The sequence below is a fragment of the Callospermophilus lateralis genome, chromosome 13 (assembly GCF_048772815.1).
Source record: "Callospermophilus lateralis isolate mCalLat2 chromosome 13, mCalLat2.hap1, whole genome shotgun sequence".
In the NCBI taxonomy this organism is placed as follows: domain Eukaryota; kingdom Metazoa; phylum Chordata; class Mammalia; order Rodentia; family Sciuridae; genus Callospermophilus; species Callospermophilus lateralis.
In genome coordinates this window covers 94,558,587-95,129,315 of record NC_135317.1, presented here as the reverse complement: position 1 = coordinate 95,129,315, position 570,729 = coordinate 94,558,587, and the positions used below count along the sequence as shown (strand labels likewise).

At 40.7% G+C, this 570,729-nt stretch overlaps 5 protein-coding genes and 2 pseudogenes across 6 annotated transcripts; 2 read left to right on the top strand and 5 right to left on the bottom strand.

Annotated features, from left to right (window-relative positions):
• Positions 1-24,939: 24,939 nt before the first annotated feature.
• Arpc5 (actin related protein 2/3 complex subunit 5) lies at positions 24,940-33,972 on the bottom strand. Of its 2 annotated transcripts, XR_013088427.1 has the most exons (5): positions 33,661-33,972; positions 31,238-31,310; positions 28,725-28,901; positions 26,233-26,374; positions 24,940-25,680 (listed from the first exon to the last, which is right to left on the bottom strand). XR_013088427.1 is itself a non-coding variant. In XM_076831541.1 (4 exons), the coding sequence occupies exons 1-4, from the start codon at positions 33,801-33,803 to the stop codon at positions 26,312-26,314; spliced, it is 456 nt and encodes a 151-aa protein (XP_076687656.1). In that variant the 5' UTR covers positions 33,804-33,972; the 3' UTR covers positions 25,882-26,311. The 2 variants fall into 2 exon arrangements, 1 of the variants encoding a protein (XP_076687656.1); XM_076831541.1 differs by lacking the exon at positions 24,940-25,680 and having other exon boundaries at positions 25,882-26,374.
• A 10,413-nt stretch (positions 33,973-44,385) lies between these two features.
• Positions 44,386-45,378, bottom strand: Apobec4 (apolipoprotein B mRNA editing enzyme catalytic polypeptide like 4). Its single transcript, XM_076832418.2, has one exon. It carries the CDS (start codon positions 45,376-45,378, stop codon positions 44,386-44,388), a length of 993 nt encoding a protein of 330 aa, XP_076688533.2.
• An 18,126-nt stretch (positions 45,379-63,504) lies between these two features.
• Positions 63,505-64,122, bottom strand: LOC143412137 (cell division control protein 42 homolog pseudogene; annotated as a pseudogene).
• A 15,501-nt stretch (positions 64,123-79,623) lies between these two features.
• On the bottom strand, positions 79,624-80,112 carry LOC143379426 (protein tyrosine phosphatase type IVA 1 pseudogene; annotated as a pseudogene).
• A 78,282-nt stretch (positions 80,113-158,394) lies between these two features.
• On the top strand, positions 158,395-270,313 carry Rgl1 (ral guanine nucleotide dissociation stimulator like 1). The gene is made up of 18 exons (XM_076873043.2): positions 158,395-158,566; positions 159,528-159,638; positions 197,924-198,132; positions 212,678-212,755; positions 227,146-227,330; positions 230,548-230,672; positions 232,146-232,361; positions 236,040-236,143; positions 239,151-239,235; positions 244,630-244,719; positions 246,938-247,024; positions 248,686-248,718; positions 251,184-251,305; positions 253,284-253,373; positions 255,740-255,926; positions 259,654-259,908; positions 265,426-265,540; positions 267,916-270,313. Exons 1-18 carry the CDS (start codon positions 158,540-158,542, stop codon positions 268,101-268,103), a joined length of 2,307 nt encoding a protein of 768 aa, XP_076729158.2. The 5' UTR covers positions 158,395-158,539; the 3' UTR covers positions 268,104-270,313.
• A 6,681-nt stretch (positions 270,314-276,994) lies between these two features.
• On the bottom strand, positions 276,995-373,347 carry Colgalt2 (collagen beta(1-O)galactosyltransferase 2). The gene is made up of 12 exons (XM_076831343.2): positions 373,085-373,347; positions 316,646-316,756; positions 314,134-314,251; positions 312,250-312,384; positions 308,509-308,713; positions 302,689-302,808; positions 294,214-294,290; positions 289,811-289,917; positions 283,971-284,103; positions 282,786-282,913; positions 280,757-280,963; positions 276,995-279,233 (listed from the first exon to the last, which is right to left on the bottom strand). Exons 1-12 carry the CDS (start codon positions 373,345-373,347, stop codon positions 278,957-278,959), a joined length of 1,881 nt encoding a protein of 626 aa, XP_076687458.2. The 3' UTR covers positions 276,995-278,956.
• Positions 373,348-382,352: 9,005 nt separating this feature from the next.
• On the top strand, positions 382,353-397,671 carry Tsen15 (tRNA splicing endonuclease subunit 15). The gene is made up of 5 exons (XM_076831749.1): positions 382,353-382,502; positions 385,236-385,317; positions 385,770-385,905; positions 395,816-395,957; positions 396,542-397,671. Exons 1-5 carry the CDS (start codon positions 382,377-382,379, stop codon positions 396,560-396,562), a joined length of 507 nt encoding a protein of 168 aa, XP_076687864.1. The 5' UTR covers positions 382,353-382,376; the 3' UTR covers positions 396,563-397,671.
• The last annotated feature ends 173,058 nt before the right edge of the window (positions 397,672-570,729 follow it).

Sequence of the window (570,729 nt, the reverse complement as noted above, 5' to 3'; positions counted from 1 at the left end):
ACGGCCGGCTCCAGTCCTCAGAGCTCAACGTGAGGCAGATCATCATGGAGGGAGAGTGTGGCCGAGGGGACCAGCTCATATGGTGATCAGGACACAGAAAGGTCTCCCCTGGTCAGGCACAAAATGTATACCCCAAGTCCATATCCCAGTGCCCGCCTCCTCCATCCACACTCCACCTGCCTCCCGTTACCACTTGGTTAATCCCTCCGGGGACTCATTCCCTGATGATGTTGAGGCTGGAACCCAGTCATCTCTCCCCTGAGCCTTCTTGCATTGTCTCACATGTGAGCTTTTGGGGGACACCACATCGAAACCATAACAGACTGATTTCCTGCAAATGCCAAAATTAGAAGCCAGATAGGAGGGTGAATCACGACTTTTCCTGTCTTTCTGTGAAACAGGAAGAGACAGGGCCCTGTATCCATGACTAATGAGTTTCCTAGTCTCGGAAGAAGCTGATTTCAGATTCCTTTCCTTGATGCCCTGGAAAAGTGAAAGTCACTAAAACATTTCTGAAGAATAACGGGGGGTTGTGGGTCTATTCAGGAGACTGATGAAAATCCCCTCTTCCTGCTGGTAAAAATGCGTGCTCCTGAGGTCAGAGCTTAGATGTCACCTCTTGTTTGGTGGAAGAAACTGGCAGAGCCCACGGCTTGTCAGGCTTTGTAGGGTTGAAGGGGTGAGAATTGAAAAGACCCACGTCTGCACAGCCCCTTCCCTGTGTTTGGAAGACCTTCCCACCTCACTTCTTGGCCTGGCAAACCCCTACTCATCCTTCGAGGCCCGTCCTTCAAGTGACATTTATATGTCACCTTCTCTGTGAAATCTCGCTCCACCCGCCAGGTAGTGGAGAGAATTTCCCCTTTTGTGTCCCCTCTTCCCCAAAATTCATTGTGGCCCTGAGATGACGCCTGCCCACACACCCCTGCCCCATGCTCTCGCCTTCTTCTAAGTTCCCTGCGCCTCCCACGTGGCTCTCACTCACCCTCCAGGCTGGGGTTTTGGCTGCACATGTGAATCTCAGTCCCTGCAGCAGGCGGCACAGCTTGGGAGGAAGCTCTGGGACTCACCCACCTTGGTGTCCCCTGAGGCACTAGCAATGCCATGGAGGCTCAGCTTGTCCACTTGTCACTGCCCAAGCCATGTCACCATCATCAGCTCTGGGCTAATGTCATGGTCTCCTGATGTCCCCCGTGCCTCCATCCATTCTTTACACAGCAGCTGGATTGAGTTTTTAAAAAACACAACTCTGACACCTCATGGCCCTGTTTTCAAACCGTCGGTGCCTTTGAGTGGCTCCTGGGGTACAACCCAGGCTCCTCCTCAAGGAGCAGGAAGCCCCTCCTGCTGCCCCACACTCAGTCCAGCCACACGGGCCTCCTTCCATGTTCTCAGTGACCAGGCCTGTCCCCTCTGCCCCTCTGCACGAGATAGAGTTCTGGTCAATGGGATGTTAGGAGAGGCCTGAGGAAGATTTTTCCTCACCGGTTAGAAGAAAGGCAACATGGAGAGACACAGTACTTGTTTCTCCACTAGACAGCCTCATGAAGATGTGCCTAGAGCAGTGGCAGCTGTCTTGTGACCATGAGGAAAGCCAACTATGAACAAACCACTGTCCTGAGGAGAAGACAATGGAAAAGCAAAAAGGACCCTGACCCTTAATCATGTCAGTGAGCATATAAGTTCACAGATCGTGGGCCTGACCACCTCAGGACTTGCTGTTTAGTTAGGTAATGAATTTGTTATTTAAGCCACACAAATGGGGTTTTATATCAGAGTTTAAGACATTCTGACACACAAGTGTGTAGGTACTTACACACCAGTCGGGAGTCCCCAGGAGGTGGGTGGGCAGGCCTCGCTTGCTATGTATGCACCTGGCCTAGATGTCACCTGCAGGATACAGAAGCTTCAAGGCCACCGACACCCTCAGCTTCTGCCCAGGAAGACACCCAAAGCCAGCTCTGTCTAATCTACCCTTGTATTTGTTTTCCATCCCCACAAAACAAATGACTCAAACCGAACGCCTTAAAATGTCACACGTTTACTTTGTCACAGGTCTCCTGGGCCGGGAGTCTGGGTGCAGCACAGCCATCTGTCTGCCCAGGGTGTCAAAGTGCCAGCCAGAATGCGATACCATCCAGAGACTAGGCTAAGGACACATTGACTCCCAAGCTCTCTCCTGCTGCTGTCAGGGTTCATTTCATTATTGCTGTCGGCTCTCTGGAAGCTTCTTCAAGGCCAGCAGTGGAGGCAGGGAGAAGCTGCTTCGCTGGGTCTCTCACTTCTAGACCTTTGTAAAGAGCTTACCTGATGAGGTGAGGCCCGCCCGGGATATTCTCTCTTTTGAGATCAGGTGCATTCAGGGTAGTATGGCCATAGTCAGAGTCTCCCTTTTGAATAACTTAAAGTCAGGGGCATTAATTATTGGGCGCAAAATACTTTCACCTTTGCCATATTTTAAAAGCAAGTCACAAGTCCTTCCCTCTCAAGGGGAGGGGATTACATAAAGGCAGGGATCTTTGGGGGTCACCTTAGAATTCTGCCTGTCACAACCACACAGTTCCAGACTTCTCTGATTCACAGACTAGGTTAGTTTTCCTACCATGTGCTCTCAGAGAAATCTCTCTACCATTCTTAGAGTTTGCTCAACCACGTGTGAGTGCAATCATTTACCTGACTGACCCCAACTGGACTGTGGGGTCACAGTCTATTTTCAAGTTCTATCCATTTTCCTGTGAATGACATAAATTCATCCCTTTTTATGAAGTACGGGGTTCATTCCTGTCCGATCTTTCCACTGTGTCTTTTGTGACTATCATGTGCCTATCGTGTGTTCTTAAAATACATGTTAAATATTGATGCTGTGGAAGGTGCTCTTTTCAGTTTAAATTTTTTCCCATATTTTTCTTGGTGCATCATAATCGTACATAGTGGTGGATTCATCGTTACATATTCATACATATGCACAATATTACAAAAAATTTGGTCAGTATCATTCCCCAGTATTCCCTCATTCCTTCCCTTCCTCCTTCCCCTGGTCCTTTTAACTCTATTCCACCGAGCTCTCTTAAATTTCCAAGGCAACCCCCCCACCATACCTTTTTTTCTCTGTAGCTTCCACATATGAGAGAAAACATCTGACCCTTGACTTTCTGAGTTTGGCTTATTTCGCTTAACATAGTATTTTCAAGTTCTATTCATTTTCCTGTGAAATGACATAAGTTCATCCCTCTTTATGGCAGAATTAAGCTCCATTGTCTATCTATACCGTGTTTTCTTTATCCATTCATCCACCAATGAACACTCAGGTTGGTTCCATAGTTTGGCTACTGTGAATTGTGCTGCTATAAACATGGGGATGCATGTAACACTGCGGTATAATGATTTTAATTCCTTAGGATAAGTACTGAGGAGTGGTATAGCCGTGTCATATGACAGTTCCATGCCTAGTCTTTTGAGGAGCCTCCATACTGCTTTCCATAGTGGTTGTACCAATTTACAATCCCAGCAACAGTGTAAAAGTATTCCTTTTTCTCCTCATCGTCTCCAGTGTTTATTATTATTTGTATTCTTGATGACTGCCATTCTGACTGTGGAAGATGAAATCTCAGTGTAGTTTCCATTTTCGTTTCCCTAATTGCTCCTGATGTTGAACATTTTCATACATTTGTTGGCCATCTGTAATTTGTGGAAGGTGCTTTTAACTTATCTGGCTACGTGTACTTGGTCTATCATTTTAAATCAAAATGAGGGCATAGCAAAGCCTATGTTTTCAAGAACTCCCCTATTAAGCACCTAGAGACCAAGGTCATCTTTACTTGGTTCTCCTGATGCATGCCATATCTAGGGGGAAGCACTAAGGAAAAGTTTTAGTGAATAATCGAAACTTTGCACATTGACTGTGGCAAGTAAAACACTGGACCCTCAACATAAAATTTTCCTTTCGCTTTCCCCCCATACATCTGAATCCTGTTCATCCTTCAAAGCTCAGTTTAAGCTGGGCATGGTGGTGCACTCCTGTCATCTCAGCTACTGAGGAGGCTGAGGCAGGAGGATTGCAAGTTCGAGTCCAGCCTTAGCAATTTAGTGAGACCCCCATCTCAAAATAAAAAAAATGAAAAGGTCTGGGAATGTAGCTCAGTGGTGGAGGGTTCAATCACAAGTACCTCCAAAAAATAAAAATGAAACAAAAAAGCTCAATTTAGACTTACCTCCTACCTGAAGCCCTTCCTGACCTAAGAGAGCCCCAGTAATTTTCCTTCCTCTGAGTTCTTTTGTCATCTTTTACAATCAAACCCAAAGCACAAGGGCTCTGATTTTTCCCTGTGACATCTGTGGTAAGCTGTTGTCTACCACGTCTGTCTGGCTAGCTATGCTTTTTCTGAAGACAGGAAGTGTGCTTTTTTTTTTTACATTTTCCACAGAATCTATTGCCCAATGTCTCCTCTCAAAGTCTTAATAAATACGTGCTGATCTAAAAAAAGTTGAAAAGAATAGGGCTGGTCTGGCTTGAGTTGAGTCCTGGACATTTGGGTGACTTTCTCTTGGTGAACACAATTGGCCTTGGGGGTTCTTTCTTCTTTTGAGAATACCGTGCGCTAAGTGCTATCCCGTCCGAGCTGGGGAGCTCTCTCAGACTTGCTTAAAACTCCTTGGGTCTTTTTTTCCAGGAAGGCACAGGTCTCCAAATAGTTCCTGTGCATGTTTGTTTGCCATGTCTCCCTCAGGTGAGCGCTCAGAGCCAGGGGGCGTCTAAGGAGAAGGAAGCGTGAAGCCACACAGTTACCTGATGTCACAGGAGGGGACACTATTTCAATTATGTCGTGTGTGTGTGTGTGTGTGTGTGTGTGTGTGTTGGGGATGGGGAAGCTTCGTGTGCAGCAGAGTTGGACATGTAGCAGAATAGATTCTCGTTCACGTTCCCTGAAATGTCCCTAAAAACCAAAACAGTGTCAGGACACACGCTCATCATTTGCTGCATGAATGATGAACGCCAGGGAGGAGTAGTCGCCCATTCGGAAGGGCTCCCACTCCTTCTTTAGGAATGGCCTCACTGGGCCGCAGCAGGAGAAAGGCAGGGCCACCCGGCCATCATGATTCCTGGCTGGGACCATGGTGGGCACCTGCAAACTACATGTCCAACAGGTTCCTCTCCTGTGAGTCAGGATTTAGGGCTGACGGGTATAATATACTCAGGAGGTTTCTACTGTGTTCTGCCCTGAAGCCCGGGAAAGCAGAAGTGGCCAGTCTACAAAAAGAGATTGAAGCAGGTGGCCAGGAAGAGGAGGGACAAGAGACAGAGACCTTACAGTTCCTGAGTCCAGCCTTTCCTGAGACCCATCTGAATTCCTGCCCCAAGCCTAGGCCCTTACAAGAAATTTCAATGTACAATCAAGTTAGCTCCGATGGAGACTGATGTATGCCTTTCCCCTGCTCCCCGCACACAGAGAGGAAAAAGAAAGTAGATGTCAGCTCCCAGCCAAAGCGTCCAAATCCATCGATTTGCTGAAGAGTTGAGAGATTCTCAGGAGCAAACATAACCACATGTTAGGAATCTCAAAGATGAAGGAAATGGGGAGGCAATGGGGTTCCCCAGGGAACTCTCTAAGGAGCCAAGCATGCACAAATAATGGAAGACGTGGCTTCTAACCAAGGAAAAACCCAAGTGCTTGGCAGAGATCAAAGGCAGAATATAAGGGGAAAAGAAAAGAAAAAACAAGTAGGATGACCCAAGGTCTTTCTTAGAGTCAGAAGAGAAAGGGAGGGACTGGCTTGGTGCAGATGGTGTCAGGTGACAGATGTCAGAGAGAAAAGCAGAACTCCTCAGCTCTTATTTTCTTTCTTTCTGGAGATGCAGAGGGTGGATGGTGAGAAAGCTGCTAGGTGCTTTAAAGACATTGCAGACTCACTAAGTCCCAGGAACCAAGAGCGCTTGCGAGTGTGGTCTCCAAAACCCCTCCATGCTGTGCACCGGGAGACTGGGATAGAAGCTGGGAAGCTGTCATGGGTGGAGCGTGGTTCCACTCTTCCAAACCCGTGAATTCTAGAAGTATCAAAGATTTATGAGCCGACCCCTGGAAGGAATTCTAAAATGTAGATTATTAAATAAACATATTAGAAACAAAAAAGAAAGCTGGCATCTTTAGGAACTGGCAAGTTTGATAAAAACAAGTCAGATGAAAACAAACTTTTTTTTTTTTTTCCTTTTTTAGAGGACTTTCCATATAGGTAGATCAGGAAAGTACCTTATGCAAATGTCAGTGAGACATCTGGACAAGGCATTCCTTAGGACAATTTAACAAATTTAGTTGGCTAAATATTTTACAATTTGGTTGTCTAAATATTATGCCTGCAGAGTCTTCTTCATATTAATGTCACTTCTGCTTTTAGACTTTTTATAAGCCACCTGTGTCCGATTTTACAAATAACCCAAAGCTTGGAGTGAGAACACTGACGTGTACAACAGGATCATTTCAAAAACTGCCTGACTCAACAAACTCCAAGATCAAGTTTGGTGAGGATTAAAGTAAAGACCTCCTGCTAAGGGACAGGGGCCACTTGACTGACTGACTGGTGGAACAGCGCTTTGGCAGAAGATCTGCCCATTTAAGTGGACCGCGAGCCCACGGGGAGTCAACCGAGCCCTGTGGTCGCCCTGAGTGGGTAATGCAACCTTTGGTTATGTAAACACAGCCACCTCTTGTGTCAGCCGGCTCCTGACTCAACCACCCGCGAGGCCTGGCGATCGCTGTGCTGGCCAGTGCAGGAGGCTGGTACCAACTCCCCAGCTTGTGACGTCCAGAGAACGGCAGCTGCTCTCGGGGCTCCACGGTCCTTTCCCTGGAACGCTTGGTTCCGACTGGAAGGCGCTGTCTGTGATGCTCCTGTTTCAAACCCTGTCCTTCTCAGCTCACAGTTGAATGCCAAAGCAGCCAGGGCTGGAGCATTCTCCTCCCTCCTCCTCCTCCTCCTCCTCCTCTTCCTCCTCCTCCTCCTCCTTCTCCTCCTCCTCCTCTTCCTCTTCTTCTTCTTTTTACCTTAGGTTTTTTAAAAAATATTTTTATTAGTTACTGATGGACCTTAATTTATTTATTTGTTTTATATGTGGTGCTGAGAATCGAACCCAGGGCCTCACACATGCTAGGCAAGCTCTCTACCACTGAGCCCCACCCAGCCCCAGCCCCCTACCTTAGGTTTTATTGCAATTTTACATTTTATGGCAATTGGCAATTTTAAATTAAATATTCCTATGTTAATAGCAAATCTAAGATGGGTAAATGAATAGACACATGGTAAACAAGCATAGGGAAATAGAGATGGGTAAAATATTGGTGGTAGATACACAAAATCCCTGTAAAGAGTTTTCAACTTTTCTCCCTTTAAAAATTCATACAAGAAAATGTTAGAGAAAATGATAGTAAATCTAAACAACATGATTTACGTTGTAATTCGGACTGAGGAGAGGGGAAAGAAGAGTTCAGCACAGGGCAAAGTTAAACTACAGTGTGGTTGCAAAAGAGGCCTCAGCTGATCCTAAGGGTGTTCAGAAGCCAGAAAGACTCTTTCAAACACCAACTGAGTCAAGGGTCCAAAGCCTTTGTACCGGCTGGAGCACTCTTTAGAGTCAGGCCCCCTTCTCTGGGGTTAGGTTCCATTTTGGGCTTCGGACACCAGCACCTTGGACTTCATCACCAGGTAATTGAATTGAGTTGATATTTCCACATACGATTTTCATAAGTTTTAGCCTTATTTGCAAACCTCCAGTGTTGCTAGGTTTTTTTTTGTTTTGTTTTGTTTTTAAACTTGGAGATTGAACCCCAGAGTGCTCTACCACTGAGCTACATCCCTAGCCCTTAGATTTTTTATTTTTTAAAATTTTGAGACAGATGATTGGCAGTTTTGCTGAGGCTGGCCTCAAACTTGCAATCCTCCTGCCTCAGGTCTCAGGTTCCTGGTACGATGGGACCTGGCTACTAATTTTCTTTTCTTTCATTGGTTTGCCCTTTACAGCCTCATTATAAAAAAAAATTATTAATTGCAAAATTGTCAACTTGGTTGCTAACTATAGATTTTTCCAATAGGCATTAAAAGAAGCATACCCTCTGACCCAGTTATTCTACTTCTATGAATTTATTTATTTGTGAACATATCTTATGAATATGTCCACAAATGTTATAAAGTAATGTATAGATAGGAACATTTGTTGATTGCAACATTATTGTGATACAAAAGAAGTGACCTGTCTTCTGTACAATGGAAAACTACACAGCCCATGAACGAAGAATGAGGAAGGGTCCTACTCACTGATAAGGAACAACGGCTAAAAGAAAAGAGCAAGGTGGAGGATTGTGTTTCAAATGGTACATGTAGAGAGGAGGACGGGCCGGAGATCTATATTTGTATGTGTTTAGAATCTTTTCTGAGAATCTTCTCTGAGAATGCCAATGAGCCAATAAAAGTTGTTTCTAGTGGGCAGAGTTAGGGTTAAACAGTGATAGCACTGTTAATTCTTGAGCCACAAGGAATATCACGTGTCAAAAGCTAAACGGAATTAAAAGAATACAATAATCATTATAATAGATATATTTGCCCACGTACTCCCTAAAATCATTTCACAAGCCACGGATGGTATATATTCCTACTGCAGAAGCACTGCTTTGGTGGATTCAACTAAAGATATGTAGAATATCAACTTCCCTGACAGAGGCTCCGACAAGCTGGGTTTCCCTGCAGGGTTTGAGGGTCTCCTGAGTCCTGGGTTTGAATCTTGACTTCCTGCAGCTGGCTGTGGGGCTGATGGTCCCTTGCTGCCTCACTTTTATTCCGTGGTGTGTTGAGAAAGAGTAATATTAGCCAGGTGCCTGAGCAGAGCACCTACTTCATCAGGTCGGTCTCTTGCAATCCAGTTATTCCAAGGGAGTTTGGGAAAGAGAGAAGTCTGAATCCTTCCCCTTTCAACACCCTTGCTCTGAAGCACGTTCGTAAGGCAGACACAGCACATGCTAGGGTGGGTGACCTGAGCAATCACACTTAGAAGGGCCCCACGCTTGATTTATTTCTCTGCTGTCACCATCTTGAAATTCTTAATAATTCTGAATCACAGGCCCACGTTTTCATTGTGCGTGAGGCCCTGAAAATCTGCCACTCGTCCTGTGTGTGACAGTCAGATCCACATGGTCTCCTCCCACCCACAGCCACTTCCACAGACTGTTTCCTGTTGTTCCTGAAAGCTGCTAAGCCGAGCGCTGCCCACGGGCCCAGTTGAGGTGGTCCTTTCTACTGTGGTCTGGGCTCCATCTGCTAACTCATCTGTCCTGGTCCTACGTCTCTCAGGACTTCCCCAGAGGACACTGCCAACATCAGGGGAGACACTCTGGGGTCCCGGTTCCAAGGTCCCCAAGACTTCTAGGGAGCCCTTACTGATCAGACTCTGGGTCTTGAGGTGCCTCAGTGGCTTATAGGACACCACTGTGCTCCATGGAACACTTAGCCTCCTGTGCCCCTCTTGTCCTGTATTTTGACCAAGAAGGCATTGATTTTGGGCTCACAAATCCTGGATTCAAACCCTGGCTCTGTCCTGTACTACCGAGGTAAACATTCACAAGTCCCTTCAAATCTCAAGAGCCTCAGTTTAACCATCTGCAAAATGGTTATAAAAGCAATAACCAACTTGCAAGACTGAAGTGCATTCATGACAGGAAGATGAACAATCCGTCTTTGTTTGCTTCATGGGGTGCTGACCCTCCCTCTGACATTCCACCCTCCTACTCCAGCCAGGCTGAGTTGAGCCAAGGGCTCACAGTGTGCTGGCACCGCCTCCCGGGCCAGCTTGTGGACACTCAATTCCACCTCTGTCCACACTCAGGCAGTTTTCTCTCCAGGGCTGGGACCATTTCCTCCTTAGAATTCCTGGCACACAAAGGCTTTGCAGAATACTTTATTGCACTGTGGTTCAATTAAAGCCATAAAATTCATGACACTCTACCTAGGGTCATTAAATGCTGGGGAAGTTCCCCTTTTACACAAAACACTGTATGGCTTTAGCATCGATTGCAATTTTTCACTCAACACAGTTCCTCATTCTTCTGTCTCTCCCTCTCTGGATCGCCTGCTTACGAGCAGCAGGTGAGACATCCGTGCCTTACAGCCACAGCTCTTGTCTCTGTCTTGCTCTCCCCTCTGTCCCTCCCTGTCCACTGGGTCAAAGTCCAGGAAGGAAGATCAGGCACTGAAGGGGTTGAAAGCCGGGAGCTGTGGTTTCCAGCAGGGTCAGGAGGCATATTAAGAAGAAGCTTTTGCAATATTTCCGGCAAAAAAAAAAAATAATAATAATAATGCTTAGGCAGCTGTAAGAAGAGAGGATTAAAGCCCAGGGAGAGCCGGAGCTGCACAGGGAGAAGGAGAGGAGGAGTCAGAGAGAGAGAGAGGAGGCCCTTGGGGTTCCCAGCTTGAGCTGGGGGGCTGGTGACCCTCCTGGTGGCCTCAGTGAATGGAAGATCATCTCATCCCCACACTTTTATACCAACAACTCTTCAAATCACGCTTCTGGCCATATTGTGTCCCCAGAGCGTCAATCTGAGATTGGGTGACATGGCCCTTTGGGGAGATCCTAACAAGGTGGGTGGAGCTCTGGGAAAGAGGAGCCAGTGGGGACTGTGAGGAAGTGTCACCCAGGGCAGGAGAGCAGCTCTTCAGGGAGCGAGGAGGAGGGGAGACCTGGAGGCCGGGGCAAGGTCACTGGCAGAGCTGGGGCAGTGGATGGAGGAGGCAGAAGTCGGGCCGCGAGGACTATGGAGCTAAGGAGCTACAGCTATGTAAAAGGTGCTGCTTTCCCGTGTACTTTAAAAGGCAGAAGGTGAACCCCACATTTAGTAGGTTTGGTGCTCCTGCAGGTGGAACAGGCACAGGGGAAAGACTGGGTCCGCAGCCCTCTGCCCTTGGCCTCCGTGTCTTCCTCATGCTGGGCCCTGTGCGGGTTCAAGAGTCTTTCTAAAACTCTGGCCACTGTGTGGCAACACCATTCCACTGATGAAACTTGTTTTTCTTCTCCCTTTTCTGTTATCTTTAGCTGCCTTCCTCCTGAGCAGAGCTGAACTAGGCTGAACCCCAAAATTCACTTTCACAGCGTTCGCCAAATAAGCCACCAAATGCCTGGGGTCCCAGAGAAGTGTCCTTGTCCAGTGGCTAGGGCCTCGGGGAGTCCTTCAGAGGCCAGCTGCAAGGCCAAGGCCAAGGGAAATGATACAGACCGTGTCCACACGTGCTTCCTGCCTCCTGAGCCCAAGATTTGCATGTCTGATGGGCCTCACAGGCAATTGCCAACGTGGAAGAGAAGTGAAGCCCGCCACCAACCTGCAGGGCTCTCCCCAAGTAGGAAGGCGGGAGGTGACCCGTCTTCCCGTAAAGAAAGTTCAGGAACAGGGGGGGCTGAAGCCAGCTGAGCAGGAGTAGAGTTCTGAGAATCCCTTCCATGGCCCCTCCTTCCAGCAGTGCTCCCTGTTTGCCACCTTGGCCCCAAAGGTGAGCCTCCGTCCATATTTGCCAGCTTTACCCTGAGGACAATTATGTATCTAATTGCTGCTGCTGCCAGAGGCTTAGAATCCCTGGGGGCAGGAGGGGCAAGCAACCGACTCACAATAACAGCTCAAACAGGGGTGTCAGGTGTGAACTGTACCCACGCCTTAAAACTCAAAGCCAAAAAAACAAAAACACAAGCACAAAAACAGGGACATTTCTTTTAAGAAGGGCACTATCCTACTTAGGGACCTAGAGAGGTGTCCTAAAACTCTGGCCTGATAGACCCAGCAACTCCTTTCGCTGACCCAAGGACAGAAGCCTCACTTCCCGAGATCAGCAGGGGCGCCACATCCCAGCAGCTGAGGACGAGGAGGCCAGAGGCTGGAGACGACGTCAGGGGCTCTGTCATCCAGGGTCTGCCAAGAACATCGTGCCTTGAAGGAACCATGTGCTTGAGTTCACAGTCTTGTAACTTTTTATAAGTTTAAATAAACTGGAAACGTGTCCTTACCTCATGACCCCAAATGAGATTCTGTAAAGGTAAATAAATAGAAAAATAAATATAAGAATAGCCAGACTTTAAAAAAAAAAAAAACGCCCAAGACATTTGGAATTTAGCGTATCTGGCACAGTACTGAATTGTTTCCCCCCCAGCTCCAGCCCTCTGGTCTCCCAAGGAGCTGACCCACAGGCCTGGCCTTCATATTAGCTAAAGGAATGAGGCCTGGGACTGCATCCTTCTCTGAGCCACCTCCCTGGGCCCAGGTGCCTTCTTCAACCCCACAGGGCCCCCCGAGGGTTCCCAGAATTCTCAGACGTGGGCTGCGGTACTTTGACAGACAGGGAAGCAGGAAAGTCAATTATCCTGTTGGCTGTGGGCTGAGGCTTGGGTACGCCTAACTGTCCTGAAGTTATCTGTGGAACCTCAGATAAAGCTCTGTTAGTGCCATTCACCAAAGCCACCCAGAGACAAGCTTTTAACTTCTCCACAGGTGCACCCTTACTCCCCCCGGGGCCTTCACTTTAAACTTTCAGGAAAAACCTGTGCCACTGGTTGGTGTTCCCACTGAGTTGTTTTCAGGCCTCAAGCTGAGACTCCTCAAGTGCCACTCACATTGGAGTGTGCTCCTGGGATGACAGACACCTGGATACCAGCTGGAGACCAGAAACGTAGCAGGTACTGCAGACCCGAGGAAGAGTACTGCAGGATCCATGAAGAGGAAAATGCCGTTTTGCAGATCTTAAAAAAAATTTAAAAAAAAAATGTTTTCCCTCAAGGTAAGAGTTCTGAGAAAATTAAAAAAAAAAAAAAAAAGTATTTAGTAGGGCTGTGTGTGGTGGTGCACCCCTGTAATCCCAGTGACTTGAGAGGCTGAGGTAAGAGGATTGCAAGTTCAAGCCAGCCTCAGCAATTTAAGGAGGCCCTGCCTGAAAATAAATAAAATAGAAAACTACCTGAGGTATATTTCAGTGGTGGACACCTCTGGGTTCAATCCCCAGTTACACCCCTCACCAAATGTCTTCAGTTAACCATGAAGTACCTTTAGATATCAGATGCTTTCTACTCATTTCCAGGCAAATGATTTCCAAATGGCCTCTTTTGTTGTATTTTTTTTTTTTTTTAATGTCAAATGTTCATGCTCTAAATTCAGCCATTCAAGGTCTAGCAGTTCACTTTTATTTTGTTTAGGCAAAATGTTACAGCATTGTATCTCTGAATCAACTGTCTCTCAAACTGCACAGTAATCATTTTCCTATCACTTGTGTCCTTGCTATTGTTCTAAGTGAGAACAGGAAAAGGAGACCTGAAATCCAAAGCTGATGTCAAGCTTAGTTAAGTCCTCAAATACTTATTGTCTCAGTTTGCATACTCCAGTGATCTCTTGCACACAGGCTAGGACAGGGCCAGGGGCTGAAAAAAACTTACACATGATTTGAAATGATAGATGGGGTCAGGTAAAACCATCAGGTAACAATATCAGGGCATTTGGGAATAGACTCTAGGTCATGAGACCTCAACCCCACTTTTAGAAGATGTAACTACCTTGTGCTTCATTTTTTTTAGGATTTTGCACAAATAGATACAAAGTGATCCTGCCTTCAGGGCAAGTGTTCCAACAGATTGGCTGTTCTGATGGGCCATCTCTTCCTCCAACCAAGGGAATTCCTTTTTGGTGCTCTTTAGTGCCCAGGTTTTCAATCAGATTTTTCTATGCCTTCTCTAAGGTCGGTGAAGCTATAACACCTGTTTAAGCCTCAGACCGCTCAGGAGGGACCAGTTTGCAAGCTCTTGAGCAGCACTCAGTTGGTTAGCATGGCTGCTGTTGCTTTAGAAGTAATTTCCCAACTGCTGAGTCACCCAGGTTGGGTTTCTGCCCTTGAGTGATTACTCCATGCTTTGTTCAGCCAACAACCACTCTGAGCCTACTGGCTCCTCAAGAATCTGAGGAGTGGGGGAGATCTATAACCTTGGCCTAATGCATCCCCCAGCTCAGCTGTTAGAACGGAACCACCTCCCACCAGGCAAGACACCATGCTGAACAAGAGGAGCATTTCTACCTGGGGGGAGGCGAGGAGCCCCCCCCCCCCCCCCCCCCCCCCCCCCCCCCCCCCCCCCCCCCGGCGTTGATGGCCATCAAGGCTCGGGGAAGTTCTTGTTCACAGCCTGACTTTTTGCTCCAGCCATGGCCATCAGGCAGGACTTGTTAAATGATAAAGGAACCCTCTGGCCCTTCCCCTCTTCCTGGGTGTCTCCTGAGTCACATTTAGGGATGATAAAGTACTGAGGGCTGTGGAATGAGCTGCATTGTCATGTGGTTTGCTTTTCCTAATTTGGTCTGGCAGGCCTGGGCACAGGGGCCTGGGAATCCTATCTTTTTGGCAAGGGTGGCAGGGAAATCAAATGTCCTTTATTTTCCCACTTAGTCTCTGAGCTGACACCCCGGATGAAAATCTCTAGAGCGCTGCACTGAACCATAGTGGTTGTTTTCACTGTACCAGGAAGGACACATATGTCACGTCTAGGCTTGGGAAATGTGCTGTCGAGATCAAGCTGATGTAGAATGAAGGCAAAGACATTGCAGTTCAGAGGATTGTCCTTTGCTGGCACATATGCATTTTCCCACTGACACAGCAATGCCACAGACATTCAATAGTCTTTATGCTTCAAAACTCTCTATTTTTGGTGAACTGTTTCTTCTGGAGGCAGGACACAGTCTTATTCAGTTCCAAGCACACGCAGACCTTTCAGGTTTAAATTCACTCAAGGTGCCTTTCTCTAAAGTCCACTTTTCTCAGGAGTTTGTCTTTTTTCATTGGAAGCAGTCTACTGTGGGGACAGGATGACCTCAGTGCCCCTCCTTGGACCCCTCATTTGGAGCATGACTCCTGCTTCTCCTCCAGATGGGCCCTTCCGCTTCTTTACCTTCCCAGGGCTGGGGAAGGTGGGGCAGGGCTGTAGAGAAGACGGTGGGCAGTGGAGGAGACCGGTCTGCCCACCTTGTCCATCCTCCTGTTCACTGTTACGTAAGGACCGTGGCTTTGGGATTCAGAAGCCAACCATTTCCTGTCTCTCTGATTCCACCATGACAATTCTCCTGGGGACAAATGGCCGTCTTCTCCACAGGAATAGGGGGAGAGTTTGCAAACGGAAAGGAGTGGGGCTGGGTCATCCACCCCTGCTTCCCAGCACCAAGGCGCAGTGTGGTAGTGGCGAGGAGCTCTTCTCTCCGCTCTCCCTCCATCGCGGGCACCAGCGTCAATGACGGGCGGGCACACTGAGCTGAGCCCCTCAGGTGACTTAGCCCGGTGGCTTACTCCGTATCTGTGAGCAGAAGGCTCACAGTCTGTCCTTCCCTCAGCATCCCCACGAGAGGTGTGCAGGACTGGAGCAGGCAGGATGCGCTGTGGGGGTCCTGACCCCTGTCCCCTGCCCTCCTCCTCCTTTTTATCTTTCTTTTTCCATTCTTCCTCCCTCCCTCCCTCCCTCCATCCTTTACTCCTTCTCCTCTTTGGAGGTGAAATTTACGTTTGATAAAACACACACGTGTTAAGTGTAGCTTCGTGAGTTCTCACCTGTGTGTACACCCCATCGTCACCATGGAAACTCTTCCTTTCCTACATGTAGATCATTGAGTGTAGTTTTGTAACTGGGACAAACATGGCCAATATTTGCCCAAGACAGAGTCTATCTTCAGGTGCCAGCTGTTTAGAGGGGTTTCTGGATTTTTTGTTGTTGTTTTTGGGTACCAGGGATTGAACTCAGGGGCACTCAACCACTGAGCCACATCCCCAACCCTATTTTGTATTTTTTTTTAGAGACAGGGTCCCACTGAGTTGCTTAGGGCCTCACTTCTGCTGAGGCTGGCTGTGAACTCACAATCCTCCTGCCTCAGCCTTCTGGGCTGCTGGAATTACGGGGTTTCTGTTTTAAAGTCCTCAGCTCCACCCGTCCCTGGTCAGGGGTTCTGGAGAAATTTGTTATGTGACAATAGGTAACATACCCTCTTGGTCATTTTTATTGATTAAGGTTCATTTTCTCATCAAATATTTTCTGCAAACCTGCTATGTATTGGGTAACTAAAAATGGTTACTTTTCTAGTAACACACCAGTAACTCATACTGGATGCTAGGTATGGGGACAAGCTGCAGTGAGCAAAGATAAGTGCCTGTTTTCATGCAGTGGACCATGTAATAGTGACATAGATAATCAGATGATCATATAAATACAAGCAAAGTAAAATAATGCTGAGTGCTATGCAAGAAAGGGTTGAGTTACTCAAGGCTGTGAGGGGGACCTGATTTATGTCAGATGGGGTTGTGAATGGTTTTCCTGAGAAAGTAAACAGAATGAAGGGTTAGTTACATGACTAGGAAGGGGAAGACCAGTGCATTCCTGGCAGAAGAAGCAGCGTGTGCAAAGGCCCAGTGCCAGGAGGAATGTGCCAGGGAAAGTCACTGTGGCTGAGGCTCAGGGGTTAAGGATGGACAGTGAGACTGGGAGATAGAGGACATCTATGTGGAGTTTTGTGGCTAATTATAGGAGTTTGGACTTTATACTAAGAGCAATGGGATGTCTTTGAGGCCTTTAGAGTATGATTTTGATTTTAAAAATCTTTGATTAGGGGCTGGGGATGTGGCTCAAGCGGTAGCGCGCTCGCCTGGCATGCATGCGGCTCGGGTTTGATCCTCAGCACCACATACAAAGATGTTGTGTCCGCCGAGAACTGAAAAATAAAAATATTTTTTTTAAAAAAATCTTTGATTAAAAAAAAAAATCTCCCTCTGTAGAGAGTAAATTGGAGGGCATCAGAAACCAGTGAAGAAATTATTTCAGTAATACAGTGTCTGTTATTAAGCAGCATGTTTACATTTGCAGCCTTCTGCTTAGTATTCTTAAAAAAAAGAGTAAGCTTAATATAGACACAGTTTCTGGCCTCTTGGAGTCTCCCTTCTAAAAGGTCAGCAATGGTAGGGTCAAACAGAGTAACAGGAAGACAAGCAAGATAGAGAATTGAGAACTTGGGGCTGTGGTTGTGGCTCAGGGGTAGAGCACTTGCCTCGCATGTGTGAGGCACCAATCCTCGGCATTACATAGCAATTAATTAATTAATTAAAGGCTAAAAAAAATTGAGAACTAACTCCAGCTAAGACCCAGCTCAATCAATTAGTACATAAAGGACATATTACTAACATTTCTCAAAAATCTAATAAGTGTGCCAGGAGCTTGACACTCCTTATTAATTTGTGCCTCTTAACAACTTCATGTTGTAGATGATATTATATTCATTTTACAGATGAAGAAATGGGCTCAGAAAGGCTAAGTAACTTGACAGAGACCACACAGCTTGTTGAATCTGTTTGTTTTTCAAAGTAATAACTTGTTTTATTATACCACATGTCTTAGGAGACTCTCTCTGGAATTTTTCCTGTAGTGGTAAAAATCTTGTTGAATACCAGATTCTTGATCACCAGGATATATATATCTATATCTCCAGTTAATACATGTCTCCAAGTTAACCTCATTCAGAGGGGCAATAACATCTGTATTTATTTGGTCACTCACCAAAAGATGTCTTAATCAGTAAATACAGGAGTGGCCCCAATTATGTGCAAGTTTTATAAAGTGACCAAAGATAAATAATATATAGATGTTGCCCTTGAAGAACCAATATAGAAATGCAATTTTTTTTTATATATATAATAAGAATCTTCTGTTTTGGGAGCTTTTCTTCCCAATACCCAAACTCCTTAGTTAAAAGTCACTATATTAGTAAAGTATACTCCAGCCTACTTCTTACAGTTGATTGGCCCGGATGTTGGTTCTAGACTCAAGTTGGACCAGTGGGAATTTTTCCCTGGGACTTTGGAAGTGGAGAAGTCAGTTTGGTTTGGGTGCCTGAACTTCAAAGTGGAACACGGAGGGGCTGCTGGTGGGTCTGGTAAAGAAGAGGAGGCTGGGAGATGAAAGAAACAGGAACGGGACAGACCTTGAGAGAAATGTAGATATGGATTTTCAGTATTTCTCATGTAAAAGTTGGGCAGAGTTTTTGTCAATATCACGTACAGCTCTGGGGAGCACCATGTAGACATATGATTCCATATGAAGGTACTGTTTGAAGCACAACTAGGTGGCAGGAATGATGTTCCCTGGACCTGTGCCATGAGGGAGTTTTCATTGGGGATGGAGTTGTAGGTTAAAAGTCAAGGCCAGATACTCAGGTATTAAATATAATTTAGATTAGAAGGATCGGGTGTGCTGTGAGCCTACCCTTCTAAAACCTATAGCAGACATCCCCAATGATCATGGTCCCCCTCCCCGCTGAGCCCCAATGGGGCCTACTCAGCACAGCACTCCTGAGTCACTATCCAGCAGATACGTTGCCTACATACTTTCTGTCCCAACAACAGCTGTAACATGTCATTCTTAAGTGGCTGCATCTTGGTGGCCGATGTTTCCCCTCTGGTTAGAATAAACACTGGTATTACATCCAAGTTAAGGAAATCTTTTGCTTTTCATCTGAGGATCAATAAAATTTGAAACCAGCCTTTAAACTGTACCATACTGTGAATGAATTAATACCAGGATTCTGGCCAATTATGCAATCTCTGGTATAATGTTCTCCTCTCCTCTTGGTATCCCATTTCTGCTTCTAGTCGTCAAACTCTCATATAGACTTTCATATCCAGAGAAATGGTTTTGCTTTCACAGCTTTCCCCTAACATTCAGAGGGAAGTAATCTCTTCAGTTCTGTTATTCCACATGACTTGACTCTATTCTCCATTATATTGTGTTTCCTAGTGAATTTTAGCTGTTGCCTATATATCTCTTTCCTAGAATCTACCTCCTGCAAGATAAAGAGCATATCTTAAATATTGTAAGTAGTCCCTAGCATGTAAATATTTGATTGAATGACAGTGAAAGTACATTTTCACATGTGAAATATTTTGGGTAGCTTTGGCTGTATTTCTTAAGGAAAATGCCCGAAAAATCCTGAGATAGGCAGACAAACTAATCAATTGGATGTCACATGGGACTTAATCCCAGGACAAACTATTTGGATCTCTAAATTTGGAACAGCAATTTTAATTTTGGAGCTGGGAAAACTATTCTCACTACGACTCAAACCCTAGGTCCTATATGAAAAGATAAGTAAAATTAGGTAAAAATAAATGTTTTCCTTCATACTAAAATCATAAAATCAAAAACACAAATTGAGAAAGTATTCAACATTTTTATCACAAATAAAAGGCTTATTTTTCTATGGTTAAAAAAGAGATCTTATAAGTCAATAAGGAAAAGAACAGCAAATGGGCAAAGAAAATACAAAAATAGAGAAAATAAAACACAACTGGTTTTGTAAGTGTATGAAAGGATGTTCAACCTCTTACACTAGGAGAAATGCAAATACATGATACAATGTTTCAAATACTCATCAGGTTAGCAAAGATAAAAAAATATTTGATGATACACAGGGTAGGTAATGGGGTGGAAATAAGTATTCTTCTACATTGCTAGAGAAATTATCATTGATATGACTTCGAAGGAAGGCAATTTAGCAATATCTCTCAGAATATTAATGCACATACTCTTTGATCTGAGAGTTCACTTTTAGGAATTTATCTACAAATAGGATTGAACATAGGTTAAATGACTTGTGTACAATATTATTCACTGTAGCATTATGATAATTGCAAAAGATCAGAAACCACTTAAATCAATAGAGAAATGGATAGGTAAGTGGCTAGGTAATTTTCTTATTTAGTAGAATAACAGATAATTAAAAAAAGAGGTTCTTTATATACTGATAGGGAACTAACAAAATATACATTTAATGAAAAAAGCAAGATACAGAACACTGCATATAATATGGCAGAATTTATGTAACTAAAGGGCGGAAATATGTACGTATTTACTAGTAAGTGTATATATTATATCTGGAAGGTTGCCCAAGAATTTAGTAATATTAGTTGATTGCCAAAAAGGCAACTAGGGTGGAAGGGATAATTGCCACAATACATCTTTTACCTTTTGAGTGTTGAACCATACAAGCAAATTACTTGAAAAGAAGTAAATAAAAATTAAAATGAATAAAAAATATAAGACCATTGGTCAGTGAAGATATGGACTTTTAATTCAGTAATCAAATTGAAGAAAATGTGAGAGTTGCTTCTGGAATCTTGATTCAATTATGAGATAAACCAAAGGAAGCCTAATGTGATTCAATGGTATTGTCCATTTATGTTGTTCATTATCCTAAGGGTTGACGTGATTAGAAAAAGCCAAGAACAATCAAGAAAAGTGATATAATTTTGTGGATGTTATTTAATGATTTTTATCTTTAAGGAGATGGACACATCTCCGATCTCAGAAGGTGAAGCCACAGAATAATAAATGCTGTACCATATAAGTTTCCATGGAGTTACCGTCAGCCAGACATAAATTAGAATTCTGACCCCTTCTGGCAGAGTTCTGATGACTTCTGGCAGAGCTGAACACCAACAGGGCTATCCATGCTACCCAGGGAGGCTCTGATGTCTACCTACTTCTGACAAATTCTCTGCTAAAAATGTCTGCATTGAAGTAAATTCAATGAATTGGTGACTAAACTTGGTTGGGTATGGGGGATTTGAACCCAATGAGGATGATTTTACTTTGCACAGTTCTCAGTTTGTGCTTCTGGTATGTTGTATTTCAGGTAACTGGAGTTCTGCAAATGACTTGGGGATGTATCAGGCGACTTGGCTCAGTTTGCAACCAATAGATATTGCCTGGATATCAGAGGTAAGACATAGTTACTATGACTTCAAGGGGGCTACAGGGTCTAGTAGAAAGATCAGGAGGCTGAGCCCTACAGAGCAAGAACTAAATGCCAGGCCGGAAAAGATGGGCTTCTTAGGAGCCTGGACTGTGGAATTCAGGTTAGCCATGAATCATGCTATAGGGACTAGAGGGAAGTGTTTCAGAGAAATAAGAGATGTAAGTAAAGATAATTTATTATCCTTAGACTTCCAAGGAAATGAAAGGAAAACAGAAATGTCAAAGCAAAAGTTGTGTCCCATGGTTGGATCATTAATGTGGTGAAGCAGCACCACCTAGGGGAAGAGGCTCTGCTGGACCTCTGTGGGCTCCCCTGGTAGCCTCTGTCCTTGACTGGCATGAGACACTGCACTGCAGTCCACAGGAAGCAGTGGTTTTCCTATATTCTATCAAGGATGTTGGGCTGGAGTGGGGTGGGGAGACCCATGGTAGGCACATGGACAGAGGGGCCTTTAGAGTACCCCTTTCTAAAATGTTCAGAGACCCCTGAATGTTTTTTAATTGGGCCTATCTTCCCATCCCCAGTCATTTTGATGCTTTCTAGTATTTTGCCTGTAGGGTTAAGTTATGTGTAAATCTAATACATTTTAGTTACGGCTAATAATCTGTTCAGCATGGCTAATGCCATGAGATCATAGCTCTAGTACTTGCTAAATGGATTTGTAACAATTAATTGAAATAGCAGTTTGTTAAAATATATTGTTTCTGAAGCCATAGGAAACAAGGACCCTATTAAAATGGAGGCTAGAGGTCAAGCGCCCTCTGATACATTTTAAATACCAGTTTATTTAAAAATTGGACCATTTTGGATTTTAGGCTGTTTATTCAACTGCAGGCCAAGGCAACCTATGAAAATAAAACCCTGCATTTACAGTTTAGAAATAAGCAATTTAAACACTTTAAGTCAGCTGGAGAATTGTGGAAGGGCATCACTTAAACTATCCTGCTTGAACAACCACGTTTAATTACTAAAATGGCTCCAAGTGCCTAGGCCTGAGCATAAATTAATTGGAAAAATGAGACTGTGGAAGTAGAGAGGAAAGAGAGCACAGGCAGGCAGCAGATGCATGGACTGAGGAGAGAGAAAAGGAATATAGAGAATAGAATTAGGGAAAGGAAAAGATATGAGGCAACTGAAAACAAGAAGTGGAAAAGCTAGAGATAGACAAGAGCCAGTTCAAACTTGTTGGATCTCATACCAACTCTACCAAAGGCAGCAGGCAATGGAGTGAAACAAGAAGAATGGAAGCATTTGCTCTTTGGTGCTGGTGAATGGTGTTTTGGTCTCATATCCATGCAGGTCTACGATTTGGATCCTGTTTTCCTTGAGTCCAGAGTTATCTCAGAGATCTTCCATTTCCTGGGATTTCCCATGCAAAACTTCTGTCAACTGGTTTGAAATTAGAATGGGAGGGCACTCCAGAAAAGAATAACTCCCAGAGAAAAACTTCCCATTTGAAGTATAAGACCTCCAAAACGGAGCCCCATATAAGTTTATTGAAGTGAGGTGGACCAAATTGATCTTTAGGATTTCAACCAAGCATCTAAATTCCAGTTATGACTAATAATCTTTTGAGTCTGGATAATTACATGAAATCATAGCTCTGATTCTTGCTAAATGGTGTTATAACAAAATTAATCAAAATAAGTTTACTAATAAAATACATTGTCTCTGAAAACAATTCAGGGAATTTATTGAAATGAGGTTAGAGGTTAATATCCATAATAAATGGAATTCCTAGAAAAAAGGGACTGAAAAGTTTGGGTCTGTTAAATCAGTATCATTTTCTTTTGTGACTTAATTCTGCCTAATCATTAGGAAGGCACAATGGCCCAAACCTGCAATCCTAGCAACTTGAAAGGCTAAGGCAGGAGGTTCACAAGCTCAAGGCCAGGCTGGGCAATTTAGTGAGACACGATCTCAAAATAAAATAAAAGGGGGCTGGGGGTGTAGCTCAGTGGTAGAGTGCTTCTGTTTTTTTTTTTTTTTTTTTTTTAAACAAGAAGAATCACCAACGAGCAGGTAAAACTACTCATGGTTAAGGAGCAGGTTATGCTGGTGCTGCTGAGCCTGCTGTGGTAATGCCTCTCCAAATCTTTCTTCTGACTTTTCCATCTGTGAACTTTTGTCTCTAAGAAGGGATCCCGAGTTGATTTACCTCTCAGCAGTACTGAGGGTGGTGTTCCTAGAGAAAACCCAAGTCTTCATCTGTCCTAGAACGATTTTCATTCCCCAAGCAGCAGGCTCGAGAAAGAAGTGTGACAGAACTTTGGAGTCAGGCAGGTTTGAGTTGGAATCTTGGCTCTGGCACCTACAAACCATCTGATCTTCAGGCAGATTTTACACACACACACACACACACACACACACACACACACACACCTATCTAGAATTTTACTCCCTTTTAAAAACATTAAAACCACAAGAATAATGACAATGAAACCCACTTCAACTTTTTATTGTTTATGTCACTTCAACTTTTTTGTCCTTTTGCTCCTGCAAGGCCTAGTTCAGATTGATCTGTCTCTCTGCTCTATGGTCTGCCCTGATCTCACTGTTCTCTCCACACTACATTTACAATCAAATGTTAAACTATAGGACATTAATCACCTTTTCATCACTGTGACCAAAATATCTGACAATAACAATATAAAGGAGGGAAGACTTTGGCTCATGGTTTCAGAAGTTTCATGAAGACCATGACTGGCTCAGCTAAACGGCTCTGGGGCGAAAGCAGAACATCACAGTGGAAAGGTATGGCAGAGGAAAGCTGCTCAGCTTTATGACAGAAGCGGACAGGAGGTAAGGGGAGGTAGGGACAAGATACCCCCGCAGCCCGGGGCTTGGCCCCAGTGACCACCTTCCTCCAACTGGGTCTCATTTCCCAATAATCCATTCAAGTCACCAAGATGTCAAACAGATCAACCCACTGTGAGGCTAAAGTCCGCATGATCCAAAAGTCCACCTCTAGACACTGCTGCATTGGGGACCAAGCCTTTAAGTACATGAGCTTTGGGAGGATGTTCTAGATCCAAACCATAATAGTACCTACATCTTACTTCCCAAATAGGCTGAAAGCAACTTGTGAGAAAGACCAAGACCTTACTCTTCTGCTGTGTCCCTTAAGACTCTGGTGAAAACACTAAATGCTTAAAAGAATTGGTTAATTTGTACCAGTTTTACATTGATTTCACTTGTGTATAGTAAGAGATTTCCTTGAGTTCTCATATTGAAGTAGAAAGAAGTGGTAGGTAAAGAACCTCTTTACCTAAAAAAATCTGAGTAAAAGTACTAATTGGCATTTATGTTTTTTCCCACAACTAATCTAAATTCTTCACAAGTGATGGCATTGTCATGGCTACTACAGCCCAGGCTGGCATGTAGCTAGGATGCATCAGTTGAGTCAGAGGTTTCCAGCTGCTAGCTATTGGTCAGTCCCTATGCTGTATTGCTCACTGTATTTTTACTATCTTCCCTTAGTAAGGCTGATAGGCGGCAGATTTTAAACACATCCATTCTTATGAATATAGAATACTGAATTCCAGAATTTCCCCCAAAACTTCAGTCTCAAAAATGAGTTAAGAACTCTATGAAAAAGTACCTCCCCTGCCTTTTTTCATTTTTAAAAATAGTTATGCTATACCTACTTCTAATACCTATTGCTTGGTTTCTCCTAACTTATAGCCCTCTGAATTGCCTGGTAGCTTTTAAGGCTTTAAAGTAGGAAGTTAGTTAGGTACAGATGAAAACAAACAGAAGTTGCTCTAAGACAAATATATGAAATAGGTTTGAGGTGTGAGAAAGAGTTTAGATGCTGGGAGTAAATGGCTGCAGCTGCTGGGTGCCTAGATCTTTGGGCAGTGATGCTTCCAGTAGTTCTGTGGTATCTAGGGGGCTATGGAATCACTCTAAAGGCTTCAGCAGTGCCCTGACACCATTAACTACTTACTCCTCTTCTCTACTACCTTGTATGTGTATAAAATAATTTTATAAACCCTATAAAATCGGTTCTTGTCAAGAGTACAATACATGGTGGTAGCACCAGGAAACCTTTCCTCTTAATTAACCACACATTCATGAGGATTACAGTAAGAAAAATAAATTATTCAACACTGACATTTTATTTTCTGAAGTTTTATCATTTTTACAAAACAAAACAAAAAGCAGGTATCAAAAACAGCAGAGTTTATAGAATTTCTGCACCAGTTTTCATATAAGTCAGTGATTATGAAACTGGTAGCCAATGTAAATATTAAACACAGGCTAATTTCCCTCTTGGTCATATGCTTTCAGGTGGTTTTTTTTGGAGCTACTCTGAAATAATAGCACCGGCCACTTTTTGAGAACCGATTTGGTTTGTCCAACAAAGTAAACAATTTTTTGCTGTGTGACTTTTTTTTTAAGAAACACTGAGCTGAACACAGAATGTGTTATTTGTTTGGATCTGAACCAAATCTTTTGAGATCCCAATTACCCTGAAGAACACTGAGGACATTTATAGGGCATACTAAATGGTATAATAAAAATTCATATTTGTCATCATAATGTCTAAGGCAGCTACTATTTTTCTAAAGAAACAGTATTTCATTCAGAGACTGCCCAGAGTTTGAACTACATCATAGTTTCCTCATCCTTTCTGATTTGGAGTAGTTTCCCCAAAGGGAGCCACATTATTGACACACCAAAGCTTTAATATCAAGCCAAACAGGCTCTGATATTTTATAGATACACCTGTATAGAACAAGATTCCTTGTTCAGGACCCTGGGTGACCATAAAGAAATCAAGAGGCCATGATAATTGAATGTCGAAAGGAAGTAGCGTTCTTAAAACTCACAGCATAATCTGGAGACAAGGAGAAATAAAATTGGAAATTAGTAATGGTTTTCACCCACCACTTGTTCCAGAAACACATTTTGCTTAAATAAGGGAGTATGGTCCAGTTTTGCAATGTTAATAGCTGCCAGTTTCTTAAAAAAAAAAAAAAAAAAAAAAAAAAAATATATATATATATATATATATATATATATATATATTTTTTTTTTTTTTTTTAAATAAAGATCACTTCCTGACTAGCAATGAGTTAGGAAACTGGCCTCAAATTCTGATCAGATCCCTCATATTAGTCGGGGGTGGGGGGAACAAACCAACAACACAGTAACCAGCTGATAGGGGTTTAAGATTGCACAATTAAATCTGAATGTACATGATACTCTACACAGACTGGTATAAACATCATTGAAATGGTTACGAGAGGATGAAACAATCCTGCTGAAACCAAATTTCCTCCACATTATCCCAATTTTCATGAAAGGAAAACTGGCATGTAATTTTCTTCTTTATAGATATGAAAAAGGAAGCAAGAAGGCAAAGCTGAGAAAAACAGATGCTACCCACAGGGCAGCCGTGGCATTTGGTTGTTTTGGTCTTTGTACCAGCAACTCCCACTCCTGCGGTGGATCCAGTTCCTGCTGGACTACACCGTTTTCCTTGCTGTCAGGACACGAACAATGGACCCTACTCCTCCAGCAGCGAGTGCCTATAACAAACCAAATGTAAATCGTTCACAGAATACCAAAAGGCTATGTCTCATATAAATAATTTTTTTTCCTTCAAGAAGGAATGTGTACAGCCACAGACTGTGAATTCATTAACAAGTATTACTTCAGCACTCATTATACACAAGACACTGTTTTACGCATTAAAGATATAATAATAAATAAAATTTTTAATATCCCTGCTTTCTCGGAGTTTATTTTCTAGTCAACTTAGTTTACATTCTAGTACGTTGTTTCTAAATCATGTTTTGAAAATATGCAAATGTTCTTACCTAAAACAGGTGCTCAAACATAAATTGAGGACATTCTGTATTTCTCATCACAGGAAGAAAATCAAATTGAGATCAACCATCTAACTTCCATTTAGATTAGTGAGTTTGTAGGAAGATATTATTTAATAGCTAAAAACTTAGAAACTTTGTAATTTGAAAATTTGAAGGCCAAGACAGTATTAGGAACCCGAAGCTCTGGTTAGTTAAAAAAATACCTGCTAAATACTTGCTGTATACCACTATGTTTCAAGCGCTGTGCCAGATGCAGGGATAAAAAAATGAATACATCTAGTAGCTTCTGCTTTGCTGGGAAGAAACCGTCTTATAAACAGAACATTTTAATGTAATATATGGAAGGCAAGAGTTATGACAGAGTGCTACAAAAAACAAAAGGCATATGCCAAGCCTGAGAGCAGAGAGGAATGTTTTAGGTAAGTCTTCTGGGAGAAAAACAATGTTAAATGGATAAGGAGGTGACAGACAGCAGAAAAACCACAAGCAAATGTACGGAGATGTGAAAAGGGAAAAGGCTGGCTTTGCTGTAGCTCAAGGGAACAATGACATGGCAGAGGTTAGACTTGGGAACTTGGACTTTATTCTTCTCGTGACTGACAAAGGTACATTTGGGTTTTAAAAAGATTATTCTAGTGGCTGGGTGGAGAACAGATCTGAGGGAGGCAGACTGGCAGCTGGGATGCCAGTTAAGAAGCTATAGCAACAGACTGGAGAGATGCTGTGAACCGGGTGGTGTTAGAGATGCACTTGGGTAGATGGATCTGAGAAGTGTTTAGGAGGTAAGAGTGGCAAAACCCAGTGACTCACGATAAGAAGCAGCGAAGACTTGACATATGCCTCCAGTTTCCTCATTTATAAAGAGGAATGGCAAGTTTTTCCTCCTAGTATTTTTATGAGGACCTAATGAATTAACATGGAAAGTTCTTGGGAGAGTACCTGGAATATACCAAGTTCTCAACAAAATGCATGAAAATGGAAGAAGGGATTTAAAAATTATTGATTTTCCTTGTTCTCCCATTTAAAAAAAATTTTTATAGTCGTAGATGGACAGAAGGCCTTTGTTTATTTTTATGTGGTGCTGAGGATAGAACCCAGTGCCTCATGCATGCTAGGCAAGTGCTCTGCCACTGAGCTACAGCCCCAGCCCTTCCTTATTCTCTTTAAAAAAACAAAACAAAACAAAACAAAAAAAAACCCCACCTTGTGGCAAAATACATAACAAAATTTGCCATTTTAACCATCTTTTTTTAAAAAAATTTTTTAGTTGTACATGGACACAATATCTTTTATGTATTTATTTTAATGTGGTGCTGAGGATTGAACCCAGTTTCTTACTCATATGAGGCAAGCACTGAGCTACAGCCCCAGTCCTTAACCATCTTTAAGTATAAAAATTCAGTGATATTAATTATATTCATAGTGTTGGGCAGCCATCACCATTATCCATTACCAAAACCTATTCATCACTCTAAACAGACACTCTGCTCCCATTAAGCAGTGACTCCATATTCTGCTCTTCCTCCAGTCTCAGGTAAGCTCTAATTACTTTCAGTACCTTTAAATCTGCCTATTTCAGATTATAATATATATTTTTTGTGTGTCTGGCTTATTTCATTTAGTATAATGTTTTACAGGTTGATCCATGCTTTCTAGTAGCAAATTACTGTTTATGGATGAATAATACTCCACTGTAGGTATGTACTACATTTTATCTGTTTATCTTGGGTTGTTTCCTTCTTTTGATCACTATAAAAATAATTCTTGGTTTTTACTCCTTATTTTCTTTTGCAAAGATTTCATTTAATTAAAAGACAAGGTTTAATGAGTCATAATATACATGCTTAGTATACGTGAATAAATGTGTTGTACACCAGAATCTCTTAAAAGACGACCAAGGCTAGTAAGCACATACCTGAACTTCTTATTTTCATGCATTTTATTGGTAATAATGTGTTGTACAGTCAGGCCAATGTAGTTACTAAGGTGAGAGAGGCATTGTTATCCTCTATTATAAGGAAAACAGTTGTACAGATTTATTACTTACCTTTTCATGCCACTGTAGTAACATAGCACTGCTATTGTCAGATGGGCTCTCAAAGCCCTTATAAATATACTTCATTAGGAGATCCACACCATTCTTGTCCAGAGATTGAACAGCCTTTTCGATATCATTAGCTTTAAAAGAGATGAGCACCTTCAAGACAATGCTGCCTGCCCGATCCTGGGGGGTAAATATATAATAAACATTCAGATATATGCCAGGAGCTACAATTTAGAAAGGTCACCCTGAGGTGACATTTGAATAAAGACCTGAAAGATGCAAAAGAGGAAATCTGTGGGATATGAAAATGTTTCAGATGGACAAGGAACAAGTGCTGTAGTGCGGGTTCTGTGTGTTCAAAGGACCCCATAAGGTTAGAGCAGAGTGGTCAGAGAGTAGCAGGACAGAACTCAGGTTTTGGGAAGGCAGATCATGGAAGGCCTCCAGGCCATTGTAAGGACTCTGGATTTTACTCTAATTGGAGGGTTTTAAGAGCATTGCTATAATCTGATTCATATTTTAATCATTTTATTGTCTATGTTGAGAATAAGCTGTGGGTACAGGGAAGCAAGGCAGAAGCAGGGAGCCCAGTTAGTAAGTGGCTTCAATAATACAGGCTGGTTTTGGGTTAGCATGGCACAAAAGGTGGTGAGAAGTGGATAGATTCCTGACATAAGTGGAGGTAGAGCTGATAACAGATTCGTGTGGTAATTTCATAATTAAACAAATTCAAATTTCACTTCTTAGTCTTAAAAAAATGCTATCAAACAAGAAAACTAGTTTGAAGTTCTACTTTGAACTATGCTTTAGAAATTTTTTCTTTAAAATTTTATTTTAAAATATTTAGAAAACTTAAATTTTAAGTTTTATATCTATAGATATGAGATATAGTGATATTCCTTCCTGGTGATCCTTTTTCTTCTGGTAAAAGACTTCTCTAATAGCAAAAAAAAAAAAAAAAAAAAAAAAAAAATTAACCCATTTAGCAAAGCAAAAGGAACACTTAATTGACCCTTTCATAATAATTCAACACAGTGTGCTATCTTTGGCATCCCTTATTGGTCAAGATTTTACAGAATGTTTCTACCACCTATTGCTATCTCTAGTTTAAATGATCTGATTTAGAAAAATATCTGTGTACCCAGAGTTATAACCTCCCACCCACAAGCTGTGATAAAAACCACCCACATGAAAGCAGAAGGTGGTAAAATCAAAATTTCAATGATGTTCCTAATAACTTTTTAAAAAGCAAAGAAAAATTCCCTTGTTGCCCGGATAATAATTATCATGCATTTATTCAAGCTATGTACTACTATTCAATTAAGGAGAGCTTTGAGGTTCTACAACATATAAATAGCCACTGACAGTGCAATGATGTTTTAGGATCCATTTTATTTGTTTGTTTGTAATATGGGCAATATATATATATATTTTTTTGTGTGGTGATGGAGACTGAACCCAGGGCCTTGTGCACGCCAGGCAAGCACTCTACCAACTGAGCCCCAGCCTGGCAATATGCCCTTTTAAAATTTTTTTAATAAATATTTTTTCTTTTATTAATGCATTAGTTATATAACAGTTGGGTTCATTTTGACAAAACCATGTATGTGTGGAATTTGATTTACTTATGCTTCATTTTAAATACTAAATGAGGAAACAGGTCCTGAAGAATTAGTGAATGATTGCAACAGGGAATGGAAGTTGCACAATTTTTCTGAAGGGCAATTTGGCAATATCTTATGTACCAAAAGGCTTAAAAAATGTGCATTCCTTGGTCCAGTGGCTCACTTCTAGGAGTTTGTTAAAAGAAAATAATTAAAATTTACCCCAAGTTATTCCCATCATACATACAGCAAGAAGAAAAATAGTCAATGACAAAAAATCAGTTATATCTAAACTGCAGCACACTGGTGTATAACAGTTAAGAATGCTATAGAAATAAACTTATTGTTAAGGAAAGAAGTTCCTGGACATTGTTATTCAGATGAAAAGCAGGTTATAAATGCTGTTTTTATAAAAACAAAAACACTCAAACTCTATAAGCATATACCAACATCAAAAAGGAATAAATCTACCTCTGGGTAGCAATATTATGATCAACATTTAATCCCTTAATATGTGTGAGTTTTTTATAATAAACATTTAATTTTTTTTATAATTAAAAAGCTTCAAAAAAAGTAGAATCTGTGTATTTTGATAAAAATTTTAGTTACTTGTTAAGCCTTTGACTAAATTCAACCTGACTGCTCCTTTTTTAAACACACAGAAATGATTAAACTATCATTTGAATCCACCATGACTACCATGCAGCATTATTATATCTCATTTCATGTTATAGCATTCTTTTTACACAGGAATGTTTACCTATCAAAGTATACTCTAAACTATTCTACGTCAGAGATAGTGTTTAGTTAAAATATTTGATGATTTTGTGAGACTTCAGATCTTTTTTTTTTTTTTTTTTTTTAAGAATAATAAGGTATCAGTAGAGATCACTGTGTGTGGCTGTGACTCACCTTCACCGCCTGACTCTTGGTGTTGATAGGGGGATTTTTCAGAGCTGCCTGGAGAGCAGCTGTCATGTTTCCTGTGATGGTGGTTAAGGCAGTAAACAGCAAAAGATAGCCCCTGGGAAAGCATTATAACACCTGGAATCCTTAGTTTAAGACCTGACTTTATCCATAAGAAGAAAAATTTTCATTGTCACATGTTCAATATTGAAAACTCAAATGTGTTGGTTTCCAAAGTCACTCAAAGGCAAAATATTGAAATAAGAGAACGTCAGAATTAAAAAAAAAAAAGACTATCAAAGATTGATAATATTTCAATTCCAATGAAACACATATGCAAACATTATGTAGACTGGTTCTTAAGAAACCCTAAAATAGGGCTAGGGCTGTAAGCTTAGTGGTAGAGTGCTTACCTAGTGTGTGTGAGGCATTGGGTTAGATTATTAGCACCTCATAAAAATAAACAAATAAAATAAAGGTATGCTGTCCATACATAACTACCAAAAAAAAAAAAAAACCCAAAACCAAAATATACATAGGAATCATTAGGCCCCCAAATGAACCAAAATATATCTTATGTGATTTTAGCTGTAAAAACATAGAGAATGAAGTTTATACTAAAATTATATTCTATATTAACTGACATGCTGGCATTATTACTCTAGCAAACTGAATGACATAAATAGCAATTTCTCAATACTGAACAAGAGGTATTACAGAAAATGTAATAATTCATATGACCTTTAGGTGGCAGTTTACTTTTTTTTTTTGTCTTATATATTCCTTCATACTTCAGAAAGGTTATTCAAACTGTGTTAGACCATACCTATTAGATTTAGTCTCTCTGAAAGCACCAGTGAGTTAGCAAGCATGAGAATTGGGAGGGCCAATCAGACTGTCAGAATGTACAGTCATTTCCCTAAAAGGAAAAACCACAAGAGAGTTCACTTGTTCCTCCATCTGTAGTACCAGACCAGGGCTGTTGCTCCCTGTAATAACAAGGGTAAGAAGAGACAATGCCTTTGTATTTTAGGATGAATTTATTAAAAAGAAGATCCACTGATAAGGATACCATAAATTACCTAAAATATTAGTTTTCCAAAACATCATTTATTCCTCCCTAATAAGAAATGTTTTAAGAAAGAATAATGCTTACCACTTATCTTAAGAAATAGGTATGAAGAAAGAAAACAAACCTATGATTGTTAATAAGCTGTAATTTTCAAGGCTGCATGGACTTTCTAAAGAAGCACACCTTTTGTAGACTGGCTTGTTTTTAAAGACCCCAACTAGTTAACAGGTAGGTACTTAAATAATGCAAAATAATAACAAATGATTGTGAAAGCTGTAGCAATCAAAGGAAAACCTATACAGTACATTGATAAATGTTTAATGCCATATTTAAGTGCCTTTATGAAAAGATACAGTTGTCATAAATATTTTTGCTCAGATTATTACTTCATTGTAGTTTAACAGGACACTGATAAGGAAAGAATGCACTCAAGGATAATCAGAAATGTATAAAGAGCTAGTGATTGAGATTTTTCTAAAATTACAGCTTTGTTTCTTGCAACATTTACGTTCTCCTAAATATGATCTGATGTAAATGCTAATTTGCGATTATGAATATTCAAATATGAAAACCAAGAAACCAGGAACTGACAGCCATATTTTAACTAAAACGGAAACAATTTCATGATCACAAAAATGATTCTGCTTTATGCAAATGACTCATCTTCTATCTTATTCATTGGGGTTTATTTTAAATATTTCCAGGGATTCTCCACATGCATTCCCCGTCTTTTCTCTATTGTTCTATTCTTAGCAGATAAAAGGCTCCAAGCTTCCTCATTGGGAGTTTTCGTGTTCTGTAGTCACTCCCCACACCTGGTTAACAAATTATGTGCCCCCTATATTTTGCCAGATCCCTTTCTCTTAATGGGGTGGAGGGGAGCCCGTGGGCTAAGTACAGAGGACCTCAATTTGCGAGCCGCTCCATCTCTCCTGGCTAGAAATAAACTACTCCAACGATACAAAACGCAAACCACATAACAAAAAGACTAAAGACGCCCGCCCCCCGACCCCATCTGAAATTTCTGGAGCTAAAGCGATCCCCGTAAAGAGAGTTCTGGGAGGAAACTTGGGCGCGGGCACCGGTCCGCGGCCGGCCCACACCTCCCGGCGCCGCGAGGGCGCGGCCGGCAGGACCGTCCCGAGGCCGCCACGCCCGCGCCACCTGAGGAATCCGGGCCTGGGCCGGCGGACGCGGAGGACCCGGGATCCCGGGAAGCCCCTGCCTTTCAGAAGAGGGAGCCAGGTCCAAGCCGGGCCGCCGGGTGCTCGCGGCGCCCGACCCGGAGGGACTGTCTCCTCGGTCCCCGCCGCCCCGCGGGACAGGGGCCGGGCGGGGTCCGCGAACGCAAGGATATTGCCGCAGGCAGGAGTCCACCTCGCCCTCGTCGGGCCCGGCCTGCCCGTCGCCCCCGTCCTCCTCGTCCACGAACTTGTTCTCGTCGTACTCATCCACGTCCACCTTCCGGAAGCGGGCCGACGACACCGTGTTCTTCGACATCCCGGATCCGGACCCGTGGCCAAGGCCTCCACTCGGTGCTGCCTCTAGCTCAGCAAGCCCAGCCCGGCAGAAACCCACTGCACGGCTCTAGATTCACTTCCCTCTTCCGTTCTGGGGCGTAGCCGCAGCCGCGGCTCGGGCGGTTCTGGGCCTGCGCGCTGGTCCAGCTTCTTCCTCCTCAGGTTCGCGCTCTCCTCCAGCCCCCACGCCGCCCCCGCCCTCCTCGGGGAGCGCGCGCGAGGGAGGGCGCGCGCAGGACACTGCGCAGGCGCGGACTCGCTGCGGGAAAGGGGCGGGGCTGAGCGAAGGAGGCGGGGGCGGCCGGGCGGGCAGAAAGCGAGGCAGCGGGCAGAGGTAAGAGGCGATTGGTTGCCGGGTCAGTCACGTGATCCACAGGAGGTTCCCATAGAAACGCTTTTCTGCGGTCCAGTCTTGGGGGCTTTAGGTTTTCGGCGATGGGCACCGGGGGTGGGTGGCCTTGGCTTTTTCTGCCTCCGCCGTCGCTGGCATTGACCTGTCCTCGGGGTCCTGCATAAGGTCGGGCCCGTCCGGACGTACCTGTGGGGTGGGATGGGCTGGCTGCAGGACCTAGTCCCCTGCAGTTGGCAGGAGTATGGGACAGAGTGATGCACGCCCGGGCGCCCAGCATCATTCTAGTCTTCGGAGTCGTGGCTTCGGACCTCGCGCTGCCTGGGGCTGCGTTCCTGAGCTCCAAGCTCCTTTCGCGGGGTTGAAACTACGTTGCTCGGCCAGCGGGAGGTCCCCAAGGACGGAGTCGAAAGGTCAAATCTTATTTCTCAGAGCTGTGTGACAGCAGAACGACCGGACTTGGAGAATCTGAACTCGGTATCCTATCGTTAGGGAGGGAGGGGAAGGTGTCTGGGCAGGGGTTGGGGCTGGGTGGCAAAACTGGGGTGAACTTGTAGAATTCGAGGCAGAGACGATCATTCATATCTTAAAATAAGTGGTTATTTGGAGCAAGAATGTGAGAAAAGGGTAGGCGAGTTATTCTTTCCAGTGCTGAGGGAAAACAAAATCTGTAAGAATTAATATAAACTAGATTTTTAAGATTGATATTTATGATTTAAGATTTTATGGGCCATATTTTTAGATAATATTCCATATTTCCATTTCTGAGAGCAGAGCTCTTATTAAGGAAGTAAAGGCACTAAGATTAAGAAATGGTAGTTGAGATCTGTGAATCACACTGTAGTATAGGTATTTGCAGAATAATATTAATTTGGACTTTTGCTGGACATTGCCCAGGTGCAGGTCCACCTCCAGCCGAAGGCTGACTGTTTTCTATTTGAGTACCTCATCCTTGATTTCCTATGCTGTATTAAAAAGATGACTGAGCTTGGAAAACCCTGGCTTGGGTCTTCATGACTCTTCCACTCAAAATTTGCCTGATTGAGGCATGTTGGTTAAAATTCTGAATCTCAGGTACCTTATCACTAAAATGGGGCTAATAAAGTGTCTTCACAAAATTGTGCTCAGGACAATCTTGTGAACACTAAAGTGTTTCAAGTCTCTAAAATTCAACACTAATATAAAATGCATGATACCTTTACCATTGGTTTGGGTACTAATTTCATAAATTATATTTATATATCATCTTACATTGCCCTTGAAAGAAATATCAAGATGCTGAATGGCAGAGACTGTCTTATTTTTCTTTTGTATCTTCCTTCCACTTGACATAAAGCCAGGCATGCAGAAGGTACTCAATACATGATTGATGACTGAATAAAATGTGAAAAGCAGTACAGTTTCCGAGTCACACTGAGATTAGTGAATCAGTTAAAAAAGGAAGAGAAATCTCAAAATCAAGCCTTTGTTGGACACATATACGTACACACATACGTCTCTATGTGTGCATGTATGTAAAGAAAGCTGTTCAAGAATAGAATGCATCTTTTTTGGGGGGAGGAAGGTGAAGAGCAATGTAGAATTTTTCCCCACACCCAAATAAATCATTCTTCCAGAATATATAACATTTAAGTGATAGAATTGAATAGAAGTGACATTTCCTTAAATTAATATTCACATTATGAGTAAAAATTCTACTAGGACTGTCTTAGGACAGCAAAGGAATATTTAGAATATTTTCTACCTGTTGGTAATATTTATTTAAAAATGTATATAGCCAAGCGTAAGGTCATTACCATAGTGCAGGGCATTACATAACTTAGAATAATGATTTGTTTTAATGTTTTTATCTTTGCTAACTTTAGTATAAGCTACACGGCTTACTTTTTTAGATGTTGAACTGATTGTACTTTTTGTTCTTTTAAATCAAGATTTTCTTTGAAGAGAAAATTGAACATTAGATGCACTGTTGAGTGCAAATGGGAGCAAGAGTTTAAGCCTTAATACATCCTTTCTCTTACACTTCTATTATTTGTACTGCCTTATTTAGGTGGTATTTTTTGTTGTTGTTACTGTTGTTCTCTTATTTTAGACCTGAGAGAATCCTGGGATAGAAATCAACTTAATGGGATGGTGGAAAGAATTTTAAAAATCAGTTGCTCAAGGGTGTAATTGTCTTGATTGCTCATAATTTTGCTCTATATGTTGAATGTATTAAATGTGACAGTGTGTTTGATATTGCTTCACAATGATCCAAGTGTCTACTACATAGCACATGCTCAACACATTTTTATCCAATGAATTGATGATCTGACAAGTTAATCTTGAAATAATTTTTAAGACAGAGCATTTTTTACAGATACATTAATTATCTCCCTACCCTCATTAACTAATATAAAGCTTTAAGGGAATTTTGTGTGTGAAGAAATCTGTTCTTAGTTATCTTTTAATTAGAAAATACACACTATTCTACTTCTTTGCAAAACCTAAATTTTTAATGTTTAGAATGATGCTTAATTAATCTAAGGTAATTTTATTCTCCTTATTTTAATTTTTCAAATGAGCATCTTTTCCTTCATGTAAAGGATCCGTAAGGTTTTAAGATATATTATTGATTGTGCAAATAACCTGGTTTGATTCAATAATAAAGCAAGACTGAATTTTCCCAAGGTTAATGCTCTCTATGTATTTCTGTGATGATGCAGAGTCAAAGATATTTTTAGTTAGAAGGGATTTTAATAAAACTATACTATGATACGTCTTTTTATCAGTTGTTTTAAACTAAAAACTCTCTTATGTGCTTCATTTCCCCAAACTTGCCACTAAATACTTTTTTTAAAAAAAAGATGGATGCAATATTTTTACTTTATTTTATTTATTTTTTTGTGGTGCTGGGGATCGAACCCAGTGCCTCACATGGGCAAGGCAAGCACTCTACTGCTTAGCTATAACCCCAGCTCCTAAATACTTTTTTTAATAGCTTTTTTTAGTTGTAGATGGACACAATATTCTTATTTCTTTATGTGGTTCTGGGGATTGAACCCAGTACCTCACATGTGCGAGGCAAGGGCTTTACCACTGAGCCACATCCCCACCCCACCATAGCATGGCACTATATTTTTTTTATTATTATTTGAAATGGAAGTGAACTTTGTTAATCAAATATGACAAACTTGTATAATGATATAAATATTTGAATTTCAGTTCTGCTAATGGTAGAGTTTAGTAACATGGTTTTTAGCCCCATAGTTACTACAGTATAAAAAGATTTTTAGTATGTTACCCATATACTATATTATGGTTTAATGCTTCCTCCAATATTCCATCAGCTAGTGCTGTGTTGAAAATATCAGCCTTCTAAACTTCAAGTGTTTTCTTTGTAACTAGTTATAACTTTATGTAATTTTAAGATTACACACTGAGGTAAAGTAGGTAGGGAGAACTATTTAAGACCTTTATGTGATGTGTTTATGAGTACTTCAAAGATCCAAAAAATTATAAATCTGTACTCTTAGGAAAAAAATTTAATGCCAAATGGAAGAATAAACCTTGTTTTTTCTTAAAAACATTGCCATGAATGAGACCTTTATTCCATTTAATGTTTTAACTGCTTATGATATAAAGGGAAACTATGGATTTTACACGAATTTATCCTGTATTCCTTCCCATCACTGGGATATCATAATGCTAACAGTTATTTTAAGATGGTATCTCTTGTCACAGTATACAATCATTGTATTTGAGATAATAATTTTTTTTGTGTAATTCTGGGAATTGAACCTATAGTGCCCTGTCTCAAAGCTATATTCCCATCCCTTTAAATTTTTTTTTAATTATAGAAGGACACAATATCTTTATTTTATTTATTTATTTTATATGGTGCTGCCGATTGAACCCAGTGCCTCATGCATTCGAGTCTAGCGCTGCTCAGCCACTGAGCTACAACCCCAGCCTATCCCAATCCTTTTATTTTTATCTTGAGACAGGGTCTCACTAAGTTGCCAAGGCTAGCCTTGATTTTGTGATCCTTCTGCCTTAGCCACCCAAATTGCTGGGATTACAGGCATGTGCCCCTGTGGGGGACTGAGATAGCAATAATTAATATCTTATTTTCTAATTTTGTGTCATTCATTTTTCTTATCTTATTGCACTAGCTAGAATTTTGAAGAATGTTGAAAAACTGGGTAATAATAGGCTTCTCTGCTTTGTTCCTATTTTAATGGAATTATCTAGTATTTTACAGTTTATGTTATATTTACTATTATTTTACTATCTTTAGGAATGACTGCTGTAATTATCCAATTTGGGGGGAACCTAATGACACAAATCATAATTTTTATTTTTTATTTTGCAAATGTAATGAATTATATTTACATATTTTTGGCACTGAAACATTCCCTTATTTTTAGATTAAACTCCATTTGGTTATGAAATGTTACTATTTTAATAACTTGCTGGATTTAATTCATTTATACCTTTTAAAGTGATTTCAAATGTATATTTTTAAGTAAGATTGGTCCATAGTTTCATTGTGCTGTCTTTGTCCAGTTTTGATATTAGGGTACCTAGCCTTGAAGATGAATTTAGAGGATTTCCAGCTTTTTCCCAATGCTCTGGAATAGTTTGAATGATAAAAAAATAACCATGCTATTTGTTCTTTGAAAGTTGTAGAATATGCCTGCAAAATTATCTGGGTTTGCTGATATTATTAGAAATAGACCGTTGATTGTTGATCATCTTCCTCTTATATGGTTATTGATTTATTTGGTTTTCTTTCTCTTCTTCATTATTTTAGAGTTTATGTTTTCCTAGAAAATTGTGCATTTCATCTAGATTGCCAATTTGTTGATCAGAAATTGCACAAAATATTAAAATTTTTTCAATATACTCCATGATCATAGATATTTTGCTTTTCTTTTTGCTACTTAAGCAACATATTAAAAGCATTTCTCTTCCAATCTGATTATTACAAATTCTAGCAATGTTTTTTTGCTTCTTATAGAAAATAAAAAGTAAGCTCAGATTCATGATTTTGATAAAATTTGAGAGATACTGCAATCTCTATAATTTCCTACTATCTCTATATCCTCCTACTAATTTCCTATAAAATATTATCATGGTAATATTTTATTTAAAACAAACAACCACTTATTGTTTAATGTGTCAGATACTTGGTAAATAAACCATTTATTTACATTATTTAATCTTGCAGTATCTATAGGGCTTAAGAATTAGTGTTCCCATTAGTGTTTATGGATGAATAAATTATGGCTCAGAGATAGTATATAACTCAGCCAGGAATATTCAGTTAGCTCCTGGCATTCTGGTATGGGAATGAGATCTCTCTGATTCCAAACTTTATGCTTTTAATTACCACTCTCTACTTTCAGCAAGTCTTTCTCTGATTGCCTACTATACTAACCTTTTTTCTAAAATAGTGATATTACTAAGTATCAATGGTTGAAATAAATCCACACAGTAGCTTGAAATGGACTATAAAGTGTCAAACTAAAAAAAAAGCTTATTGTAATGATTTTTAAAAGATATTTGTTTTCAGTTATTTCAATAAACTTTCCCTACTTTATCTCAGTTTTTTGTGAGTAGTCATAGAGCCTATTTTCTAATATTTACTCTAACACAAAAGATGTCACTTTTTTTGGCATGTAGATAAATCATTAATGTCAATTAGTAATTCCATATAATTAAAAAATTATGGTAAAATACATATAACAATTTCCATTTTAAGTGTACAGTTCAGTGGTAGTAAGCACATTTACATTGTTGTACCACCATTACCACATTGGTGTCTAGTTTTTTGTTTTTTGTTTTTTAATCTCACAAAACTGAAACTCTCTATCCATTAAACAGTAACTCCCTATTTTTCCTTCTCCCCAGCTGTTGGCAGCCACATTCTACTCTCTGTCTCTTGAATTTAACTTCTTTAGGTACCTCATATAAGTGGAATCATATGATATTTATCTTTTTATGGCTGATGTATTTAATTTAAGCATGATGTCCTCAAGGTTCATCCATGTTGTGACACATTTCAGAATCTCCTTCCTTTTCTTTATGCATTCACATGTCCAGGACCTTGGTTTACTTCCAGCTTTTGGCTGTTGTGAATAATGCTGCTATAATTATGGGTATACAAATATCTTTTAAGATTCTGCTTTCTTTTGTGTATATACCCAGAAGAGGTATTGCTGGATCATACGGTAATTCTCTGAGAGGTTTTTGTTTGTTTTGTTTTGATTTTGTTTTTGGAACTAGTTCCATTTAGTTTAACTGCATGGAACAATAAAACAGTGTTCCATTGCCTTGGGTCCTCTATTTGATACATCCCTGAGAGACAGGGATATCCAAAGTAAAATAATCCCCAAGATGTGTGATTGGGATGAGGGGCTGGAAAAGAGGAAGTAGGGCTGGGTTGAGGGCCAAAGCTCTGGGATCTAGAATCTACTTAAGTTCTCTACCCTAACTTGCCCATCCTACCTGGCTCCCTTAGTATACCAGATTCCCATAGGTAACATGGTTTGAGCAGAATTACAGAAAAGCCACAGGACACATACTAAAGGGATATTATTTTTTCCTAGATTTCTAGTGAATCTGCATTGTTATTATTGAGGTAGGCATCAAAATGTAATGATGAACAGCATGGATTCTGAAATTAGATCTCCTGGTTTGATTATCAGCTTAGCCTTTACTACTTGGGCAGATATTTAAGTTTTCTATGCTGCAATTTATTCATTTGTAGAATAAGTATTATAATAATACTTGCCTTGTAGAATTATTGGGAGATTAAATGAGTTACTTTAAGTAAGTGCTTATAAACACCTTATATAGCTCTCACTAAATATTTGATAGTAAGAATATTATTTTAAATTAGTATAGGTACCACATACTTAAAATCCTTGGAAATGAAATGAATAGGATTCCATTCTGCAAGTGAAGTTTTTTGGATTGCATGCACCATGAATCAAAACAGATATTTAAAAGCTGTTTAAAGAAATATAATCTGCTCTCAAGTCAGGCCAGCAAGATTAGATTTTAATTTGACAAAACATCAAAATCTGTAGAAAATCAGGCTGGGATTGTAGCATAATAGTAAAGTGTATGCTTAACATATATGAGGACCTTGTTTCAGTCCCTAGCATCCCCCAAGAAAATAGATGCTGTCAGTCACAAAAGGAGTTATAGAGGTCTGTGTTGTCTCTTACAGCCTAGGCTCACCCAAATACTATCCAGGGATAGACATCCTTGTACATATTACACTATTTCTTTCCAAGTGGCAGATGTATCTCCACTACAAATTCAAATCTGATAGCACTAAGTGTTTGAATCATATGATGAACTCTTCTAGTCCCATAGAGCAACCTTATTGTAATATCAGGAAGCTTATCTATGTGGAAAGGCAATATAAGATGGATGACTTTGATATCTGCTTGTATGTCCAGTTGTCTCACAGGAAATCAATACATTTGCATTCTACCTTTATATGTCTATCTTGGGAGCTTTATTAATCCAAGTCTGCCCCTGATTAATAAATCCATCCTCCTTATACTGACAGGGTAGTCAAGAGATTCACCAAGGTAATGCTGCCCTCTTTTCTCTTTTGTTGGTCTCGTGGGATACATCCCTATGTTTTTCACATCTCTGTATTGCTACCTGCTTTAACTCATTGGCTTCTATTCTTTTATTTGGAATTTCCATATGTGTGGTGGCAATGATATTCTTCAGTATCACCATTGCTGGTTTACTGAAGAGGGGTAGAGCATTCTAGCTTCTCTCCCTCCATCCTTGGGCCAGCCCAACATGACCCAGAACCCATTGTGTGGAGAGCAAGGAAGACTGATCACTGCGTGGTAAGGTCTCACTCTGTGGGAAGGTTGCTCTGCTGTGTGCCTTGTTACAGCAGGTGGAGCTGAAAGGAGCCTTAAAGATGAACTAACAGCTATCTCTTGTTTCACAGATGGGTAAAAAGGGATGACTTGCCTTGGACCATTTATCTTTATGCCCTCTGTTAGTCTCTTATCTAACGCTTGACTGTCTTGCCTTGGACTTCTGACCTGTCAGTAACATTCTTTACTCAGCCCAGTCTTGTCTTAGCCAGTGTAAAAATGTAACTGAGAAAGGAATTTTTCCTTCCTGTTGTTGTGGCAACATATCTTTTTTTGTTACATACCATAAAAGTTCATCCTAGATTTTAGACCATGGATCCTTTGTGATGTTGTGGTCTACTTTAACCATTTTAGAGATAGATTTCATGCCAACAAATTTGTGTGTGTGTGTGTGTGTGTGTGTGTGTGTGTGTGGTTTTGCTGGGGGAGGTGTTGAACTTAGGGCTTTGTACATGCCATTGAGCTAGCTATACCCCAAGCCTTTGGATCTGTTTTTTTTTAAATAACTTTATTTTGTTTATTTTTATGTGGTGTTGAGGATCAAACACAGTGCCTCACACATGTGAGGCAAGTGCTGCACCACTGAGCTACAACCTCAACCCCCTTGGATCTATTTTATAACAATCAGAAATGACCAATTTGTCATGTTGGGATCTTTTTTTTTTTATCATAACATTTCAAATAATGGACATATGAGTCCATGAGCTGATAATAAACTTCAGTAGCACCTTTTTAAATAATAATCACTGTATACCCATGGTAAAATTATATTCCAATAATTCTATAAAAATTTGCAGGCTAACAATAGAAATTTGTTTTTAATAATTTTATTCATGTTTATTTTACACAATACTAACTTCTATTCCTAAAACATTTTTTTCTTTTATTTCTTCCTTCCTCTTCCTCCTCCCCTTTTTCATGAAGTATTATGTGCTCTAATATAATAGTGAAATATCTTATTAACTTGGCATTTGTGTGTGTGCATGTGTGTGTATTTTAATATAAAGGCAAGTTCTATAAAGATGAGTATACATTTTCTTATAATTCATCTTTACATATTTCTGAGAGGGAAGAGATAGCAAATGTGAATTAAGCATAAGTAAAGTGGTTTCATTTAAGTGACTCAAAGGGTTAGTCAAAGAGTGCTTCCTAAAGGAGTATGCTTTGAATTAGATTCTAAGAGAAGTTACGGATATACACTGGTAAAGAGGAAGGGGTCAGAAAAGGGAAATCAGCACATACAAATTATGCATTGGTGATCTGAATTAGAAGAAGGGGAAATGGGTGCTAACAAAAAGATGTCCCTTGGAGGGTGGTTAAGCAGGCACTTGGCAGCAGTGAAGAGATCTTGGGGAGTAATGATTGGTGAATTTACTGAGATGTAGTCTCAATCTTGCTATCCACATTCTGCCTGGATATTGTGCTAGATTCTAAAGGAGAATCTAAGGTGGCGGGGAGTGGGGGTGGTGGTGCAGAGCATGAGCTTGTCCTACAGAACTTAAAATCTTACCAGTGAGACAAGGCAACAAGGAGCCCTGGGAGCCAGTGCGAGTGGTTCTGGTGATGTGGCCTGTGAAGGGGGGGCCTTTGGTGATTCTCTTGCATCATCCAGCCCCTGTCTTTTGCTCAGGAGGGAGAGTTCTGAGCTGGAAAAGGTCCACTGAGTAGGTGGCTACGTTTCAATTTTTATAACTGTATGTAATCTATTACAGAAGAGTTTTTTTCCCCCCACACAAAATAATTTTGAATTACTCTGGAAAAAGTGGGCTGCCTAAAATCTTCCATCCACAATTAACAATTGGAATGTTACTTGTTTACTCTTTGAGTTAGCACTTAAGCCAGTAACTTCAGGCTGTTTTATAATTTTACAGTAAATTTTTATGCTGAAACCAATTTAAGAAGCTGTTTAGTCCATGTTTTCTTTTTTATTGGAAAGATGATGTGGGTAGACTAACAATATTCCTAATCTTTACCAAAATATTAGCAAGGTATTAAAGGCTCCATTTTATTATTATCACATTCAAAATAAAGGAGAGAGATCATGTTGTTTTATGGAAATATTTTAGATTATGTTAGAAAAAGTATGGTTTTAAAATAGTTGATATGGTATATAATTCAGTTTTTGCTCTTATTGCATCAGTTTATCCTCATCTTTGATCAGATCTGAGAGAGAGATTTTCAGATTTTTGTTGCCCAGCTAGTAAGTCTCCTGGCACTTGGCTTCATGCATTCATAACATGTAGATTTTATTTTTGTTCTTTCTTCTTCTTCTTTTCCTCTGCCTCTTTGCTCCTTGCAAACCATTCTGATTTCCATTATCTCCCTAGGTCTTTCTGAGGTCTTTGTTTTCCTGGAGTGACATTTGAGGCAATATTTAAGTGCCTTACCACATTCCTGGGTTTGTATGGGTTTTGACCCACATGGAGTGGTGGTAGGTCTCTATAAGGGACCAGCACAAAGACAATAGGATTCCTGAGGTCTGGAGTCACGCTGGACTGTGGTTGTATACTTGTCCCTTGGAAAGACTGTACAGAGAGGACATGGTTTAAGGGGTAGTTCTGATTCTCTTTTTTCTGGGGAAGAGCATCTGTGAAGTAAGGTTTCACTCCTGTTATGGTGTTGATTTCATAAGCATTGTGCCGGTCAGCCAGGGCCCTCCCAGTTAAAATGGGCTGAAAAACAGCTGGTCCTGAGACACCACTGACAAAATTGTCGAGAAGAGAGTGCCAGATCCCACCACTTATTGGGCTCAAAGTGACCTGGGGCCATAAGCTGGCCAGGCTCCGAAGAGCCTCACGGTTCCACGCCGAGGCAGGAAATTCATTCTCAGTATGATAGAGCTGAGAAAAGTAAATACTAAGAGTGACGTCTGGGTGTGTCATCAGGAAATTATACATTTTGCTGATGCAGCAGTGTTCGGCTTCATTACAAGGGGAGTTGTTGGAATACAGGATGATGTGCCTAATGCTGCTGTTGTTGTGCACAGCGGAGTCAAGATAACCTTTTGTCTCAAACAGCATTGATTCTGGGTGGGTGTCATTCCCAGTGCAGTTGCTGGCATGGCCCTTTTGCACCAGGCTACCAGAAGAATTTTTGAGTTCATAAAATATGAGGTGTTTTGTTTGAGGATATGTTGGCCCATAAGGGAATCCAAAAATCTGATGAAATTCTGTGTAGGGGACTCTTGCTTCCTCACCTGTCCGAATATGGTAAGGACAGTTGGTGCAATCTAGAGAGAAGTTTAGCCAGTAATAAGGTTTGACTATTGTTCCACCATGTGCTAGGTATTCCTCATATAGTGGTTCCATTGCTAGTTTATTGTCTTCTAGCTGCAAACCTAAATAGGGAAGAGAAACTATGTATAAAACCATTGCAGGAAAAACTGAAGGTCATGTAATAATTTATTAAGCCCTATGGCTTTCATTGAAGGAAGTAGCAGAATAACTATAGTAGCATCGTTGACTCTAAAAGATAGTGACATATATGAATGGATTAAAAAGGTTAGGGTTTGTTTTTCTTTATTGAGGTTCTAGGAGGGTAGGGAGGAGGCAAAAGAGAAATGCAGAATACAACTTTACCTGTCGCACAGATTCTGACTAAATAGAGCAAATGCGTTTAACAGCCAAGTTCTAGAAACAGATTGCCTTATTCCAAATATGGGCTCAGACACTTACCAGCCTAGTGGTTTTTGGTAAGTTATTTAATATCTGAGAGCCACAGCTTCCTTGTCTTCAAAGTGAAAACAACAATAGTACAAAAGGTTGTTTTAGGATTTGAGTAGTAGAATACATAAAAATGCTTCACTATGTGCCTGACATATAACAATGCTACGAGCTCCAGGTTATCCAGATGATTTTCATTTATGGAAATCCAAAGAAATAAACACGGGTTTTACATTTTGTTCATGATTTCTTCCTTTGTTGCTTCTCTGCATATAATAATGTCTAACATGTGCAGAGGTTTTGAGTGTGCTTGCATTTGAAATGAACTATTTCTTAAAACCATTAGCATAATATGGAGGTATTATTTTTTTTTTAAGAAATGGACCATAGGGTAGATTTTGCTTAATGGTAGTGACTTCTTGAATAATTGCCACCTGTAGGAGATGTGGCTCAGTGGTAGCATACTCACTTAGCCTGGGCAAGGCCCTGGGTTCAATTCCCACCACTGAAAAAAATTGTTACTTATACTGGAGAATGAAACTGACCAAATAATGCTGTGATATTGTGTGCATGTATGAATTTGTAAGAACAAATCCCACCATTTGTGTAATTATCATTCACCAATAAAAAGAAAAACAACAAAAGGAATTGCTGATTGTGATTCTTTGGGTCATGGACACTCATCCACTGGCATTTGAGAGTCTTATTTCTGGTGGGTGGGACTTGGACTTGTTAGAGGAAAATAACTCTAATGGAAAGCAAATATGGGTTGTTTAGAATATTTCAAATCAATAATGTCTGGGATATTAAACCCTAAATGTTAAGATCTGAAAGGAATGATTTTTTTCTTTCTTGTTTCCAAACAGCTACCTAGTGCATAGTTATATTATAATATATTATACTATATTATATTATAATATAGTATATTATATATATTATTCTATATTATAATATAATATAACTATAGTATAATATATTTTTTTTAAATACTGATGTACAAGGAGAAAAAAACCTATCAGTGTGTATTGCAATCACTGATAACAGGTCTATTCCCACCAGATACGTGTATATGCTGAGGAATGAACCCAGGGCCTCACATATGCTAGGGAAGCACTCTACCACCAAGCTACATCCTCAGCACTAAAGTCACTAAAGTCATGTTTTATGCCCTGCTTTTTCAGTTTATATTTTGTCATAGCATTTCCCCATTCTTTGAAATACACCATTCATGGCCAATTAGAATTTTATGATATAATTATAACATTCAGTTTCTTGCCTCTTTTAATTATTATAAATGACTGATGAATATTTTTAGAAATTGTTTATAACTCTGATTCTTAATGTAGATTACTATGAAGTCTTAGTATTAGGTCAAACTTTGTCAAATTATCCTAGGAAAGTATACTAATCTTATCAGATTCTTTCGCATTGATGTTTATCACCCCATTTGCTAGTCTAAGAAGTGATATTGGTGTCTTTCTGATGTTATAATATATACCTTTTTAATGCTTAGTGAGGTTGAACTATTTCATGTGCTTATTGGTCTATATTGTTTATTCTTCTGTGAAACATTCTTGATTGTTTACCTATTTTTTTCAAAGTTTTCTTGTTGATTTGCCAAAGTTCTTTATGCATCACAAATATTATCTCATTTTTTTGCAAATATTTTACCTGGTTTCTATAAACCTTTTAATTATGCTGATATTTAAATTGGACCAAATTTTACTTTTTTATTTTGTCCAATCTTATCTTTCAATTTATTTCTTCCTGTTGTATTTAGAAAACCCTTCCTCATCAAAGCACAATTAAATATTCTTCAGGGCTGTGGCTCAGTGTAGAGTGCTCGCCTAGCACAGGTTCAATCCTTAGCACCACATAAAAATGAAATAAAGATATTGTGTCCACCTTCAACTAAAAAACAAATATTTTTAAAAATTGTCTATATTATTTTCTGTTTATAATTTCATTGTTTACATTTAACTTTGCCCAGATAGCAAAACAAATAAGGCAGAAAACACAAATGAGGTAAACTGACCATTGCAACAAAATATATTTTTCACTTTTCAAAATCTAATTGAACACATTTCAAATATTTATTATGGCTTCCCACATGAAAGCACTTTGATCAATGTGTCTTCTTCAGCCTAGATAAGCTCTGCAATTGCTGTATTTGATGCAGCTTGTATTTGATAGGCTGAGAGCTACAGAGTACCTCTGTTAATCCTGTCCTGGGAAGAGACTTGATCCAGCTGTGGGTGAAATATGGCTTCATTCCTGTCACTGGTATCCTGTGGCTAATATCCCTGCAGTAGCTCTGGTAGCATGTATCTAACAGATTGCAGATTTCTCCCAACTTCTGCCATGTCAGCTTAGTCCACAGGGTTGGGCATTTGTTTCCATTTCCTCCTTAACGCTGTATTTTCCTGACACAACTGAATTCCTGCCCTTGAAGCTTCCTGGCCCTTGTAATAGCTTTTCCTCCAGCAAACTGGATCTAATCCCTGATGTGGGCCCATCTTTTGGAACCTAATACTATTTCCTGAGTGTTGTTTTCTCTCTTGATCTCCTTTCAGCCTTGCTCATCAGATAGCACCTCTCTGGTTATCAAAACTTGATGAAATCAAGCTCTCACTTTTTTGAATATTGTGCCCTCAATGTGGCGAGCCGCTGGGTGGCATACCCAATGTGCAGGTTGCCACTGAGATTACAAATCCAACCCACCCACAGAAAATTTGTAGATTGACTTGGCTAAAATGTTATGGAAACCATGCCAAGAGGCCCTTTTCTGCTTAATTATTGTATTTTAAGCTGGCGTACTTGTGAAATTAACTCTATATATGGCCTCATAATTACCCTTTAGGAAAGCAAAAGTTTTTGTGTCTGAAGATAAAGGCAGCAAAATGGAAATTCCGGATTGCTTTTCTGAACAATCCTTTCCTCACCTCTCACTTTTTTTCTATTTTAGCCATAAGATACATGTTACTATTTTAGTGAGATCGTTCTGAGCAGTGGCTTTGATATATAAGAGGGGGACTCTGATTCTTGTGAGGGCTTTTCAGTGTCAACCAACCATGGTTCCCTGATGATGAAGTCTTTACTTTTTCTAGTGTCCCCCACCCCCCAGCTCTATCTTTAATCACCCTTTTCAGAGTAAGCAGAAAAGAATTCCTGTCCCTTTGAGCTCTTAAAGAATTTTAAGAGCTCCTTATTTCACTAGTCATTGATCACAGACTATCTTTATTGTTAACCTTTGGTGTCTGTCCTTTCATTCTCCCCTAATCAGGAAGGGATGTGCTTTGTTATAGCCCAGGGCCTACCTTAGCGACCCTGACCAGTTCACAAGCCAGGTGCCTTAAAAGGGCTCCTTTCCCCAGGCAGCCTGCATCCCTCCTGCTGAGTCCTTCACCTTCTGCTTTGTCTGTGCTTGGGAAGTGCCTGTCACCCTCTGTAGAGCAGATCAGCTGGCAGTGAGAACTAGAGACCTGTTAGAGCCCATTCTGCTGGAGGATGCTCTCTCACATCCAACTGTGAGTGGCCCTGGACTGGGGCCCTGGACTGGGGCCATGGGAGGACAGCCCTTTCTTAGTTTAACATAAATGAACCACCCGCGAGGACAGTCTGCTCTCCTTTCACCCAGCTAGGATTTAGTGAGTACTGTCAAAGCACAGTTCGCACAAGAGTAATTGAACAAAGTTTGCCCTTCGCAATCTGGGCACAATCTGTTAGCAGCTAAAAACAAATGTTAGCAGTTATAATTACCATCATTTTGTCTCCAGGCTTGGATCACATTCCAGGTGTTATGGGAAATGGTCCATTTTCTTTTCTTCTCCTTTAAGTTCCATGTCGTTTCTAGTAGCTGTGGAGGGCAATCGTGCTGTAAAGATTCCCCTTCTAACTCAGTTCAGGACTCTTTTGCAGTTTGTGTCTAATAGTTCATTTGAACTTTGCTGTCCCAAGTTAAAAAGACCTTGCTGAGGTGTGGCTGCCTCTAAGAACACTGTTGAATTGGTGCCATGGTAACGTTTGCAAAGTAGCTACTGCTAGGATACGGTTCTGACACTTATTACTTTATTTGCATATTAAACCACCTGTTCCAAAGATGAAAATATACATGACTGCATATTCCAGTCTGAATAAAAAGATGATATTTGACTATTTCAGTGAACTTGTTAGGGTTTTTCTCCTTGAATGAATCGAGTCTAAGGTTCCCTGCTCAGCACCTTCCTCCTGGCTTCACTAGGTGGCTGGCATGGGGTATGGACAAGATTTGCAGATTCTGTTTCTTGTGAAGGTGCCAAGGCCTCTTCTTGGGAGGCTTGGCTTGACTTCCGGGGAAGGGTGACACTTTGAACTAAGAGGTACATAGTCCCGGAAGGAGGAGCTCTTCAGTTTGTGCTAAGTTATTATGTGTTAGCGGTTTCTTTCCTGTATGAAATTCCCAGGGAGACTCCTACTATTGGTATGTACATAGTTCTCTTCCTTGTAATACAAGCTTTGCTCCCAGATCAGATGTAGCCCTTCCCCCATGGTCGATGGAGGAGCCACTGGCCCTTCTCCATTGTTTCTCTCTCTTCCCTTCCACCACTCACTATTTTCTAGACGCTAGACATATTGATAGTCATGATTCAATGTGCTCTCTCATTGCTCTTCTGGGGCTACTTGAATGAGTGAGTGGTCGTGGTCATGTATGTCATGTCCATTAGTTAACTACCAGAAGTCCATGAGCATCTGTACTCTAAAAATAACTCCTGAGGGATAATTAGCACCCAGAAGGCACATTCTGCCTTCTTGCAGTGCCTATTACTGCAAATGTCCTCTTTTGCCTAAGTGGCTTCTTCTAGGCTAGATATTTTACTTGACCTCTGTGCTTTCTGAGGGTATCAGGGGAGCTCGTGGGCTCCCCAGGGAGTTTAGTTTTTAGTTCTGTTTTCCCCAGGTATTCTTTGGTGCCTGCTCCATTGCATCTCATGCCTTCCCCTCCTTTGCCATGGATCACGTCCTTGTTCCCATTGTTGCCTCCATTTCGTAGCATTTCCTAATTGAATGAACTTGAAAATATAAAACTGAAAGTTGATCCTCATAGCTTATCTTTAATTTTAACCCTAATAAATGATACGTCATTGTAAAATATTTAAAAAGTCTTACTTATAAAAAGTTGTTCTGATAGTTCCATAACAATGTTTTTGCTATCTAACAGGCTCCAGGGAGGGGAGAAGAAGAAAGCATCCCTGTGCCATCATTCATGTGTACTGTGCACCTTCAGTGGTGGGTTAGAAGCCTAGTGCATGATCCAATAAGCAAGTTAAGCCTAAAGAAAAAGGAAAAATGAGCCTCTATCCATTAGGAACATCAACCAGTACTATTTTAGGATGATTTTAGGGATAGGCAACTCAAGTAGACAACATTTAAAAAAATTAAAAAATTTTAATTGCCACATGATAATTGTACATATTCATGGAGGTCAACTCTGATAATTTCCATACTTGTATACACTGTGTAATGATCAGATAAAGGTAACTGGCCTAATCATCACTTTAAACATTTTTATTCCTTTGGGCTGGGAACATTCAAAATCCTCTCTTCTGAAAAGCTTTAGTAGTGGTTGTCAACTCTTGTTCCCCTCTCCAATTGCACCCTGTGGCTGTTAATGATTCTGTCAGTGTCCTCCATTCTCCACACACTTTGGTAACCATGATTTTACTCTCTACTTCTATGAGATCAACTTTTTAGGCTTCGACATCTGAGAATGTATGATTTTTTTCTTTCTATGCCTGACTTATTTCACTTGAAAATAAGTGATGGGACTGTGCCATCCATTTTGCTATAGATGACAGGATTTTGTTCTTTTTGAAGGCTGAATATTATTATATTATGTAAATATACCACATTTTCTTTTTTCCTTTATCCATAATGGACACCTAAGTTGATCCCATATCTTGGCGATTGTGAATAGCAGATTGTGAATGCTGTTTCTATGACATGCTTATTCCATTTCCTTTGGCTGTATATATACCATAATGAAGTAGCTCAGTCATCTGGGAGTTCTAGTTCTAATTTTTTAAGGAACCTCCATGTTGTTTTCCATAATGTCTGTGCTAATTTACATTCCCATCAGCAGTGCAGGAGAGTCCCTTTTCTCTGCATCCTTGCTGACATTTGTATTTTTTGTCTTTTTGGTAACAGCCATTCTATCTAGGGTGAGACAAATTGAGGTTTGTTGTGGTTTTGATTTGCATTTCCCTGATGATCGGTGATAGTGAACATTTTTGCATGTACTTGTTGGCCATTTGTATATCTTCTTTTGAGAAAAGTTGACTCAGATCATTTAATAATCCATTTTTAATTGGATTATTTTTGCTGTTGAGTTCCTTACATATTCTGAATGTTACTCCCTAGTTGAATGAACAATTTTCAGATGTTTTCTCCTCTTCTGTAGGCTGTCTCTTCACTCTGTTAATTCTTTTCTTTGCTGTGTAAAAGCTTTTTTAGTTTGATGTAATCCCATTTGTCAACTTTTGCTTTTGTTGCTTGTACATTTGGGGTCATATCCAAAAATTATTTTCCCAGATCAATTTCCTGAAGCATTTCTCTGTTTTCTTCTAGTATTTTCACAATTTGGGGTCTTATATGTAAGTCTTTGATCCATTTTGAGTTGATTTTTTGTATAGTGCCAACATTTTTCTTTTTCTTTCTTTCTTTTCTTTCATGCTGGGTATTGAATTGAACCCAGGGCACTTTACCACTGAGCTATATCCCCAGCTCTTTTAATTTTTTAAAATTTTGAGACAGAGTCTTGCTAACTTTTCCAGGCTGGCCTTGGATTTGGAATCTTCCTGTCTCAGCTTCCCACATCACTGGGATTGTTAGTGAGTGCTACTGTGTCTGGCATAGTGCCAACATTTTTCAAAGATAGTTTTCTGATGTATGTGGGAAGTCTCCAAGGAAGATTGACTTTGCAAAGTTCCATATAGGTTGCACAGAATGACTTAAAGTGGAATTTTTTCATGTCACAAGGAAACATGGACTTTGGCCTTGGATCCTCTTCATAATTCTTACTACTAAGAAGATACCTACAGAGAAGGAAGAGCTTGGCAAAAAGCCTCTAGCTTCTGAAACAGACTCCATTCTTCTCTCTTCTTTTGTTAATCAGACATGTTTCATCTTTGTTCAGATGAGGTGTAATGTATATTATCAATGTAAAACTACTATGTGATTATAATGGAGATTTATGAAGGCCAAACTCTCCAAACATTACATTTTAAAAGACCTTTACTCAGTTTTACCACTCCATAAATTATTAATCTACATTCTGGCAACGTAATTGGAAATATATCCAGGATGGCTTGTGTCTTGCTAATTGCTGCATTTGAAGTGATGTTCTCTCTGGGTGACAGGGATTAAAATAATTTATATTTTATTGCTACAATCTTAAAACTTTTATTTGAACTGATCTGCTTTAATTAATTGCATAATTCATTGCTTTGTTGCAGTTTGGGTGATACTTTGGTTGCCCACATTCATTTATCAGTAATAAATTCCCTGAAAACAGGGAGTGAATTTAAAAAGCAAGCATGAAATAGAGAAAGGCAGAGGCCTTGCTAGATTTCACAGAGCTTACTGGGTAATTAGATGGGAAAGACAGAATAGGAAATGCTTCGAGGTTGAGAGACAAAAAAAAAAGCTTCAGGTTGCATCTTCTGCCTACAGGTCATAAACAAAATGGCCACACGGTGGCAGCAGAGTCTTAACAGTGCACAGCTTTCTCTGGGCTCACCCACTCCTGCTAATGCCACAGACTCAGAATTCCTCCTTGTTGATTTCCCCTACGGAAACAGAACAAATGTTAGAATTAAAGGTGACTCCTAAAACTATGCTGGGGAAGCTTAAGATGGTGAAGACACCATCCTTCTTCTGTATGGATGCTTTAAATAAGGCATCAACTCGTGTGGTAGGACCCCAGTAAGTTTAAAGCCATCATATACTAACACTTGTTAGAAGTTCAATAAAAATAATTTTACAGAATAAATAGCAATAAAGACATTGAAAACACAATCCCCTTTTCTGTAATTCATTCAATAAATATAAACATCTATAAAAATTTTTAATTACCTTTCAGTAAATAAAAATCGAACACTATTTTTGCTTTTGTTGCCTGTGATTTTGGTGCCATATTCAAGAAATCGTTGTTAAGACCAGTGCGATAAAGCTTATATCTCCTATTTTTTTCTAGAAGTTTTAGTTTTAAGTCTCAATGTTTTGAAATTTAATACATTTCAAGGTGATTTTTGTGTGTGGTGTAAGATGAGGGTCCAGTTTCATTCTTTTGCTTTGGGTATCTAGTTTTCTCAGGAGTGTTGGTTGAAAAAAGAGACTTTTCTTTCCCCATTGTGTAGTTTTGGCACACTTGTTCGAGGTCATTTGACAATATGTGCCTAAGTTTATTTCTGTGCTCTCTTTTCTGTTTTTTTGTTTGTGTTTTTTAATATTTATTTGATATTAGATAGACACCATATCTTTATTTATTTATTTTTATGTGGTGCTGAGGATCGAACCCAGTGCCTCACACATGCACGGCAGGTGCTCTACCACTGAGCTACAACCCTAGCCCTCTTTTCTGTTTTATCGGTCTATATGTCTATCGCTGTGTAAATGTAAACAGACCAAACATAAGATAGGAAAAAGAGAATTGTAAAAAACTATATGTACTATTTATAGAAAGTATGTACATAGTTAATTAGCATAGAGAATCACTATTACTATCATTGTATCCCAAATTGTAATTAAACAAAAAAGTTATGAAGAAGGTAGTAAATCTCTCTATTTACTATCCAGAATACATACATTTTATAAACACTTTGTATATTTACTTTTTAAGTTTTTATTATGACCAACTAGCTTTCTTCATGTTTATTATTTTATCTAGTCTATGTTGAATTCATTATAGCACTATTTGTAGGATATAATGTATATCTAACCTATTCCATATTCTTTTAATATTATTATAATGAAGAAAGCCAGTCTCAAGAAGTATATAGATGGGAATATAGAAAGATATTTTAAAGCAACTTAAACTCAAGTTATTCATTTTTTTAAATATATATATAGAGAAATTTTTTTAATATTTATTTTTTTAGTTTTGGTGGACACAACATTGTTATTTTATTTGTATGTGGTGCTGAGGCTCGAACCCAGCACCCCGTGCATGCCAGGGGAGCACGCTACCGCTTAAGCCACATCCCCAGCCCAAGTTATTCATTTTTAACATTTTTAAAAATGAAGTATATGACATGGTATTTAAAAAATTCATTTATAATCCTTTATTAGTGATCAGTCTTAACAGTTTACTCTGTTAGGTTATATTAAGTTTAGAGACTCATCTCATGGGAAAAGACACCCACAGAATGGTCTACATAAGCAAGCAGGTGTTTCCATCCTTATATCAAATAAAGTAGACTTCAAGTCAAAGTTAATCAAAAGGGATAAAGATGGACATTTCATACTGCTTAAGGGAACCATACATCAACAAGACATAACAGTTATAAATACATATGCCCCAAACAACAGAATATCTACGTTCGTCAATCAAACTCGTTCACAAGTTCAAGAGTCAAATAGATCACAACACAATAATTCTGGGTGACTTTAACACACCTCTTTCACCACTAGATAGATCTTCGAAACAAAAGCTAAACAAAGAAACTATAGAACTCAATAGTACAATCAATAACTTAGACTTAACCGACATATATAGAGTATATTATACATCAGTGAGTGAATACACTTCTCAGCAGCACATGGATCCTCTAAAATAGACCGTATGTTATGCCACACAGCAAATCTTAGTAAACACAAAAAGGTAGAATACTACCCTGCATTTTATCAGACCATAATGGAATGAAATTAGAAATCAATGATAAAATAAAAAATAAAATTTACTCTTAACACCTGGAGACTAAATAATATGCTATTGAATGAACAATGGGTTGCAAAAGATATCAAGGAGGAGATTAAAACATTCAAAGAGGTTATATTAAGTTTAAATCATGTATCAGTGAAAGGCATGGATTATGGCTCCATGAGTTTCCTAGGCATGTGTCTTTCTTTGAGAGAGAATAAAAATTTCCAACATTCTATCAATTTCATCTGTTATTTGACAATCACTTTTTGCAGATGTCAAAATCAATACCTGCTTCATTGACTGTGGTTGTTAAATTGTGAAACACGACATAACAATCTGTGGAAATTGTTCTTCCAAACTCGTAATATTTGTTTTGTCCTTTCAGTCATCTGCTACTGAAAAACACATTGGTTTTCCTTCTTGTTGAAAATACTAGGATTATTAACATGCTGAAGATTTTGGACAAATAAGGTTGGCTATCCAATACAAATCTTTAAAAATTTGGACCCAAACTGGTTTCTTATCCAGCAGAAACTCTTAAGAGTTTATTTAAAATAGTTCAAACATTCTCCAATGTATCATAGAACTTTTCTCCCATGTTTCATAAACCTCAACATTAAATAATAATTGTTTATGACCAGCTTCTATATTATCACACAAAAGAAAAACCTCAAGTGCAATGCATTAGCCTCTATATAACCCATGGTTTTTACCATCATCCCTAATCACATTTTGTGATTCAGCTGTCTTCACAGGGAGGCTTTCTTGATGAAGGAAGCAGTGTGTTGCTTTACATCTGACTCAAGCTCCCTAATTTGCGTCCTCGAGTAATTACTCTGGACTGTTTCCTCCTGTCATTGCAACTGTGTCATCAGAACCTTCTCCTATAAGAATCTTATATTCGAAATCACATTTTTAAACATCGATCATATACTTGGATATCAGGTTGTACCAAATTTCCATAAAAGTTTCTAAATGCTTTTATTTCTATTCTTACCTTGTTGCATACTGGTAACAATGTATGGGCCTGCAGGGCTCACAGATCCAGGTTGGAGTGATCATGCTTTGATGGACTTTGACCTCCTTAAGTCATTGTGAACTTCTATTCTGGCTAGTGACCTTTCCAGACAGATTCCTGCTAATTCCACTAAATTGTTTTTTTTTTTGGGGGGGGCGGTACTGGGGATTGGACTCAGGGGCACCTGACCACTGAGCCACATCCCCAGCCCTATTTTGTATTTTATTTAGATACTGAGTTGTTTAGCACCTTGCTTTTTGCCGAGGCTGGCTTTGAACTTGGGATCCTCCTGCCTGAGCCTCCTGAGCTGCTGTGATTATAGGCGTGCGCCACTGTGCCCGGCTCCACTAAATTTTATTTAGGTTTATTACTCTGGCTTCTTTATTGTATAAATAATGAAGAATTTTTAAAATTTAACAACTGAATTTTTATTGCATCTATTTATAGTGTACAACATGATGTTTTTATGTGCATATACATAATGAAATGATTACTACAGTCCAGAAAATCAATATATTTTATCTCCTCACATGGTTTTGTGTGTGTGTGTGTGTGTGTGTGTGTGTGTGTTAAGAGTACCTGAAATCTATTCTCTTAGCACATTTCCAGGGCACAATATTATTGATTTATTCATCTTGTATAACCACAACTTTATATACTTTGACCTGCATCTCCCTATACCTCCATCTTTGCTTTTGGTAAATGATGTTCTACTCTGTTTCTATGTGATTAGCTCTTTAATGATTCCACATGTAATGACTTATTTCACTTATCATACTGTCCTCTGGGTTTATCCAGGTTTTTGTAAATGGTAGCATCTCTTAAAGCTGAATATTTCAAATAAACATATGCAATATATATATATATATATATATATATATATATATATATATATATACACACACTATCAACTTCCTATATATATCACATTTCTTTGGTTTGAAAAGAGTCTTTTCATTCATCAGCAGACATTTAAGTGTGTGTATATTGGTTACTTGAGTAAATATTGCTGTAATGAACAAAGGACTGATGATGTATCTATGAAGTGCAGATCTCATTGCCATTGCCCTTGTATATTTACCCAGAAGGAGTATTGCTGGGTCATGTGGTAGCTCTGTTTTTGTTTTCCTGAGGATCCTTTATCTTGTTCTTCATGACTGTACTAATTTACATTCACACCAGTGGTGCCCTAGGGTTCTAATTTGTCTAAGTCCTCATCAGCGCTTGTCATTTATTTATTTAAAATAATGGTCATCCTGCCAGGCGGGAGGTGATACCTCATGTGGTTTTGATTTGCGCTTCCTGACGATTAGTGATGTTGAGCCCTGTTTTGTGTACTTGTTGGCCATTTGTGTGTTCTCTTTAGGAAAATGTCAATTCAGGTCCTGTGCCCATTTTTAGGTGGAGTTAGTTGTTTCTTTGCTATTGAGTTATGTTGTTTCTTATATATTTTGAATATTAATGCCTTATTATATGTATGGTTTGAAAAGAATCTTCATTTTGTTGATTGTTCTTGTTGTCTAGAAGCTTTTAAGCTTGATACAGTCTTCTTCTTCTTCTTCTTATTTTTGTTGTTGTTGATGTTGCTTGAGCTTTGGGTGTGATTTCCAAAAAAAGTCATTACCAAGGCCAAGGTCAAGGAGCTTTTCCCCAGTTTTCTTCTAGGAGTTTTATGGTTTCAGGTCTTATGTTTAGATCTTTAATCCATTTTAAGTTGGTTTTTATGTGTAATGTAAGATAAGGGTCCAGTTTCATTCTTTTGTATCTGGTATCCAGTTTTCCTATACTATATATTGAAGAGACATTTCCCATGATGTATTTCTGGTGTACTTGTTGAAAATTAGATGATCTTGGGCTGGGGATGTGGCTCAAGCGGTAGCGCGCTCGCCTGGCATGGGTGCGGCCCGGGTTCCATCCTCAGCACCACATACAAAGAAAGATGTTGTATCCGCCGATAACTAAAAAAAATAAATATTAAAATTCTCTCTCTCTTTCTGTATCTCTCTTAAAAAAAAAGAAAAAAAAAAGAAAATTAGATGATCATATATGCTTGGGTTTTGTTTCTGGGCTGTCTATTCTGTTCCATTGGTCTGTATGTCCATTTTAATGCCAGCACCATAAAAGTTTCCATGCTGTTTTAATTACTATACCTTTGTATATAATTCGAAGTCAGAAAGTATGATGCCTCTAACTCTGTTCTTCTTTTTCAAGATAGCTTTGTCTATTTGGGGTCTTTTGTTTTCCAAATAAATTTTAGAGTTTATAAAAAATGCCCTTGGGATTTTAACAGGGGATTGTGTTGTATCAGTATATCACTTTAGGTAATACAGACATTAATTCTTTCCCCGTATGAATATGAGACATCTTTTTATTTACTTATGTCTTATTCAATCTCTTTCATCAATGTTTTGTAATATTTGGTGTATCGATCTTTTACCTCACTGTTAAATTTATTCTTAGGTATTTTATTCTTTGTGATAAACAGAAATGTTTTCTTGATTTCCCTTTTGGATACATTGTTATTGGTAGAAAAAGATACAATAACAATTTGTTGATTTTGGGAAGAGTAACTTAATGAATTTGTTTTGTGGATTCATTAGGATTTTCTTCGTATAGAATACTGTTATCTATAAACAGGAATAATCTTGTTTCCTTCCTTCTAATTTAGATGCCTTTTATTTCTTTTTCTTTGTCTTCTGATACTTCCAGTACTGTGTTTAAAGTGGGCGTCTTTGCCTTGTTTTGGCTCTTAGAGGAGAAGCTTTCCATTTCCCTCCATTGATTGTTAGGCTAGTTACAGGCTTTTTATAAATGGCCTTTGTTGTGTTGAAAAAAAGTCTTCTATATCTTTTTTTTTTTTTATCACGAAAAGATGTTGAAGTTTGTCATGATTTTTTAAAGATGATCATGTAGTTTTTTTATTCTGTTAGTATGATGTCTCATCTTGATTGATTTGCGTATGTTGCATCCAAGTAAATCTTACTTGGTGATGATGTGTGATCTTTGTGATTTGTTGAATTTGGTTTGCTATTATCTTATTGAGGATTTTTGCATCTATGTCCATTAGTGATATTGACTTCTTGTTATAGTTTAGATCTTAGTTGTCCCCCAAAAACTCATGTGTTGAAGGCTTGGTCCCCATTGCCAGAGTGGTTTCAGAGCTGGGGCTGCTGGGGATGATTAAATGTTGAGGACCCTGACCTCATGAATGGATTAATTCATTTTTGAATTCATAGCTTAATAGGCTTGGAGGAAAGCTATATTATAAAATCTCTTCTTTATGCACCCCAGCTGTCATGAGGTGAGCAGTTCTGCTCTGTCACTTCTCCCTGCCATGATGTTCTGCCTCACCATAGTTCCATAGAGGTTGGGGCCAACTGACCAATGAACTGAAACCTCTAAAACCGAGCCAAAAGAAATCTTTCTTCCTGTTAAATAGTTCATCTCAGGTATTTTGTCACAGTGACAAAGAGCTGACTAACACACCTGCAGATTTTTTTTAATGAAGTTTTTGATATTGGTATCAGAATGATATGGGAAATGATGAAGAATTTAAATGTAAACATAATTCAGTAAGTATAATTTACTGAATTCCTATTCTGGGCAAAAATCTCTATATGCTTAATATCCCTAAAAGGTGGATATTATAATAATTGACATTTAACAGATGAGGAAATTTAAGCTCAGAGTTGGTTACTCAAGACCACAACAGTGAGTAATTGACAGAACTGGGTAGAGTGGCTCAGAGCACTCTAATCCCAGGGGTAAACTCTTTCCTTTGTACCCTAAGTCCTCTGTCACATCCTACTTTTTGAGCAAAGACAAAATAATTTCCAATGTTATTACTTAATTTTAAAGTAAATGAAAAAAATATTACTTCAAAAGTGAGATAACAATAAAGTTAAGAAAGAAAAGAAAATATAGGAAAATCATGTCATGATGAGGATGCATAGAAAATAGTTGCAAGTGTTTCTGGGAAAGGGAAATAAAGTGTTTAAATTAACTTTACTGAGAAATAGTTTACATATAATAAAGTGGACCTGTATTAAATGTGTAGTTCTATGAGTTTTGACAAATGTATATACTTCTGTGATAATAAAAATACCGAGCATCTCCATCAACCCCAAATATCTGTTGGGCTCCTTTCGTATTGCACCCTCTACAATGGCTCTAGGCAAACAATATCTATTTGACATTACTATGGGTTAGATTTTTTCCCCCCCCGAAGTTTCACATGCAGATGCTCCTCTACTTATGGTGAGGTTTTATCCTAATTAGTTTATTGTGCGTTAAAAATACCATAGGTTGAAAGTGCATTTAATATACCTAACCTATTGCATGTGGCAACTCAGTAGGATGGTACACTGAAAGGTATTGGTTCTTTACCCTGGAGATGGTATGGCTCACTGGAAGCTGCCCAGATTCTCAAGAAAGTATTATTCTGTATATTATTAGCTTGAGAACAGATAAAAATTCAGAATTTTCCAGGTGTGGTGGAACACGCCTGTAATTCCAGCGTCTCGGGAGGCTGAGGCAGGAGGATCCTGAGTTCTCATCCAGCCAGCCCCAGCAAAAAATGAGGCACTAAGCAACTCAGTGAGACCCTGTCGCTAAATAAAATATAAAATAGGGTTGGGGTGTGCCACAGTTTGGGCACAATTCACTAGCCACTTATCAAGCAGAAACGAACTTTATTTTTAGAACACACATACCTCTCCACATGAGCTCTTCAGGAATTCCCTCAGAGCCCAACTGCCACCACTGGCTTCCCACAAACCTCTCAACCCCCCCACTCCTCCTGCTCTTGAGGCAGATTGTCTGGGTCGTGTGGGCAGAGCCAGAAAAAGTCCCCCAATGAGCAGCTCCATGGTCTGAAAGGGGGGGGAAACAGCCCAATGAGCATCACCGCAGAGGAGCCAATCAACTGGCAGCTGGAAGTTTGCTGAGGCTGCTGTGAGCCAATCATCAGCTGGCAGCTGGAAGTTTGCTGGGGCCCCTTCGGCTGTGGCTCTCAACAGGGATGTGACTCAGTGGTCAAGTGGTCAAGTGGTCAAGTGCCACTGAGTTTAATTCTCAGTACCCACCCCAAGAAATTCAGAATTTGAAGTGTAGTTTCTACTGAATGACTGTTGCTTTCACATCATGTAAAGTTAAAAAATCATAAGTTGATCTCTTGTAGGTCCAGACTATCTATAAATGGAATCAAAGTCCTCATAATGTGCTTGAGCTTCACTGATGTGATTGTGCATCCATAATTAATTCTTTTTTTAAAAAAATCAACTTATTTTTAGAGCAGTTTTAGGTTCATGGTAAAATTGAGGGGAAGTTGCCACGTGTTCCCTGAGCCTCCACCTTGTTCACATCCGGCACTGCAGTGGTGTATTTGTTAAAAGCCAGGAGCCCACACTGATTCTTCATTACTGCTCGGAAGTCCATGGTTTACAGCAGAGTTCACTCTTGGTTTTGTTCTTGAACACATGCACAATGGCAGGCACCCTCTATTGCAGTATCATACAGAACAGTTTCACTGCCCTGAAAGTCCTCTGTGCTCTGCTTGTTCGTCCCACCTCCTCCCAACCAGAGGTAACCAAAGTCTTTTTACATCTCTGCAGTTTTGCCTTTTCCAGAATGTCATATAGTTGGAATCATAGAGTGTGTGGCCTTCTCAGGTTGGCTTCCTTCACTTAATATGTATTTGAGGATTCTTTATGTCTCTTCATGGCTTGATAGTTTATTTCTTTTTTGTGCTTAATAATTCATTATCTAGATGTACCACAGTTTATTTATCCATTCACCTACTGAAGTTCATCTTGGTTGCTTCCATGGTTTGGCAGTTATGAATAAAGCTGTGTGCAGGTTTTTTTTTGTTGTTGTTCATGTAAGCTTTCAGTAAATATTAAGGAGCATGATTGCTGGGTCATACAGTAAGACTATGTTTAATTTAATAAGAAATCACCAAACTGCCTTCCAGAGTGTACTATTTTGCATTCCCAGCAGCAATGGCTGTGAGTTCTTGTTCTCCACATCCTCACTGGTATTTGGTAATGTCAGTGTTTTGGATTTTGGCTATTGTAATATGTGTATAGTGGTGTCATGATGTTTTAATTTGCAGTTCCCTAAGAACAAGTGATGTTGATATATCTTCTCATATGCTCATTTGACATCTCAGTTTTGGTAAAATGTCTGTTCAGGTGTTTTCCCCAGATTTAACTGGGTTGCTTTCTTATGGCCAAGATTTGAGAGTTCTTTGTACATTGCAGATATCAGTCTTCTATTAAATGTGCCTTTTGCAAATATTTTATCCTGTCGTTTGGCTTGAATGAGAATTCATTCTCTTGACATTGTCCTTCATAGATCAGAAGTTTTAAATGTTAATGAAGTTCAACTTATCAATTATTTCTTTCATGGATTATGCTTTTGGTGCTGTATCTAAAGTTACCACCATATCCAAGGTCACCTAGATGTTATCCCATGTTGTCTGCTCGGAGTTTTAGAATATTGCATCTTACATGGAGTGCTATAATTCACTTTTAAGTATGCGAACATCCAGTCTCAGCACCCTTGAAAAGATTGGCTTGGCTCCATTTTGTTTTCTTTCTTCTTTTGTCAGAGACTAGTTTTCTATGTTTATTTGGGTCTATTTATGGACTCTGTTCTGTTTTATTGATATGTCTGTTCTCTCACCAATACCTCAATGTCTTGATTACTGTAGCTTTAGAGTGAATTTTCTGTGTGTGAGTGTGAGTAGACAACCATTTAATTCACACATGAGTGAGTAAACTGAGGCCTACAGAGGTGCAGCCCCAGTTAGAATCTGGGCTTCCAACTCCCACTGCAGGGCCTTTCCCGCTGTGCCTTAGGAGAAGTGAAGGGCTAAGTACCTAAAGCAGGCTAAAAAGTAAGATGTGGAGGGAATGACTTCAGGCTGATTGTAAAGAATTTTCACTTGTTTAGTCCATGTGTGGCTCTGCTTTGGCTCTGGAGGCTCCAGAACAGTCAATATTTCTTTGACACCTGCAGTCCTTAGGCCTGCTGGTGTGGGAGCAGAACACTCCAGATGCTTGACAGCCTGCAGGTCACTGGCCAGCTTGGCAGCAGACTATCTGGAGCAATAGTCTTCTGCTTGTTCTTGGTAAGTTTCTCAGTGGCAGAGGGAAAATCAATTTGGGTCCCAAGAATCAAGGAAGGCATCTTGGGACAGTGGTGAGTTGTCTCAGGCACCCACTTTTCTTTCACATTTTCAAATGAGGGTGGAGAGACCACTGAAAAGCAGACTAGAAATAGATCTGTTTGTGGATAACTCAGCCATCATAATCTGTCATCTTGTGCTACAGTATCAGAAAGCCCAAGTGTATGGCTTCCTACCAACCATAACTGTGACTGCCTGGTTGTCAAAAATAGTAAATATTTGGGCCAGGAGACATGTTTTACCAGCAGCATCACCCCCCACAACAATGCACTTAATTGTCGGCATTTCTGAAATCGTTCTGTATTCATTTCAAATATTTTCAATTTAATGTTGACCTCAGCTTTCCACTGAAGGATTGGCAGCATTTTGTAGTAAGTCTTGAAGTTGACCAGTGGCAGTCCTCTGACTGTGTGTTCTCCTTCAATAATGAGTTGGCTACTCTGTTTTCTGCCTTTCCATATAAGTTTTTGAACCAGTTTATCAATATCCATTTTGGGATTTTGATTGGGATTTCATTCAGACTGTAGATCAAGTTGGAAGAACTGACATCTGGCCATATTGAACCTTCCTATTCATGAACATGTGATGTCTTACTCTTCCTTTAGTTCTTCTTTGATATCAGAAGTTTAGGGTGGTTTGCTTTGTTTTGTTTTTGACCCTTGATTAATATAAATGTTCCTATTATGTAGTGTGTTATCTGAAGTTCTTGAGGGGGTGTCTAACTTTGTCTTCTTTTATTTCTACCTATTTTTTCTCAGATGAGTTATGTCTTTGGCTTGTAGTAGGCTGCCCTGGGAGATCCTGTATTCCTGAACCGGGGGCATGTCTCTACAGCAGTTTCTCAGTCTTTGCTGCACTTCAGAAGGACTAATGAGTCTGAAAATCAGGAGGGCAGATTGACTCCAGACCAGTTAACTCAGATCCTCTGCACATGGGAGCAAGGCAACAGTGTTTATAAACCCTATACTCAAATTTGAGAATCACTGCTCTAGAGAAAATTTACTTTTGATTTTTATAGACATTTTGAATGTGTTTCTGGTCCATTCTAATGTTAGTTTCTCAGATATGGGTTCTTAATACGGGTAATATAAACTTGAACCCTATGTTTGGGGAATCTTCTTTTCTCTACCACCAAGTATGTAGGCTGATTGACAAGATTCCTTGTTATCTCTTCATTGAGAGAGTAGGCCTTTAGGTGTAAGAAGGGTAGAGAGGGGCTCTGTTCCATTTTATTTCATTGAACAAATTCAAGACTTTATCATCTATTTCCATATGTCTGTGAAAACCTAAATTCCTTCATGTATATGAAACATATGAAATTCATGATATGATTATACCTCAGTCCTTATTATGGGTATGAAAAATGGCCATAGTTCAGAAGCTCGTGATTGAATATGAGTTAGGCATTACTGAGTTTAATTGTCTACAAGTTAATGAATTTGAACTCATCCATGACTTTCATTATATCATTTAATAATATGCATTGTTTAGAGTATCCCCCACTTTGTAAGGAGAAGCTATATGTATTAGGTTTGTGGTTTTTTAAATAAAAACAAATATACATTGCATCATAATTTAACATTTGTACCCTTCCCTAGGCATTGAACTTTTCTCCTTGCTTGCATACACACACACCCAAATCCTCTAAGCTTACTAGTTAAGAATATCAACAAGGGCTGGGGTTGTGGCTCATTGGTAGAGCACTTACCTAGCATGTATAAGGCACTGAGTTCAATCCTCTGTACCACATAAAAATCAATAAACAAAATAAAGGTATTGTGTCCATCTACAACTAAAAAATTATTTTAAAAAAAGAATATCAACAAATACTCTCTGGTCAGCCTAAATATCAGTGTAAGTATGACATTTCTATATTTATGTTCTTCCCTGGTTTCTATTGTAGAATTTCCTTCCCTGAAAGCTCAGCTAAGCATTTAGAATCTTTGTTATATTTCATCCAACAAATCTAGGTTTTTCTATGTACTCAGAGCACAATGTTGTTGGATAGAAGCTTGCTATGATGCTAATATGTACTTTGTGGTCAGGGCCTGATCTTTGGGGTCATCCCCTATTCCTGATTTCTGCTTGAACCAAGTACATGCTTGCTCTCTGTAGACATGGTGCATTGTGTTTGCAAGTGTCCACTTGGCAGACAGGCTCCTGGAGTGTGTGTGTGTTCCTAGATTGTGCCTGGCCTGGTCTTGGCCTCATCTCAGTCCAGCTGGTCTATGTTACCAAGGTCCCAGCATGCTTTGAATTCCAGCCTACCTGAATTATGTCAGCCTCTATTCTGTTTTCATCTGTTTCCAAGTCTCTGTCCTCACTGACTTGCCAAACTCCAGTCTGGTTTCAGTTTATTTCCTGGACTCATCTTTTCACAAAGGACTCTATTCTGATTTAAGAGTTTGTAGGGCAGTTTATAGTAACGTGGGAATGAGTCCAATTTAGGATTCAGATTTCTAGGATGCCCAGATGGTCTTAGCAAAAAGCTTCTAACTTTCCGCTTCATTTAAAAACACTTATGAAGTATGTAAATCCCAAAGACTTTCTATTATGTGTGGATAACATTAGTACTTAGAAGATTAATTGAGGGTAAATGCTGAGTCACTCATTTTGTCAGGAGGAAGCAGTTTACAGTTGAGGATAACCTTTTGATTTCTTTTTATTTGCTTAATTAGTGAGTAATGATTTGTCTTTCTGTGTCCTAGTCCATGCAGCCCTTTCACTCTGAGACTTCCTAAGGAAACCGAATTTGGTGGAAAACATCCAGAGAACACTTGGAAGTTTTGATGGGTCATTTAGCCAGTTTGAACTCTTCTATCTCTTTTAGAAAGCCTTGATGAGATCCCTAATGAACCAATAATACACGCTTGTGTAAGGCAAGCGTGTTTCTTGTGTATTTCTCAGCGAGCAAACCTGGTTCTGTGCTAGTGGTGTTGGAATCTGGTTATGAACATGGCTTTGAGAATTAAGAAAGATATATGGTGACAAGAATGCACTACCGTGCAGTGAGTCCTTGGGAATGGTGGGTTGCGTGGTTCTTGCTGGTCAGCAGTCCAAGGGACTTTTTAATCTTTGATCTAGCAATTGCATCCTTTCACTCATTTTGTCCTTATTCGGATTTCTCTTCTTGCTTTCTCTCTTTTTTCTTGGCATCATCTTCAAAAGAAGTTAGGAGGCTGTCCCAGAAGTTGCCTTTGAAGGTTGTGGCAGTGTGTATACCTGTCAAAAAGAATCGGCCAAACCCTTTTGAAAGCTATTTTACACATCGAGCCCTGAGCCATCTCAGCTCTTCTGTTCTGATTTGATCATCCAGAAAGATCTGAAAGGAAACCACCAGAGCTAATTATAGAGCCCAGAGTGATTTTCAGATGCCTTTCCCCCTTCATTTACTCATACAGGGCATTCAGGAATTTTGCACTCTGGATAAAAGCAATTTATAATTTGATTGGACTGGGGAAGGTTAGAGTTTTGGGCTTTATTTTGAAAGCAAAACTCTAATTTTCTTAGGAGACTCTTCAGTTCTGTATGGTTTTCTTTCTACCTTCTTTCTCTTTGACCTCTTTCCTTCTTTTCCTTTCCCCCTCCCTTCCTTCCTTCTATTTTGGTAGCTTGAACATAACTAAACCTTTGGAAAATGGTCATTGTTGAAGGGAAAGTATTTCTATTATGAAAATGTAATTTAGAATAATGAAACTTTAGGTTTGGAATGAACCTTAATGTTCCTGTACTTAAATCATTTAACTAATGCTTGAGTCCCTTCAACTGTGTTCCTAGCCCAAGAGGGGACACCCAAGTTGCCTGTATTATGGGAAACTCCTTTGTCCTGAGATTGCCTGTTGCCATTCTCTGCTACTTAGCAACTGTTTATGTTGAGCAAAAATATACTTTCCTATAATGTCTATCCTCTGCATTTTCATTTCTTTGGTTGAATAATATTTTTCAGAGTTCAGGCTGAGATCCAGATTTGTGAGATAATTTTAACTGGATATGACTAACATTAAAAAAGATGAAAAAGAAGAAGAAGAAGAAGGAGAAGGAAAAGAAGAAAAGGAGGAAGAGGAGGAAGAGGGAGAAGAAAAAAGAGGAAGAAACACAATATAATGGGAATAGAATAGAATGTAAAATATCAGTATATTACGAGTAGTACAGTTTCATGAAACTTTTGTCTTGATTTTCCAGCAAAGTTATTAGATTATTTAGTGAACTACCTGGATCTCAGTGGTCAGTTTGGATGCTGCTGAGTGGAGTATGTCTGACTTCTGTGTGGGCATTGACTTAGTTGAACCATTTTCATACCCTATAAAGTTTTTTATAAGTTAAATTTTTCCATTTCCTTCCACTCATCTATTTGTTTCATGGTCTCACATCTTGCCATCGTGAATTCACCCCAGTGTACCTAGTTTATATGAAAAATTGGAACCTGAATCAAAAACAGTGTCTCTAGTTGTGTAAATTGAAACAGAGGCGAGCAAGATTATGCCATTCCTGATGAGCAGAATGCACTTCAGTGTATTTTAGTGCAGCCTGAGGTTATCTAAAATCTGAAGATACTGTGTATAATAGCAGCTAAATGCACAGATGAGGGAGTCTGACTTTGGGGGTCTGTCCATTCAGTTAGTGTAAACCAGAGAGTAAACTGAATAGTAATGGTGGGCAAGTTATTTAGCTTCTCTGTGCCTTAATTCCCTCATCTGTAATATAATAATATTTCATGATAGTTTGGATATTTCTTAATAGTTTTGGATATTTTACTACAAATGACAATATTTCATTCTTCTTTATGACAGAATAGTACTCTATTGTGTATGTGTATGAATCTATGCCATATTTTTTTATCCATTCATCTGTTGGTGGACACCTTGGCTGATGCCATATCTTACATATTGTGAAGAATTCTGCAATAAGCATTAACATGCAGGTATCTCTTGTGTATTTATTGACATCACTTGCTTTAGATATGTACTAAGGAGTGGGTTAGCTGGATCATAGCCATTCTAACTAGGGTGAGAGGGAATGTCATTGTAACTTTGATTTGTATTTCTTGATGCTTACTGACATTGAGCATTTTTAATATATTTATTGGTCATTTGAGAAATATCTATTTGGATCATTTGCCTACTTTAAAATGGAATTACTTTTTGTTGTTAAGTTTATATAAATATATATAAATAATATTCTGGATGTTAAATCTCTGACAGGTGAATAGCTGGATAATATTTTCTTCCATTGGTTTACCTCTGATACATCTTTGTTGATTTTTTGATGAGGGGGGTCCTGCATAATCCATCCTTTGGTGGGAACTGGGTATTGAAATCCTCCACTATTATTGCATTGGAGCTCTCTCCCTTTAGGTCTACTGGTGTTTGTTGTATAAACTGAGTACTCCAACATTAGGTGCATATAGATTTATAAGTGATACATCTTCTTGATGGATTAATCCTTTGATCATTGTATAGTGATTTTTAAAATATCTTTTCTTACTGTGTTTGTCTTACATTCTGTTTTACCATATATAAGCATAGGCACTCCTGCTTGCTTTAGGATTCCATTTTCTTGCAGTATCATTTTTCATCCTCTCACTTTCAGTCTATATGTGTCTTTCCTGGAGAGGTGAGTTTCTTGTAGATAACATATTGTTGGGTTTTGTTTTTTAATCCATTCAATCAGTCTTTATCATTTAATGGAGAATTAAAACCATTTATATTTAGAGTTATTATTGAATGCAATTGTGCCTATCATTTTATTGACTTTATTCATTTGATAGTCTTTGTTCATTTCTTCTTCTTTCATTCATCTTTGTGGTTTGATGGTTTACAATCTTGATAATGTTCAATTCTACTTCTCTTTCTTGTTCCTGATATTTTGGTGGAATTTACACTTTCACATGCTGTCACAATGGTAGTTATCTTTCTTCCACTTCAGGGAATAGGATTCCCTTATTCATTTTTTGTAAGACTGGTCTGATGGTCGTGAATTCCCTTAGTTATTGTTTATCTTGGAAGGTCTCTATTTCTTCTTCAGTTCTGAAGGATAGCCTGGATAGGTATAGTAATCTTAGCTGGCAGTTATTTCTTTCAGGACTTGAAATATATCATTTCCTACCCTCCTGGCCATGGGTCTCTGCTGAGAAATCTGCTATTTGTTTAATGGGGTTGCCCTAAAGTGTGAGTCGGTGTTTTTCTCTTGAAGATTTTAAAATTCCTTCTTTGGTTTATAATTTTGACAATTTCATTATAATATGTTGTAGTGAGGCTCTTTTCTGCCTAATTTACTTAGCATTCCATAGGTATTCTGTACCTGAGATGAGACAAAACACCATAGTGGAACGGTGTGGTGGAGGAAAGTAGCTCAGGATTTAACTATCAGGAAGTAGAGAGAGGGAGAGAGAGAACTTGTTTCACTAGGAACAAAATATATACCTCAAAGGCATACCCCCAATGACCCATACTGTCCAGTCATACCCTACCTGCCTACAGTTGCCACCCAGTTAATCCTTATCATCAAATTAATGTACTGATTAGTTAAAGGCTCTTATAACCAACCATTTCACTTCTAAATTCTCTTGCATTGTCTCACATATGAGCTTTTGGGGAATACCGCATATCTAAACCATAACAATGGGGCATATATTAGGCACTTAGTGAACTAATATGTTTTAAAAACATATTAAATTCTTAAAACATTGAACTCTTAACCAACTCAAATGTCTAGAACTTTTTGCATGTGCTACATTAGTGTGATCTTGTGTCCCTGTTTGCCCAGGGCAGCCCCAGTTTTCATTGATTGTCCTAGCACATTTAAAAGTGCCCCTTTTTATTCTCAAAGGCTCAGATAGAACTTCAGGTTTGATTATTCTAAACCATATTTTTGTGGTAAGAATTAATGTTTTCCTCAGTTGTATTCTATCCTAATTCAATCCACATCTTACTAAAGTATTTTTTTCAATTTTGGATGTACATGGAAAACCTTACTTTTTTTTTTCGTATTAAATTTTAACCTAAATTCTCTGCCCACCATCACATTTGCCCTCCTTGCCAGATGGCAGACCCAAGCTTCAAGTCCTTCAACAAGTCCTTTCTCTAAGGACTGACTTTCTTTTCTTTCTTTCTTTCTTTTCTTTTTTTTTTTAAATAGATTGCTTTGTGTCTTAATTTAAGCAAGCCAGGGTTACCAGAACAGGGCTTACAGAAAGCCCTTTAATGTTCATTTCCTTCTGAATTAATATGTATACATTAAAAAGTAGCATTTAATAATCATTTAACTGGTAATGAGTATGATGATCTTATTACTGAATGTGAATTAATTTCTCCTTCTTGTCCAAAGGCTGTTATCACAGGTGTATGTATGTTTGTATACCTATATATATTTTACATTCATAAGAATATGTAAATATACATATGAACACCTGTGATAATAGACTTATATATCTGTCATATTTTCTAGACTTAGTTTTTTTGTGAAAGAAGGATATTCATCCTTAGTGAATCAGCATGTGGCCCCATGCTTTTTTTAAGTGCCCACATATTTTAATGATCTGTTCTAGAATTTTACTATGGTCTAGTTTTTTGCATAATTGCTTTCTCTGTTGTTTTGAAAATCAGGACTTTCCTTCTTTTCCATAGGTTCCTCCCTTGTTTGCTAAGATTCCTTAACGATAATTGCCATTGGCTCAGTAATCTCATTTGCTGAGTTCTTTTCGTATTCTAGAAGGTAGTTTGGCCTGGTCAGGAGATGTAAGCTTCTTTAAAGAAGCTGTCTTAACATTTTCCCCAGCTTTGGCTTCGGTTACCTGTTATGAATATATTAACGAAGTTCTTCAGTTAAAATTGGAAATTTTACTAGTTGCTATTTATTTAGCTCTTACTATGTGCAGAGCACTCGTGTGACCATTTCACAGAGCTCCTCGGTCAAAGTTATACCACTCTGAGGTGGGGTATTCTCTCTGCTTCAGAGATGAGGAAAGCAGGGTCACAGGCACTGAGGGGTAGTGCTGGGGCTGGAACCCAGTTAAGATGTGATCTGAAGATGACTGGAGAGCAGCTTACCGCCAAATTATAATCTGAAGGTCCTTGATAAAATGGTCTTTGAACTGGAAGATTTTCTTCTGATGTGTTAAAATTAATCTTTCATATACAACAGTTCACAAATGACTCATATCCTTATTTAAAGTATTAATTATTTTACTTCTACAAAGTTGAAACTATTGAAACAAATGTAGATGAAGAGGAACTTGGGAAAAGGAGTAAGAATTTGAATTTATTTTTTAGTAAAACACCCATGATGTGTATTTTTAAAAATTTATTTATTTATTTTTTAGTTATAGGTGGACTCAATATCTTTATCTTATATTTATGTGATGCTGAGGATTGAACCCAGTGCCTCACGCATGCTAGGCGAGTGCTCTACCTCTGAGCCACAACACCAGCGCCCCCACCATTATGTGTATTTATTTGCTTTTTCTCATAAAAGTGAGGTAAAGGCAAATGATTCTCCTAAAAAAAATACATGCAGCTGTGTGCAAGTCCTGGGTAATTAAACATGGTTTGCTTTCGGTATATTCTGTATCTTCTCTCTTCATAGATTCATATTCCTCCCGCCTTGGTACTTGATCAGTGAGTGTAATTTTCATTGGTTTATGTCACCCTTACTTCCAAAAGGATTTGAGGTGATATCAGTTTCTGCTGACTTAGCAGCATTAAGCACATTTCTGAGCCAGGTACCACCCATGGCACACACCTGTAATCCCAGCTGGAAGGCAGAGGCATGAAGATTCCAAGGTGGAGACGATCCTGGGCAACTTAGTGAGACCCTGACTCAAAATAAAATTTAAAAGGGGCTGAGGATGTAGTTCAGTAGTAGAGCACTTGCCTAACACATGTGAGGTCTTGGGTTCAATCCCTAAAACTACAAAAAACAAAACAAAACAAAACTCAAAACATTACATTAGCAATATTATTAACAAAAAGTAGCCTCTCTAAAGACAGAGACCCATATCTCTTTTGCTCATAGCTGCATTTTTAGTTCTGAGCAACATTCATAACATAATTGAATGTATTAATGAATCGATAAGTGACCATCTCCAAGTTTTCTTTAAGGGTTTTCCTATATCACTTGTATTTTGTTTTGTTGATGAGTTGAAAAGTTATTTTTATCTTTTTAAAAAGCATAAGACTCTCTAAAAAAATAGTTGTTATTTTGAAAGGACAAGTTTGCTCTTTAAAACTTTTGCTTTCAGAGAGGCTTTGTTAGCTATGTGAAAGTTTTCTCCAGGTGCCAGCTGATGATCTGTATGACAGAAGTAGAAAAGAGCATTTGCAAGGGTGAAGCAAAGACTCACTGTCACTGTCAGTCCCTATAACAAGCCCGAAATAGTTACAGAAGCTGCTGGGGCTGGGCACTTGCCATATTGTCACTTGCAGCCTCCAGGTGGAAAGACCAGGAGACCGGGAGGACAGAGGGCCTTTCTCTGCACCACCTAAGCACATCACAGGGATGAAAGGCTAAACCCCTGACTGGCTCCTTGTCCGTCCTGCAGACACCCTAGGGATGTGAGAAACATCTTGCTTTGGAGAATCTTGTTTCTTTCTATTTAAGTTATAATTTTCATTTGAAAGTACACCAGTGTTTGATTTAAATATTTTCATGTTTACATTTATTTTTGTTTGCATGTAGTTATATATTTAAAACCTCATTTGAGTATTTAATTTAGAGTAATATCAATTGGATAAAGGTATAATGAGTGCAGCAATCACCCTAAATTGACTTATTCTTTTTTGTTGTTGTTTCTTTAAAATGTTTCAAAATTCTTTACTCAAGAAGTTCAGTTTTGTTGACAACAAAAGATTCTTTAGAGCCTGTGATAATAGATGCTTTTTTCTCCCACTGAATCCATAAAAATGTGACAGCTGCTAGAAGGAATTTTAAAAAGTAGCAGACAAACTAAGGATCACAAAATTACCATATTACTAAGAAACCCAATAACCTGATTCTGATCAGATTGGCAGTGCCACCTAGTGATAACTACCTCCAAGAAGAGCCGAAGGAACCAGAGTGAGACTTGGGAGACTAAGACATTCTACTCTTTGTTCAGTGACTTACATAGAATATAAAAATTATTTCTTACTATTTCAAGACTTTGGGCTTCTGTAACTAGAGGGTGTTCTTCCTTTTTCAAACATGGCAAAGAGTACAGCTTTCTGCAAAGGCCCCTTAGTGTTTAATTTTTAAAACATTCAGTAACATTGAAAACCATAGTTATAATTACAAAAAGATGACATGAACTTTTTTTTGGTAGCCCTAGCTCTCATTTCCAGTAAAACCTGGAATTATTAGTTAAATTGGATAAATTTATAATATAAATAGGGTAAGCAGATATGGATAAGCTAAAGTATGGCAAGAATGTGATCAGGTAATGATCTTGCCTCTTTCATCTTGTTAGTAAAGCAGTAATTTTGTGGTCCTTAGTTTGTCTGCTACTTCTTAAAATCCCTTCTAGCCGTAAACACATTTTTTATGGATTCAGTTGGGAAAAAAGACACTTATCTGGGAAAAAAGTGTCTTCTTCATTAGTTTCATCTATGTAATAGGTAAATATATGGAGTCTTTATGAAGTTTTCAGAATAATTATATTTTAAAACTTAAACATTTGAAAATATTTAATCAATTTATATTTTACTTTTTTTAAAAACCTTATCAGCACACATTAGTTTAGGCTTTAGCAAGAATCATCCACCAGGCTAGTTTTATCCATCCTTTGGTAATTCCAAGTCTCATATTGGAGCTTATTAAAACTGGTTCATGAGTTGCTATACATTTGTCATACCAAATCAATGTTATTTTCAGACATTGTAAATATTTATTCCATTATCTTTTTGTGCAGCTTTTTTTTTCTAATAGCAAAAGCAATGTGTGTTCATAATAAAATTCAGGTGTTAAAGTAATCATTCTCTAGAAACTTGAACCCTGAAAATAATCATTGCTGCCAGTGGTGTTTTATTTTCAGTTGCTGCATTTGTTAATGAATCTTTTCCCTTCTCAATGGTCTAGCAGTAGGGACACCCATCTTCATTTCCCTGTATGACATTTACTTCCGGGAAAGTTACTAGAATCCCATTAACATGGTCAGGACATTTGAGTTTTCATTCTTAGTTTTAATGATTCTTTGTTCCTATGCTCTTCGATTTCCTCAACATTTGATAATAACACTTGTTTGTGCAGTATATGCAGATTTTCTAGCACATTCGGGTATGTATCAGCCCTACCAGAAAAATTGTAGAAAGCTTAGACTTTGCCCTAGTTAGTTAACATGTGGCTAAGCTGTGATTTTAGCCCCTTCTGATTACATATGTCCCCAGGTGAACTCATCCGGCCCCAGGACTTTAAATGCTGTGTTCTGACTTGTGAGTTTAGAATTGTATATGCAACTGTCTGGTCTTGTTTTGTTTTTAACAAATCTTTCTTGTTATCTTAAATATGGCTTAGCAATAAAGAAATCGTCAATGTCCTTTGTGCCCTGTTTCTCCTAAGACTTATCTGTTTTAGCTGAAGGCTACCCATTTGCTCAGGCAAAGCCTTGAGCTTGGCATCAGTCCTTCAGCAAGTGCTATTCTCACCTCTTTTCCTCTGTTCACTTAACTCTTATCTAGGCTAGCATAATTGTTTCCCAATTGGATTTCCTGCTTCTCCTCTATCCCTTGTCCTCATTGCATGCCCTTCAATTATCTTGCTTTATCATTTCATTATATTTAAGAATAAATGATGCTACTTACTTATGGGTTTGTTGTCTGATCTTCTTTCCTTCTGGAATGTAAGCTCTGCAAGGCAGAAACTTTATCTTGGCATTACTGAATCCCCCTGGCAACAGCAGGTTTCATATGGAATGAATGGGTGAATAAATGAACAAATGAATGCATGAAGGGAAGAAATCTGGTGCTCTTTTAGTATTGAGAATTCAGGAAAAATTATTCCTTTACTGGTCTTCTCAGAGATCTCTTGTGTATTATTGAAAGAGTTAAAAAGACTTTATTTAATACTGTATTCTTGAGATCAATAGAGTCTTATAATTAGAAATATGGAGTATCATTTGACTTTTGCTGCATGCACCTTGTACTCCCTGAGATCTTTCTGGGAGGCTTTCTGCAGAAACCTGAAAAGAAAACCAATTATAGTGCTTTCTTGGAGGATCCTGACCCACCAAATGAGTTGGAAATTTTTGCTGGTGCAGAGAGACATTTAGTAAGTGCTTCCATAGTGACATTAAAAAAAAAAAAAAAAAAGAACCAGGAGAAATGAATTTTTTAAAAAATCTTTATTTGCTTTGGACTATGCTTCTTCCAGTAGGATTAATTTTGAATAAAGATAATTTTGATATTGGACTGATTAATAAATTTTTAAAACTGGAAACTTAAAATGAATGTCTAATGATTCTGAAATACTATATTTAAAAAAAGTCAATGACTCTATTTAAAAACAAATAGAAAATAAAATGAGAAAAGGTTACAGAGAGATTGATTGTTCATTCTATTTCTAGTATAATGGAAATTTCTTTCTGTATCAGCAAGATCTGGGTGTTGATTTAGTCATGCCATTAGCTAGCCACATGTCCTTGGGCATATTGTTTCTGGAATCTAGACTTCTTTGTTGAAGGTTTAGGATGATCATGAGATGAATCTTGGGAAGGAATTCTTATAAGTATAATGCACAATACAAATCAAATATATTATCCGAATTATCCTTATCTCACCATTCTAGTATGAGGATCCAGGTCTTCATTCTCTTGCTGTTTTTAACATTGGGATCCCAGAGCTCCAGTGGCTACAAAGAAGCCCAGATCTGAACCAAGGAATTCATAAAACACTGTAAATAGTTTTAAATGACTTGTGTGGGAAACGTGTGCCTCTTGTTTAGTTGACTGTTTATGTGTAGCTGAGATTAACAACAAAAACACTGTATATATAGCACCATCCATGAAGCTTTATGTCTTTATTATAAATTTGTAAGCATCCTCGAAGGTCTCAGAATGAAATCTCCTTTGGATATGTCAGGAGGAGAGAGAATGGGGATTTTTACGTCTTTAAAAGTAATCATGGGCTCAGGTCTCAGAAAAAGTAAGAAGTGCCAAGAATGACACCTCTGAAACCATTAGTTCTTGACAATTTTTTCAACTTCTTTTTTTTTTTAAAGTCAGACTAATGATGCATTTTAATACCATTAGTATTTCTTAAGTAAAATTAGTTTAACAGTGTAAGTAATTTCAGTTCTTAAAATACAAGGTGGAATATGACCCTGAGGCAGGATTATTGCATGCATTTATTTAAAATAGCCCCATTTTCAGATATCAAAAGTCATGCTTTTGAGTATTCTGGAGCTAAGTAAATTTTCAAAAAATTCCAAGCAGATTGTTTTGTTTTAAAAATACTGAAGATGCAATATGTGTATCGTATTTGGATTTGGGAGCAGGATATTGAACTTCATAGTAAAAGTGATTCCATGCTTGTCAAAGCCCAAAGAGAGGTTTATAAAGCCACCAGACAGAGAAACTGAAACTCACTTGGAAAGGTAAATGATATGGGTTTGGAAACATTGCATAAGTAACTTAAAAACCATTTTTATTGATTTATTTTATTCTTTGAAGACAGATTGTTAAAATGAAAATTGTTTTAATCTTCTCCAAAAAGAAAACTCTTCTCTAAAATTAAAAAAAAAATCATCTTTAAAATTAAAAAAATTAATAAAATGAATGTTGAGTCAGTCACATGTATTTTTTTTTCCCTCCAAATTGTAGATTTGGAGTTGACTTTTCAAGTTAAAAATGCTAGATTACTTAGTATTTTTAAGTTCACATTTGCTAGGCAGTGTACCTTAGTACTTTGTTTAAAACAAGTCCCCACTTCAAGTGAATACTCCTGAAGGAGAGGTGAGTGGGCTTTACTGAAGTGGAGGCTCGTCTGGAGCTGAACAGGGACAGTGAGCAGTGGGCAGAAGAGACATGTGATTTCCATGCATTTGTGTTTTTGTTCTTCCCCTCCTGAGATGCATTTCCCACTCTGGGTCATCTAGTAAAGGCATAGTAATTTCTTTTTTTTTCTTTTTCTTTTTTTTTTACAAGCTGGTGAACACTGACAAATTATTTCTCCCATAGAACTATAACCACACATTCCCAGACAGTATAATATATGCTTGAACTAACATTAGTATATATCACCATTTTAATTGCATAATAAAAAATTATCAAGTATCCAAATATTGTTACACAGTTCAAAATGTATATAAAATATTAGATGGCTGCTAAATTCATTAGCAGAATGAATTTCTTTCTTTTTTCTTTTTTTGTAAGAGATTGAGAAGAAAAGGAAAAAAAATCACACTTCAAACAAAAAGTTGGTAAAAATACTATATGTAAATAGCAGAAAGATCAGTAGAGTAGTAGGAAGGGATCGGGGCAGATAAAGTGGGGGAGGGAAAGGAGAATTACTGGGGACTGAATTAGAGCAGATTATATTTCATGCTTTTGTGACTATGTCAAAATGTACACTAAAGGTGTATATAGCTAAAAATGACCAATATAAAAAAGAAAGCATATGTAAATTAAAAAAACTGGTAAACAACTTGTTATAATAATAAAGGAAATTGTAAGAATTAATAATAAAATTAATAATAATAATAAAGAATTATTTTAGGTACAATAACAAAACATCACTACCTTAAAAAGTATTTAAAAAATTAAAGAGCATATTCAACATATTCTGCAAGAGACAAAGGCAACATTTTACTAAAAATAAAATAGCCCCCTCCCATTCTTTTTTCAGGCCTTCCCTACGTTGAACCTGAAAGTGCAAACATTAAATTAACTGGAAGATTTTTTTGATCTGGAGATATAAAGACAAGTGCTACTGTAACAACTTAGGTTTTCCAAATGGAAATTTCTCATCACAGAATTAAAAAAAAAAGACTTAGCAGGGTGCAGTGGTGTATACCTATAATTTCAGTGGCTCTGGAGGCTGAGGCAGGAGGGTTGCAAGTTCAAAGCCAGTCTCAGCAGAAGCGAGGTGCTAAGCAACTTAGTGAGACCCTGTCTCTAAATAAAATACAAAACAGGGCTGGGGATGTGGCTCAGTGTTTGAGTGCCCCTGAGTTCAATCCCTGGTACTCCCACCCCCCAAAATAAAGCTTACATTAAATAATCACCAGAAGATTTGGTAAAATTTTAAAAATTAAAACAAAACCCTCCAAAGCCCAATGTTCAAAAGCAAACCTATATATACTGGCATGCATAAAGTGAGCAAAAAAGCAACCATGTTGGCCCTGCAATATTAGATATGACTGAAGGAATATATCACATAGGGCTTAGAGTGGTTTTAATTCCTGGGATTTTGATTTTGTATGATACTAAAAATGTACAAGCATTGTGCAGGGTATTCTGGCATCTAATCTTTCTAAATTTCTTATATATTAATAAGATTCTGGCATGGAAAAAGAGTTAAAGATATTAATTCAATACTATATGATTTCAGTAAAGGTCAGTTGATAGAAATGATAAGCACATTTTAAACGCTGAACGGCATGAATCTTATAAGAGTACTAAGGGTCCCAAATAGGTTGATCATAATTCTAACACAAGGGGATGAATTTCTGTCAGCTTGTGACTCCATAAAACTGCTTTCCAATACTCCATTGAAACTCCATAAGATGTATTCAGCATGCCAACACGTTGGTAATATGTACTGCAAATTAGGTCTTGTCTCAAGTTCCACTTCCCAGGCAACAGCATAAGGCACCTGAGTTTTATTGAATGCAACAGTTGTTTCTAGAACAGTTGGAGTCTTTGAAGCATAGCCGCATTTTAGGATGATACTCTTCAGATATAATAGTTGCCTGCTGTTGAAAGTTCCATACTTCTTTCATCTTAAGAATTGTGCTGCATCTTCAGATTTCGTGCCACCTTCAATTAATGCCAGAGCAGCAAGTACTGGAACGCTCCAAGGCCAGCAGCACAGTGGACAGCAATACAACTACCAGATCTTCGTGAAACTTAATTTTTGCAAGTCTTAGCCAGTCATTAACAAGCTAGTGGTGCACCTTCATCAAAAGGCCAATTGGGAACCCAGATGCCCTCTTGCTCCACAGGAGTGGTGTTGTGAGTTGCTTCACATACTCTTATTGTAACACCATGCTTCTTAAGTTCCTCTATAAATTTGACTAAGGTGCCTTGGTTGGATGGTGTGTAATAAGGAATCTCATGTAAGTGACTTCCAAAGGAGCAGGGCAGTTCATTGAAAACCATGTTAATTTAGTTAAAAATTGCTCAACAGATTATGGAAGAATTTTAAAAAATTGATACAGAAATGATATAAAGTAGCTGATGATTACTTCAATAGGCTCCACTGGATAGTCTCAGAGCTTGAAGTATGAAGTTGGGAGTGAGGGGAAATGAAATGAACCTTCAAAGAAGAAGCAGAGATTCTTCAATCCAGTAAGCCTGAGGCAATGGAAAGGAAGTGCAGAGGTGTCCCCGTCCAGGTCAGAACTCTCCTGGGTGTTGTGTGGATTTCAGACAGACACTTCTGTATCAGGTTAACCACTCTAAGGGGGCCTTCTTGGTGGAGGAGTGATGAATTGTTACAGTTCACTCGTCTGCAGGGAGGTTGTGCTGTGCCTGGTAGTAAGCGCCACTGTCCTTCAGAAACTGCATAAGCATGTGACCCCAACCACCACAGAACTGCCCTCTCTGTAAAGGTGTTCTCTTCTGTGGTAGCTTCAGTTATCGAAAAGTTCCAGGCTTGGCAGCTTTACCCTCAGCTCTCTGAGCCATTGCCCAAGATTCTCTCAGCTCCCTTTATACTCCAGGGGCCATAGTAATTTTTCACCATCCTTTCCATGCTGGTCTCTGTGTTGACTTTCCTAACATCTCTGGGCAGATGGCTACTCTTTTCTCCTTTGCCTTGTGTGCATCTCTGTTATTGCATGTGGCACACCATAAATAATTTGCTTACATATCTGTCATTTTTGTTTTCCCATTGCTTAGCTTAAAGCTGTGCACATAGTAAGAGCTTAATAAATATGTGCTGAATGATTGAATAAAATGGTGAATGATTGTTCAGATGCTGCTCCTAGAGATGTGGTTCCTGGCCCCATCCTTGTCCTGGGGCAAAGTAGGGTGGAGGGACAGAAGCACTCCCAAGGAGAAGCAGAGGGTTGGTTTGATTATTCAATAAATATTTATTGGGCTTCTGGCACGATGCCAAGTTCTGTGGGGAAAACTGCAGAGGTGTAAGGTACTTGGATCTGTTTTGGGGGGTTTAGCATTTAAAGGCATGATTTACTTGTATGAATCATTAAAAGAGAAATTGAATACTAAATTTTAAGACTTGACTCTGTGTATCTAAGGAGACCAGAAAAGGTGGAAAGCCAAGTGATTCAAAGAATTTGGGGATGGCTTCCTAGGGGAGCCACAAGTTAATTTGGACTCTGCAGTATTGACTGAAGGAAGGGCTGTGGAGGTGGCAGACCTTGGGCTGGGTGGGAGCTGAATGGTTGACTGTGTAGGGATTGGCTGCGGGGCAAGATTTACTCCCGGGACCAGAGACATTTTGTACACCTAGGTCCATTCAGAGATGCTTTGAACCCTGAATTATCCTCAAAGTTGTGTGTGTGTGTGTGTGTGAGTGTGTGTGTGTGTGTGTGTGTGTGTGTGTATGTACACTGGCAGTTGTCCAGGGGGGGTGCTCAACTTTGAAAAATGTAGACAGATTTTAAAAGGATGTTAAATATTATTTTAATCACTGACAACTAGCATACTAATCATTTGTCTTTTCAAAAAATCTTAAATTGGAAAAATAAGAATTCAGAGACAGGGAAAGAAAGAGGGAGAAAGAGAAGGGAGATTGAGGCTGATACTTGAAGGGTCAAAATCACAATAATAGGTATCAATATTTATTAAATTATTTTTCCCTGAAAGTGTATCATGACCATAAGGTATCTCCATCTAAGCAATTGAGGCTATAATTTAGGGGCCAATATTGCCTATTTGAGAGAAATTAAATACTGAACTAAAGTGAATAAATATTTGTTTATTGTTGCACAAATGAAAATATACTGATAGAGAGGTAGAAAATTCTGTTGGCTGCAATTTTTAAAAATTTGTTACTTTATTTTAATCTGCTAAAATAACTTTTCAAAGGATTATTCTATTTAACTTTTGAATTTAGGGATTTATCTCAGTGAAAAATCTGTATTGTAAAAAAGCTGTAAGTTTACACAATAAATTTTACAATGGGATTTTTCTTTATTTTTTTGTTTGGAAATTAATTAATTAATAATAGTTAAAGAAGATAGTAACATTAAGAGAGGGAACAGATGTATAAAACTTAACTATGTCTCAAACATCAGTAAGACATATTTCTTTCTTTCTTTTTTTTTTCTAATTTTTTCTAGTGGACAGTTTATTCTAGGCAGTAAGCCATATTTCTACATAAAATTCTGTTTCATTAGAGGATCTGAGAAATTGATGACCTGGGAAATTTGATTGAGATTTATAAACCCCAAAATACATAAATAATGTTAATTTAATAATGTGATATTTTAATAGCCTTTAATTCAAGTATTAAGAAAATATATTAATTCTCTGATCATATCATTTTGTAAAGTTGGCCCTAATCTTCATCACGTGGGGGCAGGCCCCAAATTCCTTAATAAGACACCTATAGCACAAGAGTTAAAACCAAGAATCAACAAATGGGACGAATTCAAACTAAAAAGCTTTTTCTCAGCAAGAGAAATAATATGTGAGGTGAATAGGGAGTCTACATCCTGGGAATTTTTACCCCTGACACATCAGATAGAGTTCTAATCTCTAGAGTGTACAAAGAACTCAAAAAGTTAAACCACAAAAAACAAATAACCCAATCAACAAATGGGCCAAGGACCTGAACAGACACTTCTCAGAAGAGGATATACAATCAATCAACAAATACATGAAAAAATGCTCACCATCTCTAGCAATCAGAGAAATGTAAATTAAAACTACTCTAAGATACCATCTCACTCCAATAAGAATGGCCGCCATTATGAAGTCAAACAACAACAAGTGCTGGCAAGGATGTGGGGAAAAGGGTACTCTTGTACATTGCTGGTGGGACTGCAAATTGGTGCAGCCAATTTGGAAAGCAGTATGGAGATACCTTGGAAAGCTGGGAATGGAACCACCATTTGACCCAGCTATTCCCCTTCTTGGACTATACCCAAAAGACCTAAAAAGAGCATACTACAGGGACACAGCCACATCAATGTTTATAGCAGCACAATTCACAATAGCTAGACTGTGGAACCAACCTAGATGCCCTTCAATAGATGAATGGATTTTAAAAAATGTGGCATTTATACACAATGGAATATTACTCAGCACTAAAAAATAATAAGATCATGGCATTTGCAGGGAAATGGATGGCATTAGAGCAGATTATGCTAAATGGAGTTAGCCAATCCCTAAAAAACAAATGCCGAATGTCTTCTCTGATATAAGGGGGGGTGTCTCATAATGGGATAGGGAGGAAGAGCATGAGAAGAAGATTACCACTAAAAAGGGAAGAGAGGTGGGAGGGAAAAGGAGGGAGAAGGGGAGTTGCACGGAAGATGGAAGGAGAACCTCATCATTATACAGAATACATGTATGATGTTGTGAGGAGAAAAAGAAAAAAAAAGTGTGTCACATTAGATTGGGTAGAGAGAAGTGATGGGAGGGGAGGGGAGGGGAAGGGGGGATAGGAAGGGCAGCAGAATAGAATAGACATTATGATTGCCGTATGTATATAGGTGACTGTATGACCAATGTGATTCTGCAATCTGTACAATCAGAAAAATGAGAAATTATACCCCAATTGATTCAAATGTATGAATTGCCAAGATCATTGTAAGGTCATGTGTAGTTAATTAAAAAAAAGAAAAGAAAAGATGAGGGGCTGGGGTTGTGGCTCAGTGGTAGAGCTCTCGCCTCAGCACCACATAAAAATAAGTGAAATAAAGGTATTGTGTCCAACTACAACTAAAAAATAAACATTTTAATAAAAGAAAAGATGATTGATACCAGAAGTTGATGATACACTTAAGTAAGAATTACTTTGAAAATAAACTGTTTTTGTTTTTTGTTTGTACTGGGGATTGAACCCAGGGGTATTATACCATTGAACTACATCCCTAGCTCTTTTTGTTTTTTACTTTAAGACAGGGTCTCACTAAGTTGCCTAGGCTCTTGCTAAGTTGCTGATGATGGCCTTGAACTTGTGCTTCTCCAGCCTCAACTTCCCTAGCTGCTGGGATTATAGGCATGTGCCACTATGCCTGGCTGAAAATAAACTCTCAAGGTTTCAGCATAATATCCTGATTTGATTATTACACAATTTATACATGTATTGAGACATCATGTTGTATCTCATAAATGTTCAATTACTATCTGTCAATTAAAAATAAAATAAAACTCAAAAAAGGATTCAACATAAAGGACCACCTCAGTGAATGTTCAAAATGTATTGTTTCTGTGGTGGTCTAATCCCATTTAATGAATCTGGTAATTATGTATATGTATGTATATATCTATTTCAAAATATATACATAGATATATGGGTATGTATAATCATAATATAAAGATATGTAACATTAACTTTTAAACTTTTAAAGTTCTTAATATCTTGTATTTTATGAGGTCATCTAAATGTCAGAAATGTCTATGTAGACATTTCAGATGATTGAATTGCAAGTTGGGGGTGTGTATCTTCAGAACCTGCCACTTACTGAGGGATCACGCTGGAGTGAGAAAGTGAGTTGACTTCATGGGTCTTTCTTGGGAATTGAAGCTGAAGGCTGGAGACTGGCTGAAATGAATTCATTAGTTTGAGAATCCAGAAGTGACTGGAGCAGAATTGAGTGCAATCCATGCCCATGCAATCCCAGAGGAAGCAGTGAGTCAGAACTAGGTCAGCCATATACATTATTAACTGTAAATGTGAGGTTGATTAAAGGGCATTCAAGAGCAAGATGAAGTAGAAGGAGAGAAGGTCCAGGTCTTTGTAAACAGGGTTGAGTTTCTGGGCTGTCAGGTTCCAGGTTGATGTTGGCTGAAATCAAATGTGCAGGGTCAAATAGTTAATCTTTTATAGTTTTGTGCTCATAAACATTAATTTTTATTTGGAATAAATTTTGTTATACTGAGTTAAAGTAACAAGATACTTGTGTCTCAAGCTTTGAACAATAGCATTACTAGTTTGCAAATGTGGAACAACATATTAATAATCTATTTTTAAACACATAAGTGTTTGCAGAGGTGGGGTGATTACAAAAGGATAGCAGTATGAAGTTTCTTATAGCCCTTGGACTGTTCCATACTCCTGCTGGTAGTGTTTACAAAAATCTATGTATGTGTGAAAATTCATAGAATGGTCTGCCAGAAAAGTCCATTCTACCACATGATAAATTTTAAATATACATTATTAAATTTTAATTGACATGTGCTAATGTACATATTTATGGCATGCAGTGTGACATTTCAATACATGTATAAAATGCATAATTATCAGATCAGAGTAATTGGCATAGCCTCAAACGTTTATTATTTTTTGGAGGGTACATTCAAAATCCTCTCGACTGGCTATTTTGAAATACACTATTGTCAACCATAGTAATCCTACTGTCCTATAGGACATTTACATTGTTCCTCCTATTCACCTGCTTCCCTGTTTGCATTAACTACTCTTTCTCCATTCTACCCTCTTGCTCCCTTCTCAGGCACTGATAATGACTGTTCCACTCTCTTCTTCTATGAGATCAACGTTTTAGCTTCCACATATAAATGAGAACATATAGTATTTGTCTTTCTGTGCTTGACTCATTACACTTAACATGGTATCCTTCATTTCCATTCATTTTGGTGCAAATGATAGGATTTAATTCTTTATGGTTTAATAATATTCCATTATATATATATATATTTTTTTTTTTTCTTCATTCATTCATCGGTTGATGGACATCTGCAAGATGTGATTCTGCATCTTGGCTATTGTGGATAGTACTGCAATAAACATGTGAATATAGATGTCTCTTATACAAGTATTATATCTTTGGGTATATATACCTAGTATAGAACTGCTGGATCTTTGGTAATTCTATTTCTAATTTTTTAAAGAACCTCCATATTATTTCCCATAATGGCTGTACTAATTTACATTCCTACCAACAGGGTAGGAGAAGTCCCCTTTCTCTATATTCTTTCTAATATTTTTATTTATTTTTTGTCTTAATAATAGCCATTCTAACTAGGGTGAGATGATTTGCTGTTCATTTGTGGTTTTGATTTGCAATTCCCCGATGATTAGTTCTGTTGAAAATGTTTTTCATATACCTATCGATCATTTGTGTATCTTCTTTTGACAAATGTCTATTTAGGGAATTTATCAATTTTTAAATCAAATTATTATTATTTGCTATTGAGTTCCTAATATATTCTGAATATTACTATCTGGTTAGATGAAAAGTTTGTGAATCTTTTCTCCCATTCTATACATTATTTCTTCATTCTGTTGATTGTTTCCTTTGTTGCAGAAGCATTTTAGATTGATATAATGCCATTTGTCAATTTTTACTTGTGTTGCCTGTGCATTTGGAGTCATATCCAAAACATCTTTGCCCAGACCAATGTCCTGAAGCATTTCCCCTGTTTCCCTCTAGTAGTTTTATAGTTTTGGATCTTCCATTTAATTCTTTGAATTGAGTTTTCTACATGGTGAGAGGTAGGGATTTAGTTTCATTCTTCTGCATATGGATATCCAGTTTTCCCAGCATCATTCATTGAAGAGGTTTTTCCTTTCTTTAATATATGTTCTGTGTGTGTGTGTGTGTGTGTGTGGTGTTTGTGTGTGTGTGTGTGTGTGTGTGATTTCTTCTTCTTTTTTATTTGTTCTTTTTAGTTGTACATGATAGTAGAATGTATTCTGGCATATCATAATACATGGAGTATAACCTAATATATATTCTTGCTGCTTTTGTTGAAAGTCATTTGGTTGTAGACACATGGATTTATTTCTGGGTTCCCTAATCTCTTCCATTGGCTTGTGAGTCTGTTTTTATGTTCATGCCATGCTGTTTTGGTTACTCTAGCTTTGTAGTATGTTGTGAAGTCAAGTATTACAAAGCCTCCAGCTTTGTTCTTTTGGATCAGTATTGCTTTGGCTATTTGAGGTCTTTAGTAGTTCCTTACAAATTTTAGGAGTGTTTTTCTAATTACATGAAAGCTGTCTTCGATATTTTTGAGTTCATAGGTCACTTTGGATAGTATGGACATTTTTGCAATATTAATTCTTTAATTCATGAACATGGATGTTTTTTTCCTGTGTGTGTGTGTGTGTGTGTGTGTGTGTGTTTCCAGTTAAATTTATTTCATTAGTGTTTTATAATTGTTATTTTTAGAGATCTTTCATTTCCTTGGTTAAATTTATCCCTGGGTATTTTATTATAATCTATGTAGCTATATTGCTTTCTTTATTTTTTTTCTCAGAAAATTTGGTATTGGTATATTAAAATGCTCTGAATTTTATATGTTGATTTTGTACTCTGCCACCTTACTGAATTTGTTTATCAGTTCTGACTTTTTTTTTTTTTTTTTGGTGAAGCCTTTGAACTTTTCTTTATAAAATCATGTTGTTTGCAAACAAAGATAATTTGGCGTCCTCCTTTCTTATTTGAATGCCCATAATTTTTGTTTTTAAGACAAAAGAAAAGAAAAGAAAAGCTAACAGGGAAATAAAAAGACCTTTTTAGTGATAAAGCACATAGTAAGCTGAAGTAGCGCTAGAAGGCCACAGGAGGGCAAAGGTCCTAAAGGCATGCTGATTGCCTGTTTCTCAGCTCCTTAGGTGAAGGATGGAGGGCCGACTTTCAAAGGTGTTACCCGGATGCTGAAAATTATTTGGTCCACAGTTTTTTTTTTTTGTTGTTGTTGTTTTAATCTTTCCTTTTAAACAAACCTCCTTTCCTTTCTTCCTCCTTCTTGAGTTTACTTCTCGCTTACTGTTATGATGAAGTAATATCTTAGATGACAAATTTTTGCCACAGGGGCTTCTGGTAGAAGGCACAGGAGAAGTGAGATGAGGGCCATTGTAGCTCTGTAGTCTGAGGGTGGACAGTTGAGTCGGAATAAAACCCCAAATAGAAACCTTGCAGTTCACACGCACACCAGTGATATCCAACCCATCCTGTGGGTTCCCTAGTTGAGACGGTAACTGTTGTTCTGCAGCTGAGTATGTGGTATGAGGAGAATTGAGGCAGTTCCAGAAGTTGGGTGTTGTCCAGAACTGAGGGCTCTTGGAGTAGCCCTTAAATAAACTTTGACCTTTTAGTGTTCTTTGGGTTAAACCTCCCAGCTTCCTCTTGTCCAAGATTAACTTTCTGCCCCTTGGAAAGAATAAATTGAATCCTGGGTCTGAACCAAATTTAAATCTGTCTCCTAGAGATTTTCAAGGACTATTAAGGCGTAACACGACACGGCCCCTTTCCTCAATATTGTCTCTCTAACTTCTCATTTCCTTGGCAACTTTATATCTGATTTTTTGAATGGGTGTTGCTCTGGTCATTTGCCCAGAAAATAGCTCTGGATGAGCAACCATAGGAGAGAGTTTTATATCTCTTGGGAAGGGAAAGGTTAAAACTTTTATTTCCAAGAGCACTGGCTGCATGAATTCTTGGATGCCGTAGTCCCCAGGAGAGTGTGGTGTGCTGGGCTGTAGCTAGTGCACATAATTCCACACAGGCGGGAGTTGGCTGTGCAGAGCCGCCTGTTTACAGCAACTTCCTGAGTCTGCTAATACACCAGATTGAGTGAATAAAAGATTAATTTGAAGTTCTTGACTCACATTCTTTACATTGAACATTGGTAACCACTTTTTCCTTTGATCCTTATTCTAGGTTATTCTGGATTTTAAGCTTCTAGCTATGAGATAATATTAAATAAATTTCTTGATGTTTGCCAACCCTACTCACAGCCTTTGCTTCAGATCATTTCGACATAAAGCATTTGCCTTTTAGCTAGTCTGAAAATATATTGTAGAATGTTGCCAGTAATGGATTTCTTGGAGTTTAATCTTTGGGTATAGGGTTTGTGATTTGAGTTCACCATCTGATTTATGTATTCTGTGGCCATCATAACTCATATTTGCAAATCTGCATACTACTGAGACACTGGGGCTCTTAAGTCTGATTTAATTGCATATTTAAATGTAAGACTAGAATGAAAGCTAAAAAAGCAGATGGATTTGGAAAGGAGATTGCCCTGTTTTGAGGTCATATGTGGAGCTAAGAAATTGCTGGAGCAGCTCTGACAGAGATTTCAGGAAAACTGTCTTGTAGTATTTCCATTTATCACATTTTGCAGTCTGGCTGAAAATGTAGTTAGATCAGCCTTTTGCAGAGCTCTTGGAATTTCTGCAGCTCTTTTTAGAAAGCCTTGAAAATGAAAAGCAAAGGAGTCCACAGAATCTCAAGTATCCATGCCTCAATCATTAAAACTCTTAGATGATCTAACTGGGAAAGAGATGAAGCCCTGTTAAGCGAAGGTGTGCATGACATGGTACATATGTGGAGGCTGCTCTTGCACATATGACATCATGCCAAAGGCACTTGATGGCCGTGGGGAGAAAACATCAGCTCCACAGCACACACACCAAAAAACGTCCTTTGTAGGAGCTCTGCCTATTATAGTTTGAGTTTCCATTATTTTAGATTCTTTTTTATCCCTCACCTGAATCAGCTGTGCCATCTAAGTAAGTGAGAAGATATCTCAGAATTTCCAACTGGTCCACTTAGTCCTGTATTAATATGTCATTTACTATCCCTAATGAGAACAAACTGCATTTGCTCCTAAAGCATTTTTTTTTTTTTTTTTTGGTGGAGGTGGGGAGTGGTTACTGGGGATTGAAATCAGGGACGCTCAATCATGGAGCCACATCCCCAACCCTGTTTTGTATTTTAATTAGAGACAGGGTCTCACTGAGTTGCTTAAAAACGCCTTGCTTTTTCTGAGGCTGGCTTGGAACTCACAATCCTCCTGTCTCAGCTTCTTGATGAATCTTTCCAGAACTATCATTCCTGTTCTTCAAGAAAAAGAAACAAGGTATCAGAGAATTTCTGTGATTTGTTCAAAATATATGACCAGACTACAGGATCACGAGGGCAGAATAATATATTTTATGATGTCATCTGCCAACCCTCAGGTACTTGAAGCTCTCCCTATATGCAATGTGCATAAGGAGATTTAAACCAATAGAAATGACTGGATTGTATCAGTGATTTTTAAATATTTTTGACCAGTGAACTTATGTAATAGCTCAATGTGTTAAGCTACAAGTTCTATTTTATCAGCATGGATTTATTTTGCAGGTTCATGTTTCTAATAACTATGATTTTCATTTTAATCTGTAATACTCACAAGGCTATTACTGGACATACATATTTGAAATTTGGATTTATGGATGTCAGTTGGAACCTCAGTATTCAATGCAATTTTAAGTTTTGTTTGCTTGGCCAATATTGAAAAGTTTTTATTTATAGATAAATTCTTGCAAATAGGTATAATTTTCTTAACACCTAAGCCTACTCAAAATATTCTTCAATCTGATTGACCTGAGCACTTGAACAATGACTAACAGGAAGTTTTAGACTCAGTTAGAATAGCTATATAACTATTCCTGAGGAGGTTCATCATTCTCATTCTCTCTTAAACCTTGTCCAATCACCATCCTCTGGAACAGCACTGACTGGTAAAGGTCCCAGGCCCCCTTATAGCCAATCTGGCTGTAAATTCTAAGTCTTACCTCAGGGGGACCTGTCCAGCAGTATTTGATACTCTCCATCTTTCTCCTCTCCACTAACCTTCCAGGTCTCCACTGTCCTGGATTTCTTTCCACCTCGACGGACACTTCTCACTTCCCTTTCTGCTTTGTTTTCATTTCCTGACTCCTTCAAACCTCTATCAACATTTCCCAACCATGGCTTCTCATCTGAACCACAAAACTCAGAAAGTGATTTGAGGGACTGTTTTCTCATTTTTTCCCCCAGAGAAAATAATATTGTTCTAAATGCATAGGAAGGAAGTTAATTTTTTTATATACAAGGGTGTTTTAGAACATTTATCTAATTTTTTCCCATAACCTAAGTTGAACAGGTACCCAGACTCAGTCCATAGACTTCAGGGATTTGATCCAGTGTCATGGCCCTCAATGTCATCTATATGTTGATAACTCCCAAATTTGTATCTCTAGTGTTCTCCCCTACCTGAACACAAGGTAGTATTCTATCCAACATCCAGTCTTAAATATCTAGCTGACATCTTAAACTTAACATGTTCAAAATCAAAACCTGATCTTTCCCCCCAAAGTTGTTCCAGGCATAGTTGTCAGCTCTCAGGGGCAAAATTTAGTTATCTCTGAACTTGTCTCTTTTGTTCACATTTTACATCCAATCCTTCTGCAAATCCTGTTGTATATATCTTCCAGATACACTCAGAATATTATTAATTATTGCTTTTTTGACTTTACCACCCTGGTCTAAGCCGTATCCCCTCTCTAGAACTTGAAATCTTCAGCAGTTTCCTGCCAGGCCTCCCTGCTTTAGCTGTTGGACCCACAGTTTATTCTGTACGCAGCAGCCACAGCGATCCTTCTGATGTCAGCCCTTCAGTGGCCCCCGCTTCATGGCAAAAGCTCAAGACATTTCAGTGGCTGTTATCCATGGCACCTCTTTCCAGACCCTGTCCAGAGTTTTCGCTGCTCCTCCAACACAGTAAGCTCCTTCCACCTGTGCACTTCCTGCTGTCTGGACAGGTCTTCTCTCCCTGTCCTCAGTCCTCTTCGTTTACTCCCTTGTTTCTCTCAAGTCTTTGCTTAAATGACAATTACCTCAATGAGGCCTTTTTATACAACCTTTTTAAAACTGTAAGATTCTCTATCACTCTCGGTCCTCATTCCATTGCTCATATCCCTCCATTGTGCCTGTCATTTTCTAGTATTTTACATGGCTTTATTATTTTTATTGTCTGGCTCCTCTACTAGTGTGCAGGCTCTATATATAGACAGGGGGTTTGGCCAAGTGTCTGGAACAGTCTTCATAGAGCCTGTTCAATAAGACTGAATGGTGAGTGAGCATTTGAAATTTGGAATGTGATGAATGGAATTTCAGTCATTTAAAATTCTTCTATTGCACACAATACCTCTTAAATATATCTTATAATATTATGAGATTTTCAATGGTGGAGGTAAAAAAACTCAGATACCTTCATAATCATTCCTATTAAATCTTTACTCAAAGATTCAAAACTGTCATTGGCTTTGTATATTAAATTCTGTTGCATGCTGATTTTTAAAAAATATTTATTTTTTGGTTGTAGTTGGACATAGTACCTTTATTTATTTATTTTTATGTGGTGCTGAGGATCGAACCCAGGGCCTCACACATGCTAGGCGGTTACTGTACCACTTGAGCCACAACCCCAGCTCTGCATGCTGACTCTTCATCTGCATGCTATGCATTTCAATGCTATTATTGCTGAATTAATCAAATTGAGCATATTATAGTATCAGCCAGAGTGCAGGTACCCCAGATTCATTGGCTCCTCTCCCCCTCTATTTTATTTGTAGGGGGCTAACCTCTGCAGATTGTGGTTCTCATGTGTGAGCATCCTTCTGTGGACATTGGCTGGGCTAGTAGGAGGCACTAGTGGCTATCAGTGAGGCAGGGAGAAGCCTGGGACTTGCCCAGGCTTCTGCCAGCTGACTGTCAGCAGCAGAGTCTACTTCTATCAAGTGATTCCAGCCTAGAGTTCTGGGGCCAGCTCCCACCAGTTCACAAGGGATAAATTTATTTTTTTCCCTAATTTCACATCTAGTGATACAACACTGATAACTTAAACTAGACCTTGATGGGAACATCTACACTTCAGAAATTACAAATGTTACAAACCAAGCTTTCCCCCAATGGAGAGCCATTTTGCTTAACATTTACCAGAGGGTGGGCCTAGCCCCAGCCTATGTATTCTGGTAATACCATAACACCCCCTTCTCCTTTTAGTTCTCCAGTCTAGAAATGGTGGTGGTATCTGATTGTTAAAAATATCTGGATTATACACTTTTCCTTGCTTAGAACTATGTTCCTGAGTCACCTTCCCATTTAGAAACAGGGAATGATTTCTGTTTTCCTATACCCTGATTGGTATAATAGGTAACCTAGAGCAATCAGGCTATGTTGGAGTGAACTCAACCTTTGGCAAGACAAAACAAAAATCATTTAATCTGAAATTCTTGTATCAGTGCCTTGCCTTGGAACAAAAATACTTTGATATGAGAAGTAAACTCTGGATCTCACTGTCAAAATTAATACAAATTATTTTGAAATGCTACAACTTAAAGACAGTACCCTCATATAGTTAATGCTTTATGTAACATTATCCAACATTGTTCTGGAAGATTATGCCATCTTCTTATCAGCTAGTACTTGTCTCTGAAGTTATAGGGAATGCTTGAACACTTTTTTCAATTGTTTTCTTTATAGATCCTGTCATTGTTCTGGCTAGGTCTGAGTCACTATTTGCAGATTCGATCACATTTTGGTTGAGTTACTTAATAATATGCTCAAAGTCACTTAAATACTTTCTTCTTTTTTGATGCATGTCTTGAATGTTTTTTAAGGCCATAAACCTTATGTTTGCCTATAGGAACAAATTGTATAAAAATGGACCGTAGAAAGAACTATAATATCCATAGTCTCATTAGTTGAATTGTAAAGATTTTAGCCATATTATTTATCACATGTGTTAGGTGTCTATTTTGGATACTGTGAGCTATAATATTTGACATGGTATCAGCATTTTTGAGAGTAAGGCAGCTTGGTCATCTAACAGACTCACTTCAGGGTCAGTAGCTAAGGATTTAATAGTGTTTACCCAGTGTGTTTCCCTCACATGTATTGATAAAACTTTTCCCGAATGATGTTTTTAAAGTTTCACTATTAGTCCAGACTGATTAAGCATCATTGAAATTCTACTTAGCTCCATCTATAGTCCTGCAGTTCTACTTAGCTCCATCTATAGTCCTGCATCAGAATCTATTAAAAATTGCTCCAGGTATGGACTTGGACTTTAATTCTATCTTTCATCTCTATGCCCATGTTACAAAGTCCTCCGAGGAGGGTTCCAGCAAGTCCATCTCTCTATATAGATAACCAACTTATTTAAATTCAGAGTGGAGCAAGTGATGGACTATAATGTGAAAGTTTCCTCTATTTTAATGTTTTCATCTATAGATTCTGGGACAGTCTGATAAATTGTGTTAGGTCTAACCTGGTTTCCCAATTCTGGGAACCCTCCTCTCCCCAGCTGATCATATGTCAAGCTTCCTCAGATTTATTTCCCTTGCTGATGCTGGCTGCCTCTATCCTTCAGCCCTGGTTTGAGAATTTGAATCCTTGCTTCGTTCTAGTATGCAGCCTTTGTATTGTATTATTTGTAACAGGTCTTTCAGCTGTCTTGGTTCTCATTTACCTGCCCACTCAACATCTGCTTCCTTTTTCTTACTCTTCCTTTTCCCAGGACCTATAGATATGCCCCAAATTCCAACTTGAAGTCTGAGATCCACCAGCTATTGACAGACTTCCTTGAAACTTATGTCTGCATTTCTGATCTCCTGGACAGTGAGTGAGTCCTCATCTCGTCTGTCTTGCTGTTTGGACCATTATTTGTTGACTGTGGTACTTTGCTTACCAAACTGAACTTTCCCTTATTGTGTGGGAATGTACCACTTCTCTCAGTGACTGTGGCTAGACTAATTCTAAATTCACAAACCTCTTCCCACTCCTACCTGCAACCTGTTGAGACCTGAACAAAGTAATTACCTACTCATTTAAGTCCCATGATAAACCAAACTGGACCACTAACCACTTCAATTATGGTAAGTGCTTTTATGAGAGAAAGGAGCTGCAAGCCTATGATGGTACCTATGTGGAGTTAGTACCACTGGCTTCAGCCCATGATGGAAGCATTTGGGTTGGATTCAACTTTGTAGTGTTTTTCTGGGAGCATCCATGGAGTACTATCAATATGGGTCTCACATGAAGTCTTCCTATGTCTCAGGAAGATGGAAGGCAGTTTTCAAGAATCTTAAGCAACTCATGGGGAAACAGCCTTAAAGTAATTAGTATTAGAGCTTCCCTGGTACTGACCTTAGAGGTCACCTGGATATTAGTCTGAATCTTGATATGGTTTGAATGTTTTCGTCAAAGATCATGTGTTGAAAAGTTAATCCCCAAGTCAGTGTTCTGAGGTGGAGCCTAAAAAGATGCAATTAGGTCAGTAGCACTCTGTCCTCATGAATAAATTAATGCCCTTATCACAGAGTAAGATAACACACATATCAGGAGAGTGGGTTGTTGAAAAGGGAGTTCAGCCTCCTTGCTCTTGCCTGTACTGTGCTCTCCTGTCCTTCTGCCTTCCACCATGGGATGACATTAGCAAGAAGGCCCCTGCCAGAGGTAGCTCCTCAATACTGGACTTTCTAGCCTCCAGAACAATGACCCAAATAAACTTCTGTTGTTATAAGTGACCCAGTTTGAGGTACACTGTTAGAGCAACATGAAATGAACTAAGATGACATTTGTTTTTGAGGTGCTGACCGGAAGTTCCTGAGAGAATAGGAGATATGCAGTATTTTCCTACCTTATTTCCTCATCCCATTAATGTGTTTGGAGGAAAGGAGAGGCAGAGTAGAAAGGGGCATGATCCATCAGGAAAGGCTTGAAGATCTATCTTAATTGTTTGGGCAACCAAGTTTTTAAAATGGACAGTATTCATTGGGAGTTGAAATAGGGAACAGCTTTCCCCCAAACCCACTACTCTGCTTTCCTGATGTTAGACTCTTACTCTTCCATTTGTCTTTTCTTTTCTAAAGTTTTATTTTTTGTTATTATTTTGCATAGTGCCTTTATTTTGCAGAAAATGCTCTGCAGATTGTCTTCAGCTACTTTGTCAAAAGAATGATATAGAACAGTCATTGATTTATCAACATAAGAGATGTTACATGTACTTCAACACATTTTCGTGGGTAGAACAGCCAGTTTTCTAAGTCAACAAAAAGCTTCTTTTCTCAACTATGATTTTATTCTGTCCTTAACAGTTCAACTCAAAACTATGTTACTTGCCACAAAATGCTTAAAACTACTTGAAAACAAGAGACTTCAGGTTTACCTTTTACTTCACTAAAATAGTACCATTGGAGTTTTCAAATTCTGGTATACCAAAGTCATCTATATACTGTATACAAAGCAAGCAAACAAAAAGTTTCAGGAATCTGGCAAACTTCTTCTTTTTTTTTTTTTAACTGTGAATCATGGTGAATTATGTCAACTATATTGCTTGAATACTTGAATTCACCTGTAGCACATAAATGATTCAGGACAACACTACTACTGCAGATAAGAAAGAGGATAATAGTGATGGGATTGGATAGAAAACAATATATATATATATCTCCTCTTATTTTAAAATGAAGTTAATAGGTTTTATTTCCTTCCCTTGACCCATGAGACCCATGTCTACATAGTGGATCAACTGAATGAACAACAGAAAGGCTGTTGCATCTTTGAAGACAAGGATCTTGGTTCCATGGAAGATGGCTAAACAGTTATCAGGAGAGCTTGGGCGGAGGCATTGTACTGGCTTACCGGAATGTCTATAATCATGGCAACCCCTTCAAACAGAGCTATATGCTGTATACAAAGCCCGTGATGGAAGCATGGGTTGGATTCAACTTTGTAATGTTTTTCTGGGAGCATCCATGGAGTACTATCAACATGGGTCTCACATGAAGTCTTCCTATGTCTCAGGAAGATGGAAGGCAATTTTCAAGAGTCTTAAGCAACTCATGGGGAAACAGCCTTAAAGTAATGCTGGTTTGAGTAGGTATTCCCAGGCTGAACCAATTGTTAAAGAATTAGAGCATGGATAAACATGCAGATGAATTGTCAGAGTCTGTTGGGGAACTGTTGCCATGAGCACAAGGCTGGGTTAAGAGATTGAATGATGGTATCTCAGGGCAGGGTGCCTTTCATAACCTGTGTGGAGGGAATGAGAGGGAGCCTCTAAACTGAGAATGGGTACTGATTTCAGGAGTGAGCCACCCTCCTTGGTACCCATATTTCTGTCTGTCTTGAGGTTCTTCCATCGTATCTTTGAAATTGCTTCTTTCCTTTGCATCAAGAAAAACTTTGCAAATGGACTGTATTTAATTTTAAGAGCTGTGATCTCATTCCATTAAGCTCCCACAGATATACACTGGTTCTCTGGAAACCAGTGGCTGGGAATTGTATATTATGGACTCCTGACTCTCACTATATATGAATTTGAAACTCATGCTTATTAAGGAGTTCAGAATGATCTGGTTCTTGGATGGAGCTTGTTGATGAGCTTGACTTTGTTGAAGGAGGCAGATGTTTTCACCTAGTAACCCCTGAAGCTGGGTGAGGCAGGGCAGATGTTTACACAGCTGGGAGCCTGCAGCTCAAGCTAACCCTCTGGCACACATTTCCCATTTTTGCACTTCTAGCAGTGGTTGTCTGCCACCCAAAAATCCAGCAGGGCAGAATATTTGGCATTGGCATCCAGCACCAGGGACATCTGCTTTCTGTTCTTGGTCATGATCATCTTGAAGCTCAGCCATAGCTCACTCTGCTACAGGCCCACGTGCAGCTCCTGCTGCCATAGGGCAGTAAGAGGACAGTCACCCTTCTTACTTCTCTGTGGCAATGTGTTCACTTGTCATGGCTCAGCAGGTGGTCCAGTTTGTATTGCAGGCACCCTGGGCACAGGTGCCAAGGGAGCTCATCCACTTCTTCCCTCCCTCCCCAGAAGTCCATCTCACTCGCTGAGAGCCACCTTCTCTCTCAGTGGCCATTCAGGCCAAGATCTGTGATGGTTCCTTGGACTCAGTGTAGTCTCAGGAGGAAGGTGAGGATAGAGATGTGGGAGCCAGTGTCAGGAGGTGATTATGCTTGAACTCCCTCAGGCATGACTAGAATAGGGCTCTTGCTCTTTCTTTTTCCCATCTGCTGTCTTCTGGGTCTCTTCCAGCAAGATTGGAGAAGTGGTGGGAGTGGGTGACTAGGAGGAAAGGGCTGAAATGCTTTTGCTCATCTGGGTGCTGCGTATCCTTGATGCTCTCTACATGACATGCTAACACATGTCTTCTCTCTGGGCTGTACTTCTGCCTTCTCTTTACTCTTTCTTTGATTTTATCCTAAGCTCCTGCCCCAAGAGGTTAATTGACCCCACCACCTCTTAGTGAGTCAGCCCTCTTAGACAGGTCTACTCAAATGTCTCAAGTCTGAATTAACTCTTTGCCGATTCTACTCAGATCCTAGGAAACACAGACATCCCATAGTAGTTTTCTGCCCTTACTTTGCACTCTACTCTTGTTTTGGCTTCAGCCAATCTCTTCAGTGGGAAACAGATCCTGGGCTCTAAAACTTTCAGATTCCACAAACCCCTGCATCTATTCCCTAGATACTGTTCAGTCAGCCTCTGTCCACACAGCCTGCATCACTCCCAGCTCCAGTGAGCAGTTTTCTGGGAGCTCTCCAAGTCCTCCACCCTTATTTCACTTAATGGGTATAAAGGGAGTATATTTGTGGGTGACAGAAATATCACAGCCAACTCTTGCTTGTTACCTCAACCCTCTCTTATGGTCACTAAGGTGAATGGGGTGAAGATGAACGTCTAAGGCCTTTAGGTTTACCCTTGGCAAGCATCCCAGGGGAATCTACTACACATCCTGCTTTAATCATCTGGGGAATTCTGCTATGTGTTCAGTTGAACCTTTGGTGCTCAGTGGATTCAACAGCCATGTTGACCTTTGCCCTAGGGTGTCATGGCAGATAACTCTGCAAGTCTCCACCATCTCAATGTGCACAGACGATGGCAGATGTATTCACAATTAACACCTATGATGACAGTTCAGATAGCAAATAGATACTAATTAAAGTCACTTTATCTACCCAAGAACTAAATGGTTAGTCTGTTAGCTAAATGCAAAGTTCTGTGTGGTCCTGAGTAAGTCTCTCAGTATTCTCATCTATAAAACTAACATAGCAGTAGAGGTTTACTTGGCAAGGTTGTTCTGAGGATTAAAGTACCCTAAATTGGGTAATTAAAATGATCATAAAGTATTTTCCAAAATTGAAGAGCCACGGAAATGAAAAAAATACTTACCAAGGGACCCAGTGAGGGGCTATGCTTGAACTGTGGGCCATTCCTTGGGCAGTAGTAATTTCCTGGCAGGAATTGTCCTGGGAGGGACCTTGACAGACATTACACAGAGCTAGTTTAAGAAGGGCTGATTGACGTGTAGTTATTATTTTATCTTTGTAAAGCTGCAGTGTGAGGCCGGAGACAGTGGGAGGAGGCTGTTGAAGTATTCACTTGACAGCCTGCCATTGTCAGCTCTAATGGGAGGGAGACGTCAGTGGTCAGGGGACAGCCTTGGGTGTAAGCAGTTCATTTTTAGTTCAGCTGCAATAACTCCTGCTGGTGATTTAATACTGTTGCTTTGGACTCCCCATGTGTGCTTGAGTGAATAAATGTGTGTGTGCATGTGTGTGTGTGTATGTACACATTCATGCAAACAATTCCTATTCACTCATTTTGTGATTGTCAGTGGGCCACATTTTCTTAGGTTTCTGGGGCTTAGTATTAAGCAAGTATTTTTTTTTCTCCCTAAGGATGATTTGTTTTGTTGCATAAGAAAGCAAACAAAAATAAATGATTAATTATTTTGTTTATGTCTTCATGGCTGCTAATCGTGGCTGGTATTAAGGGCAATTGAAGATGGTTCAATATGGATTTTAATTTTAGTCTCTATAGTAGAATGGAATTGTGAAAGTCAAGTGTTCTAGTCTAAAATAAAGAAATGTTTTGTGACATTCTTATTTAAAAAAGTTTTATAAGAGGTTAGGAAGTCCCTGTTCAACTTTAGTTTTGCCACTGCAAAATTATTAAAGACTTCAGGTTCTAAGACTTATGAAATGGTCAGGAGGTAGTTTTTATCAGTTGGCACTGAATAGTCCACAGCTTAATTGGGACTTGCCTGTTCATCCTTTGCATTTGATGATCGAATAACAGTGGGATGGTGACTTGTAAAAGAAGCTACATTGCCATTTTTCTTTAAAATCCAGGAATTTAAACCCAATTTTGTTTTGCTTTTTTTTTTTTTTTTGTTTCTTCAAATGATCTTTTTGGCTAAAACATATCTTTCAAATTCCAGGATAAGAAGTAAATTAGCCACATGGAATATGATTTCCACATGCCATAGACTGAATTTTTGAAAATTCATATGTTGAAACTTTATCCTGAATGTGATAGCATTTGGAGGTGGGGCCTTGGAGGAGGTGGTTACTCCTGAGGGCAGGGTCCTCAGGAATGGGATACATCCCTTAAAAAATAGGCCCCTCTTCCCTCTACTATGTGAGGACACTTTGAGAAGGAAACTTTTGTGAACTGGAAACTGTGTTCTCACCAGACATCAAGTCTACCTTGATTTTGGACTTCCCAGCTTCCAGAACTGTGAAAAATAAATATCTGTTGTTTTTAAGCCACCTGTTTATGATTTTCTTATACCAGTCTGAGTAGATGATGTCATGATTTTGCACATTTTATTTACTTATATCCCCAGGCCCTAGATCTGAGCATGGCATATGTTCAATAAACATTTATTTAATGAATGATCTGATACAAAAATGGGCATATAACCTACATGGTTTCAGGGTCTTGGCCTCATCCTATCTTTTGGGGTCACTTGTGTGGGTATTATATTTGAGATTCCCTCCAGGTTCCCAAATTCTTATTCCTTAAGCCATAAGGAATTTGGAGTTTGTCTCTACCACAGTGATCTGTGAAATCACTATCCAAAGGTTTTTCTCCCTTTCCAAAAATATTTCTTGAATGAATGAATATTATGGGTGGAGGATTATTCCTCTTTTTGGGCAGACATTTATTTTCTTGTTTCATTTTTTAAAAATTTTGTGCACATGTCCCCTGTGATGTTAACTTAACTCAATGACCAGTTTTTTTTTCATCTGAGGCACATTTCAATCCATGCCTGAGAGCAAGGCATTTCAGTTTTTGGATGACGATATGCTATTTCTGTTCTTTTTTTGGCCAGGTGGTCTATCTCACTCTTTTTAAAACTCAGAACTAATTTAGCATAAGAGATCAGAAAGAGAACCTATCCCATCTACCCCAGCTTTTCCAGCATACACAGAAAACTCAGTGCCACAAAACCACAGGAATAAGAATCTTGCTCCAGGATTAAGGAAAGTTGATGTTTTTGATGAGACATTTAGTGAATAAGTAAAATTTTGAGTCAATAATAATCTTAGCTTCATTATATAATTTAAGCCCTCTGGGCCTTTTACCAAAGCCCTGAAGAGCACAGAACAAAGAAGTCTAAGAACTGGAGTCAAGAATTAAGCCTCTGATTCAAAGTGAATTTTCTCCACAATTATCCCATAGCAAGCCACAGGGAATAAGTGTCTTTTAATTAAAAAAAATAACTATAGAAAAAATGATTAAAATCAGAAAGAAGAGTACAGATGTTACTAGTTTTTATATTTGCGCTGCACCAGCCCCTTGGCCTTCTGATAGAACTTCAAGGGCCATCACCAGTGAGTCTTGGCAAGTACTTAACACCCACTGCTGAAAGGCTGGGAACTGGAATTTGGAGGAGGTGGTACAGATGGAAAGGCTTGGACTGGGTGCCTAGGAAGCTTGGTTTCTGATGCTGATTTTGTGCAGGAAAGAAATTAACATTTATTGAGCCATTATCCTGATATATATATAAATAATCTTGTTTAATACCATCTCTACTAGTGAGTATGGTTATTCTTATTTTAAGAATGAGGAAACTAAGATTTAGGAACAGTTAGGGAACTTGTTTAAGTTAAGGCTATACAGCTAACTGACATTTGAACTGCATTTGAGCCTCAGTTGACCTTATCCAACAGTTATCTCCCAATTTCTCCCTCTGGGCCTCACTGTGAAAAGAAAGTGTTTGGATGATCTCTGAGATTCCCTCCAGGTTCCCAAATTCTGGAGACTTTGTATACAATCCTATTCTTTTTACTGATGTTTAGCTTGGCAAATTTAATGCAATCATCTCTCCCCACTTCTTGTGTTATGAATTGATAGATATATAGATTTTCATATATCTGTCTTCCAGGAGGCTCCCAGAGAGAGCAAAAGTTGTTTCTTTTAGATATAAGGCTTATTGCTCAGAATGCAGTGCTATCACTGGCAGCTTAAATAACTAGGCAACAGATACTATAGCCATTTTATTTTTACATTATAACACCTAGAAGGTAAGAATCTACCATTTTACCAATTAGTCCAAGCAACTTCTAGCTCATAGACCAGATTGTTATCTCCAGATACATATTAATCTGGATTCTCAGGAGAACGATGGAGAGGAGTTGGGGGAAAGAATGCCCATACATACAATGAGAAAGGCAGGGTATGGAGAGAGATTACAAGGGGTTGCTCATGTGGTTATGGTGTCTATAAAGTCTCAGGAACTGCAGTTGGCAAGATAGAGAACCAAGAGAGCTGATAGTATAAGTCCTAGCATGAGGACAATTTGAAGGCATGAAATCAACGTTCCAGCTTGGACATAGGGAGGAAGGGGAGAAGAGAGGGAGAGAGAAACAGGGGAATTCTCAGTTTGACTTTTTGTTCTATTCAGACCTTCAGTGGATTACATGAGGCCCTCCCACATTGGAGAGGGTAGTCTGCTTTACTCATTCTACCAATCCTAGTGTCAATCTTGTCCAGAAATAGTCTTACAGACATGCCCAGAATAATGTTAAACTAACAATCTGGATTTCCCTTAGCCCAATCAAGTGCACATATAAAGTTACCATTACAATACACTAAAACTATTATTTTTTCATACTTTAAGAAAGATTGAAGTGACTCAAGAGATCAGAGCAAAATAAAGGGTCTTTTTATGTTGTTAAAAAAAAACCCTGTGTATTAGATCATACAAACTGTTATAGCAAGTGGACTGTAAATTTTAAACTGACTCAAGCATGATTTAGGTTTATTTCTTGCTCATAATAAAGTGCTGGACAAGTATCAGGTCAGCAGGGTCCCCAGCTGAAAGAGGCTCTCTCCTTTTCAATGTGCAGTTTCTGAGGTCACCCTTAGAAGTTGTCTCTGTGTCATCCAGGTGGCAGGAGAAAAAGAACACAGAGAAGTGCCAGGTGGGAGAATTTTATGAGATAGGCTAGGAATGACCCATGTAATTTCTGTTACGTTCTTTTGCCTAGAACTGTCACATGGCTGTACCTAACTGCTAGGACACTGGGAAGAATAGTCCCTGACCAGGAAGCCCACTTCCCAGCACTGATTATACGAAGGATGGAGGAACACAAATCAGAGCTTTCCTAAGTTTCTGTCATATTCTGGATAAAGAATCAGGCTCGAATTCTGGTACTGGCTTCCTATTAACTGCTGGGGTTATTTTCTCATCTGCAAAATGAGGGAATTAATTGAGACCCAAGACATCTTTTTTTGTTTAATATTTATTTTTTGATTGTAGTTGGACACAATACCTTAATTTAATTTATTTATTTATATGTGGTGCTGAGAATTGAACCCAGGGCCTTGCATGTGCTAGGCGAGCGTTCGCTCTGTCGCTGAGCACAACCCCAGCCCCCAAGACATTTTTTTTGCTCTAGAATTTCATGGCTCTATATTGCTCTTTCAAAGAAAATGTTTCATGTGAATGCAGGTAGTTCTTTTCCTGCATGCAGCAGAAGTCTTGGTTAATGCAGAAACCTTTTCTTGTGCTACACTTCATATTTGCAAAGTCAAGTCTAGGAGTTCTTTGATCCTATAGCATGTAAGTTATTATCCATGGGCATTGATTCATGGCAGGCAGTTCACTGTACTTTAGAAGTCTTCTGACCAGAGTGTATGTGCCCTTGGGGTGCGTGATAATTTTTCAAGGGGAAGGGGTTATAGACAGAGGATTTAAAGATAATCAGTTTTATTTAATTTTTATATTATTCTTTCCTAAAACTGATTAAAGAACATCTAATAGCTAATGAGTTTTATTAGTTATTTTTTTCACCTCCCAGTTCATAATTGATCCTTCCCCACTTTACAAAGAAAGATCTACTGCTTATTTGGCCTGAATCTTATATAATTTATTGGTCCAAGTTTAAATTCTGTAGAGCACTAAATGAGACAATGTTTTAAAAATATTGATGTGACTCATATTGAAGATATTAACTAGGCTTTCTCCATCTACTTCATTAAGAAGTACATTTCTAATAAGAATGTTACTTTCTGTGTTTAGCATTTATTTATAAAAATTGTATTTATGTTTTTTGATCAATTAAGTACTGATAATTGAGAATACAGCTCATAAAATATTATTTAACTTAGAGACCTATAGTCACAATATTTAAAAAGTTACTTTTGATTTATATATGATACTTTCAAATTTAAAACTATTTTGCATTAAGATAAAATTCCATAGCAAAAGTGAAATAAAATTTCAGGAAGCTGAAGGAGTGGCTGTGTACTTGGGTTCTAGTTATGACTGAGAAAGATTGTGCTCTCATCGTTAACATACTACTGAGGAAAACAATAAAAATAAGGGAATTAGCAAATGTATAAAATAGTTTCAGATCATGCTAGCTCGGCTAAGCATCAAGTAGCCTGAAGCATTGGAAGGAGCTCATTGAGTATGAGGAGGGTCATCTGGCAAGGGTATTGAACAAAGCCAATGGAAGGTATAGCTTGTGCCAACTGTGGAACTACTGGCTAGCAATTTGTCAAGACACTACTTTTGTCCCAATCCTTAGTTACAAGTTCAGGAGCACTCCAGTCTTTATGCTTATAAGTCAGTATCTTAATATTTGCATGAAAAGAAAGACAAGTTTGGTGCATAGTCACTAGTCACATAGTCATAGTCACTTAGCTATTTTCTCTCTTTAAATATTTCTTTATGCGTTGGTCTGGATACTGCAAAACTCTCTAATGTATAATAAAGAATCCTATAAACTCTCTAACATGTCTAAAAATTTATTCTAAGCAGCCAGAATTGTAAACCATAAGTTATAGTTTAGCCTAGGTGTAAGCTGCTACTAGTTGTATCATGGTCATGGGGATAGTTCTTTTGAGAGTGTGGGGCATAGAGAATTGGAAAGAGTTTCAGTCTCCAGTAAAAATTAAGAGATATTTAGTGCAACAAAGATTTTTTTTTCTTGATCATTATGAACTTTGAGGTTTGGAGAAGTCTTTGTTTTTCAGAAAGACATCCATGATCATATAGAATCTTACATTAAGTACTCTAGTATAAAAATCATCTTTGTGCTCTAAAGAAGTTTAAACAGCCCAAAGTAGAAGTTGTTTGGCATGGCACAAGGAGGAGTGACCAAGAATAATAAGATATTAGGAAAATTCAGACTGGTGGCCAGAAAAATTTCCCAAGAGCAAAAATTTAGGTAGTTGAATCGTCTCAGATGGAGTGCTGAAAAACCTACATATGTCCTTAAAAGTTATTATATTATTCATTTACTAATGAGTCTTAGATTGCTTGACAGGCTTTCGTTACTTTTTGAGAATAAAGTACTAACCCTCAATTATTACCTGTTCAAAGATATTTATAATTTCTTAAAATGTTAGGCGATTTATATCATTCTTCATTTGATTTGCTTGTTAGCAGTTGTATTTTTGGAATTGTCTTATGCTATATAAAGTTACTATATGAATAATAGGTACTTAAAATGTAGTGCTTTTTTTGTTTTTGTTTTTAAGTAAAAACAATGACATAGGGCTGGGGTTGTGGCTCAGTGGTAGAGTGCTTGCCTAGCATGTGTGAGGCACTGGGTTCGATTCTTAACACCACATAAAAATAAATATGGATTCACCAACAACTAATAATTTGTTTAAAAACAACTGCATATACTTTCATTTCTAGCCATGAGGGAGAGTAGGATCCCCACTTAACATCCCACCGAAACTAACAAACCAAACAATCCTTAGAAATAATAAAATAAAATATATGTTTTCAGGCATCAGACAGCAACTAATGTAAGACTTTCATTCCTGAGAAGTGAAACAAGCGATAAGAACCAAACCAGTGATCATCCTGGTCCTTTTTTACTCTCTAAGTAATTTTTAGACTATGGTGCAGGGAATGGAAACTAAATAGAAAGCTGTGTTGTACTGAGTTGTGAAGGCAGAGGTTAGAATTCAGGTGAGCTGTGGCAGCTAGAATTTGGGAGGCAGAGTGGAAGGAGGGTGTTCTTCTAAGAAAGAGCTTCAGGATGGGTCACCATGAGTCTTGACCAAGTAGAAATCTGCAAAAGTGCAGGGCGAAATTCTTGGTAAAGAAAAGTTATTAGGTATCTGCAAGCTGAACAATTCTCAGAAATCACACAGGGCCAGAAATAATTTGAGTTTTTACCAGCCAGAGAAGAGAGACCTCATTCCACACATGGAACACTCATTAGAAACCTTGTAAGACTCAACTGTTAGTGGTACGGCTAAAATAGCCCTAAGTAAAGGATAATCCAGACATACATAAAAAGCTTTAAAATAAGCATCAAAAGAATCAAAGTAATCCACAAGAGATTTAATTACCTGTCAGAACAATGGCCAGCATTTTTAAAAGGAATTAAACAAGATCTACAACTTACTGCCAAATTCAAAATGTTTGGTATCTGATAAAAAATTACCAGACATGTAAAAGTCAGGAATATGTGACCCATAGACAAAGAAAACTCAGTCATTGGCACAAACTCCAAGATGACAGAGGTAATGGGATTAGTAAAGGCATGAAAATAGGTATTATGTATACACTTAATGTGATCAGTTATTGAAAGGAAAATATGAATGTAATGAGAGAAAGGAAAATATAAAGAGAAACTAAAGAGCACTTTTATCTGAAATGAAAATTCCTTTGATAAAGAGATTAAATACACAATAGACATTTTATAAAAAGATAAATAAACTTGAACAATTAGCAATAGAGCCTATCTAAAATGAAGCTTATGCACAGATATATGCTGAAGTCTGGCTGCAGCAAAATAATGGGAGGGGGGGTGACGGGCAACTTGTGTACATTGATACAACAGGAGTGGGAGCCGTTTATTGTAAGACAACAGAGGTATTTATACATTCCACACAGCTTATCTTAATTAGCATAAACTAGATACAGCAGTCAACCAATAAGAAATCTCCACACTTAATGGCTCGCTGGCTCCACCTCACAAACCACTCCCCCTGGCAAAATGCCAGGCGCCATCCAGACTTGTTTACAGACTCTAACATTTGCCAGGCGCAATCCTGACTTGTTTACAGACTCTAACAGATATATAAAAGGCTAAATAAAATAAAGGTATCTGTGGGACACTAACAAGCTGACTAACATTTGTAAATTTGAGTCTTTAGAGGAGAAGAAAGAAAAAAGAAAACAGAAATGATGTTTGTTTGTAGCAACAAGGAGGAAACTGGAGGTCATTATATTAAGGGAAATAAGCCAGACAAAGAAAGATAAATACCACATGTTCTCATTCATTAATGGAAACCCTAAGTCACCTTGTAGAAGAATAGAATGGAATGATGGTCACTAGAGACTGGGAAGGGCAGTGGGGAGGGAGACAGAAAGAAGTTCATAAGGGACACCAAAACATAGAGTGGAGGTATCACTTTATTACCTCTAGTCCGTCCTTCCTTCCTTCCTTCCTTCCTTCCTTCCTTCCTTCCTTTGTTATTGGAGATAAAATCTGGGGCCTTCTGCATGCTAGACCAATGCTCTGCCACTGAGCTACATCCCTAGCCCTCTACTTCTTCTTTTATAGCACAGTTGGTTAACTATGGATTAAAACAGCCTACGATGTATTTCAAAATGTGTAGAAAAGAGTCTGATGAAATGCCTAACACACATTCTCTCTCTCCCCCCACTTTCTTTCTCTCTCTCACTCACACCCCAAAATATTTCCCTTTTCTCTCTATAAAGTATTTTGTAAGCCCAAGTATGTATTTTTGTAAGACCAAGAATATATAAAGAACTCTTAGATCTGACTAATAGAATGAATTAAAAGGTCAATAAAAGTGAACACATTGAATGTACTCTTCATCAAAGAAGATACACCGATAGACATAATATCCATGAAAAGATGTTCAGTATCATTGTTACGGTTTGGATCTGGAATGTCCCCCAACGATCATGTTTTGGAGGCTTGGTCCCCACTGCAGAAGTGTTTAGAGGTGGGGGGTTCAGGAAGGTGATTGGATCATAAGGGTTCAGGTCTTATCAGTGGATTACTCTGCGATGAATTTACAATTTGATGGCTTTATTGGAGGAGATGGAAACTGCAGGATGTGGCGCCTAGTTGGAGGAAGTAGGACATTGGGGACATGACCTGGAAGGTAATATCTTGTCCTGGTCTCTTCTTCTCTGTTTTTGTTTCCTGGGTGCCATAAATGAGCAGCTTTGCTTTACCATGCCCTTCTACCATGATGTTTCTGCCTCTCCACAGGCCCAAAACAATGGAGTCAGCTGACCATTGACTGAAACCTTTGAAACTATAAGCCCAGACAAATCTTTTCTCCTCTAATTTTAGTTTCTCAGGTATTTTGTCATGGCAAAAAACCAAACAAACAAACAAAAAACTGACTAACACAATCTTCATCATTAGAGGAATGAAAATTAAACCAGTATGATACCCCTACACATTTACTAGAACATTAGAGTGGGTAAATTTAAAAGACTGAAAATACCAACTGTTGATGAAGTTGGGAAGCAACTGAAACTCTCATATACTGCTGATGGAGATATAAGATTGTACCATCACTTTAGAAGGTAATTGTGGCAAATTCTTATAAAGTCAAATATGTACTTATCACATGATCCAACAATTTCACTCTTAGGTATTTATCCAAGAGAAATGAAAGCATAGTTTACATAGAGTTGTACACAAATGTTCCTTTCACTTTATTTAAAGCAAGCAAAACTGGAAACAGCATAAATGTCTATCAACAGGTAAATGAATAAATAAAATATTTAACAATGGAATATTACTCAAACATTTAACAGTGGAATATTAATCCACAATAAAAAGAAACAAACCACTCAATTATGTAACAATATGGATGAATTTCAAAATAAATATTGTAAATGAAAGAAGTCAGAAAAAAGAGTAGATGTTTTGTGGTGCTTAATAACATGAAACTCTAGGGAAGAAAAACATATTTATAGAAAGGAAGACCATGATTGCCTGGGGCTAGTGATAGGGTGAGAGTAACTGGGAAGGGCTTAAGGGAATGACCTTTTGAGGTGATGGAAATGTTCTGCATTTATCTTGATTTTAGTGATGGTAACAGGGGAGTTAACATGAAATATGTAACTTAAAATAGGACTTATGTATGGAAGTTCCTCTGTTTTTGTGTGGCAAAGCCTTGGAGTCAGTGATGAGAAACTCTAAAGATGTTGGCAATTTTTCCATTGTGTAAAACCTGTTATATGTTGAACACTGTCAGGAATTCCTATGACTTCAGCATTTGTATTTAAGTTGTGATGGAGCATAGTGGGTTGAGGAAACAAAGTAAAGAAGGAAGAAGAACAAAATATTTGGGAATCAATTTATTCAAGAATTATTTGTTGAGCACTTTACATGTGAGTAGGTACCCAATATGCAAAGATGAATATAAATGGTCCTTGACCTCTGAGGGCTCATAGTCCACTAGGGTGTAAACCAAAATACAATGTTATAAATGCTGTGATTTAAATTTAAAGAACTGAATGCTTCTCTCAGTACAAAATTTTTTGAGTGTCTTTCAATATGTTTATTTATATTTTATATACATGAAATATTAGCCTAATATTTATATGCATTATAAAACATAAAATAGAAAACAACAGACGAGATAAATATATAAATCAGAGTTCTGTATATATGTATACATAAAAATGTATATATATAAAATATTTTTTTCCTTCTCACAAACCACCAATCCATAGTTTCGGGCACCATGTAGGATGTCTGCAACCCACTTCAGACTCACTGGGGTCTGAGAGAATGCTCAGGCCTCCTGCAGTGTTGTGAAGTGGGGAGGTTGGCGGTAACCTTCACCTTGGCAAAAACCCATTGACCCTTCCTTTCTTTTCCCCAGAACTGTTCTTTGTGTGTCCCTCTGCCCTGAAATAGGTATTATTTGTGAAACTTTCTTAACTTCTGTGCTTCATTGCCCTAGAAGGTCACTGTAATTCAAAAGAAGCAAGGTTTAACTATTTTGGCACAAACTTTGGCTGGACTACAGAGCATCTTCCCCCTCAAAAACTCACTAAAGCCAAGAGATGGGGTATTCTGAGGGAAGTTCCAACCAAACTAGACCCAGAGGAAGGTGCTTACATGGTCTGGTCAGCCCCAGAGGAGTTGATCAAGACCTCTCTTCCCTAAAAGGGGAAAGTGAGTGTGTTAGATGCATCGGGACTCTCAACATTTGAGGTAGATGTCACTGCTAATGTCCTGCCTGACTCTCTTCAAGGACTGCCTTTCTATTTCAATTTCCTTTGAGGCTATGTGAGACCAGCTCTGACAGTCTGTCATACGCAAAAGGCTAGTGTTGCCAGATTTTAATTTGAAGAGTACAGAATATAATTTTGACTAATTGGTCCAGTAGGAACTGGAGTGGAATCTAAACAACTCTGGAGGTCTGTGGCAAGGAAACAGGGATGGGGGAGAGATTTAATCAGCTTTCTCTCAGGCCTCCTGTTGGCAGATTTCTAGGCTGACCTCATCAATGCACTTATTTTTCAGGTAAGCTTTCAAAACTATTTGGGCCTGATTCCACTATTCTTCCCCCTGCCCATGATGTTATACTTACAAAATAATGAGCCTGGAATTCCTTTAAGGACACACAAAGGAGTCAAACATAAGCCCCCACACATTTTTGTCCAGGCCAAAGTGGGGAAAGGCGGCGAGTGTGTGGCAGTTGTGACTGGGCCCCTTAAGCTTCATTACTGTGAGTTGTTTTTCAGTCCACAATGAAGCTATCAATTTAAATCTCTCAAGTGTCCAGAATCAATGTCAACCATGGTTGAAACAATGAACTTGAGAAATGAATTCACTTGAGCTATGAATCATAAGCCTATCACCCTCTAGAGCAGAAGCAAAAGTGAAGAAGTCATCGAATTCCATAATAAGTTCCATATGTTGTTTTAAAGAAAGGCTTAAAAAATGATCAGACTTCAGCTCACCATACTTCTGTAACAGGAATTTACATATGTGAATGCGAAGTGAAAGAACTGACTGTCAAATTTTGCTCTGACTTCTTTTTGACAGTGGAACACTTTTTTATTTAGCTCTGGAAGGGTGGACAGGGGAGAGGTTGATAGGCACCAGAGAACATGGAGGAGCTGGTAGAGGAGAAGATGAAGGGAGGTAGAGGCAGCCGGCTCTCGGCGTCAGTAGATAAGGAACCACAAATTTGAGATAACCCTTTTGGCCTTTCTCCTGCCACCTTATTGAAGAGAGTTGGAGTTTTTTTTTTTTTTCCTAAATACAAAGCCCAAAATTAACATGGCCACAGTTCTGTGGAATTTTTGGAAGGCCATGACAGGAAGATCTGTTTTCAAATTTAGACTCTGCTCTCTGACCCTGGGAAAATCATTTTACTTCTCTAGGCTTCAGCTTCATCTCTGCCTCACAGAGCTCTCAGTGTCATACACTTGTGTATAACCCTCTTTTGGCATCTATCCTGTCACTTTGAAATGTATCTCTTTTCAGTGATATGGATTGTGGACTTCTCAGGGATTTAGAGCAGTTAGCATTGCTTTAGACCAGTTAGGGGAGGGCACTTGCTTATTTATCTCTGTTTTACTGTGCCCCCTACAAACCTGGCACAATGATTAGGCAACAGGTAAAAAGTCTGTGCCTCGGCTTTGTCCCTGTGCACCACATGGTGCTGGTGAGGTGGAGGCAACCATGTGTCATGTTGCCATCTTGTTGAGTCAGATTGGCCCTGTGACTCCCAGCTAGGGAGTTGGGATGCTAAATCTTTTATTTGCACAATTTTGCTATTGTGCTAAGAAGTCAGAAGCCAGAACACAGTCTCATTCAGTGTCTCCTTTTTTTTTATTGGAACTGGCAAGGTCAATCAGTGGCAATGAAAAAAAGTGGGGAAAAGTGGAAAGTTGTTAGGGTTTTAGGAGAGAAAAATTAAAAAAAAAAAAAAAAAAAGAAAAGAAACTGCAACCCATTTGGACTGAAATGGTGACACAGAATGAAATGATCTTCTTTCTCTCAGACACATGCTGGAGTGCATTTCATAGAGACTTAAAAATAAAGCCAACGTACAACCAAGTGCCCAGACCCCACATTCCATCCAGCTCTGATTTGTCGGTATTGAAATGGAGGCATTTAACAAATTTGGCTATCAAATACTGTGTGTGTATGGAAAAAGGGCAGATAAAATGGGCCAATTAGACCTCAGCACATCTGTCAAAACTCTGACCTTTAACCTTAGTGAAAACATAATCTAGGATCAAACACAGACACCCTACAGATGTATACAAGTCATTTAATGCAGCCTTTGAAAAGACTGTGATGGATAGCTGGTGTTATTCTGAAAATCTGATGAGAAATCCAGGCTTGGCCCTGCTAGGAATATTTGTAATTTTTTAAAAAAAGTAGGTTCAAATTCAATAAGTATTTTATATATCCCAGCAAGGTCCTCCCCATAGGCTGAGTGGAAAACACTTCTGACTGTTGCTACGCATAGCAGTTTCCAAAACCTGTTTGAAATTTGAGAACAGAATTTGGTTTTCAGTTACCTTATTTAGCCTTAGAGATTTTTTGGTTTACTCCACAATAATGTGAGGGTTTCATCCTTAATGGACTATAGGTTAAATTTAACAACTGTCCCTCAATATGCATGTGAATGCTGGGTGCATTTGTGTGGTGTACACCCTCACAGAGCTTGATGTCAGAGGGAAGAATGTGGGAGAATAAAACGTTAGAGTGTTTTCACAGGGTTCACTGAAGCACAAATGGGGTTCTCATTATAAACAGGGATTGCATCTTCTCCAGTATTCATGGAACATGACCAATGTAGCATTTACTGATAAAAATGTCACCATGCTGTGGCAAGCTCAAGCTTTAGGGAGGGTGTTTTTAGAGATCTTAAGCCAGGGCTTAGTCTTGTGTTTGCACAGGGTGCACAGGCAGCAGGAGATAAGCCTAGTAGACCTGTGCAAGAGGAGTCAGGAAGCAGTGTTGGTAGTGCTTTTCCCTTCTCGGTTTCACTGTCTCTCAGTGTTCCTATATTCATCTGGTCATTGAATTTTTTTTTTTTTTAATATTTTAGTTTTAGATGGACACAATATCTTTATTTTACATTTATGTGTGCTGAGGATCGAACCCAGTGCCTCATGAATGCTAGGCAAGCGCTCTACCACTGAGCCACAACTGCAGCCTTGGTCATTGAATTTTTGATCTCACATGGGATAGGCTTGCCATGTTATATATGCCAGGTTTGTCACTCAACTCCGCAACTTTCTGCACCCCCCCCCCCCAGAAAAAAAAAAACAAAAACATGAGTTAATCAATTTAAAAGGAGGAAAAGTTTATTTTGTCTCATAGTTGCAGGTAATTCAGTCCATTTTTGATTGGCTGGTTTTTTTTTGGGGGGGGGCGGGGTATCTGTGGTGAGGCAGAACATCATGGTGGGTAGCACCTCATAATAGCCAGGAAGCAAAAAGGAGACAGGAAGGACCAAGGGGCCCAATCCCCTTTAAGAGCATACTCCCAGTGACCTAGCTTATTTCCAGTAGGCCCCATGTCCTAAAGACCCTTCTACCTCCCAGAAGTGCAAGAGGCTGGTGAGCAAGCCTTTTGCACTTGGACCTTGGGGGAGGAGGGCACTTAAGATTCAAACCATAACACCAGGTGCTGATCCAAAAGACTGAAAAGAAAATTAAAATATGAGCTAGTAGTAGCACTCACTCCAACACAGGGTCACAAATCCCCCTACCCTGCTGGATGACTACTGAACCTACTCCCTTGGCCTTGACACCACTTACAGAGATTTATTCTTACTCCAGAATTGAAGATCAGGGAAAGAACAACATATTTAGATGGAAATAAGTCTGCCTCTCTGAATAAAAGCTCCTCGCACCTAGTTAGTCTATGAAACAGGTATCTGGGTGTTTAGTAACACTAACTAGATCATTACTATGTGAAACTAATCAAAGAGCCCTCTGTGTGGGGCAAGGCATTATCTGACCAAATGTAAGGGGAATGATATTTGTCAGAATACAATATATGTGAAAATTATGGTGTCCTTAAGAGACTGTGAGAGGCTACGGATTGGCCTAGAGCCAGCCTGCTCTACTTGCCTCTCCCAGAGTGTTTTCTTGAAAGACATTTCCCTGAATGTAGACTTGCCATTTTCCTATGGCCTAGTAAAGTGACTGTAATTAAATAGATTACACTTCTCTTTAGGGTAAATAGAAGAGTGAGAAAAGACCATTCTTTAACCTGAAATGTGGGAAGGCCAGTCTATTCAGAAGTTAGTTAAAATGATATGATTTTTGTGCATTAACTGGTCCATTCAACTCCCTGAGTCTAGCATTTGTAGATTTTTGCATTCCACCCATGAGAAGCCCACCTCTGAATCCTTTTCAAAAGCCCAGATTCCTGGAACATATAATGGTGCTATTTTATAAGTGGAAGGTTAACACTTGAAGGCTTGCAGTAGATTGGAGTGGTGAGGGAGCCCTGGGGTCAGGCCACTTGAGAGATACCTTGGGGCTTATTCCTTAATCTCTCTTGATCTGAGCTCCTCCTGGGGCTGTTATGTGGGTGGACTGCAGCTTGTGAAATACCAGCCCTGTACCTGGCAAGGCAAATGGTGAATGTACCATGGTGGGGGTCACATGTCACTGTTTCTGTTATTGTTGAGACCTAAAGGATGACACAAGGCTGAATCAGCTTAAGTTCCTTCAACTTGAAGATAAAAATTAGCCTGTTGAACTGGACGATGCTCCCCTGATGTTTTTTACTTTTTGCCCTCATTCAACCAGTTCAAACTGGAGTTTACAGAATTGTGAAACATTTGAGCCTGGAATAGTCATGTGATTTACAGTTTTGTCTCATTTTAAGCTTTCAAGCAAATATAATCACTGAGCTTTTGATCATAATAAAAACTCAGGCCAAAAAACTGGGCCCCGTAGAATTCCCCATATCTCTCCTACAACCCTGAAGGATTCTTCGGATCTCAGCCTCTGTTTTATTTAGGTGTCCTCTCCCTCCCCCACGTCTGTCTTTGCTGAGTTTTCACCAGACTGCTCACTAGGAAGGAGCCCAGCTGTTTTCCTGGGCTTGGCTCTCTGTGCTGAGCAGGAATTGCTGAGCAAAGAGCAGCGTTTCTCCAGGGAGGTTCGCAAGGGTAGCACAGACTCAGTCTGGATTTTTCTTTATTATTAAGACCTTCTGCCAAATACTATCAGGGACAGGGGGAAAGCACACAAAGCCTGAAGCCCAACTGGGCCAGCTTTTAAAAGCATACCAACTTGAATAAATCAGGAATGTCTTATACTTCTTTAATTTTCTGCGTTTATCAAGAGACAGTTGCTCTCAGAGTCAGTTTTAACTCCACAGACACTGGTGTGCAACCTTGCTTGGCATTAAGTGAGACCTTTCAGAATTAACATTCCTTTGACATGGTTGCTCAGTGATTGACATTTATTCCAAAATACATCATGGTGGGAAATGCTTAATCCCTTATTCTAGTGAAGTGTTTTTTAATGAAAAAAAATATTGTTTTAAAAGGGTGATAAAGACTTTTTAAAAAATTGAAGTAGAATAACAAATATATGGGCAGTCTTAAAAAGAGACAGCAGTTTAGCAAGGGAGGTAAGAGTAAGTTTCAGGAAGCAGAGAAAGCATATGAAGAATTAAGTTGCCTTATATATACTAGAAATGCAGTTGAGATTCCAAAGAGGAAGAGAATATGATCTGTTGCTGCCTTACTTTCTGGTAAGTTGATGTATATTGTCACTGCAAACACAAACAACACTTAGTAATGCTATAAAATGACATTCTTCCTTCCCTGGGACAGGCGCTGCCCAGTTAGGAGTCTCTGGTGCCATGGTTTCCTGGGGTCCTTCCCCTCTGATGTCCGTTGGTGTTCCAGTCTCTATTTTTGTTCAGGAATCTTTGATTCCAGACAGGTGGTTCTTTTTCTGTTTTCAGAGATGATGAGACTGCTATATTGTATTCCTTACAACCAGAAAACTGTACCTTAAGACCTTCTAGAGTTCTCCAACTTGTAGATGTCCTAATAACAATCACAATTAGAAACTCTAGCACTGAGCCAGGACTTGGAAGCTAAGGATTGGTGAGCATGTCTAAATACAAGCTTTACAACTCATAATTGTTTATAGCATAAACACTTTGCTTCTATCTGAAGGAATATTTTTAATATTTCATCATAATTGACTACATATCAGAGAGTTTTGGAGTGTCCTTGAATAGTTAAAACTCAGATATTATATTCGTGGATGCCAAGGGGTTATTAAAATACCATACTGCTTGTTTGATTGTTGAATAGTAAATTCATAATATGGGAATAAGTACAGCGTATGTTTTATGTACCAAAAAGCATATCCTTTTACCATTTTATTTGGTAGTTTCAATCCTTCAGGTTCGCTTGAAAAATAATTCAATGCATGTTAATTTTGTTTTTACATTTGGGGGAGGTGAGTGTTGTATTTTTTAACTGTGGGGCATCTCAATGGCTTGGTAGTGTGTCTATTCAGATTAAAGATGAGAAAACTGAGGCCAAGAAAGGTGAAATGGCTTCTCAGGGGTTACATAGAGAATGAGCTCTAGGCTCATGATTTGAACTCAGGTTTTCTGATTAGAATTCAGTACTTTGTGCACTGATTCTGAACCTTTGAATAAAACTAAAATGCGAAGATTGTTCTTGATAGGAAGAGTTAAAGACAGGAGAGGATAAAGATAAACAACCTGTCTTTCTGGACAGGACCTCAGCTCATTAGGAAGAAGAATGAGTAGGAGAGAAGGTAGGAGGAAAGAAATGGCAGAAAGACAAATAGTCATGGGAAGGAATAGGAACAGAGCAGATGCCAGAAATTTTAATGATTGGAAGAAATCTGGGTTGAGTTTGAAAATTAAAAATATCTTTTCAGGTATAAGCAAAGAGTTTATGTGCATACAGGGCCCCAAAACAGAAATACTGTATTATTAATACATACAATGGACTTATCAGGGGCAGAAAGAAGCATGACTTAAAAAATAAAGACAAGACACACCAAGCATTTCCGTAAGGCTCTGAATATTAAACACCTTTTTCTTCCAAAAATATTTAAAGTGGAGAGAGAGTTGAAAAAAGATAATAATTTATGAGGGATGTCTCATGTACTATTTATTATCATAGGAAGGAAAGTCAAACTCAATAAAGTACAGATTGATTGATCAAACAAAGCCCAGCCTGGAATTAATAAAATACAGATTTGAGTGAAGTTGTGCCCTAGCACATTTTAAAGCCATGTTTCAAGAATGTTATCCGTGGGGGGTATGGATAATTTTTATCAAATGGCAAGAACAGACACTAATAATGGCAAATTTTTGTGTTCTTAGATTGCCACTTAACTACTTATGTTTTCAAGATTAGCCTCTGAGAAGCTGCTCATTCATTTTTGGTGCTTAGTGACCATTTAGGGGATGAAATTATCAACGGGGTCCTTGTTATGGCCATGGAAAATGTTATGGTCACCAGTCAATGATTATTTTGAAGGAATGGAAGAAAAGGTTATTAAGACTGTATATTATAGGGAATGTATCATATCATACACCATGAGTATTTAGTAAATATGTTAAAGAGAGTATGCACAAATAAAAAGTACACAAATTTCAAATAAATACCTTTATTTAAGGAAATATGCTTTCTCCTGGTAATATCATATTATTATTTTTTTTTAAAGAGAGAGTGAGAGAGGGAGAGAGAGAGAGAAAGAGAGAATTTTTTAATATTATATTTTTTAGTTTTCAGCGAACACAACATCTTTGTTTGTATGTGGTGCTGAGGATCGAACCCGGGCCGCACTCATGCCAGGAGAGTGCACTACCGCTTGAGCCACATCCCCAGCCCAATATCATATTATAATACTAAATATTTTCACCAATATATAAATTTTGATTAGACTGATCTTTGGATTTAACTTTAAACAATCTTAATAGAAGCCCCTTAGTGTTGGTAGAGATGTTAAGGCTCTGGAACTTGAAAGCAAAGTGACCTTTGTGGCTTTTCTTATCTGCAAATCGTTTCTCTGTGTCAGATGAGCACACCTTTCCTCCATTCTGTCATCTTGTCTTTCCTGTGTTCATTTTACTCCTTTGCTTCATGTAGTAGGGATGGTTTACAATCCCAACAGTTTTTTTTTTTTTTTTTAACCAGGGATTGGAACCAGGGTCGCTTAACCACTGAGCCATATCCCCAGACCTTTTTAATTAAAAAAAAAAATTAACATTTTTAAAATTTTGAGACAGGGTCTCACTAAGTTGCTTAAAATCTTGCTAAACTTGCAGAGGCTGGCTTTGAACTCCAAGTGCTCCTTCCTCAGCCTTCTAAGCTGCTGGGGTGACCAGTGTGGGCCACAGGTGTAGCACCTAACTACAACACTTTCATATATATAAAAAAGAGTTCTCAAGAAATTTTGTTTTGAATTTTTGAGAGAAATTTTGCTTCTAGGTACTATAATCAGTTATTTATGTTTATGTATATTCAGCTTTCTTCCCACTCCCACTTGAGGCTGATTTGATCATCCAGTGGTTTAAAAAAAATTCTTTTTTGGTCATCATGTGTTTTGGATGAAAATCCTTCAAAACTGATTTTCAAAGGATCTTGTAAGACTAATGATATTTTAGAATCATTCTTTAACTAGAGGAGGATTCTGCCTTCTACTTTTACAGTGATTTCATCTTGTCTGATGTACGGTTGTGTGTATTTATATTAGTGGTATTTGCATGGAGGTTGGCTTGTAAGCCTTGAACAGGTGTTTTAGGAAAGAAAGTGGTAATAGTTCAACTCTTATGATGCGTAGCATATCAGAGGTTGAAGAAGATTCACACATGCCTTCTATTTTAATTCTAACAAAACCCAGCTTCACTATATAGGCTTCTAGCTATTTTTAGGAGAATCAGTAGGAGATCTATAATGTAAGAGTTGTTGAAAGAAAGTATGAAATGGAACTTTAGACTTGGAGGGGAAAAGACGGACTGGCTATATAATTTGTGGGACTTAGTGCAAAATGAAAACACAGGGACTCTTGTTAAATAATGAAGAATTTCAGGGCAGGGAAGGGAGAGCTTTCAACCAAGCATGAGGCTCTTGTGAGCATAGGGCCCTGTCTGACCATACCGGTTGCATACCCATGAAACCTGCCCTGGTCAAAAGTTGAGAGGATAATAAAAAGGAAAAATCTATTTTCCCTTGATGTTTCCTTCCTTGTATCCCACCCTTACAAACGTACTTATCAGGTGATCATCTCTCAAGGGGGCACTGTTGTGGCAGTTAGGAGACTCATCTCTAATGCCTGGGGAAGGACACCAAAGGAAGGTTATATCCCACCTAGCATGGGAGGGTGAATGGAGCCAGGAGCCCTCTGAACTGACCTAAGAGAGAGAGTACGAACTTGGGAACTCAACTTTCTAGCAGTGTAGTACAGTTATTTAACTTGTCTGAGTCTCATTTTTCATGGTTGTAAAATGGTGATAGCTACCTTGAAGGGTTATTAGATAGATCAAAGATAATGCAAAAAAAAAATCTAGTGCAGGGACTGGTATGCAGTGGAAACTCAATATATATTGCACGTAGGATCATTTTTTGTGAGGACAAATATTGGGGATGAGTGAGAAAGGTCCCAAGTCTCAGGGGTGGAGGATATCCAAATGCTTGAAGGGCTGGTTGCGTCTGTGGTCCTCCTCAGTTACTGAGTGCTCTGGAATGGACTACAACTTGGAATTACATCTTCTCCCAAGCAGGGCAAGGAGCAATCTGTGGGAAGTCAGTACACAGAAGAGTTCAGACTCCAGCACTGAAAATTTGCCAACTTTCACCCACATTGCGGAGATGAGAGAGCAGCTGTGGGCAGACAGTAGAGTAAGGGCTGTGGGGTCACTGGGCTGTGTTGTACTTACAGATGTTCCATTGTTTGTTCTGAGATTTTGTCATTTGTCTATTTTATCCACTTATATTTCCATGATATATGACTGATACAGTCAGAACCATTTTATGCAGTTTTCCTACTTTGTTTTGATTTATTATTTGTTGTTTACAGTATTATCTCCAATAAAAACAATGGAATTTCCTTCCCTACTAATCTGGCCTGTTTCCATTTTTGCCTGTTTATTTTAATTTCCTTTTGCTTTTGGCCTGAAACCTCTACATGACTCTGCTTTGTTTATTTCCTTGCACGGATGTGTCAGCATCATTTATTAGCGTGTCCACTCGGAAGAACTTTGTTCATTAATCATGGTGGCTCTGTTTCCTGACTTCTAATGGGAGTGTAGTAAGTGCTGTGTCTCTTAAGTACTTCAGGATGGCTTTGGGTACCAGTTTCCTCATCACTGCCCAGATGCGCTGGCCTCCATGACTTGCAGATGGAGCACATGAGGCCCCAGGGCACAGAAGTAACTTCTCCGCAGAAGACTCTTGTTTTAAATCCTTTGCCCTATAGTCCTGTCCCTCTTATTGATTTTACTTTCCAATTATTTTTATTTAGGGGAGTGGGTTATAGGAGCATAAGATCTGCTTTTTGCAAATATACTCAATCCCCTAAGACATTTTCATGAGAACCATTCTGTTGTTGGCTAATAAGCAATTCCATCTTGCAGTATTAGCTGTATGTGTGTGTGTGGGGGGAGTACATGATGCGTGTTATTAGACTAGTCTCCTTACGAAGAATTTAGTCCACTAAGTCAATAAAGTTAAGAGGAAGTGATAACTTGACTTTTATACCTCTTATTTGAATATGATAGGTCTGTTATTTCATTTTGCTGGATTCTCATGACTGAGAAAATCATCACATTTTTGTTTGTTTATTTGTGGTTTTGGAAGTTGAGCCCTGGGCTTCACACTTGCTAGACAAGCATTCTGCCACTGAGCTATAATTGCTAGCCCAATTCATCATATATGTTAGTATTTACTCTGTATATAACACCATCTTTAGTTTGAAGATACTTACAAGACTTAAAGGCAGAAACAGTTGAAAGTTAATAAATATAAGCAAGTGTTATGGGTGACACAATAGAAGCCCACCCAGAGTCTATGAGCATCAAAGGAAAGAGAGACCTTTATTACTTTGGGGTGGGAATTGGAGAGGATGTGTCACAAACAAAAATGGAAGGTTCTGGATGTATTTAGAATGCATAAATACTTTCAAATGGTTGAGGCAGCAGCAGTACATGCACAAGGTAAGAGAAGGGAGGCATGAAGGGCCTTAGATGCCATATGTATGAGTTTCAGATCCTCTTCTCTAGAAAGTTTTAGGTGGGCAGAACATCATTAGCAGATTTGCTTTTTTTTAAAAAAAATTACCATGAGAAGAATCAATTCATGGAGACTCAAATGGAGGCAAGGGACTCCTTATGACAGTAAGATGCTGAGCCAGCCAAGATATAATGAGATTCTGAGCAAACCAGTGGTCCATGGAAAGATGTCAAAAAAATTAACTTTGTAAAATTGATATTGATTTTTAAATCTTGTCTTACAGTAATTGCCAATAAGACCAAGAAAGTAACACAGACCATAAATGTCAAAAAGTCAAAGGGAATCTTCTTCTGTGCTTTCATTGCAGAGTTGGTTTTCATTGTTGTTTTTGGTATGGGGTTGAACCCAGGGCCTTGTGCATGCTAGGCAATTGCTGTACCATAGAACATCCCCAGCCCTTCATTGCAGTTTGGAAACATGATTACTGTGGCACTTCACATACTGTATTTTAGCATGCTACATTGTCAATTCTTGATTACAGATTTTCTGTCCTGGGCTCTAAGCTTCTTAGGTTTAAGAACCAAAATACTGAATTATTTGTGTGTGCCTAGCATGGAGCCTTGTATAGACAAGGAGATGTTTGAAAAGCAAAACTTCTTACACAACAGCCAGTACTTCTTCCACACGTGCCACATGGCATTTTGGAAGTGTGCAAAGATCACTTAGACTTGCTTGCCATCCATTCTTTTCCATTGGCTCCTCATGAGTGGCCAGAGCAAAATGGCAAACAGATATAATAGGCAGAAGACGTTTTTTATTTGCTTTAAAGTTTGTGTCAATTTGCCCATCATCAAGATATGTCCCTGTACCTCTACAAGTCTGCATTAAAATACCAATAATGAAAATTTAGAATATAAGAAGTGTCCATAAGAATTGATGCCTGTTGTAAGACTGTCTTTGGTAGTCTCATTGTCCACAAGATGATTATTTGCTTCCTCTGTTTGCATTATTTAAGGTTTTAACTTGGATCACACTTTATTCTTCCACACAGATCCGTAATGCCTCCTGCCTGCCTCTTTCAAGATGGAGGAGAAACCTGTGATAGAGCCTACTCAAGTGGTATCTAAACTCAAACTTTCCACCAAGGTAGAAGGCACAGGACACTGGCTGGTGGAAGATCATGCTCGAATATGGGAAGTTTTAAAGACAGAGGAGGTAAGCCAACTCTAACTGACGCAATTGGTGCGATGATGGATTTGCTCATATCCAGAATTGTAATTCTTAGCACAGCCAGCACCACGGGCCTGCTGGGGCCTCCTCAGGGGCTGCAGGCACAGCCATGACTGGAGAACAAGAGTCCGGGTGTGTCCCATGGGTATTAATGACTACACAGTGATTCAGGCAAAGGAGGTGACACTTCAAGTAGGCTTTAAAAAGAATGATCTGAGTCTTATATGCTTGTAGTCTGCACTTTGGCCTCAGATATACCATGGCATAGCTGGAGGCCACCCTCTTCCTGTCTTCTCTCAAGGCTGCCGTTCTGTTACCCTTTTTCCTCTCTCGAGCCTATTATACCAAAGTTTCATTTTGTCATATCCAATACTGTATGTGTGTGTGTGTGTGTGTGTGTGTGAGTGAGAGAGAGAGAGAGAGAGAGAGAGAGAGAGAGAGAGAGAGAGAGAGCATTCAAGGTGGGTGAAGATAATCTTCTTATTCTTTCAGTGGCAATTATAAATTATAACTCTCATCTTTTTAGGTGTTTGAGGTAAAATCATAAATACTAGGTATCAAAGAACTTCTTCACTATATACATATTTGAATGAAGAGTTGAAAAAGGAAGACTGGAAAAGAGAATGGGATGTTCACCTACACATGGGAAAGTTCTAACTTCACTGAGCTTAGGATTTGTCTTATGTGCACTAAAGCTGGAATGAAAGTTATTGGTTTTAATACATAGGAAAGAACACTTTAGAGAGAAGTACAAAAACGAGCTTCAAAATAATGACTGTGATGTAGAAATGCAAAAGGCAAAACATAGAATGCTTAGTACCAGAAAGAACAACATCTATTTTCTGAGGGGACCTAGGTGGTATTCATTATCTTGGGTGGTTGTCTAGGATCTGGTCTACATACTGAAAACATAGAAAATTGTTTTCTCATATATCTAATAGCAGAATGTTTTTAACACAATCATCATCATCATCATTATCATCATCATCAATATCATCATCATCATCATCCTAAGATTAGGAGGAAACTTTGGAAAGTTATGCTTTTAAGAACATACTTACACATGATTGTATGTAAATTTTTTTCTTGATTGATACTTATTAGGTGGATTTTTTTAGTTAGATACGTGAAAATTTTGTTTTCCAAGTCATTGTCAAATAGTTTTCCAAAGTTGTGCCAATGTATGTGCATAAAATTTTCCCTTGTTTCACGCTCTTGGTAACTCTCAAAATTGTCAGATTTCTTAATTTTTCTATCTAGTTGGTGTGAGATAAAATCTCATTCTTTGTCAGTTTTTTTTGCATCTCGTCTCCACTTGAGACCACTTTTCTATTTTTCCTTTAATATTTAATTGTCTAAGGGTCTAACAATAATAAAACTCACCTCCTCTTCACCCCATCTTAAGATGTCTTTATTTTGAGTGCACTCTTAGGAATATAGTTCAGATGGGTATGGAGTTATAAGCTATTTTCATTCAGTACATTGGAAGTATTCCACTGTCCTTTGCTTTTCCATTGCTCTGGAGGAGGAGCTAGTTTAATTTTAATTCTTTTGAATATAATATCTTTACCCTTTAATACTTAAACCTTCTTTACATTTTTGCAATTATACAAAACATTAATTCATTCTTCTGTTTTTGGTGTGGATTTCTATTAATTTAATGTTTTGGAATTCATGATGGGTTTCACAAATAATTTCTAGTCTGGAAACATATTTATGATTTTCTTTTCAGATTTACCTCATTCTTTTGTAACTCCAGTAAGGTTTTATTTTTGCTTTTCTCACTCTTTATTCATGTCCCTAACCTCTTTCAGGGTTACTATGTTTTTATTCCTCTTGTGTTGCATTCTGGTTTATTTTATATTTATCTTACAATTCACTAATTCTCCCCTCAACAGTATCTAATCTGCTTCTTAACTCAACCATTAATTTTTAAATTTCATTTCTATTTTTGTACTTCTAAAAGTTCATTTTCTTTTAAATCTTATAAGTTTTTCTTTTAGCCTCTTGCTTGCTTTTTGTTCTTATTTATATTTCCTAAGACATGTTTGTCAAGAACTGTGAAGGGTCTGAGGTTTTACTTCACATGCAAATTAACTTGGTACAATTTTGTGGATGCTGAACGATGACATGAGACTCTTGGCTCAGAGCAAAAGACTTTAGTATTCACAATAAAAGCAGTAGTCAGAGTATCATGTGTGTTTTGGTTTCCTATGTCCTGATACGTATAGGAGTGACATAGGTGAACCTAGATAGATGTCTGCACCAGAGAGGAACATTGAGCTTGAGAATCTTTATAGTAGGCAGTAAGCAGTCTTGCATTTTGATCTACTGGTAGACATTAGCACATCCCTCAAAATTGCCTGTTACATGGTCAGCCTGAAAAATGATCTAGGTAAAAAATAGTTGGGGACTTCAAATTGTGGCATATATAAGAAAACATGCAGGAACATGAGAGGCCCATGGAGGATTGTTTCCTAACAATTGTAAATCTAATGGTTTTATATTCAGAGTCTAGAGATTCCCAGAACTATGGGTCTTATTCTACTATCTGTTTTTCTTGTTGGACCTTTTATATGATTTTTTTTTGTTTATTTGTGATTTTTGACTGTGAGTTCATTTGTATTGTAATAAAAAGAATTCTCTTCATGGAGAATTTGCATTTGTTTCTGAAATCAACTGGAAACCACTTCAAAGTAAATTCTTAGCTTGATTTTTAAAAAAACTGTTCAATATGAATACAGGGTAGAAACCTATGCAAGGACATTCTTGTAGTGGTGAATTCTAAGGGGTGTGGATAACTCCCTCTTGCTATCCCTACTCAGCACCATATTTCAAGATAATCAACTTTCCTTGTATTGTTATAGAGAAATATTACTAGTTCACTCCAATGCTGAGGGAATAGCATTTTGGGGTCTCAGATTTATGTAGTAGGGTTTCCTATAGATTCTTTTCATTGAACCAGTCCTAGGCTTTATATTATTCTTTCTTGTGTGTTTTTAGGTAATAAAGCCTATGTTAACTAGAATAACATAGAGCTGTAACTAAATACTATCCAAAATTTAAGTAGCTTAACCCAATTAAAGTTTATTTCTCAACCACATACTAATCCAGTTTAGGTGTTTCTAGTGAGCGTGCTTGCTTTTCTCTGTGTGGTAATTCAAGGACCCAGATACTTCCTTCTTGGATCTCTAAAACTCTGTGGCCTGGCAATCTTCTATATCAGCTAGCAATTAAAAAGGTTGACCTAAAACAAAAAATCAGAAATACTTTGGAATTAATCTAACCAAGGAGGTGAAAGATCTCTGCTATGAAAACTATAAAACACTGAAGAAAAAAATTGAAGAGGCTCAGAAGATCAAAAGAACTCCCATATTCTTGAATAGGCAGAATTAATACTGTCAAAATGGTCATACTACCAAAAAATAACATACACATTCCATGCAATCCCCATCAAAATACCAATGACATTCTTCACAGAACTAGGAAAAAACAGTCCTAAAATTTATTTGGAAGAATAAGAGACCCAGAATAGCCAAGGCAATTCTGACAAGAAAAATGATTCAGGACACATCACAATACCCATTCTCAAATTATACTGCAGAGTTATAGTGATAAAAACAGTGTGGTATTGGCATTCATAATAGACATGAAGACCAATGGATGAGAACGGAAGCTATAGAAACAAACTCAAATTTTTACAAGCATCTGACATTTGACAAACTGCAAAAAATATACATTGTAGAAAAAGCAACCTTTTAAAAAAATGTTGCTGGAAAACTAGATATTCATATGTAGAAGAATGAATTTAGGTCCCTATCTTTCACCCTGCAAAAAAGTCAAATCAGAGTGGATCAAAGATTTTGGAATTAGACCAGAAACCTTGCAACTGTTAGAAGAAAACACAGCGTTAATACTCCATTTATATAGATTGGGCACCAATTTCCTCAACAGGATATCTAAAGGTCAAGAAATAAAATCAAGAATCAATAATAGGATGCCATCAAATTGAAAAGATTCTACAGAGCAAAGGAAATGATAAGAAAGTAAAGAGAGAGCCTATATAATGGGAGAAAATCTTTGCTATCTATTCCTCCGACAGGGGATTAATATTCAGAATATATAAAGAACTCAAAAAACCTCAATGCCAAAAAAGGAAATAGTCCAATCAATAAAGGGGCAAAAGAACTAAACAGGAACTTCTCAAAAGGAAGAAACACAAATGGCCACGATATATATGAAAAGATGTTCACCATCTCTAGTAATTAGGGAAATGCAAATCAAAGCTACACTATGATTTTTTCTCACTCCAGTCAGAATGGTAGTTGTCAAGAACATCAATAATAATAAATTCTGGTGAGGAGGTGGGAGAAAAGGTATACTCTTATATTGTTGATGGGACTGCAAATTAATGCAGCCAATCTGTAAAAAGTGTGGTGATTCCTTAAAAACTAGGAGTGATTCCACCATATGACCCAGCTATCTTCTTGGTATTTATCCAAAAGATAAATCAGCATATTATAGTGATACAGCCATTTTATAGCAGCAGAATTCACATTAGCCAAACTATGGAATCAACCCAGATGCTAGTCAATAGATGAATGGATTAAAAATGTGGCATATATTCACAATGGAGTTTCACTGAGTCATAAAGAAGAATGAAATAATGGCATTTTCTGGTGAATAGATGGAAATGGAGAAAATTATGCAAAGTGAAATAAGCCAGACTCAGAAAATCAAGGATTGAATGTTTTTTCTCACATGTGGAAACTAGAGCAAAATAAGGGAAAGAAGGCAGTTGGGGAGGATAGGATGTCTTAAAAATCCAGGGAAGATCAGTGGAGTAGAAGAAGGGGAACCAGAGTGAGGGAGGAAGGAAGGGAAAGGGGAAGATAAATGGATGAATCAATAAAATCATGTTAACTTCAGATATAAAGGTACCAAAAGGAATTTCACCTTTATATATGTGTAGAAGAGAGGACGTTTAGTCGAGAGGAGACAGAACAGGGAGGAAGGAGGAAAAGTGGGGAGAGAATGGGGATTGAAGTCAAATTCCTTGCATGTATGATTCTGTCAAAATAAATCCAAGGACCATGTATAATTTTTTATAAATTTACAAAAAGAGGTTGAAGAAGATACACTCAATTCCCAACCCTCTTGGACTAGAAGTGACATGCATTATATCAGCTCCTACTCTGTGACTGAGATCTAGTTCCACTACCCCACAGAAATGTGAGGGTGGGGGAGGTTGGAGAAATGTAATGCTCAGTTGGGCAAGTGCTTACAGTGCTGGCCCAATACATGGAAAGGCAAGGCAAGTACAAATTGAATTTTGGTGTATAGTTAATAAATATTACCAAAAAAGAAAAACAAAAAAGGCTAAAATGTACCTGGTTTGGCCAGTGATCTCTAAATGAAGCTATCTTTTTTGTTTGTGTGTGTGTGTTTCCCAGGGATTGAACCCAGGAGCACTGAACTACTGAGCCACATCATCCCCAGTCCTTTTATTTTTTATTTTGAGATGGAGTCTGCTAGTTTGCTTAGGTTCTTGCTAAATTGCTGAGGCTGGCTTTGAACTTGGGATCATCCTACCCCAACCTCCTAAGGAGTAGCTGGGATTAAAGCATGTGCCACCTTCCCTGTCTAGAAACTAATGCTCTTCTTTGTGGGTTCTACTTTCATTTAGGTTTTGATTTTTAGAATTAATTTCTTTCCAGCTTATCAATGTACTGTAAAAGGTATTTTAGTTCTATTTTATGAAGCATTTTTAGTGGGAGAGTCATTTAGAAATATTCCACCATACTGCTAGAAATGTGAGTTGTCTAAAACTTCAAAATCTAGATTTTAAGAACATGCATCTTTAAAAAATTATTTCAATGGGTTAGAATCATCTTAGGTAGTACTGAATTTGCATTATTTTTTGGTCATATTTAGTTAAGTACTTGTTTACTACTGACTTCTAATCAATTAAAAGTTTTATGTAGGTACAAGTTAGTATCAAGTATATTGGAAGTTAAAGTATTATTTTCATTTTTAATGTAGTGATTAATTGTAACTATTCCAAATATGCTCTCTAAATATAAATATTTAATTTTAAGTTATAAATAATACCTGTATGTAGTAGAAAATATTAAATTGTTAAGGAGGGTCAAATACAAAAACCAAATGTCCCAATAAAATGTCAGCATTTTTTATTTTTAAAAGTGGGCAAGAGTAGAGGGAGGATAGGACATGTTTTGTGGTGATGAAAATGTTGCTTTTTGATCACTTTAGTAGCTTATGTGGGGGCACATATTGTCAAAACTCATTGAGCTATATATACACTTAAAATGGACATGTTTCATTACATATAATGGTACCTCAATAAAGTTGATCTTAAAAAAAGGGCAATGGGTGATACATCAGAATTGTATCACTCAATAACAACAGCACAGTTGTGCATGTTAAATGGTGCTATGGATGGTGGATGTGTTTGCAGGTGTTTTGAGAGCCTGGAGGGTATGGTCCAGCCTGGGTCTGAGTGTGCTCATGTACCTGTGGGTTCAGGGAAGGCGAGCTCCCCAGCAAGCTAGTACCTGAGTTCACTCTTAAGGGAAAAGGAGGAATCAGCCCCGCAAATAGAATTTTAGAAGGGCAATCAGATAAAATATTCATTGAAGAAGGAAATCTGTGTTAAGGGAAGTGTCAGAGAGATTGTCCTAGAGTTTGGAGTATCTTAAGCATTCCTCTTATCTGAAATGTAATGAGAAGAGATGACACCCAGAGGACTAAATAATGAAAAGTCTTGCTTCTCACTTAGATTGAAAACTATCCTGTGAGTAGGGGGTCAATGAAGAGTTTTAGGAAGGGGTAGTGACCAGGTCAGATTTATTTTTCAAAAATAAAACTGTCAGTCCTGTGTGGGATGCCCTACAATGCTGCAAAGCCACTCAAGCTCACACTGGTCTCTCTCTTTGTTCACATTGGGTTGGGCAGAGCTAACCCAGGGATTATTTGGGTTGTTCTTTTTTTCTCTCCAGCCAGACTGTCTTTAAAACCATACTCATTAGTCTTAATACTGCTTCACTTAAAATCCCAAAGCACTGACACACTGTTGGATCCAGATTGAAATAAATGCTTGGTGATTGATTGATGAGTCATTTTCACTATTTAATGATAATGTCTTATTTCTCTAAATCATGGCATAAACCGAAATGTTGTCCTCTCTGATCTCTGAGTGTAAAAGAGATCCACTCATTTGATGCACTATTGGATAGCATTAAGTCATGGTGATTTTTGTGTATTTATTTTTGGTATTGCTGATTGAATTTGCTTTGGGTCATCCACTAAGCATGGGGCTTATCTGTGTTCATTATTTTACATTTGTAAGAATGCCACTCAAATAAGTGATACTCTCTGTGGTCATGGAACAGAGATGTTCTGTGGGAAGTAAATCCAGTGGATGCCTGTACAGAGATTGGATAGATGACCTCTTCCTCTCTCCAGATCAGGAATGGGCCCCACATTGAAACATCACATTCTTGGAGGAGGAAATAGTAATGTGATCATCAAGCATGCTTTGGAGATTAAATCATACTCATCTGAGCCACAAGAAGAGGGAGAACTTAAAAAAGCTAGATGACAGTTTGGACAAGCAGTGGGAGTGCTTTGTATTAAATTCTAAAGAGCCAGCTCTTGCTGAACTTGAAGGCTCTGCTTTGAAGACAGAGCTAGGGTTTTCCTTTAGGATTCTAAATTAATTCCTTTTTCTTTCTGTCAAAATTCTCATATGAGGCAAAGGCATAGAAATTTACTTCCTAGGAAGTTATTAATATATAAAAATGCTTTGAAGCATGGGTCTCTAGGATGAGTAAAGTAGACATATCATTAGTAATGAGAAATAAAATAGATTGAATAATATTCAATTGAAATCTGTAAGGGAGGGAAAATACCATTATGGGTACCTACTTCAGATTAATAACTGTGCTTGGCAATTTCATATTCATCAACACATTTAAGTGTCATAGCCATGGGAATATTTTTCATTTAACTCATAAAAATGTTTTATGTTTATTTTTTATGCATGTTAACCCCTCTGCAAAGGCTGTCCCTGCTGCAAAGGACCAGCTAGCATCACTGCTTTGAGAGCTGTAGAGATATTTAAAAATTATAATTAGTAGTGCCTATTAATTATTCAGAATAATGGGGTTCTGTGTGAAATTTTTGCACATGCTTTCAATATACTCCAACTGTATCCCTTCCCTTTCCTCCTCTCCCTTGCTCCTTTCTCTTCCCTAATGTCTTCTCCCTCTGGATTCCATATATGAGATATTGTCTCTCTGATTCTTATTTATTTTACTTAACATGATAACCTCCAGTTTCATTCATTGTCCTGCAAATGACGTGATTTCATTCTTCTTTATGGCGTCATAATACTCCACCGTGTGTGTGTGTGTGTGTGTGTGTGTGTCTCACATATTTGTCCATTAATTTGCTGATGGGTATCTAGGCTGGTTCCATAACTTGGCTATTGTGAATAGTGCTACAATAAACATGGACATCCAGGTGTCTTAATCATATGCTGACTTTGATTCTTCTAAGTGTAAACCCAAGATTGGTTTAGCTGGATTATATGATAGTTCTGTTTTTAGATTTTTGAAGAATTTACCTACTGGTTTCCATAGTGGCTCTACGAGTTAGTTTACATTTCAATAGAGTAAAAGAGTTCCTTTTTCCCACATCCTCTCCAGATTTTTTTTTTTTTTTTAATAATAGCTCTTCTGACTAGGGTGACATGGACTCTCACTATATTTTTGACTTTCATTTCTCTGATGGCTAAATAATTTGAGCCTTTTTCTTTTATATATTGGCCATGTGTGTTTCTTTTGGAAAATATCTGTTTAGCTCATTTGCTCAGTTACTTGTAAGAATTTTGAAGATTAGAGGTTAAGGTGCATGGCAAAAGATACATAACTGGTACATTGCAGAGTAAGGTTTAAATTCCACTTTGTCGTTCTTCAGTGCTATTGTTTTATTTCCTCATGAGGCCACCACAATTGTTTAAATCAATCTGATTCTACATTTGGTTTCCCTGCTCAGCCCTAACTAGTCTTGGCCCAGGCAATAAACTCAGCTCAATACTTGGTACTAATCTTGCTTGCAGAGTGTGGCTTTATAATGTCCAGTGTGAACAAACACCCTGTTGAGTCCTAACCTTTTTCCTTCCTCGCATTGGTGGCTTAGTTTTTGTGACTATCCAGTATCTTTCTTAGCCAGCCTAGGCTGCAATAACAAAGTACCATGGACAAAGTACCATAATCATCTCTCACAGTTCTGGATGCTGGAAGCCCAGGGTGTGAGCATGGTCAGTTCCAGTGAGGGGTCTCTTCCAGGTGGTAGATACCTGTCTTCTTTGTATGTCCTCACATGGCAGAAAAAGCTAGAGTTCCTCTTTTATAACAGCTGAAATTCCATTCATGAGGACTCCCCCATTGTGACCCAGATATCTTCCAAAGGCCCCACCTCTTAATACCATCACATCAGAGGTCAGGATTTCAATGTACAGATTTAGGGGAACACAAACACTCGGTCCATGTCAGTATCCCAGTATTCCATGGAGACTGCACCCCTGCCTTTAACTCCATCTTACTTAAATGGATTCTCTCTCCCAAAGTCTGCTTAGCTCTTTGTAGCTTTGTCTTGTGCATACTGAACTGCGCTCCCCATTCCCTAAGCTATTGATTTAGGTCCTGGATATTTTCACCCATGTCGTCCTGAACCCCTGTTGCTTCCTTGGGCATTAATCCTGGCCCACATCAGTGTTTTCCTATGCCCTGCTATTTTTTTTTTTAAATAAGATAGTCATGTGCTGTCACAAGGTGGGATGTAAGGAGGCTGAGGAAAAACCAGAGTTTGTCATCCTCACAGTTTCTAGAGACAGGTAGCAGGGCATGCCACACAGAGCCACACAGGACAGAAACAACCGTGGTCAGGAGGCAGGGGACAGGAGTGAGGGAAGGGTTAGGGCATCCCTCATTGGCGAGGCAAGGCAGGGGGATCCACCTAGGATTGGCTAGTTTGAATAATTTCAGTGGTCACTGGGCTATGGTGGTCTCTAGTTTTAACCCAGGATGATCAGGCAGAGAAATATTGTCTCCTGAGGTGTACAGGGCATCTCTGGGCCCTTTTTTATGGTTAGGAGTTAGCACTGAGAGTGCAGTCCTTCACAGCAAGAAAGTTTTGTTGTTGTTGTTGTTGTTTGTTTAAAGATGTTGAAGCATAGTTTTATATATATATATACATACACACACACACACACACACACACACATACACACACAGAAAGAGAGAGAGAGAGAGAGAGAGAGAGAGAGAAATTAAATATCTATAATGTGACCCTGAGACTCAGCTATCACCATGACACACAGCCTGGAGTTGGGGAAACCTCTCTAGTTCTAGAGCATCAACTCTGTCTTTTATTCCCCTTCATGGCCCTTGCTGCCCCAGTTTTGCTGTGGTTAAAACTACTTGGGTTATGTCAGTGAGTTTCATAGTCTAAACTAGAGGGGGATTGTTTAGTCAGCTTCTGTGTCACTGTGACCAAAATACTCAACAAGAACAACTTAGAGGAGGAAAATTTTATTTTGGGCTCATGGTTTCAGAGGTCTCAATCCATGGACAGACAACTCCATTGCTCTGGGCCCAAGGTGAGACATCACATCAGAGCAGAAGGGCCCAGCGGAGGAAAGCTGCTCAGCTCCTGGTGGGGTCAGGAAGCAGAGAGCAAGAAAGAGAGTGAGAGAGGGCTGGGGTTGTGGCTCAGCGGTAGAGCACTCGCCGAGCACATGTGGGGCCCTGGGTTCAATCCTCAGCACCACATAAAAATAAATAAATAAATAAATAAATAGAGGTATTGTGTCCAACTACAACTAAAAAATAAATTTTTTTTTTAAAAGGAAAGATAATGAGAAAGGGGCCACAGAGAAGCTGTACCCTTCCATAGCATGTCACCAGTGACCCATCTCTTCCAGCCATGTCTACCTGCCTACATTTACCACCTAGTCAGTCCATTCACACTAAAATGAACTAATTAAATTACAGTTCTCATAATCCAATGATTCTTACCTCTGAATATTTTTGCATTAACACAAAAGCTTTTGGGGGATACCTTATTCAAACCATAAAAGGGGATTCAGAATATCTGAGTTTCATAAGGCTAAGTTTCATTGCTGGTGTGAGAAGATACTTGATTATCATCTCTTCACAGGAGCCCACTGAAGAGATTATCATCTCTTCACTTGACCCTTCTGGTCAGGTTAATGACCCTCCTGCATCATCCCATGACACTTTGTATCACTATCTGAAGACTCATTACATGTAACAGTACTAGTATGTTTATATATTGCTATTTCCCAAACTAGAATAGGTGCTCCTCAGCACCGGTCCTCTGTCGTGTTCACCTTATGTGTCAGACATTAGTCAGTGTCTGACACATAGTAGGTACCTAATAAATACCTACTGAAAACAGAAAATGTCTAGTATACAAAGAACATGGACTCTGATCTCAACAATTTATTAATCTGTGCTTCATTTTCTTATCTGTGAAGTGGGTATGCCAATAGAGTTTTATGAGAGTTGAGTTATAATATGTAAATTTCTTAGGACAGAGCCTCATCATATAATAAGCAATAGACACAGACTTTTATTATCGAATCACTGGGTGAAGAGTACTGTCTTAGTCCATTTTCTGTTGCTAATAACAAAATATGACAGACTGAGAACAGATTTATTTTGACTCACAGTTCTGATCCAGGGTTGAGGGGCTGCACCTGGTGATGGCTTTTTGATGGCAGAGTCCCCAGGAGGCGCAGGGCAACACATGGTGAAAGACAGGGAGTGTGGGCATGTCCTCTACCTCCTGTATTCTTATAATGCCACTGTTTTCAATCAGAGGGCTCCACCCAATGATCTTATCTAACCCTAGTCACCACCCCAGGACCCCGCCTCTAAACACCACAAATGGGTTCCATGTCCACCCTCTCAGTACCTCACAGTGGTGATCAGGAATCTGGCAGAATCTGTGGGTTACTTCCTGGGTCTAGTCATTTCTTCCCTCCCTCCCTTCCCCCTTCCCATTTTTCCTGTTTTTCCCACCCTCCTTTCTTCATGTACATTTATTGCTTGTTTTATATTCTTTTTTAGTACACCATGAGCTCCTAACAAAAAACTTGGTCTGTTTTACTCAAACTTATATCATTATAGTGTTGAGATATTTGTTGAATGAGTGAACAAATGAACTAACCCACCTGTTTAACCAGGTAAACAACTCTGTAGGCATGGTTACCCCAAGAAGAGCTTCCAAGTGATGGAATTTCTGAGGATTAAGGGTGCTTTCTCTGATGTCATATGAGAACAGACCCAAGGCTCAGAACCACAGGTTTCACTGTGTGTGGCTTGTACTTGTCAATCATAGGAAACATCATAATTTTACTAGATTTCGGAGATCAGCAACATATGTACATAGTGAAAACAGTAACAACAAAAGCAAATAGCTGGTGAAGAGAGTCCTCAGTAAGCCAAGGAGTCCTCCCACTCTTGTTTACCCTTATGGTGGGCCATGCTTACAAACTAACTCATTGTTGCCACAAAACATTCATCTTAAGTAGGATGAATGCAGTGCAAGAACAAATGTGAATTGTTTCAAAGTAAAAATATTGACCAAGAAAACTAAAAAGACAAACACAAGGACTTGAAACATTGTGAAGGAAGAGTTGTGCTCCCTCAAGGTGGGAAGAGGAGCAATGTTAAAGGAATAATTGAGGGTGGTAGAAGAGCCAGAATTTCCAAAGGGTGTCCAGAAATAGTTTTAATTTTCTACCAGAAGTTCAAGCTGCTGCTGATACTGTCATGAAAGGTGATTCCCTAACTCTCAGGACTTACTGGAAGAAGTGTCACCCAGACCCCAAGTACCCCTGAAAGGACAGTTATCCACTTTTGGCAGGGATCTCAGTGTCATGTTTTTTCTGAAGCCAGGCAACACGAGAAAGGAGGTGCAGGGGCTGAATTGTCCCAGGCCTGACTCAGAGCTACACAAGGGTGGGCAGAGAGCAGCAGAAAGAACTTGAATTGAGAAAAGAGCTAAATTATTCAGCCTTACATTCCATACTGTTTATTTTTTGTTTATTGTGAAAACAAAATGTGGGGCACTGTGGAAATCATAAAGGATGGCCTACTTGTAAAGTCTAGTATCTGTTTAAAGTCTTTTCACAGCACAATCGCAAGATCATAGTCATTGTAGGACCAGGAGAAAAATTTCAGAGGCCATCTAGTCTGAATGCAGCTTGTCATTTGTCATTCTTAACCAGTGGGGGTGAGTCAGCCTTTTAATGCTGCTTTTCTCAATTTGCCTTGTTGGTCGTGTTTCTTTTGCATTGGAGAAACTTCCATGGCATTTTGTCACCCCTTAATTTCTCATTCTTCAGCTAAATGAACCACAGTGCTTGTGAATGCGTGTCCTGGTTAACTTAATTTTCTGCACATTTATGAGAAAGAGCAACACACAACCCAGAGCAGATACTTAATCGATGTTTGTTAAATGAATGGATGAATAACATATGTGAAAACACATTCTCTGGCTCACAAAGTTCAAGTTCCTTCCAAACATGAATAGAGTTTGAGGATGTGAACAATAAAGAGCAAAGCACTATGTATTTCAGACTTGAATAGAATTGGTTTGAAGATGGTTTGATATTAACTGGCTATATTAATTTGGGGTTAATTAGTTAATCCTTTGAGTCCCAGTTTTTTTAAACATCTATAAATTGTATATAATAATATCCTTAGAGAAAGTTGAATATGGGATGTATATTAACCATCCAGCACAATGATTGACACATAACAAGGGCTTAATAATATTGAGCCCCATTTTAACTCTGGTTTCAGGATTGACCCCAAAACTAATTGAGTTTTGGGTCTTTGAAAATTGTGTTTAGTAGACTGGAAGTCATATGAAAAACTAACATTTGTCAATTCCAAGTAATGGTAACATGAATATGATTATATTTATGCTTTTCTGTGTCTTTTATACTTCTAGAAATTAAACTAATAAAAAAGTGATAAATAAAATGAAAGTTAATAGAGAAAAACCTCTAAAAGAAATTAATCACTACCTTAATAAATAAAGAATAGTGAATCAGGTTTTTCACTTGAATTCCATTAAGTTACATTTGTTGAGTAACTTCTATGAATGGACTGATACATCCTCTCCCTTGTGGAACTTAAAGTTCAGTGGGAAATGAAGATTTTTAAAATAAAAGCTTCAGGCATGTTAATGGAGCAAGTAAAAGGGAATATATAAGGTTGTAAAAGAGCACATATGGAGCACATTTTACCTGAATTTGGGAGGTTAGGAAAAATTAGAAGTGATCAACAATGTTTAGAAGTAAGTGATGTATGGGCTGCACTGGAGAATGGACAGGGCAGAGGGGAGTAGTCTATGGCACAGAGACAGGAGGGAATGGAGAAGAGAGGGTAGTTCAACACAGGCAGAGACGGGTTCCTTGGAAGGAGGTAAAGGAGGGTGGGGAGTGAGGTCATGAAGGGCCCTGTAAGCTTTATACTTTCTTAATGTCTCCCAAAACATCAAGACCCCTTTGGCCGCGGTCGGTGAGATCTCCCTTTGTCCTGTGTTGCTGGTGCTCAGGAACCTATTGTTGTCTAGTGTCTGATAGAAGGCTGCGTTTTGTGGGGAGCCTGGAATCACATTGCTGCTATTTTTAGTGAACAGAAACTAACTTTCACAACTTCAAGTGAAGGAAATTTGCGTAGAGGTTCTGTTTTCTACACATTTCCAGTCTATGAACTTTTCCAAGGATCTATTCTGAGCCAAAGCGCATCGGGTCGGCCTTCATCAATGGCAGATATAAGTAGAGGCTTGTTTAGTGTGTTTCCTGGATTTTCAAAGAAACAGACTGGAAGACAGCTTTTGGGAACATAACTTGTATATAGACAAGCTTTGTAATAAAAAGTTCACTTTATCATATTTTTCTTAGACTGCTAATGTCCTCTTACATCAGTTGGATCATGTTTGTGCCTTGACCTTGAGGTTAGCCGGAGTTTTTGAAACTATAAGTAACTTTACAATCCAGAAGATTTTTCTTTCAACACAACCAATGGCATTTCTCCATTTTCTGTGGAGTTCGGATGATTTGAGTTTGGTTTGGAGAATCTGGAACACGGTTGCTCTGTAACAGAGACAAAGGATGATTACGTTGTAATGACAGTCATGTGCTCTATCTGATCATGTTTAAACACAGGGCCATTACACATGGCTTCATAATGGAAAATAAACGAGTCAGACAATTCAGTATATACAAACCATCTGGTGACCTGGTCTGTGACTCCTCAAGAGAGGGAGTTGATAGAAAAACTGATGACCATAGATTGTGATTTGCCCAAAGTTGCAGAATAACGTCATTATACTCTAACTCCCAACTGTTGCTCCATATACTTGATTTTTTACAAACCTAAAATTCTCAAAGACATTAGATTTTGTTACCTTTAGTTATATGACAAAATTTTTGGTCATTCTCTTAATTTGGAAGTACATCTCTGGTGTCATTTAACTTATTGCTTATGATAGTCTTCTACTCTCTGTTCTGGTCTGCCCCTTTCTCTGTCCCTACTAATATAAGAATGTTCATATTTCATTTGAAATGGGATATTTAAAAGGGCAGGTCATCTTTATAGTAATTTACATTTTGCTTTGCACATATGTGAAAATCTTTGAGTTACAACTCCGGGTAGGAGTTTTCTTTCCTCTAGTTGTATCCCCCTCGTTCCTTATTTAATGTGCTCAGCAGTTCAGAACGGATCTGCTTATTTTTGGCTCAATTTCCACCCCCTGGTTGTGTGACTTTTGAGATGTATATATGTAATCGTGTTCTCCAAGGAAGATCTAAGGAGACCCGGTTCTGAGGCAGGGTTAACCACCATGAGGCACAGCTGGTGCAAATCAGCATGATGCATCAATAGCTCAGGGTTATTGGCAGAACTTGTGTTTAGAATTATATAGGAAAGAAGAAAAGGGGCTCTGTATTACAGCACAGAGAAGGGAGGAGCTGGGGAGGGAGAAGAGGGGATATCAAAGATCAACAGAAGGGGAAGACATGAACAGAGTAGGGATTTTCCTAGTGATCTCATAAATAAGTAATAAGGGGAAACTATATACTGTGTAAAGTTTTATTAAGTTAAATAAAATATAATGTTTATATATAATTTTTTATGGTTTGAAAGATTGGAGGCACCTTGTTTTACATAATATGTTCCTGTCCCTTATGGAGGTAAACAAAACTGTGGGGTAGCTTAAGAGCCCATGGGGAACTGGGAGGTTCTTGAAAGAAATTAAGAAGAATGGAAAATCTAGGATGAAAAATGGGCATGAATTCCATATTCCATATTATCTGTCCTCAGCCTGATTTGATATATGTCATCATGGTTCAATTACATGTCTCAGGTTTTGGTTCAAGATGTATATGGTTAGCATAAGTCTCTCTTACTAGGGGAACAGACTTTCCCAGATCATTACCAAAATGAGCTCAGGGTTCAGAGGATTAGCTGAATTTCCCAAGGCCTGGATTCATTGCTACTTTTTAGGCAAATGAGCAGTGATAGGTGGAACAATTTCTAAAAGAAATGATTCTATTGTAGTCTTCTGGTAGATTGGTTCACTTGGAAACACTGTTGGGTCCAGGAACTCCCCTAGACTCTTCTCTCAATCCTTCAAGGGACACCTGTGACTGGGAGGAGCAAAGAAGGCAAGTCTCCCTCTTCTCCCAAAGCACAGACCCACATCATAGGGGAGCAGGGGAGCTGCCTGTATTTTTATGATAAGGGATTAAAAATGTTGACTCTTATTTGTAACATTGTAAATTTTTTTTTTCTTGTGAGTAAAGAATTTAGAGCTGCAGATGTGCTCAGATTTCAAGGCATATGAGAGGATCCCCAGCCCTAACTCCAGAACATCATGTGAGTTAGCTCCCAAGGTTAATTCCAGGTTAAGATCAACATGTGAGATAACCCCTAAGGTTAATGCCAGGCCTCTAGATGCACTTCAGATATTGGTACATGTAGTATTTCAGATATTGTTTTTTTTTTTTTTTTTTTGTGGGTTGTGTTGGAAACTTTAAATAAGGAGATAGGCACAAATGTGAAGAAAGATGATTTGTATCTTTTTATGAATGATAGGAAAACATCTGTGTTGGAGTCTGTAATCCAAATGAAAAAAATAAGTTTTTTTATGCATGGTGTGTGTGTGAAGAACATACTCGTGAAGGAAGAACTGGGTTGTATTGAAGAACTGTCCATTTATAAGAGAGAAAATTAGTATCTAATCAGCATGAAAATGCTCAGATCAAACAGACTAAAAGGTAAATTCAGTTTTTATATGAAGTATTTTATATTAAAAGTTAGGTATCATGGAATCTCATAGAGCTCATTTGACCTGTAAAAATGTATAACATTCTTTTATAAAATTTTTTTTACTGATGCTTTATAATTATACATAATAGTGGTATACATTGTGATATATTTGAACCTGCATATAACATAATTTGGTCAGTTTCATTCCCCACTACCTCCCCTTTCCCTCCCAAAGAGAATATTCTTTTTTTTTTTTTTGGACTTCACCTGTGCATGTCTCTGGTGCACTTCAAAGAATACATCAGTTTAAATCAGAAAGTGTCCATGGATGCCTGTCCTAGAAGTTTCACATGCAGGACCTCTTTGTCTGTGGGAGAGAATGGATGTCTGAAATGGGAACCAATCTTAGAAATAAAGGCATTTGAAGCTGGGCATGGTGGTGCATGCCTGTTATCCCAGTAATTTAGGAGGCTGAGGCAAGAGGATCAAAAATTCAAGGCCAACCTGGGTAACTTGGTGAGACCCTTTAATATATGACAGCGGAATGCATTACAATACATATTACACATATAGAGCACAATTTTTCATATCTCTGGTTGTATACAGAGTATATTCATACCAATTCATGTCTTCATACATGTACTTTGGATAATGATGTCCATCACATTCCACCATCATTTCTAATCCCCTGCCCCCTTCCTTCCCCTCCCACCTCTCTGCCCTATCTAGAGTTTATCTATTCTTCCTTTGCTCCTCCTCCCTACCCCACTATGAATCAGCCTCCTTATAGCAGAGAAAACATTCGACATTTGTTTTTGGGGGATTGGCCAACTTCACTTAGCATTATCTTCTCCAACTCCATCCATTTACCTGCAATGGAATATTTGTTACATTTTATTCCCAAAGAGAATTTTCTTAATGTTCTAAATGGAGTACTTTTCTTCAAGGAATTATTTTATTGGGAAAATGGGCCCATAGTGTGACAGCCTTCTTAAACAGAAATGGGTTGTCTCTGAATACGTAACTATCTTCTATCTGGCAACCAGTCTAGTTTTACAGATGTTTGAGATCTGCTTGGTGGTGTTATTCCTCATCCATTTGGAACAAATACCAGGCGGTGTGATTTTAATGTTACTAATATGCTTTGTGTCATTTTCCAAGAGCAGGATAGATTTAAACTAATACATCTATTCTACTTTGGACCAGTTCCTCTTGTCATCAAAGGTATCCATTTTTTAAATAGCTGTTTGGGTTTAGGGATACAGGAAATGACCCCAAACAGATCAAAGCTTATTGGCCCCAGAGTAGGCACATTCACGCCCTTGGTGTCATTAGCCTTGTGCTGTGCTGTAACTAGCTGAATTAGCCTGCCCTGGGGGAAGGTCCACTTCCCTGAAGAAGCTTCAGCATTTAGGAATGATCTAACAAGGTTTATGATTTTGCTGAGCTACCCTGCTTTTACCTCAGTGATGAATGCTTAAATGATGAGTGAGAAGAAGGGAAGATTCTGTGCTAATCCTGGGATTAGTTGTTCTGGGGCCACTGTCAGGTAAAAAAAAAAGTTAGAGTTATGCCTGTTTTATAGGATTTACATCTAGGCCAATGCCAGTGGATTTTTTACTCAGATAAATGTGGGTAACTTTGTTCCATCATGAAAGCCATTAAGGTATATTTTGGCCAATAGGAAGCCTCCATATATACCACAAATAAAAGTTGTATGACACTTTCAACACAGTGGACCCTTTGAGTCTCAGTTTTGCCTTCCCTCTTCATACTATCTGGATCATTAATTGCATATGACACACAACTAACTCTGACCCTGAAATGGATTCTCGAAGCTGTAGTTCAAGACTGTACACAAGAGCAAAGGCTTCTTTTTCTTTCCCAGGCCCAAGGAAACAAAGGAGTCGTGCTGTTCAGTAGAATGGGAGTCACCAGCAGCTCTGGGAGGCTGTTCTCTGCTGCTGGTTTATATTCCCCACACTTCAGGCCATTGCTGAGTGGGTTTGTCAACATTCCCTCCCAGCACCTCTTTCCTGGCCTCCTCACTGCCCGTGGGAAGGGGAGGGGAGAAGAGTGTTCCTTCTGATTCTATCTAGATAATTGGGACATTTTGATTCTTCAAATTTTCGGGCAAGGACTAAGTGATTCTTATCAGTCTCTTTTTCCAAAGTAAAATAAGTGGAAAAAAATTAAGTTCAAGTATAACCCAGATTAGGCAATTATTCTTCTTCTTCTTTCTACTTTCTTACTTCCTCCTCCTTCACATCCTAATACAGTACACCCCCCACCCCACCCTGACAAACTTCTTCCTCTTCGTAGATGGGAAGACTTCCTCTTTAGCTTAGTAGTATTATAGATCTTTTCTGCTGAGAATCTCTTTTTTTCTTCCCTCTTTGGCCACATACCCAATCACTATTGAAGGGACTAACTTAGGAATCCATTAAATAATAATGGAATATTTGTTAGAATTTTTAGTTGCTGGAGAATATAAATAAGAAACGTAAACTGGGTTCTGATCTCTCTCCAAAATGCCACCTACCCTGTTACGCTGTTCCTCTACCCCATCTCAAGTCCCTTGGAGTTAACTGCTGTTCACCATTCTTGAAATTTATTCTGGAAGAAAAAATCATGCCTATGTTTGAATGTACATATGTACCCATCCCACATATATGTGTGTATATTTTAATATGCAAGGGACCAATCTCTACATGCTGTTCTGTATTCGGCCTTCTTCCTATAATGATGTGTTTTAGAAAGTTTCATCTGGGCACATACCAATTCATCTCATTTTTTAAACCATTGCATAGTAATCCATTATGTGGATGTGCCATTTATATTTTAACCAGTCCTTGTGCTGACTGAATTTTTGATGTATTTTAAAAACCATGACAAATAATGCTTCAGTGATCATCCTTACACATATATCTAATTGAAATGTTCTATAAATATCCATAGGGCAAATTCCTAGTAGTAACATTTTTCCTGCAATGTAAATGTGTGTTTTAGATATTGATAGATATTGCCAAATTTTGCACTCAAAAGTTTATGGCCATTTTTACTCTCGAGAACATAAATATTCATTTTGAATAGGTAGAGAAACACTGCTTTCCCATTTTCATTTAGCTGATTTCTATTTTCATTCTTAAATTGTTGGGTGTTTTAGCCTCTGGCTATTTGATACATAAATAAGTACTTCTCAAATCATCCCTCTACCTGCTCTTTCCTGAGAATCCATCCATCACTGAAGTCAGTCAGAGTGGCTCCTGTACATACCTTAAAAGATAAGTGTTCAAGGGCTGGGGCTGTAGCTCAGTGACAGAGCACCTGCCTAGCATGCATGAGGCACTGTGTTTGATCCTCAGCACCACATAAAAATAAACAAATAAAACAAAGGCATTCTATCCATCTACAACTACAAAAAAAAAAAAGTGTTTAAACTGTGCCAGGCCAGAAAAGAATGTGAGTTCTTATTGTGGGTTTGGTCCACTGAAGGCACTTGGTCCCCGGATACCTGCCAAAAAGGACACCAGGGCTCTAATTCCAGGAGACAGAAATAGAGCATTCCATCTGAACCCAGACACATAGGTTTTCACTAGTTCTGCTGCCCTTGCCTAGCCTCTTCAAGTCTGTGAGACATGAGAGCATCGTCTTTGATATGTCTGAAGGAAACTCAGCACCTATGGCTTCATCCAAGAAGCTAGGCAATAATGACTAACTGATTGAAAGCACTTTGGAGTATGTTCAATCATAGCTGAATGCTTCTTCATAAAGCCTGGCTTTTGATGTCTGTTTGGCATCATGGGCCTTCAGACCTCATAGCCACAGAGTTGGCACTATATGTTTGCTTTTTATAGTTGATCAAGAGTATTACACATGAAAGCAGTTCAGGTGTTTAGGTTACAAAATAATGCAGGTAGAATATTGTGGTGGTGAATTATGATTATTTTATTTTTGCTAATGTGATCCAGCTACCACATAGGGATTTGGGGAAGTTGTAGTCATGTTTTCTAAAGTATCTGGAACTTCTAAGAGAAAAGGTAGAAAATGAGTGCAAAATAATGACACACAATTTGCTTAACTCTGTCCTGTCACACAGTGGCATAGACATGGGCAAAGTAAGAGGCAGGCAGTGGATATCCTGCCTTGGTCTCATTGCCATATGGGGAACAGGAAGCTGAGCCTTGTACTGGATGCCAGAATCCACTTTGTGCACTTTAATCACAATCAGAAGCGTCTACTTGTCAGTCTGGCTTTCCCACCTATGCCTTTTTTGAGCCATTGAATTTCTAAAAGATAGCCAGGGGATGGTAGAGCCACATCCCCTCTCTTCTTCTGGAATTGTTGATTGAGGGTGCTAAGAAGGCACTTGACAGCACAAGCTTGTTCACTTACAATCCTTGACGGACCAGTACTTAGTTTGGGAAGCTAAGCTGTCTTTTCCTCCCTCCCTCTCTCCCTTTCTTCCTCTTTCCTCCTCTCCCAGATATTTTGTCTTGCTAAGTAATCAGACATATCTTGGTATTATTCCCAAGATATTTATATCCTTGGGGAGATAAGGCATGTAAAATAAGAAAGAATGCAATAAAGCCCATAATAGAATCTCAGATAATGAATGATAGAGTTCAGAAGGAGTGTAGTTTCCAGTTGTGTGTGTGTGGGTGGGGGGGATTATGGATTATCATCTTTTTTTAGATTCATATTTATTATGGCAAGGAATGGGAGGAAGCCCTTTCTAGATCGTGGGGTTGGCAGGACTAACTCAGGTAGGTCTGTGGGCATGGCGGACGATGATGAGATTATTTTGACTGCAGTGGAGGGTACACAGGAGTAGTGAGGAGGAAGCTTCAGTGGTATAGTGGGGCTCTCATCTTCAGGGCCTCAGATATCTTTTGCCATAGCTTAAAATGTTCTTAGAAATGGCCTGGTGCACCGCAAGTTGGAAGGGGCCAGATCTGCCCACAAGGACGGGCGGGAACTGCAACGAAACCTAGGCTGGCAGACAGGGCATTGGCAAGGATCGCAGAAGAACACGGCAACAGACGACAGGTGGTCACCCAGGCAGACAGAGTTGGCACTGGGAGGTGGGCGACAAGTCTCAGGGAGGGAGGTGCTGGTACTGGGAAGTGGAGGAACAGGTGGCACTTAGAAACGTAATCTGGAATAAAGGAATAAAAATGTCTGTCAGCAGTTAGCAGGCTCCAGCCACTTTGCTCAGGTTTGCGGGCAGACCTCCAAGCTCTGGGAGGAAAGAGCAGGATGGAAAGCAAGAAGCTGGGCCCCAACCCCAGAGGGACCAGGCAGGTTTCCAAGCCAGGAGTCAGACCTGGAGCATGGGCCTGACTAGCAGAAAGGATGGTTTGACGCTCCATTCCAGAGCACCGAGCCAAAGTCTTTCCATTCCTTCTGCATAAGGTTTCGCCTGGTCTCAGACGCCGGGTTTACAGGTGGGAGCAAAGAGGCCCAGCTGTGCGGAGGGAGCACACGCTGCAGAAGCCAGGGCCTCTGCTGGCTGAAGAGTTGGGGTTTGTTTGGTAGGCAAGAGGGTAAAAATGGGAAAACTAGAACAGGAAAGTATCTCAGTTGGAGCTATATTTTAGGAAGAGGAGTTTGAGTCTCGGGTGTAAAGTGAGCTAGAGTTAAGTGAGTCCTCATCTGTAACACATTTTTGCCACTTCTCTTCCTAAATACTTCTCCAATATGTTCACTTCCCTCCGTGCCTCCTTAAATACTGTGAGGTAAATAAGCCACATGGTTGAAATTAACAAAAACTAATAAAATATTGATTTTACCTTAAAAAGAAAAACCTCTTTTAATGGGGTTCTAGAAAAGCTGAACTTACGTAAGTGGCTCACGTTGGACTTCCCTGGGGCAGTGCTGCTCTGATCCTTTCTCCATACTGCAGTCGGATCTTTTTAGCAAGTCTTCTCAGATAACTGTTGCATGGTGGTCTCTGCTGCCCCAGGACAGCGTCCGCATTCCTCAGCATGGCTCCCAGCTCGTCATAATCTGGCTGTCACACGCATCTCTCATCAAACCCATCTGTTCCTTAAGGCACATCAAAACTATTTTCACTTCCAGTGGGAAGCTGTTTGCTCTCTTGGGCACCCATGCTTTCACTGATTGCTATTCTTTCACCTGAAGACCTCCTCTCTTTTTCACCTCTTAATCTCCTGCTTCTCATTAGGGCTCAGCTTTGGACATCCCTGCCTCCTTGATGCTAGGGCCCAGGCTGTGCCTGCTCCACCACAGCATTTCTCACACTGTTGCTGACTTGTCTTGCTCCTCCTCTATCTGGAATGTAAGTTCTTTGAAAGCCAGGACTCTGACTAGGTCCTCACAGTGTGTTCAGCACCTAACTCGGTACCTGGAGCATGATGGCTGCCCACTCGATTGTGTGCATGAAAAGACGGGCAGTGTGCCATGTGGTACAGACTTGAACTGGGATGTCAGCCCTGGGCATAAAAAGGTCAAGGCTCTCAGGAAAGAGTCACTAAGGACATAATTCTTGAGTGCTGGCCACTGTGTGAACGCGCCTCCAGTGCCTAAAGGGTATGGAAAATGAATGTGCTTCATGAGATGCTGTAAATTCTAAATAATATAAGCAAAAATGCTATTGTTAAAATGTCCTAAGGGGGAAATCATTCTCTGAAAGAAGTGTGATATTTGGAGTCAAAAGACTGGGTTTGAGATCTCTGTCTAGCATGTGGGTTGTCTTTATTCTTGACATTTCAGTGTTTTAGGTCATAAAGTGAAGATAAAAATACTTTAACTTTGGGTGATGGGTCATTGGGACAATTAAGGAAATATATGTAGAAGAACTTTGTAAACTGCAAAGTGACAGAAAAATATTATGGATCACCCACCAGTACAAAAGTAATGATACCTGCAAGTAGGTGATGATCATATTGACTAAATTGTAGGGGATTCTGAACCACCCAAATGATATAAATCTCCAATAAACCGTCCGAACACAGGGAGCGTGAGCAGCCTCCCTGGGTAAAGTTTCCGATGGTGTGAATCCTGGATACCCTGATGGAAGTGCCAGTGGGGGTACAATCGTGGCTGTGCCGGATCTGGGATGCGCTCTGACTTTGGCTTTCTTCTTCCATCCCACCCTGCTCACCTCAGCCCCTCACTGCCACCTTGAAACTCCTCAGATGCCTTAATGGGGTGTGATTTCTTCTTTCTCAAAAGGTTCCCAGCACTCAGGCCTTTTAAAGTTGTCTTTTCTTTCCTCCTTCAAGAGATGCCAATATCTGATTTTCCCTCCCATTGCTGGTAAGGGACAGCTCGAACACCTAAGCATTTCCAAGGCAAGAGCTGAAAGAGGCCCTTTCTGCATCTGTGTTCTTGTCACCAGATATGTGCCAGACTCTCACTTGGGATGTGCCAGAATGGCTGTTCTAAGGGGAACAAACTGCAATATAACACCTAATTTGGAATTTAGAGTCAGAATTCCCTAGGAGCACACATCACCCTCTTCCCTCTTAACTTCTTACACTGTTCATTCTTGTTTGCCTCCTAAATCAATCAGGATTCTCCAGAGAAGCACAACCAATATGATAGGGTATATGCAGAATTATGAGAAGTTGGCTCGTACAGAGATGGAGGCTGAGAGGTCACATGATCTGTGACTTCAGTGGCTGGGGAGACCCAGGAAAATGGTGATGTAGTTCAGTCTGAGTACAAAGGGCAGAGAGGCCAGGGGAGCTTGTGGTGTCAATTCCAGTGTGAGAGCAGGAGATGAGGTGAGATGTCTCTTGCAGTTCAAGGAGCGAGGCAGGAGGAAAGGGGCAGATTCTCCTTCCTCTGCGTTTTGTTCCCTTCAGATCCCCAGTGGACCTGATGATATCCATCAGCATTGGAGAGGCTAGGTCCACCATTTCAAATGCTCAGTTCTTCCACATGCCCAGCACCCTTACAGACACCCTGATTAATCTGAGTACTCCTTGGCCCAATCAAGTTGACACATAAAATTAACCATCACACCCCTTTACTTAGATCCAGGATCAGCGAGCAAAATTCAGTGTTTACACAGTATGTGCTCTGTTGAGGACATTCAGATGGTTATTTACTTACCTGATCCTTGACAGAGGATTATGGGATTACATGGAATAAAACAAAAGGCATACTTCATGTTTCCAAGGGACATATATCCAGTTAGTGTATTATACCACGCAATTCCTCCTATCCATGGTTTCACTTTCTGTGGTTTCTGTAACCTGTAGCCAACTGTGGACCGAGAATGTTAATATTTGTCATGACTCTTTTGAGAAAGACCATATTCACATAATGTTTTTACTATAGTATGTTATTATAATTATTCTGTTTTATTATTATTAATTTCTTACTGTGCCTTATTTATAAATTAAACTTTAACATAGCATATATAGGGAAAAAATCACAGTATCTATAGGGTTGGGTGCATATGGGCTTATAGACCATATCAAATTAAAGAATTTCTCATTGCTTGTCCAATCCCCACTTGACCCATAGGGCTTCTCAGCCGGGGTTGGTTATGTACACCAAGAATGCCAGCTGGTCCTCATGATAAGGTCCTGAGCCTTTGACCAGGGTGGCATAGTTTCCTGAGCCTCAGGGCAAACTAACCTAACAGAAGAGCATTTGGGCAAGTTATAAAAGAGAAAGTCCTTGGAACAACTTTAAATATGACCTACTTGACTGTAAGAAAAAGCATATTACTTATTTGGCTATAGGTGGCCACAGATGTACCATTATATTGTCATTTCTTTAGTGTCTTTCTGTTGAGAAATCATAATTTTTTATGACCAAAGTTTGAGATGAGACCCAGTCTACTCTGTCAATTTTTCCTGCCCACTACACACACACACACACACACACACACACACACACACACACAATCCCTGGACAATCCCTGAAGGAAAGGAGAGAGGAGAGAAGAGGGTAGAAAGGAAGAACCAGGGTAGTACTGAGAGTCACATGCGGCTTTGTGGACCAGAAGCTCTTTGCTCCTCTAGAAGAAGCAGGATCAGCTTTGGTACCTAGTCCTCCTGGCCCCAAAACAAAACACATTTTCGTTCTCTAGGCCTCACTTCATGCCTCAGATTCAACAAGATCAGCATGGGTCACGATGCGCCGATTCTGCCAGTCTAAGAGGAAAGTAACAAGAATCAAATATCTGGCTAAATTTGTTCTGGCAAAGGCAATATATATTTTCTGTTTTTTAAAAAGACATTATCTGATTGATGCACAATCCAGTCTACTTTCCAAAGTGATAAAATTATAAAATTTACTTTCTTTTTGCTTTTGTGTATCTCTGTGTGAGTAATGAGTATATTTGTAGCATTTGCGTTCCTTTTTGTTAAAGCTGTATTTCCATTCTATATGTTTTTCTTTTTCTTTCCACCTTCTCAAAAGTTCTCCTTTAAGGCAGAAACTTTCCATTCTTGGTTTTATCCAAAAGACAAATATTTCTGGGAAAACACTGTGTTTAAGCTATTCAGCAATTCTGGTGTTATGTAACTGACCACACTAAGACTTTCAATTAACTTTGGTTACATTTTATTGAAGAGTGTCATAGAATAGAATAACTGGTGATAATTTTTCAAAACTTTTATGTTTTTAAACAGAGGAAACACTCTTAAAATACACACAGTATCTCGTACTAATGATAGAATGTAAAGCTCTGTTTGAAATCCTATAAAGTGCATCGACTCTATTCCAAGGCTGATTTTACTGTGTTTGACTTTGAGAATTTTTTAAGAGCAGTGAGTTTTCCTTTTGGCATTAATTTCCATAACTCTGTCTCTCCTTGGTATTCTTTCCCTCTTGTTCTCTTCTCTGGCCATTTTTGACTTTTCTTTGATGAGTGCATCGTAAAGCTGTTCAGATTTGGCTTCTCTTCCACTAAAGGAGGCAGCGTGTGAATTCATGGTTTCTAGAAACCTTTTTGATGTGTCGTAACTTACTGCTACCCTTCTTCATTTCTAGTCTTCCCCTTTCCTTCCTGTGACTTTTCAAATTCTCTATTTTCTTTCTCTCCAGAGATAATATTTTCCCCAAAGCAGAAGCCCTCTCATTGTCTCTATTTTTGGGTTCCTACCATAATCCCAGTGTCCCTTTGCAATTGTCTTTTTTTTGCATTTTGCTCCCCCTCATTTATTTGTAGCATGCTGATGATCATTGGGTGGGAATATTTGGTTTTCCCCAAATATCACTCAGATTCATGTCTGTATTCAAAACCCTTATATTGTCTCTCTTAGTATAGGTGTTAATTATCAGGCACATACCTTTTTTTTAAAGTAAATTTTTTAGTTGTGGATAGACACAATATTTATTTATTTTTATGTGGTGCTGAGGATCAAACCCCTTGCCTCACAAGTGCTAGGCAAGTTCTCTATGACTGAACTACAACCCCAGTCCAGACACATACCTTTAATAGCCTTCCCTTTGTATTTTCTCCACTCAAAGCTAACCTGAGAACAAGTATTAGCATTGTCTCTTGATTCCCTCTTTTATTGTTTTGATTATCTTTTAAGAAAAATAAAAAATCTCCACCAACTTGCTGCTTTTCCTGCTTCTGCTTGTCTGGACTATATGGGCCACTTCTCTAACCCACACAGCATCTCTCTTTCTCTCTTTTTGATACTCAGGGGCACTTGACCACTGAGCCACATCCCTAGTCCTATTTTGTATTTTACTTGGAGACAATGTCTCACCAAATTGCTTAGTGCCTCACTTTTGCTGAGGCTGGCTTTGAACTCACAATCCTCCTGTCTCAACCTCCTGAGCCTCTGCATTACAGGCATGTGCCATTGAGTTCAGCACATGGAATCTCTTTCCATCTCCTTTGAACATGCATCTTCTGTTCTGAAGATCCCTTTCCCTTCCTCCCAAAACTTCTCTTTCTTCAAAGGTAGCATTAACACAGCCTAATAAACTGTGTTAATGGTCCTTTAAGAGTGAGCACCAGCTGATTAATTTTCTGTGCCTTTCAGTGCCACATTGCTCCATTGGCCCTGATCTCTTAATCTGCACTTGCTGATCTTGGCTCTATAAAATCATTTTTCAGGCATTTCCTTTATGTCCTTTTTCTGCTTTCAAAGTACTAACAACTTTATAGAGACAATATCTAAAGATTTATGTATATCACACAACAATAACTAAGCACCTATTGGTTTTATAGAATGACCTTGCTCTACCTAGTAATTCATTGAGCGTCTACTATGTGCTAGGCACTGTCTGAGGTGCTACAATACAATGGTGAGAAGAAAGCGATATTAGCCCTGCCTTCACAGTTTACAAACATTTATCCAAAAACCACACAGTTATACAACAGTATTTAAGCTACAAAGCAAGAGGATCATGCCATGAGAACAGAGACTTGGTGTATTTAACTCAAAACAAGAGAGGAGAAAAGGGAAGGGAGCCTCAGACAAGGAGAACTGTATGTACACAGGCTCTGTGACAGGAGGGAACAAGACATGTTCAAGACACTGAAAAAAGACTGGAGCAGCTGGAATGCAGAGAGCATGGTCAGAGTGAGGGGAAGGAGGCTGGAGAGGTGGGCAGGGCCAGGCCGGGCAGTGCCCTATGAATTGTGGAAGGGACTGAGGCTGTTATCCTCAGCAGTGGGGGCCCCTGGGGGATTAGGAACAGAAGATGGTACTGGGATTTGCAAAGATCACTTGGATAGCTACATGGAAAGTGTAGTAAACTGGAAAAGAAAAACCAAGCACACTATTTTTCTGTGCCATGTAGTAATTCAGAAAATGTTGCTCATTGACTGAATAGTTTGTGGGGTTTATGATCCCTGCTGTGATCTCTGCATCATGAAATTGGAGTCTTAAGCTGAAAAAAAAAAAAAAAAAAACCCAAACTTTCTTTTTCTTGGTTGGTGCCTACTGGGGTTTGAACCCAGGGGCACTTTACCACTGAGTTACCTTCCCAGTCCTTTTATTTTTATTTTGAGACAGGTCTCACTAAGTTGTAGCTGGCCTTGAATTTGTGATCTTCCTGCCTCAGCCTCCTGAGTTGCTGGGATTATAGGTGTGAGTCACCACACCTGGCTAAACTGGAAAACCTTTAGCTATTCAAGATACGGGTCTGATTTTTAATATTGTCCGTCTCCTGTAGCTTTTGCAACTCCTTGACTTGACTTATAACAACAACAATATCAACAGACAGCATTGAACATTAGCCATGGTGCTGATGCTGTGCTAAAGGCTTGATGTGGATCATCTCTAATTACTACTCTGAAACAGTGAGGATGGTGTTTGCATTCCTATTTTGCGGGGGCTTACAGGTGTTAAAGACCTTCAGAAAGTGATGGATCTAGTCAGGGTGCCTCTGACTGAGGAACCATCACTCCTAACCACTCTGCTGTAACCACTCTGAGTTTTCAATACCATTTCAATACCATTATTATGGAAAAGGGAAGTTCCTTTAGCCTTGAAAACATATATACCTTGGCTAATTGCCTGGCTGCTCCTTCCATAATCTTGGTCACAGCCCGCCATGGCCTCAGGTCACTTGCTGGTCTTCCACTTGGCTCTGTTTTATTGTACATCACAGCAGCCTGGCATTGTGTCTGCACTGATTGTTGGGTTTTGACCTTTTTGACCACATGAACAATTTTCTGGCTGTGTGTCCTTTCTTCTTTTACAGACATCTATAATTATGTGAGGTAATAATGCTCATTAGCCCAAGTTCCAAATAGCATTCCAGCTCTCAACTCCCCCCTCAAGAGAGCATCACCAACAAGGAAGAATGGGCGCCCATAGTTGGCAAACTATTAGCTGAAAAATGTTTGCCATCGTGACCAGAGGAACCCTGAGCTTCTGACCTGCTTGTTTATATTTCCTCTGCCTTCATTTTCTATTCCTGAGGACAGCCTCTTCTTTAGTAGGTCTGCTGAAAATGGGGTGTAATGTGCTTGCCTAAGGAGTAGAACCTAATGATCACTGAGAGTTTTAACTCATGCTTTAGACTATCTGTGTAAAGATTAATAAAATCAGTCTGATCTTTCAGAAAAAAATGGAAGCAACTATCTACTTAAGAAATGTTCAAAGGACTATTCATCTTTAACCAAGCATGACTGGCTCCTTTCCCTTTGCAAAGCAAAGGTGGAAGGTCAAGTAAAAAGTGAATGGATAGGCCAACCCCAGGTTGTTTTGTTTTGTTTTTGGTGCTGGTGCTTGAACCCAGGACATTGCACATGCTAAAGCACACACTCTACCACTGAGCTCCACCTCCAGCCCAACCTCAGTTTTTGTAGCTCGAAAACAACCATAATAAGATGCCTAAATGACAGTGGGAAGCCGAGCACGGGAAGTTAACTGATGAGCAATACAGCCTGCAAACCTGAAGAACAGGGAGAAGATTTCATTGGGCTGTTCAAAGGATTAAGTAGCTTGTATTTTGACAAGACTTTGGTATTGTTGGAGGAAGGAGTTAAGACATAACACCCATTTGCTTATGTCCTCCTCCAGAAGTTTTAAAGAGGTCTATAGATAGATGAAGATATACTTAATAAATAAAATATTGCAGAATAATTATTACCAATGTCATTAAAAAATCTGCTACCAGAGCGTGGGAAGGTTTTCAAATTACTCTGTTTAGATAGCAGTTGCAGGCAGGCAGAGCCAGTTTGTACTCAGCAATCTCAAGGTACAGAAGGAGAATCCTGACCATTCACTTGCTTACCTTTCTTTATGGGTTATTACTATTTCCTCTTAGGACTATTTTCCTCTAAATTTTTGACTGGGCAGAGGTATGTGTAGTCTAGCAATGAGTTGGAGGATGACCAAGCCAAGGTCTTCCTATTTCTTGCTGACTTACATTGATATATTCAAGACAAGATTTTTTTCAGATGGGTTTATTGAGGTACGAGTGACATGGAAAATGTGGAACATGGTATATCCCCATGCAGGACATGTCACTAGACATGTCCATCACCTCTCAGTTTCCTCCTGCCCCTATTACTATCATTATTGTTGTTGTTTGCGGTGTTAAAAATACACCCATCCCTCTATGCAACATTCAAGTGTATCATACAGTATTGGCAGCTACAGGCACTGTGTATATAGTAGATCGTCTGCATTTACTCATCTTGTGTAACTGAGACTTTGTATTTTTTGCCCACCATCCCTCAGCCCCATCTTGGGGTTCACCTTCTGTCTTCTACTTCAATAAGTTGGACTGTTTTAGATTCCACATGTGAGAGCATTGGTATTTGTCTTTCTGTGTTTGACTTATTTCATTTAACATCTTCCAGGTCCATCCACATAGTCACAAATTGCAGGATTTATATTTTTAGGGCTATTCCATTTTACACACACACACACCACATTTTCTTTATCCATTTGTCAACAAATTTCTTGGTTCTCTCTCTCTCTTTCTCTCTCTCTCTCTCTCTCTCTCTCTCTCTCTCTCTATATATATATATATATATATATATATATATATATATAACAAGGGGTGTCTAACACTAAATCATATACCCATCCCTCTCTTTATTTTTCATTTTGAGACACAGTGTTACTAAGTTCTGAGGGTTGCTGAGGCTGGCTTTGAACTTGGTGATCCTCCCACCCCAGCTTCCCGAGTTGCTGGTATTACCAGCGTGCAGCACCATGCCTGGCTGATTCTATATCTTGAGATTTTGATATAAATTCTTTTGGACAAATACCCAGAGTTTGTGTTACTGGATCTTTCTTTTTAAAATATTTTAGGAACCACCATGCTACTTTTCATAGTGGCTGTACCAATTTGCATTTCCAAAAATAGTGTACCAGAGTTCCCCTTTCTCCACATCCTTGTCAACATTTGTTGTCTTTAGTTTTAAATAATAACCATCCTAATCACAGGAGTGGGTTGCTATCTCAGTGTGGTTTCCTTGCATTTCCTTGGTGATTAGTGAAGTGGAGCATCTTCTCATTACCTGTTAGCCATTTGTATGTTTTGTTATAAATATCTTTCATGAACATTTTTAGTATTTATTCATATGCATTTCCCATGCTCTTTGGTTATTTAATATTTATAACAGACTTCACAGTCATCTGAGGGAAGTTGGTTGTGTAGTCAGTCCTTTGTTTTTAACTATAAAATGGCCAATAGTCTACGGCCATACCACCCTGAACGCGCCCGATCTCGTCTGATCTCGGAAGCTAAAATGGCCAATAAAGGATTTTCATTCTATATGTTTTATTAAAAATATTTTTCCTAGTTGTTGATAGATCTATATTTTATTTACTTATAGGTGGTGCTGAGAATCGAACCCAGTACTTCACACATGCTAGGCAAGTGTGCCACCGCTGAGCCCCAGTCCCAACCCCTCATTCTGCATGTTTTTTTTTTTTTTTAATGTCTATTCAGTTCCTTTGTCCTCTTTTTTCCCCATATGGAGACATGAACCCAGGGCCTTGCATATGCTAGCAAGTACTCTGCCACTGAGCTACACCCTCAGGCCTCTTTGCCCACTTTTTATTTTACTTTTATTATTTTAATTTTTATCAGAATATTATAATTATACATAACAGTGACATTCATTATGCCATATCTATACATATGCACATAGCATAATTTGATCAAACTTGTTCCCCAGTATAATTTTTCCCATCCCCTCTTCTGTGCCCCTGATCCTCTTTCTCTGTTCTGCTAGTCTCCCTCCTATTACTATCTTTTAAAATTATTATAATAAAAATTGCTTGTGAGGATGTGGGGAAAAGGTACACTTGAGTTATGAGTGACATGTAAAGTCAGGTACACGTATACACTGTTGGTGGGGCTGCAAATAGTATAATCTCTATGGAAATCAGTATGGAGATTCCACAAAAGACCAGGAATGGAGCTACCATATGACACAGCTATTCTATTCCTTGGTATTAATCAAAAACAACAGATAATAGAATAATATGATGGTGTATGCATTCCAATGTTTATAGCATTACAATTGGTTTATAGCCAAATTATGGAACCAGTGTAGGTATCCATCATCCAATAAATGGATAAAGAAAATGTGGCATATATACGCAATGGAGTTTTACTTAGGCATAAAGAAGAATGAACTGTGTCATTTGCTGGTAAATGGATGGAACTGAAGAACATCATGCTAAGGGAAATAAACCAAGCTCTGAAAATCAACGTCAAATATTTGCCCATTTTTAAAATGGGCCATTAGTAGTATTATTTTGCTATTGAGTTGTAGGTATTCCTTATCTATTATAGATAACCCTTCTTAGATATGTGGTTTGTCAATATTTTCTCCCATTACATAGGCTGCTTTTTCACTGTGTTGATTGTTTCCTTTGTTGTGCAGTAGTTTCTTAGTTTGATGTAGTCCCTCTTTCTAGTTTTGTTTTTGTTGGGTGTGCTTTTGGTGTCATATAAAAAAAAATTTTCAAGTTCCAATCACATAAAGCTTCCCCCTCTCTTCTAAGAGTTTTTCAGTTTCAGGTTTTAAGTTTTTAATACATTTTGAGTTGAGTGTGTGTGTGTGTGTGTGTGTGTGTGTGTGTATGTGTGGACGGGGGTGTAAAATAAGGGTAAAGTTTTTTTTTTCCTTCAATGTGGAAATCCAGACACTATTTGTTGAAAGATTGTCCTCCCCCGACTCTGTTTTTGGCTACCTTGTTGAAGATCAGTTGGTCATATATGCTTGGATTTATTTCTGGGCTCTTGTTCTGTTACATTGGTCTATATGTCTGTCTTTATCAGTACCTTGCTGTTTTGATTACTGTAGCTTTGTAGTATGTTTTGAAATCAGAAAGTGTGATACCCACAGATTTGTTCTTCTTTTTCAAGCTTGCTTTAGCTGTTTGGGGTCCTTTGTGGTACCATATGAATGTTTGGATTACTTTTTCTATTTCTATAAAAAACAGTTTTTTATAGAGAGATTGCACTGAATCTGTAGGTAACTTTGGTTACTATAGGCACTTAACATATTAAGTCTTCCAGTGCATAAATATGGGCTGTCTGATTATTTGTGTTAACAGAATTACTATTAGAACCTGTGAAGTATGTTCATATGTCTGAGAATGGCTTAACAAGCAGGGAGGTAGGGCATGCACCTGATTTTCCTCTGGCTCCTGGGGATACTTTATCCTGGTATCACAGAAGGATTTAGCCCTATGTGTTTTATAATAGAAACAATCACAGTTTGATAAAAAGAGCATTCTTCTCTCTGTAGTCATTGAGCCTTGTAATTTCTGGTTGTGTGAAATGAACTTGACTGAGTGACTTGAGGATATTCTCAAGTGTCCAAAGAGCCTTTTGGTTTTCTTTGACATGCCTTGCTGTCATTTATTCTGCTGTCTAGGGATCATCAACACACTTGTTCTCCAACTTTTCAGCCCATGTGTATTTATTACTGATCAACGTCCAGCCTCATGCCTGAACATGGCAACTACTAGGAAACCTTTTCTTTTCTTTTTTAACTTAAAGGTGATTAAATTTGTTTAGGGGTGGATAATATAAAACACTTGAATCCCTAAAGGTCTTTGTAATTGACATGAAATTCTGACAGGTGCCAAGTTTGATTGCATTATTATCTGGTATCCCTGTTGATTTATGAAAACTGGACTAAAACATGTAATCGTCTTTTGTCACAACACAGATCTTTCCTTTATGTAAAGCTCCCAATGGCAGTGAACGATGAAGGGCTCTTCCCTGCGGTTGTGACAGCACTGTGCTCATACAGTGCACCAACAGACAACTCAACCCACGAGGGCTGCTCGCAGACTGGGAACCCCCAGGACCACTGATGGCCTGTTTTCTGTACTGTCAGGCCCAGCAAAACCCTTCCCTGCTTTGTGACAGCGGCCAGTTACCCACAATTAAGCTTTATCAGAGTGGCGGTAGGAAGAAGTCCAGAGCGATTTCCTATAGGGAGTTCGCCTGTGGGCAGGGTATAGCTCCGAGGCATAGTTTTTAGGTATCCAGGTAGCCTCTGACCTGATCCTTTGTCCTAATGAAGAACTTCCTGGCTCCTAGAACTGCTGCTTTCGTCCGAGTAAGTCGGATTCGATGATTCTGAATTCAAAAGCAGGCAGATCCTAGAAATGTTTCAGGCCCTCGTCTCCCTTGGTTCTTCGTTACATCCCCGTCGCACACAGGGTTCTATTTTGGCACCCGGTGACCCTCAGGAAAACCTGATCAACTTGAAAGGGTTGTTTCCCGATCCCTTCAGAGCGGGGATCGTTTCCTGCCGGCTCGATCCTCGGGATTTAAGAAAGCGAGAGTGCGCTCGCGGGCACCAACAGGAAAGCCTGACATCACGGAGCGGCGCGGGGAGGAGTCTGCTCCTCGCTCGCTCGCTCGCTCGCCTGCTCGCTGCGCTCCCTTTGTGGCCCGAGTCGCGCGCACCGGCGGCGGCGGGGACAGCGAGGCGCGTGCTGTGCGCGGCGGCCGCTCGGGACGGGACCCGGCAGCTGGCGCCGCGGCGGCCTCGGAGCAGGGCGCATCATGCAGCGTACCGGAGAGAAAACTGAGAATGAAATTGCTTTGGCAAGCTAAAATGGTAACGCGAGCTCCCTGCCTTCTCCCGAGGCTTCTCTGGTGGGAATCTTCTGCCGCTTTCTCTGGGCGTGTTTTGGACGCCCTCGCAGCACGGAGCAATCCGAGCCCCTACTTGTGAGCTGCCGCTTTCTCACTCTGCTTTGTATTCATTCCTCCCTCCGCGTCCTCTCTCTTTAAACGGTACCTACTTTCCGGCCGTGGCCTTTGGTGTGTCTGGGACAGTTGCGTGTCCGGAGAGAACTTTGAAGGAAAACTGCTGCTCTGGGCGGACCGCGGAGCGCTCCTGCGCCCCCAGCAGCTCTTTCACCCCAATCTAAGGTTTAGCTGGCGACATGGAAATCAGGGGGTCGCTGCATAGATTTTTAGCTCAAGCTGCATGATGATGTGTGGCTCTTTCTGCGCTTGCCAGATTATTTTATGGAAATAAAAACTTTCCACCCCCGCTAACTTTGTGGGTTCCAAAACAATAAGAGAAGAAAAAGACACGCAAAGCATTTCACTTCCAACCGGGGTGAGGACTCTTGGCATTTTCAACACTTGTTTGTGTCTGAGTTTGCTCAGATGATTGAGCCGCTTATGAAAGTACAAACTTTTTCTACAAATGAGTTATTTTTCTTTTTACTTAAGGGGGACACGTTAATTGGGACTAAACCACAGTTTCTCTATGAAGAGGGGAAAAAAGACTTTTAAAAAACTATTTAAGATGTGAGCGAGTTTAGGAAAAATAACTAAATGGAAAAGTCCGGGATCCTGATACCACAGGAAACGGCAAGGAGCCAAGAAAACCTCAGCATTCCCTCTATCGCAGCGTGTCTTGCAGTGCTCTGATTGTAATATTTATTTTGAACAGCCCATCTTGTGCCTTGAGTGCTGGTGTAAGCAGCACAGCAGCTGGGATAGATTGTGGTTAGCAGAGAGGAAAAAAAAATACTCTTTCTTTCTCTTTATCCCATCCCTGGCAGAGCTCGATTCAGGACTGGGGTGAAGAGGTAGAGGAAGGCGCTGTTTACCATGTCACCCTCAAAAGAGTCCAGATTCAACAGGCTGCCAATAAAGGAGCAAGATGGCTAGGGGTGAGTAAAGCTGGAGAGATTGTGAACTTTGGAATTTCGGTGTCTGTTGTTCTGTGAATATCATTATTATTTAGCAGAGGCAGCTTCCCCCGCCCCCCAGTCTCTTTTGGACTTAAAAAGGAAACTGCCAATGACCAAGTGTTTGCACTAGCTTTACAGGCCTGTTTTTGTACTTGATGTTTTCCAAAGCATCTCCCCTAGGTTGGTCAATAATTCAGAACCTCTTAGAAACATCTTAATGTATTTGGCAAATAGATTAAATTAGAAAATGACACACAGAGTGACAGGTCCAGAAGGCAACACTGTTAGACAGGAGCCATAAGCACCCTGGCCCACATGGCACCCTTCTGTCTTTCTCTGCCCTCCACCTATTGATGCTGACGACCTCTACTCCCACAATACCCAGAATGCTCAGGGGACAGACCATTCCAAGTCTACTCCCTTTGAGGGGTGACAGGTTTTATATTGTAAACTCTTTTCTGTAGCCTGGGAAGAGGCAAATGCATGGGTGTGCCCAGGACTTCTCCTGTAGAAGAAGGAAAGAGGAGGGGCGGGGGCTTTGGAAAACACTGCTTCTGTAGACAAGACTTCTTTCCACTGAGATTCTAAGTATGGGATAGGGTCATGTAAATTCTTAGCCTAGTGGTTCTTTCAGCTAGTCCCTAATCAAGGGACTGTGGGAAATGGAGAGCCCTGGAACAGGACTGGTACTTGGGCAAACATGAACCCATGATTGGAGGAATTCTGGATCTGGAGCTAGAAGTCATCTTCAGAGAAACTGGGGAGAGGTGACACCAGAAGCCTTGGGAGAGGAAAGAATGGAGGCTAAGTAGGGATGTCCTGCCCCTATCTTGGTTCTGGTCACGCTCAGGTGATGGACTTTGGAGTAATGAAGATTATACACTTGCATCTCATCTTTACTGACTATGAGTTCCAGAAAATTCAGCATGTTGAGAGCAGAAAGGTAGAGTGTGAAGGGGACAAGAAGCACAACTGCCCAGGACCTCGAGGCAGCATGTGGCTTGTAAGTCCTGGAGCGGCAGGCAGGAGGGCCAGCAGCCTCGCCTCCTCTGCTGGGCATGTTGCTCCGGCCTCCCGTGGCTGCTTCAGCCCGGGCTTTCCTGCTACCTTACTTGGCTGAGACACCACACACTAGGGCAGTGCACTCAGAGACATCGCAGTTGTGGTTTGGAAAGATAGGAATCTTTCCAGTGGAAATTAGAGGTCTTTACTACCAAGTAGGCACCTTACTCACAAGATGATCTTAGAGCCAATTATGTGCATCACCAGCTGACCTGATAGGAAAAGCAGAATTAGAATTCTGACAAGTCATTACTTTGTTTTTAGTGGTTGTGTATTTGTATTTTATTTTAATGTGGTGTTGAGGTGGTTAGGCCTGTCTGGCTATTTCAGAATGATTCACAAGATCTGAACCAGTTGCTTTCCAAAGGGTCATTACATTTTCTGGTATTGGCTTGTCCCCCTCTTTCTAATGGGACTGATGTTGCTTGGGCAACAGCTTTAGTTTTTGGTCAAATATAATAGCAATGGATGTCACAGGGAAATGGAGGGGTCCATTCTGTAGTGTCCCCCCTGCCCCAGAGTGTCATTCTTCTGGGTATGCACACTCTGACTCTTCTGTTCTGGACTCCACTGCTGTCTTCTCCCTGCTCTCTTGGTGCTCTCAAATGTCTGGAGTACCGAGGTGGCTGACCCTGGACTTAGCAGTAGGCCTGCAGCACTGAGGATGAGGGTAATGGGAAAAGACTGGTTCTGGTTGGAGGAGGACCCTTCCCCCTTCCCCCTGTTTCAACAAAGTGTGACTTACTGCTAGCACCCTGCTCAAGAGCCTGTTCTTAGAACTACCCACCCTGGTAACACTTGTTTTCTTCTTTAGGTCTTCTATGGGGAAGCTCTGTTTTGGTCCTTGAAAATTCCAGACTTAATTAAATGTGACTCAACCAATTGAGCCATAGCAATTACAAAATCTTTCTTTTTAGGACAGAGTGGCTTCACCATGTTTGTTTTCCTACATACCAATAACCTTAGAATTCTTTAAAGTACCTAGTTGTAGCAATAACTAAAGATTGAGGTTAGGTGAGGAAATTATTGAAATATGAAAATAATCCTATTTTCTAAGGAAAATGAGGAAGTGGTATTATGATTACCTGTTTTGTTTACACATAAGAAAACTAATGCCCAGAGAGGTTAAATTGCTTGCCAGGGTCACAAAGCCAGGAAGGGGTAGAGGCTGGATTTGAACCCAGATGGTTAGTTGTTTGCTGTCAAGAGCTACCTGGAACCTTAAGGCTGTTTCCTTATTAGTAGAAGAACTGGCTCAAGAGCAAGGAGGCTCACTGTGGGCTTTTCCCTGAGGATGCACCTGGGGCAGGCTTGAGAGATAGGGCTTTCTGTTCCTCTTTTATGCTTTGAATGATAACTTGAGCTGCAAACTGAAAGAGGTATTGTGAAGGTGTGCTGTGTTGATAATTTCTCCCTTTTGGATGTGTGAAGCACAGTGCCCTGAAGACATCCTCGAGAACGTGTGTGTGTAGGCACTGCCTCCGTGTGTGTCTGTGATTTATGCTCAAAAGCCTAAAAGGTGGAGCGTGATTTTGTATTTTCCAAATCTAAGACCTCTAAACATGGTCAAGGTTCAGTTCTGAAAATTATAGCAAAATTATTAACCATTGTCAGATGTAGAGTCTCAGATAGTCCAAAATGTTTAGATCATTCTTTTAAAATTTGTTTCTTAAATGTTGTGTTTAGTTGATCTTTTGAAGTAAGACAGTATATCTTTGGTTGTAAAACATACCAACTAAAGGGGTGCAGGCCCTGTTTGTTTACGCAATGCAGGCTTATCCATCACACTGGGGTTGTGTTGCCAATTTTGAAAAACGATAAGTATTATTGAAACACTGAATCGTTTTTCCTTTATTATCGCATCTTGGGCTGAGATAATTTTACCCACCGATAACTCTTCTAGAAGAATGACTCCAGCTATGTCATCTAGCCATGCCATCTCAGGGTTGGAAGGGACATTTAAAACATGTTTTTATCCAAACATTCCCTGAGCCTGTGGAGTGTGCTGTGAGTTCTGGAAGGGCAAATGGTCAGACTTGTTGTTTGTCCTTGGTCCTAGCATTGTGGTTGTACATTGACTCTGATATGTTGAAATGAATTAAGAAAATATCTGTAGTCTCTGGAAGCAGGAAATGGCCCATTATAGGGAGAATACTCAAAGGGACAGAAGAAAAGAATCCAGGGAAGGGACTTTGGTGTCTTAGCATAGCAAACTCTAGAGTCCAGAAAAATGTGTCAAACCCAAGATAGTTCAACAGGGGGGTATTGTTAAACAAGCAGGATTGAGAGTGCAAGGTCAACTCTGCAAGGTTTGAGGGGAGTGGAAGGGTCAGTGGATAGTCACGTGGCTTTCCTCAGTTCTGGGCTTCTGTGGTCATGAGGTCGTTGTGGGGCCCTGTGCCTCCTTCCTTGCGTCCATGTTTATCACACTGTTTCCCACACAGACTCTTGATAAATGTTGGGCTGAGCTGAAATGCTTGATAGCTAGGAGGTTGGTAAAGATAGTAAAATAGGAAAGAAGAACGCAGAATATAGAAATAAAAGGAACTGGAAATCTCATGTAGCACCTCATGTTTGGGATCTGGGAGTGCAGTGTAACCCTCTGTAGCATCTGGGCTGAGAAATTGATTAAAGGGGATATGTGATTTGGATCCGCTCTACTTGGTATTTGGGTAGCATTGCTAGGCATGTTGCCTTAATATGGTGTACAGTTCCTTGAATTCTCAGGTAACTTCGCTTCTGGGAACCCTCTCAATCCTCCAGGTCTGTGTGGGCTGTCCTTCCTGTATCTCCTGTTAGGCTACCTCACTCTGTTGTAATTGTCTGTGTGTTTGTATCCCCGACTAGACTGGAAAGCTCACAACCATAGCGATTCTATTGGCAGAAACTCAGTAAATGTTTGTTGAATGAATGGACCTAGCATCATCGTTCTTTGGACAACTAGTATTGTCTTGATAAATATGAACATGCGGCAGCTTCTCATTTAAAACAAAATCAGCATGAACATGTTAGCTTATAAAGAGAAGGAGAGGGGCACGTGAGTGAGAAAAAATCAGTCAGGCAATGATTATAGCTGTCTTAACATCCTTCCTGGAACAAAGCAAGCACAAACAAAGGTAGCGATTATTTTAACAAAACTTCCTCAGTGCTTTTTAAAGCCAGGAGATCCAATTGGACTTGTCTTATTACTGAATGCTAAAGAAATAAAGGCAGTGCATGAGTTAAAAAGTGTTTGGCAACATTACAATTGCATGTGGTTGGAAGTGCAGGAGTGGGATTTGAGAATCGTAAGGAGCTAAGCCCTAGAGGAGCCTCTGGTTTACAGTTGGTCCTCCTCGTTTTCATCCTGGAGAACAGGCCCTCGGGTTACGTTGTTCATGTCTGTTGGAATGTTTAATTTAGGCTTTAGAAAGTAAATTTCAAAATTTAGTAACCATTAGTAAATGAGCCAACTGGTATTTTTCATTTTGATCTTGGAAACATGTTTCTAAAAGAATTAATCCAATAATATGGTGGCCTATACCTATCAAGATAGTAAATTTGAATTGCCTGTGATATTGTTATTGGATTGATGTTCTTTACTGCTTTCAAAGTCTGTTGGGATCTATGTCAGAAATATGAGGCATGTAATTAAGAATATTGACCTCAGTTCACCAGTCCAGGGGGTACTGCTTGGAGTTTCCAATACATGTCTACCCCTCGCCAACAGCAACAGCATTGACATTCAAGGCACATTCACCCTTTATACTTAAAAGTATGCATTCTTTTAAATTAATATTGTGAACATATTTCATTCTTATTTCTATGAAATCATAAACAAAAAGCCCATGGAGTTATAAATTAAGACAGACAAGGAGAGCAGTAAGATACTGTGCTTTTCTGTTTTAGCACTTAGTTCAGTTCCTTTTGTCCATGTCAACTATATCCCTGTAAACTTCCCCTTTGTACATGATCAGAATCTTATAGTGACTATCTTACATATCTTATGTTAAAATATGCAAAAATATACTAAATAACTAAAACATTCAAATTTCTACCATGACATTACTTTTTGCAGGAAAGCATTGATTTCTATAAACAAAGCAAGAAAAATATTGCTAATGGGAGAAGATAATGGAACTGCTTTGTTCCCTCGGAGAGACTCAGCAAGTTCTGTGTCTGGGTTGCCATGGGTGTGGCTAGCTCCACAGAGTTGATCTGGAGTTCTCTGGAGTTTCTGGCAGTTTCTGGGTCATTTGTGGTAAACATCCAGTGGGAACCCCCTCACTATTGTTGCACATCTTGTACGATTCTGTCAGCTGCATTTCGCCTGCTGACCCCTCCTTTGATGGCACTTGTTTATTCATCAAAAACCTAGTATACTAGGTCCTGTGATAAAGTTAAAGATTGGGGAGATAAAGTAAGATAAAACACTGCTTGCTCTGAAGGAACTTGCAGGTGATGGGGAGACAGAAGGTTAAACTAGTTGCTGTAGTTTGTAGTTTGTAAGTGTGATCCCAGCTCAGAGAGCCAAGCAAGGGGGCTTTGAAATCAGATGGGAGAGAGGGGTGGATGGTCCAGGATGGTGGCATGGGAGAGAGGGTCCTTCAATGTACAGGTGACCAATGAGTTAGGAGTTAAAAGAGAGTATGTGAGGTGCTGAGGAGGCATTCCAACCTCTGAGTGAGACTCCTATGTGAGGCTTGGCCCAGGGAAGAGGGAAGTGTACCTGGGGGGAAAGTGACAGGAAAGGGGCCAGAAAGACAGGCCTGAGCCCCTTTCTGAGAACCAGTGGTTCTCAGCTATAGGACGGCTAGCTGTGGACTTCACCTGGTCCTGAATACTAGGGCAGCCATGGAGGTTTTAAGCAGAGCAGCACAGCCAGGTTTACATCTTAGGTGGTGGCTGACAGCTAAAAGGTGGACGCATTGGAAGGGACCCAGGCTGGAGACCTGGGAGGAGGTTTTAGAGGTAATGAGGTGAAGAAAAGGCCAAGACCCGAGGGAAACTGAATGAAGAGCCTTGGGGGTGGGGTGGAGTGCAGGTGCGGGAGGGAGGTGGTGGGTGAGAAGGGGGGCTTCGGTGGGCCTGGGTCTCAGGATCTGGGTTTCCACAAGGAGGTCTGCAGAAGCTGTCTAGCTTTCTGAGGTCAGTGCCCTCTTCGCTTTAGGTCGGATATACTGTGCTTCATGTCAGGTTTCCCTATGGAATACACTAACAAATGCTTCCTTTCCCATGAGAAGGCCCTGCAGAAAAGCCAGATCTGGGCGTGCCCGACTGTCCTGTCTGGAGGCAAAATCTCACCAGGAACAGGCGGAAAGCACTGCTTGCCTTCTGAGGTTTTAGGGAACTTTGCAGAGCTGGTGCTTCTTGGCCTTTGCTAGTCTTGTGTTTCCCTACCAACTCAACAAATTGAAGCTGTAGGCCATGGAGAGAGAATAAACATGGAACCCACAGAACTATGATTACAGAGTTGTATTTTAGAGAATGACATTTAAACTATACTTGTGTTATTCGTAAGGACATTAGAAATCCTAGTCTTTTTCTCTTCCCCTTCTCAATGCCTTTAAACCCTCTCTAACACCATCCTGGCTGCTGGCAAGACTGTTCCTGGATGCTCACTTTGAAGTAGTTCTGTGTCTTGTATAAAGGAACAATTTTAGTAAGATCTAGTGCTTTCTTAGTTAAATGCTGCCGCATTTCAGCATTTCTCTCTCTTTCTTAAATGTGCGTGTACACACTCACAGCCTAACAGTTAAAGTGTCATTTCACATTTTGGTTTTTAGTATTTGGTACATCTTTTTAATGTCACTTCATGGCCTCTTCTGTATATTGATCAGAGCTGGATTTTGTCATGTACTTGGTTTTCTTCAATTACATCATTATTGTCATTGCCTGATTGACTTCACTCTGAGAACTGTCCTTAGTTTAAAAAATAATAAAACAGAGGAAGAAAGAATAAAGGTAAAAAAAAAATAAAGGTAGAGCAAGCTTACAACAGTAAACAGGAGGCTTCACCTTGTAGGAGACTCAGAGGAACTGTGCACTTACCACTGGCCCTTGCTCTTTACTCAGTGAAAGTGCCTGGCCTTCTTGTTGGTGTTGCTGTGCTGTGCTTCCCTGATTTGGTTCTGCCCACCTGTTTCCTCAAAGCCCCCTTCTCTAGAGGTGCTGGCTGGGAGTGGCTTGGTGCATCATGGTTGGCTCTAGGTGATTCACACTCACCACCCTGTGTGTTCTGGTGTTTAGCTGCCTGTGCCATCTGTGGCCCATTCACCTGAATTCCTTTCAACACAGCTAATCTTATCCCACAAGTTGTCTGCTTTTTTCTGAAAAGTATTGGTTAATTCAACTTTTTTTTTCTTTTCCTTGTTTCCTCTTGATTTAAATACTCATTTTCATTTTTTGTAGAAGTGAAGCCAAGTCTGAGTCTTTCCAGTTTCATCTTTCCAAAGATCATTTGAAGGTCCTGGCCATGGCTTTTCTACTAAAGGAGGATGCCTTTGGTCAGTCATGTCAACCACTGTCTCTGCACCCTCGTGCCAGTAACTCTTCCTAGTTATGTGCCATCCTTGTGCCTATAACTTCTGTCACTGTTGACAGAGGTAGAATCGTGACCATTTTTATCTCACAAAAGAACATTTAGTGGACATAGGTAAAAATAACTGAAACTGGATTGGACCTTGGCCAAAAATAAAATGTTTTTTAATTATGCCCTTTTCTTGTTAAAATTGAAACACTTGAAATTGTTTATTGAGCGAACTGATACTCCTAAATAGCAACCTCAGGAAAACGGAAGCATTTGGTTAGTTTGTGAAGCACCAGGAAAAGATTTGCCACTTCTGTCTGAAGGTTGACACAATGCAGTAAACAAATGGCCAAGTATTCACAGGACCCAGAGCCATCAAAGCTGGCTGGACAATCAGTGCGTGCTTCTTTCTCTCTGCTGGGGACTGCAGAGGAGCTGGCACTTCCCAGCTGCTCTTCCTTTTCGAGGCGTTTCCAGCAGAAGCTGGATGTAGGAAGTGACCTAGTGCACAGGCCAAGAACCTGTCTTTGGAGCCAGACAGTATGAATTCAGAGTTTGCCTCTGCCACGTGTGAGCTACACAGGCTCAAGCTATGGGGTTATTTAACCTTCCTAAGCCGGAGTTCCTCACCTGTGGAATAGGATACTGATGCCTTCCTGGTGGAACTGCTCTCAAGCCCAGCTAAGCTACCTGCGTAGGTGCTTATCACGGTGCCAAGGCCCTGGTGAAACTCACTCACTGAGTGGTGGGGCTGTAGTTTGCACCCCCTGTCAGGCTCCATTTTGAACCCTGCCATGGAACTCTGTAGAGCCCTGAGACTTTCTTTGTAGAGCCCTGAGCCTTGGGGTCATATGAACTCCAGTTTGCTTGACTAAGAAACTGTGTTAGCAAGGCTTACAGATATGTTCCTGGCACTGTTCTCCCATTGTGCACTTCTAAGAGGAAGGACCAGCTGTGACAGGGTCAGTAGTCTTTGTTTATTGGAAGTAAATATAGACTAACAAACTTATCATGTTTATTGCTAAATACAACTTATTGTTGTATTTTCTCTATCTGGCTGGCTACATAGTGAAAGATGGAATTATTTCTTGGGCTTTAATTTTTTTTTAGGATTTCACAGCAGCTTTATTTTTTTATTTATTTATTTTTTTTTTTGTTTTTGCTTTTTTTTAGGGATTTAATTTTTTTAAATTTGTTTTAATTAGTTATACATGACAGTAGAATGCATTTATACACTTTGATATATCATACATAGATGGGATATAATTTCTCACTTTTCTGAATGTACATGTTGCAGAATCATATTGGTCTTGTAGTCATATATATACATATAGTAATTATATCTGTTTCATTCTACCATCTTTCCTATCCCCATATGCCCTCCCTTCCCCTCCTATCACTTCCCTCTACCTAATCTAAGGTAACGCTATTCTTCCCTAGTGTCCTCCCCAACCCTAGCCTTATTGTGAGTTAGCATCTGCAAATTAGAGAAAACATTTGGCCTTTGGTTTTGTGGGATTGGCTTATTTCCCTTAGCAACCAACCATTTACTGGCAAATGCCATAATTTCACTTTTCTTTAAAGCTGAGTAATATTACATTGAATATATATGCCACATTTTCTTTATCCATTCATCTATTGAGGGACACCTAGGTTGGTTCCATAATCTAGCTAGGTGAATTGGGGCTCCAATATTTTGCATTTCAAATTTCTTCAGGCTTTCCAGAGTTAATTTGTTAGTGTTCTTTTTCTTTTCTTTTTTTTTTATACCTAAAATAACTTAACTATTTAACAGCAGATCATATTCTATCTTTATATTTCTATTTCTGATGGAAAACTGAGATGGTAGGAAACATTTTTTCTACTACCTGCTTAGTAAGCATTATGTTAGCATTGGGGATACTTTAGGATGTTAGCAAACTATGCTTGCATCATAAATTTCAAGTCCTAGATTACACTGCTTGAGATAAAATAAAGATAAAATTTCTTGCTTTGCCACCTGTTCATTAGCCAATATAGCACTGGAGCCCCAAACCAGGAATGAGCTGAATTGCTCCTGAGGTTGTGACTTTCAGATGATTTTGAAGTTGTACATTTCCTTATTTATGAAATGAGAATAATACATGCTTTTCCCTCTGCCTGTGTGTTTTGTAAGGATCGCATGAATTAATATATATGAAAGTATTTTTTAACATACAAGTTGTTAGACAAACATAAGGGTTTTCTTATTATTGTTATTCATCGTAAAGGCTTTTCATTCTCTCTCTCTCTCTCTCTGCCTCTCTCTTTCCTCATCACCTAAAGGCCTCATGAGCATGTGGTTCTGTTCCATAGTCTTCCTCTTCCCTCATTTCAGAGGGAATATTCTATATTCTTCTCTTCCCACGTGCTACTTATCTAATGCTATTTCCATGCTTGACAAGGAGTAGTGTTTCTTCTGTCCCCAGGTGTTTTCCACTGGTATCCAGGTGCATTGAGAATGAGGACAGCTGGGCCTCTCTCAATAGACTGATCATGGGGAAAAACATTGCGTTGTCACAGAATTCTAAAGAGAATTTCAGTCCATATCTTGCATATGAAAACTTTCTATTTTCTATTTAATTCTCCTTTTCTTTCTGGTACTTTTAATTTGTTGCAGAGAGAGTGGTAAAATTAATGCACCAATGAATGGAAAGCGCTTCCAATCTTGTAGATCTACTGGAAAATCAACTCTTAATTTGAGACTCAATCCCAATGTAGGACTTGAACTCATGACCTAATGCCAGAGGCACGAATGTCACCAACTGACCTGCACTGACCCGCATAAGATGTAGAAATTGAAAATGCTTCCTTTGAGTAGTCCTGCTGTTGCTTTCTGTGTTTCTTCTTCTTCCCGTCTTTTCCTGTGGTGTTCCTGGCCTCCCTGTTAGGAACACAGTTCTATAGATCTATTTTTCTCGCTCTTTCCATTTGCTTGATACAGATGCTTCCTTCTTGCTTTCCATCTCTCCCTTGTAAGTTCCTTTTTTTGTTCTTGTTCCTTCCTGTCCTTCTTCTGGATTAAAAATAGTCTCCAGGGTCTTTGAGCTACTTGGCCACAAATGTGACCTTTCTTCTATTCATGTGGGGACTCCCCTGAGCATCTTATTATCCTTTCCTATTTACTCAAGATACTTGGATCCAGCATCTATTCCCTGTTAATTCGTGCCTGTTCCCGCCTGACTATGGAGCTAACTAACCCTTGTACTCACAGCTGAAAGTGGAAATTAAAGCTCTTATACAAAAGTGCTTAACAAGTGATTTGCTCACATTAAATGTTATGAACACTGAATTCTCTCTCATCTGCTGGCTCTGTGTGTGGTGCTAAAGAAAGGACTCTTTTTATATTCTCTGCCTTGGGATGCATGCGTGACACTTGTCTTTGTGCAGCGTCATGACACTGATCGCTCAGCCCCAGGTCCAGCTTTCAGACAACATGCTGCTAAGGCTCCTGGAGGGACCTGCGATTGTTTTGCTCCACAAAGTGTTTCTCAGGGAGCTGAAGTTGACTCGTGTTTCTTCATGAATATTCTTCACTTAGAGTTGGAGGATTATGATATTCTATACAAAAATGACTTTATCCAGTGTTGATCTAGACAGTCCACAAACGAGTGTCTGCTCAAGAGCAAAGGCTGGTAAAACTTCAGATGACCGCGCTGAGAAGAGCTGATGGCAGCAGCTCTGGTTTCAGCCTCAGCCCTCACCTGTGTGCTGAGTCGAGGCAGCAGGGTTGACACCTCTCTTCTCAGAGGCAGAAGATTTAAAAGGCTCCCTTCTGTGGCCCTCCAGTTCCCTGTGGTGATGCGTCCATGTGAAGACCGGGTCCCATTCTTAGTTGAGGGTCGGGTTGTGGATTTTCTCATCCCGAGTGAAGTTGGCTGCCGGAGCAGCGTTCTCTTCCTGCGTCCTGCTTGATGCCGTTGTGCTTTATGTTTGCGGGCGGCTGGCCAGCTCCTGCTGACCTTGAGTCTGAGCTCAAGTGTCGTCCCCACTCTCCTACTTCCCTCACCTCTCTTCTGGACCAGTTGTCCTTTTGTCTGGGTTTCCTTGCATCTTCCCCAGGAGCTCTGTTACATCACTTATCACCTTATTAACTATCTTCAAAATATTGCTCTTGGCCCTGTTCATTTGAGTGCTTTAAGGATGAAGCCATATTTAATTTATTTCCATATTCCTAAAACCTGGGACAGTGTCAGGGACATTGTCACTACTCTGTAAGCATCTTATAAATTGTTTGGCCTTATCTCTATTACACATGCCTTACATGTATCTAGAACATGTATCTTAAATGACAGTTTTTAAATTGTCATTGGTAATATTGTAAATCTCAATTTTTGAAACAAAAAAACATGAGTTAAAATAGAATTTAACTCATGTCATATACTTCAACTAGTGACTCCACAAAAAAAGGAAAGTACAGTTTTGCTTCCTCTTTGTCATCATTACTTGACCTACACACTTCTCAGAGGCATTTTCATTAACAAGACTCAGCTTCCTTTGCTGTCTTCCCTTTCACACTTCTTAGGAGAAATGACCTAGCAATGATGGCGACCTTTGTAGATGGGCAGATGGAATTGAGAGTCTATCTGTAAACTTCTTGGGGACATGTAGGTTGAGTCATAGTCAAGAACAGACCTCTAGAAACCTGATTTCTGCTCTGATTTCCAGAACTCTCTTACTTGGTGTTTCCAGGTGTCTTTTATCTGAGGCCTATAATTTATTTCAAGTTGGCATAACCCAATATCAAGTCAGTCTGGCTTTGCTTTGTCTAAACACATTTTTGTGACATCTGACCTCCTCTGTGCACATCACAACGAAGCCTCCTATTCTGAGACATAAGTCGTAGGCTTGTCATATGGTTCCCGTGGTGTGCTTCTCAGGACTCACTGGCCAAAAAAAAAAAAAAAAAAGACTGAAAAATGAGTAACATGAATTATATACTATTGTCTGTATTGCTTCTCAATTTTCATTAATAAGACTCAGCTTCCTTTGCTGTCTTCCCTTTCACACTTCTTCTATTCTGTGACCTTAAGTTCTTAGTTCTACCTTAGGCAAAACTTAAAGCCTAAGTCGCAGGTTGTCAGTGCTTTCCTTCAGACTATCCCAGTTGTAATTGGCTCTGTCAACACCAAGCTCTCCACCGCCTCTGGTCCTTCTTGCCTGAGTCCTTACTGTCTTCTTCGTACAGGTGTCCCCTTGTGTACCTTGGAAAAGGAGGAAGAATGTTTTAAGCAATGCCGTTCTTAAAAGAGGGCTCCAACAACCTTGCACTCTTGTGTGTGTGAAAGGAAAAATTCACAATCCTTCCATGGGAATATAACTCCTTTCACTTTTGCTTTTATCTTCCAAGTTCTGTTCACAGGACTCATTTTAACATAGTTGCAGGCATGCTGTCTATTCAGTTTTTGTAATCAGCAGATAATATTTTTCAGAACAAATTCTGTAAAAGTTACTTTCTAGTTTGAATTGTGTGATATTTGTAATGTTTCTGATGTCACAGACAAAAAATGCATTTGGACTTTGTGTATGAGGAGTTTCAAGGTGATAATGCCTATTATTGGTTTACAAGCCTCATTTCTGTTCTTTTACCTTGAAATTTCCCATCCCTTATCAGGGTTCTGGGCTGCCTGTGAGAGGGCCTTGTGACTGAATGTGCAGGAGTGGATGGCGCCCCTTCCTTCTGCTTCCAGACAGCATGGTGGGCCCAGCTGCTCTGGGGATGTGGGGCCAGAGTGCTCTAGGGCTGCTTGCTCGGTGTGGTGGTTACTGGCCACGCACACTCACACTTGGAATGTGGCTCGTCCAAAGTGAAATGTCTGTCACGTAAAAGCCACTTCAGATTTCAAAGACTCAGTACTAAGAAAAGAATGTAAAATATCTCAGTAATTTTTTAGAGTGATCAACATGTTTACATGATGACATATAATAGGTTATATGAATATAATAGGTTAAATTAAATATGTTATTAGAATTAACTGTACCTGTTTGTCTTTGCTGTCTTTAATGTGGGAACTAACACGTTTAAAATTACCTATGGCTGGCATATTGTTTTTCTTGGACAGTGTTGCTCTTGAATCTTCCTTTTCAATAGTAAGTTGTCATTTATCAGTGGGTTCTGAAGTTAATTTAGTGGGTTAAAAATTAGTACTTTAGGGCTGGGGTTGTGGCTCAGTGGTAGAACACTTGTATAGCATGTGTGAGGCACTGGGTTTGATTCTCAGCACTGCATATAAATAAATTAAAGGTCCATTGAAAACTGAAAAAAAATATTTAAAAAAAAATCAGTATTTTAAAATCAGAATGGAATAGAAAATGTCAGAGTGGCATTATTTTTGTTTTGAACACACACACGTGTGGACTGAGTACCATGTAAAATGTATTTTTTAAAAATAATGAATCATGTAAAAAGTGTAAAAGTCAGTGTTCTGGGTGGTCTGGTGTAACCTGAAGTATTACCAGGAGGCCTGGTCTGCTCTATAGGAGGGCAGGTTGGTACCAGGAGCATCATGTGGATTTCAGGTCTGGTTGGTGGAAGCTCCTCTGGAACTCCTCATCTAAACCAGACCGTGCATGAAAGTAAACCTGGACATTGGTCCTCATTAGCAGTAGCCCCTCAGGAGACTTCCAGGGGAGGGGTGAATGAAGGATGCCTGCAGTGCTACTGAAGGCTGGACCTGTGTGCTCTACCCTCAAGTGCCCCTGGAGTCCAGGAGTGACCTTTGTGTTATTGCTTGCTTCTTGAAGACTTCTTCAAAATGGTTCAGGGGCAGAGATACTTTCTAAGAAGCAGGGTGGTTTCTTAGTGACCTTGGAGTCAAACTGGATTGAATAGGGTTTCTTGTGACCCTTCGCCCCTCTTCACCACAGTGACTTGTTGAAGTCAGAAGAAGCTGTTTTCTAATCCAAGAACACATCTTCTTCCTGCCTGACAGAAAACATGTCCTTTACAGTATACAGATGTAGGGGCAGTCACCAGGGCTACGCATTTCGTGGGGTTCTAAATAAAGGCCTCTTAAAGCCACAGAGAAGACGGGGGAAAAAAAGGCTCCAAAGATTGAAGTTTATGGAGTTACATGGCCTCGTATTTATTCTGACAGTTGTAAAAATTCTTTTGGGCTGACCCATTTTTCCTTTCTTAATTTGAAAAAGAAAGTTCTGGCAGGCAGGAGTAAGAATGTAAACCATGTGACTAATGCTTCAGCTTTCTCTCCTGGAGCCAGATTTTTAAAAATTATATCTTAGATGTGCTTGATTTTTTAAAAAACAGTTGCCCACCAAAGTCACCAAACACTTGCTTCTGAAACTTGTAGACTTAGATGGCATTCGTTTTCAGGAAAGAATCCCGAAGCACAGCATTTAGGAGTTATTGATGGAAACCTTCTTTGGGGATTTTGCCCTGGTGAATTAGATTATCCCAGGCACTGACCGAGGGCCAGGCAGCTTCTTCCTCTACTTTGCTTGAGTATTTCCAGTCCTCTTGGTAGCCACCCAGAATTTTCAAGAGAGTTAGACTAAATGATCCTCAAGGTCCTTTGTAGATGAAAAGTATTGAGTCCAGTGACAGGCGGGATTGGCAGTCAGAAGCCATGTTTATGTCTACCTCTTCGGTCCCTGCTTATCACACATAGTTCATTTGTTCAGTCACTTATTCACTCAAATTTGAGCACGAGTTATGTCCCAAATGTTGTTCAGGATTTCAGAGCATTTATCACAGTGAATCAAGGGCCCCCAAAGTCAAGTTCCTTTCTGTGTGATTTCCTGTGTGTTGCCTATGCATACAACACACTTCAGCTAAATAGGCCACTTTCCTGTCTTAGGGGTTTTTTCTTTCTCTTTTGCCAATGTCTAAAATGTCCTCCTTCCTCCCAACCTCCTTCTGTTTAAATACTACCCTTCACTCTAATTCTGGCTCTCATGCTACTTCATCCCTGAGTCCTCCGTTTTCCCAAGAGGTAGTAAATGGTCCTGCTCACCACTCCGGGACACTTTGTACTTCTTTTGTGACACCATGTGTTATCTTCTTTTAGGTTGAACTGTGTGAAATCATCATTTTTGTAAATTTTACGCCGTCAAATATTGTAATTTTATACAGTTTTATCTAATATTAGCTGTGTTCTACATGGAACTTAAAATAGGTCTCTTTGTAAATGTACTGCATTCAGGATTTATATTCAGCAAAGATTCTGGGATCTTTCTTAAAAAATATAAATTATAAATCATTATGTTTATTTTGAGTGTTGATTTTTAAAACTCTAAATATGGAAAATATTTATTTTTATTAAACTTAATTTTGTTAGTCTTATCTAACTTTCTCAGTATTTTTCATAATCTAAAATTCTGATTCAGTAAATCAATGTATCAGCCATAACTTTAATTTAAGTTAATAAGCATCTGTGTCATATTGCTAGAGATATTCCCCATTCCCAGCAAGATCCACTAGTTAACTTTGCTTCACCTCTCCACATTCCTTGACTGACTGATTTGGATTCAGATAGAGTTCTCCATGCTGCATAACTACAAGCCCACCTTGTAGTTATGCAGCCATAGAGAACTCTATCTATTGTGTCTACAATGATCTCAGGAGGGAATTGGTGGGCTGGTTTATTGGTCTCTGAACATCATGTCTGTAGCATTTCATGTTCCCCATGTAGGGTCAGGAAAGGATGAAAGGTCAGTTTGATGTGATTTTGTTTCTTCCAGTAATTTCCTGTCAGCTCCTAGTTACCATTGCTTACAAACCAAAGCGAGGATTTGAGCAACAGTTGTTGGCAGGAAGACCAGTCTCTCATTTCCAGTCTACCTTAATTCTTGTCCCCAAATTGGTTCATTTTCTTGTCACCACCCTTAGATACGTCTTTGATTCTGTGCCTCGTGAAGGTTCCATTCAGTATTATGATCACATCTGCTGCTTCTTTCCATGCCCTTTCCAGTTGTCTGTGGAGACACAGAATCACTTAATGGACTCAGTGCTTTTCTACTGTCACTTCTGCGACCTCTGTGATGGTCCTACCCTTTCAGTTCAAAGATCATTTTCCTTGATAGTGAGGATGGAGCTAAAAGTGGGTGAGGTAGTTCTGCTTCTCTGTTATCAGTTGACATTACCCAGCTGATAATAAGTGGGTCACACCCTTCCTTATTCTTGCTCCTAGAATAGCTGAAAAAAGTCATTTTATTTGACCTCCACATTTCCCACAAGACTTAGTTCGCTATGACCATTAGCTTTTATGTTACTGGGTTTTAAATGTGGACTACTCTACCTGAATAATGGGACCTTTCTGTCTCTCAGCACTCTGGTCGTCAGTTTCATTACGATAATGAAAAACACGAGGCAGGCTACCTTAATAAAGAAAAGCATTTTATTTAACCCACAGTTTTGGAGGCAGAGTGGCATGGGCTCTGGCAAGGCACTTCCCCTCCCCCAACCTGGTCCGTGGCAGTGGTAGGAGCACACGCAAGAGGGAGTCAGACACAGCAAGTCAGACAGGGTCTGGGTGCCACATTCACTTCTAAGGGCATGCTCCCAGTTGACCTGAGGGCCTCCCTAGGTCTACCCTTGAAGGTCCCTTCTTACAAAATTGCTACATTGAGGACCAGGATCCCAGCGTATGAACCTTTAGAGGCAAATGGTGTCCAAACCATCATCACCACCTTGATTTCTTTAGGTGCTTTCTTTCATGTCATATTTGAAATATTTGTCCCACCTTTCTTGAAGCCTCTTTCCTGTTATAGAAGGTTATACTAAGTTTTATTTCCTTCTCTTAGCAGAGTAAACATCTAGAAGAAAGCACCAGCAGATATTGGTAACTGCTTATCTAATGAGAGGGAGGAGTCAGGGATAATTCTAACATTTTTGGTGCAGTTGAACTAAGAGAATAATGGTATCATTAACAGAAACCTGTTAACAACTTCGTGGTGCTGTGGAAGGATAATTATATGATTATTTGAATTTTGGAAGTACTGGGCTGAAAGGTTCCCTGATGAGAAGAGATTTGGAGTTAGAGGCGTGCATTTGCGTATCATTTACACATAGGTGGTACTTTGAGCAGCAAGAATGAATAGTATAGAAAAAATGGGAAATGGAAGAGCTGAAACACGCTTGGGTAGCAGCACATCCAGGGGGTAAAAGGGAAGAGCAGTTAGCACAGAAGTCGGAAAGGTGTATGTAGTTAGGGAGGGCAGAGCAGAAACAAGCTAGTTCCTGGTGGTAGAGTAAAGGGAGGCCACAGTTTTCCTGTGTTTAGAGTCTTATGTACTCTAAAAACGAGAAACACCCTCTCACTGTAGATCATTTCAGCTTTTTTAAACAGCATATTTAAAAACTAAATATTAATGAAAAAGTTCTCTGAGGAGCCTAATAGCTCGTCTCGCAGGGAAGGCCAGGAGACCGCCATTCAGAAGGCCTATCACAACAGCTCTTGCTGTATAACAAACCTGGTGACAGATAGGGAGTCATAGGAAAGCTCTTCATTCACAGTTTAGAAGTAGCAGATTTGAAGAGTGGGATGTAGAGGTAGACACAGCAAGGACGACAATCCCAGTGGAGGCTTTGTTCAAATGTCACCTTCTTGGTGAGGCTTCTGGACCTTCATTTAAATGGCAGTTCTTTCTCACCTTGAACCTCCCTCCCCCATTTTGGTTCACTTTCGCCTTCATGTCACTGTCTCACATGGCCTTTTGTTCATTCATTTGATTGCTCACTGTGGGTGGCTTGCCTGTGCCTGCATTGGAGTGTGAGTTCCAGGAAACTAGGGGTTTGGTTGTTCCCTCCCCACCTCCTGGAGTCTAGAACAGCACCTAGCAGATGAAGGACACGATAAGTATTTGTTGAATAAATGCATCTAATAAAGAGATCATGATTAAATACTGGGCAAAAGGACAGGCACTGCAGTTCCTTGTAGCAATTGGTAGCCTCCTGAGCTCTGCATGAAAGGTTAAGTCATGCTCATGCAGAAAAATAACATATTTCAGAAACATTTCCATTGAAAGAAATGTGACTTTTAAAATGTTAGTGTTTTAGGAAATTTTCCTAGTTGAACACTAAATTTCCCCATGAAGGATCACTGTCATGTGATTTAATTGTACTGGTTTCTTAAAATTTGATTCTTCTTCAACCTTGTTCATGCCCCAGACACCATCCTTCTAGAGCTACTTGAAGTAGTGTTACAGTATCAGAGGCCTTTACCAAAAGTGTGGAATTAGTTAGACTTGGAGCTACAGAGAAATATATGGCAGCTACACTTAAATATCACTAAACTAGGAATTCTCTGACTGGTTTTCCCCCTTACTGACTCTGCTTTATGGTATAACATTAATGGCCTATTTGTGCATCTTGTGTGTTTTTGGCAAAATGAATCAACAAGTGCTTCTCAGTGACTATGATGTGCTTATCAAATCACATAAGTAGATTTGAAAAATGCTTTATGTTTTCCTCAATGTGAGTGTAGTGATAAATCACAGTCTTCAGTTCAAGAGCTAGCCTGGCCTTCTATTCATTTTACTCTCCTCCATAGTTGCCCCCTAGTCCTTGAAAAACCATTTTTCCCTTTCTTCCCCATTCATTATTTACATATGATATGAGAACTCTGTATTTGATTTTCACAGTTTGATATAATTTGTTTTTTAACCTTACAAGCTATAGGAGCGCCTGAGGAAGGCTTTTGAATGTGCAGGAAGGGTCTCCCACTTTAACTAGAATGACCAAGCGGTATGGAGTTATGTAATAGGCATTCCTGCAGCTCCATTGGTTACATAACAGAATGGTCACTCACAACAGATACTGAAATCCATCTCACGTCCAGGACCATTGTGTCCACTTGCAGAGACAGTGCTTTCTTTGTTTGCACCAAATAAGCAACTCGTGATTATTAGCTTAGCTATTAAGTTAAATCACATTCCTGGAAAGGGAACCGTTGCAACCTTTTTTTTTTTTTTTTTTAAATGGGCGAGGAGAATGCCTATTTGAAAATCTAAACATACAATTACTGCTGGCGACATGACCATTACACCTCTTTGACAAGACAAGCTTATGTTTTGTTTGATTTAGACAGTTATAATTTCCCATAGTTCCATGACCTCTGTCATATTAATATGAAAGCTAAATATTTGCCTTCAAATAGTTTGAATAGCGGGGCACAGCCTTATCTTCCTCTGCCTAGTTGGCGCTTGGGTGTGGTTTGAGCATGTCATGTGTTGGGGGTTTGGTCCCAGGATGGTAGTATTGGAAAGAGGGAACGTTTTAGACGTGGAGCCTCGTCAGAGATCCCTTGGTCACTGGAGGAGCTGCCTCTGGAGGACTTGAGGTGGCTCTCAGGGAACCCCTGAGTTCTTATGAAAGTGAGTCCTGAGAGCAAGCCCGACTCCAGAATTACTCTCTTGCTTCCTATTTGGAGATGTGATCTTTTCTTCCCACACACGAGGTCTCCGTCACATTTAGCCATGTTCTTGAATCTCCAGAACTGTGAGCTAATTAAGCCTCTCTTCTTTATAGAGTTCATCTACTTCAGGTTTTTGTTTTTTGTTTTTTTTTAATGGACTAATACAGATGCTATCTCTTCCTTCCCAATACCTGATGGGGGAATTTTGACCTGCTCTTTGGGTATAGGACCCGAGTTTGTGATTCATTCACACTATCTGACAGGCACGAGGCTCTCACTAGACATTTGCCATATGTGAATGAGGGTAGAGGGAGGGTACCACATGGCTAATCTTCTGTGGGCAAATGGTGGCCCTGACCTACTTAGCTGTGTGGCACTACTTCTTCAGCGTGGCTCTGGAGTCTGAGGAATTGGGGCGTGACTCTTGCTTCTGTCTATTACTAGTAATCTGACTGGCTAAATTACTTAGCCCCCTTTGAGTCTCGGTGTCCTCATCTGTAAAATGGAATTATTGTGAGGGTACATTTGATTGCGTATATAAAAGGGCTGTGATATTAGAAAAGGTCACACAGACAACATATAACATCATTCTCAATCTGGAATTTTTTGATCAAATGTGAATGTTGACTTATATGTTCATTTCCTTTGGTCTGCTCCAGCCAAGAAGAAGTCAGAGCAAGTGTGTGCTTCTCCTTCAAATAAAACCATTATTTATCTGTGGAAATAGAATAACATTCATCTCTTGCTAGGGGTTAGGAGGAAAGGAGGTCTGAGAGAAAACTGGTAACACTAAAGTTTTAGAAAGAGGTGTCATGTCCTGGTAAAGGCAAATTATTGCATCACCTTTATCATGATTTATTCCATTTTCTCATTGCTGGGATTCCATAGTGTTGTGCCTGTGGTTCCTGATCATGCATGTTGGTTATAATAACTTAGGAATACATGCATATTCTCCATACAGGCTTGTATATTTAGTGGGTTGGAGGTGGGGCCCACATCTGCCTTTTTTTTTTAATAGAAGTAGTATATTTTTATTGTGGGATGTGGCTTTTTTTGTGTGTATGTGTGGTGCTGGGGATTGAACCCAGGCCTTGAGCATGTGAGGCAAGCCCTCTACCAACTGAGCTATAACCCCAGTCCCACAATCTGCTTTTAACACGAGCCTCCCAATGACTCTAATGCAGGTGGATTTTGGACCACATTGGGAGATAATTTGCTCCTATCATCTTTTCTTTTTCTAATAGTCTTCTGACTCAATCTTTTTTTTAAATTTTCCTGCGATTGATTCTTCATATACACCCATTTTATCATGATGTATTCACATTTATACTTACATATGATAATGATCTACTCACTTGCTTAAAGCCCTTTTCTGGTTTCCTGTTGATATTAGGTTAATAATCAGAATTCTCCAGGCTAAGTTCACCTTATGCCACTCATGCCACCTCACTTTTCTCTGGCTACATCGCTTCTCTGTTCTTCCAGAATGACAGGTTACTTCAGGGTATTTGCACACACTATTCCCTTATTTGAGATGTCTTTTCTTTCTCACTAGTTACCTGACGAACAGTCATTTTTTTTTTTTTTAAATCTGTTTCCTCAGCAAAACTTCCTCTAATTCCCAATGCAAAACCTGATCCCCTCATCTTAATTTTTTTAAACTTTTTTAAGGGAAGTAATGATCTCTTACTGTCATTAGATAATTGATTACTAAATTATCTAATATTTGTCTTCTGTGTTTAAATGTTGGGTTCCTAAGGATAAGGAGTATATTAGCTTTCTGTTACTATTTTGAGATGCCTGAAACTAGGTACTTTATAAAGAAAAGAAGTTTTTGAGCTCACATTTCTGGAGATTCAAGAGCATGGCATCAGTATCAACTTGGCTTTGATGAGAACTTCATGACAGATGGCATCACGATGGCAGAATATGTGCAAGAGGAGGAGGACACATGGCAAGACAGGAAGCAGAGTGAGGGCAGGGACCAAACTTATTCTTTTTTATAACAACTTACTCTCAGGGTAGACAACCTGGGTCCCATGAAAATTACCTAACTCTCTTCTGAGGGCATGCCCTCAATGACCTAAGGACCTCCCACTAAGCCCACCTTGTGAAGGTCCCACTGCATCTTAACAGAACCACTCTGAGAATCAAGTTCTCAGCACATAAAGCCTTGGGGGCAAACCACATCCAAACTAAGGGAGCATGTCTATTATTGTGTGTTTCTAAATCCACAGTGTCCTACAACAGTACTTAAACATAGTGGGAACTCAGTAAATACTCAGTAAAAACTCAATAAACAAATGAGCCAGGTATGGTGGCACAGGCCTGTAATCCCAGTGACTCAGGAGGCTAAGGCATGAGGATCATAAGTTTGAGGCCAGCATCAACAACTTGGCAAGGCCCTACACAATTTAGTGAGACCCTGTCTTAAAATTAAAAAAAAAAAAAAAAAAAAAAGGGCCAGGATCATGGCTAAGTAGTTAAGCACCCTCTGGGTACAATCCCTAGTATGTAAATAAATAAATGAGTAAAAGTGTGATTCGTTTAAGGAATTGATATTGTAGACCCTCACTTAGGAATGTTTAATGGCTGATATAGTGACTGGGCCTTGTAAAGTGGAAATGACCATGACTGAGCATTCTAGAATGAGGTGTTAGGGCACTAGCTTGTTTCAGTAATAAAAGCTTATTATAAATTCAGAGGCCTCAAACAGTGTTCTTTGTATTCAAGACTTAGAACCTGGCATGGGATAAGGGAAGTTACAAGGCTTCAGGAGTGCTGGCTTATTTTGTCTGACATCTTTCATGCATAGAATATTGGAAGATGCTCGGTAGACCAATGCCTTGCAAGTCAATTTCTTGCAATGTATTTATTTACACTTATATCACATAGCTGGTTGGTTAGATTGTGCATTCATTTCCCTGATACTCCTACTTAGAGTTGTAAGGAGTCAAACAAGTGCACATTCCCACTCTCTGTTTTCAAAGCTAGCAGTTGGCCCAATGGCATTTACAGCTGACAGAACAATAAGAGCAATGTCAGCCCCAGAAAGTGAGAGAATGTTGTTATGTGAAGTTTGATTCAGCATCTCAATCTTGATGGGAAAGGAATTCTGGAGGAAAAAAAAAATCTCATGACTTCAATAATTACAATTGTGATAACCAACTATAGAATTAGTTGATCTTAAAACAAAAAGCTCAGAATAATAGTTTTAATAAATTCACTTAAGTTCTCAATTGCTACAAAGAGATTGGATCAGTTAACCTTTGTTTTACCTAAGATTTTTAGTTCAGAAGGATAGACCTTTTATCTTTCAGAGGATTTACAGATTCTTATATGTCTTTAATTCAGATTTTAAAATAAAATGCAATTTAATTATACTAATTTGTTTTTCAGTCATTACCATAAACATTTATTGAATACCCATTGTGTGGTGGGCATCATTTTGTGCATCAGGGCTAGAACCCTGAACAGGACAATGAGGGCACTGCTCTTTTGGAGTTTATGGACAACACACAGGTAAACAGAAGGATGCTATGAAGGAATTGCCCTGATGAGGTGATCCAATGTGGCAGTGGAGATGGGTCCTATGACCCCAGAGAGATGCTCCATGGGGCCCATCGAGGAGATATAGGCTGCTCAAAAGAAGTAAATGAGGAACCAACCTGAGAATATGATCAGGACTGGTTGGATGTTAGAAGGAAAAAATGTGAGTCTTAGATATGAACAAGCTTGTTGTGTTTTAGGAAGTGAAAGAAGGCCAGTATGACATAGAAGGCCTCTGTGCCTTAGAGAGGCAAGGAGATAGTTTTGGTGGTGAGGTCAAGGAGATAGGCAGAGAGGGCCTGTGTGCTCTAGCAGAAGGCTGGGGTGGAAGGTTTTAAGCAGAGGAGTGTTTTTAAAGGTTTTTCAAAGGTCACTATGGGTTGGTTGTGGTGGGGCATGACTGGGATCCCAGCAGCTCAGGAGGCTGAGGCAGGAGGATTTCAAGTTGAAAACTACCCTCAGGAACTTAGCGAGACCCTGTCTCAAAATAAAACAAAAAGGGCTGGAGATGTGGCTCAGTGGTTAAGTGCTCCTGGGTTCAATCCCTGGTGCCAAAAAAGTAAAAGTCACTATAGGAATAGTTTATTTATTTTTTTTATAAGAAAAGTTTAAAAGAGTGTTTTAGCAGTTCACGTAAGAGATGATGAGCAAGTTCTGCACCCTTTTATTGTATATGTACAGACTTTTCATACTTATATGTCCATATTTTTTATTTGACTGAATTTGGAACAAATAGAGGTTATTTAGAGAATGTAATATCACTATTTATATTCATTAGATAAGAAACTCATTTTTTTCTTAAAACATTAATTCAATTAATATTCATGATTTGCTTATTACTGATGTGGTTATGGATTGAATCCTAGAGATACATCAAACTGTTATCTTCAGATTTGTATAGTCTGAATTCCCTCAGAGAAACAGGACCAATAACATGTGCAGTAATCCCCCCTTATCCTTAGTTTTGCTTTCTGTGGTTTCAGTGACCCATAATCCACCATGGTCCAACAATATTAAGGGAAAAATTCCAGAAATAAACATTCAGAGGTTTTAAAGTGTATGCTGTTCTGAGTAGCATGATGAAAATTCAGGTTGTCCCACTTCACCCTTCCTGGGACATGTCCAATGTACCCATGACTATTGTGTCCATATTATATATGTTACCTACCTGTTAGTCAACTTTCTGTTACTGTGACAAAATTGCCAGAAATAATCAACTTCTATGAAGGAAAATTTTGTTTTGGCTCAGTTTTGGAGGTTTTAGTTCATGATTAGTTGCTTGGCCCATTGCTTTTGGCCTTATGGTGAGGCACAGCATCATTGTAGGGACTGTGTGGTAAAATAAAGCTGCTTTCCTCATGATGCCAGGAAGTCAAGAGAGAGGCAGGAAAAGGTCAGGGTCCTCATATCTTTTAAGGGATTGCTCTCAAGTGAACTAACTTCCTTGTGCTAGGCCAGACTCTACCACCTCCTAATAGCATCATGGACTGAGAACCAAACCTTTAACACATGGGCCTTGGAGGGACATTCAGGATCCAAACTATAACACTACCCACTAGTCACTTGGTCACCATTTCTCATAGCCTCAAAGTTAGTGAAGGTAAAGGTAATACTATTCTTCCTTTACAGATGAGGAACCTGAGAGGTCAGATGACTTTGTCCAAGCTAGTGTTGGTTCTCCTCTAACTGTGTTCACATTGTCAAGCACAGTGTTTCTCTGCATTTAGAATTGCCTAGGATGTTGGTTTAAATGCAGATCCATGGGCTTTATTTACTGATCAGAATTTCTGGAGTCCAAGCTCAGGAGTCCATTTTTTACCTAGACTGCTAGGTGAGTCTCTTGAAAATTATCATGTTCAAGGGAAAAGACAAATAAATCCTCAAATGTGTGTTGTTTCTTAATGATATTTAAAATTTTTTTCAACATTTTTTCAGTTGTCAATAGACCTTTTTTTTTCTTTCTTTATTTATATGCAGTGCTGAGGATCGAACCCAGGGCCTCACATGTGCTAGGCAAGTGCTTTCCTACTGACCTACAACCCAGCCCTTCTTAGTGACATTTTTCACAAAGAATAATGTTAAGACATTTTATATTTAAAAACTCAAACTAGCTAAAACTTTAGAACTTCTTTTCTGAACATACTATGTGTTTTTTGTGGAGTTGAGTCATGCCTTTGGTTAAAGGTAAAACTGCTTTGACCTATACAAATGAATACTAGACTCTGTTGGTGTCACAGGGCTGGGGGTATCACAAAAAAGCTATGACTGAAGACTGTAGTTTATACATCCATTTGGTCAGTGGTCCAATCTGGCTACCATTTATATATATTCGTATCTTCTAGCTGTGTGCACATAATGATGACATCAGACATGTCTCTGTGGTATTTCAAGCACAGCTGTGTTGAACTCTCAGATTAGGTACGTTCAAGACGCTCTTAAGTGGTAGCATAAATAATCAAGAAAGATCACATGGTGTGCTTGAAAGCATCCTCGAAAGAGTAAGTGGTCAGTGATGGGCTTGTGAGTTGGCCTTCGTATTTAATTGTAGAGAGGTACATTTATCTGAGTGATGTCTTGGCATCTTGTCTGCCTGGTTCTTTGTTGCATCCGTGGCTTCCAGCAGCAACATAGTAGAGACCTAGCAAACATTGTTAAATTAATGAATCCACACAGGTGTCTTTAAGAGCAAGCAAAAACAACCAAATTAAAAAGAATTGTCCTTGCCCACTGCTGAGATACATAGAATGCTCTAGCAAGAACTCTATGATAATTGAATTGGAACTAGAAACAGAATCTAGTTCCTTGTTATTATTTCTTTCCTGACTGTCATCTTTATCATTGAATTCCAGGTTATAAGAGGCCCTATCCTCATCTATTCTGAAATTACCCTTTAAAGGCTCCTGCTAATTTAGTTGGAATTTATTTAATGTCCGTGGCATACCCACCAGTAATATATTCTATGTTTGCCTTTCTTTTCGTGTCATTAAAGAAAACAATTGCATTATACTATTATCTGTATTATTGATTTTTATACAACAGAAATCCTTCATTTCTTTTATAGACTTCCTTAGTGCTTCATTTGGATTCTTTGCACATGGAAGCTTTTTAATACTGTTTTTATGGACTGACATCAAGAGTGCGTCATGAGCCATGAGAATGATAAGCATATTTCTAGGAGGATAAATATTTTTTTTGAACAACTGACATGCCTGTCTTTTTACATTTTTGACCAGTAACTGGTCAACAAAATGGTTGCTTTTTTGATTTCTCTTTGTCTAGAGAAATTGGGTCTGTGTTTTGCCAGCCATCTGTCCTTTCTATACCTTCTTTTTAAAATTTAAAAAAAATTTTCGAATGTCAGGATTTACAAACTTGACCTTTTTTTCTGTCTGTAGTCCATTAACCAATTAATTACATTATTATTCAATCTTCATTTCCTTTTCTTTATAAAAATAGAAGGAAACTGTTTTTTGACTAGAAAGTAGACTTAGAAACCTACCTGGTGGGAAAATTAATTAATAATCTAGAAAATAAGCCCAGCGCATGACTGCTCCTGTGGATTCCTCCCCTGTGTGATATAGAGGGTCCTCCAGAGCTAATGACATTGTTCGTCTGTCTTTTGAGCTCTTGGGTGAAGTAATTTGTCTTTCTTAGGCTTAATTTGTGCACTTAAGAAATTGCAATAAGTAGAGAGATTCTTGTTTCCCCTTCAAATAGGGTCTTTAGCACTAGAACTATATTCTTTACCTGTATCAAGGAGTTCTGTCAGTGTTGGAAATCAGAAGGATAATATAGAAGAGAAATTGATGTAATTAGATCTAACTTCTTGGGGTGGGGTACCAGGGATTGAACTCAGGGGCACCTGATCACTGAGCCACATCCCCAGCCCTATTTTGTATTTTATTTAGAGATAGGGTCTCACTGAGTCGCTTTTGCTGAGGCTGGCTTTGAACTCATGGTCCTCCTGTCTCCACTTCCCCAGCCAAAGGCATTACAGGTGTGCGCCATTGCGCTGGGCAGACCTAACTTTTAGTGAAGTAATTGAGGTAGAGGAAAGAAGGTTAAAGGGACATATTTTAGTATTTTATACTGTATTTTCTTTTATTTTTAGATGCTAAATAGCTTGTATCCTTGCAGTTCACCTTTACATCTATTATCTAAGTTCATCTCTTTCTTACAACAATCCTATAGGGTATGTAGATTCTGGGCTATTTGAGTTCCAGTAGTCTTGGGTATTCAGATATGGAGATAGAGTACCCAGTAATGTATCGCTTGTGTCATTAGATGACACATCGTGATAGAAAAGAGGGCTGGTTTTGACACTCATTCTAGTGGGACGGGTAACTTTGGGTGAGACCCTTCATTTCTCCAAACCTCAGTTTCCTCAGGTGAAGTGATAACAATTCATACCATAGAGGGTGATGATAAGGCTTAAGCACCCAACCATCATGAGTACTCAATGACACATGGCAGCCCTCTCTTTTCTTTTTCTTCATTTAGGGCATGAGGATGGTTTTCTTGATTTAGTTTACAGCTTATGAAGAGGAAAACCTAGTAGGAAAAAAAGCCAGTTTACTTCAGTGACTTTTGGAGAGATGTACTCCAGATAAACTTAATTGTTCTTCTCCTCTTGCCCTTAATTTGGTTACCTGGTGGTGTGCTGGAAGGTACCTGTCTGCTCTCTCAGGAGCCAGCCCATGGTCCAGGAATATTACCTGTGCAGAGGATGACTGGAGACCCTGTTCCAGAGCTTTGTATGAACTGTAAAGCTACATTTCACACTTGAATTTTTAAGTTTACTTAGACTTTAAGATTCAGTTTTGGAGACTGGGACTGTAGCTCAGTGTTAGAGCACCTGCCTAGCACGCGTGAGGCACTGGGTTCAATCCTAAGCATCACATAAAAAAATAAATAAAATAAAGGTATTGTGTCCATCTACAACTAAAAAGGTTTTTTAAAAAGATTCAGTTTGGGAGGGGAGAAGGGACAAGCTAGATAGCGTCATTTCCTGAATTCTGAAATCTAGAGAGGAAAGATTTATTGGCATTTTGATAATGGGGCTTTGAATTTTATTCTTGATCATTGTGACAATAGGAGATAACAAAGTGGAAAATATTTACTTTGCTGAAAACTGAACTAATTCCATAGGAAAATGGGGAGGGTAGAGATAGATTTCTTAATGTGGTACACAGAATAAGAATCAAACTATTAACTTTATTTTCAAGTTTGGAAACATCAGGCCATTGCCACCCCACACCCCTCACCCCCAGGCCTAGGATTGGTGAAGGAGATCCTATAAATCCCACAGGAGGTGAAAGCTCATGGAGCTGTCTGTGGGATTTATAAGCTTTCTGGGAAAGCTCTGCTATTGGGAAGCCTTTCCATTCATTGCGGGCCTCATTCACCCAGAATATTAGGTCATACAGAAGCTCACCAGCCCCTGTTGACCTTTACAGACAGAGATTGGTTGGGCTGCACCACAAGCAAAATGGATTTCAGAAAGCCAGGGCACCTGTTAACCTGTGGCTGTTGCATATGCTGACCTTAGACATTTGAGCCTCTGAATGAGAGAAAAAGGAGGGAGTTGTGAATTTTGCAAGTTCACTCTGGGTACTAAATTGTATGCGACAATTTGTGATGTTATTTGGCAAATGCTCCAGCACCTATTTTAGTCCATAGTGTCCTCCCTCCATGCAAATATAAATCCTTGAACATCTCAAAAATAGTATGTGATTTGTTCCAAGTAGATGACCAAGACATTGATGCTTTAAGTTTCTGTCTTAGGTCCCATACTGAATTGGCCTCAGAAGTGGAAATGGAACCCAGGTTAATTCATAGCACCTTCATCATCAGCATTCAGAGGTGCAAACAAAAATGTCTTTCAAAAGAGTGAAGTTGTTATGTTTGAAAAATGTGGTCTGCGAACTTCCTAAACTCTCCCTTTTTTTTTTTTTTTCTTGGATGGTGTTGTGGATCAAACTTAGGGCCTTTGTTCATGCTAGGCAGGTGCTCTATCACCTAGCTGCAGCCCCAGTCCCACTAAATTTTAAAATTTGCCTCTTGGAAGACTTTGGAATCCTCAAAAGATGGTCATAACATCAGAAATTAGGGATTTGTATTAGATAGTCTGTTATCCACTAATGTTGAACCAAATCACCAGGAGCACTGCTACATTTTAGGAACTATTTTCTCCAGGAGGATTCCTGGACTCTGGGAGTGACCTAGGAAATCCTGTTGAGACAGGATGGCAGAGGGGGATGGGATTTCTGTGTCATAAAACCCTGGCCATTGTTTGTTATTACATCTCCCTTAGCATCTTCCTGTGGATGGAGGGTGTGCATCCTTGAAACTTGGCCACATGACTTCATTCTAATAAGCAGCTTCAAGAAAGGTCAGCTCTTGAGGATCTTGCAAGTTCTTGAGTACATTCATTTCTCATGCAAATGCCCTCTTCTTCCATATTGCTTCTTTTTTCATAGCGTGGAGGCATAATTTTTCATCTTCTAGGTCAAAGATCAGAATGGCAACAAAAATGCCTTAACAGGAGTGGACACAGAAAAATGTTTAACCAGTGTGAAGATCTCTTTGAGTCTACCATTTACACAATCTGAGAGGGACTCTGGGGCAGTGCTGTGCCCATAAACTGCGTCTCCAAAATAAAAGTCCTGATTTGTAGAATTTGCTGATTTCCATATGTAAATAATCTCACCATAGTTGAAACCACACTACCAACATAATCATTGAACTTCTAGTTGAGAAGGAGCATGCATAGTTGGCTCTTACGAGTTGTACAGTCTGGCTCCTGTATACTGCTGGCTGGGCCTTGCTCTGTTTGCATAATTAGATGGAAGGTGCACATGTTGGCATGTATATGAACCTGGCAGTGAACATTTCTTCTGGGTTCTTTGCCCAGAAATGCCACCACAGATCAGACGATGTGTTAATTTGCCGCATGTGTAGCTGCCTCTTCTGATGCTTGCCATCTTTGCTCTTGAAACCCTCTTAATTTTGGTGTTCTGCCATTCTTAGACTACTACTTCCCCTGTTTTACATACTCTGCCTGGGAGATTAAATCTATTTTAATTGATGTAAATTCTACAGATTTCCATCATAGACCCTTCTCCAAGCTTTTAGAAATTTAACTGTCCATTGTCCTTTTTCATGGACATATCCCCAAAGATACCTGAACTTGTACATTTCTAAACTAGAATTTAATATCTCTGCGGCACAAAAATTTAACTTCCTTTTCCCAATTTAGTCTCATGTGGGTTGTGTTAGTCAGCTTTTCATCACTATGACCAAAATACCTGACAAGAACAACTTAGAGAAGGAAAAGTTATTTGGGCTCAGAGGTTCAGAGGCTCAGTCCATGATTGGCCAGCTCCATTGCTCTGGACCTGAGAGGAGACACAATATTATGGCAGAAGGGTATGTGGTAGAGGAAAGTCGCTCAGTTTATGGTAGCCTGGGATGGGGGGGAGAAAGAGCAGGAAAGCCAGAGGCCAGGGACAAAATATAATCCCCAAAGGCTCGCCTCCAGTGACCTACTTTCTCCAGCCAAGCCCCATCTACCCACAGTTATTCAAATTATTAGTTTGAATTATTCAAATTATTAATCCATTAAATGGATTAATCCACTGATCAGGCTATAGCTCTCATAATCTAATCATCTCACCCTGAATATTCTTGCATTGTCTAACATAAGGTTTTGAAGAGACACTTCATCTCTAAACCATAGCAGAGGATAATACCCATATGTTTCCAATCACCCACACTGGAAATAAGGTAGAGATCCATAATTCTTTCTTTTCCTTTATCTTTTACCTCTATATCCTATAATTAATCACCAAGTCTTGACATTTTTCTTTCTGATTATTTCTGATTGTTTCTTAAATTATTTCTTTTTTAAATATTTATTTTTTAGTTATAGTTGGACACAATACTTTTATTTTACTTATTTATTTTTATGTGATGCTGAGAATCGAACCCAGGGCCTCACCTGTGTTAGGCAAGCGGTCTACTGCTGAGCCACAACCCCAGCCCCAAAATTATTTCTTATTATCCCTACAAAGAGCCTCTCCTATTTTCCTTGTGCAGTTGCTCATCTGGAGTATCAACAACTCCTTTGCTGTTTCCTAACCTTAAGCTGTTCCCATTAAGTCTATCCTTTACGCTGATTCCTCTGACCATGCTTAAAACCTCGTCACTGTTTTCCCATGACCTAGAGGCTGTGGAGTCTCAGCTCCTTAGCTTACAGCCTGAGTCCACCATAATCACTATAATCTACTGACACACTAGCTATGCCCTTTGTCATATTGCTCCTGTAATCATGTCTTTCCCTTCACACTTCTTTCTTCTTAATGGCTTTGTTTATGAGGGGCTCTCTGTCCGCTTTGCCCAGGCCAACATTGTTAGTTCCCTTTGATTAGGTAAGACACTGTGTGGGCATCACCTACTCAGGCTTTTTCTGAAACCTTCACACTGGGTCCCTCTTGGTGCTTCCATGGTTTCCTGCTTCTCTCTCCACCATTTTACTCCCACATTGTATTATTATGTTGGGGTTCAGAAAACCATACCCCAAGTATAGCATTTTGGCATGCTGGGTATTTAGAAATGAAGGAAAGGGGCTGAGAAGCCTTATCTTCCTGATTTTCTCCTGCCTTTCTTCTCCTGTGCCCCTTTATCCTCCCAGGAAGACCACAGAAACCAGAACCCCTCTCCCAAAGAGCTAGCCATAAAACCTAGAAATATTACTCCAGACTTCTCCACCTTTCTGTTTAAGAGTTGGTAATAAAGAAATTCTTGTACCTATGTTGTCTGATAGGTCATGAGACCCTCATTCCAAAAAAGGGTCCTGCCCTAAACCAGGAAGGAAGGAATGCTACACAGAGAAACCAGGAAGAAACCGAACAGGCAGGTCTTTCTGGGCTTCGCCCTAGAGAGAGAGATGTTACTTAGGTCACAGCCTTTCTACATGGCTACCATTCTTCATTCATCCTAAGCATAAAGAAAAGCAGTTTCCCTGGGTCTTTGGGTCTTCATTTCTGAAGGCTTCTGTGTCATAAAACTCTTTAAAAAACATTATCTACTTTTTAATGGAGGAACTTTGATGGGGCAAAGGGTAGGGAGTTGTGGGGAGGGGGCATGGGGTCAGGAAAGATAGTGGAATGAGATGGACATCAATACCCTAGAGAAATGTTAAATTGTGCTGCAGTTGTGTACAATGAACCAAAATGCATTCTGCTATCATATATTCCTAATTAAAATTTCAAAATATTCTCTACTTTTTACAAGATTTTTAAAATTTTTTATTTTTAGTTGTAGATGGACCAAATACCTACCTCCCTCTCTCTCTCTCTCTCTCTCTCTCTCTCTCTTCTCTCTCTCTCTCTCTCTCTCTCTCTCTCTCTCTCTTTCTTTCTTTCATTTTTATGTGATGCTGAGGATGGAACCCAGTGCCTCACAGGCACAAGGCAAGTACTCAATTGCTGAGCTACCACCCAGCCCTGTCATATAAAACTTTGATTAAACAAATTAGTTACACTTTTCTTTTATTAACCTATCTTTAGTTGTAGGAGTGTCGGCCATGCCCCTTATGATGGGTGAGGACAGGTTCTAGTGGTCTCTGAGTTTGTTTCCTCTGTTAAAGTGAACACTGTAGTATCATAGCTACACTCTATCTTTATGTCTTTAGTGCCTTGTACAGTACTTAGCACATAGTATGTCTAGTTCAGGTATGGCTGAATAAGTAGATGGATATACGAAAGGGACACCTATTCTGTATCTTCCATTTGCAACTATCATGGTGTTGCCAGATTTACCAAATAAAGATATAGAGAGCACAAATAGTATGGAGGCTCTTCAAAAAACTGAAAATAGAATAATGCTGAGATCAGGCATTCCCACTACTGGATATATAGCCAAAGGACACCAAATCATTATATCTAGGAAATACCTGAACTTCCCTGTTTAATAGTCAAGATATGAAATCAACCAAACTGACCACTTATAGATAAATGGATTTTTATAAATATGGTATATATGCACAAAGTAATATTATTTAAAGGAAAATTTAAAGGAAAAAGTCCTGTTATTTATGGCAACATGGATGGAATGGGACGATATAATATTAAATGAAATAGGCATGGAAAAACAAACACCACATGTTCTCACTCATTTGTGCAAGTTAAAAAGTTGGTCACTTAGAAGTAGAGAGTAGGATAGGGGTTCCTAAGAGGATTGGAAGGGGTAGGGAAAGAGAGTAGTGAGAAGCTGGATAATGTGAATGAAAACACAGTAGGGGGATTGAAGTAGGTTTAATGTTATGTAGCACAATAGGGCAACTATAGACAATAACATTTAGTTATACATTTCAAAGTAACTAGAAAAAAGCTTTGTTTCCAACACATAGAAGTGGTAATATTTGAGGAGAAGAAAATGTTAATTATTCTGATTTGTTCATTACAAATTGTATACATGTATCAAATTATAATACCGTACCCCATAAATAAATGTGTGTATGTAAAGTGTGCAATACACACACACACACACACACAGACACACACATGACACAAATATGACACACATTTGTATTTGAAATTCAGGTAAATTACAAATGGTCTTTTATTATTATGAGTAGGTCCCAAATACTGCATGGTAAAAAAATGTTTTTTTTTAAAGTATTTTTAATTTATCTGAAATTTAAATTTTACTCAACATTCTTTAATTCACCTGAGAAACCTAATTCAGCAAAAACGTGAATCAGTGCTCAAAGTAGACAGTCAGCATTGAAGCTTGTGCTGAACTTGACATTACTGGCTGGAATTTTTCACAAACTTTGTCTTAAATCTCTGAAACCCAATATGTAAATAGCTGCAATACTCAGATGCACTGGCCTTCCCATAACGCTCTGCTGTGACATGGCATACATGATTTCTACTAGAGAATGAACTTTTTTTTTTTTTTTTTGATTGTCAAGGAGATTTAATCTATGTGTTTGGTTAATGTGGAGAAATGAGCAGAGCTTATCTGTGAGTCAGCTGGTGGATTCCCTATACTATGCTGGTCTGCTGTTGTTGCTGGATAGTGGTTGTAGGGCAGTTTAAAGAGAGTGTAAAATTTACCCTTGGTGTTTGGGATGAATGTAGGAAGTACAATGTGTCCCTTCTTTAAAACCTATAAAACCTTGCTGCTCAGGCCGAGATACTTGGGAACATGTGTACTGGGACTGAGCGGGCCTTGGAGAAGGACTCCATAGTGTCTCCAGTATAAATGAGGCTGTTTACTTAGCACGTTCCCTATTAAAGTATCTGATGATTCAAGTATTGTTTTGATTGGAGAATATTTTCCCCTTGAATTAGAACCCTAATCATTAATAGTTTTTAGAGTGTGAAAGAGTATATTGCTCCATGACTGGAAACAGAATTGAAATGTGGCGTATTTTCATCTCTTACACTCTTTCTTCTTTCCTCCTTATGCCAACATTGATAATTATAGAAATTCCACAGCTAGGGGCATTTAGGCAGAACTGTAGCTGTTTATTCCTTAGGAGTTAGACATGACTTCTTAGAAAAAGCTGAATTCTAATGACAGAAAGATTGACCAAGAAAACCGTCATGAAGCATTTTTGTGGCCTTGGTATCATGATCTTGTCAGTAAAGCGATGGTCTCTGATTAAATCCAGATTGAGCTGTTTCCTGTTAGCGTGCTAACCCACAGGGCAGGCTCAGCCCTCCATGTCTCGCTTTCTAAGTCTAAGTTATTAAAAACTTGTCTGCCAAGGGTTCCTCCCCTTTTCTTTTAAACTCCAATTCAGAGTTATTAAGAGAATACAAACAAAAACAGGTCCTGAAGTCTCTTAAAAGGATCATAGACCTATTGAATAATGAAAAAATGAAACTTTAATTTTTAAATTTCTCCAGTCTGGCTATAGGACATAGGGTGTGTGTGTGTGTGTGTGTGTGTGTGTGTGTGTGTGTGTGTGTGTGTGAGAGAGAGAGAGAGAGAGAGAGAGAGAGAGTTATTACTGTATAGTTTCATTTCAGAATAATTCTAGTAGTAAGCAGATAATTTTACGTTATTGTTTTATAAAAATATACTCTAAGTGCTGGTAAATTAAAAGTCATCTTGGAAAACCTGGTCTTATAGCAAGTAGACAAGCAAATCTATAGAAAATGACATCAAGCAAATGCTCTGATACCTTAACATGCATTGTTAGTTTTTTTGTGAAAATGATTTTAGGCAAGAGCAATTCTGTATGTTATTTTATGGTATTGTCATTGATGCTCATTCATCATTCTCAGATAATGATTTTTAAAATATAAATATTAAAAGTGTTTTCTTTTGGGTCAAATGTGGCTCTTCCTAATGTACAGATACAAATACTGAGGAACAAAAATCACTAAAGGGAACAAGGGGAATCAGGATTGCATATTGTAAAAAAATTTTTTTTCAGAATTAAAAAAGTGCTGAAAGGAAGAGACTGGGTTAATGAGAAACATAATTCCATTCCCAAGGGAGAGCCTTGGCTTCCCGCCAAATCCGCTTTCTGGCAGGAAAAGGGACCCACTTCATCAGGTCCTTTGACAGGCATTTTTCTCTGTGTTTGAGTTTTTGGCCACATCCATTCTTAGTGAAAAATTAGTTCTTTCAAATAGTCATTACTTTTAATAAGAAATATTTAGTTTTAAAGAAGAGTTGCATTTTAAGTAAAATAAGAATCATCAAATTACAGAATTGTTTGGTAAAGGAACTCTGCTATTGTCACAAGGTAAGCTAGAGGTAAAAAAATTATATTTTATAATGTCTTTATTTTTCTTTTTTTAAATTGAAAAGTGGTAACTATGAATTAGGTTTTAAAGACATCAGTGTATTTACTAAGCCAACATATTCTAAAGTATGTTCATCTCAAAATTCTGCAAGATGCTCTGAGAATAAAGGGAAATCCATTTGGAAACATCATATACCAGTCCTTCTCTTAAGTTTAATAACACATGTCGGCATAATAAAGACTTTAAGAAATTCTTCAGTAAAGACATGTCTTTGACTTGATTGAACTCTATCATCTCCAAACTTGACCGCAGGACCTTCTTTTTTGGGAACTAGAGTTTTATAGCACACACTTAAAGCAACACTGCACCAAATAATTAAAAATTTAATTAGAGTTTGAAACCATATATCTTTTTCACTGATTGCTTCTGGTTTAAGTTAACTGGAGCTTCTGGGGAACAGATGGGCACTACTAGGCTTCTTCTAAAACTAGTATAGAGTGATAAAGAACAGTTATTAGTCCTTGATTTGAGTCAGCAGTCCAAGAATCTAAAGAAACATTTGGTTTTGTCCTGAACCAGATCCCTCTTAGAAAACTTTAAAAAATTAAGTGAAAAAATAAAGCCATCCACCTCATAAGCTAGAGTTTTGGTATTAATGCCTAGTTAGACATGATGACATTAAGCTATTCTAACCCCCTCTGAAAGCAGTTGCCACCAGTTTGATCTTTCTGGAAGCAATCCCTGGGTTTACTTCCTTCCAGTAGTTTAACTTCTGGCAGGTCAGGTGAAGAAAAAGAAAACATGTTCCTTTCTTATCAGAGGTACCATCGTTAGGCATTCATTTATCTTTTTGCCCTTTCTCTTTAATTTTTACTTGTCTGATTATTGCAATTTAGGAAAAACTGCTACAAAGCAATTCAACTTATGATTCAGATAAGCTTGTCATTGTTCACATCACTTAGGATAATTATTTGCTTTAGAAAAAGATTCACTACTGAACTCCTCTTGGTAAGGCAGAATCCTTAGTGCCTATGAAGGACAAATTAAACGGTAAATTGTGTGTCTATGTAATTTGCTAGACATAGATTTATTGTAGAATGCAAAGTGAACCTACGTTTATTTCAATTTAATTAGCTTCCTTTATATGCAGTTTTTAAGCTTTCACATTTTATCAATGTGGTACACATTGGTTTATGTGTACCAATCTTATTTATAGATTCATTCTCACATGATAGCTACTTCTCATAGGTAAATGTTTTCAAAAGTTTTCAGAGGGCAAGGCCTGTGCACCCCCCTACACTTTCCATTACCCCGCTTCCCCAAGATGAGCCACGACTTGGCCGACCCTTACTAATTGCCAGTGATATTGAATCAGAGCATATGTATGTTGCCTTCTGTGGACTGAAGAACGTGAGATCATGGTCATATCTCCATAGATTTCCATGGAAAACCTACTCCTACCATGGCTGATTATTTTTTAAAGCTATCAACATGATGTCAACTGGCTCACGCAAATTCTAAAAGTTTAACAATCAGCTCTTCAGAACCATTGTGAGTTGACTCTGGCACACCACTGTAGGAGCTGTCTTTAAGAATGAGTTTGAAAATTCACCTTGGATCAATATAAAAGGGAATGATTGATAACATTTGCTAAACTCAATCCTAGGATCATAGAAAGCATCTTTGATAAAATATACCAGAACCTAGTTCTTGATAGGGGAGAAAGTAAAAGCAAACAACCACTATGATGTAATTACCTGTACTTCTACAGAAGAAGGGAAACCACACACACTCACCCTCCACCCTCATCATTACCTGGCCCCACCCCCATACCACTACCCAAGAGAGCATCTTATGTGATGTATGGAAGCTAAAGAAGAACAAGAGAACAAGGAGAAAGGACAAACTATGGCTTTAACCGTTTCAGTGTTTTTGGTTTTACCTTAGGGAGTCATTTCACCTGATGGTAATTTATTTGTACAGGTTGAAGGGGACCAGCTGCCTCCAGGACACACAGTCAGTCAGTATGAGACCTGTAAGATCAGGACCATTAAAGCTGGCACCTTGGAGAAGCTTGTGGAGAACCTGCTGACAGCTTTTGGGGACAATGACTTTACCTATATTAGCATCTTCCTGTCAACGTACAGAGGCTTTGCCTCCACGAAAGAAGTGTTGGAACTGCTGCTGGACAGGTGAGGACCTATGGAGTGTGGGAGCTGCTGGAGGTGTAGGAGCTGCTGGAGGTGTGGGGCTGCAGCAGAGAGGGGGATGTGAAGAAGGGTCTATTGTTAGGGATGACCTTTGGAGCAAATGGCATGATGATGATTGGGTGCCATTTACATGATCTATTTTTTTCCATAAATCTAGGTTCAGCTGTTTATAGAATCCAGTTACCATTTACCATCCTCAGTTTCTAATTTGACAGAAATTAGTTTTTAGTTTTTGTATAATTCTAGTAAATAATCAATTGGCCATGAATCTTATTGCTTTGGGGAATAAATGTGCTTATATATATGAAGTATGAAGCTCAGTCTGAGACCCACAGGAAGCAGTGGCTGTGAGAATGATAATAACTCTTCACAGTCACCGTGTATTAGCTGCTTCCTTGGTATGCGCATAAATATCCTCCACCTGTGCTGTTAAGGCACACGTGTGATACAGCAGTGTATGTTGTAACTGACACATGGATAATCTTTATATTCTCCCCATTTTTGTTTTAATTAGAACTAAACTTAGTAATTAAAATAAAAACATTAAATTGACTTGATACTGGGAGGAAGAAAACTATCAGCCAAACAATTGCTATAGAATCACGTGAATCCTCATTCAGATCTTTATATTCTGGGGTTTCCTGCCCAGGAAGGAAATGAGATAGGGTGTTTTTGTTGGGCTTGTTGAATATTGATATTTGTTAACTAGAATTTTTATTTTAAAATTAACTTGTATTACTGTTGAAGATATTAAAAATTCTTCTATAGAAGGTTATAAAAAGAAATATTAAAATGTTCTCATATTTCTTCTTTGATACCAAATAACATTGGTTAGCTTTTTTAAAAAATTTGCATTAGTAGAAAGAAGAATATTAGAACATAATCTAACTAGGCAGATAATGTACATTAACAGTTTAAAAATAGAAGTAATCCATGTATATGATGAAAAGTTCAAACAATTCAGAAAACAATAAGAATAAAAGGTAAAAAATTTTCTTTAAGTTTCCTAGTTCCATCTCTCCATAGTAATCATGTAAACCATTTCTTTTGCATTCTTTGAAGGTTTTTCTGGTGAGATTATATATATATATATATATATATATATATATATATATATATATATATATATATTCACTCTCATATACAGTATACTTACATATGAAACAGATAGAATCATAGCTGTTCACCCTAAATAATGGACATACACACAGGAACCAGAGAGTTTAGTCTTGATATTTGTGGACCCCAGACTTTAATTGATGATTTTAAAAAAATCTTTTTTTTGTTCTCCTCTTACAGTTGATGGACTTTTTTTTTTTTTTAATTTTTAAAGACTAACTGGGTGACAGTTGTTAAAGAACAGAATCAAGATGAATTCAGAGTGCATTTAATTCAAGCTATCATTTAAGGAATAATGAACTGGACAATTAAGATTTATTTTGTATTATTTGAATGGGCCAAAACTTGGCTTTGAATTTAATCTCATAGTTAAATCCTTTATTTGCTTCTGAAGCGGGTAAAATCAACAATTACCTATGCCTATGGAATACCCAGCACTCTGCAAGACACCATGTGGAGGGAACTCAGAAATATAAGACATGGTTTTTGCCCTGAGGTAGTTCAGATGTGGACTTACTGTGAAGCTGTGGGTATTTAACTTTCAGGGCCCCTCATTTGTAGTATCCTCTGAATAATTTTCTGTTCCTAATTTTATATTCTTTTTCTTTAAAAGAATCCCTCAAATTATATATGCTAGTCCCATAAAAATCTGGATCCACCCTTCCTCAGTACCAAATATTTTACTGTGAGAGATAAGGCTTGCACTCATAGAACAAGTAGATAACCACTGACCATGGTGTAAAAAAAGCGGTAACATGTTCTACAGATGAAACAAGGTATCAAAATTCAGAGAAATAAATTACATTTATTTTGCTTTCTCTGCAGAAATTTAGTTGTCCATATATGACCAAACCTCAACATGAATATTTCTTCCTCACTCCATTTTCCACTCATGCTTAGATCTTGTGGCCAAGCTTCAGTCTTGATTGAATTGATCTAAAATGCATTCTATGAAACACTGTTCCTAAATTCTTGTGGGACTTTTAATGTCTATAATCAGGAGCAAGTAATTATATTATACAATCTTGCCTATTCTGAAAATAAGCATTTGAAATATTATTTCATGTCAATAGATTGTGGTAGACTTATTTGTGGGTCTCTGACACAATTTTTAAAAGTTCTTTCTTTTGGTTTCCTAATAGTACATTGCTTACCTTCTGTGAAATTAATACTGAGAAGTTATGACAGCATGTGCTAATCCTGTAATAATCAGTCAACAGTAGATTGAGGACAGGAACTGCAGGATTCATTTCCCACCAGAGAACAGCTTATTTGAAGTCAAGCTTTAATTTCCCTTAAGACTTCCAATAGTGGCTTTTTTGTATGGAACTGTTTGCTTTCTGGGGTTTCTTTTTTTTATCTTTTTATAGTTTTTCATTCGGCTAATATGAGCCTTTGTGATTGACCAATAGGCAGTGGTTTGAAGTCATGTAGGGCTAATTCTGTATGTTTACTTTGTCCCTTCCTTGGGGTGCTCGGCATTTCACAAGGTTCCTCTCTGCTGTGCTTCTCACCATGGCTCAGAGTTAATTCTAGGTCACATTGGCTTCCTTTTAGCCCAAGAGAAAGTTATTGAATCATAGGTTAGCTGTTTGTATTGAGGCTTGGAGAGTTTATTTTCTCTAACTTCAAACATAAACTCCATTATTCTGTTCTTCCCACTGTGCCATTTAAAAAAGTGAAGGAAGGAGTTAGACACCACTGAAAACATCCAGCCTCAAATGTAGGCAGAATCCTACTTCAGCTAGTAGAACCAAGAATCTATGTCCATCTATGTGGACATCTAGACCTTTCTGCAGGTGGCTGTCACAGTAGCTAACCAAAGTTAGCTATTTCTCTAACAGTCTCTCTCTGATACTAAAAGTCAGCAGAAGGCCATCAATTAGAGTAGGGTGGACCAGGTCTCCAGCTACCTTGTCCAAGCTACTTACAGCACTCAGGCTGCATTGTAGAAAGAATCCAAGTAACCGTCTCAATTACCCCTTTCAAGCAAATTCTCCCCATGGTAGACTCTTGGGACTGTTGAAGGTGGGAGCCAGCTGTAAACCTGTGCGTTAATACCATAATCTAAGGTGAATTTGCTTGTCTGTGTCCCTGAAGAGCGAATTCAGTAGGTCTTTGGACCGGCTCTCCTGCCTAGTTTGCTTGTCGTGCTTTCACGGGTTTATCTTATTTAGTTCACTCATTACAACCTCGTGTTTACTGATGAGAAGTGGTGGCCCAGGAACATTCAATCACTAAGTGGCAGAGCTGGAATGAAAACTTGCCCTTTTATGACTCAGAAGCTCTGTCCAAGTGTACCATCTCACCCCCATGGTTTGTGAAGGCCATTTTGAAAGGGAGGAATGACTTGGGAACTCCTCGTAGTTATCTTTATCTTTGTTGCTACTTCCTCGATGGTAGCTGTACAAGATATATTGGGTATATGATGGTGGATGAGTCTCCACACCCCCTGCCCTCTTTATACAAAGTGTCTGATCAGAGAGAGGGACATGAAAAAAGACAGCATGCAGATAAATGTATGTAATTAAAATTGATATAGCCATTGGGATATGAGAGCTGGGTTCTACAACAGATGACTGGAGAGGACATTTTGAAGAGCTTTACCAAACTAAACTGCATGCTGGCCAGTGATATTAGGTGGTTATAGACCATGGGCCATAGAGGTCACGGGTTTCTGTGTTTCTGGAGTGATTCTGAAGTGTTTCTGTGTATTAACGGGGCTCAGGCTAAAGATCTGATTTCCATGAGCACTCCCTCAGGTGGCTGAACTTGAGAGGTGGGAGGAAGCCCACCAGGAAGCCTGGGTGGCTTTTTGCAAATATGGAGTAGTCACCTTAAATGCCATCGGGGTAGTAATGCTTCCATATGCAAGGGACCACATACCCACAAGAACACAGCTGCCCTTGCTAGTGAAGCCAGTTCTTCCACAGAGAGGAGTTGATAAAATAAAAATATAAAGCTTGGAACAATTTTATTTACTTCCCAGGATTTTGTTATAAGTGCTAAATATGCTTCTCTTCAGAGTTATAGGATACTTTGTAGGGAAAGCAAGTTTCCTGCCTTTTTGTCGTGAGATTCATGTGTTAGGTATAGAATATAATGGTTAAGAGTGGGCAAAGGAGTGAGTAAACGAATTTGACTTTATGTTTTCAGTCTGCAGTAGTTTGGATCACAAGGTTCGTCAAAGATCTCTTTAGTAAAGATTTGCTCCCTGGTGCGGTGCTTTAGGAAGGTGGAACGTTTAACAGGTGGGGCCTACTGGAAGGTCTTTAGGTCATTTTGGGCATTCCATCAAAGAATATAGTGGGCCCCAGTCCCCCAGCCTTCTCTCTTTTGCTCCTGGGCCATGAGGTGAGCAGTTTCACTGTGCCCTGCATGTCTTCTATGTTGCATGCCTCAACACAGGTCCAAAAGTAGTGGGGCCAACCAGTCATGGACTGGAATCTCCAAAACTGTAAGCCAAAACAAACCTTTTCTCTTTACAAACTGAGTATCTTATGTATTTGTTATAGTGGTAGAAAACTGACTGACACTTGCTGTGCAGCATTAACCAAGTTAATTCATCTTATTAGCTTCAATTTCCTTATGTATAAAATGAGAATATAAAATAGCACCTAATTTAGAGGATTATTGTCAGGTTTCATCTTGAGAATAGAGATGCAATTCTTACTGTAGGGCTGGAAAATATTAAATGCTTAAGAGATTACCCCTACCTGGTTTTCTTTCTTCATGGTGTTTATCATTGTTTGACATCATCTTATCTATCTTGCCTGTTTCTTGACTGTCTCTCCTACTCGGAGACCATGTCTATCTTCTTCACTCATGTCCTCTGAGGGGAATGGTACCTGCAATAGGTGCTTGGCAATTATTTGTCTCAAATAAATAATGCCTGCTGTGCATTCCTGTTATGAGCAGGTGCTTCAGAGGGTACAGCAGTAGACATTCATTACCCAACCTCTGCATGCATTTATTGGGAGAGACAAATACAAAACAGTCTGTAGCCTGTGCTGTCACTGTCAAAGCTGTGAGGACTGCATGTGCATTTGTATTAAAAGCTTTTCTTCCCCTAAGGAACTATGAGGCAGTAGTAGTGAGCTCTCTGTAAAAAGCATGTAATACAAATCCATTCTGCTCTCAAATGCTTTCTTAGTCTGAGAAGCAGGGTAAGCATTTTTGAGATGCATACAATATGTTCCAAATTACTTTTTGTTAAACCCACTTAAAAATAATTAAATTTTTTCAGTTAGTACTGGAATTAGACTGTGTACTTGCCAAATATTCCTAGATTCATGCTGGCATGCTGTGAGGAGATTCTCTTACTTTCTTTTCTTTTAGAAGGAGGGAAGATTTCTAATATCTTCCTCTGCTCTTCCAGGTCCAGGGAAAGGGAGTTATCAGTTGAAACTGAACCCATTTGGAGGATCTCACAGCATGCTATTTTGGTGACATTAAGTCACCTCTGAGTGCTGGTCTCCTATGTATTAACACTCATTGAAATGTGATTTTTCTATCCTTTGCTTCTTCTAAGAGTTGTTTACTAATGTTTTACTTGCACTGCTTATATAGGAAAGTTTTTCAAAGCAGTGCTGTACCATTTTCCATTCATTTTAGTAACTCTCCTCCCTAACTCCCTGCAGGGCCAAATGCAACAACAAGAGTGGGTTACCATGAGTCTTTTGTCCTACATTGCATGAAAAAATTGAGATTTATTGGTCATTTGGTTCCAGGATGCTCATTCCATTTATTTAGCAGGAAAACTTTCAGGATATCTTCACATTGCTTTGTTTCCTTTCAGCTTAAAATGCATGCGGACATCCTGGATATCCTGACTAGGGTGAGAATTTCTTAGTAAATGAAGGCCATTTCTTAAGATTTTTGTTATAGTGAATGAGTTCAAATAGATTTTCTCCAAGTCTGGGTGTTATTGACCCCCTTGGCCTTGGATATTCATGTGATGAAAAAAAAAAAAAAAGCAGATTGTCAAACAATAAGCTGGATTCAGATGTGATGTGAGGAAGATGAAGCTCCTGGTTGCTCTATAAGAGGAGGGGAGTTTTCACAAGGACTATGAGAAACTTGGGGACTTGAAATGCTTATAAAATACAAAAGAGCCTGTAAACTCCTGTAGAGCATGAGAAGTCTCATACTCTTGCTGGTTTATGCCTTATCAGATTGAAGAGGACTGTTTAGCTCAGAAACTCTTAGAAGGTAAAACATTTATAATAATTGATGCATATTTCTATGGGAGGCAGAATAATCGCATCCACCCTCAAGATATTCACACCCTAATGTTATGAATGTGTTCAGTTATATGGCTAAGGGAGTTAAGGTTGCAGATGAAATTAGAGTGAATCCGTTGACTTAAAATGAGGTGATTATCTTATATTATCTAGATAATCACAGTACAATCACAGGTCTTTAAATTTGGAAGATCGAGGCAGAAGAGAGTCAGGGAATGAGCTGTGAGGATGGAAACTGGATTAGATGCCACTGTGCAGACTTTGAAGATGGAGTGAGGGGGCCATGAGCCAAGGAACACAGGCAGCTTCAAAAAGCTAGAAAGGGTAATAAACGCATTCTTTCTAGAGTTTCTAGAAAGGAGCCCAGCCGCACTGTCAACTTAATTTCAGCTCACTGAGACCTGTGTTGGTCTTCTGACCTATGTGCCTATAAAATCCACTAAGATTTTGGTAATTTGTTATAGCAGCAACAGATAAGGAACAAGGAATTCTTGTCAGGGAGATGGGCTTATGGGCTCAAAGATGACAAAGATCAATGCTTTCCCTCACCCTTGTTGTTCAGGCCCTCGTGCCTGTTCACCCGTGGCCCACATGCTCAGCTGCAGGAACCATCGCTGGAAACAAAAGGCCCAGCCTCAGTGCAACAAGCATTGTTACTGTTTTCTCCCTGTAATTTTGCCAGTTGCTCTAGGTTAACCAGAAAACTTTAACCTGGTATTGTTTTAGAATTACATCCAACCATAATCACATGAGGGAAATGGAAATAAGTTCTGTTCCCTGCTGGGTTGGTTGTCTTTGGTGACTCTTTATTTTTCCCAAGTGGACCCGATTTGTAGTCAGCAGCACCATGGGATTTCTGTATGGGAACATGCAGTGCCTGCAGAACCTGAGCTTCCTGACAGCGGTGCCTGTTTAGTTATAGTAGATGTTGAAGGGATGATGTCAAAAGTGTCACCCAGACCATACCCAGGCTAACTGTCTTTTCCTGAAATGGGATTTGTAAGACCTAAGAGATAAAAATATTTCCACGAAGTGGCACTTGCTTGTTTTTTCACTTTTTAAAGGGAAGTAGGACATGCAGTTATCTTTTCTTTGAGAGGACTACTGAATTGCCCAGCAGGTTTTTAAAAAGTATGCTTATGTTTGGAAACTGCAAAGTATGTGTATAGTCTGAGTGGTAACTGAAAAGTTTTAAATTCAGCTTTGATAATCTAAAGCAGTGGTTTTGATAGAATGAGTTGATTTTAATCCCCTTTAAGAGTCTGCTAAAGCTGGACGTGGTAGTGCATGTGCCTGTAATCCCAGCAATTTGGGAGGCCGAGGCAGGAGAATTGCAAGTTCAAGGCCAGCCTCAACAATTTAGTGAGGCTGTAAGCAACCTAGCAAGACCCTTTCTCAAAATCAAAAATAAAAAGGGTTGGGGATGTTGCTCAGTGTAGAGCCCCTCTGGATTCAATCCCCAGTCTAAAAAAAAATGCCTTCTAAAAATTATAAACCTCTTCTTTAGAAATAAAAAAAAATCATAAAAATTTAGGGGATTCCCAGGCTCCTGTAAATTTATCCAGGAACCCTGATTTATGATGCTCCAGACAGAGGGTCCCTAGGATGGGTGATAGGGGACATGTAGGTAGCTACTGTGCATCAGAGGAGGGTACTGCACCTAGCTTATAATTGGAGCAAAAATATTAAATGTAGTTTTGAAAAGTAAATTAATGGATTTCATTAAATTATAGTACATTTAATGTTTTATTAAAGCAAATTAATGGTTTTAAGAACAATGTCTCTGAATCTTTACAAAGGAAGGGATTAGCTATTTGAGTTAATTTTATGTTTTTCTTATCACTTTTCTCTTATTTGACTTTTTTTTAAACAATCATATTTCAGGGTCCCAATCCTGGGAAACACAGTTCTTTTGCCTTTGGCCTCTTCTAAAGTTTCTAGTAAATACCAATTTTGACAAATTGATGCTGTATTGAGTTTTTGTAAGCATAGGAGAGAGAAGTAGTTTTGAAAATAATGGGATGCCATGGTACCACACTCATATTCATTGTTATTTGGTCTTGCAAAACATACTTCCTGAGATTGCTGGAGAGTTCTGCAATGCCATCTTTATATGGTTGGGGAGAACTGAGCCACAGACCTGAATTGATTTGTTAATAATGTGTTAATTCATCTTAAGCCTGAAGAATCTAAGCTTATTAACAGTGTGTGGTGACTACTTGGTCAATGCTGTTTATTCTGTGTCCTCCTTCATCATAGCTGTCACCATTGTAGCATGCCTATGAGGAGATTTGCAGTTAGTGGCTTAGAACTCTAAAGAGCTAGAAGTGGAAGGAGGGGACACTGATGGTCCACCAAGCTCTGAATGCAGAAAACATGACAGAGAAAGAAATAGATGACAGGGACTTAGTATGGAACTTGAAGAAACCTTAGGTCAAGGGTGTGAGAGCCATCGTACTGAAATAATTAAATGTGGACAAGAAGCAGGTTGCAGCAAGAGATACCTTTTTGTGTTCTTTCAAGATCTTGGGTACATAGTGACTCTAAAACCATGTTGTTGTTGTTGTTGTTGTTTTTTGGTCTTCTATTTGACAGTTGAGGCTGGGGCTGGGATTAAAGGTCTATTTTTCAGGAAAGTTTTATAGAACTTCGTGCCTGTCAGGAGTAGAATGTTAATGTTGCCTTCACTGCTGGGTGTTGGGGGGCCACTGAGATAATGTGGAAGATGGAAGGGCAAGGACAGTGGGTGGGGGGCAGGCTTCACAGCAAAGGCCTAGAGTGTGTGGGGGAGGGCAGTTTGTTGTGGTCTTCTAACTTTTTCTAATCATGGGAAAACTTTGTCTAGAGACCCAGATCTCAGGAGCAGGAGCACAGTACAGGGTTCTCTGCTGGATCGCTCAGTCCCTTCTTTCCACGGAGAACGAGGAGGTTTTGCCTTCTTTCTTTGACCTTGGTTTTCCTCTTGAGTGGCCAGCTTCAGAATGGGAACCAGACTTCTCTAAGGCTAGGCGTGGCGGTCATGCCCCAGCTCTCAGGTGGGACTTGGGTGGAGAGGGTGCTGCCATAAAGGATGTTATTTCAAGTGCAGATCCATGGGATATGGTCCAGAGTCTTCCCTCCGCCTTCACTTGGTGTTCCAGACACCTGCGGGCTGTTCCACCCAGGTCATTTCCTCTGTCAAGGTCAACTTCAGAACATTTTTCTCATACCTGACCTGTGTTCTTGTGGGTCAGTTAAAGAAAAACGCCTAAGATGTTCCAAGTCTGGGACATAATAGAAAAGCAAAGACTTCTAGAGGTCCCTGAGCTGCCACTTCATGTGGGGTCTCTATCCCCCTTTCTGTTCTCCCGCCATCCTAAGTCAGCATCTCCTTCCTTTCTTTCCCCTTCCAGCCCTTCTTTCATTTGTGGTAGTAGAGAGGAAATTAATTCACTCTGCAGACATTTACTGCCTGCCTGCTCTGGATTCAGGGGAGTTAGCAGTAAGCTAGATGAGAGTAAGAGCAAAGTCCCTGCCACGGTCCAGCAGGCCATCTCGATCTGTCGCTGCTACTCTGCTCTGTGCCTGGCTGGCCTGCTTGATGCCCCTTAAAAGCACAGTCCTGCCATTGTTCCCAAACCCTTGTCCTGGCTCTTTCCTCAGAGATCTGTGTGGCTTGCTCCTTCACCTACTGCAGACTACTTATTTATCACATTCACATTGACCCTTCCCAACACCCCATATGAAATAGCAACCTCTGACCTTCTGCCATGCCCAAACACCTTTTTCTGCTTTCTTTTTCTCCATTGCACTTTTCACTGTCTGACTTAGTGTAGAATAACTGATGATTAGATTATTTGCTTTCTCCTGCCCCACTACAGTGTATGCCCCATGAAAACAAGGACTTTGGTTTATTTCGCTACTATAGTCTTTTATTTATTTATTTATTTGTTTGTTGGTGGGTTGGTACTGGGTGCCTTACCACTGAGAGTCCAGGGGTGCTTTACCACTAAACTACATCTCCAGATCTTTGTATATTTTATTTTGAAACAGGGCCTTGCAAAGTCGCTGAGGCTATCTAAACTTGTGATCCTTCTGCTTCAGCTTCCTGTGCCTCTGGGATTATAAGTGTGTATCACAGTGCCCAGCTGCTACTATCTTCTTAATGTTTAGAATAATACCTGGATATAATACTTCATAAATAAACTTCATTGAATGAGGAATAAATGAGCAAAGGAATCAAATAGTGAAAGAATGAACGGCTTAAGATTTCCAACCTTAAAGAGTTTGGTGGAGGGATTAGAGTTAAAATAAGTAATAGGACCTTCTTGCTTGGGTGGGAGGGAAGTGACTTAGAGGTAGGCTCTTGAACTTGACTCAAGATTCTAATTCCAACCTCATTGCTTCCAGGGTTTATTACCTAAGTTCTCTCTTATCTGTAAGATTGGAATAATAACATCACCGTATAGGGTTGTCATAAGATCAAATGAGACAATCCGCATGGAGCGCTTAGCTGGTGCCTGGTGTATAGTGAGCTCTCAATGTTTGTTAACTGCTATTGTTATTGGTTCATTTGTGGGATTCAACTTTATCTCAGGGATTCTTTGATCCACAAGTGTTCCTGGTCCTCCCCTTCAAACTCATATTAAACATTTTATCTGCCCACATGGGCTCTAAAGAATACATCCCTTTTGGAAATACTCTTTTCCTGTTTAAATATCAGCACACAGTTGAACATTAAGTTGGGCTTTTCTTTTCTTTTATTTTTTGGTAATTTTTAGGTGACAGTAAATAAGGGTTGAAAGCTGTGTTTTAGGAGGCGTTTGTAAATCTTTCTTTTGCCTTGTTATAACAGAGAAAACCATGTCAAAAGTCATCTGACAGTTTGTATTTTAATTTAAGTTTTATAAGTTACCATTTAAAAAAGGGCAGTTGTTCATTGGTAAGCCTTCTTAAAAGACTGGGGCTTTGATCTCAAATCCTAGGGAGGCTTTGCAGAAATTGGAGGTGACATTGTTGACAAGTTTGTAGCTTTCTACTGCCATTAATTAAACACACACACATACACACCCCATTTGTACTCCCCTGGTATAAAAGAACTGAACTTGACTTTGATTTTTGATGGGAACCTATAAGCGGGTTCAGGGAAACATCAAAGAAACATTCTTAATCTAGTAAAACTGACTCTCAGATGAACATTAGAGAACTCTGGATTCCAAAACTAGTCTAGTTTCATTTCTGTAAAATGTTAATTCTCCTTAGTAATAAGAAAGGTGCCAGGGCAAATAATCGTCCCTGCCCCAGTCCATTAAGTTCCAGGGGATCACAGGTTCTTTAATTTTATTTTACTGCCAGAGTCTCCTTTGTAATAGTGTATATAGTTTTGCATTTTCATACTGCTTATACCTTCAATATCTCAGCTTTAAAAATCTTAAAAAACTTTTTAGTCTTAATTTTAGATATTTTGAATAATCACAGCTCTCTTAAAGCCCTTTTAGAAATGAAAGTACAGACAGACTAGGGACCTAGTAAAAACATAAGGCCACAAGGTGCTTTTGCAAAGGCCAATCTGTGCTAACAAGGAGCAACCTACTAGCAAGCCTCATTAGTGAGGTAGCATTTGCACCAAGACCTGTGGGCTGAGGGGCCAGCCATTGGCACAGACGTGGGAGGAGGTATGGACTGTTGAATTGGGGTCAGTGGGTGGAAGGGGGTGAATAAGGGGAATTTGTGAGAGACAGGTGCAGAGCTACTGGACAGATCATTTAGGGCCTTGTGGGATGGAGACTTTAGCCTTTTTTTCAGATGGAAGTCATGGGAGGGTTTTGAATGGAGCATTGACATGATCTGATTACAGGGCTGCTGGGCAGAAGCCAGGAGAATAGACTAGTTAGCAGCTGTTGCATTGGTCTAAGCTAGTTTGAACCAGGGTGGAAACAGAAATAAAGGCCCAGACAAAAGGGCTTCCTGATGGGTTGGTAGTGAAGAGTCAAGGATGTATGCAAGATTTGAGCCTGGACAGTTGGATCATCTGCTCTGCTACATGTGCCTTGCTGTTGGTGTCTCTGACAGGTCTCCCAGTTATTATTGAGTGGTCACTCTGAGCCTGGTTGTGAACCTGCAGACACTCTGGTAGTCAAGAGACATACTCATGTGATTCTCTGAGTCATTGCAGATGGTTCCAGGTCCATCAGTGAGCAAGAACTTTGCTTACCAGTGTGGTTGCTGAGTCTTTCTTGGTACTATCTGGTCATCCATCCTGGCACTGCAGCCTTGGAGAGGAACTGTGATGGGTGTTGGTGCTATCTAAACCTGCACCTCAGCCCCAAGCCTGAACAGTGCAGAAAAAGAGCAAGAGACAAAGAATAGGAAGATCTGGAAGATTTTAGTACAAACTTATTAGAAAAGAAAATTATCAGGAACGGTAAAATGAGAATCTTTTCCTTAAAAGAATTTTCCTTCTTTATTTCTATCTCTCATTGAGCCTTCCAGTTGGAAAATAAAAGTTACTTCCAAAATAACAAGGGTGGGGCAGGGAGAGAGAGAATGGACTAATTAATGTGACAAAAAAAGAGATTTACTTGCATATTTGGTCATGGAAGGCTGGCAGGAAAAGAGTTTAGGGTCACTTGAGTCAGATAGATGGGAGGTCCAGTGGCTTTCCAAGATCCCCCAATTCACTGCACCCACCCCAACCTTTCCTGCTTTAATAAACCACAAAGCCTATTGTGAGAGAACATGAGGACACGGTTTGCTATGATAGTGGCCAAAGACAGAGCCAAAAACCCCACTTTGTTTATTTACTAGGATTCTCATTTCCCATTCTGTCTTGCTCACATGGGTTTGAGTAAATCTTAACCTGACTGAATTTTTTTTATCTCAGGAAGAGCAAAGGGTAGTCTTGGAAATCGTATAAATGGCAGGTGTAGGGCAGAATGAAGGGGAGCAGGGAAGGCAGAGACCAGTGGAAAATACCTTCAGGAAGCCAAGAAATCCATAAGGCTGATGAACTAGAGAAAGGAGCAGGTGGTGGGGGTAGCGTAGTGCTTAAGGGCACATGCTGGAACCTACGGGATGGGTGATGGGGATACCAGATGGACTGGCAGTCGGTCAAACCAGATGGTGGGCTTTTATTTTAAAAAGGATTTGTAAATCCTAGGAACAAGGAACCATAAGGGTACTGGGGCCTTTAATCTCATTAGTCGAAGACAAAAGTGTGCTCTTTAAAAATGTAAACCCACCAATTATAGAATTTCTGTTGTTAAAACCTAGGGACAGACTACCAGCTTATAAAACTATAGGGACTCTGAATTCTTTATGGATGGAAGGTGAAACTGCAGAAATAGTCTTGGCATTGTATGTTGATAGATTCCTTAAGAATTCAATGTGAATTCACTAAATGTACATTCAGAACCAGGAGAGACATACTTATATGAAGTTGGTTTGCTTACATGTTAACTTGGAATAATAACTAATAGTATAATCAACTTGTTTAATAACATTTGAGTTTGTAATGAGCCAAATTTTAAAATCTAAGCACCTATTACTTTCCAAAAAATTGGATCCCTGGGCCTCCTTCTTCCATTTCTGTGTCTGGATGGCCTGGCTCACGTCTCCACAGCTGCTCTCCCTGGGCCGCAGCTCGAGAGCTTGGTTCTTCAGCCCTCCTCTCTGTCAGCCTTTACTTGAGGGCCACAGTTATTTACATGATCCTTCTCCAAACAGACACCTCAAGGAGACCAGCCTCAGACCAAGCTGAGTGGCTAGAACGCAGAGGCAGTGCCCACAGAGCCGTGTATCCCTCAGCAGATATGCACAGGGCAGGGGTGTACGGTGGGCTTGTGACAGATGTCAGGACAAAGCAGCTTGTTTTGTATCACGTAATATTTGATTCTTTGGCTGAGAGGAAAAACCTGCTGTAGTCTGAAAAATCAGAGAAACAGTCAATATTAAGAGAAAGTTTTCCATGGTGCAATTGTTAGATCACTTTTCTGTTTAGAATACACGGAGTATATAATGGGTATCCTGAAGGATCTCTTGATAATACTGCATTGTTTGATGCTATTTCATAAATATTTCTTTTCTTAATTGCTCTGACAATGTGATGTTATCATGCTGGCGGAGTTGAATAGAGCAGCTTTCTGATGCTGTTGACCGTTTCTGTTTACTTGTTTTTGTCTCTGAAGGTATGGAAACCTGACAAGCCCAAGCTGTGAAGAAGATGGGAGCCAAAGTTCATCTGAGTCCAGGACGGTGCTCAGGAAGTGAGTGGCTCTCTCCTCTGCATCATTAACCCTCAGTTAAGAAATGTTTTAAAAAGAATGTGGGTTAGTGCAGGTCCTTGTTCCCTTGGAGTGCTGCTGCCATGATTTTTTCCATAATGCATAGGGGCATAGATTTATTATTTATTTTTGTCTTCTAACAACATGCATTTACTTATCCAGTAGAAGTGTATCCTGCACCCCTGTTCGCCAGGCCCTGCACTAAGGGATATCAAATAAACAAGTGAACACAATGCAGAGGCCTTAGTTCTGTTTATACTTCAGGAAAGACAGATGAAGAAGAAGCTCAAAAAGTGAGAAGGACAAAGCGAGGGTGGGGTAGGGGCTGGTTCCTGATGCGTCTTCATTCCCCATAGGGCGCAGGAAGGGCTCTCTGACCCAGTGACACTGAACCACCTGAATAAGGTGACTGAGGTGTGGGTTAAGCCTTGTGAAGAGCCAGGTGGATACGTGGAAGAGGCCTGAGGCAGGGACAGTGTTGGAGAAATAACAGGAAGGCAGAGTGAGCAGTGGCCAGTTGCAGGGGTTGAGATCTAAGGTAGTGGGTCCAGATCTCGCGAGGACTTGAAGGCCTTGGGAGAGGATGCGAGATTTGGTTCTGAGGAGGGTAAGAAGCACTTAGAAGGTTTTGAGACAAGTGTTGTGTTCTAACTTACATTTGAAAAGGTTTGCTCTGGCTCTGTGTGGAAAGCGGACTGTGACAGTGGGCATGGGTCACAGGTGGGAGCAGGGAACTTGTTTTAGACTCTTGCAAGGGCAGAGGCAAGTGTTAATGGTGGTGTGGACCTGAGCAGTGACCCCACAGCTGCTGTGTTCCTGCAGAGTGTGGCCGATAGTGGCAGGATGTGCTGCAGTGGATGGGCTTCATGGGACAGAAGGAGGAGGCCTGGATGCTCAAGGGTTATGGTTTCAGCAGCTCATAGAACAGGCAGCTTCAGGAGACAAGACGTGCTGGTGAGGAGCAGGATCTGGGGGAGCGTGTGAGGATGAGTTAGCCTTGGACGTGTTAATTGGCTGAGCAGATTCAGGGGAGGTCTGAGTTGAGGTGTGCATTGGGGCTTCACTAGTTTGTAGATGGGTATTTAAAGCCATGGAACTGACTTCGAGGGGCCTAAGGGAAGAGAAAGAGCAGAAGGTCCAAAGACTAAGCCTGGGGTCCCACAGAGTTTAGAGTTAGGGAAATAGAGGGTCTGGCAGAAGAAACTGGAATAGAGCAGCTGTGGGCGGTGGGAGGAGAGGAGTAAGAAGGGAAGCTGTGCCCCAGCAGGCCCCCGTGCATAGTGCCCCTGCAGATCAGGTGAGAGAGACTTAGGCTCTGCAGAGCCCTTGGTGAGTGCAGTTTGGGTGGCTGCAGGTATAGCCAGGAGAGGACGGAGGGGACCTAGTGGGGGCAGCAAGGAGTTGTTTTGCTGTAGAGGAGAATAAAGAAACTGGACGGAGGGTGATGTGGAGAGAAAAGAGAGTTTTTTCACGGTACATGTGTATTTTTAAAGATGGGAGCATGTTTGTGCTGATGAGGATGGTCGGGGAGATGCAGGGCTGGGGCCCTGGGGGTGGTGTTCTTGGGTAGATGGATGTATGCGCTGGTGCCCCAAACCTCTGGTTCAATATTCCTTTATTTGGGGGCCAAAAGTCGGGGGGTGGGAATTCCATAGAATTTTTAATCTCAGAATCTGATGGACTCCTTCCTTCAGGAATCAACCATATAAACAAAACTCCTGAGTTAGACGTTGTGTATGTAGTATTATAATTTTATTGTGAAAAACAGACACAGTGACATAAAAATGTGAATGCCAAGTGTACCAGTTGGGGACCCTCTGGAAGAAGGTGACGTCGAGCTGGGCCTTGAAGGACGGTCAAGACTTGGGGGTGGAGCCAGCCCAGCAGATGGAACAGCAGGATCAGGTCAGGGAAATGTGGTGTGCGTGGAATTTGGGGGAACAACACAGAATTGGTGTGGTCGCTTTGTGGTGTGCGTGTTGGGTGAGAGAAATTCAAGGAGGTGAAGCCAGGTTGAAATTATGTCTTGAGGGCTTTGATTTCTTGTGAGAGAGTTTGGACTTCCTGGAGGGTAGTGGGAGGTCAGTCTCAGAGAAATAGTACCGTTAGAGGGCTGGCTTTTCAGAAAGGACTCCACTTGGAGCCTTCCTACTCAGTGTGACCACAGACCCGCATCTCCTGGGAACTCGGTAGAAATGCAGAATCTCTGGCTCCACTCAGACTTTCTGGATTAAAATCTATGGTTTAGCAAAATGGTGAAGTGATTTCTAAGCACTTTAGAGTTTACAAATCATAGGACTAGATATGTTCAATTTTTTTTTTGTTGTTTATCCATGAAAACTAAAATGATTTTTTAAAGGAGGCTTCTCTCTCTCTCTTTCTTTCTTTCTTTCTTTCTTTCTTTCTTTCTTTCTTTCTTTCTTTCTTTCTTTCTTTCTTTCTTTCTTCTCCTCCTCCTCCTCCTCCTCCTCCTCCTCCTCCTCCTCCTTCCCCTCTCCTCTCCTTCTCCTTCTCCTTCTCTTTCTTTCTTACTTTCTTACTTTCTTTCTTTTTTGATATGGGAAAGATCAATGGAGTAGAAGAAGGAGATTGCAAAGGAAGGACGAGGGGTGGAAAAGGGGAGGAAATGTGGAATGAATTTAAGAAATTCACATTATGTTATATATAAATATACTTGGGGAATTCCATCTTTATGGAGACAGTACCAATCAAAAATAAATAAATAGCAAAAGAAAGATCAGTAAAGGAAGGTGAATAGGAGAATGGGGAGAGAAAGGGATTGAAATCAAATTCCATCCAGGTATAATTTTGTCAAAATGAACACAACTACTATGCATAACTATAATGTTAATTTTTTTTAAAAAAGGATCCTTTTTATAATGGGCATTTGAGTGTATGCAGAAGAAAAGATACTGTTAGAACTGAGTGGCCAAGTTGTCAAGTAACCTAGACCTGGGACAGATCCGACATAAGCATGTGGCTGTCCGCATGTTTGGAACTGAGTCAAATCTGGAGCTACCATTCAATTAGCCACCTGAATACTCCAACAAGAGTGACAGTCTGAACTGTATCCAGAGCTTTCTTGTTTCCCAGGGGATGTTTTGAGATTCAATACGTTTAGGGAAGTAGCGGTTAAGAAAATTGATTTTAACCTGGTGTGAAAAGTCATGTTCATTATTTCAAAGTCCCACTGAAATTCTTTGTACACCAGGAACACTACTGTGAAACTCCAGCTAAGCTGTTTTAAAGGGCTTCTGAGTTTTAAGCAGACGAGGTTTCAACAAAGAGCTTCACAGAACTCCCCTGAGGGGTCTGACATCTGGGGACAATGGTCCTTTCCCAGAGCTGCACAGTGACTCGGTGGAAAGTTCTTGACCCTTTTCCTCAGACTGAGCTGCCTTTTTAAAAAATTACGCCTGATAAGAATATGCCACTTTACTTCATAATGGGTTGCTCTGTCCTACAAGTTCTGGAATGTCTAAATCCTATCTTACTGGTGACCTCTTTCTTCGTTCCGTTTCCCTTTCTTTCACTTTTCCTTTAATTGTTTTTTATTCCACTTCACCGTTATCTTTTTGCTCTGTTTTTTCACAAGTTATCCTTGTGGAATTTTCCATTTCTGGGTAGGCTCAGGTCACTCTTTGTCTTTCTGAGAGGAAACCAGGGAAGCAGCTTCTCCCATCTGTATATTCCTCACATCTCTCGGCCACCCCAGGGATGCCTCTGGCATCTGACTGCGGCAGTGCTGGAGGGCTTCTTGGTGACGGAGGTGTGCAGGAGGAGTGGCTATGGCGTGGGTTCTTAATGGAGTGACTGTGTCCCCCAGAGGACATGGCGATGTTGGGAGATGTTCTGTTTGTCTTAGCTTCATTGGGGAAGCTACTGGCATTTAGTTGGTAGAGGTCAGGAGAGCTGTTAACCACCCTGAATGCACAAGACAACCCCCGCCCTGCAAGAACAAGCTGACCTTCAATATCAGTAGTGCCTTGCTGGTAATAATCATCATCATAGTAAAAATAGTGCCTGCTCTATAATGTTGAGGCTGTTGTCTGCAAGTGAAAACTGCCTTTATATACATCTAAGCATGTTTATTTGGAAATTCATTCATTCAGCTTCTTTTTGATGATTAGGTAAATGAAATGCTGAGATGGTCTGGAATGAGCCACCTGGAAGGTGGGAATGCCTGGATAAGCTGCCTGGAGAACTCAGATTCCAGCTTCTGTTTGTCACCCTGTCACTTGCCAGCCGTGTGGCCTTGGCTTAGTTGCTCTACCCCTCTCAGTTCCAGATTCTTCATCTAAAGAATAAGGCTTAGAGCATAGAATCTTTGAGGTTCTTTCAAGTTCCATGATAAAATTTGGTTAGTTTTTCTTGTCTTTTTAAAAAATGAAAATGAACATCAGAAACCTAAACAGAGATAGGGCCCAAATATTTTATTGAACTTTGGAGAGGTACCCTTGACCGCTCTTCTCTGTTGGAAAGGCTGTGTAACCAGACTTAAAAAAAACTGAAAGGAAGAAGAATAGACAGGCTTTGGTTTGCTTATTATTAATTGTGACATCACGGCTGCTCACCATGGGTATAAATAAAGAGCCGAGCTGAGGCACTGTCTTGTGCGTAAGGCAAGGAATGGCCAAGTGCCCGTCGTTTTCCTTTGCCGTGAATCTGTTCTCTTGTGATTTCAGGTGGGAAGCAGACAGCAGGCATCCAGTGAGATTCTAAGAAGTAAACATCCTGCTCTGGGGTGGTTGCCTTTGGTTTGCAGCCCTGGTAGAGGTGGAAGCAGGGACAAGGACTCACTGTTTGCTTTGACCATGAACAGAAAAATGCCCAAACATTGTTTGGTTTTTTTAGTTTTTGTGGTGAATCATATAGTGACCCTTCCATTTTATATAAACTTGCACGTTACCAGTCTTTCTTGTGTTTTTAAGTGTGGATCTAATCGATCCATCAAAGGACTAAAAAAAAAAAAACTTTAAAGAAGTAAAAAGTGTGGAGATACAGTTGAAGTGGTCGAGAAGAAAGATTGGTTTCTGGTGTCTTGGACCAAACTGACTGTGTTCCTCATGCAGAGCAAACTGTCAGGTTGGGCAGAGTTGACTCCAACATACAAGTGTTTGCGATTCCAGTCCTGAGTCTGCCCAGTTCAGGCTTTGTACAATACTGGGGGCTTCTAAAACAAGAATGTCTTCAATTGCAAAGAATGCAGCTTCCAAGGGTTCCAGATGTTGAACTCTTTGCCACCCAGTTACTTCTGTTGTTAGGGTGAGACTGAAGTATATAATAGGTTCTTCCATGTTTTCTCTAGTGCCCCTAAGCTGGCCACTATTCAGGAATCAGGAAATCCACTTCCTATGACAGAAGAAAATCTCTCTGCTCATGTCCCTTCCACCTGTGTGTCCTTTTCATCCTCCTGCTGACATTTGCATATGATAACAATAAAATAATATTTATTCTAAGAGGGGCTAGGGCTGGGGCTCAGTGGTAGAGTGCTTGTCTCGCATGTGTGAGGCCCTGGGTTCGATCCTCAGCACCATATAAATAAGATAAAGGTATTGTGTCCACCTACAACTGAAAAAAATTCTAAAAAAATTTATTCTAAGAATAATACAAATTGAATCAGATAGACAAAGGAAACTTTTTTTAGATCAAATTTATTAACAGTCATTGAATTCAGAAGTAAAGAGAATGAAAGAAGGAATAGTAACCACATGGGGCTTTTATATCATGACTCTTCATTCTCAGGAATGTATGAGATTAGCCAGAAGCGGTAGCGCTTGCATGAAATCCCAGTGGCTTGAGAGGCTGAGACAGGAGGATCACAAGTTCAAAGCCAGCCTCAGCAATGGTGAGGCGCTGAGCAACTCAGTGAGACCCTGTCTCTAAATAAAATACAAAATAGGGCTGGGGATGTTGCTCAGTGATTGAGTGCCCTGGGGTTCAAACCCCAGTAACAAAAGAAAAAAAAGAAAGAAAAAAAAAGAAATATAAGAGATTATAATAGGTGTGTACACATACACTCTCAAACACATAAAACTTTTATTTAAAGAAAGGTTTGGAACTCCTCAGGAAATGACGCTACACTTCTTCCCTTTAATGACTATTATAATGTTGAAATCGCTTCAGTTTCCTTTTCTTTAATTGAATCTCATCACTTCCCTTTTGGTATGCCAGGTTTTGTTTTCTCAGACTTTTCGCCATAGCAGTGCTTCATATTGTTGGAATTGTTTTTATTCCCATAACTTCACATGGTACAAATATCATTCTTTCAGTCTTTTCCCAGAAATTAAATAGTGACACCAGGTTTCAGTCACTGGTAAAGGACATGTAAATAGTAGTAATCCAAGACATTGGATACTCTTTAAAGAAAGGGAGATGAGTTAAAGAAGGTGGGCTGCTATTCTTAATGCCTGTAACTTGACAGTGGAAAGTGTTGAAAACTCTTCATGGAGAGTTAGCAATCAATATTCATTCCAGAAAATTCAAATACCCCAAGAAGGCCATTGAGACTAATTGGAGTTATTGTGACAAAAATGGGAAAAAGAAGCAGGGGCAAAAGAACAGATAAAAAATGAGATTTTAAACTCCAAATCTAAAAGAATTAATGTGTAAGGTGTTTTTTTTTTTGTTTTGGTTTGGTTTTTTTTTTTTTTTTTTTTTTTTTTTTTAAAGTAGAAGTAAATCCAAAGGAGAAATAGAGAAGTAATAGGCCATATAAAAGAGTCTGGCATTTTTTCCTAATAGAGCATTATAGTATGTACAGTAGTCGGGTTCATTTTGACAAAATCATACATGCATGGAATTTGATTCACTCCATGTCAGACCCTGTTTTCCCCTTTCCCTCCCCTCCAGCCTCCTCCTATTCTCCTTCCTTTACTGATCTTCCTTCCTTCCTTCATTTATTTATTTATTGTGCTGGGGATTGAACCCAGGGCTTTGTGTATGCAAAGAAAGCACTCTACCAACTGAACTATAGCCCCAGCCCTGTTTATTTATTTTTGATTAGTGCTTCCTACATATACATAAAGGTGGAATTTCTTGTGGTATATTTATATATGCATATAATGTGATTTTATTAAATTTATTCCTCATATTTTAAAAATTTCCTACAGGGCAAAGAAAATTAAAAACTAGTTTTGAAGTCATTAAAATTGTGCATTTAAGAGCTGTGGGTAGAAAGCTTCTAGGAAGAAATCGATGATCTGATAATTGAGGAAGAGTAAACATCAATAATCAATGGTTCTTAAAAAAAAAAAGAAAGAAAAATAAGTCACATGAGGGTTTTTCCTCCATATTAGAGGAGGGTATTCAGACATCATGACCAGGTCTGGCATGCCATTCACCTGCAGCCTTTAGACAATGAAAATGATATCACTGCCCCCTTGCTGCCCGATGCTGCAGTTTGTGGTGTGCCTGCCTACCCCATGTTCGATGCTCTGCTAGGCACTTTTGATTTCTTTTACCATCACAAATATGCGGAAATATTGCCCTCACTGTTGTGTGATTCCACTTAGATCAAGAAGCTCAGTAAGTGACTGGGTGGATTCAGGTCTAGCTCACTGCAGGACCTGGGCTTCCCACCCTGGTCTTTTGTTCTCAGATTTTTTATTTAAGAAAGAACATTGGGAATCCCTCACATTTTCCTACATCATGGTAATAAGGCCACAGAGGTACCGGGAGAATGGATTGTGGTATCACTGTTGTGACTGACATTTTAGATTGTTTAGTATTCTGAGATCTTTTAACTTAACGGTCTTTCCTTTAATCCAGGCTGTTGTGCCTGATTGGTGCTTTGGATTGGAATGAACACACGAGCAAGGTCCCCCACACAGCTGTTTTGAAATGTGGAAGTTAGACTTGTTTCCTGGGGAAGGAGATGAGTTGAAGGATGTGAGGAAAGAAGAAGGAAGACCAAATCAGTCAGGCCCATGCAGCTTCCTGTGCTCAGGGCCTTGTAGCATCTGATACTGCAGCGGAAACTCCATTCTGATGCTGAAAACCGTAGAAGGCCTTGGCAGTTTGTTTTTAATAGAGGCCTATTTATAATGTGAAAAATTCCTTGTCAGCCTGTGGGGAATTGGAGAATGAGTTACTGAGGACCCTAAAACATAATTTTGGTGTGTGACAGTGTTTTTTTTCCCCTAGTAATAGCTAGAAGTTATTGACTGCATATTAAGAATAATGCCTGTGATAAGTGCTGTATATACTTTTTAAATTCTCATAATGACCCTATTATTATTTCCATTTTACAGACGAGGAACTTGGGAGGTTAGGAACATGTTCAGGGTCATGCAGTGAATAAATGAAAGAGTTTAGGTTTAATCCAGTTCTTCACTTCTCTACCACGAGCCTCTACTTCTTCCCCTCTGATAAAAATGAAAATATTTCTCTTACGTACTTAGTTTGGGAATGAGAGACAGATGTGTAAGTAACCTTGACTTTGGGTAATTAGTTTCAGGCTCATCTCGTCTTACTGTTGGCCCTGTCCACCCACATTTACTCAGCATTTTTGTGCATCTAAGAATATTTTTCTCACTCCTCCTTGCTGTGGAGCTTTTTCTCTTCTTTACCTGTCCCAGGGCCACTGCCCTAACCTTACCTTTTAATGCTTATATCTGACTCTGGCTTTGTTTGCATTAATTGCCGGGTCCTATCTCCCTCTTTCACTTCCCCTCCCAGTATTCTAATCCCTCCTTACCACTAATGGAGAACCGTGACAATGGAAAGTGTAAGAGGGCATTGCAAGACGACCTTGATAAGTCCAGATAATGTTTCTATTCTTTCAAAAACAAAAAGCTTTGTATCATCTTTTGTCAGGAAAGCCATCTAGCTGGAGGTCTCAGAGCAGTGTCTACTGGCAACCTTCCCTGAAACAAAAACTGTTCTGTGACTAGGAGAACAAGTGGAGAGTCCAGCTGAGAGTCAGCGTCAAGGCTGAGTCAGCCTCCAGCCCTGGAGGGAAGTGCACTGGATCCCACCCTCAGCCTGGCAGAGGCCACAGCCACATGCTTGACAGGCACCCTCCACCCAGACCTGCATGAGGAGATGGCGTTTGGGAGAATGTCCTAGAGTAGAAAACCATTCTGCTGCTTTTCTAAAACGGTTACTCTTTTGCTGCTGGTGAAGTACAAGAAATTATTTTCTCAAATAGATTTTGGGGGAGGAAAAAGAGCTCCAAGTAAACAGAGTTCTTTTTTCATGGTTGTTCTATTGCTTCACTTGGAGATGATACTTTATGGGAGAGATGATTTTATACCTAAAAAAAAAAAAAGTCATTAAACATTTTACCAATTCTAGAGGGTTTTACCACCTGTGGAATTTTTGTGTGATTTAATACATTTGCCCCAAATCTCTGCATTTGTTAGAATCTGTGGTTTGAGCATAACCGTACTTCAGTGCTCACCCAGGCCTCTTACTCTGGTTTGCATGCCCACAGGGCCCCGAGGGCCTGGAAGTTTTATTCTGTCTCCCTATCCCTCTCAGCCAAGACGTCTAGCAGGTGTATGAAGGCTGATTTCTGGTTGGCTACAAATCTACAAGCATAATACACCTCACTGTGCTGCCTCTTTCCCCTCCCTGTTCTTCAGCTAAACGGGTCTTTAAAGCTCTGTGCTTTGGTCTCTCACCTCTGGACCTTTGCTTGTGTTGTTGTGGCCTCAGTCTTTGCCCCACTGACTCTTCCTTATCCTTAAGATCTCAACTTGAACATCATTTCCTCAGGAAGGTCCTCGCAGAAGCCTGGACTAAGTTGGCTCCCTCTGAAGCCATGGGATCCTGGACTCCCCTACTGTCACATAAATAATAAAGGGCAGCCAATAATTATTGGCCTCATCAGTGAATTAATTCTCCCCAGGAATCTGCTTCCTGGAAGGAAAAGCCTTAGAAGCCACATGAGTGAATTCCCCTACTGACGTCGGAGCCTGCCTTCCTTTCCCCACGGGACGTGGCAGCAGGTTGGAAAAGTTGCTGTGTTGCCAAGACTGCCTGAGGTGGGAAACGTCCTGGTGTCCCCTCGGCTGTCAGGTTTGGGCTGCTGCCCCTGGCCACCTTCCTCATGTGCTTAATCAGATTTACACCTCTTCTCAGGACTGAAGAGTTCGATGTAACCCACCAAAGATTACTCTGGAAAAGGAGGTCACATACGGACTTTTCTCCTTACTGAGTTTATGTCACAGTCTTCAGCTTTCCGTTTTCTGTCAGAAGTTACTTCTTAGTCTTCGCAAGTCATTCAGAAATCATCTCTTGAGCCTCCGTGCAGTGGAATACTGTTAATGTTACAATCTGATGTCTTTGAATTGATCTGTTCCAGAGAGCATCAGTTGGTGTGTGTGTTTGCACTCACGTGTGTATTTGTTCACATTAGTTACTTTCCTCCAGCGGGCTTGGAGCCACACATTTTGTGGCATAGTTTGCACTGTGTCATTCTTTCTGTGACAGGTGGCAAATGCTTTGAGTTGGTTCTCATGACTGTTGATTGATTTCACTGAGCCATTTACGCTTCCCAGTCCCTCCCTTCTGTGACTTTTGACAAGTAGTTGTAAGACTGTTAACAATCATGTCTGTCTCAGGTGTCTCAAAATGTCCTTCAGTGACAGTATGTCATTTGAAATCTCAACTGATCAGTGTCGGGTGGATGAAGGCAGGCATTTCCATGTCCTCTCCACATAGGAGTGGAGCTGACTGGCCCTCTGGAAGCCATAGTTCCCAGGAGGCCCTTCCTGGGAGGAGTCAGGCTTCCTTCTCCAGTCTCCTTTCTTGTGCTGCCCAGAGCCAGGTGACTTCTCTGGTCTGACAGTCACACCTGTCCTGAAGATTTGTGACTTCAACATTGTTCCACTCGGTTCTGGTCAGTGTGTGACTTGGCTGTTAGAAGTGGAGCCAGCAGGGTAACAGGTCCAGTAACTGTGTTTGACTGTGATGTTTTCCTTTTGGAATCTTAAAAGTTCACATTTGTATCCACTTCTTAGTCTATCAAGAACGGAAAGTTTCTTCCCAGGATTGGCAAACATAAAGCTACTGTGAGCTTTGGGCAGGGGTCCAGGCCTTTCCAGAAAGCCTCCCTCCCTGGCATGCTGATAAACACTGCTGGCTCAGAGGGCAGGGGCTGCCTCGAATTTTATTGTGCAGTTTGCGTCTTTCCCTTACTCTGCTTCTTCTTCCTCCTTCCGTTTATTCCTCTTTTGTGTGAAAATGCTCTTCTGGCAAACTCAGTGTCTGGTTTTGCAGTGAACTTTCAGAGTCTTTTAGGCTGAGCTGTGGGAAGGTCATTGCCACAAAGGGCAAAATGAGTAGATTCCCAGAGCTAGTTACAGATTGAGGAGGACAGAATGTGCACCTCAGGACAAGTGTGATCCAGACCAAGCCTCCTCTCAGTACTCCCTCAGGCCTCGGGGGCTGCTGCTCTCCATGGGCCCCATTGTGTGGAACCACTCACATTCGTACCCAGGGAGCAGTAAGGGCACATGTTTTATAACTGTAATCATGAGAAATTGGAAATTACTGAAATAATCTACCTATCAGTGGAAGAATACTTAAATTAGTTACGGAGCCTCCGTGCAGTGGAATACTGTGTAACCATAAAACATTAAACTCTATCTAGAGGTGGTGAATGGAGAGTTGGTCTACATGGTACTGTTCAGTGGACTTACAGATACATATTAATTACATGTATTTAAATATGTGTACATACAGAAAATTCTAGAAGGATATACTACAAACTTATGGGTCATGGGAATGGGATTGGAATGAAATGGGGAATAGATATTTTGCTTTTTTAGTTTATATACATTTGTAAGATTTATTATTTTTGCAATGAATAATGAATTTAGTAATTTTAAAATTAGCCAGTGTGACAGGTAAAGAGCCAATGATATATGAATATCATTGATCTTGCTATAATTTTGGCTTTCTGTATGGAAGTTCTTTTAAGTTGTGAAGTTCTGAGGGGTCACTGGGCTATCTGTCTCATTGTTAGACCAATGCCCCTTTTAACTTTTACATGTGGAGTGAATTACCACCTCTCCGAATCTGTTTCCATCAGTGTCATTGGAAGACACTGAAATAGTATGGGAGTAGTGGCAATTAGATCAATTCACCCTTTTTTTTTTTTGAGAAGCACAACAGCATTCTATAAGGATTGACTTGATATATTCAAATGTCAGGTTTCCCAGTGTTCTAGTCTGTCACTCCACCTACGAGCCCGTCAGAGTTCTGGGCTCACTGCTTATTAGATAGAAAGGAAAACTATTCCTTATAAAAAGGAAGTATGAGAATGGTGCTTTATCATTTTTTTCTTTAATTCATGATACTTGGTTTTTGTGAAGAAAGAAGAAATAATTAATACAATGTGAGGCCTTCAAAATATAAGTCCATTGATTTCATTTTACTCATATTTTCAATTAAACCTAGATCCCAGATTGCTTTCTTCCAGTTTCCTGGAAGAAAATAAAATTTTTGTTTATAATTTTATTTAATCTGGACTAATATTTAGACTGTTAGATTGATTCTGTACCGCGTTCATTTGATAGTTTTATGCCATCTGTTTTGGATGTAGATAATCTGATATCTTAATTCCAAATGCCTTAGAGTCCACATTAGTGAAACAGGGATGTACACAGTAGGGAAAACAGCACTTTAATTCTCTTCCTACTTGTACTTCAATTCAAAAATTTAAGTGTTCAGTGGTTTTAGTCCTATTTATGCTTTGATTCTAATCCAGTTCTCTAGTCTGAAATTGAGACATGAAAGTTGGATACACCTGTGAAAGCCCAGCCAGCCTGCAGTTTCACACACCTGTAATAATAACCTTCAATCAAGTCATAGTTTGTTAGTTAAATAAACAATTTGTTTGAAATTCAGTTTGATGATGATGATGATGATTTTAAAATTTGCTAAAAAAAATAATTTTGGCTGAAAAAGTTCTGTTAGGTCTTTGGCTAAGACCAAGTGTTGTATCTCTGTCAATTAAACATACACAGGTTAATTTATAGTCCCTGACATTTTCTCTAATCCTCACCAATGAATACTCCCTGGCTGTGGGTGGTGGTTGTTAGGCAGTGTCCATTCTTCTTTGTGGGACACCACACAGCAAATGCCTGAGTTTTTCTTTGAATATGAAGCATAGAAGAATGGCATGCAAAACATTTTATCTTTTTGAGGGGAGGGGCTGAGTTGCATCCTCAGCCCTTTTTATTTTTTATTTTTTGGTACAGGAGATTGAGCTCAGGGGTACTTAACCACTGAGACACATCCCCAGCCCTTTCTTTGTATTTTATTTAGAGACAGTATCTCACTGAGTTGCTTAGGGCCTTGCTAAGTTGCTGAAGTTGGCTTTGACCTTGTGATCCTCCTGCCTCAGCCTCCCAAGCTGCTGGGATTACTGGCCTGCACCACCACGCCCACCTCCTTTTTATTATTTTACTCTGAGAAAGGGTCTTGCTCAGGTGCCCAGGCTGCCTCAAACTTGTGATTCTCCTGCCCTAGTCTTGCAAGTAGCTGAGATTGTAGGTATGTGCCATTGCTCCTGGCTTCCATTTTATCCTTTTTATCATTCATCTGTCTCTTCCCTAGAGTGAGGGGCTTCCCCAGACCTAAAGACAGCACCCTGGGGTTATTAGCAAAATGTCTGTAAGAATCTGCACACACAGTGACCGTGATTCTTTGCACTCTGGAACCATGTCTTACCCTCAGTGGACCCTGCATATGACCCTTGCTCTGCCCTGAGAGGAAGTCACCTTCACAGTGGTTTTGCTTACCAAGGTTTTCTTCTTTATCTTCCAGAGATCTAACCTCTCCGCCTCACTATTCCTCCCACTTGAAACATCTCTCCTCTGTCATTTGAAGAATATGAGAATAATTTTATGAGGACATTTTTTATCTTTTCCAAGCCTAGACACTTCCTTTCATCAGGATTTCTGATCTGGTGGTAGTGAGTTATCTCCTAAAATATTAGTATAGTATATTTTGTGGTCTTTGATTTGAGCAAGTCCAGAACTAGAAACTATATAATGCCATTGTGTGCAGATTGCTTTGAAGTTGCCCTCAGAACTCACTAAATCTGCATGTCCTTTTCTGCCCTGGATGGGTTTTCCCAAAATTTAGGTTTCTTTTTCTTTTTCTTTTTTTTTTTTTTTTTTAACCTTTTTGGTCTCCCCTCCTCCTCTCCTTCAGCCACTACTTAAAATAATAAAGAATAGTTAACTTGTTTTCAAATGCTTCAAGTTCACTGATGTTTTTGGAACTTGTGGGCTAGTTACCTGTTGACCACCAGCCCAAGTTTCCCTGGGGCACACCAGGAATAGGAATGATGTCCAGGGCTTGCTTAGAGCCCCTACAGGCAAGTGGGTAAGTGATTCTCCATTTCTCTTTCTCAGTGCAATCGCTTCCATCCTGAGGGCCTGGCTTGACCAATGTGCTGAAGATTTCCGAGAGCCCCCCCTCTTCCCTTGCTTAAAGAAACTGCTGGATTATCTCAAACGGATGATGCCAGGCTCTGACCCGGAGAGAAGAGCACAAAATCTTCTTGAGCAGTTTCAGAAGCAAGATGTGGAAACTGACAGTGAGTACATGCTGACAGGCCGAGTGGAAAGCCCTGTGACCCTGAAGGCCAAACTGCTGGGAAGTTGGTGGGGGACATCAAATTATGGAAGAGCTCTTACAGAGTCCTTAAGGTCTAGAGCCAAAAGAAAGGGGGATTCTCAATACCACCAAGTCTGACTCCATATTTCATAGATGAAACTGGCTCAGAGAAATTTATTTCCTAGGGTTTTTCCATGACCAAGAAGAGAGTTTCCTTGAAGACACTTTGTCTTCCCTTGCCAGTGTGTGCCATGCTGAAATAGAATATACTTTTTGTTATCTGCCTGCTGGATCCTTCTATGTAAACTGATCACAAATAACTACTATCCAGCAGGCAAGGGATTAAATCCAGTACCCTCCTGCCCCCACAAAAGCTAGAGAAGGTGTTTCTCCTTCTATTTAAAAAGTGTGTTATCCTATTGTGTCCCCTGATGTGCAGATGACTGTCGCTTAACATCTCTAATGGCTTAATCAGTAGAAGTTTCTGAGGGTGTTTATTCCTATTTGAGGAATTAACCTCCAATTTTCAAGGACAAGGAAGGGCCACTTCTGCAGGTTATGGGGTACTTAGAACTATAAGGCTTTGAAGAAATTAAGCAAGAGGTTGGAACAGGCTTCAAGGTGATGTTTTATCCCTCCCTCTGGGTGCTGGGTAACGGTTGCTATGGTGGCTGACCCATGTGGAGCTTCTGTCAGGCAAATCCCTAAAGCGGAGCCCAATTTCTTCAGTGAGGGAAAGGAAGTGGGTCCTCATCACAGGTGAGGGAAGCAGCTTCAGCTCCAGGGAAAACACAGTAACCTTAAATTCCACACGGAACCTGATGAAGTTTTTATGTCCCAGGACCAGCAAGGGGGAATGCAATTGCATCATTAGAAGCCAGCTGCCAAAGGCTTTCTATCTCCGATGACTTCATCTGCCGGGAATGCCTGAATACCAGGGGCTCCTCCAGCTGCAACCTAGCTCCCTTCAGGGCCTCCACACCCGGCTTTGTGCTGAGTGGAAAATGCTGTGTTGGAGCCCAGCCCCTCATCGGGGCTGCCCCTGGCTCCACGCCTAATTGGGGAACCAGTGGGACCAGTCGTTCCTTGTCTCCAGCCCAGGGACTGGAAGACAGAGCTCATTTGGCAGGCCGAGGCAGGGGAGAGGGAGACTGCTTGACTTCACAAAAGCTTTCAGGCAATCCCCCAAAATGAATCTTTTTCTAAGTTTGGGAAATTTTAATCAAGAAGGCTCTGAACTCTTTTTATTAAGTAGAGGAGTCATTACCGAAAAGCCGTTTTAGGAGCGTGGCTCCCATATGCTTGATTTATCCACTGTCATGCTGGCAAAAGCTACAAGCTTTCCTATGTTTTTCAAAAGTAATATTATGTGTTAGTTTTTACACACCTCTGGAAGAGAGAGGGAAGCTGCAACAGTGTAGGATGAACTAGGCCCAGAGAGAAGGAACCATAGAATGGTATGTATGAGGACATTCTAGATGCACCAGATTGTGGCCAGTGTTTGTTGAATGAATGATGAGAAGAAGGTCCAGCCTCAGCACATAGACTTCTTAGCTAATGTGGGCCAGCCTCTGCATTGCTTTACATATATTTGGATAAATTTATATAGTAGTTGTCAAGAGGAATGAGATACCTTGTTGAACCTTTGGTTGAGATTCCAAATTTCTTATTTCTCCACTTAATGAGAGAGTATTAGAGTTGTAGGCAGGAAAAGTGATATATCGAGGTATCTTAGCTCCTCTAGCTTGTACCTTGTTTGTGTCCCAGACTCCAGGGGTAGATAGTGATTCCTGCAACTTTTTCTAGTTATATTTCAACACCATTTCTATCAGGACCTTCAACTCTAGAGTCTGAGACCAATTCTTAAGTCACATCTCTGCCATTAGAGTGGGCAGGTACCGTGTGGTACCCTGACAAGGAAAGGGCGTAGGATCTACTCTCAGCACCCCTTTTCTCCTAGAAAACTTAGAAAAAGCCATACCAGCTTGATCCAAGATTTCTAAAATAGCATTCATTGTATAAAAAAAGAGAAATGGCTTAAAACATATAATCTGGAAAGGTAGCAGAATACAACAGTCATTAATATGGTATTATGTAAAAATGTGGATGTGTAACCGATGTGATTCTGCAACTTGTATTTGGGGTAAAAATGGGAGCTGATAACCCACTTGAATCAAATGTATGGAAGATGATATGCCATGAGCTTTGTAATGCTTTGAACAACCAATAAAAAAAATATTTAATAAAAAAAAAAAGATAAAACCAAATGCAACTAGAAGCAACTAGATTTTCTCCACTCCCCACCCCCAAAACAAAACAAAACAAAACAAAAGCAGGTTTAACAGAAAGGAGAGTGAAGAGTGTTAAGGGGAATGAGGCTGGGAAACAATCCAGGGACTAGAGAAAGGTCCCAGGGAAGGGAGGCTGGGGTGCAAGTCAAACTTCATCTGGTTCCCATCTTTCCGAGGGAGACTGACGTCCTATTTCAGGTCCTAAGCTCTTCAGTTTATTTGGAGCCTTGGGTAGTGATTTTCTGTCTCTTCTTCAGGCTGTGCCCAATGTAATTTGCTAACTGATGGCCTTATCTATAATAAGGCTCAGGGGAATTTAGGGTGAGTCTGTTGTGTTTCATGTACACTTAGCTTTGGGTGGAAGCTGATAGCAGCTGCAAACATTTTGAGAATACTGAATTCCTCAGGCTTCATGAGCATTTCTGACACCCAACTGGGCCATCCTACTCCCAAAGCCTGGTCTTCCTTCTTGTCCCAGTCCTAAAGGGATCTGCTTCTAAGTGTCCTAAGAACCAAGATTTGCATAACTGGTGAAGGAACTTGCTGGATCAGTGCTGGAGTTGATCAAGAAGTTTGTGGAGCCTGAGATGAAGTTTCCCTCTGAATACGGGCCCAGCTTTGCTTCTCCAGATTCTATGTATCCTGGCCTAGGAATGATTTGTTATAGTGACACCATGAGGCCTCTGAACTTGATAAAGAATCAGAGAACAAGCAGAGTTTGTTCCATTTTGCTCAGATTTTTTTGTGCTAAATCTCCTCTCCCTATGGATTTTCAGAACAGACTTACCCTAAATTTTTTGAAGGCCTAACCCTCTTTTTCCTAAATGAAAGAAGTCCAGTTTGACTCTATAAGCAAAGTCATATCCAGTGGCACCCATTACTGATTTTCCCCCCATATGTGAACAGATGGGCTTCCCAACATCATCTCCTTCAGCTTGGAAGAGGAAGAGGAACTGGAGGGAGGAGGGTCAGCAGAATTCACGAGCTTCTCAGAAGATCTCGTGGCGGAGCAGCTGACCTACATGGATGCAGTACGTCCTCTCTGTTTGTCTCAGATGTGCTTTCACTTAAAACATGGGACAGGGACAGTACTGGTAGCCTGGACAGTCCTTAAGGATAAAGCAGTTGAAGACTTTGAATCCTTGAGAGGCTGTGCCTGTATATGCAGAGTTAAAATGTGACTTGAATCAATCATTTGAATAATTCAGACCTGGGCTCTTCTTGCAATCCTGTTTGAGGGTGCATTTTACTTGGAGGTCAAGTCACAGAGGGAAATAAGAATTCTAATCCTAATGAAACATAATCTACCCAATCCATGGGTATTTCTCTCCCTTTAGACTCATAAATATTTCAAGAGCTGAACTGTTTATTTGGAGGATTGTAAAGGGGTCAAAGTACAAGTTAGGATAAAATAAATTCATTGAATCCACATGTGACCATATCTAGCAGTTCATTTCCACGTGTGCTTCCTGTACTTTTGAAGCTTGAATATTTCTGCTACACGTTTGCTTACGTCAGTTACATTTCAGAGCTCAGTATTAGCTGGTAAATACCAGTTAAAGAAAAGGGGACTATTAGGAATTATCACAATGGTTTTAGCTCTTCTGCACTTACTTCTGAGAAGATAATATATAAATTGGCAAAAGTTTCCATTTAATGAACATGCAAATAAGGTATCAGAGGTAAATCAGATAGTCTATAATAAGTAAATTCTGGTGTTCTCTCTCTCATGCAAACTTCTAAACATTTTATATTGAATTGTTGCACAAATAAGAATCTGATTTGTTCAACAAAAATTTTTTTTTGTTTGCACAACTGATAGCAGGAAAAAATGGAAAACTTCATCATCTTGGTTATTACTTTCAGGAAAAGGCCTGAAAACTAGGCTTTCCATTTCTCTTTCTTCCTTTCACTGTGTGGTGTTAAATAGTTTTCCATGTTAAAATAGGGAAAATTCTTAGTTTCTTTATTTTAAAGAATTTGAAATGGTGACATTGACAGATGTGGCACATGCTGTACTTCTGTGGATCACTTTTCAGGTTCAGGTGTTCAGTGAGCATTGTAGACAGTTCATGATCAGAGTGCCCAGAATACACCATGGTTAGGATTTTGAGGTTAAAATAACCTGAACCACTTTTTTTTTCTTTTTTCTTTTTTTTTGATCAGTAGCATAGATCTTACTTGACTTTCCTTATAAGACAGATAAGTCAAAATGTTTTTGGTGTTTTAAATTATCTTTTGGTCATTTTAATTATCTTTTGGTCATTGTGTTCTATTTGCTCACTTGAGCAGATTTAAAAAGATCATGTAGACTTTTCTGACTCATTACATATATTAATTATTTACTTTTGTCTATTGAAATGGACACCATGAGGCAATTCAAGTAAAAATATTTTATTTTATTTGTCCACCCAGGAATACCAATTTACAGATGACTCAGGTGATGTGCTTTGCTGTATGAAATGCCTCTGCTGTCCTTAATGTCAATCCCTCTTTTTTTCCAGCAACTATTCAAGAGAGTAGTGCCTCACCACTGCCTGGGCTGCATTTGGTCTCGAAGGGATAAGAAGGAAAATAAACATTTGGCTCCTACGATCCGTGCTACCATCTCTCAGTTTAATACCCTCACCAAATGTGTTGTCAGCACCATCCTTGGGGGCAAAGAACTCAAAACCCAGCAGAGAGCCAAAATCATCGAGAAGTGGATTAACATTGCTCATGTAATTATTAAAAATATTAAAAATATTCATTGTGTGGTAGACACTGGACACTCTTCCATGGCTCTGTCCAGATGGTTTAGCCATGTCACTGCCTGTACGTTTCAGTTCATTGGGTTTCCATTGTTACTGTTGCTATTCCAAAGTAAGAAAATGTTTCTTCTTACCTTGGGGGCTGATCTTATTTTCCCTCTTGAAATAATCAGTTGGTCTCCTACTTTCTTGTTTCTGCACCTGACCCCACAGTGCTGCTTCTCTGGGGCAAGACATTCTGTCTGCTTCTTCCTTTCTATGCACCACAGTCTGAGTATCTCTGGATCTCTGCACTGTGTTTGGTTGATATAACCCCTAGTTTCTGTTAAACAGATCAGTCTTCATCCCAGTACCTGAAAGTGTTGCCTGTTCTGTAGATTTGAAGAGCTGTTGCCTCCTCACAATCCTGAATCTCTTTCCTGAAGGACTGAGACCTTTATACACAACTCACAGTCTGGGGCCTACCTGAGGCCCTTACAACTTCAACCTCAAGTTGGAAGGGAGCAGAACATTCCTAGGCCTGAACTGCATCCTGCTGAGTGTCAGAGTCCAAGCTCTTGGGTCAACTGCTTACGTGCTACGTGACCTTCACTTATCAGCCTCTTGTGTTATGACTGAGAAAACGACTGTATTTAGTTGCCCATATACTTTGTGAGCTCTTAGTATGCATATGCTACAATATTATGTACTTTAGGGACACAGCAGGATAGAATATAAGTGATTTAGTGCTATGGGGGCGAGGGCTTACTGGAATTAACCTCAGCCTGGGCAGCAGAGGATTCAGCCATCTAAGAGCTGTTAACGTGGAGGAGGAGAAATCCCTCCAGATTAGGGTGTTGGAGGAGGGCTTCATGGATGCGGTGTGATGTTTGAATTTAGCTTTGAATAAAAGGATTTTTGGTATTTAAAGATTTTTAATTTTTTTTCTAGACTGAAGAAATCACATAAGCAAAAAAATGATTTTGAAAAATTAATTTTTATGTAGATACCTTAAAGTTTGTATTCTGGACTCTATGGATCAACCCTCAACCAAAACACATTTTGTTTATATCTCATTGGATATATTTTTCATTAAGCCCCTGTCTGTGGGACATAAAGCCTAAGTCTTTAACATTCTTTTTTGTTGTTCTTGATTAAAAAGCAAGGACATAATTGTGCCAGAGACTTTGCCTTGTTTTGAGTCTTTAGGTGGTTTACTATTACAGACTTTTTAGCATATGAAAAAAGTGAATAAAAAACAATATAAGTTGCAACTTAAATTTCTCGTATTCAAAATTGAGCTTTTTTCTCAGCAGACAACTACAAAAGATGTTGTTCTGATGGAATATGATATTAGCATGCAATTTCTCTTTCTTCAAATGATAAGGAATTTTTTTTTTGCCATAAATGCCACAGCATTTATAGTGCTCTACATGTCTCAAAAGCCAATGGACAACTGGGTGGGGTAGCATATGCCTGTAATATCCCAGCAGCTCGGGAGGCTGAGGCATGAAGATCCCAAGTTCAAAGTCAGCCTTAGCAATGGCAAAGTGCTAAGCAACTCAGGGGACCCTGTCTCTAAATAAAATACAAAATAGGGCTGGGGAAGTAGCTCAGTGATTGAGTGCCCCTGGGTTTAATCCCCGGTACAAAAAAAAAAAAAAAAAAAGCCAATGGCATATTTACCCACAATCTTCAACCAATTAGAAAGTCTAGAGCAAAAATGTAGCTTCTATGTGCATATACTACAAACAATGCCTTTTGGTCTAAGTTAAATGTAAGTTATGCATTTGTATGATAATAAGAAATGCAGTTTGAAAATTTGAATTATATCCCAGGTCTCATAGCATATGAAAAAGAGTCAAGATTCCTTCCTTACCTTTGATGATACAGTTTTCTAGCATTGAGTATGTTGTACCTTGAAATTGTGTAGCTTAACTTAATGAAATAATGAAACTCACAGGCAGTTTCCTGCCAAGATTTATTTTACTTTTCCTGCATTTGTCACAGTTGATTTCTACTGAAAAGATGTTTGAGAAAATGATAATAATTTTACATGCAGAAAATATTTCTGACCTAATCTGAGTATTGGCGTGGACTGGTCTTTAATGCTGCAGTTTTACTTCCATGTCTTGACTTCTGAAAATGCCTCCTTTTCTAGAAATGGGACCAGATGCCTTTTGTACTACTTTAAACCCTTCATTTTAACCTCTTTGGAAATAATATGTTCCATATGCTTATTACAATTTGCATGATGTATCTGTGCCTGCATTCCTTTATTTATTGCCAGTTTCCTGATTTTTAGAATGTAACTTTTGGGTTCTGAACCTTTGTTGAACTGTGCTCTCACTGGATTGGTTTCCATACTGCAATTTAGAGCTAGCTAGCTTGTTTGCTTGCTTGCTTGCTGTCTCTCTTTTTCTCTCTTTCTTTCTGTAAGGTGGGAGATATTGAGGCATTTAAAATAGGTGGGCATGACTTTTATAAGACACATTAACATTTACTCTAAAGAAAATGTTTGAGGGCTGTTTGGCATGATTTCTAGGAGCCAGGTTTTGGCATGATAAATTAGAGAATGCTGTTTATCCTTCATAGTCAGGATGCACAGTCTTTTATGAATTGATCCTTGAAGAGATTTGCATTGTGCCCCCAACCACTCTGGGACCTCTTGTCCTATATGTTCTGCACAAAGCTAAACGCACACAACGTGCTCCATAGAAAATGGCAGGGGTCTTGCACTCCCATGTGCCTGTATCTAAAGCATCTCCTTTGACATAGGTGTGGCCCATTCCCCATGTCACCAGCTTCCCCATGGCAACCAACAAGGGGACCCTGACCCAGGCTGTTTTTCTGTCCTTGCTGTTCATTCAGCAGGCTTGACTCCAAGTTCACCGGCTGCTGATGTTATCTGCTTGGTCCTCATGGCTGCTTAAACAGACAGCCCTTCTCCTTACCCAGAAAATGACATCTACAATGTTCCCTGTTCTTTTGCTGTTTTGTTTTAAAACACTGCCAAAACGAATCTCATTTTAAAAGACCAAGTTATTTTGGAAGCACTGAAGTACCAAGGTGTTTCTGAATGTTTGTGACTGTGGGACAAGCCAATTTGAAACCAAATGAATGTGTATAAAAATATTCCCCCTTGGCTAAGAGCATAAAAGCCAAAGTTCAACTCATGGTGAATTTTTATTGCCAAGTTATATACACCTCTCAGGACAAGGGTTGCTCATGAGACGTTTGATACCATCTGAACTCCGAATGGTTGCTGCCAGTTCACTCTATGGGTCCAAAGGCTACAGTGGTGTTTCATATGTGTTTTCAGGGGATGTGTGTGCTTTCAGCTGAAGAAAAAGTTGCTTTCTCTAGCACAGTTCTGTAGGCCCACCACCATTTGTGTTTTTACTGGGAAAGCTGGAAGCTATAAAATTGTAACAACAACGCAAAAATATATTAAAGGGAGAAAAACAAGCATACGGTGCCAAAATCTATAAAGTGTTTCGGTGACTGGGGTGGGAGGAAGGAGCCACTTTTTGATGTTCAGTATTTATACAGCTGCCTGTTTAGTGGTAAGAATTCATAGCAGCTGTGATACCTCTAAAACAGGAAACCACCAACTCACTGGAATATTGATATTTAAATGCCTTTATGTCTCCATCACTCCCCATACAGGAATGTAGAATCCTGAAGAATTTTTCCTCCTTGAGGGCCATCGTTTCAGCATTGCAGTCTAATTCCATCTATCGGTTGAAGAAGACTTGGGCTGCTGTCCCAAAGTAAGTCCCCAAGGCTCTGCTCTTCTTTTCTTTGGCGTGATTAGTTGCTGCAGGAGTGCCACGGGCCTTCACCTTCCAAGCTCATATTATATGAGGAGAGGTTCATATTTGAACTCCTCCGTGTGTTCCAGGCAGCGTGCATTTTACTCATAATTATTAGTGAGTTTTGAGGCAGGGCTGCTGCAGGAATCAAACTCATTCTCAAAGTGTGCCAAAGCCAAGATTCTTGGCTGTGGGGCTGATTTGAAGGATGTGCTTATTATCTGCATTTTTAGGAATCAGGTTGTAGAGTAATGAAGTTACAGCAATTTGCCATGACTTCTGGTTATTTTTTAGCCTCTTTCTAAAGCCCTGAGCTATTCCAGGATGTGAGGGATAGCATGTGCAGTTAGGGCATTCATTCTTGATGTTCAGTAGGAAACTATTTAGTCCATTTCTGCCTCAGCATATTAAAAACTATCTTAGCAATGTTAAAAAGAACTCTCTTAAGTGTTCCTTCCTGGGTTCCTAATGGAAGTTATTAACTGGCCATGTTCTTTGTTGTTTTTCTTTCACATTTCTTTGTGCAGCCTTTGAAACAATTGACAGCGTAATTCCTTTATTATTTTACTCTTACCATCTTCTATTTCCAGAACTTTGCTGGAAGACCAGAGGACTTTATGTGAAGGTGGGGTGGTGGGCTGTTCTGGTCTCAGACTTAGAGCCCGGGGGTTCTGTCTTGGGTACCAGCCAGGTCAGCTACACTCAAGTCTTCCCAAGTTTAAACTAATCGGCCTGTCACACTATATCAGAGAAGAATGAGTAAATGCTTTATAGTCTAGCCGGATAGTCAGTGTTGGTCAGGAGGGGCAGCCCCGGCTCGGGAGCCATCTGCCCTGGGAGTGTAGTAGATTTGTTTCAGAGTGGATGGCCCAGGTCAGTTTCATCAGTTCAGTCAGAGCTGATTAAGCCCTTGGGGACTGACACCGTTCAAACTTGCAAGAGATCCCCATGGGCAAGACAGAATTTTATAAATTTATGCTGGAAAATAGTACCAGGGTACTCACGCTTACTGATAAGCTCATGTTTTCATTCAGGGGATAGTCTACTTGGGAGAAGCTGGCATTGTTTATAGTTGATAAAAGGAGAAAAATAAAATGGATGATCTTAATGCTTCACCCTACAGAGCTGTGGAAGCTATTGCAACTTGGACTCCAAAGCTAGAGTGTTGTTTATAACACCATCATCAGGAGACAAATGGGCAGACAGGCAAGCATTTCAAAGTCCAGTGGAGAGTTCTTGATTACCACTCTTTTCTTGGTTTCTTTCTCTTCTTCATTATTTAATGAAGATGACTCTGTGTGAAAGATTAGTTGATTGATTTTCCTCTGCACATGTATCTCAGGAAAGGTATGGGTTGTGTGGAATCACTAGCTGGAAGTACCTGGTGAAATAGGATCAGAATCTGCAGCTTACAATGTTTTCATCCTTACACCCGCTGTAATCACTGCCTCCCACCCACCTGTGGCATCAAAAACAAAGGGGTGCTTGGGTGTTAACACTCAGCCTTCTCTAATTGCAGTGATAGGTAACCCTGTGCGTTTTTGGGGGTTGACTAATAGGACACTATGGAAAGTCACCTAGTCAGCCTAAGATTCATTCTACAGAAAATTTGAGGTTAATAAACAAAATAAACAAGTAAAAACAATAGTGGGCTTGCATCTTAGTCTCCGTGGTAGCCAGATGGGAAGGCCCATTCTTCCAGCTGGCTTTTTAAACTACTCTTCAAAAACAAACAATGAAAAATCTTCAAAGCTGAATTCTGTTCTACATGTCTGGTTTGTTTCCTGTTGGATGGTTGTTGGATGTGGTAGCAGGAATGCTGAAGTGTCAGGCTTCCTTAGAGAAGACCCTTCCACATCAGCTTTGCATGCTGTCCCTTGCTGAATTCATGGGACAGGGTCAAGATTTCTTACTTGGTTGTAACTTTGCCTCTAGACCTTCATATTTCTAGCCTTCCATAGACAGAGGATATTTATCTCTCTTTATTTAGGGCCACATGTAATTAAGTTCTTAACTATTTTCTCCAAAATATATATACCTTTTAATAGTTTCCACTATTATAAGACTAATATTATACTTCTTGTAATAAAAAAATGAGTTCTTAATAATGGCCTTTTCATGATAATGAAAATGTTGCAGGTATAAAATATTTTATACCTGCCTTCAGCCCCTGCCTTCAGAATTATCCACTCAGACCCCCTGGAGGGGTATGGGGAGATGAGCAGGAGGCCTGTGGAGGTGCATGTACAGGGCAGGAGGCAAGGGCAGCCAGGTGCTTTGCTTGTGTTGCCCACTTACCTTCACAGCTGCCTATAATGGGTGGGAGTATTTCCATTGTACCGATAAGAAAACTGGAGCTCAGCAACCTGTCCAAGATCACTCAGGAAGTAACACCAGAGTTGAGATTTTAATCTGTACCCCCTCCCTACCTGCAGAGCCCATCATGACCCCCAACCCGATTCTATTCTTACTATGAGTAAGAACACTGGCCTGTGATTCTGAACATTCAGATTGTGTCCATTTAACTTCCATGTGACTAGTGGAAACTTGGGCAAACCTTTGGCCATGACATCTTCCTATTTAAAATAAGGGGGTTGGCCAAGATTGTGCCTCAGGTCCCTGTGGACTTACTGAAGTGAATGTGTCTCAGTTGAATAACTTGATGCCCTAGTCAAACAATCTTTTTTTTATAATTCTAACCTTATGGTTAGAAAATATCCCTCACTTCACACAGGTAGCCATATTCATCTTATAATATAAAAGCCACCTTGCATGAAAAAGTTATTGGCTTCATTTGTGTTCACATTACTCACTGATACTGAGATCAAAACAGTCTTCTATAGCTGTAGGTGCTGAGGACAGTTAGGCCAAAGGTGCTGGGTTTTTAACTCTTTTTTTATTGTTAATATTTTGGGTTTTTAACTCTTTTTTTCATTGTTAATATTTTCTTAATCTCTCTTCATAGGGACCGAATGCTGATGTTTGAAGAACTTTCAGATATCTTCTCAGACCATAATAACCATTTGACCAGCCGGGAACTACTGATGAAGGTGAGACTTGTGGTGAGGGCTGGGTAGCACTATTGGAAGTTCTGAATCTCTCCAAGGGAAGAGGAGTTTGGGGCACCTTGAGTTCTTTCAGTACAATAAGAAAGTAGAATTTTTGTGTTCTATGCGTAATCTAGGCAACTTGTGGCTGAGAAAATTCAAAGCCCAGTTGAGCTCTCTCCTTGTACCTCCTCAGTGTCCTTGTTCTAAACTAGATTGTGAAACTCGAGTTCATATATGTGCCTCTTTATATATGTGTGGCTGCTCTGCAGCTATCAAATGCTGATGATCAGGTGGGTAAGAAGCCCTGGACTATTTCTTCTCAGTAAAATATCTCCTAAAATGACAGAGGCCAAGCCTGCAATTCTACATCCTTATTTGGACCAAAGTGCATAGTCTCTCATCAGCAATATTTATTGAACACTAGTGAGTGGTGGCTTCTAAACAGCATGCTAGGCAGAGGTATACTTGGCTCATTTTATTACTTCAGAAATGTGTTTAGTGTCTAACATTTGTGAAGTATTGAACCTTCCTCTAGAAATATGAAGATGACTTACAGACCCTGTTTCCAGAAGTTCACCTAGAGTTGATTGCAGTTGACAACTTGTGAATAATCATCAGGGGGCAGTGAACCCAGGCCAGATATTATCTTTATAGCCCTTCTATAAGTAGATTTTGTCATCTTCATTTTAAAGATAGACAAGACTTAGATAAGGAAGTAGCATGTCCTAAGGCACACACCTGCTAGATGATAGAGCTGTTAGCCAGCTGTTTAGCACTATGACAAAATACCTGAGAAAATCAAATAAGAGGAAAAAAAGATTTGTTTTGGTTTATGGTTTCAGTCTGTGGTTGACTGGCTTCATTGCTGTTGGGTCCATGGTGAGGCAGAGCATCATGGTAGAGAGGGTGTGGTGGAAAAGAGCTGCTCATCCCTTGGCTGCTGGGAAGCAGAGAGGAAAAAAGGTGGGACAGTCAGGGACAAGATACAGTCCCTAAGGACATGACCCTAAGAAGTCATTTTGTTCAACTAGGTCCCACCTCCTACCATTTCCTCCACTTCCCAGTTGTCCATTCATTGTGAATCCTTCAATGGATTAATCCATTCATGAGGTTAGAGCCCTCATTGTACAAGCATTTTCCAGAAGCCCCACCTCTGAACATTGCTGCATTGGAAACCAAGCCCTCAATATAGGAGCCTTTGGGGGACATTCCAGATCCAAACTATAACCAGAAAAAATGTGAGTGCAACCTGGTGAGACTCCAAAATCTGTGCATTTCTTATTTAAGCATAAAGCTATTTTGTCTGCACTTTTGAGATCAGAGGACAGTGTAGGTCAGGTTCAGCTTCATAGAGGAGGTAAATCACTAATTCAGCAAATATTAATGAGCACTCGTTATGTGCTACGTATTAGAGATGCAACCATATTGATCTCCAAATCTCTGATCTTAAGAGGATTGCAGTCTCATGGAGAGGTAGGATGGAAACAATTATAAAATTATATCATATGTCCTACTCTAGGGGGAATCCCTGAACTGGGCTATTAGAAGATATGGTAATCATCTGTAGTCTGCTTTTCTAAATTGGAGACAATACTGGTACTGGGTCTGTTGACCTTGCAGAATTGGTTTGAAGATTATTACAATAAAATATGTGGAAGCACTATGCAAATGTATGCCATTTCTAGTGTTTGGTAAGCAGTGTACATTTAAAACCAAAGTGTCCATAACAAGTGAAAGTGCATGAAGTTTAAACCCATAAATTTGAGCTTAGGGAGGACACTGGAATGAGAATGAAAGTCAGGTAGAGGTGGGGTTACTAAGAAAAGGCATCCAGTTGAATGCCAGCTAAAGCTCATAGGTTAGTCATTCCTGTAAAGGCACATGTCATAGTCTTCATGATTCTTCTCCTGAGTCCTACGTCCTGTCTTGGTATGAACTTCTGTTTTTCTGAAAGTCTTCCTTGACACCCTCAGGTATGATTAAGTACCCCCTGCCAATGTGTTCTAGAAGAAGTCCATTATTCCTCTGTCCTGGCACTTATAACATGCTCTATTAGAGATGTCTATGCATTTACCCTGTCTTTATACTGACCTGTAAGCTCTTCTAGGCAGGGACCAGATCCCTAATGCCTGATGCAGTGCCTGGCACATAGTATGTGTTCAGAAACTATTGTTGGACTGCATGAATTGATGGGTCTTGTCATTCATATGACTTTAACAATGTGTCCACCTTTAGGCCTTCTTGGAGTAGATAACATGAGCAGGGCAGTTTTTGCTGGTGTCTGACCTTGCATTTGAACTACCCGACTAACTGCACATTCAACAATTGCTGAGATTGTATTACTCCCTGCTTCATATCCCTCCGGATTTGCAGACTTTAAATGGAAACCCATCTGTCTGGAAGGAGATGGCTTAGTGGTCTCCCTGTCCATAATACAAAGCTAGACTAAATGGAGCCACACATTCAAATCCCAATAGACCTGAGTCGTCCTTCCAAGGTAGATAAATTGGACACTGTGCAGCTCATTACCCAGTGTCAGTCTTCTGGCTGAAACCTTAGAAGCAATGCTATCTCTAGACATTAAAGATCCCATAAACCTTTCTTTAGTGTAGAAGTTTACCTTAGTACTCTAAGTTAAATTTCTTATGTATGGCTTGAATCCCAAAGAAATGAAAAACTTGACTATGAATTCATGTGGTCTGTGCATTATCATGTGGTTTATGGAATGCTTTAGGCAGGCTATATATATGTATATGTTATGTAGGTCCCTTTCCTGTCATCTTTGTTGATCATTCTTCATATGAAGTGTGTAATTCTGGGTGTGAATCCTCAACACAATTATAAAAAATGAAATCAAGGTACTTAGGTTCTCAAAAGAATCAATGAGAAAAACTCCTGGGCTCTGTTTCTGGTATGTTACTCCTGGGCTTGTACTGATTTATAGTTTGGTAACCTTAGTTGTAAATGACCTGTCTTCTACTTCTGGGTAAATGTCATATTCAACTTCTATAATATTATGATCCAGGCAACATAAAAAAAAAATCCTTGGTTTTTCTTTTAAAAATATTAGAGAAAATGCTTCTATTTCTTCTCAATGATTATCTTCAACTTGTAATATCCTTATGATTTCTGAAACTTAGATAATTCTAAGCAGTGAATCTTAGAGGCCACAGATTTCAAAACAACAGAAAAGCAAACTATCACCATATCTTCTTGTGATTCTCCCTGGTCAAATTAATGTAACAACTTCTAGAAAGCCCCAGAAATTAGACTCTGGTGGAGATATATGTTTAGTGAAGCTCCAAAACATGTTACCTTCAAAGCTGGAGCAGGAGACTGTTAGAACTGTGAAGACCTGTATCAGTAAAAATCACCAGCAGCTTCTGAACTTTTAATTTAACCAACATTTATTGAAAGGGACCCAGTACTTTGTAGATGAGGTCCTTTTAGACCTATTAAAGAGTCCCTCTGAGGCCCAGAACAATTTGGTGAAGGCATTGGGCTCTGCTAAAGAGCTAGAGAAAAGGTCAGAGTCAGGGGAGAAATTTGCACTAGACAAAAGCTAAGAGGACAGAGATGGAAAGAGAAGAAGAGAAAGGAAAGGAGTGGGACTTCGGTGGAGGGAAAGGGAAGGATTTGGAATTCAACCACACACAGGTGGTGATTAGCATCATGGGACTGGATTGCATTTACAAGGATGTGAGTATATCGAAAAGCAAGAAGATGACCTGGGCAGAAGAAGAGTCACTTAAGAGAGGCAGGAGGAAAGAACCAGAGTGACGCCATCACAACAATCCATGAAAAGTTTCAAGAAGGCTCAAGGGATGGCGTTGTGAGGCAGTGCAGAGTAGGAGATTGGGGCCAAGGAAGGAAAGAAACTAGAACCCCTTTTTGGATGTGGCAGAGAGTGGGTTTTCATTTGACACCTCATTTGGAAGAACTGGCATTAGTCAGTCTTTTTAAAAGTGCTGCCCCCAAGGATGGAATCTCACTCTCATGAAACGTTGAAGGCATGGAATCAACAAGGCTTCTAGTTCCCCATTTCAGGGCTTTCTGCCTCCTACTAATGAGGAGGGAGGTGTGGTCCTTTCACCTGTGTTGTTCTGTGATTCTTAGGAGCTTTTTTGACTTTTAAGAAATCCTTAGAAAGAAGTTTAATATTTCTGCCAAAGTTTCCTCTGCAGGACCATCACATTAGAAAGACATGCACATTCATGTTCATGTCAGACAACATGGATTTTTCATGCAAGCAAGAATTTGAGAGGACTCGGAATCACCTAGCATAGGAAGTGGCACATATCAGGCTATCACCATGCATCCCCAGGGGGATCATTAAATGGTAGCTGTCCTTATTATCATTTGTGATAGGGAAAACTGAAATAGGTAATGAGTCACAGTGCGTTCCAACCCTGGTGGTGTACTGGAGACCTCAGTTAAGACTGGTTAATGATAGACTATGTCTGTGCCTTACCACCATCAGCAAGACCATGTTACTGGAAAATAGCCCTCTTCTAGTTGTGCAGTAGTGAGAGTCACATGCTAAGGTAATATAATAAACCCAGGAAAAACTGACTAAGGAGAAACTAATGTAGAGGTTGTACACTACTGAATTGTGAAATTTGCCTCCCATTCATGCAGTTTCTGGAAAACGAGAACTTAACAAGACCCTGAAACCACAGACCCGAAACACTTTGTGTGCAGTCAGCAAATTCATGATTAATCATGTCGAAGTTTGTTGTTACAGTTGACAGGAGGAGAGCAAGGGTAGCTGTCTGTCCTCAGGCGCCCGGAGGAAGGATAGATGGGTAAGAGGTTCAAACCTAGGAGGCAAAATTGATTGGGGAAAGGGGACCAATCTGTGAAGGTTTAGCTTTCATGAATTGGTAATGTGCCAGCATATTGGACTTCCTCAGAAAACTTCCAGTACAGCAGTTTTATTTAGCTAAGAAATACCACAAAATTGGGTCCCTTTTCTTTCACAGAATGCTGGCACATCCATTTCAGGCCAATGTCAAGAAATTGTAAAATGTACAGAGGAAGAGATCTTCATTTTAGGGATATAAGATCACTTTGAGTGAAATTTGAAATGTATAAAAATGTCTCTATTCCAGGAATCGCCTGCCTTGTAGTGATGATCAATTTCATAAGCCAAACCAGATACTCTTTTCACAGAGCAGGATGATCCAGGACCATGGGGCCTCACACAGAGGCCACTCGCCAGCTGCCAGCCAGGCATTTGCTTAACACAGCCTGCCGGACTGCTGGACGGCTCTTCATTGCACACACTCAAGACCTGTGCAGAGGATGTCAAATGTGTTCCAGAAACTAGGTGCCCCTTCACTTCTCTCTAAGTGGCCTCCTCCGTCACTGGGCTCTCTATGTGCTCTTTCTTAGGAAGGAACCTCCAAGTTTGCAAATCTGGACAGCAGTGTGAAAGAAAACCAGAAGCGAACTCAGAGGCGGCTCCAGCTCCAGAAGGATATGGTGTGTCCAGCTTTGTTTCTCCCTGAGAGCCCACAGGAGAGCGGCCTGTGGCTGTGGCTGGGCGGCAGGGCGTGCAAGGCACCAGCGTCTTTCAGTCTGCAGGGCTTCCAGGCTTGACTTCATTTGTTCTTAGCAGCCCTGGGAGTTCTTTAGGGAAGATATTTTTATTCCCATTTGACCCAGTAGGAAATGAACACTGAGAGCTGCAAATCATGTTTTCTGGAAAAGTTCTGTTCTGACAGTGAGGGCAGGTTTGCAGCAGGTGCATCCGCCCCACTCACTCCTGCATTTAGGTGCTGGGGCCCGCTTGGCCTAGCAGCCTCCTGGGCTTCCTGCCTTCCTCAGCTTTTGGCAGATGATGGCCAAGGAAAGGGATTGTCTGCGAGCAGGAGGATTTGGTCTTTGTATTCGGAGATCATTTCATTTCTTCCCAAATGCTATAGACATTGCCCAGGTCTTCTTGCTAATCCCAGGGACTAACCAAACCTTTCTAGTTTTTCAATACTCAAAGGAGTATCTAACCTCTCTTCTTAAAATTGAAAGATATTATCATTGTTCACTGTATTTTTAAACTCCTAAGTTTTAGCATAGAGGTGGGGAACCAGAAATAGGAGATTAGAGACTGACAAAATAAATATTCTCATCCCTGCCTTCAAAGGATTTTCTCCTTCTTTGGAAAGCTGGACATAAATCAAAAATATTTTGAATGCTAGGATTCTTCTGTAATATAAAGCCTATAAAACTCACAGTGTTTCAAACTTTCGTGGTTGCTCAAAGGCAAGTTAAAAATAGCTGTTACCAAAGTGGGGGAAAAGATTATTTTAGTTCAGGGTGAGACCTTGTCCATATAATGAGAAGGACAAACTGCAGCTGACAGTGAGTTCCTGAAGGACAAAACCCTTCTTGGTGTGAACTGGCTGGGGAAGTGCCAGCCTCGTGCCAAGCGGCCTGGCCTTGCCCCGGTTGAGGCTGTTCCTGCCAGAATTTCCACAAGGACCTTAATGCATTCAGGATGAGATGTCCTTGGAAGCCTCCTTTAATGTTCCCTGCAGAATGGTTAGTGCCTTGGTGGCCTTGTGAGATGGACACAGATGAACTGCGGTCATGTATTGAAGCACTTCTACCTTTACTCCAGCGGGCAGTTTTGAAAACTGAATTGCCTTTGAAATAATTGCAGAGGTACAGAAAAGTTGCAAGAATAATTACACAGAATACTCTAAACCCTAAAATTTCTGTAAACCCTTCACCCAGTCTCTCCCGTTGCAAGCTGCTTCTGTAACTTGGCGTGTCTGTCAATACTCAGAAGTTGACACTGGTGTGGTACTGTTCCCTAAAATTCAGATTTTGTTTGGATTTCACCAGTTTTCCATTAGTTCCAGGACCCATCCAGCGCAGGACACTGTGATGGCCATGTCCTCCCAGGCTCTTGTGGTTCATGATGCCTTCTCAGGCTTCTCTTGGTTATCATGACCTTGAAATCCTAAGGGGTACTGTTCAGGTATCCTGCAGAATGTCCAACAGTCCGGGTTTGTCTTTGCTTTTCTAGTGACTAGACTAAGATTATAGGTTTTTTTGAAGAATGATAAGAAGTGCCCTTCTTGTCACATCATATCAAGGAGTGAGTGGTTCATCTGGTGTGACTCTGATGGTGCCACTGCTGATGTTGACCTTCATAACTTGGTTAAGGCAGAGTTTGCTAGGTTTCTTTCTTTAAAGTTACTGTTTTTCCCTTTCTTGCATTCTTTGAAAATAAGTCACTAAGACTAGTCTGAGGGGCTATTTTAACATGGCACCCTATATACTCTTGTGATGCACACTTATCCATTGTGTGGTGGCCCACTCTTTACCAGTGGTGAAGCCACCACTGTCCAGGGCCATTCCAAACCATCCCAAGTGTCCCTACACTCTGAAAAGTGAACAGACGACCCACTTACCTGAGTTAAAGCAAAATGTGAAACCCACTGTGAACACATTTGAATGTATGCCTGTGATTTCCTGGTTTTGAGACTTGATTGTCATGACTTGAAAGCTAGACTTTAGATCATGACGTTCTTTTCCTATTTGTGAAGGGTTTTCAGAATTTCCTGTCATGGAGGTTACCACTCATAGCCCCATAGTCATAGTCCTTGAACACGTCCAAGTCCTCTAGTGTGAAGGTCACTGAAACCCTTAAACTTTTCAATAACAATAAAGACAGCTGTTCTGTGATTATTCCTAGGGTGTGATGCAGGGCACTGTACCCTACTTGGGCACCTTCCTGACTGACCTGACCATGCTGGACACTGCTCTCCAGGACCACATCGAGGTGCGCTTCATGCAGGCAACACGATTGGGCCTGTAGCTTTCTTCTTAGATTTCTAGAGAGAAATTTGCTTCTGTTACTCTCTACTGGGAGCCTGTAATGTGTGTGGTATTGTGCTGGGTGCTACAAGAAATACAAAGAACAACACCAAAAGATAATACCAGCTGAGTCTCAAAAGCTAGTGGAAGGAAGGGTATATCAAAGTAGGCAGCAATCAATAGAAATAGAGAGTTTTACAAAATTGCGGGTAGTAGTGATTAGTAACATGAGAGGCTGTAGTGAGAAGGCCTTGCTCACACATGGCCTGGAGCAAGATCTGGGTGTGGAGGCTTACGCTGCAGGCAGAGCTGAAGGAGCAGAGGACCCTGGCATAGGAGTAAGTCAGGAGTGAGGCAGCTTTGTGAATTTTCAATTCCCATTTTTTGGTATTTTGTATTGCCGTCTGTTCTGGGGTGTACCCTTCTACTCCTTCCCTCTTTTTCTTCTGGAACATGAAAAGAGGTGAAAGCCAGTCCAACAAGCCAACTTTGTTAATAACTAATAAGATGTAAGTGGGAAAGACATTAGATATTTGAACTGATATTTAAGGCTTGCTGTGCATTTAAGTGAATTCTGCTTTGTGGGTTGTCATAGCTTCATTGTATCCTAACTAAAAAGAATTGTATGTCACTTCCATGCTTGTCCTCAGTGTTGGGGACATGTCCATTTATTTTGTGTTTCCTGGAGCTCTGGTCTCTTACCACCCTCTGCCTTAGCTTATCTCAGGAAATACCCCTCAGCGTTGGGGAATTTTGGGGAGTGACCAAAGATTGAGAAGTTAAATTGAGTTGAGCCTACTGAGAATAGGAGTTGGCTGGGGAGGATGAAGAATTGAAACTTAACTTTTCATGATGCTGTGCCCAAGTGACTTCCCTTTTGATAAACCATTGACAATTTGGTTTCCAGCATGAGTCAGTGACCATCTGTTTTTGTTGCTTTTGATCAAGGAAACAAGTGTAATGGAATATTTACTCATGCGTTCGTCTTCACTGGTTCTGCAAATATACTTGGATTCTGACTTGTGATATTTCATCATTACTATTTTAGTTGATTTCATACATTTTAAAAGAAAGCATAACCTGCCCATTATAAATGAAAAGAATGTTTTTGCTTTTTTCTTTCTTTTTTAAACTAGGGCTTGAACCCGGGGCCTCATGTTTACTATGCAAGTGTTCTACTACTGGGCTACATCCCTGGCCCTTTTTGAAAAAATTTGAAAAGAGTTTTGCCAAGTTACCCATGCTGGCCTTGAATTTGTGATCCTTGCCTCAACCTCCTGAATACCTGAAATTGCAGGCATGTGCCACCGTGCCCAGCTAAAAGAATGTTTGTTTTTTTTTAACCAAAAGATGGTTGTCTTCCTCATAATATCCATAATTATAGGATCATTAGTAATTAGGCTTGGACCGGGGGTTATAGCTGTTTGGTAGAGCACTTGCCTAGTACATATGAGGCACCAGGTTCGATCCTCAGCACCTCATAAAAATAAAATACATTGTGTTTATCTACTAAAATATTAGGGTTTATCGTTCCTTTCATCTATTTTAATGTGATCTAGAACAACATTAGGCTGTGTTTCAAAAGTAACTTGGTTGGTCACCTTGTTTTTTTAAAATTTCTTTCAGGGTGGACTGATAAACTTTGAAAAAAGGAGAAGGGTAAGTAGAGGTATTCACGGTGGCTTTTCATTTTACTGCATCTGGGCATAAAAAAAAATAAAAGAAGCAGAAACTTAAGGGTTTTTCTGTAGAGGCAGAAAAAAAAGAATAAACACTTATTGAACATTGATCATATACCACTGTGCTTGGCCCATTCCTATCCATTAGCCTCCAAGAGCCCTGTGAGGTAGGTCTTGTGACCCTCAGTTCAAAGGTGAGGAAACCAGGACTCAAGGGATTACATGACTGGACCAGAGTCACCTGGGAACAGAGCCAGGTATAGAAATATTTTCCTGTGGCTCCAAAGCCCATTATGAAATGAGGGCTAATTCCTCTGCCCCTCATCCTTTTTTTTACACTTAGCTTCAGCAAAAACAAATTCACCTAGTTAATAACAATGTACTGTGTACTTCAGAACTGCTAAGTGTTCTTCCAGATAAGAGCGCGGGAGTAGTTCATAGGTCGACGGCCTGGTTTAGTCATTCCACAATGTATACATATTTCAAAACATCATGTTGAATATACTATTTTTTATTTGTCAATTGAAAAATAAATTCATCCTAGTAAGAAGAGAGGTCTCCTAAAAGTAAATGATATAGAAGAGCTCACAAAGAAGGTGACCTCTGGAAGGTCTGCTTGGGAGAGGAAAAGAGATATCCTTTGCTGTTAAGTGCAAGCAGTTATTCTTTTCCTTTCCTCTCAGCATAGCAAGGCATGTTCACTTCAATTTGAATCTTTCTCTGGATAGAATAGTTATGAACTGTGCTAAAAAAAGATAAATCAGCTTTGGAGGTTTACTATGGTTTTTGTCTCAAATGTTATATTTAAGAAGACATTTAAATGATTCGAGGGAAAATGAGTGAGCAAAATAATTCACCCCATGGTGCTCTCATTTCTTTGTTTTGTTTTATATTGTTTGCAAAATTGAAACTAGGATTAAACCCAGGGATGCTCCACCACTGAGCTACATCCCCAGCCATTTTTATTTTTCATTTTGAGACACGGTCTCATTAAGTTGCTGAGGCTGGCCTTAAACTTGAAATCTTCCTGCCTCTGCCTCCCAAGTCACTGGGGTTACAGGCATACACTACAGTGCCCTGCTCTCTGGTTTTCTTTTTTTTTTTTTAACTCATTCATTCATTCTCTCATTCCACAAATATACTACCTAACATGGGGGCTTGGGGGTTGCAGCATAGAAAACCCAGAGCTCCTACCCTCATAAAGTGTATCGTTCAGGATGGAGTTAGGCAAATTTATAGGTGGTTATAAAGCCTGATAAAGGCTGTGGGCAGAAGTAGTGGATCTTGAAGAAGCACATAGGAAGGACATCTGTCCCTGATCTATAGGGTCCAAGAAACATGCAGGAGAAAATGACATTGGAGTCAAAACCAAAAGAGCATAGGCATGATAACCAGGCTGGGTTCATCCTTAACAAGACACTGAACACTTTCTGTCACCCACAGAGTATACTTTATTCTCTAACATGACAATAAATATTCCTTGGCAATATTGAGACCAAGAGCTGGGGCCACTGGATGGAAAGTTGAGACCCAGAGGATCTGCCAGTCCTCGTATTACTTCTCGTGGCCTATAATGATGTGTTTTTGTTTTGTTTTTTTTTCGAAAAATTCTGTTATGCCTTCCCAGTAAACCATCTTTGTACTTTGACTTCAAAATAAGCCTAGATGATAATCATTTTTCTTTTAAGAATAAGATGTTAAACATTTGGAAAGTCTGAATATAAAACCTAAAGCTAAAGCTTATACCCATTGCTGACTTAAAAAATGAATAATTGACACATATATTGAAGTATAAATAAGTTTGGACATAATAATATACTTGCTTCTCTTGTGAGCTTTAGAAGACTTAGTTAAATGATTTACTGGGATAGTAAAAACCTAAGGATTCAGGAAATCTAAACAGTCAACTTTATGAGACCTTGGACTGTTTAGACATTCAACCCTACCAGAACTTATTTATTGAGGGTAAGTAAGGGTTGAAGAAGCTGGGGATGGGGAACAAATACTGGAGTTCAAGAATTTGTTTTCTTTTAAGAAATAGAAAAATTTCACATAATTTACAAAGAAAATGGAAAAGAGAGAAAAGACGCCATTATGACTGGGTGGTGACTAGTTTGGTTGACCTTGGCGACTTGTTTTATTCATATGAATTAATTTTTCAAGAAGAAAAGAGAGTGGAAAATTAAAGCAGACAGGAACTTCAGAGATTCAGAGATAGATTATTTTCTTATATTTTCTGCACCGGGGATTGTACCCAGGGCCTCCTGCTTGCTAGACAAGCCCTGTACCTCTGAGCTACACCCCTACACTCCAAGTTAGCAGTATTTCAGAGTCTGCTTAGATGGTTTTCTGCATATATTATCCCAAGGTGTTATATTTTCATTTAAAAGGTCTGACTTGGTTGGCCTTCCTGTTCACTTCTTTTGGTTGTTTTGTCTGCTCTAGGAATTTGAAGTGATTGCCCAAATAAAGCTCCTACAGTCAGCTTGCAACAGCTATTGCATGACCCCAGACCAGAAGTTCATCCAGTGGTTCCAGAGGCAGCAGCTCTTAACAGAGGAGGAGAGGTAGGCTGCTTGTGGTCTGTCCGGGACTGGGGTGTCAGCCTGAGGAGCACGGCCTCCAGTGCCTCCCTGGGTGGCCGCAGCTGGGATCTAGGTCCTTGGTCTTCAAAGGAGCATGGCATAGCAGGAAAAGCAGGACTGACATTGTGGGAGGGCGTGCCTTCAGAGTCTTGCTCTGCTACTTTCCTACCCTGTGGCCTCGAACACATCTTTATTTTTCCTCATCTTCTGGATGCTCATCTGTAAAGTGTTCCTTCTGAGGCTTAAATGAGCATATTTGGGAAAGCACTGTCAGATTATGAATTATCACTTCTACCACTAGTGAGGTCACTGTGTTTGTCACAAGTGTTAATTGGGGAGCTTTCAATCCAGGGAGAGAAAGTGATGCATGAACATTTGAAATATGGTGCAAAGTTCAGTGCTGCAGAGCCCACGGGCAGGAGCATGTTCTGTACCCAAGGAGGGAGGAGGATGGAAGGTACGCGGGCATCACACGCAGGCTGGCTGGAAGGGGGAGACCTCACCAGGAGAAGCAGGGAGGATGCTGCAGACAGAACTGAGCAGAGGTGGGGCCGGGCTGTGGCTCAGTGGGTGGAGCGCTTGCCTGGCATGTGTGAGGCACTGGGTTTGAGTCTCAGCACCACATATAAATAAATGAATGAAATAAAGGTCCACCAACATCTAAAAGTACATATTAAAAAAAAGAACCGAGCAAAGGCCTGGCAGCTGACAGGCATGGAATTGGAGGAGTGGTGAGGACTTGGTGTGGGCGTGGCAGTGCTTGCTGAGCATGGAAAGGCGCCAGTACCCTAGTGCTCTGGCTGTTGGCCCAGCACGGGTTCAGACCTTACCTGTAGTCTGGTGGTTACACCACTTGTTTTTGCATTTTTAGTGGTTGCGGGAACAATAAAAACAAGAGACTAGTAATATGACATGAGGCAGTTTTTTGAAATTCAAATTCCAGGATCCATAAATAAAGTTGTATTGGCACACAGCCCATTCATTTACATCTTATCTATGGTTCCTGTCTGGCTTTACAGACAGTCGAGTAGCTGCACAAAAACCACATGGACCGCAGGCCTAAAATACTTACTATCTGGTCTTTCCAGAAAAAGTTTGTTATCCTACTATAGACTGGGGAATTTCTTTGGAAGTTTATTGTAGGGAAGAGTGAATCTGCCTGCAAAGTTAGTCTTTGCCAATGAGGAGTTGAGAGTTAGAGGAGTATTAGAACTATTGGTGACAGTGTTTGGATTCAAACTCAGGGCTCCTTGATTTGAAAACCTAAGATCTGAAGGTGGCTATGGTGTCAGGCCACATTTCCATGTGCTTTATATCCAAATACTTCTGCTAACTAGACCTACCAGCTTTTGTGAGATAGGCATTTCAAATCAGATATAAATTCCTCTTGTACTCTGGCCTGGCATATAGATTTCTAAATCTGGAGTATTTTTAATTTGGGATGTTTTGATGATTAAGAATTGTATTTATAGTCATGTATATATATCTTTACAGATAACGTAATTGCCTATGTCTGATCACTGAAGGTAGATATTTTACAAAAATCTCTTTTATTTCCTGGAGAGAAGAACAGTCCTATATGCATGTTTACAAATACACAAAGTAACTAGACGGAGGTAGTAGAGAAGAAACAGGAGGGAAGTGATGGAGGCCGACTCTTCCCCTGGCTTAGCAGTGGGAGAAAAATGATCAGAAAATAGAGTGGAGTCAGCTTTTGATGCTGTCACATGTACAATCCTGGTATGTGAAGCTTGCAGAACCAAATGGCCTGAATCCAGGTGCCAGTGGGTGGGATGAGGGGATAAGCCTCACAGTGTAAAATTTTAAAATCTGGCCAGTAAGTAAGTACCCTCTGACAGTCAGAGGTTTCCTCTAAAATAAAAACCAATAAATCATGTGAATTTAAACCTGTTCTTCAGTTCTCCAACTTCGACCTCATCAGCACCCCTCTCTTTCCTAGTTATGCCCTCTCCTGTGAGATTGAAGCAGCTGCTGAGACCAGCACCACCTCTCCCAAGCCTCGGAAGAGCATGGTGAAGAGGCTCAGCCTGTGAGTACCACCCAGGGCTCCTGTGGCCCAGGAAAGGTCTCCAGCAGAGTGGGGAGAGGAAATGTATCCAGCCAGGTCTCCATGAGTCAGGGTAGAAGTGAAGGACACTCAAATAGTTGATCTTTCTGTCATGAGCTCAGAACATTTGTTAAATGCATTCATTCCTCTCTGCTCCTTCCTCTGGTGTGAACCTCCATCATCTCCTGTGTAGACCACCCTGCCAACGTCTTTGTTGTCTCCGGTCTGTCCCCTTGCTCTGGCTTGCGTTCTCCACTAATAGCCTGGTGATCTTTTGAACATCGATGATGTTGCTTCCTTTCATAGAAACCTCTGAAGGTATTTTGAATAAAACCTAAACTCCTGTTTCTGTCTTTTAAGCTCTGTTACCTTGTCTTTATCCTTGATGCTGATGTCTGAGGATCTTTCTTTAGATGCATTCATAATTTTTCACGAATCTAGCAATGAGTTTTCTCTTCCACAGTTATTTAACCCTTCTACTGAGTTTTTAATTTCAGTTATATTTTTCACTTGGAAACAAAATTTTTTTCAAATTATTCTCTCTCTTTTTTTTTTTGGTCAGTGGCTTGCTCTAAATTCTTGTTTTTATTTTCTTCCCTTTATGTCCTTAATATTTTAAATCATACTTATTTTATAGCTTGGTCTTTGGTAGACATGCAAATCTTTGTTGAATGAATGAATAAATTACAAGTTTTTTTCTGACAGTTCTCATATCTGAAGTTTTCAGGAGTCTAAACCTGTTGTTTGAGCCAGGTGTGCTGGCTCATACCTATAATCCCAGTGGCTTGAGAGGCTGAGCCAGGAGGATTGTGAGTTCAAAGCCTGCCTTAGCAACTTAGCTAAAATAAAGACACAAAAATGGCTGGAGATGTGAATTCAGTGCTTAAGTACCCCTGGGTTCAATCCCTAATACCAAAAAATAAAAAAGTAAAAATAAACCTGTTGTTTGTTATGCCTATTGACTTTCCCTTTGAGTGGAATACTTCTTTGTATGTATTTTTATAATTTTTATTGTGGGGGCTGGAGATGTGGCTCAAGAGGTAGTATGCTCGCCTGGCATGTGCGGGGCACTGGGTTAAATCCTCAGAACCACATAAAAATAAAAAATAAAGATGTTGTGTCCACTGAAAACTAAAAAAATAAATATTAAAAAATTCTCTCTTTCTCAAAATTTTTTTTTATTGTGAGCTCATTTTTATCAGGGAATTCTCTATAGTCTAGTTGTGGGTATATCCCTCTAGAAAAATTTCTTTTTCTTTTTCCTCCTCTCCTCTCCTCTCCTCTCCTTTACTCTGCATTCCTCTCATCTCCTCTCCATACCTCTTCTCTCTTTTCTTTTCCCTTCCTTTATGTTCTCCCAGGGATGTCTTGGCTTGAGAATTCCTAACTTCTAGATCACATAGGTAGCGAATCCGGGTGAGGTACAGGCCAGGCTCATACATAGTTTCCAGGGAGACATTTTTCTTCCATCCCAGACAGACAGGCTTCCCTGTGTCAGTAGGAAAACATTTTTCTAGGCATTCTCTTTACTGAGAGTACAGACTTTTGAGGACCCTGGCTTTATATAAGGGGTTTTGGTTTTAACTCCCCACCTTTTATAAAGCAAATCCCTCATCTCTGAGTCCTCTGTCTGTGTTAAAACCCATGATCAATGCATGCTATATGCATATATGGCAAATCACACTGAACTCCATTAATAAGTATAATTAATATGTGTTTAATACATTTTTAAAAAATATGCCACACTTTTGCCGTAATTCGTGCTTCCCATTTAGCAGAGCAGCTGGAGAAATAGCTCACATGCTTCCAGTTTTCAGTTTCTTTTCATTTATGTCCTGTAGGGATGTCCCTTACTGTCTTGCAAACTCAACTGAAAGGAGTTTTAAACACTGTTTTATAGGGGAAGGGTTTGGGTTATCGTAGGTCACCAGATAGTTGGAAGCTGAAGTCTTCCTCCTTGGATTCTTATTCAAAGCATGACAACCTTCTTCAGTTTCATGAAGTTCCTTTTAGGGTAGGGGGTGATAGGGTATGGTGATGATGTTTTGATCCTGCTAAAGTGGTCCATAGACTGTTAAAAGATGAAGGGCCATTGACCTAGAAAGACCCCAGTTTAGTCAGCTAAGCAGTCTGTGTGTACTTTGAAGCTGGAAATAGCTTATTGGGACAAAATGTTTACTGTTAGTCATTAGAAACCTATTTATAGCAAACATTTTTCTAAAATACTAATGACCTGTCAAGATTACAAGATTGAGAAACATCAAAAACTTAATCAGCACAAAATATTTGCTCCGTCATGGATCCAGATTGATGATGGCCCAAACGCTTGGCCTCTTGTTTTTTTGCAGACTGTTTCTGGGGTCAGACATCATCACCAGTAGCACTCCCACCAAAGAGCAGCCCAAGTCCACAGCCAGTGGGAGCTCTGGGGAAAGCATGGACTCCGTGAGCGTGTCATCCTGCGAGTCGAACCACTCCGAGGCCGAGGAGGGCTCTATTACTCCCATGGACACACCCGACGAGCCTCAGAAGAAGGTATCTGCTCAGCCCTCTTCTTCATTCCCGCTGCGGGCGCCTGACGTAATGTTTGCCACACAAGGAATGTTTGCTTTTAAGTTTATCGCTCTGCAATATTTTCAAAGTCAAGTTTTTAAAGAGGTATCAAAAGCAGAGTTCAATCTAGAACTCATTCCTTATAGAGATAGGTAGAAAAGCAGGAAGAAGATTGTTTTCTTCATTTGGCCTTTGAATTACTATCCCATAACCACATCTAAAGGTTCTGGAGGGTTGTGACCTGTAACATAAACTATACTTTATTCAGGAGAAGCAGGATTGCTTAGAAGGAGTGCAAAAGCCAGAGACAGAGATGTGTCAACTTGTTTGTTCCGTATCTTGCCTTGGCCAAGTTTTTACCATAATAATATTGCATAACAAACCACGCTAAAACTCAGCAACTTGAGACAGCAGCCATTTATTCTTTCAAATACATCTAAGGGGTTGGCTTGTTTGTGTCAGGCTTGGCCCTAGGCCACAGTTTGGTCCAAGTCTGCTTCACCTCCTGCCCCTCTTTGGACTAATAGGCTACCCAGCATATGCTGTTAACATGCTAAGACAGCTGAGGAAGGGGCGAGACCAGCCCTGCAAGCACACAGCAAGCCTTTAATTACACTGGCTAAAGCAATCACATGGCCAAGTCTCACAGGGAAACATGCTCCCTGTGACAAAGAGTAGCAAAGAGCATGGGTGCAGAGTGCAGGGGAGGGTGAAGAGTTGGTAGTGTCAGACAGCCTCTGGTGTCTGAAACAGATGGACAGAAATGAGAAGAGATACAGGAATTCTCGTGGAGTTTCCATTTTTCATGGCTGCATAAGTACATGAAAAGAATGTGCACTCTTGTGTACACATCTGCTTCTGGGCAAGGAGTTTGCGTCAGAGATGGGCTTTGCTATGATTGGAACTTACACCATTTGATAGGGATTTTGGGCCACCAAACTTGCTGTGTGGTGACCTCTGGCTTCTTAGCTTGAGTTTGGGCTGATGAGGTGCAGTGTTGCTTACGGTTCTACCACTTCGTTTGTATCTGGCTCTGCAAGGGGACCTGTGTTTCTTCACATGGTGTCATCAGCAGTAACGTGTTATCTGGGATCCCTGAAGAGACTTTGTCGAGCAGTGGCATCAGGCTCAGGAGTCATAGAAAGAGATACTCAAATGCTGCCCCAGTTGGATTCTCCCCTTTCTGCTCTGAGTCCAGGAGATTCAGTCCTTCATGCTCCCAATGTTGAAGGAAAAGCCCCGTCATTGTATATCCTCTCAGGAGTCATGTCTCCTAAACCAGGAATGTGACCATTCTCCGTGGTCTGACTGACACACAGTATTGGATTTGTCCAAATCTAGCAAGAAGTGTCATTCACTTTTTGATGGGTTCTCATGTTGTCAGGCCCCATAACTGATGGTGGATGATGTAGAAAACGGGCTTCTGAGGCATTGCCTGCATCTGCGAGAGATTCCTCCCTCTCTGGAAAGGAGATGGAATCACTTTCTCGCATGGAGGTGCAGAGGAAGCGTGTCTAAGTGTAGGCCATTCTTTCTGAAACCATGCAGAAGCCCGCGTGCTGTCATTCACACCTCCCTGGCTTTCTTGCGCCTCATCTCTTACCACACTGTCTCTCTGATTTCTTGCACGAGTCGTGGCTTTGTATTCTTTGGATGAACCTTCCTCACAGTTGGGAGTTTCTGCACAGTGAAAGGTGGATGCTTGCCTTGGGTGCAGGGAGCTCCTGGGCTGCAGAGTCCCGGCATGTTACTGGGAAAGGCCCTTGGTTCTCTGCTCAGTGCGTGGCAAGGCCTGATGACTTCCAGAGTCCAGTACTACTCTGTAGTCCTGTGAGGACACCAGCAGCCCTCAGGATGCCCACCCTCCTTTTCCACAGGCTAGCTGTGAGGTGGCGCTCCTAAGAGCCGGGTGGACGCGTAACTGGGGCCTCTCTGGCTTCGTCCTCCTGATCTGATTCCTGAACATTTATTTTTACACTTGCTCCTCACCACTTCAATTCTCAGTAAGAATTTGAGGATTCATTAGGTAGAACCGCTCACCATTAGAACTACTATAACTCAGTCATCCTCAAGGCTTTGCCTTAATTATAAATGTTGTTAGAATCATGGAAAATCTAACAAAAAAGTTTGCATGGAGGAAAATGAAGGTGAAAAAACGAAGGTGGACCTTTCTTGGCTAATACAAGAAAAGTTATGCTGTAAAATGATCCATCCTCCACCCTCACATCGATTCCCTTGGGAATATAAGCAAAAAAATTTTTTTAATGTAATGAAACCACATTATGATAGAGCTACAGTTAGACTATCTACCAAAATTATCATATGAGCTTCCTGGCTGTCATTAAACAAACCACGCAGTAGAGTTTAATGTGTAGTTATGCCTCAGGAAGGAGCAGCCCCCAGGAAATATGACAAAGGAGACTCCATTTCCTTAGAAGCAAGATTATCAGAAAGCTAAAATTCTATAGTCTGTTTCCACAGAAGGGCACACAAAGATAGAAGAAATTACGCTTTTCTAAATGGTTTTCAGAATATTTTATAAGACTAATATGGTATAATTTAGCTTCACTAATTCTTAGAAATTACTCATAATTTTCTACAATAAGAACTGATCTCTAAAATGTTTGACCTTAATGATTTTTGTAGGGGGGACACCTCCTATTGAGTTTTTAGCTTCCTCTCTATTTGCATGTCTTCAGTATGTCATTGATATTGCATGTATGATAAATAAATGGTTGATAAAAAAAGCCACATTAACAGTAGCACCCCATTCCTCAACTGTCCTTAATAGAACATGAAAATATACATGGTTGGCTGTAGCAGCCAGTGTAGAAAGTGGCAGAGCTGTGTCAAAGGCTGTGTCCTCCTGGACAAGTCACTTTATTCTCTGAATCTTATTCTCCTCATCTTTGTAATGCTCTGCTTTTTGTTCACAAGAAAGTTGCAAGATCCAAATAAGGTAAGATATGAAAGCTTATCACCAACTCACAGGGCTGAACGTAGCAAGGATGCTGGGTTAATCCCCATGTAAACTTTGCACTTGCTCTGTGAACACGACGGTGGGGGTCAAGGAACTGGGTCCTTTTTGTGGTAGTATAGTCAGCTAGCTGGGTGAACCTGGAGCCAGTGTTCTCTCTGGGTCTCAGGCTCCTTGGCCTTAGAAAGGGAATGGGCCCAGGTGACCTCCAGGGGCCTTTCCAGAGGAATGTTCTACTCTGAGCTCTGTCATCTGTGGTCCTCATCCTGGAAATATCTAACAACATAGACTTTTCCTCCTACAACAAAACCAATTATGAAGTGAAATCAGGTTAGAATGATCTTCGTGGCCATGTTGAGAACTTTGGGGCTCAAGGCCATGAGACTGAATCAACTGTTGTAAGGCTTTCCTCCAGCCCTTTAAGCCTCCTTCCTTCTGGAGCCCATATTGCCTCTGGTTTCTGGTATCTGCTGCCATCTGCTGGTTAGCTTCTGTAAGAACAGTTAAAAACTAGGGAAGTGAGAGAACACCTGGATACAGTGATTAGGTCACCCTGAGTCACAGGTAAACATGTGCCATGGGGGTGGGAGGCACTCACACCAGAGGCAAGTTGCTGTGGGGAAAATATTTGAAGTTTATTGCTCTCTATTGCTACTTCTGATTTGAAAATTGCCAAGTGCACTGTTGGCCAAGTTCTGATAGTTTCCTTCTGGGATGTGTTTGCTCTTCCAGCTCTCTGAGTCCTCCTCCTCTTGTTCCTCCATCCATTCCATGGACACAAATTCCTCAGGGATGTCATCCTTAATCAACCCCCTCTCCTCTCCTCCATCCTGCAACAACAACCCTAAAATCCACAAGCGCTCCGTCTCCGTGACATCCATTACCTCCACAGTGCTTCCTCCTGTTTACAACCAACAAAATGAAGACACCTGCATAATCCGCATCAGTATAGAAGACAACAATGGCAACATGTACAAGAGCATCATGGTAAGGAGATGGGGTTTCTGTCTGCGCAGTCCCCCCAGAGGACACCCCTAAATGAGTGCGACATTCCCACATCTGTATGTTCACACAGAATGATTGTGTCCAAATGTCAACTTCTCCCTGGGTGTGGATGAGTAGTATATTTCCATCAAGTATGTATACCAACAGTGCACACAGAATATAGTTTTTACATCTAAAAATTATTCATCCAGTTCAATGTCATCCTTTTCAAAATTTTCAGTTTGGGTGACTGTATGGCTATATTCCAGGGAAGATGCCCTGGGCTCCCACCTTCTTGGAAGTTGTCTTGCATCAGAGTTTATAATTGAGTCAATGTGCATTCTTAGTCTTGTGCTTCCTGGTGAACTTTTTCTTCCTTTAGTCATCAGGATCAAACCTGATGTTACTAAAGTAGATGATCAAGCTGGAGATACAGTTTTGAGTTTCTTATAAATACTGCCTTTTCTTTAGGATAGTTAAAAAATGCTTTTAATAATGCCCATCTTTTTGGAATACACACAGAGCTTCCCATGGTGGATGCGTGAAGTCTAGTATGTTATTACAGAAACAGACTCCTTGCTGATAGGGCCTCTCGGGTCTTGAAAGTCAGATTCTCCTTTGCAGCAGAATCCCATAGCTAATTCCACACCTCCCTCCCCACTCACCTCTGTGAGGACCCGGTGAGCAAATGCAAGCTGAGGTCTGCCTATGACACAGTGGTGTGGAGGCGCTGTCCTTTAACATTCCAGAGAAAATCTTTGATAAGACATTCCTCAAATCAACAAAGTAGTTACTGAACATTTGCTGAGTATATTAGTCATGGGACTAGGCTTTGAGATAGGAACAAGAATGAATTATTTCTGTCTTTGAGGATAATAAAAAAGGTTATCATAAAAAAGGAGGAGATCATAAAACATTATTCAGAATATGCTAAATGCTCTAGCAGAGGCCAGATTAGATTGGACAGGGTCTTGTGGCCCACACAAAGGAGTTTGTGTTCATCCTATAGGCAGTGGGCTCTCATTGAAGGCTTTTCAGTAGTCAGACTTGTTCATCAGCAAAGCAGCTGCCCTTGGGGGGCCTGTTGCTAGAGAGCTGGGGAGACTAGGAAAGGAGCGGGTAGGAGGTGAGATGGGCTTGGATGACAGTCATTTGGCGCATACATAGGGAAGGCTTCTTAGGAGATGTTATTGTAGCTTCCCCTTACTCTGGGGGGATGTGGGACCGGTGGATGAGAGTCAGGCCAGGCATCTTGGTGTAGTGCGGCTCTGTCAAGTGAGATGCAGACTACTAGAGAACTAGGCTTGGGAGGGCATCTGAGTCAGAGGCACCAGGAGGACATCCTGATGGCATTGCCTGATGGACAGTCAGAGGCAGGGGTGGTAGGAGGCCGGTGCTGACATGAGTACTAGGAGTGGTCCAGCCACCAGGGTGGACATAGTCATGTGGGAGTGAGCGAGTGTAGGATGGGGGCACAGCTTGACTGGGAGTGAGGGAAGGGCTGATAAAGGAACCTCAGAAGGCCAGAGAACCTCAGGGAAGCAAGGTCCTTTGTTAGGTTGCATTTTCAGCATGGCCTGCTCACATGGCTTCTCTTACTCGTGCCGTCCAGAGAGAAGTCATTTCCCCCTCTAACTCTATAGTGTCTCTGAATTATAGCATGGATTTGTACACCTAGGAGTTACACTTGGGACATGCCCATGAGTGTGTACACTGCCCTGTCTGGGGACATCTGTGAGCGGCTAAGATTTTTCTAGTTCTTCTGCTAGGAGTCTTGAACTGCTGGGCTAAGTTTGGGGAGATGATTCATGGATCATCCAGATTGCTCTTCTCAGCACAGGTGCTGCCTTTGGAATTTTGCACCTCTGTCACCCGCCCTATGGCTGTTTATGTGACACAAGGTGGTGCCCCTCATCTTCATAAGCTTGCCACCTGCCTCTCAGGCCCATTCTGGACAGGTGGCATGACATGTCACGCTAGTGATCTCCTTCTCACAGTTAGCCTGAAGAGAGTCTTTGCTCCATGGGAATTCCCTTTATCAATATGTTATACTTGACCAGAGGGTAGAAATAATTTAATCCAGGTTTGGCCTAGAGTAGCAAGTCTCAAACTTTTTGGTCCCAGGACCTGTTTAGAACCTAAAAAATGATTAAATATTCCAAAGAGCTTCAGGCTAATACAGGTTGTATGTATTGATATTTACCATATTAAATATTAAAACAAAATTTTAAAATATTTTCATTTATTTAAAATAACAACAAACACATTTCATATTCATGCAAATTATATTTTTAATGAACAATATCTATTTTTTTCCAAAAATGGTTGAGTAAAAGAGAAACATTGTTTTACTTACAATATTCTTCTGGAAAGTTTGCTGAGATGTATTGTTTGGTTTGTAGTATATGATGAAAATCCAGCTACACAGGTATGGATTTGGAATAGGGAGGAGTATTTTAATGCTTTTTCAGATAATTATAGATATGCCTCTTCATGAGTCAAGAGTTAATAAACTTAGTAATTTTTACTGTTTTATCAAGGACATTTGTAAATGAAATAGCTTTCTTTTGCTTTTGTTTTTTTGCTCCTAATATGTGGTGTTGAGAACACAGTGGCTGCTGGTCTGCTCTGGTAGCCCTCTCTACTGATCTGTGCTAAGGTGCCAACATTTCATCCCCGTCATTGCTCTACAATAACAATATAAATTGTCAACCTGAGTGAAAAGACAAACAGTATCTTAGTAGTATTATGAAAATGATTTCATGAATTCCCTCCAGGATCTCAGGGACACTGGGGCCATAGAGTCCCCACTGTGAGAACTGCTGGCCTGTAAAGAAGGTAGGAGAAGCCACAGTTTAACCCTCAGTTAAACTGTTAATGCTCAGTGACCATGGAGAAGTGTCTTCTTCTTTTAAAAAAAAATATATATTTATTTTTTAGTTGTAGTTGGGCACTACCTTTATTTTATTTATTTTTATGTGGTGCTGAGGATCTCAGACGTGCTAAGCGAGCAGTCTATACCTGAGCCACAACCCCAGGCCAAGAAGTGTCTTCTACCACCAGAACGCTCTCAGTGACATTCTCTCCATTTGGTAATCCCAGAGATTTCCTGAGATCTCTTAATGCAGTATTTATGGTTTCAGGAATGTGCATGAAAGTGATACTGAAGCCTCATGCACTAACTGAGCCACCAGCCACATGTGGCAATTGAGCATTCGAAATGGGCTAAGTACAAACTGAGATGAGCTGTGAGTATAAAATACATCCCAGGGTTTGAGGACTTGGTACAAAAAAAAAAGAATTATAATATCTCATTAATAATTTTCTATTGATTTTATATTGACAATAACAGTTTGAATGCATTGGGTTAAATAAAATGTATTAAAATTAATTTTGTGGGCTGGCATTGTAGTTCAATGGTAGAACACTTGCCTAGCACGTATAAGGCCCTGGGTTTTATCCCCAGTGCTATAAAAGCAATATTTTAGAGAAAAAAATTATTTGTTTTAATTAGTTATACATGACAGTAGACTGCATTTATGTACTTTGATATATATAAATGGGATACAATTTCTCATTTTTCTGACATGTTGTAGAATCATATTGGTCATGCAGTCACACGTATACATAAACCAATAATGTCTGTTTTGCTCTACTACCCTTCCTATCCCACATTCACTCTCTCCCCTCCCTTCACTTCCCTCCACCTAATCTAAGGTAACTCTATTCTTCTCTAGTGCCTTACCCTCCTTATTGTGAATTAGCATTCAGCCTTTGATTTTTTGGGATTGGCTTATTTCACTTAGCATTATATTCTCCAACTGATGAAGGAGCAGAGATGTAATTTTTTTAATTTTATTTTTCAAAAACTTTTTAGATGTGTCTGCTAAACATTTAATGGACACATGGCTCACATCATATATCTGTTGGCAAGGTTGGTTCAATATAACCATATATGGCCGCATGACTGAGCTAATAGTTACTGTAACCATTAATTCTCCTCAGGAGCTTCTAGGTACAAAGTACTAAAATCCCAAGGACAGCCTTTGGCCTCCTTCAATTTGTAGCCTGGCTTTATGCTTAAATAGAAGGCTGGAGCCTAATATTCACCCCCAGGTGGTGTCCTTAAGCTTCATGCTGTTAGTTCGGTTTGACCCAGTTTGGAAAGAATTTCCTTCGAACTATTGAAAAATTATTTTCCTTCTGAAGAATTTCCTGTGCACCTATTTTCCTTGTGCAAATGGATATACCAGACATTTTGGTAATAGACAAGTGAACAAGATCTTTATTGCTTACAAGGACCCATTGTAATGCATGTTGTTTATTGAAATCACAAACACCAGCTGCTGCCCTGAGTAGAGGGAGGCATCTAGGCACTGCCATCCTCGGGTCACACTGGCAGAGTGTCTTGGAGGAGATTAGACTGTGTGTGTGTGTGTGTGTGTGTGTGTGTGTGTGTGTGTGTGTTTCTCTGCAGTCCTCTTACCTCCTGGTGAGAACAGCTTTTTGTTTTAAGCAAGAATAACTGAGTTTTTCTTACTTCTTTCATGTTTAAAGAAATCGCTTGAGGTATGGAGCATAAGTCAGCCCTCCAGTGTGGCCCTGCAATGGCTAACTGGGGCAGAGATGAAGAGAAAATCAGACTTGTGCTTTTAAGACAGTTAGAAGCTGATTTTTATTGAAACATAATTTACATATAATTTTACATACAGATCTTAAGAGTTCAGTTCTTTGAGTTTTAATAACTGTATATGTTTGCATAACCACCACTCCAAATCTAAATTGAGAACATTGCCATCCCCCTAAAATTCCCTATGCCCTTTCCAACCGGTCCTCCTTAAACCTTGAGGTTAGTTTCTAATACCACCAACACAGGAGTTTTCATTCCTTTTGTTTTTGAAAGAATAGATTCCAGTAACGTGTCATCTTCTGTGCCTGGCTTCTGAGATTCATCAACATTTTTGCACAAGCCACTTCTTGGTTCCTTCTGTTGTGAATATGCTACAGTTTCTTCATGCTATCTCCTGTTCTCTGTTGATGCGGATTCAGGTTGATTCTAGTTTGGGACTAGTCTAAATAAATCTGCTATGAATATTTGTGTACGTGTCCTTTTTTGGACATTTCTTTCATTCCTCTTGGTAAATACGTAGGAGTGGGATCACATAGGGTCACTTGTGCTTTCTGGAATGTGGCAGAACTGTAGCCATTTCTATCTTGTTGTAACTGGTCCCATAGCAGCAGCTCAACACACAAGGCTCATCTTGGTCCAGCACTGATAGTGCGTTACATTTTCACGACCCCTTTGTGGATATACTCTTTCATTGTAACGTTGACTGGTGCGGGGGCAACAGGCAGAGCAGGTGTTCTCCCCATTTTAATGTCCTTATGCCACTGCTCTCATGCCAAGAGTCCTTTCTTCCCAGAGAGGACTGTACAACACAAGACAGCAAGAATGAGAGTGTCAGGAGAGTGCTCCCAGGAAGCATGGAGCTGCTTTACAAAAATTCCTTGTCTTTGCAGTTGACAAGCCAAGATAAAACCCCTGCTGTGATCCAGAGAGCAATGCTGAAGCACAACCTGGACTCAGACCCAGCCGAGGAGTATGAGCTGGTGCAGGTCATCTCAGAGGACAAAGGTGGGCACATGTTCCTTCTTGTCACAGCATATCGTATTGGTCTCCAGTTGGTGGAGGCAGAAGGAGATCATTTTTTTTTTAATTGGAACCTAGTAGTGTTTTGTATATCATGCAGGGGTGAACAGCAGGGTGAACATCATGCTTTCATCTCCCTTGGAGAATTGAGCATCTCAAGCAGCTTCGCCCAACCCCCACCCCCAACTCTTATTTATCCTTTATATATGTATATATATACATGTATACACACACACATGTATATATGCATATACATATATACATATATATTTTATAAGTTGTTGATGGACCTTTATTTTATTTATTTGTTTATATGCAATGCTGAGGATTGAACCCAGTGCCTCACACATGCTAGGCAAGTGCTCTACCACTGAGCCACAGCCCCAACCTTATCCTGCACTCCTGCTGAGAATTCCTCCTGCCCATTCTTTGTTTTTTCCTTATGAGCATTTTTCTCAGGAAATCTCTCTCTATGTGTAGGTAGAGGTAGTCTGTTGGGTTTTTGCAGATGGTCACATGCCTCCTTTACCCAGTAATGTGTTTCTCAGTAGTGTGTGAACCTGAAAGTTAGCGGTTTGTGTAAGAATTTCTCATTATTTCACTCAGTCACCTCTGGATGTATCTATTTGCTAATTTGAATTGGAATAGTTTCTTGAGAAAAGGGGACAGGCTGGTTAATAACTCCTCTGTCAAGGCACGGGGAGTGACTCGGCCAGAACAAGTCTCTTTCAGTGTAGGGCAGCCGCACACATAATCAGTGAGGCCAGTTCTGTCTGCTGACACAGCCAACACTGCTGCTGTCTCTTAATGGAGGGCTCTGTTCATCCGCAAGGAAGGCTCTCCCCAGAAAGGAAGAGCAGAATCGTACAAGTTGGGGGTGAGCAGAGGGAACAACTGTTCACACCATTTTGACCAGCAAATCACCCAGGGCTCTCTCTCCGGCTCAGAGGGAAAGGGCTAAAACTAAACTAGTGGCTTTTCCAAGAGATGAAAAGCAACAGTCTCTGAGAAACTCCTTCAACTACCTCTTGGAGGTTTTGTCATTCCTTCATTCATTCATTCATTTGGGGGACAAAACTTCCTCAGTTATAACTTTTTAGTGCATTTGCGGTTAAGATTCTAAGCCCAGAATTTGTCTCTGGAATTTTGCCATATGTCCCACAACAACGCCTGTGAGAATAGTGGTTCTGAAGACCCAGGAGCCCTGAGGTGCAGCCAGGACCCAGCTGCGACCACCAGCTGTGTGGTCTCAGACAAGCCCTTGACCTCCACAGGCCATTGGCTATTACCAGTTAAATGTAAATAATACCCTCTGATTCCGCATGTATCGTGGGCGATACTGAAGATTATAGAAAATAATGTTCCTGAAGGTGCGCTGAGGAAATGAGCCCAGGAACACTTTGTGGGGGTTTGCTTTATGGCACAACTGTGCACATAATGTACCGTGGTCACCTAGGGCCTGATGGCATCAATCTTGCTGGGGGGTCTCAGCTAGAGAGTTTTCTTGAGGCTCCTTCAGTCCTGTTCCACAATTAGATGCTTCTGTGGGTCACCTCCCCACTCCACTGCCACAAAGCTAAACATGGACATTTTCCGTTTTTATTCTGTTTGAAGTTTTTTTTTTTTTTTTTTAAGAAACCTGTTATGCCTGAGTGCTAAAATACTACAAATCATCCCTTAAAAATAAAAATGAAAATAACTTTGCTTTGATAATCTCATATCACACTCATAGCAATCCTTGTTCAGAAATTGCAGATAACTAGTTGAGATTTGCTGAAGTCAGAAATCGTTTAGATGTTAGCAGATAGGCACTGCTTCACATGGATGTATATTTAATATGAAAATGCAGACTCTGGACAAAGCAGTGACTCAAGTAGAATTACTGAGCCAATGTGGGGTTACTTTAAAAAGATGTTTTATATTCCAAGTGAAGCATTTTGGAAAATGCTAAAGATTTTCTGTTTGTTCCCATGTCATTGGATTCCTTTAGTCTTAGTGAAAATCTGCTTTCCCCTTTGGAAAATGGACCACCAGAAGAAGGAAGGCCGAGTTCTGGTTCCAGTCCTGCTGCCCCTTAGCTGCAGTCCTGGGAATCACAACTTCTCTTGGCTTCTGCTTCTGTTAATTTAATTTAACCTTAAATTCATGGTAGCGGGTATCTTAAACCTCAGTTGCTCTTAGTTTTTTGGAAGGGGATTGAGATGTTGTTGGGACCAATTTTGTGGGTAGTGGTCACATTCCAAGAACTAAGGGTCCTCATCCCATTCCTGTGTCTGGGCAAGATTTATCCCTGCCGCTGTCATGGCCTGTTATGGGCCCCTACATAAGCTGACTGCCTTCACTTTCCTTTTGTTTTTCAGAACTTGTGATCCCAGACTCAGCAAATGTCTTCTATGCCATGAACAGCCAAGTGAACTTTGACTTCATTTTACGCAAAAAGAACCCCATAGAAGAACAGGTGAAACTGCGCAGCCGGACGAGCCTGACATTGCCTAGGACAGCTAAACGGGGCTGCTGGAGCAACAGACACAGCAAGATCACCCTCTGAAAGGGGCACACGTGGCCCTTTGTTTGCCACAGGCCGAGCAGGGCTGAGGAAGGCTGTGGTGATTGCAATGACCATCCAGTGTTAGAGGATCATTGGTGACATCAGCAGATATTTATTGAGTACTTAAGATGTGCAGAGCACTATGTGGGGAGAGTGGACATGACTTGACAAGAAAAGGATGAACGAGTCACTGATTTCCTTCGACCTATTTGAAGCTGAAATACAAAATTATCCACATGTGTAAATATATATATACACATATATTTAGTGTGTATGTGTGTATATATATGTAGATATATAAGAGGGACTTTATGGGATATTCTGGACTATGGAAAACAAATTTGCACAAAGACCTAAGAAATTGAGGTCACTTTTTACAGGGAAATAGAAGAAACCGAGAACCGAAACTCCTACCTTCTGAGTTACCAGGGTCAACCCTAGGAATGCAGATTGTCCTTTGTGCCAGTATTACCTGAAGTCTGGGCTTAATTTTGGTAAAGGGAGAGGATTTCTTTCTCAATCAAGTGCCACCAGATAAAACAGTTGCAGGGGGCCGGAACTGCCACAGGCTGAATGAAATGCCACTTTGGAAGGGTTTGGATGAGTCAGTGGCCTCCTACCTCTGCCTGCATCTGCCACTTTCTGCTCCCCAGGAGGGCAAGGAGGGACTCCAGAGGCCCCTGTGCCCCACTGGTCGCCATCACAACACCTCTAGAGTCAACATGAGCCCGGTTCGATTTCTGGAAACCCTGTTGTGTTTGTTTTCTCTCCTAAAGAACATATCATAGTCATTGTTGCACAGATAGCCATGTTCTTCAGTAACTTATCAGCCAGGAAAGAAAGCGCAAAAGAATGATGACCTGTTTGGATGGACCCTTACCTGTCTTGGAATGCCACTACTTCCTTGCCTTTTCTGATCACCGTTTGCATGTAAAATTGTCTGGAGTCCTTTGCCATCTGGATCCTAGTACCTCTATTATGTGCAATTTGTTCCTCAGGTGTAGACATTTCTACTGCGATTGACTTCATTTAATCATTTTGAACCTGTGAAAGATTCCTGAACAGCAATTACCCTGTTAATAGCCCCTTGAAGATGATCCCTGCTGATAACAGCATCTATTTTGCTTATTAACTTTTATAGCATTCCTGTGCCTAGTCATGGGGAAAGAAATGGGACTGCATATATTATCTCAGTCCTTTCTCAAAGAGGTACATTTGTCCAGATGAAATTGATAATGTTGTTTTTTCAGGCCCCATACTGGCTACAACAGTGTCACATTAAAGTGACATTTTTGTCTCTAGTAACACCATGGTCTCCCTTCCAAATCTGAGCTATGCTGGGGTTTGAACTAAAAAGCCATATGTGGGAAGTTGATATGTGTAAGAAGCACTTTCAGATTATCTTTTTTTAAGAAAAAAATTTCCCAAAATACCAGTTTTTATTCCAAAAATAAAAAGAATGAACCCAGAATATGAAGTGCAGATTGTAACATGGATCTTTTTTAAAAATTTCTAATCCTGTTACAGCTCCCAAAGGTTGTGTGGGATTGATGTTATGTAAATAGACATGAATTCTACAAGAAACACCCGAACAAGTTCAGAGATTTGTGGTGACGGACCAAAGAATGAGCCAGAAAGTCCTCAGATTTCCTTGGTCTTTCTAGGAGATTGGACTGTGCATTGTAAAGATCGACTGGGTTTCAACTAGTCGAGAAAGCACTTTCTTCTGTTTGTGAGCCTCCAATTTATGCTTTTGTGAGGGGAGGAGAGAGGGTCAGGGTCGCAGCCATCATGGAGACTGAAGTAAACGTAGCCCCAGCCTGGTGCAAAGGTCAAAAAGAAAATGTAGAACCACTGGCCTGGTCTAGGGTGTGGCTACCAAGACATACATGTTGTGCCCATGTGCTCGCCCTGTGTGTTTATACTGTACATGTAGAGCCTAGATTTATATACTGCAATGTAAAAAAAAAAAAGTATATATATATATATTTACCTTTTTTAAAAGATAATGGAAATTCCAAAGTAGATAAAACATGGCCTCATTTATTTAATGCTACTTTAACTGTCTTAGTTTGCTTCCTGGTGGACAGCCGGGCAATGCTTTCAGCTGCTCGCATGCTTGTCTCTCTGCATTTCCATCATCTGTTTACCTTTTGGTTAAACTAATAAACTGGTTTGGGACTTGGTTGGCATATGCTGCCAGACCCGAAGGGATTGTATCTGGAGTGTTAATCAGGAGGGTTCTGGGTTCCAGAGAAGTCAGTAAGCCTTTTGGAAGCCCACTCAGGGTCAGGTGAAAAGCTGAGGGAAAGCCAGTTAGAGGGGGTCCTCTCCACCAGCATGTGTCATGAGCATTTGGGGGCAAGAATGATGTCCTTAGGAGACTTCCTTCAGAGAGGGTGCTTTGCCAGATTGCTAGTCACTCAGGGGGGGCACCTTTTATAAAATCCGACTTGTGGTTCCTCCTGACAGCCTTTCCCAGCTCCACAATGGCTGCCATCTAGATGATCTTGAAATCTTCCACAGTCGTCCAAAAGCCAGGAGGCCCTCTAGAAGGAGGAAAGTTCTTCCCAAAGGGCATCTAGTCTAAGTCCAGGCAACAAGCCACATGATATCATAATTTATCTCATTATTTCCAAGTGTTTCTCAGCATTATTATTTTCCAATGGATTACTAAATGGACCCAAGTTATTATATTTAGGGGACCCTTAACAGATTTTGGGAGCAGCCCAAGTAAGTTTCTTAAAATAGGAAATTCATTCTAGAAAACTAATTCCCTAGTTTTGTTCTTATCTAGGAACTGGGCTTGGTGACTTTTTGCCTGAGTGATACTGTCTTTAGATTTCTTCTTTTGGAGCATTTTCACATTCTTCATGCCATATAGGCATTCAGGAGGCATACGGTGTTGCTCATGTGCCCTGACTTTGGTGGCATCGAGACATTCACTGACACCAGATCTTTTTCTACAGATGCCTAAAATTCCACCATGAAGAGTTATTTGCACTGTGTTTTTTCATTGCTTTTTCTCCTAGAATCTTTCCTAGAATGAAATACCTCAGGGAAGGATATATTAGTCTAGGCTAGATGAGATGGAAGCAAGCAACCAAGAAAACTCAGTAACTTAAACCAGTTTTTTTTTCATCTGTGTGACAGTATAGTGCAAATCACACAAGTCTCTCTAATGGCTTTCCTCTCGTGGCCCAGGGGTCTGGCCAACTTCTGCCTTGCCACTCTACCATCTTGGTTTTTTTTCCTTCATGTGATACTGATGGTAAAAAAGAGTGTGAACTTGAAAGTGTTCTGACTGCCTTAGATCAAAATGATGCAGGTCACCCCCAGTCACAATCCATTGGCCAACCTGCAGGCCTTGGTCTAAGTGCAGGGGAGCTGGGGAAGGTAGACCATGTGGAGCAGCTGCTGAGCACTGCTGTCTCGACCACAGAGGGGCCACCCATCAGAAACAGTGTTTGGAGAGATGGCAGTAAGGACTTGAGGTGGGACTGTACGGAGGAAAGGAAGAGTTGAAGAAGAAAGATGTTCTAAAAGTCTGGAAAGTTCAATAAGAGTCAGTCAAATTTAGATTTGATTTTAGACTTTAGATTCAGAATTTGGAAGCTATTGTTGGGTCTGGTTACTCCACATCTCTACTGAGGAGCCTGTGTCAAAGCATTCTCCAATGTATGTAATTCTTCCTTAAACCTTAAAATCTTGTAGTCACTACCCACCTGTGACATATATGAAGCTGAGGCCCAGAACACTTACATTGTCCAGAGTTAGGGCAGGATCTCTGCATTGTCAAAACCCACTCCGAGCTTGTCACACTGGGCTGGGCACTGAGTGAAACAGGCTTTCTGACAGAAGCTCCCCCGTGGCCTCACGGAGCTGGAGGGAATGCCAGGATCCCTGGGCCCCATCCCCAGCCTTCCAGTCATGTGGGCTCATACAGCTGACCTTAGTTAGATGGGCATTTGTGTGGTTCTTAAAGTCTCTAGAGAACATTCGCTTGGGCCAGAGCACTGCTGCCTGCTTTCCTAAGCACTATCCACTGCACAGTTGAGAAATCCCTTAAGGTTAGGATTACTGGGTTACGTCCCCAGCTAGCATCTGAATCCATTTCTGAGCCATGGACTCGTTGTCCCATGGCGGTTGGGACAGGTGGTGAGCTGGGGAAAATCATCAGCTGAATGAAGAGTTTGCCAGGAGAGCCAGCTCTAGGACCTCCACCCAGCTGCTGTCAACTAGTGACCCCAGAAGGACTTCCCAGGACCCATTTCATCCCCTCACTGTTTACACCCAAGCTCCATGTGCTGTCTAGGTCCAGAATGAAAGGGGTGTGAGTACCTCAAAGTTAAAAGAAACAGGACAATGAACAGTGAGTGATACTCAAACTATTTCTGATTTGCTCCTGCCGTTAAAAATAAAGAAGAAAAAAGAAAAAAATCAAGGAGCCCATTTTGAAATGGGAGAAACATTCCAAATGAGATGCGAGCTTTTCACGGACATCTCTTGGATCCTTGAGTATGCAATAACCAGCAGCTAAACCTCCCCAAAATGTCAATTGAGAATGTACAGTATGATCTGCTGAATAAGAAATATATGGTATTTCATGGCACATAGAGGTGGAGCTACCAGCTCCTCTTTGTATCAGGCTCTGGGTGTGTGTGTGTGTGTGTGTGTGTGTGTGTGTGCGCGCGCGCGCGCGTGTGCGTGCATGTAGAGAGAGAGGGGTGAGGGGATTGTGATTGAAACATTAGCTGTTAAAAAACAAAACTGACTATCCACCAGAAACTTTGAGGTGGCTGCACTGTGGGGTGGTCGGATCTGACTGCATAGAGATTCAGATAGTGGGCCACTGACTACCTTAGGCAAGTTACATTAGCCATTTCCTTGTCTGAAAACTATCAATAATAGCTTCTACCTTTGAGGCTCATATAGTATTAAATGACAGTGCCCCAAGACAAAGCAATTTTCACTTTGGCTCATGATGCAAGAGTTAGATGCTGCTGTTCCTGTGAATGTGCTGGCTTCCAAGAAGCTGTGTCCTCAAGCCCTGGGCCCCCTGCCTGGATGAGCAGCCAGGGCCGTCCAGATGCGATGTGAAAGTCTTGGAGATGGGCTTCAGTGTGGAACAGCACCCTGGGAAACTCTCAGCCTGCTGCTGCTTTGGGGAAAGACTGACTCATAGAATTGGACAATGTCCAGGGCTCCTGCCAGAGAGGCTTGAGAGAGAGGCGTGTGGGTCCAGAGGCCTCACAGAGTGGACACAGAGAGGGAGGTTGATGGGAGGAGGCCCTGAGCGGGTGCCTCTGGGAACCAGAGGTACATGTCGTGCTCAGAGCCAGTGGGGACTCTTATCAGGGATCCACCTTCAGGGATGCCCTTTGCAGTCAGGGAGGGATATTTCTCTCAACGGAAGTGGCACTCCTGGGTCTGTCTTCTGTCAGTCCAGCCCCCCTCAACTTTCCTGCAGGAAGGAGCTCTGGGCTCCAAAGCCCCCATCCAGGGTGGCTCAGACTAAACTGTGAGAGGAGCAGCCATGGGCATGGGGCACTGGACACCCCATGCCTTTGTGAATGGTTCAGCTCAACCTCACCTCAGTCTTTCTCACTGTTACGAGTTTAAAGGGATAAAGTAGTCACTTTAAGAACTAGGCTGTCACCACTTCCATTTAGTCCCCTCCTGTCACTCCTTTCCCCTTTCGTTCTTCTTTTTTGGCCTGTGGGCCAACATCAAGGCCTCCAGCGACTGGCCTTATTTCTCTCTCACCCCCTGTCCTGGAACTTGTCTCCTGGACTACGCTCTGGGCTGTGGAACTTTACTGCGTATGTGCTGCTCTGGAAGCTGCCTCTTCCTCCTCCTGCCACATGTCCCCTTGTACTCAGCTCTGTGCGGGTTCCTCTGCTGTCCCCCTTCCCCACAGTGCATGCTGGTGTTTCACAGCAGCACTTAAAACCCTTCAGCTCACGCCATCATCGCTGGGGCCACTCAGCCCCCGTCTGGGGGTCTCCTTCAAACTTTTAAGTCCCTCTTGGGAAGGGACACATTGTCACTGACTCTTAGATTCTAAGTTTGTCTACAAAACAGAGGGAGGGCTGCCCACTCCACCCTGAAAATCAAGTTCTCCCAAGAGCAAGAATCTGGCTGCCCCTAGGACAGGGAAGGCCCAGATGAGCCCCTGGATCCATGAGGGCTCCAAAGCAGGTGCTCCACAGGCCGGAGCTGCTCAGATGTGGAATTTTATTAAAATGCCCATCACCAAGGAAGCAAGCAGAAGAAACTACTGGAAGGGTCATAAAAATAAACTCAGGAAAGGCTGGGGATATAGCTCAGTTGGTAGAGTGTTTGCCTCACATGCATAAGGTTCAGTCCCCAGCACCACAAAAATAAAACCCCAAACCAGCAAATGAAAAATAAAGAGAATCCGATCCACAGAGACGGCTCTTTATCTTTCCACCCCTCTACAGGGTGGATGAGAGGATGGCTTTGGGCTGGGAAGCAGCACAGCTGGTGGGGCAGGAACAACCCAAGCAAAGACCATCTCAAACTTCAACGCATCCTTGAGAGAAAGCAAAAAAGAAAAGAAGCAAATGCCAAGGGCACAGGTGGCCATTCTCCTGGCCTGCAACAAATTTTAACAAGCTGTCCATCCACCCCTTGCCCTGAATCCCATTCAATGTCTAAATCCTATGAATATCATCTAAATTCCTCTTGTTCTGTGCTTGTCATATGAGATGCCCTTTTCCAGGTAATCTTCTGTAACATAATGTACTAAACCATCGCCACTTCCCTTCTCCAAGTGGGCAACAAAAAGCCCAGGCTGACTTCTCATGCTCGCCTCTGCTGCCCCACATCAGCGGCTTGCAGGAGGCCCTCACGCCCCTCTCCTCCCACCCCCACCCCACCATTCCGATCAGAACATGTCTGGGGGCAGCAGGTTTTTGCTTACGTAATAAACATCACCAGACATCACAATATGGGCATGCCGATGATTTCTAAGGCTGCCTACTCCTGATTATCTGACTCTGTCACCCTATGAAAGAAGCCACCTTCATGTTACCAGAACTGGTTGGAGGGATTCCTTCCAACCATAAATGAAAAGCCATAAGATTCCCTAGTTTGCATTCAAATGAGAACATTTCTTATTTTAGGTACCAACAGTTTCCTAGAAAATTCTGCATTTTTTGTCAGGAAAGTAACCAAACCTAGAATTCCCAAGAAACAACAGCTTCTGTAATTAGGATCAAGGAGCCCACAAGGGGAGGGAGCCACCTGACCTCACCCTTGCTCCCATCTGTCACGAATCCCCACACCTCCCTAAGTCCTCTGACCTTTTGAGTCTCCTGTCATCCCCAGAGGGTTCTTTTCACAGTTTTCCCTTTGCTGTGCCTAGAAAGCACCCCATCCCCACACCCACCCCATCCCCAGGCCCACCCCATGACCACACCCATCCCCATCCCCACCCCATACCCATGCCCACCCCATACCCACACCCTCCCCATCCCCAGGCCCACCCCATGACCACACCCACCCTATCCCCACCCTATCCCCACCCCATCCCCATCCCCACCCCATCCCCATGCCCACCCCATCCCCAGGCCCACCCCATGACCACACCCACCCCATCCCCAGGCCCACCCCATACCACACCCATCCCCATCCCCACCCCATCCCCATGCCCACCCCATACCCACACCCTCCCCATCCCCAGGCCCACCCCATGACCACACCCACCCTATCCCCAGGCCCAGTCCTCCTTCCTCTTCTGAACTTCCATTTGTTCTTCAAAACCAGTGCAAATCTCACCCCCTAGCAGAGCAGCCCTGGCTGAACTCCTCAGAGAACCAGGTTCCCCTCAGGGTCACAGTGCCCAGCACAGGCCTGAAAAAAGACAAGGCTCACGCATGGTTTTGAGACTGTAGGAAGCTGGATTTGAACTGCAGACCAACTGACAGTGGGGGAAATGTTCCCTATTAAACAAAACAACACAGAACTCAAGCTAACATGGAGTCTCCTTTTTTTTTTTGGTTTTTGGTTTTGTGTCTCAGGAAAAAGTTCCTTGGCCTGTACAAGCATCTCGATAGCTTTCTGTGATTGGATAGACTGCCTGTTAGGACACAGATACATGAGGAGCACCTCCCTCAACACCATCCACTTCTGTTTCCCTATTCCCTAGAATTCTCTTCAGTGTGCACACCAGAACCCACCAGCCTACGACAACACCCACTTCACAGGAGGGCAGTAGCCACCCTTTGTCAGTTGCCATGGCGATCACACAGCAGCAATGGTCTCTGGCCTCCGTTGTCCATGGTCTAGTGCAGACCCAGTGCTCCCAGCAGTGTTGGCCAATGACCAGTGTTTGAGGAACCAATGAACCATTATAACTTTAAGCTAAGTTTTTTGTTTTTAATTTTTCACAAAGAGTTCCAGAAGGCAAATAGATCATCACTCCCCCACCCTGAAATAGCACAGCAAGACAGACAAAAGCAGGGTGCTGGGAGGTCAGCTCCTTCTTTAGGATTCCTAAAGCAGACCCAAGTGGCCCCAAAGCAAGGCCATGTGTGGGTCCTCTGCAAAGTGTAGGTGCTCAGACCACAGACAGCAGCAGCAACACTGCTCAGGTGGGACTTGTCTATCCAGAAGACCCCACCTTGGATCCAAGAGGAACCCAGACAGGGTTTATCCAAACTCCAGAGGGAGAGATCAGGGGCAGAAGCAAAGGCCTCTGTACTGAGGTCTCACATGAAAGCCAACAGCAAATGCCTTGGTTTATGACTAGAAAGGAGGGAGGACACACACTGAGGTCAAAGCAACTCTGGACTGCTGAAGAGAGGGTTTCCCCCCAGAAATGCTAGATGTGCAGTTTACAATGTTGACAAGAGAAGAAGGTTGCTTGGGATTCAGACCTGAGCAGAGAGAAGCAAAGACTGGGCTTACTGGGCCAGAACTTTATTCACAGTACAATAGTCTTAGACGAAAATTCTAAAATTTAAATCCAACATCTTTGAAAGATGAGAATTCTTAAACCCATCAGACCAGCTGATGGGGGGAAATGTTCCCTATTAAACAAAACAACACAGAACTCAATCTTCTCCCACTCCCAATACCCCAGCCGCCCACCCCACAAAAGAAAATCATTAAAGCCAGGCACACTCCCACACACTCGTCTATGCAAACAAAATACCAAAGACCCATGGAAGCCTTAGGAATCGCCTAAGGATTTGTCACTAGCTCCCCGGATGCTCTTCCTACTTTTCTAGAAAAGAAGAGCCAAGCCCTGACAGCTGTCCGAGTAGGAGAAACTGGAGTGGGGACAAGACTCCTCTTCTCAGCCCCGTGGCTTCTTATTCAGTGGAGAAGAATATCAAGAGTAAGGCAGGAAGGAAGGTGATGGTGGAGGATGTCCTAGGTGTCCTAGGATGACAGACGGTGCAGCTGGACGGTCTTGAGTCCATCTCTGCATGTCACATACCATCAGTCTATGGGGCAGCAGAATGGAGTTTCAGGGACATCTTTTGAGAAAGGTTGTCTACCTGGAATTTTGGCTCTGAGAGCTTCCCTGGTTGATGGCCCAAATCTGCTGTCCAGTTCATCATTTCTGATCAACGTCTCTCCATATGTGGAGAATAATTTGCTTCTCAATGGTTAGAATACCCCAGCATCAGGCCTCCCGGCAAGAGACAGGCTGCTCAGGAGACTCAGATGGTTGAGCCGATGTGTCTACGCTGGCCACTCCCAGGGGTGCAATGAAACCTCGCAACATCTGTTTCTCGGCCTCATCCTACAGACAATGTTTTCCCCAACACATTTTGTAAAATAAATAATTCAAAACATAATGAAAAATCCAGGCAAGGACAATTGCTGGCCTGAAAATGTGCTCCGTCTCTCAACAGTGATTCATGAAACTCACCACCTGCAGCTCGTTCCCAAGCTAAGGGGTGGAGCTCAGGGTGTAAGGTGCTAGCTACAGCCACACGGGAAACCCAGGACAGGGCAGGAACACCCCAGCTCCCCCCACATATATTACATTTATCTTTATAAATATAGCTTCTTGACCTAAGTGGCCGCAACAGCAAAGGCCAAAGGTTGAGGTTTACCTTCCTCAAATGTCTACCAAATTATATCCACATGGCAAACTGGGAATTCCAGTCGCCATAGATGGCCAAGGACCATGTCCCAGACAGACCCACTTACCCATCGCTATGGGATAATGAGCATAAGAATGTTAAAAATTCACTTTGTAATAAAGCTCATGACAGAATTTCTTTAAATGCAAGCCAGATTAATATGATTTTAAATGGTTTGATTTCCTCACTCAAAGGAAAAAAAAACTTATTACGTACACAAATTTTCAAAGTCATAGAATATGGATGAACTTACACTAATAAATGTAGTTTAGTTGACTTTGAGTTTTCAAGGTCACATCTATTACATAAAATGGACCGTTCAGACCATGAATGAGGTCTAGCTGGTTTGGCTGTTTTGACTGCCCATTTAATGATGTGACAACTTGGTGATCCCATCCCTTGGACAAGACTCTGAGCCACCCCTGTTGCCTCCTTGTCATGGGCAGCAGTATCATATGACTACTGAGCAGAATAGGCGTCTGAACTGAAGTGTAACTTGGCAGTTCCCATAAAACCTATCTTGTAGCCATCCCAGGGAATTTGGGTTTAATTTCCTTATTCCTCTCCACTTTCAGAAATAAATTCATTTTGATCAATTACATGGAATCACTTTGGTTAGATGAACTGTGATCACAAAATAAAAAAAAATAAAATAAAAAATAAACTGGATAGCACTTTAGAAAAACCAAACAGTGATGGACCCATGGGTGTCACACTCCCTGGGAGATTTCATAGCTCGTCCCTCGAAGGCACATTGTCCACAGAAGTTGGTGATGGCAGAGCCTCTGTGTTTTTGGCATTGCTGTGGATATGACCCTGCTTCCGGGACTTCCAGGAATGTGTCCTGTCCCAGTCGGTGGCCACGGTCTCATTGTCCCAGATGGTCGAGGTCTCTGTGTCACTCAGATACCCCGGCTGGCCTGTGTAGTGTGTGGGGTAGATAAGCAAGGGTTCTGCGGAGAAGGCTTTCAGGTCTCTGGATTCATAATACTCCTTGTACTCAGCTCTGAAAACAAGAGATACACAGGTACATGACGGGGTAGAAAACTTAGGGCACAGGGGGAAAGAAGAGGGGGGCCCTTGCTAGTCATCTCTGAAACTACTAGGATTCATTTCATTATTTTTTTAAGTTGTGTTATTGTGGAAAACCTTGGGCTCCAAACACAATCCAGATTTCTTGAAAGCTTTCAGAAAATCTACACAAGCAAGCAAAAGGGTCAGGATATTTCTGTTGGAGTAATTTAAAGGAAGAGTTTCAGATCTTATTCTGAAAGTTAAAAATTAGGCTCTGTTGGACTTTAATGATAAACAAATATGACCATTTTACAAAAAATGCCCAGTTCCAGGGTTAAGACACCTGAGATCCAGCCAGCAGCGAAAGGTAAGTGACGTGGTGAAGCATTGGATACATGCCAACTAGAATTTGCATTTGAGCTTCTTACAGCTGTTACAGCTGCCTTCAAGTCTAAAGTAGAGAGACAACTTGACCCCCTCCCAGGGCTCCTGTGCAGGTTACATGAGTTGACATCGGAACAGCTCCTTGGTCTGCAGTACAATGTTAATTGAATAAGGATTGATGTCCCTTCTGTTTCTGCCAGGGGACACAGGTAAAGTCGGTCTCTCATATGCTAGATAAAAGAGTGAGGGGCTCCATTCTTCTGTGGATGGGAGACAAAGTGAACAGGATGCAGTCTGGGAAATTTCAACAGCTAAAATGGAGCCATCTAGTTGGAGATCACCCAGCAACAGAGAAAGAGCCAAAGTCAGAGACTGACTCCTGCTCCATTCCTCAATTTAATAACCATCCATGGAGCCAGTTTTATGTGTAGTATTTAGGCTAAGCTCTAAGGATGCAGATGTGAGTGTTCCCGCCCTCAAAGGATTCACTGCTTATTTAGGAGACGACAGGTAAACCACCAACTGCCACACTTTCTGATCAGTGCTAGGTCAGAGTAAGCGCCTGGGCTGTGGGAATTCTGAGCATCACACCACCTTCTTCCATGGACACCCTACTCAGATGCCATCTCCACACCCCTGGACTTCTCACACACCTCTGTGACTTCAAAAATTACTATATATCAACAGGATTTGCTTATGAGTCCATGTTTCCAACCAGCTTGTGTACTCTGAAAGCATGGGTACCATTGCCCAGCCAATTGTGCAGACACGAAGTCAGCTGAATGAACTGAAAAAAAAAGGGGTGCTTCAAAGGGTGAGACCTTCATCTTAAGGTGTGTGAGGTTATGGAAGTAAGAAGGATAAAGACAAGTAAAATCTGAGCAGGCTATGATTCTACACACTGGACCACAGGGCAAAACACGCACCTTCTCTGCCTCATCTTACCCATTTGTTAAAGGGGGGTAGTGTCTCCTGGTTGTGGTTATAACCATAACCATAAGATCATTTAGGAAACCAGAAAGATCATTTAGGAAAGCAGTACAACTTTAGAAAGCATCAAGTTCTACCCAGAAAGTGTAATTTGTAAACAGGCTGTGCCCAAGGGATGGGCAGGTAGTGGAAGGGACTCACACAGGATGCTTGTTGTACATGATTGGCAGAAATTCATCCACTGGCAGCATCTTCCCAAAAGGATTAGCTCCAACCAGCTTCTGTGCTCCTTCCAAAGAGATGACATAGCCCAGCGTCCAGTAGGAATAGTCCGCTTCGACCAGATTCCCCACATTGGGCACCGCTTTCTCTGGCTCTTTTACTTGCATTCTCTTCCTACCAATGTAACTAAAAGGAAAGGAGAGGAGGAGAAAATTTCAACTTGAACATTAATAAGAATGAGCATCACTGTTAATGACATGCTAAAATAATAATATTTAGATATATTAGGTTAAATAAAATGTATTTTAAAAACTAATTTAACCTAATTTATTTTTACCTTTTAATGTGATTACTAGAAAATTTAAAACACCATATAGGGCTCACATTATATTTTTATTGAAAAGAGCTCGCTCCCTAGATGATTCCAACAACTTGGTCTATTATCTCATTCATCATTTCCTTTTTCTGTAAAAATTTAATGTAGCAACCATGGATAGATTAGTAGCATTTGTGTTTGGGCTTAACTGACATTTGTTTCTTCTTCATTTTAGAAAGTGAGAAGTAAAACTTGAAACTGTTGCAGGGTTTTTAAGACTATACAATATATTTTAATGAAACATTTTTACTGGATCCATCTGTGGATTTAGAATACTTTAAAATACTTCTTCCCTGGGTCCTTATCAGGACAGCCGTCACTCCCTGGATGTGTTGGTACTTTGTTCTGAGAAATGTGCCAACCAAAGTACCGGTGGACAGGGATGGACTCCATCCTGATTTGAGTCTGAGATTTCCTGAGTTGAGTCTTCTGTGATTACGGAAGCCACCTTCAGACATGTCACATGGCTCTGCACCCGAGAGGCCTCCACCCCAGGTGGAAGGCGCGGGTTCAAAAGGGCTGAATTGCAGAGACTTCTAGAGGATGTGAGAAGAACAGTGAGGGACTGTGCAGCATGCCAAAGTGAGTCACATGACAGACATCTGCCTGGGAGACGGTGTCTTTATTGCATAGTGCTGATTTAGGGTCTATTTCCCATGAGTTACTTGGGCCATTGCTGGGTTCCTTTTGAGCTCAGACTGGCCCATTTTCTGAGAGAACAGATATGGCACCTGGGTCTACGGTTAAGCATCCCCCAGGCGGTGGTGGTGGGGGGGGAACAGGGTCAGCTGGGCTGCTGTAGCTGCTCCCAAGGTTCAGGCTCTGACCTGACAAATTGCCTGTGTCACGCAGCTGGGGAGCAAACTAAATGCTCGGAAACTTTCTGCCTCATTGGAGGGAAGTTGTAAGAGCTGTTTTGCTTTAAAAGAAAATGAAATAAGAAAAAGAAAAGAAAGAGAAATGAAGGAAGGAAAGAGGAAGAGACGGGGAGGAAGAACAAAGGAATGAAGAGAGGGAGGGGAGGAGAGAGAGAGAGAAACTCAGTTGCTGAAGGCTGTCCCCAGGGAGCATGATCTCAGCCTCAGCTGGCAGCTGCCCTCCCTGGAGAGCCTGGATCTCCTGCATTGACCTCAGAACCTCCCCAGCCCAGTGGTCATTGTTGTCTTATTGGACAGCCTCCCCTGCTGAGCCTCCTCCTCGCACCCCATGGGGCTGCAGAGGGCTCACTCCCCCTGGAGCAGCGGTCTGACTATGTCATGCCTCTCCCCCTCCAATGCCTGCCTCCTTCTCCCTCTCCACACCCATTCACGAGCTCTGGACTTCATGGTGAGATGTCCACTGTGTTCCCAAGTGGTGCTTGGTGCCACTCATGGCTGCTCTGTCAGAAGCATCTGCGGGCAGATTCCAGGCTCATAGAGCATCTCCCATAGTGTCTCGTCCTGAAGGAGATGGGTGCACAACCCAGGGGCTAACCTCCACCCACTTGTTGAATCTACAAACATTTATGATGAGAAAACCAGGTGCACTGAAGCTTGACTGTCTCTCCTACCAGCTGGGGAGGCAGGACGATCTGTCCCTTGGAAAGGACTGAGTGCCCTGCACGTTCTCTAATAAGCTTGTGTTGTCACTCACATCAGTTCCCAGTCTAGCTGAGCCTGGTCAATGTCATCCATCAGCTTCATGAGCTTCTTCTTAAACTGATGCTCAAAGCGCACATCATCCTCGATCACGAGAGTCTTCTCCAGTTCCCGGTCAATTACCTACAAAGGTCATCAGCGAGGAGACACCCTGTGAAAAGTTTGACACTCACTTTTTATTAGATAAATAAATATTGGAATAAGTATTGGAAAGTCAAGGGTATAGTAGCTCATAACTGGACTCTTAAGTAAATGTTCCTCTACAGAATAAAGGGCAAACTATGGTATATTCACAGCAGTGAGGAGGTCTGATCTGTAACTGAGTGCAATGTTACAGGCGAATCTCCCTAATACAATGTTGAGAGGCTTCCCGGACTGTGAGATTTCATTCATATAAAAGAAAGTACAAAAAGAGGCAAAGCTGTGCCTTGCTATTGGAAGTCAGGATGGCGATTACCCTTGGGGAGGGGGACCAAGAGGAAGTACAGAGAGGGGCACTTCTGGAAAGCTGGTAACCTGTCTCTTGATCCAGATGTTGATTAATACAGGTGTGGTGTTCCGTTTGTGAGATTTATTCGAGCTGTATATTTTAATGTATATACTTTTATATATATCGCATGTCATTAAAGTTTAAAGAAAAAAAAGACATGAACTAGACCGTTAAATGAAAGAAGGAACTTCAAGGTTCTTTATTGGGGAACTTCTTTTCTTGCAGGAGCTGACCCTTATTTGGGAACCCCACCCTCCAATCAAGAACTTGATCTGTAAGACCTGGGGTCAAGTTTCAGCTCTGCCTCTTCTTACCCAGTTGATTTATTTAATAACTTCCTCTTGGGTAAAAGGTCTGTCCTCCTAACCCACCCATGAGACTTCTGTGTGACTTCTTGTATCCGGTCACACAATCACTGCTAACATGACAGACGGGTACAGGCATTCCTGTTGGTAAAGAGAATGAACTAACAGGAGTAAGGCTCCCGGGATGTGGCTCTCTTCCCCTGTCAGTGTCCCAGGGGGCACCAGGGCTACTGGCCTTGGGCCGGAGGGAGTCATAGGCAGGAGCAACCCACTGCCTTCCAGAAAAGTCAGGGGCTCACTTGCCCTCGGGACCTAATTCCCCTCAAAGTCCCATTCTTCCTTCTCCTCTTTACAAAGCTGCACCTCTAAATCAAGCATCATTTACCTCTTTCCAGACAGAGTAGTGACTAAGAAAGCAGCCGATCTCACCCCTGGTTAAAGGCCTGGAGGAGTAGGGGTCTCGGTAACCTGGCAGCATTTCGATATTCAAGGCCTTCAGCTGGCTTGTGTTGAGAGCCCTGCAGGACAGAGAGCAGGGCTGAAAACACCAGGTCGGGGCATCCTCACCCCGTGGCCCCCACAGAGAATCCCAGGGGTTTCCCAGAGCCGCTACACACAGAGAGAAGGACTTCTCAGTTTCCTGTTACTCTATACGAGTTACTCAGGTTAAAGCATCACAATGGCATTATGAGGTGTGTGGAGACGAGATGGTGTCTCTCACTGTCATGCACCACCCGTGGTATGGTGCCCCACATGCTTCTAAGTATCTGAGGTTGTCTGAAAACTTTCCAAAACGTGCTCTCTTAATGCAGGAAAAGTGGTTCCTAGGAGCATTCAATACAGCCAGGCATGAGGAGAGGAAGGGTGGGGTTAGGAAGTGTGTGCCTCTGTGTGTCTTTCCTTTGGACCTAAAACTAAAACAATGTCGATGATAAAAATAAATAGAATGAATTTCCAAAATGGTAGTGGGCAGGACTCTGAAAATCCGCTCATCCATAAAAGTAATGAGGACACTGGTGAAAATTGTCACAGTCAGCTTTTCCATAACTCTGAAAATTAGCTAAACAATTGCAACAATCCAAGGAATAGTCATTTAAAAACAAACAAACAAAAACCCCAGCGGAGTCTCTGTGAGCACAGTGAGCTGCGTGGAGCTAACTCCAGCCCTACACCTCATCCCAGCCCTACAGAAGTCTCGAAAACCAGTGCCTCGCAACTATTTTGTAGCTGTGAAAACAGCCACCTCCTAGCCACTGGAAGTGACAGAGTGGATCAGGACTCTCCTGAAGACCTGTCCCTGCAAAACAGTCCCTATTCAACCTCTCTGGCAGTCCCTGGAAAGCTCCTTTCTCAGTGATTGTCTCAATTTGACCTGACTCAGGTTCCTTCTCTGTGAACAGTCCTCTCTGCAGAGTATCTGTCAAAAAACCACCAGTAGCAACCGCTTCACATTACAACGACCCAGGCAGCCTGACCAGTGCAGGCTAAGGGAACACCTGAAGGAAACACTTTAAAGGAAAAATAATAAGATGTCCATAGGGAGCTTTGAAAAACTCCAGTATATTCTTTTTTTTAATATTCTTTTTAGTTGTCAATAGACCTTTATTTTATCTATTTATATGCAGTGCTGAGACTCGAACCCAGGGCCTCACACGTGCTAGGTAAGCGCTTTACCACTGAGCCCCAGCCCCAGCCTTCCAGCATATTCTCGAGAACTAGAAGATTCTAGATGTATTCAAGGGTGTGAACCTCCCCCCCCCCCCCCCCCCCCCCGCCCAAAAGACCTGAGAGGAACCTGATAAGACCTCTGGCTGACCTTGAGGACCTGGGGGAAAGGTGGTCAAGGCAAATGGGCTGAACACTGCATTCGAGACAGAGATTGAGTTTAAAAACACCCAACTATGTGCCGTCTACAGGAGACATGATTTAGATTAAAAAAAATTCAAATAGATTGAAAGTAAAAGGAGGAAAAAGATAGACTGTATCTTATTATTTCACAATACCAAATAGTAACCACAAGAGAAGCTGGAGGAGCTACATTAACATCCGATAAAATAAGGCTCTAGAGAAAATTTCTACTAGAAACAAAGGCATCCATCAGGAAGTTAAAACATCCATCAGGAAGTTAAAACAATTATAAATACATATGTACTTAATACAGACGCCCAAACACAGAGTGGAATCTAGCAGAACTGAAAGGAGAAATAGACAATGCAACATTCATAGTGGGGGACTGTAATATCCTGCCTTCAACACTGGACAGAAGAACTAGGTTGGAGAACAAAGAAATAGGAGACTTGAATAGCACTATGAAGCAACTAGACCTGAGAGACATCTGTAGAACACTCTGTTCACAAAAGCAAAATACCATTGTTTCAAGTGCACTTGGCACATTCTTTAAGAGAGATCATATGTTAGACCATAGGGACCGTATAGACCATAAATCAAGCCTTGTATACTTAAAAAGGACTGAAATCATACTAGGTATGTTCTCCAATTATAATGGAATGAAATTAAAAATCACTAATAAAGGAAATTTGGGGAATTCACAAATCTGTGAAATTAACACACTCCTAAACAACAACTCCATTAACTTAATGGAGAAAGCATAATGAAAACTAGAAAATATTTTGAAATAGAAAAAACATAGTATACCCAAACTGACCATGTATGACTTCCGTCTATTAATATGCTACATTACTTTGACAGACTTTCACATATTAAACCAAGCATGCAATTCAGGAATAATTTCACTTGGTTGTACTGTATAATCCCTTCTGTATGTTGCTGGGTTCTATTTGCTGTTTTCTTGAAGGTTTTTAAATCTGTATTAATAAGAGATAGTGATCTGTAGTTTTCTTGTAATGTCTTTGGTTTTGTATTAGAACAATACTGGCTTCATAGAATCAGTTGGGGTATGTTCCCTCCTGTTCTGTTTTTGAAGAGTTTGTTAAGCATTAGTATTAATTCTTCTTTAGATATTTAGCAGAATTTTCCAGTGAAGCCATCTGGTTCTGGACTTTTCTTTGTGGGAATTTTTTGATTACTAACTCGCCTTCTTTACTTGCTATATGTTTATTCAGAATTTCTACTTTTTCCTTGGGTTGATTTCAGTAGTTTACATCTTTCTATCAATTCATCCATTTCATGGATGTTATCTAATTTTAGCCAATGATTGCTCATAGTATAATCCTTTTTACTTTTGTAGGATCTGTAGGAATGTCCCCTCTTCTGTTTTTTATTTTAACCATTTGATTCTAGTTATTTTTTAAATTCATCAGCCTATGTAAAGTATTTTTTGATCTTATCCAATAACCATTCTTGGACAATCTCTATTATTTCTCTGTTCTTTCATTCATTTATTTCAACTGTAGTCTTCATTATGTTCTTCTTCCTACTTTATTTGAGGTTAGTTTGCTTTTGTTCTTGTAGTTTCTTAAAGCAGTTGGTTAGATTATCTATTTGAGGTCATCTGTTTCTAACATAGGCATTCATAACTGCAACTCCCCCTGGAAGTCCTGTTAGATGTTTTGGCACACTGTGTGCCATCTCAACAGACACAGAAAAAAGCATTTGACAAAATCCAACATACTTTCATGATAAAAAGACTTCACAAAATAGGAATAAAAGGCAACTTCCCCACCTCCAGGCCTTTTGTGAAAAACCCACAGCAAACATCATACTTAATGGGCAAAGTCTAAATGCTTTCTTTTGAACACAGGGATGCTTAAACACTGAACCATATCCCCAGCTCCCCACATTTTATATGCATTTTATGTAGAGACAGGGTCTTGCTGAGTTGCAAAGGACCTCACAAAATTGCTGAGGCTGGCTTTGAATTCACAATCCTCCTGTCTGAGCCTCCCAAGCCACTAGAATTACAGGTGCATGCCACTGCACCCGACATAGATGCTTTTCTTAAGATCTGGAACTAGATAAGAATCTCTTCTTTCACTTTATTCAATATTGTACCTGAAGATCTAGCCAGGGTCGTAAGGTGAGACAAAGAAATAAATGTATTCAGATTGGAAAAGATAAAGTAACACTACTTCTAATTGCAAATAACACTATCTTGCACACAAAAAAAAATCCTAAGGAATGTGTGCCTGCACACACTGTTCAGCAAGGTTGCAGGATACATGGTCAATGTACATAAATCAATCAGTTTCTATATATCTAACTCTGAAAATGACATTACAGAAACAATTCTCTTACTGTAATATAAAAGATATTATTTAAGAATAAATTTCACAAAATAAATGCAAGACTTATAAAGTAAAAGTAATGAAACGTCATTCAAGGAATTACAGAAGGTCTACATAAATGAAAACACATGCTGTGATTATGAATCATAAGACTTCATGTTGTTAAGATAGCAATACTCCCCAAACTGAGCTACAGATTCGATGTGATTCCTATCAAAATCCAAGCTGCCTGACTCCATGTGTATGCAAGTTGACAAGATAGTCCTGAAATTCATGGGGAAATACAAGGGACCCAGAATACCTAAAACAATCTTTAAAAAGAATACAAAGTTGAGGGACATATATTTTCTTACATACATTGCCACAGTCAACAAGCCAATATGGCACAGGCATAAGGACAGATCTATCAATTAATTGGATAGAATTAAGAGTTCAGAAATAAACCTTTACATATATGGTCAATTAATCTTTAACAAGGGTGCCAGAAAATTCAGTGGGGGAGATAATAGTCTTTTTACAAATGATACAAGGACTCCTAGATATCCATATACAAAATAATAAATTTGGACCCTTACCTCACAGCATATATAAAAATAATCTCAACATTGATCAAAGACCTAAATGTAAGAGATAAAACTACGGAAATCTTAGTAGAAAACAGATGATCAAGTCTTCATGGCTTTGGGTTTGAATTTGAATTCTTAGATATGATACCCAAAGCACAAGCAAAAAGGACAAGAACAAAAAAAAAAAAAAAAAGCTGGATTTAATCAAAATGAAAAAACGTCTTTTTCTGATTTAATGATGCCATCGTGAAACTGTGACAATTCACAAACTGGGAGAAAATATTTGCAAATTATAGATCTGTTAAGGGACTTGTATTCAAAACACATAAAAATTCTCATGGCTCAACTAGTTTCCCTGGTCCCTAAAAGCATCAGGGGTTTGGGAGGTGTTTGAAAACAGTGGTTTCCAAACTCACCCAAGAATAGAGCTACTGGATTTAGCAAGCAAAAGCACAGAAATAGCAATCAAATTTAAATTGCAAATAAACAACGAAAATTTGTTTTTGGTATAGCTAAGTCCCATGTAATGTTTGGGACAAAATTCAACCAAATATCCAGTATTTCATGTGGCAACTCTCCCCAAGAATTATTTTGAGGCTTCTTACAGGCAGTTCCTGGGTCCACCCCTCGAGATCGCGATTTAACAAGTCTGAAAAGAAAAGCAGTGTGGTGTCCTGGTAACCATCTCTGGGACTCTCAGGGGGAGTCACCTTGAGAAACACTGATGAGATTCTCTATGGGAGTCATAAGAACCTGAGCAGCGGCTTGCCACACCCATTAGTTGGCACTAAGTAAACAGAGAACACAGCGGCTTGCCACACCCATTAGTTGGCACTAAGTAAACAGAGAACAATGCCACTCATATTCTTAACCAGCATCTAACAGGGAAACTCATGTTTTGCAAAAATCTGTGCCTTGAAATAGTTTGGGGTGGCAAATAAATTGGCAAAGCAAAGCAAAACAGCAGCAAAAGATTCTGAAGGAATCCAACTGAGTTTCCCTGTGTGATTTTTCCTGCCATATTCCCAAGAAAAACGGCCTCTGTGGTCATCGCAGGTGGGCTGTGGCATGTGCCTCACTGGACATGGAGACCTTTATGTGGTTTTCTGCTTACTTTCTTCAAGTCCAGTCACCTCAAGTTGGCATTCCTTCTTCTGTCACAACACAGAAAGCTGGAAACCACCATGGCTATTTCAAGAATGGTCAGAGACAGGGGACAATCAGGTCCAATGTGAATCTTCAGTGTCATGCAGACCAAAAGTCACCAGTTGGGAAGTGGACCTCAGGCCTGTCCTACATGGATAAACTAACTTCAGTGTTACCTAATGGCATCTGTGCAATGTGTCCAACCTAACGACCAGGACACTCGGAGCCTCAGACAGGACTAACTCTCTGTCAGAGAAGACACCTCCCCTCTCCAACAACGTCTGCGCAGGGAGTCAAGCCCCACTCACTTCCCATCCACCGCTTCAACTATCTTGACCGCGATCTCCTGTTCATAGAGTGTTCGCAGCATCCGGTCCCGCCTGTCCTTTCTGCGTTTGAGGTTGATCATGAAAATCTAATGCAGGAAGCAAAAGGGGGGAAATAAAAACAACCATAAATTACCCATCTTGTTTCAAGCTGTTTGAAAAGTTTAGCAAATGTTAGGATCAAAGTAGAAGGTAGGACAAGGAAAGGATAGGAAAACTACTGTGAAGATTTGCTTTTTAAAAACATTTTATAGGGCTGGGGTAGTGGCTCAGTGGCAGAGCGCTTGCCTAGCATGTGTGAGATACTGGGTTCAATTCTCAGAACCACATAAAAATAAATGAATAAAATAAAGATCCATCAACAGCTAAGAATAAATTTAAAAACCAAAAATATTTTATAGAGGAAAAAATGAGCTACTTTCAAAATATAATCATTGGTAGTTACTTAACTCTTTTTTCCTCTGATATTCACTGATAAACATGTTCTCTCTACTGTTGAGAAAGCTCAAAAAGTTATTCTTCATGAGGCCAAAGACGAATTAAACCCAATACAGCCCTGAGGGGTAGGAAGCAATGTGCCAGGTGGTTAAATTGATAGGCAGTCTCAGTGTAGGTCTTGTTACTTGCTGAGGGTTTGCCTTGGATCAGTTTCTGTGTCAGTATCCTCATTTGTGAAATGGGATAATAATGGTCCCACCTCACCAGTAATACATAGATAAATCCACTGGATAAATTTAACATCATTCAAAGAATAAGAAAAATCCAAAGTCTTCCTATGTTGCTTTTATTTCCAAAGATTCCAAAATGAATTATCGAAGCCTCTATTTTAGTAGCTTCCCTGCCAGAATTCTCCAACTCCCGTAGAAACTACAGTAGAAACTAAAGAAAAGGAGCCCTGTTCTTGGGGGGTGGTTCTTGGATAAAGGAGGGAAGGAAAGACCCAATTTTGACACTAAGTGGAAATGCTATTATTCCAGAAAATATGGGAGAAAATACAGGAAAAAATATGGAAAATTATGGCAATGGAAAGAGACAAACGGCCCTTGGAGGTGCAGAAGAGCAAGGCTTATTCACACACATGTACATATGTGTACATGCACAGGGCAGGCTCAGCAGAATCTTCTCCAAAGGCTGAGCACAGCCCTTTGTTCTCAGTGTCTTTTCTACAGTACAGACTTGCAGGTTCCAAGACGGTTCCATGCAAATAGCCTTCATCCCTTGCCTTTTCTCCAGGCAGCTCTGGTTCCTGCCCCAGCTGCTGAGCAAGCGTGATCACAGAAGCAGAAACTAGCAGGTTGCAGCTATTAACAGAGACAAAACGAAGCATCTTGGGCAGGAGTTGCAGCTTCACTGTGGAAAGGACACCTTTGGGTCTGTGCCGTATGGAAGAATGGAGTACAGATCTTCCCCCACGAGGGCTGTGTCCTCCTCCTCGCCTTGGCCTGGGGATCCCCAAGGGCTGCATGACTACATACACATAAGGCTGCTCTAAGGAATCACAGGCAATGAGGCTCTCCTGCCTATTCCAGATTTAAGGAACCACAGAAAAACCTAAAGCCTTGTGACTGTGATCACGGGCAAGTAGCATTTTAATAAGATCTTCTTGCTATAAGCAGTAAAAATTGATTTTCAATGTTCAATTAGCCCTCCAAAGTGGGAAGACTTTAGCAGTCAGCAAGAAATGATCTTGACACAAAACACAGTGAGGGAGAAACCTACAGGAATAAGTCAGAGGATGCTGACTTCATCCCAATGAAACACCCGTATGACTTCTACAACATCTGTATGCCCCTATGAAAAGAGGGAGCTGAGGAGCTAGAGTTGTGGCTCAGCCGTAGAGCACTTGCCTCGCATGTGTAAGACCCTGGGTTTGATCCTCAGCACCACATAAAAACAAATAAGTGAAATAAAGGTACTGTGTCCAACTACAACTAAAAAATAAATCAACTAAAAAATAAATATTAAAAAAAGGGAGTTGAGTAAACTCATCTCTCAAAAAATCTCAGATGAGTGAAAACTTCTATTTGGGGCTTATAATAAATTTTGCTTTTTTACTGTGACCAAAATAAAAAGAAACTATGTCTTATAACCAAGATTAAGTTTAGAAGAAACTGCATTAAGCTTTGGTTCAATGATCATTCTGAATTAATCATAAATATATTATCTATTTTACTAGGATCAAAAGCTACATTGAATAAAATTTTAACCTTCCCCTGCAACATATTCTCACTTCTATTTGTTTACAAATCCCTGGGCAAAGAAACTAAGGAGAGCAACATGTTCTCTTAGAAAATTATTTACCCAATGCAGGGCAAAGCAGATTGAGTGCATCATGATTTTTTTTTATTACCTCCTTTGTTTACTTAGCTGGATAATTATTTTTATAAAAAATAATTTCTGTGGTGCCTCTATTTGCCTAATTACTTGGGACTTTATAACCTCATGAGTTGTGTTCTTTAATGTTTCATTTTCAACCTGGTGAGAATCATGGTCATGAGCCGTGCTCCATCCCCCAGTTTTACAGACATGGAAAGGAAAGGGCATTTCCTCTTGTACAAGCATGGGGCCACCTGGGCTCGCTCCAGGAAAACAGAAACAGGACAAAACAGGGGGAAACATGCATTTAAATAGTCCCCTCAAACCAGAGACCTTCAGTCTGGAGGCCTTTAGTCAATAACAGTCCAAGTGCAATAAAGACGTGTCCCCTACCGGGACAAGTGCAATAAAAATGGTGGCCATGAAGGAAAAACAGGCTGCTCGCTCGTACTTAGTAAAGAATAAACAGAGAGAAGGGCCGGGCAGCCAAATGGAGCCCAGACACCACTGATGAGGTCACAGGACCAGGACTGAAAAGGCTCTGAAAATACCTTCCCACCCTCCACGCCTGTTCCAGACAGAGACGAGGTCCCAGCCTCAGGAAAGTAGAGCCTCTGAGTGTGTCACTTCCTGGAGTGGCATTTTCCAGAGGGACCCTAAGAGTGACCTAGTTCTAACACCTTGTCCTGCCAAAAGAGAACCAGAGTGAGATCTTGTTTTGGCCCATTTTATTTGCCCTTACAGAAGGACAGATTTGGTCCTTACGGAAATGTGATTTTAGGAGGAGAAATGAGTTATGTAAAGACATTGGTAAGGGTCACAGGAAAGGAAGGCTCCAGTACCATGCAGAAGCAGGGCCAGCGTGTGAGGTGGAACAGGTTTTTCTGCAGCCCTGGTCACTATTGAAAACTATCTACCACTGGGTCTAGTTCTATTTCATTACATTTAAATCCATCTCTTCTCATTCTGCCCTCCGTGGAGGTAGCAGAATGTCGCTTCCTCTTTGCATTTGGTATTCATGAAGCATTCATTCCCATTCCTGAAGACTAGCTCTGAATCAATTTTATGGAAGAAATCCCAATTCTCGGTGCCAGCAGGAGGACCTACTTTGGGAACACACATGTATGTCACAGGTATGTGCACCTGTGTGCATATGTGTACATGTTACAGTGCAGAATGGCATTTCCCTCCGTTGAGCAGCACAGAGCATGACGTTTGACCGATAAGCATATCCAGAATCTATGGAAGAATCTGTCTCAGTTTGTGGATTTCTGAGAAGCTGTCCCAGCTCTAGACTCCTCCTGAATGACAGAAGCCACGCAAGGGACTCACGAAGGAGTCAGTGACACGGAGTCACAGTGCTGGCCTTGTCAAGCGTCTTTTGTGCATATTTCCAATAGAGGCACCTCTGGATCCTCTCTTTCTCTCGCTCTCTGTCTCTCTCTCCCCCTCTGTCTCTCTCTCCCTTTCTGTCTCTCTCTCCTTCTCTGTCTCTCTCTCTGTCTTGTGGTGCTGGGTGTTGAACCCAGAGCCTCACTGCTCTACCACTGAGCTGCACACCCCCCTAGTCCTAGTCTTTCCACAGAAGGTTGTTTTGAAGTTCTTGCCTGTGGAAAGGCAGAATTTTAGAGCAAGTCTCCTCTCTCCTTCTCTGTCCTCTCAACTCCATCCTCCAACCTTTTTCCATGGAAGAAGGACAGACGGAGAAGAAAGTGCTCCAGAATAGTTTCCACTCACTCACCTATGGCAGAGTGAAGTGAATGTCCTCCTATGGCTAAACCATATGCCCTCTTCACCTTACCCTTGAACCTTGGTAAGACGGTTGATAAAACATGGTGAATTCACTTTCACGACTAGTTTCTCCTTTCTGACTGAACCATCAACTCACTTTACCACAGTCTTCCTCTTTGAGGAAGACTGAGGCATAACAAAAGCTCAGTACTTTCCCCAAGCCTCAGCCCCTTTTCAGCAGCCAGGCCCAGCCTTCTGGCTCTCAGACCCACGTGCAGCTGTGTTCCAGCACACGAACATTCGCACCCATGCACACAAAAAGAGAGATACTTTCCTACCTCATCAAATCCCATCTTGTCTGGATATTTAGGGACAACTGACACAAACTGGGAGGGTTCCATGGGAGGACGGTCAACTGGAAGACATAAGAAACACACAGAGTGCTTTGTTAGGGAAAGGGTCAGAAAACAGAATTCCATCTGCCCACCTGATCACCACCCTGGACACCCAGGGCAGGGGACAACCACTCAGCAGTTCTCCAGGAAGCCTGAGGGCCAGGCACTGGTTGTGAGAGCACTTGTGCATATGCAAATTGCAGTATCTGCTCCACTTCCCTGAACGCTTATTTTAATTGGGTTTGGAGGCAGGTTAGCATAATGGCCAAGAGAGAGGGTTCTGGAGTCAGATGATCCAGCCAGTGAAGGCCTAGGAGAGTTATGAGACCTCTCTAAGCCTGTTTCTTCAAATGCAAAATTGGGATAATACATGTATTTCTTGCTGGATGGTAAAATTTAAATGAGATCTGCATGCAAAGCGTGACCACAATAATGTAATAAATTCTCTTAACTATGTTACCTACTGTGGCCCATGGTGAAAGAGCTCAGAAATAGGTTAATTTTATCCTCCCTGAAGAATGTTCTTTTTCGGTACACTTAAAATTGTCAAAGCCTAGGACTACTTTTATCCCATCCAGGCAGGGGCAGCTACAGGTGCCTCAAAGGGCCGGCTCACCTCTCAGGCTGGGTACAGAGATAGATGATGGAAGATCACTGACCCTCAGAAAAGCCTTCTTACATGCTATATGCTTTAATGGTTTAGAGGAAATGGTCGAGAAGGTCTTGAAGATTTTTTGGTCTTGTACAAATTCAAAGCACTAATTTGATTTTCCTTAAAGAGATAATATAAAGAAAATTTGAAATGAGAGCTGATCACTGGGTTGTTAAAGATCTGTGAGTGACGTCCATCACTACTCTCATCAGCACCCTCTCTCCCCTATTCTGGGCACACGAAATGAATACACTTTCTTGCCCATGAAGTTAGTCAGGGCCATGTGACTTTCTGAGGAGGTTTGGATGACAGCTGCTTGGCTTGGCTCTCCAAATCCTCCATCCTATCCCATCCCAGTGTCCCCAGGGATGGCAGCAGCACGTGTTAAGACAGAGAAGGCAGAGGTCTGCAGAGCCTGGATTGTTCCACACCTGGAGAGCAGCTGCCCAGAAAGACAGGAGGACTGCGACTCTGATGAGCAGAAAATGAGCCACCATTGCTTGAAGTCAAAGAGATTTGGGCACAGTTTGGCAGCCCAGCACAAGTCCGCCCTTCTTGAGAAACTGTGCAAAGGGTCTGATCTGTTTGACTTACCCTTCACCGAGGTACTAAGAGAAACCGTGGCCAGTTTCACTTAGGATCAAATCATGTGAAATTCTAGAAGGTAGTGAGACAGCTTTCCTTGGCCAAACAACACAGGAGTTGGTCTCATCACTTCAAACCTGACCCTGACAGTCACATTTCTGGGGATCCATGGCAGGTGTATTATTCTTTCCAACAGCAGCTCAGAATAGCTTGATCCTTTCTGCTCCACTACTACTTATTAGTTTCCTTTAAAATTAACGTGCAGGGTCCACCATGTGCAGGGTTATGTTTTGAAGAGAAAGAAACTTAATGTTACAACTCCTTCCTATTGGTCATGCTGTGGAAATGGTCTAAGTCTTCCTCCTTGGCCTTAGACCTGAGTTATACTTTATATTACCCTTTCTAGGCGACTAGTCTCTGGTTTCTTTCCATCAAATATGCGCATCAAATACGGACATTCACAGGACAAGTATTCCACAAAGGAGTGGGCCTGGATTTCACCAATGATGGCGGCACTAAACCATAGGGAGACACAGGACTTGATCCAAAGAATCAGACCTAAGAAACTTACTAAAGGGAGAGCAGGATGTGTCTTTGCTGACATCACACTTGAAGGTTAGTAGGTCCCAGCTTTTGTTGTGGTCATTTCTGACTCCATCAGTCATAGCTTATTCAACTTGACATTGAATTCCTTCCTGGAAGTAGTGCCTCCTATATCACCACTTAGGACAATGGACTTCACTGGCTTTCAGATAGTTTCAAGATCTAGGACTAAATAATCAGAGCTGCCATTATGGAGACTGTAGGGCTGTCTGGGATCTGGGATGCCCTCTTGACATATATAGTAATCACATTCAGCTAATCTTCACATGTCCTATGTGACAGGTACAAGTCTCTGTTTTTACAGACAAGGAAACAAAAGCTTAAATAACTTGCCCCAGGTCACAGGGCTCATAGAGTTGGTATCTGAACACAGAAATGACTCTTGCACTCGAGCTCTTAACCCCCACTCCACACTAATCCTTGGTGGCCACAGTTCTGTGCTCATAGCTGTTCATTTAGACCAGTCTTGTCTGGAAAAGTACCTCAGAGATCGCACCAGATCAAATCCTAACACTTCTTTCTAGTTTCTCCTGAACTCCATCCATTCTGAGGTCCTCCCAGCTCAGAGCCTCACCCATCATGCCTGGACTGTCTTCATATTTTTCAGACATACTCTCAGGCCTGCCTATCCTAACTCATTACGCACACAGTTGTCAAAACAATCTTCCTTGAGGACAAATTTTGTTCTTGGCCTTAACAATTACTTAAGTGCTTTATGGTTTGAGTGTTTTCATAGCTACCGCGAAGTAATTTTATCTATACTCTTTGGTGGTGGTTGTTTGTTTGTATAGATAAACAAAGGGAGACCAATACAGATATGGACTTGCCCAAGGTTAAATAGTGAGGGATTAGCAGAACTGGAGCTCAATTTTAGACCATCCAACTTCAGATCCAAGAATCTTAGTAAGCTTAATGTGATGATCTGTTGTCTCAAGATTTTGGTACTGAGAATGAGTACCTGAGATTACTTATCGTTTCATACTGTGATTTGCAGGAACAGTCTCTGTGCCTCATAATCCATTCACATCTATCCCCTCTACAAGATCTAGCCTCCTGCCAATCTTCTCCCAAATTCTCTGAACAACTCCTAATGTACTAATTAGGAGCTAGTTACATGTACTAGTTGGTACAGGCAGAGTGCTAGGCACTGTGTTTTTAACAGGCGTTAGTTGTTGTAATAACCCATTCCCACACCACTCAAACCCTTTCGATCTGATCTCTGAGACTGTAGTCTATAAAACTCCCTGAGCATTTCCTTGTACAGACCCTGAATTCCCTTCCACTGATCTCACCTGGCAAGATCCTGGGCCCAAGTGAGGCAGCACCTCAGGAGGGGAGGTCCCAGCTGGGGAGTGCTGGGTCCTCGTGAAACCCCATCACCACATACTCAGGATACACTCTGCTGACCAGGTCACTTCAAAGTTACAATGACAGATGCTGAATTGGCAAATGATCCCAATATACTTCTACAGTAAATTTACTCTCCCAGTCTCTGAGAGATCTATTTTATACCTTGAACCTCCTCAAATCTCCAACAGCTCTCTAGCTCATGTCTACACAATTGCCAAGAGAATTCAGAGTCAATTAGATCTGCCTTTTCGTTCCACCTCAAGTCCACACATGAAATTGCGAGTGCACCTGTGCATTTCACCTTCCCATTTGCTGCAGGGGATGAAGCCTCCCTGTGTCTACTTGTGCTGTCTCGAGTTACAGCTCCTTGCTTTCTTAGGCACTTCCACCTTGCGATGCTCTCCTCTTTGGCACCATCAAGCTTCCCTTCTGTCTTGGACCCTTCTCATTAGCATGCAAACATGCTGTACTATCCCCACATAACAACAAATAACACAGAGAGACCAAACCAAAAAGCAAAGCAAAACCAACAACAACGATATACTCTCTTCTCCTAGCAGCCCCAACCCATTTCTCTATTCTTATCCGTTATGGTTTGGATAGGAGGCATCCCCCAAAAGTTCCTGGATTAATGCAAGAATATTCAGAGGGTTAAATTGATTGGATTGTGAGAGCTGTAACACACTCAGCCCATCCTAGTTTGAATGAACTGAGTGGGTGGTAACTGTAGGCATAGGGGGCATGACCAGAAAGGGTGGATCACTGGGGACTTCCCTGGGAGGGCTCAAGTTCCCTGTTCTCTCACCTCCTGACCCCACCATGAGCTGAGCAGCGCTCCTCTGCTGGAACCTTCCCTCCTAATGTGCTGCCTCCCTTGGGCCACAGCAATGGAGTGGGCTGTCTATGGACTGAGACCTCGGAAACCCTGAGCCCCCAGTCAACCTTCCCTCCTCTGCGTTGTTCTTGTATTTAGGTGTTTAGGTCACAGCAATGCAAAAGCTGACGAACATGCCACCCCAGCAAGATCCCTGCTTCTCACCTTTCTGTCTTCTCTTCGGCCGGCTCCAGTGGGCTCTCATCTGCATCCCTGCCCCGAAGAGGCTCCTGTCAAGCTCCACACAACTCTCTACCTTGACAGAACCCATGATCCGTTCTTCGTCCTTCTCCTTGACTGCTCAGCAGCATTTGGCTCTGTCTAGAATCACTCCTGAGTTCCTTCCACAGCTTTCTGGCGGTTTGTCTTTCCCACTCCCCTGGGATCTGTCCTTCTTCTACGTTGTTTTACTATAGGAGTGCGCACTGTTTCATGGCTTCAAATCCCTTCCTGTGTTGATGATTCTCCGAAGTCTACCTCTAGACGGAACCTCTTCCCTCAGCCCCAGAGTCACATAGCCAACTACCTTCTGACTTCCCTAGATGGGTACCTAGTACACATCTTAAGCTCACATGACCAACACTTCCCTCCCCAAGTCTTTTCCATCTCAGGTCAAAATCCTGGAGTCATTCTTCACTCTTTATTTCCTACCTAGACTGCACCCAGGCCTCTAAGTCCCAAGGGCTCTACCACCAAAATATCTTAAATCTGTCTTTTCTCATCATGCAGCTCAGATCTCAGCCAGGATCATCTCCCTCTACCCAGCTCCTTGTTCTCCACCATGCTGGTCTTTTGTCCCTGGAACCCACAAGCTTTCCCCTAATGGCCTTTAGAGGTGCTGTGCTTTCTGCTTGGAACACTGTTCCCCCGAATACTCATGTGGCTGCTTCCTTAATGCCTTGTCTATCTCTCCCAGTTAGAAGATAAGCTCCTCAGTAGCGAGACTTCTGCCTGATTTGTTCACTGCTGTATATACCCCAGAATCTTGAGCAATTATGGACTCAAGGATGTGTCAAATAGATACTTACAGCTTTTTAAAAATTATTTTTATTTTTTTTTACTTGTTGATAAACCTTTATTTTATGTATATGCTGTGCTGAGAACCGAACCCAGTGCCTCACACATGCCAGACAAGTGCACTGCCACTGAGCCACAGCCACAGCAGATACTTAGAGTTTGACCCTGTCTTCCAAAACTTTCACTGGCCCTATAGGACAGGCTTTCTGCATCAACAATTAAGACATGGCAATCTTTCAAGCTTTATTTCCTTCTACTGTTTTAAGTCAACTTTTCCAGAGGAAAAATGCTTTGGCTGATCACTGTTCCCTGTGCCCTGAGGGTCCTCACTATATTCCTCATTCTCAACCATACTCCTGTTTAAATGCCACGCTCCTATCCAAGCTCAGCTTAAGAACCACCAGGAGCCAGCGTAATGGTTCACACCTGTAATCCCAGTGGCTGGGTTATGCATTACAGTTTTGGATTCCATATTCGTTCACAAAAACTGCACGTTCTAATGCTCCAATGAGTGTAGTCTAATAACACTGCCAGCAGCCGTTTTCGCTGCCCATTTGGTTCCAAACACTGTGCAAAGTGCTTTCAATGTTTAGTCCATCTTTCCTTAGAGGAGAACACTTGATAGGTATGGTTTCATCATTACCAACATTTTATTCACCACCTTGGGTCTTTGGCCCATATTTCTGCATGATAACCCTCAAAGCTTTGTTTCCCAATCATCTTGTTATTCCAATTATGTTCTATATTTTTAAATTCAGAATGTGAAATTTTAACAAAAGCAAAACCAGAGAAAGTAACTACAAGAATTAAATAAAATGGCCAGGTGTGGTGGCACATGCCTTTAATTACAATGACTTGGTAGGCTGAGGCAGGAAGATCGCAAGTTCAAAGCTAGCCTCAGCAACTTAACAAGGCCCTAAGCAACTTAGCAAGGCCCTAAGTAACTTAGCAAGACCCTTTATCAAAATAAAAAATAAAAAGGGCTGAGGATGTTGCTCAGTGGTTAAGTGCCCCTAGGTTAAATCCCTGGTACTGAAAAAAAAAAATGAAATAAAATGTCATATATAAAATGCTTAGCATTAGAGTTGGCACACATAGGGAGAGCAATAACAAAAGCTATACTTTATAGGTTCTTCTTAAATAAATTCTACCTGGCGAGAAAAGGAATTCTGTGTCATTAAAATTCCTGTTGGCAAAGTTCCTATTTCTGGGTACTGAAATTTCTCAGCTCAGTCATGTGGGTGAGAACAGGAGAACGTGAGGTCTGGCCAGCCCCTCTCTGAGCTGACACCTCGGGAGTCAAGGCTGGCAGCCATGAAACAGGATGACCAGGGGCAGCCCTTTACCAAGTGCTAAGTGAAGCTACACTTCATTATTTCATTGGGTTGAAACATACCATTTTATTTGCTCCTTTCAACCCTGCATGGTGTTATTATCCTCCCTTCATAGACAAGGGAACTAAAGCTCTGAGAAATGGATTCTCCCTGCATAAGTGACAGAGTCTGGGTTCAACAGTCTGATTCCTCTCGCTTCAGGGTCAGTGCACTGACTACTTAGTCTTCATTCATTTGCTCATTCATACGTTCACCTGTCTGATTGTACATTCAGCAAATTGTTTGGTACCAAGTGTGTACCATGCACTGTGCTAGATACTTTGGATATAAGACAATGAGATTTCCACCCTTGTGCTCTAGGGCTTGAAACACCGGGAAAGAGGCAGAAACAGTACGTAATAGAGAAATTCACAAACCAGATTCCTAAAGACATACCGTCACAATGAACCAATCCTTGTTCCATCATTCATTCAGTAATCCTCTAAGTATTCAACAAATACTTACTCATGTCTATGAGGGATGAGCGATATGCCGGGTCCTAAAATATGACAAAAAGGAATTTGTCCTATGAGAGCAGGGGAGTAGGAAACAGATTTTCAATAGCAATTCAATGGACCTAAAAATAAACTCGTGGGTTTTTCCTTTTAAAATTCTCTTATTCTAAATGCCTTATTTCATTTAAAATTCCTAAAAATCATCCCACTCAGGCCTTGGAAGTTTTCTTTTTGCTCATCCTCCTACACTCAGCTCTTGGCTAAGTCCTTTCACATCTATGTCCTAATTTCTCCTTCTCTGTTCCTTCCTCTCCATTGCCACCGCCAAGGCCCCAGATCAGATCTTCACCATCTTCTGCCCAGTTTTCCATTCAATGTACAAAGTGGTCTTTTTGCCTCTGGTCTGAGAGCAGCACTCATTGCCACCCATGCTCCATTCATAACTTCTCTTACACTAGAAGGACCTTCCTAAATCCAGATTTCAACCTGAAACTTCTAAGCTCAGATCCCTTTGAAAGCTCCCCTCCTTTCAGGAAAAGTCCAAACACCTTCTAAATCATCAGCGGTCCCCCGGCGGAGCTCCTGCCCACTTTCCAGCCTCACCTCCCAGTGTGACTCCCAACCTCCTCCACAACTCCCGTGTCCACGTTCTAAGGTCCAGTGACGAATAACAGAAGATGGCTTTGAGAAGCCATTCCCAGCATCCTCCCCGGGACTTGGGGCACCAGCTACTTTCTCCTTTGGCATTAGAGTCGGCACATGTGGGGAGAGCATGTTACACAGTGAATTTGACTACTAATTTTTGAGCTTACTAATTCCAACATCTTGCTAGACCCAGAGACAATGATAATATGTGTTTAAAGAAAACAGATTTGGAGACAGCAGGACCAATTTAATGCTCAATCTGTTATCTGTTTAGTAGAATGATTTAGGGCAAGTTACTTTAGGCCTCTATCCTTCAATTTCTTCATTGTTATTATGGGGATAATAAACTCCCTTCATTGAATTGTGAGGATTAATGAGACAACGTACAAAAAAATGTTTTGCGTGGCATCTGTTAAATCATAAGTTATTATTAAGTTGAAGTCATGATTGTTATTATATTAGACATAGCCTAATATATAATGATGAATCTTCCTCCAAACCCTGGGAACTCTCCTTATCTCCACTTGATAACTAAGACGATTACTTGCCTAAAGTCATACAATTGGAAAACAGCAAAGTTAGGATTTAAACTCATTCCACAAAACACTATGATAGCGCTTACTATGTGTGAAAAGTATTTTCTTGGATACCTCACTCACTCGCTCCATCAGGACAGGAAGCTCCTGAGGACAAAGACCTTGTCACATTCATATTTCACATAGGAAAAGTTCAAGAATGAATGAAAAGATGGCTATCCATGTTTCAGCCAAGGCAGACCGATGACCATGAAACTCCAGGCTGAAAGATGTTTGGTCACTGTGGCAACGAAACAAAGGCCACTGGCCCGGCTTCTGCGTCACTTACTCATGGCTTCTATCTGCACGTGGATGAGGTTCTCGATGTCCTCCTGCAGGGTCTGGTGGGGCTTCAAGGGGATGGGCAGGTAGCCATAGTGCTCTCTGTTGCAGAGGTACATCTGGATACCTGAGGGTCCAAGAGAGGGAAAAAGTCACCCAGTAAGAAAACACACGTCTTAGCGACAGCTGCGGAAAGGAGACTGGATTGGGCTGACACTGAGTTTGACACTGAAACTGACCAAGGGGTTGTTTTGGGTACTGCCTGTAGACCTCAAAAATGTTCTTTTATTAAAAAAGCAAAACACAGCATTGGGGGCTCATATAAAAACCCTGGGCCATTCTTCAGCTCAGAGGAAATTGATTTTTCTCTCTGAGAAAAAGCATACTCACGGTCTGAAATGAACACTGAAGGCATGAAGGGATCAAAAGGGAGGCAAAGAATTCCCATTCCAGAAAGCAAAGTGGAACACTGTAATCCATCGACAGGAAATAACAAGAAAATGAGGAATGAAATCCATATTTGATATGAAAGCAAACAGGAAAATCCTGTAAGGCAGGCAGATTATTAAAGCTAAATCTATGCATACAAAAAGTGAAAAAATAGAAAATAAATTTAAAATTCTCCATTGGTTCTACTTCCTCCCTTAGCAGGCATGGATTTGGAGTCAACCGATAGGCATGAAACTTCCAAAAGAAGTTCATAAGGGACAAAAGAGTTCCTGCACTTCGAGTCCTTTTAAAAACGTGCAATGTGACAATCCAGCAATACGTCAGATCCCTTTCCTCCTCAACACTGGTCTTCACAGTCCTAGCTGTGAATTCTAGGAGCATAAAGCACCTGTGTTCAACCAGACAGACAGGAATCCAGGAATCAAGATGATCCAGCAGCGGATACTCCTGGCTAATTAAAAGATTGCTTAGTTAAAAGGATGACTCTGCCAAGCTCTGGTCCATGAGCCTAAACTTCTGATTTGTTAATTGCTACAATCATAAATGTTTTCCTAAGAATTATCTGCATAGTGACTTCTCTATTTTGTGTTAATAAAATTCCTACCAGACAGCTGTATCCACCTGCCAAGTCAGATGAAGCTGCCTCAAGGCATTAACAGAGAAGAACTGAAAAGAACAGGGCCTTTCTCCTCCACCTTTACTGAATCTGGTTCCAGTAAGGGCTGGTCCACCAAGAACTGTCACTTCTCTTGCTTTCTCCAAAGAAACTCACTAGCTCTGCTGTTTGCCCACATGAATGCTTCTGGGGAACATCAAACCAAAAGTCACCTTCTGTAAATCCTGATCAATTCAGGAAGCAGAAGGAAAAGACTATTTAGGTTGCCTTTCTACCTTAATTAGGCAAACCATTTTACCATCGAACTTTCCAAAGCTTCCGTCAAAAGGGGCTATGATACCTTGCCAAGCTATCCACCAAGTGTCAATGTTCAAGACAGGCATTTCATACATGTGAGGTCACAAAATATTTACTTCCCATCTCAATTTCTCAGAAAGTTACTGGATGATGTGGAAAGAAGAATAGAGGTAAGTAGAGGAGAAAGAGGAAGAAGACAAGAAGAAGGAGGAGGACTTCAACCCATAAGAAAGAAGACTTCAGATACAACCAGGGGAATCAGTGTACAAGAGAAATGGGTCCCACAGAGATGACTGTGACGCCTCTCAGGTTACAGTGAATTGGAGGACTCCAGGAAAGACACATCTTCACAGACATGCAAAAGGGCAACAGCTGATGAATCTGAACATTCTGAGTTTGAGAAAGTGAGTGATTAATTTTTTATTGTATTAGTAATAATAAAACTAAGGAGAGAGAAAGAGAGAGGCAACTATTCATTTAGATAAAGGACAACTAGCCATAGTCTGCAAATGCCTGAGCTTGAAGTTATGCTCCTGTGATTACAACAACAGAAACACTGGCCAACTAGAATCATATTGAGAGGACAGGAAATGAGAAGGATGTGTTTGCATGTAGAGGGCACAGGACAGCAAAGAGCCAACGCCCTTATCTTCCATAATAGAATCAGTAGAAAATACCTACAGTCAAAAAATAAAGAAGGAGCAACACAAACACATTATTTAGCAACTGGAATAAAGATATTATACAATCATGTAAAAAGAGCTAAAAGTAGTTATCTTTAGGAAGAAGATAATGGTACAAGGGACTGGGCAGTTTTAAATAAACTGTAGATAACGATCTGAACTCTTTTAACTGTGTGCATGGATGATTTGATAAAATTATAATTTTCCCCGAAAAATAAAAAGGAAGCTTGTTGATAATCAGATAACGTCTATGAAGGAATCTGGTACTCCCAGTGAACGCTGCCTCTGGGGAAGACAATTTTCCCTTTGAAGATGAAAGGCAAATCATATTGGAGTCGAAGGACTTTGCTCTCCTTACAAAGATATTGAACCTTTTCTTGTTCACAGATAGGACCTTAATAATGCAGAGTGCTATAATTATCTCTATCCTTGGTGATGAAAAATCAGACTCGGGGACTTGACTTGTACAAGGCTACACAGTAAGTCATTTGTGCCAAATTTTCATTCCTGAGGGCCAAAGCCAAGTGCTTTCTACCCACCCAGGATTCACAAGCTCCGTGTTGGAGTTGTTAATCAGGATGGACTGCCATCCCTACATAAGGGGGCTCTTTTGATCACCACCAGTGATGTTCTGGAAACAGATCTGCTTGCCCGTCACCCATGTCATTCTCCTCTGGACCCACAGCAGACATTTGGAAGATGTCTGGCTGGCGCCAGGGATGGCTCCTGTGGCCATGAGACAGAGTCTAGATTGCTGGCCACATGGGAGGTAAACTCTTGACCCTGGCCTCACTGCAGCCACACAGGCTTGCCAATGACCTTGCACTGTCTCCTTAGGCAGGACAAGCAGCCAAGCCCAGCTCACCAAAGCTCTTGGATTGTGGCTCTCACTCATCACTCACATGTGACAATGGCTATAATCTGAGGTGAATGATGTAGGACCAGGGTTTGTGGCTGAACAGTCCTGCCTGGCACAGAAAGACCATTTGCTTCCTTTTGCATATACAATGAATCCCCAATGCATGGCACGCCAGCGAGGAAGCTTCAGGAGAGTAAGAACCAAAGAGTGCCAATCTCTCACCGGGATTCTTTTGAGGGAGAGGGGAAGTGCCTTGCTTTGGACCCAAGAAAGGAAAAGTCTAGAGACATATTGTGGGTAGCACATGACTCCCAGGCCAGTCATGTTGCTCCTGAAGATACTTTAAGATCAGTGAAATATTGCCCCGGAACCACACGATTGTCAGGAATATCTTTCATTTTCCCCAAATGACTGATTTTTTTCTGGCCTCAACTTCTACCCCGTTTGCCTCTGCACCACCAATCTGACCCTCCGCATTCACCACCATCATATCTATTAGTTATACTGTCACATGTAAAGATCTCAACTGGCCAACTCAAATAGTCGAACACAATTCTAGGCACCAAAGTAAAATCTGGTGGGTTGCTCCCCTCTCCTTCCTTCACCATCTCTCTTCTCCCCAGTCACCAAACAATTTTGAACTTCCATACTTCCTTTCGACGTCCTGGAAAGGCCTTTGGGATGTTGGACTAATAAAGCATAAACAAGTCCTAGTGAATAGGTCAAGAAAAGGGCAGAGTAAAAAAAATTCCTATCTAACCTGTGTCACTCTTCCAGCCCAACCATCTGGGTATCAGTGGAAGAAATTATATCATGATAATTTAGTGCACATGTCACAAGAATGCCCTGTAATGTGGCTATAATGGAGGCCTCTGTTAGGCAGTGACCATTATGGTAACTGTCAACAGCTCACTTTCTTGGAACATCTCTGCTTCAAGTTCTGGAGCAAAGGAACAGGAAGGTCCTGACTCTGCCTTCTGTCCTGGAGAAGTCAAATCAAATCACAGACCAAGATGAAAGAAGGAGTTTCCATTAACATGGACACAAGAACCTTCAAGACAACTTCCAGTCTACCCGAGGATTGCTTTTTCCTGACTGAAGGGCTAAAAAATGCATACACTTGGCCAAAGTATCTAAATTGCTCTAGCAATCGGTGGGGAAAATCAGCCTTACACATTTTTGCCAAATAGTTTTATTCCTACCAAAGTAGGGAACCAATGAGTGGAACACCTATGGCGTGATGTGTGAATTATAGCTTAAACTCGTATTAACATTTTCCTCTTCCAGCAACTTCCTCAACTACCCAGGTCTTTGCAAAATCTCTTTCATCCTAATTTATATGACTGCAGTGAATTTATTTCACCATCTTCTTAGTTTCTAAATCCATTTTTGCCAAAAAATAAAAAGGTTCAGTGGCACATTCCTGGCACATTAATAATGGGCCCTGCCTTCTTTCAGGAAGGACTGAATTGTAATAAAGCTTTGCTTCAGTAATGCCAGGTATCTTCCTGTTGAACTGTTTTTGTGAATCATGTCTTCCCAGACTGCAATGTGAAGGTCAAAGAAGAAAAATACCCTTCCTTCCCATTAACTTGTCTTTCTCAAAAAGCATACAGATTTTATTCTCTTTTAATATTGAATAATATTCCTTTGTCTATATGTACCACATTTTCTTTATCCGTTCATCTACTAAAGGGCATCTAGGTTGGTTCCACACTTTAGCTATTGTGAATTGTGCTGCTATAAACATTGATGAGGCTGTGTCCCTGCAGTATGCTGTTTTTAAGTCCTCTGGTTATAGACCAAGGAGTGGGATAGCTGGGTCAAATGGTGGTTCCATTCTCCGTTTTCTAAGGATTCTCTATACTGTTTTCCATATTGGATGCACCAATTTGCAGTCCCACCAGCAGTGTATGAGTGTGCCTTTTCCCCGACATCCTCGCCAACCCTAAGTACATATATGAAGACACGGATGGTATGACTCTACATTGTGTGCAACCAGAGATATGAAAAATTGTGTAATATGAATTATAATGCATTCTGCTGTCATCTATAACAAGTGAAGATTTAAAAAACAAATTAAAAAGAAAATAAAGAGCATATAGACTCTCTTGGAAATGCTTTCCAAGTGATTCACAAAATGCTGGTTTAGCTTTGCCTCTCCATTGCCTCCGATATCTGTTCTGTCCTTTTCCTAGAGCGACAGAACTGGGGCTCATGACTGCATAGAATACAGATGACATTCTGTGCCTCCTCACAGCTGGGTGCTGTCCTCCTAAGTTCTGGCTGAGGAGATGTACATGGAAGGCTCTGTTCAGCTCTGGACTGTGCCCTTGGAGAGATGGAGCTTGTCCTCCCTCTCAGTTTCCACGTTGATGGCTGGGGCCTCCACCGTGGTGAGTCATCCTGGATCTTACAAGTAAGGGCGATGCCTCATGCAGGGTGGAAAGGCAGTATCAGAGGAGCCTGAGGCCCTGAAAACTTCATGGAACAGAACCACAATAGCAGCTCAGACTTTTTTGAGAAGAAATAAAATTCCATTCTTAGAGTCTGGGAACTCTGTCCGTGTTGTTTAGAGCCTCTGTCACAATTTCCCGGTCAATAGAGGAACTCCTGTAATTAGCAGTTAGCACCAGAGAGCGCCAGTCATCTTCCCCCGACTCCCAGTGCCATGAGCACTGCCTTCCCCTCAACTCAGCAACCAAGAGTGGGCTCCTGGGTGGAGGCCATTCCTGGCTCTTGGTCCTTCATGCTCAGAGGGACAGCAGCATAAGGCTACTGCATGCAATTCATTGCCTCTAACAGTTCCTGAAAAGGACATTTTTATTTATTTTAATTGAAATAGGAGGGTTTTTAACAAGATGCACAAGATAAGGGAGCTGGGCATTTGCAGTGTTTAGTAAAACCAAACACAAACAGTACCTGCTTGTCTGCTGGAGAAGGCAAAGACGATGATGTCATCAAAGGTCCAGGTGTAGTCCTGGTGCGGGGGGTAGAAGGTCAGCCTGTCAGAGGCCTCCTTCCTGAGGTCGATTAGAAAGGTGGAGTGCACCATGGGGACAGGGAAGCAGCCCGTCCTCTTCCATTCTCTAATCTGAAGGTAGTCTGGAGTGCGTTTATAGAAGCCCTGCAACAAAGCAAATAGGCGGGCTGTGTTCTCTGATCCCAGGACTTCGTCGTTCCCATCATGTGCTAGCATCAAAGAAATCCCCAAAGTTGTCAGAGTCGTCTTATCTTGGCCTAAGAGTTTTCAAATGAGCTCAAGAAACGCAGTCTATATGTAAAACAATACTTGAAGGGCCTCCATATAAGAAATCATTTTTATTCCTGTGTATCTCTTGATTTAATAACTTTGTGAAGGTGTATCGTAAGCTGTCTAGTGATTGAACATGAAGTGTAGGAATTAAGAGGTGGCGGGGCACAGCTGTGAAGCACACGGCCTGAGTTCAAATCCATCTCAGCTGCTATGTCTACAGGTGTGGGTCAAGTGACTCAAACGTGCTAGGCCTATGTCCCCATGTCTGAAATAGGGAGACAATCTTATCTACTCCATGTGGTTTTCTGTAACAATCAAGTAAGATAGAACTGGAAAGGGTTTAGAATAATTCCCTGCATCAAGAAAGCATCAACAAACATTGTCTAGTATTAAAATGAGCTCATCACCTTGCGGCTAATATTTTCAATTAAATATTCATTACTTAGACATACAAAGGTGGGTCTTCTCTCAATGCAATTACTTTTTTGAAATTCTGGCAAAGTTTAGACAGTTCCACATTTGAGGGGATCCACCATTGGAAATTTCCTCCTGTGCAAGTCCACAGGGCAAACAATCTTCTCACTCTGTGGTTTTGAACACACTGAGGTTGAGAAATGTTCGCCTCATACAACTTGTTTGCCCTCCAAACTCAACTGTTCATTCATCAGCCACCAAGCACCTGCTCTGATGCAGACGCTGTGGGAAATGGTGGAGACTTGATAAATAAGACAGCCCCAGTCTTGGCCCTTCAGAATCGAGGCAAGGAGCCTACAAGCCAATGTCACTGACTGTAACTTGACTACTAAAGCTCACGTCTACTCCAGGGAAGATGAAGATGAAGATGAAGATGCAAGTCAATGAAACGTACTTAAAAGTAAGTGGAAGCTTTGAAAGGCACTATTAAATATGTTCTAGGTGATGGCAGGCTCAGAAGAATGTGTCAAGTTCCACACGGCCAGCACTCTAGGAGCATAATACTTGTGGAATACACAAGTTCCTATGCATTAAATAGAATCTTTCTTCCTTTTGTGGTGCTGGGGATCAAACCCAGAGCTTGGGGTCATCTGAACCATCTCCTAGCTGTTTGACCATGGCCTGTGCTTTTGCTCTTTGGGTTTTCCTAACCCTGCAACCTACAAGCCTTCTTCCACAGGATGAAAGGAACAGTGGTTCTTCAAAGGGTTAAGGACTAGTGTCAACTATAAAGTCCTAGCCTTCTTAGGAACAATATTCTCAGAGTGAAAGCTTGGAAAATTCATGATAGTGATGAATCACTCAATGTCCCGGGAGTGAGGACGGTGGGGAAGGAACAGAGACAGAAGGAGGATTAATATGCCTCCCACAGAGAGCCGGGGCAATGGCTGTGTCTCCTTTTCCACATAAATTGAATTTTATTGGTAATAATCCCTGTTCATTGGCCAAACAACACCAGAATCATTTGGTTTTGGATGTTTAAAGGCTCTGGAGACCAGGATCTGCCTTGAGCTTATGAAGTCACTGGCCATTTCTGTTCCTACCCTAGTAGAAGCCTGAGTAGGAGGCAAAAAGCCAAAAATAGAATTGAGGAAAGCTATAATTGCCCTAAGTGGCACGAAATTGGATTTTACTATGCAAAATGGATGAGCATGTTTCTCCTATTTGCTTTTAATAATTGAAAGAAATAATAGACTGTGGCCACTGGGATAACCTCCTCCCATCCCCCTAGGAGCTGGTGACAAAGCATAACTCATTAAAAACCACCCTGAAGTGATTCTGCCACATGAAACAGTGCAGATTATTAACTGAGTTGAAGCTAACATTACATTTTCTCCCAAGAAATTAAATTGAACTTCCTGCCTCCCTGAAAGACATATGGATAATAAAAATCACTCAAAATCTCTTAGAACTAGCAGAAATAATTGCAACAAAAAATGACTGCCTCATCTAGCGGTGCACTGGAGATACCAATTGGTAAATATCCAGGAATTCTGCAAACCAGATGATATGCTGGTAGCTTGAAATTTGCAAAAAAAAAAAAACAAAAAAAACAAAAGCATGTTAACCCTCACCTCTCTGTAACACCTCAGAGAGCAAGCAGCTTTGCATATTTTAATAACTGTATCTTTATGACTCTATTTTTATTAATTATGCCATCAAGTGGTTGTACTACAGTTTCATTAACCCTTTCTTTAATAAATCAACATTTAAGGGACTGGGGATACAGCTCAGTTGGTAGAGTGCTTGCCTCACATGCCCAAGGCCCTGGGTAAATCCCCAGTACCACAAAAAAATAAAATAAAAAAAATTAAGTCATATGTATGGAAGGGGGAGTATTTAAATCATAAAAATTGACAAATGTCGCCAACTAGAGTTTTCTCCCTGGAAAGCCAGTTATTAAACACTTATCAACATACTGCTGGCCTCTTTCCTCCAAAAGAAAACAAACATAAAAGAAAGGCAAAATTTAGCCTTCTAGCCAGGAGGACACATTCAACATAACATTTTTCCCATCAGCACTTCTTTATTCTACACTGACATATATTTGCTTAGATCATCTAAATCTCTAATTTATTAACTAAAGAATAAAAAGTATAACATCCATCATTAACCACACCAGAACTCTAGCCTTTGAAGATTTTACTTCGGAAAAAAAAAAAAAAAGCAATGATGGAAACTCAGTTTGTCTTTTTAACTTGAATTATAGAAAAACAAGATCCCTTACTAGTTTTCATCCTTAGATCTCTATAGAAAAAAATTGGACAACATATATAGAAGGTCAACAAAATGTTTACACTCTTTGACTCAGTAACTTTGCTTCTAAGAAGCTATTCTAAGAGAATAATCTTAACCACAGAAAAATTTCTATCCCCCATGATGTTCACTGGAACAGCTAAAAGTTGCCAACAACTTAAACATTGTTCAAAGGGAAAGGAGGAGTAAATTGTAGTACAGCCACTTGATGAGAATAGAGTTATTAAAAACAGACAAGCTTTCATTTCTGTGTTATTGTAGTGGTGGGATGACTATTTATTATTTCTATATTTCTGATTGTTGTTTTACTTTTTTCCATTTCTAAGTTTTTCTATTGTGTTCTTATGTTAATTTTGCAATGGGAAAAATTAATTTTAAAAAAAATCCCTGAATTAGGAGGGGAGAGAGTGCAAATCCCTGCATACTCTACTGGTTAATTTGAAGCTTCCGAGGCTAAGCACTTTGGAATATTTTCTTGATGATTGTTTAGCACAGAAGAGCCCATTGGGTTGCTGCATTAGATCTGATTTTCCCCTCCTTTCCCGAAACCTCTTGTTCCAGTCGCACAATGGTAGCCGTGTTTCAAGGGAGGGTACAAGAGACAGACAAAGGGACTGCTGTCACCACTGCTGCCTTGGTAAAGCCCACAGCTTTTACCCATTAACCAAAACACTTGCCTGAGGGGTGATTCCACACCAGAAGTTAGAGTACAGGCCCCGGGACTCCAGCATGGGGGCCACGATGGTTTTGTTTTCTGCAATCATCAGGCTAAGGGTCCGAGGGTTTGTCAGGAAATTGTCGACGTCTATGAACTAGGGAAAGAGAAGGATCACATCAGGTGAAAAGGTACTTTTCAATAATGGTTCTAGAATAACCCGGCTCATCCGGGCATCATGAGATATGGAATGGGCAGTGAGCCATATGCTCCTCAGGGAAACCCATGGCGGCTGGGTGCCTTTCACTCAGTCAAAATACGCGTAGTCTAATTTCCACGTGTTCAGCTCTGTGTAAACTGCTGAGCAATGAATTGAAGTTGCCAGACTGGGCCCAGACCCAACTTATACCCAGCTTAGTGGTTTAAGCACAAGATACTAACAGCTCCCAGGCCCTTAAAGAGTCATTCAAAAACTCTTTTAAGTTTTTCGATAGTGTTCTTATGTTGGTTTCACAATGGGAAAAATTAATTTTAAAAATCCCCAAGTCGGGGTAGGGAGAGTGCCTATCCCAGTATGCCTCTGTGCCACTCTTGGTACAGAGGGGCAGACCTATTTAAATTTTCTACAGTCATGCCAGGATGGCCCCAACAAATCTACCAATGCTATTTTGATGCTATCAGAGGGCTCTTCATTCTAAGTACATCATATCAACCTGTATTCGGGCTAACCAAATAGCCCAGGCTGCTTAGCACAGGTCTATGTTCACACTGATTCGCATTCTTAGCTAAAGTTCATGTTCACACTCATTCACTTACAGAGCCAGTGTAGTAGATTCTACCATAAAATAGAAATGATCACACTGAATTGTACACTTAATAATGGCTAAAAGGATAGACTTTGTGTTGTGGATATTTCACCACAATTAAAAAATAAACAGTCAGAAGCATTTATTCTTGTGACAGTCTATTTACCAAAAATTCTACAGTTTGGCATTTGTGTATTTCAATGATGTTTAAACAGGTATATAAAAAATATGGCTGGCACAACTGGAAAATTCCTAAGAAAATTTCTACTTTTGTGCTAAAAGTGTATGTAACAAATTCCTAGGCTGATTTTTGGAGTGATTGAGTGACATGGGTCAAAAGTATTCATTCATTCCCTTTAAGACTCACAGTCTAGTGAAAGAAGATGTTCATACATATAATAAAATGATACTGGCTTTGCTTTATTGGTATAATTCCTAATATTATTCTGGAAAACAGTTACCCAAAGAACTTTTGGAGAAAAAAAGGCTGTTGTCAGGGAGAAGAGCTGCAGCTTGAGAGGTTCACTGAAGAGTGATTCCTAATCATCAAGTCCAGCATTTGGACACCTCTCTAAGCCCTAAGGCAAGGGAGGTGACCTCTTCCCCGAGAGAAATTCCCCATGAAAGGCCAACAAAATTGGGAGCAACCAGGAAGGAGAACAAAGAAGAGACTCCATTCCCCAATCACTCAGGAACAAAAGGGAATGATTTGGGAGGTGTTCATTCGAATCTCCTTGTATATGATTATTTTCTCGTATTCTGAGAACTCTTCCCAAAAGTTAAGATGATTTCTATTGCTTTGCCTACAGCATTCCTCATGAACTAAAAGATTCGGTTTCTTAAGCCTGTTACATGAAAGACGAAAGAGTTCAGGAGTCTTCTTGCTCCCTCACTGACTGTGCACATCAGGAGAGGGTTTGAGATGAAATCTAGGTATTGCAATATTAAGTTACCAGAATCTCCCTTTCAACTTTTAGTGGGGGATGCAGTGCCCACCCCCCAAAGACTGTTTTGATTGTTCCAATGGTCCTAGTTTTTGGACAACTGATTTGAACACATTTTAGATAACAGTTGTCAAGAAATCAGGCATCTGCTTTTACCAGAATGTAGTCTGACCATTTTTCCCTCGCAGTTCGAAGAGCTGCCTGTCGCAATTTCATGACATGAGCAAACCGGGAGCTTGGCCAGTGCTTTGGTCCAATTTCATCAGGATAAGACCTAAAAGAATTATAGTGATAGCTTATAATTACTGAGTGCTGAAAACCAGGTTTTGTCCTAAATCTTTATATCTACTAACTTGTTTAAAACTCCACCGACCCTAGAAGTGAGATATTTTTTATAGTTATCATCTCAATATCACAAAGAAATAGGAGCAAAGAGAGGTGAAACTTACTGCTTACACAACATCAGAGTTTTTGTATGAAATATTTCAGGGAGCTCTAATAAAAGCCATAGAAGGTAAGTCCTGATATTCTCCCCATTTCACAGATGAGGGTACCGGTATAGGTAAGTCACTTGCCCACTGTTACAGTTAATAAGGGCACAATAAGAATTCAAACCCAGGCATCTGAACCCCCAAGTTCATGTTCTTGGGTACTTTTTTCAACCTCCTGCCATCACATAAATTTGGATGTGCTGCAGTGTAGACATGAGTTTGCCAGGAAAACCAAAGGTTGAGTTTATTTGGTGGAATCTCAGTAAATGATTTCATACAGGCTGGCACATCAGTTTGTCCCAGGTAAAGTGAGGTCATGGGGCAGACATGTCATGCCCAGGGATTTCTACCAGCATGCACAGAACAGTCAGGCCAAGACTTCCCTCTGACCACAGGGCAAGTAAGTGGGTCAGTACCCCGTTGGAATCCTTCAGAAAGCTCTCAACTGCTATGGACATGGATGCTGAAAAGTCACAAAGAGTCTGGAACTATACAAATAAATTTAATAAAACTATGTCTAGCACAGGAATTCTCCCAAATGTCTTCCCCAATTACTGCTTCTATGAAAATCAGTGGAATTCCTGTTTTTCTGAATACATTACCAAGAATAAGGCCTTTGCTAATGTAATTCACTCTGATATTGGCATACAATGTGTGTAGTCAAAATCCAGCTACAGAGAACATTACCAGAATGCAATGCAAGATGAGCACACAAAGTCTATCTGTGCAATTTTTAAAAATTAGGCCAAATGCCATTGTAAGAAACCTTAAATGGATGTTTAAGAATTTTTATAGTGTTCAATCTTCACTGATAAATTTTGTTTAATATACAAACCATACACTTGGGATATATATATATATATATATATATATATATATATATATATATATAAAATTGGAGAGACTAGGAGAACAAAGAACAAATTTGTTCTGGAATGACATTTATTATAGTTGTTATACAAATTTGACTTTCAATAAATAGCATCTTGGGTAGAAATTCAGGCAACTCAATCAGTTCTATTTGTGCAGTTTCTTAAGGTGGAATTGTAGTGGTCTTAGGAGCATTTACAACAGTAGGTTTTAAATACATTTATTATTGGTCTTATTGACTCATTTATTCATCCAAAAATATTAATTTAGTGCCTGACAGGAATATAGCATTGGCATGGGATAGGGGACTTTAAAATGTTTAGCAGGGGATCTAGCCCCTGCCAAAGACCTTATAATGTTTTGAAAAAAAATATAAAAGTTGCATAATTAATTAACAATGCTACTTGCATTGCGTCAAAAAGAATGATGTACAAAATAAGCAATTCATTTGTTGAAGGAAAGCTAGATCTTAATAACTGGAAAGATTAGGAATAGCTTTCTGTAGTAGATGTAATTTAGCAGAAGAGCCAATTACAAAGAAGAATAGACACTTCTAAGACCTATGTCAGCAAGAGTTTGGGAGTTGAAAATAAAAGGAACATTCTGGATAAAGTAGAATTTCTTTTGGGAAGAAGCAGAAAACATACTAAATTTATGAACTCTTAAATAGAAAACTCAGCTGTTTGAACTTTGAGGCACTTGAGATCCACTGAAATAAATCCCTGTAATAGAGAATGAGACAACTCTGTTGTATTTTAGGTAGCTTAGTTTGACAGTCTGAATGACTTGGAGACAGAAGCAATTAATCAATTGCTATGGTTAAGACTGGAAATAAAAATAAAAGATTAGAAATAACCTAAATGTCAATCAGTAGGGTATTAGCTAAACAATTATGGTATCTCCATACAATGGATACTATCCAACTAAAAAATGAAGAAGCTCCTTAATTATTATAAGGAGAACAGACAGAAGAAGATACCTTAGATTTCCAAGACATGCTAAGTGAAAAAACTAAGATGTGCTCGAGTATAAGAAGTATATACTCAAAATATCAATAAATAATATCAATATTTAAAAGTATATGCCAATGCAGTAATTTATTTATGAACTAACAAAAACCTGAACTTGGTTGGCAGCTGTGGGGATAAAGAGGAAGAGGGAGTTATGAAGATCTGTTTGTAATTAGGACTCAGAGATGAAAGACAATGAAAAATCACATGTGTCCTTAAGATTGGAAACACCAATGGCTGGAGAACTGGCCCAGGAGGAAGGGCGATGAGTTTTCGAGGTTTGCTTTCATTACTCACTGGGGTTCATCCATCGGCCTCCACTCCACGTAGTGATAGAGTCTCTGTACGTTTTTCAACCACTCCCTGAACATTTCGGTGGTATTGTCCACATTGTGATCAGTGGCTGCCCTGCATGAGAAAAGCACAATTTAGTTTAGTTATGTCATCCAAAGAAAGGGGGAAATCAAAAAGACCCCAGACTAACTACAAGGAGAATAGCCAGTTCTGGAGGAAAATTAATTATGTATATGAAAATAAATCCCTCATGGTCCAAATTAGACACTGAATTTCTGAAGTGAAAGGTAATGATAAATAGCATCTTTGTGTCATTAGGTCTTTGAACAGGGCTCAATCAATTACAGAATGAACTAAGTGGTTGTATTAATAAATAATCGATTATTTATAATAGAAGCATTTACAATAGAAGCATCTTATGTTTATTTATAGCATGAGCATAAAATGTTCTACCCTAGAGCTGTTTAATGAGTCTTCTTAGACATTTTTTTATTTGTTTTAGATGTAGTTATCCAAGTTGTAAATTCTACCTTTTAACTTCACTAACAATTACACTCAATTTAAGCAATAATTTAGTTTTGTTTTCATTCCAAGTCAATTTTCAGGTCACATCAAAATATCTCATCTGTATGGTTTTCATGATACAAATGTCAGGGGAAAATCAAAATAGTATTTCCCAATAAAAAACTCAAAATTTAAGGTATCTTCTTCTATCTGTTTTGGACTAAATTTACCATCATGTATACAAAATAATCTTTCAAAAGCCTTTGAATAATGTATACTAGACTTGTTACTATTCTACCTTAAAATTTAACAAACAGATCACTGGTAAAGGGGTTTAACTCATTTATTAAAACAAAAAAAATATTTTCAAATTATATCACAAAATTCAAATCCATGCTAGAAGTTCAGCATTAAATAAAACTGGGGAGGGGGAGGCAGGAATGGAGGAAGGGAGGGAGGGAAACAGAAAAGAAAGAGTCCTGGGAAGATAGAGGTCACTGAGACCTTTAGAAGGCAGAGAAAATGCTCAGATCTTATTGGTAATTCAGGTTCCTTTAGGGAGGGACAGATATCAGGATTAGCGGAGGCAGGCCCCTGGAGAGCACTGCCCTGATAAGGGCAAAGAAGATATGGGAGCAGGGAGGACTTAGTCCATATATGGCAATCTCAGGAACAGGATTTTGCAAAACCCAGTCTGCAACAGCGTTTCTGCTTTTTCTCCCTTGAGTTTGTACTCCAAAAGTAATTAAAATCCTTAAGAAAATGAATGTCCAGGAATGTTGAAAAGAAAAAAAAAATATTAAGCAAAGCACAGAACTCCAAGTATCGGGGTACATTTTTGTAAAATATCAAGTAACTTGAAACTGTAACTTGAGTGGAAAGGACAGAAAAATGGTAGCTAGAGATGTGTGACTAATGTTTGAAAATCTTACCTAGTAGATTTTTTAATTAAAACTAGTCATGTTAGCACCGCTAAGAGGTGACTTAGTTGGCCAACTTTGAACTGCATTCAACTCTCTTCTTGAAATCGGATTGGAACCAGCTGCTCTCATTACAAGGCCCAGGAGGGAGGGAGTCTTACAGAGACCCAGAGCATGGTGCTGTGGATGCTGATGGTGTTGTGGGGTACCAGGTGAGCACCTTTGGACAAAGACAGGGTAGGAAGGAGTACCGAGCAACTGAAAAGGTAGAAAAAGTCCAGAAAGCAACGTGGAGGGACTTGTGATTGGATCAGGAAACACAGTTTGTCAGCAAGAATCTCATCCACAGCTACAAGCTGCCAATGTCCAGTGTCACAGGCAGCTACGCAGAGCGCCGTGAGCATCAAACCCCAGGTCTCACGACTTGAAGCAGGTAGAACAATTCAGGAAACGGAGGATTAGCCCAAAGGCATGTTATTCTTCACTCAAGGAGTAAGAGTAAATAAAACAAAACAAAACCTTGACTACCGTGTTAGCCAAAATTTATCAGAATTCTAAATTATTTATAAGCAGCATGTGAAATTTATTTATTGTTCTTGGTGGCTGTTTCTTCATTACAAAGGACTTAAATTCTCTCTGCCTTCCCTACACGTTGGTGCATTTCCTAATCCATCTAAAAACGTTGGTCTTGTTAGATGAAATATATTTTCCTGTGCACAGATTAAACAACTCCAAAACCTGCAAAGTATCCACTGTCAACAAACATCCTTGGAAATTAGCTGCTTGGAATATGCATGTGTCTCATTAAAAATAGGAGCACAGATTGAAAACACTCCCTTGATTGAGTTAGAAAATGTCCTCTATGTTTACTTCCCTGAATTGTCAAGATTCTCTTTGTTCTCAAACTTCCCTGGGTATGAGCAGTTCCTCCAGGTGCTGTGGGCAGAAGGGATCCCTACTGGTCTTTGATGTGCAGTATCCAACTCGAGGTCCCCGAGGGGGAAAGGCAGTGTTGGACCACCCCAGACATGAGGAAGACTTGCAGCCTTCACTAAGACCGCTTGACTCCCCTTGCAAAAGGCAAATATGTAGAAATCCAGGCAGATGCTTCTGACTGCTGCCTTTTAATCCCTCTGAAAAAAAAATGTGTTTCCGCTGGAATACATAATGATGAAAACATGCAGGCTCTGGGCTGTTCAGAGGGTTGGAGAGAGAATCACCCAAGGCCCAGATGCGAGCTCCCTGGGGGAAACAGCAGGACCACATTAAGGGCTTGATATCCAGAGCCTTCCAGAACAGCACAACAATGAGGTGCCTGTCTTGCCACAGACTCTACAAGCAGCTGCTCACAAAAGCTTCTGTGGCTGAGGTGGATTCTTCTACTGAGACAGCAAGCTGGGCACCCACGTGTGTGGACCCCCTGGGAGAAGCTGAGGCACTGTGGCTCCTCCCTCAGCCTGAAAGCTGCCATTCTTCTCTGTCAGACCAGGAAAGAGATCCAGAAAGTGAACAGGCGTCGCCAATGACTCCTTGAAGCAAATCAATGGAGTGACCATCTGGAGGGATGATCTGCAAGTGATTTACAGTCACTAGTCAAACTGGAAAGCCACCGTCTGTGAAAACACAAACATGCTGCTGTGGTCTAAGCGTGTCCTCCCAAACTTCATGTCGAAACTGAATCCCCAGTTTGATAGTGTTAAGTGCTGGGGTCTTTAGGAGATCGTGAGGTCAACTGCTCCTGCCACTCTGTGGGGATGCAGCCGCAAGATGCCATTTATAAGCATGAGGCCAACCTGCCAGCACCTTGATCTTGCACTTCTCCACCTCCAAACTGTGGGAAATACATTCTCCTGAGAGCCTAAGACTGCTCAGCCACTGCCTCAAATCTCCCAAGCTGGGGGGTTCACACTCCACTCCCCTCTCTCTTCCCTGGGTCTCTCTGACTTGGGTTGGGGGCAAGGAGAGCTCAGCTCTTGAACTGTGTTTAGTTTTCTTTGAATCGTGTTGGGTTGATATCCTTCAGGGAGAGCCAGGACTGTCCAGCCACTGAACAGTTTACCTTTTCTAATTTTAGGGGAACTCTGACCTTGATATGGTCTGTCCATCAGCCCCTGCTTGGCGTCTTTAGAGTAGGACCTGGAATGGAAGATCTGCTCCAAACAGGTACAACATCTGCTCCAAATAGGTACATGGTTGCGGGGGGGGGGGGGGGGGGGAATGTGGGCCACTTCTCCCCCTGAGGCTGCTCATCTGCTTCCTCTCTGACCCTCTTCTAGTTCCTGTTTCCCCTTCTTTCTCACCTCTAACTGTGTAAGTTAGCAAGGGCCCATGAGCCCTGGCTCCAAAATTCAATTAGGACAACGGTAAACACATACTAGGAATGTGATCGTAGCATGTGTGGGTGGCAGATGAAGATCCCAGGCTAACAGGTGCTTTGTCACTTGGCGGGTGGAAGAAAGTGCACAGACACCAGTGAAGAAGCTCATCTGCAGGATGGCACGGTTTTATGGATGACTCTGAGCCAAAGAAATTTGAGATTTTATCTGGCAAAGCCTAAAATCACTGACATTTCTCCTTGTTCCAAAAAGTCAGTTTTCATTCCTACGTCTTGGCTCTTAAACTGATAGCCAACTTTAAATAATTAGAACTGACTCGTTTATTTTTGCCACAAGTCCAGCTGAGGTTGTTAGGGCTAAACTCACATTGGAAAGTGTGGGGAACCCAGAGACTGAGGACAGGGTGCTCCCGATCACTTCCATCTACACGGAGCCCCAGGGAATGTTCTCTGCTGCCCTGGCTCCCCAGAAAGTCTAGACCTCTGGCGTTACCGAACAACAGGACTGTGGTTGATGGGAGGTTGGTAACACCAGACAGCAGTTGGTCTTTGCTGCCTGGGAACCTGGTTCCCCAGAGGCTCAAGGGAATGGCGATGGAATGAACAACAAAGTTAGTCACCGCCTGGACAATTCCCCCCATGACAAGCAAATTGGCTTATGTGAATTTTCCAACTTAAGTCTTCAAACCCTCTTAAAGGTCTCTCGTTTTCATCCAGCAAGAAGACTCATCAGTGTAGAAAAGAAAGAACTTCACCTAAACCTATTCCACATATGGAAACAGTTAGTGAAATGCATTTTCAAGAAAGTTCACACCATCTAGTCCCCTCCTGTGTCTGATCACACACACACACACACACACACACACACACACCTGCCCAGAAGCAGATGTGACAGGGACAGGTGTGTTCCACCACTGGGCGGAATACACCCATTAATTCTTGCTCCTTGGTGGCAGGGTAGAGCTCTAGAGATCCAGAACCCATCAGCTGGGTGGAAACTAGACATGGATATGGCTAAAGATGTGAATATGAATTAAGGGGCTGGGATTTTCATCTGTTCTAAATTATTTATAAGCAGCCTGTGATAATTTATTTATTGTTTTTGGCGGCTGAAAGGTAAAAACCTTTTCCTGGATCCCACCAAGTGGATCAGTTACAATTCTTCCTAATGAATGAAAAAAATCAGAAAAACTCGCTTCTCAGAAAAACCTCCTCACCAATAAGTTAAATGTTTTCACTCTGGCGACGTCTTTCTTCATGGTGTCTCTTTCATCCCGGAAATGATCACAGACATAGCACCTGAGTCCTGGGTGAGCATGATGTGAACAGAGGTATTTGATACTAGAAATGCATGGAGGGAATTTTTCCTAATGATAACATTGCTGCTCGTCCAGTTACCAAGCGATTCATAAACCCAATATCATTTTAATAAAATCAGGATGAACTTGAACTTAATGCAAGCAAACCATGTCATGATATTTTTGATTCTGAGCTATCTTTTTCTTTGTGTTAAGAACTTCTCTGTGTCATGTACTACCCCCCTTTCAAGCCCTATGATCAGCTAAGTTAGGTATTATTTTTATTTCCTCTACTCGGGGTTTTTCCTTCAGGACTGTCCAGCAGAGAGAAGATGCCCAGGAACCACCCGTCAGATTCTCTACCCAGTCAAGGACATTAATCAACATGACCAATGATCATCTCAGAGCAAAAGATAGAAAAATCCCAGCAGAAAACCGAACGAGAAAAACGGAAGGACTTGTCAACTCCCCACAGGTTTTGGCTTAGGTTGACCTCAGCAAGATTTCCCTTGGAGTTGAAACCCTTAGAATTCTGCAGAAGTATCTGGAGCGGTACTGGGACAAGACCAATCTGTTCCTCGTTTGTCTAAGTGCCTCTTTTTCCTGTTTTTCTTCTCCTCTGTCCCTTGTTTATTCTTTTTCCCACCTGTTTTCAACCACTCTTCATTTCCCCTTCTCTCCTCCTTGGTGGATTTTCCAATCATGTTACCTTCCCTCTGTGGATGTGGAGTTCTTCATGAAATCTTCCTCCCTGGTTAAGAACTGAAGTGCTGGTACTAAGTAAGGCCCCAGTGGGACCCAGGAACACTCTCTCCAGGAGCCCTGAAGTGCTCTCCGCTCCAGATCACTTGGGCTGGGCTGAATGCCCCGTATCTGTAATTACATGTATCCAGCCTTGAACTTGCTGATGTATTATGATTAACTGGTTCTATTTCTTTACCACCAGACTCTCTTCCCCGAGGAGAGGAACTGTGCCAGGACCTAACAGAGTTTACTGTACAGAACAGGCACACTGCTTATGAGTTTGACTAATGAATAAATGAATATTTTTGGAGGAATTTTCTCCATTCATGTCAAATGCCCACAAAGGGGGAGCACAGCTAACATAAAGCAGTGGAATGGACCATGTATGAGCTAATGTGTGCGAGGCAGGCTCTTATGGGCCCCATCTGATTGTTGCCATGTGAGAATACGTGCCCAGAAATGCTTGATTTTCCAGTTGTCTCAGGAGAGACCAGCTATCCAGGTTTTAGAGATAAAAGTCTATTTATAACCTACAAGAACTTTTAGGTTAAAATGCTATGAAAATATTCCAGCCTGGCAGGGCCTCTCTGGAAACCATGGACCCAACACAAAGACCACATTATCTCGGCTCTTAGCAGTCGAGGCCCATCCATCTGCACATGCCCAGGGTGCATAGTTCAGTAATTAAATATTCCAAGTGTGGCTGGGAGGATAGCAAAAAATCACTTCTTTGTTTTCACAGATACCATCTTCAGTTAAAAAAAAAAGAAAGACAAACACACAGGATGAGCAAAGTCTAAATAAGTCTCTTGACCACCAATAAAAACAGAATTGGGGGGAAGGATGCAGGCACCGTGGAACAATCGATCATAAGCACACACCTCCCCCACACACCATTTGTATCTTGTTCCATTGTACAGAAACTAAGGCACAGACGTTTTAATTTTGAGATGGGGTCTTGCTGGTCGCCCAGGCTGACCTTGGACTCCTAGGCTTGAGCAGTTCTCCTGCCTCAGTCTCCTGAGTAGATGAGACTACAGGTATGCACTACTATGTCCCGTACAAAATAAAATAAAATAAAATAAAATAACAGATTTTTTAAGATGTGATACACATTTCATATTCACTTTTTAATTTTTCAAATTCAGTGGTTTTAAGGATATTAGATTTGTTCAACCATCACTGGTTATCTAGTTCCAGAATATTTTCATCACCTCAGAAGGAAACCCCAAGCCTGGCGTGGTGTGCACACCTATAATCCTTGTGGCTCAGGAGATTGAAGCAGGAGGATGGCAAGTTAAAAACCAGCCTTAGCAACTTAGTGAGGCTCTGAGCAACTTAGTGAGACCCTAAGCAACCTAGTGCCAGACCCTGTCTTTAAATAAAATATTAAAAGGGGATGGGGATGTAGCTCAGTGGTTAATGCACCTGGGTTCAATCCCTGGTGTATATATATAAAAAAAAAAGAATTAAAAAAAAAGAAAGAAAGAAAACAAAAGAAACCCTGTACCCATCAGCCTCTCTCCTTTCCTAATACATAGTTCTACTTTATGTCTATGGGTTCGCCCATTCAGAGTTTTTCACATAAATGGATTCAGTGTCTGATTTCTTCCACTTTGAATACATCCATGTTGTAAGATGTATCTGTACTTTGTTTCTTTTTATGGCTAAATAATGTTCCATTGTATGGACACAACTACAAATTGTTTATCTACTCATCAGTTAGTAGACATTTGGATGTTTTTGTTTTTCAATTATTAAGAACAATGCTGCTGTGAGCATCTATGTGCAAGTTTTTATGTGGTTATATTTTCATTTTCCTTGAATAGTGCTGCCCAAAGTTTAAATGTTGTAGAAAAAGAAGAAAATATATTGTTTTAATTTGTTTGTCACTTATGGAAAACCTATTCTAGCACGCAACTGAACATTTTACAGATGGAACTAGTCCTCGTAGTGATTTTCAAGCAGTTTTATTATCCCCATTTTACACCTGTGAAACCTGAGGCTCGGAAACTCTCCCAAAGCTTATTTTCTTTCCACTTATGATTCATCTCTCGATTTCTGAAATTCTCCATTTTCTATTCCAGTGCAGCAGAGAATTCCTGCTTCCTGCGTGTCTTGACCGTGTGTGACGTGAACAGAGGCAAGGACTCAGGAACTCCCGGGCAATGGTCCTCACACAGAAGCGAGGGCTCTAGGGAGGAGCTGGGTGGAGAAGCTGGAACAGGGTGGGATGATGAAGCCCCAAGAGGAAGCCCAGCTCTGCCCAATGGTGCAGCTGGGTTGATGCCACTGATGTAAACAGTCAGCCTAGAGCCTGGCAGGGCAATGCTACGGCAAAACACGGAACCTATGAAACATGAGGTCATGGTGAACTGCAGCCAGAGTGACCACAGAGAAAGCCACAGCCCGGGGACTGGCCTTGCTAAATGAAGCAGTCCTACAGGAGGGCCTCACCGCCCCAGGATCTATGAGTGGACGGTAGTGACAATGGAAATTCAACGTGGCCCCCTGCATCCGGGACCAGAAGAAAGGTGAAATAGTGTTCAGGCTCTATTCAGGAAGGTCGGCTTTGATTCACTGCTTTCTGGAAACAACTGCAGCTAAAAATAACAGTGAATATTTTGGTGACCCACTGGTCTTGGTTACTTGAATCTACTATTTAACAAAGCACATCCTTTCATCAGATAAAAATACAAGGTCAGGAGACACGCCTCTTCTAAGAGTGAGCTCTATGAACTTAATGAATTTGCTTGAACTCTCTGCGCCTGTTTTTCCATCTGTAAAATGGGGAGTGACATCTACTGTATCCACTTAGCTCTGTGGCTTATCAGGTGAAGGAGCTTTCAAGAATGCGTTCTTTAAAAGTTGGCCTTTCCCTGTCTCTAATACATGCGTGCATGTGCACGCACACACACACACACACACACACACACACACACACGAGGCAGCTTGTTAAACAACCTCAGAAAACACATGCAACAAAGTTGAACACATGCATTTCAAGCAAACAACCCAGAATTACTAGAGTCTACCATTTTTGAAGGATAAAAAGTACACATCCCATTTAAACTCAGAAAAAAAAATGCAAGAATGGTATGATAGACTGCTAAATATCTCCACGTGGGTTCTCCTCTTCTTCCCAGCAGTGGACTTTCAGCTGAGTCCATGGCCACCCAGCTTCAAGGACAGACTGCAGTCTCTGTGACCGCAGGCATGTGTGTCTGTTCTGTTCACTGTTCCAACTCTAGCACTTAAAAGGGTCCCTGGCACATAGGATGCGCTCAATGAAAATTGGTTGGTTTTTCTTTTTCTCATCAAATCCTTCACCTTACAAGAACTATAAAACACCTGCATGGTTCGTTCAGTTCGAAAGACTCCAGCTACACATCTCCTTGGTGCTGGGGTCATGGCATCTGATGGAAAACATCACTTTGTCAAGGATGTTGAGGCACATGCAGTTTTTCATGGTTTAATAGGAAATAAAAGTACACACACAAAGAACTGTAGTTCTATGTGACTGAACTGTAGTTCAATGGTGTGTTTGTATGACAAGGTCTCCAAGTGCCAGAGAGGAGGGAATGGCTGCGTAGGGTCCTAGGGAGGCTTCTTGAAGGATAAGAATCCTGAACTGAGACTTGAAGGAGCAGATATTTAGGGGGCAGGAAAGGTAGGAAGAAGACTATTCCAGAAGGAGGGACAACATGTGTGGAGGCAGAGAGGTATGGGACAGTGTGACTTTTTTGTGGAACTACATTTAAATTTGCTGGACTAAGGCTCATAAGTCAAGGGGGTAAGGTGGCTGTGGAAGGTCAGGATGATACAACTGTTGGGGACACAACAAGTATAGGGAGTGGTGGTCAGGCCCATATTCCTGGGTCCTTAGCATCCAGCCCTGCATAGAAAAATAAAGCAGTGAATAGGGTCTACTATGAAATAGTCTAGTGTTCCAGATTGTGACTCATTTGCCCTAAGCATGAAATTTATTCTCTGAATTCCTCAGAGGAAATGCTCAAAAACACATATGCTTACTTTATTCCATTATAGCTGGTATTCTGTATCTGCAGTTTCCACACGTGGAGATTTCATAAACTCAGATCAAAACTATGAAAAAATAATTGTGTCTCTATGTGCAGATATTTTTCTTGTCATTATTTCCTAAACAGTACTGTATAACAACTATGTGTATAGTCTTTACAAGGTATTAGACATTATAGGCAAACTAGAGATGCTTTAAAGCATATAGAGGATGTGCATGGTCTATACAAAACTACAGCATTAGTATAAGAACCTTGAGCTTCCGTGCATGTTGGTATCTGCAGGGATCCTGGAATCAATCTCTTCCAGATACTGAGGGATGTTGGTGTCTGCGGGGAACCCGAGGAAATGACTGTACTCCCTTTTCATACACAGGTCTAGCTGTCCCATAGGCTGAGTTTTCTGGGAAAGGTGTGGTTTCTAGCACTCTGAACCATTTTCTCCATAACTTCACTTGCATGTACTTGCCAGACTGCGTGTCCAAATTTTTCATTCAAAAATTGTGTCTGGAACATAGTAAACACTCTGCATGAACTTGTGGGATGACTAAGTGAATAAATAAATGCTCACATAAATCAAAGACAAAAGAAAAATATGGTGGTCATACCTAGTAAGGGTCTACACTTAATCATATGAAGCAGTAAATCTATGAAAAAAAAAACAATACTAGTCCTGTATAAAACATTTTGATTTATTTTAATAATTACGGTATTTTTCCCCCATTGAAAAAGTTGGCCTAGGAACAGGAACAAGGAGAAAAATCATCCACTTTGAAAACTGAATTTAAGGCTGTTTTCCCACAGAATCACCCAGAATGAGAGCTTGGCTCCAGTTGGCCAACATTACCCAATACCTGTTGTCTTGGTGCCAGTATCAACGTGCCCAGCCCACTCAGGAGAGAGACAAAAATGTTTGCCTTGAATTTATCTGCCTTGAAAAGTTTTAGTCTGGCTTTCCCGTGCACTTCATTAGTGGTTTCTTGACATGGAGTAGGGGACGGCTGTTGGCAGGTGTTAGGGACACGTTCATCTTCTAAGCTCATACCCACATGCAAATTGAAAAGTCCCAAGAAATATTTTTGAGGAGTTTTAAGTCCCTTTACTCATCGTTGTGGTGTCCGGGCAAACAGGAGCCTGTTTCGGGTGGTATTTTCTCCCATTCTATTATGGAAAACTACTGTCAGAGGGCAGAGAACACTCTGTTCCTAATGTGTCTCTGTGACCTTCTCCTGGGGAGCAGGGCATGTAAGCACACTGTTCAGAGCCATCTCCTATATCTTTTGGACTCACTAACCTTCTGCAGAGAGGAAGAAGTGACCTTGAACCCCAGTGCCCTCCCTGATGGGCACTGAGCTAGAACTCTTGTAACCTCAGCTCTATGATGCTGTGTTCCATGATCCCTATTATATAAGGAGGAAAGTTAGGGCCAGAGAGGCCCGTACTCTCTGAGTTAGTAAGTGAGGCAGACTTGAGTCAGAGCTGGACTCAGAGGAGGGCACCACCAACCACTCCTCTAGGTCTTATTTTGAAATTGTACTTTGGAGTGAAGTTGAAAACAGAAGGAAAGACTTTTAAAGACACAGAGGGCAAATGGTGATTTTGTCTTCAGAATGCCGGGCACATCAGCGAACTTCATGTTGTCGGTAAAATGCTGCAGCTACAGGGCATTGGGTTATTTTAGAGCCTCATGTCTCGCTGGCCCTCTTCATGCCTCAGGAACAAACACATTCAAGGGCTCATCATTTTGAATAATGCCTGGGACTGCTCTGCTTCATGTTTCTCAAAGTTTTCCATTAACTTGGAACTCTCTAATGGGTAAGTTTAAGGATCTTTGCCCTTGCTATGAGAGGAGAAATGGGCGTTTGGAGAAGGAAGCCCAAGAAACTAGGTTTTTAAAAGCCTGCTCTAGATTTTTAAAACTTGTTCTAATTAGTTCTACATGACAACAGAATGTATTTTGACACATCATACATAAATAAATGGAGTACAACTTCTCACTCTTCCAGCTGTACATGATGTAGAATCACACTGATGATTATTACCCTATGTGCACATAGGGTAATAATGTCTGATTCATTCTAGATCCTTCCTACCTACGTATCCCTGCCCTCCCCTCCATTCACTCCCTTCTGTCTAACACAAAGTACCTCTATTCTTCCCTAGCCCCCAACCCTTTATCATGAATTAGCATCCTCATATCAGAGAGAATATTCAACCTTTGGCTTTTTGGAATTGACTTATTTTGCTTAGCATAATATTCTCCAGTTCCATCTCTTTACTAGCAAACTGCCATAATTTCATTCTTCTTCAAAACTGAGTAATATTCCATTATTTATATATATATATATATATATCACATTTCCTTTATCCATTCATCTGTTGAAGGGCACCTAGGTTGCTTCCAGGGTTTGGCTGTTGTGAATTGCCTGCTCTAGATTCCATGTGGTGACTTTGGAAGGTTAGACAAAAATCTAGGGTCCCAGACTTCCAAATTGTGGAACCCTGCCTGACCTCCCCAAGTAGGTCATATGCCCTGGTTAATACTCTTTTGATACCATATGCCTCTGCCTTCTAGTACTTATTGGAGTGCATTTTTATATTTATTTCTATGGGACTGAATAATTTATCATCCCCCTGTTGGTCTATAAGGTCCACGGGGTAGGGATACGTTTGTCTTGGCTCATCACTGTATCCTCAAGCCCAGGATAGCACCCAGAATCAGCACTGAGCAAAGTGTTGCTAAATGAGTTACTGGCCCCCACCCCTCATTTATCTTTTTGCTTATATATATGTGTGTGTGTGTGTGTGTGTGTGTGTGTGTGTGTGTGTGTGTGAATTCTTCACCAGTAAAGACACACCATCAGATAATTAGATAAGGGTGATGAAATGTCTTTTAGGGCACTTCCTTACTGTTTCATAATTCATATCTGGAAAATTTGACTTTTATGGGTCCTGGAAAGAGGCTGGGGTCAGATGCTCTTTGGTAATGAGCTGTTGAAAGGCCCTGAGGGAGCCCAATAACCCAACTAGGAGGAAGTGGGGGCCATGATCAGTAGCTTTGAAGGCAGCACTGGGGAGACACTGGGCAAAGGCAGAGTTCAAGCAAGTGTAATTGTGGAGGCCAGTAAATAGGGCAACAGGTGAGTCACTCTTCTTCCCGGCTTTCAGTAGGGTGTGTCCTTGAGCCAAAGTAGAAATCCAGCAAGAAGATCTGGCACTCATCGTAACAGTGTCCAGACCCCCTCCTTGCCCCACACAGCAACTTTCCCCAAGAGGTCCCCGTGGCTTTCCTAGGACCAAGCAGGCCAAGGGAACTCCCACGTGCCCCTCCCCAGCCCAGCCCGGTCCATGTCTAAGAGCTGCCACCCTGCTCTTCTGGAGGCACCACAAAAAGGAGGCCACCGATGTCCAACATTCAAAGTTCACTTTCCCGAAATTTCCCAACTAATTTTTCAATTGACTCTGTAAATTATAACATGACACTATGAAATTCTTATTTTCATTCCCACATGCTAATGGTTAGAAGAGGAATTAGGCACTCCCAAGAGTCAGAATCAAACTCACTGACCTAAGTTTCTCCAGCAGAGGATCCAAGAGGAATCCAAATTTTTAACTCTTTAACTCTCAAGAGTAGGATTTGGTAAAATCAATCATCTAATCCTTATAAATCTTAGGAAGGAGATATTCTCACTATTTCATGATGAGAAAACAGTTAATAGTCACAAAACTAGTACAGATGAGCATCCCTAATCTAAAAATTCAAAGTCCAAAAATGCTCTAAAATCTAAAAGTTTTTGAAAAGTTCTGAGCATTTTGGGTTTGGAATTTTAGTATTAGATATGTTGAGCTGATAAACTGTGTGCAAATATTCCAAAATCCAAAAAACTATGAAATCTGAAACACTTCTGATTAAGGATACTCAACCTATAAGTGACAGACCAATCAAGCCTGATTTACCTGAAAATTAAAGGTGAATTTTCAAAAGCAAGGGAGGAAGCCATTACCTTGTGGTAAAATCTCAGGGTTGTAAACATGAAATACTTGGCATAAAATCAGGGACCTCGTATTTAGTCAGAGTTTTAAAACTTAGGAAATAAAGTCAAGAGTATCTAATTTTATCCTGTCTGTAGACAGATTCTCGTCCATCCAGGAGGCAAAGTGATTTTTGGAATTCCTCAGCTAGTTAATCCTGGCTAAATTACTTCACATCTTTAAGCCTTAGTTTTTTTCATTTGTACCTAACTATATTAGAAAGAAACAAAATGGAGGAAAACAATAACCTGCATATTCATAGTTATTTTTTAATGTATAAATTTCAAAACCTATATAGCAAGAAACCATGAACTAGAGTTACTAATAAAAGAAATCTGTATTATAATCCAATAAAAGACATTTGGTTCTGATTCATTGGGGGAAAAAATCTTCCAAACAACTGAAGAATTTAAGAAATCTTATTTGCAAAAAAAAAAAAAAAAAAAAAGAATTTCAAATCCTAAATTGATAATGAATAATTCTAAATATATACATGCCTGAATAGAGATGAACAAAAATTTTAAATAAAGGCTTAGCAAAGTAGAATAGAACAAACATGTTAGACGAAGTAAAAGAAGTATCCTCTTGAACTAGCTGTGGGTGGAAGTGAATCCCCAGCCATCTTCATGGACCTCTCTCAAGCAAGACGTTTTGCAAGAGCCACCTCAGGCCAGCGAGAGCTCAAGGGCTTCTTTTACTCCTGCACTGCATGTTTGCTTCCAGCCAGTGTGTGTATTTTCTTTTTTGGGTTTGACTATTTGTTTTTCTAAGGAAACCTGAATTTTTCTTCATGATTTTTTCATTTAATAACCCAATTACTTAAAATATCCCAATTACTTTAATACATATAAATATATTTTGTCTTGATACTTCTAAAATATTTTAATTTTAATGGACACATAGTAATTGTGCATATTTCTGGGGGACAGTGTGACATTTCAATGCACATATAATATGTGTAATGATCACACACATCAATTATTGGTATAACCATGACCCAAAATGCTTGTCCTTTCTTTGTGCGGGGAGTATTCAAAATCCCCTCTACTCGCTGTTTTGAAATATATGATTAGTTATCAATCATAATGATCCCACTGTGCTGTAGAACACCCACCTATCCAGATGCATTGTTGTACCTGCTAACCATTCTCTCCTCATCTTCCTCACCACACTCTTTATTTATACTCCTTTAATTGTACATTCATGGGTAATTCTAATTTATCATCTTGCCCTATTCTCTTTATGAATCTTATGTTTTTCTTTAAAAAAGTGCAACCCTTTTTATTATGATTTTTTTGTCCTAACTTTTTACTTCCTATTACTGTCCTTAATATTCAACCCTGTTATTGTCAGCTGTTTGACTGCTGTGACCAAAAGACCTGATAAGAATAATATAGAAGAGGGAAAGTTTATTTGGCTCATGGTTTCCGAGGTCTCGGTCCACAGATAGCCCACCCCATAGCCCTCAGCCTCAGATGAGGTAGAACAACATGGTGTAAGGGCGTGGAAGAGGAAAGCAACTCAGGACATAGCAATGAGGAAGCAGAGAGAGCTCTGTTCACCAGGGACAAAATATAAACCCTAAAGGCATGCCCTCAGTGACCCATCTCCTCCAGCCACATCCTACCTGCCTACAGTTACCACCCAGTTAATCCATATCGGTGAATTAATCCAATGATTATGTTAAACCTCTCATAACCCAATCATTTCACCTCTGATAATTCTTGCATTGTCTCACACATGATCTTTTGTGGGACCCTACAAATTTGAACCATAACAAACCCCAAATATAATATGCATATATTTTAAACTTTTGAAATTTACTGGGTGTCATTCTCTTTAACTTTTGAGTTATGTGATGAAATAGATCTTATTTTTCTTTTATTTTAAATCTTACAGTATCCCTTTTTAGGTCTATTTTAACTGGTTTGACCTCCAATGTCTATTACTCCCATCCTCTTGAGAGATAGATGATAAATGATAGGAAATTAACATCTCCGCTTGGGATCACAGTGACCTTAGTACAATCAGTGCAGACCCCATGCTGGGCAGGAGAGACCTGGGCTCTCTGTGCATCTCTGATACGTCCTCAGGGAAGTGACTTGCTCTGCATCCTGGGCCTATGACCCTTTCAAGAGACAAAAGCAAACATATAGGAGAAAAGGAATGCAGAAAACTGAACTTTGTAAGACATAGCAGCCAGTAGAAGCTGATGTTTGTTATCTAATGACAGGTGATTTAAAGGCATGGACAATGATTGAGTTTCAGTAAAGAGATCCACATATCAGGACTGATGAGATAAGATGCAGAGAAAACTCTATGAAGATGCAATAAAGAGACCTAACTCTAAACACTGGACACTGCAGCTCTCAACAGGGAAGGGCCTTTCCTGACAAATTATCTCTCCTTAGACAAAATTAATGTTTTGACATTCCTGCAGGCTCTGTGAGCAAAGGCCTGGCTGCCTAGAGGGGGGAACCCAGCTGACAAGCTGTTGCTTATGTATCTGCCTTAAAACCTCAGGTTGCCTTCTCTAAACATGGCCATGGTGTTAATGGAAGGCTGCAGTTCTCTCTCAGATGAGAATTTTCTTGCTGAGAGAAACTGAAAGTTTGGACATAAAGCAGATGTCTGAGAGCCTAAGAAAGTAAATACTACATGGGCTGAAGGAGATGATCTACTGTAAATAGGATGAGCACATACCCAGAGGGCACTGCCACCCAGACAATCAATATAATAACCACTTAGGCTTTTTTACCTTCTTGACCTTTATCCTTGAAAGAATTTCAATTGTATAGTGCCTGAGTCAAGTCAAGGGTCACAGTACATATTAGGTGAATAAATAAATGAACAAGTGAATAAATAAATAAAGTCACTGCATGGACACTGGCAAGCAGCCGGAGGATCTCTAGAACAAGAGGCATGGGGTCTGGCCCAGGCCCACCATTAAACTAGTGTGGATGTGCTATAGGGTGAATGCATTAAATGCATATTTTTATTGGAATAAACATTTGTAGTATTCTTATATTCATAGTATTAGTTGCATCAATATATTCTCCTTTCATCTCTTACATTGTACAATCAGCACTGTATAATTAGTCTTAAGAGGATTTTGTTGATTTTTACTACATTTTTTTTAGAGAATCGTATATTGGGTGGTTGATCCTCTGTAATATCTTCAGTTTTAATTTCCTTAACTTTTATCTTTTTCATATGTAATCTGCTTCCTTCTTTTATTGAGTTTTGGGGTTTTCTTTGGCCATTTCCCCCCTATATCTTTGTTGTTAATGTTCTTATAATTGACAGTAGAATGATATATGGAGTGTAATATCCCTTCATGTGGTTGCACATGAAGTGGAATTACATTGGTCATGCATTCACATATGCACTTAGGAAAGTAATGTCCAATTCATTCTACTATCTTTCCCATTCCCATTCTCCCTCCCTTCCCTTCACCTCCCTTTATCTAATCTGAAGTACTTCTATTCTTTCCTACCCACCCCCCTGTTATTGTTAGTTAGCATCCACATATCAGAGAGAACATTCGGCCTCTGGTTTTTTGGGATTGGTTTATTTCACTTAGCATGATAGTCTCCAGTTCCATCCATTTACTGGCAAATGCCATAATTTCATTTCTCTTTATGGCTGAATAGTATCCCATCGTGTGTAGACACCACATTTTCTTCACCCATTCATCTGTTGAAGGGCACCTCAGCTAAATCCATAGTATACCTATTGTGAATTGAGCTTTTATAAATACTAATGTGGATGCATCACTGTAGTATGTTGATTTATGGCAAGAAGTAAAATCAAGAATCAACAAATGGGAGGGAATCAGACTAAAAAGTTCTTTACTGCAAATTAAACAATCAAGATTGTGAAGAGAGAGCCTACAGAATGGGAGAAAATCTTTGACACCTGCACCTCAGAGTATTAATATAAAGAACTCAAAAAATTTAATATAAAAAATAACAAATAACCTAATTAGTAAATGAGCAAAGGAACTGAACAGATACTTCACATAAGAAGAAATACAATCGCTCAACAATTAAATGAAAAAAATGGTCAACATCTCCCCCCAATATCTTAAATTCACAACTGAGCTTATTTAGTAGTAGTCAGTCCTTCATATCTTCTAGATTTCCATTATTATTTCTTCCTTGATCTTTGAGTCATTTACAATCGTTACTTCTATTTTCCAAATATATGGCCATTTTTGAGTTACCTTTTTGATGTTGATTTCTGTCTAGCTGTATTGCATCTTGGGAATGGGCTATTATACTGATTCTTTTCAATTTATTGAGTCTTTTTTTTTTGCCTTATATGTGTTTAATTTTTTGTAAATGTGTGTCTCTAAAGAATATGCTTTCTATAGCTGTGGCACTTTTTTTTCTTTCATTTTTTTCCTTTCTTGACTTACTTAGATTGATTGAGGTAATTCTCTTTCATTTCATATTTTCCCCTTTGGTAATTAATGGTTATCATAAATATTAGAATGTGTGTGATTAACATCATAGAGTTTAAATTTAATAAACATTTTCATGTTCTCTCGATCAACAGAAGGACCTTGGAATGATCTAACTCTGATCACCTACATACCAAATGAAACATTATTGTTATATCATATTTTACTTCTATCTTAATTTTTAAATAATGCCGCAGTCTGGCTGGGCACAAATCACGAGCCACTCACAGCTTTGTAGATTCAAACAGCAATTCTTTATTCCCGAACTGTCACCGGCACTCTACAAACATGTTCTGGGGAAATCCACGTTCTCTGCCCAAATCCACACCTCCACTGGGCTTCTGTCTCCCAAAAATACTGTCTGAATCCCATGAGAACTCAAGAGGAACTCAGGCAGCAGGATACGCCCTATTCCCAGCAGGAATGATCTTCCTAAACCGGGAACGCCCTAAACTCGGATCCGCCCTGGTCCTTGAGCAAGGTCACCTTACATGTAATGTCACTGCAAAATGTCCTATTTCCATGAGTCCTTCCACTAAGCAACATGGGGTACGCTGGCAAGGAAATTGTCATACCTACTTGGCTAATGGCTCCCAGCATCTCCCCCTTTCTGATTAATTAAAAGTAATGTGGCTTAAGGACCGTGCCTGGTAGGTTGTCCAATTCAACATATGGTCCTTACCCGTCATCGGAAAACTGACCTTTAGGCGTCAGCCTCCTGTCTTAGGTTGATACCACTGCAATTGGATCATACCCGTCACTGACTACTGGTCCAGCATATAGCCATTGGCCCTCAAATTTTAGACCATCACTAACAGAAGGGAGGAGGATACAGAAATGCCACAACACCAAGCCAATTGACGGCTCCTTTGGAAAAATTGCATCCAGCACTACCACAATTAACATGGGGTGCGCTGGCAAAATTCTTTAAGTTTAACACTATTATCATTTTATAATGTCAATAATCTAAGACTTACATGCTTATTTATTTCCTTGCTCACTATTGCTTTTTGCATCTCAAATCTTTCTGATATCATTTTTCCTCTTTCGGAAGCACATGCATTTAGATGCTTCTTTTTTAAGAGCTATGATTCAAATATGTCCCTCAAAGTTCATGAGTTAGAAACTTGATCCCCAGTATGGACAGGTTGGGAGGTGACACCCAGTGGGAAACTTTGGGTCAAGGGCAAAACCCTCATGAGTGGATTAAGGTTGTTATCATGGGAGTGGCTTCCTTACAAAGAAGTTAAATTTTAACCTTACAAAAGGTTAAAATTGGCTTCTTCTTACACACCAGCATTCTCTCCCTCTCTCTATCTTCCCTCTCTCCTTCTCTCTTTCCTCTCTCCCTCTCTTTGCTCTTCTGCCATGGAATGATGTAGTGAGAAGGTCTTTATCAAATGCTAGCAACTTGCACTTCCCAGCCTCCAGACTATGAGAGATACGTTTTTGTTCAATATAATTCACACAGGCTCAAGTACAGATGGTCCCTGACTAATGATGATTCTACTTAACAACTATTTTGTCTTATAATATGCATTATTCAAAAGTGACATGCATTCAGTAGAAACCATACTTCAGATTTTGACCTTTATCCAGATTAGCAATATGTAGAAAGATACACTCTCAAGATCCTGGGTGGTAACAGTGAGCAACTGCTCCCAACCAACCACATGATCACCACAGTAAATAACCAATACTCTACGGTGCACAGTGTTGGTAAGTTATTATGCTCTGTAGGGAAGGTGTATTAAGTGCATTTTCAACATACAATATTTTCATCAAGATGTGACCCCACTGTAAGGCAAGGAGCATCTACTTTCTGTTCCAGTGACATAAAATAGACTAAATGTCTACTGGAAATAAATTCTTTCCATTTTTGTTTGTCCAAAAGTGTCTCTAGGTGACTTTCTTTGTTGAAAGGAAGTTTTGCTAAGTAAAAAAAAAATTCCAGAAAGACTTCAACACTTTAAAGATGTTATTCTGGCTTTGGTTTTTATTCTTGAAAAGTTAACTTACTGATTTCCTTTTTCACTATTGCTTTTTGCATCATAAATCTTTCTGATATATTTTTCCTCTTTCGGAGGCACATGCATTTAGGTGCTTTTTTATTAAGAGCTATGATTCAAATATGTCCCCCATGTACGATGTACAACATTGGTCTCTTTTAGTAATCTATCCTTTCTCTCTGTTGTTTTAAAGATTTCAAAGTTTTAAAATATATATTTTGCTGTATGTAATGTATCAAGTTTTGGATTTCTTTTTATTCATCATCCTGCAATCTGGATTTGAAGATTGGCATCTTTTACAGATTCTGGCAAATTCTCAGTCATATTCTATTCATATAATGCTTCTCCCTTTCTTTCTTTAAAATATGCTTTTGGAATTCCAATAAGCATATAGTAAGTCTTCTCATCCTTCCTTCATGCCTAAACCTCTCATATTTTCCATCCCTCCGACTTTCCATACAACATTCAGGATAATTCTTCAGTGCTATTTTCAAGTTTATTAATTTTATTACTTAATGCATATTTTTAATTTCTAGAAATGATTAATACATCTCTACTTCATGTTTTCATGTAAATCGTGTTTTTCCCCAGCACTGTCACTACAGATTAATTCAATGAATATATTTATTGAACTATGTTTAAACTTCAGCCTGTGAGTCTTTGTCATAGGAAAATCAGCTGACATCACATAGAAATATTTTGTGTCATTTATAACATCCCATGGAATGCCTTGCTCCTTGCTTCTTACCCTTGAATCTCAAAGCCATACACTCTCTAGGTTAAATCAGAACACCAAACCTTCAGTTATTGTGGGAGAAACCTCACAGGTCCAAGGGTATGGACCTTATGCTTCTCTGGCAGAAAATTTTACTTCTTAAAAAGGTTCTTCCAAGTAAGACAAAGCTTAAACTCACTAGCTGTGCTATTCCATTCTCCTTTTTTAGCCTCCTTGTCCTATTTTGAAGACTAGGATTTTCTAATTTCACTACTGCAGAAAGTAAACACCAGACTACTAGGAGTTTGGAACGGGAGTCAGGCCAGTGCTCCGGTATGTCCATCTGGGTTCCTAACTGGGCCTGTCCCACAAGCTGTGCATCTAAAATCTAAAGGGTTTAAGGTCCTGGACCCACCAGGGAATGAGGTCCATTTGACCTGGAGTGGACTATTGTCGGGTGACAGCTGCCCCAGGCTGCGAGAAGAAATCTGGTTGGACTCCAGGCCTGCAAATAAACTTGTGGCCATCTGCATTCCCTTTCATGACTCAGCCATCTTTATGAAAGGATTCACTGTGTGAGAAGGAGGCTAGACGATCTGAAATAAGAAACAGAGGAGATTGTGGGGCCATTCAAGTCAAGGTGCAAAGCAGCTGATCCTAGGCTGCGGCTGCTTTATAACAGCAGGAAGAGACTTTTCCACTTAAAGAATAATTACCATGGAGGAAATTAATCTTCATGTACACCATGTACACACTACTAAAACAAAACAGGACCAAGTGACCTCACCGGGAACTCAGAGAAGAGCAATCACAGGTGAGGATGAGTCAAGGAGAGGCTGCGATTGTAACCTGAAGTCCTATTCTGTTCAGGAGAGTGGGACCAGGACTCAGGTCTGAATCTTTATTCCAACCTTTCTATCTTTGGAAATTTGGGCCAGTTTCTTCCCATTCTGAGCTTCAGTTCCCCTTTGTGAGAACTAGAGATGACACATATGCAGGAGTGATACAGAAACTGCTGGTGGCCTACTGGTGCCCATTCTCCTCTTCTCCCTTAGTCATAAGAGCCGTGGTTTTATATGGGTTCATACCAAGCAAAATAAGGAGAGGCTTCCCCAAGTTCCACATCTGTATATGTTAAGTTGGGGCTAATGAGAGATCTAAAAAAACATTGTACATGATATCCAGGAATTCTCTTAAAGGCAGGGGAGTGGGTGGTCTTTCCTCCTCCTTTATTCCATTTTGTTACTTGACTAAGTCATTGAGCTGACATTTAGGACTAGGAACACAAAGGCCATGCCTGAGAGATTCAGAATGAAAAGTTGGAAGAACACTGTCTGTCTGTCTGTTTTTAATTAGAGCTTCATAGTGATACAGGGTAGTTGGTTTCATCCAAACTCATACATACATGGAATTCAATTTTAGTCATATGCTTTTTATCTCCAAATCCCTTCATATGGAAAAATAAGTTCCCATGCATTTAAATCATTGTTATTTTGAATTCTTGATCACACTTAGCCCAAATAATCTTAATTCAAAGAACCAGGCTTACTATCCACCAAAATTTGAATTTTAAAAAATATTTTTTCAACCCAGCAATCCTACTTATAAGGTTATATCCTATAAATAGTATACTGAGTGTATATATAAAGGTATACAATAAATATACTTATTTTATCATTGTTTGTGATGTCAAAGGACTGGAAACAAACTAAGTGTTCCATACAGGTGACTCATTAAGGAAATGATGGTTGTCAAGCTGTACATCATTATGCAGCTGTCAACAGTCTGAGAGATCTGTATGGAATCTCCAAGAGGAGTAAATTCCCATTTGTTGGGAAAATATATATTTTTCCAAATATAGCTGCAACCATATCTCTCCCCTCTAATGATGTGACCTTAACATTCCTCCCATTAAGAGATGGGGTCTAGGTGGCCTCCTCTTAAATCTGGATTTCAAAAGTGACTGCATGACTTTCAAGGCTAAGACAAAAAAGATAAGACAGCTTTCTCTTTCTTGGCCAGAAGTCTTGTGCCTGGAGCCTGACATCTCCATATGAGAAGCCGCCATACTCTGAGGAAGCCAAGCCTTGTGGGGTGGCCCTGTGTAAGTTTTCTGCTCAGGGGTCCATGTTTTCAAGTCTGCCCAGTCCAGGGCCTACACATGGGGGCAAATGAGCTTTAAGATGACTCCAGCTTCCCGACTTTCCAGTTTTTATGAGCTAAGGATCCAAAAAAAAATTATGGAGCAAGATTGCCCCTGCTCTGCCCTTGATGAATTTCTGCATCACAAAATGAATGATAATAATAAAATGGTTGTTTCTTTACCACACTAAATTTGGGGTGGTTTGTCATACAGAGAAAGTTCAGCTTTACATTTTTCCTGTATGCTTTTTCACACTCTTTCTGTTTTTCTCCCACCATGTTCATGTGTCATTATACTAAGCAGCTGGGAGAGTTGAGTGGCTGCCTTAGCTGTAGTGCTTCTTTGCTGGTGGCAGGAGGATGGGCACACAGGACCCTCCTGGTTAGTGGGGCTCCAGAGTTTCCACTAACATGAAGCTCCTTAGACGTGTCTCGAAGACCCAGATGACTTTCTGGAACCCGGGCTAGCTACAGATTTGCAGAGAGCTACCTGGTTGTAGTCAGAATTCTCACTCCCTTCCCCTCTGGCCTGAAACTTGGCTTATGGGTGGCTCTCCTCCCAGAGGCTCTCTCAGCACCCTGCACCAGTCCACCCACACTCTGCCTCTCAATTCCTGCTCCTCTGGATCAACAGACATGCCCACGCAGCTCTAGTCCCTGGGTGCGAATATAATTTGGGTTATTTCCTAAGAGACTCCTCCTTCCTGATGTGAATCCTGGGACCTCTCCTCTACCAGGCTGATCTCACAAGCTCACCAGGAGCCAGCAGGTGAAGACATGTCTCATGCCACCATGAGATGGGAGGCTGTGCCTCAAGTGCAGCTCCACATGAAAGCATGTTTGGGGGAGAAATAGCAAGTCATTGCATAGATGAGAAAATCCATAAGAGAAAGTCACAGGGGCCCTGGGGCAACTTTTAATGGGTGTTTCTATCATAGAAACTCAGGAGGGGTTTTAGGCTCAAGAGAAAGGAAAATGCCTTCCCTTTCAGTTTGAGGAGAGGTGTTAAAAAGAAACCATCTAGGGGCTAGTTTTATTCCCCATCCTTCTGTTTTCTCTCTCCCTTCTAATATGTGGTTAAACAAAATTGGGAGCATACACTGCACACAGCTTGTATGCTCTAGGGAGTGTTGGCTCATATTTTTAAACATTCTTTTATTCACTCCCATATGTTGAACATTGTGCTTGTTTCCAATTTTTCATTTTTATAAATAATGCTGGGGTGAATAATTGGTTCATAAAACTTTAACTGCCTATCTGGTTATTTTTGTTTTTTAGAAAACAGACCAAAAAATTAGATTAATAGGGTAAAGGATACTAATACAACGAAGACTATTTACATTATAAAACTATCTCCCCCAAGAATCACAATGTTTTTTGCTTTGTTTTGTTGGTACCAGGGGTGCTTAACCACTGAGCCACATCCCCAGCCCTGTTTTATATTTTATTTAGAGACAGGGCCTCACTAAGTTCCTAAGGCTGGTTTTGAATTTGCAATTCTCTTGCCTCAGCCTCCTGAACCACTGGGGATTACAGGCATGCAACACGACACCCAGCCAAGAGTCACAATTTATAGTGCTGGGAGTGCGTGTGATTTATTCCACATCCTCACCAACCTTGCTTAATACCACTACTTTAATATTGGTAGTTACTCTTTAACTACCATATCCAAGTTATACTTCGTTATTCTCAGGAACCATTGCTCCCCTGCATTTTAACATCTCTGTATGCACATGCACCATAAAATAGCTGGCATCCCTTCATTCACAACTTGATAGCCATTGCGACTCTGTTATCTGTGATAAGTGAATGTGACTGTTCTTTCTGGTTTGACCATTGGACAGCTACTATCATGTAAAACATGTCAGTCAGAAAGCACTCAGGGACCATCTGAGGAGTGAATGTACCTAGGGATCATCTGAGGAATGAACGTAAGTCATGGTTGTTGACTTATTCTGGTGAGATTAGGACAGAAGCAGCATTACAATGTGCAGTACAGGCATCAGTGACCCAGAAAAGAATCCTGACACCCAAAGTAGAGTACATGCTTTAGCAAGCTTCGACCCCAAGCTCACGATGGCACAGGGAACAACGGCATGCATAAAATACAGACCCTGATAACTCTAGGGGGAAAAGCAACTCTGGAAAGTTGGACTCTGCCTGTGAAGTTTTAGGCATATCTCAGTTCGTGTAGTTCTTTTTTTTCTTCTAACATAAAGTGTTAAATGTTCAAAAGAGATAAATATCTCTGTTTCAAAACTCAAAAGAGCTCTGTTGATAAACATAAAATAAATAAGTGACAAGAATTGTGATACAGTCAAAATTGTAGCTTTTCTTTCTTTCTCTGTAACATAAAAAATTTGACCTGATGAAATACCATATCTTAGAATACGACAGTAGTCTATAAAAATGGAAACTGAAGAAATTTTTAAATATTTAATACTTGTAACAAGTCATTTAGTTTTTACTTTAATCTGCTTGTAGGTCTTGCCCTCCTAATCTGTTGTCACTTTGAAAAAGAATTAGTAGAACCGGGCACTTCCTGCGGACTTTGTAGCCACTCTAAGAATCAAGATCAAAGCTTCATTTGGTGTTGATTCCTGGGAAACTGGTTCATAGCTTCAGGGTCCTCAAGCCAAAAGTATTTTGAAAAGAATCCCCTCTACTCTTTTTCTTTCATCTTTCTTCTACCAAAGGGACCTCATCTTTCTCTTTAACAATCTCTGAAAACTATTAAAGTATTATCTATACCCAGATCCATTTTATTCAACAAATGTTTAGTGCCCACTATTGGGAGTTCCCATGTTTGGCACTGTAGGTAGCCTGGGGAACACAGAATGCTTCCTGCTAACTAGGAATTGAACATCTAATGAGACAAATTGCTTACTAATTACAAAAGAAGATACTACTATACAATGGAGAAATTAGAAATGCATGAATTAAGTGATTAAAATTAACATCACCAGAAAGGGGCTAACAGACATCAGCCTTCAGATATGAGATGGAAGACGTCTGACTTATACAGTATTCCACCCCCGAGGGGATAACAAATGTGAATCACAAGGAAACATTAGACAAACTAAACTGAAGAACATTTTATAAAGACAGGCCTGTAATTTTTTAAAAAAAAATATCAATGGTATGAAAGAGAAAAATTGCTGAACTCAAATATTAATTCAAGTTAAAGATTGTGGTAAGCCATTGTTGTAGATTGTGGCCGCCATTAGAAGATGGCGCCGGCTTCCACTGTGGCCTGTGGTAAACAAATTCTTTTGTGGAGAGTTGGCACGCTATCCCTTGCCACCCTATAAGAAAGATCCACGTGGCGGCTTAAGATTGGTACATGGGAGGCTTTATTAGGCTGTGCTTGGGCGCTCGGGAGAGAGGGGGGTCACTAAAAGATACTTTAATCAAGGCCTGAATAAACTGCTGAAAGAAGATTCCTGAGTTGCGTCTTCCTTGCGGGCAAGGGGTCGCGACAAAAGATGACTAAAGAGAGAGAACAACAAAGCAAAAAATGAAATCTGATTGCATTTGTTAAAAAAAGAAAATTCTATTAATGACAGAAAAATCCATGAATCAGAAATGTAGATTGAATTGTATTGCAATATTGTGTCAGTGTTCAACTTCCTGATATAACAGAATTTCAAAACTGTAAGGAAATATTCTTTCTCTTAAGAAACATATCCTGGAGTATTTGGAGGTAAAGAGGTATTATGTATGCAAACCATTTCAAATGGTTAAAAAATATTAAGTCTAAACACACACGTATACAGAAAGAAAAAAAGTGACAAAGCAGATATAACAAAATGTTGGTAGGAGAAATTTCTTTGGTGTTATTTTTGCAACTTTTCTGCAATCTTTGAAATTATGTCAAAATTAAAATTAAAAATAGATAATTCACCTGCAAGTCTATTGTGTATACTTGTACAGTTGTGATATAACTAAGAACAACTCCATTCTTAAGCTGAGAAATAAAATTTAGTAGATGAGGAGTCTGGATGAATAAACCTGCCAACCTTGGTGTTAGGAGTTCCGCTACATTAATTACCAAATCTTCAGAAATGAACCTGAGTGAGGTCAAGGTCAAAGAGGAAGTTGCCAGCATTAAATGTGATTTGTTAAATGCAAATTAAGAGAAACAAAACCTCCCATCTGTTTCAGCATTCCTGAAATTGCATTTTATTAAGAGATTGACATTTTTATAATCAACATAATTCCTTCTAATCCTTTGGAAATAGGTGAGGTGTAAGTAAATTAACAGATGTATGATTCTTATTTTGGTCTCTTTCTCAGCCACATGCATTACATTGGATCATTTTTTTCCAGGAAGCTCATAAGCCTAAATTGTAAATGGCAATTCTTCAAATTATGTCCACTTTGTTTGCGATCTGCCCGCCTCGCTTTCTCTAAACATCTGTTGCTGTGCTTCTTTCATAGTTTAAATTACAGGTCATCTTGGGGATTCCTTTTAATTTTCCCCCTTGGTAAAGGGATTGAACCCAAGGCCTTGTGCATGCTAGACATGTGCTGTGTCACTGCTTGACATCAAAGTCCACATCTTGGAGATTTTATTCATATTGTCAACAGAAAACAGGACTATTTTTTTATTTTCCAAATCACCGAATACCCAAACACAGGTAGTGATAGTCCAAGAAGTTAACAGACAGAGAAAGTTAAAAAAAAAATTCATCTGAAATTCAAAACTTGGGATTATTATGTGATCTTAAAATATAACTTTTCTCACTGCTTCTTGGGCATAATCTATGCTTGTTCTTCTCTTGCTTGTGTTCTATGGTCACCATAGAGCTGGGGCCACAGCTTTACCCAGGGGAGGGAGCAATGCCACACACACCATCAGACAGCCAAAGACAAGGCTGGTTTTCATAAACAATGTCCATTTCCAGATTTCTGCAGGTGCCAGGGGAGATGCCAACTTCTGTGGCTTCATCAAGCAGGGGCTCCTGCAGTGTCTTGTCACAGCATAGAGAGGTTCCAGACAGCCTGAATCTAGGGTTCATCTAGGTTTTATGCCTACACATCTTCATGGAGCAGCCGGTCAAGTCAATGAATGAGGTGGGTGAGGGTCTGCATGCTTAGGGCATGGCCACTATGCAGCCATTTGGAAATTCAGACTTAGTGAAACCTCCAATTCTTAAAGAGGAGATAAAAATCCAGGTTTTAATAGGAAATCATTAAATATTGCAATTTTAAAGGAACAAGTAATGCAAACCAAATTAACATTTGTAGACTGAATATGACTCATGGGCACCCAGTTTGGGATCTTTGCTAAGGGTATTCACCAACTGCCTTCTCACTGAAGATGTTGACAGTCAGGGACAGCTCTGCTATATAGTCACCAAATATTCCCAAACTCCTCCAAGACCTTAAAAGACACCAAGTTTAACTGAACTCCAAAGACATCATGGTGATTTAGAGGCAAAGACTACATTTTTTTTTTTTTCAGAAACAAAGAGATATTTCCCACCTTCCCTCCTACCAGTCTCCCTCTCTCTCTTCTTGAAGGACAAGGCACACAGGCCTGAGAAAAAAAAGACCTTAGGATTGTAGCCGAGAGAACAGTGGTTATTGTGAAGACCGAGGGGAAAATGGCAGAGCATCTAACGTTCTTAGCCAAGAGCTGCCAGATGCCCTGCTTTTGACCAGGAGAAAAGGACTTCAAATTTTCTTTTCAAATTTTCAGTCTACCTTTGCTCCACAAGTAATGGCCACCTCTCAAGCAGCATCTACAGAATCTCCTGTCCAGAATTAGGAACTGAAACAAATGACCATCAGCTCCCAGGAGATGGGTGACAACCGCTGGGCAGGAAGCTGGCAGTGCCCTATGGCTTAGGAAGCAAAAACAGCCGGTCAGCGGGGAGGAAGATCTGTTTTAAATTCTCAGTGGCACCATGCTGTGGTTCAGTAAGGGACAAATTAGGAGAAAACCATTGCCTGACATATAATTACCAACGGCAGCAGTCTACTAAAGAAGCTAGTGGAGATCCAAGGGCTTTTCAAAAGCAGATTCAAAACTATGTCAAGACAATGAAATCCACATTTCCTCCCTCTCCCTAGTGCACGCCCCCACCTCAAGTGGAACGCACAGGACACTGTAAAGAGTTCTCAGTGGACGTGAGCTAGGCAGGCTCTCATGGTTTGTTTGGGGAGCCTATTTAATGAAAGCTGGAATCTGGACCAGTACAGCTTTCATTTTGGCACCTATTCTCCAAAATAGTTCTCTGATGACTTAACTGATAAAAAAAAATTCTTATCCCAAGAGAGACAGCTACCGGAGTCCATCTGCTATTCACAATCTCCTGTCTTTTTCCAACTCACTCCCAAGTAAACCAACCTTCACTTACCTGCAAAGTTCTCTGCTGAAACCTCTTGCTACTTTGCTGCTGCCATCTGCTATACAAGAAACCCAGACTGTCTCCATTTCTAGTACCAACTCTGATGTCAGCCAGTGTGTGCAAAACTGATGAACTCGTTCCAATCAGCTGTCGTGCTTCTCATCATTTTAAACACTGAGTCAGGGAGCACCCTCTCTGAAATGCAAAGGGTCACAATTTTCAACTCCCCTTATTCTAATTATTAGTTACTATCAGCATGCAATTCTCCTGTCTTGGGTCACTTTCAGGGTGTGCAACTCCTACATGTGAGTGCAACAGCTGAGGTGCAAGTGGGCAGCAGTCTAGGTTCTTGGTTAATATGTTCCCAGACTGTTTATATAAACCAGTATGCACTGGAAGGAAATGCAACTCCTACAAATTCTCAGCATTTACAATAGCTTTTACTGTAGAATACTATATTCTAATTCATAATTTTGTGATCTCTAGGGAGAATATGAAAAGAGGGAAAGGGGCAAAAAAGGAAAGATTATTTTTGTCCTCTGTCGTGCTTGCTGTGGATGTATTTGTCAGACTCCCCCCCCCCCCCCGGCCAAAAAAAAGAAAGAAAAATAGAATAACAAACAAAAGAATAGACAGCGTCTACGATCTCCTGAATCTAGCCCTCCACGTACCAGTCCTTCTGTTTTGGCTGCCTCCTTTTCTGAGATGGAGAGTGCAAGTTATTTTTTGGATTCCACTATTCTTCTAAGTATTTTGTGCAAAAGTTCTTTGCAAGTATTTTAGAACACTGTACAATATTGCATCTCTAATACAAACACCAAAAAGAAACTACTCGATCAGAGATTTCAATAGTCACTAAATCTAAATCCAGTCCTGAGTGTGGTGGAATCCTCCAGCATCTAAGATCATTAAAGGAGAAATACACTTTCCTCTAAACCAAATGAAAACACAAGGATGGGTCATATTTCAAAATCCCTTTTCTCAAGAGAGAGAGAAAAAAAATATTGAATCTAATTTTCATGGTGAAGTATGGATATCTCTTTGAAACAATGATTCACAGTTTGTTTTTATTAAACTTAGTATCAGAATATAAGAATTGTATATTTTCAGTGAGGATGTGGAAGTTCTAATAAACATAAAATTCTTCCTCACTGCTGTGCACTTTGAAATGCATTTATCCCTATCATCAAATATGCAAAATAAAAAAAGGGCCCCCCAGAAGAGAAATTAAAATAGCTATTGAAAGCAGTTAAAGGAATGTTCTGGGACAGGCATGAGAGCACACCAAGGGTCTCAGGCCAGATTGCAGTCGGTGCCTGACATGAATGAATGACGAGGCTACCAGGAGAAGGTAGGGTCTGTTACAAGTTTGGGAAAATACATAAGTTAATGATAGAGGGGGAGATCGGGATCTGGCAAAGAGCATCCACGAAGGCCCAGAGGCCAGAGAGAATTGTGGCCCCTGAAGGCATTTCCATACAATTGCTGCATGAGAAACAAGGGCAGGATGGGGAAGGATGGGCAGGGGAACTAGTAGAATCTGATAACGTGCAGGGCCTTGGGTGCCTTTCCAAGACAAATGGATTTTACCCGCAAAGGTCATTCATGGCATGGTTGGGAGTGGCGTGGCCAGTTTCACCTAAAGGAAGAGTGCATACTAGCAGTGTGGACAGTGGGTGGATTGGTGGGGGTTAAAACCAAGGGCAGAGCAATCAAGGTGGGAGATGACCTTGACATGAACGAAGGAAGCCACAGATAGGGAAAAGTGAAAACACGCTAGAGGGTTAAGTAGGTAAAGCAGGTAGAATTTGTAACAGAGAGAAGTCCCATGTTGATGGATGTAAGGTTAATACGCATGGGATCTTGTCCTGGGGACAGCCAACTTCGCCAGCCTGGCTCCGCACCCCTCCGGGCTCTGAGGCAGGGCCTGGTCCTGCACCACCATGCTCTGTGGGGCTGGGCTTCCAAAGGGAGGGAGGCAGCAGTTCACTCTTTCCTCAAAGTCCTGTCAGTGACAAGTGTTTAGTGAATGAGTAAATAAAAGAATGTGGCCTTGCCCTTGCACATCTGCTAATTTGGTAAAATGGAGCCTGTGGTGCTCACTTCCCTGCACGGGGACCTACAGAACATTCTTAGTTGTAAGTTCCATACAGCAGGTCCCTGGGCCTGCCATGAAGTCATTCTGTTGAAAGTCAGGAAAGAAGCTACAGAGAGAACAATAGCAGCAGGTGACACGCCAGAGAGTTCTCAGGATGCCTCCTGAGCAGTGCGGGAGATTTATTAAAGTAAACAAAAAGTTCTATATGTAAAACTAGGAAGAGATGCTAAGCCCCAACAGTGGATGTGATAGACAAGTGCAGTGTATTCAAACATGTTAGAAACTCTAACTCATTACGATTTATTGACAGTCACTACCAACCTTAGTGAATATGCTGAAGGACTTAAAATGTCAAAGGTAATGCTATAAAAATGAATTCTTGCACCAAGCCTCAGATTGTCATGGGTGGTTTTATTTATAGGCACATGGTAGTTTCTGAGGCCATACACAGTTAATAAATGTGACAAAAGGATTTTTATGCACAAAATGACCCTTAATTATTAAAATTATCTCCATGTCAAAATGATTTAGAATTTCCCCTTAGATTGTAAATTATCAGCCACTAAAATTGTTGTCATTCACTGAATTATGTCAAAGATCCAGGAGGGAATGACGAAGCCAGCAGGAAGTGGAACTCCTTGGGCTAAGAATTGTGCAAATTCATGGTGGCAAAAGCGGCCATACGGAATGTCTGAAAAGTATTTTTATTGTGGGAAATGAGTGTGAGTGTTAAAATACTATTCTTTAATTTGGGGGTGCTGCTTTTGAGAAGTGAGATTCAGTGTTAAATAAAGCTTAATTTCATTAATCCAGAAAATAGTGACATGAGCTTTAATGGAAAGATCAGCTGGTTTGTGAGATAATCAAAAGTGAACACAAGATTTTAAAAGGAGTCTTTGTACCATTCAAGTGGCACCGTGCAGCAACAGGACAGGTGCTAGGTTTAAATCCAAGGACCTGGATAGGGTCGAATCCAGCTTTTATGGGTTTTTAGGCCCCCCAAAATTTTGTGCTCATTTAAGAAAAATATAAAAAATTCTATGTGTATGAATATAAAAGTAACTATTTTAGTATCATGTAAAAGTATATAAAGTGAGTATTTATTTTGAATGAGAAAATAAATTACAACATTTTAAAAGCTGAGAAATGCCACAAACATCTAAAACCCACAAAAAAATTTCATGAATTAACTGCCTGACATTCTTCTATAAATTTACTTTCTCATATTTTCATTTATATACTCTCAACTTCTTCCCAAACAGATATATGTGATCTATTTTTATATATGCAGAATATAAATTTGCCTTCTTCCTTTGAAGTTGACAAAAATTTCCTTTTTGTTGTTAACAGTTTAGAAATTTGCAAGCCACTGCTGCATTGGTGACAATTCTAGTGCCATTTCAAATGGAACTACCAGGCTTTGCCAAGGCAAGACGCCTCCAGTCTGTCAGAGCACAACCTGAGGGGTTACTATGTAGAAGACACTCGTGAATTTGGACCTGCAGTCTGGTGTACTCACTGTTCTTAGTGCTGTCATAGGCTTGAGTTCTTTAAAAAAAAAAAAAAAAGTAGTTCTGAAACCTTCTATTTCACATGGTGCCCATAGAAAAAAAGAAGCGTGTCTGGTATTTTTATAATTATATTCAACTGTATCTGCTGTATCACTAAGTATATTTCTAATATTAGTTTTGTTTTGAGCAGACATTAATCAGACCCACATCATTCACTTAAAACTGTCCATGCCTGATGAAGTTATGTTGGTTAGTTTTTTGTTTCTGTGCTCTTAACACCTGACAAAAATACCTTCACGGAGGAAAAGTGTATTTTGGCTCATAGTTTCAGAGGTTCGGTCCATGATCTGCTGACTCCATGGCTCTGGACCCAGGTTGGGCCTACAATGCAGCAGAACATCATGGCAGAAAGGTGTGGCAGAGGACAGCCAGTCCCCTCATAGTAGCCAGGGAGCAGAGAGAGAGAGAGAGAGAGGTTCAGGGGCTGCAGGGAAGATGGCCTGGGCATGCTCCCCGTCACCCACCTCCTACCCACCTGCCTACAGTTAGCTCCCAGTTACTCGGTTTAAACTAGGATGGACTGATTAGATCACACCTCTTATAGTCTAATCATTTACCACTGAATATTCCTGCATGAATATAGGAATCTGGTGGAGGACACTTCATAACCAAACCATAATGAAAGTATTTTCCAGAGAGACAAGGTTCAATTGTTATTTCTTTTCTACACCCCACTTACTTCTCATACCGGTCCTTCATCTGTGTGCCAAGTGGACCTTCAGAGTAAAGCACTGCATGTGGAAGGAACTGTGAGTCACAGGATCCCACCAACCCCAAATCACATGCATCCTGAGTCAACGTCCCCTGAACCAGATATGCCATTGCTGCTCCAGGACCACCCAAAACAAGAAGTGTGATGGAAGGGTCTTAGCCAATCGATGATTAAATATTTCCTTTTGCGGATTTTATCAAAACAAATGTGAATGTATTGTGATGGGTCCTCAGCAAGGGGACAGAGCTCACCCTTAACTTGCCTCTGGTCCTGGGTTAGGTCACTACTACTCGTAATTATGTGTGTTTCATGGGATTATTGTGAGTTCACTCATGGAAATTTATCATAATCCTTGGCACACAGGATTCAATAAACATTAGCTGTCATTATTAAGTGAAAGGCATTATAAAATTCAGGGTGTTACGTAATATAGCAAACTGTTCGGAAGAATAATTGCTATTCTAGAAATATACATACACTAAGCAGACACAATTAGTATATATTAATTAAAATATATTATCTAAGAGTATCAACAAAACCACTTAAAAAAATTATATCTGAGAGATCTAGCTCATACCGAGGATACCTCCCTCTCTCCCTCCTGCTGCCTCACTACATTTGAGCTGGGCTGGGTGATCTGCTGTACAAGAGGGGAAGGATGCTTCTTTTCTAGTATTAATTTTTCTAACTGATGTGTTATATTTCCTTTCCTAGGAAGCATAGACAGAATTCCACTCCCATAAATCAAGCTTTCAAAACATTTTCAGAAACAAAGCAAACAAGATGGGAAACAAATCCGAACAATGATTTCATTCATAGGAAAATTTGTTTTGATTGCTAATAAAGTCAAGTAGCACTGGAAATCTTTTTTCAGGCTATACACACATTCTTCACTCTACCTTGAAAATCTAAATATTTAATAAGATATAAACAGTAATGCTGCACAATATATCTAAATGGAAAGGTGTGAGATATTTTGGAGCCAATTTTTGGCGCAGAGACCTGTACAGAAATGAATATGCAATCTCTGAAGGTCATAAATTAATATGCTGGAAGATTCTCCAGACAGCAGGGATCAGAATAAATTGAGAAGGAAGAAATAGTTTCTGCCAGTAGCAAGCAGTAGGAATGCCAAATTCAGGGGAGTAGGGGAAGCCTTTTGAAAAACAAATCGAATTTATTGTGGAATCATACATCTGCTTAAAGCAAACCAGATTGCAATTATGATTTTTATTAGAGATTAGACTTTGAAACATCTTGAATTTGAAAATGCGCATTTGAACAGCTGGGGTCTTTCCCTCAGTCACTGTTCATGTGCCCCTCCCTTTCAAAATAAATGAATCATTGCTCTCTGCCTTGATATTTGGCTCCTCTGTATCAACACACTTCTTGGTGGCACTATATGGGGAGCAGAGAAAATGCCATGGTGACTTAAAGAATCTCAGTCTTGCGGGGTCTCCAGTAGCATTTGTGAAGGCTCAGGTATGAGACAGAAAAAGTCCTGGCAGCTATTTTTTCATGAAGAAACCAGAGCTGAGCTTTGCCAAGCAGACACTATGAGCTCACTGGTCTGAAATAATTACTCATTGAGACTTTTCCCCAGGACAGGGCTAAGGGATTTATGCAGGAAACATAACTTGAATATTGATTTAAAGGGGTTTTGTTTTTAAATCAGTAATCGGTACCCTTTGCTTATACTCTTGGGCCTGACAAACTTTTCTGTTATATTAATTGATAAACTAGAAAATGAAAACAGTTTTTCATTCACATTCTACATTTGGTAATCTGATTCCTGGTTTAAAAGCCTCAAACAATTGAAACTGACAGAAGAATTTTAAGAGGTAAAATACTCTGTAGTTGAGACAGAATACATTCACAAACTCACAGATGCCCATAACAAATTGTTGTGTGTAGCCCAGAGCCAATCTGAGAAATCTCCTTAATCAAGAAGACATGTCCTGTCACAGCAACCAAGGGATCAGGGACAGCAAAAGTTGATGTGTGCAAATGATTTCTGGGGAAAGATAAGGAGGATTCAAAACGCAGATCTACATTTTTGCAAATTTTTGCTCCTTGCTGAAGGAAAACAAAAAAAGATTACAGGAGAACAGCAAATTATCACCTAAAACCCAGTGATCTCAGCCGTAAGACTAGGAGTCCTTTCAAACACTCCTAACCTGAGCTTTAAGTGAGAGATAAATGCTGATCTGATGATGCTCAGCACACATCTGTTTTCAGACTCATTGGATGGTTTGAAGAATGTCTCCATTTATTGTTGAGATGGTATGTTTAATTTAATTTAATTTTATTCTCAAATAAAGCACTTTGATTTTTCATGAGCACCGCCCCCTTGATCCTGTTAATAATGGCATTGCCACAGGTGACAGTAGAGCCAAAAAGATCCTATCCGAATATTCCACTGTGAAATCAGCATGCAGAGGATCTTAAAGTGGGGAATTTGCTGACATAATAAATAAACTTTAATACACAAAGCCTTGAACAGGCAGATGTTAAATTGTAAAGGTAAATGGATTGGTAAGAATTAAAAATATGCAGCTATTGATATTGAAAACTGATCATATTTCTCTCAAGAACAAGCTCAAAGAATGGAATGTCATTCAGAAGGCACATAACATTCAAGAATAAAGCAGCCTTAGCCATCTTGTTTCCATGTGAGCCCATTCCCTGACTGTCTCCACCCTTCCCCACCCTGCACCATCTTGACAAGGCAGCTCCTTCTCTTCATTCAGGCCTCGGCATCAATATCAACTTTTTGAAAAGCCTTTCAGCTGGGTCTGCAATCATCTGAAAACTCAAATGGACTGGAAGATACACTTCCTAGGGGGCTCATTCACATGGTGACAAGTTGATTCTGGCTGTTGGCTGCCAGCCTTCTTCTCTCTATGAAGGTCACTCCTTGGAGAGCTTGTCTGTCCTGTGGCATGGAGGTTGGCATCCCCCAGAGCAAGCAACCATGAGACCACAATGGAAACTGTAGTGCCTCCTACCATCTGGCTTCAGAAGTCACATGCCCTCACTTCCACCATGGTATTTGGTCACATGACTCAGCATGGGCAGAGACCACAGAAGGAGTCAACTCCAGGATCCAAGGATTAGTGGCCACCATATTGGAAGATGGTTCCCACACTGATGATTGCAGTTTGCTAATTTAAAAAGTAGACTTTTGAGGTATGGAAAGAAAATATCCATGCAACCTCATATTTTTACACTTTATTTCAACAAATAAAGGTCTTTTATGGAGATTATCAAAGCTTTCTACCTTTCTAAGAAGCCTGAAAAAAATGTATTAATTTCTTCTGGGTGAAAGAATTACTGAAAAGAAACATAATATGACTATTGTTGTCAATTGTACTTTTTATTTCACAATATGTTACTGGTATTCTTTACTGTCTACTTACTTGGAGTTGTGCAGCACTCAGAATGTTTGAAATGTCAAAGTGGGATTAAAGCCAAGTTCAGACAAAGCTGGGAGAAGTCTGAGCTAGTGTTTGGAAGCGGGTCGATAGACAGAATCTGCAGCCCATTTCTCTTTTGAGACAATGACATATGCAATTCTTCTATCCAAAATGATCTCATTTGTTAACAGTAGATTGTTCAGGGATCTGGAATTGATAGCATATTATTTTACCACCCAGAGTGAAATTAACTACAGACTGTGGCCATCTGTAATCTTTATCTTCCCAAGGATCAAAGGCTAAGGAAGGCAAATACTTTTTTTAAGTTGCCCCAAACAACTTAAATATTTTAAAGTCCTAATATATCTAGATATTTTAAAGTCCTAATCATTTTCTACAAGATGAAAGGAAGAACAGCTTCTCCTCATTATTTCAGACAAGACAATTGATTTCTACTAAAATTAATTACATGGATAAATAAATGTATTGATAAATCTGTTAACTAGGCCAACCCAGAAAAATGCCTCTTTGGAAACTTGAATAAGGAAGAATTGGAAAAGAAAAAACGATGCAAAAATCTATCATGTTAGTAAGAGCAGGGAGTGAGATTTAATTAAAATGAGAACTCCAAAAATTCACTCGGAAGAAATTATTTCAGGAGGTAAAAATATAGCTTATGTACTCTCTGTTCCTTTGGACTCAAATGATGCTGTTCCTTTTGAAGAAATTATGTGCTCTCTAGTTCAAAGCTACAGAATACCAAGGCAATTTATTATATAAAATTTGACAACTGATATATTGATCAGAGAAGCAACACTAAATTTTAGGTATTTTGTTACATGGGAGAGAAGAGGGGACTTCAAAATCCATCTTATTTCGGGGCGGAAATGGTTCTAACCTTGGTCCACTGAATCCCATGTACTATGATATCAGGGTACAAATTCATGAGGGCATCTTCTGTGACCATGCCTGAGCCCCAGTGTTACCAAGGCATCCTAGAATAATCTAGCTTCAGACACTCAAAACAGCTGGCACTGGATTTTTGGGGCCTGATGCAGCCAGCTTACAGCTGGAGACTGTCAGCAGAACAGCCAAGACCAGAGAGGACTGAAGGGGGCAGCCAGAGAACATTGCTTCCTCAAGATAATCCTCATCCAGCGGAAGGATTTATTTTTTAATTTGTTGGTTATATCTCAGAAAGAGAAGATATGATTTTAGAGACCATGCCCCAGGAATATGTCAGAGAGTTACCAACAAGCACACTCTTTGTAAAAGAAAAGTTTCACCTTCTTGATTTTTATTTTTCTGTAGCATAAAAAAAAAAATTGAAATCAGGAGACAAGGGATTTGGGGTCAGCCATAGTTCCATTTTCCTGACTGTCCTTCTGCTCCTACATTCAAGCTTCTGCAGGGAAAGAGATGGCCCTGTCCAGCCTTCACTCCAAGGACCTGTCATGTCACTTGTGCTTCTGGCCCCTGAAGGCCTTAGCTATAGACCAATTTTTCAGCATCTCCAGGATAGAATGGCACCACTGTGAAGTAAAGGCTTTCCCTGGGGAGTAGCTATCACGGCAGTGTGACAATCCATTAGCCTGGTGCGATGTGACTTCTGGTGGCCAGGTTGTCCTAGCCTGCGAATACACAAGCAAACCTGTCCCCCGTGCAGCAGATTGAGCGAGATACGACGGCCACAGGCTGGCCAGTGGCTTTGGCAAACACAGCACATATATTGTTTTTCATCACAATGGCAAAGTGATGAAACTTCTATTTTTTACCTTTTCCTAAACAAAGGAGGGTGGAACCTTCTAGGGAAGACTTGTGTTTATCTATTTTATATACATGAAAATGCATAAAATCTAACCAAGCATTTGCAATATGCCCACTCATTCCACAAATATTCTATCCCTGGCATTGATGGCAGGGGCATTCCCAGTTTTTAGATCTGAAATGCTCTCTTTTAACTTAATTCTCTAGGTTCTTGTTCTCATAGCTGCTGTTGTTCATGAAAGTGGCAATTTCATTCCTGTTAAAGGGCCAAAAAATCTTGTTTAGGTTTTTGCAGATATGAATCATCAACCTAATCACCAAGGATGTGGAACACTGATAAGTCAAAACTATGCACATGTAAGTACCAACAAATTACCAAGTACTAACAAAGAAAGCAAACTCAAAAGTGATTTAAGTCATTGTTTCCATGGTATAGATGGTGGAACTGCCAATACATAGCACACTTGTGGCTAGAGAAGTCTTTAAAGACCCACCATCCAACACTCAGTGAACAGATGAGGAGACCAAGGCAAAGCCAAGAAGTCAAGAATTCAGGAAAATCTGATAATACACTGGTGTATGGCAGAGACAATGTAAAAAAGCAACCAGTTAAGAAATCAGGTGTATGGAACATTGCTGAACTGAGATGAAAATTAGGCTCCACTGTCTAAATGCACAACTATTGGGCAGCAGGAAGATGGGAACATAGATCAAGGGTGTGCTTCATGGCTGGGCCAAACTAACCTATTATCAAACTCGCCTCTGTCTATACAGACCACAACTCTGGGTAACTGAGAGTTCAATGACTGCCTTTATTTTGATAGGACACATGGGAAAATGAGGATTTGGTTCACAGAGATGGCATCAGCAGCAAAGTCCCACCAATGGGCCTGGAATTTTCATGCTTCCCAAAGTGACTCTTAAAAATCCGTCTCTCACAGGGTGGGGGACAGTTTAGCAAGCATTAATGAGTTATTGTCTTTCCCTCTTCAAACACCAGCGTTCCCTTTGGGTTCACCAGTATTTACACAAGAAAAGCTAAAATTCAGAACCAATATCAAAGAGGCTGGGCAGAATTCTTCTTTGAGAGACAGAAAATTGGCCCCAAAGTGGGACTGTAATCTCCAGTCACCTGCTGGCATTGCTGCAATCCAATGCCTAAGCAATGAGGATCCAGGGTGTCTTTGATGCCCTGTCCAAGCTTTGAAGCTGTGTCAAGACCACAGGACAAAGGCAGTACTGTTTATGCAAATCTAGAAACAAAAGAAGCCAAACTCTAAAGCCATTCAAAGTAACATCAGAAATTCAATACCCAGACGTGATCGGAGATCTTCCATCAGTTTGAAATAGAAAACCGAAAAGCAAAACTGGGCAACACACCAAAGCATACACTGCAGGGAGGGCTCCCGAACTGGCCAGAGCCTAGCTAGGTGCCTTCGAAGCCTGGAGATATGCAACTCCCTCGGCCAGGGGCAGCCACCTGTGCCACAGGAAGGAAGCCTGGGGCTGCCGCTGCCCCTACACCTGGTGCACAGAGCCCTTCCTAAGAAGTTCCAGTAAGTGTGACTGTGAGGCTGGTCCTCACGCAGCGGTGTAGGCCGTCACCTTCCACACTGCCTTCCACGGAGACACTCAGCAGGCACTCTTCGTGTGGGTAGTATACAACAAGAAAGGCCATGAGCTTCCGAGAAAAATTAGAATAACAAACAAAAAAAGATCTAAAGTGGGGCTGAAGGTCCAGGAAGCAGAATTATGATTTTTGAAAGTTCTTCAGGTATGGTACCCCCAGGAAAGGGTAAGTGATGTCAGATCAGAAAGGGACCCCGAAGGCTTTCAAGCCTGGCTACACATTGCAACGCCCTGTGAAATTTTCAAAACATGTCAGTTGCCCTGGCTCCACCCCAGAGAATCAGACTTTATTGATCTGGGGGAGGCCCGGGCATTGGTCTTTTTAAAAGACCTCATCAAGTGATTCTAATCAATAGTACATTTGAAAACCACAATACTAGCTCATCTCCTAACATTTTAGGAGAGGAAACAGAGGCCCAGAGAGACCAAGTGACTTGTTCCTTTTACAAGTCTCTCTCTCTCTCTCTCTCTCTCTCTCTCTCTCTCTTACTCTCTCTCTCTCTCTCTCACACACACACACACACACACACACACACACAAATGATGAGCCCTGTGTCTGGGGGAAATGAACAAGGCTGCTTTTGGCAAAAGGCAACTGTCCTGGGGACAACTCCGGCTGCACAGGTTCCCTCCCTCTCCCATCCCCCAATAATTACTGTCTTCTTGGTGGCACATGCTAAACTGTAGAATGCAACTCACATTCTTAAGAAGGAAAAAGGAATAAAAAGAAAATAAACCCATAAGTTTGGAAATCTTTATTGTGGGATTCTTTTCCCTTCTTTCCTCCTTCCTTCTCCCTCTCTCTCTCCTCCTCCACTCTGCCCCCTTTTCCTTTTTCCTTCTGGGCATTGAATCCTGGGCCTCATGCTTACTAGGAATTTGCTCTACACTGAGCTATATCCTCAGACCTACTGTGGAACATCTTTTTTTTTTTTTTTTTTTGATACAAGGGATTGAACTCAGGGGCACTCAACCACTGAGCCTCATCCCCAGCCCTAATTTGTATTTTATTTAGAGACAGGGTCTCACTTAGAACCTCATTTTTTGCTGAGGCTGGCTTTGATCCTCCTGCCTCAGCCTCCTAAGCCACTGGGATTACAGGCATGCAACACCGCACCCAACCACTGTGGGACTTTTGATAGCTAAAAGAACCCAAGACGACAGGATTATCAACTGAGCTGTGATCTCCCCACAGGAGGCTGCTGTACTTGCAATTGTAGTAATGCCATTATTCTAACTTCTCAGGACGTATTTTGTGTACCAACAACAAGCTCAGAACCATCCTTTTACAGCAGAACAGTGTGAATTTCCAAAACAATTTTAGTTCAGAACCAGTGAAAACACCAGGCTTAGGGACTTAGTAATATTATGTAATCACACCTAAACTGTCAGCTACCAATAAAAAGCTAATTTAATAGACTTCGAATTTGTCACCAATGAGTGGAGGGGTTTTTAGTGGTATGAGAAAAGGTAAGAAAATTAAATTTAAGCAACCAAGAAATGAAGAATAGGGAAGACGGGAGCTGAGGTGGCTCAGGTGAATTCTATTAGGTGAAGGATGTGCACTGATAGGATTTCCCTCCCACTGCATAAATAATGTTCGTCAACACATATTTTTTCTTCTATAAAACTAAATGTTTAATCACCTCCATATGCAAGATATACTGAGAAAAGAAAAGAAAAGGGTTTGAGAGAGTGCCATTTTATACTGAGCCTCAGTGTAAAGAGGTTTATATAAAGGGCAATCAGTTTGGGGCACTGCCTTTAAAAAAAACAAAACAAAACAAGACAAGAAAAAAATTAAATCACCACTCTTGAACAGAGAAAGAATGTAAGGGCTTAACCTAATAAAAACCACAACGATGTACGCCCCTCTGAGCTTCTCCTATAGGATCCAGTACCTCACTACTTTTCTTAATAAGACCTCTGAGCCTCTTTGATGACTTGAGCATCTGGAATCTGGAATCTATGCCAACTTTCCAAACTCTGAAAATCCCAAACCCTAGACCTAGACTTCAGATGCATTCGCAGCCTTTGGCCATTCCATGATGGTCCTCACTGGGGCCTTCTGAGAGCTTCTCTTTTGCAGCACCCAAAGCCAGAGGGGCATCCATATCACTTGGGTACATGCTAAGGATACAGATTTCCAGGCCCCACCCATGGACCATCTGATTGGATGTGGCTAAAACAGACAGAAACCTAACAAACCTAACAAATGTGCCAGGCCAGGCGCTGCGGTGTAAGCTGGCCTCTGAAACAGTATTTGAAAAGTTCATACCCAAAAATCAGCGGAAGAGTGAGAGCCCACTCATGGCCATGAACTAGACCACGGGAGATGAATCACTTTTAGGCCACCTCAACTACTAATTTCAGCATGATCACCTGGATTTATCGACATAGATCATCTGTGATGGCAAAGAAGAAGGAGGAGGAGGAGGAGGCAGGGGTGGGGGAAAAAGTACTTTTACATTTACGTCACCTAATAAACGAAAACATAAAATTGTACATAACAATGAAGCATCATGTTCTGTTTTGATACATTTATATATTGTGTAATGTTTAAATCAGGTAAAAATATTTATTATCTTAAATGTTTATTATTTCTTTATGGTGAAAACTTTCTAAATTCTTCCTTCCATCTTTCAAAAGTGTATAGTACAGTATTGTTATCTACAGTCACCCGGTGCCTTACTCCTGTCTAACGTAACTCAGTGCTTACTCACTGATGAACATTTTCCCTTACCATCCCCCACCCCACTACTCTTCCCACCTCTGGTAACCACCATTCTACTCTCAACTTCTAGAAGATCAGCTTCTTCAGATTCTATATGAATGAGACTATGCTGTATGTCTTTCTGTGCCTGGCTTATTTCACTCAACAATGATTTCCAGTTCTATTCATGTTATCACAAATGACAGAACTACATTATCTTTATGGCTGAATAGTATTACATTGTTCATAATAAGTACCACACTTTGTTCATCCATTCATTAATCAATGGACACATAGGTTGTTTGGGGGGCTATAGGGCTACAATGAAAATGAAAGGGCCGAGGTATCTTTGACATATTAATTCCATTTCCTTTGAATATATAACCAGTGGTGGAATTGCTGGATCACATGTTACTTCTATTTTTAACCTTTGAGAAACCTCCACACTATTTTCCAGAATGGCTGTACTGATTTACATTCCCACTAACAGTGTGCGAGGGTTCCCTTTTCTTCATATCCTCTCCAGTAGTTCAGTCTTTTTTGATAACAGCCATTATTACTGGGGTGAGATGATATTTCATTATGGTTTTGATTTGCATTTCCCTAATGATTAGTGACGTTGAGCATTTTTTTTCATGCACTTATTGGCCATGTGTGTGTGTGTGGGTGTATGTGTGTGTGTGTGTGTGTGTATTACAGGGGATTGAACCCAGGGCCTTGTGCATGCGAGACAAGCACTTTACCAACTGAGCTATATCCTCAGCCCCCTGTATATATTTTTTGAGAAGTGTCTATTTAGATCTATTGCCCATTTTAAAATCAGGTTATTTGGTGTTTTTGTTTGTTTGTTTTGTTTTGTTTCTTTGTTTCTTTTGTTTTTCTTGTTATTGAGTTTTTGGCATTCCTTATATATTCTGGACATCAGCCCCTTGCCAGATGTATAGTTTACAAATATTTTCCCCCCATTTTGTAGGTTGTCTCTCTGGGCAGATAATTGTTTCCTTCGCTGTGCAGAAGGTTTTCAGTTTGATGTAATCCCATTTGTCTATTTTGTTTTTGTTTCCTATATGTTTAGGATCTTTTCCAAAAACTTCTTTCCCATTCTAACATTCTGAAGGAAGCATTTCCTACTTTTTTCCTTCCAGTAGTTTCATAGTTCTAGATTGATCATTGAAGTCTTTAACAGATTTGAGCTGATTTTTGCAGCTGGTGAGAGATAGGATCTCGTTTCTTTGTTCTGCAGTTGATATCCAATTTTCCCAGCACCATTTATTGAAAAGATTGTCCTTTCTCCAATGCAAGCACCTTCGTTGAAAATCAGTTGACTATAGAGGTTTACTTCTAGCCTCTCTCTTCTGTTATATTGTTCTGAGTGCTGTTTTGATTGCCATGACTTTGTGATAGGTTTTGAAGTCAAGTAATGTAATATCTCCTGCTTTGTTTTTTTATTTATTTTTTTTTCTTAAGAGAACTTTGGCTATTTGGGGTTTTTCATGATTCTATATAAATTTCAGAATTGCTTTTTCTACTTCTGCGAAAAATGTCATTGGTATTTTGATAGGGATTGCCCTGAATCTGTGAATAACTTTGGGTCGAGTGGATCATGAGGGCTCTCAACCTCATCAGTCAATTAATCCATTTAGGAATAATTGACTTGATTACATTAGTGGGAAGTGGTCTCTACCACTTTAGGAGTTAGAGAGAGTAGGTCACTAGAGTCAAGAATTAATTAATGAATTAAAAAGCTTTTTCACAACAAAGGAATTAATGAAGAATGTGAATGGACAACTTTACCCTAAGTTCATGGATGAAGACACCAATGGTGTGTCTCTACTTTGTGTACAGAGATATGAAAAATTGTGCTCTATATGTGTAATATGAATTGTAACGCATTTTGCTGTAATATATAACAAATTAAAATTTTAAAAGAATCTGAGAGAACCTACAGAATGGGAGAAAATCTTTGCTTTATACTCTTCTGACAGAGGATTAATATCCAGAATATATAAAGAACTCAAAAAACTTAGCACCACAAAACAACCCAATTAATAAATGGGAAAATAAAATAGACACTTAGCAAAAGAAGAAATACAAATGACCATCAAATATATGAAAAAACCCGTTCATCATTGCTAGCAATTAGGAAAATGCAAATGAAAACTACACAGACCAAACTTTCCTATGTATAAAAATGGATATAACATAATGAATCTCACTTTTATATATGTCTGTAAGTCACCAATTACACACACACAAAAAAAAACTATAAATAAATAGAAGAAAGAGGAGAATTGATATTAATTCTTCCATTTTCCTTAAGAATTCAATAGTGAAACCATCTGGACCTAGGCTTTTCTTTGATAGAAGGGTTTTTTATTATTATTACTGATTCATTCAATTTTGTTACTCATTATTGAACTGTTCAGGTTTTCTATTCATGATTCCGTGTTGGGACAGTGTATGTGTCTAGGAATTTGCCCATTTCTTCTAGGCTATCAAATTGGTTGGCATATAGTTTCTCATAATAATAGCTAATGCCCTTTTGTATTTCTGGGTACAAGTGGTAATCTCTCCCTTTTCATCTCTGATTTCATTTGCTAGAATTTCTTTCTCTTTCTCTTAGTCTAGTTAAGTGTTAATCTATTTTGTTTACCATTTTGAAGAATAAGCTTTTTGTTTTGTTGTTTTTTTATATTGTTTTTAGTCTCAATTTCATTTACTTCTGCTTTGATTTTTTTATTGTTTCCTTCCTTCTACTAATTTTGTATTTGGTTTGTGCTTGTTTTTCTATTTCCTTGATGTTTATTACGTTTAAAATATTTTTTAGTTGTAGATGGAGACAATATCTTTATTTATTTATTTATTTTTATGTGGTGCTGAGGATTGAACACAGGACCTCACGCGGGCAAGGCAAGCACTTTTCCACTGAGCTAAAACACCGGCCCCTACTTTATTACATTTTTAATTCATCTGTTTAGAAGTCTATAGTTTACTTCACTGCATAGAAAATTCTAGAACAAATATAAATATGCCTATTAAATTTTAAAGTCTAATGAGATTGAGGAAGGGCAGAGAGGAGACCTGGAATTTACTAAAATATGCTAGTAAGGTGGCTGCTTCAAGACCTCCATGCAGAGTCCACAAAACTCATTTGCAACACAAGACATGGCCTGAGTGACTGAACACTCTCCTTCCCAACCTGCGTCTTGCAGAGGGAAGGCAGACGAGTGGGAGCTGCAGAGAAGCTAGCGGTTCAATGGTGCGGTGATGACATGAAAAACCCTGACTCCACTTGGCAGCAACTTTCCACTATCTTGGCAGGTCCAGGCCATAATCACTGTGGTGTGTGCAGCTTGGACAGGATTACGAGGCTGGCTGGCAACCAAGAAAACTGAAAAGCTGTCTATGAGTCCAGCAAGGGACTCCGTGTAAGGAATGCCAGGGCCCCAAATGTCCACAAACGCTTCTTTTATTTTTTCACAGATATCCCAGTAATTTAAGTTTCATTGTTAATGTCTAGAAAATTCTGCCTTTCCCAAGACCCTGAAAAGCAGCCATTTCTCACTGAACGTTGTTCTCAGGGAGGACATCAACCAATGTACATCCATTGACTCTCCTTTCTTAGCGTCACATCGGTCACCTGTGAAAATAAGCAGTTCGCTATCATTCACTGCCCTCCCTCCTTCAAAACACATACAATCACTCTCAGAAAGGAAAGAGGTTAGAAAGAGCCCTTTTACCTTACTGTATACACTCTGGGCTACCTTCATGGCTTTCTTGAGCTGGCAGCCAAAATTGGGAAAGCTCCATTTAAGACACCTCCTCTTTGTAGCCAGTACACATCCCTTAATAGACCTTGAAGTGATTCAACCTGAATGGAAATGAACTATTCTAATACTGCCAATGTGCCACGAAAACCAGGCACTTATGAAAATGCTCAACAGGAAAAGCCTGTCCCCAGACTCAGGCTTCTAGAATATTCTTGGGGTTGTGCAGCCCAGTATCATTACTAATGTTTTTATTCGGGCCTGTAAAATGCACCTCTTCTTAAAGATCTTCGAACATTAGTCAGAAAACACTGGAGGGAAGGGCAGTTTTTCATTGCTGAGACTAAAATATCTCATATGAACAATTTAGAGGGGAAAAAAGTTTACTTTGGGCTCTCGGTTTCAGAGGTGCAGTCCATGGTCTGCTGACTCCATTGCTCTGGGCCTGAGGGGAGGTGGAGCATCATGGTGGAAGGGTGTGGATGTTGAGAGCCACAGCCGAAGGGGCTCCAGCAAACTTTCAGACTGCCAACTGATGATTGGCTCACAGCGGCCCCAGCAACACCTAGCTGATTGGCTCCTCTGTGGAGATGCTCATTGAGCTGTTTCCCTGCCTTTTCACCCATGCAGGCATGCTGAAGTGATGAAGAAAATCATTGAAACTGTTGCAGAAGGAGGGGGAGAGCTTGGTGCTGATAACGCCAAGGTCGCGGGTTCGATCCCCGTACGGGCCACCAAATGCCGCAGTCTGGCTGGGCACAATTCAGGAGCCACTTGTCAAAAGAAACTAACTTTATTTTTAGAACCACACACGATAAACAAAACAGCTCCTCAGGAAAAAACCCTCAGAGCCCAACTGCCACCACCGGCTTCCCACAAGCTACACACCCCAACAACCTCTTCCTCCCACAATCCTCCTGCTCTTGAGGCCGATTGGCTGGGTCGCATGGGCGGATCCAAAAAAGTCCCCCAATGAGCAGCTCCGTGGTCTGAAAGGGCAGGGAAACAGCCCAATGAGCATCACCGCAGAGGAGCCAATCAGCTAGATGTTGCTAGATGTTGCTGGGGCTGCTGTGAGCCAATCATCAGCTGGTAGTCTGAAAGGGCAGGGAAACAGCTCAATGAGCATCTCCACAGAGGAGCCAATCAGCTAGGTGTTGCTGGGGCCGCTGTGAGCCAATCATCAGTTGGCAGTCTGAAAGTTTGCTGGAGCCCCTTCGGCTGTGGCTCTCAACATGTGGAAAAAAAAAAATGCTCAGCTCAAGGTAGCCGAGGGGCAGAGAGAGCGAGTGAGGAGCCTCCATTCAAGTTATTTATCTGTCAAATACATTAACCCACTGATGAGGTTACAGCTCTCATAATGTACTCATTTCATCTCTGAACATTCCTGCACTAATACGTGAGCTTTTAGGGGGGCACCTAGTGTCTGAACCATAACAGGGTTATTTTGCATTATTTTTGCAGTGGGGGAAAGTCTCAACAAGGCAGGGGCTAGACCTCAGCTTGCTGAATTTGTGAAACAAACTAAAATAATAATAATTATTGCTTCAATTAAATAAAAACTTCTTATAAAACCATAAATTCAGCCTTAATAAGATGTCACGAAGCTATTATTCAAAGTCTTAGTCTGAAAGGATTTCTGTACATATGGTGCTCTTGAGAAGAAAAAGAAATGCCCTCCCACTGAATCTAAAGTTGAATTCATGCAAGAGACTCAGCTACCAATTTAGTCACCAACCACAAATGCTGTGTTTTCACACATCTCAATGGATTATTGCATGGCTTTTCAATTATTACCTATAACACGCCTTATAACAAGTTTCCTTTTTAAGCTTTTATGAACATTAGCACATAGCTTTCCTATCATAGAAATGGAGAGCTGAAGGAAAGTGGTATAATCCTGATCCTTTTACCCCTAGGGCACTAGAGGTCAGTTTGATAAGTCTGCTGGTTCTAAATGTGGTAACTACACAGGTCGTATGGCTTCTTGAGCCACCCAAGGAAGAAGCAAGGGTCACCATCAAAATGCCAACAAGGGTTAGGTAGGCCAAGTCAAAGAGACACTGGAGCTAAATGCACGCATATTCAGTGTGGGCCTGATGGGGACCCTGCTGCTTGGACAAAGTCCAAGGGACAGTGACTACTCAGCCCCAACAACATTGCCATGCATGAAAGCAGGCCTGCCAAAGTAAGGTAGTAGTTTCACAGGCCCATTTTGTTTGTGAAAAGTTATCAAGTTATATATTTTTGATATATGCACTTTCTGAATGCATCTTATACTTTATCAAAAAGGAATTTCAAAATAGGGGATATGGTCACGTTTTTCTAAAGGCCAGAGAGATAATGACAATAGAGCAGCCTGGGTGTCACCAGAGAGGCCTTTAGAGTAACTACCTACAGCAAAGGTTATATGATGCTGACTCTCATTACACAATTGGGGCGTGAGTGTAGAGGGCTGGCAGCATCCAAAGGTCTGATACAGAGAGATGGATTTTAAAATATCACACTGTGCAGAAAAGGATACATTAAACATCATATCTGGGTCAAAATGAAAAGGATACATGTACACACATAAACAGTTTCTAGAATACACAAGTCACTGTTGTGTATCACTGGTCACCTCTGGCAGGTGGCATGGAGTTGAAGGAGATTTACTTTTTATCATATTCCCATCATGCTGTTTGAGGTTTTTTTTCTTTTTGTTGTTGTTGTTTGTTTGTTTGTTTGGGGGCACGTGTTATAATGGGAAGTTGCTTTTCAACTTAAAAAGTGAAGTCAGGAGAGAAAATTCTTAAACTGCTTTCTAAAAAAATCTACATGGGCTTTAAGGGGCTTAATTTTTAAAAAATTCAACAACTTCTGAGATGTTAGCAACATAAGAGTAATTGAATGAACAAGTCACTCTTTTGAAAATAAAAATGTCAAGACATATTCAATGCACACATTTTTAAACCCCTGATGAATAATAACTATGATTAAACACATACAGTGAAATGTGTTCATAAGGCAGCTACTAGAGAATAGTCTAACAACCACATACAGATTAACAGTTTTCCCTCAGATTTTACTGGTATTGTCATGTTTTGTTAAGACATATGTAGAAACAAGCCTTATAATTGTCCTACTATAGTTCCTACATAAGCCTTATAATGGCCCTACTATACTGTGCCCCAGACTCGGAGACAGTGCCACACAGTGATACAACCCATGTGCGCATTTAAGTGTTGGAAAAATGACCAAGGCACAAGCAGCAGCATTCCTAGTTACAAAGCTTCCATTGTTCATTCCTACAACCACCAGAGACAGCCCAGCAAGAGTACCACAAGAAGCACGTTTATGAACCTGGAGTCACAAAGAAATTTAATGGTAGAATCACTTGGATAAAGGACCTCAAGTCAAATCTGCAAAACCAAACTCAGCTTAGAATAACTTCCATGGTCTTTAAACCAGGAGGCATATTTTTTATAAAAATAGGCAACATTAAAACAGCCACAAAGGATTTAAAATCTAGAAATCTATGCGAACATTATGTAGGGGAAATCCTTTAACTTCCCCATGCTTTGGATTCCCCATCCATGGACCTCCATGAAATAGAACAAGAACAATTTAAGTGCCCTTTCTAATTCTGAGGCAATTTATCATAAGGGAAGCAATAGGAGCAATGACATTTATAGTTGCTTCAGTTTTTACCCAAAGTAAATTTATCATTCTGAATTCCAACTGAAATTAGAGGTTGGAAAAAAAGTGATGGTTTTCTCCAATCATTGTGAAAAAAAAAAAAAAAGTTAACTTTATGCACAAGCAAATCCAAGGCCACTATCTTAAAAAGCTGAAAAACTGACTAATGTGAACCCATAAGATAGCTGATATAGTTATGAAAAGTGCTTTAATAATTTGCCTCTAACAAGACTTGAGAAATTTCTTTCTGTTGCTTTATTGCAGTGACCATAGCCAGTGACCCAATTTATGTCAACCCCTATACTTATGCATTCCTATGAAATCTACTAAAATAGAGCAGAGTTCAGTAACTAGAAAGTGCCTGAGCTAAGTGACAAAATGATCAAGACAGCAGAAAGGAACCAGTGAGTCCCTCCCGTCATTCAAGCAGAAGTGACAGTTCTCATTCGAAAGAACACTGTTGCTCTTATCTTTCCAAGTTGGGTCAACGGACAGAAGCAAAAACTAGGACTAATTAATCCTTTCTTAATCTTAAACAGACCATCTGTATTTAGTCTATGGCATTAGCTGCCTGGGTCACAACCTGGCTCCCCCATGCACTCGCCTTGTGTCCTTGGGCAAGTTATTTACATTCTTTGTGCCTCGGTTTCCTCTTGTGTAAAGGGAGAGAGAATGGCTTTCCGACCTAGTGTTAGGAGTGAATAATTTACCTTAACAAATAGGGCCTCCATAAATGTTACCTTTCATTATGCTGATGATTATTTGTTGGAAGGAAGAAAATAGATGGATAATAAATGTTCTTTATATTTTATTTTATCTTTTATTAACATACAAATTGTACATATTAATGCAGTTCAGTTAGCTTTTTTAAAAAAAAAACTTCATTTTGAAAAAGAAAGGTAAAGGAGATGAAACAAAACAGAAAAGATAGATAGGAAATAGCCACCCTCATTTTATTTAGTAACAATGATATAAAAGACAGGGTACAGGGCTGGGGTTGTAGCTCAGTGGTACAGTACTTGCCTCTCATGCGTGAGGTCCTAGGTTCAATCCTCAGCACCAAATAAAAATAAATAAATAAAAATTTTAAAAATGAAAAAAAAAAGACAGGGTACACTCAAAATCTCATTCACTTGTTACCATAACTCTTTGGGGTACTTGTTATTAGGAGCCATGTTTGGGTGATGAAGCTGCTTCTTAGAGGTTCACCACTGTGCTCTGATAGCACATCACATTTAAGCCCTGGTGACTCTAGGTGTACACATCCCCTCCTCCATTCTAAGCTATCATGTGGGGGAAAAGGAAAGAGTCATTGTACTTTTTCAGCCATAAACTGAAACTTGTCTCCATAGGGATAATATACGACGTTTAATGTCAAGATTGTGATGATAAAACATGACATCATTCTTAACCTCTGGTGCTAAAACCCATTATTAATAGTAGTCTGGAGCATTTTATAAACATGCTTGCTTCTATGAGTGTGCCTAGTTCAACATTCACCAGACTGCTATTGTTTGGGCGTTCAAAGGTGGAGGTAAATTCAAGATAATCCTTAAACAATGCAGAGAGTGTGTGCAAAATGTCAGGACCCATGAACCAGAACAAGTAGAAGCTTATCATTGTTTATGTTCATGTCAACAGAATCTCATCACTTGACTTAAAAATCCATAAGATGGTTCCCAATTTAGTACAATGCTTTTCAAAACTTGACCAAGTGAAATGCCCAAATCATTCTGTGATTACATGGCAGTTACTGCTTTGTGACAGCTCTCTCTGTGAATTGACTGTCTCCCCTCAGCAAGAGCTGCCTCTCTGAATGACAAGCCTGGTGTCTCCTTTGGGCCAACTTTTTCCTTGTGCTTTGCTCCATTTTGCACTGTTATGGTACGTGGCCTTGCTCCCCTAAATCATAGCTTTGGGAAGACGGATGAGGTCAGCCTTTCCTCTAAGGCCACTTCTTCATGGCTCCACTGAATTAAAGAGAAGCCACTGAAGTACACTGCCATATGTCATAGTGACTTGCTGTTCTCTTTATCTCTGCACAATGGTTAGTCCCCTGAACTCGGTGCATGTTTTAATTAGCGCACCTTCCTTAGTTTCTCATCACAGGATTGTGATCTTTGAAGAAAAACAAAGAGTTTGGTGGGTTTTGAGATTGACAGGTCAATGTAAAAAATTATTTTTTGCTGATACAAAGTATCTATAAAAAATATAAACTGTTCTTTATTCAACCTAATCCCCCAAAACAGTGCTGAGACAGCTGCATTCACTCTCCAACAGCAGAATCTTTCAGATCCATTTCTAGGTGCTCATCTCACTTGTATGTACAATGCATATGTGATCTGGTTTAGGTAAGGGAAAAAAAAAATTCAGGGAAGTCTGAACATGATCCATGAGCCAGGCCCCCCTCGATGACACTTCTATGAAGAAGTCTTGACTCTCAATGATCTAGGGAAGGAGTCTTATCAGATGTTGCTCCAGTCCCTGGTAGGGGTAAGGAGATGAATGAGAAGAGCGATCTGCACAGAATGAGTTGCCAGGATAAGATGCAGGGGAAGCGGGCACCCAGTCTCTGTGCACAGCAGTGTTTTGTTTGTAAAGTTCTCTGTAGCTCACAGCTATTTTTGACATTGGCATGTGCTGGCTTTGCAGAATGGATAGTCAGCTTGGCATCTCAGAACACTGAATAGAGCTTGGTTTTAAGAAAGTCAGTTTGGCATCTCAGAATGTTGAATAGATCGTGGGTTTAAGAAACTAGAGGCAGGCATCTGGTAGAAGCCCCTTAAAGCTGTAGCATCCTAAATGGAGGCATTATCTGCCCTTATGTATTCCATAACCTTGCCAGCCAAATATTCTTCTAGTGCAGTCTAGACATCAGCGTTTCAGAGACAGCCTGTGGTGGAATACAATGAGTTTGGAGACCCACAGTAATTAGACCTGCCACTAATTTCAATTCCCCAGTGAAAGCTCTGGTTAATGGCCAGGTGTCGATTTGCATCTTGTTCCCTCTTTCTGGAATGTTCCTTCTTTTCTATGTCTTAGCTGATTCCTATTCATTCTTTAAAAACTTAATTCAAAGTATCAACTCATCTCGAGGCCCTCCATGACAACACAAGTGCTCTAGTCTGATTTTAAAACCCTTGGTTCTCCCAAAATGCTTAAATATCATTCAGATCACCTTACATTGCCCAGTAAAAGGAGCCATATTTGTTTGTAAGGAGCCACATTTTGTTCAACTTTTTTTTTTTCAGACATAGTTGATGAAAGTACTTTAAAGTCTGGGAGGGACTATTTATAAACTGGTACTTTTGTTGCCAAATTATAAAGGGTTTCTAAGAACCAAGAGTTTTCAAAGAAGTCTTTGGTGACTAATGCAGGGATTGCATTACCCAGGCCTCGGGCTTCTTCCTCAACTTTTGAACACTGGCTACAATGACAAGCACCATTAATGAGGGTAAAGGAAAATAAATCCCCAAAGATTTTAAACATGGAATAGTAATAACACCCATGTAAATAGAACCAATGTCATACAGCCTGGACCACCCAGGGAATTTAGGATATACATTCATCCCTAGTTGATTCCAATCACATTATAAAATCTATGGAATGCAAGAGCCAGATAGAATTTTTGAAGTCGTTTGTTCATATTTCCTCATTTCACTAATGTGAAGACCGATGTCTATGGATTCTATACAACCTGCCCCCAAGTATATATGAAGCTAGTGACAAACAACCTAGGTTCCTCTTTTGTAATTCATAGGTTTGTGTAAGTTTTGCTTGCATCATCTCCCCTCCACTCCTACTTCTTTAGGGCAGTCTTTAGAGATAAACTCAGAGTCAAATTTCATTTCTGGCATTTATTAATTCTGTAACCTAAAGTGAATTATCGAACTGATGCAAGTCCTAGTTTCTTCTTTTATACAGTAAAGATCACAGTATTCTTCTTTAAATTTTGCTGTGTGATAAAAGAGGAAACATCTGTAAATTGGGTGGCACACCTGTGTCTGGTATCCGGCTGTCTACTAACTGTAGTAAATACTGTAAGGTTTAAAAACTAAATAGTGCACAAAACCCAAGAGCATACTGTAAAGCATCTCTTTTGCAAAACAAAAACAAAAACCAAACAAACAAACAAAAAACTCAAAAAGCAGTAAAAGAACTGACATTTTAAAATTCTTTTGGTGTGGAGATGGTTAAAAAAAAAAATCCTTCTGCTTTAAAGCCTGGCTGGACCAGCGCTCCCACTTTCCACATAATGTACCCTTCTCCGTGGAGGCGGTCACGTATAGCAGGCATATAGTAACGCAGTGTGCAGCACAATGCTGTACTGTGGCACTTGTTTGCTTTCGCACCTCTGCACCTCTCCTACCAGGTACCTACCATCAGGTTGCCAATTTCAGCTGCTGCCTGCCTTTCTCCTCCTTTCCTGCCCACTGCTGCTTTAGGCAATGTCTTTTCTGAGGTCAGATCCTTTTAGGGACACAGAATTAAAACCTCACCAGAGTGACCTAGGCTCTGGCAACCTCAGGGACCTGAGTCTTGTCTGCATATCTGACCGCAGGTCTGCTCTTGCCAGGGTCCACTTCCTTCTCCACCGGCCCCTTAGAGCTTGCCTAGCTAACTTCTTGCTGTCTGATAACGGGGTTTATAAAAGGCTCGAAATCCGACTGAGTTCTACAGGTGGATTAGGCAGCTACTCCTACTGATCCCCTGTCTCTCCCCGCAACAAACGCAAGGACCAGGGGTGTTTCATATGGAGACAAAATTTGGTTGTTTCTCTTCCCGAAGGCGGCTCCGTCGCGTTCCAGGAGGCAGTACCCCGAGGGTACTCTGCGCGATTTGCATCTACTGCGGTGGGTACTGCCCCAGGAAGCGCACAAACAGGTACAGCCTGGAGCGCCTGAAGAAGACCCGGACCAACGCGGTGTGGTTGGGAAGGCTTCGCAGGGCACTCCTAATCTTCATCCCTGAGTCAGGTCCCCAACCCACCCCGAATCCCAGGAGAACCAGAAGTTACTTCCCTAGCCTCTTAAGTAGCAGCAGGAGCCCTGCATCAAGGAGTGAGAGCGGCGCCTTGTACGCCACCCCAGCCAGTGCGGAACCCCCTTGTCAGCTGAAGTTATGTTCCACAGCTCCTGTCTGGAGGGGCCGCGACGAGCACTCTATCCCCTCATCCAGGGTTAGGGGTATAAAGAAAACTTCTGAGAACTGAAAGGGAGGGAGTCGAAAGTCTTCCTGAGGGGTCTCCCCAAATTCCCCTGTGCCGGAAGGAGTGATGGAGAGAGGCCACCCTGTTGTACATCACCCATATTCTCTCCAGCAAGCCGGTTATCCCTAGATCCCTAGCATCCCCAGAGCACCCAGACCTGCGCGCCTTTTCTCAGCGCCACCTCGCGATCCCAAGGACCCGCACAGATAGCGAAGGGTGTGCGCGCCAGGCGTCCCGCGTGCCCTCGCCCGAGCGTGGGGCGCTGTCCCTGCTCCACAGCCGCTCCCGCCTCCCGCCGCGACCGCCCGTGGCCCTTGCCGCTCACCATATGGCCATCCTGCTCTTGGGGTAATCCAGCCGCTCCAGGCAGCCTAGGAAGTGAGGCAGCGAGTGCGCAGCGTTGCGGGCGAGGATGGCCACGAGCACCGTGGGTTTCTGCAGGGGCGACTCTGGGAAAACCAGCGGCTCTTCTTCATCATCCGCCGAGTCCGGCTCCGCAGCAAAGCGCGCCCGGCAGCCGCCGCGGAGCAGGGCCAAGGACAGGAGCAGCAGCGACCAAGCGAGGGTGGCGGCGGGGCGCGCAGCCATGTTTCGGACTGGGGCCCGCGGCCGGCAGGTCCTGCCGCGAGCGCGGAGCCCGGCTGCCCGAGAGCGCCAGAGGCCGCCGGGAGGGGCGGCGGCGGCTCTCGCGGAGCGAGGAGGCTGCCAGCGGCGGCCGGGGGATGCGGCTGGCCCAGGACAGCCGGAGCGCGAGTGCTGGCACCGACTGCTGCAGCTCCCAGGACCTCCCGCCGCCGCGGCCGCCACCCAGGCCCTGACGCCGGTGCGCACCGCGTACCTGCCCCGCCAGCGGTCGCCTGTGGCTTAGCTCGCAGACAGTCGTGGCCGTGAGTCTGTTTGTCCGGAGTCCTGCGGAAACTTCCTCTAGTCCAGGCTCAGTCGGTACAGATGAGGTCTGTGGCTTTCCCCAAGCTGCGAGGTGTGGCCGTGTCTGCCAATGGGAGTGTGTGTGTGTGTGTGTGTGTGTGTGTGTGTACACATAACGGTACAACCCCAAGAAAATTTATTCTGCTTCTGCAAACCGCAGTCTGAAGTCCTTCACAGTGATGCAATGTATCCAGTTTTTCATAATGCACCTATTGACAAATGAGTCGAATTCTGAAATGGAAAGTCACCCCAACTTTTCAGACTATGATGAACAATTTTTAAACTACCGCAAAGGCAGAATTTTTTCATTTCCTTAAGACTCTCGACTTCTCCTGAAATTTATTCTTGCCTGCTTAAACACCCTATAACACCAAATTTGAAGACGTGGAGAATTTTAGAGTCCGGGGAGACCCCTGGAAAAAAAAGGAAACTCTTTACAGGACATTGTTCTGAAGTCCCGCTCCAAGTGAGGATGGGTGTGAAAGATGCGATTAGTTTAGTTGTCTTCTTTCTTTCTTTTTTCCTTCTTTTTTCTTCCTTTCTCTCTCCCTCCTTCCCTCCCCCCTTTCTTTCTTTCTTTTTTCATAATGGCCCAAACTAACCCAGAGTAACAGGGAAAATCCAATCAGCACATCAAATAAAATTTCTTGGATACACTCAGGAAAGATATTTATTCTTGAAAGTAGCTCAGGGAAGTGAGTATGGAATGTGAAGTTCCTTCTTTTTGTTTGAACTCCTTTAACCAAGTGTGGAGGATCCCACTAGTCCTTGGCTCTGTCCCTTGGCCTATGTATTTTTGTGTCAACCCTCTCAGCTCTTAAGCCTTGGTCATTCTCCTTTGACCTGCTCAGTTCCTTGGAAGACCATGGCTTCCTCCATCCAACTCCCTTAACACTCTCCCTTAACCAGCATCCTTGGTGCACTCCTTACTTGCAGGTTCCTATTCTCTCCAGGGTCATCTATAACCTCTGTTCCCTTTTTACCATGATTTTTCGCCTTCATTTATCTCCACTGTCCACTGAATCCTCAACTGGTGCTTTTCCACCAATTCTTTTTTCTCAACCTAAAACCCTGAGTCAGTGCTCTCTTTTACTTAAAAAAACAAAACCCAAAAAACCCTTTGGCCATCTCCTTGAAAGAGAGGTTTGCCATCCTTTCCAACTTCCTCATCTCTCAGCTCTCTTGCCACAGGCAATGTGGCTCCAGCTCTCTCTACTGAGACTGTTCTGGCAGATTCCACAGATGACTTCAGTGTTGGCAAATTCAGTGACTTATCTTTGATTTTTCACTTTCTCTGACCTCTCTTACATAATCTTTTCTCCATGATTTCTTCTGATCCTAGTGGTCCGCAAGCCCCCTTCCCTGTGTACTGTTTTTCCATGTGCTGATCCTCTGTTCCTTGGGGTCTCCTGCGGTGATTTCATTTTCCAAATCTATGCCTCCTGCCCTTCCCTCATGTCTAATATTCCTACTCTTACATCTAACAGCCTAAAGACATTGTTTGCCTCCACCATCCTACGGGAACTGTGCTTTTCTTAAGGGACTCACAGTCTTGTAGAGAAACTTGAGTTAAACATTTCTTGGAATTGTCACAACAGAACTTTGTACCAGCTACATCAGAGGGAGAGAGGAAGGCCTGGTCACTTCTACTGTGCGGGGAGTGATGGTGGACTAGAAGAAGTGTTTCACAGAGATAATTTCCATTTTGTTGTATCTTCTTTCTTTTCTCTTTTTAGCATATGTCATGAGATGTTCAAGACTAGGATTCCCATGCCTTAGAGACACTTGGTTTAATATTCATCATCTGTTCACTGTACTGCTAACAGAGGGAGATTAAAGCCAGGAGGCCACATTTCTCTCTTATTTTCCTTCAGCTACCTGAAGTCCACAGCTTATCTGAGCTCGTTGTTTCAATGGATGAAACACCTTAAGTCCTACTTGTGCTGGGCCCTATGGCCATTTCTGATATTATAATGAAATCAACTCCACATAGTTCTCCTGGAGGAATCATAGTCTGGTCTGTAGATGAAATCAAACTTTTCCTAGTTATATAAATTGCAAAACAATTATTTAAAACTTTTAGCTAACTTAGTGTGCTAATGTAGTCACTGAGAATATTAAGGGCACAGCAGGGTGTGTTAAAAGTAGAAGATCATTTTAAATATAGGAGCGGGGCGGGGTGGGAAAGGAGGAGGAAAAGCTTAGGAAAAGTTGGGTCCCCAATTTACTCACAGAGTTGTTCCATAAATTCTTTAGAAACCAGTCATGTGGATCTTGGATTTTTTGCTCTCATAGAAGCAATGCTCTAAGAGATTTAATTTGTAAAACCTAATTAAAATGAAAGCCAATTGTATTTTTAAAATATCCACTGCTTATGATGTTCTTCCATGGAAACTGATGGGATGGGAAGTCAGGGTTCTGCACACCTGTCTTTGTCCCCACTGCCCCTGGACTGCCCCAACAGTCCCTACATGAAGTTGGAAGTACGTACTTTCTCTCATAACCCCTCCTCACACTCTTCCAGCACAGTGGGCTTCCTTTGGGGACAATAAAGCCTCATTGACTGTCACCCTTAGCCTAGTAGTGGCAGGAGCAAAGCCTCTGAGGTAGGCAGAGGGATTCTTGCAGGAAAACTTTTCAAGGTTTCAGTGGCTCCAGCAGGCAAGCTGCCTTTTTGGCAGCTGTGACATGCTAGAAAGAGCAATAGATGCTTGAATTGAATTTCCAACTCATTTGTGTCACTTATTTTCTTTGTGACCTTGGGGAGTTGAAGACCTCTCTGAAAATCAATTTCTCCCTATGTAAAAAAAAAAAAAAAAAAGTGAAGACTTGCCTCATTTTTTCATTCAAGAGACATTTATAAAATTACTTAGTGTCACTCACTTGGGTATTGTGCATTTGAATTCCCTCCTGGAAAAAAAAGGGGGGGGGGGAGAAAAGGTCCCTGGCCTCCATAGAGTCCTGCTGGGCGGCACTTAGCAGAGAGAATCTTGAGGGGAATCATCCAGGTTTGTTTCTTCTGTTTGTTTCTATCTTCTTTTCACTACCTGACTAGTTTTATGCCCCATCTTATCCAGCCTAAAATCCTACAATGTAAAATCCACTTGAACTGACAAATATGCCAATTTTAACATAAAACACTTGAGAAATAGGCACTATCTTAGGCAATATCTTCTGTCATTCCTACATTTGCAAAATGATCACAACAGACTTCATAATCTTAACACCTAAACTGAAAGGTACTATAAGAAGCTTTGATGGCAGAGATTGGCCGAATGGGATCCCTACTTGGAGCATGGAACATTTTGATGACAAAGCAAGCTCTATAGATGTCTGGTGTGTGGGTTTGAGGACTCTGGGTCCTAGAAAGAAAAAGGCAATGAGGGAGGAAGAGCAGTTACTGAGTTGCAAAGAGCTCAAGTTAAACTGTCTCAAAGTTTTGACAATGAAAAATGAGAGTATCTTAGGGAAAGGACAATGGGCAGAAAGGGCGACAGAGGTTGAATTCCAAGTAAGTAGAACTGCACAAGCAAGGAATGAAACAGCACAGCATGTTTGAGAAACTGCACTGAAGTTATGGAGCATGGCTAGAGGGTAGCATGGGAAGCAGAATGAAAGCTGGAAGATTATATGGCTTTATATAATTTAATATGTAATCATTTCTTAAAATGGGCAAAGAGTTGGAATACATCTTTTGCCAAAGAAGATATATAAAAGACTGTTAGCACATCAAAAGCTTCTCAACATTAGTAATCTTTAGGGAAATGCAAACTGAAACTCACATTAACACCCATTAGGATGGCTACTACCAAAAAATAGGAAATAACAAGCATTGGAGAGGATGTAGAAAAACCGGAACCCTTGTGCACTGGTGGTAGGAATACGCTACAGCTGCTGTGGAAAACAGCATGACAGTTTCTCAAGAAATTAAAAATAGAATTAATCATATGATCCAACAACTCCAATTTCCCTTCCAAGCATATAACCAAAAGAATTGAAATCAGAGTCTCAAAGAGATATTTGTACACCTGTGTTCATGGCAGCATTATTCAGAATAGTTAAAAGGTAGAAGCCACTCAAGTACCCAATGACTAATGAATGAATAAGCAAATTGTCTATATGCCTACAATGAAATATTACATATAGAAGGAAATTGTGATGTAAGCTACAACATGTCAATCTGGGCATTAGACTAAGTGAAATAAGCCTGTCCCAAAAAGACAAATACTGTAAGATTCCACTTACATGTGGAATGAAGAATAGGACAAATCATAGAGAAATTAGACTGGTGGTTGCTAGGGACCGGGGTAGGGGACACAAGGAGTCACTATTTAGGAAATACGAAGTTTCAGTTTTACAAAATGAAAAGTATTTTAGAGACAGATATTGGTGATAGCTGCACAATATATGAATATATTAACACTATTGAGCTGTACGTTTAAAATGGGTCAAGAAATAAATTTCATTATATGTATTTAATCACAATAAAATAATTGGAAAAAAATCAACATAATTTACCATATTGATAAACTTGAAATGAAAAACAGCATGATTATCTCAAGAGAAGCATAAAAAGCACTTTACAAACCCAACATTCAGTCCTCACTGGAATCCTCATATTCACAGGATTATAAGGAACCATTTTTAACCTGAAAAGGACATCTGCAAGAAGCCTACGGCTAACATCAGACTTAATGGTGAAAGACAGAAAGTGTTGCCCTTAAGATCAGGAACAACAGGAATGTCAGGTCTCATCACTTCTGCTCGATCTTGTACTGGAGGATTTGGACAAGGAAGGAAGAAAGGAAAGGTGGAGGGAAGAAATGAAGGAAGGAAGTGGGAGGAAGAGATGGAAAGAGGAGGGAGGACTTGAAAGGAGCAGGAAGGGGCATTTAAAACAAGGTTAAATGTCAGATATATTTTTTAAAAAATATTTTTATTAGTTGTTGATGAGCCTTTATTTAATTTACTTATTTATATATGTGGCGCTGAGAATCAAACCCAGTGCTTCATACATGCTAGACAAGCGCTTTACCACTGAGCCGCAACCCCAGCCCAGAGATATTTTAACATGAATATGGAGGGCTGGATTTGTCTTTCTAGGCCAAAGTATTTAAAATTCAAAAATTTGTTTAAAAAATCTACTTTACTAAATATTTTTTTTAATGTTGGAAATGGAAAAAAAAAAGAAAGATGGGGGAGGGCAGAGAGAGAAAGGATTGGAAAGAAAGAAGGAAGGAAAATCTCCCATAATCCACTACCCCACCAGAAACACTATTAAGATTTTGGAGTAATTTTAATATAGTATTTTCAATTTGCTAATTTTCAGTGTGGGTTTCTGTTCTGTCTGCAGTAAGTAGGTTGATAGCATTTATTGAATAAACAGCTAGAGACAGAGTTGGGATTTTTTTGAACAACGAATTGCTTTTAATGCTTTTTCACATCTGCAAAGCAAATATGAAATACAACTTCTAAGTTTTTGTAGTTGCTTTGTTCAAAGTGTAAGCAGCTCTTTAAAAATTAAATATATTAGCTGGGCGCGGTGCACATGCCTGTAATCCCAGTGGTTTAGGAGGCTGAGATAGGAGGATGGAGAGTTCAGAGCCAGCCTCAGTAACAGTGAAGCACTGAGCAACTCAGTGAGACCCTATCTCTTAAAAAAAATACAAAATAGGGCTGGGGATGTGGTTAAGTGGTTAAGTGCCCCTGAGTCCAATCCCCAGTACAAATAAATAAATAAATATACTATATCTTGATTTTGTAAATGGGAATAGATTGCACTCTTAAATTTATGGGGAATGAAGAATAGCATTTGGATTATTCTAATTTTTTTTTCTACATGATGGAGACTCCTCATATATGCTCATGCATATGAATAGCAAAATATTATAGCTTTCTAAATAATTAATTAGAAGAATTAATATCTCAGCCATTCTTGAAACAGAGTGGGAAATTGCACGGTTTGTGTTCGAAATAGGAAGATATATATGAACAGCTAATGAATGAAAAGCTCATCTAGAATGCTAGCCTACATTTTTCAGCTTGAGATCATTGTCTTATATTGTGAAAAAACTTTTTCTTCTTGTTCCTTTTTAAAAAACACATTAAAGGTCTGCATCATAATTCAATGTTTTCTTTTCCTCTTGAGACTCTAACTGAATTAATATGTCTCTGCCTAGACACTACAGATTTTTTTGTAGGAATAAAATGGTCTGACTCAGGATATCAAATTGGGAAATCAGTATAGCAAGTGCCAGATTACACAGAATTTGATTAAATGCAGTATACTCTGGAGGGAACTTTATTTGTCGTTACTTACCTAGCTTTTTTTTCCTAACTTTGCTTCTCTAATATAGTGAACTATTGAAGCATTTACAAAAGAATTCCCTCCTTCTATCAGAAGCTGAAATTTTACCCTGTTCATTCAAATGCAACATATTCTAGGACAGATTTCACTCTAGAGTGAAACAATAGCCATCTTGATTCTGTACTTAAAACACCTGGTTGTCTAAGTGTCTCCAAATCCTTTGTGTCCATTTATAGCCATTTCCAATCAGCAAGACCTATTTAAAATCTTTCATTGCTTAATCTGGAAGCCAAGGGACACTCCAATTTCATTCTTCAACTCTTTAAATAGACAATGATATTAGAAGTCAGAAGTATTTTATATTTTTGAATACTTGAATATATCATGTTTTTTCCTAAGCAATAGTACTTAGTCTATTTGCCAAAGGATGGCACTTATTTGTTGCTTTTTCAGGTTATGGTTCTTTCTTTATCCTTCTGCCTCTCCCCAAACCCCAGCCCCTTTTCATTTTAAACTTAAGCTGAAAATCTTTTCTTGAAGATGTCTGAGCCTTATTCACACAGGATCTGATTCCATTAGATCTCATTACTGATTTATAAAATTTCCCCTGTACTCAGATTAGCAACAAAATGCTCTTAATGCTTCTATAAATACCATCATGTCAACTGATTTAGATCTTTAGGGACCAGAGAGATTTATTCACTTCCAATTACTTGAATTAGTGTCAGTGTTGAGTGCCCAATAAGCCTACCAATGTCAGTGCTGTTTGCTTCTTTGGGATTTAGTAGCAGCTTTGTGAGGCAAAGGTTAATGATTTCATTCAAATACAACATATTCTAGGGCAATTTATGAATTTCATCTGTGGCCTCTTCTTGTAGGTAATGTGATATGTTTCTTTTGATAGATTCAAGGTTTTCTTCTTTTTTTTTTTGACTTTCAACAGTTTGGAACAGTATTTATTTTAATTGGTGTTCATTTAGCATCTTGTACTGGCAAATTTTTGTCCTATCAAATTTGGGAAAATCTTAGACATTATTTCTTCAAATTTTTTTCTGCCTCATTTTTTTTTTCTTGCTGAGAAAATGTATGCTGAATTGTTTAATATCATGTTAGCAAGGCTCTGAGTCTTTGTTCATTTTTAAAAGCCAATGTTCTGTTTGGGTTCATTTATTTATTTATTTATTGCCTCGGATGATTTCTTATTGCTCTACTGTCAAGTGTGCTTACTTCTTCCCCTGTAATTTCCTTTCCTTTTCAACCCAAGGGCACTTAACCACTGAGCCACATCCCCAGACCTTTTTTTATATTGTATTTAGAAACAGGATCTCGCTGAATTGCTTAGGCCTCGCTAAATTACTGAGGATGGCTTTGAAATCGCGATCCTCCTGCCTCAGCCTTCTGAGCAGCTGGGATATCACAGGCCTAAGCCACTGCGCCAGGCAACTTTTAAAATTTCTGAAACTATCTTCTTTATTTACAGAAAGTCCATTTGATTTTTAAAAGTCCCTCTCCCGCCCCTCCGCTGAGATTTTGTTCCTCGTGTGATTTCCATCTGCTGAAAACGTGTTTTGTTTTACTTCATTGAGGGTACTTACAAGAGTCACATTAAAATCCTTATGTGTCAGTTTCAGCAGCAGCTTCTTAGTCTATCATGTTTGGAAGTAGAAGTTCTATCCTGCCGGGGACTTTTTGTTGATCCTTTCTTGTCCTGGTTAATGTGATGACCTCCTAACTACTCCCTTACTTCTGTTCTTGCCTGCTACAGTCCATTTTCAACACATTAGAGTGATCCCGCCAAAACGTAACAGGAGCCTCCAAAGGTGCCCCTATTTCATTCGGTAAATCCATAAAGATGTTTACAATGTCCTCTCTGCTGGTCGAAACTGCTCGGCCACGGCCTCCAGGTCACGTGCTTATGCTGACTTCTGACCATCCATAAACAACTGTGCTACTTACCTGGAAAGGTATGTCTGCCCTAAACTTGCGGTTCTGCTTACATGTCTATGACAAGGACATTGAATGAGCACCCGCCCCGCCCCCCCAAAGGAGAACTCAAAGAGGATTTAAGTGTCCCCCACTTTTTCAAGAGAGCTACAAAGTGCACAGGCTGAAGGAGGGTTAAGGGCTTCTGGGCTCAGGGTACTCTCGAACCTCCTTCACGCTACGGTAGCCCAGATTCGAATAGACTAGAGCCAAACTAAAGTGCGATCGCGCAGGTGCTAGCTACCTGGTCAGAGGGAGTGACCGACCCAACTTTCCGGCGTCTGATCCCTCTGAGCAGGCGCTGGGGGAGGTGGGTGGGAGGCGGAACCCTGACGCGCGCCCCCCTGCTTCTGGTCGGGCCCGGGTCGTGGTGCACCACGGGAGCGCCTCGCGGGCGGGCATGGAGGAGAGTGGCGATTCTGAGCCGACCCCGGGCTGTAGTGGTCTGGACTCGGGCGGCGTTCGCGATGGCGGCGGCGCTCACAAGTGGACTCCGGCGGACGCCTGGATGAGCACCCACCCGAAGGTTAGGAGGCGCTAGAGGAGCAGGGCGCCAGTTCCGGTCCCTGAGGCAGGCGGAACTCTCGGGCAGCGCTCGAGTTCTAGTAGGCCGGCTGGCCTAGCGAGCGGGACCAAAGCGCACCAGCCGCGCGAAGGATCGTTTGTTGTTTAAATGAGTAGAACCCTGGCTGACACCTCTCCCAGCAACCCCACCCCCGCACCAAGCCACTCTTAAACTGGACCATATATGGGACCCCTCCCCTCCCAGTCTGGAGACCCTCATAAGCACTCCACTCTTGAACGTTTTGCTATCCAGAGAGAGCGTCTTTCATGGCTTAGCTGGTTCCCAGGGACCGTGCAAGTCGGTGTGCGGGCCGTGGATGAGATCTAGGACCCACAGTGATAACGTTTAGGCAGTCACGGTTACACTTAGCCTCGGACCCGGGGTGTGCACCCTGATTCCGCACAGCTGCCAATTCCCAATTTTTTAGATTACATGGAAAACTTTGAGGAAGTTCTTGCTCAAGGCGGAGCTACTCACTCTTGATTAGCAGCAATGAAGATAAAGATAGCACCTATCTTGCTTCTGCTTGGGGAATTGCTGCCTTATACCAGTATTGTCCCAATTCCTGAATAGACAGTGAATGGATATGTGAATTTTGTAGGAATCTTAGGGACTGAACTGGTACAGTAGGCTGGCTGTCTTCTGTTTGAAAGCTGTAATTCACAGATAATTGTCTGGAAACAGTCAAGAAAAGGAAAATTTTGAAGATAGAAGTCTGAAAAGAGTGATTTTTTTTTTTTTTTTTATCTTGCCCGAATTTGTCTTCTGCCTCTCTCTCTTTTCAGCCTCCCAGGAAAGAAACAATAACATGGAAATGTTGCTCAGTGCCATAAAAAGAAAAACAATAGCAAGGAGAGCAGCATAGTGGTTAGGAGCATGAACTCAAATGCAGACCCCCTCAGTGGGAATCTTAGTTCTGTCCCCACCTTGGTCTGAGTTGCTTGATCTTATTATGTCAAAGTTTCTTTGCTTAATTTCATTATGCCTCAGTTTCTTTACCTAAAAAGCTGGCATATTGGTACTTACCTCGTAGTGTTAGTAATTTTTTGTAAAGCATTGACATGTAGAAAGGACTATATAAGTATTTAATGTAATAGAGTTTTTTTTTTAAATCTGGATTTGATGTTGCTTTCAGACAATTTTCATATTTGCGGATTTTTTTCTCTTTGAAGCTAATAACTATACAGACCCTGATCATCAAATCTTTCTTTTGATTTTTCTTCTTGAAGGAGTAAACTGATTAAAAAAAAAAAGTAATAATGAGTGTCTTTACAGTTCTGCCTTTTAAAAAATTCAGTTTGAAAATTACTTAATAAAATGACTTCAGTGAATCCAGTAAAATGTTATCAGGTTCATCATCCTTGGGCAAACACTCCTTTTATTATATTATTCTCCTTCTTAGAAATCCTCAGTGTTTGTTTAATGGATAAAATTCACACTTTTGGCTTGGCCACAAAGATCTTGCAACCTCTCCCCAAATCACATTTTCAGTGTCACTTTCAAACACATTTGATGTTTGGGGCAGACAGCTCAACACCCTTCTTCTCCTATACCTGTATATTTATCATGAAGCAGATGGGAGAAGGTAACTTCACATATGCCTGCATGTGGAGTCTGCTTTTGTCTTACCTTACATTAGTCTGCTTATATACCTGGTCCTTAATGTGTATTGATAATTTCCAGCTTCTCCTTCAGAGTTAAGTCCCTAAAAAATGTTATTTTGCCCACTAGCAATTCTGAAAGAAGCAGAATTTTGCTTCTTTAAAATTCAGTAATTAGATAATTCCCTACTCTTGAGAGAGAAAGGGTGGAGAGGCTAGGAGTGGTGTTCTCGCAGATTCTTTCCACATGCAAATAAGAAGCCAGGGAAACAGAGTCTCCACTAACATGTCCCAACAAAAATCCTATTGAAGTTTTCTCTACTCAGGCAGATTTCTTTCTTGAATATGTGTGGTGATCTCCCATACTATCTCTGTTTCTCTGTCTACTAAAATTATACGTGTCCCCTAGGACTTAACTTGTGTCCCATTTATATCATGAAATATTCACCAACCAATCCCGGAGTATAGCTCCTCTACCATGTTTTTTTTTTTTTTAAATTCTACTCACATGGTTTTAATCACTCATATATTGTTATTTGCCTAAGAGTTTTAAGTAGAGTCAACCTTCCATATTTTTGTCTGCATCCTCAGATTCAACCAACCTCAGAGTGGAAGTATTTGGAAAAAAAAAATGCATCTGTAGTGAACATGTACAGACTTTTTATCTTATCATTATTACCTAAACAATAAAGTATAACAACTATTTACATGGTATTTACATGGTATTATATATTATAAGTAATCTAATTTAAAGTATACAGGAGGATGTGCATCAGTTATATACATTTTATATAAAGGACTTGAGCATCTTGAATTTTAGAATCTGTGAGGTTAGGTCGTAGGGGAAGGTCCTGAAACCAATCTCTTGTGAATACTGGAGAGGATACCGTATGTATATGTGTAATCTAACAATTACAGATTCTTTAGATAGATCAGATATTATATTGCCTTTTAATGTCCACTAAATCTAGAAGACAGTTATATAAGAGTGTGTGTGTGTGTGTTGTGAATATGTTTTGATTGAAAGAAAATATGAAAGAAAATATTAAGAGATTCTTCCTTCTCTATTTGACAATTATATTTTGATTTTCAGTATTTAGAAATGATGGAATTAAATATTGGAGATGCCTCTCAAGTTTATATAGCATTCTTGGTTTACCTGGACCTCATGGAGAGTAAGTTGTTTGTTTATATTTCTTGGTTATTGGAGTTGTGGTGGGGGCTTGGGGAGTTGGTTTGGGATATAGCATTGTTGACATATAATAATATATCATTTATGATTGCTGTGAACTTTTTAAAATTTTATTTTAGTTATTTTAGTTGTTGATGGACCTTTATTTTTTATTTATATGTGGTACTGAGAATCGAACCCAGTGCCTCGCACACTTGAGGCAAGCGCTTTACCACTGAGCCACAACCTCAGCCCCATGATTGATTGCTATGAATTTTGCCAATTAACTTTGTAATGGTTTATTCATTTTCACTGGGAATAACTAGGTAACAGAAAAGAGTGGAAAATAGAGAGAGAGGTAGTATTATATACTCAGCTGAGGATTAGGTAGAAGTTTGGAATTTTCATCTTTTGTTTTTGACAAACATTGTTGTGCATTCAATGATATTCTTTCAGGTAAAAGTTGGTATGAAGTAAATTGTGTGGGATTACCTGAACTTCAGCTCATCTGCCTGGTTGGTACTGAGATAGAAGGGGAAGGGTTACAGACTGTGTTGCCTACACCCATCTCTGCTTCCCTCAGCCATCAAAGGTGAGCAGGTGGTTTTGGTCTTATTTTAACAGAAATCAAAGGAAGTGGGAAATATTTATATTCTTGGTAAGGAGGCAAGACCTTTGCAGAAAACAAGAGATATGTAAGATGCATCATATGATACAAATCATACTTACCATAGGAGTTGGTGAAGAGTGTGATCAACATGCAAGTTGAAATCAAAGAAAGCTGGTGGGACCTTTATAAAAAAATCTTAGCTGCACAGAACTGAATTACATATATATTTATTTCATGATATACTCTCATTATTAGTTCTTGATTGTTTTTTATTTATTTACTTAATTAGTTACTGATACTGTAACAAGAATCTCCAAACCAGTCAACCAAAAAAAGCTGTATTCTTCACAATGACTGACATTAGATCTTATGGATCTCTTCTTTCCTACTTCTACTGACCTAAGATAAGTTATCCTGAATCCTATGTTTAATAAGGAGGTTTTTTTTTTTTTTTTTTAGATTTTTTTTAATGTTTATTTTTTAGTTATAGGTGGACACAATATCTTTATTTTATTTGTATGGTGCTGAGCATCAAACCCAGTGCCTCACGCATACTAGGCAAGTGCTCTGGCTCTGAGCCACAACCCCAGCCCTAGATGTTTTTAATTTTATAAATAAGTATGTAATTTTTTGAGGCTCATCTTACACACTTAATACTGTGTTTCTAAAATTAATCCATTGTGCATTTTGTTGGCCTACTAGATAACTTTCCATTGTGTTATTGTACTACAGTTTTTACATCTGCTCTTCTGATGATAGAGTGCTACTGATGTTCATCTTTAGGAGATAATTGCTAACTACTTCCAAAGTGGTTGCCTCATTACTTTTTACCAATGTAAACAAAATCCTTTGGAATCTTATTGTCTTCAGCATTTGGTATTGTCACATAAGTTTTTGCCAGTTGAATGGGTTATCTGAATGTCTTAATTTGCATTTTTCTGTTTACTAGTAATATTGAACATTTCTTGATATAGTTATTTCCTCTCTTAAATGTCTGTGCATATTCTTTGCCTATTGGATTGTTTGTAGTTTTCTCATTAATTTGTACGAGTTCTTTAAACATTCTTGACAGTATCTTTTGTTGGCTGAGTTTTCCAGTTTTTAACTACATCCTTCATTGTTTTGGGGGTGTATATTAATGAAAAACTTCTTAATTTGAATATAGTCATATTTCATCCAAGGTATACAAGCCATTTGTTTTATCATAATTTTACATATAAAAAGCTGTTTCTTAGCTATTAGAGTTCTTCCTACTTTATTGGCATTTAAAAAATATTTTATTGTAAAATAAAACCAGATTCAGAAAATCACACAATACAAATATATGGATTAAAGAGTTATCATAAAGCAGATACTCTAACCATTGTAACTATGATCAAGTGAGGAGCAAGAACTTATCCAGCCATCCCAGAGCCCCTTCCATGTACTGGCATAGCTCTTTCCTTCATCATAAAAGTAATCTCATCTCTTATGATAAAGTGGGGTTTGGCTAGTATATATTGTTCTCAGGACCCTTTAATGCTACCTTCCCCTTTTGACTGTCAGTCAAGAAAGCCTGTTAGAATTTGAATGGATTACATTGATTTCAGGAATATTAATTTTATATTAAGAAGTAACTTGCTGCTGGGTGCAGTGATATAATCCCAGCAGCTTGGGAGGCTGAGACAGAAGGATTGTGAGTTCAAAGCCAGCCTCAGCAACTCAATGAGACCCTGTCTTAAATAAAATACAAAATAGGGCTGGGAATGTGGCCCTAAGTTCAATCTCTGGTACAACCCCTCCAAAAAAAATAAAATAAATAAAGAAGTAATTTGCCAACTTTGATATTTATTATTAGAAACAAATTACTTGCCATATACTACACAATACCCAGTTATAAAATACTATTTAGGCTTTGCTGCTTAACTGCTTGAACATGGATTGTTTTGGGTTTTTTTTTTAATGCTCTGCATTCCTGAGAAACTTAACTCATATTTTTATTAATAGAGAAGCTGGGGGAGCTGGGGCTGTAGCTCAGTGGCAGAGCACTTGCCTAGTATGTGATCCTCAGCACCACGTAAAAATAAATAAATAAAATAAAGGTATTGTGTCCAAAAAAAAAGTGTTAGGGATGTGGTTCAGTAGTAATGTGTTCCTGGGTTCAATCCCTAGTCCCCCCAAAACACCATAAAAATGGGGAAACTGGAAAAATATAAAACCAGAGAGCCAGAGGAGTTGGCAGTTTGCTGGAGGTAGTTTCATATTATTTACAAAGAGCATATAATGCTTGATCATCATCTCCTTTTTTGGTATTCCCAAGCTTTAGAATCTATTGTTTGTAAAACCTGACCAAACTCTGTCATTTGTGTAGTTAACTACAACTTAATTATAAAATATTTCCCTAGTGAGGACAAACAATCCTACAGTATGTTCTTTCTTGGCATCTCTTTCAAGTCTGAATGTTACTCTAGAAATTATGAAAACACTTCAAATTCCATGCACTAAATTGCTCATCTGCTAGTTCAGCTGTCATAAAGTAAAGGTCTAAGAAATTTTGCCATTTACTCTTTTGGACAAAATTTTTGTTCAGTTAAAGTTATTCCTAAGGAGAAATGAAAACAATTCAATGAGTCCTGCAGTCAAAGTTAGGATTCCTAGCCTCTGATTTTCTTAATCTGATGCTTGATTTTTGGATCATACCTACTTGCCACAGTGTTGTTTTCGAAGGAATGCACTCCTTTTTCTTCCTACATTGAGTTAAGTGAACTGTTCCTTCTGTTTTGACAGAATTCATTTCTCCTAATATAATTTTTAAAGACCTGTCAATAGTAATTTTTCTTTCAAGGACATGATTACTTTTGAAAATATTTTATTAGCCGTTTACATTATCCCAGTAATATATCATGTAGTCACCTAGATAATATAAATTGACCAATTATTTTTTTAAATCTATTGCATTAGTATTTTATGGGAAGAAGGAAAAGAATCAGTATTATAAACCCTGAACTATGTGGGGAAAATTAAAATTTTATTTATTGTTCTTATTCTAAAATGATATACCCTTAGTAAAAATGATCTAAATGTCCATGCTTACACTTTTAATTTAAGCCTTAACATATATTCATAAATGAATATGAATATAATTGTAGATTAGTGGCAAAAAAGAAGCGTGTTTTGGTTTGGGGAGGGGATAAATGGTAAATTGTAGATTGTCCTATTATTTTTCTAAGTTACTCATTTATTTATTAGATACCTGGGTTCAAGAGTACAAAATATCCCAGATCTTGCCCATGAGATTATGACAGTCTAGAGCCAAGATGGATAGACATTTATGTCCAGGGGATAAATGTAATGAGAGCTACGTCCAAGGCACTGAGGAGAGCTGCAGAGGTAGAAGACAGCACCTCTACTAGTGGTATGGTATTTGGGTGAGTCTGGGAAGACTTGCTAGAGGAGAAGTTGTTTAATTATGCACAAACATATAATACAGAAGAGGGATGGATTCCTGGCAGAAGTAATACCTTCTGGGCAAAGTTCTGAGGGCTGAGAAAGCCTGCAAATTGCAAATAGTTCATTATGACTGGGCATGAGTAGTGGCAGATGGAGGAATTGCCAGCAGCTGGTGAGAAAGCCCTGGATTGTGCATGTATGTTTGCAAAGCAGCGTGATGTCTGTGAGAGAGAAAGTATGTGAAGTGAGAGATGGGAATGATAGAGGAGGGGAGGAGAAGAGGGAAAGAGAGAGAAAGAATATTTTTAAAATAACCCTACTTCTGAGAAGCCATATTTGGAGAAGCAACCTAGTAAGAATTAAGGAATTGGAAAACCTATTCATTCAAAAGTAAGAGAAAATTAGATGCAGAGTTTTGCTACTACAAGGAAACACTCCTGAAACAAAGAAGGTAAAAATTTGAGTAAGATATTAGGAATTGTAATGCTTGTTTCTATTTTCTGTGATGGATATCAATTATACATCTGTTAGGATATAGAGAATAACCAACTGTTAATGCAAGAGTATCACTCAGGGATTTGAGGAGGTTAAGTAACTCCGTCACTTGCCATTTCTTCACTTCTTCAGAACGTTTTTGTTTGCTGGTTAAGTACTCTATGGCTCAGTCTTCCAAGCCATAAAGAATTATACTCACTCCCTAAGTAGCCTCATTTGTTTTCACAGTTTTGGATTTTCTTTGTATTTTATCAGTATTTCAAAATACTGATGACTCCCAAATTTTAATCTCCACTTCAGCCTCCCCTATGAATTTCAGACTCCTATTTAAAGCCTACTTGCTGTTTCCACTGCAGTGTAAACGGCATCTCAAATCAGCATATCCAAAAAGAAGTCTTGATTTGCCCTTACATTTGCTCCTTTTGCAGTTTTCCCCAGGTCTTTAAATGACAACTCTGTTCATTCTGAAGCTCAAGCAAAAGTCTTAGAGTGTGTGCATGCATGTGTGTGTAATTTATTTTTCTCGAACAATTCCAGATTTACACAAAATGTGATTAAATATGAGGATTTTCCTATAAGCCCTGGTCCAGATAGTGTTTCCTCTGTTGATATCTTGCATTAATATGGTACATTTGTTATAATTAATCACATTAATTGACACATTAACTAAAGTGCATAGTTTGTAGTTCATCTTTTTTTTTTATGATTGTAGGTGGACACAATACCTTTATTTTATTTGTTTATTTTTATGTGGTGCTGGGGATTGAACCCAGTTCCTCACCCATGCTAGGCAAGTGCTCTACCACTGAGTCACAACCCCATCCCCCTGGAGTTCATTCTTTTTATTATGCAATCCTATGGCTTTTGAAAAACACCTAATGTCATGTGTGCACCATTGCATACACAATAACTTCAGTGTCCTAAAAAATCCCCTGTGCTTCGGCTGTTCATCTCCTCTGCCCATTCCCAGCCTCCTCTCGCAACAACTGTTGAACTTTTTACTTTCTCTATAGTTTCTCCTTTTTCAGAAAGTTAAACAGGTGTAATCATATAAAATGTAGCCCTTTCGGGTTGGCTTATTTCACCAAGCAGTATGCAGGGACTTTGTTTTGAACATTACTGTATCCTCAGTGCCTAGCCTGGTATCTGATACCAGGTGCTAAGTAAGTATTTGTTGAATGACTAAATATCTGCAGCAGAGACTTACTAAAATGCCCAAAGAACAAAGTATATATTATAAGCATCCTTCCAAGAGTTTCCAAAATTTAGACTGTCTGGAAAATCCATTTACTTGCAGGATTTATCACTATTTCCCACACTTTACACTGTAACTATAATGTGCATCGGAGGACAGAGAACAATCACAAATCTGAAGAGGCAGTCTGCCAATGCTGTCCTTTCCTTTTAGTGAAGAATTTAGCTAAATTCTTCCTCATCTATATTCACCCACCCTTTTGTATCTAATTTTTCCCTGGTTTGGGGAGAAAGAACTGTGTTAATGGTGGAATAAAGGGTTACAAGCGCTGAGTTACTTCTTTGGAACATAACCAGAGATATCTTTAGTTATGCAATTTAATCCTAAGATGCCACACATTTTACTGAAGGATGCTCCATTATTATTTCCCTGTAACTGAAAAATATTCCCCTTTGAAAGCATAGTCCTTGTTATAATTTATTTAATGACCGCTGTTTTATCTGATGCCTCAGATCTAATAACTAGTGAAGTTCCTGCTGTCATTTGGCTTTCTTCACATCGGGATGTATGTGTCCTCACCCTACGTCTGTTGGAATTCTGTTGCTTGCTGGTGAAACCTCCGAGTCTGGCAGCTTCTTTCAACTGACACAGCATCTTTTTCTCCTCCCTTCAAAAAAAAGGGGGGTGTGGGGGATCTTCTAATTTATTTTAGCAGAATAACTTCCCACTGAGGGAATAGCCACATAGGCACTTGATTGTTCAGTAAATCCTCTTGAGATTTCAACTGCTTTGATTTTTTTTTTTTCTAGGAAGGGATTGGCCTGATTCCTGAGGAGGTGTTCTGTTATCTGTGGAACTTTCCTTTAGGACTGGCTAGTGGGTGAATATGGCTTCTTGGTGCCTCTGGCATCAAGTTAATTTTGCATTGTATTTCAGAGTTGCATTATATGTATCATCCCATTACATCCTGAGGCATATCAAGGGGTTAGTACCTTTTATTGATAAGACTGCAGCACACACCAGTTTGGCCACATTGAGGACAGAAGGAAACACTATGTTCTGTGCATTGCAATGAATACTAATTTTAACCCATTCTGCACTCTATTTCAACAAGATTTATAGCTAAAAGTAATGTTTTCTTCAACTTCTTGTCCTCACTCTAAATCTCCAGAGATAACTTAGTCTCTATTTTAGGATCATTACCAAAAAAAACAAAAAAACAAACAAACAAAAACAACAACAACCTAAAAACAAAAAAAAAAAAAATGTTAAGATTCATGGAAAATATTTAAATAACTTGGGCTAAGGACATGAGCTGAATAGCATTAACTGTGTATTTACTTCAGGTTTCTTGTCAAGTTAGTTATAATAAGCTTTAGAATCACCTTATTTTCTTTAATTTGTAGAGCTTGCCAGTGAACAGTTATGAGAGGGAAAAATCTGTGAACAACAAATTTTGTTGCTGTTAATCAACAGCCATGATTTTATAGATCTTTTTCTTTAGATGGGACTTTTCCCATGAGTTTTTTTGAAATTGAGTTTTAACATTCTGGTGATGCTTCACCATTCTTAGCATCTTTACAAGTATGTGTGAGTTTTTAAGTAGAACTTCAAAACTCTTTGTTGTTATTGTTGTTAATAAATCGAGAAAACACCGTCTGCTGACTTAAAGACAAAGTAAATACTTTTATGGATTTATGCAGTATCTCATAATAGAAACAAACAAGAAAGGTCTTCAGTGGGTATGTATAATAAAAATAGATTAGGAGCTTGGTAAGACTTTCCAAGTGTGCTTTAGGTAACAGAGTCAGAAAAACTATTTTATTCTGATATTACTGTGAAGATTCATTGGTAGTTTTCCCAAAATACAGACTACCACATAGGATAATAAGAGCTCAGAGATGGGAACTTCCATTTCATTTTTGACAGTGATTTCCCTCAACTCTGAAAACAAAACCCCCTTTACAACTCTGAGCTAATTTTCAAGCCTTCAGCTTTCCCACATGGGTGTTTTGAATATTTCTGAAAATGTTTTGCTGTTTATATTCAAAGAACTCTGAAAACAAGTATCAATTGAGAATGAAAGAATAATAGTGAATGAGATGGAAATTTCTATCCTAAATTTCAATTTAAGGGCTAGAATTTTCACACAGTTGACCTTAAACACACACTCCCTTTGCTTTAAACTGTATCATATTTTGAAGAAGAGAAAATGTGTAAAAATTATTTCGGTAGGTTTCTTTTCATTCTTGTGTCATCTTATTCTCATTTGCCAGTTAGGGATGTTTAGAGAAACTAATTTTTAACTTATGGCACTGCAGTGGTTTTATGTATATTGCATATTGAGAACTAACTGGGATATATACAACAGAAAATTAAGATAAATTAAAATTATAATCAATTTGTAGTGTTCTTATCATTTTAGAAAAAAATTAATTCAAGGTGGGCACTATATAAAAATTAATCTTTTCCTGTGACTATTAATTTAGATATTGGTTTGCCACTTTTGAAGAAGCAAAATATTTAATTACACTGAGATTTGCATTGATGATATAAGGAATGCTATTTTATCAAGTGTCACTTCCCATTAGTGCCGAGTAATGAAGTATCTGATTAATGTCTGCGGTTTCTTTGTATGAATCTCTCTGAAGTAAACTGCTTGTAGGAATCTCGATCTCTGTCATGTAGTTCAACATGGTGGGATATTATATTTTAAGGACTAAGTCAGTTTCTGGGATCAGCTATCTGTAACAGAACATTTTCTATATTTGCACTAAGGGCACAGTGTACCTTAGTATATTTGAGTTAGTATTTGTTTTTAGCAGTAACCATGGAGAGGGTGGTGTATACAAACATTTTGTCTCAATTTGTAAGGTAATAAAACTGGTATTGTTACTGTATAATAATATTTGTATTCAATGACTACTTGATGGCTTGTAAAACCTTTTTATATATGCCACTTCGTTGTGTTATGTAGACTTAAAGGTAGACCATCTTCATTTTATAGCACCATTTGTTGAAAAGATATTCCCCATTAAATTGCCTTTGCACTTTGTCAGCTGACAAGGTTTATAGCATATTAACAAGTAATATATATGACAATTTTAACATAAAGCTTGAGGGAGGAAATGGAGCTATATGGAACAAGGAAATGACATCAGAGAGTAAAGAAATGAAGAATGCCAGAATGTCAAATATGTTAATATAAAAGACCTTAATATATTTTCTTTTTTCCTATTAACTTTTTAAAAACTTAAGATTAGGGATGGGGGATATAGCTTAGTGGTGTAGCACTTGCCTAGCATGAGCGAGGCCCTGTGTTCAATCCCCAGCACTGAAACAAAAGACTGAAGGTTTTATGTAAATAGTTATAACATTGTATTTATGAGTTTATATCATACATATAATATACAACAATAATAGCACAAAGATGTAAAAGGAATAAAGGTATAGTGGAGCAGTTTCTGTATTTTAGTAGGTTAGTATTAATCTGAGGTAAATTGTGATAAGATTCCATGGTAACCTCTAGAGACACCACTGAGAGACTTAGAAACTATAGTAAAAACAAATAAGAAAATAGTGCTCTAGAAAGTATCAATTTAATACAAAAGAACATGGTAAAAGAAGATCAAAGGAACAAAACAGATTGATACAAGAATCTAAATGACAGACATAAATCCAACCATATCAGTAGAAAAACAAATCATCAGAGACCTTCAGTATAATATCAAGTATATTTAACATATGTGTAATTGGAATCAGAATATATATTCAGTTGTAGAATAGTAATATACTAGCAAATCTTTTTCCAATTTCTAGAAAATTGGTTGGCTTAATTAAAAAACCAGCTGACCATTTTTTATTTGCCTGTTTAAGAAAGCTCCTTGGGAAGTTAGTTACATTTTACTGAATTTTTGAACATAATCTTTATGAGTAGGTAATAAGGATTTTTAATATGTGTTCAAAGGCTAATAATCCTTTGAGAACCTTTATATTAGATTTTGTTTGTTTATTTTCCACAGCAAGCACACAAAAATACTAACATTACCAAAAAAAATTTTTTTTAATTTTATTTCTTTGTATATTTTTCTCTTAATTTTCTTTAAGTGTCAGAATACATACAGAGAACCACAAAAGTATCTCTACTCAGATCTAATAATTCTGATACTTGGGCAAACCAGAAATATTAAAAAAGAAACAGTCATGTGTACAAAGAAGACCATGACAGTTTATTAGGATCACTCTTCTCTGCCTCCCAAATTAAACCAAAATAACTTTATAACAATAGGAAAATGACTAGGTGAAGCAGGAATCAGCAGATTTTTACATAACCATTGAAAGATAGTAATCATAAACACCATATAAAAACATGGGGGTACAGTGTATTACAGTCTATTTTTTAGAATCATATACCTGAATACCAATTGTTCCACTATATAACACCATGTTGGATAATTGAAAAAAATAACACCTGTGGCCATTAGTCAATTTATATACACAGGACAGTGTTAGCCCCCTTAGTAGGTTGATAAGGACAGAATACAGTTGATAAGGACAGAAAGGGGAATGCTTTTGAAAAGGACTCAGTCACAGATAGCACTTACGTGCAGGACTTCCTGTGTGAGAGGAGCTGAGATACTTATTTTCGGCCTTCAGACATTTCCTCAGCATTGTAAATATAATCACCTGCCTCTTCCCAAGATTTCACAGTATTCAGTCTTATCTTCAGCTGAGTGATTGTAACTCCTAAGTATATCATGTCTTTATTTTCAGGATAAGGGACATCTTGAAGGCGTCTCAGAAACTACGAGGGAATCCGGATTTACCGATGTCTTTCACTCTGGCCATTGTGGAGTCTGATTCTACAATAGTCTATTATAAACTCACTGATGGGTTTATGCTGCCAGACCCTCAGGTCAGTTTTTAGATAATTTACAATAAACTGAAAAAGGAAAATCATGACAAAATTTTAAAATGTGAATTAAGTCATTCATGGAACGATTGCTTCTTTTGCCATAGAAATATTCAAGAAAAAAAGTTACATTTTCATATTTCAGAAAACTCTTTTGTACAGAGTAATGTCTTCCTTATTATTTTTGCAAAAATTGTTTGACTCCCCACCTCTGTGGAGAATTTCATAGTTTCCCAGAGTATTTCATGGAGGTATGCATTTAATTAGTGAGTAACTGAGATGTGATGTTAAAGGAAGTTGAGAAATTAGTTACATTTTATTGAATTTTTTAACATAATCTTTATGAGTAGGTAATAAGGATTATTACTGCTATTAGTAGTTCTAACTAAAAGAACACTTCTTTAGGAGATATTAAATTCATTAACATTTTGACAGGGACATTTTAATAAAATGAATGTTTTGTAAATTATTTCTTTCATACTTTGTTGGCATAATGGGATAATTACGTTAAATAGCTTTCTAATTTTGCATTTAATTACATGACTCAGAAAAAGTTGCATTTTGAACTTTTTTTGTTTATATTGCAGAATATTACCCTTAGAAGATGACATCTGTACTTCTCAACACTTTATTCATAAAAGATTGAATTTGAGACCCATTTAACTGCTTTATCTTTTATCTCGGAGATAGTCAGAGTTGATTTAGCTCTTCTCATTCCATAAGTTTTCTTTCTGAAGAATAAAAGTTTTTCAGATAAAATGTTTTGTATTGCTTAAAACCATAGAGTTGTTGCTCTAGAACTCTTATTAGAGACAGTTTAGTTACAGTTGTACTCATATTTATGCTGAGGATGTGTTCAGAGGGGTGGAACTGCTGTACCTCTTTGTCACCCACACTCAGCTGCTGCTGCTGGCTCGTCATTGAAACACCACCTCTTCCCTTACTCTGCTCTCCCAGCGCCTTCTGACCTCTGTAGCTAGCTTGAGCTGGCACTTCATGTACATTGTGAAATATGGAGAGTTTATTTCTGCCTGCTTTTCCATCTTTTGTATAAAGTAAAAGATTTATTTGAGTGGTTTTGTTTTTCTGTTGCACTTACTGTTATTTCCCTCTTGAGTTGACTTTAAATCAGAATTGAAAATATGTTTGTCGAGAGTGTAAATCCACATGTTGGCATTAATAGGGACCAGAGAAGTGCTTACCTACGAGAATGCCAGGCCTTCCTTTCCATCCAGTCACCTACATCCTTATTATATCATAGCTTGAATATTATAAGAGAGTGAGGGACAGTTTCAGCATTAAAAATATCTTTGTTAATTAGACCCAGTTATTCCTCTTTTGTTAATATCCAAGTATGAAAATAATATGCACAAAAACTTTCCAAACAGTATTGTTTTGTAACTCAAATTATGAATCACTTGAAGTTTAGAGCAGGAGTCAAATGTGAGGCTGTACTTTGTCATCCCCTGGTCAAGGTAAATAGTCAATAAACAGATCTATGAAAGGTATATTATGTACTCATTAAAATTATGTAATCCTGGCTGCAAGTAACTCACCAAGTACATGTTAGAATGTGACAAAGTGGATGGAATTACTAACTGGTTATAGTAGGATGGCAGAGCAATGAATGGAAAACTTTATCTTTCCTCAATATTTTAGCTTTTACTTTGTTACTTTTATAATGAAATATTTTAAAATAAAAATACCTCAAAATCTGTATTATCTATCATTGCATGATACTATTAGCAGATTAAAACTGCACACTTATGATCTTACAGCTTTTATGGGCAGGTGGTCTGGGCATGGGTTAATTGGTGCAGTGGAGGTGTTACCTGGGCTACAGTCTCATCTGAGGCTTGCCTGGGGAAGGATCTGCTTCCTTGCCTAAGTTATCAATGGGATGGTGGGAGGCTATTCTCAGCTCTTTGCCACATAGGCTTTCCCAAGACAAGGGAAAAGCAGGGTAGACTTTGTAATCTTAGGTAATGGAGTTATGTACATCCTTCCTCTTCCCCATGTTCCATTGGTTAGAAGCAAATTTTAGATCCCTCCTACACCAGGGTCTTAGGTCTGATTAGGAAACAATAGTAACAAGAATGGGGAAAAAATGGCAAATTTGCATTACAAAATGGTATAAAGCATTATTCCTGATCCATTGATTTTTCTGGCTCCTTTATTTCAACAGTATTAGAATTTCACTTTTATTCTTGGTGGAAAGTGCCCACAAATTAAGATTTCCTTTGCTCTCCTAGAAGTCCTGGAGATGTACCTGCTCACAACAGGGTGTGCTTCTATGACACCAGGCAATCTGCAGACCCAAGAATCCTAAAATAGTATATGATAAATTTCTAGGGTCTCTTGATACCTTTAGGGTCTCATCTGATTTCGTTTGAGAACTTTAATCACATTGGTAGAAGAACAATCTATCCTTCCAGGTAGAAGTGAAAAGTGTAACATATCGTATTTATGTTTTGCATCTGGTGACTAGGTAACCACCAGAAGTGCGTTGGGCTTGACTGTGGAAGGCACTTTCTCAAATCTTTAAAGCCGGGACAATCCCACTATTATGTCCTGAGATGTTTGCTCTATTTCAGATGATGTTCCCTATTTCCTTGGCCAAAGTTGTTCTGTCTAAAGCCAGCCAGATGCCTGCTAATGTCAAACTGTCCAACACAGTTTAGGAAAGGAGACAACCCAGTTGTGTTTGCCTCATTTTAATGAAAAACTAGGTCAAGTTGTTTGGATAAATAATTTTGCAATTCAGTATATATTTGTCTCCCTCTTTAATGATCATGAGCTCTTCAAGGACAGAACAAAAAGCTGTGACTTTTTCATACATTGTTGTCTCCCACCACTCTCCACAATAATTGGCACATAATAGGCACATTATAGACGTCCAGCAAATACTTGATGAACAAATGAGTGCTACTGAAGGTGCCTTTTCACCTCAAGGCAAACTAAAAGGACCCAGTTCAACACCAGAGGGCACTGCTAGATAAGCATATTGTCAGACTAGGACAAGATTGGCTTGAGAAATGCTCTTGAAAATTTATTTTCAAACTGTGGGAAGTAGCATAAATAAAAATATAAATAAGTTTTATGTGCTCACACCCCCTCTCTTTCTGGCAGGCCTCTAAAATTACACTTTGCTGGCATTAAATATGTGACTTGATTCATGCTTTGCTCAAAATGTAGATCTATATTTAAAAACAAAAGCCTTTTTGGAGTGGGATGGTGAGGTTTTTTTTTTCTCTTTTCCCTAAATTATGGTTTTGTTCAGACCCATATGAAATTATGGCTTTCATTTTTCCTTGCAAAAGCCTGATTTATTCAATGAATTTCAGCATCAGTCACATAGCAACAGACCCCCGCTCTGAAACATTCCCTCAAACTGGCTAAATACCAGTAGTAAAAGATGTAAATTGCTGCTCTAATAAATCTAAGCTTTTTTTTTCTTTCTTTTCTTTTTTTTGGGGGGGAGAGGTGCCCTCTCTAGTTGGGGCAGGAGAGAGGGAAAGGCCTTGTTGGGATTTCTTTCTAGTGCAGCCTTCGCTGTTCTTTTCTGGAGTCCCTGATCCGAGTGCCCTCTGCTGGGAAGCCTCCAGAAACGTGGAGTCCTCAAGGTCCAGTGCCTCTAGAATAACTTACTTTGCTTCTCCTACCTGGGCCTCTGTAGAAGAATGTGTTGGTAGTGCCATGGATCCGGTGGGAAGAGCGAGAGGCAGAGAAACTTTGGAACTCTAAGCTACAATTAGAATGAAGAGTAATCTCCCATAAAGTCCGTGTCATCTGTATTTTTTGGCTGAAGCAGCTTTGTAGTTTTATAAGCTTGGAACCAAATAACTTAATCAAAACTCCATGGTGTTTCATCTTTTTCAGGGCTTTCTGTGTTGAATTCCTCTCTGAGGTCACTTTTTCCATTGTAGCTCCCAGCAGGCCTCTTCATCAGCGCTATTCAGCAGTTCCTGCCAACGTTGATAGTTCTTCTATCCAGAAGCTCTGTTCATCAGCCATGTTTTACCTTGACTGTTTACAGAATAATATGCTGTCCTCTGAGCAGTAGCCTAGTTTTCCCTCCTTTCTAGCCAATGACTATTCTGTTTCTTACCACCTCCATTCCAGCAGTCTGATTCTCCTGGTGATCTTTAAGTAAGAACTGCTTATGCTCACTAGGAAGGAGAATGGAAAAATCACACGTCTATGGGGCTGTTATAATGCCCAGCTATATTGTGCTATTATAATGTTAATATGATTCTGGAAATTTCCCCCAAAATCAGTGTAAGCAAAATCAAAGATTAAGATTTGGTTTTAGGCTTACTGAGTGGAGAGAACATTAAAAAGTATTTTGTTAAAGTTTACATCATTTGTTTATTAATTTATCTTAAGGCATTACTAGTATTTTAATTAGGCAGCCATAAAAATATTTCTATAGTTTGAATGGCTTAAAGAACAGAAGTTTATTTTCTCACAGTTCTGAAAGTTCTAGGTCAAGGTGCCAGCTGACTGAGTTCCCAGCTCTTTGCACTCTGTGCATGTTCAACTCCTGGCTGTGCTCTCACACGGCCTTTTCTCTGTGTTGCGTGTCCTGGAGTTTCTCCCTCTTCTTATAAGGACACCAGCCCTATTAACTTAGGGCCCCACCCTTATGACCTTATTTAACCCTAATTACCTCCCTACAGGCCCCATCTCCAAATTCAGTCACATTTGGATGTTAGGGCATCAACTTATGAATTTGGGACCATGGGACATACTGTAGTCCATAACAACTGGACCCCCTCTGTGTGCTTAGATACTATAGTAAGTGCTGGGAATACAAGGATTAATGAGACATGACCCCTGCCCTAAAGGAACACATAGCCAACTACAGCTCTCCTTACCTAGACTCTAGAAGCATGTTATCAATGTGAATGCAGGGACACTTGTCACGCTGTGAAGGAGGCATATGTACTTTGTGCAGTTTACTTAAGAATGAAGACGATTCAACAACTTGGATAAATACTTTTTAAACAATGATTGTATGTGTATTATTTGTCTGAAAGGATTCAATGTTGGGACAGATACCAAGAAAAATTGCACAGTGCACCTCATGGAGGTGATTGACTAGAAAGGGAGAAAACCTGTGTATGAAATGATTTGGGAGCATTACAAGACAGTATAAGGTATAACCCCTAAATTATAGTTCTGCTGCACTCTATTCACTAAGTGTGCTCAACTCTTTATTGTGGTTCTCATGATGTTACTTACTAGTTACCATTAACATATTCTCAGATGATGGAGAAATTAGGGCACTGAGTGGTGAAGTTTTAGTAGCAAGTGAACAGGGTAAGCGATGAGGAGGAGAGCCAGGTCTCCTGACACTTTGCCCACCATCTTTTCAAAGTACATGTTGTCTCTTCCTAGTATGTATGGTGCAGAGAAATATATTAACATGTGCCCAAGTGCCTTTAGGAGGAAAGAAAAATTAGTCCTGGGGCCTGGGATTGTGGCTCAGTGGCAGAGCGCTTGCCTCACAAGTATGAGGCACTGGTCAGGACTTGTTAGAAAAGACTTCATACAGGCTGATCTTGAAGCCAATCTTGATAATGCTAGTGGGCAAAGTTTAGCTCTTATCTCGCTTCTCTTCTCCTGTCCTCAGGTAGACCTGCAGCGGTGAGGGCGTGGACAGATTAGATATCTGTTGTAGGGTCACAAATTATCCCCAAATTCAGTTGCTTAAACATCTATTCCCTGCTGTTTCTGCAGTTGAGAGATTTGGGAGCATCTTAGCCGGTACTAAGATGCTTATGAGGCTAGGATAAGGACATTGGCTGGGACTGTCATTGTTTGCAAGCTTGAATGGGACTGGAAGATCCACTTCCAAGGAAGCTCACTCCTGGGGCAGGAGGCCTTGGTTCCTCACCATGTGGGCCCTTGTAGAGGGTCCCCACAGTGTGACAGCCAACTTCACTCTGAATGATGAGAGAGAAAGAGAGCGTGTGTGTGTTTGACATCAATCTGAATGTTTTATGTCAGTATACATGTCATGTTTAATTGTTTCCTATAATTAATTAGGTCTCATGATGAAAAAAAAATTGCTCTCACCAGTCTCAAAACACATCTATTTATCTCTTGCTACATGGTACAGAGTAAAGAGGGCTTATGTGAGCTACTGCTTATTAGGCAGGACTTAGGGTAAATTATTAATCCTCTGAGCCCCAATACATACATGTACAGGACAGTATTGTAAATTATTTATAGTCATCAAGGCTCTGAGATTGATATACATGTTTATATTTTTTCATTTTTTATTTTTTGTTGTTGTACATAGGAGATAATTAATGTACACAATTTGCAAAGCAAAGATGCATAATGTATCCTAGTTTGTGATTTTTGTTAGACTTTAGTGACAGAAATAGCTATCAACCTTTCCTTGCATTTAAGTATGAACATGTGACATGGAGACAATAGAACATGTGTGTGGTGGTTTTCTTCTCGGGTAAGGATTTTATATTTATTTATTTATGTGGGACACCAGGGATTGAATCCAGAGGCACTTTGCCACTGAAGTACATCCCTGGTCCTTTGTATTTTTTTACTTTAAGGCAGGGTCTCACTAAGTTGGTTAGGATCTCGTTAAATTTCTGAGGCTGGCTCTGAACTGGCGATTCTCTTGCCTCAGCCTTCCCAGTGCAGCAATTATAGGCATGAGCCACTGTGCCTGGAAGAGAGGTAGGATTTTAGAAGAGAACATGTCTTCTCCATTCTATCTTTTCCCTTTTGTTAGCTGGATGTAGAAGACAAAAACGTCCTTGGAGATAGTGGAACCACAAGAGATATGGATCCTGGGGTTCCTAACTCACCACTGGGAAGACAGCTGCCCATCACCCAGGAACACCTGCATCGGCCTACTTCATAAGGAAGAAATAAACATTTCATATTAGGTTCATTTATTATAGCAGGTAGTGTTAATCACCCTGGTAAATTTATAAATTAGAATTTTGATGTGGGGGTTAATGTAATAAAAAACTAAATATATTGCACTGGCTTAGCAGTTGGATGGTGGGTGGCAGACATCCTGATATCAAAGGCTGGGAAGATGGAGACCTGTGGAAAGATGACAAAGCATTTGGTAAAATCTGTTGCTGATGATAATTTACAAGGCAAGGCCAGTGCCAGAGAAGCCTCTATCTCCTGGGAAGAGGTTGGTTATTATGGACTGTATTTAAAGGTATAGTAAGACATGTGCACTCAGGCAAGGATCTGTTTGAGTGAGTGTGGAGATTAAAGAGACTAGATAGAATTCAGAGAGCTGATGCTTCAAAGGATTGGAAAAGTAAACTACTTTTTTTTTTTTTATCTCAATCTGCAGACTGTATGACTGCAAAAGGCTTTGAATAGCTTAGGTTCATTTAAACATTTCAATCTACTAGAAATTATTCCAGCTACTAGAGAAGGACTGATCTCTGCCCTCAAGGACTTTATGATTTAAGAGGAGATAATACATGTGTATAAATAACTGTATAGGAAGATGACTCATAATCAAGACACACATTACTATGAACAGCATAGGAATTACCATGTTCTGAGAGAACCCAGAATACAGGTTCTTGAGAGGACTGGGGAACTTGGACTTGGTTGCTCATCTATCCCTCAAACCTATGAATGAATGGACTTCAGTCGTCTCTCACTCTCATCTTCAGCTTGTTGAAGCACCAAGGTTCAAATCTGATCTGTGGTTCAGATTTGATACATTGGGCATTGAGATGATGCCTCAGGTCAGCCCATGCCTTCCTTATCTGTGTTCTTCCCTGACTTCACAAGTCATCCACACTGAGATTTGTATAGGTTCCACCCTTAAGAAGCTATGTTAGTCAGTTTTCTGTTACTGAGACAAAATACCTGAGATAAACAACTTAAAGGAGGGAAGATTTCATTTGGCTCATAATTTCAGAGATTTCAATTGATGGCTGCTTGGCTCTGTCATTTCTGGGGTCTGTGTTGAGACAGAACATCATGGTGGAGATTGCATGGTGGAACTAACCTGCTCACCTCATGGTGACTCAGAAGTAGATAAAGAAATAAGAGGCTTAGGACAAGATAAATCCTTTCAGGACATGCACCCAGTGTGCTACTTCTTTCTATTTCCTGAAGTTTCCACTACCTCCCAATAGTGGGGACCAGGACTTCAACACTTGAACCTTTGAGGGACACTCCAGATCCAAATTACAGCACAGTCACATTTCCATGAAGAGAGAAGACAGGGCCTGGGGAGTGGTAGCTCAGTGATAGATCACTTACTTACATGCAGGAAGCCCAGAGTTCAATCCCCAGGACAGAGAGGTGGGGTGGAGGGAGAGGGAGAGGGAGAGGGAGGGCTCTGCTATCTCCATCCTTCTTCAATTTCCACCCAATCCTGAATTACCCCACTCCTGAGAGCTCCATTTGCTTGCTGAGATGGCCTGTTCCCATTGTCTCTTGCTTTTTAAAGTCATTCTCTGGGAAAGAACGAGAACTCGCAGCTCTTTATGGTTTCCTGGCATGCGCCTAGTACCTTCTTAGCTTGCTTTATTGCCTCTTTAGCTGTGCAGAGCGTTTATCTAAATATAGAACTGTAGGACACTGTGGACAGGACTGGAGTAAGATAACAATTTCTTTCTGATCAATTCTGTTTCATCTTCCCTTGAACAGGAGACACTGTTCTTTTCTCAGAGTGGCAAGAGTGGGCAGCAAAAAGAAACAATATTGAACTTGCAGAGCTGTCCAAAAGTGGAGGTTAATCATTGCAAAACCTTCTAAGTCACAAGGCCCAGGCACTTGGTGCTCTAGACACTGGCTCTGCTGTGACCTTAGGCAAGCCAAGCCACACAATGATGGTCAGCAGCACATAGTGCCCTTTGGAGGCAGGGCAACGTGGAAGGGGCACCATGTCCCGCAGACCTGACTTGGATCCTCTGCCTTGCCTCTCTCGTGTGGGTGACCTTGGGTAAAGTACTTGTCTTCATCTATGCAAAGGGGGATACTAACGAAACCCATCTCATAGGGCTCTTATGGGGATCAGTGAGATGAACATATCTAAATTATTCCTCACATTCTCAAGAAATAGGTGAATATCTTGTGTCAATTTGTGATCTCATTTTTAATTTTATTTCTGGAAGGAGTGATCTGTGTATGAACAAGAAGCAGCTCTCACTTACTCTATGGATCAGGTTCAAGTCCCTCAGGGGCATCACTCATCCAGGTGAGAGGGATGGTCTGCTGGAGGTAGTGGTTAGAACGGGGGTTCTAGCCAGCATCCAGGGTTCAAATCCCTGTGTGTGACCTTGAGAAATTGCTCAACTTCTCTGAGCCACAGTCCTTTATCTGCAACTCCAAATTGAAACTTTCTGCAGCCTTCACCTATATAGTGATATGTATGTGTGTGTATACACACACACACACACACACACACACACACACATACATATACATACACACTATTTTTTTGGTATAGAAAATTTATGTTTGAATTTAGGGGATTGCCCGAGACCTTGAAGGGAGTTCTGTAATATATGTTACATGCACTCTGTTGCCTTCACTAAACCCAGATGCTGAACTCCAAGACTCATCTGGTTTCTAGAGATTTGAACCCAGGCCTTGGGGTACACCCCCACAGGGCTGCTGAGCTCCATCGACTATATGTGAATCCTCTGAGAATCTCATTAGTTATTATTATCACTTTTGCAACTGTATTTTATAGCAGCTAATATTACCCCCTTTTACATATGAGGAAAATAAGGCCCAGAGAAATAAAGTAGTCACATAGCTCAAAAAAATCCAAATGGGGCATTGCTGACCTCAAATCCCATACAGCCCGTGGAAACAGGTGAGTTCCCAGGGACCCTGTGCCCTACAAGAGTCCACTCCAGGAAACATTCCACCCAGAGAGGTTAGAGTCAGGGTCAGCTGGGGCTGTGCCTTCCTGATGTCCCCACAGGTTGACCAGCTCTGGGTGGGCTCCCCCCTCTCAGAGGCCTGGCGGAGGAGGGAAGGATGGTGCTGGTGAGGCTGCCCACAGGGTGCTGCCCACCAGGCACGGCGGATGAGAAAGCCTGGCTGGTCCCCATCCAGCTGCCCTGCTCCGTCCACTTTTCTAACTGCCACCGTGTGTTAGTTTGAATACTCTAGAAGATGACCTAGAGAAAAGGATCTGGGTGCAAGTAGCTGATTTGTAAAGTACAGGAAACACTATTTGGCAGTGAGAGTGACAGAGGGGAAGGGAGACAGCCGAACACGGTGTGTCATTATGCCAGCCTCAGTTGTGAGTGACTGAGACGGGGAAAACTTGGAGTCATGGAGCACCACGTGCTTGGGAACATCCTGTGCAAGGGACGAGGGAGCAGAGGATTGATGTCCCACCTCTGCAGAGAGGCTGGTTGACGGCTGCTCCTAGAGGAGCCATTGGCAGGTGACCAGAAGCGCAGGGTCTTTCACATTTTGGAAGGTCCAGTCTAAGCGCGAAGAGTGAAGCACTGACAGGGCCGTGACACACCCTTTGGCACAGCTCTGGGTCCAAGCAGGAACTGCCTTATCTGTGAAAAGCCCAGGATTGGTGCCGTCTCACTCACTGTGGGTTTGTTGATAAACCCACCTGCCGTCAGGAAGTTCCCACCACTTTGCCCTTGGTGGCACCTAAAATTTGTGCCACTAGTCACCAGTCTCCTGAGACCACTAATGAAATATCAATATATTACCCGGGAGAAGCAACCAGTGACCTATAACCTTTCCTCTCCTAGCTGAGAGATCTGTCTCAGGGAATAGGACTTGGAACCAAGATATTCTGATGGAAGCAGATCAGGACAATTCTGGATAGTGGGATGGGGGACAAGGAAAGAAAGGTCACCTTGATGAAGACCCTGGCCTCTGAGGACAGAGACATCAAACAGGGACCCAAAAGTGTCTCCCAGAGAAGGAAGGGAACCAAGGGGATATTTTCCTCTTTGGCAGCTTTCTCTCTCTGGAAAGGAAGCCGTCCTTCCCTGTGGCTGAGGTGGCTAGCTCCTGGACGACAGGCCCACATCTTCTTGCCTTCTTCTCCCGGAACCCAGCGCCCTGGGACACACCTGTCACACGGTTTTGTGACATGTTTAACCGAACTGAACAGCCGAGGGCTCGGTGCCCCACTCTAGTTTCCACCTGCCGGCTCCCTTCTGACCTCGCTGGGAGCAGCCCCACATCTATTTAAAAGAATCCTCCATCTCTCCATTTCTCTTCTATGGAAAGGAGCCACACCCACAGCTTACCTATTGGTAGTGAGGCTTGCAGCAGAACACTCGACCCTGTTTATCCACAGATAAAATATAGAGGATGCCCTTGACTCACCCAGCTGGTCACCAAGCCTCGATGGGGATATCATGGGCTGCATGTATCCCCTTATGCTGATGCTCTATCCTGCCATGTGACTGTGTTTGGAGTTAGGATCTAGAGGGAGAAGGGGAAGCCTTCGCTCAACAGGACTGGTACCCTTGGAAGAAAGCAGACATAACACTCGTCCTCCCTGCCTCCGTGGTGTGCATGGAAGAAAGGCCGTGTCAGGACCCAGCAAGAAATTAGGTCTCTGTCAGCCAGGAAGAGGCCTCACCAGAAACTGAATTTACCTACACCTTGATCTGGGACTTCTAGTGTCCAAAACTGTAAGAAAACACACTTTGATTGTTTAAGCCACCATTCTGAGGAATTTCGTTACGGCAGCTCAGGCAGACTAATACCCAGGTGACTCGTGGAAAAGGCTTTGGTACATCTCCTGGCACAAGGTAAGAGATTCATTAAGGGTAGCAATTTGTATTCCTTCTTAAAAAAACACTTGTCTTTCTAGGACAGAATTCTGGAAACTCCAAGGCCAAATAGCTGCAAATCCACTTGAAGCCTCTGATGAGAAATTGAGGGCATCAGAGAGAAAGCAAACCACGGCCACTAAACTTTTTCTATCCTGTTTCTGGGTTTAAGTCATGATGATTTGTGTCGAATAATATGACTGCATCCTTCCTCTGAGGGACTTAATGCGCTTGTGCCAACTGCTTATCCATTGGACAAATGTCTGCATCCAAGGATGAGTTAATGGGCTGTCTTAGAGGGCCAGGTGCCTGAGGCTAGGACTGTGCACAGAGAGGCACTAATAAAATACAATAATTGGATTCGTTCCACCCTGTCTAGTTTAGACTGTACAGTCAGGAAGCAGGCCAGGCTGAGTGGTTTTAGGAATCGCAGGGTTGAGCTTACACTACAAGGCAGATTTTACTTCAATCCGTGTCAGCCTTGATCAACCGTTGATCTGTCACTTTTAGAGGTCCAGCTACTCCTGACTCATGGGCACATCAGGGAGAGGCTGTGCCCAAGACACTGCTTTTCACCTTAACTCTGAGGTTCTGGTTTCACAGTGTCTACATTCCTCAGGACACCCCATAAGCAAGGTCTCCAAGTGGATTTCTGGGCTACAGATCTCCTGAGACAGGATGAGGGAGGAAGTAGCTGAAGCTTCTCAAGTAATTGTGATTCTCTTTGCTTTCATGTTCAATCCTAATGAATGCATTAAAGATGGCACTAAAATCCATTTGAGAGACTAGAACCATCTGGGATCATTGGTCAGAGCTTTAAATGGTGCAAAAAGAGGGAAAAATGGGCTGACTTCTGCTACGTAGGAAGGGGTTACATTGGCTTCATTGAAACCAGTTGAAGACGATCCTTTGCTTTATTCTCCCCAAGTTTTTCTTTAAATCAGGGCTGTCCAATGGTCTTTAGAGACTCCATAGGTTCCATTGAAATTTCTTTTGTCCTTTCCTCTTACTGAATCTCCGTGACCCTGACTTCACAGGGTTGGATGTTGCAGCCCAGAGGAGCACTTGCCATATGGACCTCCATCACAGATGGATGAAAGGCCCAACGCTGACTCAATGAACCTGCTTCTTTTTGTACCTCCCCGACACTAAGTGTTTGCTCATAGACTCAACGTTGTTTCGATGTGTTCATTAAATTCAAACACCCACTCAGCATCCACCTTCGAAGGCCCTGGGAGTGCTGCAGCAAATGAGATGCAGATCCTGCCTTCAAAGAGCTCCAGTTTAGTGGGAGGGCAGAGGGATAGTTAACTAACATATGGCCACCAAGGAGGACGAGGCATGGAGAAAGGCTTTGAAGAGAACAGCAGTGGTCTTGGAGGTTACCTCCCAGGAGGGAAGAAAGAGAGAGGAGCGTTTGTGGGAGGAACAATTTAATTGGGAATAAAGAAGCAGCCAGCAGGTTGTTCTGACAGAATCAATCTTTTTGATGCATGGCTGAAGGCAGCTGGTGATGCTGGTGTAGGTGAAACAATTATCTGGCACACAACGAACAGGAAAATACGGGAGGGACAAAGCAAAGACAGGAAGTGAGGGAGAAAGGGAGGGAAGGAGGTAGGAGGGAGTTACTCATCTGGCTTGAGAAAATATCATCAGCCAATCCACCCATAACCCCATCCCATAATCTCAGCTCCTTCTCCAACGAGGAGTTGAGAGACTGGTCAAACAGCTTCGTTCTGGTGCCCATAAGATCTGGCTAACAACACCATATCCCTTACTTCCCTTGTTTCTTGGAAAACTGGGGAATGGAGTCAATTTGTAAGAAACGCCATGAGAAATTTATTGACTTAGGAAAAACCATGACAATAAAGATGGTTTTTGTTATGGGAGTGAAATTAAGATGAATAAAATTAAATTTGTTATTATCTGATTTGAACATTATCGTTTTAGCGCCTACCTTTGAATTTGTTGTGCTGGTGGCCAAATTCTGTGACCAACAGGTTGGAAGGTTATTTTAATGGCATCATTAAAAAAGAGTTTCCAGAGACATGTCCCAGCATATATCTACACAAATGTAGGATAAGGAAAGAGAAGTGAGGGGCAAGAGAAGGATATACTAGCTACTAAATTTAAACTCAAACTTAAGGATTTGTTTTTACGTGAATTGGAGCCAGTGGTAAGTCCTGTCTGGCGGCCATCTGGGGAGAAAGAAGGGGCACCAGGGAGGAAGTCTTCCTGAGCGGACCCACACCCTTCCAGGACTGCATCCCCCTCATTGTTTTCTTTTTCTGCCAGTGAATCACTGGTATTAATTAATAGGATTTGGTTTTGATTTTTTCCACACAACTGTTTGTACATATCTGGAGGCTCAACTGCTAATGCAAAAGAAATTTCCTCAAACATTTTCAGACCAGAGACCAGATGACAGAAATCATGACTTATTCATCTTTGCATTCTGAGTACCCAGAGCAGATTCTCCATGTGTTCATCATATAAATTAATGAGTTTCCTTGCTCCACCTCGTTTTACCACCAGAAAACCTATTTCTTTAACAAATATTTATTAATTATCTCTACTTGCCAGGTGCTGAGTCAGGCAGTAAGAGTGAGCAAGGGAGACACGACCCTGTTTTTGCAGAGTTTGCTGCCCAGGAAGAAAGACAATAATTAAAGCAGGCGTTATGATCTCATCACAGTATGGTAAGTGAGAGGCTAAGGGGTCCAGCATCAGGGGACCACATCTGTTGGGGGAGTGGATCAAGGGATGCTTCCAGATTTGAACGAGTTCAATGAAGTTAGCTGGAGTTCTGAGTTCTAAGGGAACTTACAATCCTTTTAGAGAACAAGACTGTCATGCATGTAAAAGTAAGAAACTGCCTCAGAAGACACTCTGTGTTCCGTGTTAGACTATGGATCATAAAGGGTAGAAAGCGGTGAAATCAGTGAGGGCCTATGTAGGCTTGGAAGTTTTCCAAGAGAAAGTGACAGGTGGACGGCCCTCAGAAGTTGGGTACAACAATGGAATAGAATGAGAGGAGAGTCTGATGGCTTACCACCCTGAACTTGCCTGATCTCATCTGGTCTCCAAAGCTAAGCAGGGCCAGGTCGGATTAGTATTTGAATGCTAGACCAAGAGAAGAAAAGGTAGAGATAAGAGCCACACACAGTTGGGAAACTGAGCCCTAGATGGATGCTGTCAGGAGACAGGCAGGCTAGATTTACAAGATCTGGAAACTCAAGCAGAAATGAAAATGTAAACAGAATCCTTTTCTCATGATTATTCTCAATAATGTGCTAAAATCTATACATGTTAACTCTTAGTCTGGGTTAAGTTTGGAGGAGGAAATGGTTAGCAACAGATCTATTGAAAGGAAAGTGAGAAAGTGAGAGACGGGTGAGCTAGAAATGAAGGATGGAGACCAGATAAAGATCAAAGCTGACAAATAAAGGCCATCCCTCTATAGAGTGGAGAGAGGCCCTGAGATGTTCAGGGGTTCAGCTTTTGTGGGGCAGGGGTTTGGAGGTGTAGCTGTGTTGCTATGGGATAGGCTTGGGAGTGCATGCATCAGAGCTAGGCGGGTGGGAATAGCGCGGAATTGGCTTAGGTGATGGTGCCATGGGGCTTTCCAGAGCAAAGGGGTTATGTCCTTCTGGGATTGGCTTAGGGTTATGGTACCATGGGGTAGGTCACTAATGGGGGTGGGGAAAATTCAGGTAAGAGGAAGTACAGGAAAGTGAAACTTATAAGATGGTGGTTAACATTTAAGATGGCTGCTCAAATGTTGTCAATACCCTATATCTATAATAAATTTTCTCTCCACATTAAGGGAGAATCCATGAGAAAGAACACAAACCAGTCTTCATGTGACCATGAAGACTTCCAGGTAAACACATTAATGATATTTGTTAGCCCAGGGTTCTTATCTATGGAATTCTCTTAGAGAGAAGTACCTGGTTGCCCTAGCTTGCTCATTTATAACAAATCTAGAATCTATTGGTATACTGAGATGGGTTCTATGATTAAGTTCTCTATCTGAGCATGATATGAAGATATTTCATGATGGCTCTTTTCTGTGAGGTAATGTGACCACATATGTAGCTTGAAGACCTGTGTTCATCTGGACAAGAGGATATCTTGGTGAGGCTTGATAGGACTTTTGAAGCTATATTACTCCTGCTTCACCCCAGCCTTGAGATTGCTCATTTTGTTGAAATTATTAGTGAAGTTTGAAACTGGATTAAGATCCCTATTCTTGTCTATTGTCTTTCACATAATCCTTTTATTATCTTATGTACAGAATATAGGATCTCTTGGATGCTCCAGTGGCGCAATGGGTTAGCATTCGGTACTTATACAGAACATAGGATCTCACATCAACCCTGTAAGTTAGGTCCCCAGAAAAAAATGATTTGTCTAATATCACAGAGTAGGAAAGTAGCAGGTTACGAATTCAAACCCAGATCTGAATTCACATTCTTTCCCTGATTTACATGACTCCCTTTTAACAACTTGAATAAATAGAACAGGTCATGGGGCCCCAGGAAAGTCCTAGAAAACCATCAGGGTCCTCATCAAGTCTTTGAGATTCACTTCCCCAAAGTAAAATTTTAACAAGAAAATTCCGATGTACAATCGGATTCAGTTGAGACCCAAGAAGTAGTGTTTGTGACACATTTTCCATGGAAATTCATTTTCATCAGAGGCGAAACACAACTCCATTGGGACTCCACAAATCATGGAGTGTTTGTGTGCTATCTGGGGAATAATATCACATTCTTTGAAGGCTGAGAGAATATCCTCTGCCCTTGATGAAAATCAGATGATATAACTGGAGTTGCAAATTCCATGTTTAGCCTTAATGTGGAAGTTGAGCCTTATGGGAAGGCTTAGGATCAGCCACATTTCACATGGGCTTCAGATTTATGACTATATTCATATGCATTCATTCATGACTCAAATTTTTCCTAGGAGCGTTTGCAAAGCCATTAGGATCACTTCCTGCCAGGGAACTTGAGGTTCCTTTCTTAAAAGAACCAGCATGTGTACAAGAGGAAACAGGTAGGCCATAGTAAGGAACCCATCTCTCTCTCTCTCTCTCTCTCTCTCTCTCTCTCTCTCTCTTTTTCTGTAGAAGTGTCTAAATCCAGCTGCCTCAGGTCAAGGAACTCCCTTCCTATGGGACAGGTGTATCCTGTGGTACCTTGGGTCCTGTGCCACAGGTGAGTTATTGAATAAATCAGGTGAGAAATTTTAAATTTCTTAGAATCAAATGAAAATAGAAATACAACCTACTAGAACCTCTGGATACTACAAAGACAATTCTAAGAGGAAAGTTCATAGCTTTGAGTGCTAACTTAAAAATTCAGAAAGATTCCAAATAAATAACTTAATGGTCATCTCAAGACCTTAGAAAAACAACAAACCAATTCTAAAACCAACAGCAAGAATCAAATAATGATGATCAGAACAAAAATTAGTAAAATAGTGAATAAAAAATACAAAGGATCAATGAAATAAAGAGTTGGTTCTTTGAAAAGATAAATATGATTGGTAAATTCTTAGCCAAACTAATCAAAAGAAAGAGAGAAGACCCAAATTAATAAAATTAGAGATAAAAAAGATGTTCCAACAAACATTGCTGAAATCAAGATTTCATTAGGGATTGTTTTTAAAATTTATATTCCAATAAATGGGAAATCTGGAAAAAACTGACAGATTTCTAGGCACATACAACCTACCAAAATTGAACCAAGAGGATATAGAAAACCTAAGAAGACCAATAACAAGCAATGGGACTGAGGCAGTATTAAAAAACTGTCCAACAAAGAAAACTCTAGGATCCATGGCTGAATTCTACCAGACCTTTAAAAAGAACTAAGGCCAATGCTTCTCAAATTATTTCATAAAACAGAAAGGGAGGAAATACCTCCAAACTCATTCTATGAAGCCAGTATCACCCTGATACCCAAACCAGATAAAGACACATTAAGGAAAGAAAATTACAGACCAATATCACTGATGTACATAGATGCAAAAATCCTTAATAAAATATGAGAACACAGAATTCAGAAACACATTACAAACCTGTACATAGTGATCAAGTTGGTCTCCTTTTCAGGATTCAATAGTAGCTCAACATATTCAACTCAATCACATAAAACGTGCCAACGATAAAAATCACATGATCATTTCAATAGATTCAGAAAGTGTTCAACAAAATTCAGCCCCCATTTGTTATAAAAGTCCTGAAAAAAATCACCATCATAAAGTTTATATATGACAAACTCAAAGCCAATATCATACTTAACGGGGAAAACTGAAAATATTTTCTCTGAAATCAGGAACAAGACAGAGGTATCTGCTTTTACCACTCCTATTCAATATAGTACTTGAAGTTTTAGCCAGAGCAATTAGATAAAAGAAGAAAATAAAAAGGATTCAAATAGGGAAACCTATACTTAGAAAATCCAAAAAGCTCCACCAGAAGACTTCTAGAGCTGAGAAACAAATTCAGCAAAGTTATCAAGATACAAAATTAACATATAAAAATCAGTAGCTTTCTATGCACCAGTTGAATTGTTTGAGAAAAAAAAATCAGGAAGACAATTCCACTTAGCCTCAAAAACGAACAATAAAACAAAATATTTAAAAACCCAAGGGATAAATCTAACCAGAGGTAAAAGAGCTGTACAATGAAGAGAGCAAAGCACTGAAGAAAAAAAATAGAAGACACCAGAAGATGGGGAGCCCTCCCATGTTCTTGGATAGGCAGAATCAATATTGTTAAAATGGCCATATTACCAAAAGCGATCTACAGATTTAATGCAGTCTCCATCAAAATACCAACATTCTTCACAGAAGTATAAAAGCTAAAATCCTAAAATTCATGTGGAAGAATAAGAGACCTGAGAAGCCAAAGCAATTCTGAGCTAAAAGAGCAATCAATGCTGGAGGTATCACGTTACCTCATTTCAATCACACCACAAATCCACAGAAACAAAAACTGCATGGTACTGGCCTAAAAACAGACACATAGACCAGTGATACAGAATGTAAGACACAGAGACAAACCCACACAGATACAGTCATCTGGTTCTTGACAAAGGTGCCAAAAACATACATTGGAGAAAAGACAGCCTTTCTAACAAATGTTGTTGGGAAATGTGGATGTACGTATGTAGAAGAATGAAACTAGGTCCCTGTCTCTCCCTCTACATAAAAGTCAATCCAAATTGGATCGCAGACCCAGGAGTTAGACTAGAACTGCAACTGTTAGAAGAAAACACGGGGCAGCTCTGCATCGTGCAGGTGTAGGCAATGACTTCCTCCGAAGGATCCCTAAAACTCAGGAACAGTACCAAAAATTAATGAGTAGGATAGCATCAAATTTAAAAGTTTCTACACAGTAAAGGAAACAATAGTGTGAAGGAAGAGCCCACAGAATGGGCGGAAATCTTTACCATACACTCTTCTGACAGAAGGTTAATATGCAGAATATATAATGAACTAAAAACATGCAAGAACTACAATAAATAACACAATCAATAAAAGGGAAAATGAACTAAACACAAATTTCTCAAAAGAAGAAGTACGAATGGCCAACAAATATATGAAAAAATATTCAACATCTTCAGCAATCAAGGATATACCAATCAAAATTATATCAAGATCTGTCTCACTCCAGTTAGAATGGTGATTATCAATACCAATAAATTCTGATGATGCAGCGGGGAAAATACCCTTTTACAGTGTTGATAGAACAGCAAATTAGTAAAACCACTATGGAAATCATCACAGAGTTTCCTCAAAAGGCTAGGAATGGAGCCACCATGTAACCCAGGTTTCTCACTCCTTGATATTTACCCCAAAGAAATAAATAATATAGTGATATACGCAGACATTGGTTAACAGCAATGCAATTGGCAATAACCAAGTTATGGAAGCAACCTAGGTGTCCATGCACAGATGAATAGATTAAGAAAATATACACAATAGAGTTTTACTCAGTCACAGAGAAGAATGAAATAATGTCACTTTCAGTAAAATGAATAAAACTGGAGAGCATTACATCAAATGAAATAAGGTTGACTCAAAAAGTCAAGGGTCAAATATTTTCTCTCATGTGTGGAAACTGGAGAGAAAAAAACAAGAAATAAAATCTCATTAAAATAGAAGGGAGTGGTGTATTCAGAATTTTAATGCATAAGTAAATAAATAAATAAAATAGAAGGGAGAACAATAAAGTAGAGGAAGGGGATCAAGAGGGAAGGAAGAGAAGAAAGCATGGGGAAATCCTGAGGAATGAAATCAACCAAATTATGCTATGTCCAGAATGAAAATGCCAGAATGGATTCCATTATTAAGTACAAATATAATGCACTATGAAATAAAGAATGATTAATTAATAATAATAATAGAAGGGACTCCAGTGGAGTAGAGCAAGAGGTTCAGAAGGATGGGGAGGGGAATGAAAAAGGAGGTATTGGAGAATAAGACTGATGTAAGTATGTTATGTGCATATACAGATATGGCACAATGAATTCCACTATTATGTATAATTATAATGCAGCAATTAGAAAATGCAAGAAACAATTAATGCTGGTAAGGTATGGGGGAAATAGAACTCATATATACTGTTGATAGGAATGAAAATGAATATAACCATTATGGAAGTCAGTCAGGACGTTCTTCAAAAGACTAGGAATGGTGATCCGGTTCCCTGGTATTTACGGGCCCCCTCAAATTAAAGTCAGCATACGATAGAGATGCTTGCATACCCATGTTTATAGCAGTGAAACTCACAATAGCCAAGTTATGGAGCCAGTCCAGACGTCCACTAACAGATGAGTGGATAAAGAAAACGTGGTCTATATACACAATGAAGTTTTACTCAGCCATAAAGAAGAACAAAATTATGTCATTTGCAGGAAAATAGATGAAACTAGAGAGCATTATATTAGATGAAATAAGTTAGACTCAGGAAATCAAGGTCAAATGTTTTATCTCATATGTGGAAGCCAGAGAGAAAAAAAGTAAAAAAGACACCTCATGAAAACAGAAGGGAGAATGGTGAAGTAGAGGAAAGGATCAGAGTTATGGAAAAAGGAGGGAAAGGGGAGGTACTTGGGAAGTTAATTGATCAAATTATTTTATCTGAAAGTATGAATATGTCACAAAGAATCCCACTTTTATGCATAATTAGCTGGGATGTGACAGATTGGCCCATGCCTGGACCTCTCTCTCAGGGCTGCCAGCATCTTTAATGGACAGATGGAGCTGTCTTCCCTTCCTTGTTTGTGCCTGTTTTATCACCTTTACAGGTGGCTAGCATATAACCAGCTGATAAAAGTGCTTAGTAAACATCTGAATTGTAATAGCCCTAGAAAGATGCCTAACCCGATAATTTTCTAACTTCTCATACAAGAACACCAGAATCTTTTTTTTCATGATTTTGGGGAAAAAATACATTTATAGTTTCAGCCATTGAAAGAGTTGTGAAGGATACAATAGATTTGTCGCAACTGCATTTCTCCATGAAGAACACCAGAATCTTTATTTCAAGAATCAAAGCAGATCCACACAGACCGTAAGAATCTATACCAATATGTCCAGGGGAACTTTAACTTAGGTCTTTATAAGAAAAGTAAAAAGCATGGCTGAGAAAATCTATGAAGCTGGGTTGAGAAAAGTCAGTGGCCTGGTGTAGATGTTAGGTTTTTCTTTTTCTGGAACCTCCTGATTCTCTTCTTAGCTTGTATTGTTAGCCTCCCTTTGGTGTTCACTGGACTATTATTGCTTTTGCTTGCTTTTGGACCTTATCATCTTCAGAGTCCTTAGTTTTTGTCCTAAGTGCTTTTATTCAGCATTCTTTTATATATGACTTTTCACAATTTTAAGGACTTTGATTCTTTCCAAGAGAAGGCAAAACACCAAAACACTGGCTATTCACTGTGTTCACCACCCACTTGCCTCCTGATGGTACGACATCTTTCCAAACCCAGTGCTTGATGTTCTTTTTGTCCTGGTGCCATGTTCTATGTATTCTTTCACTTTCCTGCCATGAAATGAAGGGAAAAAATCAATAAATATGGTTGTTTTTGGAGGAAAGAGTGAACTCCAGCTGAACTCCATAGTCACCACAATGTGCCACAGGACTACTTGGTAATGTCATAATCTATTGGTAGGATCTACAAGCAGACAGAATGCAAAAATAAAAGTGGTTTAAACAATGAAGGGTCTAATTTTTGATGGTAGTAAAATACAGTAATGAGATTATTAGGACTCCCTATTGACTTTCTGTAATTCTTTAGCTCTTGCCTGTGGATGCAAAATGGCGCCCCAGCCATCTTTAGCTGGACATTATGTCATTCCACAGCAATATCCAAAGGAAGGCAAGGAGAGGGTGCATCTTAGTGGAATTAAATAGGAGGAAAAGTTTTTGAAGAATATGCTCCCTAGGAGATTTACCCTTAAATACCATGGGCCAGAATAGGTCACATGTCTATTCTTTACCTTCAAGAAACTGAGAACCTAACTGGCTTCTACAGTGAAAGTGGATTTTATGTGTTACAAAGGAGGAGAGTTGTTGGGGAGCTAACTACAGCCACTAAATACCCTCCTGATGTGCAGCACCCCAGGAGTGGATTATATTTAATCATTTCACATCTGCTGTCACATGGGTTGTACATGTAGTTAATATGAAGTCATAGAAGAAAAAGATCAAAAGCATTCAGTATGAATCCATCCTGTCTCTTCTAGGGACAGATGGTTGTCTCCCCTAAGCTTTTTTCTTTTAAATATTCATGAGCTTCATCACTTTAACCATTGTTCTGAGTGCATTTCAATGGCCTTAAGTACCTTCACATTGTTTTGCAACCATTACCATCACCCGTCTCTGGAAGGATTTCATATTCCCAAACTGAAATTGAAGAATATCTCCCCCTTCCTCCCTCCCCTCAACCCCTGGAAGCCACCATTCTATTCTCTGTGTCCTGGTACCTGATACAAGTAGAATCACATAACATTTGTCTTCAAACTCAATTTTAAAATGTATAGTAGCCCTTCTTGAAGTGCCCCCTCTTTCTCTCACTCCTCCTTCTCTACTTCCCCCTCTTCCCTTCTTCCCCTCTTCCTCCTTCTCCTTCTCCCCTCATCCCAAACCTTTTCCATACCTCAAGGCTCAACATGGAGAGACCATGGGGATCTTCCCTCCTCTTTGAGTGTCTGACTTTCCGGCTCACTCAGTCCTTATGGACACTGTCTCATGCTATATTAACCATAATTTTGTTCGTGAATTATCTCCCCACCTAGACTGTGGCCTCTTGCAGAGCACAGACTGTGTGTGGATCTTACTTTCTTTTCTCTCCTCCACAAATTGTCCCTCAGACAATACTTGTCAGATTCCCTGTTGTTTTAGGAAAGCCACACAGACCAGCTTAATAATCAAGCAGTTCTCGCTTATGTGTGGTTACGTCTCATGGGTTGAAACTTAACTTGATTTTATTTTTAAAAAGTCTTCCCTAGGTGGACAAAAGATGCCCAGTGTCCTCATTAAGCCTGCATGTAGACTTGAGGCTGGATGACATGCCACCTTAGCTAAGCCAAGATCACGGAGACACCAGACTCACACAACACTGTTTCCTCGAAAACCTACTTGCCTCATATTGAGATCACTTCTTTTTTAGTAGTTAAGAGTCAGCAACCATTTCTCAGTCTGAAGAAGATTCCCTCATTTCTAGAAAAGTCATAGCTGGGTTGTCCAGAACCTCTGACAAGCCTTTAGTTTTCACAGACACACCTGCTCTGTGGTGGTTTAATATCTACTGAGAACCAGAAGCTTTAACACACACACACACACACACACACACACACACACACACACAGACTTAACAAGAGGTAGATTTGGCTTAGCATCTTAATCACTGAAAAAGTGACTAGTAAAAGATTTTAGCAACCAGGGTGTCATGATGATGGCATATTGTCCTTGCATGATTGACACTAGCAAAGTTAACATTAGTCATCCTAGGGAGTGGTGATTCTAGGTGTGTTCTAACCCTCTTTGTCCCCCCAACCTCTAGTGATAGGCTCAGAGCTTCAAGTTCAAGGGAAAGCAATAAGAAGCTGGAATTGTCTACTTTTGGTAAATATTCCCAGGTCCCTTCTCTGAAGATGTACCTCAGAGTCACCTGGAAGAACAGGGGAGGGAGTTAATTAATCTGCTTATTTAAACATACCCTGAAAGATCAGGATAATCTATTTGAATCTCAGAAAGCACACAAGCTAGTTGAATGTGTTAGTCAATGTTTGGCTTCCTGAACTGGCTTGTTAAGGGATGCCAGGGACTTCCCCTTTCTTTCCTCTGCAGAACTATAAAACAACAATCTGGGTGGGTGAATGGAAGGGCACCTCTAGGGCACCTTGGAGAGAACCTCTGTCTAACAAAGTCACAGTTTCCTCTTTAGTTTGCTTGTTTTTTACAAGTCTGGGGAAAATTAAGAAACGTTAAGATTGCTTCCAATTGGTACCATTTAATGAAAACGTTGTGTACTTTTTATAAAACAGTTTTGATTCAGATTCTCATGTAAAAGTTAGGAGGGGCTGGTGAGCATTTTGATATCAGAGAGTCACTTCCCCAATCAGAAGCAAGAGCACCTTAGGTCTCTGTATTCAGAAATGAAGTGAATGATCTCTCTAGAGTTGTGGCCAGCCACAAAGGAAAGTTTGTGGGTGCATCTAAAAGGTGTGTTCTCTGTGAAAATAGGGTGAAGGGAACATTGACGGTAGGAAATAAAAATGTTAAGATGGAAACCAAGATTTTCTCTTTGGTAAGAGTAACAGACAATGACGGTCTTTTTCCTCCGTGTTGAGTCTGGCACCAAGACAGCCTCCCTGGGGAGAGGCAGATGGCTCGGACACTTTTACATCTGTACATTTATTCACTCACTTTATCCATCTCTTCATGGTTCATTCATCATTTGTCCAAAATCATTGATTAGGGACCTATTACATCCCCTGCACTGGGGATCAAATTATGGATACAGAGTTCCCTGGAGGAAATCTGGTCTGCTGGAGGGGGCTCATTAGAGTAAACACAGCGATGTGCTGGGCTTAGTACAGATACCTACAGACACATAGAGAGAAAGAGCCCCTGACGTCTCTGGATGGCTGGGAAGGATTCATAGAGAGTGAAATTTGAAGTGAGCATTCATAGGTTAAGCAATTGAGAAAGAAAATCTCACTGAGGGTTGGTCCTGTGCAAAAGCACTGAGGTATGACTGGGTAGGCAGAGATCATGGAAGAGCATAAAGTAGAGGATGGGGTGCCAGTGCAGAATCTGCCAGAAAGGGATGGGGCCGAGCACCGTGAGGCCCAACTCGAGGGCCAAAAGGCACAAGTGCAACTGCCCACACAGTCCACATCCCCACACCCCACCACACCACACACACACACACACACACATCCCACTCCCACATAGTGCACCCCACACATATGCCCCACCCTGTACTGCATGCCTACCACCCTCATTTCAGCTAAATCCCTCCAGACACAGCAAAGTGGGCTCCGCTGAATCCCCCAAGCACAGCACAGGGATCTGGGACACTGAGGGACTTTGGGGAAGAGGATCCAACTTGCTCTTCAGCACAGGGGAGGCATGCACACATCATCACTGGCCTGTAAGTTCATTGCATCAGGACCACATCTGACTCAGGTCCCGGTTGGTCCTCTGTGCCTAACATGGTAGCTGGCATAAATAAGTGAAGAAAGCCATGGGGAAAAAGAACTTGTGTGAAACAAACCACTGTCAGGCTCATGAAGAGGGTATCGCAAGAATCCAGGTGAGCCATTACGGTGAGATGGAGAAGAAGGGTCAGAAGGTAGACCAGCACTCTCCAATAGAACTCTCTGCAGGGATGGAAACGTTCTGTTTTGCACTCTATGTTGGGCAAGCCAGGAGCCACGTATGGCTCTTGCATACTTGAAAAGTGGTAGAGAGGCTGAGGTCCTGGATTTTTACTTTTAATTAATTTAAATTTAAATAGTCACATGTGACCATTGACTACTATATTGAACCACAGAGTTCCAGAATTTTCTGTGGTAGAATCCAAAGTACTTGTAAACAATTGGATTTTTTCACCAATTCAATCAATAAATGTTTATTGATTATTGACTTTGTTCCTGGGGGGGGGGGCGGGAAGTGGGGGCCAGTTTGTGACAATAATGCCAGGTATTTAGGCTTTGTAAGAAGCATGACAAAGGAGCTCCCGCACGGGTGATCGTGTGTGAATGGCACAGACAACAACCCCGGGCTCATAGAGCTGACATTCTTTTGGAAGCAATAGAGTGAAAAAAGAAAGAAAAAAGTTCATGAAGAAAATCAAATCAATTTTTAATGGGAGAACTTGCTGTTTCATTGTTAGAGGTTTTGAGTTCTTTATGTATTTTGGATATTAATCCCTTGTTAGATGAATAGTTGGTCAATATTTTCTCCCATTCTGTAGGTTGCCTTTCACTGTTGATAGTTTCCCTTGCTGTGAGGAAGCTTCTTTGTTCCATATAATACCATTTGCTTATTCTGGCTTTTGTCTCCTATGTTTTTGGGGACATATGTTAAAAAACATTATTCAATTAAAAAGTGGTATGGCTTATATGGACCTTAGGTCCTTGACCCATTTTGAGTTGACTTTTGTACAGTGTGGGAGATATGGGTCAAGTTTCAGTCTTCTGCATGTGGATGTCAGTTTTCCTGGCACCATTTGTTGAAGAGGCTGTCCTTTCTCCAGTGTAGGTTTATGGTGCCTTTGTCAAGAATCTGTTGGCTGTAGATGTGTGGCTTATTTGGGGCTCTCTATGCCGTCCCATTGGCCCATGTGTACGGTTTTACACCAGCACTGTGCTGTTTCGGTTACTATGACTCTGTAGTATGTCCTGAAATCAGGTATTGTGTTGTCTCCTGCTTTGTTATTTTCTTTCTCATATGTAAGAGCTAAAAAAAAGTTGACCTGGATGTAGAGTAGTGCTTACTAGGCACTACTAGTTGGGGGCTGGGAGGGATAAAGAGAGGTTGGATGACACGGATAGAAAGACTATGTCGTGGTGTAACGCAGCACAGTGGAGTGCTACAGTTAATGATGACCTATTATACATTTTATGAGGACCTAGGAAAGAGGAGCCTGAAGGTTCCAAACATGAAGAAAAGATGTGAATGACACTGATTTGATCAGTGCGTGCTGTAGGAACTTGTTGGGATGGCGGACGGTTCTCCATCAATACGTACATTTAATAGGTGTTAATTACAAAAGTTTAGAAAGGAAAAGGAAAAGAAAAATGAGCTAAAAAAGAAAAGGAAACCATCAGCTATGACCACAAGTGGAGGAGAGTGGGCAGGAGTTTACACAGGACTAGCCTAGCCAGGGAAAGGCTCTCTGAAAGGTGACAACTTGAGAATTGGATGATGAGAAAGTTAAGGGAAGTAAGAAACAAAAAACCCAAACAAGAACGTGGATAATCATTGATGAAGAAAAGCAATGAAACTCAACATGAGAACCCTTAGAGCAAGAGAGGATCTATTCCATCTTCAAGTCTAACTTGCTCTTTTCCTATCTCCAGAAATGAAACTAAATCCCAGAGAGATAAAGAGATTCACCTAAGGCCACACAGCCAACCAATAACATCAGTGCCAAGAGACTCTTAATTCCCAACTTCCAACTCCCTGCCCTGCAGGGTAAGTGTCTCTTGAAACTCATTTTCCTTATTAGGAAAATAGATTATTGAGAAATGAAAAATGTAACATAGACAAAGCGTAAAAAAGAGTAGCTATTTTCATTATTGGATTTGTTTTAATCTTCTTATACTGTGTCCCTCAAGTAACTGTTATTATTTTAGCACTGTGAAAGTATAATATAAAAATTTAGTAACTTAATAATGCAAAAATCATGAGAGGCCAATGAGCGTTCGGCTCCTGGTTGTCGTTGTCTGGTGAATCTCAGCATTGGGCTTGGAGGCAGCTGCTGGACTTTGAGAAGCTGTCGGGAAGGAGGTAGCCAGCCCCTGCACGGCTGGCCTTGCAAACCCCACCTCATTAAGGGTGGTGAGTGTCACAGTCCAAAGGTGATTCTGGGGAGGAAAGGGAGGTTGTGGTTTTCCCAGCAGACTCAGCCGTCATCAAGCTCTTTATAGGAAGCTGCTGCAGACAGGGGCTGAAAAGAAGATGAAGGCTTTAACAGGATGTGAAAGTCGAATGATGAAAAGGTGCGCTAGGCGCACAGGGCCCTGGGACGAGTTCTCTGCATCCAAGCTGAGAATCAGGCCTTCGCTTGGTTACTGGTGGTTTTATATCATCCCTCCTCCCCTGTCACAGCTCTGCTCTTTGAGCTTGTGTCATTTGTGAATGTTCAAATGGAACAAATAATAGGGTAACAAGGTCGTGGCTTTGCCAGAGTGACAGTCAGTGTGGGGATATGCCTACTGGCTCTCCTGGACCTTTCTCTGTCCTTTGACTTCTCCAACCACACCTTTGGGGCTCAACCCATGCGCTTCCCATTCCATTGTCCTACATCTAAATTGGGTGTTTATGGAGCCACCTGTGAGTCATAATTAAGAAATTTTTTATATGACTCCTACACGAGCACCAGAACTTCACTGAAAATGTGGCCATGACAACTGTGGATTGCATGTGAAAGAGGGACCTGAGAGCCATGCCTAAGGTTCATTGCCCACTGCTCATGACCTCATCATTCCAATCTCACTGGGCCAGGCCAGGACCTTTCCCCAGACCAGACCACTGTCACCTCCTACCATTCCCGAACTGCAGAAAGACCCGTCAGGATAATATCTTCCAGCCCTCCATGTTCTCCAGCACCCTGCAGTGGACACAGTGTCCTACAGAAGCAGAAGATCCATCTCCTTGGTCTGAATTTATCAGGTCTCAATTTCAGCCTTTGGCATTTGGCTCACGATAGGAGCATTGGCAAATCTGTTAATTTCTCTGAACTTCCATTTCCTCAAATATGAAGTTGGAATGATGTCTACCGTCAAAGGGATCTAAGAATAATAATAAAAAAAGCACTGCTGTATATGAAAATGCTTTGAAAAATACTACTCAAGTGAACACATATATTCAATAGTCTGCATATGCCACACTGTGTTTTGTGGAAAAATTAAAAATTAATGAATATTAAATTATATTCACATCACTTTATTCATCTGTCTGCCCATGCATACACATGTACATTCATATAAACATTCAGTGAAGTTTTATGAAACAACCAGCTTGGGCCAGCACTGTACTGATGCTAGGTAAGTGTATTATTGTGAACAGCCCAGATATTACTTATGTTAGTTGGAGTTCTCTAGAGAAACAGAACCAAAAGAATGTATATATTAATAGAAAGAGCTATATTTTAAGTAATTGTTTCATGCAATTGTAAACGTGGGTGAGTCCCAAGATCTGCTGGATGAGTCAGCTGTGGACACCCAGGAGAGCCAGTGGAGTGGTCACTGAAGGCCAGCAGGCTCAAGACCCAGAAAGAGCCATTATTTCAGTTTGAGTCCAAAGGCAGGAGAAAAGCCACTGTGCCAGTTCGAAGGCAATCAGACAAGAATTCTCTCTTATCTGTAGGATGGACAGCCTTTTTGTTCTATTTATGCCTTCCATTGCTTGGATGAGGCCTGGCATGTTAGGGAGGCATCTGCTTTCCTTAGTCTACCAATATAATTGTTCATCTCAAAAAAAGAAAAAGAAAACAAAGAGTTCACCTTATTCAAACCACCTTCATAGAAGCATGCCAAATAATGTTGGACCAAGTATCTGGGCACCCCATAGCCCAATCAAACTAACTCATAAAACTTACCATCACATTCCTCCTGGAACTCACCATCTATGCAGGGGAAAGAGGCACAGTGGAACCATAATCATGCAAATACATACATAATTAAAGAGTGTGTGAAGTGCTATGAAGGGGAAATGGAGGTCCCTAAGAGTGAGGATAATAGTGGAAGCCTATAAATAGACACTTAAGTTTTCACCAACTTGATGCAAGGCTTTCCCTGCAGCAGAAAATGCATAGAAGAACTTAAGACCTCAAGACTATAGCAAATTCAAAGATCCAAAAGACCTTATGGAAGTCAGGTATGGTGCTTCCAGATGTGAGCAGGTAGAGGGAGAGTCCCAGACAGCTCCTGGGATTCTGTTATGAGGGACTTAGAAGCTGGGAGAGGGGAGGAAGCATGAAATAGAAGTTACCAGACTGAGAAAGTGACCTTTCTAAAGAAATCTAGCAACAGGGTCCAGAGGTTCATTTAAAGTGAGACAGGCTATGGGAGGGGGAGTATGGGAGGATTAGACGAACTCTAGATAGGGCAAAAGGGGTGGGAGGGGAATGGAAGGGGCTTGGGGGTAAAAAAGATGGTGGAATGAGATGGACATCATTACCCTAAGTACATGTATGAAGACAGGAATGGTGTGACTATACTTTATATACAACCAGAGATATGAAAAATTGTGCTGTATATGTGTAATATGAATTGTAATGCATTCCACTATCAAATATAACAAATTAGAATAAAAAACAAAGAAACAAAAAAGTTTTACAGTCTAGAATCCATAAAGATTCCAACCTTTCAGGTTGTGATATATTCTTATAGCATTTTGTTCAACATTTCAGTGTAAATACATAAATTAATTTTAGCTTTCCATTGTGACTCTCCATTTTACATTGTTTTATATGAACATCTCCACAGAGTTGCAACCCATAAACTTGTTAGTTTAAAGAACTGTATATTATTTCATCATAGTTCCCATCATGATATTTCTGGCCCTTCCATATTTTCATGTGGTTTTTAGTTCCATATACTTTCCCCACCTTAAATATAGTGCCACTGAGACTATTGTTTGAAATAGCTTTGCTTTCTTTCCTGCCTCACCCTCCTCAGCTACTGGAGTCACAGGTGCACACCACCATACCCAGCCATAGTTTTGCTTTCTCACAAGTTCTTTTTTGAAGTTCCATTCCCCTCAGGTCACTTCTCTGCATTATGGCCACTCTGATTCTATAACTGTTGTGTCACACTTCATTGGTCCTTCCTGGACTGAGGAATCCCCATGGTAACAGGTTCTTCTGGGTCGTTGGATGGGGCAGGTAGTGGCAGGCAGGAAGAGGTTCATGCTCATTAGGACAGAGAGTCCTTTCTGTGTTAATGCTAAGCTTTATCCTTGGGATACTGCCTCTGCTAGAAGTTGGTTCTGTACCTAGAATCTCCATGGTCCCTGTCTCCTTCACTTTGCAGCCTCCCCTAAGGGCCTATTAAATTCCCAGTAAGTGTTGTACCTGGAACAAAATACATCTTAGGTGGTGGCAGTGAAGTGAATTGTTGTTCATAAAATCTCCAGGACTGTAATTAACTGAAAGTTAGAATTACATCATCTAAGGCAAATAGTTCCCTGGGCACCAATATTTTTATTTGTTTCTTTACTTAGTGTATTCATTCTGAATTTCTTGATGTTGTTGAGAAATTAGTCAGGGACCAATTCAGCAAGCCAAGCATGTATCAGGGAAATTCGTCCAACTCACTTCCCCTTGGCTGATCAGAGCTCGCCCACTCCTCTGACCTGGTGTTATCCCTTGTGCACTTATTTTCCATATTGGCCAAGAAGCTAATTGAACAAAACAAAGTAACTGGATTCATTTGATTTGGAGCAAGGGCGAATTTTAAGTTTGTTTCTCTGGGAGGAAAAAAAAATCTATTCCTGATATCAAGTATACTATCATAGAGTGATAATTTAGATTGAAGTTCTTGACAATTGAAGAATAAGTTCCAAAGGGTTTCTCTATTATATTTAAGAAAAAAAAATGTGGGGGCAGGACTGGGGGTGTAGCTCAGTGGTAGAACACTTGACTAGCTTGCACAGGCCCTGAGTTCAATCCATCAGTTTTGCCAAGAAAAAAAAAAAAGAGAGAGAGAGACAAAAATGGAAATGAATAACTATTTTTTTATCTTATTCTTTTTATCTATTGTAAAATAAGAGATAGACTCCTACTAGAAACTTAGCTATATTGGTCAGAACGACCATCACTGTCAGTCTGTAGCTAATAATAATAGCAATGATGATAACATGTAATGACTACCAAGTGTGAAGTATGGGCCACACAGTTATTTGCATTCGACATCCTGAGGTGAGGTGGGTTTTTCTCAAGGCCACAAAGGTGGTGGGTGTTGGAGTCAAGGTATAAAGTGTGGTCCAAGACTGGCATCCCTAATCTCTTCTCCACACCAATGATCTGACAGCTGGAGGCAGTGTGGGGTAACAGCACAAGCCCCTGCCCAGGGATTAGAGCATCAAGAATCATGTGTCATGTTCGACCAGGTGCAGTGGTGCATGCCTGAATACCCAGCAGCCAAGGAGGCTGAGACAGGAGAATCATGAGTTCAAAGCCAGCCTCAGCAAAAACAAGGTGCTACACAACTCAGTGAGACCCTGTCTCTAAATAAATACAAAATCGGGCTGGGGATGTGGCTCAGTAGGCAAGTGCCCCTGAGTTCAATCCCTGGTACTCCCCTCTCCCCCCAAAAAAGAAGAATCATGTGTCATGTTAGCCTAGAATCTGTTGGGTAAATTTAGGTAATCTCATAAACTCCTTGAGGTTCTGTTTTCTACAAAGCAAAGAGACACCTTTTTTTTTCTAACTCCCACTGTAAAAGAATGCTGGATAGTAGGTAGGAAAGTACCTTGACAACCATCCTTGCAGTCCTATGGGACTTTTTGTTTTGTACTGTGATGGCTATGATGATGTAGCAAGATTTTCATTCTTTAAATATGAGATATGCATTAGCTGCTCTGGGAAGAGGTTGCTTAAAGGGGTTAAATTTGAATGGACCAACCCGGAACGTTGGAGTCCAAATTAAATCATCTGATAAGCTGTTGTGCCAGGGCAGCAGATAATTCATAGTCAGGAGCTGTTGGGAATTATGCAGGTTGTGTATGTAAGTTGATTGAGGCAGTGACAGATGCATTCAAAGCATGTTCCAGGCTCTCTAGACATTTAGACTTCCTTCTAGGAAAGCTGGCTGTTGTGGCAGGCTCTCTCCAGCAACTGCAGGCTGGGGTTTGGTCATGACAGATCATGAGTTAGCGTTCCAGAAGAGGACAGGGGTGCAACAGGGATCAGGTGGTCTGCAGAGTGGTATATCTGGCGTTAGCACCCCAGGAACTCCACCGTGTCTTGAACAGGACATTGCAGCTCTATTGCATGTCTTGGGGTTCTAGTTTCATAACTAGTTCAGGTAGAGTGCTTTATATTAATCCAAATTTCAACCATGCTTCATATAAATCCAGTAAACCAGTGGACTCAAACTCCATGGAGACAAAATATCTCTTAGAAAAATTGATCAAATGCAGCATTCTCGTCCCCGTTCCAAGAGATCACTATTCCATGGTTCTAGGGTAGGAACCAAGAATCTACATGCAAAAAGTTCTTTGGTGATTTTGATGCAGATCATGTACAATTTCCAGCCTCAGGGGGAAAGTGTAGTAGATAAGGGAAAGCCTCTGAACAAGAACTACCATGACAAGGAGTTGAAAATCAATGTTAATTGAGAGTTGACCATGAACCAGGTGCTCTTCTAAATACTGGCCATCTCATTTAATCCTCATGGCGATCCTCTGAAATTCAGGCTAATATTCCTTCCATTTTCCAAACAGGGCAACAGAGGGACATATTAGTTAATAAGATACAGACACCTATGATAACACCTCCTGCTCTTGCTTTCATAGTAAAATGTGTATGTTTGAATAACTCAGAACTTGGTTGAAAAGGAATAGATTGCTCAAACCCAACCCAGAGACATAGCTATTGCTCCAATCACTCCAGCAATATAGCCCCATTCTAATACTAAAAACTCATGGCAACCCAGCCCTTTACAGTAGGGATGGAGCTTGGGGGAGATTGCCCATTCAGGAATCTTTTTCAGAGTAGGCACACTTTGAGACTGGGAACCACAAGTTCTAGTAATTCCTCAGCCTCTACTGCTGAAGTTGCTCTTCTCCCAATCAACTTTCTCTTATTTGGAACCTGTTGAAATGAGGCAGGCCTTGCACTTGCCTATCAGGTTTATGGAATTAAGAACATTAGGCTAGGAACATAGCTCAGTTGGTAGAGTGCTTGCCTCGTTATGCATAAGGCCTTGGGTTCAATCCCTAGTACCACACACACACTAAAAAATGTGTAAGCTTCTACTAATTAAAAATAAAATGTTCATGATTTATGGCCTGTTCTCGTTTAATTGAGAGTAGGAGTACACTCACTGAATTCTATATTTACCCTATTGAATTCTATATTTACCCTGTGTCATAGAATAATTCATTTGACTCTTGCCCTTTTCCTTAGCTAGAAGAACAAAAAAGGAGAAGACTTAGGGAACCCCTTAACTAGAAATAGTTTCTGGGAATAATCAGCCATCCCCAAGAGAGTTAATTCTTGAATGATTTGTTACACATGTTCTTTATGGATTTAACTATTCGTGAACTATGATTTTAAAAATCTTGAAGTTGGCTGAACATGGTTCACAAATTTTGGAGCTCCAGAATTCTAGTCTTATGTTTGTAAGTTCCTGACTACTTCAATGTTCCAGTTGATTATTCTGCTAGCACCCCTACCACCAAACAAATCCCAAACCAAATCAAGGTCCTCATCAATTACTTTCTCTCTCCTAATGGCCCTATTTCTGTTCAGTAATATGGTTCTCTCTGTCCAGCCTCAGATGACATCCACCCTCCCTAGAATCAGCTGTGAGAGATGTTCACGGTTTCACTCACGCCTGCTTTTACTCTTCCAAAACCTCATCACCATCACCACCACAATTCAGATGCCTTTCCACCTAGAACTGTCTGGGCCATATTCTGGAACCTTCTCCCAACATCTCCTTCTCTGTTCTTCCTACAATTCTTCTTCCCACAATGGCTCTGGCATATTGAAACCTTCTTACACTCAAAAATCTTCCCATAACTTTTATTGCTGGACAAATAGAGTTCAAATTTACTAAACTCAAAGTCTTATGTACCAGACCTTCTGTAATTATCTTCTGTAGTATCTGTCTAACCATGCATCCTGCAAATTTTTTATGAGCTTTTTGCTATTCACAAGGCTGACTTAGCCATCAGATATGAGAGGCACATGGCCTAGTTCCATAATGTTTTTTAGAGTTCCAAGATGTTTTAATTTATTTTAAAGTCAAAAGAAAGTTGGATTGTGTTAACATTTATACTAGTATGGTTATAAAACATAATTTCGAGTATTTTTTAATAAAAGAAGGAACCATGAAAGAATTTATGTTTCATTCTCATAAAAGTCATAATGCAAATTCCATTTATTCGTTCACTATTCATTCATTCAATCAACAAAATATTCATTGGACTTCTGTTATTTTTCAGGCACTAAGGAAACAGTCTCAAATATCAGAGGCTTTAGATGCTACTCTTAGAGACAGAGAAGTAAACAAAGATAGCAACAAAATGATTATAAATTATGGCACTTGTTGAGATCTAAACGTGGGCTGAGAGAGAAAGAACATTGTCAGGAAGAGATCCTACAATAGATGTGATGGTCAGAAAAGGTCTTTTTGGAGAAGATAATATATAACCTCAGAGTTAAAGGTACAGAAAAAAAGCTGACCTTACAAAGAGAAGTAGAAAGAGCATTCCAACTGAATTTCTGGGTGAGACTTGTGCATCTGGGCTGTCGCTGTTTCCTGGATGTTCCTAATGAAGAAAGAGGCTCTGGCCCTGATGAGGTTCTCAAACACAATTTACACTCTTCTGTTTCCATGATTTTGCTCAAACTACTCCCTTTCCCTAGAGTTCCTTCTCCTCTACCTCCCTTCCTCTATTTTTCAAAGCCTCATCCATCCTCTAAGGCCCAGTTCAAATGCCACCACTAAGCCACTGCCTCAGGAATTCCTCCTCTGAACAGACCTGCTGAAAGTGAGCTTGCTGCCCTTGAACCTGCCACTCACTCAAGTGCTTACCACTTATAATCTTCTGCCCTTTCTTTCATATCTCTCCTATATCCATGACTTGCCACAATTTCTTTGAAGGCAAAGTCTATCTTTTATATCTTGGCATTTCTTAAACTACCTCCACAGTGATCCTCACATATTAGAAATACAGAAAAGTTCTTCTGGATACATGAAATATGAATGAGGGCATGATTCCAAGGCTGGCTTTCTCCGTGTTGTATTTCCACAACCTTTCCTTTATTTCTTTTATTTCCTCTTTCAGGTTAGGGCAGCTCTGACTGCTGCGGGGACTGTGACACTGGTGGTGAGACTCTGCATATTAAAATAATGTGGAGAGAGAAGAGGAATGGTCAGTGAGCTCAGGAGGGCGGGGTGTCTTCTGCAAAGACACGGATAAATCACTAAGAAATGGAAACAGAATTCAGCCACAGTACATAGAACTGAAAACTAAAAAAAACTAAACACAAACAAATAAGCAAGGAAATGAGTGTGTGTGTGTGTGTGTGTGTGTGTGTGTGTAGGTAGGTAGGTACAGAAAGAATGTGTATAATAAATAAAAGATTAAAAGCTAGATGCCTGCTGGTGGGACTGAAACGTAGTAATTTTACATTAGGATTGTTCTGCTTTTCTTTGGGGAAATCAGTCTTCAAAGATTTTTTTTACACCTTGAGTAAGACAAAGAGATTGGCATTGTAGGTGGTTCTCCAGCAAGCCAGGGGTGTAAAACAGAGCCCCCATGAGGGTGGGCACAGCTATGCATCCTTGGGAACTGTGGGGAGCAGCACATTGGGCTAGCAAAGCAAGAGGAGAGGGGAAACCATACTCCCACCAGAGCATGGGTGTTTAAATAGCATGCCACGGTTGCGTGGTTGTCAGGTTCAGGTTGCTGGTTCTTAGCAGACGGTGACAAGTCAGAGGCAGTCCATTTTACCAGTCAGAAATGCAGAAGAGCCTTGCACAATTCAAATGGCAAAGTGAAAAATATGGCAATCCGAAGAGCAGCGGCCGACGGAGTGGTGTGAGTCCTGGGAGCTGTTTTTGATCAACTCTCTAAGAAGGTCAGGTGGTGAAGAACCGGGTGAAAACATCACTGAGCATTGGCCTGAGATGGGGTGAAGTATTGTGGATGGGATAAGTAAGTGGGGGTGGGCATGGTGGTGAGGGAACAGTACTTCCTGAGCCCCACGAGCGATGCAAGTTTAAAGGGCCTCTAGGGCCACACCCTGAGTCCCCTGGAGAAGCCATTTGGCTCAAGCTCCACCCATGGGTGCTTGTTTGTCCTCCAGTTGTTGGCTGTTTGTTCATTCTACAGTTATTCCACCTACTGAATGAGGCACTGTCACAGATTCTGGGAGAAGAGGTGAGAAAAAAGCAGGCCAAAATCCTGCCCTCATGGAGCTTTTATTCCAAAGAGTCAAGAACATAAGGATATATTTTATTGTAAAGAGAATGCATGCTTAGATTCTAAAGACTCTAAAGACAATCCTTAGATGAATTGTGTACCTAAAGATAGACAGTAAAGAAGATACAACAGAAGATACAAAATGTAGCTCGGAGCACCCAAAGCAGGGCAAGCTGACTGGGAGGTACGGCGATCAGACAAGATCGCTCAGAAATGGAGACTGTTGAGGAAACACCTGAAGTTCAGTGAGAGGATCAGTGTGTGGGTATTTGGGGAAAGCATTCTAAGCAGGGCAAATAGCCAGGCAAACCCCCTGAGGTAGGACATGTCTGGTGAGCTGGGGGACACCGAGGGGAAGGATGTGGCTAGAGCAGAGGGAGACTGGGGAGGTGTTGAGGGCCACAGCCAGTCAGGATGACACATGGCATTTTTGCCAGAATGGAGTGCTTGACAGGTGATGACAGCAAGCCATTGAGATGATGTTGGTTATGTTAAGCTGTGTATTCAATTGTATATTAGACCCCTGCTGTCCCACTCGGCCTGCTACTTTGGAGTTCTCGAGGGGATTCCTGGGGAATTCTAGTTGGTTGGGAAGTGCTGGAGGAGAGATTTCCGGAGGAGGGATTTCCGGTTGGTGTGTGGTGTGTCCCGGGAGAAGGCCGCGTGTGTGGTGTTTCCCGGGAGTGCAGAGAATAAAGGAGTTCCTGTTTTGAACCTACAAGGCTGTGTGGCGGTCGGTTATTTTGTGCCCAGCCAGACTGCGGCAGGAAGGTATTAAGAGAAAAGTTCAGAGAAGTCACTGGGGACAATCATGTGGCACCCCTGTGAGGACTTTGCTGTGAGTGTAACTTTGGACAGATGAGTTACCCAGAATGACCTCTAAGAAGTGATGTGCTTCTCCTCACTCCCATTTCCATCACAGGGGGAATAGCCAGGGAGAAAGGACTGCATTTCAAGGCACAGCTTGGAGCCCAGGCTCGGGGACCTCAGCAGTAGAGTTGGGTGTCTGTAGGCCAACGGCCTCAGGAGATATGAATGCAAATATTCTATCACTTCTTCTCAGGATTTCCTACAGAAGAGAGATTTGCAGTAATGGTCCATGGTGGAAAATGAACCAAGTGTTGTCTTCATGGATTTATTGATCTATGAGGTGCCCTGGATCAAGACCCCAGTCTCCCACATCTGTGAGTGGAATGTCCTCACTACCTGCCATCCCTTATTATCACCTCTCTTCTGAGACCTAAGGTCCAAGTCATATCACCTCCTTTAAAAAAAAATAAGCTCCGTGAGGGATAATTTGCACATTATAAAACTAACCTCACCTATTCTTAGGATTCCATTCAATGATTTTTAGTAAATGTACAGAATCATCATGATCCCATTTTAGAATGACTTTATCACCCCAAAATGTTTCTTTGTGCCTACTTATGGTCAATTCTGCTTGCCCTATCAACCCCAGACAACTACTGATTGATTGGTTTTCTGTGTCTCCAGATTTGCCATTTCTGGAAATTTCATATAAATGGAATGATACAATATGTAGCATATTGTGTGTGGCTTCTCTCACATAATGTTTTGCATAATGTGTTAATGTTGAAGTCTGTATCACTAGTTGGCTCCTTTTCTTTTTTAAATAGCTGTCTATTGCATGGCTAGACCACAGTATGCTTTTCCTTTCTTCAGTTGATGGACATTTGGATTGTTTCTGGATTTGGGCTATTTTGCGTAATTCTGCTGTGAATGTGTAAGTCTCTGTGTGGATACATGTTTAGATTCTCTTGTGTAGATATCTGGATATGGAATTGCTGGTTGTATGGTAAATATATGGTTAACTTTATCAGACGTTGCTACATTGTTTCCACAATGGCTCAATCATATTTCATTTCCACGTGGACCAGGCTTCAATGCCTCCATAGAAGAGTTATTTATTTATTTTTTAAATCTAGTCATTTTAATGAGGGTTCAGTGTAACTCAATTTGGTTTTAAGTTGCATCTCTTTGGTAACTAAGGATGTAAGCATTTTTTTCATGCACTTATTAGCTTTTCCTCATTTTCTTTGGTGAGGGGTCTTCACATCTTTTGGCCATTTTTAAATTGGATTGTCTTTCTATTATTGGGTTATTCAAGTTTCTTATATATCTGAAAGCAAGTCCTTCATCAGGTCTATGTTTTACAGCCTTTTTCTCTCAGTGACTGCCTTGTCCTATTCTTTTCCTCACTGGGTTTTACAAGAGCAAATTTATAATTTTGATAAAGTCCCATGTATCCAACTTTTCTTTAATGGATTATGCTTCTGGTGTCATATCTAAGAATTCTGTACCCAATACAATATAACTAAAGTTTTTTCCTTATGTTTTCTCCTCTAAGTTTTATAATTTTATATCCACATTAAGTCTATAATTCATTTTGAGTTGATTTTTGTACACAGTATGATGTATCATCAACATTTTTTTTCTTTTTCTGCATATAAATATCTAATTGTCACAATGCCATTTGTTGGAAAGACTATCCTTCCCCCATTGACCTGACTTAGCACATTTGTCAAAAATCAATTGACTGTAAACATAAGGCTTTATTTCTGGACTCTCAGTTCGGTTCCATTGATCTCTTTGCCCATCCTCTGCCAATCAATGTTTTGATTACTGTAGCTTTATGGTAAGCTTGAAAATGAGTAGTGTACATCCTTTAACTTATTCCTCTTTTTTCAGATGGTTTCAGCTCTTCCATTTTCTTTGCATTTTCTTATGTATTTTAGAATTAGCTTGTCAATTGCTACAAAAACAATTCCCTCCTGAGAACGTTACAGGTATTATGTTGAATTATAGATCATTCTGGGGAGACTTGTTATTTTAATAATAACGAATCTATAATTCATGAATGTAAAATGTATTTCTATTTATTTAGCAATATTTTGTGGTGTTTGTTGTACAATTTCTGTCTTGCACTTGTTCTGTTAGATTGATTCCTAAGTATTTTATTCTTGATATTATTCTAAATAGAATTCTTAATTTCATTTTGGCATTGTTCTTTGCTAATATATCAAAACACACTTGATTTTATAGATTCCTGTATTCTGTACCTTGCTAAATTTTTTTATTAATACTAACAGATTTTTATGTGTAGATTTCTTAGGATTTTCTACATACAAGATTATAATGTTTGTAAATAAAGGCAGTTTTTTTTTCTTCCATTCCAACTGATATGCCTTTGATTTTTTTCTTGCCTTATTAAACTAACTGACATTGATACAAAGTTGAATAAAAGAAATAACAATGCTTGTCTGTACTTTATTCCCAGTCTTAGCAGGAAAATATTCAATATTTCATCATTAATAATGATATGAGCAATAGGTAGAGTGTAGATGTACCTTTTTCAGGTTAAAGAAATTCCTTTGCATCACTAGTTCGATAATAGTTCTTATCATGAATTTTGAATTTTATTAAAGACTTTTTCTGCATTTCCTGAGAAACTTACATGAATTTTGGCTATTATTCTATTAACTTAGTATATTATATTAGTTGATATTTAAACACTAAATCTTATGTTCCCTGGTTAAATTCCACTTAGTGATGGCACATAATTCTTTTAATTTGTTTCTGAGTTAAACTTGCTAAAAATTTAAGGATTTTTTTTCACATATATTGATGAGGGATATCAGTCAGATTTTTCTGTTCACGAGATGTCTACCTGATTTTTGTATCAGGGGAATACTAAGTTCATAGAATGTGTTTGGAAGACTTTCCTGCTACTCTTTTCTGAAAGTGTTTGTGAAGAATTAGAACTATTTCTTTTTTAAACATTTGTTAGAATTCACCATTGAAGCCATTTGGGCCTGATATTTTCTTTGAGCCAGATTTTAAATTACTTATTTAATTTCTCTGGTTTAGGCTTATTTGGATTTTATAGTCTTGAGTTAGTTTAGGTAAATTATGTTTCTGTAGAAATTTGTTCATACACTTAAGTTGTCCAACTTGTTGGTATAAAGCTGTTCACAATATATAACAATCCTTTAATTTTGAGGTTGGTAGTGATTACCCTAATTTTTTCCCCTAATTTTAGTAATTTGTGTCTTTGTTTTATTTTTTGTTTAGTCTAGCTAAAGATTCTCAGTTTTGTTGATCTTTTTAAGAAACAGTTTGGGTTTCTTAAGTTTTTTCTACTGTTTTCCCTTATTGTTTTCTACTTAATCTTTTCTATTTTCTTTCATCTGCTTGATTTGGGTTTATTTAGCTCCTCTAATTCTAGTTCCTTATGGTAGAAGTTTAGTTGCTGACTTAATATCATTCTTCTGGTCTAAGTAGGTGTTTACAGCTAAATATTTCCCTCTATTCTCTGCTGTAGCTGCATTTCATAAATTTGAATAGGCCAAGTTTTCATTCTTGTTCAGTTCAAAATATTTAAACATTTTTCCTTCTGATGTTTCATTTGACAAATGGGTTATTTAGAAGTGTTTGGTTTAATTTCCAAGAACTTGGTGATTTCCAAACTTCCTTATGTTGTTGATTTCTAATTTAAGTGCATTGTGTTTGGAGAACATACTTTTTATTATTTTGAACCTTTTATATTTATTGAAACTTGTTTTATGGCCTAGCATATGGTCTGTTCTGCAGAATGTTCCATGTGTGCCTGAAAAGAATGTCTATTCTGCTGTCATTGGATGGAATGTTCACAAACATCACTGAGATCCATTATTGTTTGGGTCTTCAGGATCCTTGTTGATTTTCTATCTTGTTCAATCAGTTATTCAGAATGTGACATTAATCTCTCAAACTGTCATTTGGGCACTGGCATGTCTTGCTTAGGTTATTAGAATTCCCCATCCACCATCTCAGCTTAATTTTTCTCCTTAGGACTTATCATCATCTGACTCAGTATTTATTTTATTGTGTACTAAATAAAAAGGCCCCTGATGGCAGGGATTTTTTCATCACTGATATATACCTATCACCTAGAATAGTCCCTGACATGTATTTGTCACTCAAAATATTTGGTGGGGGCTGGGGATGTGGCTCAAGCGGTAGCGCGCTCGCCTGGTGTGCGTGCGGCCCGGGTTCGATCCTCAGCACCACATACAAACAAAGATGTTGTGTCCGCCGATAACTAAAAAAAAAAATAAATATTAAAAAATTCTCTCTCTCTCTCTCTCTCTCTCTCTCTCTCTCTCTCTCTCTCTCTCTCCCACTCTCTCTTTTAAAAAAAAATATTTGGTGGATGAATAAATGCATCACCAAACAAATGGGGAAGTGTAAGACTTTCCATCCTCCCATCTGGAGGATATCTGAAATAGATTAATATCCATGGAATGCTGAGATGGACTTGGGCAAAGGGTGGGAGATATAAAGGATACCCACTGCTTTGAGCCATAGGAAGAAATTCTCCCTTTCCCTTAATGCTTGTCCTTGGGTTTTATCTTTCTTGAATTTTCTAGTCATCATAGTGGTAGGCACTTGAAGACCAGAACTAGGTGCAGGTCTTAAGGAAATAGGCCACAGTGCTTGATTTTGATCCAAGCTATTTGGCTTTATTCTCCAGGCAAAGGAATCCCTGTGGCCCTGTGCAGCTCAATAGAGTTTGATTCCCAGCAGAGAGGACAAAGAGGGGCTAACCCTTCAGAGCAGTGAACACAGGGGTTTCCCCTGCATGTGTACTTTCCCCTCCTGAGCCTTAGAGAGGCTGTCGTAGGAAGCAGGTCCAAGACTGCGTGTTCATTTTCCAGCCAAATATCATTCCATCCTAGCATGATTGACACATCTACTCAGATATACATCTTGACATAGCTTTTGAAACTTAAACTTTATCCTGCTTTGGAGGGCTATGTTATACAACATCTTAGGAAAAAAGGAAAAACAAAACAGAATCCAGCATATGCTAGTTAATGGTGGTTGGCATGTTTCAAGATACTTTACAAGTATCTGGCAAGTCCAGATACTTTGCATAATGCATATGCTTAATCAATTCAAAAGATTGGCTGATATTTTCCTTTTACTCATGAAAGTTAGACCTGAGTCTTTTTTTTGTTGTTGTTGTTTTTTCCTTATAGAGCCTGTATAACCAATGGGAGTTCAGGGGAGAGGTCTGCCCTGGAACTGAAGTTTCAGCACCATGTATAAATAGACAGTAATTGAAGATGTGAAGATGGATCACACTCCATGGAGAGTGAGAAGAGACAAAACATAAGATAAAACACTGAGTAAAGATAATATTTAGTGGCTGAGTAGAGGATGATAAGCCAGATGCTGAGAAGGAGCAGCCAGAGAGGTAGAAGGAAAAGTGGGATGGTATTATACGTGGGAAGGTATTGGCACTTTTCTGAAAACTTGCAATTGTCCTTGCTTTGGGGAGTCTAACTCCTGGTTAAGCACCTATTATTAATAATAAATTCTTTATATGTGTGGTGCTAGGGATTGAGCTCAGGGCCTTATGCCTACTAGGTAAGCACTTTACTATTGAGCTACACCCCCAGTAATAATAAATTCTCCTTAGTTAAATGAGGATTGAAATTGTTCTTGACATCAGACATGTAGTTCTCAGCCTGAGGTATCTAGAACACAAGTGGCATGGAGACTTTGTGTTAACAGAACTCAGTGTTTTCATGAAAATGATTGTCCTCCAATCTTTTGTATCACTCTGCAAGTGTGACATACCCTACTGATAACCCCATTATTCACTATGACATTTTCATATTGTAGTAGTAATTTGAATATATAACACTGGTGAAACATGACAACAAAAATTATATAAATAAAGTTCAACTATTGCAGCAAGTTTCCTGGTAATGAAATCATTTCTTTCTTTTTTTTTTTTTAAAGAGAGAGAGAGGTATAGAGAGGTAGAGAGAGAGAGAATTTTTTTTTAATATTTATTTTTTAGTTATCAGCGGACACAACATCTTTGTTTGTATGTGGTGCTGAGGATCGAACCCGGGCCGCACGCATGCCAGGCGAGCGCGCTACCGCTTGAGCCACATCCCCAGCCCCTGAAATCATTTCTTATTTTGTTTTTAATATTTGTGGTAATAAATCTCCAGTGAATTTTTATTTTAGTTCCTTCATCTCAGTAGCAAATTTATTTGTAAGGAGAATGCTGTTTTGTTTGGTTCATTTATTCACTCATTCATCTATCAACATATACTAGGTGCTACTGCATGCCAGGCCCTGGGAATGTAAAGACATTAAGGCCTAGTTCTCAAGTTCTGGTGTGCATCAAAACTACTGGCAAATCTGTTAGTGATACACACATCCCAACTCTACCCCTGACGTTCAGTGGGTCCAAGAATCTATTTTTTATAACAAGCTTTTCATGTGATCTGATGTTCAATAAAGTTACATAACCATTGGTCTATGTAAAAACATTTAATAAAAAAACTGAATGTAATAAAAGGTAAGAGTGTTAGAAATACATATAAGATAGAATGTATATTAAATTTTGTGTCTTACCATAGCAAGAATCTGTATACTTAACAATATATTGAGATTTTCAATGGTAATGGAGTTTTTTATTAGGGTTTTAATGCCGTAGCAATATGATTTATTTCTATTAATATATTGCAGAAATTTTGAATGTTCTTAAAATGATCATAAAGGTAAGAGAACGCTATAAACATACAATATTACTATATTGATGCATATAACTTATTCTAGTAGAATTGAGGAAAGGATTTGATAGTTTCTACTAAAAACTCTAGGGAGCTGTTCTATGTTGTTACAGAACTAGTTCTTTCACAAATAAGAGCATTCTTTTTTCCCCTTTGTCTACTAAGCTCTTTTGCAGACTGTTGATACAGAAGGTTCCAGTAGCATTGGAAAAGTAATCATAGTGGTTTTCTACTGAAACTCTAGTAATGATACAAATTACAAACTCTGGGTCTTGCACTGAGAGAAATGAGCTTTCTTTGAAAGAATAATTGGTGTTTATTTCTTAAAAGGTGATACTCATTCACCATGTCATTTACAAGGAAACCTTGGCTATGAGGGACAGATCAGCCTACTCCCATTGGAGAGAAGCTGTGATGTTCTTTGATTTCAAGACTTGGTGGGAAGAGATATAGATTACAAGCAATTATTTAGCAAGTCCAAGTCAAAGACTGAGTGAAAACAACACAGGAATTTGGAAACACTTCTGAAATTTCTTCAAACTACCTCTGCAGAATGTCTCTTGGTCTCTTGAAGGTAGCACTTCATGAAATGAGTCAAGAGGGATTAGATCATCACTGGAATTCCTATTATCCCTCTCCATACAGAGAAACTACACATCCCAGACTGCTTTGCAGCATATATGGTCATATGACTAAGTACCAGCCAATAGAATGTGCATGGAAGTGATGTGCACCACTTTTAGAGTTATAAAATCTTCCTACTGTGGTTCCCACACACCTTCTCTGTCTGTTACTGGATGATGACACCCAGGCAGCCTGGGTCCTTGATGACTTGATGGAGTAGAAACGACCCATCCCCTCTCTTTCCCATCCCAGTGTCAATGGATTTTGCTGGCGGGGGGGCGGGGGGGGGAGATGTTTTTGCTGTGTTAATCCTCTGAAATGCTGGAGTATGTTTGTCACAGAGTGAGCCTTTTCTAACTAGCCCAGGAAGTGAGGACATAGGCAAGACTGTAACATGAAGACCATGCACGGGACTATTGATTCTGGAAGAGTCCTGAACATGGTTCCATAATTCTCTTGAAGAAGTTTCCCCCACCGCAGTTTCCCTCTAAAACTGTGTAGGAAAGCCTCCTCTGACTCTGGGGGGCAGGGTTTAGTCTTCAAGAACAGCTCGCGAGCCAACATTGCTCCTGGCCTTCAGAATGCGGTCCTAGCACCACATAAAGCATAAATCAACACTCAGAAAATCTAACTCCAAAATACGAAGAGAACAAAATGGGATAGAAGGAAACCAGAGACCCAGCCACACGGGAACATGACATGTAGCAGAGAAAGCACCAGGGCCCAGGGCCATCTCAAGCCCCCTCATGCCTTGCCACAGACTGGCCAGCTCTGTCAACTAAGTTTAACGGACAATCCTCTGGGTCTTTTAAATGTCTTATTGTATGGAAGTCACGGAGAAAATTTCGCAGTGTTCAGAGACATCCTTACTGGTTATGAAGAAGGTTTGTCTTCCCTTTTAAGATGGCAGTGGAGGCTTCTACCCATGGAAAGCCACTCTGACACTCGAACACCTTATTCTGAGTGAGCAGCTTTCTCTGGGTATTTATGATACTGCCCATTTCAAATATGATCTTGGCATGTAGAAAAACTATTTGCAACTTGAATTTATTTTAATTTTAGTTTTGTTCTTATCCAAAATATTCCTCTAAGCCTTAAAACCTTTGGTCACTTGGGGTATCTTTCTCTCTCCTCCCTGTCCCATTGAGTAAAATGGCCACCATCTGTGCCAGAGTTGTTTTATACCAGTATGGCCTTTACGTGCTTTAAGTAACTTCATCTTCATGTGAAGTGGGTACTATCATTATCCCCATTCTGCAGATGAAGAAATGGAGGCATCAAGTGGTTAAATAGCTTGACCATGCTCCTACAGCTAGGAAAGGGCAAAAGCATGGCTCAGATGTCAGCACCGACTCCCAAGCCTCTGCCCTGAACCATTGTTCTATGCTGCCTCCACTTGCATTCAGCAGAGTTTTGCTGGTATAGGAGATCTCTTGGGAGGCTTAGTGAATCCTTCAGGAGGGCCAATAAAGCAGTGAGTCCACCAGACCTTCAAGTTTGCAACCTTTTCTTTATTCCCGAACAGTTTCCCAGGGTAATTTGGGCAGCTCTCAGCAAGGTGCTGTGTTCTGGCATGCTGATATCCTGGGGCTGTTGCCACAATCTTCCAGGAAGGAGAAGCTAGAAGAGAAGCTTGTTGGCTCCGGCACGTTCTTAACGAGCAGGAGAAGAGCTGTTCTGTGGGTCCAATCTGTCACTGTGTCTATATTTAGCACCATCTGCCAGGAATATTTCCAACTGCCTATTTTAGTACACGCCGCTTCGTGCAAACGACTGTCCACCGGCAGCTCCTGGGAAACCAAGGGCACTAAGTGGATTTTCTGGTTTTTATTTTGTGTTGAGAGTTGGCCCTTCAGTCAACCTTCAGATGAGATATAGAAGAGGATGGGGGCAGGGTTTACCCATGATGCTAGTCCAGGGGCCCTCAATTTTAGTGGCTTAAAAGTCATCTGTGGGTGGCAGTGTCAGAGGAGGTGGAGGTGGTTGTCAGTGGTGTTGCGAAGGAAAGGAATAGAAAAGGCCCAAGGTCCTTTTGCAGCATCCCTGAGGCAGTGATGGCCTTGCCCATTTCAGAGTTCCCCACTGCATCTCTGAAATCAGAACAGTTTCCCACAGCTCAACCAGCTCCCAGCTGACCCATCTCAGTGGAAAGTGGGGGCTCTCACTTACTGGTGACTTCCGTTGTGCCAGTGTCCAGTGCTTGCACCAGTGTTTCTGGCATAAACCTCCCCCTGAGGGAGCTTCTAATATTAGTTCCATTTTACAGATAAGGAAACTGAGCCTTAGAGAGAGTTGGGGACTTGCCTAAGGGCACATTGTTTGCAAGTGAAGGACTCAGAATTCAAACTTAGGCTCACCTAAAGTCAGATCTCATGGTTTCAACCATCATTTTTGTACTGACCAATTCTATACATTCAACCTATCCAGTTTCTTCCCCCAGTTATAGATTGCAGGGTTTTTGCTTTTGTTTTTGTTTTTTTTTTTTTTGCATGTATTTTGATCTCCAGCTTATTTTCCAGGCTCACTGTTTAATTGAATTCGAGGAACTCTGACCACAAGTTTGTTTTCCAGCTCCCATTGCAACCAGGCTGTCTTCCCCGGATAGCCCTCCCACATGTGCCACAGGAATAGCACAGCAAGGTAGTGTGACAACAGGGGTTGTCCCCAGCCTTGGGTAAGGACAGGTTGGTGGGAACAATAGAGCAGCCTTCTGAGAGATGTGCTCAGAAGGACTCAGAATCTGGCTCCATAGATGGCAAGGGCCACTTGGAAAAGGAATTGCCACTAGGCCTGGGGCTGGACTGAGAAGACTGACCATGGAGGGAGGAGGCTTATTGACCCACTGTACTGGGTGACCTAGCAATCTTAAGAGTAGCTAAACCCAGGAAATTCCTAAATCCTTATCATAGAAAAATCTCAAAAAGTATATGTACTTTTAAAAAAAAAAGCACTGTTCCCGAGATCAGTTTTCATTATCTCACCCTAGGATGAAGGTTAGGAGCACTGATTGCATGCATGCTTGGGGAGGTGGGGCACTGAGTCTCTGGACCATCCAGAGACTGAAGAATGGGAATGGCACATAAATAAAACTAAAAATCATACCTTTGACCATCAAACACCATCCTTTCTCATTATATATTCATATATAACAAGACACCCTTAAGATTAGTGGTTTAGGACTAGAGCCATCATTTATTATTATCTCCCATGGATTTGGGGGGCTGACGGGTCTTGGTTGGTGGCTCTTGCAGTTGCCATCAGACAGTGAATGGGGTAGAGTCATCTCAGAGACTTCCCCCACTGGCTGTCAGCAGGGTCCTTTGTTCAGCTGTCTATCAGGACACTTACCTCTGGGCTCTTCTATGGCCTGGACCTCCCCACAGCATGGAGACTGTGCTTCCATAGGAGAGAGAGAGAGACCAAGAGAATGAGGCAAATTCTGTATCACCTTTTATGACCTTAGTCTTAGAAGTTGTCAGAAGTTGCACAATGTCACAGTACAATCCCACCATAATCCTAGTCAGTAGAAATGCAAGAGGAGAGAACATAGATATATTGATTAAAGGGAGGATTATCAACACCCATTTGTAAGAAGGACTTGTGGTGTGGGCTGCATACTGTGGTGGCCATCTGGAAAAATACAACTTGTAACACCAATGGCATTGGACTAGGGAAAGAACTTGGATTTAAAACACATTATGGGGAGCCAGTGTCAAGAGATTGAGAGTCCCAGCAGTTTTTTGTCTATTCCACAAATGTCCATGGGTACTTATGTGCCAGAAACTAGGGATACAGCCAGAGCCAAGGCCCTGGCCTTCGTGGTCTGTGGGGATACAGTAAGCTAGTGCTCAAATAAATACAGAAGCCCTCTGAGGAAATAATAAATTCAAGTAAGGACACCAACAATACTGGGATGTCTACTTTAGATAAAGTGCTTCAGGAAGGCCTTCCTAAAGTGGGAATGTTTGAGCAAGGAGTGAAGCGTGCAGTATGGAGGAAGGGCACCCTGGACTGAGGGAGAGCCGGAGCACGGTCCCTGCGGAGGAGAAAGCTTGGCCTGGTCAAGGAATGGGGAGAAGCCTGTGGTTAGAGGGGAGGGTCGAGTTGGAGGAGGACAGGAAATGGCATGTGAGAGTGGCTAGTGGTTAACACTTAATTCAGGGCAAAATCCATTTCAAAACATGGCTTTTGCTGCTAGTTGTTTCCCTAGGTCTTAGGATGAAGAACAACTCCTCCTCCCTAAAAGACATCCATCGTTAATATAGACTTCCTGTTTTCTAAATGCAAATGACCATTCCATTTGGGGCAGAGCTGAGTGAATACAAATTCCAGAAAACATCCCTGACATGAATGTAGAAACATCTGGCCACCCTCGGGGTACCTTCCCACCACTCGAAGCAGCCAATCTGGTCTTTGTCAGGGCATCTTTCTCTTCAGAGGGTAGCCATGACAACGGAGTTGCATGCTGTGGGGCTGCAGCGGCCCTCTATTTACCCACAGAATTATGAATCAGTGCAGTGTCAGCTTTTGCCTTTGTGGTGAACAAACGACCTTCTCCTTGATTCAATTAATGCTTTATTTTATTTTTACTATGACTCTTTTATAACAAGATGATTGATATAGGGCTGGGGATATAGCTCAGTGGGTACAGTGTTTGCTCTGGGTTCAATCCCCAGCACCACACACACACACACACACACACACACACACACACACACACATAAATCTTCAAAATCAAAATGATCGATATAATCTACAGCATCCTTTCTTGAAATTATTTGACCAGAATCCCTGTGTTTGTTTTCTATTGCTGCTTCAATAAAAATTCCCACAGACTTAACAGCTAGATAACATGAGCATCTTTTGTAGGTTGGAAGGCTGACCTGGGTCTCTCCAGGCTAAAATTAAGGTATGGTGAGTCTGCATTCCTTTCTTCAGGCCCAAAGGGGAGGTCATGTGTGTTCTTGGCGGTTGGGACTGTGGTCTCCATTTTCTTGCCACTGTCAGTGGAGGGTGATTCCCAGCTTCTGGAGGCTCCCACATTCTTTAGCCCATGGCTCCTTCCTCTCTCATCAAACCTAGCGGAGGTGCATCAAATTCCTCTCACCTTGTGACTCTCTCTTCCTCCTTCTTCCATCTTATTGCTCCTTGACAAAACCAGGAAAATTTCTCAGCTTTTGAGGTCACCCTGGTTAGATTGGGCTCACCTGGATAGTCCGGGACAATCTTCCTGCCTCAAGGTCCCTAACCTTAGTCTCATCTGCAAAATTTGTTTTACCACTCAAGTGAACACAGTGACAGGTCCCAGGGATTAGGAGAAGGGGTGCATTATTGTGTCTGAACCCCACTAAACCAGAGTTTAATGGAATACAGCTTGGTAAGCACTGCCCCAAAGGTATTAAGAGGGATAAATTCTAGACAGGAAAGAAATCAATTCTCTAGGGACACTGATATCAACCAAAGCACCAGGTGAGTCCTAGGATTCCTCCATGTGGTTGGAATGGGTGAGCAGAGTAGTATTAAGTTAAAGCATGAACCACGTTTACCTTCTTGCCTACCCAGAAGTTTAAATCAGGTTTCTGATGGGGCTCATCTGTCAAGAACTTCTGTCCATAATACCTAAGGGAGAGGGAGGGACAGCTACTGCTTGAGGTGTTTTTCGTAGTCCTCTTACATAAAGATCACACCAGCTGGTGACAGTGAACCAGGCATTTGAACCTCTGTGAAGTGGGTTCATTTGAGATTTGACTCAATCCTCTTTATGGAGCTGGTGCGCCCATTCTACAGGGGCTATGAGCTAACAGCTCATGGCTTCCCCTTTCTCTGGGAATAACCCTTACAGTGGAGGAGAGCTGCCTCAGATAGAGGTTATCCCTCTAATCACCTTTTGCCCCCAACACACACACACACACACACACACACACAACACACACACACACACATACAACACATGCACACACACACACACACACACACCACATACACACACACACCACATACACACACACACCACATACACACACACACCACACACCCCCCCCCCACACACACACACACCAGGATCTGTGATACAATTTATGCTTCAGAGTCTTCTGTGGATCAAATTTGGATTTTTTCCTGAGACCACATCCCTGCTCCACTGGTTCATTTCATTTTCCTGCTTCCCTTCCTTCCTTACAAGTTTTTCCTGAATGAATTAATAAATCATGTGTCTTCAAAATCCTGCCTCAGGTTCTGCTTCCAGAGACTTGACCCAAGTTTTTCTGCTCCCTAATTCCAAATTCTTGCTTTCTGAAGGTGCCTGGCCTAGGACAACAGCTGGAGGAAAGATTCCTGACTCACCGGGCCACTCCCTCTTCTAGGTATGTGGCTGAATAAATCCAAAGAAGTTTGTTTATTTGCGAAAAGTAGGGTGGGGAATTGGCGCATGATTCTACAGACTTAGGTCTGGGGCAGGACTAGGAGTGGGAGCTGAGAATTAAAGTTTAAATACAATATTCTAAGGTCCACTCCACTGCAGGCTCCTGACAGGCAGGGACTGTGTTCCTCTGGTCCACTACTGTGTCCCTGGGCTTCGCATAGTAGCTGGCACGTGTGGACCTTGTGGCCTTTTGAGTGAGTAATGGAGAGAGCAGTAGGAGGTGGGGAGACTCAGGAGGTTCTGTGGGGGAAAGAGGACCATGCTGCTTTGCACCCTCTCAAATTCTTCTGGGAGAGCTAGACTTCTGGAATGTTCTCAGGAATTAGAGACCATTGACCTTTCTCCACACGAGTCAGGATTTCCTCCTTCCATACCCAGGGGAGATCCCAGCAGCCTTCTCCTAAACAAAGAACACATTCTGCCTTTTAAAGGGCTGGTGAATCCCTGTGTTAGGCTTCAATTATTTTTATTACTATGTTATTTAAATTTGTATAAGATCAGGCGTTAACTCACTTTACTTTAGTGCTTATGTAAGACTTAACAAACTCATATGATTGAAAATATGGAAAAGTCTCCAAACAAGTATAAATAAAGATACCAACATTAATGAAATGTGACATAATATTGTTTTGCTAAAGTGCAATCTCTTAGCAAATGATCTGGTGCTGACCGTCCAAGCCTGAGGTCTTTAGAAATGAGCCACCCACACTACCATGTCACTAGCGCAAACATCTCTCTCCCCTCTCAGCTTTTCTCTATTCAAATTACTTCTAACCCTTCGTTTTGATAAAAGGCATCCTGCTGTTTTTAGTTTTCAACAGATGTAAACACACTTATATGTTAAGTTTATCTCTGTTCATTAACCTGATAAAGTGACTTTTACTTTGCACTGATGTGGCCACAAAGCAAACAGAGGTGGGGATCATGTGGTCCCTGTGTGATGTATTGACCATTCAGATCATTTAGAATATACAAGCTTAGAAGAATATACATACTCTATTTTCTAAATATGCATCACACATATGTATGTATATACATATACATGTATATATGCACACCTATGTTATATAAGATAATCATCAAATTTTAACTTTAAATGGCAAATTAAAACATTATTTTAGAAACTCATAAACCCTTGAGGAACACTTCTTTCATCACACCATGGTCTGAAAGGCCAACTCTCTGGATACCTTTTTATTTTTCCTTCTGCCATGTGTATGCATTTGGTTCAGCAGAACATAAGGTTACTTTTCTTTACCTTCCCCTTGTATAGGCAACCATCATACATATATGTTTGTCTACTATAGAGCAACCAATTAGCACTATTTATTGAGTGCCTAGCATAATTACATTTATTTATTTATTTATTGGTACCAAGGATTGAACTCAGGGGTGCTTAACCACTGAGCCACATCCCTAGCCCTTTTTATGTTTTATTTTGAGATAGAGTCTCACTAAGTTGCTTAGGATCTGGCTAAATGCTGGGGTTGGCTTTGAACTTGTGATCCTCCTGCCTCAGCCTCCAGAAATGCTACAATTATAGGCATGCACCACTGTGCCCAGCTGTAACTACTTCTTGACTTCAAAAGAACTCTGCAAAATAGATCGTCTTATTAACATTACGATGATTGTTATTGTGATTCATGTTTTAAAATTAGAAGCCTGGAACTCAGAGAAGTTAGAAGACTTGCCCAAGAACATAGTCATGCCTAAGGCAGGGCTTGGGCACAATTCTAAGCTCAGATCAAACATTCTTGTTCCTTGCTGATTCCCCGGGGGTATTGAAAGGTACGTGGCCCATGGTAGGTGCTCAGTGGATATTTCTGGAATAAGTGCAAGAAGAGTGAACTGTTTCATCACAGTCGCCTCCACCCACTGCCGCAGTCTCTGGCTGGGCACAAATCACGAGTCTCCACACAGCTTGTAGATTCAAACAGCAATTCTTTATTCCCGAACTCACACCGGCCGTCTACAAACACGTTCTGGGGGAATCCACGTTCTCTGCTCAAATCCACTCCGCCCAAATCCACTCCTGCCTAAATCCACACCGCATGGGCTTCTGTCTCTCAAAAAATACTGTCTGACCCTAAGCACTCAAGAGGAACTCAGCAGCAGGATACGCCCTATTCCAAAAGAGGAACACCCTAATCTCCTATTACTAAACCACCCTATTCTAAAGGGGAAACACCCTACTCTCCTATTATGCTAAACTGCCCTATTCTAAAGGGGGAACACCCTAAACACGGATCCTGCCCTGGTCCTTGAGCAAGGTCACCTTTCAGAAGTCCTTCCACTAGACAGCATGGGAGTAAGCTGGCAAGGAATTTGTCATACCTACTTGGCTGATGGCTCCCAGCAACCCACAGCTGTTCTCCATCACAGGTGGCAAAGCCCAGGAGAGCAGCAAGGAAGAGTCACCTCACCTCGGCTTCCCCTGCATGTCTACATAAGGCAGGTGCCCAAATGCATGTTAATTTAAATTGATTTGATCTCTCCCTGTGGCTCAGTCATAGAAAATTTCTTCAAAGCTGGTTAAAATAAGAAAAGAGACCTTAGGAAGAAAATGTGTTTTGGTTGACAGGAGCCACCCACTGGCCTCCAACCGAATGAGATGCTTTGGCTACCTGCTCCTGAGGCCGGACTGCAAGCCCTGCTAGGTAATGCAAGCAAAGTGCAGTGTGATCAGAGAGCAGCAAAACCACGGAGCAGCATGCCAAGTGCAGAGTCACCGAAGCAAGTAGTGTAAATGATGGAATGTAAGAGACAGAGACCTTTCTAGAAAAAGCTAGGGTACCCAGAAGGGACAGTGTGGAAGGGTGGAAATGGCAGGAGTCTTCCCCTCCCCTTGCAGGAGGTTATTGGTGAGTGGTTTATAAAATACCTTTGAATTCACAGAAGGAGTTGTTCTCTGGATCATGGAAGGCTGCAAAGTTCCTCTGATCTTCTGAGGTTCCTGTACTCTTTCTACCAAGGCTTTTCCTCTGTCTGATAAAGCATACTGGGGGCTCCCCAGCTCATTTGCATCAACATTTGGCCCTTCTTTATTGCTTTTGATCTTTGCTCTTCCATAATTACCAGGCTCCTGCTTTCCCCTTGCTCAACAGTAAAATTTCTTGCTGCCCAGACCACTGACAGCTTCTTCTCCCGCCCATTACTGGTGTGCAGAGTGCTGGCCAACAGGCAGCTTGGCTCCCCTGCTCTGGGTTTCCTCCTCACCCACTTACCCAGGTGACAGGAGACAGCTGCACCTACTCAATCCCCAGATGTCTGCTACATTGCAAGGTGTCTTTGGTGACTTGGTTCCTTTCAAAAGCTGGGCAACTTTCCACACATCACCAGAGATGGGGTGGAGGAAGGGAACCGGTGTCTGCACACTGTCCACCGGTACCAGACATTGGACCACGTGCCCAGGGGACATCAGCCCCAGCCAGCTGAGCTCGAATCCACAATTCCCAGATCAGGAAACAGATTCTCCTGTGACACAGTGAGGAAATCCAAGGTCGAGGGCTCAGTTCCAGATGTCTGGCCCCAGCTTCCAGGAACTTCTCCCACAAACACACCGGAAGGGGCTCCCACTTCTCTTCTCCACCTCCTCTCCTCAGAGGGACTTCTTCTTCCCTCTCTTTTCCCCGTCAAACGCTGCTGATTCAACTAACCAACTTGTGACTTATCGAGTTTTGTTCCTCAGCCTTCTCGATATGCTTCCCTTCAGAACGTAGTGTTCATTCACCCCAGATTTTCCAGGGTGTTTTCAATGTTGTGCAATGTTATACTTTTTAATAAATTTATTTTGCTACATTTATGACCAAATATGATTTTATGTTATACCATTGTAAAGCATTTCATGCAGAAAAAAAAATTTTTTTGTCAAATGCTATTCCCTGATTTTTGAATCAGAAAATGCATTTCTTCACCAATGTACATACCAAGTCTGAAACAGGATCAGAGCAAATGCTGTGTCTTAATTATTCTGTCTGCCTTGCCCTGCCTCCCTCTCCCTCCCTCCCTTCCTTCCTTCCTTCCTTCCTTCCTTCCTTCCTCCTTTCCTTTCCCTCCCTCCCTCCCTCCGTCCCTCCCTTCCTCCCTTCCTTCTGTTCTCTGTTCCAGGCACAGGGAGGACTCTCCAGCATCCCTCATTGCAAGCTCAGCCCCAGACCTTCCAACCTTTCTCCAGGCAGATACTTGGCAATAAGGTCTCTGCTTCCCTCCTGCACCGAGAGCCAGGATGCTTTCCTCAATCCTGTGGCCACAGCTAATCCCCCTGGACACTCCCCTCCCCAACACCCTGAGTGGAGAACAAAGCTGGCTCCTCAGACTTGGGCACCAAAGAGAAAGTCCCGCTCTCCCCCAGGGAGCCCCTTCTGGACTGGCCTCCCTCCCTGGCCATGGATAGCACCTCTTTCCTGAGTCATTTCCTCTCAGGGACTTTCTCATTAACCGCCCCCTGTTTGCTTGAGCCCTGGAGCTCCTCTCTGAGTTTCCTGAAGTGTAATTAATGGCCCAGCACCTTCCTCCAATCCCTGCCATTGCTGTTCTCCTTCCCACTCTCCTCTCTTGGCTGGAGCCTCTACACTGTGTACCCACATGTACAAAGCCCCAGAGTTTTTAAATCTGTGAGGGAAGCAGGGGTTACCACTCCTCCCCTGCATGGCATTGCTGGAAGGATAATTGGGGAAGAGAAGTCTCTAGACGCACACACCAGAGGCAGTGCTGTCAGACCAACAGATTGGGAGCTATCCCCTGGGTGACAGGTCTCTGTCCACTCTTCAAATCCCTGACCCAGTAAAGTGTGAAGCCCACATGATCTAATGGCTCCCCAAGCAGCGCCCTGAAACTTGGAAAGTTGCTTTCAAAGTATGTTTACAATCACGGATCGCCAGCAGACTCTGGCCCCTGCCACAGGTGTGAGTAGATGTGACTTGCACATTCCTTCCTGGCCTCTTCCCCTCTGACTCCAGGGCCATCCGCCTCAGTCCTCCACAATGCTCATCCTGCTTCTGGGCTCTTCACCCGTGACCTCCTGCATCCTGGGCCATAAATGATCCTTTTCCTCTTGGATATATATATATATATATATATATATATATATATATATATATTTATTTATTTATTTATTTATTTTTTAAATTTCTATTTCCCCTGTCCTTTCCCAATTGGTCTACAATCTACTTAAGTCTCCATTTCCAAACAAATCTTTGGTTGGCTGGCCTCCTAGGTCCTTCTATTTATATCCCCCAGGAGGCGCCACTCACCCTGCATTCCAGGTAAAGGAGCAGCAGTCCCTGGGGTTTTCATCTACATAAACTAAACCCAGGATGAGAACTCTCTCCTTTTGCCAAGAAGGACACTATTGCCCCTTCAGTTACTGCCTGAGGCTCTCCCTACATTGCTGGCTTCTCAAAAGGACAGTCATGGGCATGTCCCCATGGACTTCCTGCTGTGACTTCTCTGTGGCTCCCCACTCACCCCCTCTGCAGCCTTTGAGGCTCCTGACAATCCCCTCCTGGAAACGCCATCCTCCGACTCTCCTGTTTTCTCAGGTCTCTCAGGACTTCTTAGTCTCTGACCAGCCTGCCTTCCACAGCCCCCTCTCTGAAGTCTAGATGCTTCTGAAAGCCCTTTCTTCAGACTTCTTGTTCTTCATGTCTCTCCCCTGGGCAACTTCACTTATCTTCATAGCTTTGGTTACAATTTATACAGATGGTTTTCCTGTCTTCATTATTAAAATGAAAACCTCTTGTAACTACCCATTAGCACATAATGAGATACACAATAGTAAGAAAACTAAAATGCACTATTCTCACCATCCAAAGATATCCTATTATATATCCTTCTATAATTTTTATGCATATATATCATATATTATTTTATATGAAAACAATACTGTTTTGTAAAATTGATACATACTGTTTTGAAATTTTCCATATCAACACATGTCAATATATTTTTGTCCATATATTTTATCTAATACCCAGTCTATATTTGATAACCTAATTTATCCCCCAAAATATCCTTTGTAGCTGGTTTGTCCAATTAGAAATCAGTTCAGGCCTATACATTGCATGTATACTTCTTAAGCCCTATGTCAATCATAGACAGGACATTTTGCTTGTTAAATAGATCTGGGATAAATAGATTTGGCCAGTTAACCTATAGAATATTCCATCTTCTGGATTTGACTAATTGCTTCCTTATGGTGTCATTTACCATGTTCTCTAAACGACCTGATTTTTTATAAACTGGAAGTAAAATGCAAAGCTGTGATGGATTCAGCTTTAGCCTTGTTAGCTAGATTATATTGTGGAGACATGGACTCCATATTGTATTGTATCAGAAGATAGGTATGTTTTGGTGGTCCATCACTGGGGATCCTAGCATTGACCAACCAATAGTCTAATTCTTCTATTGTAGCATTATGTTTTCCCTCTTGTGACAAGAAAATTATGCATGTGGTGCTGTTTGTGCAATATACAAGTGTCCATTCCCCAATGACAATGTTTATGCTTTTAACCACCAATCTAAAGCTTTTTGCTTAAATCAATAATTTCATTAAGGATTTACAGTGATCTTCAATCAGGGTTTGTGGTTTAAGAATATTTTTAAGAAGGAGCTATTTGTTCTGGTGTGGGCAGGGCTAAGGGAACCATCCAGAGATGGTGAAGCTTCTGAGGACACATTGCCATCCCTGCTCCTAGGGGTCAGAAGGATGGAGTGGTCTTCTTGGCACCTAGGCTAGCTGCAGCCCTGAGAGAGAAGGTACCCAACAGGAGCTGTGGAGACTAACCGAGGAATGCAGTTATGGCCAAACCACCACCTGTCAGGGCACGAAAAGGAAATGAGAACTCTTGGGGAACTTTGTGCTCTAGTTCTTGCCTGAAGCACAGTTACAGGACAGGGGAGAAAAGACATCAGACATGGGAGACAGCTATGCCTTTTTAGTGGCCGGCTTTGCCATTGGCATTCACAGGCATTGAGAAGCAACTAAGGGGACACCACTCTCAGGGGAAACTAGCTTCTGGCTGCTAAAAGCACAAGACGGTCAAGCATGAAGGCATGTGCAATGAATAACTGTATTTGTTAACACCTGTGGGCAAAACCCATTTTATCTCTTTGCAAGAAGTAATGAAAAAACGACATTGGTCTCAAGCAAACACATTTTCAGCCCTGAATAATCATTTGCTTTGACCCCAGGACACCTTTCAATTAAAGATGTAAATGCACAGAGGCCCAGGAAGTTAATGATCAGTAGACTTTTCCCTTCAGGGGATGCCTTCTCCTGGTGCTTGTTATGAAACTTCTGAGGGAGGAAGTGCCCACGCCCTTAGCTCCAATCATTCCTCCAATCAAGGGAATGAAACGCTGGTGTTTCTCGCTCACTACAGCTTAAACAAAGTAGGTTAAACAGCACGTATTATGTGACATGAAACACCACTAAGTCTTGCAGCCCCAAGACATGCTCTTTTCCCCCTGTTCTGGGAAAGGATTCATTACCAAGTTTTCTTCTAGCTGACAAGCAATTTGGGAGTGTCCTTTGGTAACATGGGATGTCACAAGCAGAGACCAAGGAGATGATACTGAAGACTGTTCTACCGCATACTAACTGGGTGGCCTGGAATATGTTACCCAATCTCTCCAAGTGGGTATTTACATCCTAACCTTGATCATCATCATTCCTGCCCGGCAGCCAGCTGTGATGAGGAAACACGGGTAAGAGCACATTCTGGAGTAAGAAAGACCCAAATTCAAAATTCAGGATGTGCTTCTTACTGAGAATGTGAAATGGGGCAAAGTCACCTGGCCTCTTAGCCTCCTTTCCTCTCCTATAAAGCAAAGAAAGAAAAAGAATTGGCCTTGTAGTCTGTTTTTTAAAGATTAAATGCTGAGAAGCACTTAACACAGTTCTGGCAATGAAGACACCCAATACTTTATTTTCATTATTATGATGATTTTCCTGCAGTAGGCAGGATTCTAACACAGCCCTCAGCATTTCCACTCCTGTTGTGCAGGCCCTGGAGAGTCAGGCCCCTGGGGTGTGAGTGGAGACTGGGTTGCAATGAGCCATCACTTATGTGACACAGCAAGAGGAGCTGTCCTGCTGGGGCCTGACCTAATCAGGTCAGCCTTTAAAAGCCAAGCGCTTCCTCCAGTTGGTGCAGAGAGAGGAGTCAGAGAGGAGCCCTCCTGCTGGCCTGGAGGAAATACCAACCCCAGGAAGGGTCCATGGGGAGCTCATGGCAAGGACCACCAGCAGCCTCTAGGAGCCCAGTTGGCAGCTCACAAGAACATGGAGAACTCATTCCTACCACCACGAGGAACTGAATCCTGTGAATAGAGGAGCCCAGGGCTCAGGGGAAGACCAGCAGCCCATACCCCGACTGCAGCCTTGAGAGAGCCCAGCAGAGTGTCCGGCTAAACTGGTACTCACACTCCTGGTCCACGGAAACCATATGGTAATAAATGTGTCCTGTTTTAATTCACTGTTTGTGCTAATTTGTTCACAGCAATAGAAGACTAATATACTACCTGCAGCCCATCAGCAATGTCTGCTGCTCTCACAGGGTCCATTTGGGCTCCTAATTGCTGCTGTCAAAGGCAATTCTTGATTGCATAAATCACAGTGGTGCAAGCAGGACAAGGGGCACTGTTCTTCAATACGGCAGACACCCTTAGAGTGTGTGTAGTCTGTCTCCTCCTGCTAATGGGCTGGTCGTGGTCCTGGGGAAGAGTGGTTTATAGGCCCTTGTGGTTTTAGAGGGGAATAAAAATATCCCGGGAGCTGAGTCCTTCCTGGAAGACTTAACACAGCATGCAAAGGCCCTTCTCTTTTGGTTTCCTGTTATTCTCTAAGCCTCTCAACTCCGGAGTTTAGCAGAACCCGAGACTAGGTTTAGCCCAAGGATCCATTGAAGGGTTTTAAGTCTTCTCTGAGTTTACAGGATGTTGAGGACAGCAGACATTAAACAAATCGTCACACAAAGAAAATTATAAGATGTAGTGGATGTCTTTTTAAAAAGCACAGGGAAGGAGGCAGAACTACTCGTTAGGAGGCCACTGCAGCAATTCAGCAAGAGCTGAAGGCAGCTCTGACTAGAGCCATGAGACAGGAGGAGAGGAAGTTAATCAAGTGAAATCTGAGGAGCTTTAACTTCACCAGTTGGAAAAGATTTTTGAGTTCTCTCATCATCTCCACTGTGCTCTGAGGAATTCACACTCATTCTCACAGTCACTCCACACATGAGACTGTGTGTGTTTTCTGTGCCAGGCACTATTCTGGGCCGGGGGGAGACAGTAGTGAACAAAATAAGTAAAAAATCTCCACTCTCAAAGCTCTCTCCAAGTATGTAGATCAGAAACAAGAAAAAGGGGGAAATATAAAATATGCTGAGAAGAAAGTTAACGGCCAAGGAGGAGGAATAGGAGGTGTGAAAAGAAAGGGGCATTACATGTTCCCCTTGAGAAGGAGATGTTTGAGAGAAGACTTGCAGTAGGTTGGGGATCAAGGTATGTAGCTATTGGCTGCAGGCGGATCGAGGCGGAATGTTCTTGGCAGGGAGAACAAGTGCAAAAACTAAAGTGGGATAAAATTAGTGTTTTCCCGAAGTCTGAAGAATTCCAAGCAAGGGGAATGTATCAGCTATCTATTTCATGATGATGCTGAGTAACAAGCAACCTAAAACCTTGGTAGAATTCATTAATAAATGCTCAGATTTGCCCATGAGTGTAAAGATCGACTGGGTGATTTTGCTGCTCTGAGTCAATCTTGGTGAGTGGGACATGCTCTTGCCTCTGAAGTCAGCTACAAGGCAACAGAAGTTTGCTGACCTTGGCTGGCTCTCACATAGGGACTCTGGATAAGAAACTAGGTTGACTCAACTCTGCTCCACTGGTCTCCGTGTCTTGCATCCACCATGGCTGTCATGGCACAGTGGGCTGAGAGGCAGGCAGACAGAGAAGGTTTGATGTTCATACTGGAACAATATCGCTTCTGCCACACTCTATTGGCCAAAGCAAATCACAAGACCAGCTCGGTTTCAAGGGATGAGGAAATGAACTCCACTTCCTCATGGAAGAGATTTGGAGACACATTGCAAAGAGTGTGAATACAGTGAAAATGAGGAGCAGTTTTTGCCTCTCATGGGTGAGCCTTGAAACTGGAAGTCCTACCATCACCTGAAGCCCAAAGGGATTCTTTAAAGAACTGGAATTTGCTCATGTCAAATCTCCCTTCTTCTCTTTTTAATTCTTCTAGAATTGTTCTTTACCCCTCTATCCCCTCTTCTGAACCATGTTTAAGAGAGTGTGAAATTGCATATTTATTAAAGGTGACTCATTTGGTTTTGAGTAACAGAATCACACTTGAACTTTCTTAAAGCAAAGAGACACATTTTAACTTAGGGAAGCAGGTTTGTCTCAGAACCCAAGGGCAGGAGATATCTGGACGTCAGAAATAAACTAGAGCCAGAGTCTCAGTGCAGTGGGACCCGCCTTCCCAGCTCCAAAGAAGGTGGCCTCACATTGTGCAGGTCTGCCTTGGTTTAAATCTGTCATTCTGTTGCTTTTCACTTTTCTGTCAGTCTGGGACATCAGGGAGCAGAAACAGGAATGTTTGATTAAAAAAAAAAAATTCTTACATTATGAAGACAGAACAATTTAAAAACATAAGCCAACTGTTTATGGTACCCTAAGGTACTCCTGGGAGAGAAACCAAGGAAACACATGCATAAAGGGGACCCCTTTCTCCCAGGCTGGCATAGCAGCCACTGGGTGGCAGGAGTTCTGCTGACTTTCCCAGGTCAGAGCTGTAGTCCCTGGGCAGGCAGGAAACAGCCCTCTGGGACATCGGTGAGACATGGGAAAACTGCAGCCAGTTGTTTGGCACGTGGGTGTGCACAGGGAGCAGGGACACCATTGCAGGCAGGAGGTTTGGAGTGTGACATATTTATGCCCAGAAGGCCATGGGAAAATGGTCAGCAGGCCACACCAGGCCAGGGCTTCCAGGTCACCAGGGGAACATGGGTTCCGGGCCTATGTCTGGGTTAGAGCATCACCAGATGTTCCCACACCCACCCTGCTGACTCATGGTGCAGCCACCAAAAGCAAGAGAGCCCCTTCCTCACGCAGTGTCTGTCCAGCACCCTCTGTGGAGAACGAAGGGCCTGGGGCATGCTGTAGAGGAACAGTGCTTGACAAAATTCCATCCATATTGCATGAAAAGCTGAATTTGGATCTGAGAGACAATAAATTGCTAAGGACACCACTCCCAGCAGGAGTAACCTGGTAAGAATGATGAATTCCTAGAATACTCAAAGCCATAGAGAAAGAAGATACAATAGTTGTTACCCGGGGTTGGGGGGTGGGCAAGGGAGAGTTACTGTTTGATGTATAGAGTTTCGCTTTGGGATAATGAAGACGATTTAGAGATGCATGGTGGAGATGGTCGCCCAACAGGTGAGTGTATTTAATGACACAGAACTGAACACTCAAAAGGGTTAAAGTGTGGAGCAGGGTGCGGAAGTGCACACCTGTAATCCAGAAGCTCTGAGGCTGAGGCAGGGGGATCACAAGTTCAAAGCCAGCCTCAGCAACTTATTGAGGCCCTCAGCAACCCAGTGAGACTCTGTCTCTAAATAAAATTTTAAAAGGGTTGGGGATGTGGCTCAGTGGTTTAGCACCCCTGGGTTCAATCCCTGGTACCAAAAAAAAAAAAAAAGCGGGGGTGAGGGGTTAAAGTGGCAAATTTGATGTTAGCATATTTGACTACAATAAAACTAATGATGACTTTATGGTCACCCTATTCATCCCTCTCTTTGCTCCTCCCTGTCCGCCTACTTTCTTAGTCACTTCTGTTTCTATATCACACAATAAAAATGTTATAGCCAACAATAATTTGGCTATAATTCCTTTACTCAAGAAACCAGACAGACTGCATCTGGGCTTTCATGATCCTCTCTTCCAAATTCTCCCGGAAGTCCCGCAATAGCTTTGTCTCAATGCTCACTTTCCATAGAACGCCCAGAGTTGATCCAGCTCTCACTTGAGCCATTAGGACCCCGCCAGCTGGTACAGCCTTGTTTTCAGAGGCCTGGCGGAGAAGGCGGGAAGGAAGAGGAAGCCAGACCAACAAAGCAGGAGGCCTCCCCTGTAGCCATTTCATGACTGCTTTCCTCCAGTCTTCTCACTACATGAGAAAGCCAGACAAAAATAAATAAATATTTTAAAATTACATTAAAATGAAACCAGTCGATTCAATGATGCCAGATCGGTCAAATATGCTTTTTCTCCTTCCCACCTGTGCGAGGAGCCTGAATTAAAAAGAGGCATATGGAGAAAAAAAATCAGAATTATTTTTCAAGCCAATTAGCCATAGATTGTTTCTTAAGTGGTGATAAAGTGTCAGAGAGCGTCACACTCACAGAGAGACACAGTACTTGTATTATGAGACCTAAGAATTAACTGTGGTTGTTGCAGACATTGTCATTTTCTGTCTTTGCAGACATAACTCCCCCAAAATGATATGCGTTCCTGTCAGGTGCTTCCGAGAAGCACTGGTCTTTTTCTTGACAGGCAACGTGCATTTTGGCACTAGACTATTGGATGGAAAAACACAAGCATTTTCCAAGCCTCAAACACCGAGTGTGCCATCTATTAGTTTGGATTTCTTCCTTAACTGTCGTCGAACCAATATGTGGTAGTTTCTCTAAGGAGAGATCGATCCAAATCTGTCTTTGGATTCAGAATCCGGGAAGCCTGGGTTTTATCACTGGCTTGGTCACAGATGTACTGAAAATGGGCAAGTGGCTCCCGTCTTTGTCTGGATTTCTCCATCTGGCAAACGTAGATTCTGACACTCGCCATCAGATAATGTTTGCAAAATGTTTGATGGTCCTTGCTGCTAGGCAGTATGTAATTGCAAACTGTTGGATCCATTTTTTTTTCTTCCTGTCCTAAAAATTCTTTTTCTCTAGAAACTATTTTTAAATCAAAAATATCACTTTTAGAGTATGAATACGTAGCAATCAAAATGTAGCTGGGACTGGAGAGCAGGTTTTTTAAGAAACATACATCTCCCCCTTCCCCATGATATTCCCCCAGAGGTGACAGCATAATGCTTCTCTATTTTGAATCCTGCTGAGGCCCATCCCCCCAATAATGATTTGCTATCTCTTTATTTCTTATGTATCAACATCAAAGAATATCTGCTGTGGCCTCTTATGAGAAACAAAGCTCTGGGTTCATTTACTACTTAGTCCTCAACAAGGACGACCGCAGGTATTTTGTCTTCGTTGTTTTATGAGACATTTCTATAGTTTCACACTCAACCCTCCATTTCTTTTGTGGTTGTTGTTCTAAGTAGTTATCCATGCCGGCAGAATGCACTTTGACATATTGTACACAAATGGAGCACAACTTCTCATTCCTCTGGCTGCAAACAATGCAGAATCACACCAGTTGTGCAATCATACATATACATAGGGTAATAATGTCCCACTCATTCCACCATCCTTCCCACCCTGACATCCCCTTCCCTCCTCTCCTTCTCCTCCACCCTATCCAAGGTTCTTCCATTCTTTCCTAGCCACACCCCAATTATGGATTACCATTTACATATCAGAGAAAGCATTCAGACCTTGGTTTTTGAGATTGGATTATTTTGCTGGGGGTGGGGGATGATATTCTCCAGCTCCATTCATTTACCTGAAAATGCCATAATTTCATTCTTCTTTAAGGCTGAGTAATATTCCAGTGTATGTGTGTGTGTATAAATGTGATTTATATATATTTTCTTTATCCACTCATCTTCAACCCTCCATTTCTTGGTTCAGCAATTTTGGACAGTTTCTCTTGCCTTCCCTCTAAGACAGTGAAGGATTTAACAGCCCCATCAGCCTGTCCCCTCCCTCCTCTCATGGCCACCCCCACATCATAGCTTCAGTTCATCAGAGTTAATTGCACATTGTCAAAATGTATGTAATTTATTCTTTCTTATATGACATCTACTTGATTTTGTTTTGTTTTGACTGTTTAAGTATGAAAATAGCCAGAATTTATAAAAATTTAGTTTAAAGAATATTGTTAATTATATAATCCCCATTCTTTTCAATTTAAGTAAAGTATTCATTGATTATTATTATCCCTGTGCCAGGCCCTGTTCTAAGTGTTATAAATACATCAGTGCACACAATGGACAAAATACCCCTGCCTTCATAGAACTTGAGTTTCAATGTGTATGAGGATTCAGTGAAGAGAGCCAACTGTGAGGAAGACTCACCAGACACCCATCTGCAGACACCTTGATCTTGGGCTTTCAGCCTCAGTAGCTGTGAGAAATAAATTTCTGTTCTTTATAATATGCCAAGTTTGGGGGCATTTTGTTATAGAAGCCTAAATAGACTTATACAGTCACCACAAGAATGTAAAGACACAACTCAGAAATGAGACAAAATGTTTGCCAGTTATATTTAAAAAGGGATTTGCATCAGGAATACAGGAAGAACCCTGATGACCTAATAATAAAAAGACAAAAATTCCAATTTACAAATGGGCACAAAGTCTTAACAGAAATTTTTCCAAAGAAGATATATGAACAACGAAGAAGCACATAAAAAGATACTCAACGGAGAGTGCAGATGAAAACCACAGTGAGGTGCCATTACACACCCACTTCCAGGGCTAGAATAGAAAAGACAGATAATAGCAAAAGTTGGTAATGCTGTATAGAAAAGGAACCTTCATTTGTTGCTGGTGGGCCTATGAATGGCATAGCCACTTTAGAAAACTCTCCAGTACTTGATCAAAATGATAGTTACTATGTAATTCAGAAATTCAGCTCTCACCTGTGTACCCAAAATATATCAAACTATATCCACAGTACAAACTTTTCCACAGATAGTTCACAGAAGCATTGTTCATTGTATCCAGAAAGTAGAAACAATGCAAATGTCCACCATCTGATGAGTGGATAAATAAAGTATAGTATATCCAAACAATGGGATAGAGTTGGGGATTAAAGGGAATGAAGTATTGTGCATGCTACCATATGGATGAACTTTGAAAACATGCCAGTCACAAAATACCAATATAGTGAGAATGATTTTACTTATATAAAATGTCCAGAGTAAGCAAATATCTAGGCAGAAAGTACATTAGTGGCTGCCTGTAACTGGAATAATGTCAGGTTTAGAAGGTGATAGGTACAGGATTTCTATTTGGTGATGAAAAGCCTCTAAAATTGTGTTGATGTTTGCACAACTCTTGAATATATGAGAACACACTGATATGCACAATTTTAAAAAAAAAAAAAATAAGATTGACTCAGGAGGCATCGTTAGGAATATAGACTTCAGAATGAGGCTGACCAGAGTCTTGATTCCTGGCTTTACTATTCCCAGCTTGTTTTGAGGAAGCAGGACAGTGGAGGTCAGTCAAGGGCTTCCCCACCTGCTCCTCTCCAATAGCCCATACCTCAATGACTACGTGCCTGGTGCAGTGGCAGCTGTACTCCAGCCCCATCCTGCCATCCATGCCTCAGGGGAGGAAGACAGAGCAAATCATGAGACCAATTTCGTCTTCTCCTGGCCCTTTCTGAGTTTTATCAGTCTCAGTCCCACATCTATAAAGCAACTCCTTCCTCAAATTTGGAAATTGGATAGAGGATAAAAGTCAGCAAAAAATTAACTTCAAAAACCTCTCACTATTTTGATGCTCTAATCAAGGTCTCGGGTGCACCATAGGTGAGAATTGGAGGTATATCAAGTGCTAACTCCAAGCTAGGGTGAATGACTTCCATGGGTGTGGAATTTACAAGTGGTGCTTAGATGCCAGCTGACTTGGGCAAAGACCAAGTGGATTAATCATTATGGTGTACTATAAGGTCCAGATGAAACAAAGGCAGCTGGCAATTTTAGCTGGAGAAAGCAGTGTAAACACTTCAAAAACAATCAGACAAAGAAATCCAGGCTGTGGAGAGCAGGCATGTCGAAAGCCACAGCAAACTGGGCAGCCAGTTTCCCAAGACAGTGTTCTCTGTCAAGCCAAGGAAACTTAAGATGAAAGCCCACGATTACAGCCTCCTCTATCTACTGATCTGTGGATGTCAATAAAGCACCTCTCACGGAACTCCCACTCCCACTCCTTTTCTTACCTACTTGACTCTGAATACTGAATCTGGCTGAGAAAATGACCGGGAAGCCATGACTAATATTTGGTCTGGGGGCAAGTCTCCCCTGCTATGGCAATATAACACAGAACTAGCCACCAGGGATGGCTGGTCCTTGGCAAGCAGGTGATGACACAGAGTCACGAATTCTCCAAGTTCAAGAGGACACAAGTGTATTGGACATGACGATGACAGCCCAATAATCACAGCAGACGTTCATTTGGCACTTAGGATGTCCATGAGTACCCTCAAGGCTTCACATGTTTTAACCTACTGAATTCCAAGCATAACCCTGCAATTATTATTTCCATTATTCAGAAGAGAAAACTTAGGATAGAAACCAGCCTCTCTTGTGGCAGTGACCAGCCCAGAGGCCACGGAAGCAAAGGACAATGCCTGTCGTCACTGAAGTTTATTTCCCTTTAGACTTCCTTCCTTGTAAATTCTTCATCTTCTCCCTCTCCACTGCATTTCAGGTTTTAAGTTCCCTTCATTTATAAAAGAACCTATTTTCAAGAAAAGAGCCTTATCCTGACTTGTCAGGGTCACTAATTTCCAAGGGACGGAGAAGCCAAGCCCAGTGTTCATTCCCCATCTTCCTCTCGCCTGTTCCTTTGGCAACATCTGACATCACGGCTCATTCTCCACCTCCCTCCTCAAAAACATCTCTCCCTTGGCCACCCGCATACCTCTCTCTCTCTCTCTCTCTCTGTTCCATGTCCTTCTCCCCCAGCGGCTATTAGGGAAGAAGAGCTCTGGACTCTTCTCTTCCATTACCACATTCACTCCTTTGGTGAGTCCTTGTGGTGACAGAGCTTTAAATACAACTTCTTAACTTGTACTTCAGAACTTTCCAGACAGAACTCCAGACACGTATGTTTGCCTACTTGACATCTGGATGTCCGTCTTGCTGTCTTTGGTCTGCTATGACAAGATGCCTTAGCCTGGTCATGTATAAATAACAGAAATGTGTTGCTCGCTCTTCTAGAGACAGGGAAGTTGGATATCAAGACACCAGCCGTTTTGTTATCTGGGGAGGGCGTGTTTCTCATAGATGGCCCCTTCTGTGTCCTCACATGGTGACTGGGGTACCCAAGCTCCCTCAGGCCTCTTTTTGAAAGGGATTAATGTATAAGAGTGTGGAGAACCTGGTGACCGGCTATGCTTTCAATATGGTCTGAGCATGTCCCCCAAGGGTTCATGTGATGAAAGTTCGGTCTTAAGTATAGTGAAGGTGAGACGCGGTGGAACTTTTAAAAGACAAGACCCAGTGCAAGGTCACTAGGTCATTGGGAGTGCTGCCCTGGGAAGAAATTAAGGCAGTTCTCACAAGAGAGTTGTTAGGAAGGAATCAGACTTCTCCCCAGTCTCTCTGGTTTTCTGTCTCATCACGTAATCTCTCCCACTCACACATGCTCCCACCATGATGCCATCTGCCATGATGTGATGCAGCCAGGGGGCTCTCCCTAGAGCTGACACCATACTGTTTGGACTATCTGCTTTAAAAACTGCGAGCTAAACAAACCATTCTCTTTTCTTTATAAAGTACCCAACCTCACATATTGTGTTATAGCAACTAAAAATGGATTAACATATTACCTCAGGTTTCCCAAATGCCCATGATTCCCCAGAGGCCCTACTTCCTTTTTCTGTGTGTGTGTGTGTGTGTGTGTGTGTGCGCGCGCGCGCGTGCATGAACTTGGGGCACTTGACCACTGAGCCATGTGCCCAGCCCTATTTTGTTTTTTATAGAGACAGAGTCTCACTGGGTGGCTTAGTGCCTCACTTTTGCTGAGGTTGACTTTGAATTTGCAATCCTCCTGCCTCCACCTCCTGAGCCACTGGGATTACAGGTGAATGCTCCCGTGCGCAGCAAAGGCCCCACTTCTTAATACCATTGCATTGGGGGGTGGGGGGGGTGTAAACACACATTAAAACCACAGCAATATCTAAGAGACATCTCAAATTTACAATGACCGAAACCAAAGGTATGATTCTGCCTACTGAATCTGCTTCTCACAGTCCTCCCACATTAGTGAATGGCACGTTCCCAACCCTTCCAGCTGCTCAGGTCAAGAGCGTTGGAGTTATCCTTGATTCTTCCTCTCGTCATTCTGTGTTCATGTGAACAAATCCTGTGACTCTATTATAAACACTATCTCCACCACTACTGCTCTGGTCTGGTCCAAGCCCCCACCATTGTTGCCTGAATGATTGTAACAGCATCTCAAATGCTTTGTTCCCTCCTCTACTAGAGTGATATTTTCAAACCTAGGTCAAAATCCACCAATGGCTTCTAGTGTCACTTAGTTACTAACTAAGTTTCTTCAGAGGTTCACAGGCTCCTTGTTTTTTGGCAGGTTCCCCAACCTGACCCAACGTTCCCTCTACCCTCTCTCCCCCACAACCTCTCTTAGTTCATTTGTTCTTGGTCTCCTTGGTGTTCTTGAGCTTATCACCCATCCCTACCTCGGCGTCTCTGCACAAACTATCCCTTAGTCTGGAACATTCTTCCCAGGTTCATGCCTGATAGCACCTTCTCCTTCTCCAGGACGGTGCTCAGAAGTCATCTTACTAGAGAATCCATCAAAGGAAAATAGCAATCTGTCTTTTCAATTTTACTGATCCCCTTTATCTTGATTTATTGTGAGCTTTAGCAATTATGGTCACTTCATTATGGTACATGTAAGTAATTCCTTATTGTTGGTCCCTCCCAATTAACTCTAAGCCACCTGAAGAAAGAAATTTTAGTTATTTTGCTCACTACAATACCCCAGCATTTCAAACAGGGTCTGGCGCGGTTGAATAAATAAATGAGTGAAGTCCATGATGATGGTAGCCTATCACAAGACCACCTGTAATTAAGACTCCTCTCTCCTTGCAGAAATAAAGGCAGGTCTCCTATCAAGAAACTTTAGACCTTAGATACGGTTAAGGGTGAATATATTTGTGGAATTCTTCTCAGGGTCCCTGACTTTGCCTTCATATTGATTTTTTCCTGAGAACTATTTCTCTAAGGAGTCACTGAATAATTAAAATTAACGCTAAAAGGGTGACTGTATTGCTTTGGTTGGGACAGGTCTCTTTGGGGCATTAAATTGATCAACATGGCCACGTGACTTTCTGTTGGCTTGACTAGGGTCTTTGTGCCCTCTTTCTTCACATCCTTTGGTCAAAAACCTAAAGAACTGAAAGCACTGTGACCCCAACATTCTCTGGGAATAGACATAAGAGCGGTCATCCTTTAAAAACTACCCCACCCATACCCACTCTTTTTTTTTTTTTTTTTACATTGCAACTGGAAATCTATTTTCTTTTTTATTTATTTATTTATTTTTCCTTTTTTTTATTTTATTGGTTGTTCAAAACATTACAAAGCTCCACACCCACTCCTAATATGATCACAATTGCCAAGAGCCTCACGCCAGGCTCACTGACAGTTAAATGAAGGAATGTGCTGAAGAGGCCCAAAGTTCTGTTTGCTTGCAGACTGTAATTTTGAACCTTTGCCCTTTTAGCAATGGTGAGTAGCTGTACTGTCTCTACGCTCACCCACAGCCTTGTGCAGGGTCAAGTTTCCTCCGGCGAGCACCTGACTTATGTTACCCATCTTCTTTCTTGATACCTAATGTGCTTGTGCTTGATTGGGGTAAACAAGAGATTTCCATGAGTTCCCGTTTCCATGGAAAGGGGGATTCTGTAGATACTCCACCCATATCCCCTCCACTTACCCTGGAAAGCCAGTGGCTTTCACACACTCTGATGGCTTACTGCGGCTCTCTGCCTGGGCACTGTCCAGCTGCAGGACTGAGTTTGTCCATGCTCCCGTGCGTGCTGAGGAGTAAGGCAGGCTGGCCAACCAAACCCGAGAGTCAATGCTTAGGAGCGGGTCTCCACCAATGAGGGGTGGGAGTTGAACTTTCTGTTCCTTCAGGGGAGCAGTTCTGGGGTGTTTCACATCCATTTTCTTAAAATGGCTCCAGAATTGCTAAGCCGCAGTCACACATGATGGTAACCTGTACATTAACCCACAATTTATTGGTTTTTCTGCCTTCCCTGGCTTATTTTCTCACTCCCTTAAGGTGCTTCCTGAAATCCCTTCTCCATGGACGGCTATACTGAACCTGCTTTTCCATATTCTAATGAGGGGACCCAACTGAGATAGGGGCATACATCGTTAAAATGGCCTGGGCAAGCATGATGACTCAAAAACAGTTTAAAACATTTTTGCAAATATATACTGCAGGAAGCCATCTGTGAATAACTTGGGAGTCTTCTCTGGGTATGGTAGCCAGGGAGATTTGGGTTTGGCATTGTGAACTATCCATGGCTCTCTGGTATCAATAGATTGCCCAATGCATGTGGTGACCTTTATCTCTGCTCTACTAGGAAAATTCCTCATAGTAGCTCCAGAGATGGGTGTAACCTGTTGGCAATTAGACGGCCCACATTTAACCTTTTTTGGTGCAAAACATTCTATGGGAGACCTTTGATGTTTCCTGATATAATTAAAGCAGGTGTGGGCTCCATTTCGCCAGAATCTAGAATCTCCATCCATTCTGTCAGCTTGCCCATCCTGCCCCCACTTTTGATATTACTTTCTGTGTTCTGTAGTTTTTTTCACCATTTTATTTATCTTAGCTTTTATTTCTCAGCTAGTCCATTCCACCAAGGGGAACCCCATTTCCATTACCCACGCAGTCCATGAACAAGAGTACATCCTGCTTTTCTTTCATTTTTATGTATACATATGCTATCTTTTCATACACTCTCAGGGCTCACACGTATTCTGAAGTCAATATGTCGGTCTTAATGCAAGAGGATTCCGTAGACAAACCAGTTTTGAAATAAACATATTTCCTGCTTGATTTTTTAAATCTTTTTTTCCTTAGCTAATAAGATTTTCAAATCCCTAATGTAAAAGTGACTTTTCTTCACTTTAGTTTTATAATGGTACCTCATAATGAAAAAGCAGACATGGGTAAGACATTTTCCTGTTGTAGTCCCATAAAGAAACATCTTTTTTTTTTTTTTAACTATCTTGCAACATGTATTAAATAGTTCATATTTTGTACAGTGTCTGCAATGTTACTTGTCATATACAATTTACCATATATGTGAACATCTGTTTATGAGCTCAGTTTCCCATCCCTTTGCTAACACCACATAATCTTAATTACTACAGCTTTATAATAAGCATTATGTATATTAGAACAAGTGTCTTGTCAGGTAGAAACCAACACAAATCCTCTCTGAAGGAACAAACCTCACAACCTAGGTTCAAAGAAATCTCTTAATCAGGATTTCATGGTGTATATGCTCACTGTACACTTAGGAAATATACAACCATGAATGAGATTCAGCAAAAACAATAAACCACAAAATCAAACCAGTAAAGACTTAGAAGTTATTAGAATTAATAGATGCCAAGTATATGATATAAAATTAAAATGTATAAATAAATTAATATATATGAAGAAATAAATTGGAAAAAGTTCTGGAAAGAGTCTCCAGAAGTGAAAATTATGATAATTAAAAGTAGACTCTAGATGGATAGATTTAAGATTTTATTAAACATAGTTAAAGAAATGATTAGTGACTTGGAAAGTAAAGCTGAAGAAGTTACACATAAAGTGGGACAGAGACCAAGAAAAATATGAAAAGGAGATTAAGAAACATAGAAGGCAGAATAAGTAGGTCCAGCACACACATGATCTTAGTTCTGAAATAAGAATGAGGTAGATCCAATATTAAAAGACACAGTAACTTAGTGTTTTGCAGAAGGGGTTAAACACATTAGAAATGCCAAATCATAGATTAAAGAAGTTCTCCAAAGTGCCAAACACCATAAATGAAAAGAAACAGACAACAGAGTAACAAATTCAGAACAATAAATAGATGGAGAAGATACTAAAATCAGCTAAACAAGAAAACACAACAACAAACCAAAAACCAAAAACCGTCATTGACTGATGGTTGACCATTTAGCAAACACAGTGGAAAAGAGGAGAATAGAAAAGAAGCTTTCAAAATACTGGAAGAAAATAACTTTTAAGTTACAGTTCTGTGTTTAGCAACATAATCTTTCAAAAAAAATAAATAAATAAAGACACAAACCCAAGAGAATTCAGTACCAACGAATCTTCACAAACGGACTTCTAATGCAGGTACTTCCTTCTAACATCAGGAGGAAGATTAGCAACACACAAAAACGAAAAGCATAAATGTTGACCATGAAGAATGATACAATTAATGTGTAATTTTTGAGGCAAAAATATCATAAGAGGATAACATATAATTTAGGGTATGTGGTGACTGGCATGACAGCATTTCTAAGATTCTCATAAGGCTCAGAAGGAGAGTAAAGCTCTTAATATTAAAGTCTGTTAGTTGTTCATACTACAATTTATAAGGTAATCACTAAAGGAATAGAAATAGCTATAAATATTAGCTCTCTTTATATTCTATGGAGCTTATAAAAAGAAAGGATAGAGAGAATTCTATAAACAAATCAGTTTTGAAATAAACATATTTCCTGCTTGATTTCTTTTTTTTTTTTTATCTGATGTCCATTTTAAAACCCTAAGTGGATACTTAGAAGGTTTGAGGCATTTCCTATTGTTATTGGACATCAGAACCTTTATCTCATGAAATCTCTATTAATATCCTGAGAAACTTAACAGTTTGGAGAACACCTTCTAAGTTGAATCTGAGTCCACAAGGGCTTATCTAAATGAATAATAGAACCATAAGAGCTTAAAGAGAATCACAGTTAATCTTAGACCTCCGGTTTAGGAAAATGAGACATTAAGGGAGAGTTGAAAATACTATTGTCCAAAAAAAAACCAGGAAGGGTGGGACATATTGCAGTCTTAAACTGGAAGACAAAAAATAAAAGCACCACATAGCAAATGGGCCAGGAAGCTTCGGCTGCAAGGCTGCTGAACATCCGGGCACACTGCCAAATTATTGTGGAGAACAGACTTGGCACTGATTGTGGCCTTGTGTTCTTTATGAAAGAAAAAAGATTGATTTATTTTATAAGTCATAATACACTACCTAGAAGCCAAATTGCCAGTTAAAATTCTATTTGCAAGCAGGTGGAGGGTCTCAATGCAGCTTTCACCCAACTCATAGAGAGCTGCCTTCTCAGAACCAAAGGATGCAAACTATCTTCTCAGCTGTACTTTCAGTGTTTCAAAATTTTCCTCTAAAGTGATAGCTTAGGCAATAATGGAATCACGTGCATCTATTTTAAATGCAGCTGTTGGGTTCATATAGTATAGAGAAAATAATCATATAGAAGGGAGTTATTGCTCTTATTCACCCAACTAATTATTTGCTCTACAGCTTAATATTTTAAAGGTATCCAAGCAAAGAGAAGGGTGAAAGGTATTCGGCAGGTGGTTTTTCTAAGTCCAGGCTGTTTGGAATTCAGGATGCTATCTTTATAAATGGCATAATACTTAAATTGCAATTGAAGTCATTTAATGTCACTGACACTTTATGTAACTCTGCATAAACCCAATTTGATTTCTGTGAAGTCCTAAAGTAGTCTGTAGGCATTCATCCTCTCAGTCCTCATGGTGGAAAACTGAAAGGGCAAGCCAGATTTGAGTTCTGGCCCGAGAAGTTTTTGATAAATGGAAAGAATTGAAGCCCTCTCTCTTCTCCTGGAATGACCTCAGCATGTTTTCCTCTTGCTCTCCAAATCCTAATAGTTCAAAACCTGCCTCTTTCATAGAGCTTCCCCTTATAATCTAGTCTACTACCATGGTCCCTTGTTATTAATCTGCCCTCCTCTAAACCAGGAGTTTCTTAAAGGCAAATCTAGGTCTTGTGGTTCTGGCTCCTGCTCAAGTTAATGATGAATTTACATCCAACTAAACTAAAGTGACTAAAGTGACTCAGGCAACAATCAGAGAGTTGAACTCTTTAGGATTCAGGCTGCTTCCTCGGAGTAGAGAGGTGGTGCTTATCTGTGGTTTGGGGGACTACTTGTATGTCATGGTTCTCAAACCCTTCAGTCTCAAAACCTGAAGTTGACACCTGTCTCACAATCTTTGTTCCTTACATGTGCTCGCTATGTGATTAGATAGAAAGCAAAATTGAGGTCTTTCCCTGGAATCCCAAACTCTGTATCAAGGAACCACAGGACAGGAGTGGAGGAGGCAGTGAGGGCAGGAATTGGGACTAGGGACACGCCTCTCTTTTTCAGTTTTCCACCCCCTCCCCATACCTTGCTACATTGTTCTGGATTTTCCCTCCCAGGCCCTACACGTTGGTATCTTAAAGGACTGCTTTGAAGATGAGGATTTGGAAACTGTGTTTAGCACTGGTGAACTCCTCCTCCAAGGTTCTGCAAAGTCAACAGGAGGCATTTTGATTATAGCTATCTGTTCGCAAAGCACATTGAGTTCGAAGAAAATTAGAGATCAGATCCCGCCTCTTGGTGCAAATCGGAATAAACCGGCGCCGCAAGGCTGGGCGGAGCAGGCTGGATACCAAGGCGTGGCCTGAATGGGAACCGCAAGGGGGCCAGGAACGCAGCCCTGCTGCCTCCCACCTCCGCAGAGTGAGGCGCAGCAGCGGGCGGGTGCAGACCAGCTAAGGTGCAGGCCCCGGGCGCTGTGACTCAAGCGGGGGAGGTCACAGTGCGAACAGCTGTGCGATTTATTTCTGTGACTGCGTATCCACGGGAATGGGATGTTATTTAGTCTGAAATCCTTAGCTGGTTTCCTTTTACATCACCTCTGTATCTTTCAATTATTTGCACCTCTAGAGCCCTCCCATGCATTACAGGTGTGTTAGCTTAATAAAACACAATTCATAAAATTTCAAGTTTACCAAATTGGTAAATTATGGGAGTGGATTTTTTAAAAAAACGCAAAAGGATTGTGTGATCAACTTCAGGTCCCTTTTCTTAGCCAATCATTCTCCTGTGTATATAATTTTGCATTTATGGGTTTCTTTTTTCCTGACTTTGGAAGTGATGCCTGTTCCTAGCTGCAACACACCGACTGTGATGGTTAAATACATCCATATGCTTTGACTTCAGAAAACACTTAGGTTTGAGACCAAGCTCTGTCACTTACTGTGTTTGTATATATTTTTTTATCCTCTCAAAAATATAGATTAAAATTTCTTCATGGATTTAACAACAACTTTAGGCATTTAGTGCACAGTAAACTCTTAGTACATTAGAGACCAATTTTTATTCTTCTGTTATTATTTATATATAAAGGTTGTTTTACCCACATTCCATTGAAAGGCAGCTTGCTTTGTTTCTTTTGTTAAATGGAAGCGTTACCGTCCTCCTTTGTGACCCATCCCCTTGAATCATTCTGTCTGTTGCCTCCTACCCAGTGATTTGGTTTTATGGCTCCTGGACTCCAACAATCAAAATCCTTCTCTGGTCCACCAGTCCTGGAATAGGGTAGAAGATGGGGCTAGTTCCACATCACAATGGCTGATTCAGTGGAGATTCTGAAACTAAATGGAATTTCTTTAAAATAACATTTCTCAAACTATAGCCCAGGAACCCATCTCTCATAATCAGTGTTAAAATGCAAGTTCTGGAGCTGGGGTTGTGGCTCAGTGGTAGAACACTTGGCAAGCATGCATGAGGCACTGGGTTCCATCCTGGCACCACATAAAAATAAACAAAATAAAGGTATTGTGTCCATCTACAACTAAAAATATATTCTTAAAAAATGTTTTTTAAAAAAATTTTTAAAAAATTAAAAAAATATATATATTTTTAAAAAACATAGGTTCCACCCTATGTGCATATAGGATTACAAGACCAGTGTAATCTTACGCCTTGCACAACCAGAAGAATAAGCAGTTATACTCTATTTATGTACGATGTGTCAAAATGCATTCTAGGGCTGGGGTTGTGGCTCAGCAGTAGAGCCCTTGCCTAGCATGTGCAAGGCCCTGGGTTCAATCCTCAGCACCACATAAAAATAAATAAATAACACTAGTATGGCAATATATAAATCAATGGAAGTGTAACTGATGTGATTCTGCAATCTGTATACGGGGTAAAAATGGGAGTTCATAACCCACTTGAATCAAAGTGTGAAATATGATTTATCAAGAACTATGTAATGTTTTGAACAACCAACAATAAAAAAAACATAAAAAATAAATAAATAAATAAATAAATAAATAAATAAAACAAAGGTATTGTGTCCATTTACAACTAAAAAAAATAAAATATATATTTTAAATGCATTCTAATGTCATGTATAACTAATTAGAACAAATGAAAAAAATGAGTAAAAATGCAGGTTCCTAGGGACTCCCCCAGGGCTATTGAAGTAGAATCTTTGGGGTGAGAGTAGGAATGTGCATTGTAATAAACACCCAAGTTATTCTGATGCTAATTAAAGTTTTAAAATTGCTTTCTGTGGCTTCCAAGTTTCCCCAATTACAGAATGACCTGGAAATGCTTATTAAAGACAGAGACTCCTGGGCCCACCCCAGAATGTGAAGTGGAGGAGCTGGAGGTGTGTGTTTTTAAGAAGTATCCCTGGATGACTGTGACGATTTGGCAAGTCTGGGACACTCAGCTCTAGAATGACTGGCCAGCGATGTGGTCTTTGGTGGTGGTGATGGTGTCATGGCACAGGGAAAGTGACTAGGGAAGGGATAGAGGTGGATGATTCAGAGTTACTTGGGGGTCTAGGTTAGAGCTCCCACTGCAGGGCTTGTCCTTGGCTTTGTAACTTTCCTTCAGTTCTGAGAGTCTGTGCCCAGTATTCCCTCAGGGTTGAGAACACGAAGCCAATCAGAAGACAAGGAACAAATCCAAGAGGGAATAGTGGAGCTCTTGGGCAGAGACGACAGTCCAAGATGAGTAATCGTGGGACCCTGAATACGTAGAAAACTGCTTATTCCAGCAGCCATGCCTGGTTCTCCTTTATGGTCTGATTGCAAGTTCTGCCTATATCTTTCCCAAATTGCCTTCTTTCTTTAAGACAGTCTGAGTAAGTTTGTAACCCAAGTGGCTTTAATTAAAACAATGCCCTGCTACCAGGTTCTGGCCATTTGATGACCATGACTGAGTTGACTTGAGTACCCTTCTGTGTCTCTATGCTAGAGACACAAATTTCTTCTCTAAGGGTCCCTGCTGCATCCTCTTGGCAACATCTGCTTAGTGATAATGAGCCATCATTCTTGGTGCCCAAGTTTTGTGGCAAGTAGAACAGTCATGCTTCAACTTCATATTTTATTGGCAGTCATGGCTACCAGGTTGGACAATCTAGTTGTGTAAAGATATTCCCCTGGATATCCATGACTCCTTCCATGTGTTCTTCCTTGTTAGTCTGTGCCCACCAAGTGATGGGAAGGCAGCCCATGACCGGGGAAGGTTCTGCCTCTGTCTATCTGAACTGTAGTTGGCCTCCGACTATTCTAGGGCTCAGCCTACCCCTCAAGACAACACTGCACTTCCTCTTTCTTTCTTGTAGGCATTAGAAGTGATCCCACAGGGTGATAGAGGGGTGTATTTCATCCCATTCAAGCCAGCAAACATATATTAATGAGAGCATCTTCCAGGCAAGCCACTATAGCAGGCTTAGAGGGCCATTCAATGATGAATCATTTAGTCCCAGCCAGAAAGAAGTTCTAATGAGGACTGCAGTGGGGTTCCAGTGGGTGACAGCCATGATACGACAGTATGAGAGTTGAGGTAAAATAATATAGGAAACTTGGCTTGTAACATACATGTGTGTGTCTGTCAGTATGAAAAACTGAAATGTCATCAAGAAAAGGCATTGATAATGTGCATAATCTTGACAACACCTAACCCAAACCAACTTGGTCATTCTCAGCTACTGGGTTCTTTTGGTGAATGATGGTTTCCTCCAATGTCTAAGGGTAGGCAAGGGCTCTAGGTCTCCTTCCTGACAAACTTGCCAGGAAGGCAAATCTCAGACCAAATCCTGCAACACTCCCCACATCTGTTAGCACACAGATTCAGGAAGTGTCTTACAATATGCTTTTATTGGCTCCCCTCCTTGGTGCTTCTGCCAGACACCTTCCATGCCCATCACTTGTGACAGATAGAGCAATTTTCTCTTGAGAAGATCGGCTAGCTATCTGGTCTGAAGCAGACATAAAATCATCTGCAAGAGATGGGACATGGGACCAAATGGGACATCTGGGCCTGGCGCATCACAGGGAGGTGTCTGATTTTCTACACGCGTTCACACAGCAGCATCAACACAATTCTAATCAGTTCATGTCTGTTGAACACTGCTCCACTTATCTTTAGAGTATCATTTCTAATTATACTTCTGCTGGAGAACAACCTCTCTACTACCAATGTGGATGGATATACTTGAAGCACCTACATTACATGCTCTGGAGTTCAGGATCTTCATAGGAAATTTAAAACTTCTGAGTAGCTCAAGATAGCTTATTCCCAATTAATGGTACCCCTAGCATGTCGATTAAAACTAACACACACACACACACACACACACACACACACACTGACTCATACCACAATATTTATGAAGGAATATCCTAAAGTAAATTAGACAACATTAACAAGTGGGCAGTATGACAATTCTCCCATTTAGTTGTCATAGTAACGCCAAAGAGAAGATTAAATGAGAATGACTAAATGCACACAGCATCAGGAAAAGGCTAATTAATAATTAATTTGAACAAGCTTATTTGTAACACAGAGAAAAGAACAGATGATAAAAAATTTGTTTCTAATACTCACCTCCAATTCCATTAAGGAACCTTGTGTCTGACCGAGCGAAACTACCCTGGCCCAGACCTGACAGATCCTCAGCCTTGGCCTCCAGCTGGATCATTCATCTTTCTTCACTTGACCAACACTCACTGAGTAGATACTGTGAGTCAGGCCTGGAACTACACAGACAAATGCAAGTGGTCACTGTCCTCAAAAACCCTCCAGTTCAGGGGAGAAGGCTGGCTTCTAAACAGATGTCTCAAGTGGGAATCCCAGGCAGCAAACTCAGGATTAGCAAGAAGTGTTAACCTTTACTTTTTCTTTTCTTTTTTTTTTTCTTCTATAACCACATTTAGTTACCATCTTGTGGTCATGCCTATAGAAGTTTACTCTAAGCCAATTCAGAGTCATCTCAGACGATCCAGGGTTCCCCCCTTTGCCCTTCTCCCCAGGGCTGTATCTCAGTCCCGCTGGGCATCTGCTGGGGTCAGAGCTCTCACCTGATTTCTAGTTAGCAGTACATGCAGGGTGCATGTGCTCTCCCACGCCCACCTGAAAGTCCCCTTTGAGGCCACAGACCCTTCCTCAGCCCCCTCAGTTCCCTTCCTCAGTAGAACTCTGAGATGCCCTGTGCTTCTGGGCCAGCTCCCCCAGAGCCTCTCCTGGCCCTCACCCACCCTAGTCGCAGCCAGTGGCTCTCTTGCTCCTGCCCCTTTTGGCCTCCCTTTTCTCCGCATCTAGTCCATACAGCCTCCTAATCAAGTTTTTAGGAATAAATTTTGAGCAATAAGACATTCAGGACCCTGGGCTTTTAGTCCTCTCAAACATTCTTCTTTAAACAGTGAACTGCCATCTCGAGTCTGCTTTGGGAAACTCAGAAAGCTAATATTAACTTATTTCCTGCTTTGTGAAGTGTTTATTTAACAGAGCTCTACTCTGGAGGGTAGTGAGTCTAGACTGCCCTTCTGCCCTAAGTGTAGGGAAGGACAGCGGTACCAGAAAATACTCGGAAAGAAGTATAGGGTGTTTGTTTGTTTTTACAGTACTAAGGATCAAAGCCATGGCCTTGCACATTCTAGGCAAGCACTCGGCCACTGAACTACATCCCCAGCCCTTTTTCAAATTTTATTTTGAGACAGAGTCTCATTACCTTGCCCAGGCAAGCCTCAAACTTGCAATCAGTCTCCCCAGAACCTGGGATTATAGGCATGTATCACCAGGCCCCACAAAAGTATGGGTTTTTTTCCTAAATGTTTTCGGTCCGAATGGGCTGTGCTGACAGAGTTTTGTGAAGGGTTCTGATCTTGTGTCAGGAGGATGCACGAGAGGGGCACTGAAGGCTGCTTGGGAGACTCAGGCAAGGTTCCCTGGAGGAGGGACTTAGCTGAGTGAATGGGGCTTCAGGAGGCACACAAGAAAGGGATAGTGGGCATGGTCAAGAATATGTTATATTTGGGGATCTGCAAGCAGTTTGGAGATACTGGAATATTATTTATGATAGGATGGGAGCTTGGTGAAATATGAGGTTGAACTGGACCACTGGGCTCAGAACATCAATCTAAAAGTTGCAGAAGGATTTTTTAAATAGGAGAGTGACAGTCTTAAATGCATACTGTAGAGAGGTCACCCTGCTGTTGGTGAGAACTGACTAGCAGGCAGGAAAACCATCAAAATGAACTTCCAGGAAGCAAGTGCAAGATTATGAGGAGGCAGAGCTAGCCACACTCCAGAGCAGCTGCAAGTGAGAGAGCGGGACACTCATGCGCCAGGACCCCAGCGTGGCAGAGCAGCCCAGGCCTGGTAGCAAACAGCCTACAGGAGGACCCCAGCGCATCTCAGGAGGGGTGGTGTGGGTGGAGAGACGCCTGGCCCACTCATCTCCTGGGGTGTGTGCGTGTGTGCCTGTCTATAAAGAATTGTCAAGAATGTTTTTTTTTTAATCATGACTGTCATATAAAAGAAAATTAATATATGTCAAATACTATAGTTAGTTCATTAATAAATGAGGGACTCAGTAAGACATTACAACTGGCTTAAAGAATGCTAAGAACTACACATAAATAGGTAATAAGGACTCCAGAAATGAATTTACAAATAGATGTAAGAGATATCTACCCTCAGGGCAATAATCAATTAATTTGCATTTCTATTACCAAGAACCCTTTGTATTATTATCAGTGTTACACACTTGACAGAGTTGTAAAATAGCTTAGGGAAAATGAAAGGTGAACATAATCCAGATAAATGAGCTACTGAGAATATTTTCTAATTCATAGTGAATACAATGTAAGTTCTAGCTATTACTTATTATTACAAAATTGTATGCTTGGAATCAGAAAGGCTGGGTTCAAATCTCATATCAGCCCCTTACTACTTGGGGGTTTGAACAAGGAAATTGATCTTTCTCAGCCCAATTTTATTATATGTGTGTGTTCTTATACCTATTTTGAGAATACTTAGGGATAAATAGAATAATATTTATAAAATATTCTGCATAGAGCTCAGTATAGACTGAGAATTCCATGGTTGTAGTATCCTTTTTATCGTTATTATAATGGTAAAATATTATTATTGTTTATTAATAAAATGGCAATTTTAACAATGCTAAAACTACTATTTATGTAACCAATTGTTACTATTTCCTTATAGACAAAGTCAGCTGAAATTCTTTTTGAATGTAGTCAAACTTTTAAATCCTAAAGAGATAAATGAATATATTGGAAATATTGAACTTGGCAAAATAGTACTTCTTATTTCTGTACTTTTTTCATTGCTACTATATTTTTGCTTTTCTTTTTCTTTTCTAACTAAGTGCATTCATATCCCTAGTCATTGAAAGGGGTTACCAATATTCCCCAGGAATAAAGCACACAGCACAGAAAATTTTTTCAATAACTGTTTACAAAGTACATCACTCAACATCACGAGTCATTGATGGTCACTTCAAGAAACTCTGACTCACAGAATGATGTGATCTTAAGTTGGTTTCCTCTGAATTTCCCCCATCGCATATCTTTATCTAGTTGACTGTAGCTAAAAGATGAAGACACACACTAATTGAGAAATCAAGGCCCATAGACGCAGGGCAGTCTGGACATGCCAGAAAGGGAGGTTCCATTTGACCAGAGCTGAGCCCCCATCATCCAGCCACCTACTCATCTGCAGCAACTCATGATTTATTAACTGCCACTGGTGCCCATGAAATATTCATCCTTTCTTTCTTACAGTTACCACTCCACTGCATCAATGAGCCGTCGCTCCCTCATCTGTTTAGGTGTTCAGCTTGGAGAGGAAAAGCTTCACACAACATTGAAAAGAAGCCTCTTTTTAGTTTTACCCAGATGCAGAAGACCAATTCGTTTCTTGGTTTGTTGTCCTTTTTCCAAAAGTACACATGGGGCTGACTTCCTGGACTCCTGGATGGAGAGAAGCCCTGGCGCTATCTGTATAAGCAAAGGTTTCAAGAGCTAAAGAAAAGGGGGAAGACTTCACGTGTTGGCTGGCTGGTTGTAACCCTCCCAGCTCCAGCCTGAGCTTACTTTCCCCATAAATAGTAAGGCAGGGCTCAGGGAGCTAGTGCTTGCCAAGGTATAGTACCAGCATTGAACCTGGGTTGCATAGTGCAGACCTCCATTGTGGTTAGAAGGTGGTTCATTAGGGCCAAAATGAATCAACTCTCCATGCTCCCATTCCCATTTTGTTTTAGATGTCTTCTCAGACTTTCTTTTGCATATGCCCTTAACTGTGGTGATTCCCTTCAGTCCTGTTTCAACTCACTGTATATATCCCCCACAGATGTTCATATCCATGATCATGCATTCTGCCCTCCATCAATAATCACTTACAAATAGCTCCCGCCATCCCTCTCTTTCTCCTTCTTTCTCTCCCCAACTTCAGATCTATATGCCTGACAAAACCATCTCTCTATACCAGAAAATCCCACTGCCCCACAAACTCAATAAGTCCCAAACTGAATTTATTATCACTGTCTAGTGCTCCCTTCCCTCCCATTCATCAAACCAGCTCCATCTATAAATCTTGTTTTCCTGAAAGGACTCTCCATCATATTACTTAAGCCAGAGACCTAGGAGTTATGCTTGACCATCTTTTCTTATCTTCATTTTTTTCCAGATGCTTATTAACTGATGATTCTTGAGGTAAAACTTAGTGACTTAAAAAACAACTATCATTCCTCTTGCTCATGAATCTGTCATTTGGGCAGGGCTCAGCAGGGATGACTCTTCTGCTTCCCATGATGTTAGCTGAGATGTCTCAACCTATTTCCAACACTGCTCACTCACTTGGCTGTCAGGATGGTGCCAGTTGTCTTTAGGCAGTTCACCCAGGTGCTTGGTGGGGAGCCTCTATTCCTCTCCATTTGGCTCTTCTTGGAGCTCCTTGAGCCTCTTCGTGACTTAATGGCTGAGTTCCAAGAGCAAAGGCGTGGAATACACAGGTCTCTTGAGGCCTGGGCTAGCATTACTTCTGCTGCTTCCTATTGGTCAAGCAGCCACAGGGCCCACCACTTAAAGGTGGGGACATAGACACCACCTCTTGAGGGGAATGTCAAAGGATTTAGAGTTGTCTTAAATCTACTGCCTCTGCCTTTGGTCAAGGTCTTATGATCCTGTCCCTGCTTCTGTCCTTTCCACATGCTGTTCCTTTGGTCTTGGACACCTTTCTCCACGTTGTCCTATTTCTTGCTCTTTCTCCAGTTGACCTTTGCTACACCATCAACAAACTAAAAACACCAGAAGAAATGGAGTTAACTCTCCAAACCTTTCTTAACCCGAGCCCCCAGGCTGTAGCACAGCGTCCTAGGTTGTAATTGTTCACAATATGTCCTCCTGGAAACTCTGTCCTCAGATCCAAGTGTGGGTTTAGCTGAACAAAGTAAGGAGCTCAGCAAACACTTACCAAATGGGTGGATGATTCCTTGTGTTGATCTCTCCATTGTCCTGCAGGGCCAAAGTTCAGTATTATTCCTATTTCACTGCTCTCACTTCCTTATCTTGGACAAAAACAGAAAAAAATATATGGCAAAGAGTAATGCTGTTACCCATAGTCACTCAGCCAGGACACAGTTCAGTATAGTCAATGGAAGTTCAGTTTCCTCAAAGAAAGTCCAACATCAGAGATCTAGGGATGATGTCAGTAAGGTTAAGGAAAAGCCCTAATGGATGAATGGACTTTATTGTTGGCAAAAAATGCCTCTGAGGTTAATCCCTTTATCTGGGTTTACTGAGGGTTTGAAGCTGATCTTTCGTACACTGTTAGTAAGCTAACAACACCAGAGGAGAATGGAAAGTGGTCTGATAGAATCCATCAAACTACCAGGCTTGACGCAGGACTTTGTGCAAATAGAAAAGGTGGATCTGATACAGAGTCACAAAGTGACAGTGAGAGTTTGTTAGAGATTTCCAGTGAATCTTCAGGGCAGAGGGGCAGATATTATTAGAAATAGGGGCGGGGTCTTGGGCCCAAGTGTTTGGGTCAGTTGGATAATTCATTGGAGTTAAAACCTCAGCTACAATAGGCCATCCCTCAAGGGCATCTGACATCCTGTGCTCTGATTTCATGCTTATTAAGCCCCTTCTGTTCACTAATTTGGTTCCTTACATACTTATTTATACTGTGCAAATCTCTTGTTAATGGGTGTTGGTGTTTCAGTCAATAGAAAGGAACCTTCCTTATTGTAAGTTCCTCCATTGGTATCGCTGGTTAACCAGTTTCTTTTAAATTTGGATATTTAGAAAAATATTCCCCTGCCCAACAATTAATGGATCATTGACTATCTTAGTGTTTTAAATAACCTAAGCAATTTATATATACTTTCTCATTATAAGAAAACCAAACAACTGAAGAATACATAAAAACCCTTTAGACTCCAAGCTCTCATTCCCACTCCTAGCCACCAGCCTCACTATCTGATGATTATTAGAGAGTTGTTAAGAGTTCAATCTGCATCTTTCAGCCACTTTCTGTACATTTATCTATAAAGATGTGTATTTCACAAATGTTCCTTTCAATTTTTATACATTTTCCTTTTTTACATAATTATATGCCATGAAGATCCTTTTATGGGTAGTTCATAAAACTCAGCCTTCCTGTTCCTTATGGCTACATTTTCATAAAAATAGAATATTTTAACTCAAGGTCTTCCAGAACCAGACCAATAGGATATTGAAAGTCATCCTAAGGAATTGATTCATGCAACTATGGAGGCTGTGAATTCTCAAGATAGAGTGAATTGGCAGCTGGAGACCCAGGAGAACCATTGGTAAGTTCCAGTCCAACAACCAACATGCCTGAAACCCAGGAAGATCCAGTGTTTCAGTTTGAGTCTGAACACAGGAAAGAAGCCTATATATCAGTTCAAAGGCCGCCAGTTGAAAGAATTCTCTCTTTCTCAGGGGAGACTTAGACTTTTCCTTCTATTCAGACCTTTAGCTAATTGGATGTAACCACCCAGGATTGGAAGACAATCTTTTACTCAGTCTATGGATTTCAGTGGTTATCTGATCCACTCTCACAGAAACACTCAGAATAATGCTTGACCAACTATCCAGGCACCTATGATCCAATCAATTGACACATAAAATTAACCACCATATAGGATTATGTAAGTACTCTACTTTTGAAGGACATTTAGGTTCTTTCTCTTTTTTCTTCTTTTATTTTTCTTAATATTAGAAATACCACTGTCATAAAATAACTTCCAGCATAAAAAATTTGAGGCATATGTACATATTTCTATAGAATAGATTCCTGGAACTGTAATTGCCGGGTGTAGTAGGTAGAACAACGCCTCTTGCCAAAGATGTTAATGTCCTAATTTCTGGGACCTTCAAATATATTGGGTTTGCATGTCAAGGGGAATTGATCTTGCAGAAGGAATTAAGGTTCCTGAGCAGATGACCTTGCAGTAGAAAGGTTAGCCTGTATTATCAAAAGGGTACAATGTCATCACAAGTGTTCTTAAAAGTAGAAGAGGGATTTGAAAGACAGAGCCAGAGAGATGGCATTGTGAGAAGGAATCGGCCTGATGGTGCTGCTTTGAAGATGAAGGGAGGCCCCCCCCCCATGAGCCACAGCATGTGGGCAGTCCTCAGAAAACAGACAGTAAGGGACACACCCTGCCAACACCCTGATTTAGCTCTGTGAGACTCATTTTGTTCTTCTGGACCACGGAACTGTAGTGTAATAAATTTGTGTTGTTTTAAGCCACTAAATTGTTAGTAGTTTGCTAAGAAGAAAACTAACATTGTGGGTCCTAGGGAATGAACATTTAAAATTCGATGGATAATGGTGAAAAGAAAGAAAGAAAGAAAGAAAAGAAATTTTTTCAATTTACAATTCTATTACCTGTGTGAGTGGTGATACCCTTACCTCCTCTGGATTTTCATCAATCTTTTTTAAGTTTTTAATAATTTAATGAGTGAAAATGATATTTTTGTTGTTGAGGCTAAAGATTGTTTTAGTGCTTACTTTCCTGTATGAACTGGTCATCTTTCCTTATTTTTATAAAAGGCTGATGATCTTCCTTCTCTATTTACCCTTGCTTTTTAGAGAGTATGGTCCTGAATCCTTTGCTTGTTCTATGTGTTGTAAATATTTTCTCTCAATCCATCATATTTCTGTTAACTCCAATTATGACATCCTTTGTCATATAAGCAAACATTTCCTTTTTGACTAGGGTTTTGTGTCTTGTTGAGGAAGAAAAGATCAATGTCTTAACTAAAGGAACCGCATAGCCTGCAGTACAGCTTCCGTGACCCTGAGTAAACCCTGCACTCCTTTGAGGATTAGTTTTCTAATCAAAGTTATGACTTTATTCATTCAATTATACTAGAAGCAGAGGAGACATAAGGAATCCCACCTCCAGGGATATGCAGCCCAAGGGGAGAGGTGGACCAGGAAGCAGAGGATGGCAGGTGCTGTTGGGGTTTGTGTAGAGTCCATGGCACCCTCATCAGACTCCATGAGGAAGGAGGGCAGAAGGGCACGTAGGAGGACAGAGCTGCAGGTGCAGAAGGTTGGGGGCAAGAGGAGCTGCAGCCAGTGCCCAGGATGGGATGATGGTGGTGGTGAGTTGTGAGTCTCGGGGGGCAGGCAGAACAGTTGGTTGTGCGTGTCATTTGGCTTATCCCTTCCCCAAAGGCACTGGAGAGTTTGGGGCAGGGAAGTGGGATGTGGACTAGCCTTTGTCCGATGGAGAAGGGGCAGGGAGGCCACAAGGAGGCTGCAGCATTAGTCTGGGACAAAAGGGGCTAGTGCACAAAGTCGTGTCAAAGAGATGGACACATTGGACAGAATTAAGAAATTCATGCCTGCGTTTCCCACCATTCATATTTATTGTGAGTCAAAACAGTGTGTGATATTTTTCCACATGAACGTACTTTCTAAACTTAAAAAAAAAATCCAGTTAAATGTGGAACTATCTACACTGTGCTAGGCCACTATAGATGGTTCTGAGTAGACATGACCTTCCATGGAGAAGCAGAAGTCTATATTTAAGGGAGAAGATCATTATACATTCAGATCATATTCATTTTAATCTTTTATATTTTGATTTTCTTTATACAGATGGTCCCCAACTTATGTTGGTTCAACTTAGCCATTTTTTTTTTTGTTTTACTTCACAATGGTGTAAAAGTAATATTCATTTAGTGGAAACTTCACTTTGAATTTTGGATTCTGTTCTTTTCTGGGGCTGGTGACATCCTCTGTCATGATGCTGAGCAGTGGGACCGAGCCACAGCTCCATGTCAGCCACATGACCATGACACCAAACAAACCCTGCTCTATAAGGTACTGTGTGCATTGCTAAGCTATGGAGTTCAGTAGGTTAGGCTTAGTACATGCACTTGAAACCTAGGATCTTCTTAAGCTACAGTGGTGTTCTCAGGACACAGCCCCACCCTGTGTTGAGAGGCATCTATAGGACTGAATGTTATCACCCAAGCATCAGCCTCTCTGCCCTCCTTTCCTCCTGCCAGCCCTTGTTCCTTGTGTCGATTGTCTTCTCACAGCATGTGTAGGAAAGTAAAGGGCTCATTTAATGTATTTCCTGAGATCTTCAGCTGCCTTCTCACTCCGAAGTCGGTGACCAGTCATCTCACAGCCTTTCACTACCTGGAAACCCTGGATGGTGGCTTCGAGTCTACTTGTCCTAGCAAGGAGCCAGAGAGGACATGAAGGAGGGACAAGAAAACTCTCCAATATCATTCCACCCCTTTATTCAATATAATACCACTTCCCAAAGCAATCCAAGCCCTAAATTAGCCAAAGGAAATTACAATGTCAAAGTGAAAACTATATAAAACTATAGACTAAATCTGATTTTTACCATTCTCTAAGGGACAAGTGCTTTTCCCTACTGTGTTTCCACTTAGCTCAGATTCTGTGTCCTGTTCCCATGTGGGTGACCCAACCATACAGGGGAGAGGACAGGCCTTTTGTCGGAGCAAAACTCTCCTGGTCACAGAGGTATTCTCTCAGCAACCTGCTTCACTCAGAAATGGAAAGCAGCACCTCCTAGATCTACTGCTGGCTGATAGCATCAACTCTAAAAGTTAAGTTAATGGCATGAGGCAGAACCCACTAGTCAACGTTTGCCCCTTTCCCGCTCTCTCTGGGTTACTGGGCCTGTCCTGCTGTTTGAAGAAGCTCTACCGAATCTGGAGCTCTGTCTGTGGAGGGCAGGAGATTCTCGCACCTGTTAAAAGATTCTTGCTGAGATTGGACAATGAGGTCCAGATGTAAAGGTCTAATTTGGAAGGATTCAGGGGAACCTAAGTTTGGCCAAGGAGAGACTGTTACCACCACGCCCCTCCACTTCTGGCCAAGGGGCAGCATCATCGAGGAAGGCCAGCATCCAGGTCCAATTGAGGTTTGAGTTTCATTTTGAGGAAAGGAAGAAAACAAGGTCTGGCAAACTGGAAGGAGTAACATTCGTTCGGGGAGTGAAGAGGTGAGCGGGGTGGAAGTCATTTATTGACTCCTGAGCGTTAGGTGCATCAGGTAGGGAGTCGGCATTAACACTGAGGAGCTCCTGCAGCCACCATCTTCCTCAGGAAACCTGAGAGCCGTGGAGTTCTGGGCTGGCTCCCTAAGATGCCTCCATTAGGATGGTTTCCAGTTCTGTTAGGAACTGGGAACGGAGAACAGGACTGAGATGGGTAGGGTATTGGAAGTCTGACCCTTTCTCTTGGAGCCTGACCCAGTAGCCCATGTCACAGGCAGGAGCTCAGCTGGGCACCAAGGGGCTATTTGCAGCTTGACAGCCTCTGCTGAATTATTGATGCCCCTCAATGCCTCAGGCCCTCCCCCTTGTTAACAAATCACACTCCGTATGAAAGTTTAAAGAGGCAAATGAGGGCAATCTCTCTCCCTATTATACTCCTCTTCTTTTGCCATCTGAGCTCTAATTTTAAGTCAGTCAGCCTGAAAGGCTTCTCTTGGGAGACGGCACAACTCAGAGAGCCCAGCCCAGGGCAGAAAAGACAGAAGCCATGGGTAGACCAGAACCCGAGTCCTGAGCCAGTTAATGAAGTCTGACTCCAGCCCAGGTGAGCACTGACTCTGGGTCACAGAAACACATGAGAAAAGAAACTGTCCAACTCCTTACTAGGATAGCTCTGCCCCTTCCCAGTGTGCCACATCAAGTGTGGTCCTAAAGCACAGAATGAAAATTTTCAAGTCTTTGGTTCAAATTTGGAGTTGGGATATTTGTTTGGCCTAAAGAATAGTAGTTGCTCTTGTTGAATGAAACTACTTGCCAAAATTTTAAGAAGAAATATCTGATTTTGGGCTTGAGAAGCCAGAGGACTTGGGCTTTTATTTGTAATCATACCACTTGCTAGGACTTAGGGTGGCTGCTCCTTTATAAGGGGTATGGCCTCTTCCTTGCCACAGTTCTTATCACTTCCTATTAGTGATAGAATTTGTGACCTTCGGTCTCAAGAAAGTTGAGAAGTTTCTCAATGTGCCAGCTCAAGCCTGTTAGCAGGACTGCCTGTGGTACCGTAATGGAACTGAGATCTTGACAAATTGTAGCACACTTATCCACTTTTCCTTCCTCTAAGAGGATTATGTATCGCTGACCTTTGCCGTGTGACCAAGGGCAGATCACTCCAGCAAAAGCTGTGAAGAGGCATCTGGGTTATCACCAGCTCCTGGTTATTCCATTCTGCTGGGGGAATTACATACCCTATGAGCCTTCTACCTGGATCCCAGGAAGAAAATGCCCCATGGAGCAGACCAGAGGTGACACCCAGCTGGGAGCTGAGCCACAGACTGTAGCAAAGCCCCAGCCAACCCACAGCCTCCATTAACACCAGAGAACAATACATGTTGCTGGTAGCCAGTGAGAACTGAGGCTACTCCTTACTACAGGAAAGCTGACCCACACAGCCAGATGAGCCTTGGCAGGAAAGGAACTGGTTGTGAAATGGCAGGGACTTCCTATTTTCTGATTAGTCCAAAGCAGTAGCATTAAGAAATGCTTGAATATTAATTTTAATTGCTCTCAATTTTGAAAATAACTTCAAGAATTGTGGAACAATCATGACAGTGTCTGTAAAATAACTGAATAGAGTTCCTCAACCCTCATTAATGGCCTTGTTATACAATTTTGAATTATTTCCTTTTATTATAATTATCATTTGGAGTATCTTGTGTGTATTGAAAACGTATTGTCTGTTAATTTTATCGTGTAATAGTATGACAGGTGTTACAAAAGATGGTTTATATGGAGGGTCTAATATCTGAGGGTTTTATCCACAGCTTTATTGTGAGGATCAAATGGCCAACAAGATTTGAAAATGCTTTGTCAGTGTTAATTGATTAAAAGTTTGGCTTCTACTCATTTTGCAATCAAATGATGTCTTTTTCTCATTTTTTTTTTTCCATTAGGAAAAGGCAAGCCAGAGCCAGGCATGGTGGTACATGCCTATAACCCCAGGGGCTCAGGAGGCTGAGACAGGAGGGTCTCGAGTTCAAAGCCAGTCCTAGCAAAAGCAAGGCATTAAGCAACTCAGTGAGACCCTGTCTCTAAATAAAATACAAAATAGGGCTGGGAATGTGGCTCAGTGGTCGAGTGCCCCTGAGTTCAATCCCTGGTACCAAAATTAAAAGAAAGAAAAGGCAGGCCAGGCATTACAGTTCCTATGGGACAGATGGAGAGACTGAGGCAGTGAGCGAGGAAGAGATTTATCAGCTAGATAAGGGTAGAACTGAGGACTGTAAGTTCATTACCACGTCTCCCAGCCTCCCAAAACCGCCTGTTGTCTTATACAAAAAGGGGGTTAACTGGGGGATTTTGAACAGTTTTACTCATACCCAGATTTCTAGTCTATGCTGTCAGTTATAATGAGATGCGCTGGCTCCTTGAAAGTTGTCAAAACCTAATTAACCTCCCATCTACTTCCACATTTACCTTCAACATCCTTCAGCCTATGGCGTTGCTTCCAATTTACATTTTTCAATGTCAACATTCACCAGCCCCTTGTACCTCTCGACCACCCTCCAAACCATCTGGAGGCAGGTTGTTATTTAAAATCGTCAAGGTTTAATTTGCTCCTGGATCATACTGGTTTGAAAATATCTGTGGTATACAAAATTAAAATCCGAGAATTGGGATTTTTGTCGCTCAGTATCAGCCGGCAATGCTGGACTATGTAGTTCGTTACAAACTTAGGTCATGCTTTTGGACATCAAAGGCACTTTTATCCATCTGGGAAGCTCCTCCAGATCTTGTTCCATGAGTGGCCAGAGCACTTTGAAGGACAAATGCCTACCCTGGGCACCTGGTGCTGGGTGCCACACTGCCCTTCTAGAAGATGCTGATTTGGGGAAAAGTGGGGCCACCTGGTAGGAATGTGCTGTCGCACATGCACACTGGAATCCTCAGGGATTTGGGAATGCCGAGTCAGTTGCTCAGGGTTTGAAGGAAGCAAGCTGTGTGGACCTGTCCTGATTTGGAACTGTCACCTGATTATGATAAATTTCATTTCCTGTATCCCTTGAGGACTTCGAACTCCTTTTTAAAAATGAGGCTTATGGAGCTCCACTGGATAGTGGACATCCTTTCGATTGATGTTAAATATATGTGTTTCCTTTTTTAAAGAGTCTACTGGGTTAGAATTAAACAGATCAGAAACCACGGAGTCTTGGATATACTCCCGAGGGGTGGGGGAACCCAGAAGAGTTGTTGAATTGGAGGCTGAGAACCGATGGTGTGTAGTCTACAGAGAAATCTCCACCTGAAAATCCTCCCATCACCTGGTGACACCAAAGCATTGTGTGTGCTGTCTCCCTCCCCTGCCAGCCCCACCCAGGTTCAGCTAGGTTTGCATTTTTTACACTCTCCCTAATGCTAACGTTTATTAGACCTCAAGGAACTTTGGTTAAGTGCTTCTCAGAGATGGAGCATGACAAGGGGCTCCTCAAAGACCCACATCCTGCATCCTCTCCTCCAACCTGACCATCACTATGGTCATCTCCCCTGATCTCTGTCCTCTCACTGGGTCATGGGAAGGGGAGAGTTCCCTGTGGAAAGGGCTCTCTCACTCACCCTCCCACCTCAGCATCATTCCTGGTCACCATTTCCCAGGCTTTGCAATCTTACCCAAGGGGGACAAGTGCCAGGCGGCTGGGCTACACACTGAGCCCGTAGCATGTCCCACTTCTTGTTTCTGGAATCACCCACAGAATAAAATGATAAAACACCATTCCTAACATTTCCCATACGCCCTGGAATTTATAAGGTGATTTCACGCACACAGTCTCATCTCTCTTGACCTCAGCAGCTTCTGAGGCAGGAGTCATGGCCACCAGGTTAGGAATGAGGAAGCCAAACCTCCAATGGTATCAGGACTTGCCTGGAGTCTTGCTGTCAGGAGACGGAAGATCCGAGGCTGAAGTCGCATCTTTCACTGTGAGGCCCATCTTCCCCTCCGATGGTCATCCTCCTCGGGCCTATAAAGTATTGCCACCCCTTACACTGTAAGGACAAACCTCTCTTTCCAGGTGGAAGCCCTCCCACCACAGTTTAAAAATCCTTCTCTTAGAGATGTACAGTAGTCCCCCTTTATCTGTGGTTCTGCCTGTGATGCTTAAAGTTACCCAGTCTGAAAATGTATAATGGAAAGATGCAGAAATAAAAATTTCTTAGTTTTAAATTGTGTGCCATTCTGAGTAGCATGATAAAATCTTACACCATTCTGATCTGTCCCTCTTAGAATATGATCCAGAGTGTCCACATTGTATACACTAGCTGCCCATAGTCACTTAGAGGCTATCTCAGTTGCTAGATCCAAGGCCGTGGTAACACAGTGTTTGTATACAGGTAACCCTGACATAGTAGCCTAATGCTTTGTCACAATGCCTATGTCATTCACCTCAATTCATCTTATCATGCAGGTATTGCATTCTCTTACATTATTACTAGAAAAAGAAAGGAAAATCCATATTGAGAGAGAGAGAGAGAGAGAGAGAGAGAGAGAGAGAGAGAGCACACATTCACATAACTTGTTTAGCAGTATATTTTTATAATTGTTTTATTTTATTATGTCCTTACTGTTAATCTCTTACTGCATCTAATTTATGAACTTCATCATGGTCGTGAATGTATAGAAAGTCATGGTATAACACAGAGTTCAGTATTACCATTTCAGACATCCTGTGGTTTTAGGGATCCACTGGGGGTCTTGGAATACATCCCCCAAGGATGGAGGGAACCACCGAATTCCCTCTTCACCCTGAATGCATGCAAAGTCCATCCTTTCAAGTCTTATTTTATGGTCCTCTGATGGAAGGTAGAGGAAGTGATGGCTTTCTCTCTTCCTCAGTCTCTCAGTGAAGACACTCAACTGTGTGACTTCTGTCCCCTAAGATTTTTCAGGCTCCTTTGATCTTCCTGGGAATAAACCATCCTCTTTACTCCCCACGTGGCAGTGTCCCTTCTGATATGCCTATCTCACTTCCCCTGGGGGGACTCGAGAACGCTCTAGCCATCTTTCTTTGGTCTGCGTCTTTCACTCTCAATCTGAATTCTTTTTTAGGCCATAAAGGGTCTCCCTCCTTCAGGGCGCAGCCTCCAACCCACAGCACGTGGTGTGTGCCCCTTTACAAGACGTCACCTTCTCAGCTGTGCTGCTAGCTCTGCGCCCCTGATGTACTCGAGTCATCTCCAACACCATGGGAAAAGTTCTTGATGTAAGAGTTCCCATTGGTGCCTCCTCTCCTGATAGAGGAAAGTATGGGCACAGCAATCATAGTTCCTTGGAAAAAGAACACAGGGAGGCTGAGAATATGGCACAGGTGCGTAAACATGCACAATAATTACCTCATTAATATCAAAACCAGTAGGAAAGCTTCTCGTTCCAGGGCTGGGCCAGGCTCCTTCCCGGGGCCTCCATCCAGCGCTGCAATTCCTCCGAGGCTGTCTCGCTGTCTTAGAGGAGGAGCCGAGACCACTGGAGAGCGCCTGGAAGCCCGCCTGCGTCCTCATCTTCCTCTAATTGCTTTTGATGCTGATGCTCAGCACCTCGCATTCGCTTGCACATCTGCTGCCCTGTTTTAAGCTGGCTGCACTCTAATCCTGCCTCAGAGACCAAGGACTGACATGTGGGGAAATGACAGGATTTGCCAATGCTGTTTGCAGTACAAGAGTAGAGGAAACAATAAGTGGAGATCAAGGTCTCTGGTCTATAACTGACTCCCTTTGGGGGAATTGAGAGTCAACTTGCCTGATTTTGTGACTCTCCCCCTGTGCCCTCAGTCCCTTGCCTCCCCCTGCAGCCAGGTGTGCCCAATATCTGCGGGGCAGGAACCCACTAATAGGCTCCTGCTCTTTCTTTCAGACTAAGCTGCTTTTCTTCCCTTAGTGAGAGCCCCCAGGGGCCTCCTCTCGCAGATAAGGGAACAGAGACATCCAGGCTGTCTGGAGTGACTTGCTGAAAGTTGCTGAGCACGTTGGTGGCCGAGTTGAGATTTATAGCAAAGGCTGCACATGACAGGGTCTGTCCTCTAGCCATCAGCCCGAGTCGATGAGTATCTCTTTATAATATGCTTTTCTCTTTGGCTCCCTAAACAATGTTTTCTTACTTAATTACTTTCCATGTAATCTGCTCCTGCAGATTCACCTCCGCCATCGCCAGCACTCACAGCTTTCCTCCCAGATTTCCCAGAAAGTGCACACGGCCTGTCATCTGGCAAGCGTGGCCATAGAGAGGAGAGATCTCTGTCATGTCAGTCTGTACTCCTGAACCACCACGAGTTTTGAGAAATGAAAGTATCACCAAGCCTCCCAGAAACCACGGGCTGAAGACACTGCTCTGTCTTTAGAGCTGGCATTCACTTGTCCCAGTGCCCTGGGCCACTGAGGGCATGAGACCTGGAGAGTCCATGAGACCAGGAGCTAGCTCCCTATGCCTCTCAGTTGTGCATTCCAGTTCTCTGACCTAGAAAGGCACAGAGGCAAGAGCTGGAGGGCAAGTGTGGAGGTGGGAGTGGAAGAAGGAGTTTCTATACAGGGAAGGCCAAGGGATTTAAGTCTTCTTCCATACTGGACTTGACAAAGTCATTAGATCAATTATGAATGAATGAATGCGGGGTGTTTCCTTTGCAGCCCTGCTATTTCTCCTTCATTTCCCCTGGTGTCCCTGCTCCTCTCTGTGCACACAGGAGAGACATATGGCACGGACACCATCCAAACCTGCTTGTTTACCTACTTAACTTGGAGTTCTAAGATTCTGTGGATGTCGTCCAAGGAAACCTGATATGGTCCAGGTAACTTCCTTGGTTGGAAACTGGTGCTAATGAAGGTCAAGTTGTAGGTCTCATCTCACAAAAGCTGGAAAGATTTTTTTTTTCTATTCTCCAGACACAGAGAAGTCTGCAAGTGTTGGCAAATGCATTATTGTTCATATGGGGTCAGAGAAGTCAGGTGGCATGAGTCACGTCAAGTGCACGGTCACCATCAGAACACAAAACTACCCCCACCCGGGAAATCTGTGGAGTTCTTTTAGGAGAAAAGGAGACTCTCTTCCATGAGTAAAAAGGCTGAAAACATTTCAGCTCACCTACAAAATGTGAAACTGAGAAAGCATTCAGGGCCAATCCCCATCTTTATTGCTAAAGAGTAGAAAATAGATGCTTGGTCATTCTCACCTTCATTTTTGAGATTTTTCTGATTCTGAGGGTACATAATGAGGAAAAAGGAGACAAATTTGAGCAAAAAAAAAAAAAATTGGGCTGAATCTCTGGGAAAAAAATAATAATAACCATGGAGAAATCCATTAGACTGTGTAATAGCATCCCAAGGGGAATGATGTAAACCTCGCTGCAGTCATTTAAATTTAGACGAACCACGCATTTGAGAGCAGACCCCAGGGAAAGATCCCGCATGGAAGAGGGGACAGGAAGGTGAAAGGCCAGATGAACTGACGGATCCTTTCCAAATTAATCCTAATTAAAATGAACTATATTGCCTGTTATGCACCTTCTAGATTGATATTCTGCAGGGTCGCCCGGCAAGCCACATGGGCTTTGGCTTTTTCTCATTCTGCAGAGCCAGAACCCACAGGCACCTTAACCACATAGCTGCTGCCCGTGCACTGACTCCTTGCAGGGAACAATGTTTGACTTGAAGTCACTGAAGGGCAGTGGAGTACGGATTACAAACTAACATTAATTCAAAGTAATCCAGTGGAACAAGAAGCACACTGTGATATCCTCTGAGATGGGAGGTGACAGTAAGTCTTCTGGGTAATAATAACCCCATGGCCAGCCAGCCCTGTGACGGCAGCAATGGTGACCAACACACACCTGGTCTCATATCTGCTTTCTCACTTACAGTCCTGATTTTCCCCTTTGCTTCAATTGATATTTTGAAAGGGCGTATTAGTCCATGGGAGAAATCAAATCAGAGGGTCTGCTAAGCTCCTTGAATGGAGGTATCGTGTTTTTTTTTTTTTTTTTTTTTTTTTTTTTAAAGAGAGAGTGGGGGAGAGAGAGAGAGAGAAAGAGAGAGAGAGAGAGAGAGAGAGAATTTTTTAAATTTATTTTTTAGTTTTTGGCGGACACGGGCCACACGCATGCCAGGCGAGCGTGCTACCGCTTGAGCCACATCCCCAGCCCTATCGTGTGTTTATATCATTATGGTTTCTGGTGTCGAGGAGGGGAAGGCTCAGAGTCACGGGATGTGCTCAACAAAGGATTATTGAATGCAGCCTTGGGGAAATTTTTTTCTTATTTTAAACTCAGAAGGAATAGACTTTCTTTAAAAACAAACAATCAAAAAAATAACAAAGATACTGAGGACTAATGTTGGACTCTCTCCTTCAGCTGCCCTCTAAAAAATGGGCTCCAGTGAAGACACTTGCACAGGGCCACGGGTGGGCTGGCCAGAGCCGGCCTGAGAGCCACCAAGGAAGACCAGGGGGCACCTAGCCCTCAAAGTGGCTGCAGGTTAGGGCAGATGGAAGACGCAGGTGACTCAGTTGTCCCAGGTGGTGTTTCAGGTGAATTCAGTTGCTGGATAAGAGAGTGACGACATCCACCAGTCTTGTCCCATCCTGAGAATCCCCAAAATGTTCTCGATGGGCTACTGAACTCTGCCAGCAGGAAGGAGACATCAGGGACCATCGAGCTCTATTTTAAATTTATAAGCTGTATTCTAATTAGCCTGCAGGGAGTTTCCATGGAAATTGGAAATATCATTTTGCGACAGTACGAGATTAGGGCATTGGCCAGAGAGGAAAACTGGAAAAGCCCTTTCCTTCAGAGTCATCTGGAATCACATCACTATGACATTGTCTCGGGCTCCTTCAGGCAGTTCCCAGTTTGTTCCACTTCCATTATGCTATTTCTGATATGTGATTGTGAGTGTGCTCATCATACAGACAGGGGAGATACTGTCATGTTATCTGTTTTCCCCCAGAATTCGGCTCAGTTCCTAATACAGAAGACACTTAATAAAAACTCAGTAGATTATGTCAGTGATCTCTTAGAACCTTTGTTTCTTCTCATTTTATTACATGAAATGGCATAATAATACTAACTCAAACGACTGTTCTGAGGAGCAGATGTCAGAACAAATAAAGGACTAAGGAGGGTGCCCAGCCCTTACAGAACATGCAGTTCCTTGCCGGCTCTAATGGTAGGGGAGGGTTGTTTATTCCTGATAGATATCAGGAAAAAAATGTTTTGTAAGACAGCAAACAAAGCACAATGTTCTGAACCTGTGGTCTGAGTTTTATGCTGCAATTTTAAGCAGGTTTCTGGAATGGACCAGTATTTTGTATCCTGTTTGCACCATAGAGGTTGTACCATCACTAGCCCAAATTCCTGGGCCTTAGACCTTCTCCCCTTTGCCCCCTTGGCTAGCTACACACCAAAGGTAAGGGATATTTCTGAGATATTCACCTTGACCTTGTTGAAGACACTCATGAATAAACATGGAATGAGTAACTATCATCAGTGGTAGTAAGATGAATATTGGAAGGTGGATCTGTTTCTTATCTCTGATGAGAATGTAACTTGCTTTGGTCCAGAATACTTCCAGGTCTTCCCTGGAACTCCTGTGGGAAGTGTTTTAATGCTTCTTGTTTTATTTTTACAAAATAAAAAACTGCCTGTGGAGTGACTTTTGAAGCACCCCAGCATGTGATGCAGGGGTCTCGGGGCCATCCTGGCACTGTTGGTGAGAATTGCACTTCCAACCAGGGCCTGGTGGACAGGCTTCTACCTTCCCGCCAGTTCTGAAGTCCCTCTTCCAGACACACTCACAACACTGCACACCTGCAGCAGGTCAGTCCTTCCAGCTGTCCTGTGACCGCCTGTGGGATGCAAATAAATGTTAGGGACACTGGCCCTGTAAGAAGCAAAATGGATGCCCAGAGGAGGAGGGATCACTGTCAACACCCAGTTGTCACCTGAAGGCACGTCAGAGGTCTACTCTCCCTAGATCTGGGGAAGGGTCGCATCTGGCAATGAATCAGGCTCTCCTACTCCCAACCCCCATGTTTCCTCTGGCCTCTCACCTTTCAGCTCCAGTTCTTCCATTGCCTCAGCTCTCAACTGTGGGAAACCCGCATTGTGCTGGAGCCAGCAGACAATTCCGCCTTATTTGCTTCATGCTTTTAATTCCAGCTGAACTCCTGGCTCCTGATCATGGATGTTCAAGAATCTTTGGAATTGCCACCTTGAGGGGCAGCATTCTCCTTGTTCTGCTCTGTTGTCCCATTTGCCCTCTGCTGGCCAATGCTGGTACTGCAGCCAACCCTTCAGGGCCCTTTCTTACCCCATGGCATGCCACAGGAACTGTTCATTTTCTCTTTCCTAATTCACATGCTTTCTTCTTTTTAAAGAATATGGTTGCACGGTCTCAGAATTTTCCAAAACAAGATTGAAACACCCCTCCTCTTCCTGTCCCTGTGACCATCTCATGAATCGGCCATAGCACATCTCCAAAGGCATCCAGTGTAGGTCAGGCCTTTGGCTAAGTAGACCCTTCAGGATGGGACATTGCTGGAATGGCTACTGAGCACTGTTTGGACTTGGTGGGCGGGGAGGGGGGATGTACATTTGAGGACTTTATGTTAGACTGTCACTATTGACATTTGGGGCAAGATAATTCTTCCCTATCTCACCTACACATTTCATTATTCCTGGCCCCTATACTCCAGAGACCTGCACCACCTCTCCCAAGCTGGTTGTCCTTCCAGACACCTGCTCCAGACACTGCCAAATTTCCCCAGGGGACAAAATCACTCACTGTTGAGAACCACAGCGCTTGGATGATGGAGCAGAAGGCCTGCTCTCCCAGGGACTTCCAAATGCCAGAAGGTACAGGCTATATTCATCTCTGGGCCATTCCAGGCTTTGAAGGATGCCCTCATTCAACTTGGAGATTGGCAATCAGCTGCTGCACATGCAGGAGAAACAAGAATGCTCTCATCAAGAGTCTCATAAAGGCTTTTAATAAATCCTGCTCTTTTTAGCTACCTGTCATCCTCTACCTCTCCATTCTACTGTGTTCCAACGTATCTCTTTCTGACCACACCTGTGTCCACTGTCTTTTTTTTCCATAGGTGTTTTAAAAGCCTTGTCTGAGGGCACTTCTCATTTCTACATCATCATGGGTTCACCCCCAGAATTTCCTCCCATAACAACCATTGATGGTAATCGGTTCTCTCCCTCCTAGGTAGACAGAGACAGACAGAGACAGAGATAGAGTGCTTCCTTCCACTGCTGTTAGAAGTCCTGTCTGTCTCCCATAGCACCCTGGACTCACCTTCCCAGAGCCCATGCCACCCTGTGCTGAGATCTCTGTCTCTTATCTGTCCTTCTCCATGGACTGTAAGCTCTTCAAATGGATATATTGTGTATTTTTATCCTTACAGTTTCTAGTGCTGTGGAGGAAAGTGCTCATACTCACAGGATGTATTCCATAAAGAATTATCAAATGCACAAATCCCTTCAACCTTGGAGAAAAAATTTCTTAAACTCAGAAGGAATAGACTTTTTTGAACTTAAAAAAAAAAAACAACTGAGGACAAAAGGCTTTTGAACTTCCTGTATGTACCTCTCCTCAAGGGGTAGCTGAGCCATAATTGGTCAGAAGCTGGCATTCAGCCTCTGGGGTTTACTAGCACTGTGGATGGGACTCCCTGGCCCCTTTGTGGTCCCCTGCACACCACAGTGGAGAAGTCCATCCCTCTGACTGCCCAGGTGGTGTGCATGCTCCTAACTCCCAGGACACAGAGGCTGTGGATCAATGGCATGCACCACATGGAGCCACCTTTTTTCCCAGTTGCAACTAAGGGGTATTGATAGTGGTCCCTTAGCCATTGAAACATAAGGCAGTATGAGCTAAGAGGGAAAAAAAAAAAAAGGAAATACCGGTCTTTTTGTATAATAATGGTTTCATAAATATTATCTGAGAGGGGGTCTAGCCTTATGGAAAGCACTTAGAAGGCTCAGTCAGTTTCTCTTCCCAGGGCACCGTGATAATCACAAGCCATGCTCATTACCAGCTTCCATTAATGTTTGTTTCTGAGAATCACAATTCATCTTATTAACTCACCCCAGGTCTACCGGAGAACTCCAGAAACAGTATTTCACCATTTGACAGGATCAGTGGCATAAAGAGGTCTAGCGGCCTGCTCAAGGCCACCAGGTAAACGTGGAGTCCAGTCGAGACCTGGAGGCATTGATCATGGTACGCGGTTCCCTGGCCAAGAGGGCTGTGCTCTGGGTCCACTTTGGGGCACATGCCTCCCTTCTGCACACCCAGGAGACAAGGTGAGCCACCTGTAGCGATTCCCTGGGCACAGGAAGAGGCAAGCTTTTGAGATGAAGAGGGCGCCGTCTCACTCCCCCGACCCACAGGTTGCGTCTCTTGCCTGAAGGGAGAGACCCATTGCTGCTGCCCATCGTCCACCTGGGTGTATCTGTCTCCACGGCACATGAAAGGGGAAGGGCCCGGTTGTCATCTGCTCTCCAACTCTGCGGAGAGACAGTCCCGAGAGTGCTGCAAGGCAGCCGTGCGACGCGGGTCCCATATTAATTAGAAGGAGCACGTGTAGTGTTTCCAAGCCAGGACAGCCACACGGGAGCGGGGACAGTCGCTAAGTGGAGATCTGTCCAGGCTTAGGACGCAGCTGGGCTCACTCACCCAGAGTGAATCCATAGGAGCATCTCAGCATGTCTGTGCCCTCCTGGCCACGGCCACCTCCTCCCCCATGACAGCCTCACTTGCTGGGTTCCCCGCCCCATCGGAGGCTTCCTGGGCTGGAGCTAATCTTCCTGCTCCTGTTCCGTCCGCTGGCCTTCTCTTCCCTTTCCAGCTTTCTGTGAGTGCTCATCCGAGGAAACTCACCCCAGGTCAGTGACAGCCGTCAAAAGACCAGATTGCTACCCCTTCCTTGTTGGCTCTGTGGCCTTAGGTAAGGTCCTTAACCTCTCTAAGTCCTCATTAAAATGAGATGGGTAATAAATACACATCTTCTCTATGAAGCAGAGTTCAGAGAGATACTGGAGAAAGTCTAGAAAAGCAAGCTCCGCAAATACCGATGGCGACAGCCATGGCACTTTTTCTGTTCAGCTTTGCCGGATGTACCCTTCAAGTCATGAGTTGAGGGGTGCAGAGCTTGTTAGAGACTCCACCATGGTTATCCAAGATTACATCCTCATGAGGATGAGCCAGTCCTTCTCCCAGGGATAAAAATCAAGTACACGGTGTTCTTACTGCGAGGCTAGACCTTGTGGAGGGTATGAGGATAGCCCCTACAGAAAGCACTAGGAATGGAAAGAAGACAAGAGGCACAGGATGGCCGATCAGTCACCACAGAACTACCACCTGCCCTACCGTGGCTCATTGTCTAGAAAGTCCATTGTATAGGGCTGGGTCAGTGGGAGAGCTCTTGCCTCACACATGTGAGGCCCTGGGTTCGATCCTCAGCACCACATAAAAAATAAATAATAATAAATAAATAAATAAAGACATTGTGTCCATTTACAATTTAAAAATTTTTTTTTAAAAAAGAAAGAAAGTACAATATATATCCGTCTGCAGCCCTGTACTCCTGTCTTTATTTTTTTCCCCTCAGAGATGAGGTACAGTCACATGCCTCAGATCCCTGTTTAGGATCCCATCTCTTGCTCCAAAATCTTCCTGTGGGTCCTAGTTCTTTTTTATTTTTTCTTGTACTGGGGATTGAACCCAGAGGTTCTTAACCCACTGAGCTACATCCCCAGCCCTTTTTTGTATGTTATTAGAGACAGGGTCTCATGAGTTTGCTTAGAGCCTCCCTAAGTTGCTGAGGCTGGCTTTGAACTCTCAATTCTCCTGCCTCAGCCTCCCATGTGACTGGGATTATAGGCATGTGCCACTGTGTCTGGCTCTGGTCCTAATTCTTTACATCTTGCCATCAGATAGAACCGGTCTTCTTCCTGGGGCTCATGGTTCAGATGCAGGTGATGGCCATGGTCAATGCCTCCTCACCAGGGCCCATGTTCAGCTCCTGAGTTAGTGTCCTGCACCTCAGGGGCAGTTCAAGGTAATGGAGGCTTGTCACAGACGTACCTGATTAAATTGCCAGATGAACCAGACAGACAGGACAGCCTCACTGCTATGGGACGTGAGCCTCCCCAGGTCCTTTTTGGGAACAGGCAGGACACACAGGAACTGGTAGGTTGAGAGGAAGAGGAGGAGGAGGAGAAGGAGGTCATAATGCATAGAGGAGATCTAAAGGATTTGCTTCTGCTTGGCCCATGACCAACTGTACCATACAGGAGAAATTGGACCTTAAAGGGGACAGTGCCATTTTAATAAGTCAAAAACTGCTGAGTGTTAATGATTTCATATGGTTCAACTTAAATATTTGGGAGTTTGGTAAACATTTTTATCTTTACTTAAAAAGTTAATATAACTCTTTATTGTGATGTGAACGTGAATCTAGAGTAGTCTTGATGCCTTATTTGACCATTACTACCAACCTTGCTATGAACCTTGTACACTACATGAATTGTCTCATTTCAAAATCATAAGGCAAATGTCAAGGGCACGAGTAATAATACATAGATGGAGGATGTGGGGGAAAGAAACACTTTCATACTGTTGAAGGAAATTTAAATTAGTACAAGCACTATGGAAATCAGTATGGAGGCTCCTCAATAGGCTAAGCATGGAGCCTCCATATGACCAGGCTATACCACTCCTCGGTATTCATCCTGAAGAACTGAAGTCTCTGTACTACAGTGACACATGCATATCCATGTTTATAGCAGCACAATTCACCATAGCCAGACCATGGAACCAGCCTAGGTGTCCACCAACAGATGAAGGGTAAAGAAAATGTGATATATGTGCATATTGAATTTTACTCAGCCATAAAGATCATTAGCAAGAAAATGGGTGAAACCAGAGAACATCATGCTAAATGAAATAAGGCAGACTCAGAAAGTCAGGGGTCATGTGTTTTCTCTTATATGTGGGAGATGGAGAGGGAAAAGGAAAGAAAAGGGACCTTGTGAAAATAGATGAGGGAGCAGTAGACTAGAGGAGGGGTCTGGGGGAGGGAGGAGAGGAGGAAAAGGTAAGGGATACAGGGAATGAAACAGACCAAATCCTGCTTTGTGCACGCACAAATCCACCATAGTGAATCCCACTACTAAGGATGATTATAATGCACCTGTTAAACCTAAACAATTGTTAATTGGGTATTTTAATTATTATTTTATACAAAAAAACTACTGAGGGCCAGAAAGGTTATGTAAGTCTCAAAGTCACACATCTGGTTCCTCTGGTCCCAGAGTACATGCTTGTAATACCATAGTGCTTTGCAAATAATCAATATATGAGTCTTATTAATCAAACCTCAGCCACTTGTTCTGCTTTCCTATTCATAGTTGCTATTCAAGAAGTATTTATTGGACCAAATTAGATACATGCATTCAAAGTCACTGTCACTACATCTTCACAGAAACCGTGATTCTCACATATGTACGCTGTCACTCACCCACACCATCCACCACTTCTCCCTTTCCCTGGCCGGGTTACTAGATGCCTCTGAACCTCATGTTCCCTTCTATTAGGCAAATATTTAGTGAGCACACAGTATGTGAAAGGCCCTGTTCTTTCTCCTTCTGCTTATGTCCTTAGCTTATTCAATAAAAAAAAAAAAAAATGAACGTACCAACACCCATTATTCCTGCCTCTGTGTCTAAGATACAGAGATGAATCTTCTGCTTTCCAAGAACTCAGAATCAAGCAGAGGAAACAGGCCATAAGCTTAAACAAGTCCAACCATGTGGACCAGAGCAAAAGAACGGAGGGGTAGTGGAGGCCCACGAGGCCGCCATAGGGAAAAGAGAGGCCTCGGAGGGAGGTGGCGAGCTCACACGAAGGCCGAGGGTGGCAGCCCTGTGCCCCAGGATCCAGTGCCAGGCACACAGTGGACATTCGAGGCACTTTTATATAAACAGGTTTGCATTTACTGAACCAGAGATATCAGGAGACTAAAGAGGCGTTTCAAGAGGAACGAGGGAAATCACGGAAGTGGAAGTCTAAGGAACTCAGGAAACCGAGTCTTGCAGCCTAAATTTTGAGGGAGACGTGACCTGGAACACAGCTGGAGCGTTGGCCCGTCTCAGTGGATCCTGACCGTCCTGAAGGAGACCACATGGAACCCAGAGGCAGATGGGCTGGATGCATGGCTGTGACACGTGACACAGCAAAAGAGGTGGCAGGAGATGCATGGGCTGACTGGGACCCTCTGGCCAATCGAGAGCAAGGGACGAGCATGAGGACCAGAGGGGGCATAAATGCACTCCAGGCAGGGGACCAGGAAGGGGAGGGATCCTCCAGGGCTGCCAGCGCCCCGTCATGACTGGTGTTCTGTAAGACTGCTCCTTGTATCTCTACTCAGCTATTCAAGTTTAAATTTATATCCCATTTTCTAAAGTTCAGAAGATTTACAATAAAAGAAACAGGTGTGAATTTATTAAAATAAAAATTGATTTCTAAATCATACATAGACAGAAATCAATATTCTAAAACCAAAGCCTAGGCCAGTGTCACTCACTAGTACTGGGCACTCAGTTTGGTTCCAATCTTCCAAAGAACCAAAGGGGAAAAGAATCCCAGCATGGAGCTACTTAAGTCTTCGTTGTTTTCTGAGAGCAACATTTTGGCTGGTATTAAATTCTGAAAGGAATTTCAAACACTGGATCCTCCTACCCAAGGTGCCCCATCCACACTCCACTTCCACCATTTCATTTAGGGCTGTGCTCAAATGTCTGCTCCGAGCGTCCTCACCTGGGGCCACGTCTCCAACGGCCCTTGTACCCAGGGGCTACGGCAAATGGTTCTGATTCCACACCCATATGGGCTGCTTTCTCCTGACAGAGTGATACATTGTACCTTTTGTTTTTTATCACAATGAGGTCTGATCAATAGCACTTGAAGTATCTTGTTGCATTTTCCGGAAAACTGTCCATTGCTCACGGAACAAATGCTCAGCACCCGCTCTGAGAAGGACCTGTTTCACCAGCTCCTCTGGCCTGGAAGCCAAGCAGATGAAGTTCTGGTCCCCGTGAGCCTGTTCCTGAAGGGAAGACAACACATAACTACGAGGTCGGTTATTGACAGGTGCTGGAAGACACTGCGTGCTGTGATAAGGGCTTGTTCAGGAAGCCGCCTTCTGGGCTCAGCTTCCGTCGCCCACCTTCACCTGGGGCTGCACCACCTCTTCCTTAGCAACAGAGCACAGAGTACACATGAGCCAACCAAATGCCTTCCACCAAGTTGACCACTCAGGATGGCAGGAAATCTTTCCACTGCGATTCGAGGCTGACTCTTGCCAAATTGTTCATAACAGCAACAACAAAATAACCGTCCGCCTCAGCCAGGTCATTTCCATGGCGAATCTGATTGGAACCTAAGCTACTGCTTGCTCATGTCCTCTGCTGCCAAGATCGCTGCCATTCTCACAACACTCGTTCAGGTCTCGTTCAGGTCTCGCCCTCGATGAGCCGCAGCTCACTGAGTCAGAGTCCTGGAACCCAGATCTGTGGACTGAACTCTGACCTCCCCGAGTCCCTCAAAGTCATGCATTGAAGCCCTAACCCCCAATGGGATGGTTTTTGGATGTGGGGCCTTTGAGAAGTATTGTGGTTTGGATATAAGGTGTCCCCCAAAACCTCCTGTGCTAAGGCAGGAATGTTCAGAGGTGGATTATGAGAACCATCACCTAATCAGTTTATCCTCATTTGAGTGGACTCACTGGGCAGTAACTCCATGTGTTGTAAGAGGCAGTGGAGCCTGTGGTTAGAAAGCTGGCCCTGGAACCACACTGCCTGTTCCACATCCTGGCCCTAAGAATTCCTAGCTGGGTAACCTTGGGCAGATTACTTAACCTCTCTGATACGGGTCTCCTTGTCTGCACAATGATGAATCATAAAAATCATAAAAAAAATCATAAAAACCTCACAGGCCTCTGGGTGAGGGAAGAAATTAAATGGATAAAATCATGACTCCGTTTTGTACCCTTCAAGCAATGAGAAGAATATGACCTGAGAGGGCAGCTGAGGAGATGTCCATCTCACCCTTACTAGGACCCTACAGTCCCAATGACACCAACCACTTACTGCCTCAAAGGCTGTCACCCGTTAAGAAGATGGAAATCATTTGGCCATGCTGGGAGGAACTCCGGGGTCTTTGACACTTACAGGAAATGTTGTCATCGCTTCCCAGTATTGCTCTTTTTTTCCTTCTGTCCCCATGATAATGTCGAGGTCAGAGTTGGGAATAGGCAGATGATGACAAGACGGGGCTGTGAGTGGCTCTGCCCCGGTGCTTAATGACAAATTCCTTGAATAAGTCATTCCTGGCCTAAAACCTTCCCCTAGGAAGATTCCTTTGAATCTGAAGCAAACTCAGCTCTCGGGTGACATGACTGCTGCTCTCAGTCTCCAGGGAATGACATCTGTGTGTCTTGGTCACAGGAGGACTGCAGCTGTGAAGTTCACCTGCACTTTCCCCTCTGTTCCTGTCCTCTGCCTTGACAGAGCGAGGCTCCAGGTAGAAAGTCGGCCTGACTCTGGAGTCGCTTTGGGAAGGCCTCCCAGAAGGCCTCCTGGGCACCTGTCCTGTTTGTTTGTATCACCTTTGTTTATGTACAATGTCGCGGCTTAAATGGAAACGGTGAGGGGGAAATTGGGGGACGTGCCGAGGGTCCGTGGATGCCCCAGACAAACCAGGGCCGCCTCTTCTACCCTGAGTCCTTTCACACATTCCCATCCACCGGGCATTTAGCACTACTCTTTCTGCAAAGCCCAGCTCAAAACCACCAATGGTCTCCGCCCCAACTACCCAAGCCCACGGCACTACCCTGGGCTCCTGCAACATCAGGAGTAGGACTCCTTTGGCCCTTAGGTGTCAACATTGGGCATGATAAACCATCTCTCTGGGTGCATAATTGGTCTCCCTAAAGGAGCATGAGCCTTGGAAGGGCAGAGCCCCTCTCATGATGTCTCTGTGTACTTGGTGCATGTAGTCATGGGCTTTTGGTGAATTACTTCCATGGCAGCCTTGACCCACGTTCTCCAGGGCTAAGTCCTGGAAGTCTGCAGATACTTACTTTGTGGCTAAGTCCTGGACTTTATGAGGTTTACATCCAGGCCTCCTTCCAGCCTGGAGGATCCCGCCGCTGTGCCACAGGCCTTGAGGAAGCCACCCCTCAGTGAGGTGTCATTTCCTGCTCACCTCATTCTCTCCCTCCGCAGGTGAGCCACTCACTCTAATTTGCCCTGTACTCACCAACTCTCTGTCTTCCACTAGCACAATGCACACCCCGGGTTGTACACAGTCTTGATAAATGAGATGCACTACTCTTTCAGAAGGGAATCAGTCACAATACAAGTTCATGTGCTTAGTCTGTAAAGAAAGTATTCCCCCCACACACACAAGAGTTGCTCAGAAATTGGTGTGTTCACTTTATGATCTCATTTCTTGGCCAGAATGGTGCCTTGTTTGGTTTGTGAAATATGTTTAGGATCATTAGCAATGGGCTCCCGGGTGTCACTCACAGATAACTTACATACTTGCACATAAGTCCTAGAGCTGAAGACAAGGAAAATGTCATTTTTTATTTCTCATGGGGCATAATTCCTTCTCTAAGCAGCTAGTACCTGAATATTTTTCAGGTTGTTTATATTTTAAGATTCTCCAAACATCTCAGCAAAGCTGCTCTAGTTTGTCATTCACATTGTGGAAATGGATGGACACTTTCCAATAGCAGGGAGAGAATATTGGGGCCACAGTAGTGTCTCAGAGGAGCCAATATCAGACGTGAGCTCTGATGTGACACTAACTTCTTTTCCCTTTTAAATCATTTTCTCTGTCTTGAAAAAATAAGAAGAGACACCTGCTTCTCTCTCCTGTGAGCTGTCAGTTTTCAGGAACAGAAAGAACTTGAGACAGCAGCCTAGGTAAGGTGAGAAAACCTGTCCATTGATCACTTTTCTTTGCTCCTCAGTCACTTCCTCTCTGGTCACAGAGAGTGAATGGGAGAAAATACACCCTATATAATTTTTCTCCCTCAATTCCTCCATGCCTCTCATGGCCACAGCTGCCTTACTATCTCCACACTATGGGGTTGATAACACAACCTGTAATACCTTACCTTTGCTTCCAATCTCAGTTATTTAGCAATGATATGTGTTGGGTGAAATGACAGCTTTTCCCTCCATCCGATACTTTAACTGAATAATCTCCATGTGCCTGATAATGGGTTAGAAGATATTCTGTAATATGGGAATAAAATTTGCACTGTTAATGCTGCTGCTAATTCCTTCTGAGAAACCCCACCATCAATATCAAGTAGTTATTTAATGATGAAGTCAAATTTGTTTGAGTTCAGGGGTCATTCAAACTGTGGTTCAGGGCTGTCCTCGATCACCTGGTTTTCCTGCCTTCCACTGGTACGCTTCACACTGGGTCTTTCTTCATGATGCCGAGGCGGCTGCAGCAATTCCAAGCTTCACATCCAAGAAACACACACATCCAGGAAAGATCATTTTCTTTCCAAGCATTTCAATAATAGTCACGTAACCATCCCTGAGTCAGTGACTGTGACTAGACAGTAGGCTGTGCTAATTGGTTTAAGCCAATGAGACTCCCTCCTGGAGGTATGGGCAAGTTCAGTTTCTACTGAGATAGATAACATGAGGCATCAGGCAATGGTGAACACCTGAATATAATTTGGGATACTTTTTGTAAGGGATAGGAGAGAAAGGCAAAAAATAAAAAAATTAAAGATAAACAACCAACAAGTCAACTGTCATTCGCACCCACCCCTTTTCATTTGCACCCTGTCACTAAAGACCAGTACTTTACACATCCTTTGACAGGTCCTGGGATTCTGTTTATGTTCCCATATTCTGTCCTACAGATTAGACCTTCTATCCACTGGTGGCAGGATCATTCTCATGCTCTTGGGTTTTTCAGCAAGCTTTCTTCAGCCGCCTGTTGATTCCACAGTCCCGGAGTTAATCTCCATACACACCCTTCCGTGCCTACTCATCCTTCCAGATGAAAGGTACATAAAAAGTTTTGTGCCAGAACACAGACCAATGGCACCAATACCAGGTGCTCCGTGTTTTAGAGCTGAATGTAAACTGATATTTGTGTAGACTTCAGAGATGCCTACGGTATGTTTCTTCTACTCTGTCACCTTCTCCGGTACCTACAATTTGACCAGCGCTGGCTCAAACTCATCTTTCAGCAAGTGAGAGAATCAGCAAGAACCAAGATGTTTGAATCTTGAATTTAGGAACTTGAACCTGAACCATGAGCCTCACAGTGAAACCCAGTCACATGAGACTCTAATGCAACTTGAGGCGGTATTCCAGTCATCCTCAGGAGTTGAGGTGATTAGATTTCCAAGATTAGATGTTTCCCTCTTAGGAGCTTAGACAGCTCCAGGATTTGGTAATCAGACATCAAAAACTCTTGTGGTACAAATTTTGAACATTTTTCAAAACCTATCTTTATTATTATTGTTACCTAGATATGCTCCGTTCACATAGTCTAATTTTTGATCACTTCATAGAATGAATATTTTCCAAGAACTCAAAGCATTTTTCTGGAAAATCTATTTTAGAGGCATAGTTAGAAAGAGTAAGAGTCAAGAAATCCGTCAGAAAGAACAAAAAGAAGATGATTACTTTTGTGAAAAACAAAAACTTTAAAAACTTCCACCTAGGGCTGGGATTATGGCTCAATGGTAGAACTCTTGCCTAGCATGTGTGAGGCACTGGGTTTGATTCTCAGTACCATAAATAAATAAATAAATAAATAAATAAATAAATATCCATCAACATCTAATAAAAAAAGATTTTTAAAAAATTTCCACCATATTGTATCCCATTTGATTCAAATGTATGATATGTCAAGGTCCTTGTACTGTCATGTGTAACTAATTAAAACAAATTAAAAAAAGAAAAAGAAAAAAAATTTCTACCTATTCAAAGCCTTAACCAAGAGATACTTTCCCAACCCCTAAAAGTTGCTGAGATCCCTGTTAGTTGTCTGCTAATTGATGCAATGATTTGGAATCATTATAAAAGAAAATCTTTATAAACAATATTAAGACATGATGTTGTCAAACACTGGATAGATGGAGAGATGGATGGCTGGATGGCTGGCTGTGTGGGCGGATGGGTGGGTGGCTAGCTATATGGATGGATACCTGGATGGAAATGCAATAAAGCAAATAAACTAAAATACTGACAGTGATTCCAGGTGATATGTTATGGGTGTTCACTGTATAATTATTTCAATTTTTGTGTATGTTTGAAAATTTTCAAAATGAAATGTTGGAGGGAAAAAATCTTGACTAACGAAAGGATAAACCAGATGAGGGAGAGGTAGTACCCAGACACACTCTTGCCATAAGCCTATAGACAGGAGAGGAGGAATCTACTTGAGCACAGTCATCATGGGCTGGGGTTCCGCAGCTCTCACTGGGCGAAACAAGATATAGACATCAAGTAGATTCTGAGAGACAAGCAATAGACACAGCGGGTGGAGCATGAATTCCTTCCACCACCAGTTGCAGCTTCTACCAAAATCCTGCTCTCTGAACACTCTGGCAGAAGGGAAGAGAAAGCCTTGGACTCTATGTCAATCATTTTCCTTACATCCTGTTCTTTTCTTTATACAGCAAACCTGAAAACAGGTTTTATATTGTGCAAGTCTTCAAAGCATCGCTTACCTGCTTTTGGGAAAAAAAACCAAAAACTCACTGATTTTTCCAGGAATCTTTACCCTCAATCAGTGAATGCAGACTCCTTTCTGGACTTCTGTGACTTTGACTAGACGGTGCTTATATTGCTTATAAACAAACAAACAAACAAAAACCTTGATAGCAGCATTGTAGTAGTTCCCATCTTAAAAATTAAGAAACTTGAACTGAGAGGGATTAAGTGTTTCGGCTCACATCACCTTCTGATGTTTGTACTTGAGTCTCTCTGCCTTCAAAACTCAGCTACTTCTGTACTTGAGCTTATTTCCGTAAGCTCTACAGGTCGAGTTCAAATCCTGCTTCAGTCACTTACTAGTTAGGGTCAGCTATGTGCCAATTTCAAATTTTTAGTTTTCTGATCTATAAAAGGGAGTGGTGATAGCCACGCGTCTCTGTCGTAGAGAGAGTGAAATGAGCTGATTTATGTAAGGTGTGTGGACACAGTGCTTGGCATTTAATAGCATGCTTCATAAATGTGACTTGCAATGACGGTATCAGTCAGAGCTGCAGCAAGACAAAAAGGGGTGTTCAAGGAGAGCTTAACGAAGACACCATTTGGAAAAGTGAGGGCAGGTTGAAGGGAAACCAACCAGAGCTGGGTGACGGAGGCAGGGCAAGCTGCAGATGATAACAGAAGGACAAGAGCTGGAGTCACCAGCTCAGTGTCTGATACAGTAGCTGTGGCAGACAGAGCCATGTGTCAAACAGTGAGGAAGAGCCAGACAGTTAGCTGTTCTTCCCTCCAGCTCACCCTCCAGCCAGACAGACAGCTGTTCTTCCCTCCAGACTCAAGTACAAACATCCTCAAGTTGTCCAACCTACCAGAAGCCAGAAGACAGGAAGTGGGGTTATAAAATCTAGTTGACACAAAGGTCAGCTTCTACATACGCAGAGTGGAGAAAGGTCTGTAATCACCAGGAGACAATTCACCTCAGCATCTTTTGTCTGGATGGAAAAACATGCATCTCCCAAAGTGAGGACCCTTAAAGTCCTACCAGCGACCATTTCTTTGTAGGTGACGTGAATTCAATCACACCCCCATCTAAACCTAAAAGCTTAGACATCACTGGTGCCTTTTATATAAGGTGACAGAGAAACAAGGTGGAAATAGGAATGATGAGCAGAGAACATAGCTGCTTGGCCTGTCTCTGAGCTGAGCATGAGGAGTACGTTGTCAAGCATGGAGTTGGTATCCACCATCAGTGCCCTGTTCTCCAGCCCCTCTGCCGGATTGGGTTCCTTATTAGTAAGAAAGTTTTAAGATAATCTGAAAATAATGGAGGGGAAATGTTTCAAGGTTCTACTTTTTTCTCTCCTTCATAACAAAACAGACATTGATGTTGCAGTTCGCAGACACTGGAGTGAGCCTAACTCCTATGTAACATGCTCAATATGGTAAGCAACTACTTTAGAGCTTTTGCATAGTTTTCTACTTGTGCCCTGGCTAAACCTTCAAAGCTTTTAATCTATCTGTGGACATCATTTAGGACTGATAGAAACTGCCAGCTCACACCACAATCTTGATAATGACCATTGTCACCATAGCAACTAAGGATCAGAGCTAATTATCTTTCAATGCCTTGCCCTCCACCTGCTCTGCACCCCAATCCCTGTTCCTAATAATAATTGGAATAACATACCATGGGTTATCTGCATCTCATTTTCCTATAACAAGAAGGCTCTATGTTCTCATCAGATATGTTAGCAGCCTGTATCAGTTTCCTGTTGCTGCTGCAACAAATTACCTCAAACTTACTGGCTTAAAACAACTCCTATTTATTAGCCTATAGCTGTGTAAGTCAAAAGTCTGATACAGGCCTCACTGGGGAAAAATTCAGGTTTTATTCTTTTTGGAGACCCAAGGGGGGACAACTTGATTGCCTGATGTTTCTTTCTCTGGATGCTATTGGCATTCTCTGGCTTATGGTGCCTTCTGTCTTCGAATTTAGCAATGGCTGGTCAGAATTTCTCATATCACATCATTCTGATGCTAACTCTTCTGCCTCCCTCTTCCACTTTCAAGAACCTTTTAGATTACATGGGGCCTACCTGGATATCCAGGATAACCTCTTTATCTCTAGGTCAGCAGACTGGCAACCTTAATTCTATCTACAAACATAATTCCCCTTTGCCAGGTGACATAACATATCCACAGAATCCAGGGCTTGGATCCTGGACATCTCTGGAGGGTTAGTATTCAGCCTATCACACAGCACAATCCCATAGAGCATTTTAGAGGCCATTTCCAGGGGTGGGATGATTTTTTTCTGTCTGGGTCCTGTCAGAAAACAAATGGCACACTCAAGAGGGATGATTGAAGAACAGGTAATGAAGAGACAATTACAAAGCTGTGGATAGGATAAGGAAAATCAACAAGGGATTGGGGGTGGGTGGGGGGAAGTACCCTAAAAACAGTAACAGTGGCAAGGGACAAAGATTGGGGGAAGCAGTTCCAAGAACCAGTTGAGGGATGTGGCCTTAGAGAAAGGAACCCAGCCAGAACAGAACCACGACCCAGTAGGGACATAACCAGGGGAGGAAATGCCCTCAATACTCTGTCCTTCTACCCTTTGACCTCCTCCCAGAGCTGCCCAAACCTGCCCAAGCTAGAAGGTGAGGGAACCTAGTTGCTATAGTCAACTGTGATGAAAAGCCCTGACAAGAACAATCAGAAGAGAACATGTTCATTTGGGATCTCCTAGTTTCAGAGATCTCTCAGTCCATAGACGGCCAACTCTTTTCTTTGGAGCCAAAGCTTGCTAGACAGAATAAGACAGAATAAGCTTGCTAGAAAGAGCTCACTTCTATAACAAAACTACTTTCTCAATAAGCAATTAACCCATTAATCCATGAATGGATGAATGCATTCGAGAGCAGCACAGAGACTTTATGACCCAACCACCTCCCTAAAGTTCCACCTCCAAATATCACTAATATGGGAATTAAGTTTCCAACACGGGAATTCTGGGGACACACTTAGTGAACATAAGTTTTAATCTGTTGGACCAGTTCACTGATGGGCTGTCCTGCCTAAGAGAGCCCCACCTGCTTTGGGACACCTCACTCTTTTACTGAGCGCAGAGGACACACAGGGGTCTGTGAAATAAGGCTCCTGACATGCCTGTCTCCTGGTGTTCTAAATCATTTCAGCCATCTTAGGCAGGGTCTCTAAACACGGTGTCATCCAGAGGTATTTTGGATAAATATTCTGCATGAGCACCTTTGCTTCACAGGGCAGAAGTCCTAGTTCCATTTTGCCCATCCCAGAAGTCCTAGCTCTAGTTCAGTGTCTAGAAATCCAGGGTCCCAATTGGCCTAGCAAAGAATGTGCTCTAGGGAGCCAGTTCCATCCTGAGCGAGGAAAAGCTTGCCCAGGGTAATTTCAAATGTTTATAACCGATGCCACTGGGGGGGCTCTGAAAATCAACCGTTTGGTAAGAAACAAACCAAAATGTTCCTGAGGGTTACACATTTCTGGTCCATAGAGGTATTTCTCCCCCTCTTGAAAAGAGCAAAAATGTACAGAATGGAAATCAGTTCTGATTTATTTCTTGAGGTCTCCTTCTCCCGGCATCGCTGGCCTCTGTCCCATCTCCCGCCAGCGCTGGGTAGATTTCCCAGAGGACGAGGAGCAGCTGCTTCCCACCTCAGGGTCCTCTGGCAACTGCCTGGAGGAGGGCTCTGTCGTCAGCTGCGGGATCAGCTGTTTGTTTCCTTTCCCCAGCAAAGGAAGACACAGGGAAATAGAAAATCCTAAATGTCCTTTGTCTGAGGACAGGGTGGGAAGACAGGACTCTTTTGTTTCTTCTAAAGTTTGTTTGGTTTCTAATCCAGGGCTGGACATCGAATGGGTGCTCTGCCAAAACTAGCTGGTTTTCAGGGGGGTCGGGGAGGGTTACCAGGGATTGAACTCAGGGGCACTCGGCCACTGAGCCACATCCCCAGCCCTATTTTGTATTTTATTAGAGTCAGGTTCTCATTGAGTTGCTTAGCACCTCACTAAAGTGCTGAGGCTGGCTTTGAACTCTGGTCCTCCTGCCTCCGCCTCCCGAGCCGTTGGGATTACAGGTGTGCGCCTTCTCGCCCCGCCCCAAACTCGTTTTTAAAAAGTCTTGGCACTGACTTTATAGAAGGAGACGGAGAAGGAGGAAAGAAAGAAAACTGTACAGATTACTCGTGGGACACACAGATCCTAATTGTCCTTACCTTATGGAAATCAGACCTAAGTCACTGACAACCTGCCTAGAATCTCATAAGTGAGCTCCGTTCTCTGAAGGATGACCATTCAGCCTACCATTATTATTTTATCATAATAAACAGCATTATTCTTAATGCTGTTCAGAATAAAAGCCTGACAGAGAAGCAGCCAGAATTAGGAAGGTTAATTTCCTGGATAAAAAAAGAAAGGACCCTGCCAGGCGGAGTATCCTCCCTGGAGTCCATTCCTAAGAGAGGGGTGAGACATCCATTTAGCCCTTAATCAAAGAGCAGGAAATGCCCAGGAAAGGGAGACGGTGTGTTTAAGACATGCCAAGTGTCAGAACATTCAAATGTGTAGCAAATTGCTGTATGTTATTTATGCGGGCTCATCATCCAGCAATAGTAGAGAAAATTAAACAGCAGCATCTCCATTTGTGAAGGAGAGTGGTCTACGTGTCTGTGTGTGTGTGTGTGTGTGTGTGTGTGTGTGTGTGTGTATGACTCACCCCCAGATAATGAGGATCTTGAAATTTTTGAAGATGGCATCCTTCTCCTTCCTTACCTTTCTACCTCTTGCTCAAAACTCTTGGGAATATATAAAATGCAAAAACAAGCTCTTTACTACCTTTGCCACATAGATAATGAAGCCAGCCTGATTCTAAGGGAAGAATGGGTGTTGTCTTCCTGCTTTCCTCTTCTGTCTTTCCCCTTTATTGTACAGAGAGTAATTCCTTGTCCTTATGAAGCTTGATTGTCTCCAGTTAGACTGTCAAAACATTCCCACCACTCAGTCTTTCAGGTGAACTCCATTTCCTTGGTACATTACTGACCTACACTTGAATTACAGGAATGCAAATTCCTCACCTGCAAATTCTATAAATTAAAGAAACCAGAAATTTGAGGAGATATAATTCATATTTATTTCAGTATCACATGAAAGAATCCTAATTCTGGGCACTTAAGCTACTTGAAGAGTAATTTTGGCTTATTTACCAAGTTTGAATGATTTGGACAAAACAAGAACCAAGAGATGAAATTTATCATCAGAAATCTCTGTCTCGGCTCTGCTCCTCCCTGTTCTACGGACAGTGGCATCATCTTATGCAGTACCAGCCACATGCCTGAGACAAGATGATGAGGCTGAAGTAAACAGATTTGGCTCATTCAGCACCTGGTCACCAGGGCTGCTTTCAGCTCCAGCAAATGACCCCTTCATTGGCCTCAACTTCCTGGTCTGTGTGTTCCAGTATGATTCTACCCTTGGCAAGTTCAGTGGCTCAGTGAAGTCCGAGAACAGGTAGCTTGTCATCAATGGAAAGCCCATCTCCGTCTTCCAAGGAACGAGATCCTGCTGACATCAAACGGGGAGATGCTGGCCCTGAATATGTTGTGAGTCCACTGAAGTCTCCACCACCGTGAAGAAGGTCAGAGCTCACTTAAAGGGTGGAGCCAAAAAGGTATCTGCTCTGCCCCTTCTGCTGTTTGTAACTGGTGTTCACACCTGCAAGACAATCCCCTCAAGATCATCACCAATGCCTCCTGCACCACCAACTGCTTACTCCCCCGGTCAAGGTTTTCCATGACAACTTTGGCATTGTGGAGGGACTTGAGACCACTGTCCTTGCCATGGACTCCAGAAGTCCATGGATGGCCCCTGGGGGAAGTTGTGGTGTGATGGCCACAGGCTTTCCCAGAACTTGACCCCTGTGACTGCTGGCATTGCCCAGGCTGCAGACCAAGTCATCCCTGAGCTGAGTGGGAAGCTCACTGGCACGGCCTTCTGTGTGTCCTGCCCTGATGTGTTAGGCTTCTGGAGAAAGCCGTCAAATATGATAACATGAGGCAGAACTGGAGGTCCCCCTGAAGGACATGCTGGGTTATCCCAAGGACCAAGTTGTCTCCTGACACTGTAACAAGGTTGCCCATTCTTCCACCTTTGACGCGGAGTCAGCATTGCCCTCAGTGACCATTTTGTCAAACTCATTTCTTGGCATCACAATGGATTTAGTTATAGCAAAAAGACGTTGGACTTTACTGTCCACATGGCCTCCAAGAAGTCAGAGTCCCCTGGACCACCAGCCCCATCCAAAACATGAGAGGAAAAGAGAGGCCCTCAGCTGCCAGGGAGTCCCTCCCCTAACCTGGTCCTCCAGAACACTCAGTATCTCCCCTCTTCACAGTTTTTATCCCAGACACCCTGAAGAAGGGCTGGGGCTTAGGAAATCCTACTTCATCACATCAATAAGCACTGAGCCCAAAGAGAAAGGAAATTCCTATTTCTTTCCATTTCTTCTACATCTGGTTGGTTTTATTTTACTTGCAGTTTGTACTAATCAGGGTTTGTGGTCACAAAAATCCAGAAGTCAATTCTGGCTAAACTAAACAGAAAGGATATTCACTGGAAGTATTTTGAGTAATACGCAGAACGGAAGTGAAAGGTAGAAAAGCAGCCTTGGAGAGAAGACAGCAAGTAGAGGAGGCAGGAGGGACCTGAGACCACTGTCCCCGCCATGGGCTCCAGAAGACCATGGATGGCCCCTGTGGGAACTTGTGGTGTGATGGCCACAGGCTTTCCCAGAACATGACCCCCGTGCAGAGATCTCCAGCAGGAGCAAGCACAGGAAAGACTCCATCATCACCAGATGCTGAACCGCCGGGCACATGGTACACAGCCTAACCCTAGCTGCCGTCAGAGCGAGTACCTTCCAACCATCACTCTCTCCGTATCTGTAGTTAAAACGTACCCTAGTTCTCTACTCAAGAACTAGGAAAGCAGCCGTGATAGGTACCTTAGTTAAGCTGGGCCTGGTGGAAGGCTCATTCTATACTCGTCGACCATGACTAGCATGGCAGTGGCATTCTGGGTCCTCAGGAATGAATGTTCAGGGCCAGGGTCCAGTGATCCTTCCTCCCCAAGAAGTATCCTGCAACTTCCCTGCAGGACACGGGGGAATTCTTGGAGATAGACTCACAGTATGTACTTAGGTAAAGGCGCCCAGAGCCCCCTTCATTCGGAGTGTTCTGAGAGTTGATTCAGATCTGGGGAATGGGGAAAATAGTCCTTGTTCAAGTAAGACCTCTTGGCAACCAAGCTGAAGATTTTAGTGAAACAAATCAAATTGAGACTTGGTGGTTGTTCATGTATTTCAGTTTAGGGATTTTGTGATCAGTTAACAAAGGTGATTCAAGGTCTTCAGATTACCCCCATGGGACACACTGCCATATGATGGAGACCACATCAGGTTTGTCTCTCCTTAAAGGCTGTAATTTGACTTCCAACTTTCCAGGATCCTGATGTCATGGGACCCTTAACAATTCAACGTTGCTCGCCATGGCTGGGTATCCCTAGGATGCAGAGAGAAGCCACTAGAGTACTTTTCTCAGATGTTGGAAAAACAGCCCTCAATCATTTGTTTTTCAAGGATTTAATGAGACCTAGACATCCTTGGAAATATAATTAGAGGGTATGTGTGTAGGTTCACCATCTAAATCTGCTTTAGCATTCTTTTAATTTTTTTTAACTTTATTTTATTTATTTATTTTTATGTGGCGCTGAGGATTGAACCCAGTACCTCACACATGCTCGGCAAGTGCTCTACCACTGAGCCAAAACCTCAGCCCTGTTTTAACATTCTTAATACCCCAAATATTTTTGTTTGGTCTTATTCTTTCAGAGAAAGCTCTGATGAATAACTTTTGTTATCTCAGGCCATCGTACCCTACAACCTGTCCTCGTCTGCATTGTTCTTGTGTGAAGATGTATCACAACCATGCAGGTATTTTAGGTTTCAGCACAGGGGGAAAGAATATCAACTTTTTTTGTTTTATTTTTATTTTTTATTTTATTTTTTTAGTTGTCAATGGATCTTTTACTTCATTTATTTATATGCAGTGCTGAGGATTGAACCCAGGGCCTCACACATGCCAGGCAAGTGCTCTACCATTGAGCCACAACTCCAGCCCCTTAATGTTCTTTTAAGTTAAAATTAAACCAGAAGCTGCACATCTCACTTTTCCTCTTATCCCATTGGCCTAAATGTATTCACATAGTTATTCACACAGATCTGCCAAGGTCAGGGCTATTGTTTGGACCTTGAAAGTTCCCCAAAGGCTCATGTGTTAAAGGCTTAGTCTCAACTTAGTCTCAACTTTCAAAAGGGGGGCCTATTAGGAGCTCTTCAGACCACTGCAGGGGTCCCCTTGAAGGGGACACCAGCCTCTTCCTCTTTCTTTCTTTTGCTTCAGGGCCATGAAGTGAGTGGTTTTGCTCAACCATGTGCCCCTGTCATGATGAGCCACCTCACCATAGTCCCCAAAGCAGCAGGGTCAACCAATCATGGACTGAAACCTCCAGAACTGTGAACCACAATAGACCTTTTCTCTTTATAAGTTGATGATCTCAGGTATCACTTATAGTAATGGAAATCTGACTAATACCACCAGGAAACGTGGTCTATATCTGTGTGGTTCTCTGCTTAAGGAGAAGAGAGAAAAAAATTTTGGGGAACAACTTCCAGTCTTTGAACAATTTTAAGTAAAGAAGAAAGATATTGAGTAGATTATAGAATTATTAGAAGGTTTGAGGACTAGGAATAGAAAGCAGACAACATCCAAAGGTTCCCAGACAATTGTGAGTGAACACAATCAAATTCAAGCCCCAGGAACAGTCTAGTTAAGAGGCTCTGCGGGCACTATCACTGAATATTGTTGCAAATATGTCTGACAGTGCCATAACAAAAAATTCATTCAATTTTCTACTGTACCAAGGTTATGGAAATAATCTCTCCTCTTCATCTTTACATCACAACCTTTATACCTGAACTCTTGAACGAGAGTCACATTGATAAGACTCAATCTGATTGACTGAGTTAAAGCTCCCAGGAGGGTAAGAAGAATGAATGTGTGGCCCTTTTGTTAGTACAGTGGGCGGCAGGACTCTGTGTCCCTGCCAGGAGTCACACAATAGACATACCAAACTGGAAGAGGGTTTGTCTGTTGGGTAGCCCAAGAAAGACAAACACCCCTGTTATACAGGGTGTCCTTTGGGTAAGCAAGGTGTTTGTCAAGAAATCCAGCTTAGGGGTTGAGGCTGTAGCTCATGGAGGGCGCTTGCCTAGCTTGCGTGAGGCACTGGGTTCAATCCTCAGCACCACATAAAAATAAATAAATAAAATAAAGCCATTCTGTCCATCTACAACTACAAAAAGAAAGAAAGAAATCCAGCTTATACCTATCTAGTTAGCAACTCTAATAGTAAAGAATGACTCGTTAATGCATCTGTTTGTTAAGCTCAGGAGAAATTCTGATGACTCTTGTTCAGCTGCTCCTCCCGTGCTTGACTGGCTCACCCGGGGCACAGTGCCCACGTATGTACTGGGGATGGAGGGGACTAGGAAAGACATTGCAGCTGAAAATCATTCATAATCCATGAAGCGGGGAAAGGGTGGTCACCCCAAAGTATACTATAAGATAAAAATATGAAGTTCATTTTAAGAATCCCCATAACTATCCAGACTTCATTTTGACCAACATTTTTTAAAACTTTGTTATTATGTCTTCCTTTCTCAGTTACCCGAATGTCTTTATAAACCCTCAGATGTCATTACTAATAGACCTCAGATTTTATCAGTCATCTCGTTAAAACCATATATAAACCTTTAACTATAAAGGACTAACTGCTGTGGGATTAACCTTCCAGCCACAAACGAACAAACAAACAAGTCTCTACAAAATTCATGAGGCAACTTTTTATAAGCATTGGACAGCACACAGCACAGGACTGTGATTCTTGAAAGAAGAAGTCACAAGATGAGCTCCATAACTCCATGACTGCCTACGGACAGCTTCGGAGTTCGGAGATGCTGAACTGGCTGGCATCTTTAAAGCAAAACAAGATACCAAAAAGCAAGGGGCTTCACAGAAAAGGGACTCAAAAGTCTCAGTGGATGTTTTTCATGTGTCCTTGGCTAGTGATAAGACTGATGAGAGACCAAACTAGAATCACTGTGAGTGGGTACTGTGGGAGTGAGTGGGGAAAGCAATATTGGAGATTAAGTATCACTAGAAGGTACTAGAGTTCTGACCCATCCAGAGTGCAGGGACCTCCTTAGTACTGAGTCCAACAGAGACACCAATAAGGTCATGCTCTAGGGACGAGGATCATACTACAACAAGGCCTAAAATAGCCCACCCTAGCAAAACTTTAAAAAAAAAAAAAAAAAAGATGTGTAGGGATTTCAAATTTGGAAGCTGACTATACCCAGGGTAGAGGGTCTTGGAAAACACTTTGCACTGTCCATGTGTCTGAAATAACAGTGTAAAATAAGTCTATATAGGATCAATGTGCTCACAGAAATTGAACCTCCTCCTGGAACAAAAATCAATACTCCTCAGAGGATGATAATAGAATCCAAAGGATTACGACATGTCATCCGCAATGTCTATAGTTTAAACAATAATAAAATGCAAAACCTAGTACAAAAAACATAAGCCATAGTCAAGGAAAAAAGTAGTCAACAAAAATTAATTACCAGATGGCCCAAAAATTTGGTTCACAGATAGACTTGAAGCAGCAATCATGCAGAATTTCAAAGATTTAAAATAAGATATGGTCTCACTGAGGGATCAGACAGGGAATATTAACAGAGGAATAAAAACAAGAAGAAGAAAGATCCAGATAAAAATTCTAGAACTAAAAAGTAAAGTCACTGAAAAGTTCACTGGAAAGGATTTACAGCAGAGTGGAGATGACAGAACAAATTACCGGTGAACTTGAACATGGACTCATCGAAATCATCAAAAATTAGAAATGTATATAATTAAAATCTCAAAAGGGAAAGAAAGTGAGAAAGGTTTAGAGAAAACAGTTGTAAAAATAATGGGCCAAATTCTTCCAGATTCGATGATGGACAAACATTTGCGGATTCAAGAAGCATAATGAATTCTAAGCAGGATAAACATCAAGGAAATCACGCACAGACACGTCATTACTGCTGAGAGCCATGTGTGAGAGATCAAGTCCAACGCAGTGCGTTAGGAAACTGTTTACTGCTTCCCTGGACCTCAGGGTGGTGGGGAGAGATTGACTGGACACAGGCATGAGAATTTTGGAATGATAGGAATGTTCTATTCATTGGTTGTGAGGGTAATGAAACGGCCGTATGCATTTATCAAAACTCATCACACTGCACACTTCATACATTTTATGATGTCTGTTTAGTATGCCTGTTATTTCTAAATCAAGATACTTACAAAACTAGAGGTGATATTTAAGATATGACTTTAAACATCTTATCTTGTCTTCGTGTCTTTAGTCTCAACATTTTCATTCATATAAATCCGGCTTATGTTCTTTCTGTAAAAGGGCGAAGTTGACTACGTATTGAAAATCGCAGACATTCAAATAACTTATGTTACTTGTCTTTTTCTCTTATTTTATGTGACCTCAGTCTAGTCCAGTTCACTCACATAAAACACACCCACATACCATTTTCTACTGAAACAGAATGATTAATTTCTTGATAGAATGTCTCAGTTTCTGCCCTTGTGCATTAGATATTGTATATTGCTGTATCACATACATCATTCATTAAAACACAGATTGTTTAAAATTGCAAATATAATTCCACTTTTGAAATGTTTGTAGATTGTAAATGAGTATGACAGTGCTCTAAAAACAGTGTTATCAGAAAGGAAACTAAGAAATTTCAAAAAAAAAAAAAAAAACTACTTGCTGATTTCTATGAAAAGTTGTTTATTTCTAATGAGAGTCACTTATATGAAAGTCTGAGTTTAACCAAATTGGGAGTGCAAATACAAGCCTAGTATTCCTTTTGCATGCCCCCAAATCACACAACTGGTCCTCATAGTATTAAAGAGGTCAAGGTCATGAGAACTGGTTATATAAATCACTTATGTCTAGAATGATCTGCACAACTATTGGTGATCAAAAGTGATTCAAAATGCTTTTGGCTCTGACTATGAGGATTTTATCATAATATGGAAGAAAATGATATATCTTTGTATATAGATAAACATATTTGGATAACCTATTGTAAGTAAACAAAATGGAAATTTGTGTGTATACTGTTTTTTTTTTTTAAAGAAAGAGTGAAAGACAGACAGAAAGAGAGAGAGAAGGAGTGAGAGAGAATTTATTTTAATATTTATTTTTTAGTTTTTGGCGGGCACAACATCTTTGTTTGTATGTGGTGCTGAGGATCGAACCCGGGCCGCACGCATGCCAGGCGAGCGCGCTACCGCTTGAGCCACATCCCCAGCCCCTGTGTGTATACTGTTTAGTGTAGTTTTAGGAGACTGAATTATTGACTTCAATTTCTCCCTATTATAGAATCATACATTGCACATTTATGTTCCTTTCCATGTGAATTTACAGTACCCCTACTAGAGGAAACAGAGTACTTCCCCAACTATTGATATTGGGTTTAGCCAGAGACTTGCCATGTCAATTGACCAAAGGAATTAGATGGAAATAACAGTATTCCCAATCCAAGACAAAGCTCCAATGGACATCACATGTTCTGTCTTCTTGAACTTCTGTCATCTACCATGAGAATACCAGAGCCTGGGTTGCCACTATTCCATGAAGAATTTGGAGATACATTAACAGACCTGAACCTGACTTGTATCCTAGAGCCCAGAAATGGAACCTGCAGTTGAATCTTGGTACAGATTAGTTGTAGCAAAGCATAGACCCCCCAAAGGGGGAACAAATGTTACTTGTTTTAAATTATCAAATTTTGGAGTATCTTTAATAAAACATTATTATATCAAAAAAAATAAAAAAAATAAAAACAGTGTTATATTTTTAATTTGCCATTTTGTTTCTTGCCTAATTTAATTTTTTCATTTTAAAAATTAAAACTTTGAGGTTGGGGATGTGGCTCAGTGGTACAGAGCTGGCCAAACCCATAAGTGGCCCTGAGTTTAATCCCCAGCACTGAAAAAAAAATTAAACTTTGACATTCTAGATGTGACATAAAATTTCATCTTAACTTTAAAACTTATGTTGAGGGAGCTGGAATTGTGGCTCAGTGGTAGAGCACTTACCTAGCATGTGTGAGGCACTGGGTTAAATTCTTAGCACCACATACAAATAAATACATTAAATTTAAAATTTCATCAACAACTAATAAAAACATTTTTTAAAAAAACATGTGCTGAGAATTTTACCCAAGATAGACAAACTTAAGATAATTCATATGGAAGTAAAATGATTTACATTAACTAATAGCTAAGATAATTTGGAACTTTTTCCCTTCCAAAGAGTGCTTTAGCAGTGGGTGAAAGCAGACCCTACTTGTGTTGTAAATTTAACAATGGCAAGATTCTGAGAAAAGAAAAGGCAGATCCAGTCTCAATGCATGATCAGTGGCAATAACTGAATCTATAAGGTCATTTTGGTCAGTTGTACCTATAGGACCCAAACAACCTGACGTAAGCAAAGAAAAATAATACATTTGTTAAAGTTTCTGCTGACGTAAAGAATGTCTCTACTAAGTAATACAGAGTGGGGTAAGGATGATACTAAGCACAAACTGTAATGTTTAACAGTGGATGGAGGGTCCTTCTCCTACAGCTTTAGAAGTAGGGCTCATAGAAATTATCGAAAATTAAAAATACATGTGACCAAAATTCCAAAAGGAAAAGAAAGTGGAAAAGGTACAGAACAAATAGTTGCAAAAATAATGATCTCATTGCCTGCTGCCTATGTAATATCTACAAATCTTGGTTTTATACTCCAAAACTGGCTGTAATGGCCCCTGGCTCCTGGAACGATTGTGAGAAGTAACTGAGATGACCCAGGCAAATTGCCTAAGACAGTGACGGGCACACAGACACCCAGTGAATACGTGCCCATCCATGAACATCAGACTAGAATACCTGACCAGTGTTCTGATGGATTGAAGCTGGGCACCAGGAGCAGCGATGGCTTTTCTTTCTGGCTTCTACAAACATAAGAGTGCAGGCTAGCGGAAGGCAGGTTTGTCACTGGGCCAGTTGTGTCCGGAGGCACACTGGTGCCAAAGGAACCATCTACTCTAGATTTCCTTGGATCCAGCCATTATGCTGTAGAAAGACACTGGGGCAAGTTGAACAGGAGAATCTGTCCTTGCGCTGTGATGCGACATTAGCAAAAGCAGCTGTCTCCCAACCTAGTTGTCTATTGCTCCAAAAGTGAGATTAGAAGCAATACATTTTTTGTTCTGTGTCCTGAAAAAGTTGAAGAGAAGGCCATGTAAGGAAACAAGCTTGAGACTTGGACAGCATCCAGATGAGTGGCTGCAGAACACTCTTCTAATTGTTAGGTTACCATAAAGGTAATGCTCGCCATGTGCCAATGTCTGTAATTTTAATTTTGAATATGAAATAATAATTTAATTATGGCAAGCAATTAAAAATAGTGAACCCTATTTTCCATCTCTTTAAGAGGTCTGACAATTTTTTTCATCCATTCTAGCATTGTGTGTGTGTGTGTGTGTGTGTGTGTATACACACTCTCACATGCATGTGCAAGTGAGGTGGGAGGAGTTCAAGAAGGGAAGAATCAGATGATTCACTCAACCTTCTGGTCCACTAAAGGGACAGAAAATATTAAAAAATTTAAAATCTACTCTTCTAGGATGTACATGCTTTAAAATCACAATCTCTATTGCCTGAAACTATATAAGATTTTAAAGTTTCCATTTGTTTTTAATTTTCATTTAAACAATGCTTGTACTTAGTAAAAATTCAAATGGTGCTGGAGAACTCACAAAAACGGGTATTTCCCCAGCCAACTCTTGATAAATTCTCATCTCTTTTAATTGTTTCCACGTTTGGTTCTTTAGCTCGCTACATCCACACATGTAGTTACTATAACTGTATCTTCTGATTTTTTTATTTATACTCATTATCAACTAACTCCTAAGAAATGGAAATTTATACCACACGAACCTCCTATTTTCCATCCTTTTCCGAACATTGAATGTTCATTGTGATTCTAAACTCTTCCATGACTTTCATAACATTAAACAATGGGATTAAACATTTGCTTCCATCCGTGTCATCTGTGTCATCCCCCAGCTTGGAAAGTGGACTTTCTTTCCTCTCCATTTCTCCCCTGCCCACGGCACTCTCCATCTTCTGTCAGTTACATAGTATTTCACATTGTCCCATATTGATTGACAGCTTGATTTTGTTCTGAAATTTCACCAACATTCCTGCTTTGTCCCCAGATTGAAATTTGAAAATAAGTAAATAGTTCTTGCATGAGTAAAATAATATAAATATCATTGACTGCTTGGCTAAGAAGTATATTAGACTACTTCTCATTTTCTATAATGTCACTGCCAAAGCTCTTGAGCCACTTTAAAGAGTCTATTCCTAGCATCAAAGCCAAATAAGATTTTCCTTTTTTCCACTGCCTAAATTAACACCACATTTTGGGTTGCTTCCTACTACACCATAATTTTCCTATAGAGTATTTGCTTTTCCTGGAATCCTTTCTGCCTCTTTCTTCTTTGAGAAAACAGGGTCATTTCAGACTTCTATCATGTCCGAAATTATTATCAGTTTCCATCACACATTTGATTCCATTGAGACTTCCCTCCCAGTTCTCTGGGTCTTCTCTCACTAGTCCAGCCTAAAGCTCTCTGTATTTACAGCAAATGTCATCCTGAAAGTTCCCATCCTTGTTTTACTTGGTGGAATTCACTGTGTTGAATTCCAAATCGCCCCTCTCCCCGCCAAATTATGCTGGTGGACATCCTCCAAGACAAGTTGCGAGCAAATTACATTATCTAAGTGCTTTCTTGCCTTAGTCGTCTCTCACTGTTGGCCAACATGCAGTTCTAACATGAAAATAATTCTCTCTGGAGTATCTAAAAGCATTGCCCCTTTTGTTTTTCTAACATCTCATGTCTCTTCAGGAGTCCAGTGGCAGTCTGATATCCATTCATCGGTGAGTGAACTCTTTGATCTTTCTGAAAACTTTTCGGATCTTCTCTTTTTAGTGTTTTATAATTGTACGCGGATGTATCCAAGCCTAGGTCTTTTTTTATTCGTTCCACTGAACAGTCTAGTTTTCAATTCTAGTCATTTCTCTTCTATGTGTAATATAATTTCCTTCCTTATTTCTCTTTTCTTTTTCTGACACTCCTATTAATAGGATAATGGATTTCTTGTTTTATATTTTCTCTTTGACTTATTATTCTATATTCTGAGAGATTTCTTCAACTCTTCAATTAAATGCCTGATTTCCATAATCATCCTTGGCCATACCACCAGGCAGTCCCTCTGTGGCAGCCAAGTAGGTCCATCACTGAGATCCCCCATCACTCAGCATCTGCTGAGGGCTCAGTTCACTGACACGTCTGGTGCAATACATGTGGAATCCACCACAGCATTCAACCTGAGCCCTCTCAGCCTGGAAAGTTCCCATCCAATAACAGAGCATGGCAGGACTCAGGGGCACCCTGATGCTGAGGAGACTTTCTCAGAGCTGTACTGTCATGCAATACCTTGTACTTCTAGTTATTCTAGTACTTACCAAAGTCTTGCTTTGCCACTGGATTCTAGAACTCTGATAGCTGCTTTTTATTGTATGCTAACTATATGCCCAGCCAGGCAAGGTGGTAAACACTTTCTAATCTTTGTTTCCTTTTCCATGCAAAGGACCCAATATACAGATGGAAACACTAAATCTCAGAGAGGGCTATAAATGGTCCACAGTTCCACAGTTAGGAGAAAGCACACTTCCTCCTGCCTTTGGAACCTGTGCTCTCTGTCACATCCATGCACTGCCTCTACCTCTGCCTGGACACTGAGGACACTCAATGCTATGGATTAGTTGGTTCAGCTACCCAGAAAAATAGATAATAAAAATCTCATTTAATGTCCTAGAAAATGTGTTCTGTAGTCTGTGATCAGAAGGATTTCATATGCAGAGCTAAGGAAGCCTCATACGTTCTTGAAAGATCCTCCTAGAGTCAGGTGTGCTGGTGTATACCTGTAGTCTCAGTGATTTAGGAGACTGAGGCAGGAGAATTGCAAGTTTGAGGCCAGCCTCTGCAACTTAGTGAGGCCATCAACAACTTAATGAGAACATGCTCAAAATTAAAAACAAAAAAAATTAAAGAGCTGGGGATGTGGCTCAATGTGTAAGAGCCCCTGGGTTCAATCCCAAGTACAAAAAAAAGAGAGAGAGAGAGAGAGATCCTCCAAGGAGGAAGCACCCTGTTTATCAATATCAAATCTTTTATTTTGTTTGAAGTTCCCTGACCCTGTGACACTCTAATAATAAGTTGCTTTTTTATCTTTGAAATACAAGTGCTGCTTAGGAAGAAGAGCATAATGAATCTCTTATTTTCCCTCCCACACCGTGTCCTTTAGGGCCTCTGTGGCAGAGAAAGTAGTGTGTCCACATACGCAAGCTGGCTCTCCTACAAAAAACCAGATCCAGCTATCTGAACCTCTCCTCGTGCCCCTGGAGAAGTAACTCAACCAAATCATTGACCCTTCTGGAGGACCTCAGGAGTCAGCTTTATTTACATGAGAGGAAAAGGTTGGGAAAAAGAAAATGTCACTGACCCTAAATCAGAATAAATCTGTTTGCGCAGAAAACATGTACAGGAGATTTGGCAGCATCTTTTGTGATGTCCTTTTTCCGATATTCAGAAACATGAACTTTTTAAACATCACATGTCATCCTTTTTGTTGTTGGAATTCTTATTCACTGTGGACAATTACAATTTTGCTTCCAGCTGTTTGTCAGAGAATTAGGATCTGCCTAAATTGAACATGTGACTCCTCTCTCTCTCCCAGGAATAGGTCAGTTATTTAGAAGCAAAATTACATTTGTTTTTCTCCTAGTCTTTTCAATCACCAGCCCATGAGGCCATAATATGCACATTCACGTCCCTTATCCCAGAAATCACCAGAGATCCGCAGTCATTGCCCTAAAATGCAAAATGGTTATTTAACCATTTAGAATTGAGCTGTGACATGGAGAAGGAACTGGCACGCAAAGCACATTTGCCCAGCAAGGCTGGCCAGTGCCCAAGTCCTGTTGTAGTTGGTGGCCAATCTAAGTATCTATGGAAAACATATAAGCATAACATAACCTCTGTCCACTCTGGATGTTAAATTTTAGTTTGTCTCTTTTAAAATATTATGTCACCTAATCTGAAACTGTTCTCCTTTTTTCAAACATGACTTATTATCATGCAAGACTTTGAAAATTTTAGATGTTTTCTGAAAGGTAGAACTAACCTGTCAGACAAGAAGACTGCTGCCCAATCTGTTTGAAGCCCACCTCTCCGTTCTACCAACATTGATCAATTACGTTCTACCATCAAGCCCCTGGTGTGGATGCCAGGGGTGCAGAGAGATAATTAGTATAAGACAGACATGGTCACTGATGGTCACTGACATCAAAGGGCAATAACAGACAAATATCATAAATAAACAGGGCTGTGGGAGGTCCTACAAAGGTGAGGGCTGGGGAGCTATGGAATGGGCAACAGAGGAAAGCAATGCCTTATGGAAAGACGGATGTCTTCCTTGAGAAGGTGGCGTTAATGTTGAAGTGAACTGGAATTTGCCAAGGGAAGAGTAAGAGGCCCACTTGTGGGAAAGCCCCGTGGAGAAGGAACCAGAAAGTCAGTATGTCTTCAGAGCAGAGCTGAAGTGCTTCCCTCGGGGTCCACAGCTAGTCTCTGAAACGCAGAGATGTCTATGACGTTGATGGAACTCCTGAGAGTTCCAAAACACAACCCATGTGCTGTTTGATGTGCAGTGAAGAAGTAGCTCTTCCCAGGGTGCCAGGGCACAGCATGGTGGTGAGATGCAGGCTGTCGCCTGCAGAAACACCTGCACCCATTCCAAATGTCATTCATTGTCTGTCCTAGCAAACACTAGAAACTCAGTGTTCCTCTATAAGTTGCTGGTGAACTAAATCAAACATATACACTTAATGTAGTAGAATACGAATGAGAAAAAGAAAATGATAACCTCTTTATATACTCAGATGACAAGATCTCCAAAATATAATATTAAATAAAAAAGATTCAGAAAAATGCATAACAAGTGTCTGGTGGGAATGCAAAATGGCACACCCACTTTGGAAGACAGTTTGGCAGTTTTCGCAAAATTAAACATGCTTTTACCATATGATCCAGCAACCATGCTCCTTGATATTTGTACAAATGAGTTGAAAACTTATGTCTACATACACACACACACACACACAAAAAAAGATATTATAGCAGTTTTATTAATAATTGCGCAAACTTGGAAGCAACCAAAGTATACATTGGAACATGAATGGATGAATAAACTCTGGTATCTCCAAACAACAGAATATTATTCAACACTAAAAATAAATGATCTACCAAACCAAGGAAGAACACGTGGAAGAATGTCTTAATGCATATTACTAGGGGAGAGAAATCAGTCTGAAAGGCTATATACTGTACCATTCCAACTGTATGATTTTCTGGCAAATGTGCAACTGTGGAGACAGTAAAAAGATTAGTGGTTCCAGATGGGGACAGAGAGGTGAAAAGGAAGAACACAGAGGAATTTTTGGACAGCAAATCTATTTAATGGGATATTGTAATGATAGATCCATGTCATTATATATCTGCCAAAACCTATAGAATGTGCTACTCTGCACATGAACTCTCATGTAAACCATGGACCTTGGGAGATAATGATGTGTCACTGATTCTAGCAAATGCACCTTTCTGGTAGGGATATTGATAATGAGGAGGTTGTGCGTGTATCAGGACAGGAGGCACATGGAAGTCTCTTTTTACCTTCCAGTTTTTCCCATAAACTTAAAGGTGCTTTAAAAAATAAAATAAAAGATGTCTTTGTATTTAGGATTTTTCCACATCTTTGTTATGGTGAATTATATGGCAAGGAACAGGGGAGAGCAGATATATCTTTGAGATCCTGGTTCCAGTTCTTTTGGATAAATACAACTGGGACAGCTAGATCACAGAGTAGGTATATTTTTAAATTTGTGAGGCACTTCTATGCCATTTTTCATAATTGTTGTAACAATATACATTCCCACCAATAGCATGCAAGGGCTCCAGTTTCCCCACATCCTTGGTATCTTTTGTTTTCTCATAATATCCACCCTGATGGGTGTGAAGTGATATCGGATCACTTTGATCGCATTTCCATGATGATTAATGGTACTGAGCATCTTTTCACATGTGGTTATTTGCATGTCTTCAAAAAAAATCTATTCAAGTCCTTTGCCTATTTTTAATTGGTTTATTTGTTTTATTGCCATTAAGTTCCTTATATATTTTTTATATTAACCCTTTTTTGGATGTATGGTCTGCAAATATTTTCTCCCCGTCCAGAGGCGGACGTTTCATTTCATTGATTGCTTTGCTGTGCAAAAGCTTTACAGTCTGTTGTGGGCCCACGTGTCCTCTGTTTTCGCTTTTGTTGCCTGTGTTTTGGTGTCATATCCAAGAAATCATTGCCAAGGCCAAGGTCAGGAGCATTCCCTGTTTCCTTCTCGGAGTTTTTCAGTTTCAGGACTTGTGTTTAAGTCTTTAATCCATTTTGAATTGATTTTTGTGCATAGTATTTGGTGTCTTTTATTAGAAAGAAAGAAAGAAAGAAAGAAAGAAAGAAAGAAAGAAAGAAAGAATGAAAGAAAGAAACCGACCATCGCTTCTCAGTCATAAACACTGCCCACGGGGTCTCCTTTGCCTGTGCCCTTCAACTGCCCCCGACCCACTCTCTCACTCCCCTGTGCTCTGCAGCTTTGGTGTAGCATCCTGTTTTCTTGGTTTATTGTTGTTCCACATGAGTCCTACTACTGGCTCTGATCCTAAATTCAGCTCTGCCTCTGACCGTTAGAACTAATGTCTGTATTGTTTACCATTTGAACCTGAATTTTACTTAAGTTTATGTAGGAATCCCATCCTAGCTTCATCCTCAGGGAACCCCCACTGGTGGCAGGTTCCCGACGGTCACTATGGCTATGCTAACCCTGACCATCCCCTATGCTGGCGGGGGAGGTTGGCAGATAGAAAGTTAAATTAAACCATGTTTTATGCAGAGTGTATCATTTTTTGGCACAGTAAAAGAGTTGGCATCTGTGCCTGATTTCCAACTAAAGAAGTATAGAATTTATAAGGGAGCCATTTGACTTTCTAATGTGACATGATAAGCATGCCTTCTTGTAAAAGCATTTTTACAGAAAAACAGAACAGCACAAGGGGCTGACGGTGAAGAGAGTTCCATCAACAATTGCTGGAGCTATTCCCTACAGCACTCAAGGTTTACTGATCTGGAAAAGAAACTATAAGAAATAAGCTGTATGGAAGTATAAGGAAGAGAGTTCCCTGGGCTAATTTCTAGAGTTTTAGGGAAAGAAGGGCCAGGGGGGTGCTGATTTCCAGCCTAAAGTGAACGTTGGATTTGACAACCAGAGAGAACTCGTTCTGATGGGTGTTCTTTCCCCGATCTCGGCCACACTGTCTGCGTGGTTAGGAGGCAGGAAGGATGAGCTGTCACTGCTGTGTTTTATGGTAACTATCAACAGGCTGAATTTGTGAGCCACCGCATGCTTAGCATCCAAAACAGTTCCCTTTAGGCTGAAGGAGGAAAGAGAAGAGAAAAGGTAAAACACAAAGGGAATGCTTCTGCTGGCTGGAAAACAGCTACAGCCCCACATTCCTAGCCATGGGCATGGAAGCATGCATCTTTATATTTGGGGACATCATTTTTATTCTGACGGTGTTTTTAAAATTTTCTAGGGAATGCTTAGTTTTCACTTGGGAATAAAAATTTCTTTCCCTCTAGGTACGTTTCCCCCTAGTATAAATGTGAACTCAGCCATCTTGAAAGCAAAGTCTGTGTTTTTGTTTGTTTGTTTTCTCCTTTTCCTCCTTATTCTTTTTTCACTGAGTTGTCGAAAAAGCAGGAGAACGTGAGCTCATTATAGGAAGTCACGATCGAGAGAATGTGAAGTCACAGAAATTCTCTTGTAATCCATGGCTGATAGTACCAGTAAAATAACGAATCAACCGTTTCAAAGTGCTCTATAAATGTCCCTACATGACACTTATATGTGGACTGAGTAGCTGGTTTTGCATGATAGCTCTGTCCCAAGGGTCCTCTATAAAAAAGAAACAGCATAAAAAGCCACAAAAGACAAGAGGAAAGGAAGTATTTCCCATGGACCTGATATGCACTGGTCCTGTGCTGGATGCTTCTCAGACCTTCACCCCTGTTCTTCTCAGGCTCAGTCAAATGAAGGTAGGGTGCCAAAGATCAGGAGGAGGATAGCTGCCATTTTGGAGGTGCTATCTTCATTAGGCCTTTATTCAGTCAAGAAAGGTTTATTGAGTGCCCACACTGTGTGCCAGGACATTGAAATACATCAATGTACAAAAATTCCCTATGAAGCTTCCTTTAGGGGAAGAGAATGACCCTGGAGATGCACAGATGATATATAAATAGGGAACTTTGAGAATATGTTAGAAGGGGCTAAGAGCCATGGAGAAACAATGGATCAGAGGACAGCAGGCCAGGGCTGTGGCGTGGGGTTTCTACTACCATGTTTAATTGCATGACGACGGTGAGAGGTCCTGCTGAGAAGACAACTCCTGGAACAGCTAGAGAAGCTGACCATGCAGCATCCTGGAGAAGAGGGCTCCAGGTAGAGGTTGCAGCCAGAGACACGGCCCTAGGGTAGGAAAGGTGCTTGGAGTGTTCAGTGGTCACTGAGGAGGCCAGTGTGGCTGGGCAGCCAAGTCAGGACACAGAATTTGAGACCAGATCCTGTAGAGCCTATCAGAAAAATGCAAGGAGTTTGAATTCTACTCTAAGTGAAATGATAAGTCTTTGGAGAGATGGGAGCAGACAAGTGACGTAGACTAATGTATATTTTAAAACAATCACTACGGCTGTCAGGTGGAGACTAATACTACGTCTTCCAAACACTATCTCATTTAATGCCATGGTGTTCTGATGTTCCTGGAATTCCTGTCTTACTAACGGGAAGCGGAGGAGTCAAAAATCAAGTGAGAAGCAGAACCAGGCATCGAAACTAAACAAAGCACAATCTGATCTCCAAGCATGGGTTCATTTTATGACTGTCTTAAAGAACAACTTCTAGTTCACACTAGTTCATGATCACTAAAATGGAAATTTCAGGTGTAGAAAGAAGCAGTATATCCTGCCTGACTTCGAAGGAAGGTATCAAAAATAATAAATTCATGGGCTAATTCAGCAAATAACTATTGAGTTCCTAGAATGTTTGTAGACAGGCAACTCATAAAGGAGGTTCAAACTCACTCCTTAGGTAGTTTACAGTCCAGAAGGGGAAAGATGAATATTAAAAAATATGTATAATACAGTATTATGGGAATTATTTTAACAGGATGGATAAGCTGCCCTGGGGCCCAGGCAGAAGCCAACGTTCTAAGGTAGGGGGCACTGTGTGTTCCTCTATGCAGCAGGCAAAACTTTTTTTCATACCTAACGTCTCATACTGCCAAGTTCAGTGTCTCAACATTTACTTCAAATAGCTTGAGAAAAAAGATTTTTTTTTTCTTTTGAGGTGCTTTCCAGGGAAAGAAAAAAAAAAAAGCAACTAAGATTTTTTTTCTCATTCAAAAGCATCCTCTCTCTGGGTCTTACTACTAACTTTAATTTTGAAATTTCAGTCTGTTGAATTCTTCTGTCTGGGACACATTGCAGACTGTTAGAAACCCAGAAAACAGAAGGGAACAGAAGGCTGTCTGTGCCTCGGATTCAGTGAACTCTCTGTTTTAGGTTGAGTGTGCGTGTGCACGACGTGTGTGTACATGTGTGTGCGTGTGCGCGCACATAAACACATGTGTGCATCTCAGATTCCTGAGGAGGAAGAGTTTTTAAGGAAGTTTAATCGGTGTGGCATCGCCCTGATGAAGCTGGCATCTCTGTCGAATAAAGCATCCAGCTCCCCTCCCCCACCCTCCCCACCCCACCCCCACCCCCGTGAACTCTTGATTCTGCTACTTTTCCATCCCTGCCTTGGTGACTCCTTGGATCTGATCCTGCCAAGCCTCCCTTGCCAACCATCAGACAGGCGATGTGGTGAATGGAAACAAGATGCTCCCAGGACACCTAATCTATCCTGGGTTAGAATTCCCCTGATACCTGCCATGGCCCCAGGGCTGGCTTAAATGCGACAACTGAGGCAAGGACTCCTCAGACTGCTCAGTGGGTGTAGGCATTCCTAGGGTTGTTTTGGCAACATAGTCTTTCCACATTATCTGAATTTGTGGCAGTGCTGAGCCCTGGGTCATCCTTTGATTGACAGGGACAGCCACCCGGCCCTTTGAGGAAGAGCTCCAGGGGACGGGATGGATGCTGGCTTTATTTATTATCCCTGCTGGAAAGGAGGGAAACAGAGGCCAGAATCACAAGCGCCTCGCTGGGATTTCACCACCGCTGCTTCCGTCAATGGTCTCACCCCAGGGATTATGTAAATATTTTGTGTTCCCAGAACCTCACTCAGGCACTGTCCCAAGAGAGCTCAGGGTTTCCAGTTCTGCGTCCTCAGAAGTGTGGTTTCATACTTTGTGATTTAAGAGAAACTGCAGCAGGCCTCCTTTGGGTGTTTCTAGGAAGACAGAAAGGATGTCATGGTCACAATCACCAATAAAGATTGATAACCATGTCCTCTCTCTCTTTCGAGGACACTTTGCCAGATGCCCAACTCATCCAATTCTTGGGGTCAGCTTAGAGCTTACTGTTTTAGTCAACATTTTCACTGCTGTGACTAAAAGACACAAGGATAATTTAAAGGAGAAAAAGTTTATTTGGGGTCCCACAGTTTCACAGGTCTTTGTCCATTCCTCGGGGCTCAAGGTAAAGTAGAACATCATGGCAGAAGTGTGTGGTGGAGGAAAGAGGGTCATATGATGCTCAGAAAGCTGAGAAAGACGAAGCTCAGCTCACCAAATATATACTGCAAAGGCAAGCCCCCGTACCACCTTGAGTCACCTGCTCAGTTAATCCCATCAGAGGATCAATTCACTGATTGGGTTAAGGCTTTCACGACCCAATCATTTCTCCTCTAAACCTACTTGCATGGTCTCCCACCTGAGCTTTTTGGGGACACCTCACATCCAAACCGTGACACTTCCTGGTCCACTCTGTGGTTACAGTTGCTCAGTATCTCATGCCATGGAGACGGTGGGGAGAGCTCTCAGCTCTCAGTGTTGGAGACAGTGGCTCTTTGAAAGGGTCAAGTCAACCCCAATTCATGACCTTGAGAACCCATAAGCTCCCCAACAGGATGTGTGTGTGTGTGTGTGTGTGTGTGTGTGTGTGTTTCCTGTTTTCCTGGGATCCTCCCTCACAGGAGCGCCAAGGGGGTCACTAGTCTTGGAAAGGCAATTTGAGTTTCCAGAAAGGAAAATGCTTGAACACCTGAGGTTTCATCATCTGGGGGGTGTGGCTCAGGGAGGAAAACCAGGCCTGATACGTGGGAGATGGGAGGATGTGTTCAAGCCTGTCAGAAATAGCCCAGAGGGTCATGGTCAGCAATAAACACCTGGAGCCAACAAGCATCATGCTGGATGCATGCCTAGAATGGAGGAGTCCTGAAGCAACCTTCCCCTTATACTGAGATAAAATCAGACCCCTCTGGGGTCATGTGTCTAATTCTAAGAGTAGAGCTGAGAGGGCAGGAGAGTTTGGACAGGCTTCAGAGAGAAATCGTCAAGATGATTGAAGGGCTGGAAAAGAATATCTAGCAGAGAAGGTTAAAAGAGACAAGGAAAGCACCAAATGCAGGTGACTTCAGCCTTGTCATTGGCCTCCGAGAAGCTCCATGCCCTCTCCTGTAGATGACAACAGCAGCCCTTGTCTCATCCCCACTGTCATGCAAAAGCAGAACAGAAGAGGGCTTTCCCCAATCAAACGAAAGGAGCAGAATTCTGAAAACAAATGTAGCTGATCCTTAAGGTTTCGGTATAAAACTATTATTATTGTTATTGTTATTTTTTTGCAGTGCTGGGGGTGGGATTCTACCATTGAGCTCCAGCCCCAGCCCTGAAATTATATTTTGCTCCTGATGCTTTCAGAAATGAGAAGCCCCAATTCTCATGCCTAGAGCTCCCTCCCCTTGTCTCATCCACACTATTGTGAGACCTTCTTGTTCCCTTGGGTCAGGCAAAATGGGAATGGTCATTTATCGGCTCTCAAAAGAGTCACAAGGTGCCTGAGGACATGGGAGAGGAGGAGCTTGTGCAGGAAAGCCCTGCCGTGCCCAGTCATGTTGCAGGGTTAGCCCAAGGCACTGGCCAGCTGCAGTAGCCTGGCTTCCCACAAGCCTAATAAGGTGCCCAGCCTCTAATGGCATTAGCCTAAAACTTCTGCCCCTCATCCCTCCATGTTTGAATTCCTCTTTGGAAGAGCCAGGAATTGGGAGTGAGAGTAGAAAAAAGTGGAGCAATCTAGACAATGGTTGGAAAACACAACGCCAGGCCCCAGTCCTCACTGCATGGGATGTGAGTGGCCACCCTGGTTCAAAGGCACAGGGTCAGGTTGCACAGAGTGCCAAAGCGCAGGGTGATGGCCCCATTGACTTCTCCTGTGGGGTTAACACCAATGTCCAAACGTCCACCTTGTCTGAACTTGTATTATCTTGTGCCTCTGATCTTTAGGATTCTAGAAAGAATTTTCTTACACTACGCAATCCACCATGAACCACTCTATGTTTCCAGTGACAGATTACCTTAAAACATATAAACATATCAGAGGAAACACAAAGGAAAAGGAAAACCCCAGCTTACAATGCCATGTCCCTAACGTATGTCAGACTCCCTAAGAAATTCTCTTCCTGGGCTGGGTTCATTAGCAACTCTTCCTGTGCTGTTTTTCATATTTGTGATACAGTGCTTTTATGTAACATATTCTTTAATTACCTTGGATTACAAGATGGGCCTGAGGAACATGGGCCCTCAAATAGTTTTCTGGAAAAAAAAAAAAGTTTGCAGATCAGTTTTGGCCTCTCCTCACTCTGTCAAAGTTTCTCCCCACCATTGTGATTTTGTTGTAATGCTTTGTACTTAGTAGGAGCTCAGTGTGTTTTTGATAGCCAATAAGACAACTTTTGATCTTTCCCCTGCAAGTTTCAGTCCCCTAGATATTCAGATGACATTGGGGTAATTTATTCAGAACTTAGAAGGAGGGGTAGGGTTAAGTCAATATTTCATAGCCACTGGGGCTCCTGGCTGTGGTGCAGATTTACAGGATTTCATTTCCATTGACACTCTTCCTGCCCTACCTCATCTGTCAGAGAGACAAAGGGCTCACTCACATTTTTATTCTCACTGCAGGACATTTTCACCCTGTCTGTATATGCACCATTAAATAGTTCAAGATCAATTGCAAAAGACATAAATAGTGAAACAACAAAAATCTCTTTTATTGTTTATGGCAAATTTCAGAGCCGGTTCTTTGCTTCCACTTCAACCTGGGTTTTGTTTTAACATTCCTTTGCTGTTCTGCCATAGGTGCTGGGTGATGGATGGGGCAGGAATGAAATTTATCAAAGGATCGGGCTGGCACATAGATTGCAAAACGTATGGTGGCAATCATCAGAACCCACTTAGTATACCAGTTCTTCACCCCTGTGCATCTTGGTTCGAGCTTCTTCCTCTACCTGAGAGTTTGCATTCACACCTGCCATCTTCACTTACCACCTGCTGCCATTCTTTAGGTCACTACCTTCTGAAAGCCTTCCGAGGACACCGATGTCCTGATAACATCCACTGTTTCTCCCCATGATCACACCTACCATGGAATCTAAACCACTTGAGGACAGAACTTGTGCCTATTCTCTTATGAATTCACAACATTTAAGCAGTTTATAAATAATAAGTTTCCATCAGTTTATAAACTGAATAAATAATTGTTTGCCCATCATCCCAAAATACCATGTTCTAAGAACATTTTCTCCTTATACCCTAAAGAAAGAAAGAAAGAAAAAGTCAATCTTCCTTGCTATAAAAGTTGCCAGGCTGCAAAGCTGGATCCTTCTCTGACCCTGGCTCTCCCTAGAGAGGGTCTTCTCTTCTGTGGAATGTCTTCTAGTTGCCCTGAGTCTCCAGACCTTCCCCTGCTGTCCTGGGCTTCACGTCCTTCCCTCCCCTTTAAGATGGAGAGTGGGGCTGGGGATGTAGCTCAAGTGGTAGCGAGCTCGCCTGGCATGCATGCAGCCCGGGTTCAATCCTCAGCACCACATACAAACAAAGATGTTGTATCCTCTGAAAACTAAAAAAATAAATAAATATTTTAAAAAATTCTCTCTCTCTCTCTCTCTCCCTCTCTTAAAAAAAAAAAAAAAAAAAAGATGGAGAGTGGAGTGCCTCATTTCTCCATTGTGTCTTATCTGGACCAATGTTGCAATCCATTTCCACAATAATCATCACAAATAAAAATACAAAATAAAAGGGATGTAGCTGAATGGTTAAGCAGCCCTGGGTTCAATCCCTGATACCAAAAAAAGAGAAAAAGAAAATATACCTTACTCACCATAAAAACTAAAAGAGCAGTATGAAAGGATGCAAAATACCAATATATAATCTCTGAATTTATATGGGATAAATAAAATTGTCCATGTAGAAAAATCATATATGTGAATATTTTTTATATAATTAAGATACTCTTGGACCAAATTTTGTGACAATGCTATAAATAATAATAGCAATAATGGTAATTAATCATTATTTCAGTTCAGTTCATTACACATGACAGCAGTTATTAAGTATATGCCGTGTTCCAGTCTTGTGGTATGGTGAAGCTAGGGAATCTCAAAAATGAATAAACTATAAGCAGAAAATAACTATATTAAGCAGACTGTGGGTAATATTATAATAGTAGTAATTTTTTAAAAGTTTATTTTGGTTTCTGGCTTATGGAAAGACACACAGATAGTAGAAGGTACAGGATTTTCAATGCCTTGCAGGGTATTGAGGATGCAGGGAAGGATAAAATAGAGTCATAGATGAAGAGAAGAAAATTTTGTGGAATTTGAAATAAGAGGATGCTTTTAGACACTAGTTATATGCTATTTAGATAGAACATAAGGTCTTAGGAATAGGAAAGGAGTAACAGAAACCATGGAAGTTTTAAAAGTTCATCAGTTTCAGATTGAAGAGGCCTCGCAAGTTTAAATTTTTTTAATAGAAGGAAAAAAACAGTTTTGAGAAAATATTGGTAGCAGATTCTTGCAGAATTCTGTGGCATCCTTCCCTCAGAAGGTTGGAGAAGTGAAAACTTGGCTTAAGGTAACCAATTTCCTTTTTGCTGGAAATGCTAGACTTGAAAGAAATAATTCAAAGAGAACAGAAAACTGTGGAACATCTGAGATAACCAGGAATTTGCTCTTAAAGTGTGGAATTTTGCTAAAATATGTATTTGCATGTTTCTGTCACTGTCATAGAAGCAGATAGCATGCTTTGAGAATGCAGATCTCCTCAGGAATTTCCTGGCTGGTACAGGATGGACTTTCAGATGGGTGCTTGGAGCGTTAACTGGGACAAACTTGTGCTGGGTTGAAGTGACAGGATGTCAAAGGAGGCCACCAACATGAACCATTTCTTGAGTCTTCAGCAAAAGTGCCCACTGGTATTAAAGCAAACAAGGGAGGCCAAAATCAAAGGAATTCACAGTCACCAGAGGCTCCATTTGCATTTATTTATTCAGAATTAATATTAACTGGATATGGCAGCTTGTGCTCATTTTCTCTGGATAGTTACAACATGCTCCTCTCTCTGAGCCGAAAACAAAACCAGCAATGCCCAGGTAGCAGCTAGAACAAGTCAGCTATAATTGCATCATAGTCCTCCTGTAACATTTCCAGAGGCTCATTTGGTTACAGTTACTAACGGCAGTCCTGGCAGGTAGAGGGTATTTATTAAACAAGTGCTTCTTAGGCTTCCACCCTGGAAAATATATGAGGGGCAAAAGATGTTGCTGTGCATCTTCTCCCCCTCAGAAGCATTTTAACACCTCACCTAAATTAGCAAGAAGAGAGTAATGTTATCATAGTGCTAAAATTGTAAGAGATTTCTGTTGGCTCTTGGCTTATGAAAGGACACGTGGAATCAGGGCTTGATTTATGTGTCGTGAAAATGTACTGTTTATTGACCAATTTGAAGTATGAATGCTTTAAATATTAGGGAACAGGTCTAACCAATCAGTCCCATGAGTTCAATTTTGAGAACTATTTCTTAGATAATTCATAAAAGACAAAAGCAAAAGGACTTGAATTAGAAAAGGAGAGGTGAGGAATGAGTAAGAGGTGACTCAGAAACATGTTTTCAAGGGTGCCAGACCCTAGAATCCGGGCTTGTGATGCTTCCTATAGGTAAGCAATCTTGAATCTTTAAATGTTCAGATTTCTGGCTGGAAATGCCTCATCTTGAAGTTCCTCAAGTTCAAACCTGACCTAACACATATATTCTTTCTCAACAATCCCTGATTCTTTCAGCATTGTGCATACAGTAGATGCTCAGAGATCATTTGCTGAACAAATCCTCACAGATACTTCAGCTCACACATTTATACGAAGTTGAACCTGAACCAAGTGACGATCGTGTCTGCAGGTCTGTGCAGTTTCCAACAGGAACAAGTTGAGTGAGGACAGAGATTCTTTGTCAATTTGTTCATAGTTATCTGGTTTTTGAAGGTTTGTTTGTTTGCTTTACTCTGTGTGTGTGTGTGTGTGTGTGTGTGTGTTTAATATAGTTGAATTGATTGCAATGTTGAAATAAGAATTTCCTTTCCCCAGGGCTTGGTGCATGCATCCCAATCAATCTGGAAAACACCATGATTAGTTTTAGCAATGCTGGAGAGATCTTGCCCTCATGTATTACTTCCAGAGAATGTGGGCAGATTCATAAGCCTGGATAACGAGTATGAAAGTTCCAGAAAGAATCAAGCATAATGTCCAAAAGAATTCGTTCCCTTGAGCAAACTGGCCCATCAAAAGAACTGATAGCTCTGGCATGTACTGAACCACCATTTTCAAAGGGTTACTACATCTCCCAGTGCCTGAGTTTCCTTATCTGTAAAATAAAAGTAATAAAAAGTATCATAAGAATTCAGTGAGGGCTGGGGTTGTAGCTCAGTGGTAGAGCGCTTGCTTAGCATGTGTGAGGCACTGGGTTCAATCCACAGCACCACATAAATATAAATAAATAAAATAAAGGTATTATGTCCATCTGCAACTAAAAAAATGTTTTAAAAAAAGAATTCAGTGAGTTATTACATGCAAGTGCTTAGAAGAGAGTCTGGCACTTAGGAAACTTGATTCATGGTACTTTTCATTATTTCCTTAACATGATTTTTTTCTCAACTTGTAAAGTAAATTAATACAGAAACAATCTTTTCTCTTTGGGGACCTAGAAATAATACTACTTATTAAGCATTTATTATATTCTAGTCATCTGGCTTATATCTAATTTGATCCTCCTATGAGAGAGGAATTGCTATCATCAGTTTCAGTCAAGAAAGTGAGGTTTAGAAAAAATTAAATGACCTGGTTACACTTGACAAGAGAGGGAGCAAGAGTTTGAACTTGGGGCCAAATAACTCTACAGCCCATTTTCTGACCCTACTGGGTGATATCTCTAAGATACTGTGGACGCTGCTCTGTATCCCAACATGAAACTGAAATCAGTTAAAAATAAGCACCTCGGCCAAAGACTTCCTTTCCTTTCCTTATCTCTCCTAGATTGCTTGGTGCCTCTCAGAGAATTTCCGCTTAACACCCAGAGATTAATTGCCCTGTGTCTCCAATCAGTTGAGGTCTGTTTAATCCAAGTCACATGTGGGCATTTTCACTCCAATTATAACGTCAGTTCTAAATCTGTTGGTATGTCACAAAGGCACAAGCGAAAACCCAGGAAAGAACTTGAGCTGTCAGTGTTCTCGAGTAGAAACATCCTTAGGAGCTTATCTGAACAGAAGGCCAATCTGAAACCCTGGAGGCTTGCCCAGCCCTGGTTTCCTGTCTCACTGAAAGCAGAGAGGCCCAGACATGGAGCCAAGAAGTTCATGCTTGTGGGATCAGCAAGCTAAATTTAAGAACTTGGTCTCATCAGACCACATGCAGCCTGAAGCGAGAGCCATGCTGGAACCATGGCCCAATGGGTGAAAGAGTACAAGGAAAAATTTAGAAGAATAAGGGAAGCATTAGAATTGAAATAAGAATACAACTAGGCCAACCAACCTCACAAGGATCGGCAAGGAAGAGGAAACACATCCCCCTGGGACTATTTCTATAGATTATCCTGCTCTCCTTGGCATCCAGGAAAGATTGCTTGCTGTCTGGGATAATGCGTGTAGCTAACATGGACAGAGAGAGTACTCAGCACATTGGTGATATGCACTAAGCACTTGACGCTTGTCATTTCAGAGTTGAGTGATTGCAACTCAAGCCCATGGTCGTGGTTGAAAAGACTGGGTGCCGTTTCAGAGTTTCCATAGAGGGTGTCATTTCGGCAGAATCGTGGCTGGACAGGAGCCACCCCATTCCTAGAGCAGCATCTTGCCTTCAGTGGTTTCTGACACCCCAGCACGAGGTCACCTGGAGTCCAGATTCTTAGTTGTCACTGGGCGGTGAGCAGGACTGCAGAAGCAACCCCATTCACCTTCCTTGGGAAGCAGAACCCTGGATGCACTCAGGGCTCTTCAGCAGGTATTTCCAGCCTCTTCCCAGGGATGCTTCCTGTTCTGGCTGCATCTATCTAACCCACAAATTAAACATCTTTCTTCCCAGCTGAGAACTCTCCCATTGCGTAGAGTAGACACAAGGACATCTGTGAGAAGAAAGGGTGTTGACGAAACTCACCCAGGTTCTCCTTGGGAGATTTCATGTCACATTGGCCAGAATTTGAATCTCCATCTTTAAATCCATCTTCACCGGAGTGTGCCGGCCACAATTATATCAGACTAACTGGGACCTGCCCCCAAGCTGGGGATGGAGTCAACTTCCCCAGGATCATGCGAGCAGAGGCAGGCACCAGAATAGAGGTCAGGAAGGAAGAGCTGGGCCTTCTCTCCCTCCTCAGGCCATGAGTGAAGTCTCATTTTTCCTCAAGCATCGCCACTCTAGGACTGGCTCTTCCTGTTTCCAAGGAAAAGAAATTGTCCCTCCTTATGTTCCTGTCCACTCCGTACCTACGTTTATCTCAGCACAGGTCTGTGTTTGCACATCTCTCTTCCAGCTAGACCCAGTCGTCTCCTGTCAGAGATACCATGTGTGACTCACTTTTAGGTTTCCAGCACTTGGGATAATTCCTGCAATAAAGTAGGTGCTCAATAAAGGTGAAATTGGTGTGATTTGTGAAAGTCCGTTTCAGCATTACCTAGAGTGGGGAATAGTAGGCATTTGGTTTTAAAAAGTAGGAGAAAGGAAGACGGCTCTATTGTTGTCTTTTAATTAATTTTTAACCTGCCTAATTCAAAAAAAAAGGAAGTGAGGGAGCAGGGTGTCGTGTGTAATGTGCTGTGCTTAATGCTGCCTTTCCTGTACTCCCACGGCCCACAGGACACCATGGGGAGGCAGCGATTTGGACCTCATCCGCCTGTGCTCTAATTCAAAGACAAACATATTTCCCAACTTGCCCAAGGCTCTGGCAGGGAGAACTCGGATCCCCAACTCAGGTCATTCTAGTGCAGCAATAACCAGCTGGGTTTTCAGCAACTTGGATGGAGCCATCTGTTTTCCCAGCCCACATAAAAAATATGCAGGAGAAGGCTGCAAATCAGCAAATCCATAGCTTCCAGAGGACCCAGCTGGGATGCGTCCTCCCTGTGGGGACTAATGAAAGGTAAATCCAGTGTCAAAAGATAGACCAGCAGCCAGGGTGAGGGGCTACGGGACACCAGACTCTCCTCCCTTTTCTGTTTTTCGTGGAACAGGGCCCATCTGGCTCCCTGGCCGTGGTGCCTCATGCCTGTGTGAGGGGCAGCCCGGTGCATGCTGAGTGCCCGGAAAATTACCAGCAGCCTCTGCCTCTCCCTCCGGGGGCACTGGAACTGGCCACATAGGAACGCTCTTCTCCTTGGTCAGCTGACTGCCTGGCCAACTCTCCAGGGTTCACATAACGAGCCTGGTGAGTCCAGGTGGCCAGGAATAGAGGGGCTTTTTGTACTGTGATCTTAGAGAAGGGAGCCCTGTAGCCCTTCCCACATACCCCCCTTTCCTTTCCTACCACTCCACATCACAGAGGGGAATTTAGAGCCATGCTGGCTCCCAACAAACACAGAGGACAGTGGATTCCACATGAAAGGAGGAATAAAATAGGGGTGCTGTTACCCAGCCACCCAGGTGCAGATGGCTTTTGGCAGCCCAGGACCAAAAGGTTTGAGTGATTGAGAAGGGTCTGTCTCGAAGCCATTACAGTTAATTGTCCCAGAGTCACAGAATCATCAGCAGGCAAAAAGCCAACTCCAAATCCCCAGGGAATTTTCTGATGGATTAATAAACAAAGTGGTGTGCACAGAAGGCAGCTGGTTCTCTATGAAGAAGTGATATCATTATTTCTTCATTCTTCACTCCTAGACCTGATGCCTATTTTACACTCTCACATCTTGGGACGCGTCTGTCCAACAGGAGTCTGGGTCAGGGGAAATACTCTGCTCCCTTGTTTTTATCTGGTAGCACAAACATGTATGTCCACCATGGGGCTAGTGCATTTTTCATAACCCAGGTCACCTTCTTGACTAGGTAGCATTCCTCCTGAAGCCAAATTGTGCAGATGAACACAGAGGCAACCTTGACCACCATGAATGGCGTCACCCCCATCGACCTATAGAAAGCCCTTCGGCAACCAGGCGCTGGAACCATACCGTAATTGACCCCAACGATGGCTGGAGCAGGATCTGCTCATTACAGCTCGTGCCCAGGAGAGCAGCAGGACAGTCCTGGGCTTCAACTCTAACTTCCCTTTCCAGCTTCTTTGCCTTCAGTTTTTCCATAAAGATCTGTGTCATTACTTCTGAGAAGCAGGAGTGGTCTCAGAAAACTATCCTGCTCCTTGGTGTGAACGTCTTACGGGTCCACACTGCCCCATAAACTGCCAGCTCAGAGCGGAGGAAGGGAACTGCAAATCTGCTGTGGTCACTCCACCAGGATGGTGCCCGGATTTGTCTGTCCTTGATGGCTGTGAATTTTCAGTGCTTTGAAGCCCTGTCCAGGCTGTTAATCCCCACGAGTCAATGAAAAAGTAAAGAGTTTGACTTCACAAACGAAGGAGATGATGTGCTTTAAAAAACAAAACAACAACAACAAAAACAAAACCAGTGAACTAATGATGCAGGAAAATGTTTTTTTCTGGGCTGTTAGCTGTTTAAAAGTCATGATTAAATTACCATATTACAACTTGGAGGTATTCTTGTTTTGCATTTTAGTGCTATTTCCTGTTTCAGCTTCTCCAAGTGACTGAAGAGTCTATCATACTAAGTTCAAGCTTCCAGAATTTTCAAAACTGTGTGAAAATAATGCAGAAAATTATTTGCTCCCAGAACTTTAACTGGTCAAGGCAAGACTTCTAAAGAATAATACATTATAACAGAGAATGGCAACCTTTTTCTGTAAAGGTCCACAGAGTAAACATTATAGGTTATATGACCATTCAAATTCTGCTGTAGCTATTCAACTCTGTCCTGAAATGTAAAATCTGTCATACCCAATACAGACAGGAATGAATGTGTTTGTGTTTCAATAAGGCTTTACTTATAAAAACAGGCTGCAACACAAACTTGACTTAGTTCATTGGCCTTTGATTTGTAGTAAAGTCCTAATAAATTGTCTTCTTTAGTTAAATACTGAATGGGAACTCTGGGCATTCACTATTCTGTGGGAATGGCCTCCCCAGGTGGGTTGGTAGCCAGTACATAATTATGGGGTCTCTTTCTTCCACTTTCTATCAACACCCAAAATGACAATTTGCAGTTGTTTTTAATCATACAAAGTGTACATTATTCACTTGAATTCCAATTTGATAAGATAGTAATGTAATGCATATTATGCTGGACTTCTAGTTTCTGGGAATAGCAAGTTAGTCATACAGACTAATTGTTCTATTGAAATGCTGAATATAATACAGCAGCTAAGATCTAAAAAGGTGGACATAAATTATCAGATCTAAATAAAGGGCAATATTAAACAAGCACTGAAGCTATGTTTGCCCTGATACATTTGCTGATCCTGGCAAAACTGAACTTTTCATTTTGATGTCTTCATGGAGTCATCAGGACAATAAAAAAAGTCCAGGCCCTACATAAGTAAAAATCATCTTAAGAATTCATACCTGCCAGCCTGTGTGGTGGTGCACACCTGTGATCCCAGGAGAGCCGGGGCTGGGGGTGGGGGTGGGGAGCTGAAGCAAGAGGATCACAAGTTTGAGTCCAGCCTCAGCAACTAAGTGAGGTTCTAAACAACTTAGTGAGATGCTGATGCAAAATAAAAATTTTAAAGTGCTGGAGTTGTGACTCAGTGGTAAAGCACCTCTGGGTTCAATTCTCCAGTACAAAAAAAAAAAAAAAAGAAGAAAAGAAAAAGTTATCCCTGCAGGAAAATCTTTGCCAGCTACTCTTCTAATGGAGGATTATTATCTAGAATATATAAAGAACTCAAAAAGCTTTATAAAAAATACCAAATGACCCCATTAATAAATGGGCAAATGAATTAAATAGGCACTTCTCCAAAGAATTACACATGGCCAACAAATATATGAAAAAATGTTCAACATCATTAGCAATTAGTGAAATGTAAATCAAAGCTACACAGCGATTTCATCTCCTATTAGTCAGAATGACGGTCATCAAGGATACAAATAATGATAAATGCTAGAAAGATGTGGAGAAAAAGGAACACTTTTACCCTGGTGGTGGGATTGTAAATAAGTACAACCACTATGGAAATCAATATGGAATTTCCTCAAAAGACTAGGCATGAAACCACCCTGTGACCCACCCTGTGACCTTGGTATTTATCCTGAAAAATTAAAGTCATCATACCACGGTGACACATGCATCCCAACATTTATAGTAGGAGAATCCACAATACTACACTGTGGAACCAGCCTTGTGTCCATCAGTGAATGAATGGATAAAGAAACTGTGGTATATTCGCACAATGGAATTTTATTCAGTCATAAAGAAAAATGAAATTATGTCATTTGTAGGAAAATGGATGGAACTAGAGACCATTCTGATAAGTGAAGTAAGTCAAACTCAGAAGGTCAAGGGTCATGTGTTTTCTCTCCTAGGCAGAAGCTAGAGAGGCAAAAGGAAAAATAAAAATTTCATGGGAGCAAATCTCATGAAAATCAAAGGGAGATTAGTAGAGAAAAGGGACCAGAGTGTGAGAGGTTGGGGGGAGGGGAGGAAATGCTAGGGAGTGATGCTGGCCAAATGATATTGTTATATTGCATGCATGTGTAAATATGTAACAACAAATATCATCATTATGTACAACTATAATGCATCAATAAAAAATGTGGGGGAAAAATAGAATTCATCCCTGCAATAAATTGGAACCTCAAAGAAATAACTCTTGGAGAAAAAGAAGAAGAAAAATCAGAAGTGACACAGCCTTGCTGCAAATAAGCAGGTAGATCTCACTTCTCCTGGAAGATCAAAGACAAGCCTTGAATTTGGCATTAAGGTTGATAGTTCCTCCAGACATCTTTCAGAAGCAAATATAAAACCTTTCTGAAAGAAGGTGCATTCATTTAATCTTAGGTCTTAAAGACTCTTACAAATGATTTTCCAAGCAAAAGACCATTCATATAGTAAAAAAAAAAAAAAAAAAAAAAAAAATTAAATACACCAACAAATGCAATACCATGATGGTAACTAGAACAATTTTGCAAACACTTTTGCTAACTAAAATGATCAGATACACAGTATAGAGCAAGAGTGCTTACTATTCTTAAAGAAAAAAAGAAATATTTGGTTTAGTAGCAGAATACCATTTAAAAAAGACAATGCAGGGGGCTGGAAATATAGCTCAGTTGCTTGATTGCTTGCCAAGGCCCTGGGTTCAATCTCCAGTAACACCAGCAAAACAAAAGAAAAGAAAAGAAAGAAAGAAAGACAATGCAGATTTTTCTTTAAAGAACCTATAGAACTTCTATCTAAAAAGGGAAAGTGGAACAATCAAAATTCAAAACTTAATAAATTTTTTAGTAGTAGATTAGATATGCCCAAAGAAAGAATTAGATATTAGAAGTCTAATTTTTTAAAATTAGTTGTTAATGACAATACAATAATCTTGACATATCATACATTTGAATCAAATAGGATATAATTTCTCATTTTTCCAAGTGTACAGGTTGCAGAATCACATTGGTTATACAGACACGTATATACCTACAGCAATACTAGTGTCTATTTTATTCTGCTGTCTATTTTATTCTTATCCCCCCTTCCCCTCTCCTCCCCTCCCATCACCTCTCTGTACCCAATCTAATGTGACACATTTCTTTTTTTTTCCCCTCACATCATCATACATGTATTTTGTATAACGATGAGGGTCTCCTTCTATCTTCCATGCAATTCCCCTTCTCCCTCCCATTCCCTCCCACCTCTCTTCCCTATTTAGTAGTAATCTTCTAGAAGCCTCATTTTTTGAGACATACCAAATATCTCACAATAAACAGTGCTCAATAAATGATAAGTTTACTTCCTTGGACCTAAAATCCCACTGACTTTTCAATACATGGCCACCTTTGTAGTTATATGTGCTATCCCACTAACAATGAAAGGAAAACTTGTCTTCTTTTCTTTTCCACATTAAATTGGTAACTTTCCATTCAGTTTTGGACCCACTTTCTTCATCCTACCTACAAACTCCCCATCAGGCAACCAGGACATGATACCTTTGCCTTGTCTAGGAATTTGGTCTTCTGGGCAAATTCTCCTGGTCTGCCATGATGGAGTTCAAGTTCTTACCCTTAGTTTCCATTTACTCTGACCTCTTTGTAACTAATTGCACTTTGGCCAAGCTCTATCCGGCAGCCTTCACAAGGACCTGGAGAATCAGCTTGACCAATTCAGTAGGATTATTCATTTACATTTGCTTCTACAATAGACTATAGAATACTCTAATTCTGATAACACCTCTCCTCCTGATTATGTTTCAGAGTTTTCATTAAGTTTTTGGTTTTGTCTATATTTTAAGCCACATAAGATGATAAGTATGCATTAGGCTTTACCATTTACTCTCTATATTGCTCTTCATTTTTTCTTGGATTTCTGAACTAACTTTCCTTTTAGGGGAAGAATTCCCTTTAGCATTTCTTTTAGTGCAAGTTCCCTGGTGAATTTTCTGTTGTTGGTGGTGGTGATTTTGTTTGTTTGTTTGTTTTGCTTATATAGAAAGATGCATAATTCACTTTCACATCTGAAGGATTTTTCACTGGATACACAATTTCACGTTGGCATTTTTTGGTTTCTGTTTTTTCTTTCTGCACTAGAAGGGCATCGTTGCATTACCTTCTGGCTTTTATTTCTTTTTTGAAAAAGTAGCTGTCAGTCTTATTGATGTTCCTTTAAAGGTAATGTGTCTTTTTTCCTCTGGGTACTTTTAAGACTTTGGTGTGCAGAAACTTCAGTTATAAGCTGAATAGTCATTTCCTTTGTATTTATCCCACTTGGAGTTTGTAGCACTTCTATGATAATCTCAGTGATTTTCTCTTCCAACATTGCTTCTGCACTACTCTCTCTCCTCCCCTTCTGTGACTTCACTTACAGGTGTGTGGACTTTTCTTCTGTGTTCGGATAGGACTTACCATATTTCTGCCTTTTTTCTTCTTTTGCTATCTGTACTTCAATCTGAATATGTTAGCTGACACATCTTCAAGTTCACAAATCCTCCTTTTTTGTCATGTCCAATTCACAATAAGACCATCTATTAAGTTCCTGTTTCACGTATCTTCAATTCTAGAAGCTCCATTTGATGTTCTCATAGATTTCAGTTGACTGGTGAAATTCTCTCTATTGGCACTTTTTTTTCCCTTGAATATATTAATCTGCTTTTTAAAAAATCCCTATCTCCTAATTCTAATATCTGGGTTAAAGTTGGATGCATTCCTATTGTCTGTTTTTGTTTTCTGGTCCTTGGTTTGTCTGGTAATTTTTTATCAAATGAATAACATTGTTTATGAAAAATTGGGTATGTTTGGGGTTAATGTATCTTTCTTCAGAGAAGATCTATCCTTGCTGTGTAGACAGCTGTACTTTAGAAACCACATTGACATGACCAGGGTCTGAGCTGACTCAGGTGAGTAGCAATCTTTGGGAGGCTTTGTGAACCTTTGACACCAACTGAGAGTCTAAGGTTCTTACTGGAGCTCCTCTTTCCTTGACAGGTCCTGGGCTCTATTTTTATCTCTTTCCTGCCACAACACTACCCAAGCCTTTCTGTGCTTTATACCTCCTTTCCACTTTACCTTTTTAGTTCCTTGCCTGTGTACCTTGCATATTTAACAAATGTCTCTAGTGGAAACCAGAGTTTCCTTTATACCTCTCTTCCCTCTGAGATCTTAGCCTCCCAGGTCCTGCCTTCTGTGTCAGCCTGAACTTCACTTTTTGCTGGCCTGGTGGTGTGAGATTACTAAAAGCACTGCTGGATTCTTTGCCTCTTCTAATTCTTAACCTCTGCCTTGAATTCTCAACCTTTCCTTCCAATTTTCAACCTCTTCTTCCATTCCCCAAATCAGCTTCCCTAATTATGGCAGAGAATAGCGGGCTCACCTCAATGAGTTTCTTTCCTCTGTGGAATCTTGACTCCTAAATTCCTGGCTTAAGGATGCCTTACAAAAATATGTATTTTGTGGGACTGGGGTAGTGGCTCAGTGGTAGACCACTTGCCTAGCACATCCTCAGCACCACATTAATAAATAATAAATAAATAAAATAAAGGTATTGTGTCCAACTACAATTAAATATATATATACATATATATATATGTATATATATAAATATATATGTATTATATATATGTATATGTATTTTGTGTTTTATGTGGACATTTCAACAGGATATTTGGTTTACTGTAAGATACTCCATCAAAATCAGAAGTAGCACATGTTTCATGTAATTGAAGCACATAATTTTTATCTTTTCTTCCATTGTTTTTCTTTTGTCAGGTTCTAGGAAATGCAGCTGTCTATTATATATGTGAGAATCTTTTCCATGCTGCTTAAATGTTAGATGGCTTCAGACTTCATGGCTGGGCTTGCCCCATTCACACTTCTGATTATACCCAGACCTTCGAATAAGAGAATGACTGTCACATTTCCTGAGTTAAAATGTCACTGGAGGGGTTCCCAGAGAGAGGGACCTCAACTTAGTATGACTGAAGTTCTTGAAAAATGTCACAAATTTTAATTAAAAGATGTATCAAAAGCAGCGAAATTTATTAGGAGACACTTTTGGGGTTCTCAAACTCTTCCTTTAAAGGAAACAGGGTGAGGGGTAGGCATGGAAAGGTATGTGGGGACACATCAGTCTGGTGATGACAAAGTTGCTTATGGTGGTCTAGGAATTCTCTGGGTCTTTGGTCTAATGTACTGTCCATTACTGGATTGGTAGATAATATTGGAAACCTTAGGTGACAGGTTTCTTAAAATATGGTCTCTCTCTTTGCTTAGTCTATCTATTACATGGGCTGATCAACAGTGTGCAAGGTTAGTTTTATAACTGAGTGAATTTGCAGTAACGCTAAGATTTACAGACCTCCCATAAATTTGAAAGTGACAGATCTGGGAAACAGAACTGGCTCCAGGAGGACAGTGTGGAACTTTAGCATGAGGCTTTCAGAATAAAGTGATATTTCCTTGTTCTTCCTTTTGTCTCCTTTCTGCCTATCTTTTCATCTCTTCTGTCCTATCTCAATCCATCCCTTGTCTAATGTTTGGAAAGACCTATTTTTTTAATCTGTGTTTTCAAGCTTCAGGTTATTCTCTGCTAACTGCTAAGTTTTTCTAACCTAGTGAGGTTCTTCCTGGAGTTTCCTTATCTATTCTACCAATGGTTTTGGGGATCCAACACTTTTTTTTTTCTTTTTGTTTTGGTTCCATTTGAACCTATACTTTTGTACAAAAATATCTCAAAATGAGAGGAATATGAGACAAATCTATAGAAATCTCTTCATATACCAGTTGCAATCCTTCCCTTTCTTTTGTGATTCCTTTAAAAAGTATCTTTGAACTATATTTAGAATCCATCCAGTGAGGCCCATAAATCATAACCCCATTAGGCATTATTAAGTCAATTAAAATAGATCATTCAGGAGACATTGCATGGAGCCTAATTTAAAATGCATAGGCTAGAGCCACAATGAATTGCCATGGTGTCCGAGATGGTGCTTCTTCATCTGTTGCCATTAAAGATGAAACTATTTTTCAAAAAGTAAGAGCCATCTGCAGCTGCTTTGAGAGTCAATTAATATTTTGTTAATTAGCATTTATTTACAGTAGTTGAAAAACAATATCAAACTACAATAAGGAATAAGAAGTTTAAAAAAACAAACAAACCTGGTGACATTTAGTTTCATCATTTGGAAGTTAGTGGAAATCAATTCTTTCAGAAGTGTAGAAAGAGAACCACTGAAGTCTGTTATGTGTAAAATACAGCTAGAAAAGGGAATGAGAGCCTCCAGAGAGGTGGGGTTAAGGTATGGCCCTTGGGTCTTAGAACGGAACAGATGTGCAGTCGAGTGGCCATTAAACGAAAGGGAAAGATAAGACAGAGAAGATGAAATCATTTCCTTCTGAGTGGCTTTTTGTCACATGCAAAGAATTACTGAAATTTTGACAGCAGATTCCAAATGATTAGATGATCACATTAAAGGGTCACATTTAGCTCAGGTCCTGAACTGTTTTGCCATCAACCTCTGGGCCTGGGACAGGCAGGGAATGAAGGGAAAAAGAAGAGTCTGATTTAACAGGAACATTTTGACATGTAAAAATTAGATATCTGGCCAGGTGTGGTGGCTTGGGTGGCTGAAGCAGGAGGATCACAAGTTCAAAGCCAGCCTCAGCAACTTAGGGAGACCTTGTCTCAAAACAAAATATAAAAAAGAGCTGGGGATGTGACTCAGTGGTAAAGTATGCCTGGGTTAAAGCCCTAGTATCCAACCCCCCACACACACACACAAAAAAAAATTAGATATTTGGGGGAAATGCCCAGTTTTGATTTCTTGTGTTTCTTGCTTGCTTTCTTCCCTCCCTCTGACTCTCAGGAAGTATGAAAATTAACTCACCAGAAAGAAAGAAAAATAAAGTCTATAATATGATACCAAATTTCCAGTAGACCTTAAGTGTTGCTCTCAACAAATAAACACATCATAATTTTACCGTAACCCATAGGGAAGCTCATTTGACACCTCAGTCTTCAGTCTTCATCCCTTATAATTTGAACTAATGCTAAATGCTTACTGACCAAGGATCAAAACCAAATTCTGCCATTTTGTCTTTAAGAATTAACAGCTTTTCTAATCTAGAGGTCCAGTATGTTTAAATTTTTATGTTGATAAATGAAACACCACTTCCTCTCTTTTAAACTTCATTTTGATAAGAAGCTAAGGGGCAATTGCTTCCTTAATCCTAAAACTACTGACAAGCTAACTTTGCCTCACACTTTCTTACAGGAAGGCAAGAAGCAAAACATATTACCAGTAAAAAGCTAATGATTTCCATGACTGTAAAGCCTGCAAACAATTATGCATCTGGGAACTAAATATCTGTGTGTTTTTAAAAAATATTTCTGCAGGTTTGCTATGATTTTCCTACCCAGCTATTATTGCCACTTACTGAAGCAGGATGGGTAATCAGCAATCTGGAAGATGGCCTGTCGCACTGGGGGCCTCTGTGACTCTGCCTATGCAAACTGAAGATACTGATATAGAACATTTTCACAAGAAGAAAAGCATAAACTTGTGCATTCTCCAGCTCACACCTACCAGGCATAATATGGATGACGGTTCTGATTAGGAATTCAAAACCAGTTATCTAAACCACCCCCATTTCCTGAAAAGAAAGCTTGATAAGAGACTATAAAGGCCAGTCACTCAGAGAGTTTTCACTCCACTGAAGCCAATAATTGTTGCTTTAAAAGAAGGGGTGGCTTTGTATTTTAATTATTAATCTCACTTTGCACAAATGTGTTCTGAATCCACCCAGTTACTCCCTGGCTCAAGTCAAGTGAACTATTTCCCACGCCACCCCTGTAGAATACTAGTAAATAAAATATTTGTGCTATCAAGTATTTCTCTTATAAATTTGAGTAGCTTTTGCCTACCGGTGATCCTAAAGGATGTACAGGGGTGCCGCAGTTTGGCTGGGCACAAAATCACGAGCCACTCAAGCAGGAACAAACTTTATTTTTTGAAACTGCCGCCAATGCTCTGATCGACCCACAACGCTTTCTCCCTGATCCCAAGAGGAAGGTCCTCCTCCGGAATTCCCTCCTACTGCACTTCCCCAACCAATGGGAACTCTCCAGGAGTCCCTAGCAGGCCGAGGTGGACAGCAGGAGTCCAATATCCATATGAGTGCAAATCTTAACATAATCATATCATCTCAATGGCTTGCTGGCTTCACCTTTCAACCAAAAATGCCATGCATCATATTACTTGGCTGTGGCTCTTAGCATCTCCCCCCTTCTGTTTAATTAAGCAACAAGCAATGTGGCTAGGGACCCTGCCTGTTAGGTTTGTCCAATTCAACACAGGGGGATATTTTTTAATCAGTCTATCATATGCTACCTTATTAAATGTAATTAAATCCTTCAACAAATTTGTATTTCAGGCTTTATTTTTCCCATTTTATATACTAGGAAACTAAGGCCAGAGAAGATCAGAGGGAGGTTCAAGGTGACTATAAAGCAGTTGATGACAAATCAGACCTCATGGTTCCAGTAGCAGTGCTTTTTCTATGGAGGACAATTTGCTCATTTCATTAAGACAATCAGAATGTGGTTGGTATCGTTAAGGTGAAGGATAAAGTGAAGCCCTTTCCCTAAGTTTCCAATTCGATCTTAAGCTATGCTGTCTTTTATTAAAGCTAATACTGAACCTTCCATTATTAACTTTCAGAAAAGGCTAGCTGTGGCTTCATTTTTGTGCTAGCTTTAGAAGTATAGGCATAAGTAGCATATTATATGCTTTCAAGCTTTCAAATTTGGAAATCAAAGTAGATAGGAAACTCGAAATGATCTCCAGGAGTAAAGGAAGAGCTTCTTATTCTACCTTAAGTGATCTAGCTTTCTCGTTTGGTTAGGAATCACTCCTCCCTACTTTCTCTTTCACAACTGAGCCATGCTTACATTTTCTTAAGTAGTTCTGTGGAGTTGTGATCCTCAGTATTTCCAAGTGAGTGAAAAACTAGCCTTTGGAGAGAGTGCGGAATGGAGGAGAGTGTGGGCTTGGTCATATGCTGCCTCATCAATTTCCTTATGTAGCCACCTCCACGTTTTAAGAATAGACAAGCGAGTAACCTCTGAACCTCAGTATCCTGATGATAACTTGCCCTACAGAGTTTTTGCTGAATGAGAGAATATTAACCTCTATAGGAGATAGCAAGAGTCTTCCACAGTACTGTTTTCTCTACTTACTGTATTATAGTTTGTCTAGAGGCAGCTTATTTTCTGCAAGGAAATTTTCTTTGTTGTTGTTTTTCATTGCAGGTAATAATAAGTTACCTGTAGCAGGTAACTTATTATTATTTATTATTATGAATTATGATAAAATATACATAAAATAAATTTAATCATCTTAACCATTTTTTAAATGTACAGTGGCATGGCCTTGAACGCATTCATGCTATTATTCAACCTTGCCCCTCTCTATCTCCTGAGCCCACATCTCCTGGCCAGTGCCCCAGCCCTTGGCCATCATCTCTCTACTCTCTGTCTCCATGAATCTGTCCACTCTGCGTGTCTCTTGTGAATGTGATCATGCAGCCTTGCTGTGACTGGTGTGTTTCACTCAGCCTGATGTCCTTAAGTTCATCCATGCTGTAGACCTGTGACAGAGTTCCCTTTCAAGGCTGAATAATACTCCACTGTTCATCTATATCACACGGGGTTTATTTTGATTATATGACTAATAGGTAATTTGATTGTATCAATGCTTGGATGAAAATGTCCCTGAGGCCATTTTCCTTCAGAAAGCACCTTGAGAGCTCACTGGCAGGACAGTGGGGGGTAGGTGGGGGGAATGAAAGGTCGAGGATCAGAGGCCCCAGGAAAGCTTAGTGCTGAGTCAACACAGATGTGCCACCCTCAGCCTCCCTGGCTTTTCCCCCTCACAGGGATCCAGCACGGTTGCCTAGCATCTGCTCCTTCTTCTATATTAGGTGTGTCATGGAAATTTCAGGGGCCCAACCAAAACCCCAACCCTAAGCCTTTATGTTGAGTGAGACAATTACCTATCATGGGGAGAAGGTGAATAGTATTCCCTGAATTTAGACATCTCCCCTAAACAAAGTGTGCACATTCATGGTTCAGGATTTTTGTGCCCAGGAGATCAGAAGATCCATCTTCATTCACCTGTTTCCGTTTTCTCCCTCTTTGAGTCTCTCTCTCGCTCCTCTTTGAGTCCCCAAGCTCCTGGCATTTCTTTTGCTGTTATGATGAACTTAAATCATATTCTTTCCCTGAAATGGGGAATGATGCAAAGAAACTGAACTTTAGTCTACATAAATAATTTTCTACTTGAAAAAATTCCTTCTTTTTTGATCATTGTGTTTTTATCTTTAAGTCTCCAAATCCTAGGAGAAAAAAATATATATACTGAAATGCTAAATACCATAGCATATTATGGGTAGTTCCATAGGAATTCAAAATAATGGAAAGTCTAGTGACAAATACAACCCATTTACATTACATTTTCTGGCTTTTTCTCAAGATATATATCTCTTTGAAGAATTGTTCCAACACCAAATCTGCTGTAGGTAAAAAGAGAATATGGAGTGTTCATCCTTCTCTTTAGAAAATGAAGAAACATCAATCAACCTGGGTTTCTTGCCTTTGGAACAGTACAAAAGGCCACGTCGGAAATGTGTGTTCTCCCCAAGCCATGCGCCTTTCTAGCTCTCTCTTAAGAAAAGGGAATGAGGGGCTGGGATTGTGGTTCAGTGGCAGGGTGCTTGCCTCCTGCGTGTTAGGCACTGGGTTCGATCCTCAGCATCACGTAAAAATAAATGCAAAATAAAGGTATTTATCTGTCTACAACTAAAAAGGTATTTTTTTTTAAAAAAAAAAAAAAAAGGGAGTGAGTGATTTTGATCAGGAACAATTGAAAGACCAAGTCCCAAAGCAAATATATATATGACCAGGCTATCCCTAGAAACACTTGTATCCTGTGCAGTGATGGTCAAAAAAGATTCTCAGAACCTTAGAGATGAGCGGTCTCCATCCAAACCTCTAACTGATGTGTCTCTAATTCATGAAAGGGAAGACATATCCCACAAAGAGTAGGGACAGTGGTTATGTGACTCATGACCATTGTAAGATGCTGGGAGTAGAATCGATGTGAGGGCTGGGGGTGTGGGGGGATGGTGGTGTGGACATGAGAGGAAAGTGAGGAGACAGAAGGCAGAGAAAGAACAGGGGGGAACAAAGGAGAAGGAGGGGGTCCAGAGAAGCACAGCCATGAGGCCAAGTACTATTTAACACATAGACAGTCAGTAGCCTCTACTCTTTAGATTACTTAAATTATCTCAGCAAACCCTTAATGAAGATATTAACAGCCCATATTTAGAGTGAAGACATTCAAAGTTCAAAGAATGAAAGGTCATTATTTTTTAACACACTGGAGGAAGTAGACTTTGATAGGAGAGGCAAGATCCTCTTGAACAGGACAGGGTAGGAGAAAGGATGTGCGTGACAGACGCGCTGATTGACTGTTTCCTGCCCTCCACTACAGGACTGGAACCCAGAGATCACCGTGTGCCAGAGAGGTGCACCGACCCTGACCGTGGTTCTGAGTTAATGCTGACAAAGTTAATTTCCTCCATACTTTTCAGATGTGCAAAGGAAAAAGTGATCCCAGGACTTCCAGTGCTTCCCCTTCTGACTACCCTGACACTTCCTTTAACCCTCGTTCCAGTTCTGGGACATATGGAATCAGTAGGAAATGCCTAACAGCATTACAAAATGTTAAAAGGATGGAAAACATCACGACGGTCTAGACAGCGTTTGTACCCCCACACTTAAGTTTTGATGATTCTGATTTTAGCTCCGAGAACAATCAGTGCTAGGACTGATTGGGCTAATAAATGATTTCAGGAAAAGAGAAGACTCCCGAGGTGTGCTGGGTCTGCAATTTGTAAGGCGGGCTTGGCTGACAACATGATTTAAATAATTTAGAAAAAACGAGACACGCACTCAGATTCACCAGCATCCCTTGCCTGAAGACACACAATTCTCTTCTCAGGGTTGCAAGGGTGATGTTCCCAGGTTTCCTGTAGACTTTGCAGGAGAATAGTAAACCCATTGTTGAACCTCCAGTGTCTCAGTTTCCTCCCTAACAAGACAAGAAAGCTGAACTTGGCTCTGAGGCACGTGCCAGTTGCAGCCCTCCACCTTTGTGCTTCTCTTGAAAAGCCATGTGTGGGGAGCTGGAGTCACTCTAGACCTTTCTGTGCCAGGGCAAAGACTCATGCTCAAATTTTCATCATCATCATAATCATCAGCAGTAGCAGCGGCATCAATATCACTGTCCCCCTAAACAAATGTTTATTATACACTAAGACCTGTATGTATGTTTTTTTCCTAATTCTTACCATAATCCTTAAAGAATATTGGTGATTAATTGGGGGGTATGGCCCCTATAGGATATTTCCAAAGCTCATTCACAAAAAAAAAAAGCTTTTAAAATAAATAAATACACATTAAAAATATGATACTTAATTATTTTTCTTTATTTAGGATTACTTCCCTAGACTAGTTTCACTTAAGGGAGTCATTGTATTTTCAAAGATATGCAGGGAAACTTCTTTTCAAAACAGCACAATTCTCACTGCGTCTCTCAGGCAGCTCTCGAGCTTATCTTCCCACAGACAGAAGGGACCACTCCCTCTTGCTGTCCTTTGTGGACCCAGCATAATTCCTGTCACGGTGCCTAAAACATTTTAAGGAGTGAAATCTTCACCAGCCTGTCTCCCTTTGCTGGTTTCTGTCTGTGAATCCGTAAGAAGATGACTGCTATCGTTACTGGGAGAGAATTTAATTTATCGTTATAGTTCGATCAGTTCAATAGCATTTGACATATAGTAGGCATATAAAAATCTTAAATAAATTAATGAGATGTTTACAAATTAGCTTTCACAGTATTACATCAATTTAAGCTACAGGCAAAAAAAAAAAAAAAGACATAAAATATGAGCATGTTTTATCTTTCCTACACTACACATCAGCACGGTTAGCTGGCAGGGGAAACGACCGTAAGTGTTCTGTTCTTACCTAAGCCCCACACTCTAAAAGGTTTTTTTAAGTACACTCCCATTTAGGTTAGGAAGTTCTTTCAGTTCCACTTGGCTTCAAACCATCTAAACCCTGATATGATTTCCAAGGTTTCCACTTTATCCCTCTCATAGGTCCTTCTTCTTAGGTCCTCACTACTGACAACCAGTGGGATGGTTACATGTTATTTCAAGTTTCCACCGACAAGATCATGAACTCTAGGGGTAGAAGCCATTACCATCTCTTATCTCTCAGCTTATAGCACTGTTTCTTGACTGACCAATCTTGGGCATTAGATGTTTGTTGGTTTTCTGCTGAAGCAGGGCTAGGGTTCACCTCTTATCCCTGCTCCTTCCTATTGCTTGTTATTTTTGTTTCCTCTATGGGTTACACCTCAACTTACTTTCCCCCCAGCACTCTCTCTCAATTTATACCTTCCATTTGGTGAGGAGCACATCCTCAAGGAATTTCCTGAGGAGGGTCCACAGGTTTCTCGGTGTCCTGGGATATCTGACTGTTGGACTGATCATTTGACTGGACACTATATTTTAGACTGAAGACATTTTCCCTTATAATTCAAAGACATTGATCCATTCTCTTTTAGCATTCGCTGTTATTATTGGAAAAAAAATATCACTCCAATCTGGATCTCATCCATTTGGTGTGATGTTTCTCCTCATCCTCCAATTCTCCCCCTGCTAGAAATTCTAGAATCTCATACACAGAAATTCACAAAACGTTGCCTAGTTGACTATAACCATTTGTGGCCTTTTCTTGGCATCTAGTGGCTCTCTGGATTCTGAGTTTCTCTAGTGTCTGTATAAATGTCACCATCTGAGCAAGGCCTTTCCTCACCATCAAATTGAAGTTGCACTCTTGCCCCGGCCCTGGATCCTTCTTCCTTCCCTGTCTTGTTTTTGTCCATAGAAAATTTTAACTTTTTAAAAACTGAATTAAATACTGATATTCTCTTATTTTTTCTTTCCTCTTCCATCACTAGAATATAAGCTCCAATGAGTAGGAATTTGGATGTGGGTTTTTTTTTTTTTCACTGTTATATGCCCAATACTCTGACACCTAGTAGGTATTTAATAAATATCTGTTTAAATTGTCTTGGTTGTTCCTATCTAAGGGGCAAATAGTGCTGCATCTGCTTACGTAGGGCTTTTCAGTCCAGACTTCACTGTCGCTGTCCACGAGGAGAGCCGCCATTGTGGAGGAGACACCCAGAGGAGAGATCAGAGGAGAATTCATACCGGAATGCTAGCATCCAAGTTCTCTCCCTGAGACACAAAAATCTTATTTAAAGTTATGAGTAAATATCTTTAAAAATAACATGTGAAGGGTGTGTGGGGGGGGAGGGAGAGAGACAGAAAGGAAGAGAGAGAATAGAAATTGGAAGTTACTTACATAAATGGTGCAATTACTGATTATTTTTTAATCTCTGTATGTTCCTGAATCTTTATATATATTGTAGAAAGTTATGAAAATTAAAAAGCAGCCAAACATTTTCCAGATGCTGCAGTGAGGACCAGAAATCCGTTTGCTGTGTAATGTGAACAGGTCATGTGAAAATCCACTCCATACTCTTCATCATGCTAAGCCATTACCTGATTTTCCTCTTCAGCTTTCTTCACATCCTCTTAACTTTTTACCCATTTGGAAATAACACTTTAATTTAGGCACAGGTTTATTTAGAAATCTTATATTTGATAGAGTTGTTAGCATTTCTGCTACCTAGGCAACAAAAAGTTATTCTGTGCTAACATCTTTTCATTTTTAGCAAAGCAAAATCTGAAAATCTTTTCATAAACTTGTAAAAATAAAAGCCAAACTTAAATATCTTCCTTTATCATGCAGAAAATAAAGATGAGGGTAATAAGTAAAATAGGCTGCATTTATGACAGTGTTTCTTGGAAAAAACAGAACAAGTTTGGGGAAAAAAAGAGAAGGGTACATCTCTCAAAGCCTAAAACATTCTGAAACATCAATAAAATCCCCTCTAATTTTCCAAGTTTGATTAACCCCTTGAAGAGCAATTGATCAATCACACATAATGCATATGAATACACAGATAGCCACATACACTATATTTAGATCATAGAAGCAATGAATCTTATTTATAAAACATGAAAGTATTAAAAATATATTTAAGAGTTCCAGCTAAAATACCTTACCCTAAGTGCCTGTTATGGTTTGGATTTGGAGTGTCCCCCAAAGTCTCATGTTAATGACTTAGTCCCAATGCAGCAATGTTCATAAGCAGGGCTTTTAGGAATTGATTGGATCATGAGGGCTCTGAGATCATCAGTGGATTAATCCACTGACAAATTGACAACTTGGTGACATTAGTGGGAGATGGTGGAAACTCTAAGAAGTAGAAACTAGTTCAAGGGAGTAGGTGCTTAGGGCAAGGTCTTGGGGACTATATCTTGTCCCTAGTCCCTTCCTCCCTTAAAGTTTCCTGGCTCTCACGAGCTGATCAGCTTCTCTCCACCACACCCTTCCACCATGATGTTCTGCCTCACCTCAGGCCCAAAGCCGTGGAGCCAGTGGATCATGGACTGAAACCTCTGAAACTGTGAGCCCAAATAAAACTTTCCTCCTTTCAGTTGTTCATGTCAGGTATTCTGGTCACAGCGCAGAAAAGCTGACTAACACAAGTACAATACCAGAGATAATTTCTCCAGGATGCAGTTTTAAATTCTATACTTTTACTTAAAAATTACATTGTGAATATTTATCATACCATTCAACTTCTTCAGAATCAGAATCCTTCAGAACCACCCACGTACTGAGGTCTAAACCATTCCAATGCCCGCTCTCATTTTGTGTTTCCTAGTTTTTGACATTATGAATGAAATGTAAAGAACATTCTTATGTGGAAAGCATTGTCCACGTTTCCTCCATTGCTAGTGACGGAATTCTGGAAATTGCCCTGAGGTCTTCAGGCTCTGAAGAAAACAGTTCTGCCAAATGCCCCACCCACCCCACCCACCCCACCCTAGGAAAACAGTAGCAGGGGACACTTCCCCAACACTTCCTCCACAACAGCAGCCCCTGACCCTCGCTAGTCTTTAGTTAACCATGAAATATGATGTCTAGGTTTTTTTGAGGAAATTGAATTGTCCCTCATTTTTATTGACCATTTGTAATCCTTTTATAATCCCCCTTTTTTTTTTCCCCTGTTAAATTTTGGTCTTTTTCCTGGAGATTTATAAAAACCCCTGAAAGCAAATGTTATTCTTTGTCATCTGTGGAAAACACTTTTCCTATTTTTTTTTTTTGTAATATATTCTTTTAAGTATTATAAATGGCAGTTTTGGTATAGACTTTGGAACTCTATGTTGTCAAACCTATCAGTCTTTTCCTTGATCAAAGGGCCCTTCTCCTTAGTCACCCTGATTTTCTCCTTGGATCCTCAGATGCCTCTGGAATTGAGTGTCACGTGTAGTGTACGATCCAGCTTGTGATTTTCCATATTCCATGTATTGAGTAACCCATCTCTTCCTCTGTCTTGTGATGTCACCTTTATACTGTTTCAAGCTATTATATATAATAGGATGCTTGATTTTTTTAGGGCTACTCTCTTTTATCGATCCACGCATGTCCCAACACCATTCTTTGCTGTAGATTTGCAATATAACTTCCATCTTTTCTCAGATTGACCTGTCTCATTGACTTTTCTTTTCAAGTTCTCTTTTGCTATTCTCATTATTTAGTCTTCTAGAAAAACTCTCAAAGGAAAAAAAAATCCCATTGAGAGTGCGCTGGAATACATTAGACCTAAAAATTAATGTGGGCAAAATTGAGATCTTTATAATCATCCACTCGGTCACCCTGTATGTTTTTCCATTTATTTAAGCCTCATTTTATGTTTCTTGGTAGAGTTCTGTGATATCACTCACAAAGGTCTGACACATTTCTTATTAAGCTTATGTTTCTAGGTGTTTTATGTTTCTGTTACTATTGTAGAGGAGATTTTTCCTCATTATATTCTCTGACTGGTGCTGGTATGTTGAAATCCATTCAAACTTGTTTTCATCCGTCTTTCTGAATGCTCTTTTAATTTTTTTTCTGATTTTCTAGGGTGTTTCTAAGCATATGATCATACCATTTACGAATAATGATGACTTTGTTCCTTCTTTTCTAGTAATCACACATCCTACTTCTAAGCAATACTTATAAAATAATATAAACAACAGGGAAGATAGCAGGAATCCTTGTTTTATTTCTAGTGCTAATAAAAATGCTTCTAATGATAATTTTCCAATCATAATAACACAGGCTGTCATTGTAAGATATTCTTCACTATGTTAAGGAATTACTTTTCTATTTATATGGAACAAAAAGACTTTTCTAATGAAAATGATTATAATACTTTCATGGCTATCTTAAAATTCAATGATTTTTATGATTTTTCTTTTTTGATCTATTGATAGGATGTAAACAAATTGTTAGTTTTCTACTTGGTTGTGATGGATAATTCCTTTCAAATACTCTTAGTTCAATTAGCTGGCAAATTATTCAGCATTATGAAATATGTAAGTTATTTTTCTTTTTCTTCTATCTTTATTAGGTTTTATCATCAGCAATAATAATAATGGCAGTTGGGATGATTTTGTAAGCTTGTCCCTGTTCTGATGCATTAAATATGTGAGTTTCCTCACATAATTCTTACATTGACTTTACAGGTTAGATTTGGCATTCTATAATTGCAGATGCAGAAACAAGGTCCAGAGGGGCTCTTGAGCTGGTCATGACCAGGTGGTGTAAGTGGGGATCCTGTCTCTACAGCCTTGCTATGTGGCACTGAGGCTTAAACATGAGTTGAGTAGCTTTCTATATGCTGGAATAGTCTACAGAGACTAGGAAAAAATCTGCTTCTCCAAAGTATGAAAAGACCAGTCCCTACATGCACGGAACAAATGGTGTTGTCAAAGTCCACAGGCTTTGAAACCAGACAGAGGCTGTTCAAATTCTAGCTCCGTCCATTACTTAGTAGCACTCAATGGATAGAAGCTGTAATCATCAAAAAACATCTCATTCCGGAGCCTGCTTTCACAACACTTTGCATTTGTGCCTGAGTCTTTTTCTAATATTTTTTCCAGAACATCCTATTGTTCCCAGAAGTTGTTTCATCTAGTTAATGAAATGTACTATTTCATGCTGATGTGTATTTTTCTCTTATAGTCTTAAAGTCTCCAGATCCATTGTCGAGCATGCACAAGGCCCTGCATTCCATCCCCAGAACCAAAAGGAAAGGAAAAAAACTGACATTGACCCATTAATTACTTATTATTTATTCAGCTTTCCTAACTTTATACCAACTTCATGTCTTTCCTCAGTTCCAGGATCCCGTCTAGGATATCACCGCGTTTAATCATCCTGTCTCTTAGCTGTGACAGTTTTCAGGTTTTCCTTGTTTTTGACAATGCAGTCAGTTTGAGGAATGCTAGTCTGGGATTTCTCAAAATACTCTTCATTGGGATTGGCCTGGAATTTTTCTCATGATTAGAGCTGGGTTTTGGATTTGGAGGATGCAGGTCACAGGGGTGAAGTGCCATTATCTTCCTATCATGTCCTGGGAACCTGCTGGTGACATCACTTATCATTGCTGAGGTAGTAGTATCCATTTCTCCACTGTAAATTACTCTCTTCCCTTCCTTAGTCTCTTGTTTTACAAACAAGTAGATTTTTTAAGTTCCATTGTTGCTCTGCTTTCTGAGTAATTAATTTCTGCTTTTATGTTAATTCCTTTTATCATACCAATGGTTCCTTTCCTGTTCTTTTTCTTAATTCTTGAATTAAGGCCTAGGTTTATTTATTGTTTTCTAAGTACATTTAAAAAGCATTTAAGGACACATAATCTCCAGTTGGCAAGGGATTGTTTTTCATTTAAATGTTTGTTATTAATTTTCACACCTATAACTTTGTATAAAAGAGCATAGTTTATCTGGCACATTCCATACCCAGAACCAGGTGGTGCACACCTGTAATCCCAGCAATTTGGGAGGCAGGAAGGTTGCAAGTTCAAGGCCAGCATCATCAATTTATCAAGATCCTGTCTAAAAAATAAAATTGAAGGGCTGGAAATGAAGCTCAGTAGTAAAATGCCTGAGTTTAGTCCCCAGTTCAGGAAGAAAGAAAAAAAAAAGAGTGTAGTTTATATAATTCTATGTTTTGGAACATTGTTAGTTTTTATTTGTTTTTTTAATGCATGATTTCTTTCTATAAATATTCCATGGACACTTTGAAAGATGCTTTCTGTGCACAGGGTATAAACTAGAGGTTTGCTATATCAGATACAATGTTTTACTCTAAAGCTTCAGTAATGAAGAATGTAGAGATGGGCCAACAGAATCAGAATAGATAGTTCACATACAGACCTCCATGTGGATGTGACATAGGACAGAGGAGGCTTTCCAAACAGTAGGCAAAGTATCTAAAGTTCTGAGATAAGTGTCTCAGTCTCCCAAGCCACTGGGATTACAGGAGTGAACCACTGAACCCAGCTAATCCTATATTCTATACTCCCCTGTATTCTCCAAACACACAACGCAGAGCAGAGTACACAACAGGCGCTCCAGAAATAATTTTGGTCCTTTATGTTATTTCATTAATAATTGACAACTTTTAAATGAAAAATCTTGTTCTCTGTGAGGACAACATTGGCTTAAACGAACAATGAATTTAAATCTATTCTCTTGTATTTTTCCATTCTTATTACTCCAGCATGTGTTCATGTTTTATATGTGTTCCCATATGTGACAACATATTGTGTAAACAAATAAAATGTTAGTAATGAATGAGATTTCTATTTTATAAGAGGAGAGTGTTATTGAGCCAAACGTTAGAGGTTTACATAGCTTTTAATCTATGAAAAAATAATTAAGTTTTTCTCAATGCTAATTTATATTTCAGTGTAAAAATTCCACATATCAAAAACGAAAAGATTTCCAGAATCATGCCCGAGGGTAGCTTCTAAGTTTACCCGGGCACCATGCCACTTAGAGGGTGAGGGAAAGTTCACGATTTCCCATTGTGTGAAGTCACATGTACAAAGTCCTTTTGTCCAAGTGGCCTTGTCATGTGAGACTACTAAATATTTTTCACTTGGCCTTCTAAGCACGTCCAAAGTGTCATACCCTAGAAGCAATCTGATGTATGAATAATGGAAGTTTGAACCAAAGCCCAAAGGAGTAACTAGCTATGAGAATCATACTGTGCCTAGTGAACCACAGAGCTCCCTAAACCTTGCTGAGAGCACATGGAGATGAGGAAAATGCAAATTAAGAGACACATTAGGCAGGTGCTGTACCCCTGGGCTTCAGTGGTAGAGCACCTGCTTAATGCTGGAGAGAGAGAGAGAGAGTCATTTCAGGACTGAGAGGTAAAAATAGAGTACCGGTCAGGATGTTGGAAGACAAACAGCAAACAGCACACAAGTTCATTTTATTGGAGAACAGGCTGAATAAAAAGGGAGTTTGTCTCATTGTTAGATTTGCTCATTTTGCCCAAAAGAAGCAAAATAAAATGATAATTTATCGGAAAGAGGAAGGTAAAAATATGGGATTTAATTTCTTACAAGACAGGGGAATAAAAATGTGCACCATCTTTCCTGTTTTGAAAGATAACCAAGGAGTTACTTAGCAGGAATGGAGGGTACAGATTCCTGCTTTAACATACATGTTTTCTCCTGGGCATCCTTGCCTCTTAGGCGACACCTGCCCCTCACCCCCACCCTGTGGCTGGTTCATCACTTGCCCCACAAAGGCCCGGGTGCACCTGCTCTGTGCTGCCCATTCTCCCTCACCCCCATGAAGGCCTGCTCTGATGCTGTCCCTTTGCCAATTTTCTGCCATTACCCAAGCTCTTCCTCTCCCCCATAACAAATCTCCATCAGACTTCCATTTTTCAGCCACTTGAACCGTGTAAACTACACAAGTTTGCATGTTGTCCAGCTCATCTTTGCCAAAATTAGATGGTAACTTTCCCAATAAAAGGCACACTTGTGACATAGCTCCACCCTTTATGTGTGTCAAGGGGATATTCTTCCAAGGAACATGTTCACAGGTATTTATGCAGTTGCTGGGGGAGGGAGGCGTGGATATTTTTCAAGGATTTCTAAGAAAGGGGCCATGGTCCACGTCCTCAGGACAGTCTCTAACAGAAATAAGTGAGATAAAAAAGAGTTTGTCAGCAGAGGAGACATTCCTCCGTGGTATTAACTGTGGAAGTTATTTCCGGGGCCCCTTATGAGCTCTGCTTCCTTCCCTTGCTTTCCTGGCTAATGCAGGGAGTAGGTCTAAGGCCACTTTATGTTTCTGAACAAATGTCTGGAAGGGTCTTCAACGTTCCTAAGCATCTGTCCGTTGGTCATTACCCTGGAAGTCATTACCCTGCTCTTTTCACAGCACCATGTGAATATTGGTCTTTTTGACTTGAAAATGCTGACACAGGGATTCTAGAGAGGGCAGTGATCTGAATAGGGAAAGGGATACTTTTGGAAGCTGCGTATATTTACAAAGCAAATTGAGGAAACCTCAATGAATGATATTTGAGAAACTTATAGATATTATAGGATTGGGCACCCCAATATCTCCCACACTCATACTTTGATTTTAAAGCACCTTACCTATTTGTCCTGGTAATAAGCCTCCCACCTCCCTGGCAGACAGTCACAATGAGAAACCTAACTTCACCACAGTTTGAAGAACAAGTCATACTGTATTAATTTCAGATTTATCTTAGAGTTCAGTTTGGCTCAGCTTCTTAAATTCTTCTTTCCTACTAGGTTCACTATATGGAGCTAAGGCCAATGGAATGCTGTCAATATTTGATATTTGGATGTAAAAAACACAAGTTTTATTATTATTGCTCATTATAGTTTCCAATGTGCTTTCTTTTATTTAATGATGTTTCTCAGAGATCATCAGAGAGGTGATGGGGGATATACAAGATTAAAGAATAAAGAGAATCATTTATTGTTCCTGCAGGTAAGACATTTAAAATGTTATTTATGTATTAAAACAAATACACATCTATTATTAAATATAATATATAATTCACGTGAATTTCTGAGAAAAACATGAGACTTCAAAGAAATGTCATGCCTGAAATTTGCAGCTATGAGCTTTGCCTGCAGGCTCCTACAGGCCTTAAAGGGTATTTGGAAGAAATTTGAGTAGCATAGAGAAGCATATTCTCTTATTTTGTACCCTTGCCAAAAAATGTATAATAAATGACATGTTTATCCTTATCAGCCTCCCCTTAGGAAAGAAAAGTGAGTCTTGGGAAGTTCAGTACTTTCTAATTGATACTTTGTAATTGACAGAGCCTTTTCTGGTTGTGCCTCCATGAGTATGATCTTAGTATCCAATAAATTCCCTGAGTTGTAGGCTAAATAATAGCCTTCTGGAAAAGTCCATATTCAACCCTGGAAATTGTAAATATATTGCCTGACAAGGCAAAAGGGATTTTGCAAATGTAGTGAAGGTGGATGCCCTCTGAGTGGATGATTCTTTAGGTGAGCCCAGAGTAGTCATGGGATCCTTATGAACGGGAACCAGGAGGATCAAAATCAGAGAGTGCAGAGGTAAGGATGAAAACAGAAGTCAGAGAGGAGAGGAGATACCATGCTGTGAGTGTGAAGGAAGGGGCCACAAGCCAAGGAATGTTGGTGATCTCTAGAAGCCAGAAAAAAGCAAGGACACAGATTTTCCTGAAAACCCCAAAGAGGAACATTGCCTTGCCAATATCTTGATTTAACCTCAGTTTGACCCCTGTTGGACTTGCAACCTCTAGAACTAGAGCAGAATAAATTTCTGTTGGTTTAAGCCTCTAAATTTGTGATAGTTTGTTGTAGTGGCAACAGGAAATTAACAGACCTGGTAAGGCTCTGACAGTCCTTAAATACTGTTTTCTTTCATCCTTGTGCCTAGTATCAATATCATCTTCTGATTTTATTTTAATGACTTCCATTTATCACAGTACTTTACACACAGTTTTCAGTTCCATTGAAAGTTCTGTAAGTTCTGCCAGGCTCATAGGATGGCGCACACCTACTGGCACACTCCCAGCTACGTGAGAGACTGAGGGAGGAGAAGTGCAAGTCCAAGGTTAGCTGGAACAACTTAGGATGACCCTGCCTCAGAATAAATAAAAAGAACTTTAAAATAGCTGGGGATGAACTCAGTGATAGGGTGAGCTTGGGTTCAGTTCCTAATGCCAAAAATAGTAGTAGTAGTAGTAATAAAAATAATAATAATTCCATAAGTTTTTTAGTTCCAGTTAAAAAAAAAATTGAACAGGTGCTGGGGGTATAACTTAGTGGAATTAGCAATTAGCTAGCATGTACAAGGCCCTGAGTTCAATCCCCAGCACAGCAAAAAGAAATAAAAAGGACCAAGTGTGGGTACGGATGTGGAGAACTTGGAATCCTTATCCATTGATGATGGACATGTGAAATGGTGCAGCTGCTATGAAAAACAATTTGGTGGTCCACATTAAGTTAAATATAGAAGTATTATATGGCCCAGGATTCCTCCTATTGGGTATAAAGTCAAAACAAGTAAAATAGTGTTAAAACAAAACCTAGCACACCAGTGTCCACAGCAGCTCTATTCATAATAAAACCAAGGTAGAAACAATCCAAATGCTCAGCCCCAGATGGATAAATAAGCGGTATATTCATCCAATGGAATACTATGTATTCTTAAAAAGGAAAGAAGTGCTGATACATCCTACAGAGTGGATGGGCCTTGGAAATATTATGCTAAAGGTGAAAAACTGAGTTACAAAAGGCCAATTATTGTATGAGTCCATTTATATGAAATATCTACAGCCAAAAAAAAATCCATAATGATAGAAAGCACATTAATGATTACCAGGGTCTAGGAGGAGAAGGGAATCACAGGTGACCACTTACTGGGCTCGAGGTTTTCTTTCATGTTAATAAAAATACACTGGTACAAGATGGTTGTAAGACTTGCACAACACCGATAGTGTCTAAATGTCACTATAGGTTAATTTTAAGTTATATGTATTGCACCACACTGAAATTTTCTTAAAAGACAAATAGCTAGTGGGCAGGGATTGTAGCTCAGTGGTAGAGTGCTTGTCTAGCATTTGTGAGGCACTGGGTTTGATCCTCAGCACCACATAGAAATAAATAAATAAAATAAAGGTATTGTGTCCACCTACAACTAAAAATATTTTTTAAATAAGACAAATAGCTAAAAATGTTTAAAGTTAAAATGTAATAAAGTGTCAGACCTCTGCCCCTCCAATCTCTAACTCCCAATTCTAGATCCCAGGGGCTTCATTTAGAACTACATGATTTCTGATAACTGATTATTTGCATATTTTCTGCATATATTCAAATACCATGCTTACAGTGCCCTGTCACCTATTCATTTTTAGGTCTTGACACTATCCATTGACTTCCAATTACAGTAGATGAGAGTATAACTCTACTTGTGGTAGTCGTGCATTTGGTATTGAGGGGCTTTTCCTTATTCCCTG

Bases quoted from the DNA above. Each gene is read 5' to 3' on its own strand.
- Arpc5 (XM_076831541.1), bottom strand. From the start codon at position 33,803: ATGTCGAAGAACACGGTGTCGTCGGCCCGCTTCCGGAAGGTGGACGTG. The intron at 31,311-33,660 runs ATATCCTTGCGT...AACCACCATCAC, and splicing joins GTGGACTCCTGCCTGCGGCA to AGGAAACATGACAGCTGCTC. The intron at 26,375-28,724 runs GTAAGTAATAAA...GGTTTGTTATAG, and splicing joins TACTACAGTGGCATGAAAAG to GCACTCGCTGCTGGAGGAGT.
- Apobec4 (XM_076832418.2), bottom strand. From the start codon at position 45,378: ATGGAACCACTATATGAGGAATACCTAGCACATGGTGGAACAATAGTC.
- Rgl1 (XM_076873043.2), top strand. From the start codon at position 158,540: ATGAAATTGCTTTGGCAAGCTAAAATG. The intron at 232,362-236,039 runs GTAATTATTAAA...CTCCCCATACAG, and splicing joins AGTGGATTAACATTGCTCAT to GAATGTAGAATCCTGAAGAA. The intron at 247,025-248,685 runs GTGCGCTTCATG...AATTTCTTTCAG, and splicing joins CTCTCCAGGACCACATCGAG to GGTGGACTGATAAACTTTGA.
- Colgalt2 (XM_076831343.2), bottom strand. From the start codon at position 373,347: ATGGCTGCGCGCCCCGCCGCCACCCTCGCTTGGTCGCTGCTGCTCCTG. The intron at 312,385-314,133 runs GTAAAAGCAGAT...CTCTTTCCCTAG, and splicing joins AATGGTCAGACTACATTCTG to TTCATAGACGTCGACAATTT. The intron at 308,714-312,249 runs GCAAGTGTTTTG...GCTTTGTTGCAG, and splicing joins GGTGTGGAATCACCCCTCAG to GGCTTCTATAAACGCACTCC.
- Tsen15 (XM_076831749.1), top strand. From the start codon at position 382,377: ATGGAGGAGAGTGGCGATTCTGAGCCGACCCCGGGCTGTAGTGGTCTG. The intron at 385,906-395,815 runs GTGAGCAGGTGG...CTTTATTTTCAG, and splicing joins GCTTCCCTCAGCCATCAAAG to GATAAGGGACATCTTGAAGG. The intron at 395,958-396,541 runs GTCAGTTTTTAG...TTTATATTGCAG, and splicing joins TTATGCTGCCAGACCCTCAG to AATATTACCCTTAGAAGATG.